The 576716-nt window shown below is 38.4% G+C and overlaps 13 protein-coding genes and 3 long non-coding RNA genes across 30 annotated transcripts; 9 read left to right on the top strand and 7 right to left on the bottom strand.

Moving 5' to 3' along the window:
- The first annotated feature begins 410 nt into the window (after positions 1-410).
- On the top strand, positions 411-86128 carry FAM171A1 (family with sequence similarity 171 member A1). Of its 2 annotated transcripts, none has more exons than XM_079301707.1 (9): positions 411-1294; positions 1802-1947; positions 49625-49852; positions 55643-55735; positions 60378-60536; positions 65254-65430; positions 78634-78750; positions 81288-81402; positions 82037-86128. In XM_079301707.1, the coding sequence occupies exons 1-9, from the start codon at positions 981-983 to the stop codon at positions 83739-83741; spliced, it is 3054 nt and encodes a 1017-aa protein (XP_079157833.1). In that variant the 5' UTR covers positions 411-980; the 3' UTR covers positions 83742-86128. The 2 variants fall into 2 exon arrangements, with proteins under 2 accessions (XP_079157833.1, XP_079157834.1); XM_079301708.1 differs by having other exon boundaries at positions 1217-1307.
- LOC306799998 lies at positions 18368-20890 on the top strand. Its single transcript, XR_013773732.1, has 2 exons — positions 18368-18485; positions 20315-20890. It is a non-coding gene; the product is annotated as an uncharacterized lncRNA (long non-coding RNA).
- Positions 86129-90439: 4311 nt separating the features above from the next.
- LOC306799997 lies at positions 90440-96744 on the bottom strand. Its single transcript, XR_013773731.1, has 3 exons — positions 96373-96744; positions 94507-94646; positions 90440-90639 (listed from the first exon to the last, which is right to left on the bottom strand). It is a non-coding gene; the product is annotated as an uncharacterized lncRNA (long non-coding RNA).
- NMT2 (N-myristoyltransferase 2) lies at positions 95444-128484 on the top strand. The gene is made up of 12 exons (XM_079301710.1): positions 95444-95734; positions 104146-104281; positions 109595-109739; positions 114954-115072; positions 115171-115262; positions 115369-115485; positions 116029-116199; positions 117356-117464; positions 120757-120927; positions 123297-123464; positions 127520-127657; positions 127825-128484. The coding sequence occupies exons 1-12, from the start codon at positions 95625-95627 to the stop codon at positions 127843-127845; spliced, it is 1497 nt and encodes a 498-aa protein (XP_079157836.1). The 5' UTR covers positions 95444-95624; the 3' UTR covers positions 127846-128484.
- Positions 128485-132128: 3644 nt separating this feature from the next.
- Positions 132129-135208, bottom strand: RPP38 (ribonuclease P/MRP subunit p38). The gene is made up of 2 exons (XM_079301714.1): positions 135075-135208; positions 132129-133177 (listed from the first exon to the last, which is right to left on the bottom strand). The coding sequence occupies exon 2, from the start codon at positions 133148-133150 to the stop codon at positions 132302-132304; it is 849 nt and encodes a 282-aa protein (XP_079157840.1). The 5' UTR covers positions 133151-133177; positions 135075-135208; the 3' UTR covers positions 132129-132301.
- A 2294-nt stretch (positions 135209-137502) lies between these two features.
- On the top strand, positions 137503-144219 carry ACBD7 (acyl-CoA binding domain containing 7). The gene is made up of 4 exons (XM_079302522.1): positions 137503-137658; positions 143553-143670; positions 143774-143836; positions 143924-144219. The coding sequence occupies exons 1-4, from the start codon at positions 137647-137649 to the stop codon at positions 143995-143997; spliced, it is 267 nt and encodes an 88-aa protein (XP_079158648.1). The 5' UTR covers positions 137503-137646; the 3' UTR covers positions 143998-144219.
- Positions 144220-144261: 42 nt separating this feature from the next.
- Positions 144262-151768, bottom strand: OLAH (oleoyl-ACP hydrolase). Its single transcript, XM_079302521.1, has 7 exons — positions 151711-151768; positions 149520-149651; positions 147779-147917; positions 147091-147190; positions 145939-146108; positions 144946-145031; positions 144262-144701 (listed from the first exon to the last, which is right to left on the bottom strand). Exons 2-7 carry the CDS (start codon positions 149647-149649, stop codon positions 144568-144570), a joined length of 759 nt encoding a protein of 252 aa, XP_079158647.1. The 5' UTR covers positions 149650-149651; positions 151711-151768; the 3' UTR covers positions 144262-144567.
- Positions 151769-161396: 9628 nt separating this feature from the next.
- On the top strand, positions 161397-179898 carry CROT (carnitine O-octanoyltransferase). Its single transcript, XM_079301709.1, has 17 exons — positions 161397-161507; positions 162009-162213; positions 168037-168161; positions 169084-169265; positions 169449-169573; positions 170180-170288; positions 171241-171334; positions 171428-171553; positions 171994-172095; positions 172720-172803; positions 172905-173012; positions 173260-173390; positions 174716-174839; positions 176657-176735; positions 177522-177615; positions 177792-177911; positions 178972-179898. The coding sequence occupies exons 2-17, from the start codon at positions 162099-162101 to the stop codon at positions 179090-179092; spliced, it is 1839 nt and encodes a 612-aa protein (XP_079157835.1). The 5' UTR covers positions 161397-161507; positions 162009-162098; the 3' UTR covers positions 179093-179898.
- A 22963-nt stretch (positions 179899-202861) lies between these two features.
- On the bottom strand, positions 202862-250743 carry LOC306799989 (ATP-dependent translocase ABCB1-like). 3 transcript variants are annotated; one of them, XM_079301702.1, is made up of 30 exons: positions 250541-250743; positions 243351-243465; positions 238433-238595; positions 237507-237622; positions 236739-236799; positions 235288-235435; positions 232352-232412; positions 228547-228738; positions 227679-227850; positions 226386-226510; positions 225526-225697; positions 223771-223884; positions 223318-223428; positions 222144-222269; positions 221747-221950; positions 221215-221385; positions 219894-220055; positions 218170-218382; positions 217227-217373; positions 216796-216900; positions 215475-215552; positions 213984-214067; positions 212791-212994; positions 210851-210951; positions 209742-209882; positions 209141-209297; positions 208637-208834; positions 206657-206863; positions 205581-205727; positions 202862-204175 (listed from the first exon to the last, which is right to left on the bottom strand). In XM_079301702.1, exons 4-30 carry the CDS (start codon positions 237596-237598, stop codon positions 203981-203983), a joined length of 3888 nt encoding a protein of 1295 aa, XP_079157828.1. In that variant the 5' UTR covers positions 237599-237622; positions 238433-238595; positions 243351-243465; positions 250541-250743; the 3' UTR covers positions 202862-203980. The 3 variants fall into 3 exon arrangements, with proteins under 3 accessions (XP_079157828.1, XP_079157829.1, XP_079157830.1); XM_079301703.1 differs by lacking the exons at positions 243351-243465; positions 250541-250743 and adding an exon at positions 243090-243303; XM_079301704.1 differs by lacking the exons at positions 238433-238595; positions 243351-243465; positions 250541-250743 and adding an exon at positions 238050-238131.
- A 10363-nt stretch (positions 250744-261106) lies between these two features.
- On the top strand, positions 261107-310071 carry RUNDC3B (RUN domain containing 3B). 3 transcript variants are annotated; one of them, XM_079301712.1, is made up of 11 exons: positions 261107-261504; positions 267736-267851; positions 274846-274979; positions 276983-277068; positions 280108-280197; positions 283325-283405; positions 285109-285277; positions 289778-289935; positions 306085-306231; positions 306602-306717; positions 307732-310071. In XM_079301712.1, the coding sequence occupies exons 1-11, from the start codon at positions 261401-261403 to the stop codon at positions 307875-307877; spliced, it is 1347 nt and encodes a 448-aa protein (XP_079157838.1). In that variant the 5' UTR covers positions 261107-261400; the 3' UTR covers positions 307878-310071. The 3 variants fall into 3 exon arrangements, with proteins under 3 accessions (XP_079157838.1, XP_079157837.1, XP_079157839.1); XM_079301711.1 differs by lacking the exons at positions 306602-306717; positions 307732-310071 and adding exons at positions 300119-300221; positions 301779-301824 and having other exon boundaries at positions 261163-261504; positions 306085-306225; XM_079301713.1 differs by lacking the exon at positions 261107-261504 and adding an exon at positions 261520-261595.
- Positions 289942-292124, top strand: LOC306799999. Its single transcript, XR_013773733.1, has 2 exons — positions 289942-290545; positions 290594-292124. It is a non-coding gene; the product is annotated as an uncharacterized lncRNA (long non-coding RNA).
- A 1048-nt stretch (positions 310072-311119) lies between the features above and the next one.
- On the bottom strand, positions 311120-327163 carry SLC25A40 (solute carrier family 25 member 40). 2 transcript variants are annotated; one of them, XR_013773570.1, is made up of 12 exons: positions 327116-327163; positions 326372-326490; positions 324287-324346; positions 323012-323118; positions 321201-321268; positions 319497-319621; positions 318123-318296; positions 314754-314863; positions 314423-314504; positions 313293-313373; positions 311493-311723; positions 311120-311372 (listed from the first exon to the last, which is right to left on the bottom strand). XR_013773570.1 is itself a non-coding variant. In XM_079300054.1 (11 exons), the coding sequence occupies exons 2-11, from the start codon at positions 326463-326465 to the stop codon at positions 311608-311610; spliced, it is 1017 nt and encodes a 338-aa protein (XP_079156180.1). In that variant the 5' UTR covers positions 326466-326490; positions 327116-327163; the 3' UTR covers positions 311120-311607. The 2 variants fall into 2 exon arrangements, 1 of the variants encoding a protein (XP_079156180.1); XM_079300054.1 differs by having other exon boundaries at positions 311120-311723.
- A 26-nt stretch (positions 327164-327189) lies between these two features.
- DBF4 (DBF4-CDC7 kinase regulatory subunit) lies at positions 327190-341553 on the top strand. 3 transcript variants are annotated; one of them, XM_079300056.1, is made up of 12 exons: positions 327190-327503; positions 328603-328781; positions 330583-330777; positions 331890-331940; positions 332495-332564; positions 332705-332781; positions 334223-334253; positions 334524-334566; positions 336057-336188; positions 338613-338727; positions 339030-339157; positions 340323-341553. In XM_079300056.1, exons 1-12 carry the CDS (start codon positions 327458-327460, stop codon positions 341380-341382), a joined length of 2127 nt encoding a protein of 708 aa, XP_079156182.1. In that variant the 5' UTR covers positions 327190-327457; the 3' UTR covers positions 341383-341553. The 3 variants fall into 3 exon arrangements, with proteins under 3 accessions (XP_079156182.1, XP_079156181.1, XP_079156183.1); XM_079300055.1 differs by having other exon boundaries at positions 327326-327503; positions 334521-334566; positions 340323-341551; XM_079300057.1 differs by having other exon boundaries at positions 327339-327503; positions 328606-328781; positions 334521-334566; positions 340323-341551.
- A 6851-nt stretch (positions 341554-348404) lies between these two features.
- Positions 348405-472109, top strand: ADAM22 (ADAM metallopeptidase domain 22). Of its 6 annotated transcripts, none has more exons than XM_079302486.1 (31): positions 348410-348766; positions 348917-349080; positions 364718-364794; positions 405730-405796; positions 418983-419065; positions 422696-422759; positions 423406-423475; positions 428704-428774; positions 429254-429328; positions 431408-431479; positions 432478-432644; positions 434528-434612; positions 435047-435137; positions 436822-436873; positions 438731-438830; positions 441563-441634; positions 442061-442153; positions 444533-444613; positions 444836-444886; positions 445158-445221; positions 445752-445857; positions 446931-447047; positions 448037-448205; positions 449192-449300; positions 450134-450224; positions 451528-451545; positions 454401-454595; positions 457411-457511; positions 458065-458131; positions 470538-470661; positions 471903-472109. In XM_079302486.1, the coding sequence occupies exons 1-31, from the start codon at positions 348709-348711 to the stop codon at positions 471921-471923; spliced, it is 2775 nt and encodes a 924-aa protein (XP_079158612.1). In that variant the 5' UTR covers positions 348410-348708; the 3' UTR covers positions 471924-472109. The 6 variants fall into 6 exon arrangements, with proteins under 6 accessions (XP_079158613.1, XP_079158615.1, XP_079158617.1 ...); XM_079302488.1 differs by having other exon boundaries at positions 348412-348766; positions 454401-454508; XM_079302487.1 differs by lacking the exons at positions 470538-470661; positions 471903-472109 and adding an exon at positions 463057-463174 and having other exon boundaries at positions 348405-348766.
- A 9032-nt stretch (positions 472110-481141) lies between these two features.
- Positions 481142-489392, bottom strand: SRI (sorcin). 2 transcript variants are annotated; one of them, XR_013773520.1, is made up of 9 exons: positions 489084-489392; positions 488390-488476; positions 485212-485281; positions 484452-484495; positions 483304-483451; positions 483036-483149; positions 482542-482600; positions 481701-481839; positions 481142-481374 (listed from the first exon to the last, which is right to left on the bottom strand). XR_013773520.1 is itself a non-coding variant. In XM_079299480.1 (8 exons), the coding sequence occupies exons 1-8, from the start codon at positions 489129-489131 to the stop codon at positions 481813-481815; spliced, it is 597 nt and encodes a 198-aa protein (XP_079155606.1). In that variant the 5' UTR covers positions 489132-489391; the 3' UTR covers positions 481635-481812. The 2 variants fall into 2 exon arrangements, 1 of the variants encoding a protein (XP_079155606.1); XM_079299480.1 differs by lacking the exon at positions 481142-481374 and having other exon boundaries at positions 481635-481839; positions 489084-489391.
- Positions 489393-505167: 15775 nt separating this feature from the next.
- Positions 505168-525128, bottom strand: STEAP4 (STEAP4 metalloreductase). The gene is made up of 5 exons (XM_079301587.1): positions 525038-525128; positions 509965-510420; positions 508094-508621; positions 507388-507552; positions 505168-506374 (listed from the first exon to the last, which is right to left on the bottom strand). Exons 2-5 carry the CDS (start codon positions 510418-510420, stop codon positions 506105-506107), a joined length of 1419 nt encoding a protein of 472 aa, XP_079157713.1. The 5' UTR covers positions 525038-525128; the 3' UTR covers positions 505168-506104.
- Positions 525129-576716: the final 51588 nt, after the last annotated feature.

Consider the following 576716-nt stretch of genomic DNA (forward strand, 5'->3'; position numbering starts at 1 on the left):
GTTTATGACAAGCAGGAGTAAGATCACATGATCTGTATTTATTCATTTAGTCTTCTCTGTGAACTGAATAGACTTTTTGTACTTAGTTTTCTTGTGGGACTGAACTTTACCAAAAAATCCTCCAGATTCTTGGGATAAAAGGATAAAGTTGCAGTGTCTACATAGTATTTATCAGCTCTCAGAAAATGTATTTGAAAACAGAAAAACCAAAGTGAAATATGTTGTAATCAACTGGAGTGTCTCTGAAAATTATGTTAAATTAGTTTTAACACTTCTGCGGTACCAGAATTTCATAAAATTCATAAAGCAATGTGTAGCTTGTAAAGTAGCTGCTCTGGTCGAATGCTTAAATGCCAAAATAAATAACTGCTTTCTAAAAATCAATCTATAACGCATCACGTTTTTATTGGAAGATTTTATTTAAAAATAGATTTACAAATAAATCCTGAAACTTTAAAACACCTCAGTGAGAGATTAAATTTGTAGGTATACAAACTCCAGTCTTAGAGGCCAAGCACTGGCAGTGTTTGGGAGCAGATCGTGGGAAACCCGTGAGGCAGCGGGGCAGAGGCTTTGCTTTGCACAGCTGTGTAAAGACTTGCCATAATAGCTGTCTGGAGCAGCAATCTCCGTGCTGCAGGAAACATGAGGAGTGCCTGTTTTCCCTCCCTGAGGACGCGTAATGCTCAGCAGAGACCGGGAAGGGAGGGGTGACTGCTGCACCCGCGTTGTGCCCCCGCTGGCCTGAAGGAAAGCAAGCCGAGAGATGCTCTTAGGGAAGATGCAAACCACCCCAGCGAGGGAGCCCCCGGCAGAGAGCCCTGCCCCCGGCAATGTCCCCAGCGCTGCCCTCGCTGTGCTCCGCACGGGCGGAGGCTCCGTGCCCGCTCCCAGCCCTCAGTGCCACGATTTCCAACCCAGTTCACCGTTCCTCTGCAGTTTGCTATAGCATTTTTTAAAACTGTTTTGTATTAAAACCAATGGATGGGTGCATTTGGTGTTGCTTTGTGGTTGGTTGGTTCGTTTTGTTGTTAAAATTTGCTTTAAATACTCCAGCAGTGGCAGGGGCCCGGCCGGAGGTCACGCGTGGCAGCGGGGCCGGGGGGGACCCTGCGACCCGCCACGTCCCAGCCGTGCGGGAGCAGGTCACCGCGCCCGCCTTCCGCCTCGTCCCTCCCGCCGGCTGCGGTGGGAGGCGAGCGGGGCCGGCACGGCTGGGGAGGCCATTTTGCAGCCGTTCAGGGAGGGAGAGCGGCGGCGGGCGCGGCCGGGCGGGACCCGGCCCCGGCGGCAGGTGAGCGCGGCAGGTGAGCGCGGGGCCGTGCCGGGCTGGGCTGCGCTGCGCTGCCCCCGGGACACGCGGCCGCACGGGCGGGCCGGGGCAGCAGCGGCGCTGCCGGCGAGCCCCGCGGCGGGGCAGGGCGGGGCGCGGGCGGCAGGGGGCGCTGCGCCGCCGGGCGCGGGCAGGGCAGGGGTGCCGCCAAGGGTTAAGGGGCGGGCGGGGAGCCCGGGCCGCTCCCGCGGGGCGAGCGGGGGGATGGATAAACGGGAGCGGAATTAAAGAATAAACCCGGGCGGACAGGCGGCGGGGCCGCGGAGCTCTCCCGCCTCCCCTTCCTTCCCCCTCGCCTCCGCCGCTCGCCCGCCCGGGGGGACAGCGCGGGACGCGGAGCCGGGGCGCAGCGGCGGGACGACAATGCAGCAGGCGGAGAAAGCAGGAGGGGCAGCGCACGGCAACATGGAGGGAGGCGCGGAGCGGGCCAGCCCCTGATGCGGCTCTTTCTCCTCCTCCTCCGGGCAGCGGCTCCGGCGGCGATTCTCTCCCTGGCGGCGGCTGGCGGCGGCGGGTGGAAATGAGCAGGTCGGCGGCGCTTCTCCTCTGCCTGCTGGGCTGCAACGTGTGGAAGGCGGTGACCAAAACCTTAGGGGCGCCCGAGGCGGCTCAAGGTCGGTGCGGGATGGGCGGCGGGACCGGCCCGCTTTGTACGGCGGTTCCCGGGGCGGTGGGGGCTGTATTGTGCTGGGGGCTGGACCGAGGGAACGGCGGGGAAGCGGCTCGGTGATGTGAAACCTCTCCCGGCTTCGACCGGCCGCCGCAGACCCCGCAGCCCGGAGAAGGGAGGCAGCCCCGCGGCTAGGGAGCTTTTGTTATTGGCAGTGGCAGGGGCTGCGCTGGCCTCATTGTGCTGCCCCCTCCGTTCCTCCCTCCGTCCCTCGGCGCCGCGGGAGCTGTTGCATTGCGTCCTTCTCCCCCGGTTTCCCCTCTCCTCACCGTGGCCGCCGCAGGGCCCGCCGCGGCGGTGAGGGGCGGTGGGGGGCAGCGGCGGCCGCAGGCCGTGCGGGGCCGCCGGGCTGGGGTTCGCCCCGGGGCTGACGGCGCGGCTCGGCCGCGGCCCCGGGACGTTTCCGGGCCTCCTCCGGCCTTTTGTTCGGCGCGGTGGCTCCCGCCGGCCGGGCGGGGTCTGTCACCGCTGCCCCTGGGCAGCCAAGCAGAGACGCTCCCCGGCCGGGCAGGGTCGTTCTCCGCCCTCGCCCGGGCGGGCGGAGAAGCCGCAGCGAGCTGGTGCCCGAGCGCCCCAGGGGCAGCTGGAGCAGCTCCTGATGCTCCTGTGCCGGGCTGCGGGTGCTGCCCTGGGCTGCGCAGCCCTGCTCTTCACCTGTGCCGTGGTGTGGCAGCCCCTCGGCCGGCGGTGCACCTGCCCTCCGCCCTCCCCCGTGTGCAGTCTGGGCGAGCGGGGAGACGCCGCCGTGCCCTGCTCGCCCTTGGCCTTGCGTTTGGTGGCAGGAGGGCAGCCCCTCCGTCGGGCTCGGACAGGGATGCTGCATCGCGCCTGCCGGACCACGGGTATGTCAGGATGAGAAAACTTGTGTACATAGGGGTGCAAGACACGTTAGAAGGAAATGCATCCTTCCCTGTGGTCAGCGTTGGCCTTGTGGCGTGTATTGTCAAGTGGCTAAATGTGTCATCTGGGATGAGCGATCATACACTGGCTGAGCCTTCATGTCAGCCAGCATCCTTCCCCCTGCCCTGGGGTGAATGTGCACCCTGTGAAGGGCTCACTTCTGTCCTGTGTCTGCAGAGCTTTCCTTATCTCACACAGATTGTAACAACCAGTGAACGATTCCAGTTGTAAGAAATAAAATGTTAAAAGTAGCCTTTTTTATTTCCTTCTACCATGATTGTATTTAGGTACACTAAGTAGAATCTGGATGGGCATGTGTTCACACACAGAGCAGTCAAAAGGCAAAAGTGTCTTGTAGGAAAACCTACCACGCCAGACAATCTGATATCAACTCTAACACCAGTTTCTACCGTTTTTAAAGGACAACAAAAATAGCTGTTCTGGAACAAGAACCACTAACTAAAACTCAAAGGCCACTAAACTCACATTATACTGATTTTATTGATAAGCATGCAGAAAAACAGAGCTGTGTGTGGGGCCCATGAAACTAGCACTTCAGGTACCAAGATAATATCAAAATCTACTGTAATTTTTGTATCATATGGACAATCTCCTTCATGTGATCAAAGTGGTAAGATATTGACAGAATTAGTGCCTTTCATCTGCCCTGCTGAACTTGTCTTCTTTTGTCAAGCTCAATTCAGGTGGCATAGAAAGGCTTGTCTGGAGCTGCTACAGCCACATCAAGACTGAAGGCTGATTATTTGAGTAATAACAGCTATGTTCTCAGTGAGTTGAGAACATCTTTATCGAAATAGAAATACCTAATTTTGTCTTCCATATAAAAACATCTGAGTTTTCTTGATATCACTTTCCAAAGCCTGATTACAAGCCCAGTCTTCACTCTTTGGATATATGCATTGGTACCAGGGGATAGATACATAGAGCTGATCTCATATCAGCTTTCTAGTTACCACCTCCTTACTGTGAATCTTTTTCGAAGTTTATGTGATGCCACCTTGTAGCCTTGAATAGCTTCCTGAACATCAGGTGTGATGATTTTCTAGGGAAGAAAGTTTTAATGCCAGGTACATTCCCAGTTGGTATACACACATCACAGTAAATGGTTGTAAAACCTAAACTAGCTGTTTTTCCCTCTTGCCCTTTTAGTACCTCATCACCATTGTAGCTGCAAGTAAAGGGCCATTGCCAAAGTTCAGGGGTGTTTGCAGATGACTGTCCCTTCCTTTGTGGCTGTGAATGGACTCGTTGGAAAGCAAATGATTGAAATAAAGGTAGAGGCTAGAAAGTCAGAGCATGCCATTAGGGAATAATTGCTTCAGCTGCAGTATTTATTGTTGGACTGGTTACATGAGACTGGGATGGAGAATCTTCCTCATTGTGGGACAGATCAAATGAGACTTGGTTAAGATGTTCCATGTCTGTGTTAACAGACCAAATAAATAGGTCTTGGATTTGGTGCTTTTTGTAGGTGGGATTTGTAGTCAGTGTTCTGTTTAAGGAAGGGATGATGAGGGATGCTTTGCATCAAACATTTCTGTGCTTCATTGGTCTCAGACATATGTTCAGACAGTCCCAGCTTCAGATTCTCCCCAGCCAGACTGATTACATAATTTGTGAATATGGAAGTACTGGTTATTAAGCTCTGCACTTAGCACTGTATTTAGAAAATTTAATGACTTTTTAATGCAGATCTCTTGTGGCCTATGAAGGTCACAGATTTACCCTCGAAGTTTCAGTAACTTGCTTTATTATGGTAAATTTCTCAGATGAGTTGTTCACTTTTGTCAACAGTGAAAGTTGGACCCCCAGCAGTGAGGCTGTTAGATGTCCATGGAGATACCCTATAGAACCTTTACATCTATAACTTATCTCAAGTACATAAAACCTGACAGGTATTTCAGATGAGGACTAAATTATGGTTTTGTGGGGTTTTTGTTTGGTTTTGGTTTTGTTTGGGTTTTTAAATTGTTCTGACAGGTATTCCATAAGTTCAGTTTCTTTTAGTGCTGACATGAATGTGTGTAAATTTTGAAACAAACAAGCAAGCCCCCAAACTAACCCTTAAGCTGAATTCCTATTGGCACTGGTGATTTGTTTGGTGAGTACACAAAATACACGGTGCACATTTTTCACATGAATAGGTCTTGTGTAAAACCTAACAACAGACCCCTGGCAAATAGGAATTTAAAAGTTATATGGAGTTGTAACATTAACACAGGGAGAATGTAAGCATAATCAGAGTAATTTGGGAGGGGATAAAATTTTTTTATTGCCTGTAAGCTTTGCTTCTCAGTAGAAGATGAGGATCATTCATTTGTAGCTGCTCCAGAGGTCTTTTTAGAGAAATCCTAGAATATTCTGTTTTACTGCCAGAATCTGGCATTATTTTTGTCTGCTGCAATGTGTGCTGGTTTTAACTGGTATTTCAGTTGGTCTTCTTATTTTATTAGTTGTTTAAAATTAGGAAGTTATGATAATAAAATAACATTTGAATAATAAATAGCAAATACTAGCCTATTAGTAGATGAATATACTCAGGATATCCCACCTTCACAATCCCAGAATGAGATTAGGTAGATAATTATTTTTCCAGTATGACGGTGAATAAAAATTCAGATGTTTCTGCTTAGTTGGAATCTGCTGTGTTTTTTCCCTCTGTATGCTTGGAGGACAGGAGGGTTGATGCTTGAGTGCTGCCATTTGGAATTGCCTTCCTGTAAGCAGCCATTCCATTACTTCATGGAAGCTAATTTCACAGCCATTTCAGCTGGACATTCTGCAAAGTCTGCTTTTCTGGACAGCACAGTAACAGCTCTGAGAAGACCCTCCAGTTCTGTGTTGGGTTTTTTTTTTTTTGTTTATTTTTAAACTGGTTATCTCAAGCTTGCAGTTTTAACAGTGATGCTAAAGTTTAGATGCTGCAGAAATAGTCTTTATAGTCTTTCTCTCCTCTTGCACTGCCATACTGTCTCTTCTCATTCAGCTGCAAATTACTAATGATCATCAAATCCAAAGGTTTATTTCATTGAGACCACAAATGGACTCCTCAGAGTAGAAGCTAAATTGCTGTAAAGCTGTACAAAAGACATTGCTTTATTTTAGTGGAGCAGCCAATTGTTTACTCAGTACTAGATAGTGCTGTAAAATGTTAATGAAGGTGAGGTGTTTGTTGATTTTATCGATTATCAGATCCAGGTAAGCACTAGGTTTTGGTTGGGTTCTTTTCATGTTTGGCTTGTATGCCTGCAAATGCCTAGAAACTGATTTCCCCCAGTCAGATGAACAAGTTACCTAGGTGATCTGAGGGTTTAAAACTGCATTCATTTTCTCCTGAGCATTTGTGTTCACCCTTTTGGCTTGTAATACCTTACACTAAGTGATCCAACTTACCTTTAATAATGTGTGTGTGTGCACTTGTGGCGTGATAAATTCATATGCTGGCTTTCCCTGCAGTCCCACTTGGTGTCTTGTGTCTTTTTTGCCTGTTTGTGTCTTGAGGTAGTGTTAATTGCTATGTGTTTCTCCCTTTCTCCTTATTTTTGTCTTTTTTTTTTTTTTTTTAAACACCACACAGGTGCCTTTTTCTGCTTGAGAGTAAACTGGGTTCATGAAGCCTTTGTGGATGGCTGTGTTGGCTTTTGGCTAAGTGAATGGCTTCAAATAGCAGTTTCTGGTAGCAATGAAATGCAATTTTGCAATTTTTAATTGTAATGCTTAACAGAAGCTTGGCTATATGTGTTTGTGTCCTAGGGAGGAAGTAGAATTGTGCATTTTAGATTTTTTGAAAATATTAGAAATCTCCAGTGGTTTTGGTAAATGGAGGAACAGAAATATCATTCCGCTTCCTGTTATTACAAACTTCAGATTACTTTTTTACTCTTGTCTTCTGTGGGCAAAACTAGGTTTGGCACAGGAAGAAAACCAAGAAGAAAATGCATGCCAAAGAATTGCTTTGGTCATTTCATTATAGGAGTGTGCTGTACCTGGCAGGTTGGAGGTTCAGCTTAAATGGCATTTCTTAACAGCCCTGCTTGAAATCTCACCATTGAATAGCAGTGTGGTTGGGAGTGATGCTTCTATTCCACATCTCAAATTCCAGTACATTGGATAGTTGTTGTGAACCTCAATAACTCAGGGAGTGTTCTTCCAGTCAGCCACAGGCAAACTAATCTCTCAGAAATACATGCAACTTGAAATCAAATTAATGCACTTTCAGTATTTCTGTTGGCTTATACATTCATTACCTTATGCAAGCTGCATTTTTGGTAAGATCAATTTACCCTCTCTCCAGTATATATATCTGTTCTTTTACATTCAAAGAAAGGCAGCTCCTGAGAGAGCTGTGCTGTTGGTATTCTGCTTCTCCCACAGGTCCCAGTGGTTTTACCATATACGTGCCAGAGAGCAAAAATAAGGGAGGCAAGAAGTCTGTGTAAATGGTTGTATTTAGTAGAAAGAATCAGTGTAATGATACTAATATAATACATGTTAGTAATGTACACTAAAACATTTTGTTTTAGGAAGTGCCAGAGAGCACAGAGTGATTTTTTTCTTCTTCCTTCAGAAATTCCAGAAACGTTATCCTGAAGGCTGGTTTACATTAAGCTTTCAGTTAATGTAATATCTGGCTTGCTGTGCATGGGTAATAAGAATTATACACATGCTTTTTACAAATACCATTTTTAGTTTTATTAGAAACTGGAAAATATGTATGCATTTTTTAATGCAGAGCCATAAAAATGTGAACATATTATAATTTCTTGTTGGTTTTTCTAAGTGCATTGAATCTTTCACTTTAAAATAGTAAGAGACAATCACAGTTGACATAATGGCATGTCTGAGCCATTGGAAAGAGTATTTTTAAGCATGTTTCAACATAGAGCAGCATTTTCATTTCTGTAAAATGCTGATGTTCTCATTCAGGTACACCCATGCCACTCTTGCTAGCTTGAAGAGCAACAGATCTTGAGGAAAAACTGAAGGAAAAATTTATTTATGTACAGTATAGTCTCTAAATTTGACTCCCTATTACTTAGGGGTCATCACTACTACTTGGGGGATTTGGTATATTTAAACAGAACTGCAGTGGATATCAAAATGTGTTTTGAGTAGAAGCAATTTATGCTGGCAGGACACAAAAGTCCCTGGAAATCCAACACCATAGCTATTGTTTATTGTATTGTATTTTAATTGTTCCTGCTCCTACTCTTTGCAGTTCTGTGAGCTGTCCCTGCCCATGTCATTCAGTGGAGGCATCCTAGGGAGCTCATTGCTGTCTTTGTTCATTACCTGTACACCTCATGCATGGGCAGTTACTGAGTGGGAGCTGCACCATGGCAAACTGCTGCTGTCGTGGGTGCTTTCCAGATGGAGGGGCCAGAGCACATAACAGTGTAAGGGGCACCACACAGGCCCTGCTGGAGCTGGAGTCACTTGCAGGGGCCACATCAGCCTCTCTGCCCGAGGGCTTTGAGGAGGCACAGTGGCAGCTGAAGTTTGCAGAGAGGAAATGGAGCGCGAAGCGGAAGCCAAGGGGAAGGAAGTAGCAGCATCCTTTCAGCTTGGGGACAACAAAGAAGCTGAATCCATTGGGGTACATAATGCTTCCAGTTAGTTGTAGCTGCAGGACTGCTGAGAGCTGCTGTACTATGTGGTAGGTATAATACAGTAACAGCGTTTAGCAGTAAAGGGGAGCTCACCTTGACGCTCCACAAATGCTGAGATAAATAGGAGGTAGAAGTAAATGAAGTGCTCCTGCTTTGTTAAAGAAAACAGCCCTTTCTTCTTGCATTGATTAACAGAAGTGGTAGTGGTATTGAGTTCTTGCTTCTGTTTCATCCCACCTTTGTGATTGTCTGTATGGAAACATGGTGTCTTTCATCCTTTATAAGCAAAGGTGTGTACTAACACAGCAGCAAGTATTTCTCAGGTGATTTTGTGAGACTTGCTAAGAAAACAGCTCCAAATTAAGGTAAAAGTTGCATTTGTACTGCTGCTGCAAGGAAATGACCATATCAGAAGTTTTGTCCAGCCCTCTTCCTCTTCACTGTACTGTGAAAGGTTAAGATCCAAATATCTCATATCTGTCTGTACATATTAGGTACTTCTCATGTGAGAGATATGCAGTTTGCATCCAGGATAGGAGGCATCTCATCTGGCTTGGGTGTCTGCAGTCTTCAAGTGTCTGCATTGTAGTGAGTTGCCCAGGGTCCTTTTACAGATAAGAAGATCTAATCTCAGCTAATGGAGCCAAGCATCATTCCTGTCACCTGGAGTAAGCACATTTGGGTTGATGAATATCCACGGTGTGAATCTCCACTGACGAGCCTGGCAGCCTACACAACACTATTTGAGTTCCCATTTAGTCAGATGAATCCTCCCTCACTGTTGCCTCCCTCAGTGTTGCCCTGTGGCTTGGCCTTGAGCTACTGAATATATACAGTGTAATAAACTGTGTGAAGGAACACACTCTTGGATTACCTGGCTGGGTTATGTGCTTTTCATAGCAAGATTCAAACAAGAGTTATTGTCTATTTACATTTCTAAACCATTTGTCTTCATAGCATTATGCTTATGAACCTAAGTGTTTCATTCCCAAGAGTAAATAAACAAGAAGTTCAGAAACAAGTAAGGAGGCTTGTAGAGTTGTTTGGACTTGCCTATATGTTTTTGCCATGTTTTTAATTAGCTTTGTATTCCCAGGGGTTGATTTATTCTGAATTAAATTACATTGTTACTCTCATCTTTGTCTGTTTTCTCATACTGGCATTTGTGTAGCAATGTGGTAAACCAGATTAAGGAAATTATCCAACTGAAAACTCCTGTGTGCATCAGCTCAGTCTTCACCTGGATCATTTCCCTGACTGGATTCATCAAATGCTATTGCTGGTGCAGCAGAAAGGGCTAGGAGGAGCTAGTAAGGGAAAACCAGGACTTCATGGCAGCAGTGCCAGTTGATGCAGGATTACAATTTTTTTGTGGAACTGAAGCATAAGGCACAGCGTTTAGAAAGGTAACTGTTTTAAAAGTTACTGCTTAAAGGAAGCTGGTCTTACCTGGAAATAAAATACTGTCACATTGCTCAAAATAAAAGCATAAAGAATTTTTTGAAAAACCAATTTGCTTGCAGTAGAGAAAAACCTGCACAGTTGGTACTGGCAGACCTGGACCTGGGTGCTGGCACATGATTTGAGGCACTTTCAGGTGCAAGTCTCTCTTGTCAGAACGGGTTTTTGTCCCTGCCTAGGATTTCCAGTTTGTACCCTGCGTGGAAGTTTAAACAGACTTCCATCCACAGTTTCAGCTCAAGTTTACTGTGACAACTCGAGTCTCACACGTCTTTATTCCAGTTGTAGGGCAACAGGTGAGCTATCTTTTCTCTGGATGCTCTAAATGGCTTGAGAGGAAATAATATATTCATTAGTTCATTTGAATACTAAAGGAACACGGGGGCAGTACTGACAGTGACCGTAGTCTTCTGGTAGAGTCGCTTTCAAGTTTCAGCACAGGATTTGAGATGATTAGCCATGATACTTCCTAGCGTCTGGTCATTCTGATCTGTCTGCCATCCAGAGTGATTCCCACCTTCTTTCAGCTAATTGCCTTACTTGCCTTAGCTACTGGGCTTTTGCATTGTTGTCTCCAAGATTAGATTGTCTGCTGAGAGATAAGAACTTCTAACTCTTTATCCTACCCTTCCTCCTTGAGTCCCTGTGTTGGCTCTCTTTTATCTTGAGAGGTTTGTTTTTTTTTTTTGCTGATGACAGGCAGGCAGGTGTGCTAGGGAGTGTTCATGGCCATTTCTGTTGGAGTTGGGCAGGTATTTGCTAGGGAAATGGATGTGTCCAGGAGCTCTGGAGACAGGAGTGACAGTCTGCAGGGGTGAAGTGGACAAGGGCAGGAGCACACCTGGGCAGGAGGGGATGGACTTGTCCAGGATTTGCATCATCTTTGCAGAATGGGAGCCGTCAGCTCAACATGGGAACTTTCTTTACTTCTGTCTGCATTGTGGTCCTGGCAAGTTTTAAAACTTGCTGAGTAGTAAGCTGACCTGGACAAATATTACAGTAATTAAAAAGGCTAGGGGTAAGGAAATAACATTGACAAACAGTGAAGCAAGGCAATATGCTAGCTCTTTTTTCTTTACTGCTGGTACCCAAAATATTCTGCAATATTCGCGTTTTATTTCAGCAGTTGAAGTCCTGGCAAATAACTTAAGCTTGAGCCAGTCTCTAGGTTCATGAGGTATGATTTACAGGACCCAGGAATACATGTTTGGAATGAGAGCTGTATTTTTGTTGTTTTGTGGTGAACCTGTGTGTGGGGACTGTTACATTTTCTGAACCATAAAAATCTTAATTTAAAGACAATAATTTTCTTCAAAAGTTAACTATCCTATAAGAACAAAGGGATTTGTTTAGTATACTGCTAGTTAAAACTTTTTAGAGATAACTATGGTTTTAAACTTAGTCTATGTAAATATTGTTGTTAGCATGTTACATGAAAAATAAATATACAGTTGCTTCAAGCAGCCTGAAGCAGTAGGAGCTAGAACTTAAAATGGGATGAATTTCAGGTTTGCTTATTGCTGTAAGCTGTAACTGCAGTGAGCTTAAGAATATTAAATTAGTAAAAGTACTTTAAAAATCAGTTGTTGAAGGAAGAGGATCTACCACACTAAAGTTCTTGTTGAAAACCATTAGTTTTTCCAGACATTTGATAAGGCTTATTAAGGTTGGATATGAATACTTAACCTGCTCTATGAAGCTCTACCTCAGCAAAAACTACTTGCCATTCTTTAGCTATGTTCAGAGTCTTGGTGAAGATGTTTCAATTAGTAATTTTACCTGTATGTAATCTTTCAGTGAGTCTTGGAGTGGTTGTTTCATTTATTTGGGGTTTTTTTAAGGCATGGTTTACTATTGCTGCTTAAAGAGCTGAGTGAGCCCTCTCAGCAGATGTTGTCATTGGATAGGGGGTCAGAGTAGTGTTAAGTCTCAAGACTTTCTATGCACAGAAAAATAGCCTTGAGTTTTGAGGGGGTGAGGGGCTAGGCAAACAGAGTAGAGCAGTGTTTGTGGTAGGCTCCTAGAAAAGTAGTGGTTATTCCCATGTGCAAGTTAATGCATGCTTTAAAGCGTACTTTCATTTTTCTGTGGTGAAAAAAAAAAATTAAAAAATTTATAGGTGAAACTCATTAATAAGTGATAGACCCGTGGGTTCCTTCAGAGCAGTAGAGAATCTTTGCTTACCATAGATAATTGCACATAAACAAAGATGCTTTTTAATATCTGATGCATTTGAAGACCAAGCCTTGCATCAGTTAGCTGCTCGGGGTAATCAAATGTCATCTTCCCTTACCCCTAGCTTGACTGCATGGGGTAAAATATTAAAGCTTAAATTCTTATGGCCAAGCTCTCTCAGGTACTCTGTGTGCCTGTGATGATGTTAGCATTTCCAAGAAGGAATATATTGAATGGGAGGAAAAGTAAATGTACAGCACTGTTTCCTTACCATGATGCTGACATGGGGCAGAAAATCTCATGGCCTCACTATAACTTCATGCCATTCTACTGCTGTACAGGTTAACAGCTAGTAAGGATATACTCAAAACAATCCATCCTAAGAGAGCCTTGGTGCATCTAGGGGCTGGCTATAAACAAATGGTATCTGACATTGTTGGGTTGCAGGTCATTGCTTACTTTCTGGTGTGTCTTCATGGAGATAGTAGAATGCAGCCTTCATTACTCCAAATGTTAACATTCACAAGAGCTTTTAACAGCCCAAAGGCTTTGAAAGCAATGGGTATGTTTGCCAGAAAGAATAGCACTTTCTCTTGCTAAGTTCAATTTTTAAGTTATTCTTAAAGCTTCTTGAGTGTACAATAAAAGTAATAAAATTTCAAATTAATGAAAAAATATATCGTCTTTGGAAAAGAAAGGCTCATTGCTTGTTCTCTAGTAACAGGATGAGGAGGGTATGTCTGTTGAGCATAAAATAAGGTCAGGAGTTAAAGAGAAAGTGCAGTGACCGTGATGATACACTCTCTAGGTCAAGGCTGGGATGTAAATCAAGCCCACACAAGAGTTTATTTTTAATTCATGCCATTTTTACTTAAGTGGTTAGGGAACTTTTAATGAATTAAGTGATACTTAGTAATAAAGCTTCTTCTTGGACCCTTGTGCAATAATGTTCAGATTTATTCTGCCTCTCCCTGCAGTTCCATGCTTTGCTTTGTCACACTTGCCTGAGTGTGAAGGGTGAAGCCAGAAAGGTGCCTGGCAATGGGCAGCCCAGTGGTGTGTCAGCAGTCTGGGCTTGCTTTCAGCCTCCTGGGCAGGCAGGGAGCCCCACCTGTTACACTAATGTTCAAATCTGAGGTTGTTTTTTTTAGAATTTACACAGCAACTTGTCCCCAAAATGAGTGGCAAGCTCTGTTTCTGAATATATGTATGTAAACATACATGAAACTAAGAAGATTTTTAAAAAGGGAGCAAAAATAAAAGGCATGAAGGTAATAGGAAGGCATGAAAGTTCCTACATAGGAAATGAAGTTTGAATGGATTCCAGCTATGAATACTAAGATCCTTCTTCCTTTTTTTCTTGCACTTTCCTTCACCTTCCCTTTCCTTCTGAATTGAGCTTAATTTTTAACTTTATTTCATTTTGACAGAAGATAACCTACATTTTAAAACTTAGCCTTGTAAACAAATTTGTATTTCAAAAATACTCACAAAATTTGACATTGCAGATAACACCAGAATCTCATTTCATGCTCTGAAGCAGCAGGAGGATAAAACACCTCAAATTCAAGGTGCTTTTAAAAAGTCAATACTTGTCTGTAGTTACAACACAGAAAATACCACAGGAAGCAATTTTTAATTCAGAGAGTGAGACAACAGTGATAAATGTGGATTTCAGGAATTTTGCTGATAACCAATTGCATTTTTCAATGTTCTCCATGCTTACAGTATAATATTTAGTTTAACATTTTTGTTACTTTAAACCCAAACTGATGATCTGTGACTTTTATGAGGTAGCTCTGTATTCACTGGACCTTGCCTGAGGGCAAAATAAAAAACTGTGTTTTGTACCACTTTAAAAAGAATAGGAAAAAAAAATAACTTAATTGTAAGTACATTTATCCCTTTCCTTGTCATAAATTATTTCCATGTTAGTGCAATTGCTTTTGTTAAGGGATTTTTTTAAGCCTTGTAAAGAGGAAAGCAAATATGAGCATAATAATTAGTATTACTATAATACCTAGTTATCTTCATATCTTAGTTTGTCTCAGTTTGTCTTAATTACCAGGTTTCTGAGACAAATATTGTGAGTCAGTAGGATTAGTTTCTCTGAACAACTCTTGAAAAACTATGTAGCTGTTGGAATTCTGTCTTCTCCTTACTTCTGCTAAGAAACTGGGATGGCTGCAGTTGGCTGGAGACCTCAGCATTCATACACACGTGCAGATGTGCACATATGCTTGTCTTGTAAGGCCATATGGTATGAATCAAAGCTTACCTCACAGTAGTAAAACTGTAATGCATTTTCCACCATTTTCAGTTATGTGTTCATGGCATGATATTCTGTACCTTGAACAGCTTACAGAGATTGTCCTTTGTAAATGATCATTATTCTGTGAAATTAATGTGTTCTCCAGGATACTTATTTTGTCCTTGGATTGCTGCAGATATTTCAATAACACCAGAAGTTGGGTCATCTTTTCTGCTCACTGGCTTTGTTCAAAGCAGTTTTGGCTAGCAAATGCATACAGATGTGTTTGTTCCTTCTTGTTCATGGCAGTAGATTTGCAACAAACCCTTGCTGGCAGATAGAAAGCATGTGAACTAATAGAGTGTATGAATATATGCACTCCATTGTTCAGGATTTTTAAACAATCTGAGACCTCTAGTTAAACATTGCTGGCTCCTGCTTGCTTTTTTTTTTTTTTTTTCTTGCAGTTTTCATGGTATCTCAGACTATTACTGGGAGTTCTTAGAAATTTCCAAGTTTATCAGAAAAAGTGAATTTTAATATTATACTTCTAGATCTTATATGTAGAACTATAGCACTTAGAATTTTTTCTCTCATTTTAGTAGCTCAAGACCATTCAGCCTTTAGGCTGTGATAGTGACTTTGATACTATTAAAAGTTGTCCTTTCTAGACACACACTTAGCATTAAAATGGAGAACTGACCTACTGTTTATATTTTTATCTGTATTAAGATAAGTAGAGTGGTTATGATACCCTAAATATTGACCAGATGCTGAATCAGATGCCTTACTCTGTAAATTACATTACTGAAAATCAGTACTGGTAGATTTTTCTCTTTGGTAGTCATAGTAGGCCCTTGACTTCTTTTTAATGATATGTAAGCACTCCAAGCCATCTATTTATAATATGTCTGGTAGTTGAATCTTCTGCCATACTTGTAATTTTTGACAACAGGACTTCAGTCATCTGCAGTTCTGGTGTAGTCACCTTGTGGAGTGGCCACATGTAGTATTTCTTCACATAGTCATGATAACCTTGACTTTCAGAGGAGATGAACATGTATCATTCTCAGTGTGCTGTTATGTTGTCTTAGGCCAAAGTAGGAAAGAGATTAATAGTTAGTTCATCAGGGAGTTTTGCTAAGAGTTGTTTAGTTATTTCCTGATTCCTTTTTCTGGAGGCCATCCAAACACATCCTTGTGTCGATTCTGGAGTCATTTTATGCATTGCAGTTCACTTGAACTTGCCTCTGACCTGTTTCCAGTGGTGTGTTGCAGAAGTTACCTTACCTGGTCTTACAAACGTTTTGTGAACTCATTGGGAAAAATTAAGAAACATACATCTTATTGGCTCCTGTTCAGAAGAATGGTGGCTGCTGTGCAGTGGTTTTTACCTTGCTGTGTGAGCTTGGGACAAATGTCTGATTGTTTTGCTCTCAGTACTTGCTGATGCTGGGCTTTCACTGTTTACCACTGTTGTAACTTTTTGCTTGGCTTTTAGATACCTGTAGATAGCAGTAGTGCATGAGGGCCCCAGCTTGCCACTGGGGTTCTGCTGGCTGTAATATGCCAAGGTGTTGTGGCTTTTAATGTTTCCATTGCCAGGTGTGGGGAATGGAAAGGTAGAAACTTCCACAGATACTGAAGGGTTTGATTTGAAGCCTTGGAAGAATCTTGGATTGACGTGAATATAAAAGTACACAGACATTAAGTAGAAAAATTATAGGCTTATGTTTTAAGTAAGAATATGCCTTAAGTAAGTAAGAAACTGTATTAGATAAGATGGTGAAGAGTTTCATAATGTAGTAATGTAATTATATAGGGTAAGCTACGAGTTTTAAGTGTTAGAATAAAAGTACGTGTGTGTAGGCGTGACAGCAGTTTATTGGATTAAAGTATACACAATGTGGCAGAATTAAGTAAAGGTGATAGTTAGAAAAATACATAAACTTGGTAGCAATTTTCTCTTGGATAAAAGTGTTATATATTGCCTTGTAATGAAGAAACCTGTGACTGCTTTGGCTATGGCTGAATTCTTGCTTCTCTAAACCTCATGACCTCAAGTCTGATGCCTTTTGGAGCAATAAATCATCTTTAGCACAATCATTGTCCCATCACTTCGTTAAAGCAATGATAATAGCCAGGGAGCTAAATACTAGTAGTTGTGCTTTGTGACCCCTTCTAAAGCTGTAAGCTGTGCAACAAAGAAAAATAAGTAATGTAGAAGCAGGAAAAATGTTAATCTGAAAATGCAAATAGTTGAAAGAGGTAAACACAATAGAAAATGTGAAAGGTACTTCCTGATGTCTTACTGGCTTTGGCTGCTTGTTCTAAGCTGGTAAGTGAAGGTGTCCACCCTTATCTGCCAAAGGCTGGCATGCTTGGGTGTGCTTCAGAGCTGCTGTCCTGCAGTACTGAGTATGAACTGGAGGGTAGTTTATTGTTTACTAGTTCATGTTGACAGCTTGGACTTAATGAAAGTGGATACTAATAGAGGAAGTAAACTTAGTTCAAGGTGATGAAATTATGGGGGTATGTTTTATCTACCTTTAAATGCTAACTTCTTTATTCAGTTCACATTGGGTCTCTCTTTGAGAGAGGGTTTTTATTGCCCAGATATAGGGACTTGATGTAGTGATGGGATGTTTGTGTGATGGAATAGTCTTTCTCAAGAGGTGTGGAAGAGATGAGCTTATGGGAAAAAGGGAATTTGTTTGAAGAATTATAAACACAAGCATTTCTTTTTCTTACTTGTGCAAAACCTTCTAGGTATTCTGGTCAAAGACAGCATCTGATTGCTGTGCGACACTTGCCCAGCAGGTCTTGCAATGCAGACCTTGTCTCTGAGATAAATTTTCTGTGGCAGGGTTTTAGTGTCATATTTGGATTTTACTTTCTGAGCATCTTTAACAAGAATCCAGTGTGTTGTGTGCTTGAATACTGCCTCAAACTGCTGCTTTTTAATAACAGTACTAAAGGTTTTATACTTGTTTGTCCTTTTCACTGAGTAGTCATTGGCTCTGTCCTTGTCTCTCACCCATACATATCTTCTCCCTCTAAGAAATCATACTGCTCTCTTCAGCCTCACCTGTCACTTCTATATAGGTCATGTCTGATTGTACATATTATCTTAATTTGGATTTCTCTGTCTGTCTGGTCTCAACCAGCTCCTGGCTACACCATAATTTATTACAAGTGACAGATTTGGAGGAGGAGATCCTCTGCTGTATCATATCTCTGACTGTTGTACTTATAGCAGATGATGGTGCTGTGACATTCCTCCGCTTGGGTGTTTTAAAAAAGTTACAATGTGGAGGAATTGACATGCTCTGCAAATTGTAAAACCCAAAGGAGTTTAAAATAACAGCTGCCAAACAGCTTTAACTCCTTAGTTTCTTTCTTGGTTTATATTATGACTGAGGAATGAAGTTACATTTTTTTCTTTAAATGAAAAAAATTGACCTTATTGTCAACTGATGAGAATCAGATGTGTGATTCTTTAAAGAATTAAAACATGATAGCAGGGGTGTTAATCTTGCAAACGTCTTCTGGTCATGTTTTAAACCCAGCATGAACAGACATGGATGTTTTTAATAGAAAGACAGATATTTAATTCCAAGAAATATACAGGTCTTATTCCAGAATAAATGCAATTAGTGATTTCTGGTTAATTTTTATTATTATTATTTTAGAATTATTTCCTTGGGGGCCATTTGCAGACTTTGGAACACGTAATAACTTTTGCTAATAGTCTCGAGATTGTATATTACATTAACTTCAGATTTCCTTGCTGGTCATCTCTATTTATTTGACTTTCTGAAAGCTGTTATAGGCACTAGCAATAGCCTTACTTGACCTCTTGGATTACTGATTTTTAAATTTTTTATCTTTTTTCTCTCACTGCTTTAGTCTCAGAAGTCTACCTTGTCTGCTTTGCTTTCAGCCTGGAGCAGGATAATTGTTACCTGCTGAATGTGGAAAGCAAATATTTGCCAGCTGAAAGTAAAGGGTGGCTGTCTCATTTCTCCTCTCTGCTGTGCAGAATGACTGCATGTTGTTCTCAGAGTGAGTAGCTTGGTCTGTATGGTTGCAGCTGGTGCTTGTATGTAGAACAGAAGTGAGGACTAGGTGAAATTCCGTATTTTATTGTGGATCATACCAAGTGGCCCCTCTCCCCTCCGATCTGTGAGTGTAATACTGCAGAAATTCCAGGTGGTGTGCAAGATGTGCCCACAACTCACTTTGTAGGGAAAGATAATGAAGTGCAGCACAGTTAACTTCTGTGTTTGACCAAAAGTGTTTGGAATGCAGTTCTGAATATGAATCATGAACCCTGTGAAAGTGTAGGAGGATGGTGCTGGAACAGACTGGATTTTCATCTCTTTAGCAAATACTTTGTAAGCATTTTTTGAATCTCACTGACCTCATCTTAAAACTGAGTTCTGCTTGACTTCACTGCTATGAGTCAGAGGATGTTTCCAAGCATTTCAGTGTTATTACTAATACTGTGCAATTTTTTCAATACTTTTTATCTGCCAGAGCAACTGAAATATTAAAAGTCCATGAAATATGGTATTTTACTGGCCTTTACTGCCATGTGCATAGACAGGGTAACCCAACATTGATCCATCTGGTTGAGTTCAGTGAAAGTTGCAGTTGCACTAATAGCCAGTTTTTTTAAAAAAAATGAGTAAATTTAAAGTTTTACAAGCCAGAGATTTGGCATGTGGGTCATACCAACAGAATGCTGAAAACACTTAGTAGTACAGAACCACAAGTGTTCAGAAAAGAAGCCAATTAATTTTTAATCAGTTGGTATGGTAAGGTAAATTTTATTCAGGTGGTAAGGTAATTAGAACCTGATAATTCCTCATATTTACTTGTCTAGTATTAGCAAAATGAATGACCTTGTACATGGCCCTATTTCTTAGATCAATAATATTTTAGACCACCATGGAAAACTGAAAAAGAGAGCTTGCAGGCATGAAGATTTTATCCATTTCTCTGACAAAGTTGATTTTTCAACTTGTACATACCTCAGTGCATTTGCTATGACTTTAGCTTTGTTAAGTTAATACTGAGGTAAGTAGAAGGAGGGAAATAAGGATGGGTAATATCCATCAAATAAGGGGAAGGTAGGCATTGAAATAGTGTGAAGATAGAATCACATAATGGTTGAAGTTGGAAGGTACCTCTGGTCCAATCTCCCTGCTTAGCCAGAGCCATCTAGAGCTGGTGGTCCAGGACTATTTCCAGGCAGCTTTTGAGTATTTTCAGTGTAGATAATCTTGTAGTATAATCTTTCCAGTGTAGTAGGAAGTGAGGAAAAACTGTGACATCCTATAGCATGATTATGCCACATTCAAAGCTGTTTTTTCCAAGTTGTATTTGGCTGGAAGGTGCTGGTGCTGTTAAGACCAGAAAGAGTGGAAAGACTTCTGTGTTTGAGAAAATTGTCGGACTTTTCCTTACTCTTTTTTCAGTAGAAGGATACCTGTCTGGGAAATCAAGCCTTGTATGGTTCCTCAAAATTAATTCCCTACCACAACCAAGAAGTATACAGTATGCCAGTTTATTTTGAGTAGATTTGTATTGCTTTCATAGCATTTGTTGTTAAAATACAAACAACAACGATTGCAGGTGAGCTGCCAGAAATTTTGGATGTTTTACCTTTGCCTGTGGCTTCAGGGACACTGATTTCACACTTCATCTGTCTATTCAGTGCTCTGGCTATGTAGAATTTAATATATATTGAGCTGTGGTAGTGCCCTGACTTGTATGCTTTTAGTGCCATATGTGTTGGCATCTATATTTTATTTGATAAGCAGTTTTATAACATATTCCTTATACTATTTCCTCCTTAAATTTAAAGTATTTTTGTGGTTTTGTTTCAGATCTAGCATAGTCAGCTTTGGATGTTGCAGCAGTTACTGCAAGATGCCTGTTCCACAGCTGAGATAACTCCAGTTGGTTTTCACCAAAGCCATTGAGCAGTGCTGGTGCATGGAGTCACTGCCTGGCTGCACAGACAGGGTGAGGTGTGCTCACATTGCACTCTGCAGTCCTTCAGCTGGAGGAGTAATAATCAGTTGAGGGATGGTGCTAGGCAGATGGAGCATGAGCATCTTCATCTGCTGCTACTGTTTGTGATGACACTGTTTCATGCACCTTTGGTATCTGCAGTGAGCAGCTGTTCTAGCAGTATTTGATCCCAATCAAAAAGCATCTTACACTTTTGCTTAATCAGAGGCAAATGTTATTTACCTGTACAGAAAAGGTTGTCATAGCTAGCCTGGGCTCACAGCTTGGTGAAGCCATGCATTTTTATTGTCTTGCTGTCAGTTTGTGCCACCTGGCACAGCTCCATTACATTCAATTTTTTCTTCTTTTCCCAGAAAGGAGGAACCTGAATACTCATCTAAACATCACTGTGTGATGATTGGAGATAATAAATGAATTATTAAACATTATGTTTTGTTTGTATAATGTTCATTCCTACCTAGCTTTTGAACTACATTTGAACTTGCTCAATCATGCATTTTTTACCTTGTGGCATAATTAACTTAGTTTTTGTCTAGTACAGATTGCTGTGTTCTTTTTTGAATTTCAGCTTTCTGTGACCTAACACTTCATCCTGGTACTCGTGAAACTCTCAAAGAAGGGAAAGGGAGGAAAAAAAAGAGGAGGGAGGAGAAGATTTCTTGATGTTTCTTACTCAAGCTGGTTGGTTGAAGGCTGGACTCTGCCATCCCCAGGTTAATCCATATGACCTGCTGCCCTACCTTGCTTGAATTACGTTTCAGTGTTGGGATTTCTTGTTTGTGTTTCTTGTCATTTTGTTTTGTTAGGGAAATTGTGTCATTTTATACTACTTTTGCTCTTTATTTGTAAGAGGTGGGAAAAGGCTGTTGCAAAGAACATTCAGGATTGTTAAAATTGTTTTCTACAAAGCTGACATTTGACTGTTGCAGAAGGTATTTTGGGTCTTTTTTCTCTAACAAATTAACATTGTGCATAACCTTCTATTAGTATTAAATAGGATTAAGTGTTGTTCCTCTTCAGATTATGTCCTCAAACCTGTAGTATCAAAGCTGTTAGTAGTTTCTCATAAGGATCTTGTTTTACTTTTGGCATTGTAAAAGTATTTCTGTGTGACCAAACACAGCTGAATTTTTATATTAGTAGGTTTTCATTCACCTTTCTAATATTGACATTTATAAAGCTTTGTTTTTTATAACAGTTTTTACAAACTGAAACAACTATATTACAGTATAAATTTGTCTGTTTAGGGTCCAATAACATTAATTTCTAAGTTGGAGTTAGAGTAGTTAGAGAGGAAGAAACAGAAGTGTTGGTCAATCACAGGTTATAAGACACCAGATAAACATAAAGAATTATTCTCTCTGCAGATATAGAAACGACCTGTTTAAGGAAGGGATAGCACTTGACAGTTTGGCCTTGAGAAAAGTATGCAGGTAAAAGAAGCAACCATGGAGGAGTGGGATTCTGGCAGGCAGCCAAATGTGTGGGTGTGGAAGATAAGTAATTACCTCTTTTAAGGCAGAACTTGAAAATCTTGACTTTTTTTATGATGCATGTTTCTTCTGGTAGCAGAGGCCTGGATCTGACTACCCACAAGATGCCTTTATGTTCTTTATTCTAATTTAAAACATTTCTACCAAGAACAAGTGAGAAGAATAGAAACACAAAAAAGGTGATAGTACAGTGATGGTCCAGTGAAAATATTTTCCTTTGTTTTTAGTTTTTGCTTTTCAGTGGAATGCAGCAAAACCCCCTGTTCTAAAAATGGCCTGAAGCAATTAATTCAGTATTTAAATAATAAACTAAAGTCAACACAAGAAACGGAAAAAGTGACTCTCTGATTTCTTGGGATTTACAGTTTCTTTTTGCTTGTGTTGCAGTTAGGAATTGTATTTAGTATTCCTTGACAATTTTTATACAGATCACTATTTTCAAAGTAATTTTTTCCATTCTTGCTGCAAAGAATTTCTACTGAATTGAAAGTAGTTACACTTTTATTCTCAGTGTACCTGGAAAGTAATTAATATGTTAGATAAGGGATTGAAAGGTAAAACGTGTAACTGCATGGGGGACTGATATGAATGACTATTGAATATAGAAGAATTTGCTTTCTTATTTGTGGTGGATTTGGTTGTTAAACACTAATACAAAACCACCACTGGATAGCAACAGTAATTGAAAAGCAGAGGAAACTTGCAAATGTAGCTCCTAACTTTGGGAAGAGTTCAGTGTCTGTTCAGTGCCTATTCTGGGCACACATAAAGGTGTGACTACTGCACTTCTTGCCTTTTGAGTTGATAGAGTGAAATGTATCTAATGGTGCCTGTGTTCTCCAGTAAATCTGCTTGCAAAACATTCATCTGTGGGTTTCTTTGTGTGTTCCTTTTAGTGTAAAGGCTTGGGTGATAAAGCAGCATAAGTGGAAGCTTTAAAAAGACTATCCACTTATTCTTACACAACAGAGATAAGAACAGAGAGATACTCTTTGTTTGGAGAGCTGATTTATGTCATATTTGGCATAGTGTGATGTTTTGACCAACAACTGAAATAACTCAGAATTGTAGAAACATTAGATGTTTTTGTGTGCAAGATGTATAAAGTTTTAATGAATCTCAGTTCATTTAGTATACAAATCAAATTGCTTTAGAGAGGAAGTGGTCTGACTTGTTTCAAGCAGCTCATAAATATGCCAGAATATGGTGATTTTTTCTTTGCCTTCCATAGTGCCAAAAACGGGACCTTGGCACAGGTATTAACTTGGGTACATCATATTGCTGTGTTTCACAGGTCAGCAGCAAAAGCCTACTATGCCATCTCATGGCTCTTGTGTCTGTTTAACCTAGTTCAGTCTCAGCTAAACAACATTTTGCCAGAAAAATACCCACCCAGTAACATGGATATGGAAATTGTTTCCTGATTATCTAAATAATCCCCTCATAGGGAGTTCTTTGATAACCATGAAACATCTTAAAGTCTGTATTTTGGGAACAACTATTCTCACCTTACACTATGCAAAATTATGTAAGAAAAATGAATATACTGATACTTCTGCAAATGAGAAAATTTGGGTACAATTCCACTGTTCTTGGCCCCAACCACTCATCTGTCTTTACCAGCGTTTGGCTGTACTAGGACCATCACTGCCCACCATCACACCATGTCAGTAACTTGATTTGGGTTAAAAAAAAAGAAATTATCCTTCTCCAGTATTTTAGCTAAAGTCTGTTAGCCAGCCCATACATACACATATATATATATATATGTATGTATAAGTGCAGCTGTACCCAGGATAAGTCTCTTCTGGAATGACATCTGAAGAGTGTTTCTTCTTGCACCCACTGGAAAATTTTCATCTCCATTAGTTCTTTTGAAATTATTTTGTCAAATATAAGTGCTTGACAGATGGAGCCCCATCTGTCATTTTACCATTATCTGTTGTATTTCTAAATTTGCTCTCACTTGTAGTGCTTGTGAGAATACTTTTACATTGTTCTTAATTGTTCTTTGGACTGTTTGGAGAGTTATAACCTTGAACAGTGAATTAACTCTTGGGCAAATGCATGATGTATTACATGATTGTGCTTTGCCCTTTACACTATCCTTTATTTTTTTACTTTCATATATATATGTTATGTAATTTTTTTTTCTAATTAGACTGATTTTGTCATTTTCTTGCCAGTCCACAGTATCAAGCCAATGCTGAAGGCAAATACCATGTTAGATACAGTAGGGGCCTGATCTGGTGTGGCAAATCCTATTTTCATTCTTTATTTTTTTTTAAATATATCTGTTAGTTTAAAATCTGAGTAACTTAATTCAAACCACAGTAAAATATTGCTAATTTATAATAATTATGTATTTTGAGGCGAAGTGTAGATTAAGCTGTGTCTAAAAGTATAAAGGGTGTATGGCCTTTGGGAATGTCAATATAATGGTTTAATTAGGTGAATAGGTTTAATTATTTCAGTAGTCATACTAATAAATTGCAGAATCCAGCATAAGGTAATGCAGTTTATGGGATCACTGGTTTGAGTTCAGCCCATATACATCATTCAGGGGTCTCTGATCTGTAAAGTAACATTTGCAGCTGCCATTAAAAAAACCCACCCAAAGTGCCTAAAGGCACATTTTAGTGGTTCAGCCTCCTTTCCCAGCATTGATACTTGGTTTTAGTCAAAGCATAGACTGAGTTCTGTCACAGAGGATCTATCAGGTGCACTGTACCTTCCCTCTGGCTCTGTGTGGCTAAAACCCATCTCAGACACACAAACAGAAATCAATGGGCTAGTCAATTCTCTGCCTCTTTTGTTGTTAGTTAAAGGACACTGTACCCTGCATTGTAGTAGGGGAATAATTTGGATCTGTTTGTTTTTTGAGGACAATACAGTCCTGTTTTTCAAAAAGTTCATTCAGTAGTGGAGTTGGTTGACTTTTAATATTTTGCATCATTTTTGTTGGTATCTTAACTAATACAAAATGACTGGCTGGTTAAAAGGCTCTCTGATTTTAAGTGATTAGTTGAGGAGATTGATGGTAGTAATTCATGCTCCATTGTAGATTTTGCCTTTGCTGTCAGGATATAACTTAACCATGCTTGACAGTGACTTACTTGATTTCAGACACTCCTAGAACTGCCTGGGGAAGTCTTCTGATAGCTTTCTTATCTTGGTGAAAAGCACTTTGCAAAATTTTTATGGCTCAAGAGGCTACAACCTTCTTCTGTCTCAGTGGAACTGTGATGTCTGGTTGTCTTTTTATACCAGCAATGGTGTTCATTTTGTGTTCTTTCCTACCTGCTGCAGATATATTCACTGGCAAGATAATTAGGATACATGGATTATGAAAAAGTTGATGTTTAAAGACAGTAAAGGAACTGTCATAGCTTATCGGAGATATTAAATCTATAGAGTGGACACATGATGACTATGGGTACAGTCAGCACCAGGGAAGCAGCAATTTGAGAAAAACCAAAGAAGAACTTGACTTTTTGCTGCTATTAAATGTAAATGTTATTGCTAAGATATAGGGGGACAATAAGCTGATAGTTGGGCATAAGAAGAGAGAGGAAATATATCTTTTTCTTGAGAAAAAATGAAGTAGTTTTAGACCAAGTTGGAATCTCATCTGGTACTTTCTGAAGGTCATCATGAATCAGTATTTATAGCAGGTTTCTCTCCCCTCCTCCCCTACAAAGACATATGCTCACACTCACTCTTTTTAGCAACAAGCTAAGGTTTGGAGAAAGTAATAACTGGCATTCCTGAATCCAAGGAACACTTTCCTTGTAGCATTACTTCCTGTAAAGTTGAAGAATTCTCACACAGGGTCATGAGGCTACTAAAAATATAAACGTCTTTACTTCAAGTTCCCAGAAGTATTAACATTCTTAATGGAGTTTTCCCCCTCCTATCCAGACAGTCATATTCCAGTAGCACTAATAAAGACCAAGAGAGGTACTGAATGGACAAATTTGCAGACCCTCCAGGTCTTTCTAACCAGGCTTCCTTCAGAGAAAAGGACCTCCTTAATGGTTAATTTCTTTGATGTTACCCTTTCTGTGGGGTGTGTTGCCTAATCCAGAGTCCCCAAATGAGTGGCATCTGTGTGCTGTTGCTAAAGGAGCTCAGAACAGTTCTGGTACAGCTGAATATGAAGTTCTGTCCATTACAAGTATTATAGCATGCTTATAATGCTACTTAGGTTTGCACTTCCCAGAAAAATTAGTATCTTTGAGAAAAAAAAGTGATTTTAAAAAATGGGAAAGTAGTCAAATGACACTTTGAAATTCTATGTGCTTTGCTTCCATGTGATAATTGCATCAGTGCTGTTTTCCAGTGGTGTGTGCCAGAGGAGCTTTCTGTCCTCAGAAGAAAACTGTACATTTGTTTCTTTTGTCCCCTTCCCCAGCCCAAGGTGCAAAGGCAAATGATGGTAAGGCTTGGGAGCTGCCATATTCTTGTATGTTGGATACTCAGGGAAAAACCTTCCCTTCAGTCAAATGTTCATGCAGTTAACTGAGGACATTTTCTGAAGATTTAAATTGGATCTTTTTTCACTCCTGTAGCTTTACCCCCCTCTGTTTTCCATGAGTAGGTTGTCTGAAGTCATGTGTGCTGTGTGTTCTGTAAATGCGAACTAAGGTAGGTAGTAAGCCTTTTCTACATTCATCAGGGAGGCTTAATTGAAGGCATGCATCGAGTAACTTTCCTAACACTTAGCAAAATTATGGATTACTAAGATTACTAAATTTTGGTCATTTACTGTAATGCTTGAATTGACTAAGAACTTTAAGGACACAAAAACTATGGTGGTCATCTAAGCCAATTTAAGTTGGCTGAAAGTGAAAGATGATAGGTGGTACTGGAAAAAATACAATGGAGCAATGTGGGCTGGTTTATAGTATTCTTGACAGGTAAGTGATACTGCTTTTGCATCTTACTTTCTTATTTCATGTTGACTTGTGGGCAACCACATTTTTTACTTGCAAGTAAACATTTCATTGCTCTTTAAGTCTTATTTGTGCAAAGCATGCTTTTAATGAGCATGGGCATTTAGCTGTAACAGATTGAAAACAGGAGGACTCTCACAGTAGAAAAATTTGTACTTTGAAAGCTTGCCCACTACTGTCCTTTGTTTATGATGTTGTGCTAAATTAATGCACTGTTACAGCTCTGGCTCCTGCTTGTGTTTGGGCTTTTTTGCTTATTTTTTGGGAGGGGGACTGTCTGTAATTCAGGTGATTTCTCCTTTATATTCATATAGGAACTGTTAAGTAAGATACTTTCACCTTCAGATAGTGTTTAATGTGCATGTTAAATGTCAAAGGAAATTGAGGTGCAAACAGTCATTAGGAGGCATCAGGAATGAAAGCACTCAAAGGAGAAATGGAATACAATTGATTTTAAGAAGTGATTTGATGAGTATATTCTCTGTTAAGTATGGAGAAAAAACAGATTGCTTTTTATGTCAGTTTCCAGGCTGCTTTAGTGTCTGTCTTTTCCTTGGAACTATTTCACTGTGTTTTCTTAAAGTACATCTCTCAGCAAGTTCTCTCTTCCACCATGTTCTAGAATAAGTTACTGCAGCCCAATTTGAATGAGGCATGTTTCTTGCTATATAAAATTGTACAACATCCACTCTACTTTCTCTATTAAACACAGTGGACAGTGGGAAAAAAAAAAAAACATACAGTGGTAAGACATGACACATCTCAACTAAAATCTCAACCTTCTTAATTTTTAGGTGTAATTAAAAGGTGAGCTGAGCATATCAAATGCAGGAATCTTAATTTTGTAAGCAAGTTTTATTGTTACCAGTGTGTTTGTGGATTGATTTCATAGAGATTCCAGGAAATCTGTAACTGAAACATTTGAAAACTATAATATTGCCTAATTTTATTGCTTTGGATCATTTTCCCAGAAAACTAAAGGGTTTATGCATTTTTTTCACCTTCATAGTGGTATCAACATAGCAGACTGATCAAGTACATTTTTAGCAGCTTTGTAGTGTTCAGAAAGCAAAAGGAGATAATATCACTGAGGTTTAAAGATTGCTTTGTGGAATTGTGCTAAACTGACAAATAATGATTTGTTGTCTTTGACATCTGTTTAATAAATTAATACAGCTGAACTTAATTAACTAAAGGGAATGCTGCTCCATCAGTCTCATTTTTCCTTTGTTTTCCAAGTACTCCCTGGAGAGACAGTTTGACCATAAACTTTTTTCCAATTTCCCTATGATTTTTTTACATAAATCTTCATGTAGGTATATGAAATGTTTTTCCATCTCAATTTTAAACTAGTATGAGTGTATAACTTGCTTGCAAATAGAATTACCAAAAAAAGCATACTGTATTCCACATTGTCACTGGAGAAACACTGACTTTCCCTCAGTTGTTGGATTTGAACGCTTCTGGCAACATAAAACATTATATAAAATGCCTCATTATGTCTCTCAGTACAGCATTTTTACACTCTTGGAGCTTGATCTGGTAATTGCAGCACTTTAGATCCATGAAGAAAAGAAGTCAAAGTAAGATGAAGGAAAAGCGAGTCAAATGTCAGGGAGTAGCAGTCCTGCATGGAGCAGTCCTGTTGCTTTCTTGTGGTGGTGAAACGTGCAGAGCCCCTGAGGAGTTCCAGTCATGGGGAATGACCTCAGTGGACCTGGAGGTCACCAAAGACCATTTTGGTGCAATCATCCTTCTCCCAGCACTGTCTGACAAGCACCAGGATGTGATGTCTGCTTGGCCAGGGGGAAAGGAGAATCTTCAGAGAGCTCTGCTTCTGGCTCTGTCACTGTAAAATTTTGCATCCATGTAGATTTTAACAGTGGGCATGCTGTGCATAGATGGTGATTCCAGTAGCCACACCATATTACTGTGTCTCTTCTGATTTGACATACTTAAATTCTTAAACATGTTGTGATCATATGGTGATAAATAAATATTCCTTCCTGGTTTTGAGCTACACTGGAATCTTCTAGTCCTCGAAATACCAGGTACAAGAAGTTTTTGCTTGCCACTTAGAATTAACAACCACCAAATTGAATGGTGCTGAACTAAAGTGGGCCTAGAGCTGTAGTATGATTAAGGCCTCTCTGATTGGATTTCTTAGCTCGGTATTAATGCCATATGATAGATTATTCCAGCCCTGAAGCAAAGCCCACGTGAAGTGGAAACTCTGATTTCTTGATTTAACTGCAAGGAAATTAGTCCTCACTCTCCTTTATGCCTTTGAGCCAACACTTCCATTAAAGAGGGAATGCATAAGAAGTGTAATGCATAAAACCCAAAAGTTTTGTAGGAAAATTGTCACCCAAGTAAGAGAACACACTGAGGTAGTGAAATGAAGTGATACTCTGATTTTCATGTTTCAGTTCTATCTTGGCTGAAGGAAATTAGAAACTTCCCATTTAACTGTTTCCTTTTTAATAAATGTCTCATCTTAAACACTCTTTCCTTCTCCTGTATGAAAATACAATTTTAAGATAGGCCACATGGTATCACTGATAATTGTGAGCTGTATGAGGGTGTATAGTAATAAAGTGTGTTGGATTCCTGTGGTGGCCAAGTTATGCTCTGTCTGTAGCACAGAGTGTGAGAGAAGCAGTGGGCTTTTAGTGAGTGTCCTGCTGTTACCTTCACCTCTGTGAGCACAGGAGGAAAACTACTACTTTTAAAACACCACCCACATGTGGAATTTTCTCCTTTACAGAATTTCAGCAACCTATCATCTGTTTCAGTAGCTGTTGGGATATTGACTGTTAACGTTTGTAATGCAGAATGAAAAACTGTATCATTATAGACTTGTCAAAAAGCTGCAAATCTACCTGAAGTTAAAAAAGCAAAGTGCAATTAGATGTCTCAGTGATCTGCACAGCCTTTCTTTCTCCTTTGCTGTGTTTTTTTTCTGCAAAGTGAAAAGAGGCAGCAGCATCCTTGCAAAGCAAGCCCGAATCCCAATAACAGTCTTAGTTTTCTTCTGAGATGCTGTGGAGGTTTGTAGATCTTCGGGTCAGCCCAAGGCTGGGATGAGAAAACAGTCATCTCAAAGAACAAGAAAAGTCAGGAGTATTTTTCATGTCTGGTATTATCTGAGGGCAGGAGTGTATGTGCATGTGTTTGTTTGAAGACTGAGGGGGAAGAGCCTCAGATTGTGCTCTGAGTGTGATGGGTCCACAAGATGGTGAAAGAGTGGTTCTTCCTCATCTACTGCAGATCTCTTGGTTTCAGCAATACAAGGAAATCTGTTTTCAGCACTCCCACATGATGGTTTCTGTGTTGCTGTGGCAGCAAAGCAGGGTGAGAGTTGGCTTCTGAAACGGGCACACAAGGAGTTGTGCAGTGAAAAAAGCAAGGCAGCGATTAGTGCGTCACCAGATTCCTGCCTGTTCTGTAGAGGTTGTCATCGTCAGCCCACTCACCCCTTTGTGAGCCCTCTTGAGCTGGCTTCGAATAAAGAAGCATTGTGAGCATACTTGCCAGGGCGTCAGTCTTCCCTTCAGCACAATGAAGAAATACTTCTATATCACAAAATATCACAAAAAGTTCTTACCAATCTCTGTTTTTAAAATACCAAAAAAAAAACAAAACCAAAAAACAAAAAACCACCTCCAAACAAAACAAACAAAAAATAATTTAATAGAACCATCAATTTCTTATAGCATCTGTCACACTTCAGTGGAGGGATGCAATGTGGGAAAGAGGACTTTGGCTAAACTTTGTCAGTTTCCTTGGCATGAGGAGTGTTGAGAACTGAGAAAGTAATCTATGTCTGACTATAGTCTATTCCTTCAAACTCAGGAGTGCTGTCATTCTTTCTTCCTTACAAATCTTTGGCCAGTCACCTTCTAGCTGCCTCTGTTTCCGAGTCCAGGCAAGGTGCAGAGAAAATGGGAGTGGTCTGGTCACTTGGTGACCATCACAGCCCGTTTTGCTACATTAAAACCATTATGAAAGTGGTGTTCTTGGAATCAAATTTCATACACATCAGATGATTTATGGGGTTTTTTTGTAATTATTTTTTTAAGATCAATTTAGTGAAGAAATTATTGTAGAATTTCTCAGACTAGATATAAGTAAGAATAATTCTAAATACCTGTTTTGTGTGGGTTTTGAAGTTCTTTGATAAACTCTGAGTTTATTGTGTGTGTTCTGTTTAAAAACAAAAGTCAATTAAATCCTCATATTGTGGTATATAAAGCTTGAATAATTCATTTATTAATAAACTCTCCTCACTAATGGCACTTGTGAATCTCTCAAAAAGTCCAGTATAATAAAAGTCAAAACACTGCAAAGGAAGCTTTTAAGTCTGTAGAAGGTAGATATGATACATAATGCTGTTCACACTTCTGGTGCTGTTGGCCTTGGAGGTGTTGTCTATGTGCTTGAACCTCAAAAATTAGATTTTCTGGGTGCTCATTTTATGGTGGTCTGCCAGCTGGACATGAGTAAGCTGTACCAGTTGCCTGGTAAACCCTCTTTATTTCTGTATGGTCTCTGGTTCTTCAAAATAAAATTGTATTAGTGTTAGGAACTATTTTCTTCTTGTATTAACCTTTCAACAATTTAGAGCTAGTTTATTAGATGTATCAAGGCAGAGCATTCAAAAATAACTTAAACCTATATTCCAAATGTTGCTTAACTTTTTCTCCAAGGTATGCTGATGTCACAGGAGCATGAATCCTTACAGCCTTTTGGATTCATGGAGTTATATACAGACTACTCAGAAAACTTCATTTTCTGGACTTGCTGAAGCTTGCAGTTTCTGAAGTAGCTGAATGTGCAAGTGAGAGTGCTAGAGCTGTCCTTTGCAAAACTAGCAAGCATTCCAAATAAAACTGTCGGAAAATTCTTGTGTAAAAGCTTGCAAATATTTCACTGTCCACAAGGAATGCAATTAAAATGATTTAAAAAAATAAAAACAATCTGTAGATATTGAACTTCAAAGGAACCCACAAAGATTTTTGGATGCAAGGCAGGATATAAGAAGCATCTATATAATATAGTACATTTCTAATAGACATATTGCATTTAAACTTACTATTTTAAGCATACTATTTTACTAGTTTTCTCTTTGGATGTTTTTAGGTATTATTGCTTTGTATCTGAATCCTGATGTGCATAGATGTCCTCCACCACTGTTCATCTCTCCTGAGTGACAAATCTTTTCCATTTGACTTTTTTTTTTCTCATAATCTATAATGTGCAGATCATCTTCTAGCACTTATGTCGCTACTTAACCTATGGTTTGCTGAAGTGTTTGCCAGAGCTGTGCTAGTGTTAGATGCCCTTCTGATTGCTGTGCTCTGGTTTTATCTTGCAAGTGTCCCAGATGCTGAGTGCTGTCACACAAGCTATGCCAAAGCTTCAGGGGGAGAAGAGATTCACCATGTGCTTTGCAGTTCTGCCTACAGTGGGACTCAGATGGGTTGCAGCATTTCAAAATTTATCTTGTGGAGAGCAAGCTGCAGAAGTCAGAGGGATGGCATACTCCTAGGTGTCCTCCCAGCGTGGGTCTGGGATCTGTTGGAGCAGTGTGTACAGACCCCAGAGCCAAGGTGTTTCCCTGGGTCCTGTCGCACGGGACTGGAGTTGTTTTGCACAGCTTGGGTGGTTTCAGGGCACGCTGTTCAATATTCCTTCCCCTGGCCCCAGTACGATGCTGCTGGATTTGATGCTTGCAGGGTGTGAAGTCAGTGCTGCTGTGAGTCACTGTGTGCCTCTCAGGGGATGGGTGTAATAGTCCTGCAAGCCCTGAGCAGCACAGCCCAATTTGTGGGTAGGCAAGTGTTCGTATCGCTTAGCTTGTCTTGACTGCTGTGACAGGAGAAGGCAGAGCCTGTGATTCTTGGGTCTCCCCTCCCCACCTCAGTTCCTTGCCAGCTGGCTGTCAGCCCTGAGGTGGTGGTCTAGGGGTGGTATCTGTGGGAGGGAAGAGGCAGAAGTGTGTAGAATATGCTGGGGCTGGAGGGGAGCTGCCCTGGTTCTGTGATGTGGCTCCATGACAGCTGTGTACAGCCCTTGGACTAAAGTGTCTCAGCCCACAGCAGTGATGTACTTGCTCTGCAAATCAAAGAGAGGGGCTTGAAATACTCAACTTCTTTTTCTTCCCTACCCCTGCACAACACCCCCATATCCAGAGGGAGATGATACTGCATATACAAAGCCCACATAGGGCTTTGCATAGGAGGATCTTAAACCTGTACATCCAGCTGCTGTAATAAATAAAATGTATCAAACGATCACAAAGAGAAAGGAGGAATGGGAGTCAAAAGGCCAGGGTGTTCTGGCCCAGAGCAGATGTTGTCAGTATCTGGGCTGGATGTGCTGGAAGGAGAGTGAATCTTGGATGATGTCAGTGGAGTGTGGTAAGCCCGAGGCTGGGATATGGTGCAGTTTCCCCAGCAGAGCTGCTGGCAGGGAACACAGCTGTGTGCTGCCCCTGCTGCCTTCAGCTTCATCCCAGAGACCCTGGCACATCAGGAAAGTGGTGCCATGGCTGTATCAGTGAGCAGGGCATGTGGCATCATGTAGCTGGGAGTTTTTACTGCTGCATCAAGGAAAAGTTTTCTCTGCACCTTGCTTTTCTGAATACTTAGGGACACTTTTCAGGCCAGTCCATGTAAGAGCAAATAGCAACAGTCAGTCTAGAGCTGACAGGAATTACTGGAATGTGATAAGGACTTAAAAAGGAAGGAGAGTCTGGTGTTCAGGGAGGAAAACCCGTTTGCAGTTTTTTTCTAACTTCAGAAAGATGGAGGGACATCTGTGTACCTGTGACTTCCATATAAGCATCTCTCTTCACTCTTGTTTCCCTGTTGCAGTGAATGGGGACTGTCCACCTCTTTCCCTGTCCTCTCCCATTTTACCCAGACTGACAGACATGGCAGGTAGGCAGGTGGGCTCCCAGCTCTGTGCAAGGTCCAGCCCAAAGACCTTTCCTTTCACAAGGATACATTCACTCATCCTTTCTTACCTAATAGGAGGTGAAAGTCTCACTGAATAAATTTATTCATAGGCTTTCATTAAACTCATACAAAAGCTAGGTGCTGCCCTCTCTTCATTACATTTTAACTCTCTGTTATTACACTGCTTTTCTTTCTCTGTGTTCAGAACTCCTTTTCCTAAATAGAGTCTGTGACTGCTTCCTAAGAACCCTAAACCAAGAAGCAGCCCCACGGCCATCTTATTTGACTTCTTTATCATTCATCAGTATTTATTAACCTTTTTGCTTTTATGGATCCTATTTAAAATATATTTTAAAATCTAGTAACAGTAAAAATGGCAGCATAACTCTGGCAAGCCTTATGACTTGGTCTTTTTCAGGTGTCCTTTGTAATTCTTTATGTAATCTGTAGTTTCAAAGGGCCATGTATGGAGCCTGAAAAAACTGCCTTGGGAGGGGGAAAACCAAAACAGACTAGTAGGTGATTGCTTTCTTCAGAAGAGAGTAGATCAAGTCCCATCTGTTAACTGTTGCAATTGAGTCATAGGCAAGAGCAATTGGGGCTGCCCACACAAAATGACAGGAAAATGCTGCTTTTGTGTGAGTCTGCTGGAACCTGCATCCTCACCCTGGAGGAAGGAGCTCCAGGACTCTGCTGTACCAAGGGGCCTCCCCACTGCTCTGGCCTTCATGATCATACCACCTTTCAGATATTCATCATATTTTGCTGCATGCTTTAGGGCTTCTTGTAACTGGGTTTGATTGATTTGGCAGAAAGGTTTGGTAATTTCACAACTGAGCAGTTTTAGTTGCTGAAATCAGTGTGCCTGCTGTCACTGGAAGTCATCTAAAAAGGGTGCATATTTTCAGAAGGACATTTTTGGGGAGCAGTGTAGCAAGAGTTGTAACAAAGCTGTTGAAAAATAAAAATTCTTATTTTAAAAAGCAGTTTTAAATTCTCTGTACATTTTGTTAAATAACTTCTGGAGCCTGTTTTCCTGTACATGTTGATACATCCTCATGTGAATCATGGAAGGGTTTGTCCTGAATTGTTGTAGAGAGAGCCAATGTAAAGTATATGTGTTTTGTTGTTTTGTTTCTTAAACTGTGGCAAGTCTGCTACTTGAATATATTTGCTACCACTGCTACTTAAATAAAATGAAGTTTAAACAAGACATATTGCTCCAGTGTAAATCAATTTATTCCATGTTATTACAGTTAATTGCATTTAGCAGAGCTTTCTTGGTTTTGCTTTTTTTAAAAATGTGTATTAGTAAGTGATGGAGTCTTAGGACATGAGGACAGCAGGACAAAGGTAGCTAAATATGAAGTAAGGTGTTTCACAAGCAGTGAACATTTCTGAAAATTAATAGCTGAGGGTCTAAATATGTCATCTTAACCAGGATATTTCAGCAGTAGGTGAAAAGAGGTGGCAGATTTTGAGCCAAGTGAGTCTTCAGCACAAGGGCAAAAAGTAGCCCTGACCAGGATTCCTGAGTGAGACCCTCAGGCTGAGCTCATTCTTACAGTGCTCCAGGGACCCAGGCTGGGAAGATGCTGTGCAAAGGCTTTGCCTGACAGAGGGTTCCTGGCTTGGAGTGCAGCTCCCTCTCACAGACCCTTTCTGCAGGTGATGTAGCTGGGCAGGAGGGGAGATATCAAGGTGAAGGCCACATCTTCAGAGTTCAGGCTTTGTTGCTGCTAATGTAACAGGCAGTGCCCAGGGCATTTTGCCAGGAAACCCCTCTAATTTATAGAAAAGGATAGGCATGGTGCAAAAGTGGCTTATGGCCTGCAGAGCCATCTGCTTCTACCATTGTGTTGACAGCAAGTTTAGCACTGCATCCCTAAGTGGATCATGAAATCTCACCCATTCTGCTTCACAGTTACCTATTTGATTTTCTGAAAGTCCTTTCTACCAAGGGAATTGGAGCAGTGGCTCTCAAAAACACTTTGGCTGAGGTTCCTACTTAAAAAGAGATGTTAAGAAATTCCACCCACTTCATTGCAGTTTTAGCACGGCAGTAACAAAAATGAATTTCTAAACCAAACTCCAAAGTAGGCAGCAGTGCTTTATATGTAGGCACATTCATTGAAAAGAATATGAAATGTATTTTGCCTGGCTTTAGTATTGCAGCTAACATAAGAATCATCATGTTTTAAAGGAGTAGCTATACACTTTGAGTTGCTGTACTTAGCTGAACAGTTATCTTGCTGTTATGTGCTATTTGCCCAAGCATTTTCAACTCTATGTGAATGTAACTACAAAATAATTTCAGCCTAATTTTAATATTCATTTAATGGCTAGAAAGATGATCTTGAAGTGCAAGTATTACTTAGCTGGTAATAATTCTACTTGCTTCAATTTTTCTTTATTTAGCTACTAACTCAGATGGGAGAATCTAATTGAATGGTTCAAAGCTGAAGTTAAAATCCTTCTTGTTCACCTTGAACATCTCAGCATTAGAGTAACTCCACCATTCCTGTGAAAAACTTGAGTCTGCAGATAAGCTGTTTTAAGTTGCCATTTAAGGCAATTGCAGTTTTAATTATTTTGTTTCTCCTGTGTTGCATCCATATGTGTGGGTACAGGACTTTAATGTGTCTGTAGAATTTTATTGTGATTGTATCAGTCACTGTTTTGTTGTGATATTTGTTGTTGATCCTGTACTAGAGCAGCAAACCCAAAGTCCTTTTGTCTTTATAAACATTTAAGGCAAATGAACTGGTTGTTGTCCTCCTTGCAGTAGATCCCTGGTTCCTATAGGATGGGTGCTGTGGTGTTTCCTAACCTGTCCACTTTCTGTGCTCTTTAAATTGTGCTTAGCCAGCTAATTGCTGGAAATCTCCCTTGTGCTGTTGTGGTAGCACAAGGCTAGCTGGGAATTCAGGCTGTCCTTTTCCCTCTTCCTTTTAGTAATTTTACAACCTCAGGAGAACAACTGACCACTTGTGTTGTTAGACCTGTTATTGAAATAAATAAATCAGCCTTCCTGTATAACTGTGTGCTGCAGATTGTGAGTGTATGTACATGCACACATCCTTTGAGTTATGTGGGTTGGGTTTTCTTTCAGAGTCTTAGTGTGAAGAGGGGCAAAAAAAGTAAAGATCTATTTTGATTTAGAACATATGCTCAATGAAAAGAATACCTTACTTTTGTATTGTAGAATGTTAATTTCCCAAATATCAGGACATGTTGAAATTATGTGAACTTTAAAATTAAATGTATAGTGATTTAGAGAAGTGAATGTCAAAATGAAACAGAACATGAAGTGACACTGAATAAGTTGCTAAAAATGGTATTTATAGATTTCCTAGAGTTGTTAAATTTGAGAAAGAAAGATGAGGAATCTGTATTTCTATTTTACATATTTACTAGAAGGTTAGCACTCTGGTATTACTCACTGGAATTGTATTTGTGACTAAGTATGGTAAAATGTGTTTTAAATTTATTGGGCTAGTTCCTTTAAAGTAATGATTAACTGTTGAATACTGTAATTTTTATTAGCAGTTCCTTTGTAAATGTGAGAACATAATAAATTACAAATGAACTAAGAGGAGATATCCCTGCATGAAATACTTGTTTTCTTAACTTCAAGAAAGTATCTGTAAACTTGGTTGTTGAATGGGTTTCAAGGAAGTGATAATGACTGGTACTTAGGTCAAGGAAACTTTTAAATAAATGCTGCCATTTTTATTGTGATTAGCTGTACCTTGTGTTTTCAGTTTAACTTAGCATACATATGTATGTGCATGACATACATTAACCTTTTATCTGCTAGTTATAGAATCTATAAGGTTGGGAAAAACTTCTGAGATCATCAAGTCCAGTCATTAACCAAGCACTGCCATGTTCATCACAAAACCATGTCCCCAAGTGCTAACATTATAGTCATTCTGGACACAACAACAGAGCATATTTCACCCTTTCAGAAGTTGATTATTGGTCTCATATCTCCTTTTCATTTGCATTCCAGCAAATTTCCCCAGCACATCCTGTTAATGCAACTTCTGTGTATAAATTCAGCGTCTGTGTGATTTGGATGTTTAGAAAGGCTTTCCTTCTGCTTCTCCTGTAAGCATTGTTTGCACACAGTAGATCACTTTCCAGACATACAGCTGTTTGTTTAAACCAGGATAATAATAGTTTATAATGCTTGCTTAATGCATAGACTAAGTAGCCTGCAAAATATTCATGTTGCTGTCTGTGCCAAGGAAGCAGAGCATGCTGCTGGAGTGTTTTCAGTTCTGCTTGTAAATGGAAAAGTGACTGTATTTGTCAGACTGGAAACACCAACAGCCCTGTGTGATGGTGTTACTTTTAAGCAGATGTGTGTTTTGTAGCACAAGTATAAGAAACAAATGAGGTAAAATGAAAGAATTTGAGGGATTCCTTGCTGAGGGAAAGAGCTTGAGCTCTGGAGTGTTTTTTACAGCTATAAATATCTGGAATGGGCTTATGCCAGAGTAAAATAAATAACTCTTTTATGTTGTCAAGTGGACAAACTTGTAAATAATGAGAGCATTTGCCAGAATCTTGTATGCTCTGACTGGGCTTTTTTAGGTAGGCCACATGTGTAATATCAAATTTACTTATTTGAAGATATGCTTATTTGATTTAGTGCAATGATAAAAAATATACCAAAATAACAATGCCAATGTAATTTGTGCTTTGTTAATACAAAAGACATTAACAACATCAATAATTCACTCACTACACCAATATGTGGTAGATGTTTGTGGTCTCTGTAATATGCTCACCATCATGATGCTGGCTATCCCCAGCTGCTGAGAAGGAATACAAGGGCTGAAACCAGCCCACAACCATCTTTGATTTTATTTAATGTTGCTAATTGTTCACTTCTTACACGCTTTACTGGTCTAAGCCATGTATATATGACTTCACTGTGCTAGTTTGGGAGGCATTTTTAACTTTCTTAATGAGCTTGGAGAAATATTTGATCTGCTCAGTGGTAGTGTAGTGAATTGATTCAGTCAAATGACATAGCTGTTCATCTAACACAAAGGCCACCCTCGGGTGCCATTTGTGCTGAGATACAGTCAGCCCTGTTTGCAGAAGCTGTGGTCAGTCCCACCCTGCATTATTTCCTGAGCTTCAGGGCACATAGCCCTTGCCCATCACCTCTCAGCCTTCCTCTGCCATTTATTGGCCAGTCACAGCATTTTACATCAAGACTGATCTCTAAATAGAAGAGATAATTCACTGAACTGTTTGATAAGCTTTGATGTGTTGGTTTAAGTGTTTTGATTTGTGAACCCCAGGAATCCTTCAGCAGTGTGATCCCTTTCAGATGGCCCCCTTAGACTGGCAATTATAAATACTCCCTAAACAAACAGGCTACTCCCAAATTGCTTACACCCATTCCCAAAGCCTGGTTTGTAGACCTCCAAACCTTCATTTCTAGCTACAGTGGTAATCATGCAACTGTGATAAGCAGCTCTGAGAATCAGAGCTGCAAGGCGACCAAGAAATACAAAGGTATTTTCCAGTGCTCTTCCCATCTTGGAAGGGAAGATAAGGTGCGTAAGCAGCATGTCAACCCCTCATTGTCACACTGAGGTTTTTATAGAAACTGAGTCTAAGAAAGATGAATATTTTAAGTGTAACTGTACCTTTCCATTACAATTGTGAATTTGTGGAAGAGCCAGTAACTTCTGATTTACATAATTGACTTCCAGTGCAGGGGAATAGAAAGTAATTTTTCAAAATTCACAGTTTTAATCTGATCAGAATTATTTTTCTCATGAAATCATAATGGCCCTAAAAATTAAGCCCCTGCCAAGAATTAAGAACACCATGGCTATTACAGTAATTTAAACTGACACAAGATTTGGTTGCTGAGTCAGTAATGTATGCACTGCATATATATGCAGTCATCATAACTGAAGTATAGACAGTAGAGCAGCCTGGTTCAAAAATATTAATTGAAAAATTAATTGACTTGGATCAGAAGGCTTCTTCTATGTGATTGAGTGGATGAAAGAGAAAACAAAGTGTAATGATGAATGGCCATGTGTTAAGCTGAGGTTGCTTTAGTGTTAGGATAAAGGGACCTATCTGACCCAGAACTAAATGGGTCCTATTTTATTTAAAGTTTTTATTTATAATCTAGAGGAATACCTAGATCACAGGTTAATTAAATTTTTAAACTATTCCAAATGAGGAAATGGAAATATTATTTTGAACAGAAAAATCTCAAAAACTTGGAAATAAGTATTTTTGTAGGGTAGGAAAATTAAAGTATAGACAAGCTGGGTAACATTTAATCTTTGTGCTGTTGTGACAAAAGTCACAGAAAGTGGCATGAGGAGATATTAATAAAAGGAAGCTTTTTGGGGTCGGGAGAAACAACAGTAACCTCCTCCATCCACCCAGTTGCAAATGCCAACTGGCTGTAGAGGTTTTTGGGTGTTCAAGAGCTGTTGTAAACACTCTGTGACGCCCGTGCAAAGTCCTTGCTGCTCCATACCAGCCCTTTCCTGGCATTGTCAAAAGCATCCTGTCCTTACAGAGCCAGGAGATTTCACTGCTGTGGTTCCAGTATGCAGAGGTAGAGGTTGGGAAGTTATTGGAGAATGGGATTTGGAATTCATGCAGAATGAAGGTTTACTGCAATTGTACATGTCAAATACTGACCTTAAGCTTGCCTAGGTCAAGAGATGGGCAGGTATCCTTCCAAAGTGACCATAGGGGTGCAACAGGAATGTCTGAATTGCTTGTGAACTAGCAGGGGTGGTCCCAAATCCTTTCTTTTCCTCTGCTAGTGTTGCACTTGGCCACCACTCTCCACCCCACACCTGCCTGTTCTGCTGCTTTTGGCACACAGGGCTGCATTGCTTCAGCAGTTCAACCTGATAACCTGGCATTGAGCCACTTGGTTTGTTAGGCTGTTTGTTAGGTTAGTAAGTGCAAACCAACACAGCAGCAGGTCCAAGGAGAAAGTGGGGTAGCCCAAGAGAAGGAGCAAGAGTCCACAGCCAGGCCCAGAGGTGGGGAGGGAAGAGATGCTCCTGGTTTTGCTGTGGAGTAGCTGAACAGCAGTGCTGCATTCCCCACCACTCTGCAGGGCTCTGCTCAGGCTGGCTGTGTTGGAGGAATGAGATGGTTACCATGTGTAGCTTCACCTACAGTTTAATTTTCCTGCCTGCCAGCTGGGGATAACCTCTTCAAGGAATGAAGTGATTATAAATCGACTGTCGAGTTATTTGAAGAAAGGGAACGTGCAAGTGCCTAGATAAAATTGTAGTGCACTGGTTTGCCTCTGTATGTGCATGAGCTTACGTCAGTGGATTACTGAGATGAAAGTGGAAGTTTGCACTGCAGGCTGCAATGGGAATGTAGAGAGGCCCTTGAGATGGGTTTGTTTGAATTGTTACAGTGGTTTGTTTAAAAAAGAAACAACCCGAGTAATAATGCCTTTTTCCAAAGTGATATCTAGCTTTGCTTTCACAACAGGTTTTAGAAATTAGAGATTAAACCTAAGATTAAAGATGTTCGAAAGTGAAAAAACAAAAAAGTGCTTGTCTCCTCGCTGCCCCATTGAACATACATTGGATCACTTAAGCATAGAATACATCTACTTTAAATTGCTTTCATCAGATGCATGCTTTTATTAATAGACTTAGGATAAAGTTGTAAATGTAAATGTAAAATGTAACAAGTGCCTTTGTGGCTAAATCCAAGCTTTCCCTTTCTGCCCTCCCCCATACTAGGCTGATGGTGCCGTAGGTATAAAGTTGGCTTAAAACCCCAAGTGGCTGAGCTCGCTGTGGTGTTATCCTCAGAGCTGATGTCACTAAATCAGCTGGGGTCTTGAGTCAGTGGAGAACTCTAATGCTGAGCAACTGAAAAATATCAATGCATTACCTTCTCATTCCATATTGATCCCCAAACAGAGTTTCAAAGAACTCTATTACAAAAAAAGAGGGGTTTAAGCAGGGATTACTTTTTCGTGTCTTGTAAAGAATACATTATGCGTGTGGTAAGCTAAAGCTTTGAAACTCAACTTCCATCTGCGCTCCATGACGGTATTTTATTTAATTCCATGTCTAAGAGACAAGGTTTGGAAATGAAATTAGTTTGTGTCATGCACAGTTCCTGTAGAGATCAAAGGCAGACCTGTTAATGCAACTATTGCTATTCATGAGTTTCATAGCCGTGTGAGTTTCAAGTTAATTATAAATGCTTGTTTAATCACTTAACAATAGGGTATCGGAGTCTCATCTGGGCATAATGCATATAGCTCCCACTTTTTTAATTAAAGCAAATTCCTACCTTTTTTCCCAAGAAATTAATTATGATGTTAATGCTGTAGGCTCTAGCAGGTCAGGATATGCAAATCTTCTTTTACATGTTGGACTGTTGCATGATGGATGTCTTTATTTTATTATCCCATAACTGCCCCTCCCTCCCCTTTGAATACAGAGGCTGTATAGTAGTCTGGTTTTCATATGTGGCATAAATTGCTCTAGTTCATACCGTAGAATTCTTTTTGTGATGTTTTGCTAAAAATTATGTGCACTATTGGTAGGAGATAATGCATTGTGAGATAAATTAATATATTTATTATTTTAGTTTATGAACACTTTGTTTAATGGATTTTAAACCTGAAGAGGTAAGTAGGGCACCTGTCTGACCTTCATATAACAGGCAACTGTTCTTTATTTGAAGATTGAGGATTAAGACTCATTATTTTAGTTAAGATAAATGATTTCAATCCCCTGGAAATTAAATTCTAGGGGAATCAGCCACAGTGCCAGCAATGCCTGAGGCACTTGGAGCAGGAAGGAATGTTAGATGATAAATACAGATGAATCAACTTGAGCTGCAGAGAAGGTTGAAAAAGCCCCAAGTGCTACCCGAGTGTAGCTTCTTCCACAATCCCAGATCCTGATTGTCCTGCAGAGATGAGGTGAGTAGAATGCTCTGATCAGGCATCATATAGGGGCTTCTCTAGTGTCAGCCAAGAGAGTGGAATGTGCAGTTCTCATTGCACTCTGCTGTTTCTGAGGAAGAGCAAGAGAGAGGAATAAAATAAAAACTCAGAAATTAATCCATTGTGCATTTGAGGAAGAAAGTTACTTCTGAGGTGTGGGGTTAATTGTAGTCCTCACACTGCAGGTACTCAGTGTGTGGGGGACCCTACTGATAGTCATCCCCTTGACCTCTAAAGTGCAAAGTGTTTAGCAAATTCAGATTGCAGTGCTAAAAAGAAGTGCCATGAACAACACTGGCTTCACAAATGTTCTAGAATCAAACATTAATTCTCTTAACTCTTAACATTAATTGTAAGCCTTAATTAAACACCTAGAACTAAAATTAAAGCTATTAACCAAATTTTTTTCTCACAGCCTGAGTCTACCATCTAGTAAGCTGTTCCCTTGTTGGCAAGAAATGACATCTGAATTTGCTTAGGTTCAGTGTACAGCTGTTGGCTGTCTCTTTTGGCAAGACTCAAGGTCCTCAGCTGACATGAAGTTTTGCAGTTTTTGTTATTATGCACGGTGATCCGACCTTTCTTGCAAGAAGAGGAGGTCATGTTCTTCAGATGCCAGTCCCAAGACTGCTTCCCTGTCACCTGGGTTTTTGTGTGTCCCTTCTCAGAATCTCTCTATTTTCTTAATCCCTTCTGAATCCGAGTCTGAGAGCCAAGCTGTGTTGTGCAGTCCTTACTGGATTTCTGACTAGTGTAGAACTTTTTTATTATATTATAGCCAGGGACAGCAGCAGCCTTGGGATCATGTGGAATCACTGAGCAGGCACTGATCAGACCTCCTGTGTTGCACCCCCTGCTTGGTTGGCTTCCCTGGAATCAGTGGTGGGCACTGACCTCAGCTGAAACCTGAGTCACCTGTGGTGAAGGGGAAGGTTGTGTAGCACTATTGATTTTGCTGTGCTGAGAGCCACAGACAGTTCTGAATAGAAGATATCATCATCATCATCCGCACTGTGAATCTTGTTCAAGCATGCATGGTTTGCTATTTGGTGTGCTACTTGAGAACTTACTTTCAGCTGACAACATCAATAAAGATCAGAATCTATGTGCTTCTGGAGGGATGTTACCTACCCTACATGTTTTCTTTTCTTCATACAAACTTTGCTGCTATTTTGAAGTGTAATTGATTGTCAGTAGAGCCTTCTTGATGCAACACATTAGAAAGATACAATATGTAAATGCTAGAGTTGGCATCTGTGGCTAAAGCATGGGGAACAGTCCTTTTTCTAGGAAAATGTTTTCCTCTAGATAAATGAAAATCCTATTGTTTGGCTGAGGATTGACCTCACACATGGGCAAAAGGTTAAGAGACAGAAAGGCTTATCCATTTGGCACATAGGATTCAAATCCAGGCATGTTGCCAGTAAGCTCAATCAGAGCAGAGGACACAATTTTGCATAAAGTTCATAATGGTATTTTTTAAATGAGCAGGAAGTTTTCTTTTTCTAATCAGAACTTAGATAATTTAAATATCTGTTTCTTTGGTAATATCCTGACATTGTCCATGGATAAGGGACCCCCAAAGGAAAAGCTAAGTGATAGCAGCTGCCTGTGTCAGCCTGTTCCCAAAAGAGATCATCTGTCCAGCAGACGTCAGTGGGAGTCTGCCTGACAGAGGGGTGTGTGCACAGAAACCAAATTGCAGGATTGGGATCTAAATAGGATTATGATCTTTGATTTCCAGTCATAACTTTTCTCTGTTTATTTCAGTATGTAGGAGCTGACAGTTTGCCTTTGCTCAGGTCGCTCAGGATTTTATTTTGTGTGTTATATTACTGACCTTAAAAAAAAGTGCAACAAAGCCCCAAACCACCTAAAACCAGTGCTTTTCACTTTTCAAGAATTCTGTTGAAGAAGACAGCAGTGATTATAGCAGTTCTGAGGAAAACCATTCCCAAACTTAGAGTTCACAGCAAAGAGCAGTTGTGAGTATAAGAAGGGGTTACAAATGCAGAAATAGTTTTCTTAAGGTTAATTGTATTTCAGGCAAGGCAGTAGAGTTCATAGAGCAGATGGCACAGGAAGGATTGCTCAGAGAAAGTTTAAACTTAGTAAAATCTCAAAAATCAGATTAAGGAGACAGATGGGATTTTGGATTGGAATGCTACCATTTAGGGATTTTTTGGTCTTTTTTTTCCTCTTTCCCAAATTATAACCTTGAAGATACTGGAGTTTTTTATATAGCTTGCAATAAATTTAGTACCAGAAAACTGGGAGGGAGCTGCACTTAAGCAGCTGTTTTCACAGGAACTAGTAGTTTTGGTTTGCACTCATTTGAAAAACATGTAGGAGGTTAATTGTTTAAAAGAAGACAAAGGATTATAAGAGAACAGATTTACACTAGACTGCTTGAGCATACCTATATATCAGCCTTGATCTCTTTGTGGAATTTACCCCTGCATTTGCTGGTTTTATTTGCTCTTTTCCCACTAATCTTCTTTTCCCTTTTGCTTTGGGATTCTTGAAGCATAGTTAAAGGGTTGTACTATTTCACATTTGCAAGTGGCCCATTCCTACCTGCACTAGGCAGCAAGACACAGGATTTTTGTCCATCCAAAAAGGAAGTTTTTATCTGTGATTTATCTTATGGAAATGACAGTTATCCTAAGTGGTTCTTGCTTTGGACTTGAATCTTTCCTGTAAGGACACACACTAGTGGTGCAGGCAAGTGACTCTGGCTCTGTACCTGTGCCCACCAGTGCTACCAGCCAACAGGGAAGTACATGCCAGACAGATGAGGTCTGAAAGAGACACATTCACATCACACTAGTCAGGAGCCAGGTACATCTGACAGGGCTATGGCTCAGGCAATAGCCTGTCCTGACTGTGGCTGGCTTGTCTGGAGCAGTGAGAGAGACCACAGCTGCCCTGGGTGAGAGTTCATCAGCCCAGGCTCTGTCACCTCAGCCATATCTACTTTGATCTGAAATGAGGAAACATCAGCACTCTTCACCTTTGTGTCCCATTCCTCCCTCCAGGACCTCACTAGTAGCACAGAACAAAGCTCCTCCAGAGCTTAGCAAATATTCTTGTATATAAAATAGTGTGAGAATCAAGCAGGCTTCCCTTTAGCAGTTCATCTTCTGCAGTGCTTTCAGTTCTCTGCCTTCATCTGCAGCTGTGCTTCTTCTCTGAGTCATGTGTCTTTGATTCTGTGTTAGTTCCTTGCTGTGGTAGGCTGCAAAACTCAAGAATAATCTACCTGCTTTATACCCACTGTTTGCTGAGAGTTCCAACTAAAAAGTTTGCCAGATATTTTAAACACTCTATTCCTTAGTTAAAAGTCTTTTAAACAGCTTCTAATTGATTTCATCTAGTGTACCCAATACCTATACCTTTTGATCTAAGACCTCCCTATTAATTAGAGATCAGACTGATCCTGGGTCACTTGTTGTCCTTATTCTGCTGTCCTATTTTTCTTCTCCAGTTGCCTTTATCCTCAAGAAGTGCCTGAATATATTCTATCAATTCTGATATTTACTGTTTCTTTTTATTGGTTGTTCTCATCACATCACTGAGAAGATGTTCTCTTCAGCAATTTCTTTCCAGTTTTAAGCTTTTAATCATTCAGTTGATGTGGAAATTACAGTGATTATGTAGGTTTAGTGTTTGTGACTTCACTGCTGCCTTAGATAAGAAAAAGGAGCTGTCGTGTGGGTGAAAGCTCTGAATTAAGCAAGTTGTATACATTTCACATGTTTGTCAGGGAAGATAACACATGGAAAGGAATTAGGACTGTTCAGGCTGCTGGGGTTTTCTCTACCTGCTCAGAAAAAATATGTTAAATATAAAAAAGAAGGAGAAAACAAACCTAGTGTCTGATCCAGGGAGTGTGTGGTTTGGAACAGCAGTTCCAGTCTGCTGCCTTTCAGGACATCAGTCCTCTGTCTTGGGTGATTGCCTTTGTTATTTCTGTTTAGAAGAAGGATTTTGGAACCCCTGTCCTTCCTTATCACAAAGAGAGAGGGATGCAGAAAGAGAGAAGTATGCAGACAGAAGCCCTTAACGTTGCTGTGGAGTGAGAGATAAAGAAATTTCCTGGCTAGCTCCTGATTTGGGAAGAGAAAGATGGATTTGTGTATACAGGAAAATTTTATTGGATTTTTCTCATGATCAATTTTGGTAGTAGTCTCTATTCTAGAATTTTGGGTGTATATAAGGAATTAAATTGATATGATACTTCTGTTGTTTTCTTACCCTCTTCCTTAATTAGTATTTAATATTGAAGAGCTCCTTGGTTCCTTCTTATCTGTGGTTGTTTTTAGAGAAGGCTAAAATTCCATGTTACTGAAATTGCTAACAGTGATGTTAAGCTTGTCCTCTTGCTTTTTTTTTAATGCATCACCCATTATTCTTAACCTCATCTATTGCATTCTTTGCTAGAAAACTCAAAGTGAGAAATGCTAAGAGCCCAGCTGACTTTGTATCTAAGCATGTCCCTCTACTTTGAAAATTAAAACTCATACTGTCTGTTATCTTCTTGTTTTAAAATACATAAATACATATATTTTTCTTCATTGATTAATGTGGCTGCCTTTGACATACACAAAATATCACAAGATGCTTGGTGGTCAAGGCAAGATTTCTAAGGAGTCACCCTGTACTGGGCACCAGAGTATGTGGACACTGCTTTTCAATGTACATTGCTTCCTTTGACTGCTAAATGCAACACTGGGAAGAAGTCCAAAATCTTTAATAGTTAGAATATATTTCATGCTGATCCCCTCTAAACTGGCATCTTCCATTGCCAAGTTCTAAAGCAATTGCTGTAACAATGATGAATTTCTCTATTGGGTTTTTTTTCAGGGCTGCTTGATATTGGTATTTTGAGTACTGTAGGATTCAGAGACAAGGTCTCTGCTTGTGAAAGGGCCCAAGATACTGATATTTCTGACTGAAATGCCCTTAGGACAGATGTGCCAATACTTTTGTATTAGGTCCTCATGTCTTTTTAAAGTTTTGGGTTGTTAAACTGTTAGGTTGCTGTGTTTCTCCGCATACTCAGTTGTGTCATTTCACTATTGAGACTCACCGCTAAGATTTTGTCAAGTTCTGTGTTTTCTTCTTGGTGTCATGTCTTGCTGGCTCAGGGCTTGCACAAAAATAAGTTCTTATAAAGCATTAGTAATAGAACAGAACTGTACCACCAATACTGTTATGTAGAAATCAGTGTAATGTTTTTGAATATATATATGAACAGGAGGTCATGCTCTCTTTTCTGGGTATCATATGCAGAAACATTTGCACATGGAGTGGGAGGATCTTGTTTGTGAGAGGTTGAAGTCTCCTGACACAAAAAAGGAGTTTGCAAAATACCATCTACTACCTTAGGGAATGGGGTAAGCTGAGGTAGGGAACTAAATGCAAGAACAACAGAATTTTCAGACATTAGGGTGGGAATGGGAGAAAGGGGAGGGTTGGACAGAAAAGAGAGAGGGAGGTGTTCATTTAAGAGGAAGAGGCAACTGGAAGTGAAAAGAACCCAAGGAGTGTCTTGGTAGAAGCAGTAGATCATTGCTGGGTGTTTTCAACACGACATTGTATTTAAGTCATGGTTATTGGAGAAAGGCAGCAGCTGCTGCTTTAGAGCATGAGGCAATTGAAGTATTGTAGGCACAGAAAAATAATCATAGATACAGAAGAATGCCTTCCAGAGGGACTGTCTTGCACAAGCCACTCCATTTTATGTAACAAAAGCCTGGTGACACAATGCGTGTTTTAGTCATAGGAGTGCCCAGAGTGGACAAATATTGTACATCTGGAAACATTTAAACTAGTAATTTGTTTCTGGAAAAATGGCAAATTACTCAAGAAAAATGTAGTGCATTGTGTTGGCTTCAGACTGCATATCTGCAGGATGTATGATTCTCCTGGCTGCCTTAACCATCACTTCTTTGCTTCTCACCAGTAGTATTGTGGGGACAGGTGACACAGTAGTGTCAGGGCTGCTGCTGTCACTGCTAGCTAGCACTCTGCATCCCACTGATTGTCCTGTTCTTTGAGAACATGGACATGATCCTGTGGGAATTCTCCACCTTGGTTAGACATCACTGGGGAAGTCCTGTGCCAGCTGGGACAACCTCTCCCACCAGAGCTGAAAACATCCAACTGTAACACAGCCTATTCTCATGCCCACTTTCTTCTTGAGCCATTCCATTGGCACACAGAATTGCTTTGGGAAGGAGTGAGGAGCATACCCCACTTGCAGCCTTTCCCTTTCCCCACTGCTGCTTGACAAGGCTGGCTGGAGCAGAGGCACAGCAAGGCAGAGACCTTACAGAGAGCCTCCATGTCCTGCTCTCTGTGACTAACACAGGGTGTTGATAGCACACATGTAGAACTGCTGTAGCACAACAGTCTGTGATTGACATGTTGCCCCTCAAAGGGAGTGTTGCCTGCCCTGGAGATGTGCTGCCCAGCTGCATGTGGGTCACAGGTGGAAGATAGTTGCCTCCACAGTTGAAGTTAGGTGCCAGGCAGTAATTCAGGACCTGGTCTGGCTTATAGCAGAATTTGCAGTGTCTCTGAAGAGTGACTGCCTGAGATGGAGAATTTCAGGCCAGTATAAAAAATCATACATGGCACCAAAATGTCAGAGCTGGTGGCTTTTCAGTCATTGGTGTGTCAGCATATTCTAACTGCTGCTTCCCACAGAATCTTTTCAGACAATAATTGCTGTGGTTGTTTGTCATTACAGAAGTAACGCTGAAGGTCCATGTAAGCGATGCCAGCACCCATCAGCCAGTAACTGAAGCCTTCATTGAGATTTTTACCAACCAGATCTCCATTGCATCTGGAACCTCAGGAGCAGATGGCACTGCCTTCCTCAAGTTTCAGTATAAGCTGGGCAATCAGCTGATAGTGACTGCTAGTAAACATGCATATGTGCCAAATTCTGCTCCATGGAAACCTGTAAGATTGCCTGGTAAGAGATCTTTATTTTTGTTCTGAGGTAAGATATTGCATCTAAAGGAAGCTACATGGTTTTGTATGATGTGTTTCAGTGCTTGAGATTCTGGGTGGGAGGAGGAAAATCTGCACATTTCAGAAATAGTAACATTTCTTCCTTAGTTAAGCTGCAGCATCAAGGCTGAGCAGAGATTCACTCTCCTTCTGGAGATACAGTGCTACATCACTTTTCAAACAACTGTTAATGCTCCTACAGCTCCACAGAAAGTAGAAATCTATTCCAGATCTTTTTCTTTATGAGAACTCTGCTTCCAAGAACCTTATTTCAGCAGCTGTGATGTACTCTTGCTTTTCTTCCAAGGTGTAGCAACAACTGTTGCATCATAGGCTGTAATGTACAAAAAAGTCCTGATCTTTTAGTTCTTAGCCATGTCAATAAAACAGTTTTAATCTGCAGCTATGTTATCCAGATATAAGGATTTTTACTAACTTAATTAGCATGATTTTGCTTCTTCCACAGGCAAACAAATGTAACAAAAATACTTGCATGTTAGTTTTTCTCATAATGTCTCAGAACCTTACATTAGTTATACAAGAGGAAAAATTGAGTCATGGAGCCTATTTCTGTACTGCTGAAAGGAACAGATTGAGGGTGGATTTCAAACCTTGAGATGTAACATCTACATGAAGATCACATCCCAAGTTTCATCTGCCTTTTTTTGTAATCCTCAGCTACAATTAAGGTCCATGTGATTTGGGAATGGTCTCAGTATTATGTATTATGAATGTATTATACCCAAATCACACCTGAATAACACATGCCTCAGGTTTGATAATTAGCCTGGGCCAAAACCATGTAAGGTTTTAAATGCACTAATATTTAAATAGTGTATACATTCCCAGGGCAGTGTTGAATTCCATGCCATGACTCCATTTTATTTATTAATATCAACATAGCCAGAAGGACTGAGTGACTTGCTGCAAGGTCAGGTAGCAAATGTATTTTCAGAAGGGGAAAGGAACATGAATCTCTTAAAACCTGGAATTATGCTTTAGACATTTCAACATGCTGTTTACTTATCTGCTTTCACTTGCTTCAGATAAGATAAGAGTGACTTCTTCCACATTTTCTGTACTGTATTCCACCATGTTTTTCAGCTACTTAATGGAGCTGCAGCAAAGACTAAGTCAAGGTCTTTGGGATGTAGTGAAAGAATAAGAAGCAAGTGAAAAGAGTTGCAGCTAGGAGAGTTTCAAATAAGTAAAAGGCAACAATTCATTACAGAAGCAGCAAAATTGGAATAGGTGGTGCAGAAAGGTTGTGAAATCTCCACCTTTAAAGACATTCAGAAGTCAACTGGACAACCCCTCCTTGGTGGAAGAGGTGGCATCCAGAGATCTCTTCCAGCCATAATTGTTCTGTGACTCTATTTAGAAATTTCCTTTGAGTTTTCTTTAAATAAGATGAAGTGCAGCTTTCTCAGAATATTTCATGTGCTTTTAAATGATTAAAGTATGCAATAACCTTGCCTTGTGTCTCATCTCTTTCTGACTCATACCCTAGATCTTTTGAATGAGATGTACTTCTCCATAGCCTGGTTAGCTTTTTGCTTGTTGTTTTCTTAAATACTGATTTTGAGGGAAGGGAATGAAACAGGGTATTTTTGTTTTAGTAAATCAACATTGAAGTTTAAAGAGCAGTAATTGTATAGGTTCCACAAAATCTTTCTTTCCATGGCTGAAACGTGAGCTTAGCTCAGAAAGTAAATTAGTTTCACCTCTGATCCTCCCCCACTGAAACTGATAGATAGTTTGCCATTGATTTAATTGGAAGTAGAATCCTTTCTTTTGCTTTCTGTACCTTAAGCTTATTCCTTTCTTTGATTAAAGAAACAACAAGCTACAACTCGATATGCCCTTTGTAGATTTGATAGGGTTGTTCTTTGAATTAGTCCTGAAAAAGTATATGACATAAAACTTAAGATAAGCTTTTATATTTTGTATTGACTAATATAGTTTTTAAAAAAGTTGTCAAGAACTGTTTGTATTTAAATGCCTATCATGCTTTTAACTAGCACAGTATAGAACTTTGGAAAAATGTGCAAGTTGTTTTGCTATTTTTAAGCTGGTTTGAATGATGGGGAGCAGGCAGCATATCTCAGTCTTCATTCTGCAGTGTGCAGTCTGAGCACACCCATACAGCTGGATCCTCATTCCCCAAAAATGCTTTTCAATAGTCCTAGGAGCTCTCCCCTGCATTGCAGATCCCCCACTGTGAGAAGCATTCCACCCAGGGCAGTGTTTAAGCTGATGTGCCATCCTGTGTGCTGTGGTAAATGAACCTTGGCCATATTTACCTCAAATGGGAAAATGATAACCATGAGCAGGGAATAGGTTTGAAAGCTAAAGGAGGGTGGTAATGTTTAAAATGCTGTAGCAGAACTTTGCCATAGGATCAGGATTCCTCCATCACAGGCAATATGCGTTGGTAATAGTGTTATGCTGAAAAGCTGTGCAGCCACTGAACTTGTGATATTGTTGCAGTAGCTTCAAGGAGTAAACATTGAGGGTTTTCTGTTTTTATAATTTGGCAGAAATTAACTTTTCTTATATTAACAAAAATAATGACTAGCTCTTTACTGTTTAAGTAGGAGGATTATTTATTTACATTAGTGATAAATGGTAGGAAGAAAAGATTTAAGATCTCTTCTTCCATTAAAATATTTATCAGCAGAACCATGACTCCACTTATTAACAGTTCATTAATTTAATATCACTTGAGTTGTTGAAGTGTTCATGATGGAAGATGTGTTCATCTGTCTGCTCTTAACTATGCTTAGATTTTTCATTGTAAAAAATTTGGAATAAAACATTTGTGACTGGTAATCCTTATTTAAAAGGACACTCCTTTTGCAGCAGTGTTTGCAATGAGTGCTTGAGAGAGAGTTGCAGAGACAGCACAGTTCAGACTTCTTTGGTAGATGCAGTCTCATGGTTTAACTCCAGTCATCAGATAAGTACCACCCATCTGCTTCCTCTCCCCAGCCTCCATGGGGTGGGGAGGAGAATCATAAAAAGGTAAAAGCCATGGGTTGAGATAAGAACAGTTTAATAGTTGAAATAAAGTAAAATTTAAGAATAAGAGTAATGAGACTTAAAAAGAGAGTGGAGAGTAAAAGAAAGTGATGCACAATGCAATTGCCCAGGCCATCCCTGAGCAGCAGTTGACCCTTGCCAGACAATTCCCCCCAGTTGATATACTGGCCATGACAGGCTGTGGTATGAAATTTCTCTTTGGCTAGTCCAGGTCAGCTGTCATGGCTGTGCTCCCTCCAAGCTTCTTCTGCAGCCTCTCACTGACAAAGCATGGAAAACTGCAAAGTCCTTGACCTAGGGCAAGCACTACTCAGTAACACCCACACCATCATGTGTGATGTGTAACCATTGTGTTATTGACATTATTGTCACCCTGAATCCAAAACACTGCACTGTACCAGCAACAGAGACAAGATAGTTGCATCATAGCTGAAACCAGGACAGTCAGTCAAAGCAAACCATGGTATTCACTGTGGTGAAATACAGTTTTAGGAGCTTTAGAATGATGCTTATGGTAATTTTGGGAGATGAAAGTTTATTTGGAATAGTTTACCTGTAAAATAAGGTTAAAAACTGGGAAAGCAGAGTATGGTATTTCAGGACTTGTCCTTGGCATAGCCATTCAGGGAAATGTGTATCCAGCTCTGGATCCATACTTCAAGAAGAAATGTTTAAAACTGTGGGCTTTTATCAGGGGTGATTAAAAGACTGAAAATACAATTTACAGGGAAAGACTTGGAAGTGCTTAATTAATTTTGTTCACTAGTGAGAAAGTTCATGGGGTAATTTGATCACAGACCATCAATACCTTCACAGAGAACAGGAAACGTGTAAGAGAGAATTCTTCTGTCTGGCAGGCCTGTATAAAAAGAAGATCAAATGGCTGGAAATTGAACCTCTATAAATTTTGATGGGTAAAGAGGCACATAGTTTAACTGCCCTCATAATTATTTATTAGAACATTGATGTTGTTTTGTATTCTTCACCACTGGACACGTGTAAAATAAAACTGGAGTTTTTCTACAACATTTTTTCAGGTTTTGGTAACAGGTATTGAATCTGCAGCAGTAATTAATTCAGGGAAAGATGTAGTTATACAGGAATAAGGCTGGATCATCACTGTCATCCTTCTGGCCTTAAAAGCTGTGTCTTTCTGTCTTTGTCATGCTGAGAAAAGATTGTGCAGAAAGCCCAAGGGAAGTTTAGAGGTTATATATTTGTTATAGTCTGGCATATATGGAAGAAGATATTGGCATGGTTGATTGTATTGAGCTCCCCAGGGTGTCTAAATTACACCAGCTTTCTTCATACAAATTAAATTATTGGAGTAAAGACAAATTTTGTAATTGTGTAGCCTTAGTGCTACTTGCACTAGGCTTTTTTACTTATTTTGCCTAATGTGTAGATCTGTTTCATAAGATGGGCATTGGAAAGAAAATGCCCAGCTGTACTTGAAACAACATGATATTTAATTTTATTTTTTTAATGTTTATATATATATCATTAAGACCATTTTTTAGATGGTAGTTGTTTTCAGTGTGTTTCTTGTTGTTCTTTCTCATTTCTTCCAAACACTAAAATTTCTTTAAAAGGAAAATATATTTTTTAAAGCAGAAATGGTGCAGTCTCTCTATTGGTAACTAATATCTATATGGTCTCTTGGATTAAGTATTGCGTATTAATTTAGAGGAAATGCATAAAATTCCAGAAAATCAGAAGAGATTGTGTTGTTCTTCTGTTGTCTGTTTTTGGGAATGCCTTCCTCAGCTTCCATGTACTTGAGACAAGGATAAGTACTCTCCACGTATGGGATGCTGCCCAGTTACCAGAAATAGCTAGTCTGCATTAGTCTTCTTCTATCTTTGAAGGCCACATGTGGACTGCAGGCAGTCATGCTCTTTACTGTTTTCATAGATGCAGGAGGCAGGTGGGCCCTGTGGCTAATTCCTTCCATATTTTGGGTTTTCTGGGTCTGAAGAACTTGGCATGAAATTATATCCCATTTTTCACTCTGCAAAGATGTGTGTGCATACTGACACAGCCCCCTGCAAGGAGTGTCAGTACCCAGTGGAAAGGGAGGTCCTTGCAGGTCGACTTCTTGCAGCAAATACCATTTATCCATCCCCTTTCACACCACTGGAAGGAATACAATAGTTCTGCTATAAATAGCACTTCCCTGGTGTAGGTGGTGACTCAGTAAGTACATGCTGCATTTTAAAGCAAATTATTCAGACTTATTTATCATACTTTGCCTTTCTGTATAAGTTATGTAAGCATCTCAAAGTACTTAAAAATTAAATTTCATTACAATCTTCTTGAGGTAAGAAATATAGCTGTTGCACAGAAAAATAACTCAGCCAGATTGAGGCAGCATTTCAGTTCTCTTTATTCTCTTGTCTGTCTGTGGAGCTGGGAATTGCATCATGTAAAGCATGAAACCCTGCTTTACACTGCACTCTTCAGTGCTTTGAGCTACCATGCATGACGTGCAGGAGTCAAAGCATAGAACATTTTGTTTAGTTCAGTAGTAACTCTGGCAATTTAACTGTTTGCTTCAGAAAATGCATGTGGTTTCTGTCATGTATACAATATGATTTTAATAGTTTGGGTGGCCTGCTTTTGCAAAAATGAAGAAAGTAAGTGCTGTTGTTGTTGGATGATGTTTAGAAGAATTTCAATATATCCCACTTAAAGCACTTCTCTCCCACAGTGTTCTCTTCACTGAGCCTCGGCCTTCTTCCTGAACGCTCAGCTACTCTGATGGTCTATGATGATGTAGTCCAGATAGTCTCAGGATTTCAAGGTATGCTGGCTTTGGGAGGTTGGAATTGAGATCTGAGGGACACTAAAGAAAAAGCCTGACAGCCCAGTGCTGTCTGAACTCTGTCCTGTGAGTGAGACTGGTATTCTGTGGGGAGTTCTGAGTTCCCTGAGGAATGCTTCTCTGTGGGATTGTTTTACCAAATTAATAGCTGAATTCTTCCCTAGCTGCTGTGACTGGGGAATTCAAGTTACACGGTAATAAATGAGTTTGGACTTTAGAGTGCCATTTGAGAGCTGGAGATTAAATTTCTTTTGCTGTCTGTTGGATGTTTTTTCATCTAGCCTCATTTAACCATCATTTTCTGGTGTTCTTAATGTCTAAGATTTTTCTCTGGTTTTATTTTATTCTTTGCTTTCTAATGTAAATTACTTAGATGTTTAGGGCATAAAAAAATTAGTATTTCTTGTATCTGCACTGTTGTAAGCCCTGTATAAGCTTCATTTCCATCATTTTAAACTCTAGTGGATAGTTAATAAGCAAGGGAATAGTGCCCTCAATAGTATTCCAAGATAACCTTGTTCTATCTGAGAGAATATAATACAATTATGCCTTCCTGACATATTTTTTAGTTAGAAGCCATCCAGACTCAATAGGCTTTTCATTAATGATAGCACTAGATATGACTGGGCTGAAAATGCATTAAACAAATTAGGTAGCTGATGGAATGCTCAGAAGGAGCTGGAGAAAGAGCTGCTGTACGTATATTCTGCAATTTGAGAGCTGGACATTGTCTAATGGAATAAATTAGATGGACAGTGAACTGTGTTAGAACACAAGGGATTCCATTAGGCAAGACATTGAAACATTGTTTACCAACAGTATCCCACTATCATGCTGTATTAAATGCTCTTATTCTTATGCAAATGTGCTAATATTATGCAATTAACTGAAAAAGAACAGTATTTTCATGTTCACAGCTTCCTTCAAAAAAAAACAGGGGATGCTAAAGGACTAGAGGGACATTTAACAGCTGTGTGAGACTCATAAATATTTTCAACATAATCTTTTTTCCTTCAGTGAATTGATCCAGTGTGTTAACAATATATGTAAATTCAAATGTCACTGCTTCTACTGGGATAGCAGAAAAAAAAGGATAAAGGAAGAAAGTGATACCTGGAGCATGCTAAGGATTGGGATTTGAACTCACAGTCTTGCCCAGTAAAGTCTATTTTATGGGTCCAGTCCGCATTTCTTTTCTTGGGACTTCTCTTGTGATGAAGCCTAAAAGAAAGACAGCCTACACATTGTTCCAGTATTTGAATGGAGCCTCTCTACTCTCGATCCAAAATCTTTGTGACCTAGTTTTTCTCTGTTATTTCTCTAATTTACTTCCCAGTAACCTCACACTGTTTCAAAAGAGCTGATCAAGAGTTACCTTAGTGCAAAAATGAGAGCAAACCAGAACTCATTATACCAGGCTGGGAACACTGGTATTTGAAGCACCAGTCAAAGGGAAAGAAAGGCCTGCCTTGGTACACTAAGTTACCAATTGCATTTGAATAATTAATCAAGCAGGCAATGTATTATGCAGTTGAGAAGTTTGTCTGAGTTGATGCAGGCAGCTTCATTTTCATGATGGCATTACAATCCACTGCTGTGCTCTGTCAGTAATTGTGAGGGATGGGGCTTGCCAGCCACTGGGTCATTTAGGTTATTTAATGCCAGCACTGTGGCAGGCTGAATTTCAGTGTTCAGTGAATGGAAGCTGTGTGGGGACTCTCTATCTGTCTCTGACCTGTGAGCAATCAGACCGTGAATTGGTGAGACTTCAGATCTTACTTCACATGGATTAAACCTCAAATGCTGGTGTGGTGCCACATGTCACACATCCAGTGTGACAAGAGGTGCCTTACAGGGACTCCTTGAGGTTACATCCTCAGGTGTGTACTGGCAAACTGGAGCTGACAGCATTGAAATCTGGCTGATGTGTTGACAAGAGGCTGTTAAAGAAGGGAAGATCAGTGCTCAGCAGTCTTTACCTCATGGCACACATCATGTGGAAAGAGCTCACATGCACATTTTACACTTGAATGTGCTTGGGTTTTATAAGTTAAAACTGGATTCTTATGTACAAACCAGGTATCTTCAGTAATAGAAGCAATACTAATAACCCACTCCCAGTGATAAGTGATGGCTTGTTGAAAAATATGCTTAAAAATTGTCCGGTCAGCACAAGTTTCTACCACTTCCAATTCCCTCAATAAATCTATTCCCAGACACAAGCCCCAAAATCCACTATGGCCTTTGGTAAAGGAGGACATTGGATTATCTTCCAAGGTGGTGGCAGAAGGTGAAAGCCTTTGTATCTGCTTCCCTCACAAGCTTTTCTCTGGAAGCTCCCATTCTTCTGCCCCTTTGGAGTCTCTTGCCAGGTGTGGGAGACCCAGCTGAGGAACTGAGGGGAGAGTCAGGGTGAGTGGCAGGTTTTAGGTGAACATCAATATGTAGGAATTTGTTTTTCTAGGGTGTGAATTAACTACTCTGCACTGATTTATTAAATGTCTGTGTATGCACTATCACAGAGGAGGCTGTTTCTTCATCCTCCAAGCTTCTATCTGAGTTTGTTGTTGCACAGGTTTCCTGCCAGGTTTTGGGGCTCAGCCATAAGAAGGCTTTGTACTATTGTAGGAACTGAGGTTGGCTCTCTCCTTATCTACTTAAAATTTGGCAGCTCATGGCTCTCTCAGTGCTAAAATCCATAATTTTTTTTTTTTTTTTACTCGAAAAGTCATAAACTACTGTATTGCAGACTCAACAACAGTTCCTTGGTTTCTAATTTTTGCTTGGTTTGTATCTTTGGAAATAAAGCACTGGTTCTTGGCAACTTGAATAATGCATCTTAGGCATTGTGATTCAGACATCATAAAATCCTGCAATTTTACGTTGAACTGTTGATGATAATCCTAATGGTAGTTTCATTATTGTGTTTTTTTCTCCCTGTGTTGTTACTGTGGATGTGTATACCCATGGGCTGTAGGAGCCCCTCAGCAGTGCAGTCAGGGTTACACAGTGCCTGAGCACCTCAGTCCCTGAGGTACAGCAAACTGCTACAGTATTGCAGAACACACAGGAGATAAGTCCTGCCTGGGTTTGTTGCAGTCAAGTTACTTAATCTTTTATATATTTTTCCATTTATATCTAGAAATCAGATAAGAGAGATTTCTTCTCTTGTTAAACAACACAGGTGTTGTTTAATAACTATATTCAGTACTTAAAGATACTGTCAGTCTTGAGAGCCTGCTGTAAACACTTAAATGTTTCAGAAATTAAAAAATAGAAACAATTTTATAGCTTTTTCTTGCAGAATTGTCAAAGAAATGGCAGCTAAACAATGATCAGCTCTTTGGAGGTACTTCCTCCTGTACACAGACATTTTTCTTGGCCAATACAACATTTTGTTCTGTTTTGTTTTCTCACAGCTAGAGCTCCTGCTGGAAAATTATGCAAGAAAAGATTCCAGTCTCTAGGTTAATGACACTGGCAGTTACAAAGCTTAGGAGCAAGTCAAGCTCGTTATTCTTTCTCGCAGTGAAGCTACATGTAACCTAAAAGTGCTGCCAGAGACTAATGGGGGAAAAGATGCAAAATTGTTTTGAGCTGACATCTTTGAATCACATAGTCCAATATGAATTAAGAAGAAAACTGCTTGCCTCTTGATTTTGTGCTGTGTGGGAAGTATTCTGTGTGTATTCAAAATAAGCTCTGGAGAATACAATAGCTTTTGATTTAAAAATTAATTTGCATGTTGTGCACACAACTTGGAGATGGAGTCTTGCTGTGTGTTGCTAAACAGTATTAATGCTGAGTATCCTTTGAAAAAGACTATTGACTTTATAAGCTGGGATTTAAATGAGACATGAAATGCCATAGTACATGAAACAGTCCTAAATCATGTTGCAGCAAAGACCCTTCAATTAACACCTAGTGAGCTTGAAAGGAATGCTAACACTGTACAAAACAGAGGAAAAGAGAGATCTTACATGACAATCTGGTTCTCTGTAGATGTGTTCTTTGCACAGGAAAATATGGAAAATCTTTTCACCCAAGGTTTATCAAGTGAACATTTTCGTCCAGTGATTTCAATAGCAACTGGTCTCAGTTCTAGAGTTAGTTTTTATGACAAAAGCTTTGCAAATTCTAAACACAGAAGCTACATAACATCATTCAGACTACAGCTAGACCTGTCTCTTAGAAAATCATTTTGAAAAGTATAAACTACATTTATATTGCTATTTCAGGAAAAATAAAATTTGGACAAATATGTGAACTGGATGATTTCTTAAGCTTTTGCATACCCTATCTCTGAACTTAGTTTTGGTTTCAGTTATACTAATTAAAAGAGGCATGTAATGGAAGTGGAGGAGAAACAACATAGCCAGAAAAGCTTCTGACAGTAGGTGCCTCCACAATATTGGTCTGGAATACTTGTGGAAAAATAATGACAACTGCAAAATAAATGTAAAAATACTATTGTTCTGTCTTTCATAATAACCTTCTGATGTCTCTGTCCTTCTCAAGCTACTGCAATTTATAATGAAAAAAATGTAAAATTGCTTCCATGAATATGAACACCTAAATACTCTGCCCACCTTGCATATAAAGCCACTTTTAATATTTTTAGGTGCACGGACTCAGCCACAAGTTCACTTTCAAAGAAGATCTGTGAAATTGCCAGAGAACACTAGCTACAGTGATTTGACAGCATATCTGACTGCAGCCAGTTCACCCTGGGAAGTGGACAGTTTCCCTTATTTGCAGGGATTAGATGGAAATGGAACAGGTAACCCACTACTTTGGTTTTGCTCTGATTTCATATTGGTCCAGGGCTTGACTTTTGATCCTATAATTTTTTCCATTCCCTATTCCAGCAAACATTCTTTCAAATTTGGGTGGCATGATATTTTCAACTGCCCTACCAATATGCTGTTCCAGTGAGCAAGAGGGCAAGGTCTCCTATCCTTTAACTGAGGCCACTGAATAACAAAGATGGAAGCACCTTGGCCTTGGGAGATCAGGCGAGTTGGTCACATTTTTAGTTCAGAGCTGATTCTCCAAATCCACTGCATATGCACATAAAAGATGGAAATTAATGTGAAGGAACAAGAAAAAATTTTACTTGAGTATGCCATAAAATCCTTCCTTTTTTTTTTTATAAAAATAAATAAAATGCCTACGTATCAATGATTTAATACTGTGTTATTTAATGGCTTTGTTGATACTTTTGAATGCAGCCAAAGTGTGCAAATTGGTCTAGCAACAAAGAGAAAACAATGAATATTCATAGTAGAAACACAACAACTGTTAAATTCAAAGTTGTAATACATTTTTATGACTGCAATTGCCTGCTAGTTTTTTTCTACTTTTCATTCAGTTGTGAATGAAATAATTGGTGTTTCATAGGTAAGAGAAGAATAGCAGAATCAAGAGCAGAAGCCTTCAAATTCTGAAAAGGCTGGTGTGAAAAGGAGAATAATTTGTTTTCTGTGCCTGTAATGGGTTAGAATGCTATCAGTGGCCATGCAGTGCAGCAAGAGAGATTCAGGCTGGTGATTAGGAAAACCTTGCTATGGTGGGGTAGTTTAAGCTGTAGAATTATTTGTTTGAGGGTGTTGGACAGAGTTAGACAGTCACCTGTGAGGATGGCAGAGACATAGCTGAGCCTGCTTTGAAGGAGCCTGAATATTCCCTCAAGGTCTCTCTCCCTGCTGTTTCTCAGGATGCATTTACTTGTGATGTGTTGATCTAAGTGACTTTGAATGCTAGGTCATGTGTGTAAATGGTAGCTTGCTAGCTTCCCCCTTCTTCCCTTTGAACAAATCTGCACATCTCCTTTTCTATTTCAACAAGAAATGTGTCTGCAACCTTACTCCAATCCTTCTGTCTGCTCCAGTGAGTACATCTCATCCTATCTCATTCTATCTCCCAGTCATTTTCCTATTCTCATCTTCAACCTTCAGTTTTCTCTGACTTTTCATACTCAGACATGATCAAAACCACTTTATCTTTTTTAAAATGAAGGAATGCATTTGATCTCCCTCATTTGTCTACTTTTTCATCTCCTTTCTTTTTATCTGTAAACCAACTGAACAAACTGCTGGCAATGTGTGTGGGATTCCTCTTTTCCAAATCTTTCCTAAGTCCTCAGCAACCCAGCTTCCCATTCTTGCATTTATTTAGTGATCCCAGGTCTTGCCAAGGCTTCAGATGATTCCATCTCATGGGAACTGCACAAGCAGGGTATTGTCTTTCTCCTGCTTTACCTCCTAGCCCCCTATAAAACACATCAATGCAGCCCTAGGTTTTTTTAGTCTTCTGTATTCTTGCATGACAGAAACTTTTATGCTTGAGCACAAGGATTCTGGATTTGACTTTTAGTTTTCAGGTAAAACTGTATTATCAAAAATCAAAAGGACTGGCAAAGAAATGGTGTTTAAGAGACAGAGAAGAGCCTTGTTTTCCAAATACAGCAGTATTCAGTATGGTGTAACACAGACTACAAATGCAATGTATTTTATTATGCAGTATAGTAGAAGTGAAATGTCCTCTATCTCTAGTAGAAGCCCCTTCTGATGTGGAAACGTGAAATTTTAAAATCCCAAAGTTGAATTGACATATTTTTCTGTATCTGCAAGTAACTTGGTGAAGACTTGGCCTGGAAAACTTTGGAAAGCATAAAAAATGAGGTCAATAACTGCTGGAGATTTTTAATATTTTCATTCTCAAGAGAAAAAGAATATTTACAAATTCTAGAATTCTAAAAAAACTTACCATTGATTTGCATGGGAAATTTTGGAATTCTGCAGAACACTATCTTCCCTCTCTCCCTTCTTGTCCCACAATTACTTCTCTGTTATTCCACAGTTTATTTACATGTCTGTCTAGCATTTTGGTGAGGTGCCTCCATTTAGGTTCCTCAGTATTTGTTCAGAGTGGCTTTATAGTAGTTTTAGCTAAAACCTATTCTCTATGAGTTCAGTATTTTTCATAAATTCCCAACTGAGTGTCGAATTAGTAATACAGAGCAGTGAAAATTTATTGTATGAATCAGCATGTTGTAAACATAAAAGTTTGAAGAATTTCACTGCAAGTAGTGACAAGCATGTATAGTGTTAGCTTATTGTTTATATTAATCACCAGTTGGAGAGAAGGAGGATGGTTTCACAAAATCTTGTCCTTTTACTAAACTAAAACTAAACAAAACTTTCCATCATCTGCCTCAATGGACCAAGCTGGCTGGTAACCATTACTCCTCTTGCTTTTAGTGGCTGCTTGGTTCTTTATAAAGCATCATGTCTGAACTGACAGTGAATTTTATCTGATTATTTTTAAAGCTCTTTACAGGTCACCAGATGTCAAAAATGACAAGAAATAAATGAAAGCTGACATTTATCGAAGTCCATTCCCATTTAATCTCTGTGTGTGCTTATCAGTTTTATAGGATGGAAGAGTTTCATAAGCATTGATTTTAATTTGCTTTCACAACAAAAAAGAGAAACATTTTATCTTTTTAATGAGTATTAGCATACTGTACAAGGTGGCAAATTGGAAAGTTATTTCATGCTAGAGGTCAGTGGATTTCAACAATTTCTTCATCTTCTAATATAAATTGTTCTGTCTAGTGCTGAGCAAAGTATTAGTACATCTTTATTAAAAATGGTGTTTCACCATCAGAATGCATTTTCTGGGACTGAAAAGTAATTTTTACAGATATATGCTATATCAAGACAGTAATAAAAGAAAAAATCAAAACTTTCAATATCTAAAAAAGATGCAAAAAATAAAACATTATTAAATCCTTTATATTAATCTGAAGTTATACCGTCTTTCATTTGGAATTTGTGTAGATAAGAATACAGTACTTGGCAAGAGGAATTTCTCTGATACAGCCTAATAACTTTAGTGGCCCAAGTCCTGGGGTCAAGCATCAATCTGACAGAAGTTATAGGTGCATGGCAGAGGCAGTGTATTGAATGATCAGGAATAAAGAAACAACTTTTCCCTCACTCTGTCTTGCTGTTTTATAGTCTGAGGTGTTAAGGGAACAATACTGTGCACCACTGGAGCCTGTGTTTACACATGAATGGGTAGGCTGGCAACCTTCCCCTACACCCTAGCTGAATTTTCAAAGCTTATATGTCTGTTTTTAATCTGTTAGCTCTGTGTCTCTATCTGGGCAAAGTGTCCATCAGACTAGATGCTTTCATAAATGAGCCACATGCAACATTACTTCTGATTATTTTCCATTTCTTCAGTTTGCCAGTCTTGCAAAATCCAAGGAATTTAAAATTGGGCAAAATTTTGTCACCTGACGACGTCTTTATTTAGTGAGTTGTTACTCAATTACCAAATTGAATAAAGGCCATTCCTCGAGATTTAACCAGAATTGTGAGAAATCATAAAGGTCTCAATGCTTTCCCACCATTCCCACCATGAGTGCTCATCCTGTTGAGCACTGTGGCCAGGATATCTGAGGATACCTGAACATCACGTGTTGTGCACCATTGCTGGGTGTGGATGTTCCCTCACAGGCAGTGTGAGTAAGGCACCAGGCTTACAGTGAGGGCAGTACCCCATCCCTGCCAGCCAGGCATCCCTCTTCCTCCTCCCTGATTTGCCCCCTGCAGGAAGAGCAGCCCCAGAGCCAGCATGACAGAGGCAGCAAGGATGGTGCTCTAAACAGCTGCAACCTGTGGGGCTCCAGCTCCTTGCAAAACTGGAAGTTCCATCTCTTCCAATTTGAACTACTCTTGTTATCACTACTCTTGTTTTGAGCTGCAGATCTCAGTTTTAAAACTCAAGAGGGTTTTTTTGCCTGTTTACACACATCTAGGATATTTATCCCTGTCATTGATTCATTTGGTTAAATCATTGAAGGGTTATAATGCTTTTTAGAAGTATGTTGTCTTGAAATAACATTGATTGGCATCCAGTTTAAACATAAAAAATAATTACTGTCTTAGATAAGAAGATAACATTGGTTATGTCAATAATCCATTTAGCATGGTTTTTTCAGTGAAAGGCCAAAGGAAATGCAACCTGGCATTCTTAAACATGTGACCGATCATTTGTGAGTTGCCACTGTTTATTTTGGTGTTTGCTAGTTAACAATACAGGCATTTGAGGTTATAATAAAGACTTGTAAGATAATTTTTTTTGTGAAACTGTGTTACTCATACAGACTTATTTAAGGTGAATTAACATTAAAAAATACACGCAGGAGATTTTTGCACTGTAGTTTTTTGTCTTCACATTTTTCCAAAATTAAGTGAAAAATAGACCATGTACATCTTCCTTCAATTTTGTGTCTTGGGTTTATTTTTTTTGACAGGGGGAGAGTTGTTGGTTGGCTGATTGGTTGGTTTAAAATTCTTCTGTAAGACAGGGAGGAATTTGCTGCTACCATTGTGAGAATTCCCTTGCTGCAGTACAGGTTGTTGAGGCACACAGGTACCCCTTAATCTCCGTGCGCTGTGGTCACTGTTGGTTGTCTCCGTCAGGGAACAGCAGCAGGTTCGACCTGGCCGCCGTCAGCGCCGTCAGCGTGCACCTCCTGAGCCGCGACGGCAGCCCCGTCCCCGTGCACGGCCCCGTCTACGTGACAGTGCCTCTGCCAGCAGACACCAGCCTCAGACACAATGCACACGTTCCAGCGTGGAGGTTTGACCAAAAATTCGGTAGGTAACATCTCGCCGTGGCTCCCTGGATGGCTTTTGTTTTCTGTCTAAAACGAGAGACAGTTGAGTTTTACTGATGGAGTAATGTATGGTGTATATATGGAAATATACTTGACTTAGCATTGTGTGCCAATTTTAAACAAAAGTTTTTGTAAAAGTATCATTTTTCAATTATTAAATATTTTGTTTAAAAACTTTAGAGAACTGCAGTCACCCACAGACTGAGAAGAGAGACATATTCACTACAGCATTGAATTGGAAGTGTGTAGCAGTGGAAACTTGCCTTATCTTTGCCAGCAGCCAGCTGTCTGACCTTGAGTCCCTCTCTTGGCTCAGGCTCTGTTTCCTGCCTGCCAGATAGGAAATTTAGTACTGACTTCTTTTGTTAATCACTTTGAGATTTACTAATACTGAGGGGAAAATACATGCAAATGATTTAAATGAATTTTTAAAAAGAAAAATTCATTAAGCATTTTGAAAGGACAGAATGACTAATAAAATTTGCAAAATGCACTCAAGGTTTTGTATTACAGAATAGTGTTTGCCATTGTGACCAGGAGTTTTCCCAGAAAGACATGTTTTAGACTCTTTTTAAGTTTGGTGGGTTTTTTTGTTTTTTTTTTTTACTAACTGGTACACTGTACTGGCCTTTTTACAGCTTCAGATTTTAAAGGGCGAAGGAGTGCATAAGTCTTGTCTTGGTGATCCCCCTTCAGTTATTGTACTGTGCCTTCTGAAGTATTTACCAGATGGTTGTTGATAAAAAGGAGAATGGAAGGTGAGAAAGGTAGATGCTGAGAGAAAAAGGAGCCAGAAATATGGGTCTGTGTAGACAATCACTGGGGATTTGTCCTGCAAGCAAATGTATTGAGCCAGCTGATGATCACAGCTAGAAGTAGAGGAACAAGCATGAAAACAGTGTGTTGGAGGAAGAGAGAGATGAAGGGGGAAATAATGCTTTTGTTACCTGCCTCTGTTTGCTGAAAAACATGGTGTGTTTTCAAACAGCATGCCCATGAATCTTCTGTCAGGCCTGTATTAGAGGGTAAAGCAGTACGATTTAGTGAAGAGGAAATTTGAACATAATATAAGATAGAACAGTAGAAAAGAGTGCAATGAATGGATTTGGCTTTTCCTTTAACTGTGGAAATCACACTTCTCTTGGGCTGACCTGGCAATAAGTTTCACTACATTCTTCCTGAAACTGAATAATTAATTCTTCTAGGAGCCACTTTGTTTTCCCTTGTTCAAAAAAAAAAACAAGCAAACAAAGGGAAGATTGAGTTTACTTTCCCCATAAGAAGCAATCCTCCCCCAGTCCTTCCTGTCAGCTGTGCTAGAGCTGCAGCCTGCCTCATTGCTAGTTATTCATTGCAAGTAAATGGTTCTGATTTTGATTATGGAACTTTCTCATTTATGGCCAAATTTCCATACTCCTGCAGTAAGCCCACAAAAGCTCTCTCTTAGTATGGAATATGGTTTTTAATTTTGTATTTAAAGAGCTAGTTACCCTATTGTGTGCAGTATATGTATTAGTATAGATCAACAGATGTTGGTTAGTTAATAAGTGTTGCAGGCTTGAGGCTTCCAATGTTGAGACAAGTCCAGCCTTGTTTGATTCACCACAAACTACTGGAGCACTTGTGTTACTGGGAGGAGAAGGCATGAGGACTGCTAAACAAAATGCATCTTTGTCAGGCCACTTAGCTTCACAAAGCTGTGGAGAGCAAGGTATTGAAGATGATATGCTCAGGCTCCAGCTCACACTTCAGCTGAAGTAAGCATCTTTCTGTGTGACCAAAGATGTTGAACAAAGAGGCATTTTAAGCCCTGACTGCAGCATGCCAGTTCTAGTAGAATTTTGGCCACATCCCAACCAATTTAAATTAGAGTAGCTTAATTTAATAAGTAGAACAGCCACACTATCTTGTGCAAGCTACTTTAACACCCTGAGGGCTGTCAAACTAGCCATATGTAGCATGAACAGGGTGGTATCCTGTCATTCCACATCCCTGTGTTGTGCTTGGACTGTCAAGGGAGATGGATGGATAATGACTGGGATGGCTCCATACTGGGGAAATCCTTAGCTGGCAGACAAGTTGTTGTAACCTATTTGCATTGCCATATCTGTACCTTGTCAGGACAGGACCTCTAACTTCATTATTCTGATTTTGTCTTTCATTTCATGGCTTCTTTTTTCAGTGATGGTTATGTTTCGGTCTCTCCTTAATAGGTTTCCAGTGGTTTAAATTTGCATGTTTTTACCTGAACAGTGAGTAAATGCACAGATAGAAAACTGTGACTATCTTACCAAGTGCTTACAGCACTTCTCTCTCATGGATTAGCAGCACAGTGGACACTTGTTCATGCAAGCCATTGTTTTTGTTTAGAGTCCTTGTGGCTGTCTTCATTACTGCAAGAAATAAAATTTCTGCTCTAAAAAGCAGAAGTACTTCTCACTTTTAGGGGACATGTAGAAGTGACAGAAATACTAAAGAGATATTTTGATCCTTAGTATCTCATACTTTTTGCTGAGCTCATGATGAACTAATATGAACCCAGATGCATCTGACTGGAAGTGCAGAGATTTTCGTAGTTTCCACAAAAATGAGGCGTATTTGCATCTTATGGCAGCCAAAAATAACTAATGGCTTTTTCGGGTGTTTACCATAAACAATCTGTATTTTCATGACCATGCTTTCTATCCTTGGGAGAGAAGCAGGAGAAGCAGCATAGTCTGCTTAAGGCTGAGAGTGGCTCCACTGACACTGATGAAACAAGCAGCCAGAAAAAACAGGCTGACATCAAAACAAAACAATCTGCTGCATCTATTTCATACTGTTCCAAATGAGATTTTTCATTATGAAACAAACCTACTGCCTTGTGTGCACAGCAAGCAAATTAAAGCAATAGTACCATTTTGAATAATTAATAAAATTAAGATCAACTGTAATGCCCTGGAGATGTTTCAAGGGTAAGTGAGTACGTGTAACCTTGTTCTTGTGTTGGTCCACCACCGTTTCCTGCAGCATTTCTGAGTGTTGGCAATAATAAACACAGATGCACTGGTGTTATGGAGACATTACATGACATGCTGAAATGCAACTAAATCACTCCATGCTGTGGGCATACCCATGTCTTGTGTTTCACACTACTGTGAGACCACGGTTTTATTTCACTGTCTGCACTTAAAAGGTTTGGACATAGAGACAGAGATTCTCATTTCTATAATCAGGAGTGCTCAGTGGGGTTTTCGGGGGTTTGGGTGGGTTTTTTTCCTAACAAATGCTGTGTTGGATTTCTCAAAATCTGATGGAGCTGAAAAAATCATTTTTTCTTTATCCGTAAACAGATGGTTGGGATCATGACTTTTTCCGTGTATATTTGCCTTGATGTTGGCTGGGATTTACAGCAGTATAATTAATCTCTCTATTCTTGGACACCAAATTTCTGTTCAAAACTTCTTTATAGCCTTGTCCTCTAGCCTTGTTTCTTGTCAGAAATACCACAGATCCCAGTAGAAATGAAACTTTCTGCCTTCTGTGTCATCTCCAGTTCCCACCAGCTGGACTGAATAACACAGCACTTGCTCTGCTGTATTCTCCTCAGCCCCCATTTAAATGGTTTATGTTATGTTAAGGTGTCTGGTTTTCATTGAATTCAGTGAGCAAAACTGTAAGTCCAGCATTTTCCATTTTAAGTCCTCAGTTTCATTCCATGTAGTATGAAGGCATTATGTTGCACCTTGACCTGTAGATCTACAGCTGAAGCTGTATGAAAGACTCTAAAATTCCACATATATTCCAGTGTGCATAATATGAAAGAGAGATTTATTATTATGATGCAGCTGCTAGTTAATTATTCCCTTCTAATAATAAGAAAATATTTTCAACACTCTTTTCAGTTGTGTGACAAAGGACTCTGGAGTGGAAGGGTTAAACCTTAGCCCTTTTGTTTATCCTCCTTAAAATATGTTATTTCATGTGCTGTGTCTCTGTTCTTCCTTCTCCCCAGACACTTGCACATCTTCATGGTTGTACATCTTTGATGTGACCTTGTCTTTAAATGACTGGTTTCTTTGCAAAGGAGGATGTTTCCCCAGTATCTGAAATTTCAGCCATGTGTTCATCTAAAGTGATGGCAGAGTATGGAGAAAAGTATCTTTGGAAAGTCCTTGTAACTTCATCAAAAACAATACTTTGTGTACTTTGCTCTTCTTGGTTGGCACTTTCTGACTGCATTTAATGCCATAATAGATTTTTAAATGCATTTGAAAGTCTGGGACTTGTTTTTTTCCGGGTGACATTATGCTGTCAGTGGTAAAATTTGTATTGATTTTTGTAGAACCAGAATTTCCAGATGTTCCTTCCTCAGCAAAATCAAGATAATGTTTTCTGTGCTCAGAAGAAGTCATGAGGATGTACTTACGTGTAAGCAGTATTGGTGCCTTCTTAAACTTGACTACAGTTTTGTAGAGGTGAAATGATGCTTTTTTTTTGTTCATAGTGTTTATAGGGAGAGAGCAACAGCTCCTGTCAGGCAGAAAATATAAGCAGATTGTTGTACATCTACCTGTCCTGTTCACATTGTTTGCAAATAAGGTGTTTTATATAAGTCTCAAATTTAAGCTTCCCATGTGGTAGCAGTGATAATCCACCCAAAGAAAATTCTGTTTTATAGTTTAAAAATAAAACATTTCTTTTTGTTGTGAATTTGACTAATTTTTGACTGCCACCACATTCATAACCGTGTGTGACTGACAAAAAAATAATAATTTAACAGAAATATTCACAGCCTGTCACTTGATCTGACACTGAGTGTGAGTTTGTGCCTCTGACCTCTCTGACAGAGAGATGGTCTGCATATGGAGTGCATGCAGCTGCACAAATGGCTTGGGACTTCATACACTTCTCCATGAGTTTTAGTGGGTTTTCTATGGATGAGGAATGGACATGCTCAGGAGATCACATTCCTCACCCCCAAAGGTTTGAGCTTTGTATTATCAGATCCAGAACATGTGGTTCTAGACCAGATTCAGTGTGATATGGAGATTGGTTTGCAGACATGAAAACCACAGAAGTTCAAGGTTAAGCTATTTCTGTAGTTTAAAAATTCCTTGACAATTTGATTTTTACTTCCTTTTTATTCTCAGCTGCAAAGCTTAAATTATTGTTAAAGACTAAATGCACTACAGACTACTGGTTCTTAACTAACTGCTGACAAAGAATTCCATATTTTGTGTGTTGCCATAGAAATGTCAGCCTCCAAACCCAGCTTTTTACCCTGTACAGTGCCTGCATAATAGGTGCAGATACAATTTCAGAGTATTAGACAGACCTTAGCATTAAAAGGAAAAGAAGCTTTTCTTCTGATGCTTCACAGTGTAGCTCACTGAGGTATGTTCTCACTCTCATGATTCCTGTGGAGAGGATCATAGGAGACAGTTGTGCTTATTTATTAGTGTGTGTTTTCAAAATGGATGTGGTGGCTTACACATATGAAAGGGAATGAATAGATTGTTTACTCCTCTGCCCACCTCTTACACCATTTGAGCTGTGCTGATAGCAAAGTGGATGAGTTATGGCATGATGGTGATGCTTAGGGGAACATTGAAGGAGTCAAGTTGGTGCCCAAGTGTAGTCATCTTTGTGCAAATAATCTCTAATATGTAGTCAAGGAAATAAAACTAAAACCAGATTCCTGGCTGCTGGGAGCAGGTTTTAGTAGTTTGGTATCATGTAGATAGTCCTGTAGCTCCACCTATAGAGGCCATGGCAGGAGAAGGTGGGAAGAGGCAGATGCCAAAACTTCAGAAATGGAGAAAAAACCTTTGTGCTTGAGCAACAGCCTCAGTTGAAGATTGGTGGAGATTGGTGGGAATCAAGGCAGGAGTGGGTAGTGCCTGGATGGGGCTGGGAGAGGCTGAGGGCCTGGGAACCACTCCCTCTGCAGCCTTGCAATGGTAGATAAATCCCAGTGTGCCTCTGCTTCCACTTCCATTTGAAAAATCAAAACTGAATGTGAGTGTGATGTGAGGCTGATGGAAGGAAAAGGCATGCAGTGTCTACATGTGCTTTTATTTATTACTTGTTCTAATCATTTTGCCAGTAACTGACTGAATATGATTAATAACATGGTAAAGCAAATTCTAAAGGCAGTATCTTTCACATATACCAGTAACTAGGATGATGGCCCAACAGGCATAAGTAAGCTTTTCCTTTTGAAATACAATTACTAACCAGTAATTATGTATGAAAGTAATTTTCTTTAATAAGTGACTTCTGTTCTGGCATTCTGGAAGGAAATACTGGGGGGACCAAAGCAATGCGAGCAGTTCTGTGTACAATGTCCTGCCTTCTGCTCAGATAAAATTAAGATTATTAAATAATGAAAACTGGTGTGTTCTTTTTGTTAGACACTTGACAGGTTATTTAAAGGGGAAAATGAGAAGAGATGGAAAAACCCACAGAGTTTCTCAGATACAAACAATAAATTGAACTTGTAGATTTCCTTACCAAAATCTTCAAGGTATGATGGTAAAAGCATTTCCCTTTTAGTTAACGAAATAATGGTGGTTCTGCTAGAAGAGGAGCAGGATTTAGCCCTGGAAATGCTGTGTAACAAATTCTGTAAGAGTGGAAGAATAATGAGGGTATGGGCTCTCAGAACAAGGACGTTTATTTTTTTATGTTGCTTAGCAACCCTGAAAACAAAATTGCAATATTAACTTAAATACTACGAATTTTTAAACCCATGTGTATTGGGGGGAGGGTGAGGAGGAGAGTAAGCTCCACCAATATTCAGGAAGGAATTTTCACCTTCCATTTCAGGCTTTTTGCTTTTTAGAAAATGAACAAAAGTAAACCAAAAAATCCCATCCCTCTCCAGTAAAACTTCCCCTCCTGATGCAGATTAGAGGTGATTTTCAGTTGGAAGAAGAAATCTGATAAGCAGCTTTCAACTGGTAGAATGAAAAGCTACAATTTATGTATGTCATAACATGCTTTAGGAAGTTCTTTTCACAAACTTGCCCTTGATTAACTCTTCATAATAACGCTGCCATTTGCAGTGTCTAAATCAATTACTTCTAGAAGCACTTTTAGTATGTTTTGAATATCCTTTGCTGTCCTACACTGTCTGATAACAACCTGTCTCATTCCTTTTGACACATATATCTCTGTTTAACTGTGAATCTCTGCCTAAGCAGGGCAATCTTATGAGACATCGTAGACAGCACAAAGGAGATCCATGCTGAAAGAAAAGCACTTCTCATTAAGGAATATTTATTTAAAACACCTATGCTATTAAGCAGTGCAGTTAAAAGTACCTGTCTTTTCTTTCCAAAGTGCTTTTGTCCAGGGAAGATAATCTTATAACTAAAAATAAATTTATATAATGGGATTATGTTTAATTTGCTCTCTTACTAATTAAATCCTCTTATTTGTCAAACCTCTTGTATGCAAATAATTCATGTTGTAAATAACACAGTTTTGGTTCCCTGCTTGAGTGGGATTGGATGATCCTATTACCAGTTAAAAGAAACAAAATGAAAAGCAAACAGTATTTGATCAATAGAAGAATTTTTGACCAAAAGCTCACATGTAAAAGTAATAAACCACCATAGCTACCATCTATTTAAACATAAGCAATATTTAGGCTTTATGACTGTCCTTGGGGGAAGCTGCTGGCTGCAGCACACTCATCTGACAGTCATTTACTAGAACTATTTTCGTCAGTGATTGAAAGAACACAATATCAGAGTCAGCAGAAGTCCCTGCAGCAGTGGTGATTTGGAAGGCTCTGCAGTGGTCAGCTTGGGAAGTTAAACCTGGAGCAAGCAGCATTATACATCCTCCCAGAGAGGCAAGCTCCGTGCTGGGGTGCCAGTGAGAGAGCTCCCCTGCAGCCAGGTCACAGGAGGAGAGGCTGTCCCCCTGCTTGGCTGTGCCAGAGTCCCTCCCATGCATCTGCCTGAGAGGTGGTGCTGTGGGGCACTCCTGCCTCACCATGGCCCATGCTAAATTTGCCATTTGCTGGAGCTGGAGCAGGATTGGGATTGTCAGCATGCACAGTCACACGTGGAAGCCAGAGGGACATACAATTCCCAGGATTTCACTACAGATCAATTCAAAATTATAAAGTCTAGCTTTAGTATAGGGAAGCAATATCTTAGAGGCATCGTGTATCTAGATTGTGGAAGCAGATCCATTCGTGCTGCCTGGTTCCAGCAAACTGTCACATTGAATAGTTGATGTCTTTGAAGACAGCAGGACATCTCTTTTCTGGGCAAACCAGCCATTCCTGCAGTGACCTGATTGTGCAGGGGGATAGTCCAGAATAGCTGTTTTTTAATGGCCTCTCTGCAATAGCTGCCCACCTGGGCACTCTCCTTGGTGAAAGTGCCATTTTTCAGTCTGATTCATAGGTAAACCAAATTAAATTACACAAAGGTGTTGTTTAATGCTGAATCTGTCTTGAAATAGGGATTGAATGTGCAAACCATTTTCTGTTAAATTTGCTCATAATAAGTCCCCTCTGGCCTCCATTGGCAAGTCCTAAAAGCTGCCTGAGATAAATAAGCATATTCATCACAAAGTTACTGCAAAGTATTAAGATGCTTCTCTGGCAGAATTTCTCTCCTTCTACGCTGAAATCTTGAACTTATCTGGTATTTTTGCAGTCAGATGGACATCAGCTTTCTTTATCTGATTGGTTTCTTATTTGTGTATCTTTAAAGTACTCTGATTTTTATATTTCCTATGTTCTCTTACCTTGCTTTTGAGTTCCATATATGAAAGAGTGATGGGGTGATGCTTCAAAAGCTTTTTAAGGAAGAATGAAGAGTAAACTTGTTAAATTACATCATTTATTCCAACAAGTTGGTAACAGGCAGTATAATTTTGGTGAGAAAAGTGTTAAGTGTCTAGGTTCCCCCCTGCTGTTAGTTTGAGCCAGGAGACAGCTCCCCTGACTTGAATCTTGGATCAGCATGTTGGCTCCACTGAGCAGTAAGAGAGGAAAAAGAGGAAGAGAAATGTAAAAATGATCTATAAGCAAGAATGTCTCTATATATAGAAGTTTTCCATGAAGCACCAGAAAGTCTTTAAGCATTAATGGTGAATTGGCCCAAATCATGCAGTGCTTACAAACTATACTGAACTTGCTCTTTCTGATCCAAAGAGACATTAACAAGTTTTCTTTGGAACAGTCTTGAACAAAAATGATCACTTCCTTATATCCAGCTCTTACTGGTTTGGGGAGGTTGTATAATAATCCTGTATTGCTTGTTACTTAACAATTGTTACAAATCAAGTGTAAATATTAATAAGCAGTGAAGCTCATTGATTTTGCTGACATGGGTGGGGAAAAGAAGTAGATATTACAGGATCTTTGGAAAATAACAAAGTAAATTATTACAACAGAGCATACTCTCTTCCCTTCTAAATCCTCCTGCTTAGTTCTGCAGCTGTAATCCTGAAAACACAGAAAGAATGAATGCTGCTTGCTCTTCTTCCATCTGCAGGCTACTGCATAGGAATGGATAGAAAAATGGACAAAGTTCTTTACTGACTGCCCCAGTCTCCTCCTTTGCTGACAGCAGCAAGTGTGTGGACAGAGAGGGTAATTGGCTGCATTTTTAGAACAGGAAAACATCTTGTTTTTCACTTCAAGGAGGAATCTGAGGCAGGGAATTTGTTCTCAAGGCTGCACAGCAATGAACTCTTGGTTACATAAGGCAGTGTGAAATGGTAGGAGCACAGCTAGTCACTGCCATTGGTTTTTGCTCAATAGAAGGTCCAACATTAGTCATTACAGCAAGGCATTGCTTGTAAGGAGCTACAAGAATGCTGCTTGTTTATTGATACTTGAAACAACCAGGAAATTAGAACCTATAAAGGATGAAATATGAGAGATCTGGAAATGCCAATGGATTTGCAGAATACTGGAGGTATGTCAGTTCCCTGCAGTAACACTAAGTTGGTCTTCAGCTATTTGATCACCAAAGAAACAATACAGGACTTTGTGTTTTCAGCTATTTCCACTCAAATCTATTTTATTGCTGCTGTTGTGAAGGATGGAGTTCTTTGCTTTCTTCATCTCATGATGTGGGAGGATGCTGTTTTATTAGTGTACTACTGGTAAGGGATGGTGAAAGTTTAAGAGGCAAATTTAGCATCAGTGTTGGACAATTAAAGTATTAGAAGGGCTGACAATGAGATTTTGTACTCATGGTTCACAGGAACCCACACTTGGTGTCATCCTGATGAATGAACTTGGGACAGAGCCATTTAAAAGTTAGTATTTTCTGTCATAATACACCAATTTGTAGGGTATGGTCAACAAAAGCTGCATCACTTTTGAAATTCTTGACTATCCATAACAGAGAGAGGGGATTACATTTCTCCTTAGTTTATGCAGACCAGCAGATGTCCTGGAGTATGTGCAGTGCTTAGCAAGAACGGGTGGACCAAGTGAGCAGCAAAGGTGAAACCTGCCTGAGGCTTCTGCAGTAGACTCGTGTTTGCTTCCATTGCCACTAAGGGATTCGTGTTGTTGATAAATCCTGGGCTGCTGCTGGTTTGGCAGGACAGCAGCAGAGCTCTGCTCACAGTGATGAGCCTGCAGCCTCTCTGAGCTCCTTGGTCTCTGCATTTTGCAGAGCATTACTGAGCTAAAGGCTTTTGGGGGGCAGCAGGACTGAGTTCCTTGGCATGCAGCATCCAGTGGGTAAGGCATGCTGGACACAAGGTCCCCCTAGTGAGGGGACCAGGAGTAGCTTCTGCTCGGGGAGGCAGCTGAACAAATAGACATTGAAGGTACTGAACGTGGCTAAATGATACACATCTGCATTCTGCTCCTGTGTGAATTTAAAGGACTAAGAGATTATATGAAAAATATGGGAAATTTGATGTATTCATCACCCAGGTCCTTCCCCTTTTGTTAATTTTTTAATCAGCACTTCATAACTCTGTTAAAAGTTTTATTTTATATTGTTGTATATTTCAATACTGGTGCATATTCTCATCATTCAGATCTTGCAGAAAAAGAAAAATGACAAGATTCAATGTTACAGAATTTTTTAATCAAATGGCATTTTAGAAACAAGATAAAAGCAATTTGTGGCCTTCAGTTATTAGTTATGATAGTTGTGTTCATTAGTTATGTTCAGTCTAGTTATTAGTATGACATCTTCTCTCAAAGTGCATGGATAGAGAATCTGAAGGGTTAGTGGCCATGTTCATGCAGAAAAATAAATCTATTTTTCTTAGATTTTCCAGAAACTTCACACATAACTGTGGGCAATTCCATTCTATTTTTCCTGAAAATGTTTCCCTAAGAGAGGTAAATTAGTTACTACATCATGATGTTCTGCTACAGCAGTTATGAATGCCACATATGCAAATATGTGTACACAGATTTTGGTCCTTTTAGTACTGTAAATCAAAATTACTAGTCTTCTGTGACTTTATGAAGTAACAGATTATTGCTACCCTCTACAGACTGGAAATGACACTTGGGAAACTGGTAATTTCATCAGTAATTCCTTTTCCCTGTTGCCCACAAATTCAGTTTGGTTGCCAATACAGTTGACATCTGGCAGTAGTAGTCACCTAGATCTAGAGATCCTCTCAACCATGTATTCTTCTAAACCTTTCACTGTGTTCAGGTGGGTTTATTATCAGCCTAAGACAGTTGTCTTACATAGGAAAATTCAGTAGCAGGGAGGAAATAAGCACTCCAAAGAGAGTTTGCACACGTGGATAATCTAAGGAACACAGAAGAAATTGTCAGGATCTTTATTGTATTATAAAAACAACAAATCCAGCCACAGCACCTCTTCTGTGTGTTCTATATTCACTGCTGAGTGTTCAGATGACTGTCATCCAAAATGCTGTTGCTTAATCCTAAGTGACATCTGATGAAAAGCACCATTTTGGGAATTACAAGCAGGAGACTTACTGAAAGGAAGGGGAATCACAAGTACATGAAGCAGCTTGCCTTTCAAGTGAGCATTTGAAGCTGAGTAAAGAAAATACAGCATTCTTCCCCCTTCAGCACAGAAATAGAGAACTGCACTACAGAAATGCTGAGGGGTTTATCCCTTCTCTCTACACAGATCAGCATCCTGGTAGTGGCCACCAAAATATGTGAGGCCTTAAGGAGGCCAAGCCCTCTCTTATGGCCACTGGAGATGTCAAGCCAGGACTGCAGGTTTGGGAAACACTGTCTGGCACCAGGGGTGGCCTCTCAGTTATGGCTCTCCATGTCAAGGCCAGTAGTTCTGTGTTTTGTTCAAAGAGGATGAATACAGGAACAGTCTAGAAGCCATTCTGTGAATTTATTACATCATTAATTAAGGTGAGAGCCCCAGATTCAGGGGTCTTAATGAATTACAAAAAGGCATTCAGCTGGTTCAGTTGTAAAGGTTTTCATAACCCAACTCTTGGAATAAAAGCAATCTTCAGGAAGTAGAAAAATTCAAATAATGCAGATTTTCAGTCTGGACTACTCAAGAGTTATGCAAACTTAAATACATTGCTTTAAAATTGTTTATTATTTAATTATTTCAGAATTCTAAGAAAAATAATTATTTCCTTTGAGAAACATGTTTTAAAAAATTACCTGTTACCAAACAGTATTCCTGGGGGTTTTACACAGATTAACAGAGTTAATCACAGGGATAGTGCAATGTGACTCTGGTCATTGGCAGTAACCAAGCTTGCTTTCTGTATAGGAAAACCATTTTAAGGAAGCATTTTTCTCTGTCTTTTGAAAGTTGACATCCAGGGATAATAGAAAGGTGGTGTGTAGAACTCAAGTGTGATCTGAGAGATGTGATGTCTCTTGAACTAAATTTTTTAAGTGAGCTGTCTACATATAATCAGCTTCAGGAATATCCATCTTCAAAATAGGGGAACCCAATATGACAATAAATGTTTTCTTTTAATAGGTTTTGAAGATTTACTGGTTTTACTTAACCTGAAAGGTTTGGGGTTTGGGTTTGCAGTGGTTTTGGATTTTATTTTTTTTTTTTGCTTCTGAGAAACCATGAGCACTCTCAAATGCCAGTGACCAGAAGGCACAACTTCCCACTTCACAGCAACACACATGGATAGGTTTTGTTACTGCTTGATTTTCCTCTTGTTTGCAGAGGAATGTGGGAGTATCTGTAACATCTTCCTACAACTTCTACATTTACAGGGACATGGCTGAAGAGTAGTTTGGGCATTGTACAACAAGAAGGAGATCAGTTGACTTGGACTTATATTGCACCTCAGCTGGGCTACTGGGTTGCAGCTATGTCACCTACTGTCCCAGGTAAGATGGAATTGGATTTTATTGGTATTTGCAGCACTGAGTAATTATTTATTCATATATAATGTTTCTGTTTTTCAGAATGACCTCATCTGAGATGGGACAGCTTCATCAATAATGGATTATTAGAAAACAGAAATCTTAGAAATTAGAAAACAGAAAGTAAAGGGCTAAAATCTTTTCAGGATTGTGTGGGGCAGCCCTGGTACTCAAAATTCTGTGTCATTTCAATGGGGAGCATTTCAAAGTGTTCTTGCTTTGATGCATTTGTGTCACCACTGCCTGGTACAGCCCTTGCTAGAAAATGATGGCATCAGTGTGTTGGTGTTCCAGCAGGTAGAAAAACAGATGCTGTGAAGTTTCTGTACAGAAACTCACAGTGGTACAGATTCACCTAACACCAGCATTATCCTGGATTAGACACTTATAATCTATGTGTGGATGGATGGATGGATGGATGGATGGATGGATGGATGGATGGATGGATGGATGGATGGATGGATGGATGGACTGACACTTTTTTCCTTTTGTGCTGAAGATGCCCGTTTTGCCCTGCATTGTGCTTTGCATCATTTTGGTGACTGATTAATTTACACTGTGAATAACTTAGCTTTCTAGCAGGTATGTTAGAGTGGCATTACTACAGAGCTGACTGGTTGCCATCTGCAAAACTCTTGGCATATCTGTCAAAAATAACTTTGAACTAGGCATTAATTATATGTGCTTTGGAGATTATTAATACTGCAATTTCTGCTTCCTTTTTTTCTGTCTGTGGCTGCCTCAGATTTCTTGGTATTAGCTCTTCAGCCACCAATAATCTGAGATACCTCTGTGTATAAAAGAGCTAATGAATCAATCAATTAAAAAAAAAAAAAAAAGAAAAAAAAAGACCCCACAACTCAGAACTCCTTACAGGTTTTCTTTATTAGGTTTTCCAGCTAAAAACCTAATCCAGTAAAAATGAAAACATGCTTGTCTTGGCTGTGCAAGCACAATAAATAAGTACAACCAACAAAACAAACTTTTACAAGAGGACAGGTTTTAAAGTCTACTCATACATATCATGAAGTTGTTTCATAATATGCAAGCTTTTTATTTGAGGTTCTATTAAATGATAGATATTAAATGCTGGGATATTCAGCTGATTCACTGCAGAGCAGAATTTTGAGGCAGGTGCAGATCTGAATAAGCTATCATATTGAATTTATTGGAATTTTACAAAAAAAGCAACTGCTCTGAGCCAAACATTTCCCTGTAAAGCTCTGTCCCAGACTGTTACACTAGTCATGGAATTGTGCTTGTAACTCTGAGGTTACAAGACCTGTAACTCTTAACAGGAGAAGGCTTATTTGTCCTTTTGATTTACCTTATATGGCAGAGTTTCTCCTTGTACTTTACTTTTTCTTCCCTCTAGGGCTAGATCTGAGTTCCTAAAACTTTGTTTCAATGGGAACGACATTTTCATGAAAAATTTGAGTGGTTTATCTTGTCTTCTTTTTGCTTAATGTCCTAAAACAACAGTAAAATCAATTATGTAATGGTAGTGATGGGACAGAATGTATAAATATTTAGATTTCCCAAATGCAATATAATTTATGTTACTTTTAATGAGTTAATGTATTTTTTTGTGTATTTTATCCCCTAATTGAATTTATTTGATTTCTTATCTCAAAAATGGACAAAAATTGTCTTTGTTTTCCTAGCAGTGGCTCTACAGACCACTCCAGATCCACAGATAAGGTTTTGCAAACCTTATGACCTAGACCCACCAAGTTGGCCACACCTGCTGTCCTTCACAGTACATGCATGTTAGTCCGCCAGCTGGTGCTGTACCTTCTTGCCTGCAGATGAAAACTTGAGTCTTTATTTCAAAATCATCATAAGGATTTTACAAACCAACTGGGTCACACATGCATGATTGTGAACAGATGTTGTCCATGTGTGCATTCCTTTGTGTGTGAGAACATGTACTAAGCATTATTTATACCTGGAGTTACATCACTGTTTCACTAGTGGCCTGTTAATTAAAGCTACTGAAGATCTGCTTGGCTTGGCCTGATCTACACTTCAGAGCACCAAGACATCTTCCAGTGAATCCTGTACTGCAGTGTCTGCACTGTTTGGTGTGAGGAGCCACAGATGTTAAACAGCAGCTGTTGCCCACAGTGTTGCTTTGTGCATTACAGTGCTGGGAGGTGCTTGGATGGATTTTCTCCAGTGGGGAGAGCTTTGGCACTTGCTGTCAGCATTAGAACCTGGAAAGCAGCATTCACTGATGCATGCTCCCATTGAAACTAACTGCTTTTCCACAGAATGAGCTAGTTGGACTTGCAGTCATGAAAACCAGCACATGCTTTCTCCACAACTTGCTCCTCTCTCCAGAGATGGTCTGCTCAGTAGGCACAGGGATATGAGCAGCAGTGTTGCTTAGCACCCTCATAATAAGGGAAAGTGTCCCTCTCCTTGTTCAACTGTTGTTATATTTTCTCTTCCTATTTGCAGATTATTGCAGGTCTAAATTCTCTTTTCTGGTCTTCCAGGTCCCGTTGTAACACACGACATTACCAGCTATCACACAATGTTTCTTTTGGCAATTTTAGGAGGGATGGCTCTTATACTTCTAGTCTTGCTGTGTCTGCTTTTGTATTATTGCAGGTAAGATTCACTATCCTTTTTACTTAGTTAATGTTGAAAATGCAAGTTTTTCTGTGTTTATGAAATTAAAAACTTTTATATTGAAATATTTTTCCTTTGGGGGTAAAAAAGGCAACAAATGCTTGAAAAAGAAAGAAACAGTGAGATCAAATTTCCTGTGTTCCTGGTTACATGCAGCATATAAATCCCTGCCTTTGTGATGATGGTAGTTGGGTGCCTCACACACATCTGTTCCTGTGTTCTCCATGTAATTTCCTATCAAACATGGGCAAAGGTTCAAGATCTCTGTACCTGTTACGCATTTGCAAATGATCTTTCTATTGGCGCTGTATTAAAATTAATGTTAAATTACCAGCAAATGCCTACAATGATGAGGGATTTTATACTTGCCTTCTCTAGACATTTACTGCAGTTTGTAATTGGCACTTGAGATATTTCCCAAATTACATTAGTTATTTTTTAATTTTATCTTCACTGCTGGGATAAGCTTTTAATTTTTAGATTATGTAATAAAAGTTCAATTCCCCTAATACTAATCACTGCTTAAAATTTTCTGTTAAGACACACTTGCTTCTCTTGTTTCTGTGTACAACAGCCATAAATGTATAACTTCTTTTGTTACTTGCTTTTATAGAAGAAAATGTCTAAGACCACGTCAACATCATAAGAAACTGCAACTTTCAACAGCACTGGACACTTCTAAGAAGGATCAAGCCACTTCAATGTCCCATATAAATTTAATATTTTCACGCCGTGAGTCAGAATTTCCAGGTGGATTGTCCGTTGCTAGCAATGGACACGCTGAAAACTCAGGGGCAAAGGAATTAATCAGTGCTGTCCACATGGAGATGGTATCACCTACTGGAGAAGCAGATATGCATACACCTATGCTCAAACACTCCTTCAGTACTTCCCAGGAATTTAGCTCCCGAGAGGAACTGCTCTCTGACAAGGAGAAAGACAAGAGCAGAATTTCCTTGGATGACCTGACTCCCAGTGGGTCTCTAAGAAAAGACTACCACAAGTCAGCAGATAGTTTTCCTCTAAAGACAAGAAAATCTACAGAAACAGCTGAAGGCTACGAGTCCCCTATCAAAGATGAGTACAGGAGAAGTTACAATGCTATGCTGTCTCAGCCTTTATTTGAAAAGCAAGAGAGAGAAATTCAAGTATCTATGAACCATATTGCTACTGGAAGTAAATACAATATTCAGGAACAAATATACCCCACAACTTCAGCCCCTGAAAAAGAGCTGCTGGACTGCAGACCTACTGATTGTATGATGTCTCGTTCAGTTGATCACCTTGAAAGACCTACATCTTTCCCTCGACCAGGTCAGTTAATCTGCTGCAATTCTGTTGACCAAGTCAATGACAGTGTTTACAGAAAGGTCTTGCCTGCACTGGTCATCCCAGGGCATTACATGAAGCTGCCTGTAGAACACCCTTTTGTTAGCCAGCCCCTGGTTGTCCCAGCTGACCAGCAGATTGACATAGAAAGACTTCAGGCTGAGCTTCCTAACCCTCACGCACGGCTTTTCCCACACCCTGCCCAGCAGCTGCAGCCCCAGCAGTTGGCATCCCAAGCAATATCTCAGCAACATTTGCAAGATGCAGGTGCAGCTGAGTGGAGTCAGCAAAATGCTTCCATGTCTGAATCTATTTCCATTCCTGCCTCTCTGAACGATGCATCCCTGGCTCAGATGAACAGCGAAGTGCAGCTTCTTACAGAAAAGGCTTTGATGGAACTGGGAGGTGGAAAGCCATTGCCTCACCCTCGAGCATGGTTTGTTTCTCTAGATGGGCGTTCAAATGCTCACGTTAGACATTCGTACATTGATCTCCAAAGAGCTGGCAGGAACGGCAGTAACGACGCCAGTTTGGACTCTGGTGTTGACATGAACGAACCCAAATCGGCCCGGAAGGGAAGAGGAGATCATCTGTCTGCACCACAGAGTCACCCCCCAGTGCAGGAGCACCAGCAGAGGGAGAGGAAGGTTTCAGACAGCACAGCTTACACACAGCTTGTGTACTTGGATGACATGGACCAAAGTGGCAGCGAGTGTGGAACAGCAGTTTGCAGCCCCGAGGACAATGCTCTGCGATGCCTCCTAGAAGGCACCAGTAAGAGAAGTGGTGTGCAGCTGCCCAGCCTGCAGGAGGAAACCAGAACTGTGGATACCAAACCAGAGCCATTAACTAGTCCTGAACATGGAACATCCATTCAAGATGATGATGATGAAGATGAGGAGGATGAGGAAGATGACCAAGGTGAAGATAAGAAGAGTCCTTGGCAGAAACGAGAGGAAAGACCACTAATGACTTTCAATCTAAAGTGAGCTATTGTGAAAATCCACCCTTCAGTGGAGTATAAAATTGCCAAATATCCTTTCTGTGGAAGTGCTTGATATTTTTTTCTTTTTTTCTTCTTTTTTTTTTTATGTTGTGGAGAGAAAAGAGAAAAACAAACTGTGGTGAGCAACATTTGAAAGAACTTAAATGCATTACTGTGTAAATGTTAGAAAAGAGTTAAAATCATTCCTCTGATTTAACAGCTGCCTCCAGTGAGGTAGCTGAACAAAGAGTGTGATTGTTATTCCATATACTTGATATTGGTCATCCAGGATGTTGAAAATACTGACAAATTGTTTTGGTTGGTTTATGACCTCAATCTCCTTATGAATGGGAGCTGGTAAAGCTTTTGTTTTGTAGGCAAATTTTATGTTGATAATGCTACTGAAAGTATCTTAAAAACAGGAATTTGACACATGGTGTCCAAAATTGTGCATTATCTCAATGAAAGGCTATGCATTGCTGCTTTTAGTAATATTTTGCTTATACTATGCTTTTCTTAATTTTACAAGTTGGTTGTAAACATTTTATGTCCTTTATTATAAACTACTCAGCAATTTATTTTAATGGACAACTGCAGGAAACTTGAGTAGCATCCCTTAGCATTGAAGCCTTTTTATGAAACCAAACTGAACTTTGTGTCGACTAAGATTCCTCCAATTCTGGTACCATTTTCTCAAAGTGCCTTTTTTACAGTAACAATGAACAGTCCCTTCTTTTGCTAAGACCTTTTAATTGACCCCATTTGAGATTTTATAAACTTCTGAACTTCTACCTTTTATTTTAAGCTGCATGCCAAGAGTCCCATTTTGTGCTGAGCATTTCTCATTTCAATACAGTGTATTCTGTAGCTATCATGTATATTGTGGATTCTGCTTAGCCAGGATAGACTTAGAAGACATTTTAAAGGGCCCAGAGTAGCCAGGATAGTTTCATTGACTGTATATATTGTTAGTTTCCTCTGGAATCACATGAGCTAATCATGCTCATATAAAATGGACTATCGACCGAGCAAGTGGACTGAATGTGTCTAGAAAAATTTGGGGGAAAAACAAATATACTATCCAAAAGTGCCAGAATTACTCTTCTGTGCTTTTTCCATACAGAGCTGCTTGGTTATCAAAAAAATTATAATTGAAAATAAACTGCAAAAAGTATCTTTGTGGATTTTTTCCTGTGTTAGTGGTTATCACATTATTTTATGTTATTTAAAAAGAAAAATACTTTGGTTTTATTTTCCTGTGCATATTTATGCTTGTGTGACTTACTTTCTTTTGCAGTTCTCATGAGCTTAAGTCAATAATGAAATTTAGACCCTTTTTCAGAAAAGTATCCTCTGTATCTTGATAAATGCGTAATGATTTGCTTAAGTATCACTGAAGACATTGGAAATGAAATCCTGGTATCACCAAAATTCCCTGTGGAGTCACACTTCCTGTGGGCCAGTTTTCTTCCTGAGATTTCTGTAGGTACTCATACTTACTGCACTCTTCTCACTTTTTCATGAATTGGGATCAAAGAAGAGGAAGTATGTGATTTCCACTTTTGTGGAATCCTTCATATACATTCAGTTTATCATGTTTCATTGTTATTTTTATGCAGGTTAGCAGCAGTCATGCTTACTCAAGTAAATAAGTAATCTCCAAAGTGATTTAAGTGCTATATAGTTCCTATTTAATTTGTAATAATAAGCCCCAACTCACATTCATTGCTTTATTTTCAGTAAATGTCAAGGTTTTCTTAGAAAGAGAGTCTTGTAATTTCCATCTTACTGTGTATCTTACCTGGGAACCTGATCTCTAGCCAAGAGTTAAATCCTGATTTCCTAGTTCTCAACTCAATGCTCCTTTCCATTCACAAAGCCAGATCACCTTTTGCTTTTGTTCATGTTTGAAAGTGGTATATGTTGTAAAAGGAATCTAAAATATTGTGGAGTGCATTGAATATTGAAATTACCATCTTAGCACTAAATTATATTTTACTCATTGTGCATGTGCCAGGTTCTTTCCTGTTCTGTTTAGGAATTTTGTACTGACCGCCTGTGAACTGATTTTGGGCTCTGGGGTACTTATTGTCAATTTGTGCAAGGTCACTGAACAGAAAATAAAAACACTAAGGGCATAGTATTTATCAGATGTTAGTAAGTGCTGGTAATACTGTGTCACTTACTAATCAGAGTGCTGCATAAGTAAACATTCTGAATAAAATTTCCGCATACTAGAATTATTGTGCTATTTAATTTCAAGTTTTCTGTTGTCTTAAATCTGTCATTTTTTATTATATTCTTTTTTCACATTCCTTTGCAAAGTTTCCATCGTTGCTATCTTGTAAAGTGAGATTGTTGCTATTAAATTGCAGTGGTTTGTTTCTTTAATTGTGTTGGTTTTATGTTCAAAACTTCATTTAATGATTTGTGGTCTTTATGCAGCAAATACACTTGAACAAACACGATGTGGGTATATTTCAAATTTTCTTTAAAATGGCATTTTTAATTGGTGTGATAGTTTTATTTTCCAAAATATATACTTCATTTAATGTATTTCTCTACATCCACACCTAGGCCATATGCTAAATAAGACTGAAACAGAGTTAGCACAGATCAGGGGACACCTTAAGATTAGAGTGTGCTGTGCCTAATCTAAAAGTCCAGTGATAAATCCAATGTTTTAATTTTCAAAATCTTGCTGAGGAAGATACGTCAGTAAAATACAAAGAAATTTTCTTGCTTGTATATTGCAGTTGCACAGTGAAGCAAGTACCAACAAAGCTCATAAAACACCGAGAAAAAAGTATAACTCTAATAGGTCTTGGCATCAGCAGCTCCAAGTCCATGTAGGAGATAACCTAGAAAAGCAATTGTTTTCTTATTTTATGATGGCACATATTAGTAGGGGGGGGGAAATGCAAGTTTGTAATGACAAAGCTTACAAAAATAATGAAAATGTTTGTCTTAAAAATATACTAGAAACAAATCTTCAAAGTTCAGGTTCATTTGTATCAGAGACTCTCTGAAATGTCAGCACTGTTGGGAGTTAATGCACTCATTAAGAGTCCATTCAGTTCATGGTTGTCCCCCAGCTCCCACTTTGCTCCTGCTCAAACACTTGCTTCTCACACCTTATTAAGCTGTCTGTAAAGCACCTTGACTTACTGTGATAATGACCTATTATCATTCGATTAAGTGCTTTGGCAGGGTACCAGCATGTAAACCCTCTGCAAATACAGGGACAAAAACTATGTACTGCCTCAGAGCATTTGCAATCTAACATGTTAGACAAATTATACAAACTTGTGGTACTGATCTGAGATGAACAGATTACAAAGGAAGGCCCAACGTTTGGAAATTGTTCATAATGCTTTTCTTTGTTACAGGGAGGATTGAGTAGCTTTAGTAGAATGAATTAAGTACTCTTGAAATACCTTAGCAATATTTTCATTTTCTGCACTTCATGAATGCTCTCAGGGACTATTTGTCTCACTATTCTGAACCAATATGTTTGCAATTGGTGACAAATCCAATGTCCTATGTAGGGTTTAGCCTATAGAACAGTACAGGTATAAATGAGCAAGTGTTGGATGAGATATTTACTCTTACTCTAGGAAGGTCCGTCGTGAACCAAAAAGGCTTTTTTTTTTCTTTACAGGAATTAATCTGGGAATTAAAATTTATTATAGCTCAGTAATCAACTATCAGTAATCTGTAACTTGGAGCATGGTAGGGTCCATGCAGTGCATCCTTGGACTTGGTCAAAAGAGAACTTGGTCAAAAGAGAAGAGTGTCTGTTTACTTTTCTAAAAGGCATGCATCAGGGTTTTTCTGAATCAGAGCTGCAGTTTGGTCTCTTTTGCATTTGAAATTCAAGTTGTGGTATCTGCCACCTGGTGGTGAACTGCTTCTCCAGACGTGCTGTGTGTGGAGCACTTTATCATTTCAATATAAGCACAATTAATAACTCCAGTAAGGCCAGCAGGCAGCTGGCACAGGGTCATCAGTTGTTTCCTGGGCTTGCTGTCGGTCCAAGTGCAGAGATCCCTGGCAGCTGAGACACGCTGCCCAGCCTCTTTGCTGGGGGAGAATTCAGCTTATGACATTTCCATTCATATCAAAATGTATCATCACTGATGGCTCTGTATTCTGCCTTGTGAATAGCACATTTGATTTAGATTAAAATAAAATAAAAACAAACTTAACTACTGTTTCCAAAGTTGAGAAAAATAGGAGTGACTCAATTATTCTTTTCCTGTCCCTCTGCTTACAGACAGAAAAACTGTCAGGTTCAACACTAACCTTACTCATAATGCTAACCTTACTATTATTATTTGTGTGTGTGTGTATGTGTATATATATACAATCACACATTATTTAGAATATATATAATATTATGCTATATTATATGCCATGATAGATACATACCTACACTGTATTTTCTTATCTGCTATATTCATTCCTATTCCAAAACAGCTGGAATTGGAGTTTCAGGTGAACAAATAAGCAGCTGTCATGTGCAATTTTCAGAACAGAGGAGCATTTTTTATTACATTTACTCATGTAATTCCAACTGTTAAACTGAGACCAGGTACTGTCTTCTGTTTGTCAATAATAACAGAAAGGGTATCTAGTTATTTTCAGCTGTAATCCTCTGGTATCCACAGGTAATTACTTTGCAAACTGTGGCACATGCTCTATTAACACTTAACTGAAGAATTTCTTGTTTTATTGATGTGCTTTTCTTCTAGGAATGAACAGTGCCAGTTAGTTTGTTTGATCATTAAATAGCTATTCTGCCTTACAGCCAAGCGGAAGGAAAATGTGATGACAACAGGGAGGTACAAATTAAATACTTGTTTACAGGTTATTTTTGTAATTCTGTAGAGAAGGAGTTTTGTCCACATGACTAGAAAAACAGCCTCCTCAGTAAACCCAACTGAGGAATGCTCCTGACAGTCTTGTATTATAAAGGGAGGAAATAGTGCTTAAAATAATGCTGTGAGATGAGAAATCCCACTTTCAAAGGAATGGCTGGACCTGCTGCAGGAGAGGTTGGCCATCAAAACTGAAGGAACTTATTTAAAGTGGTCCTGTTACAAGCACTGTTTTTAAAAGGGTTTTGCTGATTTAGTGGTTACAGGAAATTTAAAAAGTTAGGAGATGAGAGAAGCTATAGGCCTTGGTTTCTCTCTCCTCCCTCTTCAAGGAATGTTGCTTCTATAAACCAAATTCCCTAATTCCACTTTCAGTTTTGTGCCATGCTGTGAGGCCACCACACATCAATGGGACATACAGTGTGACATCCTAAGATTAGACTTTTCAGTAAAGCTACTTTTAGGTAGGTGTTGGCAAGGGCAATCTTGTTTCTATCTGTGCCATTTGCTCTAACTTGTATTTGCAATCCTGCATTAAATAAGACAATAAAAATGAGGTAAGCCAAACATGATAGCCAGGTTCCCCCAATGAGAAATGTATTTGTCTTGACAGCTGAACTGATTTTTCATTCCTTGAAATCCTTGAAGGTATACTAACATAAGTGTGTGTGTGCACTCACGTGCATGGACACACATTCACATGTATGTACATAAGTGCATTTAATATAAAAGCTGGTTTAAATACTGGTTTCAGCATTTCAACATCAAGCAATGGGAAGTGAAGGTCGCTCGCCCAGACTGACTGGAAGAACCAGCATGAGAGCCCATAAAGGCCTGTATTAATTAACTTAATTGTCCTTGTGGTCTGACATTGCAGGGTCAAAACCATGCTTGATGCTGAGTTTCTGCTGTATCTCCAACTTCCACAGGATTTATTCACACTTGCCTTCTAGCCTAGACCTGATGTATAAATTTTGTGATTAAAGCTTGTCTAGTATCTGTATTTTAAGTAAGTTGCAGTTGTTGCACTCTTGACAGAGTCTTTTTTCTTTCTTGCAGAGTTGTAAAATTTAGAAGGGTAAAAATCTTACAGTAAAATCTTTAAAAACTCTGCATAGAAATTGAAGCACTACAATAGAGTCTGATTTTCCATTGTCTTCATAGGAAAGACACTATGAGACACTTCTTAGTTCAGTATAGTTCTCCATGCCAAAAGTGTGCATGGTTCAGGAACCATGCTATTAATCTGTTTCCATGCTGTTAATCTGTTTCTAACCACCCAGAAGGCACATCTGTCACAGGACAGAATTCTTTTTTCTTTGTGGGTAAAGAACTAAATGAAACAGAAAAAAAAAGAAATCTCTAAAAACTTTCATTTTGGAAAAACTACTGAAATGGTCAAGAGTTAAAGAAAAATTCATGTATCTATTGCTCCCTTCTTCCAGAATGAGGGAAATAAAGCTGCTTGGCTGTACCTGCAGCCTCCTTGCAAAGAGGAGGAAACAGCAGGCACATTGATTGGGGGAAGTGTAAAAGGCTAGTGGGAGAACTGATTGCAGAGCTGAGGGGAGTAAATTGGATTGATTTGGAGATTGGATGGGCAGAAGTAATTGCTGAGTATCAGTCAGAGCTCCTGCAGTAGCTGTGTCAACACTCTTTATCAAAAAATCTGTCACCACCAATTCTCAGTGTCTTGGTTTAGGGTAAATTTGGGAGGAAACCTCTGAATGGGGTCCCTCTAGGAAACAGATTTAAGCAGTCCCTCCCCCAACTGGTTCGGGGAAAAAATTTCCTCAGAGAGAAGTAGAAAAGAACCTATTTAACAGGCAAAGCACTCCCCAGCGCAAAAATGAACAATACCAAACAGCAAAACCTCTCTCTGCTCTGAAGAGATGACAAATTCAGAAGAGTCCCTCCCATGGGTCACAGCTCAGCACACTCAGGCTGTTCTCAGTCCCTCCAGCGCTGGGAAATGCCCAGGCCAGGCCTGGTGGGCCACAGGTGTGAGCTACCAGTGCTCTTCTGGGTTTTCAGTCCAGAGCAGGTTCAAACAATTCCACAAAAAAGGAAAAAAAAAACCAGTTTAGGGAACTTCTTTGCCTCAGGTAGCCAGAAAAACTAACCAAAAGGAAAGGAGAGTTCTCTCCTGCCCACTGCAGACAACCCAGTCTGTGTGAAGGATGTGGGGGAGCAAGTGCAGACTCTGATAACAAACTCTGCACCTCTTCTCTCCCCCTTCCCTCCTGGAACCAGTCATAAAGCTGCAGAACTCAATATTCAGCACTAACAGAACAGACGATTGGGGATATACAAGCATCGTAAAGTCACCCCAAGACATTCATTCAACACACATAGTTTGAGAAGGGTCTCAAAATAAAAAGACATAAAAATGCAAAATATGTATATATTTGTAATAATAATTTAATTGTTTGCTCTGATTATTAAGTATTTTTTACCTTTTGGGGCTAGAGACTCTAGGAACTGAGGAATTGAGCAGTGCTGGAACCAGTTTGAACCTGTGTTTGAGGCAAGTCTTGTATCTTGCTTCCAACAATCATAAAAAACAGATGCTTTCAAAAACTGAAATCTCTACTAGCAATAATAACAGGATGAAAGTGTTTCTATCCTTATCACTTATACCTTTAAGCAGAAAGGTTTATGTTTATCATACACATTTCTTCAATGCTCTGATATGTTTTCACTATGTATGTAAATGCCTAACCCTCTTCAGTGCTGTATGGCCCTTGCCAGTGCAAGCACCAGCATGGAGAAGTAGATGGTTCTGTGCAAAGGTAAGCTGTAAAATAGAAGAGGATAAGGTATGAGGTGCATTTGAAAATGGAATAAAAAAAAGATGAATGAGAATGAAGCAGAAAGAATGGGATACTCTTGAGAATTCATGTCCCCAGTTTGACCACTGCAGTCAATAAAGGCATCAGCAAGAGGGCTGTGGGAACAGGTGAGGCTGCAGCTCCCCAAGCAGGGTATGCAGGGGGGGCTAAAGGGAGGCTAAATGGAGATAGAGAGGGTGAGACAAATCATAAAGACCAGAGATGTGATCTCACATTGATAAAGGTGAGCAATACGTGGGATCACAAGCTCATTTCCTTCTCAAACCATTTCTACTTCTGCTGTTGTTAACTGTAACAAGTATGCAGAAGTGTTTTGGTGCAATTGTTCTGTTTATTTTCAATCTTGTTCTTTTATCCTTGCCTCTCATTCAGAATTGAGGAAGATAGTATTTAAGTTTTCATAAAGAGCAGCCAATTAGAAAAAATAAACAATGTGATGTAGTACTAGTAGACACTTGAATGAACCAAAGTCTAAATATATTTGTTTGCTCAATAACTTTGTAATGCTAATTAGAAAAATAGGGGGAACACTAAAATATTAGCTAATTTTCAAATTGGACCAATTTTGCTTTCAGTTCACAAGATTAAAAATGTTTACATCAAGTTGCCACTTGCAATTCAAATCCATTTTAAATGCCATGAATATTTCACTGTGGTGTGTAAAGTTAGTAGCAGTCCTATGATTGCATGAAAATTGTAAACACTTTTCTTCTGCAGTGTTTAAAACTCAGACCTCATAGACTAATCAGATGATGCCAATAGTCTGAATGCTGGATTATATATCAGCAGCTGACTGGGATGTAATTAATATGTGTTGCTAGGCAGGTAAACAAGTCTGGGTTATGCCTGGCTGCATGAGGGAAACAGTATCTGTGCCTGGCTGGCTTTATTCAGTCGCAGAAGAGCACGGAGAAGCCTGGTCCAACCCTGCCCACGTACTGCACAGTCTCATCCAGTTCATCCAGTCCCTGTACACTCCTGGGAATTTAGGCTTTCCAATCCCTAGTATTTCTTACTGCCAAGCTTAGATGGCTCCTCCCTCACTAACCTAGTTCTTGTGAACTCATGCTGCCCACCAAGATGCCCAAAGTATTTGAGTGCTTGTAGGGTTTCATTTCAAGTCCTGGAGTTTCCTCTGGCAGTCAGCTAGGAAAAAGTTAAACACAGCAATGGCAAAGTTCATTTGTGCATCTGGACCTATGCTCATACATGCATTTGAGGTGGCTCAAAGTATCTCTGAATTGTAGACACTGGTTAATTTTGTGTAGCCATGACAGACCCATGACTGCTTCTGTTATGGAAAACTGGGGACAGACAGAACCCACAAGGTATAATGGGGAAAGATGCAGAAAGCTGAGATTTATGATGGTGTGGAAACTGGAAACTGCTCTGTTCTTTGGTGCCTGATAGTAGTAGGAGCAGCAAGACAGAGCTACACCTGAAGTCATTTATTTGCCTTTCTCTCTTCCTTTTTTCCAGTTAGTTGCCATAAGCAACTGGGTATTTTGTCTACATCTAGCAGCAAACCTTGAGTCATTACTAAGCTCCTATGAAAATAACCAACTGATGAATAATTCATGACATGCTGGAAGTATTTTAATTGATTTTATGATATGCTATTTAGTATTAAGTGAAGTGTATCTCCTGCAAAGGAAGTCTATTTTCTTTTGTTAATAATTTTTTTAGCTTTTGTGCAAAATGGCTGTGCTTTCTTCTTTACAATCTCCATAAAATAAAAAGCTTTTGCTTTTATCTTCCCTGTACATCTAGGAAGAGGTCTTTTTTATCAGTTAAAAATAGCAAGTTTGCACCTTCACAAATACAAACTCTTTATCTGGTTGAGTTTAAACATTTCTGATGGGTTTTGATGGTCTGCTTAGACTGATGTGAGTCTGTGGGTTGTGTCTGCAGTACTGGCGTGCAGCGTTTTGGAGGGTTCCTGGATATGCCCACATGCAACAGCAGAGATCTTGGAAATACAGATGCCAACAGGGAGCTTTTTCAGGCACAGCAGGTGCTATGTTTGCTGCTTGCTGTACTAATGTAACATACTCCAATAACTCTCTGTGGCTGAGAATCTGGGCTCCTGAAATTCAGAGGTACATTTTTTCACCTTGCTGCTGTATTTTTGGAAGACAACTATACATGTGATAGTCAGCATCTATCAAGTAGTGTAATTGCCGAGCAGTGTCTGCAGTGTAAATTTAAATCCACTGGGAATATGTCTTATAATTTCAGAAATGCAAAGCTACCTCAGAAATCCACAGTTCAGGACAGGTGCTTAACCCTCACTTCTGGTGAACTTCTCTACTTGTGGTATAAGCAAAAGTTGCATCTTCATGAAATGCAAAGCACAATCCAGCGCTGTCATTTGACCTTGCAATGGTTGATCCTGGATAATAATCTCAGGATATCAACTGCATTATGCTTAAGGTTATTCTTCACACATGCTATGAAGTACAGAATAGCAGCCGTTCTGCAGCTATAGTTCCCTTTCCAGGGAGAGTGCCTAGCAGAGTAGCTTGCTGGGAGAAATTCATATTGCCTCTTCAATTGACTATATGAAATGCAAGAAGAGTCAGAATCCAGGCTTCCTGTACTCTATTTGCCTCAATGAAGTGAGGAAAATTGTGGTAAAGAAGACAGGGAAATCTACAACACAGTGATTCAATACAGCTGTTTAGTCATTGACATACTGTTCTTCACTTTCTCTTACAAAGTATTGTGAGGGGGGGAAAAAAATCATTCACAATCACTAGATTAACTTTTATCCAGGCTACAGGACAACTCCACAATTGCTTTTTGGTATTGAAAACTATTGGGTATTGCGCCTTTGTTTTGAGATGTCCTTTCTCTCTTATGCATTACAACTGAATGAAGGTTTCCTCTTAAAGGTCATTTCAACGTGTAGCGGCATGATAAAAACATTTTCCCTCTTAACTACTACGGGCTTGACACTGAGAGGTCATACTTGGCCAAGTGTAAATTACAGACTCCATTTCATGTATTTGAATCACAAGTTCCTGTGGCAACTCACAAGTTGCAAAGGACCAAGTGCAGTGGGACAAAGGGCAGCCAGCCCCAGGCTAGCGCTCAGTACACAGACAGGGTTTGACAGCTGGAAGGACATTTAGCTTTCTTCTGTTGGTCAGCGAGATCTTTTACTTGACATGTCACCTGCAATACATGACAAAGTATGATGCCACCTCAAGTGAAAAATGGAAGAAAGTAATCCAGATCAAACTTTAAACAGGGCAGAACCAATAGCTTCCTCACATTAAATTGCTCTCAAGGGTGCAAAGATAAAGAGAAATTACAGCTGATGCACCCTATTCTTATCGTTTAATGTGGTGTTTGGCAGCACTGCCAAACCAAGAAATTCTGGATCTCATTCAGAAAGCTTGATATGACCCTGGAAATTGCAACAGTTCAAATGCTTAACACAAGTTGCTCTTTATTTGTTTTCCTGGGTATAAATTGTTATCATTCAATTCCAAGTTTTCTAGCATACAGCTTGTAGAAATACAAAGGCCTTTGGGAAAACAGCTTCCAGTTTGTTGCCATAAGCAACTGGGTATTTTGTCTACATCTAACAGCAAACCTAGAGTCACTACTAAAGCTCTAACGAGACCTATGAAAATAACTTGGGCGTCCGAGTGTTTATGGTGAGAAGGAAGCACGGGGAGCCGGCCGAACGGGCGGCGATGCTGCCGGGGCCCGGCGGCTGCAGGCCCGGCCCAAGGGGCTCCGCGGGACGGAGGCGCCGGGGCAGCGCTCGGCTCTCCGCGGCGGCGGGGGCAGCGCCCACGGACGGGACCCCGGGGCCGCAGAGGGCCGAGGAAGCCGCACGCACGCCGGCATGAGGGGGCCAGTGCGGGGCCGGGCCCCGCAGCGGCACCGCCCGCGTGTACCGGGCTGGGCTGCGCTGGGCAGCGCCGGGCGGGTCGGGCGCGGAGCGCTCCCCACACGGCCCCGCCCCGGTGCCCGCGGGTGGCGGGAGCGGCCGGGCAGCCCCGGCGGCCGCCGCCTCCTCGGCCCCCGGCTTTGGCGCGGGGAGGGACCGCAGCTAGAGGGAGCTGCTCCGGACCGCGTCTGCCCGTGCGCCCCGGTTCTTTCACAGGCTCCCCCGCCCCTCCCCTCCCTCCTTCCCCCGTGATGGCGGAGGACAGTGAGTCCGCGGCCAGCCAGCAGAGCCTGGAGCTGGATGACCAGGACACCTGCGGCATAGACGGCGACAATGAGGAGGAGACCGAGCACGCCAAGGGGTAGGAGCGCGCTTGGGAAGCGGGCACGGCTCGGAGACGCAGCTCCGTGCCCTTCGCCGCGGCAGAGGCCGGGCTGGAGGTGCCGGGCCGGGCTCCCCCGATGCCCGGCGCGGTCCCTCGGCGGGGCGGGTGTGGCGGGCGCTCCTGCCCGCTGGCGGGCGGCCTGCGCGGCCCGGCCTGGCCCGGCTCATCCGCGGCGCCTGCGCCGGGCCGCCCGCGGCCGAGCGGCCCCAGCCCGGGCCGCCTGCCGCCGCAGCGTGCGGGGTGGGACGGCCCTGCCGCCCGGCCCGGAGTCCCGCAGCCTCCTGCCCGTGAGGGAGGAGGCGGGATGCCGGGCCCGGCCCGAGGTGGGGGGGCGGCGGGGCCGGCACTTCCGCGCCGGACACCGGCCTTGAAATCGTGCTGTATAAGCGAGGGCAGACCCTGCCTTCTTGTTGGCGCTTTTAGGGCTTGGGGGCGTTTCTGGGTATTTGTGGCCGTCAGGAAGCCGCCTGTAGCGGGGAGATGCCCCCGTGTCCCCCCGGTGGTTCCGGGTGGTTCCAGCTGAGCGGCTCCCGCGGGCCGCTCCGCGCTCATCCACACCCACACCCTCCGCCCGGGCATCGTCTGTGTCAGCCTGTCCTGCAGACACTCCTCACCGTCACCCATTGTCCTCCAGGAGATGGTACCTGCAGATCCACACTGCGGAGAGCAGAGCGCGTGTTTTAGCACGGCGGTAGCCGGGGCAGACGCTGTTGTCTGGTTGTAGTTCCTTCCCCGCTAATCTCGCGTCTCAGATCTTCCCACGCTGAGGATCAGGCGGTGTTTGCAGTTGCCTGGGGAGCTGATGGGAGAGGCAGCCAGATAGCTGCGGCCCCTGACACCCGGCCGCTGCTGGGCTGGCTGCTGCCTGCAGTGAGGCTCCGTCCGGACACGAGGTGCAAAGGTTCTGACTTGCTCTGCAGGCTTTTGGGGCAGGGGAGTAGGAGGGATGTGTTTCAAAAGTCGACTTCATTTGATTTTTTTTTTTTTCTTTTTCCTTTTTGAGGGGCTAGAAACGTGATTGCAGAGAAGGCGCTTTGTTGTCGCAGCTAGGAGTGGCTGGAGTAACCTAAAATAGAACTAGGTTAATCTATACAGTGCTACACAAATGTCTTCCTCCTGAGTTTGTGACTGATCTGCTTCAGACCCTTCCTGTAGGTGACTGTTGTTTGAGGGTATACTCTATTGTCTCCTGCCCCCAGGATTTGGTTGACAACAATTTTAAATTGTGGCAAGAGAAATCTAAGAGACTTTGGAGGGCTGACTTGTGTAGAAGCAGGAAGGGGAAAACTTTGATGCTCTCTGTTTTGTCACTGAGTTAATGGCATGCACGCTAAAATAATTGCATCAGAAATAATTACAGTAGTATAAATCTGGGATATTAAAAGGGACAAAATAGTGTTGCATTATCCTGTGGCTTTTGTTACATTTGTTTCAGTAAACGTGTCACATTTGGTGATTCCCAAATAAGTGAAAGTCCTAAGAGCAGAGAGTTGTTACTTATTGTCCTTCATAGGAACCGACCTAGCATGCTAGTGGGGATTGTTCGATAGCTAGGTAATGCCTGTTGAGAATGCATTCGGGCTGTATTCCCACCTGAGTTTCCTCTGCCGTCAGTCTGTGCGTGTGCCCGGGCTGGAGCTGCCCTGTGCAGCGTAGCTCCGCGTGTGGCTGTGCTTGGGCTGCACTGACAGCGAGCGCAGTGTGGAGGGAGCAGCCAGGGAACAAAGAATTGCACTTCGGGGTGTTCTGAATCACAGCTTGCTGCTCTACTCCAGCACGGGCCTCACTGCTCTCTAAGGGACTCCAGCTGTAGCCTGTATGGTCTTCCACCCAAAACTTGTTTTTGTTGAATATCCCAGATATATTTTAATGAGTATTTTTTAAAAGCTGCTTTGTGTTTCTGTGAATAAGAGAGTGAATGTTTTTGAGTAATATGAAGTTTAGTTAAATTCGTGGTAAATCATTCCACTAGAAAAAGCCTCTTAAGTATTATTATCTGTTGCATGAAGTCTTGAATTACTTGCATTAACTCTTGAATTACTTTGTTTTCCTGTAATCTTTGAAAAATCTTGTTTGCTACTCTTTGTCTGCAGGCTGAAATACTCAAACGGATTCCAGCAAATGAAAGGAAAAAAATCTCACAGCAGAGCATGCAAGATCTACCCTTGATCTGAGAGATTAACCCATAGTAATAGGAGCCTAATTAATTATTACATGTTTTCTCCTAGTCATTGTATATTAATTCTTGAGATAACTTTAAAGTTTGCTTCAAGCTTTTAGATTAGGTTTTATATACTTAAGCATTTATGAGCATCCCAACTACTTGAGACTATGACTGTGTCAAGTGACTTGCTAAATTCTGCATGGTCTCTATTGCAGTTGATCAGTATTTAATCTGTTTTAGCCTGCACTTTTTTAGAAAGAGACAGAATATTGTGTGTCAGTTTCTACTGGATTGCCATGTAAATTCAGTTAATTTCAAGGTGTTTCTTGACATTTGAAAATAGGTCCTTAGAATATTAGGAAACACAGAAAAACACAGGAAAACACAGGAAAACAAGACTTTTAGATATATATGGCTTTTATTGTTTGGTTTGGGTTTTTTTTTAATTTGAAGGGTTTTTTTGTGCTTGAGCACTGTATGAGTGCAGCAGAAAATAACCATTTTATAGCTCTCAACTGTGCAAATGTCTTTGTCCTCTGATTCTGCTCCTGTTTTGTAGATGCAGGATTATGTATGTTGTGTGACTCATTGCTGTTTTCCTGTTCTGTAGTTTGCTCCTGCTAGAAGCATTATGCTGTATTTGTTCTGTATTGTAATAAAGTGTGGTTTACCAAATATCTTTGTTAGTGGTATGTAGAAAAAAATGTGTTTGTTGCACCTGGATCTGCCCTGCTAAACTTATCCTTATAAGGTCTCTCACATTCTAAATTGCTCCTTATACTCATTTCCAGAAAGGCCTTGGGTACAAAACAGTAAGTAAACACATGAGAAAAAGGTATGACCTTTAAACAATTCCCCCATCCCTCACAAATTATTTGCTTTGAATGTTTTAGTAGTATACCCCTATAATTAATGTCAAAAAAGGCCAGCTTTGTAATGAGTAGTACTTTTAGATTTTAAAAAGAAGCAAATATTTTAAGGTAGTGGAAGCAGTGCTTGTTTTTAGCAGGTGAGTTTTACATCTCGAAGTACAAATTACAGTCTTGAAGGATGAGGCAGAGGAAACATGCAGATCTGAGGAATATTCTTGGGTTAGGATTTAAGGTATTGCTGCTAGCTTTTTGTGCTAAAAACATTCAATTCTCAAGTACTGAAAGGTATACAGATGAAGTCTTCATGCAGAGAGATTGTGTGTGGTGGCAGTTTGTTAGTAAGTGGAATTTGAAGGGCATAGACCCTTCTGGTCAAGACTTTTCTGTATTGTCTTGGAGTGGTGGTAGTTTCTCACAGGAGTGAGAAAGCCCTCTGCACCTAAACCTGCATTTTCTTTATGAACCAAAGACAGCCCTAGTATAAATAATACTGCTTTAAAATTTTTTGAAGTCTTTCCCATATACATGGGACCTGATTTTTGTGATCTGTGTAACATCTTCAGAAATGCAGCTTTGCAACATCACTTACTTACAGAGAGAGAAGTACTGTGAAGGCAAGAACCCCACACAGGCCTTTGCAGTTTAAAAATAAACATCTGAAGTACATGTTTGGTTTTTAAATTTGAGAAATTGCTAACTTAAAATTACCGTTCCATGTAATTTAAAACAGATGTTGATATTACAAAAGGTTGTTTCTGCTAAAGCAGAATTTAGTGTTCAAAAAGGAAATTAAAATAATAGTGGCAATTAGTCAGTAAGGAAGATAATCTCAAACCAAGGGAACCAAAACAGTCTGACCACCTGAACAGGGTAATTGTCATGCTCCTGATTTTTCCATCTCAGCTTTTCATGGATTTTCTCTGAGCTTCATAAAGTAAATTTCTCCACCTTTGCCACACTTCTCCCCAAATGCAGTAAGTATTCCCATTTTACAGTTTAAAAAAACCCAATCCAACCAAAACAGCACCACATGCAGGGAGAAGGAAGAGTATTTTTTTCCCACATCTATGCAAAACACCAGATGTGTGTACATAAGTGGAAAGGTATGTGGGTGGGATCATGGGCTTGCATTTGTGACTTGCAGACAAAATCATGAAACCATAGACCTAAGTGGCTCTCTTGGAGTCCTATCCACAACCTGTTTCTGGGGCAAGGTTAAGTAATTTGGGGCAGAATATGGTCTTTTGACCCTTCTGTCTCAACTGAATTTTGATTTGCACGTCACTTTTATTCTGACCTCACCTTTTTCTTATTCATCAGACTTAAAAAAATTGTCATTGAGCATGCAGTTAAAAATATCTTAGACTGTGCCTGTACTTAGGTATAGCTGAACCTCAGTGTATAGACTTACCTTCTGTTAAATTCTCCTGGTATAAGTGTGTCTCCACTAGACTGACACAGTCAAAATCTTCCTAACAAAATCGTCTAACATTGAATGTATTTCTTTGTGTTATCTGTTGTGGTCTGTGTGGCAGGCTGGTCTGGGGCAAATGTGTTGATCTGATGAGTGAAAAGGTCATGTTTCCTGACCTGCCAACTTGACATGGCAGCACCCTAAGTTCTGTATGGTTTTTTCTGCTTCCCATGTGGGACCTGCTCTCAGAGTTGTGTCACTTTACAAGTGCAGGGTAGTTTGAAAAAGAGATTTTACGCTTAAAGGTCAACTTTCATAAAAATGGGGAACTTTTTTCCTCCCACGCTTCTAAGTGTGAGATGTGCTTCAATGTGTCATCATATAGGTATATGTGACCAGACAGAGAATTCAGATCTTAGTACACAGAAATGTCAGAGAAAAGCTTTTAGTAGGAGCCTTTGGTTTTGATCTTGTTACCTTTGCATATCCTTCATTCTGTCAAGTCCAGTGTAATTACTACAAGTTGAGTAACGAAGTTTCTCCTTTCTCAGCCATTTTCACTCCCAGTTTTAGAGCCTTTCAGTTCTTTTCAAACTAAAGCATGAGAAGGAGACAAAAAATGCTGAGATGTTTTGATTTCACTTCTGCCCTGATTTGCTTGGTATCTCTGGTTGCAACTTGTGTTAGACAAACCTATTTACTGAGTAGAAGGTTCTGTGTGCTGCCTGCTGCCAAATATCTGTGTTGCTGGCGTGCCTAAATAGCAGGATGAGTAGAACTCTATTTAAATCCTCTTTTTACATTGTGTGGACTGTAACAGTAAAAAATAAACTGACCCAAGCAGGAGACTGTGCATAAATAACTGCTCAGAATCATCCCTGGGTAACCTGTCAGACAGAGATACCAGTATTTATTTCGCAACAGACAGTGGGAAAGGTTTAAACCTGAAGGTCATAAACCAATGACTGGGATTTTGGAAGATTAAAAAAAACACCAAAAAACAAACAAAAAAACCAAAACAAAACAAACAACTCCAACCCCCTCCCCCCCCAAAAAAAACAAAAAAAACAAAAAAACCAAAAAACAAACCCCTGAGTAGTGTAGTTTAAACACCACATATATTTTACAGCAATTTACTTTTGTCTTCCTGCTTTCCCAGCTGAAGAATATGTGTTTCTGTATGAAAAAGATCTTGAATAAGTCAAAGAACAAACTATGATTGTCCTGGTAAAAGTGTGGTTTAACTGAGGATAACATTGGTAAAGCTTGACAAAGCTGATTTTTCTCCGTAGCTGCCAAACTTTTTTTTTTAGTTGAATCGTTCATTATTTCACCAAAATAAATAAAACATTGACCCCGAGGTAATCCTAGTGAGCAAAATTCCCCTGTGGTGTATGTGACGCCGGATCCTCCTGAAAGACAAGAAGACAAGTGAGCTGCACTGGTGCAGCTTGGGGCTCAGTGCCTGTGAGGGTGTCTGTTCAAGACAGTGTTTGCTCAAACTCCAAATAGCCTGATGTGCAGCACACAAGCCCTTGGGAGCCAGCTCAGGGACACAGCAGCATCATTTGTTTGCTATATGTGAAGTGTTACAGGGAAAGACAAGTTTGTGGGCAATTGCAGAAAGTAAAAAAATACTTCCTTAAATGAATCTCAGCAAAGGTGAAATCACTTTCCCTAGTATTTTTATCTCAGTTTTGCCAGATAGAGGTGGTGAGGTCCTAGGTCTTGTAGACATGTGAGATTTTACTGTTTCATATTTATAACAACTTGCCAGGCTTTGGGGTCTGTTCTGCATTTAAATTCTGTACAAAATGTCAGCTTGGTACCCTGGCCTTCAGATAGATTTAAATTTTGTTTTTTTAAACGAGTCAACACTGTGCCCAGGTGGCCAAGGAAGCCAATGGCATCCTGGCTTGTATCAGACAGTGTGGCCAGAAGAATCAGGACAGTGATTGCACCCTTATACTTGGACTGGTGAAGCCACACCTGGAATCCTGGGGCTGAAGAGTAAGTCCTGTGAGGAGCGGCTGAGGGAACCGGGGTTGTTTAATCTGGAGAAAAGGAGGCTCAGGGAGGATCTTCCTGCTCTCTACAACTACCTGAAAGGAGGTTTTAGCTGAGTGAGGGTCAGCCTCTTCTCCCAGGTAACAAATGACTGGACAAGAGAAAATGGCCTCACCTTGCACCAGGGGAGATTCAGATTGGATGTGATAAAAAAATCTCTTCACCAAAGAGGTTATTGAGTATTGGTAAAGGCTCCCCAGGGAAGTGTTTGAGTCACCATCCTAGGGGGTATTAAAAACCTGTGCAGATGTGGCACTGAGGGATACATTATTGTAGTGGACTGGGGTTAATGCCGGGCTCAATGTTCTTAAAGGTGTTTTCCAACTTAAGTGCAGTGGTTCAATGAAATTGTGATTCATTATGGATTGTGTAGGTAATCTAGGAGTATGCTTATTCTGCAATGAAAGAATAGGTGTCACTTACACAAGTCCATCTTCTGTTTCTGCAGCCTTCTAGTAAATGCTTCAAACTCTCTTATCTCTCCAGTGTGTTTGGTCTGCTTTACTGTCATCCACTGAGTAGCAATTTGGTCCAGAGGCTGTGGCATTTACAGCTCTCTCTTTCTGGGAGCATAACCCAGTGTAACCTTGAATGTTAAGGACTTTTTGAGATTGATCTTTCACTATAGACTATTCTAAAATACAGTAATGATCTTGCAAAAATCATTCTTTCCTTAGTTGCACTGTTTGATTAATTGCAGGCTTTGGGCCTCCCAACTGGAGGGAGGGTGTTTTCTTGACAATATCAGCTCAGACAAGGTATAGATGCTAAAACTGGTCATCATAATCTTGAAAGTGAGCATTTTACAGAAAATAATATGTCCCTTGAAAATGTGCTGATTGTAATAACTTTAATTATGTTCTTCTGATTTTTCTTTTGGTCAGTGTGATACCTGGGGTTGTTCCCCCTCCAGGATTAAAAGAAGCAATTGTTTGTTGCATTGACTTTTTTTTCCCAGTAAAAAAACACCCAAGCCCCCCAATCTCTGATATCTGTCTTAAGTTCCATTATGTTTGTAAAATTTTGCTGAGAGATTAGCCCCTTGAAGACAATTTAATGTTAACTGACTCATTGCCTTCGTATTTTCGTTCTGTCTGAGAGTTGCCGACACATCCCACACTTTGCAAATTCTGATCTAATCTTGATTCTATATCTTGATTATTTGTTAAATAAAAATCTCCTCTAAGAATAATTTAGGTTATCAATAATCAAAATATATCAGACTCCTTGAGTGCAATTTTTACTTTGTTGCTGGGGCTTTTTAATTAAAGTTAACCTCATTGTACTTATTGTTTTAAAGCACAAATACTTGGTTGGTTTTGTGTTGTCTCTTGCTGGGATTTCAGCAAGACTTTCATTGCAGTTTAAGTTAGGAACAAAGTTTCCTGAAAACAGAATGTTTCATCTGGATTCTTCTCAAGGATGCGTCTGGTGGTTGAGCATGAAGGAGAAAAAGTATTGGGGCACTAATAGTTACTGGGTTTCCAAGGGTGTTACTTTCCTCAGTTCCCATACTTTCTTGTGTTCCTCCAAGCAGTTGAATTTGGTAATTTTGTGTTGGTGCTGGGTAATAGATTGGAGAAGAGCACTGGTTTCTATGTAGTGTCACAATTTGACATGAGTATGTCAAAATGCATGATTGTGCTGGTGTCAGAGTATAAGACAAATGAGACAGCACTTGCAGGAAGTTTTTTATCAGTGCTCTCAGTTCCTCTCTTCCTGCCTTTCTTTCTGCTGCCTTTTCTTTACATTCAAACTGCTGTTAGATTTTTCATGTCAAAATGCTGGGTTTTCCATATTTAACTTATTTTAGATTTGAGGCTCAGTGGTATTGATTTTTCTCATTGCACATTCTTTGAATCTCTGGCAGAAGTCCTGGAGGAGATTTGGGAGCGAAGAAGAAGAAAAAGAAGCAGAAGAGAAAAAAGGAGAAGCCAAATTCTGGAGGCACCAAATCAGATTCTGCATCTGACTCCCAGGAGATTAAAATTCAACAACCTTCAAAAGTAAGAGGCTGGTTCTGTTTTAATTTGTGCTTGCTTTCTAATTTATTTTTAATTTGTGTGTCGCTTGTTGTAAAAGTGAGTTGGTAGTTCTGCCTTAGCATGTGAAAATTAAGCAAATGGTTCCTGTCCTGAACAGAGGGAAGCAAGCCAAGACCTGGTATTTTCAGAGCTGTGGTCACCACTGTGGTGGTTCTGTGAGAAAGGCAGAGGAGATGTTTTGTCTTGTTAGAACTCAGGCTAGTGACAGGTTTATTGCACAGAATCATAATCTGCAATGATAATGATTTCAAATAGATTTTGTATTTGATGAATTGCCTTTAGTTTTTAGCCACCATCTAATTAGGCTTAATGCAGTTTTGGTCACTTGTGCAGCATGAAGCTCTCTCAGCAGCAGCAGCAGGAGGGAAGGTGAGCCTGCTGTGCTAACCAGAGTCTCTTTAGGGCAAGCGAGCAGCATGTATTGGTATACAAAATTCAGTAATCTCAAAAATGGAGATACAGGCTGAAGAAAATTTTTGCTGTCAGAAATGCCTCCACTATAATTAAGAATGGAAAATTGCTTGAGGGAATATACAGTCCTTGTGGACTTTATGATAAAATAGCATTGTCTGTGTGCTTTTGTATATCATGTTCTGAATGAGCAGTGAATAACATGATGTAGTGGCTTTTTAGCATACAGCTTTTATCCCAAGAGAAAACTGAGTCCAAGAACTAAAGTTTGTAAAACTAACAAAGTTTGTGGATCGTTGAGCATATTGAGGTAATTATATTTGCTTTATCTGATTTTTTTGGAAAATTTGGAGAATTTTACACCATTGTACCAACTTCATACGATGTAATCTTGGTCCTGTAAGATTTGTCAAGTACATTGGGGCTACCATCTAATTTTAGGGGAAAAAGATTGTGTTCTGGTTCATTAGCATAGTGATAGATTTTTGTGTTGCCCCTCTAGATTTTCTTGGTGTTACCCTGATTGTTTTGAATGCACACATTTGGCCACAGGGGACACTTCATAATAGTAGAGAGATTTTAAATACTTCTTTCCCACATGTTTCGATACTGCCTTTCTGTAAAACACATCATGAATTAGTAATACAGGAAGACTGCAAATGATTCACAAGTATTTTCACTCTCTTACAACAGGCATGAGGTAAATTTTTGTGTTTACATAAAGGCATAATTCATTGCTATAGTATCCCATGAGTTTCTTGATTTTCTGCTGACCAAGCTTATTGTTCCATGTGTTGCCACTAATTGCATTAAACAGAAGCTGCTTCATGCTGTTTCTGCTTTTGTGTGCAAGATTTTAGTCCTGCACCTTGTAGCCTTGCTCACCATTTCTCTGATGTGATGTGTTGTACAAATGTGGAAGCCTATACTTGTCCTAAGTTGTGTACTTAGAGTGGCACGGCTCATGATTGTTTTGCTGACACAAGTTTAGTCAGTTTGTTAGCAGTGTTACAAAATTTTCTATTTTATTGGCATAAAGAAAAAGTTCTTATATAAGTCTTTCTTTCAAACTCTAGGCAGCTAAACCACTTTACTCTTCTTTTAAGTCTTTCACTTTTCTCTAGTCACAAATGCAGCAACATTGCTGGGAGGGGCTATTTTGCATTCTCTGCTGTGTTGCAGGCCTGTCTTAGACAACCATTCTGTTTTAGATTTTTTGAAAGCAGACTGCTGATCTGGATTAGTATGGAAAAGTATATTTATTTTGTCTGCTACTCAAGTAATATTTAGATTTTGTATTCTTGTGCTATATGAAATATATTATAGAAAACGGGCTTTTACTATTTGCTTGCTCATGGTTGAAAGGAGTATATTTTAGAGGAGAATTATGCACCTTACCTCTAAGAGAATATATGTAAGATCATCAGGTAGAACTCAGTGGGGCTCCCGAATACATTGAAAATGGTTTTGAAGAAGGATTTTGTGGTCATGTGAGTTTATAAACAGGTTTATCAGCCTGAAGATGAGTGAAGCAGAACAGTGAGTCTCCTTGGCTTCTGCCTTCCTTTTATATAACAGTAGTGATAGTAGATGTTTTGACCACTGGTGTGAGTGTAATCATAGCAGTAAATAATTGTTAGCATTGTATGCTTGCAGTTACCTTGAGTACACTTCACTGCCCATCTCCCAAGACTGCCATCTCTCTCTATTACAAGTTGCAGTGTTGTAGGCTGTCCACTCTGACACAAAGAAGACTTGTCGTATCTGCAATCTTATCAGTCATTGTTGTAGTCACTAGTGGCCTACACAACCTAGTTACAGAATAATAGATTGGAAGGGACATCTGGAAGCTTTTTGACCAACCTGCTGCTTAGAGCAGGTCCAGCTAGATCAGGTTGCTCAGGCCTAGATCAGGTTGTTAGGTCTCCAAGGATGGAGACACCACGATCTTTGTGGGTAACTTATTCCAGTGTTTGACTACATTTTGTGGTTAAAAAAAATAGTAATTCCTTATATCTAAATGGATTTTTCTGTTTTGCAACTTGTCTCCTTTGTTTCTTGTCCTATCACTGTGTTCCTATCCTGAAAAGATTCAGCTCAGCTTTCTTTACACCCTTCCATTTGGCAGTAATAAGATTTCCCTACTCCCTCAATCTTCTCTTCTTAAGGCCAAACAAACCAAGGTCTCTCATCATCTTCTGGTTGTGTGTGATGTGCTTCAGTCCCCCATTTTTCTTGGTGCCCTCCAGAGAGCTCACAGCACTCTGTCAATGTTCTCCTTGTAATGGAGAACCCCAGACTGTGACCTCAGGGGTGCCAGATAAAGGGGAGGGCTTCCTGGCCAGTCATACTGGTACTACTAGTATGCAGCTGTCCTTTGCAATCTGCTGGCTCTTGTCCAGCCCTCTGCCCACCTGAACCTCCAAGTACTTTTCTGCAAGCTGCTTTTTAGCCAGTCCAAGCTGGCCTCTGCCTTTGCATGGGGTTTTCTATCCCAGATGGAGGACTTTGCATTTGCTTTTGTCGAACTTGATTAAGTTTCTGTTTCCAGCTTGTCAAAGTAGCTTTGAATAACTGCTCTGTGGTTCATCATATCAACAATTTTAGAAATTCTTCTTCTAGGTATCATCTGTGCACTTGTAGAGAAAGTACTCTTTGTCAAGTCCAGGTCATTAAACAATATTGACCCCTGAGTCCTCCCCCTAGCATTCTTGAAAATGGGTGTGACATTTCCTTTTATCCATGTATAGGAAACTTCCACCAATTGCTATTTTAAACTCAATAGATGTCAGTTGCACTAACATCAGCAAGCTCCCTTAGCATCCTTACATGCATTTGGTCTGTTTTCAGGGACCTATGCATGATTAATTTGCTCAACAGTCCCTAACTTTCTCTCAGACTGCTACAGTGCACAGGTACATCAAAGGCCTGAGGTTATCAATCAAACTGGGGCAAAAACCCCATTTTTATCTCAGCCCTGTTGCACGACAGGGCCATCTTGTGCTGTGAAGAGATGCTTGCCCTAAACTGAAATTAAACAAAGAGTTGGTTTTTGTTTTTCTAATTTTTGTGAAGTTCTGTGTAGGTTTTCCTTGCTTTCTATTAAAGGAAAACAAAAATTGTTGAAAGTAATCTTAGTCACGCTGATCTCTGTATGTTTTGAAATGAGAGGGGATTCCTCCTGATGTCCCTAGCCATGGTCTACTTAATATCTGAACATTAACTTCTTACTTACTATTAGGATAATAAGATCTTTCTTAGGATTTTTTTTTTTACATTTTCTGCTTTTTTAATGTATAAGACATATTATAGACTTTAAATAAATATATAAAATAAATTACAGTGTGTCAGCATTTATGTATGATTTCATGATATACTGATGAGATTTCAGAATTTATCTAATGACATTAGTAATTTATGTCTCTGTTATCCTGATCTAGAAATAAGGTAAGCTTTAGGTTGGAACAGTGTTGCTCCAAAGTGTGTAAACATGTTAATTCACAGTTACTCAGTTGGCAGGTGTTTAAGGCACACTTACAGGTGAAATTTGCAATGCTTAAACATCAGGTATTTTGTTTCACTAATTTAGATAACAAAAGTGTTTATTATTAATAGTAAATGATGGGCTGCTTGAGCTCCAGGCACAAAGTTTAGCTCCTTTTGTGATTGAGGATACCAGAGGCTGATCACCCAAATTAACCTTTACCATCATTATTACATTTATTTTATGGTGATTTTCCAACAAATGAATCCTAGAAAGAAGGAGAAATATGGAAATAGTCCATTGCTATTCAGTAAAAAAACAAACAAACAAACAAAAAAAAAAACTCCAAAAATAAAACCAAACAGTCTGGCTTGAAATTTCTGTGCAGAATTGCTTAAAATTTTCCAGTACATTTGAGACTGCTGTTTCAGATGCATTATTGTACTGCAGTCTAAGGAAACCTGAGCACAAGCATGCTGTAGGTATGCCTCAGAACAGGACTTACCACTAGGAAGATAACAAAACAAACAGATTTAAAAAGAGAGGGCAAAAAATCCCTGCAGATTTAGAGGCCTGTTACCATTATTCCTCTGTACTTCCTTTGCAGGAAAAAAATTCCCATTCCTATTAGATTTATTCAGAATGTTCAAAAGTGAGGCTTTAATAGCTCAATTTAGAAACACTTTGGTTTATGTTTTTAAAATAACTTTTCTAAAAAGATTTTTCAGCTTTTAAGGGGAAAGTGAGTTGAATTTATGTTTGTCAGCTTCAGTTAAAATTTTCTTTAGCTGCCAGTGTTGGCACAGTTGATATTAGCAAGGTGGTTAACTACTACATGTATGGTGCAGAAAGGTATTATCTGCTCTAATAATTGCAAGCAAATACAAGGCAATATAACTGAGGTTAAAAAGCAGATATTGGTAGCATATCAGTGTACCCAGAGAGAATTCAAATATTTTATATTGTACATGTAAAGTACAACTTCAAGCAACTCCATGTGTACCAATGGTACCTTTATTGTTAAATACCTAAACTGATCCTTTTTTTGGTATTTTATTCTGTTTTCCCGGGGGAACAGGGAATATAAGAAGCATTTATTACTGTAATATAGTATCCTGCCTTAATGCTGCTGTATTTGTATTTAAAATGTTGATGTTTCTTGGTAAAATGCAAGTGCTACTGACAGCTGTTTTGTGAAGTTTGCTTGCCTGTTGCCCAAGTTTTTTCCACCCACCTGTCTACAAACATTGTACCTAAACTAACCATGATGAGAAGAGTACTTGTAAGAATAGGTAAAAGAAATTAACATGTTTATACAACTATTCACAAAGTAAATGTACTCAATAAGCTTCCTGTTCTGTTTGTCTGTGTGTGTGCAGAATCCAGCCATTCCAATGCAGAAGCTTCAAGACATCCAGAGAGCAATGGAGCTGCTCTCTGCATGCCAAGGCCCAGCAAAGAATATTGATGAGGCTACCAAACGTAAATACCAGTTCTGGGATACACAACCTGTACCTAAACTTAGTAAGTTTAACTGGATGTGTGAAAGATCTGTCTTATGATCACTAAAGAAATGTGTCAGCTCTGTGGCATATTTTCTAAAATGGGTATAAAGTTGGACTGTGTGTGAATGCTTTGTCTTTTGTGTAGTTTATGTAGAATTATTGATGTTTTCCAGAAAAGTGCTTGTCTTCCCCACAGGTAACATACAAGAACAGTGTTAAAAAGTCTCATTCTGATGTCCTCTGTAAAAAAGGGAGATGATATTGAAATAGCATTCTTTTGTGTATTTTTGGTCTGAAACCTTGAACAATAGAACATAGAAGCCTTTTCCACTTTAGAAGTAAGAACTCTTAAGTGGTGGCAAAGAACATTATTTTTTTATTATTATTTGTTTTGTTTATTTATTTATATTCCCTTGAATTTCTTTCTATAGATGGATTTGCTGTCACAGAAATAATTACTCTTCTGCCATAGGTTGCACTGTTTTCATACAGCTTCAAGTGGGTAATGGCACTTGTCTGATACACAGACTCTTTCTCTGCTGTGTGTTCATGTTCTCCACAATGTACACTACCTTACCTTGAAGACATACTTTCTCAGATTCTGTTCTCTGTTCTTGATTCCAAGTCAGATGATGAGGTGATCTCTCCTTGCCTTTAAATTTGTAATGGATTTGACAATTTATTTTTTATATTGATATGATCCCTGATAAGAGAGTAAAGCTTCTTGTTGGAGAAGTTAGTTGCTGACTGTCTTGTGTTTTCTGCATTGCTTTCTGAACCTTCTTTTTTTGCTTTCATAATCTTCAGGTTAAGCAGTTATAACTTTTCAGTATGAGCACACTTGGGGGCCCCACAAGTAAAACATTCTCAGCACAGAAGCTGGTGCTGCTCTGCCCTGCAAGTTTCTCTCCATTGCACACAGACTGGTATAGAATAAGGAGAAACAAGGTAGAGTCTAAAGCACAGGAGCATTCTGCTCACTCTCTCTCCACAGGCAGCATTTCACATTAATCCATGGCTATAGCTGAATCCACAGCAATGTCATTCCTTCCTGGCTTTCCTTGGGTAAAGAAGTCCAGATACAATAGAGACAAGTAGAGAGTCCCTGGATGCAATATTTTCCTCTGGACTGGATTGAACTGACCTGCCTTGCCTTTCTCTGTACAAACTCTATCCAAATACCTGCATAAAGTAATGGTAGTCACTGTCACCAGCAATCTAGCCTAAGTGGAGGAAGACCCTAGCCAAAATAAGTTGAAGCATAAATCAAAAAATGCTCTGGCCATAATCAAGCTTTTCCAGAGGTAGTTCAGGTGTCTGTGCAGTAGTGCCAGGAGCTCAGTTCAGGCTAATCAATGTATCTTAAAGCACTTACAAAGGAGAGTCTGTCACTTGCCAGTCTAAAAAGGCCCATGCAGTGGTTCAGAAAATGATTTGTTAGTGATGTTCAGTAGAAGTATGTTGAATTTGGTCAGTGAGGTTTTATCCAACAGTATCTATGAATTTTTTCTTAATCTCATAGATTTTTTTTGAGCTTTTCTTTGTCTGCTGAATGAACAGATTGGGAAGTCATCGTTACTTGATATGCTTTATGTGTTTAGGTAGAAAAAATAATCTGTCAATTCAAGAATGTGTTATAGGCATCTTTGCATTAAATGTGCTTCAGAATTCTCTGGCCTTCAAGTTAAAATTACTAGCAGTAGGTCCTTTAGTTATGTCAAACCTGCCATGTAGTGGCAGTAGTATTTGGGCTATTGGTACTTTTCAGATTTTGCTTAAAGGTGCTGATAATTTTGACCTTCCAAACTTGATGGCAGGCCATAACTATTAGTCAAGATTGTGCATCATTTGGAAAAATTAATACTCAAAGGAACATTTGACTGTCTAATTTGATGGTGCTGATAATACAGTTGAGTGTTTATGGGTAAGAATCAGAGGGAAGGCCAACAGGACAGATACCATGGTGGGAGTCAGTTCTAGACCTCCCAGCCAGGATGAAGAGGCAGATGAAATGTTCTTTAAACATTTCTTTAAACATCTGGCAGAAGTCTCACAATCACAAGCCATTTTTCTCATAGGGACTTCATTGTATCAGGTGTCTGCTGGAAATACAGAACAGCTGAGGGGAGACAGTCTAGTAGGTTTCTGGAGTGTGTGGAAGAGAACTTCCTGATAAAGTTGGTGAGTGAACCAACTAGGAAGGTGCTCTGCTGGACCTGTTGTTTGTGAAAAGTAAGGACTTGTGGGTGTTGTCCTGATTGGAGATCATCTTGGGCCAAGTCATCATAAAATGATAGAATTTTTGATTCTCAGAGAAGTAAGGGAGGGTGTAAGCAGAACTGGAGTGATGACTTCTGTTGAGACTTTTATGGGCTTAGGTCTTCAAAGAAGCAAGAGCAGTTGTTGGTTGCTATAAGACCGTTTATAAGCACATCAGTCTCAAAAACAAGAGTCCAAAATGTGGAAGTCTGTGCGAGAGCTATTTAGCAGAGTCCTGAATAGAAGCAGCAGCAGCTCTCTGGTGTAAAGTCCTGAGAAGAGGCAGAAGTTGCAGCTGATCCTTTTTTTATTCTGGGCAGTGGTGAAGGAGCAAAGGATTTTATCCCAATGCACGGATTTTATTTGTTATTACTCAATGAGCTAAAAATATGAACTTAAAACATTTATTCTAAACTTATTAGAATTCTACTTCTCTAGTACAAAAATGGTGTTAATCCTTATGTATAACTTGTGCATATATCTGTTCACACAGATGATTATATCTGTTCCATCTTAAAATGTAAGCAGTGTTCTTACTATATTTTCATTATGTCTGGGGCTACATTTCTGAACTTGTACTGAGGCTTACACTTTACACTAGATTCTAAGGCTTTTGCTCTTTTAAGGCACATAAAGTATATTTTTACTTACTTAAAACTTACACTTCTACTTCATATCTGTGTGACATAATAATATTTCTACTTACTTAAAAGTAAAGCTTACATTATTTCTATTTCATGTCTGTATGGCTTAATATACTTTAATTTCTCTAAAGGTTTTAATTCAATCCCTGCATTCTGATCTCTCTCTGTGGGACTCTGCTCTACACATTCCAACAGACTTCGATCTGTTTAGGAAACTGGTTGACAGTCCCTTGGAAGAGAGTCCTGAAAGGCAAAAATATCTGGGAGGACTGGAAGTGCTTTCAGAAAGAAGTCATAAAGATACAAGAATAGGCTGTCCCCACTAGGATGAGCTAATAGAGAGGGAGACCAGTGTGGCAGCACTTAATCACTAATTCAAAATTTATGAAGTGATTCAATAGCATTTACTACAATTGTGAGAGTGACTTAATTATAGATTCTAAATAACAGCATCCCTGCTATACTCACCTCACATGCATGCACAAAGGCACAGAGTTGTTATGTGCTTCTGTGTTCAAAGGTGCTTGTCAAAAATTTCCTGTGAGCCCAGTGACATACATTGAGTCACTTGCATTTCTCTGCAGGCAAGGGTTGAGCCTTGCGCAGTGAAGAGTGTCAGTGTCAGCCTCGTCCTCAGCAAGTCTTTAGAGTATCACAGACTTGAGAGTTTGCAAGCTCCCTCTCAGAGGGAGGAGCTGGTACAGCCCACTGCAGTCCAGGGCACTGTAAAGGGCCTCACTTACCACCATTCTTCATAGGATGGAGAAGATAATTGGTTTTAGTTATGATTAAGTTTCCATCATTGCCATAACCCACACTGGTAACTGCTTTTTGAAAAAAAAAAGCTGAAAAATCCCATCAAGTAACAATGATAGCATTTCACTTGGGCTACAGTTCAGGTAAATGGCGTTTGAAAGCTGTCAGGGAATAGCTGATTGTTAGTGAATAACTGATTATCCCTTGTTCCTCACCTTGTTCAGGCAAATGATGATCCTGATACAGTCAGTGTCACTCCCTCCTTTACTGTTTACCAGTTTACCAACGGGTTTGGTCGAGGCTTACCAGGAACCCCTGAGATCATAGAGCAGGCCCAAGTATGGATAGGGAGATGCACCACCAGAGGAAGAAAATGAGAGTTTATGGCTATTGAAGGAGAGGCAGGCAACTCATGAGGACTGCAAGGATGCTGAGGTTATGGAGGAAGAAAATCAGAAGGTCAAAAGCCCTTACAGTGTAATATCACTTAAAGGACAATGCTGCTAGAAAGACATTGAGGTGCTCGACTGAGTCCAGAGTAGGTCAACAAACCTGGTAAAGGGTCTGGAACACAAGTCTGATGAGGAGTGGCTGAAGGAGCTGGGATTGTTTAGCCTGGAGAAAAGGAGGCTCTGGGGAGACCTTATCATTTTCTACAACTACTTTAAATGAGATTGTGGCAAGTGGGAGTCAGCCTCTTCTCACAGCTAGCAAGTGATAGGACAAGGAGAAATGGCCTCAAGGGGACTGTGCCAGGGGAGATTTAGATGGGTTGCTAGGAAAAAATCTGTTCACTGAAGGATGGTTGAGAATTGGAAGAGGCTCCCCAGAAGAAGCAGGGTGGTCACCATCCTTGGAGGTATTGAAAAGATGCATAGATATAATGCCTAGGACCATGATTTAGTGGTGGGCTTGGCAGAGTAAGGTTAGTGATTGGACTGATATTAAAGGTCTTTTCCAGTCTTAATGATTCTGTGATTTAGTAGGTGCTGCTCCTTAGAAGGGGAACAGCTGCAGTTTAGAAGTGTATACTGAGGACTGGAGCTGTCAAGTAATGGAGAAGAAACCATGCCTTCAAGTAGGATTTTAGGAACACATTTCACATACCACCAGTATCTCTTAAATGCCCTGTCTTTGCTATGTCACTGTTCCTGAGTAATCCTGTTGAGTTCAGATCTGTTCAAGTCAGTGGCAAACAGGATCTGAGCCATAGCTTGTTAGCTGTGAGTACATGTTCTCATGATGAGGCTGTGGATCTCATGGCTGACTAAATGCTTGTGTGTGTGTGTTGTCTCTTGTGTTATGAAATGCAGGGTATCAGTTGAGATAGAGTGGTTCTGTGCATATCTATAAATATTATGATGAGACAGTCACTAGTCTGAATGTGGTCTATGACAATGAGTAGTGTGAACTAATAATACTAATTTTTTCAGCATTTTTAAAAGCTGCTTGTTCCATTCATGTAATTACGAGGAAATATATGATGCAAATTAAATGCAGTTTAGAGAACTATCAGGAAAGCTAGCAATGTAACCATTTTTTGTTTGGTGTTTTTTTTCCTCCTCCCTCAAAAGATGAAGTTATCACTTCACATGGTGCAATTGAACCAGATAAGGACAATGTCCGCCTAGAGCCATATTCTTTGCCACAAGGTTTTATGTGGGATACATTGGATCTTAGCAATGCTGAAGTTGTAAGTAGAACAATTTTTATATGTATCTAAAATAATTCAAATTTTTTTCTGATTGATATGTGGATAAGTCTTTGGAATTTTTTTGTGTGTGTTTTCAGCTGAAGGAGTTATACACACTATTAAATGAGAATTACGTAGAAGATGATGATAATATGTTTAGGTTTGATTATTCACCTGAATTTCTTCTGTGGTGAGTAGCAAGTTCCACATTCTGTTCTGGCTGGAGTGCAGTGAAGGGTGTTTTTATTACATCTTCTTAGGCAGTAATTTGTAATTATTTCTGTCATCAATTCTAGGGCATTACGTCCTCCGGGCTGGTTACCACAATGGCACTGTGGAGTTAGAGTGTCTTCAAACAAAAAACTGGTAGGATTCATAAGTGCCATCCCTGCAAATATTCGTATTTATGACAGGTAAAATGCACCAGTACTTTTGTATTTGTAACAGAATAATGCCACAACACAAACCTTAAACTGGTATCCATTGCCATACAGAAGTTAAAAAGAGAGAACAAGGTGAAGAGCATCAGTATTTATTTAAGGAATTTTCTTAGTAATGGATGATAGAGATAATGCCATACAGTTTTCTGACCCTGCTGAAAAGCATTTTTAGTTGATCGGCTAAACTTCTTGGCCAAGTCTTCATACACTGACAAACAAAGCATTGTGACACTACATAGCATTGCTTGGATGCTATACTGCATCTTAAAGTAAAGCAATCAGTTAAGTCTTGGTAGAGCTCTGGTAAAGGACTGTCCCTCAGAGATAGCTTCAATATTGCACAATTTGTCATTGCAGTCACAGTGTCATAGATTAGTGTTTGTTGCAGATGTACTTTGTCACAGGCAAGTTTATTTTGCTTTAAATTCTTCTGTCACAGTATGGAAAACTGTAATTAGAAAAATGGAGACATGCAATGTGTAACTCTTAATTTTCCACTCCTTAATGGCTTTTTAGTGTGAAGAAAATGGTAGAAATCAATTTTCTGTGTGTCCATAAGAAACTGAGATCTAAACGGGTGGCACCTGTACTCATTCGGGAAATAACCAGAAGAGTAAACTTGGAAGGAATTTTTCAGGCTGTTTACACTGCTGGAGTGGTGCTTCCCAAACCTGTGGCCACTTGCAGGTAACCTAGGTGATGTTCTTAATAATATTGGTTCCTATAACAATTATTTTAAAGAAAATTTGAATTTTTGAATTGTCTAAAAACAGTAAAAGCATAAAATTCAAAGGTATTAAATGTTGTGGCCTTGACTAACCTGAAGGCCTGAGTGTTTGTCAGTGTTGGTTTTTTTTGGTGTTGGGGTTTTTTTTTCCCCTTCTCTCCCAGTGCCTCGAATAAAACAGCTTCTGGGACTAAAATTTAACTTTTGGTTTGTTTAGCATGCTTTAAATAGACGAGCAGATGTTTCTGTTGACCTTCTGGGGGCAGCGGTGCTAGCAAAGACAGCATTGTATACCTGTGTCTCTAGAGGCCTATGTCCCTACTGGGACACTTTCCCGTGTAACCTGGTTGCTTGCCAGAGATGGCAGAGCATTTCTGGTAATCGTATTATTTGCTTTTTTGAAATACTTTCATCTTTCCTGGAGAAAGGAGAACTTTATTGGCATTTGATAAATACAGGAACACTACCATGTGGGAAGAGTTACAGTCAAATATAATTTCATTTCCTTGGAATGGATTGTGTTTCTACTTAGAAAAATTCAGTTCGTGCACTTTTAGTCTGGCTGTTTAGACTTCTGGAGGAAAGAGTACCTTTTGATTTGAAATTGATTTGTACCTAGCAATACCAAAGATCCTGTAAGTTTCTATAAGGAATGATGGGAGGAAAAAAAACTGTGCTGTGTTAGAATAACCAGAGATGCTCTGTTGTACAATGACCTCTCAGGAAAGGGAGAGCTCCTTCAAAGAAAATGCTTAGACATGAGCAGAGGGTGCTGTCTGCACAAGAAAATAAATGTTACTGTGTATGTATGATGGGTTTTTCAGGGCTGTGACAAATGCTAAATTGTTTAGCCCTTTGCTTATTCATTCTGTACCAAAAAGCATTCACTTAGATTGAATATACTGTGATAGCAGGATTGTTTAAAACCTATTACTTGGAAATAGTTTCTCCTTAATTTTTTTTTTGCTAGTCAGCCTTATTATACACTTACTACAGTCTTGCTTAGAAACAAATTTTGAGAGTTGAAAAGGAGCAAGCAAGAAAGCAGGGCAATGGCTGCAAGTGAAACTGACACTTAAAATAGTATTTAAATTCATTATTTGGTTGTATTTGCAGGTATTGGCATCGATCACTAAATCCCAGAAAATTGGTGGAAGTGAAATTTTCACATTTGAGTAGAAATATGACTCTACAAAGAACAATGAAGCTCTACAGACTTCCTGATGTAAGCAGTATGACTTCTAGAGAATCCCCACAGTTATTGTGAGGCCCAAAATAACCTTCCATCTGTCTCTGACAGCACAGGCTTTTCTGTGTAAAGGCAGTGCGTGCAGGACATTAGAAAAAAATAATCTCTGGTTGATGAAAAAGACCTTAAGGGCTATACTAAACAGAAGAGACTATTGCTGGAAATCTGGATCTCTATGGAGAAAATACAAATTTTGACCTAAAATGCTTAAACAAAGGAAAAAAAAGCCCAGACAGCTTGACTTCACAAACATATGGGAATGAGTTGAAGATGCATAAGACTATTCTCGGTATGTTTAATCTGATAAGAGATTACTGGAACAGAAAAGCAACAGTTCATGTCTTAAAATTCTCAGAGAAGTCCATCAGCAACTTGGCTGAATACAGTCATATTGTTGGTTCCACTCTAATTCTTTTTTTTTTCTGTACTGTCAGAGAGTGTTGTTCTGCATTGAGCAGGCTCAGTAAAAGCCACTTGAATAAGTTATGCACTGTTAGTTTGCATGGTCTAGTAAAAAACAAGTGTTCTGGCTTAGCTAGGGTAAGTAAAAGTATTTTTGCTACTGTTTTTTAAGGGATTGCAGAATATCCCTTGTACCTTATTAGTAAACCTCTATGTAAAAAAACCCTTTCTTTTGGTTAAAAGCAACACCTTTTTCCTCATTCACAGTACTTTCTAATGATTTATCCGATTTTGGAGAATTGTGTCTGTTGCTATATTTAACTTGGTGCTGCAGATTCTCTTAGTGCTCAGATATTTGAGCAGTAGGCTGAGCAGCCCTTGGAATAAAGCACATGCCATGCCTTGATCTGTACTCCTGCTGCTGTCTGAGAGCCTCGTTTCCTGCTCTGCCTGGTGCCACCTGTGCCTGCACATGCAGCTTCTCCCTTGCGTGCAGGGCAGCAGTTTGCAGAGCTTAAGAATTAATAACCAAATTAATTGGGTTTTAATCTTGGACAGCTAAATATAGCTTCCATCAAATCTTAAAGACTTTTTTAGCAGTTTGAAGAGTGCAATATACAATTTCAAGTGTAGGTTTTGTGGCAACTCTAGTAACATTGCTTATGGAAACAACTCAGGAAGTGAATAGTTTAAAGAATAAGGATCTTACTTGTAGTACCAGAGGTGTAACTACAGAGAATAATTAGAAATAACAATTGTATCCTAATAATTTTCCTTTGTCATGAAACCCAGTTTCAACAGAGAAGTGAATTATGGAAAATAAGTAATACATCATATCTCATGCATTAAATATAGCTAAGGCAAACATACACTGTACATAGAAGTGCAAATAGAAAACAGATGCTTTCAAAATCAGCTTTTAAAACTAAGCGATGTAGGAGTCCATATACTTCAGGATTTTTGTTATTTTTAGGTTGGATTTGGGAGCTTCTCAGGGGAAAATAAAGACTTAATCTTTGTTCTGATATTTTCTCTTTAGGTCTTGTGCTTCGAGTTTACTTGGGGGCCTTTTTTTTTTTCCTGAGGAAGGGATTAAGTGCTGTTGAAGCTCTTTTTCCTCAGTTTCAGGATGTTATAAACACTACTGTCAAACAAATTTGTCCATTCAGGCCATGCTATCCTGTCCCTCAGCACCAAACACATTTTCTTGCATTTTAATTTCTTTTCTTAGTGTCCTTGGAGTATCATTGCCACTAGGAGCTCATCTCCCTTTAAGAGAATTAATCGTACCTAATAATTTGAACAACCTGAATTAAAAAGGTTTTCAGGTGTAATAAATACTGTAATTAATAAATATTACCCTCTCTAAAGGCTGTGCGTGTACCTATAGATACAAAAAATAAAAGTGGTTGTTTTTCCTGTTGAATCTCTTGAGCAAGGAGTTTTCTGGAAGAAGTAAAATTTGTCTGTGTTTAGAGTCAGGAAAGGAGTATGGTTGTCTCTGTTGTCTTTTCCTGACCAGCTGAGATCCTGACTCTGGACAGTCACATGATTACGGGCCCAGTCCAGCAGAGAAACAAATTTTAGCACAGTTCTGTACACTTTCCTTCACCCCTGGGATTACAAATAGTCACTTATTGGTGGCCATTCTAAGCATTACTGGGGAGAAAAAGATCTCCAGCCCAGCTGCTTTTTTTCCTTCCTTCCTGTATGTCAAGTGTCTTGACTAACCCATATGCCTTCTGGAATAAGGGCATTTAAAAATATAGATGATGTGTTGTTGTGGAGTCAAACCATAGTCCCAGGCTGCCTAGAAAAGCAGGGAGACTGAAATGTCAGGCTAGAGCTGTGGCAAAATGTGCCTTGATTTCTCATCTGACTGCTGACTCCCAGAGCATGTGAATAAACACCTCCTCCAGAATAATGCCTTTTGGGCAAAGAATAATCAGCTACACTCATTTCAGGCTTCCAGTAATCAAGTCTCTACCTGGCTGCTCTTGCAGTCGACTTCCTATGATTAATGTGGTACGTGCCCAAGTGTGTAGCTCAGACAGATGAGGCAGGATAAATGAGCACTGAAGAGAGCAAGCATTAGCCTCCACAAAAGGAAATATCCAGGAAGGCTGGCAAAAGATGGGAAGAAAACTTTAATCATTTTCACTTGTTTAAATAGTAATTGCTTAATACTAGAAAGTGGTTTTTTCCTTTTCTGATGTTTAAAGTTAGAAAAATAACTTTATTTGTTAAAATAGATTTTTAATTTCAGGCAGCTGTATGTTACGAGAAGCTTTCTTGTTAACAGAATAGCAGTTGTGCTTGTATAGGAGGTTGTTAACAAGGAAGTTTACAAGGGCTAAAAATAGGTAGAATATTTTCTGTTAAATAATTTCTAATTAAACTTTATCAGCTGACATTGATGTATAGCTTGACTGTAATTTCCATAAGTTTGAATTACATGTGTTCTTGTCTTGAGATAACTTCTGATTTGCAAGTTTCTTTGTTTTGTTTCTGTGTCTGGGCCCCAGGTAGTTTAGAAGGAGATAAGAAATAGATTGACCTAAAATAAAAAATACGAACTTCACAAAGTGTAGGCAGTTATGTTTTTCTCTGGAGAAATGAAGCTGTTTTCAATAATGAAATAAAAAGATTGAAGTGGCGCAGACTGCCTCAGTAATTAGAAAAGAGGGAATTCTGATTGAAAGCTGTTTGTAAAATAGCATAATGAATTAGGTGGCTGGGATAAAGTAGGCTAATAATGAATGCATTATAGCAAGTGGAGTGACTCTGCAACCTACTTTTAGCCTTTGCTGTGTTTGCAGTTTTCCTTTCAACGTCTTAACATTTATTTTTCTTTTTTTACACTAAGGCCACAAAGACTTCAGGTTTGAGACCAATGGAACAAAAAGATACGAAAGCAGTACAAGAATTAATCAATACTTATTTGAAACAATTTAATCTTGCTCCTGTGATGGATGAAGAAGAGGTGGCCCACTGGTTCCTGCCTCGGGATCATATTATTGACACTTATGTGGTGGAGGTAAAATATGAACTAACATATATGAATATGTGTATGAGTGCCACTGACTGTAGTTCCAATCAGCATTAAGTTTTTGAAATGCAGGCAGTATTAAATATGTGTGTTATAGGTAGAATTTTATACCATGAGTAGAAGCTTTGTTCTTTGTATTACATTCTGTTAAGAAAAAGTTTGGCTGTGATAAACAGTAGTACTATTATAATAGAATATCTTAAAGAAGAATTCTGAAATATCAAAATATCACTATCTTGACAAGAACCCTACATATTTTAAAATCAACTTTTCCACTTGCATTTCTTAATTCTTTTGTACAGTTATGACATGATACTAAGCAGTGGTGTTCAAACCTCCTTTTCTAAAAAAAATGAAAAATGATGTCATGACAGACAAGAATTTGGTTTGAATTGACTGTCATTCTCCCAGGTGTACATGTTTTTGCCATACACCATTGCAAAATTCTTTTTAAAAAAACCTAATTTTAGAGGCATCTGCTGGGAGAATTACGTTTTTTGATGGTTTGCTTCTGTACAGTGCGCTTTTGTCCAGTAAAAGAATGTGTATAAATTTGCATATATAACATATATATATATACATCTACCACCCCCACCCTCCAAGGAGCTGGCCATAATGCTTCTCTCAAAATAAGGAGTGCAGGAATAGATTAGCATTTGGATTGGAAATCTCCCAGACAAGTTTGGAATAGGTGCACGAAAGCTAGTGGAAAGATTTACCCTTCCCATTGAGTCTATACAAAGTCAGTTGTAGACAGCATATTTAGACAGTGTATTACTTAGCTTAAAGTGATAACATTAGTTAAAAAGGATCAGCCCTAACATCCCTAAACCTCCTCACAGAAGCACTAGGTTGTGAAGCTTAGTGTTCCCACACTGTTACGTGAATTTGTGCAGGAGGCTCAGCTGAATTAGGAAACCTGGAGCTGCTGGAGATGAGTGGTCCTGCCCATCAGTTTTGATTGTCCAAGCTTAGCTTTCTGCTTACTTTGTAGTGGGTCCAGTGCTCATTGGACTTTTCTGTGGTCTAATTTATGGTCCCATGTTCTTTCTTCCCTCTCTTTTCTATCTGCTCTCTGCCCTCCTCCCTCAGTTGGTTTTTGGCTTGCTTTGTGAGTTGAAGCCTTCAGGAGAGTTCACAAGCACCAGGATCAGCATGAATGTGACATTAACAGTGCCATGTTAACTGAACAGCACAGTCTTCACTTACTTGTTTTATGCTGTCTCTTGAACTAGTTTTTTACTATACAAAATGTAGATTTATGTAGTTAGTGCTTAAAGTCTTTTTAAGACCTGTGTAACCTGGAGAAGCTACTGTCAGACTTCTAAGTCATCTTTGTAATGTGCACATCTAAAACCTTAAATTATTCAGTATAATTTATGAGTTAATATTTTCATCATCCTTGCTGAATTTAGTGAGTGACTCAATAACTTTTCTGTTCCTTGTAGTTAGTATTACTCTACTACAGAATCTGTACCTGCTCTAAGACAAAAGCTTTTTTGCATGTGGTATGTTCAACTGATTTACTTTTTACTGTAGAAGTACTATTAATTTAAGGATCCACATGAGGTCCTTCATTGAACTCTAGTTAGTGGTTACTAGTCATTCAAATATAAAGCAAGAAGAAGTGTTTGTGTGCCCCTTTGCCTTATTTTCTTGGAGATACTCTGAGGAGTTTTTTGTGCTCATCATGTTAGTAGTAACCCTTGTAATATTCATTTCATAATCTATATAATAATGATTTCCTATTTCCTACTAATCCACACTCTTGAAGATGGTCAAGCTTCCTTAGATGTGTGAAATTAAAAAGTTTTATTTAGTATACTTTTTATTTCTGTATAAACACCTTTTTTGATGGCTACTCATTTTATTAGAATTTCAATGTGATTTAGCACTGTTGCCCAACAAATAGCTTGTGCTTGTTAATATTTAAATATGCTTTATATACCAGCACAGTATGTTTTTTCTCTATTTTTAGAAAGATGAGAAAATTATTCTTTGATGTGAATGTCATCCGATTTTTAAAATATCCATAATATTTTAAGAATATTTTATTAAAAATCAGTTCAGTCAGAAAAAACTCCAATATTTTCAGTAGAAGTGTGCTTGGTTAGTTTTGTCTATATAACAAACTACTGCTTTGACAATTGTTTGTCAAAATGTTAGTGGTGTAATAGACTAGAAAAATCTAAATGTATCCTCAAGTATTAGCTAAGACTAGCTGTTATGCCATAGTACTTACAGTGCACAAACCTTGCTGCATTTACTACTTTCTGTAGAACTGTCACATTAGCCTAATCAGTAACTGGTTATTTATTAATGGACTTTTTTGTTTTGTTTTGTTTTGTTTTTTATAGGGTTCAAATGGTGTTTTAACAGACTTCCTCAGTTTCTACACATTACCTTCAACAGTGATGCATCATCCTGTTCATAAAAGCCTCAAAGCTGCCTATTCCTTTTACAATATTCATACAGAGACTCCCCTGTTGGACTTAATGAATGATGCACTCATTATAGCTAAATTGGTAAGTTGTAGGTTGGATTTTTTCTGGTTCATTCACAAAAGTATTCTTACGAGTAGTGGTAAGATAAGAACTGGAGTAATTTATCCATGCCAGTGCATTTACTCTTTGCAGCACAGAGTGCAGTTGATGAGACATATACAATATATACACCAAAATATGAAACAATATGCTTGTTTTTCTTTTTTACTTTGAGTGGTGCTGGGGAATGACAAATGCATAAAGTATTTGCAATAGTTTGAACTGTGGAAACACCCAAGAGCACACTGATGGCCACAGTCTCAAAGTGTCAGAAGAATGAAATGTATCACTAAAATAATTTCACTTGGAGATGAATTAATAAGTGCTATCAAATGCATTTTGCTTTTTAATTTTTTTTCCTAAAAAAATGTAGAAATTTATTTACAATTTATTCTGAGGTTTGTCAACCTAGAAACTATTTGTCAGGGAAAGTTCCTGGATAGTTACAGGGAATACAGGCTCCAGAATGATCCAAACTGAAGTTCAGAGACAGTCTTTGAGAAGCTAGTATAATTTTCAGGAGTGGCTAAAAATACTGGCAATTATTCTTAAAAGTCAAGGTGGAAAAAGGTTGATCAGAGTAAGAAGTGTGGCACAGGGAGCTGTGTCTGGCCATTCTCTAGGCTGTGGGTGGGACAGATGAAGAGGCAGTTCCATGGTCTGACCACAAGGCTTTGCACTTTCCCCTGCATACATTTCTCTCTTAATGTGACATGCAGCTCTTTCCTTTTGAGTGGATCATCCTGTATCCCTTGCAATACTGGGATTTAGACACCTGTGGATTTCTTAAGTACCTGCTGAGCCTGTAATGCATCTTAGATGCCTAATTATAGTTGCAGATCTGGCAGTTGAGTTTTACATGAGGAGAGGTAAGGGAGGGGAAGAGAGATGATAGCACAGTCCTATTCACAGCCTTTTGTTTACAAACATACTGAGTCTGGCTGGGATGGAGTTAACTTTGTCCCTGGCAGCCCATATGATGCTGCACTTTGTCACTGAAGCAGGGCTGATTACACCAGTGTTCTGGTTGTTACTGAACAGTGCTTGCACAGCCTCAAGGCCTCTTTCCCCTGCAGTGAGGAGGCTGGGGGTGGGCAAGAAGTTGGGAGGGGACATAGCCAGGACAGATGACCCCATCTGACCAAAGGGGTGTTCCATACCACATGATGTTCTTCTCCTCAATAAAGGCTGAAGGAAAGGAGAAGGAAGGGAGGATGGTTGCAGCAATAACATTTATGGTCCCTAGCAATCATTACACATACTGAGATCTTGCTTCCCAGGAAGTCTGTCAGGATTTTCATGGGTTTAGGTCTTCAAAGAGACAAGAGCAGTTGTTGGTTACTCTAAAATTGTTTATTGTAGAAGCACATGAGTCTCAAAGAGTCCAGATTACCAATGTCTGTGCGAGAGCTGTTTGGCATAGAGTCCCAAACAGCAGCTGCAGCAACTCTCGTGTAAAGCTCTGAGTAGAAGCAGTTGCCTGGTGTAAAGTCCCAACCAGCAGCTGCAGCAGTTCCCTTCTCCTTCCAGGCAGTGATGATGGTGCTGAAGCTCTCACCCCATTACAGAGATTTTTATTTGTTAATTACCCATGAGCTAAAAACATGAATCTAAAACATTTCTTCTGAACCTGTTAGAATTCTAGTTCTGGAAAGTAGTGTTCATTCTTACGCATCATTTACACATATAGCTCTATCTGTTCATGTAAATGGTTCTATCTGTTCTATCTAAAAAATGTAAGCAATGTTTTCATTATGTCTGGGGCTAAGTTTTTTAACTTTTACCAAGGCCTAAACTTTACACTACTTTCTAGGGCTTTTTACTCTCTTAAGGCACTTAAAGCATATTCTTACTTACTTAAAACTTAGACTTCTACTTCATATCTATGTAACTTAATAATATTTCTACTCACTTAAAACTGAAGCTTACACTCCTACTTCATGTCTGTGTGGCTTAGTGTACTTTAATTTCTCTGAAGGTTTTAATTCAATCCCTGCATTCTGATCTTTCTCTGAGGGACTTAGAGAGGCTTCTGTTTTACACTCTCCAACAGAAGTGGTTTGATATCTGTCTGGCAGTGGGTGAATTCTTTTTACTTCTCTTGTGCCTTCAGCTTTTGCTTTCTCTATTAAGCTCTCATTATTTCTATTCATAAGATGTCTTGCCTTCCTTCTATTTTTCTCCCCATCCTGTGAGAGGGGAGTAAACCAAAGTCTGTGTGGTGTTTGGCTCTTGTCTGGGGACAGCCCACCACAGTCTCTTTTCTGTACTTTAACTCCAAAACATGGGCTTTGGAGGTACAAATTCAGCTCAGTAGATTGCTTTTAGGGTTTGCATGTCAACTAATGTTTATTTTTATATTCATATCACACTATATAAAATTAATTTAGAATTAGTTCAGCAGTTACAGGACGAAACACCTTGCCTTCAAAGTAAAACCCCAAATTTGGAGTTATTAACTTAGGTTCTATGTATTCTGCATGGAGAGATAGTGAGATTTTGCATCAGGATAATCCCTCTAAAACCCTGAATATTTTATTTTTGAAGCTGACACTAAGAGTCTAGATCTAGAACACAGGGAAGAAATTCTCTTCTGAGTCTGCTTCAGTGGTCTGTCAGGGCTGAGGAGAAAGTATGTTTTAACAGAAAACTTTTTATCCCTCTCAGAAGATACTAACCTGAAACTAATCTGCTGATGTTTAGATCCTGCATTAAAACTACATCTGGAGAATTTTGAGTGTTTAATTGCACAGCTTAGTGTTCTTTTATCTAGAGTGTGTCTCTATTCTCCCCCACTTCACCTCTTGCCTTGTGAGATTTCTGTTACTGTTTCTTACTAACTTGGAGTATTTCAAAATTTGCTTTCAATGCCATATGTCAAATATTGTCACCTCATTTGTCTTACTTCTGCATGTTTTTCACAGCAGTTTAACTTAGCGTGGCGTCATCTGCGCACAGAATGATCATTGTGCAAGGTAGCAGGAAGCCTTACTAAACTCTCTCTGCTTTGTAACTTTGCTTTAAATAGTCCTGGTGAAGAGCTTAAGTACTCTTTTTCTTCAGGCCCCTTTTTTCCTAATATGGGATGCTCATTTAAAAAAAAAAAAAAAAATTTTTACTGAGTGAAGAATATTCCTTACCCCATCTTCTTGTGCTTAAGTAATTGAGCATTATTGGTTTGGACCTTTTGTCTTAAAAGTGTATCATGTCCTGCTGGTGCACTACCTTTGTGTTGTTAAGACTCCAAGGGCTTAGGTCAGACTCCCTAGTAGTTAATTGCAAATAAGTGAACTTTTATATCCACACTCCCAAGCAAATTCAGCTCTCCATATGTGATGATTATAGCTGCAATGGCTTAAGTGACCTTGGGTTTATGTTGCTTGGTAAGAGTTCTCAGTGAGGAGTTAGGATTTGAGTATGTGTTGATGCAAAAAAACCCTTGAGACTGATTTGGCCATGTGGCTCTTCTGAGACAAAAAATTGTCTCTTTGAGTGGTGAATTTGGGAAGTTTATAAAAAGAGGAGTTAATAGAGGGTGCATAAGTAGGGGAGGGAGAACCACATGGAAGATCAGAATTCTGAAGATAATGGCATTTCAGAAAATTACTAAATCACAAAAATAGGTTTAACAGAATGATAAATTGCTGGAAAACACAATTGTATTTATGCAGCTTCAACTAGAATAGGCCATATGTGTCAAAACACTGTATGTGACTGTAAAAAATGCGTATCTGTAAGGATAAAATAATGAGAAATGCTTTAGGGACTCTTCAGACCTTAGGCCCTGAAAACAGCTTTAATATTTGCACCCTTTTGGAGCTAATCTTCAAGCAAAGTTTTGTGCTATACTTTAGTTTTCATTGGAAAAATGTCTTTGTGTTTATACCTAACTAAAAGGCAAGATTTATTCCATTGTATTGTTTTCTTTTAATTAGCCTAATTTTCTTGGATACTGTGTGGCACTCTGTAAAAGTATCGTTTGTGTCTTATTTGAATATTTCAAAAGTAAAATTTTAAAAATGTTTTGCTGTTGCCAGAAAGGATTTGATGTGTTCAATGCGCTAGACTTAATGGAAAACAAAACATTCCTGGAAAAACTCAAGTTTGGGATTGGAGATGGAAATTTGCAGTATTACTTGTACAACTGGAGGTGTCCAGGCATGGAATCTGAAAAGGTAAGGGAGAAAAATGAGTTCCTGAATTCCATTAGATGCAATTAGATTATTTAAAAATAATGTAATTGGCCCTGTTTATGATGCATAACTGAGGTGCAGAAGACTATTGATGTTTAGATTTACTGCCATACTTGAACTAAAATACTATATTTTTCTCCTTCCTTTAGGTTGGTCTTGTATTACAATGAGAACACTTATCTTTCTAGAACTCTTGAGGTCATCGTTTGAGTTAATTTGATCTCCATAACTCTTGAAGTGGTGGTGTTCAAGAGGAGTAAAAGCACAACGTCAGTGATACTGAAATAGTCCATTCAATCTGATAAATGAAGACATCCACATGTGACCAAATTTATTATTTTCAGATAGATCAGACGGTCCATGAAACTCTTCTGTTGTCCATGAAAAGAATAAAAAGCACATTCATTTAAGTTTCAAAGCTTAGCTTGCACCTGGATGAGAAGAAGGTATTTTTTTCCACTCTGTAGAAAAGACTGTTTTGTACAAACTGAACTTCAGTGGTGGATTAGGGTACAAAAATATTTGCTATTATGTGGATGAACTGCTGCATTTCTATTTATTAAGTGGTGATGTATGTATGTCAGTGTAACAGAATGAAGGATACAAACTGGAGTATCTTTGTTTATTTGCTTAACATGGATATCATCATTTGGGGGAAAATCATGAAGTATGATACATTTGTAGCTCTATGAAAGTCCTGGATGTTTTTGTAACTGGAGCAGTATGACAATGTACTGGTTTAACTAGTGCATTTGTTTCTCCATAAGCAAAGCTGCCAAATCAATAAAAAATACAGATTTGTACTTTGATCTTCAATAGATCAGTGGATTGATTTAACAGTATCGCACTGTTCAGTGCAGGTGTTATCTATGTTGCCAGAATGATAATACATTACTGTACTTAATTTACAGTTGTGGCACAATACCTTAGTTTTTCCTCAGTAGAGTAACATCAGCCTGTGTGTAAAACTAAGAATTTTAGTAGTGCTATCAGGATATTTATAGTTTGAATGTTTTCAATGCTTCTGCGAAATTGCACATATTCCTTTGTCTACTTTGATTTCCTATGAAGTCTGTAATTCTAATGAAAAGTACCTTGTGTAAATACGTATTCATAAATTGTTCCTGGTAGTGTTTTTATCCTGACTTTGGAACAAGAAGTTTTGCTATATATGTGGCTGGTAAGCAAAAGAGAAATGCTCTGCCCTCAGTCCTTGGAAGTCTCTGTACTGCACTTCCTGAAATGTAGGAGGGCTGATCTTCATTGTTGGGTGGAGCTGTTTTAATTCCCTCATGAATGCGCAGCAACGGGAGTGGCTTCTGAAGCACTTTATATGCATTCCAGCATAGTGTCATAGCTAGAGATGATAGCAGTTCTTTCAGCTCATGGATGCTGCAGAATCGTGAGCACTGAGAAAATCTGTGTTAAGAAACTGTTCTAGCTGAAAGTGCCAAATTGTGGTAGTGAAGCCTCTGTGCTGTGAGCATCTTTTGAATGTGACTTGAATATCTCATGAAATGCAAATGTCTAACTTTCCTTTTAAACATGCCTGTAAATCTGACAGCAGATTTTGCTGAAAGTTTAATTCTGTACATGAAGATAAATTTGTCTGTTCTTCATAACTGTTAGCCCTACCCACCACCTTGTAGCAGTGGGGTTTTTCTTTCTTCCCGCACCTTTTCCACTGTGTGAATGGTTTGTGGTTTGGTTTCTTTTTCTTGTTGAATTGTGGTGAGAGGATTCTGCCCTAGAAACAATGATAAATACTTTCCCTTACTGCATTATAGCTGATTAAAGCATTCGACCTCCTTCAAACAAAGGAAGGGACTGAACGTGGTTTGTTTGACCCATGGTTGTGCATCAGCTCAGGACCTCATGAATTTAGAAGGTCTTCAGAGATCTAATGGTGCAGTTAGGCTTTACATCTCTGGCCACTCTTGATACCTCTGCTAGTTGCAGTCAAAACAGGTGATGCAGAGACAGCTTGGACTCTGTGTGAGGCCTGAGCAGAATTAAGTGCCTGAAAATGTAATTGGTGGTAGTGATACCTGAGGTAACAAGAAGGATTTAATCTTAAGTTTTTAACTCCTGAAAGGTAAGAAGGTGCCTCCTTGACAGGGCATTCTCATGGGGTGCTTTGGGATGAGGAGCTCAGTGTGTTCAGCTCTTAAAGGCAGAGCCTCATCAGTCCTCACTCAGGGCTGCCTGAGCTTGGTGGGACAGCAGGACATAGCTGTGTCCTTATGGCTAAGATACTTGCCAAGACAGCCCAGGTAATCACAGCCCAGGTGAAGGATATGTTCATGTTCTCTGCCTTCTTTCCCCTCAAAAAAATGCAAGCAGAAGAAATGTTAGAATTTCTTCTCTCCTCTGAAATCAGAAGGCAGATCATCCCAAGTATGGTCTGTCCTTTGTAAAACAGAGGCCATGATGGGACCAAGTATGTCCAGGTAGAAGACAGACTTGAATCTGGGTTTCCTGCAGCCTGATTCCTGCCTAAATCTTCAGATTAGGGCACATGAAGGAAGGAGCATAGACAGTCTTGTCCTCTCTTCTAGTAAAATAGTGCCATTTAGTGCTGACTCCAAGGGATAAACTTCTGTCTTGTCTGGCTCACTCAGCATATTCACTGAGGGCTGGAGGGCAGAGACATGCTCCTGTAGAAGCTGTGCAGCAATGTAGGTGAGAGAGAAAATTTATTAGCCAGAGGAGGGAAGCAAGCCTCCAAGCGTGAGTGCTGGGGCAGGTATTGGAGAGTTCTGTTCATGAACATGTGTGAGTTAAGCATGGCCTCTTCTGTCCCTGCTGAGTGCTCTTCACCTGAAGTATCACAGTATCAAGAGGACTTGAATCTTGAAGGTGTCCCAGCCTGCACCCACATAGTAAGACAGTTACTCTGTCACCTCTCTGGAGGTGAAAATTATGGCAACTCACTTTGACTTCCTAAGCAGACGCTAAACAAAATGCGAATATGTGTGGGGCCTCTGTCAGGAGCTCAATAGGAGACCCTTCTCTTGTTTCCAAGGTTGAACCTGCATGCATTAGTCCTGCTATGAAGGTAAGACTCCTCAGAACCTAATAGGTGTTTGCAAAGGATTGGTGAATGTAAAGCTTGCTCTACCACCTTTCCCACCTGGCTTTTTGAACATCTGGTATTTCTTTCACAAAGTAACTTCCTATCTGCAGAGTGAACCCAAATCCCTGAAAACAGAGACAGACCTGGGCAAGCAGTGAAGTGCTTGAAGGATGATTGCTGTGCTTATGTTCTTTACCAAAGCTAATCTTTATGCTCTCTGTAAATGCTCTTATGCTATGGTTAGCCAGCCTGGGAATGAAACACACTAGTGCTAGCATGCCTTCAAAGTTTTATGCACCCAGAAAGTCAGAAAAAAGGACATGTATAAAGGACTATAAAGCAAGGCAAAGAAATCTCACCTCTTGCACCCTCAGACACGACAAAAATTAAATGCTTTTTTTAAACTTGAAGGTGCATCATGACTACACAATCACATTAGCTCATTGCTACTGCCTACCTTCATAGTTGGTATCATGAACTAAACTAATTTCCAAATAAATTCAAAATACAGATGAGATACTGGGTAACAGTGGGAGTCTGAACGAATAAATCTCTGAAAAATAGATGTAAATTTTACCTTGTAACAAAACTTACTCAGTTAAGGTATTTTATGCTTTCTTCTACAAGTAAATTCCGAAGCTGTTGCCTGAATTGCAGTCCTATTTTCCCTTCTTTCCTACAACCCAACTCCCTCATTAGGAAATTGTTCATAGTCCCTAGTAAAATTAAAGGAAACTCAGAAGCTACATGATATGTTTTCAGTCTCGTAGCAGTTATAGTTCTCATGTGCTTTATACAAAACAGTATATGGCTTCTGTCAATTTCCTGGGAAATAATTTTAGACTTTGAGATCTAATGGGGTTTAGGTTTACATTTTCTCACAGGATATGTGTTAATAATTTGCATATGGAAGTATTTCTTTTTAATACTGCAGCAGCAGTAACTTGGTTTTGTATTTGGAAATAGCTTTTCCTTCAGCATACCATGCACCAGGTATCAGGTGGAACTCAAGTCTGCATACATTTGTGATCAAGACAAGTTGTTCAGTAGAACAAACTATATAGTAAGAGTTCAAAAGGGAAATCTGCCTGTGCTATTTACTTGAACTCAGCTTTAAAAGACTTATACTGGCATGGACCTTTGTTTAAATAAACTTTCACTTTTGGTATTTATTTGTTTGAGTAATTATACATAAATCTCTTTTGCTTAAAGCATGTTCATCTGTGTAAAAATACAAAGTTCATTTAATGCTTTGTATTAATTCCAAAGAAGTATAAATTATGTCTTAAAATTACTTCGGCATGTTCATTACTGGCTTTAACTCTGATATCCAGCTGCAAATGAAAATACTTATCCCAGTAAAGACTAACACTCAAGTCTGAGCAATATTCTTTATTACAGCAGAAAGTACCTCAGCCAAATGCAATGTGAAGTTCACCTTGTATTAAAGAGCTTTACATTGTAAAGCCTGAAAGAATTGTTCAGTTAGAACTGTACTCCACCCTGCATTTAAAAAATCTGTTTAACAGAAAGAACCAAACTAAAATCAGTTATGCTGAAAAAGCCTTTTTCTTTTTGCGAGGCGGTTTCTTTATCTTGTTGGGATTTGGGACAAGTTTCTTGATTTTCAAAGGCTGCAAAATTACATTTGAAAGATCAGGCTGATTGCTTTCCGTATGCTTCCGCTTCTGACTTGTGAGCTTATCCCCCAGCACCTCCGCAAGCTCTTCAGCTTCCAGATTTTCTGAAGAATCTGTATCTGCACAAGTCATGGGTTCTTCAGTTCCGTACTGAAACCACGGCACGTCCAGAGCTGGTATCTTTGGAATGATTGCTGCTATTGCTTCAGTGAATTTGTCAGACTGCTTTTTGAAGCCGAGTGCCAGAATGGATGTCAAGCCGAGCAGGGGCGCGACGGTCTCGCTGAGCCGTGGCACCTGCCCCGCCGGCGTGGCGCGGCTGGCGCTCAGCTCGATCAGGTGCGACGTGATCATGGCAGGCTTGGCAGACTTGCACACCAGCAAGAGAAGAAGCTCATTTTTTTCCAAGGCTTTTGTAACTTCATTAACTCCAATGGCAAGCTGTCTTCTGATACTTATGTCAGTCCATCCTGTTTTTTTTTGGTAGCTTTCTGTTTCCTCTTTAGGGAGTTCACTGGTGCCAGTATCACACTTTCTTTCTGTTTGTTTTTTTGTAGGGGAACGTTTTTTCTTTCTTGGACTCTCAATCTTTTTAAGTCCAATATGTTTAATCCTTTCTTCTAAAGTGTCTAGTATAAAACGCATATCTTCTCCATCTATGGTTTTCCATTGGAAAACAAAGGGGTTATCTAGACACGTTTTTACAGTGGTTTTCTTTGCTTTCCGAAGTGTTGCTGTCCCTTGCTGAATTACAGACATCCTGAGGTGGTTCTGTGTTTTGTCACCCTAAGGAAGAAAGAGCAAGACATTAGTTCAGATACTGAACTTTGTGCTATGGACATTGTTCCCAGAAGCTTCTTGGAATGCAGAAGAGAAGCATTGTATGTCAGTGATACTGGCATCTATCAACCTCCTCACATCAATCCTTCACACATCTTCCACAGGGCAGGTGTGGAGCTGCTTTTTTTTTAATAAATAAAAAAAGCTAGACAGGACAGGAAGGCAACAGCTGTGACAAAAGACCCTTCTAAAGTGGAACAAAAGCAGCTGGAGGTATTACAGATGTAAAAAAAACCCAGAAGCCCAACCAAACAACAACCCCAGAATCGCAGGTTAAAGGATCACTCCATTATCACTATTGCACAGCTGCATTGCCTGCCTGTCGTGGGAGGAAAAAAACAAAAAGCAGAAACTGAATCACAACATGAAACAAGATCCTGAACTTATTTGGGATGTTTAGAAATCCATCTTTTCAGTCTTTAGTCCGTGCCTTTGTGTTTTCCTATATTTGGAAGGTATGATAGAAGCTTGCAGACTCTTTAATAATTCATGCTTTCAGGGAAGGAAGGCAGGCCCCTAAAGGCCTCCAGCAGTTCAGAAGGGGTCTTTGGTATCACCTGGACAATGCCTTCAGGGATGAGAAAAACTGAACAGGAGCAGACAAAGTGTAATTGTTCTTGCTCTGATTGATCTAGTCCAGAGTAGCAGGGAAGACATGAGGTCAAGCCTGATGACAGTCCCTGCTAAATTGCAAAGCCCCCATGCTCCTGCTTGGGAGCTAGTGATGTCTTCATTGCTGCACCGGCAAGTTTACAGAGTAAGTGCAGCTCAGGTTTCTAATCAGGGGAAACATGACATGAATCCCCCCCAAGCAGGCACACAGGTTGCATTTATGTGCAGCTCAGGAACATCTACAGGCTGCCACCTTAAAGATACCATTTTGGTAGTCATACCAGTTCTCTGTGTACTGGTAGTGAGCTAACCTGATATAAAAAGATAAGTACTATCTTTACCCATCAAGGAACATCTGTATGGATAGATTTTCACTCAGGTGAACTCTTGTCTGGAGGACAGCAGGAGAAAGATGCACATGGTGTGATGCTGGGGGCAGCCCACAAGCTCGACTGCAAAGGCCAGGAGCTGCATTTGATGATTCTTGTAAATTCTGTCCAAGTCAGAACAGTCTGTACTCTATGATTCCACCTTGAACAGAATTGCATCAATGCAATGTGAACTGTTACCCAAAATGAAAGTTAAAGCCACTGAAGGAGTTTGCAGAGAACAATAAAACTGAGAATTCGAAAATAATAAAAAAAACCAGTGTGGTGCCCTTGAGCCTCTCAGAATAATCGATGAAATACGCTGAGCCACCTCAGCAATGGTCCATCCAACCCAGTTATCTGCCTCCAACCTGGAACCTGGAGAAACCATCTGGGGAGCACAGGGCTGGCATTCCCCTCAGCTCCCAGGCACCCACAATGGTTACATCTGGGATGGAAGAATAAAGATGTACCAACTTAACCTTTATGGAGCTATCACTCATGCAGCTATCTAATCCTTTTTGCTTACCATCACCGTGGCAACAACGGAAAAGTGAGCACAACTAAAAAATGGAAATGACCACAAGAATTCTTATGTGTGACCGAACCAGAATGTAAGCTTGTGATTGTTTTTAAAAGAAGAGCTCCGGGTTATCGCTTTTAAAAGCTTTCAATTAGGGATGCTCTGATGGCCTTTGACAAGCAAAATCAGCAACAGACAGGTACGAGGAAAAAAACAAGGTACAGGTTCACAATTCAAAGATTACATTTTTCTTTTCAAAATGGGTACTCCTGAGGAAAACAAGCGTGCAGAAATAAAGAAACAGAGCATCGAGTGAAAAAACGAGCAGAGAGCTCCCCACCTCAGCCCAGGTCGCGACGGCCTCGCTTCCGGCGGAAGGAGTCGGGACCGGGCCCCGCTCAGGAGCTCTGGGCAGCCGCTCCGTTCCGCTGCGGGCGGGCTCGGCAGCTGCTGGCGACGGCGGAACGCGGGTTCAGCGCGGCCCAGCACAACGCCCTGCGCCCGCCGCCGGCGCCCTCTCCCCGGCCGCCGCCCCACCCCCCGAGCACTGCGGGCCGGGCCGGGCCCACACGGCCCCGGGAGCGGAGCGGCCTCCGCTGCCCGACCGCGGCGCCCCGGCCGCAGCTGCCCCGCGCCCGCCGGCGCAAAGCCGGGCTCACCTCGGCCGCCCCCCGCTCCGAAACAGGCCACGAGACACAGACCAGCCCCGCTCCGCCCCTGGCTGTGCCGGGGCGGGTTTGGCTGTGCCGGGGCGGGTCTGGCTGTGCCGGGGCGGGTCTCGCTGTGCCGGGGCGGGTCTCTCCGTGCCGGGGCGGGTCTGGCTGTGCTGGGGCGGGTCTCGCTGTGCCGGGGCGGGTCTGGCTGTGCCGGGGCGGGTCTGGCTGTGCCGGGGCGGGTCTCGCTGTGCCGGGGCGGGTCTCTCTGTGCCGGGGCGGGTCTGGCTGTGCCGGGGCGGGTCTGGCTGTGCCGGGGCGGGTCTCTCTGTGCCGGGGCGGGTCTGGCAGTGCCGGGGCGGGTCTGGCTGTGCCGTGGAGGGTCTGGCTGTGCCGGGGCGGGTCTCTCTGTGCCGGGGCGGGTCTCTCTGTGCCGGGGCGGGTCTCTCCGTGCCGGGGCGGGTCTCTCTGTGCCGGGGCGGGTCTCTCTGTGCCGGGGCGGGTCTGGCTGTGCCGGGGCGGGTCTGGCTGTGCCGGGGCGGTGTCCGAGCTGCGCTCAAGGCCGCATGGCGAAGCGGCCGTACCTTTAAGGGGGCTTGCCCCTGCCGGGTCTCACCGTAGGCTCTGCATTGGCATTCCCGGAGTTCGAGCTCTCTGGCCCGTAAGCAGTGACAGGCTGCTTAGTTGTGTATCAGCTAACGCAATCGGCGCCAGATCACCAGGTGACTTCACAGGGGCTTCGCAGCCACAGGGTGTCCCTCGCTGCAGAGCGGTGTGCGCCGTGCTGTGCGCGGACCTGGTGTTCTGTGACCGAGGGGACAGGTAAAGGCTGAGTCCACTCGGTGTTTTCCGCAATCTGCCCTCATTCTTTAACAAATCCTCACAAGCAGGAACATCTTCCACATTCACCGTAGTGTACAGCATGGCTAAGCACAGCCTCTTGGCCCTGAAAGTACTGAGCTTCTTCACCAGGGCACCGCTGCTTCAGAGATGTTTTTATTTTTTTTTAAGATTTTTTGCTTAAATTTACTTGGATTTTTTTCTCAATATTTCCTGACTTAATTGTACTGGATTTGTTTCCCCTTACATTACTTTTTTGGCGCACTTTTATGGAAGTTAGTGGGTTAAAAAATGCAGAAATACCTACCATAGATCAAAATATGCCTAGAGAATCATGTACATAAATGTGTAGAGGCATGAATATAAATAATTCATTGGTACAAGAGGAATGGAATTTGTTTTTTCTTCAGCGGTTGCATTTGCAGAATAGTTCATAAATTAATTTAATATTGTTTTTATTCTGTACTTAGTAGACCAAATTAAAACCCAGCATTCACCGTGTATTTTGTGTGTGTAGCCACTTGTGGGAGGTATGCTTGGGATGACCCAGGATTTTTCCAGAGCTGCAGCATAAGGGTGCGAGGTCCCAGGTTGGGTGGACATGGACACGGGCATGGACACGGGCATGGACACGGGCATGGACATGGGCATGGACACGGGCATGGACACGGGCATGGACACGGGCATGGACATGGGCAGGGGCTGCGGCAGAGGGAACAGTACCAATAACTGTGCTGGTTGCAGTTCAAACCCCTCCAGAAATTACTTTGTCAATCAAACGGCTTGGGAATCTGTATCACTACTCTCAACCTGGCGGTCTAATACTCGGTGGTGTGGCTGGAGCTCAGGCTTTGTGCAGAAACCACTGAGTCCCTGTGTGCAGTGAGAGTCCCTGCGTACACTCAGTCCCTGTGTGCTGTCAGTCCCTTTGTACAGTCAATCCCTTTGTGCCGTGTTTCCCCGTGTGCCGTGTTTCCCCGTGTGCCTGTTTTCCCCGTGTGCCGTGTTTCCCTGTGTGCTGTGTTTCCCCGTGTGCCCTGTTTCCCCGTGTGCCGTGTTTCCCCGTGTGCCTGTTTTCCCGTGTGCCGTGTTTCCCCGTGTGCCTGTTTCCCCGTGTGCCGTGTTTCCCCGTGTGCCTGTTTCCCCGTGTGCCGTGTTTCCCCGTGTGCCGTGTTTCCCCGTGTGCCTGTTTCCCCGTGTGCTGTTTTCCCGTGTGCCTGTTTCCCCGTGTGCCTGTTTCCCCGTGTGCCTGTTTCCCCGTGTGCCTGTTTCCCTGCGCGCTGCCGGCGCCGCTCGCTGCCGAGCTCAGGTCACGGGTGCGCCGTGCCGGCCCCGCCGCGCCGCCGCAGCCGCGCTGCAGACCCGCCGCGTCCCCGCCGCAGAAGGAGCGAGGCCGTTCCCTGCGCATCCTGCAGCACCATGACTCTTCAGGTACGCTCTTCTGCATCTGTGAGACGCGGACGAGAGGAGAGGGATGCACTGTGCATTTATGTACTGCCGTGCTGGAGATTGTGGTATTTCTTCAGCGTAAGGATTTTTACTGCAAAATCAAGGTTACCTTGCGACAAGGGAAATCTGCCTAAACACTTGGAGGTTAAACAGTGCATTACTTCTCACAAGTGGAGGGTGATAAGCATGCTGGTTAGTTTGAACTATTTCATAGGTCATGTAATATTTTGAAGCCTTGCTGTTGAGACGATGCATGAGTTATGTTTTCTTCAGGTGTGCATCTGAGATTGCTAGGACCAAGCTAGACCTGGAAAGGCAGGTGCATACATATATTTTTAGGATCTAGCTGGTTGCTTGGAGCTATTAAAGGAGGACGGAAGCTTCTAACACTGAAACAGTGTTATATGTGCATTTGGGAAGCGTAAATAATTTTTAAGGAAGTAGTGTATATTTTTTAGGGTATATGCATCTTTAGACTTTTACATTTTGATAGGCTTGTGTTTTGGTAGTAGAGCTTCTACTTTCTTACCTTCTGGCTACAGAGAGGGCATCCTTTTACGTTCTCACTGGTTATAGCTTCAAATAGCTGTTGAGGAAATTATCTTTGTTGCTGGCTTTTAGCCTCCTACATTTGTGAGAAACTGTGAATACTTCCCTTGTCTTGGATGTGCCCTGATGGATTAAGCTGTTTTTCTTCTTTAGGCATTCCTATTATCCCTTTCACTGCAAGATTTGCAAGCTCTTCTATCCCGGTCTCATTATGTCTGTCTCAGCTTAGTTAGTGTGCATTTTGCAAAGAGTGAGCAGCACAGTGCTCTGACCTAGATGCAGGGAGTGCACTGCCAGCAGCTTAGCAATTTTCTTCTGAGCTGCAATTATGTTGAATAGCACAGAGGTTTCATTGTGCTGTGTTACAGCTAAGAAGAAATCTCTTTCTTCAGTGGGTAAGAATTCCCAAATCCCAAACATAATACCACCTTCGCTTAATTAATAATTGCTGAAATTGCAGTTTGTTTTATTCTGCCTTGAATTCACTCTAGAAGGTGAATTTATTAGCCTGATGATTAAGCAATGAGCCATAAATCATGATAAGAAAGAGCTAAATGAAGTATGATATGCTGTTCCTCAGCTGTATATACTTTCACATAAAAATCAGTGGTTGAAATTTTAAGATACCGTACATATTCTGCATTAGACATTAGAGAGCTTTTTTCCACATTAGTTTGGTTTACAGTCACCAACCATATCCATAAATTTATTGAATCTAGCTGTATGGGAATGAGGACAAATGCATAAAATAATATTCTCATTAGTTAGGCTGTAAAATATTTATAAGTTTTGCAAACTGGTAAAATATTCTGCTGTAAATGAAGAATTCATTCAAGCTTTTTTCTTTGCAAAAAGGTGAAGTATCTGATAATAGTCTGATAATTTGTGCTTTTATCTTTAAGACACGTGTGTGTGTGTTTATATCTGTATATATTTTATGCTTTTTATTTGAAGAGTTAAAGAGAATTTTATCAGCATGTGATTAAAAGGAAATGGTATTTTTACAGGCTGCTCATAATCATGTTGTGTAAGCAGACAAATCCTAAGTAACAGTCTGTGCAGAATGACTGGCTAGAGGGGGATAAAGAAAGAAAATTTTAGTATTTAGATTTCATTTCTGCACATTTCTTGCTCTGTAAGATATGCATTTGCACATCTTGTGATATTTGCCTGTAGATGCAAATAGAAAAAAATATAGGGAGATAAGGTTATTAACTTAGTGGTTTCCCTAACTTATTTTTTCTCTAACTTATCTTTTGTCTTGTACAATTGAACAGGGCTTTTGCTTAGTTCTTACTGTGAAGTTGTCATGGTTTAACACCATTCAGCAAATAAGTACCATGCAGTCTCTTGCTCACACCCCCTTCACCTACAGTGGAATGGGGAGGAGAATTGGCAGTGGGGAGAAGGGGGAGGAAGCAAAAACTCAAGGGCTGAGATAAGAATAGTTTAATAATTTTTAAAAAAAGTAAAATATTATACTGTGATAGTAGTAATGAGAGAGAGAGAGAGACAGCATGTGCAGTTAAAACCAGGAGAAGCAAGTGATGCACAATACAATTTCTCACTACCCACTGACCAAGGCTGAGCCCATCCCTGAACAGCAATCAGTTCCTCTTGGCCAGCTCCTCCCAGTTTCTGCACTGGGCATGGTGTTCTGTGGTGTGGAATATCCCTTTGGCCAGTTTGGTCAGCTGTCCCGATGTGCTCCCTGCACCTTCCCCAGGTTCTTGTGCAGTTCCTCACTTTCAGAGCATGAGACACTGACAAGTCCCTGGCTCAGTGCAAGCACTACTCAGCAACAACCAAAACATCAGTGTGTTATCAACATAATTCTCATCCTGCATCCAAAACACTGCACTGTACCAGGTATGAGGGAGAAAATGAACTAAAACCCAGACAAAACCAAGATATAAGTTTAGATCAGAAAACAATTCCAGACATGTGAAAGATTTCCACAGATTTGAATGGTCCTTGTACATCAGTGCTGGCAGAGGCTCACATGCAGTAGTAACTTATTTAAACTTTAAACAATGTGGCAACCTAGTTATGGTTTATTATTGACACCAGTTTTAAATCTTACAGTTAACAGTGCATGAATCCTGCTTTGGTTTGCACGTGTGTGGACCATATCAAGAGATGTCTGTCATGGAGGAGTCAGTCAAGTCAAGAATGTCCCATTTCTGACATTTAGATTAATAATTAAATATTTATTTTAATAAGATTGTACCTATAAAAAAAACCCTCTTGAGCAGTAAGTAGTCACATTTGTTTTCATAAATAAATGCCCATCCCTTTTATACATCTGTACCAATAGTGTGACTTTAAATGCTTTGCTTTGAGGAGCATCAAATATGTACAGTTCCAGTTTCTTTGGACCACTATGTTAATTACTTGGTAAGGTAGTTTGCATTGCTGACTTTTTCCCCTCATTAAATGCATCTCCATTATAAATGCTGTACAGCTATTAAAAATCATGTTGTTATTGCATAGGAGTTTTTGTGATTAGACTTGTCTTGCTGCCTTAGCACAACCTCCCTCGTATCCTCATGCTGCAGTGCCTGGAACACTGCAGCAGCGTGCCTGGAGTGACTCAGGATGAGACTGGGATGTAAATTCAAAGCATGTGAGCTCCTCTGCAATCCCCATGTCCTTGCCTCTTCCCTGAGGTGAGCCAAAGTGGAACAGGCCTGTTTTCATGAAAGGATAAGACACCTGACTGTCAAAAAATGCCCTATGAGCAGTCTCACAGGGACTGTGGGTTTAGACTCCTGCTTGTGGCAGTGTGTCTGTCCCTGACGGCTCCCAGGCTGAAGGCACCCATGCTGTGCCTAATTCTCTCCCTGTGCTTGTGTGACTTCCTGGCCTCAAACACATGGGCTCACCATTCTGGGTTTGCTGCTGAAAGGAAGAATAGTGTTATTTACTTACTTACTATGGCTCTCAGCAATTTTTGATGAAAAATTAAAAATGAGCTTAACATCTGAACTTGTCGAAGCATTTCAGGTGGTTGTAGCAAATCCAGGTACAGTTGCTGTGCAGAAGGAGACCAAGAGACAATACAGAATAAGAAGAAAAATAAAAATTTCAAGACTTTCATGAAAGCAAATATTAATACTACAAAAAAAAAAAAAAAAAAAAAAAGAGAAGGGATGCTGTGAGACCATTTCAACATTATTGATTCAGCTTTTATATGTAGTGTAGAGCACACAATTTTGGTTTATCTAAATTACAAATAACATATATACATTCTGAGCCTTTTGGTTCTTTATTCTAGGAAAACCCTGTATTTGTTTTGCAGCACTCTCAAATACTTTGAAAAAAGAAAAAAGTCTGCAGTGTTCTTAAAAGAAATCAGACACAAAAAGTTGGACTTAAAGATTCATGTTTTTCTGTGGTTCTACGGTATAGCTGCATTTTAGTAACATCGATAATTATTTTTGTTAAAACAGGAACAAACTACATAAGTAATTACATGTTTCAGTATATAAAGTTTTAGATTTAAGAATATAATTTGGAAGTAATTTAATCTAGAATTTAGTGCAGAAACTGCCAAATCATATACTTTATTGAATGACCAAATATCAGATATTTAGGAAGGCAAATGGCACTTGGAATCTGCCTAATTCTCAGAAGGATTGTTATATTCAAAATAGAACAACAGCATTTCTCAAACTTAAAACAGTCATTATCAATTTTAGCACATCAATTCTTCTCTGTACTTCTCCATCTGTCACTGGGCATCTGGTTCAGGGAGACCTTGCTGGGAATCTCCCAGAAACTTCTACTTGTCAGTTATGCAAACACTGAGGTTCTCACTGAGTTGGAAGATTATTTATTAAAAAGCATCTGCATTGCTGCAGGATTTTTGCCTTTTCCTTTCATTTCACTTTAAGGGTGCTATGAACTGACAGACCTAGAGATGTGTGTTGTCATGAATCCCTCCCATCTAATGTTTTGTGAGTTTACAGCTGCAGTTTAAAGAATATTCAAGATTTAATTGCTGTTTTGCAGGGAGCTAGAATGCCCTTTTAATCACAAATCATTATTTTAAAAAACATTCCATTTAAATGCACCTCTCTGCCTGCTGCTCCTTGTTGCAACACTGCTGTTCACAGATGTACATCTTCTTGTGGCAAGCACTTTTGTTCTTAGAAGACTTGTGTTTTCTCTTTGTGGGTTTCATATAGCAATTCAAAATTTGCAAAAAATTAGAAATTTCTCAGAAGTTTGTATCAGGTGAATCTCATTAGCCAAGTTAATTTTTCTCTCATGTTCTTGCTCTGCTCCTCTCTGGCTGTAGTAACAACTGCACAACCACTTACTTTATCTTCCTTCTTTCCTCTGTTACCACAGAGGTGTTAACCACCATTTCTCATCTGCCCAGCTTTGGCCAGAGGCAGATTCATACTTGGAGCTAACCAGGAATTTGCTCTGCTGGACATGTTGGAAGCTTCTGGCAGCTTGTCATGGAAGCCATCCTTGTAGCCTCCCTCATTGCCAAAAACCAGGCCATTCAAAACCAATACAGCTGGTTTGTACATATTAAATATGTGTGCAGGATAAACTGTGCTTCTGCAAATGATCCAACTGAAAACTGAAATAATTGTTGAAACCAGCATACAGCATGTTAAAGTGCTTGCATCATTCTGCATTAGAGTAGTGCAGTGACCTGATGTGTCTGTAGTCATTCTACAAAATTTGGCTCTCTCTGAAATGTTCTAGGCATGAAACAGAACTCCAAACCTTAGCCTGAGACCTTCTTTATAGTGAGAATGGCTACAGCCTCAGATTGATGTGAATGTGTGATTCACAGTGATGAAATGAGTAAATTTGCACTTTACTCTGGTGCTCTCCTGTGTTTCAGAGGTGGGTGTAGAAGGTGGTCCTGCTAGTAGCTCATCTCTGAGGTACCTCTGTGCCACCTCCTTCCCTGTCAGCAGAGCAGTGGAAATGGAGGGTGAATTGGGCAGTACCACTCAGAGGGGATTTGAGCTCCACCACTTGAGCCAACACAGTGCAAGCAAGATCAAAGCAACTCAGAGATAACTGTGGGGTGTAAAGTTCAATGAATGGCTTCATACCTGCAGTGTGACTGTAAAAGACGTATACACAACATAAACTGGGGAGGCTGCTTGCCCCTGTCAGCCATACAAGCCTATATCCCTTTCTAACATTTATGAAGCTTCTTTCATGGGAAAAAGCCTTGTCTGAATTGCTAAACCCAAGGGAGTCATTGAGAATATCTAATGGTACTACTGTGTGTCTTATAACTCATGTTTTAAATACACCCCTTGAGAGGAGAATACTTTCTGTTCTTTCATCAGGCTGACTTTGATGGTGCTGCAGAAGATGTAAAAAAATTAAAAACAAGACCAACTGATGAAGAACTGAAGGAACTATATGGATTCTACAAACAGGCTACTGTTGGAGATATTAATATTGGTATTACTATATATACTTCACATTTACTCACATATCTTGATAAAATCAAGGTAATGTTATGTAAATCTGCATGATAACCAAAGCTATGCCTTTATTTTGGCAGAATGTCCAGGAATGCTAGATTTGAAAGGCAAAGCCAAATGGGAGGCATGGAACCTGAAAAAAGGTGTTATATCAAATAAACTTACATCCTGTAGTCAAGTTTATAGGATGACAAACGAGAAAAGATAATGACTCCTACTTTCCTTTGCAGGTTTATCAAAGGAGGATGCCATGAATGCCTATATCTCTAAAGCAAGAGAAATGGTAGAAAAATATGGAATCTAGAATATTCAAAATAATTGCCACTAATAATTAACTACTCTTCAGTAGCTGATGAACTAACTGTTGAGAAAAATGCAGTACTAACTCATTTTTGTGTAGTCTGACACTAATATCTTTTAAGCATCAGTTGTTTGACTTTAAAGGGTATTTACATATATAATCGGTTTTTAATTTGTATATTAATCTAAATAAATTAGAACTGAATAAATTAAGCTTTATTAAGAATTGTGGATTTTTGTGGGTATTATATTATATTTAGCATTTTGACAGAAGACAAACAGAGAAGCTCTAACAGTTAAATAACATAGACATGATTTTTTTGCAAGCAAGTTTATGGAATAAAGTGAAGAGTTTGTACATAAGCAAGACAAGAAGGAAAAGATCAAACCCTTTTTAAGACCCAAAGCCAATGTTTGTTTTTTAAAAAATCAGGAAAACTTCCCCTTATAAAGGATTACAGAGGAGGACCAGAACAACTTTTAGGCATAACTGCATGCAATGTAGAGAAAGAAGTGACATATAAATTGCTGTGGACTAACCTATACATTCTGCTATTAAAATTGAGGGAAATATTCATGGACAGGCATTTTCTATGCATGTTGTGATATATTTTATCAAGAAACTTTCATTAGATGGTTTCAGCAGATAAAAGTGATCTCCAGGAAGCTCATAAAAGGAAACATCTCCATTTGTTAGTTCTTGCCAACCTAAAAAAGATATTTGAAGTGTCAGAGAAACATCAACTATTGTGATCCTTTTGTCTAACTATTTCAAAGTTATTATTCAATAATTATTTTACATCCTATATCAACTTTTTGGTTCATACATTGAAATTGCTCTGTTGATTTATTTCCTTTAAGAAGGAGATAGATTCTAGAAAACTCTAATTAATGGGTGCAATACAACAAGAAAATGTGTAAATATATGAGAAAAACCATTTAAACAAAGTACCTTGTACATCATATATTTTATCATCAGACCCACGAAAGCAGGTCACATCACAGGAGAAGGGGGTATTCATGTCTGCCTTCTCAAATCTGTGAACATAAAAAGAAGCCATAATACATTCCATAAGATACCTATATTTGGAATTTGCTTCCACATGCAAAAAAAAAGGTTTTTTGTTCTTCTCCAAAACTTAACAAATTTCAGGAGTTAGACTATACAGGACATCAGGAGAAGAAAATACTGTATCTTGAAGTTTCCTAGCTCCTTACTCTACTGCAATTAGATCTAAAATTGTAAAGAAAAAATGACCAAATAGTTAGAAAAAAAAATTGCTTCAACCTGCAAAAAAATTCTCACCTACAATAAATAATTATATTACTTGCTTACATACAAGTTCTAACATTTCAGCATCTTTCAGTGTCAAGTTCCTAAGACCAAAACAGGTCCCAGATCCAAGAGTGTCCTTGTTTTTGCCAAGGTAGGAAACCTTGACCACTCAGCCACAGGAGCTGCGTGTCCAGGGGGGACAGTAGGACACAGGAAGGCAGTTGCTGTCTGAGTGCCCAGAACAAAGGGATTCTTTTCTTCTGGTTAGGCTAGAGAACCTTGGAACTGGATGCTGAATGCAGTGTTCCTGAAGCATGGTGAGCTGAGATTGTCAATCTCAGAAAACAATAAAAGACATGAGAATATTCTCTTTTAGTAGCTGCTAACTTTGGATCCTAGGTAGAACTGTAATTCTGTCATAAATTCACTACTGCAGTAACAGCTGTGGTTGCTGCAGTATGCACTGTTTCATCCAGGGCTTAAATACTAGAAAACAAATAGAAAAACACACAAGGGGGAAAAAACCCTATATTTACTGTTTCTTCTTCTTTTTTTATAACAGAAATGAAAGCAAGTTACTAAGAAAGAAAAAAGAAAACCTAACATGATTAGACAAAAGTAAAAATGTAAAATACAAACACAAAAGTAATACAAAGTTGTAAAACTTACGAAAACGTCTTAAAAACTTTAGCATCTTCTCTGAAGGCTAGCACTATATTTCTTCTAAAGTCTTCATTAGGTGGAAGCTCAAAATTTCCTCCCAGCATCCCCACACATGCAAGAGGGTCATTGTTTCCATCAGGCATGGGTGTGCTTTTGAGGGCAAGATGACCTGCAGACTGTCAGTACCAAACAAAACAGATCAGGTGTTGTATATGATAGATTTCTAATAATATTTTAATTTATTTTAGTAAAAAGTAGAATAATTTTCCATCTCCAGAATATGATGTCTGTGTTTTTTTGACATTCACAGAGAATACTTCATGGAAAGGATTAGTAGACTGTGCTTACTGAAATTACAAATTATGAGTGAGCCAAGTACTTTCTACTTCTGAAACTTATAACTGTTAATTTTATTTTGTTCAAGCTTGACTTTTACTATTGAAATACAACTAGTGAAATAATCTGAGAAAGAAAAACCTAACACTGGACATAAATCTGCCTAATGTAGAACTGAAGAGACCAACTGATTATGGAAATTTGCAGGAATAAGAATTGCTTCCATGAATCACTGGCTCATGCTCAAGACTGCTAAGAAGCATTAGAAACTGAAGAACAGAAATAACAAATGCTGACTGAGGATGGGACTGGAAAACTGCCACTTCACTACTGTTTTTCTGAGAAAGACTAGCAAAACCTCAGAAAAAACCTGATTAAAAATCCTACAAAGAATGAGGAGAGAAAAGAAAAAGTATTGAGGGCTGATGCAGCAGGTTTATGAAAGAGTAGGTCAAGACAGTTATTTCATGCATTACACAGTAAGGAGGACCACTTAGTATTTTGGTTTGATTACTTTTGAGTTTAAAGCCAATAACCATAATAACTAACACGATATTCAAAACATTTCAGTTTAAGGATTAGGTAGTTCAAGCATTAATTAGTTCAGGCATTAATTTAAAGAGATTGTTCTCCCAAGGCTAAGGTTAGCAGTAGTGAATATTATGTATTCTGCATCTACCTCAGAACACTTATCACTCCATAGATTCTGAAGAAAAATTTTGTATTAAAACTACCCTGAATATCATACTGTAAAATATTGTTTTTACTCTTAGTAGCTAATTTATGGTTCTGTTTCATAATGTTAATGATTCTGTAGCTTACATTTGGGGCATGTGCTGCTGACATGAAAAGATGGACTGGCTCCAGTCTGTACTTTTCTTTCAAATGAAGTGCAACAGCAAAACTTGTGTACATTCCAAGACTGCAGCAAAAGAAGAAATTAAAGCAAAGTCAGTAAAAACTTACATAAAAACTGGAAAATAAAATCATAATTTTAATTTCAGTAGTAACTGGCTATCTTAAACAGTTGGTGAAACTGTGTATGACATGCAGATTATAATGATATTAGTTAATTGACATGAAGTATATTTATATTCTTAGTCTAATTTTGCAAATAGGACCTTTTCAGAATCTTTCTTTTAATATTTTCTTTGGTTTTCAATAAGAACAGTTATTTTGAATACTTGAGACTCAGCAATATTTAAAATCTGTGTTTCATGAATGGTTCACCTCTGCATTCATTTAGATCAAGCTCTGACACAACTATTAACAATAAATGCAATTATGATTGATTAGAAACATGTGTTCAGATGTTGTTCCTGAAGGTATAAATAAATAAATAACCAGAGTCTTTGAGAGAAACTGCATGTTTTAGGATGACTTGACAGAAGATCCTTGCAGAAGCATATTTTTCCTAAAGGTTTTGCAAATAAAAACAAGTAACTCTACTCCTAGAGCTCAGAAATAGAAGCTCCTTCACCAGGTTATCTAAAAATGTATATATTTTTACCTGTGACCAAAAAATGCAAATGGTTTTTCTTTCAATTCTTTTAACAAAACACTTGTAATTTCATTAACTAAGCTTGTCATGTCATTTGGAAAAGGCTCCCCAAGACGAGTTTCTCTTCCAGGAAGTCTTATGCAGTACACTGCAGAAGAGGTGGAGGAAGGGAGGGAAAATAATTATAGTTATTTAAAATAGATAGAGTAAAATAATTTAAATTAAGCTTTTAAATTATTCTTAGAATATACCTATTATTTTAATTACTCCTTCTTACAGCTGATACTGTGCATTTGCTTGCTCTTGCTGCTATTGTGATTTAATCTTGCAAGAGATTAGGTTTCCACCCTATCTTTAGTCTCAAATGTTGCTCTTCCAGCTGATTTGATTGATAAATGCCTTGGGTCAGAATCCACAAGATCCAGATTTCAGCTGGGGTTTGAAAGCAACTTTATTGTTGTAAGTTTTAATAACAACCACAAATTAATTAATTTCAATAATAGTAAGTTTGAAGGTTGTGTAAAAAATATCCTTTCAAGGGCAGCATTAGTAAGTGAAACTACACTAGAATGGTACAATGCCTGTTTTCTTCTTTGTCAGCTCTTCAGCACTGCACATTGGAAAATGTGGAATCATAATGCAAATTGGTGGATATTTACATTTGTAGTTATTTATAGTTATAGAGATGGAAATTTTACATACTTTTATTATTTTCCTTTCAAAACTGAGGATTTTCCTCTCACTGCTTAGTGAAAGTAAGGAATTAATTGATCAGAAAAAATGTTAATTTTTTTCAAATCTCCTTGACATCATGCATACTGCCAGTTGTGTAGAAGTAACAGGTCAGACACAATGTATTTTAGAAGAGACAGACTAAACCACAACTTAATACCATATATACCAGTACAGAAAAGTTTGCATCTTCTATACTTTCAGCAGAAACCATATCTGAAAGAACATGTTGTGTTATGTTACTCATCTGCATCTATACTTAGTCCTAGGCCATTTCCTTAGTAACTTTCTTGGAAGTAGTTCCAGAGGGCAAAATCTTTTTCTTTCTTCTTTTTTGCTTTTTCCCCTAATTTCAAGGAATGAGCAACTGCTTACTGGAAAGTATACATGCATTTAGAGGACTGGTAAAATTGCAATGGCTATGCTCATGAGTATGAAATTATTTTTTCTTTGTGGAAGGTTTGGGAAATGGCCTTGGTTCCTCTACAAATAGGTCAAGCAATGGATCTTTTTACTGCTGATATATCTTGTGAGCAATGAGAATTACTTCATAGTGTAACTAAACGTCATTTCATTGTTATAAAATTCATAGATCAAATTTCAATTTTGATACAAGAAGTGTAAACACTGGATAAGGGATACTCTGCACTGTCTCAAAATTAAAAATAGTTCTCATCTCTTCACAGTTAACCTTGCTGAAGACTGGCTTATCAACAATATTCAGTGTATTTCTGTTTCTGAACTATACCAATAGTTTCTGAAGCAGTCAAGCATACTATACTCTTGTGAAATATAGCTCTGAGGATATAATTTTTTCACCCAATTGAACACAATTTGATTCAAGGCAGTACAGAAAATATACCCTAGTAGAAATGCTAGTTCCTAATGAATGCTAGTTCCTTCCTTTCTGGAGAAAACACATTGGATAAAGATTGTGGTGCTCTCAAGACTATTATATTCTATTTTAAAAATTGGAATGAATTGCTGAACTTCTACTGTAACTACAAAAATGACTAACCTTCAATTGAGTCGTTGAAGAGTCTGCCCCATTGAGCAAGTTGTGAAGCTCCACCTCCAGCCCATGGAAAGCAAATCAGTCTACAAAGAGCATTTGGCTTTTTTTGTACACAAGCAACCAGCTTCTCCATTTCTTACAAAAACAACAAAAAAAACCCACAAAACAAAACAAAACAAAACAAAACAAAAACAAAAACAAAAACAAAACAAAACAAAGCAAAAAAAAAGAAAAAAACAAGAAAATCACACATCATTTTAGAACAAGACTCTTCAGGAAAATTAGTGTGAATTAAGTCTAAATTGAAACAACAGAGTGGAATAGTCAGTCTCTGACATCAAAACTGCTTGTGCTACAACAGTTATCTGATAAAATACAATCTTCCTGTAACATTGTAAACCAGTTCTTCTTTGATCATGATGGTAGGATAGTATTTAGGAATACACTTAGTTAATATTTGCTAAGTCACTAAACACAATAGCATTACAAACAGCACAATAAATTGTTAAGGGGTTTCAAGAAGACCATTGAAAAACATAGGCTTTTAGAATATACACAAAAATAAAAGGTCCATCTGAGGAACCTAAAAAACATGAGGACCACTTAGTTCAATGTTCTCTCTATCACAGTGGTAAAATAGATGTCAAAGGAACAGTAGGATGTAGTTTATATATATAACATGTCTATGAATTACTCTTTCATATATTTTTCCAGTCTCCCCTTGAACAGCTGGCATCCACGACCTCTTCTTGCAATGAGTTGCACAGCTCCACTATCTGATGCATGAAGAATGAATCCCTTTTTTGGTTTTAATCCATCTTCTACAAATTCACTTGATGGACACAGGGTAGTAGATTAAAGAGAGTCAATAGTGCATCTCTCAGGGCTTGAGCATTTTTGAGCTCTTCTGTCATATTGTCTCAGCCCTTAAACATTTCTTTTCCCTGTATAAAAAGACCTGGCTGTGTTAAGTATTCTTCATATCTATCATCACTGCCCATTGATGCACTTCTATTTTTGTTACATTCTGTTGAGATGGTGGAGTAACCAGAGCCACATTCGGCTTTATCTCAGCAGCTTTGGTAGTTTTGCTTAGTGACTGATGGAAGTAACAGCTGAAGCAAGATTTATGACTACTTTCTCTTTCTTGCTGTGAAGGAAAAATAGCATTGAAGATGCCAAGTGCATTATCTCTAGCATCAGATATTGTTTTTACTATCTGAAGAATAAAGCAATTCTCTATCAGTTTTATTCTTTTTTCCAAATTTTCTTTGTCCTTTATTCTTTCTGATTAGATTTGTGGATGTAAGTACTGAAGTGACAAAACAGCACTTGTAGCTTGTGTTGTATCAAAAGAACCTGGAAACACCACATGCTTAGTGAAGGTAAGTGAATTAGAAATACAGTGATACATAATTTTTATAGAATGGTTTTTGCAACCATTAGAATAAACTTATTAAAAATATTGAAAAAAATTACCAATTAGGAGATAGCAAGCAGCAAAATTCCTTTTCCAAAATGCTGCAGATTATTAAGGGTATTATTTCTTGCCTTGAATATAGCTCAGTATATGTAAGGGCTGATTCACCATAAAATTCACCCATATGCCTACATGCAATCTTTTTACCTGAGAAACTGAGAAATGCAACCAGATCAGGATAGGCAGCAATTCAGACCTATTTCAAAACTACACAAACAAGATAAAAGAAAACAAACCTAAATGCTGGTGTGGTGGTTTCTTGATTTTCATGTATATTTCAACTGAAGAGTTTGTGAATATTTGTTAAGAATCACTTCAAAAACACATTAGGAAGAGCAAGACACACACAAAAAAAGTGTCAAAAATTACTGGATATGTGAGCCTAAAGTAGCAAAGAGTGCTGCAGAAGACAACTCCTCTGGCAGATTTTTAGCTTCAGTACAATTAGTTCCATTTACATAGTCACTTCTTCCACAAAAATACACAAAAAACTCAAACATTTCTGAAGCCAGTATTTTAACCTGCCAGTCAAATAACAACAACAACATCTCAAATTATTTCAAAAGTGACACAGAAATTTCTAGCATGATAGAATACAATTAATCAAAGTCATTAAATTATTTAAAGATACATTAACAGTTACTGAAATCTTTCCCACTTTAAACTCACACAGGTTTATTCCATCACCATCCAGCTTACTTTAGGTGCAAATACCTGAGCAGTCAGAAAGACCACTAGTGCCAGGCAATGACAGCCTGAGGGTTGGTCCACTTCTCAGTGCTGCACTTCAAGAAGCTGCACAGACACTTACTTCTAAGCCTTTTCTAGGTTTAAGGGGAGGAGCCCCACCACCAAAACAAAGAAAAGGCAGCATCCCAAAAGGGACAGAGAAACATCACGTGTTAGATGTGATACACAACATTTGGCAGAAATATAACAAAGGCACACTGTGCTAATCCCAGGGAAGGAAAAAGCACAGGTTAGCATGCCCATGACAATACACAAGTTGTAGCAGTTTTCATACTAGGAGGAACACAGCCTCACTGAGAAAAAAAGCTGCACAAATAGAAAGGCCAGCCTTTTGTAAGAACTGTGTGCAGAAGTACAGTACTCACACCTAAGCTGGAGAGTTTTGCAGGGGTCTGAAAATGCTGCTGTAGAAGGCCATCACCTGATATGATTAAACCACTGCATTTGGTTAGTAGACCAGTTGTAATTTCTTTAAATTGAAATACATAGCAGTGTATGAAGTATTCACTCTGGGTACATGTGATAATTTCATGATAGCTATCCTTTATGCCCCTGGAAATCAAGATTAACTATGAGCAACCTAAAACACCAGTGTCTTTTGCAACCACATTTGCAATACTAGGAAAACTGGCGTTTCCCCCCCACCCTTTTTTCTTTTTAGTGTTACTCTTCCAAGAGTATTTGTAACAATTATAAAAAAACAAAAATATTCACAAACAGTTATAAAAAACTAAGGAACCTGAATGCCAGAAGGGGTTCTGATGTTTAGCTTAGACATACAAGCTGGACTACTTTGTGGTTTTCACACTTACATGAAGAGACATGCAACTAAGCAGCTCTTACACCATCCAAAAGAAAACAGGAGTAATCCTCCTCTCTATGAGAGTCTTAAGATAGAGACAGTCTTAAACTAATCTAAATGTATTATTATTCTTAAGTATAGCCTCAGAGGGTTATACATAAGTAATAAAATAGGAGAGATGATGGTGAAACAAGGAGGGGACAGTGGATTTTGCAAAAGGGAGGACTTCTGAGATGCATTAGCAGCATCTCCTGACAGATTTGGAAAGATGAGTGATGTCAGAGTATTGAAGAGATCTCATTGGAATTCTGCCTACAGCATTGGTCAGCTTCTTCAAGAAAGGTGAGTTCAAACCAGATCTGATGCAAGGCATGGCTAGAAAACAGGACTTATGAAAGAGAGTTACATTACCTTCTACAAGTGCACTGGAAGATGAAAGGTGAGAGAAATAACATTACATAGAGATTGTTAGTAAATTAACCATGGCTAGAAATAAGATTTTTAACCACTGGACCCACTAAATTCTGGAACAGCTCTCCAGCTTTAAGATGGACATTCAGATTATTAAAGTGGTTCTAGAACAAGTATGTATTGTGGCCTGGTGAATACTTTCAGTGCCATGGCACAGGAATGAGTCTGTATGTGTGTGAAGAAAGCCAGGCAGTTACAATGCTGTAAAACAGTCTTGCTAACAGAGAACGAGCTCAGTTCAACAAAGTTATTTCTATTATTATACTTAATACTAGGGCATGCACTGAGGTCAGTCTGCTAAGGTCTGCTGATCAAAAACAAAAATAAAATTCAAAAGTACTCAGACAAAACAGGAAGCCTGGAGGGACCGGAATGCAGTGGAAAAGCTGACTTTCCAGTCTTGCAAAGAGAAATGAAGTGTGGAATTTACATAAAAATAGTCAGTCTATATACAGGGCTGGCCATGGGAAATAAAACAGAATGGACATTTTTGTTGCTGTTTTAGAAGATAAATATGTGCTGAGCTATCATTATATGAAGTATCATAGTAACTGATAAAACCGCTTCACTGGTACAACCAAAAAAGGTGCTTTTGAGGAAGAATAAAACTTTACCAAGACCAATTTCCCCCTGTTCCTTCCCTGTGATCAGCTGCAGACACAGAAATGCACCATGGTAAGATCCCAGCTGCCTAGATGAGACCTACCTAGACTCTCCTTGCAACAAACTCGAAAACCAGGGAAATGGTGTCTGAGTTCCAAAAGACAGATTTTGTAAGAATCAAAATGAGAACAATGAATCTTCAGATAAAGAAGTTTGGACTCTCTCATACCCTTAGCTGCTCAGCCCACATTGCAGTCTTCAAACTCCTATCTAGAGGTGCTCAGATGGTCCCTGTCTTTGCACAACCTTGAGGCACTCACAGGAATCACCATTTGATGTAGAGTGCAACAGTCTTAGCAATGCAAACTGCTGGTCAATCACAAGTTACTACAGCAAAGCAGTCAGGCTAAACAAAGAAACCCCTCTATACTATTGTCTCAGATACATGACACAGCTTATAAACACAATTTTAGTCTCTAATTTTGGAGACTCATCTACAGCTTAGGGACAAATCTCACTCTACAGAAACACTTCCAGTCAGAGAAGGCCTAAAATATTCAAGACAGGGATGCAAATGTCAATACCTACTTCTGTACAGCAAGAGCATGAAGCACTGTTCAATCAGACACTCTTCCCTTGTCCCTCTGCATTTCTGTAAAGCAGAGTCATGAGCTGCTAACACTCAGTCAGCCACTGAAAGTGAACAGTGGTGTTAATTTGATGAGAAGTTGTGCATCATTCATAGCTTGACCTACTCTAACTGCCACATAAGTTAAGGTAGAAAAGGGGTTAATCTGGACTTCCACTACCATGCACAAAATTATGTCCTGGAAAAAAGGAAGATTGCCATAATCAACAGAACAGTGGATTATATCTTCATATGCTCACAAACAGACAAGGCTTGCTTTTCTTTCTTCACAGATGCTGATGTGTGTCTGTCAGCAGTTCTTGATGCCAAACTGGTAACAATTTGAAGAACTAATACTTTGCAGAACTGCTAGTTTGGAGAAACAGCAGTTTCTTCGGGGGGTCTCTCCATCTCCCACCAATGATGTTCTTGGCTCCTGGACAGCAAATGATTAGTCACCCATAAAAACCAAAAGATAGCCAGGGAAAGTGAAAGGACATAGCAGATTAGAGAAGAGTTTTGCTTTCTCAAAAGTGATGGTGAGCAAAATAGCATCAGGACTGACAAGAATAAAACACACAAACATTAGGAGACCTAGCAGGGTACAGAAAGACCCTACTTCAGCAGAGAGACATAAATGTCACAGATAATGGGGATCTGCTCCTTTCATAGCCTTTCATGGAAAGTACACATAGCACAGAGAAGGCTGTGCATTCTGTATTTTGTCTACAGCAATCCACATCCAGTGGGAATACCACATGGACACTCTACGAGAAATAAGCACATGACTAAAAAAGGCATGGGATTTATTAATATGGAGGTTTGGCCTCATAATCCAGTGGTACAGAAAGTATTCAATGGACTTGTCCACCAAATTGACTACTCAGAGACATGCAGTAGGTGCAAGACTCCACAGGGCTGTTCCCCTTCTTTTAAACACAAAAGTTTTTGTGTGATGACAACTGCTCACAACCAATTCTGTCTCCTTCAATCAAAAAGTTCTGCGTTCACTACTGGCTATCCTGCACCCTGTGGGTGATGTTGCATCATTTTGAGGTCAATTCCTATATCCACACCTATTGGCACACAATCAGAAGAGAAAACTCAGTAGCAAGAACTCCAGGAAAACCATTCCAAGTGCAGTTTTCCTCACACAAGCTGAAACATTCTAATAAGGTATGGAAACAAATGTCAGATTTCTGAAAAAAAAAATCAGTAATGGGGCCAGATTTCTTAGTCATAGGATGACCTACAGAAGTAACTGATTATAAGAACAGGAGTAAAACCATAGCCACAATCACTATTGCCTTTGCTGAAAAGGAAACTGCTGCAGGGAAGGCAAAAATGGGGTGCAGAGACATGGTGAGGCTCAGAGAGTGCCCTCAGTCAAAGCTGTAACTGAGATGCAGACTTGTCACCAGATGCAGTTATGTCTGATCATGCTGCTGATGAGACAATCTGTCCCTTCCCAGCTTCTTGGAGCATTATGCTCAACCCCAAAGTTTTACTCAGCATTAGCAACTGCATAGCTATGTAGTAAGAGCTTGTTTATCAAGCTGAAAACTAATCCTGTAGTTTGGTTTTCACCTACATCAGTCTCACTATCCTCCTATTGAAAATGAAAGGTGCTTTTTAGGACTTTTTGGAAGCTGTCACACACTTTGTCCAGGTGGACAGGTGCATGTGATATTACATATACAGCCCCAAGGTTTAGATGTAAATGATACATCTGTGCTAACCTAATGGAGTAATTTGCCTTTAAGGACTATTTTACAACTCTCCCTGAAACAAAGAACCTGCAAAGTCAGTCTTACTGGTTTGAAAGATACATTCAGCCAATATAATTTTCATACACACACACAAAGAAAAAAAAAAAAAAAGGCCCCAAAGAAGAAAGAACTATTGTGTGAATAAATAATCTTGGGAGTACATTCAGTTGAATCTTGATTTATTTGAAATCCAAGAATATCTGGTTAGGGAAATATCTTTCTTTTTTCTCATTTTTTTACAAGACAAGACAGCCATTACCAAAAAAATTGATCATTTCCAAACCGTCCCTATATTTTCATCTACTTCCACCTATTTGCCTTACGTCTGAGATCTAACTCAGACCCTATTACAACAGAGAGGATACATAAGTATTCTTCCACAGAATCAAGATTTTCTAGATTGTAAGTTTTTCAACAGAAACAAGCTCTTATTTTATTCTCTATAAATTTTAAGTTAGATGCGTGATCTGATGAATTAATGGCAGAAAAATTTACTTTAGAGTGTTCATAATCAAAAAGAATGTTTCTTTCTTGAATTATTGGCAAAGAAATGGCTCAATCAGTGGAAAAAAATAAACAAACACTGAATTTTAAGAAAGTATTTCCTGTTTTTTATCTCTTCATGTTTAGAATAAGATGAAAATAAAATTCTAGTTTGATAGAGAACTAAAGATTAAAAGAGCCATCATTTAAATCACAGAATAACTTGGGCTAAAGGGGACTCCTAGAGATCATATAGTTCAAATCTTCTCTTGTTAGATGTTGAGTAGATGTTGTAAGGATGGAGACCCCACAACCTCCCTTGGTAGTCATGTTCCAGTGTTCAATCATGGCTCATGGTGAGGGTACTTTTCTTTCTATCTAAGTGTTTGTTGTCCCTTTTATCTGCAAATCTTCTGTCTTTTTGCTGACTACATCCAAGAAGAGTCTGGCTCTGCCCATCCTCTGCACATCCTTCTATTAGGGAGGTGAAGACATCTTCACTTAGCACTCCCCTCCTGAGACAAATCCAATTATCTCAGTCTCTCCTGTACACCAGCCACTCCAGTCACAATCACAGGGGACCGTGCCACACTCACTTCAGTATTTCAACACCCTGCTAATACAGCAGAATTTAAAATGCACCCAGATGTGGTGTACCAAAGAAATTTTGGATTATTTCTCAAACTTGTTTTTGAGACAGGCTTTCAGGGCATGATGAAGTTTTTACATGAGCTTTATTTATTGTCATGGCATCACCTTATAGTAGGTATGAGGTGTTATATTGTAGGTATTATATATATTATATATTAAGTATAAGAAAAGTATTAATTGAAAAGCACAATTGAAAACACAAGCAACAACAAAACTGCTTTTGCACTGACCAGCTGTTAGGACAAATGCACCATCAGCCCCACCCTGCAGAGAACAGAAAGCCAAAAGTAAAGAAACACCAAGCACTTGCAGCAGAGGGCTGCAAGATATTTCCCCAAGGAAAATTTATTTTATAGTACTCTGTCTAAAAATCTGTGGAATGAGTCTTTGTGAACTGCAGGAATGTGGTGTTTGCCAGTAGGGTAGTCCAGGACCTAAGGCCTCTCAGGTATCCAGGCACTTGCAAACCCTAGGTAGTAGACCTGTCTCATTTGCACACACATGAGTTAACCCCTTGTTTACATATTCTGGAAGCCAGGTAGAAGCAACCCTATCCCCAGGTGGCAAGTAGATCCAAGTCTACCCCTAAAATGTAGATTTAAGGTAGTCCTTTCACCTGCCAGTAATAAGCACAGAAGTGGAATAGTGAGCCTGGGAGTCAAATGATCCACTTCATGGTAAGTATTGAGTCTGTCATTGAAACTGCTGGATTGCTTACAGCTAGGCATGTATCTGAGACACCTGGCTGGGAAGATGAGAACTCTAATAGCTCAGGGCATTGACCACTTTGCAATCCTGTAAAAACAGAGCTGTCAGCCTGTAGGATAGTTAGACAATGTAATCCTCTACTGATTTTCTCTTCACAAGAGAAACAGTTTGTGTAACTGATAAACACCAATGTCTCAGTGTCCTAACATTGTGACACAATTGAAATTCTTTATTTCTGCATCAGTATCAGTACCTTACATGTTATTGTTACATTTGTTACATTGTTACATTTGGTTACATCCATTATTCAAATAATCCTTTAAAAAAGTTTAAAAAATGTTTTCCAGAGTAGGCACTTAGGCTTTTGTGGAAAATTACAGGTTTATGAAAAGAGTTGTCAAGATAGAGAGAGAAAACACATCTGTTACATTCATTGTAATATTTATTACAGGTTTTTTGAGGTTTATGGATTTATATCCCCAAAAGTTTTCTTTCTCAGCAGAAGGCAAGTGTGATCTTCAAAAACTGGTATGATCTTCCATTTAAGAGACAGCAAAATGCATAAACCACAAGAAAAAAAATGGGGAAGCCATATCTCAGTAGCTCCTGAGTTCAAGAAAATACTGGTCTTTGCTTCTTGGAAAATAAAGACTTAAGGCAATCCTTTGTCATTATACCTAGATGCTATAAGTTAATGGAAAAAAAGTATGGTGCATAGCCATCTTATTAGTCGTATTTTTCCTAGTAACATATCTCTCATGGCTTCATTTTTAGCAGACTATATTCAAAATCAGTTAATATCACTGCTAACATCTAAAAGCTGCAGATGAAAAGAAAAAATATGTGTCATTACCAACTGAAATAATGTCCTCCAGAAAGCAGTTTACCCACTCCTTTACTTGACCTTGGAAAAAAAATATTACAGAGAAACTTATTTGTGGGACACTTGCATCTGATAAGCTCAAACTATCCCTAATGCAAAATTATTGAAATAAATATTAAAATCACACAACATGCATTCTCAACATGTTTAAAAAAAAAAAAAAACACAACAAGGAGCAGAACAATTTCCCATCCTTTCCTACTCCTTCTGCTGTCAGCCTAGTTCTGCTATGGTACAACCACATAACCTTTGCTCAGATATTTAAGAAAATTGTTCAATTGAGAGAAAGAGCTCTAAAGGAGTCCATAGAGTAGACTAGAGTGAAAGGTAAGAGATAAAATTGGAGATAAAGGCCATAGACATGGCACTAGGCAAGTAGCTCAACAATCAAGAGGAAAGACATCAATGTGGAAAGATAATTACCATCTGAAGGGAAAAAAACTGGTTGGGAGATTGCAACCTCCTGTTTGGAATCTTTATTGGTAATCTAGATGAGGGGATTGAGTGCACCTCAGTAAATTCACAGACAACACCAAGTTGGGTGGGAGGGTTGGTGTGCTGGAGGTCAGGAAGGCTCTGCAGTGGGACTTGGACTGGGTGGATTGATGGCTCAAGGCCAATGCTGTGAGATTCAACAAGACAAAGTGCTGAGTCTTGCCCTTGGGTTAAAACAACCCCATGCAGCACTGTAGGCTTCAGTAAGAGCTCAGTATATAAAGTGGAGGGAAGAAGGTAGAATGGGGGAACTTTTTTAAGTGACAGTGTTTGCCTTCCCAAGTACGTGTTACACGTGACAGAGCTCTACTTTCCTTGGGATGGCTGAACACCTGCCCATGGGAAATAGCAAATGAATTCCTTGTTTTGATTTGCTTTTCTGTGCAGCTTTTGCTTTCCTTACCCACAAGATTTATAACTTGTGCTCATCTGATCCTCTCCCTGATCCCACTGGTGGGCGAGTGAGTGAGCGCTTGCTGCGTGGGGCTTGGTTGCTGGCTGGAGTTAAACCACTACACCAGGTAATGTGAAGCATTTTGGTAGCAAAGGCAGAGAGTAACAAAGAAGCAAGCAGAAGGTGCCACTGCTGCAGACACAAAGAGAAAAGAAGTCATGGAACATGGTGACATTTTGTTCAGAGTGTAGCAGGTTATGTCATAGAATTTTTTTTAAACTTCTTTTATGACTCTGGGCTGAACCATAGCTCTTCAACACACAGCATCCAGGTACATCAGCAGGTGTTAGAGACTTTTGAGGTGCCAAATAGCAGTACTGGCAGGTGTCTCTGAAAGCACAGACCTCATTCACCATGGCAAGTAGGGCTGGGTGGGCTTCACATGTCCTTCCCAATACAGGTGGTGCTTCACTGTGTGGTGCAATGCTTGCTCCAGCATCTGAAGATATCCAAATTGCCACCCAATCACTCTAGTTACTACTTACTCCTGCTCCTGTGGAACTGCAAGTCACACCCCACAAGCATTTCTCCCACATAATATTTTAACAGCTGGCACAGAAACCCACCAGCCCAGACCTGGTCCACAGAAACACCCTTGTAGATTCCTGAGCTATTGCCCACCCACAAAGCAGTCAGGCCACTTACCCTGGGTGAGGAGTCCCCTGGGCCAGCCAGGGCTTTCATCTGGTCCCAGTCCTGCTAAGGCCACCACCACAGCACACGAGGGACAGCAGCTGTGAAGAGCCCCTACCTCTAGTGCAGCCCCAGCTGTGCTTTCTCCCCATATCACACATCCTAAGGATCACGGAGGTCCAACTCCTTACCCTACACAGGACATTGCAGGAATCACACCATCTGCCTGAGAGCATCTTCCAAACACTTCTTGAATTCTAGCAGCCTTGGCGCTGTCACAAATTTTCTCACGAATCTGCTCCAGTGCCCAACCACTCTCTGGGGGAAAGCCTTTTCCTAATATCCAGTCTAAACCTCTCCTGACAGAGCCTCAGGCCATTCCCTTGTTTCCTGTCACTGTCATCACACAGCAGAGTTCAGGGCCTGCCCCTTCTCTTCCCCTCACTACCAAGCTGTAACTGCAGTGGGGTCTCCCCTCGCTGTCCCCCGGGCTGATCAGACCAAGTGACCTCAGCCACTCCTCGTGTGGCTTCACCTCTAGGCCCTTCCCTATTTCCATAGCTCTCCTTTGGAAGCTCTCTAATAGCCTAAAGTCTCTTTTATGTTATGGCATCCAGAACTACCCCCAGCACTCACGGTGAGGCTGCCCCAGCTCAGAGCAGAGCATGACAACCCCTCCCTTGCCCTGCTGCTGATGCTGTGCCTGATGCCCCTCAGGACAGGGCTGGCCCTCCTGCCGGCCAGGGCACTGCTGGTTTATATTCAACCTTCCATCGACCAGGAATCCCAGACCGATGGAAATGGGGTCTCCAGCCTCTCATTCCCGTCTGCACGCCCGTCCAGAGTTGCCTCGTCCCAGGCGCAGAGCTACACTCGCCCTATTAAACTTCGCAGAGTTGGCGCCTGTCCGGCGCTCCAACTGGCCCGGGTGCCTTCGGGGGAGCCGGCAGCTCCTCCCCGCTTCCAGCTGTCCTTTTACCTGCACCGCCGGGCCCGGGGCACTCGGGACGGGCCAGGCCGCTCTCTCCGCCCCGCTTCCAGCTGTCCTTTTAGCTGCACCGCCGGGCCCGGGGCACTCGGGACAGGACAGGCCGCTCTCTCCGCCCCCGCGGCCGCTCCGCCCCGCGCCGCTTCCGGACCCGCTGCGGAGTGGGACAGGAGCGAAGGTGGTGGCCGGGGAGGTGGGCAGGGAGCCGGGGCTGGTGTGACCGGGCGAGCGGTGGTCCCCGCCGGGGTTGGTCCCCCCGTCATTCTTCGGGAGTGCGGGGCAGAGGGGTGGGCTCGGCCCGGCTCGGCCGGCTCCTTACACCCAGGCCCCGTCCGCCTGCGCCGTCCGAGGCTTTCCTCGATGCGGGCCCGGAGCCGCTGTAAACACCGCTGGGGTCGGGGCACGGCCGGGGGCTCGGAGGGGCCGCCAGCCGGGCTGCGGTGATTCTCCCTTACCCGGATTCCCTGTAGGCTCGGGCCCGTGTCCCGGGGCTGGCTGGCCGCTCCCTGGGGGAGAAAGCGGCGGTCCTCCAGCTGGTTAATGGAGACGGGCTGGGGAAAGCAGCAGGGGCCGCCTGGCCATCGCTGCCCCTGCCGCGTGTGCCTCTCCCGGCTGCAAGCCAGCGAGAAACCCTCGGTCCGTGCTTTGTCGGGGAGCGTTTCCTGATATCTGTCTTTTACCGTGTAAATGGCAGGAGGCCCGAGCGGGGGAGAGAACAGTGTTGGGCGATTTGTCATCGAACGTGGGCTTCGTGAATAGTCTGGTTGTGCTGCGGATCCGCAACATGGAAAAGCAAGTGCTTGGATCCTCAGAGGAGCGAACGTTTCAGTACCAAGATTCCCTGCCTTCCCTGCCAGTTCCTCCTCTTGATGAATCTTTGAGTAAATATCTTGATGCAGGTAATGACTTAATGTTGCAATGGTAGCATGTCGTGTGCTGTTGTAACCAGGCTAATCTGAAGATGTTTGCTAAGTGACTGTAGAGACAGCTTGTGCTGTAATTGGGGCGTGAGATACAGACAAGTTTAGAGTGCCAAAGGTCAGGCTTAAAACTGCCCAGCACAGTTTGAGTAAAAGTTTCCATTTAATCCCTAACTACCTTTCTTTAAGGGAATTTGGCATGTGGGAAAGTTAACTTTTTGGTTTGAGAGTGGATTTTTTTAAAACTTGTTTTTTCCTTCTCAAAGACAAAAAAAAAAAAAAAAAGGTTGCTCTACTGAAAGATACTTTACTCTTCACTTACAAATTTTAGTTTGCGTAGATGCTTTTTTATAACTTTGTTTGCCCAGTATTTTTTTAAAAAATCAGTTATTTAAAACTTTTCATACTTAATATTTGCAAGAAAGAACACTTATTAACTACATGGTAGTAGGAAAAAGCAGAGGTGAGCATTTTCACATAATTTAGCTTGGATACTTTCTGCCTTGACATGTTGACTAAAGAACATCACAGAAAATTTTTGTGACAGCATCAGTGTATGTGTATCTAGTTTTGTTTATAAGGAAGAAATGACTTGCTCGTTTTTTATTATATGTTTGGAATAATACATTTGGAAAAATACATTATGGGTATCTTGAGATTACTTTTTTATATTTCTCCAATAATTTTCAGAACTCTGGGACATGGAGTTTTTTTCTGGAACACCTGCTTTGTATCTTACCATCTTACAGGCTTACACAAATGCTAACAAAGTAAAATTTGGAGTTCTCTCCTTAGCAGAAGCATACTACACCAAATTTTCCCTTTCCCAAAATAGAATTCCTGAAGTTTACTCTGAGTTCCCATTTATTCTGAGTACTGGAAATGGCCTGCTTTGGTGTTCCTTACATCGTTTTTTGATGTAGAATGAAGTGGTGGGTTTTGGCAAAATTTTTTTTGTTTGTATATGTGTCTAAAATAATGGCCTCTCTTTGCTGTAATGCAGATTACTTAAAGTTGTGCTGCAAGAATAGAACCTGCAATAGCAGCATTGTTATTTAGTTTTGTAAACCCATCTGTCTCTCCAGGTTAATAAATAACTCTCTAATGGAGTGAGAAAATATGGCAGTGAATTTGTTTGCTCTTGTTTTCTGATTCTGATCTGTTTTCATAAATACCTTATTGCTTTACGTCCCAATACCTTATGTCCCTTTCTTTTTCATGCTGAAGTTAGTTGCTGCTTGCTCTTCCATATACAAAATCATTCTTTAGTTTTGATCACTGTTATTCTTCTTTAGTCTAACTGGTGGTAGAGAAAATTAGCCCAGCATTTGCCATAGTCTTCCCTTATACAAATATATTAAAGTGTGCAGGTCACAGTTCTAGATACAGCTCTGTGAATTTCATTGCTTAAGCTTGTCAACAATTCAGAACCTCTAAGTTATTCTTCACAGAGGCTTTAAATTAGTCCTGGGAAACCTTTCATTGGTTGGAGGAGGACTCTGGGCACTTGACATTAGTCAGGGTGCCTGCTGGTCTGTTTAGAGCTAACTAACTAGAAAAGCTGGACAAAGTATGTATCTGAATATGCCTTATTTAAGGCTCTACATTTGCTACCTCTTCTTTGAGTACCCCTTTTTTGAAAGTAAGTCTTGGGCACAGAAGTTGGCCACAGACTTGTTGTTCAGCCTTCCACCCCAGAGTCTGAGATTCAGAACATTAGACTCAACATGAAAGTATGAAAACTCAACCTTCCAGCTTCCCAGGATTCCTTAACTATGCAACTGAAGGTGTCTTTCATGGGATACTTGTTGTTCATGGGCAGAGCTGACCTCCTAATCAGAAAGAAAGACAAAATCTGTGGGCTGAAGAAATGCAAGAGAAGTTTCACTGAACTCTGGTGAGAAAGAGGCCAAATTCTGCTCCTTAACAAGGCTGGTTCTACATCTGATTAAATAGTTTTTAAATGGAAAGAGGCCTTGTAGTCATAGAATCGTGTAGGTTGGGAAGAGTTGGAGCAAATTTCTGCTCAAAGCTGGTCCAACTAGAGCATGTTGCTCACCACTTGTTTGGCCAGGTTTTGTTTACTTACAGGGATGGAGACTGTTTCATTGTAACCTGTTCTGGTGTTTGATCACCCCCTTATTGTGGGAGGGGGAAGAAAAACAACCAACAAACAAAAAAATCAGCAATTACCAAAAACCCCTTCCAAAAACTTTGTGTTTTCCATGTCAGAAATTTTCTGTATTTCTACCTTAATTCCTTTATATTTTCTCTTATCCTAAATATTTTTGTCTCTGAGAGGAATTATGCTTTATCTTCACCAGGACTTTCCATTCAGTTGAAGAGGGCAGCAAGGTCTTCTTCCCTTTGCATTCTCTTTGTAAGCTCAACAAACACAGTTCTCAGCCTCATCTCATTGTGCATTCCAGTTCCCTTGCAATCTTAGTAACCCTTTAGTGGTTTGACTAAGTTTATGAGAGGTCTTTTCCAGCCTAAATGATTCTATGAATTGAGACCAGAACCACATAATGTTGCTTCTTTTTAATTTTCTGTGTGAATATTGCTCTGTAATGACTTTGTATCCTGAATAACAGAGGGTAATCATCCTCTCTTTCAATAGTGTATAATAATAAGGTCATTTTCTGGGAAACCTAGTGTTGGACTACCCTCAGTGGGGCAAGACTTTCAGCTTCAGGGTGAAAACTGTAATCTGCAAAAGAGTGAAGGTGAATGGCTCTGCTGCAATTGCTTCTTTTTTCATTTGTGTTCACAAATGATAGTGTGCAATTCAAGCTGCATCTAGATGAGGTCTAGATGTGGTAGCTACTGCCTGAATGTGCATAGCTGATCTTCTGTGCTGGAGGTGTAAGGAGAATCCTGGTACCTTTCTAGTTGTGATAGTGTTGTAGTGGAATTTTGTAAGTCCCAATGCAATTTAAACACTAACATTATATGGTCATACTTGAAAGTAGATGTTCTGTCTTGCTGCCTAAGGTTGTCAGGATGTGTTTTAAAACACATTTGTAGGTAATATTTGGCCCTCAGTCTGTGTTTGTCCTGTGGAATAGAAAAGCTATAACTAGGACTTGCATTATTGCTGTGGAATACCCTAAGGAGACCAGAATGTATCTGGAAATGGATCCTTACCTTTCACCTTAGGACAGGTGCAAAATACTGAAATGCCTTATATAATTAGGATTAAAATGGAATTATTTTGGGGTGAGGATGACTTACCCTTGTTAGAAAAGGATCAGCACTGAACAGATTAGACATGAAAAACTACGTGGGTCCTGTTGGGATGTGTCCATGAATGCTGAGGGAGATGACCTTTGTCTTGAGAGGTTGCTTCTGTTAATCTTTGAGAGTTCATGATTACTGGTGAAGGTTCCTGAGGAAAGGAAGAAAGCAGATGTTACTGTTGTCTTCAGGAAGGAAAAGAAAGAAGATTTGGGTTAACTACAGGCTGATCAATCTTACTTTCATTCCTGGGAATCCTTGACAATTAATCATGAAAACCATTTCTGAGCATATGAAGGACAAGAAGGTAATTGGGAATGGGCAGCATGGGTTTCTGAAGAGGAAATTTTGACCAACATAGTTGCCTTTTATGATGAGGTGACTGTCTAACTAGATGAAGGAGGAAGAATGGAGATTGTTTATATAGACTTTAGCAAGGCTTCTGGCACATCAAAAGTTAAAAAAAAAATCTTCATAGATGAACTAATAATATATGGACTAGGTAGAGGACAATCAGATGGACTGGAAATTGTATCATCTGCTGGGCTGAAAGGTTTGTGATCAGCAACACATATGGCAGCTCTAGGCCAGTCTCTGATGGTGTACACCAGGGGTCCAGTAATTTTTAATATGGTCATTAGTGGTGATGGGACATGCACGATGGGGCAGAGTACACTCAGAATTTACTCTGAGTTTGGGAGCTTCCAAAGCTGGAAGGACTGGCTGATGCAGCAGATGGTTGTTATGCCATCAGAGGCAGCTTGATAGGCTGGAGGAACAGGTAGCAGGAGCCTTGTGAAGCTCAGCAAACACAGGGAAATGCCAAGTCATTCACCTAGGAAACAGTAATTTGCCACAGCAGCACAAGCTGGGGCCTAGTGCCTGGATGCAGAAGAGCCCCTGGGGTCTGTTAGACATGAACCAGCATGTGGCCTTGCAGCAAGGCATGTCAGTAGCCTTTGGGACTCCTTATAGAAGGTGCATTGCCAGCAGGTACAGAGAAGTGATCCTTTCCCTTAGTCCTGGGGGGGACACATCTGCAGTTCTGTGTGTTTCTGGGCTCCCTGTACAAGTGAGCTATGGACTGAAATGAGCCCAGAGAGCGGCTGTGACAGTGATGAAGGTCTTGGATTATCTGACATATGAGAAGAGACAGAGAAAGATAGGGTTGTTCAGATCTTTGCAATATGTGTGACTACTCCTTGTTGCTGAGGAGTAAATAAGATAGAGCCAGACATCATAGTAATATCCAGTGACAGAATAAGAGATGATGGGCACAAACTGAAATACAAGAAATTCCTTTGGAGCATAAGAAAACTCCTCTTATTGCAACAGTGATCAAGCAGTGAACAGGCTGCTACCAAGGTGGTTGTAGAGTCTTCATCCTCAGAGATATTTAAAACTCAGCACAGTCCTGAGCAACTTGCTGCAACTGACCCTACAGAGATTAAATGTTGGACAAGATGATCACAAGGTTTGTTGAGAAGAGAACAATAGTGGTTGCAGGCAAGCAGGCATGATTGCAGAAAGACAGAGCTAAGATTTAATGCTTACTTAGCTTTACTAAGTATTTGAGACCTTGCCCTGCTGAAACTCGGTTGTTGCAGATACTTGTTTACATTTTTGTAATTGTGTATCTTTCTTTATTTCTTAACAGGGTTAAGAAATTGATTACAGGGTTACCAGTAGCAAGAAAGTAACTAATGGTAGAGTCTAGCAGCCTCAAAAATTACTTGGACCTCATTGTGTAGGCCTTGAATCACTAGGAACACACCTCACACACAACCCTCCATTCTGTTTCCTATGATTTCACAATCTAAGTATAAATATAACAGAAAATACATTATACACCAGGTGAGTATAGGAAAAAATGAGATGTGCCTGTATGGAAAATGATATCAGCAGTGCCTGTTACTGACCATAAATTTGATGGTCAAAAGTCTTTAAAGAGTGTTTAGTTTAAAATAATGACTGGTTTTGCAGATGTTTATGAAAGACTTTGGCCTATAATGCACATGATCTGAGAGAAAACCAAAAGGATTTAAAACCAGAAAAACTGTCTACCAGTAACTCCATTTGCTGTCAATAAAAAGTGTATATAACACAGGGACAGTGAATGAGAATTGATGGGCAAGTTGCTTGTAGACCATGAATGGACTTGAAAATACAGGCAAGTAGCTTGTAGTTGGTGCAGTAGGGTGACAGACGTGTACGTTCCATGTTTTAATTTACAAAGTTCCTGTAAATTTCATTACTTGGTAGAACTCCATAGTACTTACAGATGTAAATGTATTTGATTTAGTTATCTGTTAGGCATTTCAGGTTTTCAGCAATTACTTTAGTCTGCTATCATCTGTATTTATTTAAAAGTATGTATTTATGTTTTATTAGAACATACTGATTTATTTACAGATTTTTGAGAGGTGTTTAAAAGGTCTTTTCCCTTCAAATACTTGTTTTAGAAAAATTAATTCTCATTCACTCCCTTGCCTGTGGATATCTGGATCTTGGAAAAAAATCTTAGTATGCAATTGTCTTTAAAATAAAAACATTTTCCTTTTACAGTGAAGCCATTTTTAAATGAAGAAGAATATCAAAGAACCAAGGATATAGTTAAAAAATTTGAAAATGGCATTGGAAAAGAGTTGCATCAGAAATTACTGGAAAGAGCTAAAATGAGAAGGAATTGGGTGCGTATTTAGATGTATAAGAAATCATAATTCAATGTAAGAAATCTTAATTTAACTTGTGGAAAGCTGGTTATTCAGGATGTAACTCAAAGAATCATTTAACTTTGTAAAATCTTTAAATCTTCTTTACGTCAACCACTTGACCCGGATATGAAATCTTACTCACATACATGTAATTTGTTTTTTTCAATGCTGAGTGACTAAGAGAGCTCACTAACTGAAATTTTAAGTTATTTACCAGCTTTTGAATGCTTTCTATGTCAGTCTCTCTTTCTGTGACATCTGTTCCTTCTCTCTCAACCCTGCAACAAAGCCCAAAAACAAAGAAAAAAATCCAACAAAACCAGACCTGGAATCCGGAGTTTAGTTTCTTTCTTTTTCTTCCCAGAAGGAAGTTATGTGATAACTTTTTAAAGTTATCTTTCAACAGAGGAAGAGATACAAGGAAAGTCATTATCACATGGTATTCATGAATCTAAATCCTAACAAGACACACTCCAGAGTGGAGATTTTCAGATGGTGGCAGAAAACGTACATTATAAACTGTCTCTTTCAAATTCCTTCTCAACATAAGTCTAGTTTCCTTCTATTCCTCATGGAGTAGCCTGTGATATTCACAGCAGCTACACCCGACAACTGCAAGAGTTTAAGATGATGAATATCAGGGAAGAAATACCATAATTTATAGTTTAATATTCTTAAGCAGCATTGAATTTTATTTCAAGCTTGAAAAGAGAAGAGCTAAATGTGTCATTATCTTCATCAATTAGTTTTGAACCACTGTCCTGCCTTGTGTTATATAGGATCTACTATTCAGAGTATTAAAATAAACAAGTAAAAAGCAGACAATTGAACAGTTATGTAATTATTAGAGTATTAATGCATAGCAGTAAGTTCTGATGTTTAACATTTTTCATTTCAGCTGGAGGACTGGTGGCTGAATGTGGCTTATCTTGATCTTCGCATCTCGACACAAATACACTGTAATATGGGAGGCCCTGGTCCCTATATTGAACACTGCTGGCCACCAAAAGAGGGCACTCAGATAAACAGAGCATGTGTAAATATATGGCACACCCTGAAATACTGGGATCTATTACGAGCGTAAGACTTTAAGAAAAAACAATTGATCCTGAATATTGAACGTCTGTGTCTCCCTTAATTGCATATGTGTGTTCATGTCCATTGGCCTGCATTCTTTGCCATAATAGACAGGTTTGTCTTACCTTGTCTTAATTCCATCATTGTGATTTCTCTTGCTTAATGTTGCTGTGTTTGTTACTACAGAGAGAAGGTTGCCATAGAGAGATCTGGGAATAATGTTCTGGACATGAACCAATTTCGAATGCTTTTCTGCACTTGCAAAATTCCTGGACTTACCAGAGACTCTCTCAGCAGTTATTTTAAAACTGGTAAACAAATGAAAATTGGGGGTTAATACAAACAAGTGATTTTTATTAATATGCTGAAGGAGTGGTCAATTTAATCATCAAGTTCTTGCTTTCTTGAGTGCTAAATCAGCTACTGGTTGTAGAGTGTTTATATAATGAAGTAAAGAAGGTATCTCATCTAGAAATTACCTTTTTGATCCAATATTTAGTCCTTATCAAATAAGAGTAAAAGAAAACTCTGCTTCAAATTGTTGTGTAACCAGCCTGATGCCTATAGTAAGCATGACAGCATTAAGAATTGAGGAAAGACAAATTCTGTGTGTTATATGTATGTGTGGATTCAGCAAGGAACACTTATTTCAGCAGAGGGAATTTGGGCCTACAAGAAACACAAATACATTTTTAATTTAAATAAAATTTGCTGTTAGATTCATTAGAACATAACATTAGAACAATGACTTGAAGCAGTTTAAAACAAAGTTACGAGTGACTTCTGTTGGCTTTTAAAATGTCTTGAAGTTTGCAGAATTGAACAAAAAAGAGTCTGTAGGACTTGCTGAGTTTTTCCTGTATCTGTCACTTTGTCCCCAAGCTTGGATTTTCATTTATTCCTGTTTTTCATTTCAGAGGCTGAAGGTGAATGTCCATCTCACTTGATAGTCCTGTGTCGAGGCCGAGTATTTGCATTTGATGCTATGCATGAAGGCAGCATGCTGACTCCTCCAGAGATTTTCAGGTTTTCAAAATGTTTATTTTAAATGAGCTATTTTATATTTAAGCTACATACAAAAGAGGCTCTTTTTTTCCATTCCCTTGACCCCAGAGAATTAGGTATGAGTGAGACTGCAGTTTCTCCTTTAGCTAAAAGGTTCAGATTTGAGTAAATCCTTGTTCTGTGGATGGCAGCTTCTTTCCATGTACTATTGTAATACATCTGTAGAGCATCATACAAAAGGGCTAAAAGAAGATACTTCAGTAGGAAATACCATTTTTTCTGCTTTCTTTATGTGGAATTAGTAGGATTACAACTATCATCATTCTTTCCAGGTACAATTTGCACTGCTACTTAATCATATCAAAGTTGATGCACTCTCATGTGTTGAACTCTCCTGTTACACACATTTGTAGTTTCAACATAAGTCTCTTGTGACTGATTTGGGATCTATATGCATCTCCTTACTAAAGAAGGGTTGTTAATTTTGCCAGGGAATAACTTAATGCAAAGAGGAAGATAGGAAGGGGATTGTTCTTGTATAGTTCAGAATCTACATTCAGGATGTACTGCAGCAAGAGTTCTGCTTCAAGGTTTATCTTGAGAGGAAGGTTTGCCCTGTATGTGATTAGTTGCTGTAAAGCTGCAGTATGGCAGATGTCTGCTGCTCTGAAGTCTCAACCTGTGCTGTAGGAGTCTTAAATCTAGTTTTAAATTAAGTGTGTAATAGTACTTTAGCACTATGATTGTTCATGTGTGTTTGTACTGGGCTCATAGGTGCTGAGTGACTGAAAACTGAGCAGGTCTTCAATTGTCCTTAGAATCTAGGGGAGCTGATTCATGCTTCCTGAAAATTCACACTGGCTTGTGAATGTCAGGCCAAAATTCCAGCTTTGCAAAAAAAGAGAGAGATGCAAGATGACTTTTACCTTCTCTCCATCTGTTGTTAACTTCAGTTTTTTAAATCTTCTTAAAGACAACTTACATATATACAGGAGAGATGCTATAGTGAACCAGATGGACCAGGACTGGCTGTCCTAACAAGCAATGAAAGGACCAAATGGGCAGAGGTAAGAATTCTTCAGTAGCTGGTTCCTGGGAAAAGCATTGTGATCATTGGAAAAGCATTATTTCAATTAGCTTTGTCTTTTCATGCCTTCTAGTTACGGGAATATTTGATTCGTCTTGATCCAAAGAACTTGAGTCTTCTGGAAAAAATTCAAAGCAGTTTGTTTGTGGTTGGCCTTGATGATGCTAGTCCCCATGCAACTCCTGAGGACTACACCGAGGTAGCTAAGAATTTTTGATAATTCATATCTGATCATCTTTACATAAAAATTTCTCCTGCCTGTATATGGAAGTAGCAGCTCTTGCTCTTTCAGAACACTAAAAATGAAGCAGATAAATATGAAAAAATGTACTTTTTTGTTCCATAGGAAAACTTAGACGGTTTTAATAGTTAGGATATTGGAAATAGGAATGGCTGAAATCTACTTTCATAACTTTCTAGCCCTCTATACTTCAGGTTCTTGAAAGACACAGGAATTAGCTTTTTATCACACTTCTAATTAGTAACTTGGCCCTATAATCATGTTTCATCTTGAACTGGATGAAAACATCATCTGTCAGGGAGGTCTTGCCATCTTAATGTAGACTAGGTTTATCTTACAAAGATTGGCAGTGTTCTTGGTGTTTTATAAGACTTCACAGTGTGTTCCTTCTGCTTTAGCTTACAAGGCTGGGCGTAGCAGGTGATCCTACTGTGCGCTGGGGAGATAAATCCTACAATAGCATATTCTTTTCCAATGGAACCTGTAGTGCATTCTGTGATGTAAGTTAAATTCTTTTCATCTTTTGAATATTTATTTACTGAATTTCCCCCTTCAGAGTATTATTTTAAGTGCTTAATGTGTTAGTCTTTAGTATAGCCTTGTTTACATGGCACCTCGTCTGGTAGGTTTCCAAAAGCAGTCTGCTTTCTCATGATCTTTGCTCTCTCATGGTGTTTGCTATTATACCATTCTTGAATTAACAACAGGATCTGAAGTCATAATCTTATTTCTGAAAGTATTTAATAAGGAGTTTCCAAGGAAAAAATACAATGCACAAGAAGACTTAAAATTAAGTCTTTGTTTGATGTATCCATTTGAACAGCTGTGTTTTTTTTTAACTTATGGTTTTTAAACTTATTATTGCATGGCCAAAAGGGCTTATATTTTTCCTTGAATCTGCCTTTTCATGGCAGTAGTACATTGTGCCTTCTTGTCCAGATGCAGAGCAGTTAAAACGGTGCATGGACTTAAAATACTTCTGTATTTATTGCAGAACTATAAAACAAGTACAACACTGTGCAGTAAATCTGTTGGACTACAGAAAAAGAGTGGGATAGGGAAAAAAGCAGAAGTTTGATCTTCTGGCTTTATGCAAAGTAATGTAATCTCTTCTCTGATTCTAGCATTCTCCTTTTGATGCCATGGCTTTAATTACCATGTTGTCTTATGCTGAAAAGAAGATTATTGAAAATGAGGGAAAATGGAAGGTATCTATCCTTTATAAACTGTCAAAGTTATCAGTTAATGTGTCTTTTCTTATGGATAATATTTTCTGTTTGTGTCTTTCTTTCTGTCTTTATCTTCCCAGGGATCAGATAATGTGAGGGATATTCCATGGCCAGAGGAACTTGTATTCACAGTGGATCAAAAAATTATAAATGAAATTGGATATACTAAAGAACTGTATTACAAAAAGGTGAAATTTACTCCTGGTTCTTCTAGTTGTTACTGATACTATTTTTTTCTTCATTGTATTGCATGTTTTTAGTTGGTCTTTTTTCATTCTGGAGAGCAGGAATGAATATATTACTGATTAATTGATGAATTGAACACCATGGTTAAATTTGTTATGTTGTGGTTTATGCTGAGTGTGTTTTATTTGCAGTGGACCAAGTTGTGATATTTCTTGACTTCTGTTGTTTTTTCCTCCTTTGGTATGACAGGTATCTGACTTGCAGCTGGTGTCTTATGCCTTCACATCCTTTGGCAAAGCATTGATTAGAAAGAGAAAACTTCATCCCGATACATTTGTGCAGCTTGCCCTTCAGCTTGCTTATTACAAATGCCATGGACGGTAAGAAAATACCAGACTAGGAATAAAAAACTAGTTTCTTGAGTAGAGATGTGGTTTTGAAAAGTTAGTATGTAATTTGCCATGGGGATTTAAGAATGAAGAACTAAGGAGTTTTTACAGTAACAATTGCATAGAGCCATACTTGCTTCAGAAGAATTATGTTCTTGTGCCCACAGGGATAATGCATATGCATACTATGGAATGGGTGACAGAACACAGTCTGTGAGAACTTGAACTTATGCCAAACAAAGGAAACGCTTGGGTGAACACAAAATGCACTGTGGGTCAGGATTCACTAATGTCAAATAGTTGCTCTAATGTAGAAGAGAGTTTTGTCTGTGGCTTGTGACAGCCATCAGTAAAGTTTTTCATCTTCTAAGCCTGTGAAAGGCCTCACAAACTTCAGTGTCTTACTTTGTTTAGCAATATTGGATGTGAAGGTTTGGGCAGAATAATAGAGATGGAGATAGGCACTTAAAGAGTCACTGCCTCTGCATTTTTGGATGTGGCATTTAATTCTGTATTATTGATTAAAAGGTGTCATTGTTCTCGTAACTGGTGTTCCCAAATTTCTGTTAGCTAACTAGCATTCATTATATGGCTTGTGTAAGTCATTCCTGGCCAGCAGAGAATTGCTTGCTTCAGAAGGAGGAGGGTTTCTTCATAGGAGTGTGATGTTTAGTCACTGGTGAGATGTAGCTCATCATAACAAAGGTTGGTAGATCTTGGTTTTCTGAACATCAGGACATTAATTATCTGACTAATATAGCCTTGGTCTGTTGTAAACATGCAAGTATGTTTTATGTAGGTTGTATAACAAGTGTCATAGACATAGACTATAAGTATATAGACTGTCATAGAGCCATGTAAAAGCTGGATGGCTGTCAGAATGAGGCAGAGAAAGTTTTGACCTTTTCCCTCTAAATGCTTTGGAACACATTGCTTATTTCAACTGTGTCTCTTAATTTATGAGGGTTTGGATGGTGTAGGTGGAAGTATACAGTGAAACTGAAGCTTGTGTAATTTCAGCTATTTTTGCTGGAGGATGGTAAATCTGTAGTCTGCAGAAAATATCCATGGCAATGCAGACTTTTCAAGGTATGATTATAGTCCTGGCACTTTTTTTCAGTCATCTGTCCCATAAAAGCATACAGAGTTGCTTTGTGGGCTCTTTTTCAGACATATAGCTTAAAGAAAATTAAGGGATTTCTGGTACTTGTAACTGTAGCTAGATGTACAAGATCTTGTGCAGAACTTCTTTAGTCCTAGGTAGCAAACAGTTTTGTTAGGTTACTGAGACACTCTTCCCCAATTTTTGTTCTTAGTCCGGGCTGCTGTTACGAAACTGCCATGACCAGGCGTTTCTATCATGGCCGCACAGAGACCATAAGATCATGTACTGTGGAAGCAGTGGAATGGTGCAAGTCCATGCTGGATCCTTCTGAAAGTGTAAATACTGAAATCCTACTTTTAATTACTATGTATTTAGAAGGCCTGTCATCTGAACCACTTCAAACTTGTTTTTCTGTAGTCTCATTAATGGGAGTTGGTACCTTTCCAAGGAGACAAATTTCAAATGTTGAGTTGCTTGAACTCTGATTCTGGTCATTTTGACTGAGCTGTGCTGTCATGTGTGGGCTTGCTGGTTTTCTGTGCTATTTGCATTTTGAGTTCAAGAATGTAACTATCTTAAATTCCATTCACACTGATTTATTTTACACCTCAAAAAGTTACTGGGCTGGGGCCAAAGTATTCTGCTGTGCAGTTGTTCTGTTGTTTTAATTTTCAAGTGAAATCAGGAAATGTTTATCTAATAGTTGCATCTGAGAGCAAGATTGAAAGCTGTTTGTGTCCTAGTGGTAACAGGGGTGTATTCCAGAGTTTGTCTCTGAGTAGCTGAACCAGAGACCTTTTTTTTCCCAGCAACTACCCTCTGGTGCTTGGCTGGCAAAGCAGGTCATGCCTTGCTTGCCAAGAAAGAGCTCTACTAAAGCTCTTTCTGTTGCCCTCACTGTACATTTCTCAGAGCCTGAGAAATTAAGCATGAAGAAGGTTTTTGAGACAAAGGGCAACACATCTTTAGAAAAATTAAAGGTTCTATATTTTTAATGCATGGAGGAAGACAGCTGTCAGAAAGCATGTGTGATTAATAACTCTGGTCTTTAAGAGGACATTTTCCTGGTCTTCACTGACTTCTTTTGGCATGTACTGCAGTTTTAAAGCTCAGTTTTCTGGCCATCTTCCAAATCTGCTTTCTTATTCCAAATATGGATTCCTATTTTTTTCCTGCTACTCAGTTACTTTCTAACCGATTATCAGGCTTCTGTGGTTACTACTACTAAGTTTCAACACTTACTGTGGTCTTTTTCTCTTTGTAATGTTGAATAGCATCTCCACATATCTCCCTATAGTTGCTTTGTTTGTTTGTTTTTTAATACTAACTCCTGAAACTCAAAAAAATCTGTTCAATAGTATTGAAATTAACATGCTTAGAAGTCTGCCTTTATGTAATTTTTTATACTTTAAAGTCAGATGCTTGGAAATAATCCTTTTGTCTCAAATTTTCTCTTGCCCTTTGTCAGCTTGGTAGCTTGATTTTTAGCAAATTGAGTGACTGCTGTCCTTGTTGCACATTCTCTGCTGCATCCTCCTGTGTGATGAATAAAAGGATAAATAGTGCTTCTTAAGTAGTCAAAGAGCTATCAAGATCTAAGGTCTTAGAAGTGAAGGTCTTGAGCATCTAGGACTGTTTCTCAAGGTCTCCTTTACAGAAACCATGTTATTTGTATTCTCTCTGGCTTTAATATGTAAGTTTTAATATAAACTTGAAAAAACCTTAATGTTGGGCAGAATGGCAATCAGCAGAGAACATTTGGGAATGCACCTAGTGTCCTTCTGAATAAATGGTATTGTAGTAGGTTTTTGGGTTTGATTATTCTAGTTCACACTGGTTCCTTTCCATTGTTTCAGATTATTTGGGAAAGAGCAGGAGGTTTAGAATATTGTTCATTTCAAAAGTGATCTGAGTAAGAGATCAGAGATACAGGAAACAAACAAGCACATTTTCCTGAAAAGGGAATTTGGGCTTGGGAGAAAGGGTTTGAAAGGGTTTTCAAGTTCCTCCATTTTCTTCTATCTAAAATAGTTAGAAACTATGAGAGGGAAAAACCTGCTAATCTGTGATTGCTGATGTGTTACTCATTTGGATTGATTTTTCTATTTCTCTTTTCCTTTCTTTTTTATTCTGTCTCTGCCCTACTTTATAGAATTATCAACGGCTACAACTGATGCATAAGGCATTTGCAAAGCACAATAAAATGAGGAAAGAATGTGAAAATGGAAAAGGTACTCTGGGATCAAAATTTCTGTGTCTTTTTCATGTGGGTGAAAAGGGAATTTCATTGTATGCTAGTACATTTTCTATCTCCTTATTTTCAACCTGAATAAAAACTACTCCTTAACATTTTATACTTTAATTTTGGGGAGAAGAACTAAAACCTAGTCTTTGCACCCATCCTTGTACCCCAAAAACTGGTACAATTGGAATATTTATTCATTTTTTCTGCCAGCTAAACATTACTTTGGAGTACCTTCCAGTCAAATATGTGCTTGGCTGAAAAGTGAAAAAGGTAGTCTTTAGGACACAGGAGAGATTTGGATGAGACTCTAATCCAGCTGTGTTAGTGCTGTACACTATTCTGTGACTAAGAAGGAGTGGCTGGGAAATGAACCTGATGAATTTCATACTCTCTCCAGCCTTCTTGTTGTGTTATCACAATTCAGAGCAGTTGAAAAGCGTTTTTGCTGTGTTGGCATAATTGCCCATGGGCCTTTTCCACTGTGAGGAATTCTTCCTCCTTGACTGAAGTTTTCTTGGATTTTGTTTTCCACAGGAACTGGGCTGGGTCTCTGTTACTTAAGTAATTTGCTTTTGAGCTCAGTGTTGCAGGTTGAAAGTGTTGAAGACCTCTTAGATCAAACATATGGGAAATGTTTTTGGATGCTGCAATATGATGCTGTTATTTATCTGTCCTTCAACTGCTATTTGAGCTCCCACCTGTCCAAACCAGAAGAAGCAGAAAAACTGGGAATGCTACTGTTAAAGATGCAGTATTTGCATTTATTTGACAGGCTTTGATCGTCATCTTCTGGGTCTCCTGCTGATAGCACAGGAGCAAGGACTGCCAGTGCCAGAACTGTATGGGGATAAAGCCTTCACAGCCAGGTAATTCATCTTCTTGTGCCATGCGAAGTTGTGTCCCTTGATAGCAAGGCCTTTTTTTACACTGGTCTTATGTGTGCTGATGTCTTGATCTCTACAACCAAATAACTGTTTTGTCAAAGTCACTTTATTTTAGATTATTTTCAAAAGTGCTGCTTTTGTTTTGTGTTGTTTCACAGTGGAGGAGGTGGGAATTTTGTTCTTTCAACTAGTCTGACTGGCTACACTAGATTTAGTGGATCTGCACTCCCTATGGTACAACATGGCTATGGCTTTTTTTATTCAATTAGAGATGACAGGTAAGGATATAATTTCATTTTGGATATGACTCTGCATTTTTCACAAAGGAAAAGACAGCTAACAGCTAGAATGAGGAGAGGAAAATGCCCAAGAAATATGGCTGAATGTGTCAGAAGAGATTGAGAAGTGAGGTACACGGGAATAGAGGCATTGGCATTCTGGGAAAGCACGTGTAGGAGGAAGAAGGAGTGGTGGAGGGCAAGTGAGCACCAAGATACTGCCAGCAAGCAGAAATAAAGAGTAGGGAAGGTGAAAGAAGAGAGCAACGAAAGAACTTTAAAATGGATTAACTTTGAAATAGGCTGTCATTTAAGAGATCATTTTGTGACATGTAAAGGTGTTTTTTGGCTGAGCTAGAGCAGATAAGAGGACAGGTGAGCACACTGCCTATCATTCTTGGCACTGACACACATCTTGACTCAAACCAGACCTTTTTGACAAGGAGAAGCTAAAACATTTGACTTCACTTCTCCAAAAATCATACGATTTGAAAAGATCCAACTTAGGCTTAACTGGTATTATGGACAAAAATTACTGCTTTTTTATGAAATCTAACACTACCTTGGTTAGAATGCGTAGAGATAAATTGCTAGTTTAGGTGTAATTCAAATAACTTTTTCCTAAAGTTAGGGAGGGGTTGTGTGCCCATTCAAATCAGTTTGATCTATGATCTATGGATCTTTAAACAAATAGAACTAGATCAAGATATGCCTTTTATTAGATAAATAGAAAAGAAGTACCTAAAACCTTTAACTAATTGCAGAAAAAGAAGAAATATAATTCACAGCATTTTCAAATATAAACAGAAAAGTTGTGTCACTGTGTCTGTAGTAAGAGGTATTTAAATCAAAGTATCTGATTTTAAGATCTGTCAACATTATTGCTTACTGAAGGCACTAAGAATCTGAGTCCTCTTTTAATGTTGAGACAGCATGTTTATTTGACAATTTTTACTTCAGAATTTATGTGAATAATTCCACATTGCAGGACAATTTGTGTGACTTTATCCTAGACCTTGACAATTAAGCTCAGTGACTTCACTGTTTTCTATATTGGTAGGATTGTTACTACGTGTTCTTCTTGGAAATCCTGTCCAGATACTGATGCAGAAGTGCTGTGCAGAACTCTGTTCCAGTGTTTCCATGATGTGCTGCAGTTAACAGTTACAGCTCAGCTGTAAGCTTGATAATGATGTAAGAGGCTTTGCAGATTGTGTGTAGTACTTAAAAATGAAATGCTACTCAAGAGTACTGTTATATCCAAGACATTTAATGATCTATGTGACATTTATCTATTTGTATGAGATTTACTGTGGTAACATTACCCATTTAAGAATAATGTAGCCATTTGCAACAGCAATGCAAGCAGTAGTACCTTATCTGTGTAGAACAATGCAATATTAAATATGCCACAACAATGCAAACATACTTAGGGATGAGATGTTAGAGTGGAAAATTGATGGGAGACCTGTATTTATGACCTTAGTAGTCACATGTAGAATAGTTTGTAGTCTACCAATAGTGATTATGACAGTGGAGCACTTAATTGTGTACTTAAAAGTAACCACACTATGCCCTTATGTGATTATGCTTCCTATTCAGAGTGATTAATGAAACAGAATGCCTCCATCAGGTTATGTGGTATTTTATGAGTTACCTTTCATTTTTTTGCTATCAGGATTATACCAAATAAATGCTGTATCTGTGGATGGGGATGTTCCCACTACATTTGTAATATGAGAGTGCTATAGTTTGAAGTATTTTGAAAAAGAATCACTCAATAATAAAGATAGAAAGCAGCACAAGTTTCAAATTTCTCAGTTTTCATCCTCTAGTGAACTGTGAATATCTGCTGCTTTACACTAATAATGCACAATAAAAGTAAGCACTGAATACAGTTTGATACAGTTCTCAGGATTTTAATACTTGATTCCTCTGAGCAACTTTGTATTTTCCTATTATAGAAATAAAGTTTTCTAAAAATCAACCTTGTCTTAATTAATGGCTGGATGGATTAACATAGTGGAGCAACATAGTGAGAGAGAGATGATCTTGGTGACAGGTGAATTTGAAACAGAGGTTCTGAAAAAAACAAACCCATTGTTTTTTCTGTGCTTTTTAGAGTTTCAGAGAGCTCAAATACTATTATTTATTTTACAGAAACAATTTTCAGGTAACACAGAACCAGACTCTTTGCCCTCTTTGCATATTTTTCGTTTACATTAGCAAGAACACTTTCCCTTTTAATTTCCTCTCTCAATGCCTGACACTTCCCTACAGTCCAGGCTGTGTTACATTGTGTCTTGATGTCTCAAAAAATGATCTCCTCATTTCAGCTTTTGTTTTCTTTGCCTTTACTGAGCTACCTGTACATCTTAATTACATCTGACAACCATTCAGTGTCTAATAGTTTGAGATCTTCCAAAACTCATATAGAGAAAGAATCCATCTCTATTCTGTAATGCTTACAACAACCCCCCCTTTTTCTCATTTACTTTCTCAGAAGTAAATGTCTTTCTCAGATCTCATGGGCAGTGAAGCCTGTGTCTTTGTTATGCTGTGATATCTGTGAGATAGATTAGGATTTTGGATCAAGCTATGAGTGGGTATTTTTATTCTAAGATCTGTCTGATAGTTACAACCTTTCACCCTTCAGTTGAGTTAGTAAACTGTTGCAGTTGTGATAAGGATAGTTTTCTTTGAACATCCATTCCAAACAGCCTGGAGCCTGATGAAGGGTGTAATTTCACATTTATTTGCATTTATTTTCTATACACCTACTCCTGCCTTTCTGAGGATTTCTGGAAACATAGAAATCCTGACAGAAATACAGAAAAAGGACAACTTTTTCAGAAAGTGAATCATTGAGAAATGGCATTAAATCACCAGCATAACCAGAATTTCCTGTTCAGCTGACACTGTCTGAGCCTTGCCTAGAGAAACAGAAGCCAGAAGAGTATCCAAGGAGAACAAATTTAAATTCTGCGAATTGTTAGGGCTGCTCATGTTCTGTGGATGCATGAATTCATGAATGTGGGTAATAATTTCCTTGTTGTGTAAGGCATTTTGTCTCCAGTGCCTCTGCCCTCAAAGCTTCCCTGGTTTTGTGTCCTTCTCCATGGGCACAGATGCTCTGTGCTGCAGAGCTGATCTCACTGCCTGGAGCTCTCCACCCAGTCCTTTGCTTTCAGTTTGGCAAATCTGTGAGGCTTTTTCAGGACTGCTTTGTACTCTTTAATTTGAGCAACTATGAATTTTGTACTGGTGAAAGAGGATTGGGTTCTTAAAGCAAATGTGCTTCAGTTATTTATTAGTTATGGGTTTTAAGGAAACTATTTATGGAATTGTACCAAAACCACATGTATTGAAATATCCTTATTAGTCTTTATCTAAAAGACTGAACCAGCTGTGTAGCTACAATTCAACAGCTGGTACTGCCCACTCTCATGCATTTTGTGTCTCATTTTGAACATTGATCAGAGAAGAGTTAGATGCCTTTTTCAGTCCAGAGCTGCTGCTGAATCTCTTGCTCTACAACACTGCACTCTGAGCCACAGCAATTTTGTCTGCATTATGGATAGTGGAGAGATGGTGACCTTTACTTTATCTGGCAGTTCCTGATAGTCTGCACAATGGAAAAACCAAAAGGTGAATTCAAAACTAATACAGCAGCTGTTCCCACCTTTGGTGCCTCTGGTCTGTTATCTGTGATAGAACAATGGCAGAGGTGATGCTTCTGTGGCCTTGCAGATGAAAAGTTTTATCCTGATAATTAGCTCAGGTTCCTGTTTGTACATCTGGGATGGGGACAGGAGTGCTCACTTGCCCTGGAAATCAGGTCAAACAGACTTTTCCAGGGTCACAGCCTGGCCCTTCTTTTCTGCTGCAAGCAGGTCTTAATTGATTAGTTTCAGAAATTGTCTCAAACAAATTGTCTTGTCCTGTTTGACAAGTCATGCACTTTCTGGCTCACTTTTAGCATGCTCCAAGTTCAGTCTCACTCATTAAATAACTGCAACTTCATCCACCAAAGAGTTCCATATAATCAAATAACATGCTGGATAATTTTGTATTTCAGTTTTAAGCACTAAGAAGGTGTGTACTTCATATACACACTTGACACCCACTCAGGACCCCAGTTTATTAGTGTTTATGTTCATTAAAAAAAAAAAATTCAATACATTTTTAAGAAGCACTCTATAACTTGTATGATGCTTGCAAACTTTGTCCAGATTTAAGCTAATTTTTTTTTATTCTGATTCAAAGTAACAACAATGCAAGTATTGTCTGTGGCTGCTGAAGCAGTCTGTGTCTGGGAGCAGATATTCATCAACAGAAAAACAATTTTATGGATAGTTTTACATGTAATCCAATGGATAACTGCAGTAGAGGTGTGGCTACATCCTGTCAAGAGTGTAGACACAACATTTGTGGGTGTGCTGCTATTAAATATATCCAATTAGACTGAATTACATCACTGAAGTGGAGACAGCACACATTTCACAATGAGAGGTTTTTTTTCTGTTGGTTTTGTGTAAGCTGTCATGAGGATAATACCATGGGGCTGTCACTGCTGTGGGATACCCTGAACAAGCTAACATCACCTGCAAAGGCTTTTGGAATGGCAGGGTCAACATACATCCTACATTGTGAAAAGCAACCAGTCATTTGGAGCTTACCCATAAATAAATTATCTTTCACAGGGTTTATTCTCAGAATTTTTTGAAAATCAGGAGTTTTTACAAACACTTAAAGGAGAAATTCCCAACCCAGTGTCATTTAAAACACCTGGTATTTTAAAAAAAACACTCTTCATTCCTAAAAATGTAGAAACATTTTCCTGGCTCTTGAAAGTTTGGCATCTTATCCCTATTCATTTTATGTCTTTGAAAATCTTCCTGTTTGCACAGCAAAAAAATAGTAGAAGTTCTCAAAAATTATTAATTTAGCTAGGTGTCCAGTCGTGATTGAAAACTAGAAGAAGCTCATGCCTTAATTTTCTTAATGCTCCCAAACATTAAGATAATCTACTTTTAGCTAATTAATATCAACAGCAAGTCTTACAATAGGAACAGTTAGTTTAGCCTTGGTCAGGAATCTAGCAAATCAAAACTCAGTATGTAAAACATCTTGGAAATAAACTTTATAAAGTATATTCATTAAGCACTAAATTCACCACTATAATTTAGTACTTTATCAAAGTACTCATTTTGTGGGAGAAGAAAATTAAAACTTATCCCCTGGATATATGAATCTGTTACTACATCTGTCTGGAAACCCAGTCAGTCTGCAGGACTGAAGCTCAGCTCTTTCTCACTTTCTGTCACCCATGTGAGACTTGTGCGTTGTGGAATTTCACTGCCTTCACAGAAGCTCCCCATTGTGTCTGTACCACTCTGAACTGTTGCTCATAGATTGTACCAGGAGCTACTTGATTCATTAGATAAGAGTATGACAAATTTTACTGATCATAAAGAAGGCATGAAGTTCAATTACTGTCTTTCAACTATGTCATTTTTTCTCTGCCTTTCAGTGAGAGTAGTTTTTTACCTCTGGTGTGTGATGATGGTATTTCTCAATAAGCAATATTCCAGGAAGAACCTCACTTTTAAAAAAGTAGTTTTCTACCTAGAGCTTGAGATTTGTTTTCCTTCAAGTTTGCTTGATATACTGAGAGTAAAACATTTTGCTGAGTTGCTATGGAAAGACATGTTTTAAATATTGCCAGAAACTGATGATCTGCAAAAAATGGTTTTGATTAATATAATCAGCCAAAACCAGCCATTCAGGTCATCGCTTAACAGTCATGTAACTCTTCTTACAAATGCTCTCCAAGGCAGTTGGCATGAGATGACAATCAGCTGTAAACAACGTGGATATGAAATAACTGACACAGTGCATTAGAATGCACTCAGCAAGATTACTAATTTGGCAAAACTTTGTGAATAATTAGAGACAGTGTTAGGAATTTTTTCTTGGCTACATTATCATGTAAAGGAGAATATGTTTCTTTTTCTTAATATATATTCTTTTAAAAATAAAACTTTCTAACTTCTTATTTTAATGTGTGGCAGAACACCTCTAGGCCTATGAATCATCAGCCCTTACTGTAAATGTAGAAAACAGCTTGGAAGCAAACATGACTCACCCTCCAACTCAGTGAGAAGAAGAAAAAGCCTGGAAGCTCTAAATACAAGAGCTACCCTCCAAAAACTTAACTCTACCCATGCAGTTAGTAAATCCTTTTTTCCACATCACTACTTCTACATAAGAAGTAGAATAAGTGCTTAGACAGTCTACAAAAAGAAACACAACAAAGTACCATAGAATCACAGAATAATTAAGCTTGGAAAAGACCTCTAAGGTCATTGGATTCAATCATGTCATCAACACTGCCATTTTCACCACTAAACCATGCCTCAGTCTCACATCTACATTTGTTTGAACATTTTCAGAGTTGGTGATTCATCCACTTCCTTTAGATGCCTGTTCCACTTCTCAACAATCCTCTCACATAAGAAATGTTTCCTAATATCCAGTCTGGTGGCCTTCTAGGATGAGGGAGGCTACATCAGTGGACAAGGGAAGGGTTACAGATTCATTTATTTGGACTTCTGTAAAGCCTTTGAGGCATCCCCCAGAACATTCTTCTCTCTAAAGTGGAAAGACATGGATTTGATGAGAGGACTGTTAAGTGGATAAGAAATTGGTTGGATGGATACATTCAAAAGGGCAGTGGTCAAGGGCTCAGAGTCCTGTTGGAAATCAGAGACCAGTGGTCTGTATTTGGATCAGTGTTATTTAATATCTTCATTATTGACATAATGTGATCGAGCGCATCCTCAGCAAGTTTGCAGTGGTGCACCAAGCCGAGTGGTGCAGCTGACACGTCTGAAGGACAGGATGCCATCCAGTGGGACCTGGACAAGCTGGAGAAATGGCCCATGGGAATCTCATGGGTCTGGGGGTGCTGGTGGGTGAGAGGCTGGACATGACCCAGCCATGGGCACTCCCAGCCCAGAGAGCCAAACGTGCCCTGGGCTGCACCAAGAGCAGCGTGGGCAGCAGGGCAGGGAGGGTTTGTCCCTCTGCTCTGCTCTGCCGAGAGAGACCCCACCTGGAACACAGCACCAGCTCTGGGCTACCAGCACAGGAAGGACATGGATGGGCTGGAGAGTCCAGAGCAGGGCCAGTGAGATGGTCAGAGGGTGGGGAACCTCTACTGTGAGGAAAGGTGGTGAGATTCGGGTTTGTGCAGCCTGGAAGGGATGGCTTAGGAGTGATCCAATTGCAGCTTTCCAGTACTTGAAGAAAACCTTCATGAAAGATGGAGAGGGACTTTTTACAAGGACATGTAGTGACAGGATGAGGAGGAATGGCTTCAAACTGAAAAAAAAGTAGGTTTGGATTGGGTATTAGGGGAAGATTCTGTGAGGCTGGTGAGGCACTGGAACTGGTTGCCCAGAGAAGCTGTGGATGCCCCCAGCCCTGGAGGTATTTTAAGGCCAGGTTGAATGGGGCTCTGAGCAATTGGTGAAATGAAAGGTGTCCCTGCCAGTGGCAGAGGGGTTGGAAATGGATGATCTTTAAGGTCCCTTCCAATACAAACCATTCTATAATTTTATGATTCTGCTTATATATCTCTCCTGCAGCAACTCTAGGTCATTTCCTCTTGTTACCTGGGAGGAAAGGCTGATTCCTACCTCACTAAAAATCCTTTTAGGATTTTCCTTTAAAACAAGTTCTCAGGCTTCTGCTTCTCTTCCTGGATGAGAGGGAAGGAATGAAAATCAGAGAATGAAATTGCAGGGCATGGTCAGCTACACTGTCACATTTTCACCCCTCCTTGTTACTGATGGTTTCTATACAGTGATTTTTCATCTTAAGTCTAGAGACAACTGCAAGGTGAGAGAGAGATAGAAGAAAGGGACTCTGAAAGGGAACATATTGAAGGGAAAAAAAAAAACCCAAGAAAAAAAAAAAAGAAAGCAGAGTGCTGGGAAAGACTAGGGAACTCAAATGCAGATTTAGGACAGGCCTGAGGGACCAAGTACTTTCAAAATGCTTAGTGTGCTCTGAATGCTACAAACTCTTTGAGGACACAAATGAGTAACTCATGTTTTCAATTTTCAGCTCCATATTTGCTATGTCACCATTTTGTCAGAATAATAAAACAAGGTAGGTTTGACTTGTTTAAGGAGTATATTCTTGATGCATCACCAATGTCTCTATTAAACACAGTTTAGTACAACAAAAACACTTAAAAATGCCACGGAACTACTTTTTCTGTGATTTACAGTTCCTTCTTATCTTTTTTTCCATGTCCAGAAGACATCTTCATTTGAATCATTACTGTTACAGCAATAATTCACAATGGCTAAAAGCTGAGTAATGAGCTGTTAGCCACAGATCAACAACAAAAACATCCCAGTTCCAAGAACAGCTACATTTTGAGCAATTAATGCCAATCTGGAACCTGTAGCCTGGAAATGAATTAAACCATTGTAAATTACTTTGGTTCATCTGAAAACTAAGCAGGAAATATTTGTTACGTAGACAATTGAGATTTTTCACCAGAGACCATCTGAATGTGCTCAATTTGATTTAATAATTCTGCAGAATTGGATGCTTTATCATTTGCCAGTTGTACAGATGTTTCCCTCAAGACTTGTGAATCTTATCTAGTACTCTTTCTTTGCTTCCATATATTCACTCAGACTTACAGCCCTTGTTCTTAGGTTTTACCAAGAAAACACAATGGCATTTCATAAATCTCATATTTTCTTATATGTAGAACTATGACTTTAAACTTGCCAGATCCCAAAACATGACATTTCCTAACCTGGAGTCTGAGATGACTTTTTTATTTTTTCTGTAACCACTTTAATCTTTAAACAGATGTGAAACAGTGCTTTAAATAGAACAATTCCCATTTTGAGGCATCTAATTAAGCATTTTGTAAATATTTTTAATACTTAAAATGTTTAGCATGAAATCACAATGCTGTCAAGATATATAAGCAGATTGGATAAATAACTTAAGGTCAACAGGCTCCTTGGAAAACTCATTTATACCAGTGATAACTGGATTGAACATCAGTATGAACTAGAAGGAAATTCTATGTAAAATATATTTTTGTGACATTGAAATAAATATTACTTAAATAAAAAATTAATAAATAATTAAATAATACAAAAACTTCAGTCTGCACATTGCCTAATTAGATTACATAAGAGAACTTAATCACTTCAGGTTATAATAGGATGACACACATAATATGGTTTTAATTGCATGTAACAATAAATGCAATAGCTCTAAAAGCTTAATAAAGATACAGGAACTGAAAACTCCTTTTTGCAGCAGCACAAACACCACATTATTTCACATTAAATTCAGCTTTACAAGACTTTTTTCTTGTGAATTTAACATGTTTTTGGCAATCAGATGCTCAGTAAATAGTGCCATAGAAGTTGTCAATCAGGGACAAATACTTGGATGTATAAGATCATCTGCAAAGATTTCTAAACAAGACACTTTCTTCTGTTATAAAATTAGGATTTAATCTTCATTCTCTGTCAGTAACAAGTACTGTGACTGCTGTGAAGTGTTTCTGAGTGTTGCTGCAAAATCTGTGTGGCATCTGAGAACACATATGTGAAATAGTGTGCAGTGCTGGGAGATTTCTCCACACCACCTCTTCCTCAGCTGGAAGATACTATTTTTAGGGGGAAAATATCTTGTCAATGGTATACTTTTCTATCTCATTAACAATTCAAATTAATTGGTCAGATGGACCAGTGACTTTAATAAAAACACATCTTTGAAAATGGAAATGTCTGAAATAAATGCAAGACATTTGTCTTATTTAAATTCAGGAAGCAAAAAATAAAATATTAATTCTATCTTCCCTCCAGATTTGCCAGATATCAAAACTAAAATGTCACCACCATGAAAAAATCTTTTATTGAGATTCAACATGGTCTGAGACACCTCACTTTCCTCCTGGGCTGGTCAAAGAAGTCTCATGGGACTTAATTTCCAAGGAGGTGCCCTATAGCCCCTTCCCATATAAATTAGTAAGAATATGAGTCACTGGGGTAAGGGGTTAGCTGATGTGAAGCTGATGTGACTCAGGGAACTTCTCAGGGAGAAAATTACCCTCTCTGGAGGCCAGGAAATCTTCACCCAGCTGCATGGGCTCAGTAAGTGGTGGGGTGTGGACGTGTGGGGCTGGCGTGGCTGGGATAAACCACTATCTGTAGTGAGAGAATGGCAAGGGAGGGAGGTGTCTGGTCTAGTCTCACATTGCTCTGCTTCCTACTCCTCCAGGGATCACAAGCACCCCTACAGCTGGGTGAGGGTAAAATTTAATGGAAAATCAGAGAAGGATTGAATATGCTGTGGGTTGATAATAAGATGCTGAATACTAACATTTCCCTAAAATACAAGGTGAATTAAAAAGAATAATTGTATCAACTGGTAAGGGTAGGAATGTTATTTCAGTTGTATGACTAATTACATGGTTTTGATTTTGTTCTATAATTAAATTAATTAACTTGCTACCGAGGCAATTCTACATCAAATTAATTTTGTTTCAAAATATTAATCAAACTGTTTTAAATTTCACAACAAAATGTTTAGCTTCAGAGGAAAAAGTATTTCCACAGAACTCTAGTAGGATGATGTCAATTTATGAGTCCTTACCCGGACACACAGGATGCCTTCACACATTTTATTTAAAAGTTACACCCTCTCAAGTGGGATTGTGTTCCTTTTTATCCCATTAGTTATGGAAAATGCAGGCAGGTAGGAATACAGAGACAAATACAGAGACACAAGCTTTTACATCAAGCATATGATGCTGTTTTCTGAACCTTTTTATGTTTTTCTAAGTGGATGGTGGGTTTTGTCCAGTCAGTATTGATCCCTTCTGTGCTTCCTCTGAGACAGCTGATGCACTGACTTCTTTCTGTAAACAATCCTCAGTTCCTGATGCCTGGAACAAAACACAGTATAATGCTAAAAGTTGTCTCCAGCTATCCAGAGGGACCTGGGTGGGCTCAGGGTGGGCTCTGCAAACCTCATGAAGCTCAGGGCAAGGTCTGCACCCGCACCCAGGCAATCCAACACAGGTGAGGGCTGGGGAGGGAATGGGAGCCCTGCTGAGAAGGACTCAGAGGTGCTGGCTGATAAGGAGCTTGGTGTGACCCAGCAAAGTGTCCCTGCAGCTCAGAAAGCCAGCCACACCCTGGGCTGCACCAAAAGCAGCCTGGCCAGCCGGGGAGAGAGGGGATTCTGCCCTTCTGCTCTCCCTGCTGAGATCACACCTGGAATGCTGCATCCAGCTCTGGGGGCTCAGCATAAGGAGGCCACAAACGTGATCAAAGGGCTGGAGCATCTCTCCTAGGAGGAAAGACTCAGAAAATTGGGTTTGTTCAGCCTGTAGAGGACAAGGTGGAATGACCTTACAGGAGCTTTCCAGTACCTAAAGGGGGCTACAAGAAATCTGGAGAGGGAATGTAGCTATGGGATTAGCAGTAACAGTTTTAAAGTGAAAGAGAGCAGACACAAATTAGGAAGAAAACTGAGGTGAGACACCGGCACAGGTTTCCCCGAGGAGCTGTGAATAGCCCATCCCTGGGAGTGCTCAAGGCCAGGTTGGGTGGGGCTCCTACAGCCTGGTCTAGAGGAAGGTCCCCGCCCATGGCAGGGAAATAGGTGATGTTTGAGGTCCCTTCAAACACCAACCTTTCTGTGGTTCTGTGATTCTATCTTATCCTGGGCTTTCAAATGATGGACAATTCTGAATAAAACTACAATTCCTTTCAAGAAGAATAAAGATTGGTAAGTGCGTGTGTTTTTGAGTCGGAGATATATTTTTCTCATTATTTTATTATGTTAAACTGTTATGAAAATATACAGAACTACATTAATTGAAGAGATCTGCCAGGAAGTCTCTTTAAAATGCAAGAATTAAAAGACAATCAGAATATCAATGAGGGACTTTCAGTGTGAGGAGGGAGCCAAGAAGAATAGGAAATGAAACCTAAAGCTCTCTCAAAGTGTAGGCCTGAGAGAAACTGCTTGAGAAGTTCAGGAGACAGCTGGGGAAGTAAAAAAACAGTGAAGATAAACCATGTCTGATTGACAAAACTTCAGGAGCCCGAGTCACTATGATGCTGTTGATTTGAAAAGGTGATTGCATAAAAGATTTTGAATTTTCAGAATGAGGAAGGGAGGCACTGGGGCACAGGGTTTGAGGAGGGTGTGGAGTCTCCATCTTTGGAAGTATTTCAAAGTCAACAGGACACAGCCCTGAGCACCCTGCCCTGGCCTCAGAGTGCACCCTGCCCTCAGCAGGGGCTGGGTTAGATGGCCATCACCAGCCTGAGTGATTCAGGAATCCTATGATTCAGAAAAGTAGTCTGAGATGCACTCAGCTCCACAACTTCATTTTTGCCACAATCTTAATTTTTGCCTACTCATATACTTTATTTTTAATGTATACTTCTGAAAAAAAAACAACTTAGACTTCCTGTAGTTCTCAGCTTTGAATTAGACTTGAGCATTTTACTTAATATGATTTTTTTTTTTTTTAATCTCAAGCAGGGGACTCTTAAAGGGAGTTTTTTTCCCTTGGAGTTCTTTCACTGAGAAAACACTGCAAAACTGGAAGTACCTTTGGGAGCAATTCAATCCAGCTAGGTCAATGGTACACAATCTGAGAAAAGCTATGAGAAAAGCTATGTGCATTTTGACAAGCTTGTAGTAAACTCCATTCTGTTCCATTAATTCATTATGCACTCATTCTGTGATGATACCATTTTCAGGTGCAGCTATAAAATCTGCGTTTTGAGCCATTGAGCCCTCCTTTCCTGACTCTGAAGCTGTGGCTCCAGATGAACATTATCAGGTACACAAAATATTTCCTCTCTTCATATTACAGTTGCACAAAATATTTTAAAATGGTGTTCTAATAAAAATCAAAATGGGCTGCTGAGAAGTTTGAACCTCACAATACTTTTAGGTTTCTTCCGGGTAGACTAAAGCAAAAATATAACTGAAACCAGATACTGGAAAATATAGTTTCAATGAAAATATATGTTAAGGTACTCTGTTTTTTTCATGCCCTATTACTTTCTAAAGACAAATATCTAAATGTTATACTTTTAAGACTTCCCCTTCAATATCCTCATCACTTAGGTGTCAAGTTTTCACTGGAAAAAAGACTACCATTAAGTATGTTCATGATAATACTATTTCAGAACACTTCACAATACAAAAATAATTATCATGTAACAATTTTACTTGTCCTAAACAACTCAGTTGAATTTAATTGAAAATACTTATCTAAAATTGTACTTAAAATCATACTTCTGTCACTCACATTGCTTTTTTCCATCTTTTAAATTACTCAAAAATAATAAAATAATTCGTAGTAGTATGTAGTTTATCACAACAAAGATGTGTTTACAGGCTTATTGTGACAGTGTCTGCTGGGATAACTTTGTATTAATATCTAATGATCCAATAAATGAATACAAACTTTATATAATTCAGTTTTAAAATCTTCACTGAACTTTTTTGAACTGCTGGAATATAAATGGCTTGTTATGTGTTTTAGAATTAGGAAATAAAAGATGAAATTGTAATGTATGGGATGTTGTCCATGAATTTCTAGATAAACCTGATATCTTTATATTGTAACATGATTTTAAGAACTGGAAATGACAGCCATTCAAAACCAACCTATAAAAAATGTATCATAGTTCTTGGTAGTCTGAGAGCCTCATGATGTCTGAGGTGGTACTAAAAAGTTAAAATCACATCAAAATGTGGAAGAAAATAAAGTTAAGATCCTTCATTTTAAAAAGCAGAACATCCCATTCAAAAAACCAGTAAACAGAGATTCCTCAGAGGTCTGGTAAAGCCTGCAGGGAAAGGAGTTTAGTCTACATTGGATGTAAACCTTCTATGGAGGTACATGCTCAGCACAGTGAGGAAAATTAGGCAAGAGGGGGACAAATGAATTCTTGACAGACAACAGGTTAGCTTTGTCTTTCTCAACATCAGCAATCAGAGCTAGTCTAGTCCCAGCAAGCCTTTCTGTCATGCTCTGCCAGAAATGTCAATAGGAAAACGTATTTCAAAGCTATGTGGGGGAGTGAGAGGCTAAGTAGCTTGTTTAAACAAGCTCTGTAAATGTTATATTGCAGCACTTAGTTTGGGAATCCCATCAAATGTGTCTCTATCAGCAGTTCTCTGCCCTGCTGTCTCTGGGATTCACTTTACAGGTCACAGGTTGGGAGAAAGATCACTGTGTGAGCTTCACAAAGTAGTGTGGATTACCAGGATTTAGAACTGCTGGACAAAGAGTCCAGATTTGCTGAAATTAGTGGCAATTAGGTGTTCAAGTAGGCATTGGGGATTAAAAGATCTTTGACAATGAGAAGGTAGATTAGGTACTTCTCCTGTGATAGTATACTGTGAAAAATGTTCTCATTTTGTCCATAGAGAAACTGTGATCATTGCAGAAACTGTTTATGCAATGGTGAGAATTTATCTTCAACCAGTGCATAAGCACAGATGCATAGTAAGGCAGAGAAACAGAGGGCGGAATAAATCAGCAAATATGATTGAATCAAACTGGGGAATAGGTGGAATTATTTTGTAAATGGTTCACAGACATGCTTAGAGCAACAGCAAGAAATACAGGATTGGTTATTGCTTTGAATTGTTGTGTGGTTTATAAGCTAGGTCTAGGCAGCAGCCAACATGTAGCAGCTGCTCTAGCAGAAACCCCTGAGCTATTTTTCAATTACTTTGCTGGGTGTTAATAAGAGCACAAACCACAGGGATCCCCAGAACTGCTTGGGAATAGCTAGTTCTCAGCACACATGGAGCCCTCTGGTGCCTGAAAGACTAAAGCTTGTTTGGGGAACCTGCTGCTGTTCATTCCTACCCACAACATCATTAACTGATTAATGGGCACTGACAAAAGCACTTCAAAACTGACCAATATTGGCCTGGTCCAGTGCTGCCTTCACTGCTGATTCACACTCAGTATCCAAAGCTGGTGTTCCTCATCAAACAGAAGAACCTTAGGACTGTGAATTCTATTAAAATTAGAAAGTACCATGGCTTTCCTGGACCAGATGTTGGCTGATACAGACTATTTGATAGCAGTGTGTTTGAAATCTTCTTTTTTTTTGGTACCTGAAAGGAAAAAAAAAACCCCACCAAAAAATCTCGGAACATACCAGAAATTACCCTTTCTTTCATTGTGTATGTGCATAAATTTCCCTTGAAATACATTGAAGATGTATAAAATATTTCTGTACACAATAATCCAAGCCAAAGAAAGATCTTGTTAAGAGTAGAAGAAAATGCATTGACTGCCTATGTGTACTTGTGATATACTGAGCAATTTTATCTTACTGTAATTACAGATAAGCACACAGAGAAAAGGTCTGCAACAATGGGTTTTCATTTCGTGTGCCTAAGAAATTAAAAAGCATTCAGATGATAATTGCACCAGGGATGGCCTTGAAACTGTCATTCAGCATCAACTTTCAGTTAAAAAATCCCACAAAAAGTGCATGGTGCCAAAAGCAGGGGAAAACTGTGATTTGGAGTATCTTAGTTGCCACATCTGACCTGAAAGGGAAAACTGTAAGGAAGGAATGTTCTTCTGATGGTGATCATGAACTCTTTATTCCAGAGTATTGAATAACCTGGCCAACATAATACTGGCCCAGTATTAAAGATTTTTAGTGATTATTTTCAAATTTTGGATAGAGACATGGGGCTGCAGAGTTACAACAGGAATAGTAACCTGAGAAATTGCACGTTTTTGTCTACAAAACCAGCACAGGAAGCTTCCAAACAAATCCTAAATAAAAGAATAAAGTCTGTAATAAATGGCAATAAATTATGTAATGATTTAGGAAATAAAGGAATTAACCCAGTTATTGTTCTATGGAGTGTTTTTTCTAGAGAGGTTGACCCAGTAAAATTAACCCATTGGGACTTCATTAATGCCTGCTAATTCAAATTTATCCTAAAGCCATGAGATAAATTATTAAACAATAGTTGTGAAGTAATAAAGGAACAGTAGGGTAAAAAACGTTTGAAGGAAGACAGAGGTGTTCAGCATGGAGATGTTACAATCCCCAAGAGAGCTGACAACATCAATTCTTCACTCAGTCTTGGGATCTAGTGCTATTACTTAAATTAGTGACTTGGGCATGCAAACAGTACTGATGATAACAAAATTTTCTGATGAGGATCAGTACAGAAAACCAGGAGACAACCAGGACAAAAAAATACCAGAATATCTTACAGAATTAGGTAAATTATATTGCAGAGTAGTAATAAGAGAAGCAGATGTACCATAATAATGTGAAATACAATATGACAAAATGGAAGAAAAATACGACCGGTGAAAACCTATACTGTATGAGAAAACTAAAATAACTTAATTTGGTTGCCTAGCAAAATGCCATCTGAGAGAATTTAAGATTTATTTCTATAAACAGTACAGGAAAGTAAACCCACAAGAGGGAGCTGCTAAAGCAAAGGTTCAGTGCTGGTCCAGGAACAGATTAATACACAGGAACTGTGTAACTATTTTGTTGGAAAGAGATGTTCGATCTTCAAACAAGTAGAATGCCCTACCTGAAGCAGTGGAGTTAAAAAGCTCAGGTCATACATTTGTTTTCTACAAAAACAAGACCTCAGTAACAGGGAAGGTTCTTCCCACTTCTGAGCCAAGAGGAAAAACCTACATCATGGCAAGGAGTGGCTGGCAAACAGTGCCTTGAGGATGGGCAGGAAATAGGGATAATCAGAGTTATGAGAGTAATGAACTGCACTGGGTGACCAAAGACAGATGCTGTGCTGAAGTGGGAAGCCAGTTCAAAGTTCAAAAGTCCAAAGATGAGCTAGGTAACAGTGGCAGCTGGAGCATAAAGGGATGGAACATGTTTTCTGTGGGTGACAGTTGTTATTGAATTCTGAGTTTCAAAACTTGCTGGGTTTTGTAATCATGCTGTTTATATTTAGATAAAAGATCAAAAAGATGGCAAGACTGGTATTACAAAATTTAGTACAAATACATACATGTGCATGACCTTGGTATTTTAGAGTTATACTCAGGGATTTTTTTGTCATGTGCTTGTCTTTTTAATTTGCAGTTCTCACTAGGTTTATAAGGTTTGTAAGACCATATTCTCTTTAAGAAAGGGGCCCCATGTCTACATGCTTTGTGATGCTCTTTTACACTACTAAAAAGAAATGAAAATAAAAAAAATCAACAGCAAAAATATACTAGAAAAATGAAAAATCTCTTTAGCTACTCTTATAAAAACAGCAGACATATGGAAACTTTGCAGCATTATATCTGACTCCATGCTGCAGGCACTGCTCTTCTTCAGTTGCACCAGTGTCATCATGCAGCTATTCACACCTTTCTGTATGTGGACAAGATCTAAATTCACTAAGAGACAGATTGTATTTTTAACTCTTACAGATACCAAATGGGATTATAGAAGATATGGCTCACCAGTTTATTGAAAACGTATGTTTTCATATCTTTGCATGGAGAGCTGAAGAGAATTCCATAACAGGACTGAAGGCCAGAATCACAAGTGTCAATTTCCAGCCTTTTTTAAAAGCAGCTCTAAATGCAATGAAAAAGGTAGCCACCACCTGAATGAATATTGCACTTTTTCCCCTATTCCTTATTTAATTTTGGAGATGGCACTAAAAAAACCCAGAGTGAGAGCTCCCTTCCCCATTGCCCCCTTCAGAGTGAGATCTGGCAGTGATTTGTGCTTTGGACCATGCCTGACCCTCCTGTGGTCACTGCCCACTGACAGAGAAGGGAAAGCAGCAGAGAAGAGGAAAAGGATGAACAGGAAAGTGTGGCAAGAAGAAGAGAAACCAGGCTGCAAATCAGGCAGGGCTGGTGGCAAAATGGGAACTGGGGAGTGCAAGGAGACAATGAGGAATGAAAGATGTGGGCATGGAGGAAGAGTGCAAGTGATCTGGCGCAGATGGGTATTGGGGTGGGGTGCTCACTCACTTTTAAAATTATGTTAGCTCAAGACATAACAAAAGTTGAATTCCTACAGTCGTGCGAAATATTTATAATAAGATTAACCAAATATTTGAATAATCTTTAGAGAACATTCACTTGAGATCTCTACTACAAGAAAAAAACAGCCATGTCTTGACTGAAAACTTTCCTATTACCTGGTTATTTCTTCCTCCAGCTTTCCTGTCAGAGTGTAAGGAAAATCTCTTAGAAAAATTATTCACTGATGTACCAATAAAGAAAAATTTGCCAGAGAGTTTTACAATAAGCTTTAAATTATGCCATGTTTTCTCTCTAGAATTAGTTTAATGGATGGCTGTATTTATATCTAGAAAATCAGTGGTGTCTTTTCAGAATTTTATAGTGTTGGTTGACAAGAGATGAAAAGTACAAAAAATTTAACCAAAAAAAAATTTGATCAGAGTAAGGTTTGGTAGCATGAGAGCTCATAGAAACTTGGAGGAACTCAGTGTTCTCCTTACATTATGAGTTCTCAGGGTGGCCTTTGAGGGTCTTACAGTAGTGCAGTGGCAGGAGGAGGTGGCAGAGGGGGAGGGAGAAGCTGCTCTCAGAAGAGCAGAGAGAACAAACCATGGCAGCACCCGAGCATCACTCTCCAGCTGCCTCTGGCTGCCCTGTAATTCATTACCTGCAACTCCTAACAGCAAAGGTTTGCCAGTCCCTGGCTTTCACTGGGTAAAGTCATGATGCCAGAACAATGTTCTGTTAGCAATGATGGCTTCTTGGTAAGAGTGAAAAAACAACCCACTTTCTCCTTTGGCAGACACAACCCAAATCTGATTATTTGCCTCAGGCTGTCAGCAGAGGTCATAAGGTATTTCTATAACATTCCTTTTGTCATATTATAGTCATTTTTGAGGCATGGGAGACTTTCACCTACTTTTTGTACAAAAGTCTGTGAAGTTATGTTCAAGCATTTTATGTTCAAGCAAAAAAACCTATTTACTTCTTAATAGTTTGTGATGCACTGAATAGTTTTGACTGAAAGCCACCATATGAAGTGGATATATTTAATTGGTTGGATTCACATGGTTTGCGACAATTTTTACTGCATAGAAAAACAGAATGGCTGGAGTTGAAAGGCACCTCTGGAGATGGTCTAGTCCAAAGCCTAGCTAAAGCAGGGCCACGTAGATAAAGTAGTTTAGGGCTCTAACTAGTTTAGTTTTGGATATCTGAATGTAAATTCTACAACCTCTCCAAGCTACATGTTTCAGTCTTCATCCACCCTCACAATAATAAATTGTTTTCTCATGTTCAGGTGAAATTGGACCTGTGGCTGCTTCTTCTTTTACTACTGGACACAAAAAAGAGTAGTGATTGTGCACATACATATTCACCACACAATGAGAAATTCATTGGTGTGTTATTGAGAATTATTTTCATCTTGTGAAGCAATCTCATCCCAGAAACAGAATTTTATTAGTGTAAAGCAATAAATCATCTGTTTCCTCATTGCAGCCAGTTTCACAATTAGACAGTTAAATTATTTTAAAATTATTTTCATTTAGGTCATATGAAAGTGCATTGAACATCTGTTTTAAAGTCTGTGGTATATGAAATTGAACCAAACATTGAATTTCCTGTCCACAGCTGCAAAATTAATAACTATTAAATGCTTTTATCTTTTATTAACAAGCAATACTAAAGTCACCTAGTATAAAATACTGATGTTGGTGGTAAAATGCCTGCTGTCTCACAGAAAAACAGCTTCACTTTAATATAAATGTGGCATTTTAATACCCTATTTTGTAAACTCCTGTATCTGTTCTGTAAAATGTAGAGGTCACATGAAATTCAATGTAGAATGATAGTGGTGTTGAAGGCAATTTCTCTTAAAGAAGCAAGTTGCTCAAAACAATGGAACTCAAACTCTGTGTCTGGAATCAAATTACCCAGACTAAATGAAAACCTCTTTGCTCTTATAATACTCTGCAATACTTTTTACATGAGAAGATTCTTCTTTATCCTTCTCCTTCATCTTAATAAGTTTTGTGACAAATTAGATTAAATTGGGAAGAAATAAATGAAAGGCCTTTGATTTGAACGTGGAGATAAACATTACTACTATCATGGATTGCCTCCAGCAGGTCTGCTTGACATAGTAGAAGCTGGGAAGGGCAGTTAGTGTCTTCTGCCTTAGTCTAGGAATTCTGACTTTAAAAGACATGGCAGTGATGCTGTCAGGACTGCAAATGTGATGTGCTGATCCCTTAGACAGGAAAGAGAATGTTGCTGTTTAGGTTAGAAGAACACTGCATATATTGAGTCAAACAAGACATACATGAAGAAGTGAAAGGAAAAAAGACAATGGAGACCAGTACAGCCATTTTCTGAACAAATGAGGCCATCATGTGGCAAATTAAAGACATGGCCATAGGAAGAAAAATTGTTCATTTACAGAGTAGAGTAATGAAGAAGGAAATACATACCTTTCATCATGAACTCAAAGAAAACTGATGTTAAAGTCCAAACACAGAAATTACTTCTCGCATTTCAATTTTTCACAAGTACTTATAGAGAAATTTTGGAAGATATTTTGAAATTTATTTTCATTTTGAAATGAAATATTCTTAGATGGAAATCACATATGCTTTTTCCTACAGCAAAAGTCTCTTAGGTAATAGTGTGGAAATGAGAGCTAGAAGGAATAATCATATCTTCAGAGGAAAGATTTCAAATGTCTACATACAAGTGCCAAGTGAGCAACCAAGCTTCTGATTAGTTATCAAGCTCCTCAGGAAATTGCAGGAAACTAAATTATAAGCATCTGCAAAACTAGATTGCTGTATGCCTCATTGAATGTACCATTAACTATCAGAACAGGGAAATATTAGCATCCTGAACGGTAATTGACAACTCTAATATGCATGAGGAGTACTGTCTAAGCTGTTTTTGATTCAGCAGATATGTAAATAACTCTGATCTTTATTTTTTCACTGTAGAAGAAGATGAGTTATTAAACAGATACATGTAGATTAATCTCTGTAGAGCTACATAAAAGAAAATTCTGAGAAAACTTAATTTAGATTAGGAATTCATCTGATGGATGGAGAAATATGTATAATTCCATAATGCCTTTTCCTACTCATCCCTTTGAATGCGTGTAAAAATTTTATTGGTTTTTATTTTTTTAATTTGTTGAACACTATGGAAATGATGCATTGCTTTACAATACTATTAAATATACACGTACCAAAGAATGACTGAAAAGTTTCTACAACAAGAAAGCACATTGATTAATCCAAAATGAAATCTGTACACAATGTCATATATATAAAAGGGAAGGTAAGAAAAAGTTAATCTCGGGGAAAGACAAGAGTGTTTCGAAAGAAAAGAGTGTGGTATCAGTGTTAACCAAACAGGTTGTCATAGCCCCAACAGTAAAGAGAGTAGATAATGCTGATCACTGGGCACCTACACTACTTACAAGAGCATGTAGGGACAGGACAAAGGGAAATGGCTTCAAACTGTAAAACAGCAGGCTTAGATTAGGTACTAGGAAAGAAACCCCTTACACTGAATGTGGTGAGGCATTGGAGCAGGTTCCCCAAAAGAGTTGCAGATGCCCAGTTCCTGGAAGTGTTCAAGGCCAGCTTGGATGGGGCTCTGAACAACCTGGTCTAGTGGAAGGTGTCCCTGCCCAGAAGAGAGGGGTAGGAACTGGAAGTTCTTTAAGGTCCCCTCCAACCCAAGTAATTCATTCTTTCTAAGTTCTGCCCTGGCTTTTTAATATATTACTGTAATGAAAGCTGTCCTAATTATGAACATTTGAAACATAAGTGGGAACCCACAGTTCCTGTGTCATATAGGTATGCATTCCTTCTCCCTCAGCATTGCTTCATTTTAACGTATTGTATATAATGAACTGAATTTTCTTCTTGGACTAAACAAGCTATTCATTTACTCCTTTTTCATCTGTGATTTAAGAACCAAATCAGAATTATCATGGAAATTAAACTATTTCTGTTTGTTAGATGGTATAAGGACCCTGCTTTTTTTATCTTAGAATAAGCGCATGTGTATTTAAAAAAGATTCTTAATTAATGCTTTACTAAACAAATAAATTATACTATTTCTACTCAGAGATTATATATATAAGCACAATATTTACATTTAAGTTATCTAAAACATCAATGACTTTAAATGTCAGGACATTTTAAAACAGCCCCATACAATTTCTAGTATTTCCATTAAAAATGCCTCTGGCTTGGTGAATGTAAGGCTGCAGCCAGTGTTTATGGATCTGCTTTTATAAAATATTATGCAATGCAGGATCAAAGATGCTAATTTTAGTAGGGCACTCATTCAAGGTGTGATTCATTTACACTATGCCAATGCATTAACAATGTAGGTATTTATGATGTTCATGCTCACACCCTCTAAAGAAGAGACACAATACAAGGTTGCTGCTAATCTGACCTGCTAGTGGCAGTAACTCTAGAACAGGATGAAACGTGCCTCAGTGTTCATTGGCCAAACCATTGTTAAACCTGCAGAAGACAGACTTGTCTAGAGAAGTGACTTAGGTTTGAATGCTCACTGTGAGTTACCTGCAGTCCTGTGCTAGATCTCTACAGCAACAGCGTTAGGATACTGATCTCCCTCTTTAATACAGTACACACAGAATGAAATGTATACAGGAATAAGCATAAAAAGACAAAATTACCTTTCAGTAATAGGGACTGCTAAAGACAGTTGCTCTTGTGTGTTCTGCTCTTTTTCTTCCTGTTCTCTACTTTTGATAGCTCTACAGTCCATGAAATCCACAGCAAAGGATTTGAAGTTCCTGCTAGTCCTGCTTCTTACTTTCAGCTTTCAATTTACTGCCTTAAGGTAACTAGAACAATGATACCATCCTCTTTTGGAAATACATAATGAATGTATGATTAAACTACATTGTTCTAGACAATTTGTCTAGAAGACTGAGTACTTGACAGTAACAGTTATTATGCTGTCCATAGATACATTTATAATGTAGCTTTTTATGCACAAGAATAAAATGGTTTTGCCCTGCATTAATAAGCAGTGTATCAAATTTCTTCTCTCCTCCAAGTTGTCTTGTTTCCCTTCAATGAACCAAATCTACAAGTTAGACTGGATTTTGAGGGAGAGGAGCAGGATGAAGAGTTATAAAGGAATCTCTTGAGGAAGAGATTAAGTTTGTCTATTTCTGCTATGTATGATTACAGGGATTACTCATTAACATATGTTTAAAGGGGATATTTAGTGTCTTACAGAAACTAAACTACCAAGAAGGTTGCTTTTATAGACAAGTATAGCAACAGGAAAGACATCAGATTCAAAGGATTTACTTGCAAGAACGGAGAACTAGTGCTATCAGACTGCTGAACTGAAGTCCTTGATTTCTGTTTCCCCACAGTCAGTGGCATTTGCTTGCAAAGTGGTTAGGATTGCCAGGGTGATGTCAATGCTGACATCTCTCTAAATATTTGTTTTGAAGATAATGATTCCAGAGGCACAAGAAATGTGTGGGAATACATTGAATTGCCTCTGCTTAAAACAGTGAGTACTGCTTGAAATTGCTGCAGGCTCTCAAAGACAGAGGAAACAAGGCTCATTATTTCAGAATAACAACATATACATATCATCCTGCGTTCAGGATGCTTATGGGCAAAGACAAGAGCTGACTACTCCAACAAGGAGCTCAGACAAGTGTCTTGTGACATCAAGGAGAACCAGAATGATCAGAGCCTAACTGAAAAGGCAGAGCTAAGGAGTAAGATCTCTTAAGCCCCTTGGAAAGATGTGGTAGAATAATGGTCCTTAAAGCAGAGCTGTCCTAGTTCAGTCAACCCTTCCTTTGGGTAAAAGCATTGCAATTTAAAGGTGTATGAATAGAATATGATAAAGAACACATTTTTGGAGGTGTCTTTCTCCTTCTGGCTTTGTGCCTATAAACTGCATGATGAGGTATGGAATGGTAGCTCAATTATAGAAATATGGCTGTCAAGGTCTTCTGACAAAAAAATCTGAAAAGGATGTAATTGTGAGCAGCAGCATAGCTCTTAAAGCATTTATAGTGGACTTGGAATTATTTTACAAACTTTCGCATAAGTGTCAACAAATTTTCTTAAAAGTGAAGAAGAAAAGAATGGGGGAAAATAGATTGTTTCAGAATGTTTCTGTGTTTGACATGAATTTTTGAAATATATTTTAAACTATATGGCCAAAATTTTAAAAATTGGTTTTAAGATGCTTCTGGTGAAATATTTAGAGTGCTATCTTGATTTTCATGAAGAACTAAATTGGTCTGGTAAATCAGGCATTGTTGAAATGAGTTGGGGAAATTACTAATCAAAAAATTAGAAAATGTATCATCAACAATTAAAAATTCTAGCTTAAAAACAAAATACTAGCATCCAGAATTTAGTAAGAAACATCAGTTTAAGTATGTTTTTACTCAAATCCTCAGACTATAATGTTGAAGTACCTATTTCATTCTTACAGTTGCAAGTACAACTTGTTTATATTATTATGCAGAGTAATATCCTTATTGATGGACAATAACCTTTTTGTATCAAGCAACAAATAGGAAACAAACAAATTTTCCAGTCAAACTGGTTTTCCATCTAAGACAGAAACAAAAGAAAATAGGTGTGTGATTCAAGAGGAATACAACTGCATCAATCAACATTCTGTAGAGTGCAATTAGTACATGGTTGAGCCTAATTGATGAGCCTGTCTGCCTACAGACCGGTTCTGCTTGAATAAATATCTAGATGTAGGTAACAGACCTTATGTATAAATCTCAAGGAATGAGAAATTGCTATGACAGAAGTGTGGACAATTGATTAATCAAGACAGTTTGAAACTTAAAAACAAAACTTTACTGTGTAAATTCTTACTAACAAAATACATTTCTACTGTTTAGTTATTAATAATTATTAATCAATATTACACCATATTCAAAGCAGTTAGCCCTTAACAGCCATCCTATATTAGCAAATAATATACAATATCCCAGAGCCAACGCCAAGAATTCAGCACCAATGGTTACAGTCCTTGAGAGTCTTAGTCACAGCAGTGCTCAGGTTCAAGAGCTCTTCAACCAAGGATGTCAACTCTGAAAAGGATGCTCCTCCAAGTCCAAATCCAGGTTTTTCACCTTGTATAAAATATTGCAGTCTTTAGAGAGCTCTTAGTCCTTGACCTCTGACTCCTAGGACTTTGAGAGGCTTGCAGAGAGTACTATCCCAGGCAGCAGCAGATGCCTTGTCTTGCCCATCGGTTGTGGTCTTGGGTATTTTCCTTATCTGCTGTTTAATTTCTGTTTAATTTCAAACAGTTTTTTTCTGTCTCTTAAGGCTGCAACTCTTCAGTGATCAGTAACTAACCGTCAGTAGGTACTTACAGTTCTGGGACCTTTGTTTTCAGCCTGTGCCCATATTTTCAAGGTCTTTGCCAACATCCCAGGCTAAAACTCCACATCATAACAAGAGACATCTGTCATCAAGCTTCAGCTGACCTGCAAGTTCTCATAACAATTGGTAACAAGCCTAGTAGGCCAGGACTGACTGTCTTACACAGGCACAGTGAGGATAAGGCTTGAGGTTTATTTCTGACAAGAGAAAAACTGTTTTTAATGAGCATGAAAATACTTCCAAGTTGGTTACACTTAATTAGTATCATTTTTGAAAGAGTTCAAAGCAAGCTAATATTAATTACATTTGGTTTAGCATGCTTCTACTTCCATGAGTGCAATGGGCATCTGCTTTGGCCACACAGTAAAGAGGTTGGAATAATGAAAACTAGTAGTGAGAAACTGGTACAGATTTACTTAGTATTTCTTGGGTTTGTATAACTTATGAAAGGAATGAAGAAAACCAAAAGTATCAAGACTGACTGTTGATATTGAAATAATTACAATGACAAAAGTAACCACAGTGACAATTCAGAGATAAATACTCCCTTTAACTGAGATGTTGCATTACCCATTTTGAACATTGACCAGGGAATAGTAGATGCCTTTTTCAGCCAGAAGCTGCTGATGGGTGCCCTGCTCCATGACTGTGCCGTTCTGGATCACAGCGATCTTGTCAGCGTTTTGGATGGTGGAGAGGCGGTGAGCTATCACGATGCACGTGCGGCCCTCCCGCGCTTTATCCAGCGCTTCCTGGACGATCTGCACGATGGACAAACACACCCTCACCAAAAGGTGGACTGCTCTGGCAGCTGTTGTGAGACACACCTCAACTGCCATCTGTAAACTCTAATATGACAGGGAAGGGAAGGGAATATTGAAGGGAAGGGAATATCTGTTGCTCAGGCTTCTGGATTTAGAATTAACCTGTGTTGGCAGAATCCAGACTGCTAGAGTGGATAATGCTGTGATAGTTAAGAGAATTAGAAGGAAACAGGCTCATTACTGAGATGCATGACAGGAAAAAAAAGAGAAAATGGTCTTAATTGGTAGGAGATGTTCTGACTGGATATTAAAAAAGGATTCACTGCAAGGATAATCTAGTATTGGAACAGGGACAAAAACATTTCTAATGAATCTCCTTGAGATTTTCAAGTACCCTACCAGACACAGCATAAAGTAAGCTAAATTTGGATTGGCCTTTGTGGGAAGAGGAGGTTTAACTGGGAATCTCCAGAGCTTCCTTTCATGACTGATTAATTATATATGGAAGCCAAGGCAATATTCTTGGACAACTGCTATCATACTAATTCTCATGAATCATATTTTCTTAAAGCTATCACTGGCAGAAAGATATTAAAAACAATCTCTGATTTCCTGTATTTATTCCTTGTGTTTATTAATGCAGAATAAAATAAGAGGTTAAATTTCAATACCTAACTGTCATATAATCAAGAAAACAAATTGTGGGATTACTTAATGGCATTTTTCCTTTAAACCTCACTTTTTAATGCCTACAATTGATCAAAACATAGTAGAAAATTTTAACTTTTCAGATTATAATATATGATATAATATTTGCCTCATTAAAAGTTAGTATTTTTGTAGACTCTCTGTTAATTTTCTACAGCTGGATTGTGCTTCTGTAGTATCAAGACTACATCTCCAGCTCAAAAAAGAAGTAAATGTTTTAGCAATTTTCACCTGAAATTTTCATTTTAGCCATGAACATGTAGCAAGGACCAGAGAATGGGAGAAGGAAGAAAGCATAAGATAGCCACATTTCACAGTTTCACAGAAAAAAAAACCCAACCAACATTCTCTGGCAGCATCCTCAATCTTTTTGGTTTCTGCAGTTTGTGTGTCCTGATTCAATTTTGATAGCACTTTCTCAGTTGAAGCCTGAAGACTTCTAGGCCAAGGAATGCATTCTTCATAGCAACTTCAATCTGTCTACTGCCATACAGATGTAAAAAATCCTTTTCATTTTTTTCCCCTAAGGAGGACATTTATATTTGTCTATTATTTGCCAAAATATGTAATTTGCGTAATACACCATATTTCCAGCTTTTAGCTTTAAATTGTGGGAGCAAACACAGTATAGTACAAAAAAAAAAAAAAAAAAAAAAAAATTAGATTCCATATTCCTGGCTCAGATTTAAGTTACCTTTTCACTTTCTGTGTCTAAGGCAGAAGTAGCTTCATCCAGAAGCAGGATCTGGGGCTTGCGCACAAGAGCTCGGGCAATAGCGATACGTTGTTTCTGGCCTCCGGAAAGCTGGGTTCCCTTGTCTCCTACACGGGTATTGTATTTCTGGAAAACATACAGTAAATTCAGGCTGTGAATGAAAATCAGTTTGGATGTATATTGAAGAATAGCAGCTCTGACACCAGCCTCCCATAATCTGCATATTCCACACCAGTAGCTTTCTGAAAATAACTGACCAGAATTTCTGTCTGCCTTATTTCTATGGATTTTTCACTAGTAGATTCCATTTTAACACCAAGTGTTTAATAAATTCAAAGCAACAATCCACTCTAAGGTTAAAATGGCAATGTTATTCTCAATCAGATGACACAACACCAAAGGTCAGTGAAAGTCTATGACAGTACTGGGGTTCAAACTCTGAAAAATCACACAAAGTAAGATAAGTATTCAGGTGAAATGTGATTAAATTTTTAGCCTTTCTGAATACTCATAATTATATCTTCCTGGTCACTGCACAGGATGAGATTTTGTGCATGGCAGACTTTTCATCTGACCTAAGATGCTCAGTCCTACATTATTATTATCATTGTTTGTCACATATATATAGGTGAAAAAATCTTTAGCGTTTTTCAGACCATAGGAGTACTTGAAATTTAAATTCTGGCTAGGTATAACTGGAAGAAAGTGTAAACTCAACAGTCTAGCAAAATATTTTACATATGCCTGAGACAGTCAGGAGCTTAAAAAGAAGTATTCTACATTAAAAACCCCACTCCTTACTACCAGCTCTCAGTTAGCTATAATTGTATGTTTTCTTCCCTGAGATCTTAACAATTCCACATTCTACCTGACAATGGAATCTCCCAGAGTGAAAATAAATGTGGTAAACACAATCAAGTAAGGAAAATATTTTAAAAATTTTTTCAGATTTATTTTCAACTCAGAGAATTATTGTACCCCAGGTAATTATAAGTTTTTCCTTGCCATTCCAGTTCACATCCAGTTCTGAGAAGAAAAGAAAGGGAACAACTTACATCTGGCAATGATTCAATGAAGGAATGGATATTGGCTTCTTTTGCTGCACTAACAATTTCCTCAAAGGACACCTGCCGGCTGTTGTCCCCGTAGGCAATGTTTTCAGCAATAGTGAAGTCAAACAGGATTGGCTCTTGTGAGACAATTCCAATCTGAGCTCTCAGCCACTGGATATTCAGCGCCTTTGCATTTTTGCCATCAAAAAGCTGAGAAAGCAAACGTTTTAGATTTGAGTCATATGGCTATATATGAATTTGAGACTTGCTGTAAATTCATACACAGATGTTGTGCAGTCGCAGCTCTTTCCTTAGCTCTTTCTTACCAATTGCAAGCCCACATAGTTCCTTCCCCTCCTTCTCATCTATGTTCCAAAATTGTCTAATTCCTAGAAGTGAATGCTTCCTCCGTCCTTTTCTTTACTTCAATATTTAATTAGGATTTTGGAGACAGTGGAAGATAGGATATGATGAGGCAACTTCAAAGAACTTTTGGTAAAGTTCTTTCAATTTTTCTTTTCAATGTTCCTGTATTTTGCATCTATAAAGAAGAAATTTACTTCTGGGTTCCTTAAATTGCCATTTGCAGTCAGTTTTCTTTATTGGCAACTCTCTCATACTTCTGCTAAATTTGCCTGTTGAATTGCTATCGTGTTCTATTTGATAAATGAAAACAGAATTTTAATTTTTTTTTATGTATTAGCTTCATAATTACACAAATCACCTTAACTTGGACACAAATATATCAGGACTTAAAAATGCTGTTCAGTCTGCATTGGAGTGACCCAGTGCAGCACTCGGGCTCTGTGTTGGGTGACATGATCAGCTGGGTAGTTGAAGAATTGCCCCTTCATAGCATGACTATTGGAGGAGATTATTCTACTAACTCCACAGCTGGTGCTAGAAAAGTAACTTTTCAGCCTATATAACTTTTTCTTCAAAGGAAAAGGTGTCATAATGAGCCTGATTCAAAATCCAATGAAATGAGGTAATTTTTGTGAACAGCTGTTCTGACAGTTTATGCTTTAAGCTAAACGCCTTTCCCTCAGTTTGCAGTACAACTCAGCTTGAGAATTAATCCAACACTTTTGTGGTTTCTATGGCACAGGTCTGTGCTTTACCCTTCAGTAAACTGTTGTTACTTATTTATGGGCACAAGGTCAGAAATACTGGTAAGAAAGTTGCACTTTGTTAAACACACTTTAGGGGCCCCTATGCTGCTTCTTTCTATACATCATTTTGCTACACTGAACCTTTTTGGGCACTTTTAACCTCGAAAAAATACTTCCCTTTGCATCTAGGCTTTATTTTTGTATAGTTTTATGTTTTATGACTATCTCTGCAGAGACAAGTTCTAAAACCCTTCTTATTCTCACCTCATAAAAGCCAAAATGTGTGTTCTGTTTCAGACAAAACCACTGAGCACATTTACATCAAAGAACAAGAGCAATTAACAGTACTATAATATGAAAAAAAGTCGCTGAATGAGAAAACCCTACATATATTTTAAACCAAAATTACTGAAAGTATTTACAATATATCACTTGATAAGCAGGCATACTCATGAAGATGTTTCTGACAAGTAAAAAATTATTTCTGTCAATTTTTTTTTTTTTAAACAACATGGATGGTAAATTCTATTATAAGATCATATAGAAGTAGATACAAATGTTTATTAGCTTTTAAATTGTTCTTATTATAAAAATCTTAGGAAATTTGCCCTGAATTTAAAGCCATTATGAGACTGTGGATCAGGCATATCTTTACGAAATAGCTCTTCATTAATTTATTGTACTGTGGGAAACTGAGACTTACATACATCTTATTTAATTAAGGACACCCAATGAGTCACTCCTGATCTTTATATTAAAAATACTTATAAAATAAAACTAGAAATATTTATTATACTTATCGCATCACAAAAAAACAGTTAAGAACACCCTCACTTAACCTGTTAACATGTTCATGCAAAAAAATACTTACCATTTCTCCCTCAAGTGGATCATAAAATCTCTCCAGCAGCTGAACAACGGTGCTTTTTCCACAGCCACTGCTGCCAACAAGAGCCAGAGTTTGTCCCTTTTCTACTTTTAGATTCAAACCTTGGAGGATTTTGACCTCTGGTCGGTTTGGGTAGTTAAATACCACATCTTTGATTGTTATGTTTCCATCAAATGTTTCCTATAATTAAAATATTATCACTGTTACAACTTTAAGGCAATTTCACAGATGATTAAAACAGAATTGCAGAAGTATCCCCATCCCCCCCAAAATCAATAGAGATTTAAAAAAGAAATATGCTTTTGACTCTATGTGCAAAAGCTGGCCTCACAATAGAGAACTTGGTCCACATTGTGTTCAGATAGTATGAAAGATGCATTGTGATAAGGATGTAATCAGAGAGAGAGGAAGAATCAGTTTGAAGAGAGTGAGGAGAGTGCCCTATTACCAATAAATAGTATCACCCATCACACATGGCTTACTTACAGGCTTCTCTCCTTCCTCACTGTAACTGTCTATTGAGGGCACTCTTTCAAACAGCAGAAACAAGTGGGCTGCTGATATCTTGGCCTTGGCATAGTCTGGAGCAAAAGAACTGGTTTGTCCTAGTGCCATTGCACCAAATACAACAGCTGAAAACACTCTATAAAAGAAATCAGGAAAAAATATCAATAGACAGTGAAGAAAAGGACAATGGAAATGTGGCTGCAGTCAACTTATACTCAGAGAAAAAAGAGGGCTAAATTGAGAAAGAATAAAGTAGGCTCATGCAATTTTTGCTCAAACCCTCCCCTTTAAATCTAATCGAAAATTCACTCAGCTGGCAAGAGGTGATCAGTTAGCAGATGGGATGCAGACACTTTCTAACATCTTCTGGTCAAAATCAGCTTGGTTAACTACCTTTAATTAGGTTGGCAACAAAAAATCAGTATGGCTGACCTTCTTGGGTATTCAGGTCACTGATATCCACACTGGTAGGATCTCAGTCTATCACACCTGTTTCTATAGCCCTGTATTGAGCTATTGCTCTTAAATTATAAATCACTTTCTGGATAGACAGAAAAAGGATTTCAAAAGAGATACTTACAAAAATACATCTTTATACTGCATGTGTCCATTTACCACTAGGTAGGCACCAAACCGGAAACAGCCAGCATAGGTAAAGAACATCATTGCTTGTGAAAGGGCAAAACAAAAGCCAAATATATGTGCCTTCTTCACAGAGTTTCTGTATAGAAAGAAGGCATACTTTCATCAGAGTGTGCAGTCATACTGAAGCCCTAGTACACAAAAAACATTCGACTTCAAGTGATACTGTTATGAATGGAAAGTTTGCATACACTGAAACATTAACTAAAAACACATTGTCTCTCCCGTAGGACAATAAGTTCTTATTCATATTAGAACAACAGAGAGATGAAAGTGTTGGAGCAATACCATCAATGTCACCCCTGAGAATGGTTAGGAAAAAATTGTGAGATATGAACTCAAAATCCAGCAGCCTGAGAAAAAAAGCAAAGTAATAGCTTTTATGTCCTGCACTGTGCTCTAGCCACTCATTTATTATGGTAGATGTGCTATTGGCACCCCTGCTTCTTTTGCATTATATCTGGGTACATTTGCTTTCATTTCCTTTACTTTTCTCATAGATGTCTGAAAATTAAACATTCCATTCTGGAACAAATAAAACTTTAATTGGTAGAATCTATTTAGTTGATTACTTTGACTTTTAAATTTTGATTTAGTCCAGATAGACTTATATTACTTTATTTTCAGCCCCAAACCAGTAAGTAATTATTTAAGTCTTTTCAATCTTACTAGCACTTAAAAAAAATGGCTTAATGTAATATTCAATTTGCATTTAAAAATTTTTAATTAAATATCCAAAACAAATCAGGTGGAAATTTAGATTAGACCACTTAGAAAGCTCACTTAAAACCAACATTTTTCCAAACCAAGTGACATTGTAATAGAAGATACTAATACTATAACAGAAAATTAATTAAATAAAATTTTTTAAAACGTTGACTGGTGGTGGTTGCATTTGTCAATAAAAATATGCAAAATATTGACATTAATTCTGAGATAATTAAATTACACATGAATTCATACACATGACAAAAAAATGTATTTTTGTTGAAGTAAAATTTTTCAATTTATTACAGACTTTTTTTGGCTTAGTTATTTTTATTATACCTGTATGGTACAACCAAATATTCTCCATACATCATCTCGAATTTTCTTTCTCGGGTCAAGCTAGCAACAGTTCTAATATTCTCTATTGCTTGTGTGGCAATCTGTAACAGAAAAAATGTTTTAATCAAAAGTATGTTGCAATTCCTTATTCTAAATTAATAAATTCTGTTGGTATACAATTTTATACTTTATACTGGTTATTAAAATCATATACTGTTGATATAAAAATTAGCCTTTTATATTTCTCTTCTTAGGACAATGAGATTTTCTTACAATGCTCACAATTTTCTGGTAGGACCTCTTTAATGTTCTACAAATAAATGGTGAAAAACCATCAGACAGCAATAACAAATATAGAGAAGATACTCAACATGAAAAATTGCATATTAGTATTCAACTTCTAGTCTGCTGAGCTTGAGCTATAATCAAAATGTCCAGGTTATTTGGTTGCCTTAGAGCCTAACTGAGATCTCAGCAGTAAATATTTGCTCTGATACCTTCTTTTGTCTTGCAGATTCTTTAGAGTCTATTGGATACATAAATGTTTCAGGGGAGATTCAGATTAGATATTAAAAAAAAAAAATCACTGTTAGGGTGGTCAGGCACTCAAATAGATTGCCCAGGGAGGTGATGGAGTCACTGTCTCTGCAAGTGTTCAAGAGATGGATGTGGCACCTGGGGATATGGTTTAAGGGTCATAATGGTGGTGCTGGCCTGATGGTTGGACTTGATGATCTTGAAGGTCTCTTCCAACCTTGATGATTCTGTGAAGAGACTCTCAAGGCTTTAATGTATTTTGCTGTCGTATACATCTAATGTAATTTTAGTTTGACTAAGACCATAAAGAAAGGTTTTTTAGTAACATAAGTTCAGCAACTCTTTGCAGAAAGCAAATTTTCCAGGTGGAACATTATTTTTACTGAAAAAAACCCCATATTTAAAAAAATAATAATGGAATAAAATGTCTATAGTCCAGTGCTTGCTTAGGTGGCCTTGAGAAGGGAAACTCACATTACTATGAAAAGAAAGTATTTCCTTAAGTTTAAAAAAAAAAAATCATAAATATTTGTAACACCTGTGCTAATTCTTCATATGCTATATTAAGAAAGTATTTAGTGTCTATTCTGAGAATTGTCAATTATTTTATGTCACGTCGTACAGCAAAACAGCATAAAATAAATGCTCATTCCTCAGACAGAAGCAGAAGCAATCTACCCAGCTGAAAGGAAAGAAATGGAATTGCATGACCTTAGATAAATGATTTTCTTTTCAGAAATTTTTAAAAAAACAGTAGGATATAGGAAGAGATTTTAGACAAGTTTTACCTTGAAGAAAGCAATATCTGGGAAGTGATGAAATAGTTGTTCTGGATTTTTTTGGAATGAAGTAACATTAAATGCCTTCATTTAATTTGTTAAACAAGAGTCTAGCCTTCTTGCTTTTCAGTTCTCATCTTTCTCTTCCACTCAAGAAACAAAGGAATGGCAAACAGAAACCAGTGGATATATACATATTATCACTGCAAACATTAATAAGATGAAGAAGGGGAGAGAAAAAAAAAAAAAGAACAGTATAATAAACATAAGATAGATGGTATGCCAAAAAAAGGATGACAGAGGGGAAAAAAAGGGAATGTCAAAATGAGGATGGTTGCAAAATTAGGAAAAAAAGATGTCTAGAAAAGGAATGAGAAGAGAATATGCCTGAATTGTATTTAGCACATTCCGATATTTAACAACTACAAATTAATCGATTAATAACATGTTTTCAATTGTTATTGAAGAGGTGTGATACTCTGTAGGTCTACTGGTGTACCTGGCTGTCTTTGGAACTTGCATACTGTGAAATGTTCTGTATCCAGAAGTCAAAAATCCATTAGCAATGCTTTAGCAAATATGACATATCATTATACAGAAATAGATTAATTTCTCTAGACTCACCTTTCCTGCACTTTCCAGCTCTTGTTTATCTTTCTTAGCATGCCCAGCTAACATCTTCATTTCAATCATTCCTGCCACTGCAATGATGGGCACAACAGCTAAAAGTAGCAGGGTCAGCTGCCAGCCATAAACTAATGATATAATAATTCCAGTCCCCAGGTTGGCTATGTTTTGAGCAATTAATGCTAGTCTGACACCAGTTGCCTGGAGAAAGAAAAGAGGCATTCTTACTAACAGAACTGCATTTTAAATATTTAAAATATTTTCACCACAAAATTCCTGATTCTCAAAATACTGCTTAGAAAGTCTTAACTCAGTTTGCTATTTTTCAGAATGGGAGTTTATTAAATACTTTTGTAAAACTTATCTAGATCATATTTATTTCTTCTTTCCCCATATTCTGATTACTTAAATTTACTCTGCAATTTCTAAATTTGGCTCTTGAAACTGAACAAACTTCACCTTCATCATATACTCTCACATTTACGTGTAAACATTAAAATCTGCCATACTTTTTAGATCACAGAGTTAGCTTTACAAGTCATCACACAGATCCCAATGAAGAAGAATATTAAATATTTAACTTTTCTTATGGAAATAAAGCCAAAGATACTTCAGAATTCTTCAGAAAAAAACTCCCCAGCACGTATCATCATCTAGCAGTAAAAATTTACTTAAGCATACACAAATAATTACATTCAGTATACTTTACCTTGATATTACAGAGCCCTGAAAGAACACAATTTACTTTTAAAGAATCTCCAAAAAGTAACAGAGAAAATGAAGTCAATTCCTCACTTAAAAAAAAAAAAAAAAAAAAAAAAGAAATCTATACAGCCAAAAGAATAGCAGGAGATTGTAAACTGAATAAATTTAGTTGCATGTCTTTAGGTGAATAAGATGTCTTTAAAAAGACTTCTTATGTAAAAAATTCCTAATAAATTTGTTTAATAATGAAGATCACAATACAGCATAATAGTAAACTTTAGAAAAAATTTATTTGGAAATTAGTCTGTAAACATAAATTATTATAATTTTCATAAAGTGCATCAGTGCATTCTCTACCAGCTATTGTTTTATAGTCTATGTTAGTTGTCAAAATCAAGATTGTTATCCAGCCAGTAAAACCCAAGCTGCAATTTCATCACATGCTAAACCAAATATGAAAACTTCCAACCCAAAATTTTACTTACTCCTTTCACTTGAGAGGCATCATTAGCAAGTCTTGTAGTTAGTGCTCCAGGGCTATTTTTAGGATTATCAAACCAGCCCATATCCTATAATAAGAAAAATTATTTTTAAGACCAGATTTTGGACATTTCAAATGAACTGCTAAGTAAATCTGGTACATGTCAGTGCATCACTTCTACATATTTAAATGAGTTTAATTCCATCATTGTGCATTGAGTATATCTAGAAAAAATTGTAAAGTTGTGAATCATTGATATATTCATTGTCACTGCTGAGGAGGAAGGAGAGCAGCTTAGAGATTCCCAAAAGCAAAATTTACCCTCCCTCACTCCTGCTCCTTCACTGAATCTCCTTGGAGTAGAGGACTCTTTGGTCACACTCCCTCATGGTTGCAAAGCTGTTTGGGGAAGGGTTAAGAGTTAAGGGTTAAGCCATTTTCAGGTCAAAAATTAAATATTCCTTGTTTTGTTTCTTCCCATATTGAAGAGGCTTATCTGGAACTTATGAGACACCAACAAACCAACAACAACAAAAAAACCCACCCAACCAAACGAAAAACCAAACTGGTCTATCTGATTAAAGTTAATTGTTGGGACCAGGTACACAGTTTATGATTTATTCATCATGTAACCAAATATCTGATTTAAACTGTCATGTGTAATATGCATTGAATGAAGTCCTGGTAATGTATTACAGGAAATTGTGATCGCAAGACTCATTTGTAAGATTGCCTTTTCATTAGAGTTTTAGCATGGCTGATCTACAAATCGTAATTTTTCAGACTACAACAGTTTTCTGTCACATTGAATAGTCATGTTCATATGAATCAAATTCTGTGTCTACATGTAACTTTATGTGCAAGACTTAAAACCACATCACTATCATATTTTGCATTTCAAAATCTAAAATACTGATCCTGAAATCATGTGAAATTAAGGCAAATTTAGAATTATTTCACAGCATTACATTATATTTATATTTTAATTCTCTGAAGGTGGTTTTACTTATCAATACACAATCTTATTATTGCATTAGCAAACAACAATTATAGATTTGGGGGCTTAGACAGATACTTCCAATAAATTTAAAAAACCACATGTCTGTAAATATCACAATTTAAATTAGACATTTGAAGTAAGAGTTACAGTGGAAATTGTGTGGCATTTTTTTAGGGGAGGAAGGGCACAAGGAAAGCAAAGCAGGCAAATGAACAGATAATGGGATAATGCTGGTACACATCAACTTGCCAGGCCCTTGTAAGTTGGTTGTCAAACTAACTCTTTGCAAGGAGTATGTAAAAAGCTCTTCTATTGATTTAAGACTCTCCCTATAAGGACAGTCTGAATAACCACATGTAACTAATCAAATTGGTTTCTGGTCTCATTTAAACAATCTTCTCTGTATAATAGAGTGATGTAGACTACAGTTATTTTATACCAGTACCATCAGTTATTCTTCAAAACCCTGGAAATCAAAACATTTATTAGCTTTACCTGTCTGAGCATTGCTTTAAATGCCATGAATCGAAGCCTCATTGTAAGAATTTCTCCAGTTTTGCCAAATGTGAAACCCTGTTTGAGAAAAAGTACAATGCTTAGTATTCTATTACACTGTTTGTATTTATTCAATAAATATTTTAGATAAATTGCCTCTACAATGTCAAAGTAAAAAATATTGCAGTCCTGTTTGCAGAAAGCAAATGTAAAACCAGGTTTAATAAATGTAAATTCTAGTAGGTTCCCAGTACAGACATTGAAATACTATTTCTGAAAAAAATTTAGGGAGCACAGCAATATTTCCCAGCACTGCATCACCAGCATGCTTTAGGGACAAGATCTCTAATCAACCCTTTGACTTAATTTGTCTGAGTCACTCTAAGTCAGATTTAAACAAGTTGCATTTATGTCATTCATTTTAGATTAAAGACTTTGTAAGGCAACTTGGGTTCACTGAAGTCAAATGCATCAGTCAAATTTAAAACATTATCTGAACACTTATAAACTGAGCAAACCTGTCACAGCCCTGTACTACTCAGCCCTTTTTTACTCAAGGCCTTTTCTGCTTGTGCAACAAGATGATTCCACAAACAAACCAGTTTTCTGGAAGAGACTGTTTATGCTGCTATCCCAAGTGCACATTATTATTTCAATCTGTGGGCTAATTTAACAGATAAAACTATACCAATATGTTCCTAAATTATAAACTGGACTATATATGAAAATATTTCATATGATTACAATTGTTTTTTCTTTTAAAGTGGCACTATTGTAGCAGGTACAATCCTTAGTATTTCAGCAGGGGGAACTGAATATCAGTGTGGTAACAACCTGTGATTCGGAGTCTTTGGGGACTCCCAGAGGAGGAATATGGGACATTCCTTTGGACAAAGAAAGAGTTAGGGAAGTAAAAAATTGGAGAGCAAAGGCAGGAGATCGATAGATTGTGAATTACTAACAGATTCAAATAGGAAGTCTTGAGGGTGAGAAAAGGGTGGTAGAATGTTAAGGGCTGGAGAGGTTGCCTGTTTTTTGGCAATGGAAAAAGAGCAAGAAAATCTAGACTTTTGTGCTGAGAACTGTCTGACTGGTAAACAAAGTGGTTATTTCTGAAGTTAAGAGGTCTGAATAGGTTCAAAAGACTCTTAAACACAAGCAGCTCTAGGTCAAAAAAATTTCAGACATATCTAGAACCATAAATACAAGTTCTGGTTTGAGTTGGAGACATATTATGAAGATGCAAATTTTTAGTATATTTCAAGTCTGATTTCTAAAACATGCTGAACAATTATAATAAGGTTAAAATAATAAAACATACCTGAAAAAAGAAAGTAAAAAAGGAAATGATCCCAAGTACTAAAAACAGCAGTGAATATAAGTTGCTCTGTTTTCTTAAGATGTTCTTGTCAGTCTCTGAAAAAATCTATAAAATAAAATTTGAAACAATGTTTTTATAAAATTAACTAACATTCTAAAATACTCTCATCTTTATCAGCAACTTTTTTTGGTAGTCAATTGCATTCATATGAAATTTGATCCTATGTTACATAATATTTAAAGTATAACAAGCATATTTCAGGTTGTAGCAAGATTTTCAGCATTTTGGAAATGTCATACAGTTTTTCAGATTTTTGCAAGGGTACTTCATCCACTCTTCAGCTTCACTGTGCAGTGATTGTTTTTAACCTAATTTTATTAGAAATAAATTTTGTGGACTTACAGTTTTTTGCTTATTTTACTCCAACTTACCCCTATAATTTCAGAAAATATGATTGCAAATGCAGGTTGTAAAGCTCCATTGATAATTGCACACAAGAGTCCAGCTACAAAGTATGGCCACTCAGTTTTGTTCAACTTCATAATTTTCATAAATGGAGCTGGAGGTAGTTCTTCAGCCTAAAGAATATAAATTGCATTAGGACAAACATGAATGGATTTGAAGAAACACCGAGAAAAGGAGAGTTTGATAATCAATTTCCTATTCCCAAAATATATTCAGGGAAGCAAAAATGTATAGTTTTTAACAGCATGAATAAATGATTGTACTTTTTTTTTTTTTGTTATTCTAACTCAACGAAGTAAGATCTGTACACTATTATCTACAGCTCTTGTCCTTTTATATTGGTCTATAATTTTTGTTGGTGAATGCTGTTGTTATTGGTCAGTGATGACTGAACTACTTATTCTGGGCATATTGCTGTATGTAATCCACAGCTTGATTAATTCAAGTAATTGTTCATTAAGCAATTTATAACAGCAAAATAATTGCTATAAATATGAATGCAATCATATTTTTGGGAGGGGAGGTTTTGTTGTAAGAGTTGTTATGTTTGGCTAAATATTTTGTTTCTTACCCAAAAATGAATTTTTAAACTTGTAGACGATGTTGGTATGATATGTAAATATATGCTGTATATTTTTTTTAATAAATTTATTTTCAATAATAAACTTAAAATCTTTATTCTAGATGTTTTAATTATAATTTTATTTCTATTATAATTTATGTTGAGATTAAAAAAGCAAGTTACAAATATTATCAGTCAAAGGCTATTTAGTATTTAAAAATTCTCCTGTCTTCTTCATCCCTTTTAAATGCCTCCTTCTTTTTATATCTTTTTTCACCAGGAGAATTAATTTAACAAGCTTTGTTTAAAAGAATCAAGTTCACTAGCAGCTCTGCAAAGATACTTACAGGTGAAGCCTTTTCCTCATCAGGACTATCACTTTGCTCTCCTGGCCTTTTCATGCTTCTTCGTGTTGATCGTCTTCTCAATCCTCTGGTTAAGGATTCTTCAAATTCTGGTTCAGGTTCACTGTTTTTGACACTACGCACATTTTCATAATTTTCTGATGATGGAAGTACATACTCATAATTTTCTGATGATGGAACTTCAGCTTCTATTGTCTAAAAGTGGGAAGAATGTGATGCTAAGATTAAATATGCATATATTACTTCAAACTTTCAAAACTATGAGGTAATCAAAATAAAAAGTAACTTCGTTTCAGTTGAAAGATATATGGGAGAAACAACATAATCATGCCTTAATGAGGTATGAAAATCTGTATTTAATAGTTATTACAGCTCTATCTTCAGAGCTTTAGTCATATATGAATTTTGCATCTCATGAAAATTCTTATAGTAAGTGGAGGACAGGGTACTGAGAGTAGCTGCTCCATTTTCTAATGAATTAAACAAAAAGTTTTAAATTGAGGGTAAGCTCTTTGCACTCCTCTTGGGATCTTTTAGAATGAGTTCTTGTGGGATATACAGTTTATTTATGAAGTGATAAAATATTACCACCTTTACTGCAGAAACACTTAACAATTCTTGACTATCAATGGAATAAGGAAGTTCAAAATGAAACAAGTCAAAAAGAGATTTTGATTGAAAAATTAGAGCAGCTGGGAAAAGAGCCTTATCCTTGGTGGTACTTTTGCCAGTATTTTTGAGAGAATAAATAAATGTCTACACATCCTTGAGGCATTTGATAGCAACCCGTTGCCTTCAATTTCCGTTTCATTTTTTCCACAATTTTTTTATCTCTTACTGCTTTTTGCACCACTAATAAAAATATATCTTTTTACTTGCTTTCCATTTTTTATTTTTATTTTTTATTGTTTTAAAATTTTCTTTCCGTTTTATATTTCCTCATTTTCCCCATATTTGTATTTGCTTGGATACAAGCTTACTTCAAATCTAAGGTGACCAAATACATTCTCCTACAAAGAAATATTTTAATTGGTCTGGTTGACCTCCTCAGTCTGACATACTGCGATGGCAGTTTCAGTTTCTTTAATGGACACGGTGGTTATACAGTAAAACAAAGGCTACAGTGAAAATCTGCTATAAGCTAATGGTCACATGGGACATTGGGATGTACACATTGAAGTATCTTGATCTTCATTTAATAACTAATGCATTTGGGATTTTTTTAAATTTATAATCTTTTTTTTTTCCTGTTTATATAAGTTACTAACAGATTTTTTGCTCTCAGCATAGCTGAATTTTTTTTCTTTAGAAAGGAATTCAGTATGAAAGATTATAACTAAACAGCTTAAAATACACATGCTCTATTCCTCCAGTGTCAGCTACTCCATTTTACCTTTTATCAGACTAAGAACAAGCAATGGAATAGCAAGCTACCATAGTTATCTGCTCTACATTAACTGCATAAAAGGAAAACATAAAATAATCTTTTAAGTTTAAATACCTAGAGGATTAAAAATGTACTATCTTGGGCTTAAACAGGTCTTGTACCAAAACTAGTGGTCTCTCTCAAATTATTATTCTCCTTTCAAAATACATGGGTTTTTTGCTGTTATCAAAATATGCTGCGGAATTTCTCATACTTCTCTCAAAATGACTACGGGTGAGGGGAAAAAAAGAAAATGAGGCAACAGCTAGAGACAAATTACCTGCATGTTAACGAGTTTGTAGTAGATTCCCTTTCTCTCAAGCAATTGAGCATGATTCCCTTGCTCTTTGATGACTCCGCCTTCGAACACAGCTATCAGATCTGCATTTCGGACTGTTGACAGTCGATGAGCTACCACAACCGTGGTGCGTCCTTCCCTTGCCTGAAAATAGCAATATTTACTGTGAGTATTTATTAGTAAATGCAGAAGCTGTTCATCTTCATAGAGTTGAATAGAACCTAAAAGAGACATTAAAATAGTTCACAGAAAAATATAACTTTCAAAAAAATTTAAAAACATATTTCAACGAGTTCCTGAAAGCAGAAATATAATTTAAAGCTTGGAATTTAATATTACGGATCATCTTTCACTGTGGCACATCAAACTTTGATCAAAAATGTCTAAAAAACCCTTCTATATATAAAATTTTAGAATATTACAAACACTAAAATTTTTTAAATGCTAAAGTTTTCTATATTTAGGCTCATAGCTGCCCACTTAAACCTTAAATCCATGCAGAATTTATACTCAGAAACATTATAAAATATTTTACACTCACTTTTAAAGATATTAGTATTTTAAGCTCTAAGTCACTGCTAACTCAAGTGACTACAATAAAAATAAAATTCTCTACAATTTCATATGAACTGCATTGCAACTAAGTACCTTTCTTTGGATATTTATAACTGTAATACACTTAATGTTTCAAACATCCCAGCTTGTCATTTTAATTATGAGGCTATTTTAAAGCAAATTTTAGTTTAAATAATCAAAGTAATGACCCCAAGCAGTGGAATTCTGATGGAACCTGGATGGAATTCAGCCTCAGTGATGTCCCTTAACAGGTCCATACTGGGACCCACACTGTGCAGTATCTTTCTCACTGATACTGATAAATGGGATTGAGTGCACACTCAGCAAGTTTACAAGTGACATCAAGCAGAGTGGTGCAATTTATTCACTTGAGGGGAGGGATGGCATTCAGAAGGTCTCTGACAGGCCTGAGGAGAACCTCATGAAGCTCAACAAGGACAGATGAGTTAACAATATGAATGGCAGTAAGACAGATAATGGATGAGGATGGTATTTACACCAAGAAAATTTAAAAAGCGCTTAATAATGCAAAAAATATGATTCCATCTTCTAATTTGAAATAAGATTGCTCTCTGTAATACCTGCAAAAATTCTCTGTACAAATAATATTTGCCAAATCAAAGTTTATATTTTTGTGGTTTTATGTGTTTCAATTTTCAACAAAAGTCCAGGAAAGAAGTAAATATTAGGCTCCTGCTTACATGCCCAATTTTAAAACACTACTGACCTTGTCCAGTGCTGCCTGCACAACCGATTCACTCTCAGTATCCAAAGCTGATGTTGCCTCATCAAGCAGAAGAATTTTAGGATTGCGAACCAGAGCTCGGGCGATTGCTATTCTTTGCTTCTGGCCTCCACTGAGCTGTGCCCCTCTGTCTCCAACCACAGTTTCAAATTTCTACAAGACAAACACATGTATTGAAAACACTCAGCAGCACAGACCTTCCACTAAAGATGTCAGTAGTGCCAGAAATGCCAGTAACAACTTCTTTGTCTTCAGGAATAAACACCTACTTGGATAAAGCTGACTAATCATTTGTATTCCTGGAATTCTAGTAGTTCTTCAAATGACAGCCAAATCATTGCCTGAAGATATGAAATTAACATTATTCTCAAAAGTTATGAGCAAGCTCTGCATAGCTCTGCATATTCAAAGGTCCAGGGATGCTTCTCATCTTAATAAGCATTTCTTCTAAGGAACTATTTGGCACAAGAAGGTTTAGAAGAAATTATTTCAGCAGGAGAGCTGATCTGCTTACATTGGGTAGCTTCATGATGAAGTCATAAGCATTTGCCTCCTTGGTGGCTTTTTCAATCTCCTCCATGGTGACATCCTCACGGCCATAACGAATATTTTCTGCAATAGTAGTAGCAAAGAGCACAGGCTCCTGATTCACCACACCAATGACCTCCCGCAGATACCTTACATTTAAGGTCTTAATATCCTGCCCATCAATGGTAACCTAAACAACAGAGAGCAGACAAAAACAGTTTACCACGTGTTTTGATCAAAGAACCTCTCTCTCCATGCCAGCATGTGCCATTTTAGGGGAGACTTCACCCTGTCATTGGAAAATTGGTAAGAGTAGTGAGGCTGGGACTAGGCTTTCAGTGTATGTGACATGCAGAGGAGTCATCTCACTTGAGGTGTCTTACCGTGCCTTCCTTGGGATCATAAAATCTCTGGATGAGCTGAACAGTTGTACTTTTCCCACAGCCACTGCCACCAACCAGGGCCACTGTCTGGCCAGAATTAATCTTGAGATTCAAGCCCTTCAGTATCTGTCCGTATAAGGTCAGTCAAAAAAACATAACAATATTTAGAATCTCAAGGTAAATTTGAAAGACTAGAATAAAAAAAACTTCATATTTCTAGCAGAATCTGGTTAAAAAAATTCTAAACATGTGGGTTTAAATTTTGGGTAACTGATGACTTCAGCTTAATTTTAACTATAATGACATCACAAGTGGTTCAGTATCAATGTATTATACAACACACTTTGCAATTACCTTTCTCACTTCATATGACAAAATACTACTACTACTACTCACAACTGAAGTATAATATAGATACAATATGATGCAAAATTTCTGTATTATGTTGCCTCACCTCTTTTTTTTAATGCATCATGCAGACTACAGGGAAGCTATGTAAAAGTCATGATAAAAGCTGAATATATTTCCTTTCTGCCTATCAAAAGTAAGAAAGGTCACTTTATCAAGGTCAGCGATTTTCCTTCAAGGTAAGGAAGGAAATAATTATGTAGCGCAAAGACACTCTCCACGGAAATATTTTCAGGAATCATTCATATCTCATTTATCACCACTGCATTAAGATTCTGAATACATGACAGTGCTTTAAAAAGGAAACTTATTCTCTGTCTAGACAAGCACAGATCTCTATTCCATATACAGCGAGTCCTTGCTGGAACTGCTTTTTTTGTTTTCTGGTTCAGACACAGTCATAATAACAGAGCTGCATTGCAGTTATTTTAAAACTTACTATCTCATTATTATTACTATACACAAACACTTGAATTAGGATTGCAAATTTAGATTCTGATAGAAATATGTATTTATGGCTTTAGCCACACTAACTAGAGCTTTAGACAAAAAAATAATCAGGAAACTTAACATGTTTACCTAAGGTGGAAAAAAGTCTAGCTAAAATCACTATGATGACAGGGTAGTTTTATATACATTTGAGAATCAACCTGAAATTGTTAGATTTTCAAGGAAAGTTAACTTATGTGACATTTTAATTATATTATTTTTCAACAAATGATCCATATGTTCAACTGTAATATATATATAGCTTCAATTACAGTACCTCAACATCTGGTCTGGATGGATAATTGAAGTAAACATTTGTGAATTCCACGTTCCCTTTTATGTGGTCTGGTTTGTAACCTGCCTCTGAATAACTGTCAATTTGAGGTTCCTGTGCAAAATAAAATTTAAAAAAAAAAAACAGCATTTTTTTCATAAAGAAGTCCTTGACTTCACCATTATTCTGCAGAAACATTAAATGTGTTTTTAAAGTAATTTAGGTGTGATTTCTGAAAGATCCAAATTGTACAATGTTTTGTACAATTTTTTTTTTGTATAAAAATTTTGTACAAATTTTGTACAGATTTTGTACAATCACTGCTACATTGATGTTATGCTCATGCAAGAATACTTTTAAAACTTTTCCATTAAGCTTTAGTCCCTGTCTTTAAAAAGAAGGGTCTCTTACCTTCAAAAGAAGTTTTGAAATTATTGTGAGGGCAAAGATACTCACATTGTCTATTATATTGAAGACTGTATAGGCAGCTCCTCTTGCACTAGCAAATGCCTCTATGCTTGGAGCAGTCTGTCCAATACTGAAAGCTCCAATCAATACAGAGAAAAAGACCTGAAAGAAATGTTTACAGAGGCATATGTTCATTCTTATTTAAGCAGAAAATATTATTTTTTTATTTACATTAGATTTTTTGGGGGGTAAGGAGGTTCCATGTCTGTTCACTGAAGTGTAAGGAATCTAGAATTAAAGCAAAAGTGAAAAGGTCTCTCTTAAGCAGAGAAAAACATTAAGAAAAGAGCTTTTTAAGGTTCAGGTGAGAACTGAGGTAATGTACAACATTAATTTTGCAAATATCTTGAGAAAAAGTAAAAAATTGACTCAGACTTGTAAAATCTATGACAAAAAATTTAGAATTGTACTTAATGTCTCAGGATTTATTGTACTAATTAATTCTTTGGTACAAGACCAGAAAGTGTATTATCTCTCTTCCAACAGAACAAAAACAGATAAGCAAAACACCAGCATTCTGCTTTCAAAAAGACAGTGAAATAGAAGCATAGAAACCCAGGGTCTTCATCACAAAGTAATAAAGGATCCCCCTGCTTCAATGAAAGAGAGAGAAGGTCAAGCAAAGAAGAAATAGCAGAAAAGAAAAAAAAAAAGAAGAAAAAAAATGAGCAATTTTCTCAGAATAGCACAGTTTATTGCTTTCAGTTAGTAGCAAAACAAAAGCAATTAAACCACACTGTTCAGAGGTCATTACAGCTATAGTAGTCAGAGGAAAGTCCACCACACCCCTCATCTTGAACAGGGGTTATTCACAGATTTTACACATGATAATGCATCATCCATGTCATAAAAACATCATTCAGTGAACTTCAACATAGACAATTAGCAATAGAATTTGGTAATACCTTGAACAGAATAAATTACACATAAGGTTATGAACTTCACTGAGAGGTTACATGTGCCAACCTGTACAAAAGATTCCGAAGAGCCAAAAGCACATACAAGAGACACTTTTCACAAACTTCACTGATTCAGAAACGAAACAGGTAGTTAAAATAGAAAATATGAATAGAATATATGTATATGGTCACCTGGCCAGGTTTCATCATGGTTAACAAAGTCATTCTTCTTACCCTGTTTATTTCATGTTTCATACAAAATTAGAATGGTTTCCACATCAAGAGAAGAATTTAAGTTATGACTTAAGTGTTACGGTTTTTTTTCCTTCAGTTAGATGGTGACATATTTCCTAGTCACAAGTATATTTTTATTCCTCTCAATTTGTCAAAATATGGAGAAGTGATTCCAAGCTCTCATGGTGCAAAACATAGGCAAAACATTAAGAAAACTATATACTTTGACTACACAATAGCTAAAAAGTATTTGTTTCTGCATCCTGAAAATATATTCAGCCCTCTGAAAGCAAATAGCAATTACAAAGGGTATTGAAATTCAGGTTTTGATTGAACTGTTTCTATATCAGTGTGATCTTTTGAAAACCAGAAAATATATAGGAACAATTGAAAATCATCTATGTCTTATTTGAGTTCATGTAGATTTTGAGATCCTATAGAAACAGCATGTAGGGTTTTGTGGTGAGAATCTTTTTGTTAAAAAGTGTTGCTACTTTGTCAATTTTGTGACATAATTCTCATTATAGTCAAATAAACTCCCATTACACACATAAATGTTTGTTCTTTATTATTTCTCACTGTTACTGAGAATTTACTCAATAATACTTACTGTAAGAACTTTGCCAATAGTGTAATCATCATTTAAGACCAAAGTAGTTCCATACCAGAATGCCAGTGCATATGATGCATATATCAGTAAAAAAGCAGCACCCATAGAAATATTGGCTGTAATAGACTTTCTTATTCCAATCCGTTTAGCATCTTCTAAATTTTTATGATATCTGGAAGAAAGAAAAAAGTTCAAAATAGACTCACACTTGCACCATGACAGACACCACAAAAACTCTGTGGATAGATTAGAAAAAGAATGCTTACAAAGTACGGCAGTTAGGTACCTAAAATATCTAACCCCAAGACTATATAAAGGTTAGGCATGGACTTTCTAAGGTAACCCCTGAAAATGCCAACATTAGTGAACTATAGAAATAAAAGTGCATTGCAGGTCAAGGGCTGGCATTTAAGTTGCTTAAATAATCTGAGATCAGTGAACTTTGATTGTGAACCACTCAAGATAAAAGGTTAAAATATATCACAAGATCTTTATTTTGCAGTATGGCAGAGATAGAGATACTGTTCATCAGCAGCTTCACAACTACTGAGTAATCAGATTAGATTACCAAGGATATCATCATCTCTTCACAGAGCAGGGTCTTCTTTTGTCTAAAGCTCTCACAAATAAGATATGTGATGCAGTTTGATACCTTTTAATGCAGAGACAACATATCAACTCTAGATAAAGAAATGATTGCCTTTCAACATGTAGCAACTCTTGTAACAGCGTTTAATAATGTCTCATTAAAGAAAAATGCGAAAAGCACAAAATCTTAAACAGAAAATATACAAGAAAATCTCAAACCATTTTTAATTAGTATTTTAAAATCCACTGATGAAAGCAAATGTTGCTTTTACCTTTTAATTTCTTTTTCCTGTCCTCCAAAAGCTATTACAGTACGGATTGCTCCCAGAACTTCTTCTGCAACAGCACCTGCTTTTGCATATGCTGCTTGTTCTTTGTCAGTGAAAGCAGAGAGAACCTAATACAGAATCAAATATTTTTACATATGAAAACCAGAATAAACTCAAGCACTCATAATGGTTTTAATCGCAGTTATCTTCCAATATGAAGCCTTTTGGCTATATTAGGCATGGGTGCAGAATGTCAAATATCCGGATTCTTAAGTATGTTGTGAATTCAGCCACGGGATTCCACATTACACATTGTACACAATTAATTAAGTCCCGGACTTTCCACTCTGCTTTCACCCAGTGCAAGAGATAAGAAGAGAACTCATAGTGAGCTGGTGTGGTTCTCCCCAGGTAGACCTCCTTAGCTCATTCTCATCTCTGGCTACCTTAGCCAGAGGGTCCTATAGCTTAGACTGTGAAGACATGGCCACAGTCTGTGAAGACTCAGCCAATTGACATACGTGGCACATGTGTGTCTAATCCTACCTTTTCTGCAATATAGCCACTCAAGACAGTAAAAGCTTTCACGATCTTTGAAATACAAGGGAAAGAAAATACCATAAAAATCAGAAGACTTTAAAAATGTAAGTCACTCTAGTCCCATGAAAATTTGGTCCTTCTCTCATCTAGGTCTGTACAGGATTTCTTTCAAAATCTGTTAACAACTATGAAAAAAAACTTTGTGCCTGAGACAGATTTTTTCTGATTTACTCTCTTATTTTCCAGGAAGTGCAATTATTCCTTTCAAGAGAAAAAGTACTTAAACAGATGTAAGTCAAAGAGTTGCAGGTGTGAATTCTACACATATATCTTGCTTCCTTCTCTGTATGTGCTATATTATCAGAAATAGCTTCAAATTAAATAAATCTGCCTAATCTATGGGAATTATAATATTCAAATTACATAGAATTATTGACTTGAAGGGACCTTGGAAGGGATCTTATCAAAGATATCTAGTTCCAACTGGTCTGTCATGGTCAGGGACACATTCCACTAGAACCGGTTGCTTAGAGCCCCATCTGACCTGGCCTTGATTGAGAGGGGACTGATACACAGTTCATCTAAGAGCTTATGTACAGAAGTGTTATCTAAATAATATATAATATATATTTAATATACAAAATATATATAATTGCTCTAAGCAACACATTCTAATACTAAGACTTACAGATATGTAGATTTATTTCATTATCTGTCATTAATATAAAACCTGATACTGTACATATGTTAACTTACCTTTGCCCAGAGGGCTGCTGAAAGTCCCAGTACAGGACTAACTGCCAGTATTACAAGGGTTAACTTCCATCCTCTTATGAGACCAACAATAAATCCTGTCACAAATGTTGTCAGTGATTGAATAAGCAATCCAATCTTGTCACCTATTCCTTCATTAATCTTGGAGACATCACTGAAAAAGAAATGACATAGAGAGAGGAAGAAAAATGTAGAAAGCACAAGGAAGGTTTCCAGTTTTGTTATGCGTGGAAGACAATCTTTATAATTCAATTACTGCTTCCAATAACAGTTTTCTTCAAGGTAAAGCATTATGTAGTGAAAAAGAAAAAGGAAAAGAAAAGAAAAAAAAAAGAAAAGGAAAATTTCATATTTCTTGTGAAAATGTAATGCTATAAACCTGCTTTTGTCTGAAAAAGTTGAAATTCTTTCTGTAGTGCAAAATACTCTCACTTTCTTAATTCCATATTTTTGATCTGTTTGGTACTACGGGCTATTTGGAAATAAAAGATAAAGGCTTTCATGTAGGCAACGTTATGCAGTTAAAGCTGTTCATGTTGCTGGGCTGAGTCAGTACCTTTTTTCAGTCCTCAGTGTACCCAGAAATTAATTTATTTCTCTTCATGGGGGTAATATCATAGACTGGGCTTTAGTAATCCTTGGAGTTCAAGTGAACTTAACAAAATGCTTTTCTGGCATCTTTGTGACAGTCCTGTATCAGAAGTATTAGAAATTCAGTCCCAAGACTCTCAAAGAGGAAATTTGAAAAGTTAGTTTCACAGAGAAATAATCTAATTAAAAAAAAAAAAAAAATTAAGTCCTACATGTTCAACAAGATAAAATAACATTGGGAAAGTTATAATATACTTACTCTAGAAGACGAGTATTAAGTTCTCCCACATCATTCACATCAAACCATCCAATTTCCTGTCTCATAATTGCATGAAAAAAATTTTCTCTAATTTTTCTTATTTGCCGACCTGCTGCTAAGGTCCAGAATGAAGTTTGAACATAAGCAGCAAGAAGAACACCAGCTGCTATTCCAGAATAGTAGTATGCATATCTGTAAGGAAAAAAAAGGGCAAGATTCTCTGAAATGAGCTTAAAATTGGTTTAATTACCTTGATAGTGTGAATTTAGCATGATGTTTGCATTTCTGTAATTAGGGTGAATTTCTGTGAATTAGGGTTTATATGCTTATACTAGAACTTTACACTTCACTGTAAAACTTGCTGAGTTTTCCATGAATAGCATTTAATGTCAGAATTACCATAAAAAAATAATTAGCAGGTGTTTTATCATTAGATACTTTTAGAAGTGTATTTCTGATACTATACCCTTTTCACTTAAATGTCTCACATCCAAAAACTGCCTAGCATTAGACAGACATAGAACAAATCACATATATCTATATTATACACACATTTAAATCATAAACATGCATGTCTATGTAAATACATAAATAAATAAATAAACATATGCATGGATGCAGTAAATATTTCCTCATTTGAGAGCATTATTATATGGACATCTACTGAAATCAAATGCCGTTAAAACAGAAATTCTTTGGGTCTTTTATTCATAACTGATATTTTATTTTTACATCAATTATTTAACACCTCTGTGCTATGAGTGGGGTGTCAAAACCAAACCAGGAGTATGTGAACCATGATAATTCTCAAAGTGGAAGTCACAGCTTTAAGCTGTTTAAAAAGAATAAAATTACTTTTGATTTGATGAAGAATTGACACTAGAATCAGTTATAATGAAACTTATACCAGAACTGAATGAAAAAAAAATGCAACTTAAGGGATTTCGTTTGTAAAACACAACCAAAATTGATGATTAAATATTATATGATGTGTATTACCTGTAATTATAAGAGTAATGTATCTACATAAAAGTAAACCATTAGTAAAAAGCTTGACTCATGACCTTTCCTAAACTCTTGCAACCTTCACTCGTTTACTAAGTTATGCATACTGATTTTATAGAACTTTAACATGAAACTTGGGAGGAGTAAATTGCAGGAATCTGTGTGCAAATGCTCTGCTCTAAGAGAGAATGGCTTTACAAATTAAAGTTCTCAAATTTTATTCAGATCTTTCTTGTGGCTATAATATCATATAGTATATTTAGGAACTTTGAAACTATACTCATTATGAAATTCACTTCATCAAAACTGTTTAATAAAATCAAGTTAATGCCTAACAGAATGCTGGTTAGTTGAATATAGACCTCAATCACATTTAGCTCCATTAAAACTCTACAAAGACTCTCAAACTAAACCCAAGAACATTGATTCTAAATTCAGCAGTAATTACTTTAGCAATTACTTTATGATACTACATCACTTCAAACAGCTGATTTCTGCTTGGACTTTGTTTACTGACAAATCATATCCAAAGGACTCGTATCTTTGCCAGATTCCATGCTAATGAAATATATTCTGTAAATTCACTGCTGCAAGTTTTCAGAGAGTAAATGCACATTGCATTATAAAATAATAATTCTTTTTCTTTTGAGAAATAGTTGGAGTTAAGGCAAACTGAGTAACAAACTTGACTAAGTCCACATGCATAGTTCAGTACTTGGACACATCTGTGTGAGAACTCTGCCCTTACAAACAGTTTCTATCATTATTTGACCTGTTGACTGGTGTTCCAACAGAAAAAAGGAGTTGGTACAAAGAGCTTTGTCACACCAGTGAAAATGCCAACTCAAGGCTCTAGCTAGAAACTTTGGGAAAGAACACCTATTCCTGTGCTGCTAGCCTTGCATGTATCAGGAAACAATTTGTTTCTAAAGAGAAACCTTTTACTCTTGCTTGTACTTTTAATCTGTGGTGGTTTGACCCCAGTTGGATTCCAGATACCGACTGAGGACACTATCACTTCCTCTCCTCAGCTAGACTTAGCAGAGAAAAATATCATTCAAAGCTCATAGGTCAAGGTAAGGACAGGGAGACCTCACTCACATATTAAATAACAGGCAAAACAAATTCTACTATTTCATATGTAGCAATATTTTAGTAACTATTTTTAAAGTTCTTTTAGAATAAACACGAAACAGACTTTGAAAAGGTGCAACTGAGTGTCAGGTATTTACTAAATCCAGAACAATTAGCGTAACTTCGCCCATGCACACGTTATTTAGTTTGCAATTCTGCCTTCAAATTTGTTTTCAAATCACTGGGAACAAATATATTCCACTGGAGGTTTGTAGGCATTATGTACATTCATGTCAGAGACTGACAGAAATGTTGGAGGAGCAAGAAACTCTCCTGTAAGTATAATTGCCATTCCCTGTCAATTCATTCTCATTACATTCAAGTCCATCATTTCTAAGAAACAGCAGCCTTGTCCTAACTTGTTCATTTATTTTATGGTGAAGAGTTGTTTGAGTATGTTTTGGTTTGGGGTTTTTGGGTGTAAATAGTCACGGGTATTTTAATTGCAAAAATTAACTACAGAATCTAAATAAGTTTACAGTCCACTGTTACCCAAAAATTATAATGCACTTTGACATAAAACAGCAAGAGTTACTACAGAAAATGCCTTTTGTCCACCTTCTCTTCAAAAAAGACAATTGCTTTGAAGAGTACAGCAGACATATTTCAATATCTAATTGAAAGGAACAAAGTTCAACCTGAAGAAAAGAACCTGAAGTGGTACAAGAAACACACAAACTTTACATATCATGCATAAACCAAGTGTATGGATAATGGTTAATAAAACCTCTTAACAAAACACTTTTATTAGCAGCTTATGTTTCTTCTTATTAAATCTTTTCTTTATGGAGTTTTGTAGCAGAAGCACCTGCTGTCTATTGTCTTCTGCTGTTTCCAGCTCTAGAATGCTAGATTTAAGGTAGTTTATAATCTAAATCTGCATTTTCTACAGTGTAGGTAATTTCTCAGAATTATAGAATTGTTTAGGTTGATAGAGACCTTTAAGATATCTGAATCCAATAATTAACTCAGCACTGCAAAGTCCATCACTAAAACATGTCCCTCAGTCTCACATCCACAAATCTTTTAAATGCCTCCAGGGATGGTCACTCAACCACTTCCCTGGACGTCCTGTTCCAATGTTTGGCATCCTTTCCATGAAGATTATACCCAACCTCCCCTGGCACAACTTGAGGCCATTTTCTTTTGTCCTGTTACTTATTAGGTGGGAGACCAAACCCCATCTTGCTACAATCTCCTTTCATGTACTTGTAGAAAGTTGCTTAGCTGAACTTGATGCTTTGGCAGCAAAGTAGTTAGTATCTGACAAACTAGTTTTTTGCAAGTGAATCACCATAGCTCAGGGTATTGACAGATGATAATCAATATAATTTTTTATCATAACAATTACTCTTTATAAATTCAGAGCAAAAGAAGAAAGAAGGAAGGCAATGCAGACTTCACTGGGATACAGAGCACCCCTGAAATATGTCAGGTTGGGTCAGAGCAAGAGATTACAGGGAAATTTTTTGGAATAGCTGGGAATGTTCAAGAATCTTCCCAGGGCCTCAAATAATACCTTGTGCCAATCTTTAGTTACATATATTATTAAATAATTGCTTTTGTGTTGTTTAAAGTGTGCAAAACATCCTTGGGAGAAGAATGGTTTTACTAGAAATGTGTGGCTACATTAAAAAAAGAAGAGGAAACACCAATTTTTATTTACCTTGTCATATCTTTCTCCAGCTTGTTAAGCGCCTCTGAAGTGAAATTCATTGAAATGTCTCCTTAGAAAGGAAGAAAAGAGTAAATACTTTTAACAGGGCAAGATTTAACAAATTTGTTTTTTTGCATGCTGTTCAGTATATCTGGAGTTGCTACATCTCCTTTTGAATCAGGCTGATTTGGAAGAAAGGAGGAAATTCTAATGCACATGAATGAAGGTTACTAATGCAGGGTTAGTCATAACTCCACTAACAACAAAACTACATGACTGTAATTCAAGATTAAAAAGTATACCTGCGCATACAGACATAGAAGAAGAGAATGGTTTGGGTTGGAAAGAACCTTAAGGTCCATCCAGTTCTAACCCCACTACCATGGGACACCACTCACTAGACTGGATTGCTCAGGGCCCCATCCAAACTGGCCTTGAACACTTCCAGGGATCAGGTATCCACTATATCTCTGGAAAACTTGTTCTAGTCTCCCATCACACTTATAGAAAGGAATTTCTTCCTGATATCTCATCTAAATAGTCCCTCTTTGAGTTTAAAACCATTACCCCTTATCCAATTACTACAGGTTGTTGTAAAAAGTTGCTCTCCTGCTCTCTTGTAGCCCCATTTGAGGTACCGAAAGGCTGCTATAAGGTCTCCCAGGAATCTTCTCCAAGGTGAACAGCCCCAGTTTACTCAGCCTGTCTTCATAGGGAGGTGCTTCAGCCCTCTGATCGTGTTTGTGGCCCTCCTTTGGACTTACTCCAACAGGTATCCTTCTTATGCTAGGGGGGGTGCCAGAGCTGGATGCAGCACTCCAGAGAGATGTAGAGTGGTTAGAATCACCTCCCTCCATGTGCTGGTCACAATTCTTTTGATGCAGCCCATGATATTACTTCCTGGGTGCAAGCCTACAATGCTGGCTCATGTTGAGCTTCTTATCAACAAACACCTTCAAACCATTCTCCTCAGGGCTGCTTTCGAACCATTTTTCTCCCAGCCTGTATTTGTGCTTGGGATTGCCCCAACCCACATGCAGGACCTTGCACTTGGTCTTGTTGAACTTTATGAGATACCCAGAGACCCACCTCTCCAGCCTGTCAAGATCCCTCTGGATGTCCCCTTCCCTCAAGCATGTCAGCTGCACTGCACAGCTTGGAGTCATTGGCAAACTTGATGAGGGTGCATGGATCCCACTGTCTATGTCATTGACAAAGCTGTTAAGCAGTGTCAGTCCCAATACTGACCACTGGAGAACCCTCTCATCACGGGTCTCCACTTGGATAACTCTTTGAGTGTGACCCTCCAGCCACTATCTTATCCACCAAGTGTTCCATCCATCAAACTCATGCCTCTCCAATTTAGTGAAAAAGATGTCGACTGGGACACTGTCAAATGTTGGTACATGATGTCCAAATTCTTCCCTACACACCCAATCTGTAACCTGTTTGTAAAATGCCATCAAATTTGTCAGGTATTATTTGTCCTTAAAAAAGTCATGTTAGTTAGCATCAATTATACTCCTTACATTCCATGTACCTTGGCATAGTTTCTAGGAGGATCTGCTTCATGATCTTGCTGGGCACAAAGGTGAGATTGATTGGCCTGGAGTTCCCCGTGTCTTCCTTTTCCCCTTTTTAAAAAATGAGGGTTATGTTTCCCCCTTTTTCAGTCAGTGGGAACTTCATCAGATTGCTATGACATCTCAAATATAGTGGACAGTGACTTAGCACCTTACTCTACCAGTTCCTTCAGGCCCCACAGATGCACCTCATCAGTTCTAGTAGAATTGTACACCTCCAAATGCCTTAGATATTTTCAAACCTGACCTCCTACAGCAGGCAGTTCTTCATTCTCCCAGTCCCTGCCTTTCCCTTCTGTGATTTGGGCAGTGCACCTGGAACAGTTACTAGTGAAGGCTGAGGCAAAACATCATTAAGTCCCTCAGCCTTTTCTGTATCTCAAGTAATCAGGTCTCCCATTTCCTTCTGGAGAGGGTCCATATTTTCTCTCATCTTCCTTTGATCACTGACCTAACTGTAGAAGCTTTTCTTGTTGCCCTTGACATTCCTGGTCAGATTTAATTCTACCAGGGCTTTAGCTTTTCTAACCTGATCCCTGGCGGCTTGGACAGGTATTCTGTATTCCTCCCAAGCTATCTTTCCTTGTTTCCACCCCCTCCAGGCTTGCTTTTTGTGTTTGAGCTTGTCTCTTGGTTCATTCATGAAGGCCTCCTGGTGTTTCTGCCTGACTCCTTCTTTGTTGGAATGCATCACTCCTGAGATTGGAGGAGGTCATCCTTGAATATCAACCAGCTTTCTTGGGCCCCTCTTCCCAAGCAAGGCTTCATCCCATGGTACTCTATCAAGCAGGTCCTTAAAGAGGTCCAAGTCTGTGAGGTTCTAGATACTGATCTTCCTGTCCTCCCTCCTTGCTGCTCTGAAACTCCACCATTTCATGGTCACTGCAGCCCAGTCTGTCCTTGAGATTTATGTTCCCTACCAGGCCCTCCTTTTTATAAAGAACGAGGTCAGTAATGCACCCCTCCTCACTGGCTCCTCTTACATTTGAAGAAGTTATCATCAATACGGTCTAGGAGCCTCCTGGATTGCTTATGACCAGTGGTGGTTCTCCTCCAGCAGTTATTGGGATGGTTGCAGACTCCCATGAGGGCCAGGGCTTGTGAATGCAAGGCTGCTCCAATCTGTCGATAAAGGAACCTCTTCTGCTCAGTTCTCCTGGTCAGGCAGCCTTTAGGAGACTACCACGACAATGTCACCCCAAACAGAGTGTATCTCTATTACAATGAACATGAGCTACTAATTTGCATCATAATATAGCACTGTGGTTTCTAACATAAGTATCTCCTGTCAAGATGTGTGAATCTTCCCGTCATTTTTTAAAATATGAGCCATTGTTCTTGTCATAGCAGATAATTTCTTACCTGTAAAATTTGTGTCTCCAGAAGCAACGAAACTGTCAGTCATATCACCAAAAATTATCATTGCAATAGGAAGACTGCTTCCATGGGCTACTGCCAGCAGAGTGCCTAGTATCATTAATAATTTATCTGACCAGCTGGAGTATCGAAACTGTGAGTGAGAAGAGAAATTCATCTATTGTATTAGAACGCTAATTCAATTCTATGTTTACAAAGTCAAGAAAGTAAAGAAAAAGCCAACAATTGCACACCTGCTGTCACAAAACTACAACTTTATCTCCTTAGAAATACAGTTTAAAAACAATTTAAATGTACAGGAATAAATTCTTTCTATATAAGCACTTTTATACTATAAACTGTCAAAACCAGAGAGATGTGCCATTTTAATGCACTAGTATCTGCACCTGGATAAGAAAGGCCATAGGAAAACAAGGCATAAGAAATTCACACTTTTTAAATCTGCCATTTAAAGTTCAAATTGTAAGAAGTTTTAATGGTGTTATGATAATTAAGGCAATAATTGCTTTTACTGTAAATTCATTATTATGCCATCAGAAAAAGTGTTCCTAATGTAGCATAAACATCATAAAAATATATTGAAATCTTAAATCCTCTTGCCATTGAACTTAATAAAGATTGAGCTTATCTATTAGAATAATTGGCTTTATTCTGTACTGTAAAATACTAAGTTTACTGATGTAAATTATAGTTGTATGATGTAGTTGTACAGGTGTAAACTGTATATAGCAAAGCAAAGAAATTGGACACTGCCCACCATCATGTACTATGGTTTTATGTCTGTTATTTGCAGCGTCATTGTGTATTACACACACTAAATCAACAAAATATAAAATATTTCAGGATGACTAAAAGAGGACCTAGGATTTAATTGATTAAATACTAAGAGGGTGTCTTTTAAAAAGCCATACAGAAAATTTTAAAGAATCTGGAACCTTTTAGCATACAATTCTTAATTTTAGTTTTCATAAGTGGCATGGAATTGCCTTTTACTGCTGACTCAGGTGATTGAACAATGACTCATGTGGATAATTACTGTGATTAGTACCTTAGAGTACTAATTTAGAGGACAAGACCACACTCATTGTGGGTATATGGCCACCGTTCTCATTGTGTCAGGAGAAATGACTGAACATGGAAATTCCTATCTTTCACAAACCAATATCTGTATGGGTGTGTTTAAGATGATTAATTACTAAGGGAACATTCCTAAGAATCCTTATCTGTAATAAGACAGCTTTTTCAGTATAACTATATCCACAAAAAGAACTGATTGATTTCTATACTACAGCAAGTATTCTATAGTATGAATATATTTGGTAGAGACTCCATCACATATGCAGGATACTAGCATAATTGTAACCATTTTTGATTACATTTTGAAATGTGCCTGTGTGTACATATATGTACACACATAGAGAGTGAATAAACCTTACCAGTGTAAATGGGCTGACCATCTTAGGTTTTTCCCCTTTCTTCTGCTTCTTCTTTGCCTTGCTAAAAAAAGTGTGGTAGTTTTAATGAATGTAAAAATGGACCACATTTCACAGAAATCCAAATTCAACATATTAATGCAGTTCAATTATATTATAATTATTAAATTGTTTTGCAGCAAATAATTGTTTAAAATGAGCATAATTTATTGAGCATTCTTGAAATGTTTCTATTTAAATCTTCAGCAATGTAAGTAGTATCACCTCCTAACTTCTGTAAATTTAAGCCATCTTCTTCCCAGTTCACCCCTTCAAGGATGAACCAACACTATCTGGTTCCACTATCTGGTCAGGGAAGTTGTGAACTAAAGCACTGTACATATTTCAAAATAGAAGAGAGTAAAGCTTTCCTACATAGTGTAATGTTGGTTCACTGCCATACTAAAAATATTAAGACAATTTTTAGTGGATGGCATAAATATATCCAGTATTTCCATTCCAACATAATTTCTGTCATATTTTAGAATTGTTTTTCCAGTCAAGACTGTGGACACTTAGCCCTTTAAAGGAAAAAATAAATAGTCCTTTTGCATGAAATAAACATGCCTATCAATGTTACTCTTATATTGATACAAAGCTTTCTTTTATTAGATTCCTAGCAAAATAACGTAAAATAAAATTTAAAATATGAAATTCAATAAAATAGAAACCAAAGTAATGGAGTATAATAAACTTCAATACAGAATGCTTACCATATTTAAGAATACTTACTGTTTGTCTTCAGATTCATGATCCTGGCTGGATGCAGCGATCTCATGGCTATTTCCATCTGCAGTATACTTCTTTTCATCTTCAGAATGCATTTTAAACTAATTGAAGATAGTTTCCTGTAAAATAATATTTGATTGAGAAATACACAATCTTAAGCTGATGACAGAAATCTCAACAATAATTTGTTTTAAAGAAAAATATGGATACTTATTACAATCAGTAAATAAATAAAATTATTATCATATATGACGAAGTGAGTATTCATAATGCACAAGTATAAGCATATTGATAGAAGTCCAGAAGTCTAGAGTTTCCCCACAAACTTTTATATTCTGTATTTATCCATTTGATAGCTTTGTCATTCATTTAGTTTCATTAGAATGATACATTTTCTGCAATTCAGTACAGATATGCAAAATAAATGAAAAATTAAATGTTTATTTAAAAGAATACCCAGTTAAATGGATTTGTCCCAGTTTTAGTTATCAGTGAATCTATAAAGTATCTCTGATTTTTAAAAAAAAACCCAAACTACTGACATACCATGAAAGGTTGCTCCCGGTTTGTGTCTACTCCTCTGAAAAATTATTCAAATGTGGGCAGAATTAATATGGTTAATATTAATTAAAATGATGTCCATGATTGGACTTTGCTCCTCTTATGTAACACTGACATAACAAATAGCTTTCTCTTGGATTTTTTCCGACTCCAATAGGCTCATTTATCTTGGATAGTAAAGTGTATGCACTTTGGACTGTACCTCCCTTTTCCTAAAGGGAATAATACTAGTCCTTGAACGCACACATAATTCACTGTCAAGTGGGAAAACAAGCCTGAATACTTTATTCTTTCACCAGAAAAAGTTCCCTATTATAGATACTGCTGTTTTAATTATGCCCCTAAAACAGAAAGGAATTCCTCTTTACCTTATTAGAGATGTTGCTGAATGCTCGAAGTAACTGTTGCACTTAAGGATGAATCCATTCTTGAATACACAATGAGAATGAAACCAGGTAACACCAAAACATTGTTTTAATCTTTTGCTTCCTTTCCCATCTTCTAAATCTAATCCAGGAAAACATTACCCATCTAGCACGAAAGAAAACAGGATTTTACTATAGTGCATATAGTTCATTATTTCAGTAACTGCAGAACAGCAAGATGAGTTTCAGACTTAGTTTAGAAGTGTTTTGGATATAGCTCTGGTCAGCAGAAACTTGCCTAATTAGTATTCTGATTTTTGAATGTATGTTCATTTTCTAAAATGTTTGAAATGGGCCATTTGTTTTATTGTGGAATGTATTGTTGTTATCAGTATCTGTAGGGATTGCTTAAATGAAAATAACAAATATTTTAAACATTTAAATAAACTGCGTTTCAGAGTCCTTATTTCAATGTATGTATTAAAGTAGACATGTTCAACACTTTTACAGAAGCAAAATTTACGAAAAATTATATTAAAAATTGTCCTAGAAGACAAGTAGATTTATACGAATTTTTCTGTAGGTCTTCTATCACTTTACTCACACAAAATTTACTTAATCTGATAATTACCCAGAAGAAATTATTTTTGTTCCTTTTTTGTCATGCATGCCTGCAATCTCAAAATGTTAGTGGAAAGGTAATTTTATAATGTTTTGGAATAGAAATAATCTTATCAGATTGAGGATTACTTTAGAAAGGGTAGTTTAGCATTGCCAGTCAAGCAGAATATAAAGAGCTAATAAGTATTATATGTAATAAGTATTATATGTTTATCAAAAGTCATTGTGATATATTTATATAGAAGTCTATCCACAGAAGTTACTGGGAATACTGGGTTTTATCTTCTGTGCCTAAATGCTTTCCTGGATTTGATCTTAATGGACTGGTCCAATTATTTCAGTGGAAACAAAGTAAACTAAAAAAGAATCTTTAAAGAAAAGTCAATTGATTGAAAAAGAAAAAAAAGGAATAGTATATGCAGTGCTTCCACAACAGTTTTGATTTAAACAGAAAATAGAGAGAACAATGAGATCTCTCAGAATTTTCTGTTATCTCATGGCAGTGTCTCAATGCTATTGCAGTGCAATCATGATAAGAAACGGAAATAGAAATAAAACAGAAGAGCAATTTTTACCAGAATTTCTCTTGCCTACATACAGTAATGCGAAGAAAATTAAAGACATCTGGTTTTATCACACGAGGATCTGAAGCGACTAAATTGATATTAAAAAGTGGGAAAATTGGGGAAGTACAGTATTTTACATCTACTTATTAAAATACAAAATTCTGTAACTTCTTTATAGCTTCTGTAGTTTGTTCAGTCACCTAGCTCCACAATTGCAGGGAATTTGAAATCAGAGAAAATCACTAAGTTTTTCTTCTCATATCTTGTATCTTAACTGATAATTTGGGTGAGAATATAAAATTTTAGCCTGTAGAGATTAAATCTGTGAAATAAACAACAGAAGAATCTGAGGTATCACCACTGCACATTACCTGAGTATATAAAAATCATGTAGGTGAACGAGCTGCTTCACAACCAAAGATGTACAAAAACCACCTAGAAACAACGTAGGTGCCAGTCAATCCAATCTGAGGAGAAACACTTTCTCATCCAAAGTCTGGTGAGTGGTTTTACCCTGAATTCATTAGCAGTATTCATAAAGCTGGTGTTTGAAAAATTCTGTCTTCCCTCAGATCAGCTTTTTTTTTTTTTAATCAACAGCTTACCCTCAGCTTCAGCCAATCTTTGATGTCATCAAGTGGGAATTTTTATTTCTATAGGCTAAAAAATTGAAGTATGAAACCTTGTATAGACATTGTCTGTATCAAGTAGACATTGACTAGAAGATGCTAAGTAAAGATGTCTTGAAAGCAGATGTCCTGATCATTCAATAGCTCAAGATGAAAGATAATGTTTTGAGTTTTTTTTTAATGCTTCTACTTGTTAGTCACAAATTTCTCACAGAAGAGGGATTTAAACAGAGATGACCAATCTATGACCTTTGAGCTATTTCAGGCTCATAAACAATTTAAAATTCCTTCTCAAACTAGTTTGTTATACTATGATTAAAAGAAGCAAAGATCTGGTAATTTGGGAACTGCTGGACAATTCAAATCCCTAGCTGCAGAGGCAAGTAAAGAATGGCTGACAAGTTTCATCCACTGTCTGAAGCTCTACTACAAGTCCATTTCAGCCCTATCCAACAGTGGATCGGTGGGATTTTATGAAGATAATGCCAACTGCAGCTCAAAGAGCTACCTCTATTGAGTTATGGAGTAAATGTTTTAAGAGATTTTAGCCAGTTGAAAGTTCTCTAAAGTGAATCATCAGTTCAGATAAGCAAAGCAAAGCCTAGACAAGAGGAAAACTTCTAATTTTACATTAAAAATTGCAAGTGATCAAAAGTTTGTTACACCTATTGGGTATCTTCTTCTATGCTCCATTTCCCCTCACAGACATTGTTTGATAGAAGATAGAAACAATACCTCTTGGATATTACAATTTCTCTGAAGCTCTGCATCATCAGACATATTTTCTATGTGAAAATACTTATATATATTCATAAGGTTTACTCAATTTCCTCTTTATTAAGATAGCAGCCAATTTCCCTTTGCCTGACAAACTTTGATTGCTTCTGCATTATATTCACAAATCTTTATTAGAATTTTAAGCATAAATACTTTTTACACGTTTGAAAGATGATCATAGAGCCATTGAAATGCTCTGTCAACATAAACTCTGTAGATTGAAGCACAATTACTTTCCTTCTCTTATGTATTATAAATGAATGGTTTGAATACTCTCTCTTGCACACTCCAGTATAATGAGAGATTATATTGTCACAATATACTAAGTTTTAAATCCTTCTTTGAGTCATTGCTCTTACAGAACATTTACCAGACTTTTCAGTATAACACTGTTATTTAAGTTGTAGTTTGCATGATCATAACAGAATTTTTGGACTGCAGTTAAGTTAGGTATATACAGATCATCCTGTACTATACTCACTATTAATTATTTCAGACTGCTTCCCTGTATTTAATTATCTAAATTTACTTATCCAACCCCCTTCTTGTGTCAAAATATCTTACTATTTTATTACCAAACTGATCATGAGATAAGAATTTTTGAAACTGCAGAAAAAGATATTTGAAAAATAGGGCTCTCAGGTTTTGTGGTGAAGTTTCAACTACTTATGCTTCGAAAAAATAGTTTATGTTGAGAAAGCCTCAGCCCACAAATAACACGTTGGATCTATGAATTTTTTAATCTGATGCAGGCCATCACATTACCAATTGACACATGATATTGGAACTACTGACACAGAAATGTTAATCTAACTTTGATATCACAGACAAACTTGTGAAATGATGGCATGATGCCTTCAAAATTTTCTAAACAATAGCAAGGAAAACTAACATTTTTTATATACTTCTTAACAAAAGTAGCAAACAACATGAAACTGAAGCAATTACTTCAATGTCTGCATATGTTGTGACCAGAGAAAATGACACAAACTATTTTTTCTTCTATTTAATTTGATGGAAAGTTGGATTTTTCAATAATTTCCAATAAGAGCCAGGTAGGCAAAATGCTGGCAAGGATTGCACGAATTCTGTAATGATTCCTCAATGATATTCAACCCTAGCATAGATGATAACATCTCTGAAGAACCTCTGATTCATGGTACTAGGAGACCTCCTATTTTAGCAGCCTGTTAATTGGGTCTGGAAAAGATTAATGCTCTGTAAAGGAATATTGCCAGCTTGGATACCATTGTATCAATGAGAATTGTCTTTTATTAAGGGAATTATTATACTGTCAGAAATTGAGAATTTTGTGTTCCTTTAACTATGCTGTATGCTAAGCTACAGGATAATGCCTATTGTAGTTGCTGGACATTTTGTTTACCCTAGATGAAGCATGAGAACAAATCAAGTTAACATAAGCATCAATTTCCTATTTGTGTTTAAAAGGAAAGTCTATTCTGAAAAGCAAAACACCACTCTTATTGTCTTTGATTTGATTTGGAGTTAATTGTTTATTCTCATAAGGCGGACTGCCACAAACTAATGTCACTAGACTCCTACTACTGATGTGCCAGTTTTCAGCTTTAAAAATTCAGTCTTGTTTCTAAACACATAATCTTTACTTGCTGGATAGTTTCATTTAAAGCTATATTATTGTTACAGTCAGAAAAATGAATTTAAAGAAATACAGTACAGAACATAAGGGTTTTAAAAATGTTCAGGACTTTATTTTACAAATGAAAACTGATGGGAAAAGATAAACAAAATTACTTTTTGTGCAGGTGGAAAACATTTTTCCGAGTTAAATCTGAATAAAATAGATAATACTATGACATGTCCAACTTTTGTCCATATAACTTTTCTAGGTAAGGATATGCCTGGTGACATTGTAACAGTGCACATAATCCTTTCCTCACTGAGTGGCTTTGATTGGACTGCCACCTTTTGCTACACACAAAGAGCCCTTTGTAAACTGTATATGCACAGTTTAAAAGTATTCAGCAGTTACTGATTAGTTACCATATACTATCATTTTTTGATAACTTGAATTAATGAAATACTAACCCGAGTGTTGGTATGTTCAGAGCCCTGAAGCAAGAAACAGGAAAAATCTTTGTTGGCCAAGAAGTCCTCAGTGAGGTAGTGGAGCTGGTTTCTAGTGCCCCTGGAATGGATCCTCATTGGGATGGAATTGCTGTCTTCCAAAGCCCTGCTTTTCCCTTAGGATTTTATTTCTTTTCATTATGATGTTTTATTCTCTTGAATCCCTAAACTGCTGCTTAACTCAAATTCAAGAGTCTTACCTCTGTCTGCAACCATTCTTACCTTGCAAAAGCCCATTTTATTAATGTTTTTGCAGTTCTTGCACCAAATTAAGCAATTTCCTCCAAAGTCTGAAAGATGGTCTGAAAGATGTCTTGGATCATAGACGGCTGAACACCTGAGAAACAAGGAGTTTATAAACTTGATACATATGAAATATGTAACAATATCAATATTATATTTTTTACAGAAATCAAAGTTATTGACTTATTCCCTTGTACAATACTATTCAAAGCAATATTTCCTAAATGCTTGCATTCTATTCCATACCATCTGTGAAATGTCTAGATCACATAGGAAATTAAGAGAATGAAAAATCTCTCATTCAGCTTCTTCCCAGTCATATTGAATTTCAAGTTTTGTAATGTCACAATGCCATTCTGTCCATCCTCCTTCCTTCAGATCACACCAAGTATTACATATTACATTCTTAACAGGTGTTTGAATTCTGTACCTCTGTCGTTAGTTTCCAAAAGCAAATTTCAGACTATCTGAACTACTTGGAGGCTTTTGCATTGTCTAACATGAATTGTCCTCGAGATAAATTAGATCTGTTACCCCTTCCCTGTCCACAACAGATAGGAAGAATTTCTTGTACTTCCCTGTACAGTACTTTCAAAATTTTGATGTTGCTTTCGCAAGTGTTTCCTGTCCTCTCTTGACAAAAAATCCCAACAAAAACAAAACCATAAACCAAAATAGACAAACATCCTCCCACTCCCCACCCCATTTCATATAACCCCTCTAGGCAGAATTGGTGATATTGATCTTTGACATTACTATCTTCTGGACACAAACTGTTTCAAAGCTTTAGGATTTTTTCAGGAAAGTAGCCCCAAACTAGAGGTTATTTCAATAATAGACAAATATTTTTAATTTCGGTAATTTGACTTCCATTTTCTGTAGCAGTATGGAAGCATATTTACTCATTTGATCTTAGACATTGGATTTAGTTGCTGTGGTGAAATGACTAAAAAAAATCACTTCATCTCATAAGACATTGATTATGGCACTGTGACCATGTTCTGCATGTTAGCCTTTAACCACAGGCAAATTGCTTTGTTCCTTTTTGATGTTTACTGTAAAACAAGTGATTGTGTGTTCTAAGGTAAATGTGTTTCTACAGGCAATTAGATACAGTGCAGACACACGTTCACCAGCTCCAAACCTTTCAAACAAACATAACCATAGACAAAAAAGGTTCAATTCTGCTTCCAGAAACATCTGCCTTGTGCCATACCTCTGCCTCACACATTAACACTAATGATGCCTGACAACAATCCAGGGAGACTCATCAGGAAGATTCCAGTTATGATATCAAGATATGTCTGCTTGTGATTGTTTTGAAAGAACCAGTTCTAAAGAGACTGGAGGAAATAACTCTCTCACCATGCAGTACTTCAGCAACTAAGAAATCAGATTTCTCTATTTTGTGGCCAGCTACACTGTGGCTACAGTAACAGAAAAGGCAATGCAGTCTTTCTAGTGACTCAGATTAGATGCTCTAATGTCTGAATAATCTACCAGACTCTTCTCTTAATTCCTCATTTCCCGAATTCCATAAATTCATCATAAAATCATTAAAATGTATTTTCGTTGCAACGAAGTTTATAGTACTATCCACAGAGATTATCCTTGTTAAGAGAAGATCAACATTTTCCCATACACTTCCCACTGAAACTTGAATTTATTAGACTTTTGCCTTGCAAATCCAGATTTCAGGGTGTTTTTCTTATTTATTTTTTACTGATGTCTAAGTATAAACTCTGTGTAAAAGGTGACATAACACATTAAACAGTAATGCAATCAATGAAATTTAAGAAGTGGTAATCATGGCCAAACTCATATGAGTAATATTAGTAAATTCAGACTTTCTTGCCAAGAAACAGAAGAAAGCACCCATACACAATATTTAACTACTCAGCAAGCCTCAGAGGTCCTCCTCAATGTTTTTCCCCTTCCCTATGTAGACTGTGAAATGACAACATGATTTCCTACTTCCCAGACAGAATGGGAGATAAAAGCTGCAGGTCAGATCCAGAAGGAGTGGCAGGTGGCTCCCCAAAATTGATATTCCTGGGGACGTTTGAACCACAAGGCTTTGGACAGTATTGCAGCACCACACAAAGATAATTGAAGAAACAAAGTGATCTCTGCTCATATTCCAACTTCCTCACTCTTTGCACTCTAGACATCCTCCTTTCTGACTCAGCCCTGTGTCATGACCTCTGTACAGTTTACATTCTGCTTGCATGCAATGACACGTGACCCTGAGCGTCGTGATTCTAAATGTAATTCCTTGATTTCTTTTTATAGTCAACAATAAATCATGAATGATTAACAGCTCGCCTGATTGAATAAGGTGTTCAGAGTAGTTCTGCTTCCATATCACCACTCACTGAGAGCAAATGAGTTTGTTAGTATGGAAAATGTTCAGGAGGCAACTCTGAGCAGCTCATTCAAGCTGAGATACCTCCTACTGAAATAAGTCTACTTTCCTTGTAGTCATTGTCTGCACCTGGCACACAAGGAATGCTGTTCCACTAGAAATTAAAAAACCTAAGGCAAGTATCCTAAGGATGTAGAGATTCCCTGTGGGCAAGATATGCTTAAATGCTACTGAGATTCCTCAAAGCAAAAATGCTCAAAGATTCCTCAAAGAACCTCTGAGGTTCTTTGAATAGTCAGTACTATGAAGGACAAATGTAGAAAAGAGATCTTTTTTAAACTACCTCTGTTGAGTATCTATGGGACTTGGCATGCAAAAAAAGCCTTTTATCTAACCAATAGAGGAAAAATTCTGGCAGTGACTCCATGTCATGGGCCATTTGCAGAAGACATTATAGGATTTTCCATGGTGTCTGAGGATGGATATATTGCTAAATTATCCCACACCCTAAAGAAGACAGATGATTTCTGCAGTGATCACACATGGCTGACAATCAGTTCATGAAGACATCCACTGAGCTAGAAGTTATAAACAGGTGTAACCAGAACCAGACCAAGTCTTAGAATGAAACAGATTCCATGGTATGGTGCACATGAGGGAGGAAAAAGTATCTGCCTAGGTTATTGATGGAACACCTTGGCAAAACATTAGCAAAGAAATATGCTTATTATTGTTTGTGACAGGACCAGAAGAATTTCTCACACATGGATTGGATAATCTAATGTGTATTGAAATTGTATGTTTACAAGAACAAAAATTATTGAAATACAGTATTAAATTTTGTTCTAAAAATATATGTGAACAAAATCTCTTTCTGAATACTGGTGTGGTGCATTGTTTCACACAGTAGACTTACAACCTACCTTCCTAAAAGATTTCCACCTACATTCATATATCAAGTAAACAGAACTATCAAAGAGTGGTAGGTCTCTCAGGGAAAGCATGAGTACATGTTTCCTTAAAATGAAGCCTAAAAATGAAGCTAAATCCAAGTCATAATGAGTGCGTGGTCTTTTCATTGGGCATTGGATTGTGTCATTGTATTTAATTTGTTACAGAGTTCACCTTGCTCCATTAAATCCAGCATTAGAATTGACAATTTTCTCTGTTTTCCAAGAGGCTGACATTGGTCAGGCAGAATAATGCTTACTTCAAGATTTCATTGTAAAATGTTCCCCATAAACATTTTAACTCCAAGAACAGTAAAAGTTATTTCTTTTTATGTGCCACCCCTATGGTAGTCATCAAAACACCCTTTGTGCTGCCACAATATTCATAGTAGTGGCTATGCTGATAATGGTAAACTAAGTAAACTGATCTCCTCCCAACAGATAACACGGATACAGACAAGGACTTGATTGTCATGCCATGTCAGATGACTCATGCATACATTAGTGTTAAACCATGATAGGAAATAGAGGAAAAGAATAACTACATTACTCTGAAAATCCACTTTTTATTCATATATATTTAGATTAATACATGAAAAAAGAGGGGTGAATAACAGAAAAGGGAAAAAATATATGCATATCTTCTATATCAGGAAAATATGAGCAGAAATAATGGCAAATGTTATCAAAATGTTACCTCTGTTGTGCATCAGTTTTGATCTAGCTGATATTTGTCTCTCTTTGTACCTGGTTGTTTAAAAGTAGATTCTCAATTTCTGATTGCTAGGTTCACCTTATAGTTTCTGCACGAAATCATTTACTAACTTGAAGACACACCCTGAAACCTCTACTGCACAGATGGATTTCTGCACATTCAGAAAGCCATTTTACTTCAATATCTGTCACTCTGAAAACAGCTGTCAACATACAAGGATATAAGGCAAACTCAGACCATAACCATACTCAAAATTCAGGTTAAAGTCACCACAAAATAGGCTTTTATGATCGATCCAGTTATGCTGTTAAAACCAAAACAGTGGTAAAAAAAGAATGCACCTCACTGGTTACTCCTGCTTGGGTTGTGCTGCTCCTGAAATGTGGGAGATTATTATAACAACAGCAGCTGATCTGACTGCAGAGTGAGCATGAGCATTTGCTTAAAACTTGAAGCCCCTGAATTCAGAAACTTTTAATATGGGGATTTTGAGACCAAAGGATTAGCTTTCCTTAACTAATAAAGATTGCACAGCCTCATAATGGAGTTTATTTATCAGCTATACTGCAGGAAAAATTTCCTGTAAGAAACTAGTAGGTAGATGTCTCAGAACAGTTATCTGAGCAATGGCAAGAGACTTGACTAGCACCTAGTCTGATTCCACCTAGAATGCTATGAGATGGTAAAATACTGTGAATCCTGGAATAATTGTTGGTATTGGCATCTGGGAATGTATCTGACCAAATAGAACCATTGGCTTTCACGTAGCAGCAGTACAAGACTTAAGCTAGTAAGAGTAATTATCAGATCTGTGAATCAAGCACAGCTACAATGGGAAGAGTGCAAATTTGGCTTCAGCAAGTATGGACAAGGAAAACAGAAAAGGTAATGAAGGTGAGAAAGAATACAAGGAAATCCCAGTCCTGTGGATCTAATAAAAAGTCTACATACTGTAGACATTACAGACTGTAATTTTCAGAAATACAGAAATAGTCTTAAATGACCCACAGCCTTCATTTAAAATAACGATAAAAAGCAACAGAAAAGGAAAAACAGTCCTCACTGTGGGTTTAGCTCTTTATGTAAAAAAAAAGGTGGTAATGGCAACTGCAAAATATTCTTGGACAATATGATAAAAACTTCCTTTAGTGGACACCAATGAAATTGTGGGAAGGAAACATGGTAAAATTTGAGAAAAAGAGGCAAAGATTTGAGAAAATGGGAAAGAATACCTAAATTCCTTGCTGGCTCATTTTGCCAAGTAAATAAAAAATCCCGAGGAATGAAAACTACAAAACATAGTAGACTCCTCTCAGCAAAGCCCTCAGACATCATCTCTTCCCCTCAATAACAAAGACTAGGGAGACTCTGTTGTCCCCTTTCTCCTGGTCTAGTGGTAAAATTACAATATAACCAATGGAAATGGCCAGTAACAATATTAGTAATGGGTGGTCAAGGGAGGAACTTTAACTACCACTAGTGCCATGATGTTAATTGATACCATAGTGTCAATAACCACTCTTCAACAAACATTTGTTCCAGCTATAGCTCAAGAAAGAGGAAAAATGATAAAACTTACTGCATTATATGCATGAAAGGATGTTCAAGTATCTGTATTAAGATCTTTGCCTGCAATTAAATAGCTGCCAAGTTCAGGACTCTCCTTCTCCTGTTCCTTCAGGAGTGGGAGGATCCCTTTTAGGAACACCAGGGAATTATTGGCACAGTCTTGTTGAAACAAAATGGATTAGCTGCAGATTTTGCTACGGATGTTTGTGAAATTGGGCCTGACCAGTGGGAGGTGAGGGTGGAGTGATTCCTGCAAGTCATTGATGCTTTGTTATTAAGAATCCGGAGGAAGTAAAAACAGTGGATATTTGGGTAACAGAATTTCCTCAAGTTTTCTGTGTCTTTAATTTTAAATGGGAAAAAATAGAAATTGTGCTTTAATGGCAGAGGAAGAACTCCAATCCACCACCAACAAGTTTACTGGAAAGCAAGATCTTAGTACAGAGACCTATTATTTTAACATCCCATTTGTCCAGGGTTAAAAGCAAAGAAAAAAAGCTAAAATTGAGATTTTAAGACTTAAATATCTCAAGTTGTTTGTATGCCTGAGATTTGTGTGACATTAAGCATAATATTTGACAGTTATTTTGTTACTGATTTAGCCAGAGCTTTCTCTGCAACTCCACTAACAGAGCAGAGTTGGTAACAGCAAACATTTAGCTGTGAGAGAAAGTAATATTGTTTTATCCACATTCCTCAAGACTTTCAAATCAAATGTATCACATATGCATGAAATTACTATCACAATGTATTACGTCATACCATACATGAATGATATGTCAGTACATGGAAATTTGAAAGTTTGGGAATATACTCAAGAAGTAGCCAGCATTACTCAAAACACAGGCTTCAAAGCTCATCATGACAAAACTCAGGTACAATCTAAAGTGCAATATTCAGTAATAATTTTAGGTTTATTAGGAGAAGGAATAGTGATGCTGGCATCAGCAAAAGATAGAACTGATTATGAGAGTCCATGCATGTAAAAAATTGTATCTTTTTCACTTTTGCAGCTGCTTACATTTTTGTGGAAATCACATTTGCAGAAATGAGTAAACCACTAATCAAATTAGTGAAGAAATCTCAGAAAACAGAATGGAAAGACAAAAAAGAAGTAAAGCTGCACTAGTTCAAATGCTGGCATTTAGATGCACATTACTGTAAGCTGTTTCATGTTCAGCTGGCCACTACCGATCTACACAGTGCTGTTTAAAGAACACAGAAATAAAAGGGTTTTGCTTCGAGATTCTTAAGATTTGTTGGAAAAAAACCCCTGTATTCTGTATAAAAGAGCAGGTTTAGCATTAGTATAGGCAATTAGCTTTGTGTATACATCACTAGAGGCTGCTTTGCAGTAGTCCATATCACACATTCCACTAAAGTACATATCACACATACTCCACTGAAGTATGTAATCAGTGGAAAAGTACAAACTGGATATATATCAAACCTAGGCTAGCAGGATGCACACTGGTTTTTATAAATAAGAGCTTTCTGTAGAATAAAGCAAGACTTTATAACTAGCTCTGTAGGGTTTCTAACCGATAGAAAGAACACAAATGCACTTTACCTGTTTATGTGTCTCTCACTGGATAAAAGCTCCGTTACTGACTTCGTGCCACAGGTTATTCAGTGTGGTTCACAAATGGCTCCAGCTTGTATCAAAAGTATGGAAAATTCTCTGTTAGATATGTTGGGAAAAATAAAAAGAGCTGTCTGCTTTCACTCTGCACAAACAACAGAACCACAAGCTCTGCTAATGATGTTAAAAGAGAAACCCAAAGGAAATGACCTATACTTACTTTCAGACCGGATACATCAAGCTTTAACTATTTGGCTACCAAAGTAGAATACAAATTACCTACAAACACAGAATGGAAATCTGGTAGCCTCTCCATCATGCAAAGGAAATCCTGAACATAGGTTACTAAAAGCAGAGAGAAAAAAAAAATACAGGTCATGTAAAAGCCTACCAAAAAGAAACATATAGAGGTAGCAATCTTGGAATAGTCAGGCACACACTCTTGTCAAGGTTGTGGTAGTCCCAGTAGATTTGACATTGGAAGAAATGGAAGAAATGTCAAACCCAGCTGGCAAACAAACCAAAGAAAATCATAGAAAGCAAGGTAGAAAAAGATAGAGCAACTTTACAACATGGAAATGAGGAAATTGAGGGGTGACTATTATAGAAGCTGGTAGACACGTGATGCATAGACAGGGTAGTGTGGCCAGATAAAAAGCACTTGTACATAATGAGCACTTTAAATAGATTTGGTTTTAGGTGCATGAGCAGTATAATGTAGAGGGTGCTTGAATGCAAAAGAAAGTATTAGAAGGTAGCTAGTTGCCCAAACATGAAGACACATGGGCACATAATTGCTTCGTTTGTGCTGTGGTGAATACCCCCACGAGGAAAAATATAAAATTAAAACATTGGAAAATTCATGAACCATTTTTGCCGTGGTTTAATTCCAGATGGCAACTAAATGCCACACAGCCACTCACTCTCTGCCCAGTGCAATGGGGAGCAGAACAGAAAAAAGTAAAAATTGGTGGGTTATGTAGGAAAAGCTTAATAACTGAAGCAAAGTAAAATACAACAACAACAATAATGAAAGAGAGAGATAGAGAGAGGGAGATAAAACCCAGGAGAAATTAGTGACGCACGAGATACTTGCTCACCACTCACTAAATGATACTCAGCCCGTCCCTGAGCTGTGATCTGCTCCTTGCAGCCATCTCCCCCAGCTTATACAATGTTCTGTGGTAGGAAATATTCCTCTGGCCATCTCAGGTCAGCTGTGCTGACTGGGCTCCCCCTGCCTCCAGCTTCTTGTGCAGCTCTTCACTGGCAGAACATGAGACACTAAAAAGTCCTTGACTTAGGATAAGCACTACTTAGCAACAGCCAAAACATCAGCGAGAGACACCAGAAGAAAATGAACTCTATCCTAGCTGAACCCAGGACAACAGGCTAGGGTACAAACAGACCACACCAGAATTGGTGGGGTCCCACCTTAGTCCCACACACCATGCAAAGTGGGAGTAAGCATGTAATCCTAATTCTGGACTCACTGACAAAGTGGGTTGAGGTAATTTACTCAATAAATAATTGACTAAAGAAAGCTATAGCCAGGTGTACCACCATGAAGGCATTTGTCATTGTATTTTCCAGATGCAATTTAAAGCAATAAATTTATTTGAGACAAGGAACATACATTCCAGGGAAAATCATCAAGGAATTATATGAAAACCTGTGTAAAAAAGAAAGGTTCCATGTTGCTATGAACTTCAAGGTAAATTGAACAGCCCAATAAGACTATAAAAATAGCACTAAACCAAAAGGTGAAAAATTACAGAAAGGTTTGGGATATTGCATCATCTTTCATTGTAAGGACCTGTGAGCCACAGCTTTTCCCAATTTCATGTGATTTAGAGCTATGCCTGGGAGAAAAAAAGTCTGCGTAATGTTTTAACTGAAGAATGGCTACTATCCCTATCTAAACACACAGAAAGAGATTAATGTTGCTATAGCAACTCAGATGGGAAGGAATGCTCAATGCATGAGTAAACAAACAAGAATGAACCACTACTTTGCAGAATGGCAAGGAGGATGGAAAATGATGTGGCATATTTTCCACACAAGTTTACAGTCTAAACTGTAAATGGGATGAACTAGCTCCACTTATAAACAAAGCAGGATCTTATGTATATCAAGATAAACCCATAAATGGAAAACAGCCTAAATAGTTCCAGTTTCGATTTTAATTAGGGCAAGGTAAATAAGCTAACAAAAGCAAGAATGCTATGTTATAAATGTTGCTGTCAAACTTCAAGAGTACATAAGGGAAGTCTCACCACAATTATTGCCAGCAGAAAAGGTTTTAAAAGAGCAGCATAAATTAATTATTAAGTTTTGTCTAAGTGAAGTTTGCCTGGTTTTATTTTTAGTATTAGGTTCAAAATTCTGAATATTTGCTTGCATAACATGGGAAGTAGTAAGCACCCTGTTCTTTATTCATAATAGACCTTACCTTATCTGTAGTGACAGTGGAAAACCCTTTAGTGCCAAAGACAATGAGAACATTAGATATATGTCTACATTATTTTAAAGTTGTGGGAAACAAATATGAGGGCCAAACAACAGCATCTGTATGTTCCACAGTGCCAAAAATAATCTTGTGATTTTAACAAATGTCTCTGATTTTAAGGCAATGTCTCATGGGTGATTGAAGCAACACACAAACGTAACTTGCACATTTTATTTCTATTTACTTGGAGAAAAATCAAAGTAATGCACAACAATTGTGATGGAACGTTGACCATCTCAGCAACTGAAATATGAGTGGAAAACACCAGAGACAGAGTTTCTTAAACTAAGAAAACCAGAAGTGAAGTAAACAAATGGTGAAAACCAGAAGTGAAGTAGAAACCAAAATTAAAAACAAAAAAAAGGAGGCCAAATGTTTACCTCACAGTATTTTGTTCTCAGTGTGGTTAACTTTTTAAACCAAAGATTCCACTTGAGAGAAACTTCAAAATTTATGTATACAATAACTACACAGTATCAAAAAATTAATTGGAGTGCATGTAGCTGTGAACAAAGCATTTACTCTGACTTTTTTAAAGCAGAAGGATATACTGCTTTTATTAAAGGGTCATTGCAACAGTGACCCAGAAATGGATTTTGTGTGATTTAGTACAACAAACCAAGAATTTTCATGGATACCATTTTAGTGGGAGTAGAAATTGTGACTGGGATTTTGAACACTCTTATGTAGAAGCTTTGACTTGTGAGTTATCAAAACTGGACCATATTATAAGCAACATTCAAACCCCATGGAATAAAATATACATATAAATAAATAATTGAATATTATTTACCTGAGATATAACAATGACACAAGGGAATAGAAATATGGATAGGAGTAGCAAAAATAATAGTTTTACAGATAAAAAGGCACTGGGAGTAGCAAGTGCTATTAACATTGTAAAACTACTAATATCAGTAGACTTTTTAAGCAGTAATCACCAACACACACATTATAGGACAATCAGAGTGTAGGATAGCTGAAGTATTAGTTATTGAAATGGAATAGAGCTGTAATTTTGGAAGAAATGAAGGCCAAGATCCTTTACTGAAGAAGATTTAGAGATGACTGTAAAATAGCACACACACAACTTTCATTGCTATTGCCTGAGGAGATATATCAGTCACTGCATAGAAGGTAAGGGGCATTACTGATGGGCTGTTAACAGATTCAGAAAGGTATGCAAGAAACAGGGTTACAGCCACTGAGTCCTGTCCCACAGAAATGCAGTCTGAAGAAGGCTCCACAATGGAAACAGAGTATTGCACCTACAATAGCAGTAGCTAGTGCAGATCCAAATAGTTAATGATTCTAGGATCTATAATACTGTGGGAGCCCAGGGCATACCCCTAGCTTCCTTGGGGGTCTCAAAACCCCCCTGGCAAGGGTCTCAAAGCCTCCTGAGTGAGACCCTAGTGTCACAGGCACTGAATTCTAACCCCTGAGGGAAATTACAAACCCAGAGGGAATGGAAACAAGCTACCAAAATTAGTAAAGTGTAAATTAGACTTTTAGAAAGTAGATAAATAGAATTTTTGGAATGTTTATAATAAGGGACACGTGGCCAAGATGGAGAATTTGGGGGGTGGACACCTTTTCCTCCTTCTTCTCCCTGTCATCCATGTTGGGTGACACGTTGGCACTCTTAGATTGGATGGAGTCAAGGCTGGACCATTTAATAAAATTGCACTGTATTGGGAAAATTTTGTAAACATGTAATATGTAATACAAACTATATAAGATAAGCCCTGCCTTCACCAGGCAGATTCCACCATGGATGCCAGGCTGAGCAGACCCTGCTGGCCAGGCAAAAAGTCCCTGAGATAAGAAATAATAAACAATTCTTGGAACAAGGGAAAACCATGTCCAGCAATCTCTCTTCAGCTGCTTCGGGAAAAACCAGGGTTTGAACCACTTCATCTCCCTCTGGGGTGATCTCGGGGCAAAGGAGAAACCTCAGACTGGGACATAATGCCAGATACAGATACACATAATTGTTTCTTTGTATTTCAGTAAAAATTGTCAGAAGATTGTGCTCTGTATAGAGAAAGAAGTATGCAATTTTTCTCATCCATATAATTGGGGAAACATTTGCAATGTTCACCTACATTATAATATGCAGAACATCAGCATCCTGGAGCTAACTGGAATCTTTATAATAAAAACATTAAGGAATCACAGAAAACTGAGCAAGTAGCTAAAAAAAAGCCCAAAACTCATGAGTGGGGATCAAGCAGTGAAAGGACTTACTGCTTCAGAGAATCAACAGCCACTAAGATCATGAAAGAATGAAGAAACCTTGAATCTACTATGGTAATTTTAGAGGACTAAAAAGTCCTCCTTTAGAGTCAAGCCCTGTTACAAGAATCCAATATTTTAGCCATGAATCATTAACTGTGTGTTCACTAGATGTCTTTTTGTTACAGCTTGCAGTATGTCTTGAAGTGTGACAGAAGACCTGTGGCTATCTGGTGCTATACAATTGCTAAAGACCTACATGGATTTTGCAAGACAGTTACAAGACAAAAGCAAAGTGACAGTGCACTTTCTTGCTCTGAGGCAGTACCTAGCCTTGAGCCAGCAGAGTGTGAGACTGTGGGTTCAGAATCATAGAATCACAGAATGGTCGAGGCTGGAAGGTCATTTGCTCCAACCTCTCTGTTCACACAAGGTCCCCTAGAGCAATACTCAGTATTGCATCTAGATAGTTTATGAATAGGTGGCTTCCCTTCCAGGGAAGGAGACTCCACAACCATTCTGGGAAACTGTTCCAATGCTCAGTCACCATCACAGTAAAGAAGCTCTTCCTCATATTTAAGGTGCGATTTCCTATGCATTGTTTTCTCCCCTTTGCCTCTTGTCCTATAGCTTGGAACCACTGAGAAGAGCCTGGTCCATCCTCTTGATCCCCTCCCTTCAGATGTTCATAAACACTGGTGAGGTCTCCTTTCAGCTGCTTCTTTTTGAGGATGAACAGATGCAGTTCCCCCAGCCTTTCCTTGTAAGAAAGATGCTCCTGTCCCTCAATCTTTATTCTCCTCTGATGGACCCACCCCAGAAGCTCATTTTTCCCTTGTACTGATGAACCCAGAACTGGACACAGCACTCCAGGTAAGGCTTCACCAGGGCTGAGTAGAGGGGCAGGATCATCTCCCTGGACCTGCTGGCAATGCTCTTCCTAAAGCCCCCAGGATACCATTGGCCTGCAAGGCCACAAGGGCACTGCTGGCTCGTGGACACCTTGTTGTCCACCAGGACCCCCAGGTCCTTCTCCTCTCAGCAGGTCAGCTCCAGGCTGGTGTGTGGGGTTATTCTTCCCCAGGTACAGGACCCTGCATTTGTCTTGGCTGAATTTCAAAAGGCTCTGCTCTGCCAATCCCTCCAGCCAGTCAAGGTCCCTCTGAAGGGCTGCACAGCGCTCCGGGGCATCAGACACTCCTCAGCTTTGTGTCATCAGTGAACTTGCTGAGGAGGCATCTGTCCCTTTATCCAAGTAACTGATGAACAAGTTAAACAATTCCCGTATTGAACCTTGGGGGACATCACTAGTGACAGTCCAACTAGACCCTGTGCCACTGCTCAAAAACCTCAGAGACCTGCCATACAGACAGGTCTCAATCCACCTCACCCTCCACTCATCCAACCCACTCTTCCTGAGCTTGCAAGGCATGGGGAATTAACAAGAAGCTTGCCAAGAAAGAAGATTTCTTTAAGTAGGTGTCCTAAGCCCAACATAATAAATATTTGCTTGCCTTGAACCCAGACAGAAATACAATAAAACCAGCAAACCCAGCAACAACAAACTATCATTTTGTAACATGTCTAATCATACAAGTAATATGGAACCACAGAGGGGCAGAGACTTGGGCATGCTTTCATAAAAGTGATACATTGCAAAAAGGGATATATTGCCCCTGGTTGTATAGGAAAATCACGTCAAGGTTTGAATTGCACACCTGTGAAGAAAAAAGATCTTAACTTACATTTTTTATTTATATTACTGATCAAATGAGGCCATCAAGTGGCAATGTAAATATTTTAAGTCACAAAGGAAAAGTGTAATAAGTTTTAATAACGTAACTTTAGAATATATGAAAAGAATAATCAAGAGAAATGATCAAATTTTATGTGGCATGGCATAAAGCATTAATCTCATTTATCTTGCAAGTAATCTCAAAAGCATAACTTTCAAAACCTATTTGTCTTCAAATATTGCTTTGTTACTCATTTCAGGCAAGCAACTTTAAACCAACTTGCAACAAGTTTTAATACTCATAGATTGAAATTTACCTTTCCAATCCGAGATCACAAACATGCTTCATATTTCAGTGTTTCATATTAGTTTTTCTTGGCCAACTCTACTATGATGATATAATTTTGTAAAATTATAATCTTAAACAAAAAAAGGTTTTGTTCTTATACTCCTTCTGTTCTGACTGACACCCAAGTATGCTCAAAAAAGGCATATGGTACTCTGCTTTTCTCAATTCCCTTCACTCTTTCCACAGAACTAAGTATCAGCAGTATGCCAAAAAATGAAAGTGGCTGGAATTCCATCTTCTAACATGCCCTCAAACCTTTCTTTTAAAGGCTACTGTACAGATTTTCTAAGACATAAGGACAAGCAATAATGTTAAAGCACAAGGTCTGCAAATAATCTGAAAAATTGACCCATTCTGAGAATTCTTGTAGGAATGAGTAATTTGGAAAAGTTCAACTACAACTCCAAATTATACCTATCATGTTTCAATACAAAGATGTCAGTAAATCAGATATTCTTAGATACCCAGATATGCTGCCAATTAAAAAAAAAAAAAAAAAAAAAAAAAAAAAAAGCCCAGCAAAGCAAAAAATAAGCCCAAATTATTTCAAACCACAAAATTTAAAAGAGCAAGCATGTATGCCTCCTACATATATAGAGTCACAGAACTGTTAGGGTTGGAAAGAGCCTCTGGAGACCATTTTGTCCAAATCCCTGCCAAGACAGGGTCACCAGGAGACCAGGTGTCTCTTGGTGTCTCACCAAGAGACAGGAACATGTCCAGAAGAGTTTTGAATGTCTCTGGAGAGGGACACTCCTTGACCTCCTGCCTTGGGCAGCCTGTGGCAGTGCTCTGCTGCTCTTAACATAGAGAAGGTTCTTTCTTATGTTGAGGTGAAACTTCTTATGTTTTAGTAATGATTCATACACAAAGCTAGGCAGCTAATTGGAATCAGGAGATGTGTTCTGAACCATTAGTATACTCAAAATTACCCTAAAGTGCAATAGTAAAATATATCACATTTCACACCAATTTGTGTTTTTCTCCTAACTGATGAGTCTTATGTGATAGCTTGAGATCAGCTTCATTTTCTCCTACCATAAATGACAATACAGTGCCAACTTGTGGATTAATCCTGGTCAGCAGCTAAGACCCACAGAGCCACTTACTCACTTCTGCTCAGTGGGATGGGAGAGAGAATTGTACCGCCAGAAAAGGAGCAAAAACTCCTGGGCTGAGTTAAAGACAGTTTAATAAGTGAAGCAAAGCAGAGTATGCAATAAAAGCAAAATAAGGAATACAGTTACTGCTTCCCATCAACAGGCAAATCTTCAGCCATTTCCAGGAAAACAGGAGCAGTTACTTGAGAAGACAAATGGTGTAACTCAAATGTCCCTGCTTCTTCTTTCTCTCCCTGAGTTTTATCACTGGACATAATGCAATATGATATGGAACAACCCTTTTATAAATTGGAATCAGTTGTCCTGGATGTGCTTCTTACACACCTCTGGTGTTTAAACATTTTTGTATCAAGAATTTTTCCCAATATTCTGTCCTTTGTTGCAGCTTCTGGCAATTGCCCCTTGTCCATTTGCTCTGCACTCCTCAGAAAAGCCTCTTCCTCTATCCTCCCATTGGTTAATTGAAGGTAGTAAGATTTTTCCCTTAATCTATTTTTCTTACAGAGAGGCTTTAAAAATTCAAGACTTACCAGAGTAAATTTCCTGATAAACTTATTGAGCTTTCTGAAGCAGCTGATGATATTCAAATTGCTATTTTTTATTCTTTTGAAGTCTTCTAAAACCTTTTTACATTTTCTGCTTTGATAAGACAGTACTGGAAGATAACCTATATTTGAAAGAAAGCAACAATTTTTAAGGAAATTCATTTACTTGAGGACTAAAACCTATTAATATTGAAACTTAACGCTTGGTCCAGCAGATAAGTCTAACAATCTTAAATCTCTTTCAAGTATAAAAATAAAAACTTGCAGTTTCTTGGAAAAAGGTAGAGGAGAAAAATGAGAAGATACTTCTGGTTTTGATATATGTACAGAAGTTCTCCTGGTTTTTGTTGGTTTATTCTCTTGGGGTTTTTTGTTTTGTTTTGTGTTGATTTTGTTTTCCTTAAATATTAGTAATTTCAGGCTTTTAATTTCTGAGATGTAACAAGTAACACATGCAACATTTCCCCTTGATAGTCTGAAAGAAAAAGTAAAGAACAGCTTGTTTCAATCTTGCACTAGTAGAACCATTTAAAATCAATTTTAAAAGTATTACTCTTGATTCCAATGTAGGAAAGGATATCCTCCTTCAGATTTACCTGTGCCTCTATTTCTTTATAATGTTTGTGGAGCAGAGAGAAAGAGAGGCAGAAACAAAATTCACCTTATAGTGAATTTGAATGGCAATATGCTTGGGAAAAAATCCACTCAAACACAGAAGAAGCTTTACTTTAGAGAAGGCAGAACAGTTAACTTAGCATTTCATACCAAGTTCAATGAAGATAAAGACTAGGTCAAATTTAGTCAGTTACATGTTGAGTGAGGTAAGAATACAGTATATCATGTAATATATGATGATCTTGGAAGTTTTGGTAAATGCTAATATTTGAATCAATTTAAGAGATATCATCTGATGAAAAAAGTTTATATGCTACTACATTTGAAAAAAATAGCCTCTGAATGGTAATCCATTTATAAACTTATGCCAACATAATTCCTCTTCATGTAACACAATTGTGCTGGACACAGTTTTTGTTTGACGGGAACTGTCAGAAATAGCTTCATATCTGCAAGGGATATTCTCCAAAGAAACCATAATCTCCAAAGAAACCATAAGTGGGGATTTGCATGTCAGTGAATAGAAATTTTTGTGTTTCATTAATAGGAATGGGTAGGGAATTTAACAGACACATTTAGGAGTATTATGTACGTAACTCAGTAGAATGAAGAGTGGTGCCAAAATTTATTTCACGATTCACCCTCATGGCAAACAAAGTTTGTAAATAAAACATTATTTTCTTGGGCTGAAAGGCAACTTCCTCCCATAAAGGAAGCAAATCAAATTAATCCATACAGTTTCACACAGTTTCTACACAGCCAAATCTACTCCTTCACAGCCCCAAACCACAATTAGTTTACTGCTAGGCTTTCTTCTGAAGTGTTCTATCTTCCTGTCTTCCTGTGACATGAACTTCATGCAACTCTGCATCTTGATTCCAAGGCAAAACTCTCTAGCCAGAGCTCTTCCAAGCAGTAGTTCAGAGCTGGGCCAGATATACTTTGGTGGCAAGTGTATTCCCAATGCATTCCCGTATTCCCACAGGCACGGCCTGTAAAGCTTAAATATTTCATAAAGCATTGTCCGGCACTGCAACAAACTGCCCAGGGAGGTGATGGAGTCCTGTCCTGGAGCAGTTCAAGAACCCATGTGGTGGTGTTCAGTCAGAGGCTGGACTCCAGGATCTCAGAGGTTTTTCCCAGTCTTAACGATCCTGCGATTCTATAGTTTTAATAAACGACTGACAGCATTTCAAACTCTAAAATCTACAACCAGGTAAGTTCTCACATTCTAGACGCCAACGAGCTAAGAAGGGAAAGAACTGATAACAATTAAAGGAAGACCACAATTTTACAGACGCTTGGAGACCTGCAGGGCTCCCTCAGGGTTCCGATCGCCGCCGCCACCCACGCCCGCCTCAGGTGCGGCCCCCCCGCCCCGCCGGAGCGCGCCCCCGGCCCTCGGGAGCGCCGCCAGGCGGCGCCGCGCCCCCCGCGCGCTGATTGGCTGGCGGCGCCGGCGCTCTGCGGCGCTGTGGCCGCCCGGCTGCCGGGAGCGGGGGGGCCGAGCCGCCCCCGCCGCGGGGACCCCGCGCATCCCCGCACGACCCGCCGCGGCCTCGGGCGCTTCGGGACCGGGCAGCGGGAGGAGGAGCGGGGACAGCACGGGAGCCTCCTCATCCGCTTCCTTCTCGTCCGCGTGCGGCGGCGGCAGGCGCAGCATCCTGGAGAGCGGGAGGCCGGGAACAAAGGCTCCGCGCCCGCCCCGGCGGCTGCACCTGCCCTGCCCAGCGGAGATGGCGTCCCTCGGCTTAGGGGGGCTCAACGTCTCCGCCCGGAGGAAAAGCGTCCCGTCCCGCAACGCCGCGGTGGAGAGGCGGAACTTGATCACGGTGTGCAGGTGAGCTCCGGGCCGGGGCCCTTCCCCGCCCGAGCGGACCGTCCGGCCTCGCTGCCGCCGCAGCCCGCGGGGCCCGTCCCGCCCCGCACGGGTGGGTCGGGCAGGAGCGCGGCTCCCGCCGCAGCCCTCTGTCCGGGGCAGGGAGGCCGGTGCCGGCCCCCGCGGGGTAGGGCAGCCTCCTCCATCCATCCTGACTCAGCTCCTGCGGGAGCGTTCGCTGGAGGGTGTTCGGGCGAGGGGCTCGCCGGGCAGTGCCGGTGCTGGGGGCGTCGAATGGCCTCTTCTGGGGCGGGGGATGAGAGGATTGTTCTCGGCACCGTGCTTGCGTTCTCGGGCAAAAGGCGGTGCGGGAGCAAGGCAGGGCAGGTTGAGCGCTCGACTCGTGCGGGCACAGCTGGTGTAGCTGCCCTTCAATTGTCGCGGTCCGGCCGCGGGTCGGTTCGGAGTTAATGTGATGGGATGAGAGTTAATGGGATGGGATGGGATGTGTCGGGAGGAAGAGGATGGAGCCGCCGCGGAGGCCGCTGACCGTGTGCTCCTGCCAGCGCGCCGGTGCCGCAGGAGCATCCCGGAGAGGCTGCGCTCCGGGATATTTTTATCTACGAAATCTAGATCAGGAGATCTGCAGTACTAGAGCTACTGTATTCAAATGCGTTATCTATTTTTTTTTAAATTTTTTTTATTAGAGCATCTTAGTGCTGAGCTTATGCAAGGTTAACAACAGTTCCCATGACGTTCAGTTTCAGCGTTTCCACTGCTGTCACTGTGGAATTCATGCAGCATTTCCAGGTGTGCAGCAGTGACCTGTAACGTCACAGCAAACTTTTAAATACGTGGCTATGCTGGTAGCAATAGCTCCATTCGGTCGTTTGTTTCAATTGCTTCATTTTGAAGTTATTAAAGTAATTTGAATATTATGTGGGAAAGGTCCTCAACAGATTATGCTATAATTTTAGTTTTAGCAAATCTTACTAAAGTGCCAGGACAATTATTAGATAATTTGTACCATCATCACTTAATGCTGCAGAAGAATTTTTAAAAACCCATAGAACCTCATTTTTCCACTTTTTTTTTCTTTTATGGTATACTGTTAGCAGGTTTTACAAAGTATGACTATCATTCATCTCATGTATTTTCTTCAGTATTCCTTCAAGCCACAGTATCTGTGTTTGAGTAGCATCAGTGCTATTCTGTCTTTTCCTGGGCTTGTATGCATGTCTCTGCCTGTAAAAAAGATACACAACAACAACAACAACAAAATTGAAAGTTTTTTTATCAACCTTGCTAAAGCAGCTTAAATAATAGAAAAAGAAGTTTTCAGTTTCACTGTTTTTACAGAGATGCAGGTATTGCCAATCTGTGTACTCAGGAAAACACCAGTTTTATCAAGTAATTACACTACTGTGCAGCATATAAACAGTCCTTTTTAAAGGAATATATTGTTTTCTGCAGAACTTGTTATTTTTTTTTCTGAATCCTACTTGAGCAGAACTCATCTGTACTCTGTGCTGTTACATTGTTTTTGGTTTATTTGATGTTCTTGTCCTGAAGTTGAAATGATGATGTAATGTATTTTAAAATACTTAGAAATTCAGGGAATTCAGGTAAACACATATAAAACAAAGAACTACTTCAGAAACTGCTTGAGATTGGTGTATTTTTATTATTTTCAGTAAAACGACTTAATTTTGCTTTATCTTAACAAGATGTGAAGCTCTCAGTTTGTGAATACACATTAAAATTTGGAAAGAATGTTGAGGAAAAAGGATTTGCTTTAATATGATGTATGAACATGTACCTATATTTTTTGCCAGTATAAGAGTAAATGGCTGAAATATTTCTGTGCTTTACTGTAGTTATTACATATTTGCTATTATAGAAAAGTGTTACTTGTTAGGAATAGCCAAGTTAGTATTGAAAAGAGTAAAATAATAGTCCTTTCCAATCAGAATTCTATGAAAATAAGAAATTGTTCTGGTAAAAAGTAACTCCAGTCAATTGATTTAATCAAATTTGGATGGTATGGCATACTCCCCAGTGAAAGGGAAAGATCACAAGGAAGATACTCTTCTGAGTTACCATCTGTTAACAGTCTCTGGTAATTTAATGAATTATTTTTGTCAAAGCTTCAATTTACCATATTTTTACTTAATAGTTTTACCAGACTTTAGGGTTTTCATCTTTTCTTACAGTGATGATGTCTTAACTCCTCCTGCTAATGCGGATAGTTTCTTATATTTACGGTTTTGGGAGGAACAGATTTTTTCCACTGAAATGTTGAGTGTCACTGTAACCATGGAAAGTGACATAGATACTTAAGTTCCATAAACCAATTGCATGTGAAAATGCATGGCTGTGGTTTTGTAACTGCACAGCTATGATTTAAATTGGAATAATTCTCAGGAACTTTTTTTGTTTGAGTACGTAATGCATGTTCTAAGCTTTGTCTCTCCTTACATCTTTTCCCTTAAGTTTGATCCCTTTCATTTTCCAGTAAGTGACACTGAGATTTTTTTACTAGTTACAGATTGTTCAACTTTTTTTAATCTAATCTTCAATTCATAGGATTCATAGATCAAATATCCATACAGATACAGGACAACTGAGACAGGTCTCCAAAGTGACATTTGTAGCTTAAATGCAGAATATTAGCACAGAATTAAACAACTATTAGGAAATATGTTTTTAAGGTTGGAGAATGCTACTGTTTCTACATCTTCTTTTTACTCAAACAAGAGTAGATTAGTGACAGAGAAAAATGTGTAATAATCCAGAAACTTCAGAGTTCATGAAGGTCATTTAGAAACACTGATATTGGAATCTGTCCGATGGCAGTTACTATATTAATAAAAAAAAAAAAACCAACAAAAAACAAACCCCCCAAAAGTCAGGGAGTAAAAGTTGTGGCAATAACACAATGGGAAATGTTGGATAAAAGACTTTATTTTAAAAAGTCTTGAAGCAACAGATATTAAGCAACAGAAGCTACATTAGTCATCTGCTCTTACAGTTGACTTGGAAGTTAACCTCTGACTTGCTCTGGAGTGCAGTGCTGCTGTGGCAGCCCAGTGGAGAAAAGATGGAATGAGGTGGTGCTTGGGCTCTTTTCTCAGGTAGCAAGTGGCAGGATGAGAGGAAAAAGCCTCAAGTTGCACCAGGGAGGTTTACACTGAGTATTCAGAGAAATTTCTTTGCAGAAAGAGTGGTCAGACATTGGAACAGAATGCCCAGGGAAGTGGTAGGATCACCGTTCCCAGAAGTGTTCCCAGAAAATGTGGATGTGACACTTGGGGACGTGGTTTACTGGTGGACTTGACACTGCTAATGGTTGGACTCCATGATCATAAAGATCTCCAACCTTAGAGATTCTGTGACGATGGGAGCAATACAGAGAAGCCAAGGAAACAGTTCTAGCTATTTGGATATTTTTTCTTCATAGCTCTTATGTATTTCAGACCTGATCTTTTGTTTCTTGACTTTCAGTCTCCATGTGGCTCCACATAGCTGTGCAACAGTGTGGACTTCATGGTCTGGGGACAATACACTGGAAACAACTTCTATGACTGGGGAGAATAGCTTACTTAGCTATTCTTACAACAGCCTTTTTCAAAGGCATAACTTCCATATACCTTTAATCCTTTTTCCAATATACATGGTAAACATGGTGAAGTATGGATATGTAATATGTAAAACGTGCTCATGACTTTTAACTTGCACTTTAATATATGTTTGCCTCTTTGTAGCATTTGGAGGAAAAAAGAGATAACACACAAGTATTTGCCTAAGATTTTTTAAATCTCAAAAAAAGTATTTCTAGTGAGCCAAATTTTGCTTGGTAGTGCTGTTATCTTCCTGGTCTATGGAAGTACATACTTGCACTCCCTGTGTGTTCTCCTAAGAGCAAATTTAACTAAACTTGACTATAAAGGTTTAGGCTTTTGGTGAAAGGGTAGACAGATGAAAATTAACATTTCTTATGTAATATAAGCACTTAAAAAGAACACCATTTTGATGATGAGCTCTTTTATAATCAGACCCTAGGTATATAAAAATTTTTGTTTCCTTAAATACTAGCTTTTTTTCCCCTTCAGTTGAGTTGCCGAATGCTTTAAAATTAAAAAACAAACAAAACCAAAAAAGCTTATTTCTGATTTTTAGAGGTGTTTGTGAAATTGTTCTTAAGGGTTTCTTCTTGAATACATCTCCACTTCTGAATAGATATCCCATACAATATTAATTAATGAGCTTTCAAGTATGACATTGAATACAGGAAAAATAGACATAGCTTTATATTGTACTCTACTTGTTTTTGCAGGTTATGGGTGATCATATCTCTGAGTTTTAAGAAGATATTCCTATATCCAGGGCAGTACATCACACTGCTAACTCACTGTTTATCTTGTGTATGGATCTGTGAGCAATGTGCTGCACCCTATCTTTTTCAGACCTGCATGGTGTGGGAGGACTCATCTTGTTACAGTTAATATTAGCTTAGTCATGGCATTGCTATAGGCATTTGTGTTTCAAAATGAAGGTGTTTTTTTTTTTCTTAATAAAAAGTTTCTCATCTCTGATATAGCTTTGAGGAAGTAATAAGTTCTGCCATTAGAGGAGTCAATAGCAGTTAACTGGTGGGCATGCATGTCTCTCACTTACTGAAAATTGGTTAAAAACATGGAGGAGTTCAAAACTGAGTCATAATTTGGCACTGCAGGAGAAGCTTCCTCCTCCACCCTAATTCACTCCTAATTCCTGTTCTGCTAAAAACACTAAAACAATAGAAGCCTGCAGGAAAGGTAAAATAGTCTTTATTCAGAAGCTTACTGAGTAAAACATAATTGAGTGGAAACTCTTGAGCTATGTGTCAAATCAGTTTGAGCAAATTGGTTTTGTGCATCAGAAGGCTGTGCTGACTCCACTAAGGAGTTACTTCAGTAGTAGGGAGCATTTCAAAATAGTACTGGTGTAAGGAGCTTCATTCCTATTCATGCCTATAATGCTGTGCTGCTTCTTCAGCTGAGCCATAGAAGTGCTTGTGTTGAGGTGCTGTAAAGGATATTTTTTTATGGATGTATCTATATTTAAGAGGCACTTCTCCCCTTCTTTCCAGTACTGAAAATCTAGAACAGTTCATAGTGAGTGCCATAAAAAGTAGAACTGGCAAAACTGAGGAAGCCTGTGCTCTCTCAAATGCAGAATCTGGGAGAAGCAGGCAGAGTGAGAACATCCTGAGTTGGTACTGTTAACATTTGGGTGTTGTGAAAACTATCTCCTCAGGCTGTAGTATGGCTCTATTAATACAAATATTGTTGCAAAAAAACATAGTAAATGCTTCAGAGTTAATACTTTTAAGTTTGAGAACATGTGAAATTTGTCTTGAAACTGAAAACTGGAAGAACAAGTTGCAGAAAGGAAAATAAAAATGGATGATGACTAAAATTATGAAGCCAAAAGAAAAATAATTTTTCTCATATTTGTTGAGGTTTTAACTATCTTCTGAATAAGAATAAAAGTTTGTATAAATGTAGGTGTAACTATACACGGCAAACTGGCCAGCTGACTAGTTACATCTAGTAACAGTGACTTGATTCAGCCTTTCCAATTTTAATGCTAGATCATTGAAATGGAAAGCTTTTCTAGCATAGTAAGTAATGTAGTGCTCAATAAGGATTACTGCCATTCACAGGGAAATCAGCCTAAGTGAATGCAGAGTTAACAATGCATAAAAATTCATTGTTTTATAGTATGTCTAGATTATTTTTGCATTAGGAGGAAATTAGAGTGTTCTCTAATAATAGGATAAAGTTTATATTTCTGATTATTGGACATGGATTTTAGGAATAAAAGGAGCACTGACAAAATGTTAAGCAACAAATGGTTATGTTTAGGATTACAAAGAAAAACTGATGTTGGATCCTTTTGAGTGCTTGTTTTTCTACAGCTTCATTAAAATAGTTCAGAGAAAAGAAAAATAATTAGCTCATTTCTATGTGGAAAGGGTGGGGATTTTTGTTTTCTTTCTGATTTTGAGGCTTTATGCCTAAGATCAACCATGATAATTGCACTTCCACACTATATCTGAATATTTTGTTCCTGTTGCTCTGACTGAACTTGAAATCATCGTGGTGGGTTCTGGTTCCAAGCTCTTTTGGTTTATACAAACTATTGCTTTGCTATAGAGGACCACTAATTATTAATACAAATTATGATTGTCCCATATTTTTTCTCTAGGTTTTCAGTCAAGACTCTGATTGACCGTTCCTGTTTTGAAACTATTGATGATACTTCCCCTGAATTTAATAATTTTGCAGCCATTCTGGAGCAGATTCTAAGTCATCGACTCAAAGGTATGTCAGTTAACTTCCTTACTGGTCATCATTTTGCCATGAGAATTTGTTTGTACAACACCACTGTGCATCTGTACAAACTCTTTGATGCTGAATGAAAGCATTGGCTTTCTTTGTGTGTGTGTCTTATTGCTATTATCTTCCTGATTTTCTGCATTACTATGGAAAAGTGACAGCAATCATTTCTGTGAAACATTTTTCCAATGATCTTGTTGGAAGCCTTCTGGGCTGGTAATTAAGCAAGTGAATGTTGCCATGGTGCTGAGCTCTGTCTGCTTTTTCTGCTTTATGATAAGACTGTGTCCTAAGAGTCTAAAAGACAATTATGTTATCTGCTTCAATTGGAGCTACAGAGTGTATCTGGTGCTGCTCCATTTCTTTCTCCCTTCCTTGCTTTTGTTGCCTTCTTTTCCAGATACTGTTTTTAGCTCCTTTCATTCTATTGCCCCACCCCTTTAAGTGAAGCTGTTTTTTCTGCTGGAATGTCCTGAATTAGATTGCTTTTGAGAAAGGTCAGTTGTTGATTTTCTCCTTGTATAAAGTCAGAGGTCTGTTTGCATTTTCCAATTGTTCTAGAGGAAGCTGCTTTGCTCAGAGAACAGAGTGTGCTTTAGCAGTGGCAGTCACTAGAAGAGGACCTTGGAAGCGTCTTCTCATTTCTCAGTTCTGTGTACAGTTTCTGAAATGATTTGAAGATTATGAAGAACATAATCTAAATATAGATGTGTAATATGACAATCTACTCATTTTCATAGTTTTTAATATTCATAACCAAGCTTTATGAACAATACTGTGTGTAGGCTGACATTTGAATAGCACAATTACTACCTGCTGTGGTTCTGTCAGAAGAGGAAAAAAATGGTACACAGTATGGTAGAAGCATAGTGTTTGTCACATTGTGACAAAGATTTTTGGAGTGATTATGGGTACTTAGCAGCTTGACTCTGCAGGGAAATTGTTCTCTTTTCTCCTCCTCTTGCTTCAGCAATACTTGTGCAAAAGTCACTGTAATTTTTTTTTTTTATCAGCATTCTTTTGCTTCACAGTCTTTTATTCAGGACAGGCAGTACAGAGTAGCAGCCTTGGCAGGTTGACAAATGGAATTTGCAAGTAAAAAATAATTCCAAGTAAGAAATGGAGAAATTCAAATAGCTAAGTTTTTGTTTCAGTCTTCCACTTGTAATTGCTAGTATGATTTTCTAAGTTTGCAGAGTTAAAGTTACAGAAAAAGGTGGGAACTTGTGGATTGTGTTGCAAACAGAATGTTTTGGTAATAAGCTAGTTGACTGCATGTAATTTTTAAAGATTTTAAAATAATAAAATAGAAATTGAGGTAAGAAATGAATCATGATACTTCAAATTTTAAGAGGGTGTGTATTCTACAACTTGAGGCTTGAAAGAAATTGTATTTTATTGCTGGAATTGACTAATATATTCTGAATGCATACTTTGTGTGAGTAGGAATAGACTAGAAGCAGACTGGTGATTGCAGTGGGTTGTATAAAGTGTTTTGAAACTGGCAGAACTATTTGATGTGGTTGTCTATGGTAAGATAAATAGCTTCATTGTATCAGAGTTGTCAGGGTAATCTCATGGCAGTGTAGTTAAATGGATGATTCAGATTTGAGAGTTTAAGTGTATAGAATTTTACTTTCTTAAGGCCATGGCAAACAACAGTTCTTAATCTTTAGCTTCCTTTGGAGGTACTGGAAGGAAGAATAAAAAACACTCCAAAACTTATTTTATGTTATAAAGTATGAAGTTTACTTTTACTAGAAACCTCCTTTTACTGGTAACTCTTCTGACATTAAATTTATTTTATTTATAAGGTGCAAAGAATAGGCTTGATGGAACACTGGGACTGTTTCAGTTTTTGGTTTCATGCTTAATTAGGATCCAGATGAAAAAAATCTAAACCCAAAATGGCAGGAGAAGGATGGTTATTTTAAAGGGAAAAGAGTTCAGCTACAGGAATTAGAATATAACACTTTTTCTAAAACCATTGCAATTAAAAATTCTGTAGTAGTTGTCCAAGCATTATCTTCCTAGGTGTTCTAGAAAAAATGGTCATTGTAGAAACACAAGCACCATATAAAAGAGATTTTTGATAGAGGTACCTAATCTGATGTTCCTGGTAGCAAAAGGGTCATGAAATAGCATTTTTTATTTAAACACCATGGATGGTGTTGTTGGTTTGTTTTTCTACTCTCATTAAAAGATTAAGTTTTGGAAAGTTTTTAGAATGTCATCCAGTTCAAACTCTTGCTCAAAGTAAGGCTGTTACAGATTACTCATTAATTGTCCAGTTGTAATGTAAATCATGACTTTTCTTAAACTCAGTGCAGTTTGCTACAGATTTTTACTCCCCTCTGCCCAACTTAGACTTTGTGCTTACCTTTCTTGGCTGTGGTCTTCACAGGGTCCTGTAGTGAGCTAGATCAAGAAGTCAAACAGGCATGAAACTGATGACTTTCCCCATTAATGCGTTTTTTTAGCCCAATTGCTCATATTCTTAAGAATATTTTACATATGGGTATTTTCTTATTAGCAAAATGAGATTGGCAGAAACAAACCAGCTCACACAACAGAGGTCTGTAAATGCTGCTTGAATATATGTATCTGTTCATGTGATACAGAAGACTCAGAACATATGGCACTGAAATTGTTCCAACAAAGGTAACATAATGTACTATGGCACTACCTTACAGCTGCCAGTACTGCCAGTCACTATCAGTCAGGAATAAGCAGCTGTTGACAATAAAAGCAATCTGAATTGCCCTAAGGAAGAGAGAGTTTGAGCAAGATGTATTAACTGTTTTTTGGGGGACTGCCTTAAGCTCTAGAAAGTGGAGAGCTATTTCCCTGTACTGTGTAACACCACATGTGCAGGTTACCTGGTACTTCCTTCAAGTGCTGGATGTTTTGAGGAAGTAGAGTAGACCAAAGATTGTAATGAGGAGGATATAAGGCATATGTCTTTCTTGTCATTGGACTGTGCAGCATCCCTGCTGTCAGAATATGATGCTACTGGACAGGGCAGTTAAAAATCTTGAAAAGGGAGAAGAGTAGTAGTAACAGAAAAAGAAGATGAGTGACTAATTACTCTTTTATTTCTTCTTAGGAATAATCTCTGCTGTATTGTAAAACCATGCAAAAGCTTGTGTTACTCTGGGGGGATACAGGGACAATGTATTTGAAGGTCCAGATAAGAGCTATAGTCCTGAAAGGAATTTTACAAATTTGTGTAAAAATGTATGTGTGTTTGATAATCTTTAGAGCAAGGGAAATAATTTCTGGAGCCATTTTTTTCTCATGTAGTTGTTTGGAATTTTTTCCATTCTTGCCCATTCTGTCCTGGAGAGATGAAGCAGCATCTTCAAGTAGTAGTCATCTTCATGAAGTAGTCATCTGTGTGGTTTCTTGTTTTCATTTCTGGCTGCAGATTTTTCACGTATATTTCCTGTAAGTGTCTTTTTATCAGATCAGCTAAGTATGTACTGATAGTGCAGAAATGGTAGGACAACAAAAGTCTTCAGCAACTGCACTTGGGATTTGATCTCAGACATATCCAAGCTGATTTAAAACCTGAAGTAATTTCAAAGTGATGTGTATTTTGTCTTTACTATATAACTAGGTTGTATTTTTTTCTGCTTTTTCCTATCACTTTAAGTTAGTGTTAAGTGAGTTAGTATTGAAAAACATGAATTACTGTTGTAGATTTCTATGACCATCATCTCAAACATATCTCTGGAAACTGGTCTGGATGTATTTGCTGACTTATTATATTTTCAGTGTAATAAAATAATATCAGGTGTCAGTGTGTACATTTTTCTAGTACATTTTGCTTGTGACTTTTGTAATATTTTCATATCATGGTTTCTGCGAGCACACTTGTCATCTGTACACTTACTTGCATTTACCACCACTAGGACACAAAAAAAATCCGCTGTACCATGCTATTTTGACATGACTTTGTGTGCCTATTTTCCTGTACGTTTAGAAGGCTATAAACATGTCAAAAGTTTCTGCTAGGATTGTCCATGGAAGCTGCTTTTATCTATCTAGTCTATGTAATTCCTAAATTTTAGGAGTTCTTTGAGTAAATACAATGCAGCTTGTAATGCTCTTTGTTCTGAGAGAAACAAGTCTGCTGGATTAAATAATTAAGGTAATGGTGATATAATGAGAGTGAAAAAGGTAGAGTAAGGATATAAGAACTAAAGGCACTACTATAATGAAAAGACAAACAAAGCTGTGGTAGTCCTTTATTTGGTGCAAAAATGTTGTTAGCAGAATAGCTTTTATTGCTAGATTTAGTATCTATGCACATAAAGTGATCTCTTATTCTTTTTGACTAAGAAGAAACAAGAGACCTCTTGTGCAATTTGTGGTTTAGTTCATTCTTCTTGTATGAAGAAAAATTGTAAATGAATTTAAAATTGTCTTGGAGGGCTGACTTTATGAACTATTCAAGTATTTAATGACCAGTTCTGTTGGCTCAAAATAAGGGTAGGTATCTCAGAAATTCCTCAAAGATCACACCAGTTTATTAGAAAGAAGTTGGCTAAAACTTTTTATTGTATAGAAAAATTTACTGCAAACTAAATAATATAAGGAAATCTGGAGAAAGCCTGTCTATACCTTGGAGCATCCTAGTCATTACTTCTTTTCAACTGTGGAACTTTGTAAATTAAATTGGACTGTGATTGAATAGGGATCAAACTGTTTAGTCTTATTTGTGAAGAACTTCTTGGGCATGAAAAGGGTCTACAATAACTCTAGATGTTTGTATCTAGTTGTTGGAACAGAAATGGGTGGATACAAGTAGGTGTGCAGAAATATGCAAAAATGTGGTGAAAGAAAAAAAATCACAATATTGTTTCTATTTGCTTTGCACTTCTGTAGACAGGAATGAAATTTATTTGAACAATGTTTAATATTACACATGCAACTTCCATGTTTACCTAACAATTTTGTTTGGCTGACAAAACCAACATCATTTCTGTTGGAACAGCTGTCAGTTTCTACATCTTCAGATGAATATGAACGTCACAGCAGAGACAACAAGTTCTTTGTCCTGTGCACCTCTTGAGAAACTTCCTCTTCCCTTAAGAAGTTCTATACTAAAACTAGCTTTCAATTTTATTAAGTTCTTTAAAAATTTAGGTATAATTTTGAAATCATAGAAGTTATATTGTAAAGTTATTTCTTGTTTTAAATGACTTTTTCAGGTGTTCAATTGTAAAAGGAATTGCATTGCATTAGCAGCTTCAGAAAACTGTGGTGATACTGTTTTTTACCAAATATGTTCTGCCCTTAAGATAGTTTGAAAAAAGCCACAGAAGTTAATATATGCTTGCCTTTATTAGTTGGACCTGGAATTGATGATATGAAGTCATCTTTACACCCTAGCTGCATTTAATTTTGTAGGTACAATTCCTAGAGCAGAAATGTTTTTAGCTTGGTGAAGAATATGAAAAATATCTGTAGCTTTTTGTGTTGTTGAAATGCTGTTGTATTTTTGTTGCTGTTCACTAAACTTAGCATTTCAACAGAAATAATAAGTTTGTAAAAGCACTTACTTTGTGGAATTTATTTTATTTTGGTCCTTAGAGCTGAGCAGATCTAAAACTACAGTAAATGCAGCACCTTGGAATTCTGTTTTTTCTTTGGCATATTGGGTATTATATGTTAATTCTTCCTGCTTGTGCCTTTTTTGTATTTTTAAAAGTCTTTTATCATGCTTTGAATTTAATAAATGTATCTGTGGTGAAGGAAGCAGATAGACCACAAAGTCAAGTGATATGCACCCTCTAGGGAAAGAGGAACCTGCCACTTGAATTTCTTCAGCTCACAGGGGACAGATCTTTGACACTATTTTGGCTATGCTGGAAGCTGAGTCTGGGCATGTCAGATAAAAATGCATATTTTGGATTTTATTTTCAGTATGTATGATTTGCAGTATCACTCTAATGTATTCTTGCTTGAAATCTGAGCTTTCTACAGAAAAAGAGAAGTCATTCTTGTACATTAGTGAAGCTTCTTATGTGCAATTCAAGACTTCAAATAAGATAAAATTAGCTTTAAAAGATCTCATTTTATATGGAAACAAAGTTTTGCATATAACAATGCTGGCAGTCACCAGAGGGCAATATTAACCTTACTTGTTCCATACCTGTTTGCAGCTATGTCCAAAGTGAGAACAGTGTGCTGTTCACTCTGAAAAACAGGGTTGAACTGTTGTGCTGCTGCTGAAATTTATATGGAGATGTTCCAAGTGTTATGTAGTTTTACATTGCATTTTCTAAGTGCAATACATTGCAAAAAATGTGAAGGATTTTGGTTGTGGTTCCAGGAGGGGTAATGATCTGCTCAATTATTTTTGCTTGGCTTCTGAGGGAATGTTCTCTGTATACTCAAAAGAAATTGTGACTGAAAAGCTTTTTTGCTTATGCATCAGCTTCTCTTCAAATATAAGTACAATTTGAAAAATTCCAGTCTGCTCCTAAAATAAAGATAACACTACCATAGCAATGTGGTATTTTAAATTTTTATTTATGTAATTCTTTTAAGAACAAAGCTCACTCTACTTGACTGTATTAGTGAAACATATATGCTACCTATAGAAATACCAGAAATACTTCTCACCTCATATTTTTAAGTCACAAGTTATTGCTTTGTTGTGATTGAAGAATTCTGTGAAGGACTCTTGAGTATTATTTTGGCATAATAACAAGAAAAAAAAACTAAGAAAATACACATATATACACAAAGCCCTAAACTTCTCTTCATACATCATTTTCAAACCAGGGTGAGCTGCATAGTGCAACTTTTTTTACATCTATGAGTCAGTTTTCAGTAGGAATTCATGGACTTGATTGTATAAAATCCTTTCAGTAAAGGCAGCATATTAAGGAGTATTTAATTACATTTATCTCCAGTAAGCAGAGAGGGAGGTTCATGAATCTTTCTGTGTCTTGTATTTTGATTTAAGGTCAGATCACCTGGTTCGGCTATGAAAGTCCTCGTAGTTTCTGGGACTACATTCGCGTAGCTTGCCGAAAAGTCTCTCACAATTGCATCTGCAGTATTGAGAATATGGAGAATGTCGGTTCTTCTAGAGCTAAGGTAGGGAAGAGAAAGGCTGAAGTGACCTTTTTATTACATTGCTGTGACATTTCTGTACCTGTAAAAAACCATAGAATTTAGCTTGCTCCACGCATTTTTTCATTGTTCGAATTTTTTTTATGTGCCTAGTAAATATTTGCTATTAAAAAGCCCCACTTTTAAATCAGAGTATTTTTCCTTTAAGGTTTCTTACTCAATAGAAAAAAATCTCTATTAAATGATTGTCCTCAGATTTTTTTACTTTACATCATTTTTAAAAACATGGTATTTTAAGTAAAATTAAGTCTTGTGGATATGCTTAAGAAATATTAAAATTGTAGAAGTTGGGTGATTTTTTTTTCCCCTTCTAGCAATTTTATTTCGTGTACAATTTATGCACTGATACAATATTTGTGATCAGCTTTTAAGGTGTATTTTAAAGGTCTTTCTGAATTCTGAGATAATTTTAATAGATATGAATTTAAATATTCAGTAGATAATAAAATGCAAGGCTATTTTCTGAAATATTCTTATAAATAAAGAAAAAAATCTGTTACTCTGTGGAATACTTCATGCCAAATAGTAGACAGAGAACCTAATTTGTGCAGTGAGTGTGGAGAACGGTGTGCAGTTTTTTTGGGGAAAATTTTGGATGTCTGTATATGAAAAGACAGAGAGCATGCTGACACAAATACCCATCATGTGCATGTGTCTGACTGGTGGTCCAAGTAAGTGTCCTCCTCAGCCTGGAAGCTGTCAGCAAGGCTTTGCCAGTGCTTGTTGGCTCTGCTTCCACTGGAGGAGCACAGGCTTTAGTCCTTAGCTAAGCAGCATCATCACTTTCATGGTTTCAGTCATGTTCTAAATAAATGCACCATAAAGGCAGCTATCCCAGTAAATGTCCTTTTAATTTCAATGCACCCTATTATTTTTCTGTGCTGTTGGTGTTTACAAAAGCAATTTTATTTAGTGTTTCATAGAATTTTAAAATTATTTGTGTTGGAATGGATCTGAAAGACCATCTAGTTCCAGTCCCCCTGCTGTGGACAGAGACATTCTCTTTTAGCTTGAAGCTACTCTGCCTTGTCCTGTCACTACATGCTCTTGTCTCTCTCCTTCTTTCCTGTAGGCTCCCTAGAAGGCCACAGTTAGATCACCCTGAAGTAGGATTATAATTTACTACTGGTTCTGGTAGAATGTCTCTAGTGCTATTCAATTAGATGCCAATAAGCACCAAATATATTAAACATAAACACATCTTATTTCTTACATAAGTGTTTGAAATTTGTATGGTTTACAAGAAATGTTTCTGGTGTTTTCAAAAGTACAGTCATAACTATGGCAGCCATTGAAATGTCTCCCTCTTGTAAGCTACAATCCTGTGCACTAGACCTGCAAACACAGCACAGTGTGCTTTCTTAGGGATTATTTTTTAAAGTTACTGCTGTTGTTTTTGGAATTGTTTGAGTGAAGTTTTGCTTTTGGACTCTACAAGATTTAGACCTCTTGGATTTGCTTTCATGTGTGTATTTTATGTGCACCTTCAATAATAATGTTGCTACTGCAGGGAAAAAAATACTGCACAACTCATTTTTAATGTAAATCCTTCAAATATTTGAATGAACACAGAGAATCACTTTGAGGACAAGTTACTGCTACTTTACTATGGAAACAACTGGATGCTTCCAATATCATTGATTTTAAAATGTGAGGCTTTCTGCCCTGTCTGCTGCCTCTCACATACATGAGCTTTTCAAAAGGCTGGAGCATATAATTAAAAATCCTTCCACCCTCTCCTTAAAATTTTGGATAACTTTATTTCACAATAAACTTACTGTCCTTGTAAGAATGCATTTTTTATTTTCATTATTGCTATAATGAAATATATTTAGTAGCTGTTTCTGTTTAATGCTAGTTTTGTTAATCAGTCATTTACTCAGGTAGACCAGTGGTATTAGTTTTCAGATGGTAAAACTGTTTCTTTCTGTATTGCTTAAATATTTGATACCTGTTTTGTCTTGCAGGGTCGAGCATGGATAAGAGTAGCACTTATGGAAAAGCATTTGTCTGAATACATTTCCACAGCTCTGAGAGACTTCAAAACAACCAGGTCTACAAGAATTTTATATTTGTAGTATTTTAATAAATGTTGCTTGAGTGAGGGACTTATGCTTGGAAGTGAATGGTGCACCTGATTTGTATAGTAAAGAATGTCATTAATGGAAGACCTAACCTAGTGAAAGTTTATGTAAAGTTGGTATGGATTTGGTTTTAGCATGGGTAGAACTGCAAAATTGAAAATCTTTTCGTGATTTAAAAATGTGGAAATATGCCTGGAATTCTTTAAAAGTCGGAAGCAAAGAAAACCTCTCTGAAGTAGGAACTAAATCTGAAATTGTGTTGTAGTGAGGATAGATGTAGGATTCCTTTCAAAATTTGTGGAAAGCCTAAGGGCTCAGTAAAAAATAATTTTTGCAGTAATTTTTTCTGAAGAAAAAAGGAAGAGAATTCCAGGAACCTCTTGAGAACTGTAGAGTAGCAGAATTAGTGATCAGGCATAGCTAAAATTCTTGATATAATAAGAAAAATGTGTAACAGATTTTTGTTTTAACTTCTGATGATAAAAATAGTGATGAGGATATGCTTTGTGATAAAAAATACTCTGGCAGTATTGGACTGGTTTTAGACAATGTGATTATTAGATGTTATTTTATCTCATAACAAGTATGTCCTGCAGATTTTTTATGAAGTCACCTGAATACAAGTGGATCTGTAAAATGTACTTTATGTTGAACTCTAAAAGTTTAAACATAATGAATGGGATATTAAAACAACAAGAATTTTCTCTGTAAGGACTTCTGTTTATTTAAACTATTATTTTTTTAATACTATTTGTCCAGAGATCTCCATAAATTTCCCAGTATTAAGCTGACTTTGAAACACAACTAGGTAAACATCCCATTTCATTGCAGTTTCCAAACCTGCTGTCTTACTTTACCCAGATTTGCTTGCATTTATAGTAGACAAGAAGCACATAAAACAGAGAAAATATGGAAAAGATTTACTCGTGATGCTTCAAACTGAAGAGTCACATGGGTTTTTGAGGATGAGATGAGGAAGAGTAGGGTCACTAATTATGTAGTTAAGTAATACATTATTTGTCCAAGTTTTGGTAGTGTAGTTTGTTAGTGGATAACAATGGTCTTATTTGATTAGCAGTTTCAAATTCATTTATTTGAACATGTTAATGTTTAATATATTTGAATATTCTTTCAGTGGTATAGCTTTTGGAAACAACTTCTCTTGCATTCCAAACATAGTAAGTGCAAAGTTTCTTTTGAAGTAATATTTTAAAGTACATCTAACGGAAATAAAAATTACATTTTCAGGTTTTGATTGTGTGGATTTCAGAGCCACTAACAACAATGGACATATTTTCTTTTCCCATGTGGGATTTCAGATACCTCATAACTGACCTGGTTTTTTGGATGATGCTTTGCGTCATTTATTTAGCATTTTAAATTATTTATTTTACTGTATGCATATTTAATAATTATTTGTATAAACTATAAATTTCTTGTGTTACAAATGTGTTTGTAGATACAAGATTATCTATCATGCTGATAGCTCTCTTGAAACCTCACTGTTGTGTTTAGATGCCTGGAGTTAGTACTTGGATGAAGCAGCACATTCTTAGTGCTGGATGTACATATTGCACTTGGAAGAGGGATTGGATTAAGCCTGGGCACAGAATTATTTTTGTAACGAATTGGTCAGACTTCTATTGTAGCAAACTGCTATGTTGTGAGATGTTAAGTGTACAGCACTGAATGAAGATTTCTGGGCTTTCCAAGGGGTCTGTTGTATCCAGCAGCTGTCTAACACTGTCACTGTCAGGCTAACTTCTGCATCTCACCATTGAAGGTGTGCCCTGTCTTTTTTGTGTGGTTCTTCCTAGGCACTATTTTACAAGAACTCAGTGCAGATTGGTACCTGGCAGTGATTTTACAAATGCCAGTGAAATGGCTGATAATCTGCATCAACTGGGGGCACTGCTGTTTGCTCACAAATAAGAGTCACTGTGCTGAATCAGACTGTGGACTCCCTCTAGCTCAGTGCTCTGGCTCAGCCAGCTTAGCCTCCTAGTGCCCTTCCTGAAGTCAGAGAGTATAGAGCTGAGTTTGTGCTTCCTTGCCTCACTTGCCAGGACCATAAAATCTGTCTTCTGAGAGCAAGTCTTAGAAATTTCTTCCTTGTACTGAGAACATCCAAGATCTTGGAGAACTCATCTCCTTATAGTGAATGGATGTCTGTTAAAAGCTGCAAAAGTGAGACTTCTCATTTCCACCTCATGCAGTGTAACACAAATGAATTTCTGGAGCTGTGTCTCAAAATATGTCTTTTCTGGATGTTCATCATGCAACCAACTGGAGCTCTCTGAACCATCCAGAAGCTTTCATACAATTCTTAAAACAGATGGAGTTTTGGTAGGGCAGTATTGCTGGTATTTGAAGTACAAGCTGTATTCAGTAATCTGGCACCTTCTTGCACTCATCCACAGCTAGAATGTAAAAGTGAACTGTACATCTCAGTTCTTTGAACCTTCCCTTTGGTGCTGAACACCTCTTGCTTTCCCTCTTGCCACATGTAATTCTGGTGACCTTCTAGCATGCAATATTTAAGAAAAGGTAAACTACCTGAAAAATATCTGATTTAAAAAAATATTTTTTTTTAAAAGATCAACTACTAAGAATGAAAACTGAATTGTGAACTTTAAAAGAACCTGCAAATACAATTGTGAGAAAGAACTTTTCATGTAGTGGAATCATTATTTTTTATGTATGTGACACAAATTCTTCCTTTTAGAGGTAAAGTATAATGTACCTTCATAATTTTTTTTCTTTTTTTTTTTGCATTTTATCCATCCTGTTCTACTAGTTCATAGGACTGATTTTGAAAGTTCTTTTTGCTTGTGTCTAAATTCTTCTGTAAGATTGTGGTGTTTTGTGCTATGCAGTCTATTAGTTTGCTTTATTTGAAATGAAATATGAATGCCTCCAGGGTTCATGAATTGTTTTTATTTAAACTGGATTTCTTCAGTTTTCTGTTAAATATTAAAAAATCTGAATTAATTTATTTTTTATTGAAGGAGATTTTATGAAGATGGAGCAATTGTTCTTGGTGAAGAAGCAAATATGCTTGCTGGTATGCTGTTGGGACTCAATGCAATTGATTTCAGGTATTGTATTTGTGTGCTTCATAACAAAATGTTCAGCAAAAGTACTTATAAATTAATACATTATGGAAAACATTCTTAAATTCCCATGGTAGTTTGAGAAACAAAACTTAGGTTAAAGTGAAGAAGAGGGCAAGAGAGACATCTTGAATGGCTCTTCTAGATAAGAACCAAGTTATGCTTTTATATAACTTCATGATTATGGGGTAGCTTTTTCAGGTATCAAAATCCTGAAAGGAATCAGAAGTATAATTGCAGAACATATTTCAAAGCTAATTAAATGAAGCTTTTAGATGTGACATCTTTTAAAGATATTTTTAAAGTATAAGTAAAACTGTGTGATTAAGTACTTGGTTTATCCTGGAACTTGAAAACAGCATTGTAACTGCATATGTAGAAGGTAATATTTATCAAGTCTAAATTTGAAAACCATAACCTAAAAATGACCATTTAATAACAATTTATGTTAAAATTACCTGCAGCTGAACTGCTTACATAATTTGACCTTTGCAATTTCTAGCCAGGTTTTTGTGGGCTTTCCTATATCATTGATTCTGTGGTTTTGAGGTAACAAAGGTGCAAGCACACCCTAGATAATAAAAAAACCAACACAGTGTGTCTGTATATGTATATATATTAAAAAATACTATCAGCAATATATAAAGATTACAGTGCCTATAAAAAGATAGAACCTGGCTGATGCAAGACCTTGTTAATGTGCTTGGTTGGGCCAGTTTAGCCTCAGGCAGAGCCACTGGCAGAGAGTTTCATTATTCAGCACAAGGAAAAGGAGACTGATAATGCTATTCTTCATTCTTCTGTCAGTTCATTGTCAGTTCACCTTGCAGCAGCATTAGTGGTTGTCATAAACCAGTACAGGAGGTAAATTGCCAGAAAACAATAGTAGCCTCACTGGATGCATTGAGTGATTGACCATTGCCAAAAGGCCCTTCAGAGATTTACTGCTGTTTATGTACTTCTGTGCCAGGCTTGTTGGACTCTTCTGTGAGCCAGCTTAAATTGTTGAAGAATGAAAAAACATCCCCAGAAGAGGATAGGATAATTCTTTTGTTGTTAATTTCATTCAGAGAAACATCCTATTAGTGGCAGAGAATATGGGAGAATAATGCTTAGAGAAGAAAAGGAACAAATAAGGAATGAGCAATGTTTTCAATTTCTGATGGAAACCAGCATTTATTTCAGCTGGCTGTGGAACTGCAACTGGATAGGGAAAGGACAAAAAAAAGAAAACAATCTAAAATGCAGGTCTTGATGGCTACTGAACCATTGTGGAGTCAGATAAGTGCCAGTACCACTGTAGAGAGGGGAATGTCATGTTTGCATTTTAAAAAAAGGAAAAAATGCTGAGAGAGAGGCTAAAATACAGGGTAGCTTCTTTTTCTAGCATTTTGTCATTAGATTTGCTTAACTACATCCTCAACATGTGTTCTGGAAGAACAGAAGTGTGCTGCAGGATGATAAGAGTGCTAGCCGTGTGTACAGCCAAATTCTAATCTTACCAGATTTTATTAGTTTAAGCTTTGCATAATATGAAATTAAACTGCTGCTGTACTAGCCCTGGACTTGGACAGACTACAGCTATACATGAATAAGCTTTGCAAGATTAGGTCTGCAGTATATAAATCCTCTCATAAACAGTCTTCAATTGACTGTATTTGTCTCTCAAAAGCCTCAGTGTTGCATACTAGGGTATGAGAGCTTAGTGGTATGACTACTTGTTCTTTCTTTGTCCTCTGATTTCTAATATAAAGGAATGTTAATGGTGTACAGATTACTGATTGCCTCTTTAAGACCTTTACATTTTGTCAATGCAGCTTTTAAGAGTCTAAATGAGCAAAATGGAGCTTAGTACTACAGGAGTGTTTTTATTGTGCCACATGTCACAAATGTCTCAGGTTGGGAGGGACCACAGTGGGTTTTCTGATCCAACCTTCCTGCTCAGGCAGGGCTATCCTAGAGCCCGTGGCACAGGATTGTGTCCTGATGGTTCTTGAATATTTCCAGCAAGGGACTCCACAACCTCTCTGGATAATCTGTTCCAGTGCTTGGTCACCTGCCCTCTAAAGAAGTTCTTCCTCATATTCAGGTGGAATTTTCTGTGCATCAGTTTCTCCCCATTGCCTCTTGTCCTGCTGCTTGGCACCACTGAGAAGAGCCTTCTCTATTGTGATTTGAATGGCTGAGAAGTTGTAGCCATTCTTTGCATGTTGTATATGAGACTTCTTTTCCAGTTCAATGTCTCTTATAAATGTTGACTAGCTTAGCTATGTGGAACTGTAATTACAAGTTTGAGCTGGAAATGAGAGAGCTTGTGTGAGAACATAATCTGTTTTTTTTTTTCTCCCCTCACAGCAATATGGAATTAGGTAATTGTGATCTTGGAGGGGTGCTTTTTTGCTTTGCTTTTCTTTTTTTGTGTGGGAGAAAACTAACAGCCCTTTAGATATACTTCCCAAATAGCATATTGCATTGTCTAAAATGACACTTTGCAATTCAGTTTGCAAAAGCTGTGACTTACTGGAGTCTGTTTATCAATAACAGAGGTAGGAGGAATGAGGAATATGAGCCTTATGGAAGCTTGATAATTTTGTCACTTCTGTGATAGTTGAACATGGTTGAAATGCAGTAATTTCTTTCCATTAAAAAAAATAAATATAGTGTAAATGAAAGCTTTATAAAGCTACAGCCATTTAAGAACATTTTCCAAAAGTTAGGTTCATTTATGTTCCTCAGCTTCCTGCACCTCAGCATCTCTAAGTGTCTGAAAGGAGAAAGACCCTGGAATATTTTTGAAAAAATATTATATTATACTACATTTTATGTAGTAGAATGGTTGTATAAGCACTCTGCATACCCTTTAAATTATCTTGAATGTGGAAAATTCTAAACTTGTCCATAATTCTTCTGGTCATGCTGCTTCAGTTAACTTTCCTGTTATTCTCTTGCCATCACTTTGTATTATTATGAATAAAAGTGAATGTTTAAAAATTTATAGGGTTTATAGCACCAAAAAATTACAAAGAATGAAGTTTCAGGTTGGTAATATTCGACTGTTATTGTCATTTAATTTTCTTTTAATAAACTTATTTTTGTTGCTCTGTTCTGTCAGTTTTTGTCTGAAGGGTGAGGGATTGGATGGAAGCTATCCAGCTGTCATAGATTATACACCATACTTGAAGTTCACCCAAAGGTACTTTTTAGCTTTACTCTGCTTTTTAAAATTTTATTTCCTTGGCAAGATTTTACTTATTATTTGGCCTCTTTTTTTTCATTTCATATGCAAAATGCTATTTATCTCTAAGTACAAACCTGTGCACTCGCCTACCTCACTCTTTCAGACTGTTGAATTGTTACATGACTCATGAAATGTGAGTCATGCTAATTTTATTTCCTTTATTCAGAATAACAGTTCAGTGGGAAACAAATGCTGCATCTCCTTTGATGATCACCAGACCAAGTGTCCTATCTCTTAGGCCTTTTCTATGTAGCCATAAAAATGAAAAGTAATTATTTTGTAAATTAAAATTATATGTTCCCTGATAAATGTGAGATATGACATACATTAGCACATAACAGAAAGTCATGACCAGTGGCTATGTAAACTGACTTTTTAGCTGCATTTTGCTCCTCTAATTAGCCTTATGATTAATAATAAAAAGAATTTTCATTGTCTGATAAATCCAGCAGCAATTTGACATCACCAAAAAGCATGGAAATTAATTATATGTTTTCTATTGTTAGGTTTACCAAAATGAGAGAGGCAGTTAGGAACAGTCTTGAAGATGTCTTGAAGATAGTCTTGAACATGGAATATCCTAGTTACTCTCATGAGGTTTTTACTAGCTTACATGTTAGTGACAAGTTGTGATTCAGTTTATATCATGGCAGGATGACAGTTATGGAAATCACTTCTAAAAAAAAACCTAACAAATTCTTTTAGGGTAGGGGGAAATGTAGTTGTAAGGGAAGATTTTCAAACTGGGATAAATCAGAATCACAGAATTGTTAGGGTTGGAAGGCACCTTTGGAAATCATCCAGTCTAAACCCCTGCCAAGACAGGGTCACCTGTTCCAGGTGACACCTGGTTTTAAATGTCCCCAGAGAGAGGCACTCCACAACCTCCCTGGGTGGCCTGTGCCACTACTCTGCCACCCTCAATGGAAAGAAATTCTACTTCACGTTGAGGTGGAGCTTCTTGTGTTTTAGTTTATGGCCATTCTTCTTCCTCCTATCACTGGGCACAACTGAAAAGAGCTTGGCAGCATCCTCTTGACTCCTGCCATTGAGATATTTATATGCATTGATGATATCCCCTCTATCTTCTCTAGACTCTAATAAATTCTTATCTTTGAGACAGATGTCTGCATTCTCTAGCATACATTGATTCTGGAAGATATGGACATACTTTAACAATGAGTCTACTTGCTATGTAGGGAGATATATTCTGTGAAGTAACAGGCATAGGATCTTTGCTATAAGCATAGATATACATTCTGATTTATCTTGCTTTAACATAATGACAACCACTTTTTTGGGTTTCTGGTTGTTTTTTTGGTTTTTTTTGAGAAACAAAATCTACTTTTGGATACTACTCAGTGAAGAAAAGGTTAAGTCATCATTTCCTTAGATAGCATATTGGAATGCATTTACCCTTTGTACTTAGGAAGGTAGCCCACATACAGTTGTCTAACTTGACGAAGATCACAAGCAAATTTCTGCCCATTTTCTAGATGGCTATAGAAACAAAAGCTTGAAATATAATCCATCATATCTCAACATTTCAATTTTTTTGTTTGCAGAGCTTTTTAAGAAATGCAATGTTTCAATTTCAACCAGAATTTGCATTTTTATAAGCACAGCTTTTGTCTTGGCTAATAAATATGATTCTTCAGTTCTGACAGTATCAGCAGTGATGAAGAAGAGCTGAGAACACTGGGCAGTAGTGGCAGTGAAGGCAGTACTCCAGAGAACATTGGTCCTCCTTTCATCACAGATGAAAACAGTTGGTACAACAAATGCAAAAGGGTAGAACAGAAGTACCGGCTTGCATTGGAACAGAAGGTAAAAGATTAGTTTTGTATGGGGGCTATGGAACCAAGCTTATCACCAGCCAACTGGTAACATATCCATCTTAGTAAAGGCAGGAAAAAATGTTATTAAAGATGGTTTAGCTTCATGTAAGTGGTCCTAAATTTTATGATCTTCAGAGTATCCAAGCATCTTTTATCTCTAATTTGAGGGGAAAAAGGCTTGATGAGTTGGGGAAGAGAATAGCAATAATTCAGAGATCAGATTTCACAATCTAATAGAGAAGCTTTGGCTTCTTTATCCAGTCTTGGAGGTACAGACACTTTATCTCTAATGCTATTAGGTTGTGAGCTTGAAGTTCACATGAATTTTCTCTTCCTTAGAAGTCATAGATTTTATTGTACGTAGCCTGACACCTGAAGGCTTTTATGGTGATAGTGATGTTAAAGTTTAACACTTAGTCTTAAACTAAACAAGAAGGATCAGCAAAGTAATCCATTTAGATGAAAGGTAAAATTATCTTCTCAGTGATACTGAGCTGGGTTTTTAGAAAATAGGTAATTTTACAACTTGACTGAAGCAGAATGAGAAAGGAAAATATGAAAGGATGTGTTTGTGTTGGATTTTAGCTTAGTTGGCATGTTAAATATAACTTTAGAAACCAAAGGTAGGTTTTCCATCTACCACCCAACATACCTTAAGTTAAAGGTGAAGTGAAATATATGTTCAAACTTTTCAGTAACTTAGCATTTTCAAAGCAAAGTACTTGTCAGTTTTTCATAACAGCATATTACATCTGCAGTAATTACAATGCATGTTAGCTAGTAGATAGAGAAGAGAGCAGACTGTTCACACACACCAAAGAAGTAGTGCACCAAGAACTGAAATACACCTGGTTAATTTTTTATAAGTTACTTCTATTAGTATTTTTGGTATTCTATTTTCCTAGTGTAAGAATTTGATTTTTGTGAAACTCTGCATAGAGTAAACCATATGAAGGGCTGGACCTTCACAAGGCTGCTTGGAGGTGTAATTATTTCCCTGAATATGGAATAGGTAGAATCAAAATTGATTTATTTTAATGCACTTGAAAGAACATAGCTGAAGTTTTTCTAAGTAACAATGAAGTAGTCAGATTTACTATGGGATAATAGATATTTAGTATTTACTTGCATTAATTTTTTTAAATTTATGCTTGCAATTATTGCTTTTGTATTTTGGATCTCTTAGACTTTTTGGTTTTGAAATATGACCTGAACTGTTGCATCTAGGTTGCTAGTCCAATCTTCTCAGCTATTATGGTATCACTTACCATATGGGAAGAACTTGTGTTCCTGGGGCTTCCTCTGGTACAGAGGGCATTTTCCCTGCTTTTATAAAGCAAAATATGATGTTCAAAATTAATATCTCCAAATACATAAAAACCTTTCTCTTGAACCACCAGAAGGAAGTCCCATCCTTGCCAGACAAAAACATAGGATCAGTTTGAATGCACACTTTTCCTCACCATGAGGAGAGTGTTGTCCATTCTTGAGAAGCACTGAAGAGAGCAAAATAGGTGGATGTTTATTTTTCTTGTTACATCCAAGTGGTTAATTTCCAAGGATACTCCATCAGAGTTGTGACATGCATGTGTAGAAAAAGTACTGAAACATTGTCTTGGCTTGCAATTTGTAGCCCACATCCACAGTCAGAATCACCTTTATGTCTGCATAAGCACAAAGTTTGTAAATGGCTGTAACAGCAAATGGTGATTTGGTTTATTAATGATTCCAAGATCTAGAACCATTCCCATTCCATGAAAGTTATTTCTGGTAATATTCTCTTGGTAATTTTCTTAATGATTTGTTTTGAAAATTGATACCAATTTTCAAAATGGTAGCTACTCTGACAGCTGTTGATACTCTCTTAGTTGTCCTCCTTTGCAATGCCTACATGCAATTGCAGTTGCAAAATAAGGTTTTTTTCCTACAGTCAGAAAAGTTTCTGTTATCTAATTTTCTTTTGGGTTGTGCCTGCCAAGTTTTTATATGATTCATTTCAACTATACCTTTTCTGGTCTATTAGAACTTGCACAAATGACCATTGAGATAGACTATGTAATAGAGCTCCTTTCCTAAGTGCTTCTCTCCCTTCCCTTTCTTCATGGCAGTAAGTTGCACCAATGACTGAGCTGCACTCAGTGCAGTAGGTACCAGTTAATCAGAGACAGTTTATTTGAAAAAGGGGCTTTCTGACATTTTTTGTGTTGGAAAACTGGGTGTTTGTGACAAGAAGACCAAGTTGAAAAGAATGTCTTTAGTAACTGATACAGTAGGTCTGATGCATCCTTCTTTTACTCTATTGTCATTAATTTTGCCCAAACAATGATAAATTCCTTTTGTGCCTCCCAAGTAAGTATCTGTGCTGCAGTCATCAATAGCAGGTCACAATGTGACAAGCAATTGGCTTGCAGCTAAGATAAAAGTCTCTGAGCCATTTGAGTGGTAGGATAGGTTTAGGTGTTACTTTAGCAAGTGAAATCCTGGCATTGCTTTATTGGATCAGCTACACTCTGCTGGTTTAGATCAAGACTCCTAGATTATCCTACTATCCTATCTTGGGTACTTGACCAAAGAAGATGTAGAGGGAAAAATAAACACAAAGCACATGATTATGCACCACTTTTCTTCTAGTGCACTCTTGGCCAATGTATATCAGCTGAGGGGCTGCCTGTATCTAAAAGGTTTGTCTGTGTAGTAACCCCTGATAGATGTCTCTTCCAAATACTTGTCAAATATCCCCTCAATTCCATGTAAAATTCACCATCCAAATAATTTTTTTTTGGCAAATCATTCTGTGACTCCACCATCTGTTGTGTGAAAAACTACCTCCTATTCTGTCTTTTGAATCTGGCTCCTATGAGCTTGATTTCATGGTGCCTAGCTCTTGTTTTTTAAAAAGTTAGGAACTGTCTCTTCCTTTCTGCCTTGCCCAGGCCACTCTGGGAATTTGATCACTTTGTCTTTTCAAAGTTGTCTCTTGTCCAGATCAGTGAGTCATATTTTACACATTTGTTATTTATGTGGAAATTGTCTCTTGCCTTTTCTGGAATTGTTTAAGCTGTTCACTTTTGAATAGTAAACTGCTGAATTATTTGTGTACTGTTTATACTGGAATTTTATATGCTTTTACTGGTGGGATGTGCATCTCCATGTCATTATTGATAGTTATTTACTGTACATAGGATTATGTTTCTAATACTGGTGCTTCAGATCTAAAATGTTTATGTTAAATGGTTTGATTTTTTTTTGTTGTTGTTTTTGTTTTGTTTGGGGATTTTTTTATGGTTTTGAGAGGCAGGAAATTTGTGTTTTAATGCATCATTTAGTACTTTTGTAGTGCTACTTAGAACTTCAAGGAATGTCTTAGGAGTCAATAACAGTAATATTTGATGAGGCAGAACTAGGCATACTGAAAAGCTCTCAAGATTCCTTGGAATTTGTACTGAGACTAAAATGCCCCTGTCAAATACAAATATATCCAATGATTAGAACTGTATTTAAGTATAGGATCACACAATAGTTGTGGTTAGATGGCACCCTGGTTAGATGACCCCTGCTCAGGAAAAGGTAGACTAGAGCAGGTTTCTCAATGCCTTTTTTGTTCAGGCTGTGAATATCTTGGGGATACACATTCCCCAGCATGTCTGGACAACCCATCCCAGTGTTCATTTAATGGGGGGAAAAAGGAAAGAAAAGTTTTCCTATATTTAAATAGTTTCCTATACACTTGCATTTCAGGTTGTGCCCATTTGCCTCTTTTCACTGGCTGTCACTGAGAAGAGTCTGACTCCATCATGCATACACCCTCCCATTAAACACTGATGCACATTGATATGTTTCTTTTCTTTACCCTCTCCTCTTCAGCTGTGACCTGAGCAATCCCAGCTCCTGTTTCCTCTCTTATCAGAGATGTTTCAAACCCTTAACAGTCTTTTTATCTAGTTTTACTTGACAATTTCTAAGAAGTTGCTAACATCTGACATACTGGAACCTCCTTTGTCCTTTTTTTAATATGATTCAAAAGTTCAAAGAAACTTCAAAATAATATTGGATATTTTATTCATAGTAATTCTGGATCCCTTTCAGTAACTGTAAAGATTCATGTAGATATATTCTACTCTTACTCTTATCTAACATCCTGCACCTGTTCAGCTGTAGAATTCTAATATTTTTCTTGTGCTTGTGACAATTGTTTTTGGAAGAGAAATTAGTGTTTCATGCTGGTGGCTTTCCTGTCTCATTTTTTCATCTATTTTTCTATTCCTCTGCAAGATTATAAATAAATATATGATTTTCCTGTTACCTATTAAGGAATCTCAAACTAATCTGAAGTAAATTTGCTAGTCTGATTAAAAATAAATATTAAAAACCCTACAAGAAACCCAAAGTAAAATTGTATGCATCACAAACTCAAAAATGTGAACATGTGTAATTGAAAGTGGTTTTGATAATGTGTTCTTTAAAGTTTTCTAATGGCTTACATTTTCAGGGTTATCTTGAAGAATTGGTACGACTCAGAGAAAACCAGCTGTCTGAATCTGTCTCACAGAACAAACTGCTCTTACAAAGAATTGAAGATATGGATCTAGCCCACAAAATGGAGAAGGAGCAGCTGGAATATATAATTGTGGAACTTCAAGACCAGTTGTAAGTTAGCATAATGAAGCAGCATTGCTAGAGCAGTGTTAAATTATTTAAGTTATATAACTACACAATATGTAGAGTTTCTGATCCTGTGGAAATGAGTCAACTTCTTAAAGAAACTGATGTATTTTAGCTTTTATAATTTTTTTTCTGACAAGTCTTAGATTTGGTAATGGATCCCTGTAAAATGTAGTAGTGTAAAACAGAATAATTCCGAGATTTAAATATTAATTTTTTTTTCAGATCTGAAATAGCTTACAGTAAACTTGCTTAAGTTATTTACACATTTTTATAAAATATTCTTTATATTTTATTACTTCCAGTTTTAAGTCTACCCCTGAATGTATTGAAAACAGCTATCTTTTGAAGTCAATTTTTTTAACTTTAGGCAAGAAAGGGTAAAAAAAAAATATTTTCTTTGGCTAGATTTTAATTTATTTGTGATGACTCTCACAAAGTAGAAGTTCATCTGTAGTCCTAAAACTATTCAAACTGGCAGAACAGTTCACTATCACCCTTTCTTCAATACAAGGTAAAATACTGAAACATTAGAAGGCTTATTTTTTATTAATAGCATATATGATTTCTAATATGATAAATATTTGAGTATCTTGTGGTCATTATACACTTTATCTTCTCACACAGTTTATACATTATACAGTTTATCATTATACAGTTTATCTCCCCACACCTGTCTGGGTGGGGAGGTAGTCTCCTTTTGCAGAGACATTCCCACTTTGGATGGGTCTCTGAGCAGCTTGGTGTAGTGGAAGGTGTCTGGGCCCATGGCAGGGTGTTGGAATGAGATGATCTTTAATGTCCCCCCCCATCCCAAGCCATTCTGTAATTCTGTGTTTGAAGACCCAGGTAGATAGAAGATTCACTGTCTGGTGATAGGTTGCCATGAAACTGCCACAGGGTGCACCTGCAGCAGTTGAATGTTTGGTTCATAACAGATATAAAACGAGTTACTTTGCCTTAAATCTGGATTAATTTGTAAATGTCTGAGCCCTGGAGTAACACAGCAGGCACCTGAGGTCTTTGAAACAAATCTATGATAAAGAGAATATATGAAGACACCATTCAAAAAGGTCTTTTCTACATAGTAAAATACTTTGAGCTTGTAAGCAAAGCTTTTTTTTTTTTTTCTGCTGCTCTCTCTTATAATCATTTTATTGCCAGTGTTTGAAATGGATTTTATGAAAATGTTCAGGAATACAGAATTTGCATTTTTTTAGGTCAAATGCAGAGTAGAGTAAGAAGAAAAGATTGTTTTCCAGATTTCTTCTTTTCTCCCTCTGGTTGACTAATATTTTGAGAGATACCTGTTCTTGACTTCTTCTCTGAACTTACTGATATGATTACTGATAAGTAAGTAATTACTGATACTTACTGATAATGATTCATGTTATACTGCTTTGGCATCCCTGGTTATTTGGGGGAGGTGGAGGAAGGTGTGAACTCATTTAAAGCTATTCTGATACTGGAAATTTTAAATGTTCATACCTGCTGTTAAATTTTAGCTGAGATATATGCAGTCAGACTGTTCTGAAGATCTGTCTTTCAGGTTTGATTTTGTTTGATGGCTTTATTATGTAAAGGCTCAAATTGTGGAATAACTTTTATTGTATCTTGACAGTGTTCTTGTATATCTGTGTGTGAGACACTGCAGCCAGGAGTCTGCTCTAGATATTTGGAGCAGTATAATTTTACATTTTTATTGCTGTGAGTGTAGTGTGCCTGTCAGGTCAGGGAGGGGAAGAAAGATTACTATCAGGTTTCTAATGGTCAACATCAGTAATAATTAACTTATTTTAATCATTTTTGGTATTGGTGTTGGGTTTTTTATTCCAAACAAAGATGAACTGGCTGCCAAATGTGTTATATCAGTAAAGTGTCTGTAATGAGGCATGAGTTTTGGCCAATTGCTTTTTATGGTCCAGCCATTTTAGAATGGTGTTAAAGTAATACCAAAACTAAGTGTTTTGCACCTCTACTAGGGTTTTGAGGCACTGAATGTATGCTGTAATCTGAGTCCTTCATCAGCAGATAAGAGCAAGTTTGGGACTGTAATTCTGCCCTAGGCATACTGTATTACTGTTTGTAAAACACTTTGACATCTGGTTTAGGATTGTTTGCTGTGTAATTGACTCTATTATAAATAAACATTCTATACTTTCTTTTTAATGATACTCCTATTCTACTGGCTGCTGTTCTTAAGGTAGCAAGGTCTATGACTTCAAACTTTTGTTGAATAAGGTTTTGTTGAGGTTTCCTAAATGGTATTTCACAGGCATGCCAAGCAAAATGGTTTATGTATCTTTTCAGTGGACTTGACAGAATCCGAGTCTATTTCTGCCTTCCCCCACCCAAGAAAAAAGAAAATAAGGAATAGAGATCTGACTTTGTTGACAGTTTAGGCTGTCACTGACTTGGAAATCATTTAACCCAGGATCAACAGATCAACAAGGCCTTGAGATTAAAAATTAGCTATCTTATGAAGAAATCTTTCTCTATTCACATTCACTAAGGGGGTTTGCTGCAAAGCATGAAATAATATGAGGATAGGAGGTCAGAAAAAATGAGGAGTAACTTTTTTTTTTTTTATAGCTTCTGTGCTTCATGTTCTTCATTTTCATATGCTTCATTTTCAGTTTTCTTAACTTTGTCTCACACACTTGACTATTCAATCTACAATGAGCAACATAGTTTCCACTTTTGTTAAAATCCATTTTACAGATCTCATGAATACCAATATCTGGAAAATGGTGAAGCTGAAAATTTATCAGTTATTCACAAAAGAATAACTTTGTGTGTCTCTCAGCTTAATTGAATGTCTTAGCAATATACCCACTCACCTGGACCTCTTACTTTGTTGGCAGGTGTCTGATGGCAAATCAAGTTGGAAAAGTGAATCTGCAATAGACATCCTGATTATTAGTTCAGCACATTTAAGCTATACACAGCTCATCAGGAGGAAGGTTCAGACTGGTTATTGGGAAACATCTCTTTACCCAGAGGGAGGTCAGACACTGGAACAAGCTTCCTGGAGAGGTGGTCAATGCCCCCAGTTTGTCAATGTTCAGGAGGCATTTCAATTGTATGAATTGTAATAATGATGAGTCACTCAGAGCCTTCATTTGTTTCTTCAGATGTCATCACTGTGATGTGTTTTTTCCTAGGACTTGTTGTAGTTGAACACTACAGAACAGTGCTTTTGATTCCACTCTTCTCTAAGAATAGTGTATATTTACAGTGAATTTACAAGTGAGGGTGAGGCAGTTCTAAAGGTCTTAAAGTACATAAAATTAGCAGTTCTTAAGTGCTTGAAAATAACAGCTTACAGGAGAACAGCCAGGGAAAGCCTGTTGTCCATAATACATCTAGATGAAGAAAATAATTTGAATTCTGTAACATTCAAATTAAAGAGTTGCAATTTGAGGGATCCCAAATCATCAAGGAATTGCATCCTGGAATATTCAAAATGTACACAGGCAGACATTCCTTCTACCTCTGTGTTTCTGCAAAGAAATGTTGAATGTCTCTTGAAGCACAGAGACATTTGATCACACACCCCATCAGTAAAAAAATTCTACGCACCTCCACAATGCAGGTATAATTATTTATAAATTATATAAATATACTATAGTGCTAATGTATTATTTGCATTCTTAAACATACAAAAATAGAAATTGAAGAGTGTAAAGTGAAGATAAATGTTACATTTCAAAAAATGTATTACCAGTACCCCAAAGGATTTTCTTCTGCATCTCGGAGACCACTGCCTTGAAGGAATAGTTAGCTCCAAGTTGTTGCTGTGCAAAATCTGGAACCATTTGCCCACAATATCCTTGCACTAAAACCCTTTAGCTTAGCTTGAACAGGCTTTTCTTTCCCCCCTCAGGGTGATTCTTAGAATTTCTTTTGACTAACACACTACCTGTGTTACGATAAACTCTGCTTGTCTTTCTTTAAAGTTCAGACTCTGCATCTGAAATTGATATTTATATATGTTAAATATTGTTGTATAGTTATGAGAGAGATTCCATCAATTTCCTGATTGACTTGTTTCCTGCATATTGACTCACTGATGTTATAAAAATTGATCTCACTGATGTTATAAAAGTTGATCAGAACATAGAACATCTTTGTAAACAAAGTAGAAGGAAACATGAAAGCATTTTATACAAAGCAGAAAAGCTCCCAAGATGCTTTAAAAGTTTTTTCTTCTGTTTTGATTCTTGCTCAAATGAAACCAGTGATTTGTGTGATATTTACCACTGCAAGTTTCCTCCTAAAGAATTTCTTCAAGTTTGGTGTGTGTGTGGTAAGATGGTACAGCCCCTTTGTCCCAACTGGTGTATTTTTTTATCAATCTGTCACATTTATGTGAAATTTATTTTGTAAATTCAGTGACTATGCTATATTTTGGTGTTTTCTGGAGGGAAGAAAAGTTGGGGGGAGGGGGAAAATCAGTCTACCATGTTTGGAATTCCATTACTGATTAAGGCACATATAGGCATCAAATTAAATTGTAGGGATGCACACATTTTGCATTGAATTAAGCTTGACTGTGTAACTAAGACATTTTTTTCATTTAAGATTAAAAAAATTTTCATTTTCATTTCATTTTAAGATTTTGTCAAATCTTAAAGACGGGTTTAATTTGTCTGGCTATTCCTTCAGAATTAGCCTTCTCAAGGTCCAAAATGTGCTTTTACTCCATTTGTAATGTCTTAACATAGTTTAACATTTTATTATATTAATAACTTAATATTTTAATATCCAACAATACTACATTTTCTATCTGAATAATACAGATGTCTTTGCAAAGACAGGAAATGACAGTGTACCTACAACCCTGAGAAGCTTGGTTTTTTTCAGGGCTCCTCTTTAATTGCAATCAATGTTCTGTGTATGCCTTCACCCCTGAGGTCTGCACAGCCTGTCATGCTTCCCTCTTTTCCAGGCATTGACTGCTGGAGTACTCAGTCCACACTTTTTCCCTATGTTAGCTCTGCATGGAGCTCAGGGTGATGCTCCTTGCCTTTCAGAAAGGTCCAACAGCTCATTCTCAGCAGCACTGGAATATTGCATGCTGGTTCTGAGCAGCATGCAGAGTAAATTCAGATGTGTTTAACTCCAGGCAAAATTAGCTGCTCTGTTTCAAACACACCATGTCCTACCAGGCCTATTATGGACTATGTAAAGGAAGATACACTTTATTCTCTGTAGCAAAGATGATTTCTTTTCAATGAATGATCATGCCCTATTTGGTTAAAAAACTTGCTTATAAAAAACATCTCTGCTTGCCCTCACTTTGTCAAGGTGCTGTTTGTAAATGCTCTGGAGTCTGCAGCATGCTGCCACAGAACTCTGCCTGTGAACAGGCAGGGGAGGGTCAGAGAGGAAGGCACAAAGCTGTAGAGGATGTAGGTCTAGCTGTGCTGGCAGGGACAAAGCAGAGGAAAGCTTCTCCAAGGAAACGGAAGCAGGAGGGTCTGAGCAAAAGCTTTGAAACTTAGCTTGTGTTTGTCTCCTTGTGAGTAAAACTTTAATGTGGGTTGCCTGGCTTTGTAATCCTAGTTCAAAACCTAAATCTTCTGGAGAAATAGGAAAGCTATATCAATTTTTTTTAGTCCTCTTGCCTTCCTTTCAGATAGTCCTCTCTTAAGAAGTTTTCTTTTTCCATAGAAACTGAGTTCCTCAACTGCTTAAGTACAGTAAATCCAATTTGTTGCAGCTGCTTTATTTCCTCACTGAAAGGAAGCTGAAGATTAAAATTTAATCTTTGATCCTGGCAAGTTTCTTTCCTAGAATGTGAAAACTGAGAACGCTAATCCTTTCCTTTTAAAGCTTTAATGGATCCTGCTATCAAATCCTAATTCACATTAGCCATGCTTTTATTTGTAATGCTTCCTGTCTGTCCTTTGCTTCTCCCTCAAGTTTGAGCAGCAGTTTGCAATCCTTAGTATGGCAGTCTGGTTGATTTTCAAGTCTTTCTTTTTTCAACTTGTCTATGTGTTGTTTTTATTTGTTTTATTTGTTTTAATAGCATAGTGAAAATATTACATATTCTGAGAGATGATAAACCTTTTGTTTAGGCAGTGTTTTGAATTTTGTTTTTGTGTAATTTTTTCTTTTCAAGCTTGCTGCAATATTGTAATCCCGTTCTATTTTACAAGGGTGTGAGTTGACAGTAAGAAGGGAAGTTCTGTTTTTAGTGAGGTGGAAACCAAAGAAGACATGGGTGTTTCCTTTTTTGCAAATATAACTAGGAAAAGTTCATCTGGGCGTAGGACATAGACAGAGAGACTCCTGCAATTCAGAGAGGAACATAGAGGGCAAGGTACAGAACTGTGCACAATTAAACAATTTATATCAAGCCTCCATCATGGCTGTTCTCTTCTTAGAATCCATGTGAGTTTATTGCACAAGTGGAAGCCAAAAGTTTCTGAGTTGATAACAAGGAAAGGGCTTACTCTACATGATGCAGTAAATAGGGGAGGAATTTATTTTTAAACCCTCATATTTTAATATCTTATTCCAAACAGTTAAAAAGGGGGGTTAAAAGGTTTACTTTAAAATAAGCCTGAACATTCTAAAAAAAGATTAAAGCTTTTGGTGTCTTCAAGGATGTGTTAGAATATTTACAGCCAAATGTTTTCTGATTCCAAAATGAAAAATACTGACGTTTGTAAGGAGTCTGCCTTCTGCTCCCTTCTCCCCTGCACTCCCCTTGGTGGGTTAGAGACTCATAGATACTCTTTTTTTCACCATTTTGCATACTTAATGAAATTAGTATCCCCTTCTAGGTGTCTAATGTGTAATACTAAAATCTGTTTTTATAGTGGCATCCTTTCTCTCCTCTCCCATAGATTCACTTCTATGGATAAAGGCATTGTATAAAGGTACCAAGTAGGAAAACTTTAAATAAGTTACTTGGACATTAGCACCTTATGCATTCCAAATTCCAAAATATTTGGCCAATGTAGCATTTAAAAATTTGGAACAGGGAAAAAGAAGGCCTTTCCAAATAATAATAATGATAAGTATTGAGCCTCTAAAGGCTTCAGTACAATGGAGTTGCAAATGATGTGCATTCATAGTAGGAAAGCATATTGTGTGGATTATGAGTTTCTTCCTCTAATATACCTGAACTGTGGCAGAAAAAGAATACTTGCTTTGGCATAGCAATACAGCAGACATCAGTGTCCTCCTCTCCTAATTCCACAAAGAGAATCATCTCATATCTGGAACCTCAGGTGAACCTGAGGCTTTGTTTTCATTAAAGAGTTTTAATAACTTAATGCTGCAAATGGAGGGGTTAGAAAAAAACAGGTAAAAATTACGGTAAATCAATCATGGTGCATAATCCCTGCTGGATTGCAATCACAGAGCCTAAATTTGATCTCTTTGTGCTTTATCTGTTTAGATAATAACCTTGCATTACCATTTGCTTCTGAGAGTCACAGGGTTTTGTGCTTCATTTCTTAACCTTCATACTCATCTACTGTACATTTGCTTCTGTATTCCAGAAGATACTGATGGGGAAAGCAAGTATTTCATATTGTTTATATGTAAATGAGAAAAGTTGAGCAGAATTTAATTTTTTTCTAATAGACTCAATGCAAGTTACATGACGTTCAATACAAAACCAAATGGGCTTTAAATGACAAGTAGTAAAAAAAGCCTTATTTTTTTAAGGATGGAAGGAGAGTGCCAAGCTAGAATGGGGAGGAGAGGCTAGTTCTGTATTTGCAGACATTACTTTATTGTTGATCTACTGAAGGAGTAACTCTGTGATTTGTCGGACAAAAGAAATTGATATTTAAATTATCCTAAACTTTGGATTTATTTTACTAGATTTATTGGTTTAAATAAATCAGGTTAGAAATTAAGTGTCATCCAGAAAAAAAACATTAGCAAATATTTTTGTACTTTCACAACAAAATTATAAGTTTCTCTAAAATACAAATAGTTTATTCAAAAGAAAGATGAGTTACAGATCAGTGTGCATACACACAATTGCAAAAATATTGGAGATTTTTTAGATTATGGATGGTACTTGTAAATTTGGGTTACAAGTTGTTTTTCCAATTTTAACTTTGTGCCTTGTGTTTCTTAAATATTTGGTAAAATAAAGTGCAGTCCAAATGAGTTATAAAAAAGGCTTTAAATAGATAAAGTGAAAAGCCTGAAGTTACAACCAAGAAAATATAATCAGTGTGCTCCCTGATTCCTGAGTAAGAAGATTTTATGTGCTGGTGTCCTGTTTTGGCTAGCAAGTGGTTGATATATAGACAGGTGTTTTTTCTGTTGGTCACATTTCTGTTCTTATTCAACCACTTAACACTATAATTTTTCTTTGTTGTTATCCAAATTATAACTCATATTACATTGGCAAAGATTTTTATTTGCCATTATTCATCCCTTCTCATGTCTCCATTTCTAGTGTTACTCTCTGATTGTGGATTTTTGTTTGGGGTTTTTTTCACCCCTTTGCACTTGGATCAGGCTTTTGCCCTCCTCTTTTTTTGTTTTGAAGTTTCTAAGATTTTGAAGCTCTGCCTTACCTGTTGCATAGTTTGTCAGCTGTATTCATTCACATTCAACTGACAAGAAGGACTTAAATTACTCAGGGCTTGCTGCTAATAATTTAATTTTTTGTTTGTAATTAAAACCATGGTCTTCTGAAAGAGCTTATATATGTAGTTTTGGCAAATACATGTCTGTGTATGTAGAAGATTAATATTCCAATTACCCTGTTGGATATCTCTCCTGAAACTCTTGTTGGCTTAATATAATAGTGGAATTTTAAAGAAAAAGTGCTGATTCAGTCAACCTAAAGTAACTTAACCATTTTATGGTTGTTTCTCCTGCTTTTACTGAATTCAAAAGAATCAAAGTGTTAAAAAAATTATTGAGAATACCAGTTTTGCTGATCTGTTAAGAAGAAAGATCTTGCACCCTTGTAGAAATGTTTTTATGAAAGGAATTCAGCTATAAATAGGTTGTATTTACATCACTGACATAAGGGAAAAAAGAATCCTTAAATGGCAAACCAAGTTTGAGAGGATATTTACAGAAGGCAAATTAGACAATCTGTCCAAAAAAAGCTTGTTGGCTAAGAGTCCTCCATTTCACAGCAAAGATCACAATCTGATAGTTGCAGAACTGACTTTAAATCTGCTCTTTGTGTTTTCACTAGTTTGGTTGCTGATCAAGTTCAGTATTCTTGTTTTCTGTCAAGACCTACTCTGGAAAAACTGGTTGTGTTGTGCCTGTTATCCTCCTCCTGAGAATCAGGCCTGGCTATTTGTCCATGGACATGAAGAATGTCAGTCACATGCTGCAGTGCTATTTTAGTGAGTCCATGCAAAGTTAACATATTATGGTATGTTTTAATCCATTCTGGATGTCTGTGCTCAGAAACCAAGTCTCTACTGCAGTTAGACTAGAATTCAGGAGTCCAGCTGCTGGTTTTTGCTGACAGTATAAACTTCCTCAAGTTATCCAAAGGTCAAAAAAATCGAAGGCTGTCTAAAATTGATAACTAATTTTGTTAGGATATAGTTCAAGATCTCCCTGAGAGACAATAAAGGAGGATTTAAAAAATGCTGAAGAAGCTCAAGGGTATCTGTTCTGTGGCACAAGTAGTGCCATCAACACGAAGATCTGTTGGTCAGTCAGAATAAGAAAATGTGTTGCAGTAGGACATTCCTGCTTCTTTTTTCACTGCAGCAACTGCCTTTAGAAAGTCTACTGGCATCTAACTGCTCTGGCATCTAGTTTGGAGAGCAGTCAGTGTACAGGGCACAAATCTGAGAGAGGTGGCATATTGCAGCATCAAAATCTACTGGTAAGTAGCTCATTTTCATACCTGCTGATCTAATTTCTCAAAGTCCAATGACATACCAGTCCAGACAGCTCACTGCGTGCTGCAGTACTGACAGCTCAGGAGTTCCCTTTTTATTTGGAATTGCTTTTCCAGATTTTATTTATATTCATGTATGCTATCAATTTGAGTTTGCATTCCATATTTCCTATCTTAAATAAAGGTTTTTAAAACTTGTTCTTATGCGAATGTTTTTATTTTTTTTAAGCTTTTATTTTCACTTTTACTTTTCACTACTCAGGTAGTTCTTGAACTGGAACACTCATCTGATGTAATTCCCTTTCTTAGGGAATTAGGCTGTTTGGTTTATTTCCTGTCTTCATCTGCTGGTAGGAGGGCAAATTGCCAACTGAACTGGCATTTTCTGGATTTGGAGAAATTAAACTTGCAGGTAAGAAATTACTGATTTTTCATAGGTATAATTAGAAACAGAACGGCCTTTCTTATTGAACAAAAAAGCCTGTGTAAATGGAACTTTTGTAATAGGCTTCCAATGAATCTGCATTTGATCCAAGGGAAATTGGAAATCCAGAATAACTGAAATGAGACCAGAAATTGTATGTAGTTACACAGGAAAGGCTTTTCTACATAGCTTGGGCTAAACTATTCTAAATTCTATTTACTTACTTATTTTTCAAGTCTCAGATGCAATATAGTTACAGAATAGTAAGTGACCAGCTATAATCATTTATATAATTTCTGTTATGCATGCAGGAACTCAACATACAGGTTGATTTTTGTCTCTCTTTCTATTAAGTCAGGTCACAGTTTCAAGATGTAGAAGTCTTACATGTGTTAATTCAAAGCAGTAATCTTTTAATCTCTTGAGAGGCAACTGAGCTGCCAAAAGATTTTTGATGCTTCATTTACAGAGTAGACCCTAACATGATGGTGCCAGAACTGAAAGGCAGCAGGGATGGAAATGGGCAGTAATTTGTCAATTTCATCTTATTTTTTTGTATGGACCTTACAAGAATATATCCTGCATGTGCTTAATACTCTCAAAATAATAAATCATTAAATAAACATCTCAAAATAATAAAAGTTGAGTAAATCTGCAAGTAAATATTCTGCAGAGTACCTGACAAACAGGGTGAGTGAACAGTCAAGGAGAAGGATGTTTATTGGAAGACTTCACTAATCACATTTCCTTGCTTCTTAAATACACAATTAAAGAACTGGTAGTCAAGAGCATGCAGGGATATTTCTGGGAGTTGTTGGATAAACCTGATGAATGCTCTGGCTGCTTCTGTTATTCTTGAATGAACATAAGTAAATTTACAGGCCTGGAGGGAGCCTGTGTATCTGCAGACACTTATTTCCACCCTGGGAGTATGTTAGTATTGATTAGTTAATGACTCACCAGTAATCTTTTGTAGTAGGCAGGAATTCTTTAGCACAATGTTTTTACTGAACAGGTTTTTTTGTTATTGAAGAGGAGCCTAATTTTAATAGTAGTTCTTGGTATAGAGAACAATAAATATAAATGTAAGGCAAATATTTGATAGTTTTTAATGATGTACTTTAGTATTAAGATGTTCTAATCTCTTTTCCTGATTGTTTTGCCAAAGTTATTATTTGCAGTAGTATTTTAAATTTATGTGGAGGTTTTTGGGTTTTTTTCAGATATTAAAAAAAAAAATCCCACCACAATTCAAGTGTCATAAAGGTTATCCTGGGACAGTATGGCGAGACTGTATATATTATACTTAAATAATTATATTATGGAAAAATCTATAGTGTGAAGTATAGGGTATTTGGTCATTTTAAAAGAAATGCCCTAATTCCAGCTGGGGCAGAGTTAATTTTCTTCCTAGTAGCTGGTACAGTGCTATTTTTTGGATTCAGTTTGAGATTAGTGTTGGTAATAGACTGATGTTTTGGTTATTGTTGAATGTTCTTTCTCAGCCTATCTCTTTACTATTTCTTTATTTTATAAAATTTGCAGAACTTGAAACATTATATGAAGTTATCTTATGAAAGTGTTGTTTGGGGTAAGGACTGCTAAAGGTACAGCTGTTTACGTTCTGTAGATTATAGAACATCTGCTGCTACTTTTTTTGCTGACATGATTGGAAAGAGATGGAAATAATTGTAGACATGGAGGATGCCAGTTAGAAGGGAAGCTCACAGGCTCTCAGGCAATCAAGAATTTTTTCATGCCTAGATTAGAGAATGTACCATAAATGGGTTTAACCTCCCTGCTCTCATCATAAGGTTTTAGATAATCTTCCTACACTGCACAAAACCTGCACTCTGCAGTCCCACAGTGATACCCTGTTCAGCCATATCTCACACACTGCCTGTCTTTCATTCACAAAACAGCTGTACAATCTCTTACTGGGATCCACTGTGTTCTCCATGTACCAGCTACCTTCCTGAGATTATTACTTTCAGACACTGTTTTTATCTTCTTTTCCAGACTGATGAAAATAACCTAATAGCTTAGTGTATATGCTTGTTTTCACTCAGGTTTAATTGTATTTCTTTGGTTTTTATCTTCTTCCTTTAGTAAATCCTACTGGCCTCACTTACCCTATTTTCTTTTTGGAGTGTCCTTGCTTTTACTCCTATATTAAATGGCTTAACATAATGTCTTACAAACCTTATTTTCAATCATCCTTCAGTCTTCACAGCTACAAAACCAATAGAACCATATTATATTGAACTTAATTTAAAAATAGGACTAAATACACATTGCAGTCTTGGTATGAGGAAGAGTCCTGCCCCAAACCCTGCAGCCCCTCTGCTGGGAGTTGGCCAGCCTGGTTACAGTGTTTACATTCTGGGGAACAAGGGCACTACTGCAGAAATTCAGTGTGCCTGAGTTAGATGTCAGATTATCAGATTAAATAAATTGTTCTCCTTTGAGAGCTGTTAACCTCTAGAAAACATTTCTTTTGTCTGAACAAGAGCAGGACAGCACTAGATAGTCTTGCACAGCTATTTTTCACATTGAGTTTTGAAATTTGTATTTGCTTTTTTCATTAAAACTTGACCATATTTGCTTCCTTTTTAACTTTTTCCTATAGTAAATGCTTTTGTATCCACCTCTTTTCCTGGTTTTGGATATTTGTAGCAGGATCATCTTTTCTCATGGTGATTAAAAGTGTGAGGATTCTGTATGCTGTGTTGACATAGTGCTTATGGACATGGTTTAGTGATGGGCTTATGGTTGAACTCAATGATCTTGAAGGTCTTTTCCAACCTATATGGTTCTATGTTTCTGTGCTGACTCTTCAAATAAGTTTGGTTAAACAAAAGGAGTGCCAGTTCTTGCATATCAAGAGAATTGCTGTCTGCAGGCAAAGCCTTTATAATGGCTCTCTGCTGCAGTGGAATCTTATACTTGAAAAATATCTGCAAAAGAGCAAAGGGCTAAATAATCTACAAAGCTGATAAAAATAGTTGGTTACTAATAGCATCTGCTGTACATATTTTGTCTAACATTTATTGTCTACACTACTATTTTTTTATATATTTGATATCATTCTGGGGCTGATTTTGTAATTTCAAATCTATTTTTACATATTTTAAAGGTTTAAAGGTTCAAAATAAAGGTTTTAAGAGGAGAATATTTAGTTCTGTATCCTACTTCATACCTGGTTTTCTTCCTGAGCATGGTGGAGTGGTTTAAGAAGTGATTAATTGAAACTATTTTTAAATGTTATGTTAAACTTTCTGGAGAAGTTTGGTGAGAATTTGCTTCAGAATTTCTTTGTTCACACAGAAAAGGTGAAATTTTAGGTTAGGGTATAAAGATGTATGGAATATAGAAATATAGATGTATTCAAGGTGGAAACCTACATCAAATGCAAAACTTCCACTGTTAGCAATTTGTCTGTAGGTCTGTCTGTGACAGCATATGGGGGTTGTCCAAATGGAAATTTTGCATGTACATGTTACATGTGTGTATTTACATTCAGGCTGTGGGCATAGTTGCTCATATAAATTGTGTCCTGTTATGAAACTTCTGTGAAAATATTCAAGATGTCCTGAATAAGGAGGTGATGTAATGTACCTGGCAAACCTCATAAGAACTTGCTATCTTGCTATTTCAGTTTCCTCAAATCAACAAACCTGTACCAACCCTGTGTAATGCTTGATGTTCCTCAGGGGATTAGGGTTTTACATGGGGAAGTGAATACCATTCCAGATACTTGAAATTACTGAGAGCTTTGGGTTAGTAAAGTGGTTATTCCTGTAGACCTCTTAGGAGGTTGAGGGTGAGGATCCCTGGGTAGAAAAGTTGATTGTTTACTTGCAAGTTTCTTGAAACCAGTTTTTATCACGGTTGTGCTTCATCCCCTTCTCTGCAATAAAACTCTGAATGTGTCTCCTCTGTGAAACTCAGCTGCTAAAAATTTCTTACTGAGTTTACTACTGTCTTACTTTGTTTTGTGGGAAATTTTGGCTCTTTGCACACTGTTATTTGCCCTTACAGTGGTTTCTGTCTAAACAGTTCAAATACCACCAGAATAATAACTGTATTGTAAAAATTGACCTGTTGAAAATGTTATTGGAAAATTCATGTAAATGTATGTGAGCCATGAATAGTTATTTAATTTGCTGTGCAGTTTGGCATTTCGGATAGCAACACGGCATTTGCCTTTGAACTTCTGAGTACATTTGGTATGGAAATGAGTACATTAGCTTTTTGCTTCAGGCCACAGACAGTTAAACTCCTTGTAGAGCAACATTTTAGTATTGTCTAGTGTTTTGTGGATTAGAGGACTTATAAAATCCAATTACAAAATGCTACTGCTTTTATTTCTAGTTATTCTACAGCAATGTAAGGGCAGATCAAAAGTTGCCTTGTGCTATTGGAAAAAGGCTGGCCTTGTCTTGGAGCCTGAAAAACTATGTACTTTCCTTATTTCTGTAGATTCAAACTTTTGGCAGGCATTTTCCATTACTGGCATATTAGCCTATTCAGCTCTAAAATTTTAGAGGACTGATTTTACTTTCTTGGAAATTTGAGGCAAAAATCATTTGAGCCTTTAAGATATTCAGTTTACCTTTTTATATCAGTTACAGACATAGTTACTAGAAACTGTAAGGTGATAAAATAATTATGTATCATATTTTGCCAGAAAACATACAGTGGAATTAACATGTCTGTTTTTAGTTCATTTTGGAAAAATATTGAAGGACTGATGCAAGGGTTTGCAAAAAAAATTGGTGTGATGGAAGCACATCACAGTGGGCTTGCAAAATAGCTGCCCTGTCAATTACCATTATGCTGGTAGAAAGAACCTCTTAAATGCAGTTGCTTTTTTTAATTGCTTTTGTAGAAAGATTCAAATATCAGCTTTTTTGTTTCATTTTGTTTTTGTTCCTAAATATGTCTCAATGTGTTTCTAAGTTGCTTCCCCTAGGTAAAGCAAGCAGTCTAAGGTGCTTTGTGAAAATTGCTGTCTGTTGGTCACTTGAGGTAGACTATCTGGATGGTCACTAGTGTGCTCTCCTGGGCTCAGTTTTGGGGTCAGTCTTGTTCAATATCTTTATTGATGATCTGGATGTGGAAATTGAGATCACCCTCAGTGAATTTGCAGATGACACTAAGTTGGGTGGGAATGTTGATCTGCTGGAGGTAGGAAGGCTCTCCAGAGAGATCTGAACAGATTTGATCAATGGGCTGAAGACAATTGCATGAGGTTCAAGAAGGTGAAGTGCCAGGTCCTGCTCTTAGGTCATCCCCTGCAGTGCTACAGGCTGGAGGAGGAGAGGCTGTTTGGCAGAAATCACATCCTGTGAGGAACATCTAGGGGAGCTGAGGGTGTTTAGTCTGGTGGAGGCTCAGCAGGTTCCTCATTGCTCTCTGCAGGTTCCTGAAAGGAGTTTGTAGTGAGTGCACTGCCCTGGCTGCAGTGACAGAACCCAAAGAAATGGCTTTAAGATGAGACTTAAGTGGAGAGATTCAGATTTAGAAACTACAAAATTTCTCTCACTGTTCAGGTGGTCAGGCTGAAATAGACTGCTCAGGGAGATGGTGGAGTCACCATTTGTGGAGGCTCAAGAGGCATCTGGGTCTGGCCTGGGTGATGTGGTTTAGGGGTTACAGTGGCAGTGCTGGGTGATGGTTAGACTGGATGATCTTGAAGGTCCCTTCCAACCAAATGATTCTATGATCATCTATGTCCTGGTTCTCCTTTATCCTAAGGAACTGCATTTAAATTTTTGTTTTGCTTTTTTTTTTTTTTTTTTTTTTTTTTTTTTTTTTTTTTTTTTTTTTTGTGTGTGTGTGTTTCCAGAACTGTGCTAAAGAATAATGACTTGAGATCAAGACAAGAATTAACTACTCACCTCACCAATCAGTGGCCTTCCCCAGGAGCTCTGGATGTCAATGCTGTTGCCTTGGACACTCTACTCTATAGAAAACACAATCAACAATGGGATGAGTAAGTTTCATATTTGTTTTGATTCCCCCTTAGAAGAACAGGAAAACTGAAAATTATGTATTTCACTCAGCATACTTTGGAAATATCCTATTGGAGTCACTTGTTACAATGTACAAAGATCACTGGTAACTAAAATCAGTTTCTCTTGATTTCCATAAAAATTTTCTTTCTTTGGATTAATTCTTTTTAAAAGAGCAGAAAAATAAATCATTGCTTAAGGAAAGAACTGGTTTAGGGAATAAACAAAAATAGTGTTTAAGAGAAGAAAGATTACCTGCATAGGTTTTTTTAGAAAAATTTTTAGGGAGAGTTGAAGATACCTAGTTAGATCTTATAAATGTGTTGCTATCAAATATTACTTGCTTTGCAGGAAAAGTTTTCAAAGTCTGGACCAACTTTCAGCAGAAGTTAGTCTTTCTCAATCCTCTCTGGATCCAGGTCACTCACAGGATGGGAAGCAAGATGGAATTAACTTGTTGAATGAAGGTACAGAGCCAGTCTAATATCTTCTTTTAATTTTGTTCTTCACAGTTCTGAACCTCAATCCCTGTGAGACATTTTCTGTGTGAAGAAAATACACATTGGAAAACATAATTTTCATTGTCATGCAAAGTGTTTCAGTTTCCCTAAGGACTCTGCTTCAAATAAGTTTGGATTTATGAAGATACCTCACTCCCCTTTATTTAAAGCTAAGCTTCAAATACGTTGTACATCTCTTCCAGTCAGCTTCACTACAAGGAGTATCTGCTGACATCTTTCTACTACAACAAACTCCTTATATTTCCTTTTTTTGGTTTTAGAATAATGATTAAATGCACTGGATCTGCAACTACACTATCATTCTTACATTTATCATTTATCTGGAGATGCAGCCTGACAGTGTTTCCATTAAAACAGAGAGAGGAACATGATATGAGCTATCTGTAAGAATGTAATATGTGCACACAACCCCTTTCAAACCGGGATGCTTGTCAAAGCTTAGCTGCTCCATCTTGTGGGCAATTCTGAAAAAGCAGGAAAATGTTGGAAGATTTGTGAAATAGTAGTATTTTGGGAATAGAATATAAATTGTTACAAAAGAATACTTTTTTAATCTCATAAATTCTAAGCTAAATAGACTTGCCAATACAAAACCTTAGTGTTACATAACTGCTAGATGTATTTTTTTTTTAATATCAAGGATAAGTAATTTTGAAGTTTTGCCTTTTTGTTTGTTTTTTTTTTTTTTTAACTGTAAGCAGTATTAAAATCTAATTTAATTCAAGACTGATTTCAGCCCAGCCTGTAAGGCATGGATAGGGATCTCTGTAGCACCTGGATAGGGAAGGTATGGTGTAAGTTGTCTGCCCAGTTGCATTTATGAAACATGCCTGTGCTGAAGCATACTGTGGAATTCACAGTAGTGTAGATTAAACAGCTTCTTCTGTTCTCTCAATTTATTGTGGTCAACTAATCTTGTGCTACAAAAATTAGTAGCTTAATTCTTATTTTTCTTAACAGGAAAAGAAGACACACCATCATTACTTGGTCTTTGTGGCTCTCTTACATCAGTAGCAAGCTACAAGTCTCTCACAAGTCTGAAATCAAGTGAATACCTTGCAAGTCCCACAACAGAGATGACAAGTCCAGGCTTAACACCATCTTGAGATGCACATAAGAAGGAAGAGCTTTCTGTTGTATGCATTTGGTTTATCCATAAGATGACTTGAAGACTGCTAGTTCTGAGTTTAAAAAAAGCTGCTTTATTTTTTTCTTGTCATGGATACCTTTATAATTCACAAATTTGCTTTTTCTTTTCCCCAGAGGACTTTTCAGATATTCTATTTTAGTCTGGAATTACTTAAATCTCTTGGTCAGGTATAGAATGTATAATCTGATGTTTATGACTGGTTTTTAAAATGAAACAGTTGGAAATCAGACCCATACTTAAATGCTGTCAGCTTTGTTTCTCCTTGCACTAGCCTGGACCATCTCTAGCCACGTACTCTGCAGTGCTTTAAATATTTATCAACTCCTGCAGAACAGACAGGGAATCCTGAACACCAGTCTTTGTAGGCAAATAAATACCTAAAAACCCAGCTTTTCATCTGTGTATGTTGTGTAGGACTTCAGATAGCATATTTAACCTATCAACAGCTTTTCACAAGTTGACTCAGTGTTAGGTTTTTGCATTCCTGTTAATATCATGGCACTTAGGAGATGACCCAGTCACACTGAAACACAAACTCTTGAAATTGCATGTGAATAACAAATGTAACTTGATCATACAAATCAAGCATACATAGCGATTTCTAAATGGTGAGCAAAGTCACTAAATGCTTTTAAGTGGCCTGGGTTACAGATAATCTAACATTATACAGAAGCTTCTTGCTGAAAAGATGGGGACAGTGAATGATGGGGGTAAGCATCTTGTGAAGTTTGGATTCTGTGTTTATTGGCAAGATTCCAAGGAAAGTGAAAAAGGGGAAAGAATGTAATGACTGTATTTGTGTGTCAAAAGACTTTTCTCATCCCTGTAGTAGTGCAGTTGGTATTTTTCTTGCTTAAGTAATACAGCAGAATTTCTGTAAGCCAATTTTCTCAAATTACTTGCCATTGATTTAAATTACTGATAGGAGGAAAAAAAAGGGAGACATTTTTTTAAAATGCAACTAACTTTCCAGATTACCCTACAATTTCAAAGTTTGCAAAATAATTTTTGAATTGCAAACTATATTCTTAATTCTTTGTAAAATACAATGGATCCTTTATCTATGAATTTTGCTAATCAAGGTAATGCTTATCAGTATGATTAGTAACTTTTTAAACAAAAGTGAAATGCATGTAAGTATGTTGTATTTATAAGTGCTAGGGAAAATGCTTTTTTGTGCCAAAGAAGTTTCATACATTGTTTACATGAGTAGCTGCAATACAAGACAGATTTTTAATTATTGCTTACTCCTAGGTGTTTACAGTATGTCACTACACTCTGTACAGGTTTAGTTGATTTGCCTCTTGTGATGATACCTTGGCACTACTACTTTAAATTGATCATCAGAGGGAGGGCTTGAAAGAAAGACAATTTGTTCTACCTTAACTGAAATATTTAGTCTTTTTAAGTATGAGGCTATGCATTTCTGGAACTCTAGGCACTGTTGGATTTAGCTAGAGGATAAGAATCCATCTCCTCAACTGTCTAGTCCATGCTGCTGGAGGTCGCTACATCCATGGCAGGGTACTCAACCACTTATGCTATTTTAATGCAGAATTTTAAAGCAGTTTAACAAAACCACCAGGTCTTTCAAGCCCTCATGAACCCACACAGGTAATTTCTCTGTAATAAACTCTGACCATTAAATCCCTTCATACACCCTGAGAATGTCCATTACTTCATGGAACTTTTTTTGTTATCACATTAAGCACCTGTTTCTTGAGTAACATTATTAAATATAAATTTGTAAACTAGAGATGCATTTTTATTACAAATAAATTGAGGGAATACAGATTCCACAAGTTAACATTCTGCATCAATGTACAGTGATTAAATCAGTCTTGTTTGCTGTTAAACACTTTTCACAGCACATCAGTGTTTTGGAGGGGGCAGTAATCATGATCTTCAGTCATGTTCACTGATGGCTCTTTTCTCAGAGCTACATGTGTCGTTTAGCTGAAGTCTTTTATGTAGTCTGACGTGTTTCTGGGTGTCATTTTGTGCATGGGCAATCAGTTATGTGCATCTTTCTCAGTTCTAAACATTATCCATTTTTTAAAAGAGAATTTTGAACCACCAAAACTGTATGTTTTGTTGCTTTGATGTTCCATAAATGTTGCATGTAAATTAAAAATTTTGTATCATCACTAGTTACAATGTGTTGTCTCTCTTTTAATCACACAGGATAAAGTAAGACCATTCAGAAAATTACAGCATTACTGAGTTTATAGCAAATACTTCCTTGCACAAAGGAGAGACTGGTTTTCTTGCTCTGTATCATTGTCATCCACTACCTGCTGCTACTATTTTCTCTTAGGCCTTATTTTGTAAATTTACATTCAAAAGTCACAGTGGAAGAACAGTGTTAAGCATCTCCTCTGGCAGCACCATGGTACCTAATGTCTTTACAAGTAGAGTATTTTTCAGTGTGTGAGGAATTTTCACCATGGACTGAACTCCATTTCTTGGGTAAAGCACACCCAAATGTCAGTGTCATAATGATCTGACTACTGAGTTGCTTTTGCATCGGTATCCCCCTCATTAAAATACACAAAAAATAAATAGAATTCAACAATTGCATTGAAAATGCATGAAAGGAGGGAGGTAGTGAGGGTAGTTAAAAAGTAATTTAAATCATACAGAGGCAGCTCTAATTTAGTAATTCAAGTGCCTACAGGCAAGTGCAGTGCTGCAGCTGTTCCACCAGGAGTGCAGCACACTGGGGCAGAGGGTGGCTGTGCCTGTGGCAGCAGCCTGAACATGCTCTTCCCTTCAGAGGAGCACAGGGTGAGTCAGGCTGGCATGGAATCACCTGTCCTTATGCCAGCACCCTTGGCCTTCCAAGACAGGTGACTCCACAGAAAGTGTGCATGGCCTGGCCCTGCCTTGGAGTATTTTAGCAGGGACAACTTGCACCTCCCAGAACCATGCCAAGGAGTGTTCCTGCAGAGCACCCGTACAGGCCTTTGGCTTCAATGGGTATGCTTTCATTTCTTTGAGTATTACCTTAGACAAATAACCCCTGCTGCCTCAGCAGTGTATGCACCATGCAGTCTCAGGGTCTAATGAGCATAAGTATTTTTCCAGTTTGACAGAATTTTTCATTTAAAATAAACCTGAGAAGCTTTTGTAATAGGTGGTTACACAAAACAGAGCTGCAAATAACAAAAATAACAAATATGTATAGAATGAAGCACATAACAAGCAGCAAGAATAAATATTTATTGAATTCACTCTGTATCAACCTCTTTACTGAGAAACAAATATATCTTACAATTGAAAACCCAAAACATTTTTAAACATAATTTTAAAACCAACTCAAATGTTTATTCATGACTGAAAATTTAACACAGTAGAAGTCATTATTCTTCATTGCTATGTCCAGTCTCAATCTTTCTTCTCTTCCTCCATTTTTCTTCTGTTCTTCCTTCCTTTCTTTTTTTATCTCCAGCTGCAAGAGAAGTTATAAAATCTTCAATGATTGTTTAAGGGTGATGTGTCTTTCTTAGTCTTAATAAAGAGAGTGAATTAATCCTTTGTGAAAGTTAAAAATGAAACTTTATTTAGTTACCAAATGTAATGGTAGAAATTCACTGGGATTTCTAAAAAACATCCATCTTCCCAGATTTAAATTTGGCAGAACTTCTATCATATGCTTTGACTTCATACAATTGGACAAAGAAGAATTAAGGATGTCGATTCTTTTTTTCATTTAGATGAGAAAAGAAAGACTTTCCATATTCATATGTGCTGATCATTATGGCACAAGCAGGAGCAACTTTAAACAGCCGTGGAGTAATACCTGCCCAAAAGAGAAAGGGAAGTATTCACTATTATTTGTTTTCAGACCCAAGTGCTGCAGTACAGTGTGCTGATCACAATATATCAATACCATAGTATATCAGTTTAGAGCTGGGATCCCACCTGCTCACATGCCTCAAAATACTGAATGTACTGGCTGTAGTATTACCAGTGTAATAAAATTATGCCTTCACCTCTGCCTTCTTGGGTGGTCTGCCTGCCTCCAGTCCATTGTGCCTCTGCCCCTTCTGACTCCATGCAACTGGAGCACCTGGATGTGCAGGGCTCCTGTGCTCCAACACACAAGAGGTGGCTTCTACTAGAATGAAGCATCCTGGTCACATGTACAAGTGACAGAATTTAAGTGTTAAATGTCTCCCATTACAGCCAACTGTGATCTTGCCAGTGTAGGTTAGAAAGTGATTCAGTTTAGAGAAAGGGAAATAAGGCTGAATTCCCTTGTGTGCACACAGCCAGCCCTCTACTTCCCCTGGAAAGGCAAAGACGTCTGCAGAGAGCCAGCACAGATGACACATGACCTATGGAGAACTTGTGTTGCTTTGGAACAGCAGCAGGGAGCCAGGCAGACCAACCCTTGTCATCTCAGCTACATGTGGCCAACTGAACTGAACTGGTGGCTGATCAAGAGTATCTCTAAATTCTGCTACCCCTGTGTCAAGCCTTAAGTGTTTTAATCTATTAACTGAATTCAATATCAATAATATTGACGCTTTGTGGTGTTTTACATTCTGTTAGCATCAGTGCTCTGAAATATGCAAATCCTGTTACCCAGTTATGCTATCACTGTACAGCAAGTAAAGCAGTTTAATCTCTTTCAGCAAACACTAGTCCTGCAAGGCTTTACCAGCTGTGCAGCCATTCACATGAGGGCCCCCATGAGTTAGTGCAGTGTGGTAAGTAGTAGAAGTCTGGTAAGTATCCTGGATTTGGAATGTCTCTTGCAGATGGTCATTTTAGTATGAACTACAATAGGAGTTTACCTCAATATAATTTTAATCTCAGTATCTTGTCATTCCTGCCTCAGGCTGCCAGAGTCATGCAGGAGAGGGCCAATGTTTTCCCTTGTCTTCCTCTGATCACCAACATACCTATAGAAGCTTTCCTTGTTGTCCTTGACATCCCTGGCCAGATCCTAACTTGATCCATGTCTGCTTGGACCATTTCTCTGTGACAGGTTACCTGTCCTTACTTCCACCCTCTGCTGGCTTCCTTATTGTGTCTGAGTTTTGTCCAGGAGCTCATTTTTCCTCCATACAGGCCTCCTGGAGTTATCACCTGATTTCTTTTTGCTGGGATACATTGTTCTCAGCCTGGACAGGGTGGTTCTTGAATATTAACCAGCTTTCTTGGGCCTCTCTTCCCTCCAGGACTTTATCCCATGGTACTCTAGAAGATCCCAGGAGAGTCTGCATGTCTGTTGCTTTATATATGCAAACTATTGCATAACTGACAGTGTTCACAGAAATGGAAATATATAATTTATGCATGTTAACATCTACAAATAAGAACTATCTAGTCTGATTTTTTTCAGAGATAGGAAAAAATTTACCAGCAAATAATCCAGTAATCCCATTTCTAGCGACAATATTCCTCATAACTGCCCAGGTTGATTTACGGTCCCTCTGTGGAGCTCAATATAGTACAAGACAACAGTGAATTAGGCAATCCATACAATGCCACAGAATATTTTTAGAAATCAGAGACAGTCACAGATGTAATTGTTAGGTTTAACTCTTGTTTTTGTTAATTTTATCCATCTTATTTATGCAGCATGTTAAATTAATACAGTATGCAAATATACAAGTCAAAACAGCAGGACATGGAAAAGACCAGTAGTAACACCTAGAGTAAGATAAATGAACAACTACTATAGTCTTTGCTGGATTGCTGATACAGTTGAAAAAAGCACAAACAGTTTCACAAAAAATATCCTAAGCAATGGGGGGAAAAAGGTATTATATACTACTTCAATTTGTATAAAGCAGAGCAGTGCTCTACTGCCAAGAGCAAAACAAACTTTCTCTTTCATCCTTTAAAGATGTTGGGACATTCATTAATATGCCCTCAAAAACATTTTTTTTTTGAAATCACGTGAAAAGAAAGTAAAAAACATACAACCTGAGCACAATATTTTCTCTTTCTAGTCTAATACTTATTGCAAGAATGTTGTTATGTAGGACCAAGTGGTAGTGAATGTTACTTTGAAAACTTGTTTCAATAGATCACTTTTCATCTGAATGTCTACTATGAAGTTAATTTTTTGCCTATTTAAATATAATTTATTTCAATCATAGAATAGTTTGGGTCCAAAAGAACCTTTACTCATCATCTAGTCCAACCTCCCTGCAAGAAGGAGGGATGTCTCAAATTTGCAATTGGTCAGCCTAAATGTAATAGCTTTGGATTCCTTTCAATTTTATACCATCTTATTAAGACAAATTGCACTGAACTTACACCTTTCCTTCTTCCATGCCATTAATGAAACAGGTATTCTCCTAGGAGACAAAAATATCTTATCTAGATACTACAATTGGGGGAAGAAATAATGCCTCAGTGATAAAATGTTTACATATACTTTAGAAGTGGCCAATTTTAAAATTCCTACCAAAAGTCATTCCCAAACACTACGTTTTATTTTTTGAAACAATAGAGGGGTTTTTATTTTCACCAGGAACTTACTTTTTAAGGTCTCACTCTCCCAAAGTTGAGTCTGCCTATATGTTTTCACTACATCAAATGGCTGAGTTATGACAGCTGCAATCTATCAGGAAATCAGTTTTAATGTTAGTGCATGAAAAATTAAAATTTAACTCTAAATTTTTAAATTAAAGTGTACAAAATTTAAAACTAGGTTTGATATTCCAAGCACATGGTATTTTTAAGTCCTGTATGTCAGAACATACAGTACATGTACATTTCTGAGAGATTCATCTAAAATAATACCTTTTAAAAAATAGTTTATTAGTGCTAATAATAAAAAATAGTACTAGAAATGAAATTACATACTTACAGAGCTAGATGCTGCTCCTGAAGTAAAAGAAACAAAAAATGTAGGTTCATTTGCACCAACTTCCTTGCACATCATCTTCTTGAAACGTTCATAATTATACCAATACATTGCTATGATTACAAAAAAAAACCAAACTTGCATTACAACAGATTTGTCTATCAAGTACAAAAATTCTTATATCAAGTCCAAGTAAGAATTCTACTGTGGCAAAAGAAGCAAACAGAAACATGAGCTGAAAAGCATAAGAAGTGTCCTATGTGATAACCCATGGACAGACTGCTATGTTCCCCTTGTTCTCCATATCCCAAATTTCTTCATATGATACATATTAGCCTAATCATTTAGTCATTCTCTAACCCAAGCACTGTAAGACTCATGTTCAATTTAACATCAATCAAAATGTGGGCTTCTAACTACTTGCTATGTTTTCAGGCATATTTCATGTTTCATAGATCTCATTAACTCTATAAATACAAATTTCATACAAAAGGAAATGTTGCTCAGGACTGTCTCACACTGTTTTTGATTCTTGATTTTTTTTAATTCTGAGAGAACAAACAAATATGATTTTGCTCCCTGGAATTACTAATAGGGGAATGCCTCTGTGGGGACTGTCAAAGGAAAGTCTAGAAAACAACTTTAAGGAATAACATCTGTTTCTGTGACCATCTGCTGAACTAAACTGCACTTTTTCTGCTTTCTAACCAAAACTTCAAATTAACTACTGGGCTGAATTAGAGAGTAATTCCTCATAGCAGTAGGTCAACTAAATACTGCAAATGACAGCTCTGTATCTTGAAAGGTAACTATACCTCATTCAGCACTAAGTTATGGAGGTTGTGCCAGCAAAAAATTTCATAGCATTTTCTTGCTATGAAGACTACTTGCACACATGCCTGGCCTCCACCATTTTGCAAAAGTAAAAATAGGCAGTATGTCAGAAGGCATTCTGAGGTTTTGAGGATAACCTAGTATTGAAATGTACAAAACCCTAATTAAATATAAATTATCTAAATCCAAAATTTTCATAAGCAGCTATAGGACCCATCTCTCTCAATACCATTTACATTTATATTGTCTGATACTGCTTAAAGGACTCAAATATAATTATTATTATTATTATTATTATTATACCTATTTTCTGTGTTTATAAACATTCTTGAGTTTTGTTCAGTCTAGCTAGCATCTCAAGGAACATGCTTGAAATACATAATGAACACTTGGGCTAGGAATAGAGTGGAATTCTAATTATCCTGTGCTTCTTGAGTCATTCTGTGCTGTTTGACTGCTTTCAATAGGACCTGCTTTCTCAACTCAGTGTTACACTGCTTTTTAACTCTTGAGATAGCTGACTTGAACTCCCTGCAGCAAAGGTGCAAACTGAGAACACCAGAGATTCAGCTGCTGTTGGGGCATCATTCAAACTGAAGAGCTCAGACTGAAGGTACAAAGGGAGCACATAATATCAGATAGAGAACAGTTATAAGGAAAAAATTATCAGGAAACACAGTCAGAAAAGGTATTAAGCAATATTAAACACTCTTAGCTTTACATTAGCAGAATTTTGTGGCACTGGGCTTTTTTAAAAATACATTTTCCTTTATTCATGCTTCTACTTGCCTGCTCACTATTGGTTGAGTAGTTCTCAACATGCAGCTACTGCCTCATAGGTTAACTTGTGTCTCTACCATCATGCCCAGAAAGTACTGGGCACAGATGAGTGAGTGCCCACTGGCTGTCCAGGGAATGCCAGTGCAGTGTGGAAAGTGACTAAAAATCAACAAGCCTGGTTTGGATCAGTGGAGGAACAGCAGGCATGGATACAAGAATCTGAAAATGGCTGAGAAGAATGCACACCACCTTAGTGCCCTCTTCCTGTGCACTTCCTCACAGTGCTCTGATCTTCCCACTCTGTTAAAAGCAGCAGGGGCAAGGAAGTTCACTAGCTCCAGCCACACTGCTACAGACAAAAATCAATAAAAGAACAAGAGCTTCTACTCGAAGTCAGACAGCAGGAATAAGATGAAAAATTTTAGAGTTCCCTTACAAATCTTAGAGGACAGCCTAAGAGAAAACTGCATTTGGCAGAGAAGAAAAATAAGTAAATTAAAATAAATATTGAATAGGAAACACTTCAGACAAAAGATTCAGATGAATTCTGGCAGTTGTTTAAAGCTTTAGTGAAACCATGTTTTCATAGGTTCAGAAGCCTTCCCTATCAGACAAGACTAAATTAAGTTCCATCAAGGAACTGGATCTTTAGGTGGGAAATACATTCCTATCACATTTTTCAAACACCTTCCAGTAGCTAAGTGAAAGAGAACAGAGCATTATAAATTATGAAAAGAAGACAGTGGTAATAACTTGGTTCATTTAACTCACTTAACTACCAACTGCAATTTTTAATTAAATATCCTCATCACACCCCACCTTCTGTCTCTGTTTGGTTCACAGCCAATTTCAAATTTACTCTGGATACACATATCCTGTAACAGCCCAAACCAGTGACTGGCCCACTAGATTGTTTGGAAAGCCAAATTAAATTAGATATAAGATCATCTTTAGAATGAAGTAAAACAGAGACAGCAGGTCAAATACTTCAAGGATTCTCTGACTCTAAAACCAGGTTTGAATAAGAATCTTTCCAAAAATAGGTTTGAAGAATTTTTCTGGGCCAACATAAAGTGTTTAAAGATGTTATTCCTGGTACTACCCCAAAGACAGAAACTGCTTCAACAACAAGTGATGTCTGATGATCCAAAAGTGCTCTGACAAAAACAGGCCTTAAAGGGACAGGGGCTTTCTGGTCCTTTAGCAGTCTCCCCTGTAACATCTGTCCCAGTTATCTTAAGGAATAACCCTAGGACTAGTTATGCTTTGAACCAGACTTTTCTTCTTCTAGCTTTTAGCTTTTGAGTCTTGGTAAAGAGTTTATTGGAGCAGTTATACAAACAAATTAATCTTGATAAAAAAAAAAAAAATCTTGAAGACACTACTGTGACACTCTCTGTAGCTGTTTCCAAAATTATGTAACAGAACACTTATATACAGCATGTTTATCAGAAAATAGCCACTTTTTCTATCACAGAGAAAATTTCCAACAGAAACTCTTCAAAAGCAGTCATTGTGTAAGCTGAAGATGAGAAGAAAGAGACTAAGTACAGAAAAAGGGAACGTAACAATGAATCCTATCTGTTATCCACAAACAAAAGGGGAGGGGAAAAATCACATCTTCAGAGAATTTAGAAATAAAAACACTCAAAAGAGAAAAAGTACATCTCAGTCATTCCTAAAGCCAACCATTAAAATTACCTAAAAGCACAGAAAAATAATCTAAAAACATAAATCTGCATAGAAAGTAAACCTTACCTGAGAAAGGTACATCTCTCAGAATAGTAGAAGTCCAGCCCCCCCAGAGGGAGACCCACCCATCTACAGCCAATCTGGTGCTGATGCACAGGTAGAGCTCCTTGTAGGACCACCTGCGATACTGCATTTGAGTTTTGATCAGCTCCAGGGGACTCACCACAGTAGCAGAACCGACTGCAAAGGAAACATGGCCTTTTTAGAAAAATCAGTATTTAACAGTACAATCCCCTAAAAATGCAAGTTATGTCTCACCTTACTTTATATATTTGATTCTTTTCAACTCTCTCATTTTCCTTCAACTAATTCCCAAAATAAGTTTCCTTTCCAGTCTATTCACACTACTTACATTTCCAGTTTAGGGGTTCTTTTTTCAATGCTAGTAACATGCCGAGAATCCTCATTTTCAGATTTAACACATAAATAGGCTGAAAATTTCAAATATTTACACTACATTTACATTATTTTCATTAGTTGCCATTTTAAACTGTAATTTGAAGAAAGTGATCTTGATGTTAAAGGCTTTTTTTTGTGTTAAGGACAGAATTGTGGTAATAGATTTAAGCTTTTATTGATTTCTAAGCATCTTTGCCACTTGTATTTTGAACTATCAAGAGCAGGCAATCTGTATCTGATACAGAAACTCCTGCATCTTGCACAATGGTCAGTGAGTCATCATTAACAAGCTACCATCACACATCTAACAGACATTAAAAATTTTCCTAAATCCAAGAATTTTTTTCTGTTTCCAGAATAATGTCTTACACAAGAATTTAAAATCTGGAACAGCCTAATAAGAACAATGTGCTACACCACCACAAAATAGCAATTCTTTTTCCACTAGTCTGCCAGTGCCCCCATGGTTGTCACAGGTAGAACATGGAACTGCATTATCATACTCTTCTAAGAAAGCCCTAAAATATATTATCTGAGTTAATTCTACAAAAATAGATGAGGAAAAGGATAAAAAATTAAGAAAATATACAAATTTAATCCACATCAGGCAGCAGTAAAACCAGTACAAGTTGAATTTTCATGTTTGTTATAATTACCTATGTACTTTCCATTATTGCAAATAGTGATGTTTATTATTAGATTGATGAGAACAGACTTAAATTAAACTGTCCTTGGTAGAAATCTAGATATATAAAATTATGAACAAATTTCAAATGCAGTGAAAGTTTCAGCAAAACTAAATTTTTTTATACCAGGTTAGAGGGTTTTGCTGCCCAAGAAATACTGGGAAATGAAAATATTCATTCCTAGCCCTCATTTAAACCCACAGCATATTTACTTTAAATAAAAGTAAAGAAAAGGGCCTCAGGAAAACTGCATACAGGTATTATGTTCCAGTTTTCTCTTTACATCTTTACTTACATCTGCTTAAGGAACCTGCAATTACTGGAATGTGCTCATCATGATTTCCTGGTCTATTTTTCAAAGCTTCTGACAGCTGGTCATAACAGGTAAAATATATTGCTGTGGTAGGAATTGCCATTATTCTAAAATATAAAAGAGGAAATTTAAATAAATACAAGAAAAGTGGGAGAATAAAGTCAACGGTCTTGTATGGATATTTTACTTATATTATAAAAAAGGTTAAATCTCCAGCTGTGTGGAACGTATCAATTAATAAAATACAAGATGAATCCCATATCTTTGATTCACTGCTTCTAATTTAGAGTTTCAAACCCACACATTTCCCAGGTTTTCATTTTCACTTAGGGAAAAACATAAGTAAAATGATGGTAGATTATCTCAGTCAAAATCTATTCCATGCCAGCTCCAGAACTGTTTTGATAAAGAATGGGAAGTGAAAGATCTGAAAATTAAGAAACCAAACAAAATATTACAGAATTACTGCTACCCTTAAATTTTATGTGTGTAACAATTGGATAATATGATCTTGATCCACAGCCATTTATACTCACTACTAGAAAGACAGTGTAGTATGCATAGATATAGGCTTTTTCCACACCAGCATAGTACAGACTATAGTAACAACAGGTAGATTCAATAATCAATCAGTGTAGGGGGTAAAGCACCACATCTTACTATAAAATGGCAATTATACTTCTGTGTTATGTCTGTGCTAATACAGCATGTGCCACCATTACCAAAAAACACCAAGGACCAATGACACTTGGAAAACCAACATGGCTTAGTTTAGATCTTCTCTCCTACTTGTGTGACTTACTCTAGTAAAGAAGTTAGTTCTCTGCTGGAGAACAGAACATGTGCTTTATAAAAAAAATGTACTGACTGGAAGAATTCAGTCAAGTCCTAAGGTTTATATTTCGAAATTGCTACAAACTGGAGGGTAAACAAGGCTGAGCTCCACCATGTTTTGCTTTTTTTCTGCCTATACACTGAGCACTGTCTGCAAATCAAAAGTGTAGCAGTGCTTCCCACTGGTCACTTCCCACTTTGCACCTTATAAGATACAAATTTAATATACATCTCAGATTTGAAAACTTGATTGGTTTATGAAGGAGAACATAATTCCAGAGGTCTTAATTTCTATCTGTTCCAGGTTAATATGAATAAAAAGATAAATCAGTTTGGGGCTGTTAAGCCTAAAGGAGGAGATCTGATTGCAATGTTTAAATATGTAAATTGTTCTTGTAGAGAGAAAATGAATTATCTGTTCATCCAGACAGAATAAAAAGCTCTTTGAAATAAAGAAGATTATTACAAAAATTAAGTGAGGGTAATGAGGTGCAACACCAGAGTTTTGACAAACAGCTGTGCTGCTGATAGCAAGTCATTAAGTAACAAGATACAACAATAAGAATGTGTCAAAGACTGGCCCTTTCCAGTGACCAAGTTCTATCCTGTGATTCGATGATGCTATCAAAGGAATGGTAATAGTAGAGGAAAAAAAATTTTAAAAAGCAGAATGAGAAGACTATAAATCTATTAATCCTGCTTAACTACTGAGAATATATCAGGAAATTTAAAAATATGCAGAAAATATACTGTCAATAGATACTTATGATAGAACTGATTAGTCTGTAACTTCAGCATTGACCAAATTTTTTAAAGCATAATAATTTGTCACAGCATACCCATTCAACTTACAGTGTTGGTGGAAGCCCACTCCACAGTGACTTAATTCCCTCTATTCGAATAATTTTCACAAACGCATCCTAAAAATATAACCAGGCAAAGAGCAATAATAAGATGCAAACTTTTGTAGTTAGTAATATATTTTAGCTGGAAGAACTCAAAACTAATGTCTTGAAAAGTATGTTTCTAAAATGGCTTACCATTGTAAGATCCCAATTTTGTAACTGTTTACACAAGCTATCACACTTAATCATGCAAACAGCTCCACTGAGCTGAACAGAATAATTTATGAGACTGAATTTAAGAATTTCCTTCTATCTTTAAAAAGCCAAAATACTAAGTGTTTATCAGTGACTGACAGCCCTGTGAGTAACTATTTTCAGAACTAATATGTCATTACTTGTGGAAACTTCACTGAAGAATCCACTAAAATATTTTTTCAATATGTAGCAGAGTTTCTAGGCATGAAATAGCAACAAATTGTCAAAGATTGCTTCCTCTAACAACATGACCCCATACATGCAATGTATATATATTATACCATATACAAGCTTGCAATTATTATTACAGCTGTCCTATATATTCCCAGGAGACTGACAGCAGAGGAACACTAAACCTTGAAGATCATTTAACTGAAATCACAAGCAAAACAACAACCTCTGTGATGTCAGGATACCTCATTTTCTTAAAACATCTGGGGACAGAGGTTGAGATTCAATGGATCAGAATATGCCTAAATGCCTAACACAACACATTATAACAGGACCTCAAAAGACAGTCTGCCAGACACAGAAAGGACTTGGAGGAAGAAAAAAGCAAATAGCTTTAGAGGAGACAGCCTTGATGGACTAAAATCCTGAGAGGTAAAAAGCTGAATGGGAAAAACAAAGAAATTGTTTATTACAAGAAACCTGACTAGTTTTGAAAGGAAGACAAGAATCCCTAGATCTAGAGATCCTAACATGGTTTAACAAAAAACCCCCCACTTTTATACTACCTAGTTAATATGTTTATAACCCAGCTTCAACAAGTTTACAAAACAGGAGGGTATAAATAAAAGATAGGACTCATTTAAAAAAAAAAAAAAAAAGATTATAAAGCTATATGATAGTCATTCTTCTTTAAGAAACACCTTGTTGTGGCAAAAACAGGCATAAATTAATGTCAAATAGAAAACTAAGTAACTTTTTAAAATTCCACTTATAAAGTTATTATTTTTTAAAAAAAGAAACCCTGTAAAACTGCTGAAGACACCTTTTGCATTACTATCCCATTCTCAAGATTTTAATTCTGAAAAATCCTTGACCATATGTTTAATTTTATGGCAGAGTCAAAAAAATTTAGACTAATGAACCAGCATGACAGTATCTGCCAGCAAGTCCGTTTCAAGTTTCTGGGAAAATGCTAATCCTACAAGTCTCAATGGAGAGAGAACTTGACACATGAACTTAACTTTAAACACTATCTGCACCATTAGCTCAGCTCAGGAGCATATTGGGAGATGTGTGGGCACAAGGGTCATAAGCAGGTAAGAGGAAATTATTAACTGCAATCAGCAACTACTGCCAATACAGGTGAAGTGGGGGAAAAAATCATAAAGCCAGTAACCTGTAAGGACAGCTGTGCAGCTGCCTCCTTGTTCATCTTAAGAAAGGAATATGTATTTTATTGCTGACAGTAGAAGGTATCATCAATCAGCAGTGTAACCACATGAAGATCCTCTCAAATGATAACAGGTTCCAGTAGAACCCGGAAAAACTCTGAAAACTTCAGAGTATGCTACTTAAACATGCAGTTTTATATACATTTAAAATTATTCTTACCAATGTCCCTTTGAAATGCCCAGGTTTTTTATGCCAGGCTTTGCTGTCCCCATTTTCACTAACATATACATGATCCACAAGGCCACTGGAGCATACAAAACACTTTCCTAATAAAATGGTGTATAAGAATATAATTAATGCTTGTAAGATTGTTTTTACACAGCAGCAATTTCAAATTGGATATGATGGCAACACAGATTTATCTCTGGTTAGACACAGAGGGGCAAAATAATTTTGGTAAGTCAGTAATGACAAATTAGGTCAAAGGAAAGAAAGTACAAATGTACCACTCAGACTGCCTAATTAAATGGACCTGCCTTCATAAGGCTCCAAGAGACATGTTCAGATTATGCTACCATCTGCTGAAAGGTAAAACGAACACAAGACCTGAATGTCACTGTTGTATGTAACTCTGAACATCTTTCAGACTTTAAAATCTTTTATCAAGTAGCCACAGCATCCACTTCAAGTGGAGGGATTATATCTTATCTGTACTATTATTATTATTATACCTTATCTTGAATTTATACTGGATCATCCCTTCCATTTGTTTTTCATTTTTTCTGCATCATGTACTTTCAACCTGTTTGATAACATATTACTGCCATTACAAAAACATACTTTAAGCTTCACATTTGCAGATTTCTGAAGATTTTAGAACTTACTCAAAATCATGATAGAAGGCACAAGTATTTTTCCTAATTTAATTTGCAAATGTGACTGCAAATACTCACCTCCACATTCAACATGCAAAACCAGTCATCTTCTTTCCTTTTAAATCTCATTTAGTAAGTATAAGTAATTAGTAGAAACCATTAGCACATCTTTGAGAGCACAATATCTTCATTTATTTAGAACCCAAGTGGCAAGTGACTTGTTAAGACTTCACCATTTCAAAAATCTCTGGATTCTGGAGGAGATGAACTTTGATATAACATTCTGACCACATAAGCCCTCTGATGAAATATTTATTAACAGCCAATTTAGTAACAGCTTTTTATTGATTGACTCAACTCAGTATTAGTTGTACCTTCTGCCACAAAGAAAATATTAAGATAGAAAAAAAAAGCCTGTTTTAAATGGTATAGATGTATGGGATTTTTTTTCTTCTGTGTTTAGTATATAGTGGTGTGTTGCTTTTCCATCCCCAAAGTTATACTGGAGGAAAAAAATCAAACATTCTGCACCTCAGCACAGCATTATGACAACCATCAGCTAAATGCAAGAGCAAACAGCAAACTCTGTCCCCCATTATACTACACATTTGTTGTTTACCTTTATGGAATTGATTGCTTTGGGCTTGCAGTCGAGTTTTGATAACATCTAAAGGAGTTACTAAAATGAAACAGAAGTAATTTAGAAACACCCTGGATACCCTGAAAATGTAGAAGTTTACAGATTCCTTATCATTAACTTCTACAACTTTTTTTTATTTTGTTTCCAGAGGGGGGAAAAACCCCGAACTAACAGCCCTTTCAATGTTATCAGGCAGAGAAAAAAGGGATGTTAGCAGATAGAGACAATGCTATCAGAGACAAAGAACTACACACCCTATATGGTTTACAGCACATCAAATCTATCTTTTCTAATTTACTAACAGTTGCATAGACATGAAGCATTTAGAGATATACAAAGCTCATTCAAAAACCACTGTGTCATGTTGTCTGATTGCTAGAACTTCTTACATTATGTTCTGCTGTTAACCTCTTTTAACTAGCGTACCATCATGCAAAATCAAATTTTGGCCTCCAGCATATAAAGGAACACAGCATTCTCCATGTGTTTGTTCTTTTTCAATAAACTGACCATAATACAACTTAAAAAAAAAAAAAAAAAAAAAGTTAAATTCATTATGCACTTTTTTGCTGCATGTAGCAAATACATAAAACGTTGGGGTTCTTGAAAAGTAAGTGAAGGTTTAGTGAACATTTCACTGCTTCCACTGCAGCCCTTACAACTTAGCACAGGCTGAGACATGCTGAACACTGCAGTGGCTGGGCAGCTGGACAACCTTCCTCTGATCATATCAGCTGAGGGCTTGATTCAGTTGCCTGCATATAAGCAGCTGGTCCCATCTGAGTCTCCAAAGAGTCCAAAATACCTACAGACAGAAATTACATAGGACCTACAACCTTACTTACCAAGCATCAGCTGAAGTCAAAAACTAGTCTGTGTCTCACTGAGACACTCCTGTGCTGAGGCAATGCAGTCACACCTCAGCTCTCTGGTGCTTCCTCTCAGTTGACTAACAGGCTGAATATTTGGCTCACACAACAGTATCTAAATGTGACTCGTGCAGTTCAACTAAATAACGTGAAATTTGCCATGTAGTAGCATTTCAGCCACTCACACTATTCTAGCTTGTCTCAGGCTGGCAATTCAGGCAGGAGCCAGTCTCCTGTACCTCTCTTGAGCACCAATACCTTACCCTGTACTAGAATTGTGGATATGTACATACAATTGAAATCCATCTTGGGAATTCCACAGGTCTGATGTACAGGACAAACAACAGTGAAGCAGAACAAAAAGACTATGAATTGAACAGGTTCCTGAATTGAACAGGCAAGATCCTATTCTGCAAACATTTTGTGGGGGGAAATCGTGCTTAGAAAATTGCACATTTCCCTGCAGCTTAATCCACATTAAAAGCAAAGCCACAGCTAAAGGCTATCTTAAAACAAAACATATTAGAGGCACAAAGTATGGGCTATGAGTTTGTAAAATTCCAAGAGACACTAAGTGTTGAATGTAACCAACCAATGCCTCCTTAGGTATGCATGGGGAAGGAGGTCCTGAGTGACATGACTGAATGTGAGGCAGAAGACGAATTCCACCTGCTATCCAGAAGTTTAATAGAGTAATAAAAATGTATCCTTAAAAGCAATGTTTAAGGAAAAAAAAAAATCAAACCAAATCCAACAATAAAAGTATTTGACAGGGTAAGACATCAGAGAAGAATTGTTATTACTATGCCTCACTGGGACCAGCCTTGCAGGATTTGTGTGTTGTACTGTAAAGCAGACTTTTATATATTTTCGAAGCTGCAGGAAATATGGAAATTAATTTTTACTAATAATTTTGTTTCCTCTCAACAGAAAGCAGTAAATAGAAACCAAATAGAAAAAACCCCAGAAATTCAAAGGTAGCAAATATTACTCTTATTTTCAGAAATAGTTAGATATTATCAGGGGCACAAAATATTTCAATTACCCATGCTAACAAAAAAGCGAGAACTATCAAAAAATATCTTTGTTGAACATATTAGCAGAAACATACATAAGCAAACATCACGCTAAGTGAAACTTAAGGGTAATCACTTTGTAAGATTCTCTCTGTGGCCAGCTTCATAGTTTGCCTTACCAAATAATGATGTAATTATAGCTCCACAACAAGAGGCTATTGCTTGCTGAAAGATGGTTAGTTTTTGTACATTGATATCACTCATTTCAGCCATGGCTTTATCCCCAAAGAAGAAAAACCTGTTAAGGAACAGAAAAACATTGTGTAAGACTATGCTCAAAATTTGCAGAAAAAGGGATAAATATTTTCAATTTTCATTACTACGCTATGTAGAACCAGCAGTGTTCCTCTTCTACTCATATAAAAGCATCTCAGTAATTTTTGAGTTTTTAAGTAATTGAGCCATGTTTTGCAAGTAAGATTTCTAAAGACAATAAATCTTCAAAATCCTTCTTACATTAATTACATTTGTATGTTCTTGCAAACCACATTGAATGTTTAACACGTATTACCTTTAACTGCAACTAAGTGTTTATGAACATGCAAATAATCCTTACAAAGATAAGGACAGAAGAAGACAATAAAAATACTTCAGAAAATTAAATCCCCAAACGGAGGTGTCTCTTTCAAAATGCAGTGCAGCAAAGTTTTAAATGCGGCCCTAACTTTATTAGAGACATTAATCTAAGCTTTTCATTGGCTCTACAAGAAAGTTTTGCTATTTTCACTACGCTTCAAGTCGGATAAAAATGATGGTTGCACAAAGCAGCCCTGGCCTCTCAGGGGCTAACGGGGGGTGGGGATATTGTCTATTTCTCATGTCTTTAACTCAGAAGGAGACGCTGCCCACAGCAGCGTACATACCCGTTTATCAGCAACGCCCGCCTGCGCCCGCCGGGGACAAAGGTCCCCACGGCTGAGCACGGCCCGGGCTGTGCGAGGAGAGCAGAACCCCGCCACTCCTCCCCCGCCGCCCGAGCCAAGGCCGCCGAGCTCCGAGCTCCGTGCCCCGGCTCCGTCCCGGCTCCGTGCCCCGGCTCCGTCCCCGCTCGCCTTCCGCCCGCCCCTCGGGGCGGGGCCGGCCCGCGCGGGCAGTTGGTGAGGGCGCAGAGCCGCCGTGCCGAGGCGGGAAGGCGGCGCGGGGCGGCTGAGCCGATCGGGGGTGCCGACGGAGCGGAGCACGGCACGATGTGACTCCGCGGGAAGATGAAGCCGAGCGCTGCCGAGGCCGCCGACGAAGGAGCGCGTCCCTGTAAGCGGCGGGGGGCTGTGGGCAGCGCGGGGCAGCTGCCGCCGTTCGGGCCTTTCTTGGCCGGGGCCGCCATCCCGGCTGGGCTGTGAGGCGCCGCCGCCCGCCTCGTGCCGGCTCCGGGCCCAGCCGCCCTCGGGCCGGCGCTGCGGGCGGGGGCGGCTGGAAGGGCCGTGGCGTGGCTTGGGGAGTTAAACGTGGAAACGTGCCCCAGTGTGTGGGAAATGGTCGGGCTGCTGCCTGGCGAGCTGCTCTCGCCGCCCCCGGGCAGGCTTCCCTCGTATTTGTATGGGGGCTCCTTAGGCCCGGGGTGTGGGAACGCGCCCCCTTTGCGAGAGAGACTCTTCACTGCTATTGCAGTCCTGCTAACCAATCTAATCCAAACTTTTGATTATCCCTGAGAGGTTTAATATGCGGGCTCCAATATTAATTCCGGTGTTTGGAGTGTTAATTTTCGAACGGCCCTGGCATGTGTGTGGTGAGCATAACACCATATTTGATCCGTGATCATCTACAGAATTTTCCTTGCACGCTTGCTTATCATCCATCTTTTCTGTTTAGATTCTGGATCAGTTACACCAACCTGTGTATCTTCATTTTCATATTTTTCTAGGTGTTTATCTTCCAGATCCTACAAAACTGACTGCTGTCCCTGCGTTATTTAGTGTGCTCATAAACCTTACTTAGAGCATTGTGCAGCATAAAAAGTTGTTCTGCTTCCTTTCCTAAAACTGTTTCAGGGAGAGGAGTACTTAACACAGGGATTGTTGTGCATGTTGCCTTTTTGTCTCCAGTAGAGGCCCACTCACTTCCTGTAGCAGCTCTCATTGTCTTGAGCTTCTCTAAGAGAGAAGCAACTAGGAGTAAGTCAGAAAAACCAGTGTAAAACCAATATGTGGAATTGTGCTTTAAGCAACCTAGTGAAAGGTGTCCCTGTTTATGGCAGGCAGGTTGAAACTAGATGATCTCTGAGGTCCCTTCCAGCCCAAGCCATTCTATGGAAGCTTGCTCCATCCATTTCCATAATTTAAGAATTTTCCCTTTCAGAAATAAAATCAAAGTCCAGTTCTGTTTACATTTTTGTTTGTTTGTTTTTTTCCAGCAGATGGAGTACAAGCAAAAACAGAAAAGATAAGATCTTCCCTGAAGAATGTGAAAAAAGGCACAGGAAAGCCAGAGAAACTCAAATTTAGGCCACTCACTGGGAAGGTGTTTTACCTCGATATCCCATCAAATGTGATCTCTGAAAAGTTAGGAAAGGACCTCAAAGAGCTGGGAGGGGTAAGTTAATAACAGAGACTTATATGAACCTGGAAGAAAAAGTGCATGTGTAATGCCATTTTGTGTTCTTAGTAACTGCACTTTAATGTTACTTGTAGTTATCTAAGATGGGGTCTTATTTTTCTGTTTTTGTCTTTAAACTTCAATACAAACAAAGCACTTGTCAACAAATGATTCTGTGGGTTCTTAAGCTGCTTTACTGATTGGAACAAAAGTTCTTACGAGGAAATTTAGTTTTCAATTGATTATTCACCTGGCTTAAAATTTTATCCAAATGTATTAGATTTCATTGTTTGAGGTGATTTTTCTTCTGTGCTGTATTGACATGTTTACATGTTACAACTAACAGTGTTCAGCTGAACCTAAAGAGATTAAAGAAAGAGTTTTGTGTTTGTTTTCTGTAAGTCAGTAACCTCACAAACTAATTTTTGCACAGACTATCTTAGTGTTTTTGAATACTCTTATTTATATAATAATTTTATAAGTGTCTTACTAACTCTTTTTCCTAATTCTCCTTTCTGTATGGAAGGAACTGTTTGATCCAAGCAAATACAGGATGTAATAATAATACTAACTGCATATTACTAAACACCTTTTAAGCACAGAGGCAGAAGGGATCTGCTTAAATTGCTAGCTGTTCTGAACCTTGCATTGGCAATGCTTCTTTGACCTCAGAGGGACACTGAGCAGCTTTGAAATTGGTGCTTGTAAATCAAGGTGCTGTCTGTAACCATAGTGCCAGTAAAGAATACCAATAACACAGTTTTGAGATAAGTGCATTGTTTTACATTTAACATCAAAGAAGTGCATGCTGTCATTTGTCTTTCTCTCTAAACCAGAATTTAGGACTTCATATGTGAAAAGTAAGGTCAGAACTCGGAGACTGAAAAGGAAATTTTTTTTTGTCTTATTCTGAGGAGTAAATGCCTCAACCTGAGGTGCTCAAGGTGTCATGATCAATTACCACATGTTCCCTTGTTACTTGTGTGGAGTGCACTTAGAAGTGCCTCTCTCTGTATATCCTGTTTCTGTAAAAGATACATAGAGCAGAATTGGAAGTCACAGTTTCAAGGTGATTTGTGCTTTCCACTCTGACTAGTGGAAAAGAGGAAAATACCTCAAACTATGAAATTACAAGGCAGATAGCTGTTGATTGCTCTGTGATTAGCAATGAAAAAGACTGAAGGAGCGAAATGAGAATAAGTGTAGAATAAACACATTTTTATATTCCTGAGTATGAGAATATGAACCTACTTAAGACTTTACTTTTTTGAGAAGTGCTATGAAAACAGTAGGTGTGAAACATGGTAGCTATCCTGAAATTTTAGTTTTTCTGCTGGTTCTAAACTCAGTAAATTACAGTTTCTTGTAGATTGTAAATTACAGTTGCAAACACTTGCCTTTAAGTTTATCTGAATGCTTCTGTGTAATTTCTGTTTACTAAAATTAGAGAGAATTTTTTTCCTTAAATTAGTCTGCTATTCCTTAATGCAGTGTTTGCATTCTTGTAATTGGAAAGTATTACAGGTAGATAATGAAAAATAGTTATCATTAAAACAAAGCAAAGCTGTTTTGATAATGATTACAAAATTTAAAAACTTGAAATTAGAATTCATGACTGGTAAGATGCTAGTACAACTTAATTGTCATCCAGGTATTTAAAAAATATTTTCTTGTTAACTCAGTGTTTTTGAAGTTAATTTTAGTGGTTTTATCACTTTCCTTTAAAATATTCTATGTAAAATTGAGTTACTGGTCTATTGTCCTGAGATAATTATTTGCCTTTTATCTTTATATTTAGAGAGTGGATAGTTTTCTTAGCAAAGATATCAACTATCTAGTGACTAATAAAAAGGAGGCAAAATTTGCACCAGCTCTTGGCCAGATTTCTCCTGTTCCTAGTCCAGAATCTGCACCTAATGGAGGAAATGGTTCACCTCATCCTAGCAGCCGAAAAGATCGACATGATGGAAGTTCGTTTAAGATAGTAGATACAGTAAGTTTCTTAGCAATAATTCTGCAACTCATGTGCAATCCATAGAATATGCTCTTAAAATTTTTCTCCTATTTTGTTTCCTAAAGGTGGCAGCAGTTCCTTGGGTGAATAAGGGCTTTTCTTTCAAGTATTCTTTTAAATTTATTCAGGCTAGATTGTTAACTAATTCAAACTAATTCGGGAAATTTTTTGAAAGTAATTTTACAAAGGATCCATTTTTGCAAATAAGCAGAGTACACTAAAATATGTTCTAATGTAGTATATCTCACTTAAAACACTGATGTCATGTTTGACAGCTGGATCAGGCAGTTGATGACATCCAGTGATTCCTGTCTCTTTAGCAACATAGCCTATTAAAATCTGATTGCTTTGATGTTGTTAATGCTGATATCTGCAGAAACACACTCTGGTAGTAGTAGGAAATAATTTAAATTGAGCATTATGAATATAAATTTTTTCTGAGCCCTTTCTTAGGGGATCACATTAATTGCAAGAGTTAGTATCTGAATTTATGCAGGTTTATGTGAAGTTTCTTACATGTGCAAGTCTTGTGTTCTTTCAAAATACAGTTGAAAATAATTAGCTGTACTATATATAGGGTGCTTATTTAGAAACACAACCAGGCTGCAGGCTGGTCTTTGTATTGCATGAGTGAGGTCACTTAATTTTACAAACAACCTGGATAGGTTAAGACATCTCGTTATGAATAAACAGCAAAAAGTAGTAAAAGGAAATGCACTGGTCATAGAAAAGCAGGGGATAAGGCTGAGGCTCTGATTATATTCATGACTATAATTTTCACAAGCCCAGCTGATGAAACCTCATCTTTTGGTGGGTGTCACTGACTGCTTATTCCCACCATCTGCTTTGTTCCAGCACTACACTCCACATTGCAGTGGCCTTTTTGGCTGAAAATTATTAGTTATTGGGGTTGTTTTGGTTTTGGGTTTTTTTCATTTTGACTGTATTAACCGTAACTCGTAAGAAAAATGTACGTAATTGAAAAACCAGTGGTAGAATGAACAGGAGACCCTGTTGGCTAACATATGTATTTGTTAAGAGCAATGTATATTATCTCTCTTCACTACAAATGTGTTTCTGTTTTAACATAGATACGTATGAGCAGAGGAAAGTCCTTGGTTGAAAAAGCAATCAAAGAACAGGTAAGCCAAATAATCAACGAACTTGTGCTTCAGAACCTTGGTGGTTTGTTTTTCTAGAAAACAAGCAGTAGCAAAAGTGGTCTTAGTGGTTTTAGAGAGAAGTCAATCATGGAATGCTCAGCAGAAGTTGAGGGATTGTCCCAAATGAAGTGTCAGGTGTGTTTTCTGGGTACTTCCTGAAGAATTGAAAGTCTGTGGAGTCTTAAGACGAGTAGTAAAATTTGTCAGGTTTGCTAATATAGCTAGCATTTGAGAGGTGCTCATGAAGTTATATATTAACTTCACTGTCTTCAAATCTTACTATAAAATGTGACCATAAAAAATAGGTTTGGTTTTCTGAAGGTTAAATGTATTCTTTTGATGGTGAGGTGCTGTAATACAGAGAGAGACAGAAGAGGAGTCTAGAAGAGTATTCTTTTGACTTGAAGCAAAGCATCTGCATTTTAATCTCAGCTTTCTTAATACATAGTATATTTGTAATTTTTTTAAGTAATTACTATGTGGTATTTAAAATTACTAATACTTTAGTAATATTATACTAATATTGCTTGCAGGACTTAATCCCCTCTGGTAGTATACTGTCCAATGCCCTGAGTTGGGGAGTGAAGATACTTCATATTGATGGTAAATATTTTTATTAAATGAAGCCTGACTTGAATGTGTAACACTCATTTTACTGTTCTTTTGTTGAATTCGATATACTAAGTTATGTCAAACAGTCAAAAATTAAGTCAACTGAGTATCATTCTCCCACTTTTTGCCAGATGTTAAGAATTGCATTGAACAAAAGAAAAGGGAGCTCTATCTAATCAAAAGAGCAGGCAGCTCTTCTAAAGATGTGGTAAGTGCCTCTCTGCCATTTGTAAAATTGTCATTTGTTTCATTAACTAAGAAAACACTAAGTACTAAAGTACTAAGTACTGCCTGCTGCCAAGCTTGTAGATTTTATTTTATTGAAAGTATTTATCATTTTCAGTTTTTCACAGACTTGTATGTCTTGTGGATTGATTTAAAAACCATCTTTGGTAATACAAAGTATTTGTTACAAAGTATTTGTTGTGTATTTCAATGTTATTTAAAAATAACATTTAGTAGTATTAATTCTGTAGTGTGTAGAGCTGTGCTCTTGCAAAAGATACCTAAGAGTCAGAAGAGCTGAACTGTCTGAAATTTCCATTCTGCCTGCCTCATAAGTAATTGTCAAAAATGAAAATGTATTGTTGTTTTAGTGTGATGGTGGTGGCTACCTTGTCTTGTGTAATATTGCCTGTGATAGAGTAATTGGAAATTCTTCTATTTTGGAAAATCATAGTTGTGTTTCCTGATGAAGCTGTCTCTATAAGGAATCTACAATCCTTCCTTCATAGACAATGAGTATAAAGCTTCTTGAAGCTATTTTGCCGAGTATGTGGAGCCGGCGAGTGAAAATTCCCTTTTTTCAGGTTTTTAGTTTATGATGTAGTGAGGCATTAAAGCTTGTAGCTCCTGTTTGCTCCATATGCAGTTACTTTGTAATTTGCACAATTGTCTAGTTTAGCCATGGGGCCTTATAAGTAAATGGAACCAAACTACACAGCATGTGTTACATTGTTTTGGAATGTAATACTTGCTAGTCATATTCTCAAGACCACGTAAAATCCTCTGCCAAATTATCCCTGTGTTTGTGAGGTTTGTTTCAAATAGTATGAAATGAGTTTGTACTTTTACCAGAATCAATTACATTTAACAGCTGATGCTTGAGTGTAGACGTCTTTCTGAAGACAAAGTATTCCTCTAAATTTTAGTTTTCATTGCTGAAAATAATAAGAGATACAGCCTGTGTAAATCCATTCAAATGAAAATAATTGTTTTAACTGGAGATACTTGCTGTCCTACAAATTTTGGTGGCATTTTGCAGCTTGCAGTTAATTAGAATTTACAAAGTGTCATAAAAATGTTGTCTGTATTAAAGACTGAACTTTCAACTATGGCAAGGTGTTTGGGGTCAAGAGAGCAAGTCTATAAATTTTCCTTTCTGGGTTTCTTTGTTTAGATTTGCTTCTAGAAAAAATAAATTGAGGCATCTGAAGGAAAGCACTTATTTTTTTCCGTGCAGTCTTTGCGAAACATGTTATCTTGTTCAAAGTACTAATGGGCTTAGTTTCCTGAAAAATTCATCATGAGTATATGAAGTCATGATTAACTCAGGGAGACTCTCATAACTTAAATTATCTACAGCTAAATCTTTAAGTACAGTGCAGAATAATAAAGGGATTTTATACCATCTCTCTTTTTTTTAATAGGGAAAACAAGTTACTGCTCAAAAGTCAAAAAGTAAGTACTTCAATAATTGTAGAGGTTTCTGGCTTGACTTATTTTGTGAATGCTTAAAAATGTGCTGCAATTCTCCTGTGGTCAAATATACTGCAGTTTGTATGTCCAAGAGAAGCATGTAGAGAAACTTTGTGGAAATCAAGAGTTTGTCAAAACCAGTACATAATGAGTTCTAAAAGAAAATCTTCTTATTTATTAAACTACTGGAGCAACTTGATAAATGATGAGAAGTAATTCTCTATTGATTTCCTTTTCTCCCCCTTTGAGCAGGTAGACTGAAAAGTCCATTTATCAGGGTGGAAGATAGGAGTCGGTAAGTGTTCTCTTCATGTTTTTAGTAATGTAATTCTCAAACTGAGTAATTCAGAATTACTTGAGGGGGTGTGTCCTTAAATCTCAATTGCTTTCACCTTCATGTCTTCAGATGTGAAGTGTACTGCCCACTTAAAGGTACATACAAATGTCTTCAGCCACCAAATGAGATTGAGCAAGTAGTAGTATAGAAGGGAATATTTGCAGTAGGTGATAGAAGGGGCAAGTTAACAGGTAACTCTAGTTTGTAGATCATGAGAGTGATTCTTTGGGTTACTTCCTACCAAGAAATGAAAGGAAATCCAGAACCTTTGCCTCTTTCCTTAGATCCAAATCCTGTAGCCCAAAAAGACCAGTGAAACTACATACTGAATTCCACTCCTGTAGTTCAGTCTTGGAAGATTTCAGATTTCTGGTCCTATCAGTCTTTATTGTGTAAGAAAATGCCATTTAGCCAGAAGTTGAGAAAACAATGAATTGTAAAAATAGTTTGGTTCTGCACATCATAATTTGCACCTTTAAATTCCTAACTAACTTCTGAGTTTTGATATTGTTTAGAAGCACTAAGTTCTTTCACCTGATTTCTTGTGATATTTTCCTGAATTGAAAAAAGAGATCTCAGCCTGGTTGTACACTGTGAATTGGTGCAATAGGCATGAGGAACATGAGGATAGTGGGGAGAATTGGATCAACAGATTTGTAAGGAATTTGTATATAAATATATGTGAATTTCACAATGTAGTGGAATACTAAACATTTGAAACATAATGGTTTTTAATGTTTACAATATAAGTAACAGTTCAGAATCAGAAGGTGATGTTTTGCTGTTGCTGTTTTGTTTTCCAGACTTTCTCTTACAGTTCTGCCTCGGTAGCTTATAATAGTAATGTGGGGAAAAAGTCAGACTGAACTCTGTCATCAGCATTTCAGTCAAGTAGTTATTCAATATGGGAACTTTTGACATGTCCTATTTTAAAAGTTCTTAATCTCTTCAGAGCATTGGTATGGTTACTAGTTCTGGTATCTCTGAAAGTACAGTGATGTACAGGAATACTATTTTTCTGAAAAATGAAAAAGTCAGTTCTTATATTTTGAATGGTGGATTGACTAATTTTTTAAAAAGAAAATGACCAAATAATACATTTTTTAAAAAGCATTGAATGTTGGGAACTGCTGTAGCTACTTCTCAGGACCACAAATGCACTATTGTCCAAATTCTTGGGTTTATTGGTTACCCAACTCACAACAACTAATAGGCACACAAGTCATATCCCAAGTAACATTTAAAACAGCTGTTGAAACTGAAGGCAAGTATCAAAAAAGGAATGAACGACTTATTCTAAGATATTTGTCTGCTTAGCATTCTGTGTATGTAAAAGAGAAACATTTTTTCAAGATTTTGGACCTGGAGTAATGTATGCAAATAAGCTTTTTTTTTTTTTTTTTTTTCATTTTTGATGGTTCTCATGCCCTTGTTTTGTCTCAATACAGCCAGTACCGACCATTTTATCTGCAGTTACTGAATTTTCCATTTCTGAACTATTGTGTTCCAAAGCCATATAGTCCATTTGAGGTGGAGAAGAAATATCCTTCTGGTCAAAAGCAAACTCAGCCTAAGGAAAGGTTTGTTGAAAACTTTATTTTATTGAGGTGTGGATAGAGGAAAGGATTGTTCTCTAAATTGTTCCATAGCTGATTGTGTTTTAAAATAATTGTTTGTCTTCTATTTTTCTGTGCTATTTAATACTATGAGCCCTGTCTTGTCTGATATATTTTCTGCATTGTTGGTGTCTCTCTCTCTATCTGTGCCCTCTTTATCCTGTTTTTAGTCCTTTTTTGGGACATATAGGTGCATGCATCCAAAAATGTGGCCTTCCCCTTTCACTGTGGCTCAGCATAAGATTTTTTGTTTACCTTTCTCCCACTGGTTTCTTCTCTTTCCTCATCTTGGATATGCTGTTCAGTAAGTATTTCACAGGAAGTGGGTTTCTTAAGACTGTGTCTTTGTAGTGCTGAAATAAGTAGTTGAATTTATTAAAGCAGTGATACTCAATTATGGTGTTGATAACCATTGTTGATAAAGAGCGTATATTGTTGATAACGTATAACAATTAGGTAGACTGCTAATATTGCTTGAACTCTTCAAAGATGAAAAGTGCATGCCAGCTGCCCAGTAGAATTGCAGCTGGCTCTGCAGCAAATGTTTGTGGTACATTTTGGCATTCAGGCTCTATTTGAGTACTACAGATGCAGTTAGAACTTAAGCAAAAAATGAATTTTATTATTTGAAACTAATTAAGAGCCTTAATTAACTAGTTTTTCTGAGTCAGTGTGGAGTTTTAAATTTGTTTCTACCTAGGTTTTTTCATTGACTTCTAAAATTGATTCATGTGAGAGACTAAATATATTTAAGTGAAGAGTAGATTTGTTCTATGTGGACCTTTCTATATTTAGTAAGTTGCTACTTTTCTGTCCTTGGGGCTGAAAACTTACTTAGCTGTGATACCTGTTCTCTCTATTAAGTGGCTTCTCCACTGTTCTGTCCAGTCTTGACCATAACACAGTGTTAGAGGTTTCAGCTGTTATTGCCTTGATGCTTTTTTGGTTTTTTGTTTGTTTTTGTGGTTTTTGTTGTTTGTTTTGTTTTTTTTTAATTGCAAGGAAGGTAGTAGAATGAAAATGCAAAAACCATATATTGCAAGGTTAGTGCTGTATTAAAGTAATTTCTTGTTGTGTCTCTTCAGAGGATGTTGGAAAGGCCCATTCTTTTTAAAGCATTAAAAAACCAAAAACACAGTTTTTGTTTAGATTGATTAAGGAGTATGGTTTATTAAAATTTTCAGGATTTATGTTTGAATTCCTAATTAATATTTCAGTTGGGCACATACCAAACAGACATTTAGGTGGGAAAATGTTTCATGCTCAGCCGGTGATTGTGACCAATGTCAGTTTTGGGAGAGAGAGAGGGGAATGTTCAATTGTTTTGCCTTTACCTGGGAGAAAAATTTTCTGAATCAAAGTTGTTAGTTGTACTTGTTTCTGCATTGGGCAAGACCTGCAGGCTTATTCAGTGTTCAGATGATCCATTCTATTGCTTCTATCCTGCTTTACTGGTTCTCTGTGGGTTTTACTCCTTTCCAGAGGGAAGGTGTGAAGGCTGGTGTAATAGTTAAAGCACACACTAGAGTGCCCTGTCCTGGAGAACCCAAGAAATGGTGGGGCAGGGTGTTAACAATACTATGCTTTGTAAGCTAGAGATTTTTCAAGAGAGATTTTTAGATGTAAAGTCCTGAGCTTACGTCAATGCAGATACTTGGTAAAACCTGTCAGTGATTTTTTGGCAAAACAGGGAGATGGAACTATTCCTTCAAAGTAGAAAGGAAGTAGAGATTGATGACTTTGCATAACTGCTGGCATATCAATGTTAGGTGGTTTAATAGTGGATTGCAGCAAGCAGTAGTTCTTCCCAGATGAGGATTCTGAAGATCATGGAGCAGCTGTTGAAAACTTCTTTGTATATTCATGTCCAGGAAGAACTTCAGGTTCATTCTTTTACATTCCCACTTACCCTTTACTTAGAAAAACAGGACAAAATGGCTTTTGGTCAGCATATTCAAAATTATGTATAATCAAAGGTGGGTGTTAAAATTTTTTTTTGCTGTTTCTAGTTTGGATTTTATCAGCTGTGTACAGAGACTTCTAAATGTCCTTTGATTTTTATTTGTTTAGCAATTTTGTATTCTTTATTCTTAGTCAGTGATAGTAGTACATCTGTACTAACCTGGATGTTCTATGCTTATGTGTAATTCCACTGGGTCTGCCTGTCTTCTTGCAGTAAACATTTCTGGGCTTTGTTTGTTAGATTTTAAATCTATGCATAAGTCTTTGGGTTTTTTTTTAAGGGTTGACTAAAATAATGTAAATAGTTTAAGGGGAAATAAAATTTTGTTTTGGAGGTTTTTTTAAGTTAGTAAGAATGAATATACTGTGAGGGTCAAGTTGAGCACTCAGTTCCATGTTTAAGACTCATTAATATTCTCTTAACAGAAACAAAATAAACAGTGAAAAGGATTGTGGAATGCCTCCTCCACTTCCTCAGAAGGACAAAAAAAAGAGAGGATATTGTGAATGTTGTGGGAAGAAATATGAAGATCTGCAAACAGTATGTGAAATGTCAAGTATATGCTTTGATACCATTATCTCTTTAATGTGGTATCACCAGAGGTTTATCTATAATTTTTAATTTTTAAATATTTTTCTAAATAACCAGAAAATTAGTATTTTTTTCCCATGTTAGAAGTAGTAATTAAGAATTACAACATATCTGATAGCTGAAGGCACTAGTAATTCATGTCTTAGCGATGCAGGTAGTAAATTAATGGTATTTGCTTGCTCCTTGTACTATTGACTTGTATATTCATGTGTGTAATATTAGATTTATTTCATGCTTTTTCTTTATTGCAGCATCTAGAAAGTGAGCGGCACCGAAATTTTGCACAAAGCACACAGTATAAAGTTGTTGATGATATAATCTCAAAGTTAGCTTATGAGTTTGTTGCATACAAAGATGATGATACAAGAAAAATAAAAAGGTGAGTTATATGTTGTAAATTCTGAAGACTCCAGGAGTCAGGACATTGAACATAGTTCTGAAACTCCTGATCTCAATAGAACAGGATAAATTTATGGTTTTAAGGCTGAAATAAATAATGAAAACTTTCAATGAGGTTGTATGTGGCAAATCAGTTTTATAAATCAGAACTTAGGGAATAAAAAACATTAGAAGTGCAGATGACAGTGCAGTGAAAGAAAGATGAGACTGAAAGTTGCTAGAAGTTGTCCTACTTATCTTCAGCTCCTGTAACACAAAATCTACTGTACTGAAATATTGCTGACAGAATGACAGCAGTGTCTGGACATCTTGCTCTGAATGCTTTCTGTCATATTTAGTAGTCTAAGGACAGCAGATTAGTCAATCTGGTCTCCTTGCATGTGAATAAACTTCTCACCTATGCTCTAAACCTCTTTGCTTCTGTGCTGCCTGTGCAGGACAGAGAAAATAAATGTTCCTTTCTTTGTAGCTCAAGTGCTTGAAAGGATAAAAAAAAGTTTGTTTGGTGTCTTGGACTGTAGATGCCAGGATCTTTGTTACCTGAAGCAGTAACACTATTCAATGTTGCTCTAGTTTTTTGGAAATGAGTCAGGAGATAAGGAGTAACTTTCTTGTTTATTTATTTAAAAAACAGCAAATAATGAAGAAATAAATATATTCTTAGTGAAATCAAAGGAAATGCAAATAGAACCAAACAACTGATAGCATAATAAAGCAAGTCTTTATTTCTTTTGTGATATCAAAATATTCAGAGTTGTTAGGCTTGAAATCCTATCAAGAAAATCATGTTAATTTTGTGCGTATATATCGCAGAATATTTGTAAATATTTATAGTCATTGCATTATATTCACTAACTTCTTTTGTTCTTAATGCCACTGTAAATTGAGATTTACTGAAATACTAGTCTACTTGTGTTTTTAAAACAACTTCATGAGCTGTAGAAATCAGTAGGAAAACATCACAACTATAAGGCACTCAGCTCCTGCAGAAATAGTGTGTTACTACCCTAAATAGATCTTTTCTTGAGGAGTAAAAACAAAAGCTCCTTTGTCAGTTCAGTTGCTTTTCTAGAATAAGTTGCATATGGATTTACATTGCATAGGGCTTTTTATGTTTGTTGACTTTTTAAACAATTTCATTGTAGGACAAAATGTGGCACAGGATGTTTTTCTCCTATCATTGGAAAGATAACCAGATCAGATGAGCTGAAAGAGCGACTGAAAAGGCAGTGCATTGCTCTGAAAACTTACTCCTGGAAAGATACTGCAATGCAGGCGCTCAAACTCGATCGCCAGCCTGCAGAAGTACAACCAAATTCTGTGCCAGTATCTCCCCCTGTTTCTGCATCTCTCTGTTCAGTTCTTTGTCACCCATCACAACCTTCAGAACTAAAAAGTAAGTTCAGAATTCATAACGAAAACATTGAGACTGATAGCTCCTGTGCTGTGGAGTTAAGAGAGACTGTATCATCAAATTCCATGCAACCACCCCTTCAGAAAACTGACAAAGTGTACACAGAGAACTTGTCTCGAGCTTCTGAGCCGTTCAGCAAAGATATACTGGAACCAGATGCAAGTAAAAAGAATGTGCAGTGTTTTCAGGAAGGAATGGTTACTTTATATCCTCATACCCAAGTTACAAATTTTAGTGAAAAAGACAAAAACTTAATGCAGCAAAAACGAAAATTAAATAATTCAGTAGTTCTACCAGCAAAGTGTTTGAAAAAAACAGATGCCAATCCTACGTTTGTCAAGAAACATCACGATTTATGTGATAATCATCAACAAATGCAGCACAATGTCGTTCTGGAGGCTGAGGTATCTGATACTGCTGTGAACAAAGAACTTAATGCATCAGCTGCCAGCACTGCCCACAGTTCACCGTCTGGAAAGCTGCACAGGAAAGTGAACCTTAACTTGAGAAGGAATAAAAGAGAAACCCAGAAAAGGAATATGGAGTTGTGTGTAAAGAATTCAGATAGACTGTCAGTTTCTGATGAGAAGAGAAGCACTTGTAGCTTACCATTGCAGACCCTATTGGAGTTATTCCAGACAAGTGAAAGAAACTCAGAATTTGGAGGTTTTTCAAGTTACACTGAGAACAAATGTTCAGTAAGCATAAATGATACATGTGAAGGGCAGAATGCAAATGTTATGTGGTCGTTATTTTCCTCTTCATCCTCATCTCCATTTTTTGGATTTTAATACTGGTTTATTTAATATAATGATTTTAAATTTGACTTGAAAATTTAGGATTCTATTCATGAAGACTTAAATTGCTGTATTATATGTACAGATTATTTGGTTTTCAGGTTTTTTAATGCAAAAGCTTCTGTATATGTAAATATTAAAAATAAAACTATGTTTGGCTTTGGTCACATGTTTCAGGCTTTTTTTTTAAAGGCACTGCTTTATTGTGTCTGGTAGAAGGCTCTGACGCCACATTTGGATTAAATGAATTGCTAGGCAAAGCATGATGCCACTGCATTTAGATAGAATAATTTTCTAAAATCATTGACTATGATACATTTCAAATAACCACATTAAAAATAACTGGATGTTCCACTGGAAATGAGGTAGTCTGTTATTCACTGATTACTGATGTTTTGCAGGCTTTGGTTGCTTCCCTTTTCTGTTTCTTCTGCTGCTTTAATAGACAACACAGGAACAAAGATTTATTACATTCTTGGACTACTCTGATGTATTATTAGTAAATTATTGCACTAGAACTAGCTAGCTCTATTGTGTATTTCAACTAATAAGAAAGCAGTTAGATGTATATATTTTCATTGGGGGAAAACAAACTAACAAGAAACCAACAGGACAGGTAGGTTTCTGAATGATTTGGGTCATTTGTTTGATTTTTCTTTCAAAGTAGCCAGTCTTTTTGGATTGTCTTTTCTCAGAAGCTGAGTGAAAGACACAAGTAAGAGTTGGCAACTCTTTTTTAATGAAATGTCTTTACCAGAGCTGATTTCTTTCAGGATTTCTGTATCTGTAAATCATGAGAGGGCATAAGTATGAAATTACAAGAGACAAAGCTTTATTAATAAATGTAGAGTGCCTTAAGGTCATATAAGAGATCTCAACCACAGAAATTACTTTCATTAATTTTTGCATAAATTACTAGTTTGCATTTTCATCTTTTTCCCATTTAATATTCTCAAACTTAGTGCTCTTACAATTAAAGTTCTTTAACGTTGCAGGCTACTATCTGTCCTTTATAAGCTATTTTCTGTGAGGGCTAGTAAAGCTGCTTGGAGTACAGGAATGGGTGGGGAAAATGATGTAAAATTCCTATATGGAAGGTATGAATTGGAAGCTTAATGATTAAAGTAGCTGCTGAGGGTCACCTTTAAAGATGACATTCCCCATTCTTCTTACAAAGTAATTGCATGTACAGTCTGGTGAGGGCTGCTTTTGGCTTCTCCATCTTACTGGTCACTTCTGGCTTGATTTACAATTAATTCTGATCTGAATTCACATCCAGAAAATATAGAAAGCCATTACAGAAATGAGCAAAATTTGCATTTTAAAGAGGAGTTGATATTGAATGTACATATCTGTATTTATTTTTGCCTGTAAATTACCAGTATGTCATAGCCAAGGAGTGGGACTTAAAAATAGAAGATTGGAGCGATTACTTTGTTCTTCATTTTGAGTGACACTAATGATAACTCTCTGGTTCAGTGAGTTCAATATATTTTAGGAACAAGTGTTTTGACTGTTTTTCTTCTACTGAGAATTTTGTTTGGTTGGAGGTTTTTTTGTTGGGTGACTTTTTTGTTGTTGGTTGGAGTTTGTGTGTGTGGGTGGGTTTTTTCTAGCTTTTCTAGTATTTCTTGCTTCTGCCTCCTTGCTTCCATCCTTGGGCTCCTTAGGTGGTGGCCTGGTGGCCTCCAGATGGGATGTATGTGCCTGGCTAGTGATACACATCAGGATTGCTCAACATTAAAGGTGAGTGATAGAAGTAATTCTACTCATCAGCTAAACAGTGTGTGTGTTTTGCATATGATTAAATGCAGTTCTAGAACGTGTTAGCTCAAAAGGCACTGCAAAGAGAAGTTTTGAACATGGAATCTGGCTTTAGAATCCTGAAGGGAAAAAACAAATGGTTTGTCATTAAAATATGAAGGCTATTCATTGTAATCCAGAATAAGATAGGAGAGCCACTGCTACTGAATGCAAAAAGCAGTTCTAGTCATGATGCAGATTTTGTTTATTGGTCACTTTAGTGTGTGTTAGAGTCCCCTTTGTAGTATGTTCAGTTAGCATCACGAGCCACAGTAAGCCTATTAACTATTTCCAAAACAGGTTTACTCAGCATATTTAATTATTTTAATATATTTATTATCTTTTAAGCTTGTTTAAAAAAAATTACACACTTTTTACAAAAGTTTGCCTGTATTTGTGTTACAATTTGAAAAAATAAATGTGGGAAGGTAGTTACTAAAACATCCTCGTAGATTTCCTCGTAGAGAAGAGAATTGAGTATCTTCAAAACATGTAGCAGTGATTGTGAGAAGTGTCAAACAGTTCAGACAAAGACTACCTCTGGTCGTTAAATTGCACTTCTAATGGCAAACCTATATTTATCTGTATGTATTTGTGATAATCAGATAGTATGTAATTACAGTTTGAACTCTTAAGAATTTCTTCTAATAAGAATTTATTATTAGAAATGCTAATAAGAATAATAAGAATTTCTTCTAATAAACTTCTTTTTTTTTTTTTTTTTTTTTTTTTAATTGTCTTGCTGTCTGTGACTTTGAGGAGTAGAAATGTGTCTATTCAGGTAAGTTACAGTGTGGCTGAGAGGAAACAGTTCCCCATCTGTATGTGCATGTGCAGGGGTGTACATACAGACACTGCTGTGGGAGTTTAGCAATACCAACACCTCACACAAGGAAGTTCTGCAGCAGCTTCTGCAATTCAGGCCCTCAGGTAAGGCCTGTGCTCTGCAGCAGCATCTCTGTGGGCAGCTCTGGCCCAACTTGACACAAAGCAAGAGGTGACTTGAGCTGGCTTTCCCATGAGCATTGCAGGGAGGTTAGTTACAACCTGAGGCTTTTGGCTCCTTAGATGTACCTGTGAAGGTGTGTGCACCTTCATCCCACATCTGAGGAGGCTCAGCTCTGGCACACTCTGCTAATGTAGCTGGTGATGGTGTCTGTGAAGCTCTTGTGGTAGCCTCTGAGTGAAGGAATGTAGAAAAAATGGTAGTTGCTCCAACTGGAGTAATTACAATGGGGCATGTGGACATGGGACAAAAATATGAATCTCTCCATGTTCTCTGGCTGGACAATTTTTGTGAGCTCTGTGGTTTGTGTGGCCTCTGGGCCACTGTCTGATAAGCACCTGGGGCTGATGAAGGCTGATCATGCTGGGGTTTTGATTATGTTGACAGTTGATACCATAGAGGCATCAAATCACAATCTACCTTGGTCTTACACTGCACTCAAAGGTGGAAAGCACTTCTTGCCCTAGTTTCGTTCTGTAGATGCTCAGACTCCAAGAACTTTTAGACATGCAATTAGATTGTGTAAAGAATTATGGGAAATCCCTGAAATAGTGAAGTGTAAGATAAGACTACAATTAGATGTGATCAAGCATTCATATCCTTCTTGGGTGACTAGTTTGGATGTTACTTGCATCACAGCAGGAAATTGACTCCCCTTTATTCCTCTCATTTTTTCCATTATGTTTCTTCTCATATAAATATTCTTCTGGAAAATAAGCTATTTTCTTTCAAGTGCTTACGGCCACTTAGATTTAGCTGTAACCTCTATATGCATCTAATCACCACTCTTGAAGACAAATGAGGGAAAATTTTAGCAACCAATTGCTAAAACAAATTGTACAACTTACTTGCACAGAATATATGTAGGTGGACTAGAAAATTAATAACAAAGTTTATTTCTTAATATAACTAGTCCTCTGGAGCCTGTAAGGATATTATTTATGCTTGCACTTAATAGCAAAAATGAACGTGGTGATACCACAGAGTCACCACATATAATCTGTAGCAGGTGAAGGTATATGTGAGTAAAGTCCATTAACTAACTTACCATCTCTGAAGGTGATATGAGAAGAATAATCTGGTTTTTTTTTTTTTTTACCATGCATTCTCAAATGTTGCTTTTTGGTTCTTTGCTTTAGATAGTGCAGCTATCCACAATAAATGCTGAGTACCCCAGCTACAGCACTATAAAAATATAAAAATCTTTTCCAAGATGGAAAGCAGGTGTTTGGGTGTAGTCCAATTTCGTTTGGGATAAAGAAGTTGTAGATTCAGATGATGTCTATAATATTTTTGCTTGTTTGTTTTGGTGGGGTTTTTTTGTTTGTTAGTTTAGGGTTGTTGATTTTTTTTTTTTTGGGGGGCGGGGTTTTTTGGGGGGTGGTTTTTTTGGTGGTTTTTTGGTTTTTTGCTGACTTAAGGGGAGACATCACTTCAAGATTGTGTTGAGTATTTATTATGTGGGTAGTGGCCACAAACCTCAGACTTTCTCTGAGACCTTCAGTACTACAGGCAGTGGAGGAGAAGGTGCTGATCTCCTTTCTCTGGGGACTAGAAATAGGACACAAGGAAATGGGAGGAAGCTGCAACTGATAATGTCCAGATTGGACATCAGAAAAGGTTCTTCACTGAGAGGGTCACCAGAATGTGCTCCTCAGGGAAGCAATCCTGAAGTCAAGAGTTAAAGGATTGGATAACACCACTATATGGTGCAATTTTAGGTAGTTCCACAAAGAGAAGGGAGTTGGACTTCATGATTCTTACAGATTTCTTCCAACATGAGATAGATATTCTATGAGTTGCTAGAAGAAGAAAAAATCTGTCCCATGATGTGAAAGAACTCGTTGCTCGGAGGTGGATAACCTGCCACAGTCCTCAGCAATGTTGAGGAACACCCAGGAAAGTAAAACTAGGAGGTGAATCTCAAAGTTCTCTGTGTGATTTCCCAAATTAATGTGAAATCACCATCAATGAAATTTAAATATTTCTCAGAAGGATTAAGCCTGTCAAATCATCCATTTCTAATCAATATGTACAATAAGAAGAGACTTCAGACATACAGATCAGGATTTACTCTCTTGTGATTTAGATCCTTTAACATAATATAGAAATTTTCTCCACTTTATTTAAAAGTCTTCTCTTTAGAATTGATCTTTAGTGTTTACCACAGAAATGATAAATAAATAAGCTAAAGAGTAGAAGATATAAATAAGACAGGTTTGCAAGGAGAGCAATGTAAAACCTTTTTCAGCTGTTTTGTCTAATTGCTTCTAGCACACACACTTTTTAAATGGCTTTAATGACTTTATCTTTGTATTAGTTGACTGTATTAAAAAAAAAAAGTCCTAAACATTATTATTAAAATTAGTGAAGGATTGAACCAATATAGAGTTGGCAAACTAAAAAAAGGACTGCATTTATGAAACATGTATCATACCTCATCGTATCCTCTGAGCACACAGACTGGATAAAACTCTGCTTTCACAGTTGTTAGCTTAAAAGCAGCCAAGCTTTGGCTGACGCTGTGCTGGTGAACCTTCCATGTGTAACACCGACACTAAATCTGAACACAGGTGAGCAAGAGAAAAAAGAAATCTGTGACATACTGATCCAGGAAATGAGTGTATGATTGTACTGTGTATCTGCTGCTGAACGGTGTAATGTATACCCAATGTCAGGAATTCTCACAGAAATACTGACAGAAGCAGCTGTGAAACAGGCGAAAGATTGGTCTAACTGAAATAACTGCAGGGTTGGCTGCAGCCTGAAATGTAAGGATTTATGACTTTTGTAAGAAGATTGAAGTCTCATATTATAATACTGATTTTTTTCTTTGCTATAAATAGCACTTTCTCATTTTCTTTACCCAACCTACCCATGGTCTTTTTGACACTCTACACTAGAGTTTTATAAGCTAATTTTGCGGTTTCAGCAGCTGCTTCAGGACGGATACTTTGAGATAATAGTGCATCTGGCCTGTAGTACCTGACAGCAGTGTAAGCAGGACGGAATAAAACTTACTAGCCACTTCAAAGTTACTATATATTGTGCAAAGCTCTGCTGGTATCTTCAGCTTGTTGGACTGTAATTGTGTCAGTTTTCATATCACAGAAACAAACTCCGAGAAACTGAATTTCCTTCATCTAATTGGTTCCTTTAATAAGACGATATGTGTAAGTAAGGGGAGCCCTACAGAGGAATCGGGCCAGGAGCGCCGGCATTCCCTGTCGGGTGGCTCCGGGGAGCCAGGCAGCCTGTGCCCGGAGCATCGCCCTTCCCGTGGGGAGCCGTGGAAGGCAGAAGCCCGGCGGCTGGAAACGCTCCTAAGAGCAGAAATGGAGCTGCCAGGTGTCCTGGCTGTTGTCCGTGCAAGCAGTGCAATTAAAATTGATCTGCATAATTAAGATATTTTGTTTGTTTGCTCTTTTTATCTTTGAGACTACAACGAGCAGCAGCTTTCAGTGGCATGATCTGTGATGCCATCTCCTCCTTTATTATGTGTTTACAACTGGTACAAGCCTTCCAGCGAGTAGTTAGACTTTTTATTCTCTCGGCTGGATGGGCATCGAGCTGCATTTGCTGCTGCTCTGACATCCCTCCTCCTTTCCCTGCTCACCTCAGCTGCGTGCCAGGGCCGTATTCGCTATCGCCCCTTTCGAAAACAGCGGGGAAAAGAGGAGCCTCAGGCGACGGCCAATCTTGTCCCATTTTCATAAAGAAATGTAGTTAAGGAAGGTGAGATACACCGTGCTGAGAGGCAGCACTGCTGCTCTCGGCTTCCCGGTAGGTGGGAGTGTAGAATTGGGTTGCGGTTGCAGCCATCTCTCCGCTGAGGGAGAATTATTCTGGCGTTTCAGGGATCGGACGTCGTGGGGGACTCCTTGACACTTCTGCCTCTTAGTCCAGGAGAGCACGTTGTAACGTGAAAGGAATGATTCGGCCTTGTAATCCTTTCCTACTCTCTTTGTTAAAAAAGCGGGGCGGGAATAGAAATTTAAAAAAAGGAGAAAAAAAATGTCATAGAGAAGGAAATAAAGGTTTTCTCCGAAAATGAACACGTAAAGGAGAGGGGCTGACAGCGGTACGGGCAGGGAGGGAGGGAAAACGCCCCGGCTGCCTCCCCAGAGAGCCCCCGCCCTCAGCCGCAGCTGTCAGTGAAGGCAAGTTTTGCGGCGGGGGTTCCCCGGTCCCGGAGCGGTGCGGTACCGGGCCGGCCCCGCGGGGCGGGGGCGACTGCGGGATCCCTGCGGCGCCGCCCGGGCCCCGGGGCTTCCCCTCGCTCTCGCCCCGCTCCCTCACGCGCTGGCAAACGACTACATTTCCCAGCACTTCCCTCTTCCGAGCGGGCTCTGCGGGGAGCCTCGCCGGCTCTCGCCATCTCTCCGCTGGCAGGGGGCTCGGCGCGGCGGCGGGGCGGAGCTCGGCAGCCCCGGCCCCGCGGCCCGCAGCCCCCCCGCCCGTGCAGCGCGGAGCAGGCGGCGCTCGGCGGCAGCGGGGCGGCGGGCAGCGCCATGCGGGCTGCCGCCTGCCTCCTCTGCCTGGCGCTCGGCGCCCTGACAGCGGCCCCAGGTGAGTGGCGGTGGCGGGGGCGGCGGCGGGGAGGGGGGGACGCTGCGCCGAGGCTGCTGCGGAGCCCCATGGAAACGGAGCCCCCGCCGCAGCCTGCGCGCCGGGGGCGAGGGCGCAGCCGGCTGACAGTGCCTCCTCTCCCCTGCGCAGGAGGCGCCGGGCCGGCGATAGCGGCGGCGGAGCGGCGGGGCCGGAGCCCCTTCGCCGAGCGAGAGAGCATCAGGCCCCTGCGGCTGGTCTCCGGCGAGGGCGGCGGCGGGGCGCGGTGGCCGGCGCTGAGCACGCGGGTGCGGAGCGAGGCGGCGCGGGCTCAGGTAAGCGCCGGGCGGGGGACGGGGCCGCGCCCCCGGCAGGGCCCGCGGTGCGGAGGGAGCCTCGCCGCACCCTCCGCGAGGGGGTCTGCACCGCCGGGGAACGGAGAGCGCTCGGTGCGGAGCGATGCTCGGTGCGGAGCGATGCTCGGTTTCCCGCAGGAGCGCGGGGAACGCCAGTCCTGTGCGAGGAATTAGTTAAGATGTCCCCGTGCCTGTCAATGCCCAGCCCGCTGCCTGCGGCGGCCGGGGCACCCAAAATGAAAGTTGCGGTGCCTTTGCGACAGCGGGGCTTGAAACGCTGCGGCTTCTGACTGAAGCGTGGGCAAGGTGGGTTGGTGTTCTGTGGACTCGGATGTGATTTTAAAAATAGAAATTGTATATCGGAAGGGAATTGCTTGAAACGTAACATGTGAGCTAAACACAGGATTTAACGTACTTAGTGCCTGCTGCCCAACCCGGGGTATGTTTTCAAATTCCACAGAATGATTAAGGTTGGGAGAGACCTCTAAGATCATTGAGTCCAACCATTATCTGGCTCTATTTATGTTAAAAACCATAATTTCTCTTATATGAAGACCAATCCCTATAACTTTTAACAACCTTATTTTGTGTTAAAGCACAGTGATTTTCATCTTGACCCCTTTTGTTTGAGGTGGTACATGGCTGTTACATCTGAAGGAGAGAAACATTATGTCCATATTGTTATAGATGTAGAAAGTAAAAGCTGAGCATTTGAGGTAACTCCTGACATCCAAGATGAGTTGCAGGCCTCTGTTTCCTTCTTTTCTAGTTGACTGCTCTGTGTTTAAGAAACAAGATTTGTGAACAAATTGTCTCGTATTTCTTTTTTAATAATCCATAAAGTATGAGAACCAACTTGCATTCTCTTTGTTTAATTAAATAATAAACAAGCTCTTCATAGCATATGTATTTGCCTCTGAATGTAGCTTACTCTATTTAAAGATTTTTTCTGATACGAAGACCATATTTACAATGCAATAAAATATGATTCTCAAAGTTCATAATGCTTTGCTCAAAGAAAAAAAAAATCTTTTAGGCATTTCAGATGTTTTGAAGACCCCCAAAAAGTCACAAGTTCAAACACTTTGTGACATGTCTGTTTTAAACTTAGAAATGGTTGTGTTTTGCTTTAATATTAGGCTTAAAATACTGGTCTTACAGAAAAAAACCTGCTATTTAATAGTTTTTGTTTTTCTGAATCTCTCAGCTTTTAATCACCAAATTTATGCTTATAAAATTTTCAAGTCATCCTGATCTAGTTAAGTTGCTAGTATCAATGTTAATCTAAGCAGAAAAAAAAAAAAGTAACACAGGTGGTTTGAAAAGGGTTAAATACATTTATTTCACAACAGCTTCCACAGTAAACCAATGTTAATGTTTAAAAGCTCTGATGTAAAGGTGAAAGATACTACAACTTTTCTTCCTGATCAAGAAGTTTTCCCGCTGCTGCTTAAAATATTCTCAATCTCTTCCATGGTATCTGATGGTTGTTACTCATGAAAGGATACAGTAGCTGACAGTGCTTTGGACAAAAAAAAAATTGCCTGAGCAGGCCGAACTGAGTGGAGCAGTACAGATTTTCTGTGATTCTGGCAGAGAGCATGTTACATCCTAATTGCAGGATATTGCATCCCTTGCCCAAGGATCTGAGTCAGCTGGGCGGTAATGGACCAGCAGCGTGGCTGACTTTGCTTAACTGAAGCTGTGGAGGAGCTGCACTTAGGAGAGTAATCATCAAAGTTATGGACTAACTTCACAGAGTGTTTTTGGGTATCTGGTGAATGTCACACAAAGTATAAAGATACTGGATTCATGCCTGCCCTGAAGAGTTAACAGCCAGTGGCATATAAAGAGCAGGGAGAGGTGCCCTCTACATCAATAACATTTCCATATATATTTGTTTTATGATTAAATACACTCCATGGACTGTCTCCATTGCTAATAGTCTTTGAGTGGAATTTGAGAGTTAAAAAAGCTGATCTTGAATACAGATTTCAAACCAAATGGCCTTCTGGATTAGTTAAGGGAGCATGCTTCTTTGAGGAAGTAAAGGCATCCCAGAAGGATCCCTGGTGAGTGAAGGACTGGCAACCTTGTCTGGAAAAACAAAGATACCTGAATGGGAAGGTGCATTCAGAGGACCAGCCAACAAGGCTGCAGTTGAATTAATGTAAAACAATGTAGTTGTGTTTTGAATTGGATAAAAAAAGGGGCGGGGGAGAGATAAGCTGGAGAGAAGGAAGTTGCATTAAATCGGATTGGATTCCTTTAATTCCTGGATGAAAGCTTTAGCTGCAGAAAAGGGCAGAAGTTGAACAAGAAGGATGCAAGCCTGAGTTCAGAGCTGCACAAAGGGAAATGAAGATGATCATGCAGAGGAATGCAGAAGAAAAGCATGGCCTTTGCAGATCAGGAGTTTTAGAGCAAGCTTATGATGGAGTTGAGCCAGAGGAGTGTAATATGAGAAAAGGGGGGGGGTGAAAGGAGATAACTGAAGGCAGGGAACTGGAATTGACTAGAAAGTGATGGATGGCAGATTTCTAAAAAATAATGGTTTGTTTTCAGCATTTGTTGAGGTTTTTCTCTAGCAACTTCCTTTATTTTGTTTGTTTTGGGGTTTTTGGGCCACTGCCATCAGAGTTGAGTGACTTCTCTATGTGCATGCCTTACTATTAAATGGCAAAGGAAATAGTCTGTATACTCATCTTAGAAACCCAGAATCTAATTGCCTAAAAAAACATAATTAATATGCTCACAATTGTATTTGTTCAATATTGCTGAACCTCAGAACACAGCACAAGAAAAGTGTTGTAGGCTATTGCATGTTCATGGCATTAATGTTTTAATGTACATTATATAGTGGACATTAGAGAATTCATGTGCCTTTGGGCTTCTGCTTTTAATTCCATTCCAGAGTAGAATTATTACTAGTATCTGTGACACTCCTGTATTTTGATTTCTCTGTTCCTCAAAGGGTTCCTGTAAGCAATTTGCACAGCACTTAGTGTATAGAATAATCAAGATAAGATATAGCTAGAAGTACCCTAATATTATATTATCATTAATGAAATCTAGAATCTTAGCAATGGACACATAATTTACTGTTGCATAAGTAAGTATATTAGAAGATGAGATTCCTCTATGTCAGGGACATTCAAGGAAGGCTAATCTAATATTTTTGTGGTTGAAAGAAGAGAAGTTCCCACCCTGGACATTTCTAAGGAACCTTTTAACTCCATGCCTTAAGCCATATTTTGGTATTGTAAGAAGCACGTGGGAAACCACAAGTTTTGTAATATTTTGCTTGAGTCAATACAGTGTAAGCCTGTCCTTTGTTAAAATGTGAGAATGTGTAAGCATCCCTCCCCACTGCCTGTGTTATCATTATCCATTTTTGATACATCTAAGTGTTACATGGAAATTTGTGAGATTTGCTATGATTTTCAGTGGGAACAAGGTTCTGACCTGCTATGGACTGAGATTCACTCATCTCCGCTGGTCGTGCAGGACATTCATGATACAGCAATTTCTGTTTCTCAAGCTTCTGTTTTTCACTTGCTAATTTCCCGTTGTCATGAAGGTACACTGGATTCCTTCTGGGAGAGTGAAAGGGATGACCTGGCTGTAGGGAACCTGGCCTGAAGGGCTCCAGGACTGAGCTATGTCTGGAGACAGAAGTGCATGTTGTTTGTAATCCAGAGTGAGTCAGTAGTTTTCAGTAAATAACTAATTTGTCTCCTGCAGCCTGCATTGCTTGTGACCAAATGATACAATTGTGTGCACCTATTTGAAATCATGGCTTGCAGATTTCTTAAATGATTTCTTATTGCTAATAATTGATTTCAGAGAAGATTTGCTCTGTCATGCTGAGTTTGCATAGCCCTTGGACTTGAAATCTTCATTGGATATTCAAGTGTTGCCTAGTCTTTGCTATTGGATTCTCTGATTTCCTGTCACCTCACTCTAGTCTTCAAACAGGATATCCCTGTTCTCCGCAGGTGCTTCTGAAATTGGTGACTCTTGCTTTCTGTTCTGAAGCTGTCAATTTCAATTGTTGCTATCGTAAGTAACTGTGTTGGGCAGTTCCAACAAATAGTAACTTTTTTTCTTTAGAAAAAGAGTTCTGACTGTTGAGCCGCTTCTGAAATATCTCTTAGAGTTTGGGACTGATGGATGGTGACTGTTGGAAAGAGAAGTGCCATGAGCAATTGCCTGATTTAAAAAAATCTTTTTCTACCCACTTAGTCAAATGATTCCTGTCCCTTCAAGAGACTTAGGCACAATTTTTGATCATCCTAACACAAAACCAAAGGGAAGGAGGCTAAAATGGGAAAGGTGGTATAGTGAGTAATAACATATTTGGTTTATTGCTGAATTTGGTTTTCTTCCTGCCTTGTTGCCTCTTAAGGTTTGTAAGGCATTAGGCAAAATGTGTGTGATACTTTGCTGTATGTTCAGCGTATGCAGTTCTGCAGTATGATAAAATGCTTCACCAACACGGCAATATTTTATGAATATGTGAATGATGGCTAAAATATTAATACTCTTGATGCAGGTCTTCCCTTCATAAAGAGGAAAAAAAACTGCCAAAAGCTAAACTTTGCTATAGATTGCATGTTGAATGATATAAGGGCATTGAGGGTGTCCTTTGATTTCTGATGTAGGAGGCACTTTCACGTACACCTTTTTATAAAAGTACTCAAAGTGTGTTTTGGTATTTTATAGGAAAAGAATATTTCAAATTCCTAATTTATCCTTCTTTGCAAACTTGTATCAGGAAAAGTCTGATAATGAGATTTGTTACGGCAGTAAATGTATAAGTCAAAAAAATCACCCTACAAAAAAATCTCTGGTACTTGCTGCTTCAGAGTTCATGTTGTTTAGTGTCATCTTCTCATGCTTGTGCCATAGCAGACTGGCAAAGAGACATTCCTAAATCTATGGCTTAACTTCATAAAAAAGGCTTATATGCAACCAGAAAGGATCTTATAGGCTCAGATGCAACAATTTGTGTAGAAAGTATTTTCCCAGCATTTGCTTGTTGCCCTGATTAGTGTGGTAACTGCAAAGTCTGACAGGAGTGATTTCCAGCTCTGGAGATGAATGTGTCTGTATTCACTCCTGGTCTGTGTTGGTGCCCCTGAGTGCAGGATCCCACCAAGTATTCTTTCTGCCTTGCTTTCTCTGTGTATCTGTTTTGGGACTCCTACAGTGGCTAATCAGCTATAACACATGAATGGTGTAGAAGTGTGTTGTGTCCTGAACAGTGTCATGATAAACTTTTATGAGATTTAGCCATATTCTGGAGGAACTACATGTGAAATTAAGATTCACTCTGAAATGTTTGTCACAAGAGCATTATGGACATATGTGTTAAAAGGTCATGGTAGAAATATTATCCTTCTGGTAGTCCAGGTCCCTTTTGTAGTTTTCCCAATAATCACACCAGTCTTTAAGTGACTCAAAACTAACAACTTTTTTAGGGCTCTGCTTGTGAAAACATTATCACAGTTATCCTGTCAAACACTGCTTAAAGGTCAATCAAACTGTATAAAACCTTCAAAAGCCTGATAGGTTCAGCTCTGTAAATTGTGGGTCCTTCTAGCTAGTCCTTGGTTCATACTTTTCCCTCTCCAGTTAGCTCTGGTGAGGTTTGCAGTCCTTCCACTTGTTGCTGCCTCCCCTGGAGAAGATGGAAGATGGGGATCCTTGTCTTCCACTCCCATGGGTTTGAGCTGAGGGTGCCTCTCCCAAGCAGACTGCTCTTCTGCTCACATGATTTAGTCAGATGATTTAGTTGCCAGCCCAGCCCATGTGTATTCTCTCAGTCTGGATAACTGTGGGTACAGAGGGTGCAGTCCAATACAGTCAGGGATAAAGACTGGACACAGGATTTTTGTGTCTTCCTATGCAATCTATCTTTCTCTTCATCTACTGATATGTTTCAGTGTTTTCACCACTAGATATGTTTTTCAGTATTTTTTTTTTCTAGAAATAGTGTAATTGTTTGTTTCTTGCATGCTAACCATAACCACTGTATTCAACATCTCCAAAAATTACTGTAGCTCCCATCCTGTCTTCCTTATCTCTAGTTTTGACTTGTGTAATTTATTTTAAACAATGCCAAATTTGCTATGTTTGTCTATGGAAAACTTTCAGACAAGAAAACCTTCAATACCCCTGTAGTTACCTTCTTTCCTTTGACTGCCAGTGATCTAGACAGTGTATGGATACATTGCTCTGTGGAGATGTCTTTTGCAGCACATACAGGAATGCAGAGATGTGTCACATGAAATTTAGCTCTTCAGAGCTGCAGATGCTCCCTGATAGTGCTCCTCTGAAGCCACTGCAATAGTTGCATTAATCTGCAGAGGAGAAATCATTGCTGCAGGGGTAAACTGTGCAGCAGCAGCTGTGCTGATCCACAGCCAAGCGTGGATGTGGAGCAACATCGTCCTCAGATGGAAGCATGTCCAGTGCAGATGGGAGCTTTGGACACTGAATATTACATCTGTGCAAGCTTTTAGTACTTTAGTGGGAGGACTGTGTGAAGGAAGGCTTATGTTTTTCCCTCAGAAACTTTATTGTTAAGCACTGAACAGAAAGCTGAAGTGTGCATACACATGGCCAGGATGTGTTCTGCCAGCCTTGGCATGCACTGCCATGATGAGGTTTGGCTAGTTGGGTAAGTTCAAGTGGAAAGTCAGGGTCACCTGAAATTGAAGAATTATGAACAAATAACTGAAAGAGGCAAATGGCATAGAGCTGTTTTAACTGTTGAGTCACTAGGAGTCCAGCTTGAAAATTGGATTCAGTTGAAGTAAGTTAAAAGCATGGCATTGTTGCTGTGCGTTTGCCCCCAGACAATGAAACCTGGTGATTCATCTGGTAATTTGACCAGCTCAGGTTTGTCTACCTATGCTAAATTCACTCTGAAGTCTCTCTTTCTTCCTTGCATAATGGATGTTACCAGACCAGAAATATGTAGCAAAAGACCACGTTATAGAAAAAGCATACTCCAGAATGTGATATTAATACAAAGTTTAGAAAAATTTGTGTGGGTAAATGCCTTCTAATGAAAGTGTGATGTATAGGAATGTGGATGCTAGAGCCCTGACTTACAGCTCAAAAATTGCTCAGAAGAACAGTAGTATGTAGGAATGCACTGTGTTCCAGAAATGTCTCCTTAGAGTATTTTGACTCCTGAAATTCAGTGGGAATGAAAAAAATCCATCCATCAGTTGTTTCAGAAAATATATACTGTGAAAATGTTGATTCGTTTTGATTTCCTAGGCTGTATCAAGGGGAAAAGGAGTTTTGAAATTTGTTTATCTTGCACTTTTCAGCTTGTAGCAGGACTTTGATACTTGAATATAGAGGGTGAGTCATGTTTAAAAAGTATTATCTGTGGAATTGATTGAGCATTGGCACGCCTAAGAGCCTGCAAGTTTTGTCAAGCTTTTGTTAGCCTCTAATGCTATGGATGTTGGTAAATTTTCTGTTGGTGCCCAGGGTCCATTCCTGGGAGAAGTTAACCATGTTTTTAGGCTTTAGGTGTGTAACAAGTAACAAGAGTGCTTGTTACTTTCAGTGGACAGAGCTAATCTCTTGGTAATAAACTTTCATTTTTATGTAAACTAAATGTAAGACCAATTAGAAAGTGTTTGATGAATGTCACTGTGTTGCTGAGAAAAGGTTTGGTCACTGGCACTGGTATAAAGGAGCAAAGTTAGAGTGGACTGTTTTTTACTAGATATGAATGCTTTATTTGTAATGCAAAGGCAGCTTAGTGGAGGGTTTTTGGAGATTTCTGTCATAGTGGAACTCTATTCCTTCATTTCTGAAGACTGCAAGAGATAGTGGAAAGGGGGCCTTTAAATGTTATTAATTCCTTTCAGAGCTTGGAAAACATGTAGCTAAAAATGACCTCAAGGCACCATCTGCTTCAGCCAAGGAAATGCCTTCTCCCGACTGGGCTGTTGGATCCTTTGAGTTTTCCTTCTTGCCTAAATGGTGTTCTTGGACAATAGTCCTTTCTCCAGAGAGATGACACAGAGCTGCAGATGGGTTCATGCTCAAGGGCTGTGCCTTGCTGCCCTTGTTGTGTGCTCTGTCCCCTGCAGATGGGTGCTCTGTTGGTTGTTTGCCTCTCACGCTGCAGCTGGGCACGAGTAGCATCTCCTTTGGGTTCTGCCCTCTGCCAGGGAGAGGGGCATTTACTGAGGATAGCTTGTCCTTGTTGGAGTCCTTTTCCTCTGATCTCATGTTTCTTCACACAGTAGTTTTGCCCCCGGATTGCAGCAGGGTCCTGGGCTGCTGAGTGATGCAGATGCAGTATGTTGCACTACTCCTGCTGTAGTAGTTTTCTGACTTCTAGGCATGCCAGTACCTTGCTTTTCGTGTTAGATCTGAAAACTACAGTCACTGTGGGGAGCAGTGGAAACTGGTGTTTCTGGGTCAGAGGGTGAGTCTTTGCTCTGTCTTACTTTTAGAAGTGTGATCTTCAATGGTCATCATATGAATTATGGCAGGCAGAGATTCTGAACTTTTCAAATTTTCATTCATGACTTTTCTTTGTTTTCTATATGTAACCCTGTACTTGATTAATCACACTTTAAACAACCTATTTGATGGTAATTTCCCTAGCCATTAGTATTTGATGAAGAATGTTTCTGAGCACATTTTAAAAACATGAGATTGAGCCCTCACCAGATTTCTGGTTTTGCCTCAGTAGTGATACATTTAAGACCTCTGGCACTATAGTTGCACGTAGCCTTTTACACATGAATCCTTGCTGCTTCCCTTTCAGAAAAAAGTGGGAAAAAAAAGACTTCCCGAAAGTTCTTGCAGCTCTTCCTTTCAAGTGATTTGAAGACTTGCAGTAATTAGTCTCACAGGAAATCAAAACTTATAAACAAACAAAATTTCAGAATCAAATTAACATCATCTGCACTTAAAAGCACAACCAGTGTAAGATCTGGTGCCACAGGGCTTTACTGGTGCTGGAAACAAGTGTTAGATTGCCTTTTGGAAGCAGCATCTTGTCCCCTCCATTACTCAAATTTGTCCTATTAGATATGTGAGATCAAATGGTGGCATGTGCCAAGTTTGCTAGCAGTGACAGTCCAGTAGTTTTCCTGTCTTCACTGTTTCACTTAAGAGTTAACCTTGGGTGAATTTCCTAGAAATGGGTCCTCAGAAGGATCCCTGCTTGAAGCAGTGACACCTGTATGACATCTTTCATCAGTTTGTGCTTGGGTTTTGTCCCCTTGTGCTCTTCCCCCATATATATTGAGTGAATTCAAACAGTCTCTGTGTTCAAACACACAAATGGAAAAAACAGGGAGGTTTGTTGTGATTTTTTGGTAGGCTTTTCATCCCCCCCCCCCCTTTTTTTTTTTTTCTGACTGGGAAGACTAATTACTGGCATTTTAGAGGTACAAGTGGTTCTTGCTTCTGAGTTTGAGTTCATTGATGCTATGATGTTTATAGGGAAAAAAGCTATTTTAGGTCATGTTTACAACCACAAGGAACTGGACCTTGGCACCACACTCTAGCTGATGGTGTTTAGCTCTCCCTGTGCTCCACCCTCACTTGGCACAGAGAACAAATGTGTGATCCAGGACTAAAAAATGAACATGGATCTATTAAAATATTTTCTTATTTCTAGCTTTTCCTAAGAATAAATGACTGATTTACTAAATGTGCCCCAGAGAGGTGGTTGTGAAAGCATTTTCATCAAACCATGCTCCTATTCTGCAGTTTTTTAATTAAATAGACTCCGCCCTACCAAATGCCCCAAAGAGATTTAGATTTATCCACTGGATAAAAAGAGAGAGCTTGGATGAAGAATGTCAGATAATGATGATTGATACAAAAAATGAGTGCCTATAAATATTATGAGAATGCTAGAGAAAGTAAAAAAAGAGATTTTGCAGTTGTTTAATATGCTAGGATATGTGGATTCAGTTCAGTGATACTGAACTTCAGACTAAAATTAGATATTTTCAAATGGCAGTAGAAAAAGCCTAAGGAAATAATATTGCAGTTATATTTTATTATGTATTTTTGAAAGAAGATTCTTTTACTTGAGATACATATTTTTAATATTAGAACTAAGTTTATTTCTGAATTTTGTCTCTTAGCAAAGTTTTAATATTTTTTTCTTTCCAGTACGTGTGAAAACTTAATTTTTTAAAACAGATTTCTTATTTTAAATAAAGCAACAATATACTGCATAAGTCTGGATTTATTACAACAAAACTGAGACTGCAAATTGTCTTTTTAGAGTGTGTACCTTTTATGTGTCTTTTTATAGAGTTCTAATTGGCACTGCATTTCTCTACCCTAGCATAAATTTATTTTTAATGATTATTTTCAAAACAGCAAATGTAGGTAAAGCTACAAGAAATTTTTAGTGTATTTTATATTTAATTTCATGCATGTATTTATTTTAATTTCTCATTAGCTTATCTGTGTCCTTACTGGATTTAAGATAATCTATGTTATTTTGTACACACTTAAGGGAATGTCAACAAGCTGAGGTTTCTGTTCTATGAAATGAAGGGGGTGAAATTAAATTTATATCTTAGGAATCTATTATTTTGTCAATGTGACTGACTTACCAAATATCTGCTATAAAATCTCATTGTTCTTACAAGCTCTGAAGTACTTTTAAAGTTTTTTCTTCCTGTAACATCCTGTATTATTTTATCTCTTGATTCTCTTGATGCTTTTCTTTCAAGTCTACAAATTTGATCAGAATCTTTTAATTAGAAACTACAATGCTAAATTTAGTAGTAAATAAATTTTTTTAGATCGAAGGACAAACATATAAATAGGATTTTCTACTCGATTTTTTTTAATGAGACTTCATTCTTTTTTGACAGAAATTTTTGTAATCTCTTCCAGAAAAACTTACAAAAAAGTATCTAAGTGCTTTATTAAGGATACCTCTCAAGGAAGAAATATGTTATGAGGAATTGCACATTGCATCACAACATGTTTTTAATTATTTTCCTTGTTTTTTGAGGAAAATCTTAGTCATCATATTACTGTGCTGCTTTCAATACTTGACTAATTATACACAACATGAGGAAAATGTCTGAATTTGTCAATTTAAAATTCTTGTTAGTTTGATTATTCAAGAAAGTGCATAGCTTGTAAATGTTTCACTGGTGGTTAAGACACTTGTTGTATTTGAAATGAAAATCTTTGTAATATTTTGAAGGTTATTTGCAGAGCAGTGCACTGGTGTTGATCTGCAGTGTTGTGCATTGGTTGTAGTTGATGGACCTTTGTTCCCCTTGCAGGTCCTCATTCTTTGGGGCCAGTTTCTGAGAAAGCTGATCCCCAGCAGGAGTGCCAAAGGGACATCATTATTCTCTTGTGTTTCTCTGTAGTAACAAATAGTCATATTTGGTACTGATTGTCCATCTCCTCTATTACTGAAACGATCCCTGAGGCATGGAGCAGGTGATTTAAAATAATTGGAATCACATTGCTCTTGGTTTGGCAGGAAGGTTTGCATACCGCTTTTGTTTTTGTTGAATTCAAGCTTATAATCTTTGCTTTAGATAAAATATCTCTGTGCTTAGTGGTTTGAAACAGTCTTTTCCACTCCATTTGCTCTTGATTCCTTTCAGACATTCACTGACATGCTTAAATCTCACAATCTTTAGCAGAAGTTAGCTCTGCATAGTTGCATTAGGTACATGGGATGCTTAGTATTTTCTGTAGGGGGCCTTGCAGGTCAGAAAAATTTATGCACCACTAGAAATTGCACCTGAAGTACTGCAGCTGATTTCAGAGCTGTTATTGGTATTTTTCTTCTTCAGTTGCATGGCATAAAAATTTCAGAACTTTTCGATTGTGTCGGAGGCATCGCATTGTGCTCTTCCATTAAGTAGTTTGGTTCTCCTTTCCCTGGCTCCTGTTCATGCTCTGCATTGAGTGCATCTTCTGGTCTCCAGGAGCTCCCCTTTTATGACTCAGTTGTCAGCCACTGATGTGTCAAGCTGCTGATGGCTATTGCAAAAGCCCCACATTTTCTGAGAGAGTTCCTCAGTTGGAGAGCTGAGTGATGTAGTTGATTGTCTTGCTTTGCTAGTTCAGAGAAGCCTTTGCAGGGGTCTTTCTTGTTACTTGTGCTTGACTGAGGTGGTATAGATGGAAAGTATTTCCTCTCTTTGGGTTCTTTAACTGACATATGTCTATGAATGTAAGCTCCTTTGCAGCTGGTCATTTTACCTATTCACTGGACAGGCAGGTAGATGTGCTTAAAGATAACGTAGACCCAAGGCTTTTAAAAATCCATGTCTTTATTTTGTGGTTCTTAACCAGATATTTAGAAGAACTGTTACCCTAAAAAATTCATTGTTTGGAATTCTTAAGGTGCAGTTTTTTATTATGGTGGATGAGGTTTTTAGCTGAAAGGGGGTACCTGTCTTCTTCATTCTCTCTTGGGTTTTCCCTCTGACTTCTTTCTGTTGCATCTACCATGTGGTTTGTTTAGATCAGTTTATTTGTCTGACAAAAAGCAGGCCCACTCCAAGTGGTGATTAATTTTCTGCTGCTGATCTGACTTTCTGGCTTGCCACATGAGCTGACAAGGAAGAGTAGGTGGGAGCACATGGCCAGGATGGGGCAGAACTGTTCGTTTTTGGCAGCAGCCCACAGTGTAGGGTGTGACACAAACATGTATCATGAAGGGATGTGATTTCTGGAAAGAGATGAGTTTGTCAGGCTATCCAGAATGTCTTGGTATCTTGGTAGGTTTGAAATATCCTTACATACACGTGGTTGCACTTGAGCTTAAACTTCAGGGTAAGTTTCTGGGTTTGCATCATGTGTCTTGAGGAGTGGTTACATCTGTGTAATGTATTTCATATTAATTTATTCTTATTTTTCCCTTAAATCCACATTAACAGTTTCTGTCAGGGAATAACTGTGGCCCAGGGTCACCTTAGAAATACATTAGCTTGTAGTTGTTTATCTTGGAGATGTGTTCAAGAGAGGAAACCTCCCAGACCAAATCAATATGGTGCAATATACCTAGCAGTTGAAAGCCAAACCAAACCGAAACAATACAGTCATTTTTGCTCTGATGGTCTATGATGTGGATATAATTTAATGACAAATGTCACATTTAATATATGTGCATTTAGAAATCCCCGTTAGGCTTTTTATATTCTTTCTTACTCACTATTTCTCTTCTGGTACCAGCATATGGTCATATAGAAGGCTTGGCTATACTCTGCATAGAGATCTAAATGATGGCATATGTAGGTAGCTATGTTGTTAACAAGCATGAATAATAAAATGCTGTAGAGTGTTCTTTGCATTTAATAATGTAATGGTGAGAATCAAAAAACTGGCCTGTCATTATTCCTTTGATCAGAAAGCAGTTGTTGCAGGTGGATGAGTGAAGGTTAGCTAAGGTTGGCAAACAGGCTGCAGTGGAACAAGGGAATGGCAGAACTGCCATTGTACCTTGTACCTTGATTTGTGGCCTGTCACATTCTGTTTGTGAACAGCAGCCTGAAAATCCACATCTAGCAAGAGAAGATGAAATTTTAAAATCATTCAGAGCAGACTCTGCTGCCTGAGAGGTGGAAAAGAAACAACAATGGTAATGTGATAATTTGTTGATGATTGTTTTTGCTGTTTTGCACTGGCTGCTTCAGGCCAGAAACAGCTAAATGATGGTCCTGCATGTAGGTGCCATATCTGCTGTGGGTGTCTGTACATTTTATGGGTGTCTGTCATCACAGATGTCAGCTGGATGTGCATTTTTTTTGTTGTTGTTGTTTATTTGCTTTTCATTTTTATGCTTTTTTTGATAGAAATTAGGCTTTTAATACTGATGGTAATTAACCACTTATTATTTACCTAGATAAGGTAAATTATATGTGATAGATATATTCATTTGGTCAAAAAAGACACATTTGTTCAAAAAAGATGATAAATTTTCTAGAAATTACAGGAACCACTTAGCTGAGACCTAGTGGCCTGTGTTACAAAGCAGGTTTGATGTAATGGGGATAAACAAAAGGATATCTGACATGGAGTTATATCTATTGAACTGCCTTCTAAGGAGTTTCCAGTTTAACTGCATCCTTCTGAAGAGTAATGTAAATGTGCAGTTTCTTGTCATGCAATTTTGTGTGCATCTCCACAGTAGTGACACAGCCAGGCATTTTTATAGAGGGCCCCCAGCCTGAGCATCCTCTAATAAGAGTAACTGTCCTGACTTCTGGATTTTTTAAAAGAATTAATCTGTTTGTGGATATGTATTCATGGCAGTTGTATTTTTTATTGATTTTATTTATTAATACTTGTTATATATATATAATACTTAATATGTAGACATAACAAGAAAGTTTTGCTGTAGGGTAACTAAAAGATTTAATAAACAAAAAAAAAAAGTCATGATTTCTTCAACTTTCCTTTTCATTGCTGCTGTTCTTTTCCAAGAAAGTTAGTAGTCTCAGCTCTTCTGGATTTAATGCCTATTGAAAGCCTGCCAGTAGTTTTAGGAGGAGTGAATTTGATGATTCGCATTATCCCATCCTGTTCCATGTTTCCCAGAGCTTTCAATAAATCATTTGTTACAGTTGCACTATCCTGTATTCTATTTATTTGGAGAAGTGTAGTTTAGAGTCGTAAGTAGTTCTTCAGCAGTTCCTCTTAGGTCCTCTGTCTACATGCTTCAAATCTTAATGTGCACATTTCACTGGAAACAAAATAGAAACAAAGTTGATACTGTTCCAAAATGTCTCCAAGTAGCTCTTCTTATTAATTAGTTAAATAACATGGCAGTTCTGTTTCTTGGGTGTTTTCAGGTTTAGAAACAAGTGTTGCATTTGTATTGGATAGTTGAGAATTTTCTTCCACTACTAAAATAAAACTCTTTCTGGCAGTTGGGAGTTATGAAGTGTTCCAATGTTTGCTTGCTATAGGACTGAATTAAAGGAACTAGTTTGGGGAGAAAATATGGTAAAGAAAGGAAGAAAAGAACACAAGCAAACAAGCAAGCTGTTTCTCTACCACCCATATTTCTTTGGTTTTAGTAGCTGCTCAAGGGTTTGGAGTTTTAGGAACCTTTTAGAGGGTTGTGAGTCAGAGCTTTAGAGAAACTAAAGCTAATTATATTTTATCCCATTGCCGTCCCCTTGCTGTTTGAGAGTCTGTGTGAATGAACAGTTTCTTTCAGGCAGTGTTGGTGAGATTTGTCTGACCAAGGCAGGAATGTCTCAGCTGGTCTGTGTCCAGAGTCAGGGTAAGGAGCTTGGGAGCCAGGGGAGGTCTCACTTCCCTTTGCTCCACTTTGCCCAGGATGGGAGTTTGAAGAGCCATTTCCTAGGGTGTAGATGGGTTAAGATGGGGGTTACTCTGCATCACTGATGTGTTATTGGGAATTCTTGAATAAATCCCATAGATTTGGACAACTGATCTTTTATTCTTTATCATAGACTGCTTTGTCTGTTTCAAGGCAATTTTATTTGGTTAATGACATATTTTTACTTATTATATGTATTTTGTTTCTGCATTCTCAAACCAGTTCAAAAGGTCTTGCCATGACTTAATAATAATTCCAGTCTTTTCCATATTGCAGTCTACCCACATTGCTCGAGCCAGCTTCCAGGTTGATGCTTTTGGATCATCTTTCATCTTAGATGTGACACTAAACCAGTAAGTAATGACTCTGTCTTACACTACATTTGTCCAAGACCTGGTGCCTGTGAAATGGAATTTTCCAGTGGAATTTTAGAGGCTGTATTATAGCAAAAATACTATGTTAGGTATTGAGTCAATCTGTAGTGGTATATTTTAGGTTCTTCTGTTACTTTCTTGAGTAGCATTGTAGGCTTTGATATTCCCATTGTTACTACTTGGTAGCTATTCCAGTGTAACTGACATTTTTGTAGTTTAATATCACCTCACAGAATCACAGGAAGATTCAGGTTGAAAGGGACCACAGAGGGTCATCTGGTCCAACGTCCCTGCTCAAGCAAGGCCATCCTAGAGCACATGGCACTGGATTGTGTGCAGGTGGTTCTTGAATATCTCCAGCAAGGGCCTCCACACCCTCTCTGGACAATCTGCTCCAGTGCTTGGTCACCTGCATATAAAAAAGTTCTTCCTCATATTCAGGTGCAATTTGCTGTGCATCAGTTTCTGCCCTTTGCCTCTTGTCCTATTGCTTGGAACCACTGAGAAGAGCCTGGTCCATCCTCTTGGCACCCTCCTTTCAGATACTGACAGACACTGGTGAGGGCCCCTCTCAGCTGTCTCTTCTCAAGGCTGAACAGACTTAGTTCTCCCAGCCTTTCCTTGTAAGAAAGATCCTCCTGTCCCTTAATCATCCATGTTCTCCTCTGCTGGACCCACTCCAGGAGCTCCATTTCTCCCTTGTACTGATGAGCCCAGAACTGGACACAGCACTCCAGGTATGACCTTGCTCCTGTCAGTTTACCTTAAAGGCAAATTACAAACTTCACACAGAGCCTCCCTGGATATTAAAAGATGGATTTCCCAAAAACTTGTAGCTCTGAGCATTTTAATAACCAAACATAAAATACTGAAGGTACATCAATTGCACAACAACTAGTCCTCAAAAAACAATGAGTACTTGGGAATGAAGTTTCTTGAGATGTGTTTGCAGCCTTTTGGAACAGAGAAGCATTATAAGACAGTAGCACTGTGAGCTGCAGTCCACAAGGAAAGATTGAATAATAGTAAACTTACAGTGAAATCTGGTGTGTGGCTTTCAGTAATGAGTTTTTGAAGTAGTCTTAGCACAGCTGTTTTAACATAGGAGTTGCTTTTCTTTTCTGTCCTGAAGTGAAAAGGGAATAAATAATAGAGTAAATAGAGGTGTTTTGTTAAATAATTCAGCTCCTAATAATTGGACACAATGTTTTGTGGTTTGGTGTAAGAGTTTGCATGCAACTGCTGCAAGTTTTTCTGTTGTAAATATGAACCATTCAGGTTGCAATGATACCCACTCAAATTTCAGGTTCAGTTTTTCACTTGTAAATATTCTTGAAGCAGTGACAATTTCTTTATGTGCCCTGACATTAGGTAAAAAGCATAGATGAATCCCTGCTAGTTACAGACATTGGAGACACTATGCTGCTGGAAGGAAAAGAAGAGAGGCTGATTTAGAAGTATGCTATTGTAACAACTGTATTTTAAAACAGTTATAGAGGAAAAATTTCCTGTTGAAAAGCACCAAATCCTCATAACTGAAATGTTTATTGGAAGTAGAGGTTTGTATGCATATTTATACCTTACTAAGAGTTGGCTGCACAAACCTGTATTAATTTTGCAGGTTAATGGTGTGGTCACAGTTAGTTTCTAAAAGATCAGCATTGTCCTTATGGTATAAATTTCAGGTCATCTTAAAAAAAGTAGACACATTTCCTAATGGTCTATGAAAAGAGAAGTTAAGGCTTTGATTTTGTCTGTGGAAGGAAACTTGTAGGTAGAATTTTTTATTTATGCATGTATGGACATAGACACACAAACATGTTTAACATTTTATTTGTTTTGAGCTGAGTGCCATTTTTATGTCATTCCTTTGTTGTCTTGAATGATATTGCACAAGTATGTGTATGTCAAAATGCTTTTTTTATTGCTCTTAAGAGTGCTGGAATCCAACTTAATATTAACTTTTCTTGAAGAGCTACACTTTTTATAATATAAAAGAAGTTCTGTCACAAATGGTGCAAAATGAAAAAAGAAGGCTGCAAGGAAATCAGGCTGTTTGGCCTCTATCATGATATTTAAATCAACTTCTAAACTACCTCTGAAATATCATTTTAAGATCATCAAGTAAAAAGAAGGCCAGGTATACCAGAGCAACATTTAAAAATTATTTTTAATACTCATTCCTGTAAAAATATTCTTGAATTCAGAAGGTTGTAACTATATTTTTCTTTTGCAGTTCTCACTCTCCATACTATATTCTATGTGCATATTTAGACCATGGTAGCTCTCGAGTAAAAAGTAGTTAAATTCTTGTAAGTAGCAAGGTTCAAGATCTTAGTTATCCTCTGGAAAAAATATCAGTTTAGTATTCATAACTGAACCTATGCTAATGTCTAAAGCATGCTGAAACAGACCCCTGTGGTAAAATTAGCTCTTAAGTGTAATACACATTTGAGAAATGTTAAAAGAGATATGGAGAACACAGGGGGAGAAATAATTTAAAATACATGGGTTATCAGAAAAGAGGGACACTCCTTGACAATGTCAGTCTCCTTTCTTGCAGTCTTCATGTTGTTTAAAGCTTAGTTTACCTGACTATATCTGAGCATCATCCATAGTTACAATATCAGTGGTGGTCAGTCACAGTAAAAGTGTTCATTCTCCCATATGGTTCCCCAATTTATGGAGGAAAAAAGTTCAAAATTAAAATGAGAGTAGCAAAAAGGGAGCTTAAAAAACTGTCAGAAATTAAAATATGCAGACTCCAGATGTTTGTCTGCAAATATTTTTTCTTCTTTTGCTGCTTTCCATGTGGGTGTTATTTCTCTGTTCTTTTCAAATCCATATTTTTATCTGTCAGATTCTGTGTTCCTTCTGCAGCATTTGTCTGTGCTGTTTTCTACATATTCCTGTTGTGTACCCTATTTTATTTTAGATTCTGTTTGTGTATTTTCCATCTCTGTTCTTATTCAGTTCTCCAGAGTCACACAATTCTTTGTCATCTTTTTCCATCAGGAATAGTTGTCCACTCAGCCAGCACCATAGGTACTGCACAATTTTCTTATTTTTCTTTATCTGTTTCCTTGCCAACTTTCTGTACACTCACAGTTAAGGCTGGCAGAAAGGTTTGTGGTCTCCTACTTTTCTCTCTTCCCCCCTTGCCTGACCCTCTCTGTTTTGCCACTTCACTTCACTTGCTATTATTGATTTGGGGTGTTAGTTGGAGCAGCTTTCCCTTCCTCTGCCACCTCCCAGAACAATGGCCTGCAACCAAACTCACTGATTTCTGCAGTGAAGCAAACAGTGAAGATACAGGAACTGGGCAGGAAAATAAAGAAGAGGACCTTATACCAGCATTTCATGCATCAGGAAAACTGAGAGCCAGGACAGGAGCATTCTGCAGGTCCTGGATGCAAGTGAGAGGAAGGAAGTGAAAAAATTTCCAACTGGCATTAAAGTGTGATAGTTTAATTTAATACTGAAATATTTGTGCCTTCTTCTTGCTTATTTTGGATCTCAACCAGTTGTGAATGCATATTTGTTCACATCAAATGCAGATTAAAATATGCTCAAGTATAACCTGTAGTGATAATAAAAAGTAATAAAATGTTATTAAAATTACAGCGTAGTTCCCCCCCTTTTTTTTTTCCCTAGTGATGGTGGTATTTTCTCTATATACATCACCATTCTTCCTCCCTCCTTTTTTCCCTGAGTTGCCATAGTGTTCCTACAATGAGCTTTTTTCTAAGACACAGTGTTTCTTTTTAACTTTCCTTTTCTTTTCAACTGGCTGTAGCATTTACAAAGGAGCTTTCAGATCAAATCAGCTGCATTTTTAGAAGGTTCAATCCCTTAGGCAGAGGTTAGGGATGCATTAGTGGCTTTGGTATGTTTATGAGTCTGTTGCCTCGGTATCCTGATGTGTTCAGGGCTGCATCTAATGGAGCTGTTTTCTCTGGCCCTCCTGATCAGTGCTGCCTGCAGCAATGGCAGAGCCAGGGCTGGCCAGCAGTGCAGGCAGGTGCTGCTCCAGCCTTCCCACCCTCCACAGGTAACCAAGACCTGTGCTGGAGTCACACAGAAATTAAGTTTGCTTCCTCATTTCCGTTATTTTAATTCCTTTCCCTTAAAGTTTCTAATGGTGTGGTGGCATCTGTGGCTCAGCAAATGGCTGTTTCTTTTTTCATGCAAAATATTTCTTCTTAAATGTAGTCACACAACCATTTACACTCTCATCTTGTGTTGTAACTATGTGATTAAACAGCAGAGCTCATCAGGACAGATGCAGTTCCAAAAGCCTCTTGGAATCCCTTCTGCTCAGGTGTATCTGTCTTAGAGTGCCATCCAGGACACGTTTGTTCATAGGTATGGCAGCTGAGACCTGATGCCATGATGGCCCAAAGCAAGCTGTGGTTTGAAAGAAGTGTGCTGCTGGATGGGTAGTTGGAAAAACTGCAGTTTCTGTGCTTGTCTGGGGGATGGATGGGCTCTGAATTGGGGGATCACATCAGGTTCACTTTGTGAAAGCCATGATGGGCAAGAAAAGTGATGCTGCAGCTTTGTATAAAGGCTGTAGTGTCTCCCATCATGGAGACAAGCAGAGAGTGTTTCTTGAGTGTGAGTCTGAAATGTGGTCACTTCTGAGGTGGTGTGGACACTGAGGAGCTCCTTGGCCTTCAGAAAGCTCCTTAGAGCATCTGACCACCTGTGTGTGCCTTGGCTTCTCATGTTGTAACAAGAAGAGCTGTCCTTAATCATGCCCTTTTTTTGTGAGTGAGCACGTTGGTAGCCTGGCATCTTCAGGTTTGTGGTGATGGGAAGTGCTCTGAAGGGTCTCAAGCATAAATAAGGATTTCAAACTTATATTCAGTGCTTCAGGACTGTGCTGTCCTTCCTGGTGACAGTCAGTCTCTAGGATGGGGCAAAACCATCAGCTGCTTTCTCATCCTGCAACACAAATTTAATTGCTTTGGTCCATGTTTTTGTGGAAGCTAATCTATACAGAAGCAGGAGGCTGGGTGAGATGTGATCAGAAACTCTGCCACTTCAGGAAGCTCACACATCATCTGTTCCAGCTGAGCACCTGGCCATGTCCTGAAGGAGGGACCAGCACACTGTATAAATTGATGGTTGTCACGATCAAATACTTTCAGAAGGCTGAAAGATTACATATGAGGCAATTTTTAAAAACTCTCCAATAATTCTATTCTCTGTGTGGAAAATAAACATTTTTTCTCTCAGTTTATTAAAAGGCAGGCAAAACCAAAAAAGCTTATTCAGAAAAAATTGATACAGTTTTTTGTATATGTCAATCTTAATTTAAATTATTTCTGGTTAGTGATATTGGAATGTTCCTGGCATCCCAGGAATTGAATTGTTTTGCAGCTACTGCTGAGAAGGATACAGACATTCCTCATGCCTTGTGAGGAATGTTTGTTAGGAAGGTGTTTTAACTAGAGTTTTGCAAACCTTACAGGATCAGATTGTAAACTTCATCAAAAATTATGGAAAGAGAAGCAAAATAAAAGGCAGCTTGACAGACAAGTGCCAGCTTTTTCATGATACAAACTGCTGAAACTTTGCCTGTAATTTCTCTTGGCAAATGGTCTCCAACACTAATATCAATGTGTCATGTAAGCTGTAAATGAAAAACATATTCCTAAATTTGCTCTAAATTGTAAATATTTAGCTCTGTGGAAATCAAATGGATTAATTTCCCTGAGTGGTTTAAGAAATGTAGTTGCACTGTTTGCAGCTACTGTAGTTTTTGGTGAGTGGTTCTCCTGTGCTGCCCCCATGAGTCTCATCACCTGCAGGAGGGCAGGGAGAGAACCCATCTGCCTCTCCTGTTCTGAAAGTGCTCTGTGCTTCTGGTCTCTGGTGCTTTTGAAGTGATGCCAGGTTACTGTTTGGGTAACTGTGTGCTAAGTGATGGTCAGATCAAACCTGAGGAGGAATACCTCTTCCTCTGAGCCCTTTTGGGTCTCCCTATAGTCCAGCTCAATCCCTTTTTAGTTGCTTTAGTGAATGTCTTGGCTGCACACAGTCCCAATTTTTCTCACTAGTGACTACAATTTACTCGGGTCAAATGAACTCAAGCTCTGATCACTTTCCTTGCTCATGCTGTGTTCAGGCTGAGGAGACCCACTTGGGTATGATCACATTTTAGTAATTGGTTCTTACAATGGCCTTTTCAACATATGAGAGTGCTCCGAAACTTTTATTGTAATAATTGCTATCAATTTATGGGTAGCATAATATAGACTGGATTCAGGTCTTCTGAATGAGGTACTGAATCATGTTCTGCTCTCTCTTTGAATTATTTGTTAAGTAATGTTTATCATGTGCTCTGTGATCACGACCCCAGCTCGCCCAACAGGACTGTTCTTTCTCAGCCCTCTTTTAAAGTCATTCCTCATGTGATGGAAAAGCCACTATGGTCATAAGTACAAACTCATGCAGACTGGAGAAACACTTTCTTGCTGATATTGTTGCTTAATTTCAAATGTTGATTTTGTTCTCTGAGAGGCAATTATTCTGTTTGTTGCTACAAACATCCTTTTTTTATGCTTAATGAAAAATATTGATTCTGCAGAAATTTCTGGCAACTGATTCTGTTTGACTGAAAGACAAAGAAGGGTAAGGCAAAAATTCAGGGTTTTGCTAGTGTTTCACTGAACATCCTGAGACTGGGGAAATTTGGATTATGCAATTAGACCTGTTTGTGGCATCATCACTCAGGACTTCTGCCTTTTGTATTTACCTGTTAGTTAGTTTGGTTTTTTGTTTGTTTGACTTTTTCATTTTTGTGTTTAGGAAGTGTAGAACTAAAGAATTGTCAAAATATAAGTTGTTTTGGTTGCTAATTACCCTAATTGCTAAACATTTGAACCAGAGTTTCAGTCTGAAGAAGCTCTGTAGCATCGAGTTTTCCTCCCACCTTGGTATGTATAGTGCTTTATGTTATGTTCAAAAGCTTGAACTCCTGGATCTCTGATAAAATGGCACCTTTTGAGACCTTTAATAATTTCTTTGCCTTTTTGCCTTTTTGCCTTTTTAATGACCTCCTCAGTGTATTGGTATCCTTGCTGAATTGTACATTCACTACTGCCTTTTGCCAGTGTCATGTATAAAGGTAACATAGATTTCACATTTCTAACTGAAATCCTTCTTTGCATAATTTCCAAAATTTGCCCAGGACTTAAAATTTCTTTTTTTTTTTAACTTTCTTTTTCTAACCTTAAAGTTGACTATTTAGTAAATATGAACAATGTTCTTTATATAATCACTATTACTTTCAAATTTGTAATCCCATGCAAAATAATGCCTGGCTAATTTGGACAAGAGGAATTTTCAATAAACTGTGTCAATTATCTGTAAGTTTATTACCTTCATTCAGTTTGTTTTGTACATAATTATGCTTAAAACATCTCTTGAAAGGGTGAATTGCTTTTGATAATTCACTTACATTTATTATATTATAATTTAGTTTCAGGTTAACAAATTTCTGTTACCTGTTATTTCTCTATTATTGCCTATAGATTTGTTGATTTAGTACCAGCTACTGGAAAACACTGTTGAAATCAGCACAGGTTTGCTGCTGACTTCACTGGGATATGAAAAGTTTAAGTGAAGTCTGTGAAATTCCAGTGAGTGCTTTATTGGCATCTTGTTTAAAATGAGAAAAGGTAATTTGTTTAATTTACTTGCTATTTCCAAGTGTGTCACTGTGCATCCCCTCATAAGATACTTTCGTGGCCCATTACAAATTTTCTGAAAAGGCTATTCCATTGTTTTCCCCTCAATGGATGTGATAAAGAGTATTTTACTGTGTTTAGGCAATTGCATTTACTGGAAGCAATATTTATTTGTTTAGAGTAGAGTGATTAAAACATATGGAATTATCAGCACTAAATAAATTGCCTTTCCATGTCCTGATTTTTTTGATGCAAAAATAATTAAGAGAATGTATTAATGTATATTTGTGAGAGTGTGTTTGTGTAGGAAGAAAAAAAGGTTAATTATCCCAGAGAGATATTATCATTCTATTAGCATAATGTTTTTCCTTCTTGATGATGTACCTTAGATTACCAGTTCATTTAGGAGAAATATATCTTAGACAGACATATACAGAGATACCCGTACAGATCAGTCATATATCAGTGCTATATTTAGTGTGTTTAAGTAAAAAGGCTCAAACTAGGGAAAGAATCAAATAATGTTTCAGCACCTATGAATTTATCTTCTAAATGTCAAGTATCTCCAAGTGACATAACTTTGACAGTCAAATAACCTTTCACCATTGTGAGAGATTTTACAAGAAAAACTGTATTTTTGAATTAGCCTGTTAAAGGGGCTATGATTGTCAAAGTGTAATTTCTGGATTTACTGTTGAAATGGAATGATATCCTTACATGCTAATATCAGTTTAAGCACCAGAGTTTTTACTTGAATGCTTGATTTGTATTTCAATTACTGCCACATCCATAAATAATACAAAGCAAACCGTTGACCTTTCCAACTATTTCTTTATTTGGTTATGGTTTAACAGCTAGAATGTGATTTGTGCTTACAAAAGCAAGTGGCAGCCATACAAGTTGATCTAGTAAGAGCATTATTTTTTCTTACTTGCTTTCTGCCACTTGGATTCTCAGACCACAGTGGCTACAACACTACTGGTCCTGTGAGTTGGTATTTATAAATAGTAGGCAGAGTAGAACACAGGAAGAGGGTAGTAAAGAGGAAAATGCATGAAGTGGAATGTGAATAGCAGGAATTTCTTCTACTATCATTTATAGGGCATATCTTCCCTGAGTCAGCAGCCTTCCTGCTGATAGAGTTTCCTTCATATGCCTCTACTAGTGTTGTCCAGCCACACTGCCCTGTTTTTTACTTTCTCCTTGAGAACTCCTTTGGCATCATAACCTTCTGTAAAAATAGCACTAACAGAAGCAAAGGAAGTGCTGGAGGACTTTTATCTTGGGGCTTAAATATTTTCCTCAGCTAAGCAATGAAATGAATTGAAATTTACTTTTCTAGACAAGGAGTCAGGGGATGCATGGAGCTAGGAATGAAGATATGAAGAAGGAAAATAGTAAAAACTATTACACTTCGTGGTGGGGAAATGGAGGATCTAATGGCTGTCTGGAAAAATCATCAGCAAACAAACTCATGGTCTTTAACTCTGTAAGATTATATGAGGAATAGATAATTCAGCACTTTTATTTTCTGAATAGTGGTTTTTCTTAAATGTGTTTTTAGTCCAGAAACTGAATCAGCAAGTGGTATTAAAAAATTTGTTGTTAACATATGGAATATCTTAGCTAGTCAAGAACAGTGCTCAGCTTGCATGCACAAACTCTGCTGTACCTAAGGATTGGACTTGTCTGCTTTCTTTGCAATATCTCTTACAGATGTAAGGTGCATCTTTGAAGCCCACAGCTATTTCTTTCTGTGGTTGTGTGAAACTTATATAGCATTTTTATTGTGTTTTGTTAGTAATATTCAAGATGGGTGTGCCCATATTTCCTCACTCAGTGGTTAGAAACAGACTTCTGCCTGTTTACAGGTGTTCTGTGTGGTGTGGTCTTTAATGTAATTGTTTGCATTTGGTTGGGACCTGCTAGGGGGCAAAACTGCATTTGCAGATAATTGTATCACCTTAGTGCAGAAAGGGTTTTCTTGAAGAAAACCAGAAGCAAATAGAATTCTGCAGTTTGGTGTGAAAGGTCTTGCACATAGTGCTGCAATTTTCTCCTGGCTGTACTAGCATGAAAAGCAGCAGGTAGCAACCCCAGTGTAATAACCCCTCTATGTGGGTAGACTTCTTTCCTCTTCCAAAACATGCACAAAAATCAGGTTTTCAAATCCCAATGCACCAATTATCAGATGCAAATCTGGCAAGAAGTACTGCTCCAGCTCATTGCCCTGTTTCCCAGGGGTGCTGTCCCCTCACCCTCTGGGCTCTGTCCTGTCCCACTGGTGCCACTGCTCCCAGCAGCTCCTGGGCTGAGCCAGGGGCATGGCCTTTTGTCACAGGGTTTTCATCCTCAAGATGCATTGGAATTGCAGATGGCTTGTGGTAGACAAATATTCTACTATTAAATCTCCTGTTTCTTCAGTGTGACCAAAAGCTACTCTGCTTACATACTGTAAATGAGGGTTTGCTTGGCTATAACATGATACTCTCACAATTCAAACCCCTGGGCTCTTGGTACTTTGCAGGCCTTTGAACTTAACCATTGGTGATTTATTGTTGTTGTGATTTTTCTGTGAGGACCCATCTATTTCTCTGTTTTTTCAATTATATTAAACTCAAATTTTCCTTTCAAACAATTTTCTGATTTGAACAGAATTCACTATGTCTCTAAAATTCTTCAAATATCTAATTGCTTCCTATTTGGTTTTAGCTCATTATTGCCCAAGTTGTATGAAGAAATAGTAGTAGATGGATGAAGCAGTGAGAGATACCTTACTTGTACATCTTATCAAAAGAACTCTGTTTTAGCTTTCCTCTTTCTTTTCAAGTGTTTTCATGAAGGATTATGGAATCTGCTTGTACTACTATGAAATAAAAATAAATTCATGTAAGCCAAAAATTATCCCTTTATCAATTGACTGAAAAACTGGTTGTATGATAATAGCTCTATTTCTTAAAAAACACAAAAACCAAAACAAAACAAAAAAACCACCCCAATGTTAAAAGACTATTTATCTTTTGTCCTTATTCTATTTCTATTCCATTTACTTTATTTCTGGCATCCCAAAGGAAATAAAATGCTGTCATCTAGTGTGACATACAGTGAGATGTTGAAGAAGAAGCATCTTTGTATTTTTATTAAAGATGACCTACAAAGACATATTTCTTCTAAATTGGGCTTCTGTCCTTTTATGAGATGCTGGAGGTCATTTGAAAAGATAAAATATTTTTTCTCTTGATCTTCACTTCTTTCTCCAGAGTAACCAACCCACGTAAAATTGAGCTTTTATAATAGCTGAATTTATTTTTATCCAGTGTTGTTTACCTCATATCAAATCTTCTTGTTCTTGCTGAAGACTCTATTGGGGAGGGTATAAATGTACAGGAAGAATTGCAAACATGTGGCCTGTACCCATCTCCCAAAGTAAAACCCCTCCTGATGACGTGCGAAAGGTTGGCCTAAATATCAAAGATAAGAAATTTGCTTCAAAAGAGCAACATTAAAATGTTCATGTCCAAAGGGCATGACAGATTTTAGGCTCTTGGTTGTGCTTTATCAGATATATCATAGCAAGAGTTCTAAGAGTAAATCATGGTAGAGATAACTAAATACCTCATCTTAAAGATTTTCTCTCTACAAAATAGTTCAGTTAGAGCAAAACTGTGCTCTTTCTGACTGCAAATATGCTAATTCTACATTGCAGCCATTCAGCCTTCCTTTAACAGGGACAGCCTTGGTGGCAACAGTGAACTTACAATTGCCTCACTGCTTATTATTGCTCTTGTGGTGAATCATGCTTTCCATTTGGTCTGTCAAATTTAGATAGTGTTCAGTGAAGTTTTGATGAGGGAGAGGAGAAAAAATGAGCTTGATGTAAGATTTCTATAATAGAATTATGCATGTTTTCAGAGCAAAGAAGTAAGGAAATTCTGATGTAGCTCTGATTTCTAAAGAAACAGCTATTTCTACATATCATTGAAGGGACAAAAATTTTCTGTTTTGTGGCTATATGTTTTAACATCACCTATGTTTTGTGCTCAATTATAAAAACAAGGGAATTCTCCCAATGACTTGAGAGACTAATCCATCCAAAACCATCAGATTATCAATGCATTTCTGCCTATGTCAGGTGGCCAATTTGATTTCAGGGGAAACTTCCTAGAAATTAACCAAGGAATAAATTTAGTGTATTGTACTTCACTCCAGAAAGCTGCTCATCAGTAAGTGGCAATAATGAAATGTGAAGCTGTAGAGAAACAGCAAGATCAAGTGGAATATGATACTGTAACAAAGCTGCCAAGTCCAGCTAAAGAGATTAATATAAATACATTTCCAGTGTTAATGAAAAACGATGGCTGGAACTTTCAATTTATATGTGCACAGCTTTTGCTTTGGTACAGGGTTAGATGGTTTCTTTTGTCTTTTTTTTTTTTCTTTTTTCTTTTTTTTTTTTTGGAACAGTAGTTAAATCTTGCATTACAATGTATTTTCTCAGCTTGCTCACTGATCTTTAGCCTCTACTTATCCATAATCATTCTTTGATCTTCATTTCTTTTTTGCTGTAAGAGGATGTATTTCTCTTTGGTGGTTTGCCAGAACATCACTGCTAATGGATTTCTAGTGTGCTAGAATTTTTACAATAGCCAGATAGAATTATATTCCAATGGCCTGCAAATATGTAATGGACTGCCACTTGAATTAGGCAGCTGTGCTGTAATCATAATTTGCTTTCTTCTTTGCCTGTCTCTTAGCTAGACTGTGGAAATTGAAGAGATGTAATTCATCACTTCTTATGGAATGTGTTTGTTTTCCACATTTGGTGGTTTGATTGATACAATTTTGCAGCTGTGAATCTGAAAGACTGGGAGCTGATACTTCTGAATTTCTGCCTTTCCCTGGAGGACCAGATTCTTGCATGTGCTTTTAGGGCTTTTGAGCTGTGAAGCTCCTCTGAGTTCACCTTAATCCCCTTCCTGCTCTCTCTGGATGGCAGAAATGCAGCAGTCTAGGTCCAAGCATACAGGTTTTCCCGTCTGATGCCACTTCTGCCCTTTAAATCCAGATTTCACTGACATCCTGTTGCATTTTTTCCCAAACGGCCTGTTAAATTTTATTTTTTTTTTTTTTTTTCAAACTTACTATTTTTCGTGGGTGAACTTGTTGAAATATAGTAATAAGTGTTCGACAGTAAATGTTTGAAAAGTTTCTTTTCTTTTCCTCTTTCATTAAAATCTCATATAAATATCCACTAAAACATGGTTTTCATGTAAGTACCAAAAAGGGAGAAAATTTCATTGAATGTCCCCTTAAGATGCTGTCTAAGTTAAATTTCAGGGATATAGAACACTTGCTGCTTCAGTTGACTTTCTGGACTTTGTACAGAAAATTATCTTCTATCAAAGGAAAAAAGAAACAAAATTTAGATATAATATTTATATATATATATATATATATCTTAGAATTTTGTCATATCCTTCATATTAGTGCATGGTGTGAATGCCCATGGATTACATCAGTACAGTTCCACTATTGGCTAATCATATAATTCAGTTGGAATGGGTAGAAGCTGTCAGAAAGCACAAAGAAACATCTAATATCTGACAGCTCTTCACAAAGAGTGCAATGAATTGTATCAGTATCTGTAGTAATTTCCTCTGTTCTTTGTTTTTAATAAATCTGTGCACACACAACACATGCAGGTACATATGCACACACACAAAACCAGGGGTATTTCTGCCCTCCCTCCCTCTCTCCACAGGTAGGAATGCATTTAAGACTTTAAATAATTAATGAGTAGTTCCTGTTCCTAATATAAGCATAGAAAGGCTGATACTTAAAATAAAATTGTCTAGACACTGTCCGAGTGTGCAGACAGAAGAGCAAGGCAGGTAATACAAATTCTGGACTTGACTTCTCATGTGGGAGGTGAACTTGAACACACACCTCCTAGTGGGATTCTTTCAAATTTTCAGCTTTCCATTTCTATCCCAAACCCCACCCCAAATGAGCAGATTGAAACAGAGGCACTTTGGCACTTCTGAGAAGTAAGATCTTTACAACTTTTGTTACTTTTGCAGACAAATTCTACAGGGAAATTTTTATATTAAATACTCTGCTTCTATCTTGGTTTCAGTTTTTGATAATAATGCAGATAATTCCAGAGAGCAACTCTCCATCCTCACTAAATAAACATGAGAAGAACAAAGCTATTATTGCTTGGTCCTTGCAAAACCTGTCACAAGAAAGGGTTTGCCCTTGCCTTTAAATACAATAATTTAGCACGGTATGATTGAGATTTAAAAATTTTCTCTCTCTCTCTGTACATCTTTCTGTTATGGAGAAGTCAAGGCAGCAACATGCTGATGCTTTACTGTGCTTGCACGAATAAGAAAAGTATTCAAGCCGGTGTTCAGCAAGGAAAAGAGGTTTTCAATATTTTTATTATATGGAAAGCAGATTTAAGCTGTTTCCAGAATTGTCTGCAGGTCAGTAAATCACTGAGGACATTATCCTTTCTCCCCATGTTGCTGATAGCATAAGCTCCTTCCTAGACACATGGAGGACCACCATAGTGCTAATTGTGCATAGTGTCTAATTGATAGGGTGGGTCTGGGGGAGTGGTTGGAGAATGAATAAATCATGAGTTGTTCTCTGTATTGTTGGCCCACTACTCCTTCAATATTTCTAGGCAGCAGTCTGTGTGTTATTCAAACAAAAAATACACCAAAAGGTGTTTTAATACTCTTGTTTCAGCTGTGTCACCCAGCAGAAAAAGAGAATGGCAGTGGAATTGTGTGAGGGCTATGGCAAACTAAGTCATGCTCCTGCACTTGAACAACTGCTGCCTTTCAGTTTTGCTGTATCTAAATCTAGTAGCTGGTTTTCAGTTATGCATTTCATATTATCTCTATTTAGACTTGTGTATAGCATAAAATAATGTTATATGTCAAATTTTGCCCTTGGGTGAACATCAGTAATTCCGGTTGACTTCAGTAGGAGCTGCAAGCAAATATCCTAATAAAAGAATGTTGCTTTAGACCTAAAACATTTTTTGGTGCATTGCATATTCCAGGAATGTGCATCTCCCTGCTTTCAAAGTACAGAAGTTACAGGAATTATTAACAAGTCTCTTTCATTTGACCTTGGAAAGCCAAACAGAAGGAGCTAAATCCTGTGTGGGAATAAGAGGCCAATGTTTGAGCACTTTGGAGATCTCAGGCCCTGAAATCTGCTGCCACCTTGCCAAAGCATTTAGGATTTTTGGAGTCTGTGTGGACAATTGACATCCTAACCAGAGCACAGTGGTCTTAAACACCAGCTGTCTCTAGAAACTGCTGTATATATGCTTACTGGGCACTGTAATTGTTTGATTAGTTTTTAAGATGTATTTTTATTGTTATTGTATAGTGACTGTGCTGTCAGGTTTTCCCTGGGGTTTCTGAATGTAGCTGACAACCTCTGCTGTGGCTTATTGTTGGCACTTAAGAGGCTGAAGACCAATCTGTGGGAGGCACCTCACCACTGTTAGCATTGGAGCTGGCAGAGGAGCATTTCAGAAATCAAGAATCCTGTCCCCTTCACTTAGACCATATGGCAACCAAAATCTTCCAGTTCATTATAAAGGAGCCATAAGATAAAGGAATTTAAATTGCCAGTGAAAGACTAAGCCAGAGCTAAGAATAATCAATATACAGAGAATCCACCTGGAGAAGTTAAAAGGCTGAAGCTGTGTTAGGTATTTTGCAGCAGATTCTGATGATATTTTTATGCTGTTTTAAATGGTTAAAGTGGGATTGCCTGCTTACTTTTAATCTGGGGACACAGCTGTCAGTAAACTAAAGCTGGAGTAGTAAATGTTTCTGTGTTTCTACAAGTTCTTCATCAATGGGAAGGAGAATTCCCACTTCCTGATGTAGAACTTGGGCCAAGTTGGCCATCCTGACTGGGGAACTGGAGTTGTTGGCTGCAGAATTTGCCTTTTGGGCACCATGGCTATTGAGCATGTATGGCAAATCAAAAGCTTTTTACCTGCCCAGTCTTTAGAGTGTCTACCTAGGATGTGAGAAACCTAATTTGAGGTTTTTTTCAGAAAATCAGCCTAAGTAGGGATTTTTAAAACAGGTCTGCTAGCTGTCTTGTTTCCTTAGGCATCTGTTACTGTGTGAGAATTGACACTGAATAGATGCTGAACTGAGATAGAGAAATGTTCCAGCAATCTGTGGTAGCTGTTTATTGATTAAGCTGGTGTTAGCATCAGTCTGAAGAACAACAAGAACTTGCTGCTTCAGTGATTAACAAAAGTTGCATTAAATTAGAGGGTGTGAACAGATAAGCTTCTGTTTATGGATTTTTTCTTGTTTTGCTTTTTCTTACTGATACACTAGATATGCCTTGAAATAATTGATTTTATTCAAACTGTGACCCTGTTTAGTAACTTGAAAATAAATTATCATATTCCAAATTTGTACAATAAATTATTAATGAGATTATATTAATATAATTCTGGGGCTGCCTTTAGTGGTGTGCATGAAGTGCAAGATTGAATAGTCCTGTCTAGTCCCCCTTGTAGTTTTCTGGGAAAAGGTAGTTTTCTCCCTTAGAACAAATTTACTGTCTTCAGTGTTATTGGAATTTTTAGTTACAATGTGTTTTATAAAAGTTTTTCTATATTTAAACTTTTTTTTTAAATATAAAAAAGATGCTAACCACAAAATACAGATATGAAAAAACCATTAAAATAGTATGAACCCCTCCTAAGTCTGAAGTAGAATGTCTGGTAAGAAACCGGGAGAGGTTTAACAACTTTTGGAAAATGTCATCATTGTTTTTCAGCTGGTGTCCAGTTCTGAATGAAGAGCATCTTATTTTCAGTTGACTCTTTCATTGTCTTTTAAGAAGCCTTAGTTGCCAAAATACTAGAGTTTTGGATCTCCTTCAGTATCAGTGCACCAGTGCTACAGAGGAGGGAGATGATGCTGCCTTGTTGGTAGTGTCATCTGCCTTCTCACTCTGGTATTGGTGTCTCAGAAAGTTTAGAAAATGGCTGATTGCTTTTCTGTCCTGGCTGTAACTTGCTGTAACTTGGTGCAAGCATTCACCTGTCACCACTATTGCATTTTCCATCGGATCCTTTCTGTACCTGTGCTGTTCCCATCGATCAAATTTGTCATTTGGAATGATTTTATTCTTTTTTAAGAGAAAAACAATGCATACATGTTGCTTTCCTGGTATCACACTGTTTTTTGTTAACTCAGGCACTGTTTTCTGCTTGTCAACAGTCACGTGCAACTGATCTGTATAGCTAGAAAAGCATTAATTTTCAGTGTAACACAGGTGCACTCTTTGTGATCAATTTTTCTTCAACTGAATGTGAAGAGTCTGTGGAATTAGACACTTTCCAACTGTTGTGAGAATACTGGGTGCAGGAAAGTATACCTTTTATCAAGTGCCCCTTTGAACTCTTTCAGTGTGAGTGCTGCAGTTCCTTGGCTTGACATCAAGAGCAGCATGACATTGCTCTTGCAGTCCCACAAGTGACTTTTTTCATCAATTCCTCTCCTCCTCCTTCTCTTGGGACTTTGCCTGTCTTCTTAGCTTGCGTGCTGGATTGTCTCTTCTCACATATGGTTATTTTTGTTAAGGACATCAGGTCCAGGACATTTTTGTCCCTTAACTTTATTGCACATTAATTTCAAATTGCATTTGAAATGTACTTGGAAAGAATGAACTGTCTCCATGCTGGAGACATAAGGCTCTAAGTAATCAAAGGAGTTTTTCATCTTCCCTCAATATTTACTTGAAGTTTTAATGTGATTCTCTTAATTTTTAAATTTTCAGGTACCATGTGGTATCTGCTGAACTATTGGGCTACTGTGCTCTGTATGGATCTTAGTCCTGTACCAATTCTGCCAAAATACTGCAGAGCATATTTCTGGGTTCAAAAGGGGAGATTTCAGGGTGACAATACAGGTATATATATACACAAACATTGTTTTTTCTGTTCTGTTTTGTCCTTAGTTACTGTTATGTTTAGAAGCCTCATGGTGTTTTCACTGCATGCTCAATACTTCTGCATCCCTCACAAACTTGGGGGGTTGCCTCTATAACAAGGGGTGACTTATACAACAAGTCATCCATTACTTCAAGTCTCTTGAATTGTCCCAAGATGTCCCAAGGAGCTTGATGGTGATGGTGGGGTTTTTTCCCTCAGAAGTCTTGGGTTCATTTGGGATTATTTTTATATGGTTTCAAACAGTTAGAACACTTGTGTTGTCCAGAGACTTTTTTATGCAGTGATAGCTTTGTTTTCTTGCACCTTTGTCATGTAGGGTATTGCCCATACAGGTTTCCAGCTATTACTTAACAGAAGAAATACCTATCACATGATGAATTTTGAGGTATGTGAACAACCTGCTATGTTTTAAACAGGGTAGCTCTTCCTACCTACTCTCCACCCTCCTTTTCTTCATTTTCTCCTTTCTTTGGGAGTAAACATGCACAAACACCATTAAGTGTAGTGTATAAGATTGGTCTGCAGCTAAGCTCCAGAGAAATATTTTGGACTAAAACCAGCATGTGTATGTTTCTCTTGCAGTGTGGAACACTCTTCTAGTTCTGATGTGTACATAGTTTTTACATGAGGATTGCTCTTTTCTTTTTGTGGAGCTTAGTGCTGCTACTTTTATAAACAGAAGATTATTAAGTACTTTCAGGCCTGTATTATTCTGGATTTCAGTTTACAAGTGAAATAGAGAGTCAGGATCATTGTTGATTTTAGATTGGTCTCAGATATTTCTAATTGCTTCCTGATGCCCCAGGATGTTCATATTCTGATCCCACTTATGTTTTTCATCTCAAGTGTCTGGGGAGGGATTGGTGCTTACATAGTGTGCAGTTTGTGTGTGCAAGAGTTTCTCTTGTGCTTGAGCTGCCTTGGTAGCCCACCCATCCTGCCTAGTGTCCAGTGGTTGTTTGCAGTTGAAGGGAGAGCAAGGGTGATCCAGTAGCCAGAAACACCCCTGGGGGTGGACAGTCCCCAGATCTACCATTGCTTCACCCACAGTCCAGGGAAATCACTTCATCCCACTGTAACTTGGACCATGTCTGTCCAGCAGGGTAGTAGACAATCTGTTAGTTGAAAGGGTGATGTGGGCATTAACATGTTGAAGAGTGTAAGCTACTCACCTAATAGGTAGACTCAAAAAATGAGGGTTGAATGCACAACTTCCAAACATGAAGGCTTTAACTTAAATATATATATATAGCCCAGGACCTAGTGTGGTAGTAATTTGCTGTCTGAGTGGTGCACAGAGACTTGTAATATTCACCCTCAGGAATGAGCTATCCTCTGATACTTAGATGGTGAAAATGGGTGGGCATATTTCAAAGACAGCTACTAAATTGAAATGAAAATGGGAGAAAGCTGTGATGCCTTGCATGCTGAAACAATCGGTGAGAGAAACACTGTGGCTTTCAGCTCACTGCTTTTTCCATTTTCCCTTGGCGGGTTAGAGCTATTTTTAAACTCAGTATCTTTTAAATAATGCATAAGTTAACAATAGAGACTTATAGTACTGGAAAAAACCACACGAGTGAGCTTAAAAAATCTCAGAAAATCCTACCCAGACTGCTTCCAGGAGGGTCTCTGGGAGGAACAGAGCACGCTTGTCTCTTCAGTTTCCAGACGTCCTTTGCAAAATTCCTTTTTTAGAGCAAATCTCCTGTCTTTGATTTTTCATTTGCAAAGTGCCTTTCCAGTCAAAACAACTGAATAAACCCTCTGCTGAGAGGGGTACTTCACTTTCTGGGTCTTGTATTTTGACATAGCACAGCCCAATCTAGTTTGGCACCTTTGTATGTCAGGGGGAGTGCAGGGAAAAACCTTTTCTTCTGAGCATTGTATGCTTGGATGGTTCAGCTGAGCTGTACAACTGCCGCTACTCTGGTTTTTCCAAGCAGCACCAGGTCTGTGGTCCATGTGCTCCATGGCTATCCCATGCACAGGCAGCCAACCACCACAGCTCATATATCCATGAACCTGAAGCACTAATGGCTGTGGAAAAGGAGAGCCTAGGGAAGCTGGCTAGCAGGGGTGGTTAAATCCACATGGCTTTTGCAGCCTGTACCAGTGGTCACACTGGTTTCTGTAGCTGGCCCGCATCCATGGAGAAGGATCAAGGGAAAGTGGTGGCTGGGAACATTGTCGCCACCAGACCGATTTATCTGTCCCTAATGGCTCCGATAAAAAGGGGTTGCAGGGCCTGAGCTGCTGGGCAGATGAATTATGCTGGCAGCTCAGAGATGGGTGACCCCAGGGGTCAGGAGCGCGGCGAAGGGCAGGAGCTGCGTGCGAGCCCTGCCAGTGTGAGCCCTGCCAGTGTGAGCCTGTGTGAGACTGCACAGCTGAGCTGGTCCCTGCTGAACCTCCAGCAGCTGCTGGAGCTGAGCTGGAGGCTGCAGCTGCTCTGCTCTGCCCAGCAGGGCTCCAGCACTGGAGCTGGAGGTGGAGCAGGACTGTGAAATTAAGAGTGTTCCCAGCGGATTTGGGGCTGCTGCATTTTTCATGTCATCCAGATCTAGTTTTGCTAATGAGACCTCTAGCTGAAGGAAAGGGAAAATGTCAGTTTCCAGTAATCCTTGTTTGCCTTTTTTTCCTAAAAGTGGACTCTGATGATCTTAAGGGGAAAATAGGAAGAAGTAGAGTATTTAGGGATCCAGTATCAATCAGGTAATTTTATTCCCTTTCACTTTTGTCAAATGCTTTTACATTATCTTGTAGACAGTAATAAATATTTATGTGGGTGGAAAGATAGCACTTCTTTTTTTCTCCCCAAGTACATTTGGAAATAATTTGCACTCTGGTTGTCTGAAAAATTGCAGTTCTGTGCTGGTTTTCAAATACTTTATTTTAATGCTTTGTGAGATATTTTGGGTGAAATAGTGATTTGGAACTCTTTCACTGTAAGAATTCTTTTTTATCTCTTTCCTTAAATTTGTAAGAATCTGTATATAGATTTTACTATTGATTGTGTTTGGTAGAGAAGGCTTACTAATAAATGTCTGTTCTTAACACACTAATGAATAAATGTTAAAGAAATAAAAGTAATAACAGTATGTTACTCATAGTCCAGTAATTGATGTAAAAGATAAAAATAATCATCAACCTTATACCAGCACAGCAAATTCTTTTAAGAATATTTGTAATTCCTTTTTGTGTTACTGACAGGGGTGACAATTTGTGATATCTGTTTGATTTAGAAAAATTAGGCATAAAGTAGTGAGTGTAGTACATGTAGTTTCTCAGGCTATTGCTCATGGTTTAGTGTCAAGGGGAGAGCTCTTAAGTGTTTCAGGGTGAATCTCAGTGGAGAGCTGGAGAACATATTCTTTCATTTACATAGTAACAGTAAGGAATGAGGGCTGTAGTTAAAATCCATGTGTTGGTTGCAAAGCACTTTGTAGATGTTGTAAAAAGGATCAATTTGACTCTATCTTGCAGAATATGTTGTTCTGTTTTTTGCAGCATTGCATTTATTAATCCCTCTGAGTATTTACCCAGATATACAACTGGGCACTTCAAACAGCTGGCATAGGTGGGTTTTACCTTTTACAGCCTCACAGGCTGCATGTGTTTCTTGTCTTTCCTCACACTGAAGGCCTAGGACACAAAAGCTGGTGAGTGCTCCCTGCTGTGCCTCTCATCCAACTTTGGCTATATTTTAGGATGCCCAGCTGGTCTGCAGCTGTTCCTAGAACTTCTACTTTTCCTCCCCCTTTTCCTGCCCGTTTTTGGCTCATGTTGGGTTCTTTCAGAGAGTTGGACTGTTGTTTCCTCTCTCTTTGAGCTTGTTGCTACAGGTGAAGTGACACAGAACAGTATTGTGGCCTCTGTCCTGTATAGAGAATTGACACCCCACTTTGGCTTTTCCAGGTTGCCTGGCTTCAAGTGGAGCACTAAAAATTCTTCAGGTGAACTGTGTCTCCAGGTTGTACATTATTTGTAATATTTTAATAATTTTCAGACCTAGGCAGATGCTTTAGATGGAAGTCCAAGATTACATTGAGGAGAAATCCTTGCCATCAATCCCTAGTCCCAGGACTATGCACAAAAGTTAGAAGAACATGAATACCTTCATCCTTGGAGAAGTCTTTGTTTCTGAAGCTGTTCCCAAGACAGAAAACTATCTGCAGCATCCTTGGGAAGGCTGTCTTCACTCTGTTCTCACTTCCTAGGCTTTAAAACTTTGCAGCCTCATGGCAGCAGAGTCTGTTCTCAGGAAGCTTCTCTCTCAGGGCATGATTCATGGAATAACACCACAGGTAGAGCAGTGGATGATCATATGCCTGTTCCTGAGCCCGTGCCCCAGCCCCAGTTATTCTCCTAGGAGACATTTGGTCTGGCACCTCATACCTTGTGCTTCTGGCATCTGCAGTGGGGCTGCCCTGCAGGGACTGTGGGCTAGGGGGATTTCTCTCATGCACCCTATCTATATAAACACGGATGGTACACATAGCCATTTCTTTTTTTTATGACAAATGGATTGAAAAGTCTATTATTCTGATTTAGATTAAAATAAAACCTACTGGTAATGTCTTTATTTTTGTTAAGTAGAAAGCCTTCTGGTCCTTGAAGATCTGAGAGGTGCAAATCCACCTTGCAGTTCTGGGCAGCTCTGAACTTGTGATGGTCTCAGCAATTTCTGTGTGCAATCAGCAATCTCTTTGTGAAGTCTCAGCAATTTCAATTTAAATTCTGTCTAATTAGTTTTTGGAGTTTTGTGAACTCTGTTATGAAATTCTACACTAGGCTTCACCAGTGATAACCTGTTTTCTTACCAAAACTTAAATAAATAATTGCTGTAAAGAGAAGATGATTTTCTATTAGAAAAAAAAATTGTATGTTTGCCAAAATACCATCCAATTTATCAGTTTTTCCAGCAAAACCAGCAACAATAATGGAATTTGGGATTTTTTTTGAGCAATTGTTTCTTTTTCTTCATGATGGGTGAGAAACAGCAACAGTGGGAGGAAAGGCAAACAAAAACATTCTTTAAAAATATTGCAAAAGCTTTTCAAGTCTTGACTTACATAAAAAAATATACAATATTTTAGCACATTCACCAACTCTGACTTAAAAACTAGTTTACTTTTGTGCTTATTATTTTGGTTGTACTCTATTTCTGCAAGCTTTCTTTTTCCTCCCTGGATGAAATACTGCATTCTGTGTTTCATTCACTGATTAGTTTGTTGCTGTTACTCGGTCATTGACTTCTCTTTGGTTTTAGTGTGGAGTTCTATGCTGTGCAACTTGAAAAAATTGAGTTTAAGACAAGAGTGCTATTGTGCTGTTGGAAATGATATTTTGCAAGTCTAGGATAGTAACTCACAATTTTTTTCCATGTTCTTTTATAAACCCCTATCAATAGTACTTCTAAAATATGTGTTTGTATCCTGAATAAATTACTTGGACTCAAGTGGCCAAGTAGCAAAGAATAATTGCTTATTTTGAATTGTTTTCCAATTCATTACAACAAGTTGCTCATTTAGAAAAGATGAATAAGATTCTATTTTGGTGTTTTTCACTTATTTAAGTGTCTTTGAAGATTAAAAAAGGAATTGCTTGGGGGGGAAAACCGATTTGGAAAAAAATGTTCATACACTCTTTCTGATTAGACAAAGGGGTCTGGTATTAGTGTGTTGAATTACCACTAAAGAACGGAAACTCCTGATTAAACTGATAAAAGTGTAAAGCTTCTGTGCCATTTCTGGTCCATTTAGAGCATGGCAAAGATGGTAACAAAGAAGAGCTTTCTGAGCTATCACTGTGTGGTACTTTCTGTGTTTTAAGATACACTGGAAAATGAAATGAAGGGATTTTGGATGCAAAATTATGATACTGCACAGAACTACATCAACATACTGTGGGCAAAAGCTTTTAAATGCTTAGGCTGTGTTTAGATAATATGGAGGGAGAATTCTGGTCAGATATCTTAGGGGGCTTCCTTGGGCTTCAGGAATGGGGTCACCCCTGGGACACCAAGTGGGTTTGCTCTCTGCTCCTGTCTTTTGCATTTTAGTTTATTTGCAGTTCCACAACTCATCACCTTTCTGAGGTGATGGTGTGATGGTATAAATAATACTACTTTATTATAGTACAGTTGGAGTATAAATAATATAATAATAAATATATAAACACGAATAAATAAGGAGAATAGCTGTACAGAATAAATAATCATTCTTTCACTGTTGTTTCTGTTGAGTGTGAGGCTGAGGTTCTGCCTTGCTGCAAGGAGCAACTCCCATGCTCTACTGCACACCAGTGCTTTTGAGTAGCAAGTCTAATTCTACATTTTCTGAATAAGTGTCACCTTCTATTTCATTTACTGTGAATGAAGCTGGAGCACATACATGGGTTCAGGCAGGCATACCCAAGCATGTTTGGCATTGAGCCAATCACTGTAATCTGAAATTAAGATGGAATGAGTGTTGCCTCATCTCAGAGAGTTTAGGTCTTTCAGGGCCTGAAAAAGAGTTGGAGTCAACCCTGCCCTTGACTCCCACTCATTTAAGTGGGAATTGGGCAGCTTCACCTTGTGCATGCTCAGATTAAATGGACTGAAATATGAACTTCATGTCTCAGAACAATGCCATAATTCTGTGTATTAAGAAAATTTCTCAAACAGCTTGCAATACCTCAAATAGCACTGCTTCATCTCCTGTTTCTCAGTTACCTCATTCTGAGATGAAAATGTTTTCTTTCTTCACCTTCCCATTAAAGTGTGCTTCCTGGTGATATTATATATTAATTCTGAAAATGCATTATTGAACATCAAAGACCATTTTAGGCTGCAAACTGTTAAAAAGTTAAATGGATGTTTGAGTGAAGGGAGAACACATCTACCCTACTTTTAATTTGTATAAATAATCTTAATTTTATACTATTTGTATATGTGACTTAAAACTTAGTAGAGAATATATCATGCCATTTCTGGAGTTTGTTTGTGTTTCTGGTGTTAAATTAAGTTTTACTTGAGGAGATTTTAAACTCAAGTTCAATACAAAAACTGAACCCATATATATTTGGACAGATTCTGTGTTATTTTTCATGTCTTCCACAATTAAAAGCCATAGAGTTTATTGTACCAAAATGAAATAAGCTGTGGAAATGCTGGAATTCTTCCTAAGAAATTTGTCTATACCCCAGAGACTGTTAACCTCAATGTAGAGAAAGTCTGTTGTATTTAGAAAAGGTTTCTGCTCTGTTAAGATTTATCTCTTAAAGATGTTTCATAAGAAAGTGTAATGTCAGTAGATTTCAGTGATGACAGGCACTTCTTGTAATGCAGAAGGTGTAGCAGGCCTTTGCTCTGCTCTCTAACCAAAATATGAAAATATGAAATACTGTTGTGTAAGGTCTGAACTCAGTGAGGTGATGATGCAGATGTTGGAAGAGCTGGGATCTGCCTGTTCTGCAGTGCATCACCCACTGCCACTGGTTTAACCATGTTTTCCCACAAAATAACTTTCCTGTAAACTTGGGTGTATCTTTAGGGCTCCCTTACACATTTGTATTCCCATTTTGAGTGTTTTAGCACTTACATATTCTCGGCTAAAAATATAAATCTGAAATGCACAATGCTTATTCTGGATAATGAACTGATTTTCAAAAGTGCTGTGTTTTCAAAAGTGCTTTGTTAATGGATATAAGGAATGCTTAGCAGCCCAAAATACCTCACGTGTAAGTTCTTGAGAGAAAAAGTCAGTTTGGGAATAAGAGGGAGAACTGACAGTTAGTCCAGGAGATTTAAAGCAAAGCCTGTTGTATCTCAGACATGCCAACATTTTACAGTTAGTCTTGTTTTGCTTCCTTTGGTCCAATGAATCACTTGTATGGCACAGAGTAGAAATGATAGAGTTGATTACAATCCAAGTGTAGTCTGAAAAGCAATGATTAGATTACACATCTTTTTAGAGATACTCCAGTTATACTCCTTGATCTGAATAAAGCAAATCAGGGCTTTGAATATGAGTGTACAGAGTTGGTTCTTTGTCTATATGGAGGTACTTTCTGGGGAAAACCCCCCAAAAACCAAAAACCAAACAAGCAATACATCCAAACAAACCCACAAAACCAGAAAAAACCGAACTTGTTTTAACTGTTACATTTTGGATTAGGGTTTCACTCTGGAAAAGTTGTGGAAACTTTTTTAGTGTAAAACCATTTGTTACAAATTCCTGGCTAGCACTTATTAAAAGATATGTTTTCAGGGCATGTGAGGTGTCTCAGACATCTTGCTCTGTCCTTACACTCTAACTCTCTACCTGCTGTACGGCATAGTTGATTCCACCTTCATACATTGCTGGTCCATAAGGAAAACAAACATTAAGGGAAAATGCATTTATTCCTGTGAAAGCTTAAACTTAGTAACTTCTAAATTACCTTTTTTGTAAGTTTCTGATTATGGCAATCAGTGTTTGAGATTACATCACCCCTCCCCAAACACTGATAGCTATATGCAGAGTCAATAAGCTTGGAAGAAAATACACAATGCATGTGTCTTTTGATTTAAGAAACAGCTACATTTCTTTTTCTGAATTGCAGTTTAATTCTCATCTCCAAATACAGAGATAGAGTGCTGCAGATTTCAGTTGTACTAGCAGTGAAACCAGATGTACTGAAAATATTCCCATGAAAAAGCGTTACAGAACTGATTAATTGGTTGTAGAATTGTAAATATATCTGGCTCTGTTTTTTTTAAGGGGGCAAAGGTCTGGGTATATAAAAATGTATGTAACCCTGTATGTTTTTTAACCTAAAACTTAGCATTCTTGGAGGTTGGCTAGCTCTAATTAATATTTTTAGTTCAGAATTAAATTCTACAGTATTATGTGGAGCTTTTGGGAGGCATTTTCTTGTTCTGCAAGCCACATTAGTGTCTCTGATGATTGCTTATCAAATTCATTGCACTCTAGAACTCGAGTCTTAAATCCAGCTTTTATTATAAGCAACACATGACATGTTAGGAGAAATATTTTTAGAAACATAAATAATTTAAAGTACTGAGCAAGATTCTAAAAATACGTAGTAAGGATGATAAAAAGGATATCCTTATACATTTTTTTACTGAAAAGGAGAATACAGTCTTGTGAGTGAGCTGTAGGTATAACCTGTGGCTCCCTTTATCTAAATTATTGTTGTCAAAACCACACATGATGTTCCCTAAGAACTGATGAGCAGGGTTGTGAGAGGCTCTTGAACTCTTCCCTGAGGTGCTGGATTGTATTCCCAGAGTATTCCCCTGCCTGATTTCAGAGGTGCCTAATTAGGAAGCAAATCTCCCGTGGTATTTGTAGCCAGCAGGGAGAGCGTGGGCTCCTGCAGAGGGTGGCCAGGGCAGGAGGCTGGTGGGAGGGCAGGAGGCTGGTGGGAGGGCAGGAGGCTGGTGGGAGGGCAGGAGGCTGGTGGGAGGGCAGTGTCTTGCTTTGTCTGCTCTCTCTCTCTCCTGATTGTGGAGTAGGGCATCCCATAGGGACCAGCTCCCAGCTGGTTGCCCTGTTTCCCCATAGCTCAGCACAGTGAAGAAAGAGGAGGATGGTTTCCTTGTCTCTTTAGAAAAGTCCTTCTATATCTTTGTTCTGCTGCAGAGGTTCCTTTAGGACACTGGGTTACCTCAGGATGAGGACAAGTGAGGAGCTGGAGCAGTTCTTTTGTTAGAACACTGTGAGCACATCACTGGGATTGCCAAGCAAAGATGACAGGAGATTTGAAAGTAGGTTTCTTGTAAAAATGCTTGGTCAAACTCAGACTCATCATTCACTGAATCAAAGTTTTAATTGGGAGGCAGCTCTAAATTGAGGCAGATCACAGCTGGGAGCATCTGCACTGACGTGTCCCTGGCTGAGGGGATGGCTATGCAGGATGCCAGTGTGCTCCCCAGCCCACACCCTTCAGCCAGATGTGCTTCACATCCCACTTCTGGATTTGCCAGGGACCCTGGGATGAGCAAAAGGACTGCAATGAGGAATGGTGGCTTTCAGAAGTGACCCTGAGGTCTCTATCCTGTCTCTTTGCTGAGGAGGTTGTTAGAGGCCTTGTGATGAGCTGCTCTATGGAAGGAGCCATTCAGGATTAGAGTCAAGGGCTCTGAGGGCAATATATTATTCTGTGCTCTTCAGGGCAGTTTTGTGTTCTTTCAAGGCTTTCTCACACACTGGTGTGTAGCATTTAAAAGGGTCTGCAGCTCTTCTGCACCTTTAGATTTTTTTTTTTTTTTTTTTTTTTTTTTTTTAACTGGAAAAGCTGGTTGTGCAGTTGTTTTGTGAAAATTAACTCTTTCTAAACAGGCTTAACTTTTCATCTTGATTTTTTTCAGCTGTTTGGAAAGACTTTAACTTGGAGCCCTTTGAAGGAAAAAAATATATATGCCAGAATGGCAGAATATGTTCCTTCTTGCTTCTGCATCTGCTGGAATTGATTGCACACTTCATCTGCTCCTGCAGGATGCACTTTGCACCATCACTGTAATGCTTTGCTGTGCAATGTTCAAAATGTAACTGTTTCATGCCAGATAGTTGCTAGATTGCAAAGAAGCCCAGGTCTGAAAAGCCAGGTCCACAGCCTGACCTACAGAAAATATGACAATCCTGGAAAAGAAAAAGGAATAGGTAAATAACTTCTAAGTGAAGAGGTTATTTCTTTGAAAAGTAGTGATTGGAACTGGTACACTCAAGTATGAAGATCCCTTTTCATCTTGAAGAGAATATTCAGCATAAAAATAGATTAGATTAATAGATAATACTAAATAATAATTTCTTAGAAATCTATTCTCATTATAAATGGGCGTATAACATTTCTGTCCATAGTTAAATTGTGGCTGGAAGATGAAAGGGTACAGGAAAAGACAAAATAGTCATAAGGATTTGCATTATCACCAAAAATAAAATTTTGAGTCTCTGCTGGAATCATAACCCTGTTTCATTTTGGCAAGCATTCTGGAGATGTAAGGAGGTGATGATTCAGATTTAATCTTATGAATGACTGATTTAAAAATCAGTGGGAAGAATTCAATATACTTGAATCTGCTTTGACCCTGTCAGTTTTTCCATCCTGGGATGTATATTCTGAAATTTAAACCATGGTGCTTAGGTGAAGCATGGGAAGTAAAGGGTTTGTTTATTTTGAGGCATGAAGAGTAAATCATGTCAAATGCTGAAAATGTCTTGTTAGCACATTAGACACAGTAGTAGGCATGCAGGATAAAACAATTTGGTTTGTGTTTGAGTCAAGAAAGAGAACATGCAATCTGCTATTTTCTAATCATTAGAGTTTTGAGCTAGGAATCTCCCAACTGACAGTTCTGCAAGCAAGGCTATGGCTTGGTCCTGATTTAGAGAGAGGTTGACATGGAAAGATGAGAATAAGGGATAGGAAAAAGGTGTGATGAAGAAGTAAGAGAAAAACAATAAGCAAATTGGAGTCTCATGCATAGTGTATGTTGACCGCTGCCTCCTAGGGATGTAAACTCTATCCTATATATTTTATATGAATATATAGTGTATAGTGGAGCTCTGTGTGTATAGTATATATACATATAAAAGATGTATAATATAAATACATGTATGTGTATGTAGAAGAAATGGATGGTAGCAGCAGAGCACCAGTCAAATGAGAATTTCTACCAATGCTGCGTGACTGAACCAACTACAAACTCTAGAATTTTATTTTTAACTTGTTTTACCAATCAGTGCATCAATTTAGGTGGATATATAGGTCACTACTAATGGATATAGATCACACAGTAATGCCAAGGATGTGATCCTGTTTCCTCTTCTTACTGCTTAGAAAAGCAAGTTGTGCCAACTACCAGTATAACTGGTCTTAATATAGAGTTTTGTTGTCTTGAGGGGTGTAATGGGGGGTGGTTTGTATACAGAACAATAAAGCTTGTCTTAGGGTATGAAGGATGTGAGACCTATGATAAGAAAAGGGAGAGATATTTGAACATGCAGGACTTTTGCTGTAGGATTGTCAGTATGAATTTAATTGTAGTCCCATCCATGAAGCAGCAGATGGAGAACTGTTATAGCTGCATTTACAGAAATGGATTTCCAGTGGGAGCCTCTGCAATGGATGCAGCCAACAGGGTGATGCTGGCCACTGTTGCTCTGAACACCTATTGTAGGTTACATGACATACAAATGAACCATGTATTAAAAGCAATCCTGTACTAATACATGGAAAAATTTTCATCCTGTCACCACAAACATATTTCTCTCAGTTTCAGAAAATTACTTTGGATAGAAAAGACAAAATTACTGTATTCATTCACCCTTAGAAACAGTGATAGTGATTAAACACAAAGAAATAAGAGGCATCCTACCAGTGGTCCAATCTGTCCTGGCATTGGAAATGGGAAATGCTTGAAGAGCACTGTGCTGGGCCACTTTCAGCCCATAACATCCATGACTGATTGGAGATGCCAGAGGGCACTCCCTGTGTTGCCTTTTATAAAGTACCTGCTTATGCACTCATTGTCCACGACTTCAGTCCCTTTCAGAGATACCTTTTGATACTGTTTGCCTCTGAAGCCTCCTGTGGAAATGTGGGGCAGAGATTCACAACTTCTTGTTAAGACATAGTGCTTTCTTTGGATCTGTTTTAGATTGACTTCCTAATTTCAGTACTTCCCACTTTTACTATGTGGGATTAGGAGTATAATGGCTTTGCATAATTCTGTCTATGGTTCACACAGTATTGTAAACCTCTATCATATTCCCTCATCCTCATCCCATCCTCTCCTCAAATTGAAGAGCCTTTTGAGTTCAGAGAGGATGATTACTGGTGGGTAACACACTGGGAGGCAAGTCACCGCTGGGTCATCAGCAATGCCAGAGCCATCTGGCAAGCCAGACAATTCAACTTGGTACAGCATTAGGAGATTGGATTTTTTTTGCCTCTGAGGCTAGCTTACTCTTGTAGTTGTGTATGCTAAATGAAGATTGATGATTGTAAGTTTGAGGGAGCTGTGATAATTTCTTGGACTGTGGTTAAGTGATTAGTATTGTCTCAGAATCTGGCTCCTGAGGATTCCGTGGTTAAGGGACTCTTGTCTTCCCACTCTTCATTCATTTTTAAGATGTGCCATGAATTTATTCACAAATATTTGTGTCATTTGTCCTGTGTGGATATTTGAGATATTTTCCCAGTAATGCAGCTTGCTTCTTCAAGACACTTCTTTCCTTCTCTCTCTTAACTGTGCAATTGAATTCTTTTGCTTAGTTTCAAGTTAAAATCCTGGTTCACCCACAACTGAAGTGTGAGACCTTTGACTTCTTATCCATGCTATTAAGATTTACTTTCTTTATCTAAATAGAGACATAATAGTGCTACAGGAGGTAATTTCAGCTTCTTACTTTTTAAATTGCCTGTCACTGAAGGTGTTCTTCACATCATGACTCATTTTCTCTTAGCTGCTCTACCAAGTAGAAGCTTTTTCAATATCTTAGGGTTCCAAGCCATTTCTGTCTTTTTGAAATTCTAACATATTTTCATCTTCAGAACAGTTTCTGGAAACTAATCTAGTTCCTAGATTTAAGGTTTGCAATGTTTTAAATTGAAACTATTTTCAGATATACCCTTTTCTATAGTTAACACCTATAGTTAACATCTGAACAAAGATAAAAGTAGTGCTAACCTTTTTTTCTGGTCTTTTTTTAAATGAAGTATGTCAGGTACTTCAATAATTGATGCAATCACTAGATTAACAAAACTCCCAGAGTTCTCTATATTTTTTCAGTCTGTTTATGTGAATACCCCATATATAAAACCACACCATTTAAAAGAAATTATTCTTGGTGACTACTACATAAAGATTATTTGGGCATGCAAGCCTTTCAAATATTCAGGATAAAATGCAAGGTTCAAGCAGCAGGTAACCACGGGTGTTAGGGTGATCACCCTAAGTTCCTATAAAAGAAATGGCAGCACAGAAGGAAAAGTCATTAAGGGTGCACCATTTTAAGATAGGTATGTTCAATGTTAGAGCCAAATTACTTAGTATCTCTCTTGAAGAGATACTGACTCCTTTCCTGACCTTCCTTGGCATCATGCAACATAGGAAGCAGTGGCATGGAAGTGCTGGCTGGTAAGAAGGGGCCATGGGCATCTTATTTTTTATATTTTATTTCTGTAATTGTACACTTTTTTTTGGCAATGTAAATTAGTCTGGGAGTGAAGCAAGGCTGAGCTGGCAATGAGGTGTTTTGCTGGACAGCCCTGGTTTTCCTGTTACTGGGTTGTAAATTATGTATGTGCAAGGCAAGTGGTGATGCCTGGCTGCTTTGACAGGGGTTTTCTGCATGACTCTAGACAAAAATCCCCCAGATTGAACCCTTCACCCTTTGCTATGGGGGACAGCTCCTTTTTCTTCAGGTACCATGAGGAAGACACTCAGTATCAGCTCTGAAGAGCTTCAAGAGCTCCAGAGTTGTCCAGACTGCAACACAGAGCTGGACTTATCTGGAAAGTGTTAAGATGAAAAAGACATTGTATTTCTGCAATGGTTGTGTCTGTCAAGTTTCAAACCAAACAGATACTTTACAGCATTTCAGTGTTGAGGGAAGTGCTAAAAGTGTTTGTGTTGTGTGAATACTTTGAGAGAGCATCATGGAAATGTTTATGAGTGCAGGATTAATTTGTATATTTGGTCCAGGGCTATATTTGCTTCAGTAACTAGAATTTGAGGGCAAATCTTGAACTAAGCTATGAATTAAAAATATTCAATAAATTCCATTCACTGAATGATAACAGATGTCCTGTACAAAATGTGTGTGCTTGTTTTTAATAGCATGAAGTAATGCCAGGGCCATGTGAATACTTATGCATTAAATTTTTCAGTTTCACTCTTTCAAGATAGCATTTATGGACAATACACAGAGAGCTGAATTGAAATGTGGCTGAAATCACGAGTGAGTTTACTTGGGAAATGATTTTCCATGTATTATAAAGCAGCTTGACTATATGAAGAGACATATTAAAAACCACTAGTACCTTTGTGCAGGGAAATGTATAGCGTTTGCTTCTTGTGTGCATTCCTCTTTCCTATCTTATTAATTCACCTTCTCAAATACTAAAATGAGCTGTTTTTATCCTGACTTTTAAGTAACAAGTGTATGAGCAGAATGGCATTGAGAAAACTGCTTTTTAAATAGGATTTCTGAAATTTCTGTAAGAAAAAAAGAAGTATTTGCTTGAAAAAATACTGGTGTAAACTATTCATCAACAAAACAAGAGTGAGGTTTTATTGACACTTGCATTGCCATCATTGTTGTCAGGAAAGCTCCTGGATAAATAGCAAAGTGAACCTTGCCCAGACTGGTTTCAAGTCTGCCTGTGAAAACAGAAGTTTAGAGCTAGAAAAATCCTGTTTCACCTTCTGCCTGACAAGAATCTTGCATTTACCTGCTGTCTGTTCTTTCTGCTTGTTGAAGTCTCTAGTTTAGCACTAGGGCATCGTGAGAAGCAGTCTTCCCATGGATACTGGGAAGGCTCTCTGTATGTGCAGCTTCCTTGTTAGGACTCTAGATTACATCTCTCTGTTGTCTGAAGGAGAAGACCATAATCACCATCCCTCCATCACCAGCAGCATGAATTAACTGCACTTTGAATTTGTGCCCTTTGAAGTGCTTGTGTCACTTAATATTTAAAATACCTTATTTTAAAAGACCCTGTTCATTATATATCTTGCTATTCCTTCATTGCAATCTTTGTATTAGGAAATATTAATATTGATCCAAGAAATATAATAAAATATTGTTAATATTTAAGTTGCTATAAAAATAGAACCTGAAATTCTTATTTCAGAGATACTTTAGCTATGCTTTGCTACTAGTTTATTGGGGTAGGGAGCATTATTCTTATTTCCTTAAATAGTAGTAAGAAACTTTTAGTGATATGAGTAAATGGTTAGTTTGTAGGTATGTCTCTTCCTGGCTGAAGAAATTAAATAATAATAGGAGCCATATGTGCAATAGAAATTTGGTGAAACTAAGGAAGAATGTCTTCAACCTGCTTAAACCTTTTCCCATCAAGAAACGCAGCCAGTTCAGAAATGAAACACTTGGTGTTTGTAAGCCAGCACTGTGAGACTCCTCTCTAAAGCCAGGGGGGAGGCCCTGCTCAGGGCTGCAGAGTTGCTCTGCAGTGTGCTGTCTGCACTAGGGGAGTAACTATCCTGTCCTGCAGGCAAAGCAGCTATAAAGGGATAAAGGACTAAGTGCATTTTCTAGTCAGATGGCTTTAGGGATCTAAGTGAGAAGTCCTGGAGAGGAAAAAGAGTGAGCAAATGTTAGTATTTGGAAGAAACATCACCAGAGATTCAAGTTGTGTAATTTTGTGAAACATGAAATTAAGCTCCAGGAAAGGACTTAAGAGTGGGTACTACTCAGCATTTGTGTATAATCCTTTGAGAACTTAACCCATTCTTAAGCCCCTATTTTTTTTTTTAAGAAAGCCTTAAATAGTAGGAGTAGAAAAATTAATAAATTTCTTACTCCATTCTCCCTTTCATATTAGCTCCAACAAGGACAGAAAAGTACAGTAAGAATATTTTAAAAAGGGGTGAAACTTCAATTTGTGTGGACAAGAACCGGCTCTGTTTTTCTCAGTTGCTTTTTCCTTCCTCTGAGTAGACACTGAAAATTGCTGCTGTATCTGCAAGGAACTATCTAATTCTGATTGATTAGTCCATTTGGCTAACTTAACCAGTACAGTAATTAATAAAATTAACAGTCCACATAAAAAGAAATTCAGCAATTCTTTGATGGGAAGGAGGAGATGATAGTTTCAGAGCTGTGGCTATTATAGCAGATTGGTTCATGGAGTATGGAGATAGCTAATCCCCCCTGAAGTGCAAAGAAAGATCATGTATGAGCAGAGAGGAGTTTTTTGGGTAGGCATGAGGATAAAGAAGAATTAAAGTGTCCCATGTAGTGAGATACAAAAATCTGCCAGCTAAGTGGCTTTTTTGAGTTTATCTTGCTGTATGTTTTAGTTAGCTCATGGCTGATACTGAAAATGTTCCAGGGCTAGAGTGTAATGCAAGATAATAAAAATTGTCCTTTGTACTCTTACTGATTGGCAGATAGAAACATCCATTCTGTTCCCTTTCATCCACTTTTCCACTTTCTTGCTCTTTGTTTTACGACAATCAACCTGCTTTATCTTTCTTGGTGTACAAGATGGGCTGTAGTAAAAATGTCCTCTGATAGCCACTCCTTCCATAGCTACTATTTCTGTTTAATACTTGTTAGAGACTGTACACCACTGGGAGAAAATATTTCAGTTTATGGGAAGCTTCCTCATCTTCATGTGCCTGGTACCCTGACAGTTCCCATTCCTCTTACTGCAGCCCTCTCAAGCAGGATGTTGCAGGAGGCTTCCTTCTCCCATCTGGCTCTGCCCCATGGACTAGCATTAATTGTGCAGTTAATATGGCATTTATCTCTTATCAATGTCTCTATCATTTCCCTGAACCTGCTCTTTTCTCTTGAAGGTCTCCATATATCTGTTGATAATTTCCTGCTGGCATTCGACCCACCCAGACCTTTCTGCTGATTTCAACTAAGATCTTGTCTTCCTTTTCAATAATGCATCTTCACTCAGATGTCTCATTTGATGTCCTTGTCTGGCACCATATTTAGTCTGAAATTTCAGGTGTACATAATGGAGAGTTGTGGAGATAAATGAGGGTGAATAAATGATAAAGAATTTCTACAGTGTTCAAGGAGATGCAGCAATGATACCAAATTATCATGAAACTGGTAATTTATTGTATTTATAACACTGATGCTGACAATGATACATTATAGTACTATGTTTATGAACTCCCTTTATTTCTACCTTTCTTAACGTTGTAATTCTTCCTACGGAACCCTATAATTTCTGTTCTTTTTTTCCATGACTGTTAAGCGTTTCAGTCTCTTAAATCTGGAGAGTTAATTTTTGTTCAGAAGCTGGCAATAGGCATTTTTTCTTCTCTGTTTGAAAGTGAAAGTTTCTATTAAACTTACAGGGATAATTCTCAGGGTTTTCTCAATTTCAGAATCAAATGCAGACCTCTTCCTTTTTAAAAATCTTTACTTCTTCTTTTTCTTCTTCTGACTTTAAGTGCTTTGTAATCTCTTGTTTTTTCTTTCTGCTTATTTAAACACTTGACCTATTCTGCCCTCTTTTCTCTTGCTACCATATTTTTAAACCTCTTTTTCTTCCTGGAGCAGCCTTTTTCTTCTGGGGAATCCATCTATATCCAAAGCTACTCTGTTTTCCTGGATTCCCAATCCCAGCTTTGTTTTGGTAAACCTTTGATTCAAGGTAGAATTGAAGTGCATATATATGCATCATCTTGGACAAGGGTAATTTCTTTAGTTGGGAGCCTATTCTGTAATAAAATTCCCTCAGCTTCTGCCTCTTGTGTACTGTTGTGCCTGGAAAGATTGGAAGAGCAAAGTGAAGCTTGCTCATATTTTTTGTTCTAGCCCTTATGCTATTGAGTCTGTATGGGATAGGCTCATATGGGCTTTAGATAATGCTACAGAAATGCTGCTGCTGTAAACAAAATGACAGTAGTTAGTTTGTGTACGCTGAAATAACAGACCCCTGACAGCAGAATTGCCATTATTAGTGTAGCAGTGTATTTCCTTGTTAAAGCAACAGATCACATGTGCTTTTTTTCCTTGTGAAATAATTTATTTTTAGGTCTTAACATATGCAGGTTTTTGCTATGCCTTTTCAAAAATTTTGTACCAATGCCTCAGCAAATATTTTTGAAAATCTCATTCTGCAATATTGTCAGTTATTGTGTTGGTGTTTTTTCTGTGTGATTTTCTCCATCCCTTCTGTTTCTAAGATTTTTTTTCACAATCTTTTTTTCTTCTTTGGCATGCCAGTTTTATTTATAATTAATACTCAAACTACCACTTAAGCTGACAAAGATGATTTCTAGGATAGATCAGCAGGAACACTAAATTATTGCTTTTTAATTTCTACCATAGGAAAATGTTTATTTTTTTATGTTGAAATTAATATTATTTTAATGTTGATCGTCTTGCTTAAATAATTTTAATCCCGTTTTGCAAGTACTTTAATCTAGATTTTTGTGTGTTTTAAACGAAGACCTTCTATTAAAATTATGCAGTTCTGTGCCTGTACTCTTAATGCAGATGAAGCATTACTCTACCTAGGACGTGATACTTTTTGGTCTGAGTTTTTAAGATTGTGTATAATGGTTAGTTTGTAGCTCAGTTTTTAATAGCATTGGTTGTGTTATTGGATTTGCAAGAGTGTTGTGGGTTTTATGATATTTTCAGTGCTGTGAATCATAATAATAAAGCCTAACATGACTTCATTTATGGGCTTTTCTGCTGATAAAGTATTCTCAGACATATCCTGCCATGTTACTTAGGGCAGGCTTTAAAAATGTCTCTACATTTCAGATCTGTGGTCTGTTTGCAAGTTGTGGACTCAGAACCCAGGAGCTGTGCAGGCAGGTGACCTTGTGGTGTTTCCCTTCCAGACAGGCTCATTTTGGGGTCATTTTGTGACAGACCTTGAGAGGGGTGGGAATGCCAGCAGCTCCTGCTCTTTCCAGCCCTTTTGTAGGACTGAGCAGGAAGACTAAATGGTTGACCTGCTTAAGAACTGTTGTTTTGGCCTAGTTTGAAAGTAAATCCAACTTGAACAGCCTGGGAATGTCCATCACTGGGGTGGTGGGTGGGAGAAGAGCAGCTCTCTGACCATCAGCAGCTCTGGAGCTGGATGCCACAGGACACTGTGTAACCCTGAGTGAAACAGGACCCTTCCAGGTGCAGGCAGGGCAGCCCAGGCCAGGTCAGAGGGATGCTTGGCCAACAGCCCAGTCCCAGTAGCCCAGGGCCAATGGTCAGGGAAAAGTGGAAGAGTTGAGCAAGTATGTGTGAGGCTTCTCCCAAGCCTTTTCCAGACTCCAACACTTTGAGTCAGGTACAGTGTCTGTGTGTTTGGCAGCTCCCAGTTACACCCATGAACTTGTCCATTCCCAGCTTGGACCAGCACAAACCTCTAGTATTCCCTGCTTTCCTGCAGTATGTTGGGCATTGTAATCAGCAGCTATGCCAGAAAAGGTTTTTAATTAGTTTTGAGCTTACTGACCTCTTTTGTTATCTTCTTATTCTTGTGTTGTACAAGGCAGAGAATGATCAATGGCTTTTTCTCATGTCAGACATAATTTCCAGATTTTTGAGAATGTAGCATATGATATTTCAGAACATTAAAACATTAACAGCAGTGTCTTTTAAAAAGCAGTAATTTTGTTAGACCCACATGAGAAGAACCTGTGTTTCTCTTTGTCATCCCTCCAAATACAACTGCAAAGTCTCCCTGAGTTAAGCCATTCTGTTTGATCTCAGGCTTTGTACTATATACTTACTTCGCTATCTTACATTTTACAATCTCTTGCATCTTTCTTGGCATACAAACCTTTGTGTCCATCTGATAAGGAGGAGGACATGAGTTTAACTGAGACCCTCTGAAATAATGAAAAGTAGTAGAGCCCTAAGCTATGAAGGAATCTTTATTAAAGTTATGGAAGCATATCCTTTTGCTGAAAGAAGGTAGTGGATGCTGGGAAACTATATAACTGACTTCACCAAGCTAAACTAAATACATTTTAAGAGCATCTGTCTAAATTACTAAATCTGGAAAATGCATACAAGACTTATAGAAGTCGTTGAGCCTTCCTCAGGGCATGAGTATCCTAAATATTTAATATTCACTTCTAAGAAGAGTCAGAGTATTGTAATCAGTAACTCAACATCATCTCTTTTAGCTGCTCCTCAATAATGGGTCATCTGCAGGCAGCTGTGCCAAGCATCAATATAGATATTGACCAGAATTAAAGGGGTTCCTGCTGGTTCTGCAGAGGCCAAGGGAGTCACTCACTCTTTCTTTCACCCTTATTGAGAGCTGCTCATTCTCTCCTTTTCATCAGCTCTGGAGCTGATTGCTCCTCTTGTCAAGGGATTTCAGCTACATAATGCAGCAAAACTATGGTTTTGTTGACCCCTCCCAAATGTCCCTTGAGGAATGGCAGTGCTGACACCAAGAATGTTTTGATGAGTGTTTGTGCTGACACAAGGTAGGTTCAGTGCTTGCTCCTGGGTGGGCATGGAGACTTGTGCTTTCAGCAGTGACCAGCTGTGAGCTCACTGAGCCAGAGGAAACCCCATGTCCATGGACAATTGTCCCACCAATGCTCCCATTTGAAATGTCTTAGCATCCCTCATTTTGTTGCCTCTGTCCCTTACACTTAGATACAAAGGATTTTTTTTAACATCTGATTTTCATTGACTCATTGACAGTCCTTATACCTTTGAGATTCTGCCAGTATCTTCTATAACCTGATTGCTTGCTTCTGTACCTACAAACTGTGGTGCATTCTCATTCCCACACAACTCAATTTTTGCTAGACTTCAGGAGCCTCTCTGTGTTCCCAGGTAATGGAACTTTGTAAGCAAAGCTGTCCAGTACCTGTCTGCAGTATTTGAAAAGAGGTCTCTTTTGGGCAGTGATATTAATCATACCTCCGTTTGACTGGAAATACATCTTCTTTGATGTATTCTGGGATGACAGTTGTGTTTTCCAGGAAGACGTTCTATTGATCTGCCAAATCATTTTGCCAGAAAGTGGTGTGGTCATGTCTCTCTTCCTTATAAACCAGGCCCTCAAAAAAAAAGTAATAGAAATTCCCTCCAGCCCTTAAGTGCATAAATTTGCTGTTTGTACAATTGAATTTGATCCTATTTCTAATAACCAATCCTGAAGATCATCCAGGTCTTTCCTGTGGGAGTTTTTTCAATCTTTTTTATTTTCCATGCTTGCCAATTTAGTGTTATCAGCATATCTCATTGGAATGCTCCTGGATTTTGCGCCTAGGCAATTAATGCAAGTACCAAGGTGGCAGTTTTTAGGGTTGATATTGGAGGACCCAAACTTCCATACTGTTTGGAGTTCACTCAGGGCAGTCACCAATGTCTCTGAGCAAGACATCGGCCACCTTCACCCTGTTTGGCCAGGGTGAAGCTCTGAAAAGCTGAGCAGCCACTGCTGTGGATCCTGCTCTGCTGTTCCTGCCCTCCCTCACCAGGTCAGTTCATGTCTAAGCTCAGGTGTTTGCTGTTTGAAGGAGAAATTCTAAATTTTTGCCTCTTCTGCTGAGCAGGTATGTGCTCACTTCCTCCTGCCCCGGTGGCCAACCTACCTCTTGTCAGGTTTTCTTTACCAATTTGTCATCTTTGACAGCTTAATTGTCTCTAAGGTGGAACAAGAGCAAGATTTTATACTGATTTAATATCAGTAAAATTTTGTAGTCTTTGAACTTGGTTAGTGAAATTGATGTAGATAATGTGGTCTCTTCCAATCTTACCAATTCTGTGATTCTGTGGTTTGCCTTACTAGAAAATAACTATGAGGAAGATAATTTGACTGGTTTAGCATTAGTAAATACAGCCTGCATTTAATTTATATATGTTTGCCTCAGGTCTGATTGTTTTTTCTCCTTGTTGTTTGTTCCAAGTCCTTGTACTTGGAGGCTGGGATTGCTATTGCCCAGAGCCTTTTCCTCTGGCACTGCTGAAGCTGCAGGGCTCCCAGGGATGTGTATAAATGTGCTGTGAGCCTGCCTGGGCTGCAGCTCCTGGGGCCCAGGGCTGTGCCTGCCTGGGCAGTGTGGACCTGAGCCCATGTTGGTGTGACAAGGTCATGCCATTGTTGTGCCTCTGTGTCCTTTGAAGCCTGCCAACACAGCTGCTGTTTTCCCTCACATTTCAACTTGTTTCCCATCCTTCTGCTTTTTTGCTTTTTTTGAAGTTCACCTCAATTCCACTTTTAGCAGCAAATAGGAAAGTCTCTTCAATTACAATCAGTGTCAGTGGTTGATTTTGGACCTTCCACAGAGAAACTCCCCAGTCTTCCTTGTCCCACCTTCTGCTGTTAAAAGTCTGTGTGTCCCATGCACTGTGTAACTCCATTGGAGATGGTGGTTTCAGTGATTTTTATGAACATTTTAGGAAAAGTGTCCTGCAGATTTTGCCCTTTTCAAATGTAATTGTTTAATCAGTGCTTACTGAGAGGGAATACAAGAACACACACACAAGGCTTATGGTTCTTTTTTTCTTCTTACAGTGACCTGCTGTCTTCTGAATATCTTGAGAGGCATATCGAGCAAGGTGGGAAGACAGTGGAAGTTAAAGTAAGAATTTCCTTTTTATGGTTTTCTTTTTAAATTTGTTTGGCTTATGATGTTCATGTAAACACATATTTTTGTAAAAAGAGGGATAACTGATTTTTCAAGTGATTTGTTTTACCATTCTGAGGCAAGCATGTTTCATGTTTTCTGACTTTCAGTTTTAAACAAGGAAAATACACTTCATTGTCAAATTTAATGCATTAATGTTTCTATCAAAATGTATTCATAGTAGTTCTTTTTGCTAGTAAGTGTACTTTACTTTTGATACCTATTGAAGAAAATATTTTTGTTTTAGTAGATAGCATTTTCTCATTGTACTAAACCTCAAATTTTTTTGTTTGTTATGAGCTTCTTTGTAAATTTGCAAATAGCAATATTCGTTGTATAACATTTCCAAATACCTAATCACCAGCTGTGTGTTTCTTTCCCTGTGTTTGTTGGCATGGTGACTGCAAGATGCTGTATACTGCTGTTGTCTTGTGTGAAATGTCCCATAGCCTTTGCAGAAGTGTTTTGTTTGCATTCAACATTGGAGAGTTTTCTTGAGGACCCTCTATTTGTTAGGACTTTTTTTGTAGATGTCAGATATAATTTTTGTATCAATTGCTGTAGATTGCATAGAATGTTCAAAAATGTATTATATGTGGTACAAAATAGAAACTCGAAATTTGCCTAGCAAGTAAATACTAGGTAAAATTTTGTTCAAAGTTTACACTTTTTAAAAAATAAATCTTCTAAATAGTTTTACTAAGTCTGGGACTATCTAAATGCTTCAAAACAAATCTCTGCAGTGTGAAAGTGGAAATGGAAATGCAAAAAGCAGTCTTTTATCCACTGGATAGCTGAAGATGCAAGTTTCCTTTGGTTTATTCCCTTCTGTCTTTTGCAAATAGGAAGTCTACTCTTCCACTATTATCAAGATAATAGTCTGCATACATTATCAGACTGAGGCAAACACATACGCGTTCCATTAAATTGCAAAGACTAATTTCTCAGTCAGCTCTGCTCTGCAGTCAAGAAGTGTTGCTTGACTAAAGTTCAGAATATGAGTCAAAGCAGAAATAAAGATAATAGCTGATATTAATAAGAACAAAACAACCCATTTGTCTGCATTAAGATATATATGCAAGTTAGCTAAGTTAATCCATCCAAGCCCTGTCACTGAATTGTTCCTGATGAGCAAGACTTAATCAAGCAAGGAAATGTTTGAAATCAGCAGCTTTTCATATCTAAGTACTGTTTAATTGAATGGGAAAGTGATAGGAGGATCAGGCTTTTTAGAGGAAGGGTCAGAAAATGTTCTGGGCAAAACAGCTCCCAACCTCAAGGGTCACAGAGATTATTTCCCCTTCATTTAGGGTATACCAGGAGCCAGGGTCAGGGTATACCTTCAGGGATGGCTGTCTCTGCCTGGCTCAGTACTCTCAAATCTGCTTTAAGTAGATTGCTGCATTGAGCTTGATGCTTGAGGTGAGCTGAATTGGCAGTGAAAGGGGCTGCACAGACTGTACTGCAAAGGAGGGGGCTTGCTGCTGGAGTGGTGTTTCCCTCCCCATGCTGCCTGCATCTTGCATACCCATGGGCAGGGGGCAGGGGTGGCTCCTCTGCCCCTGCCAGTCCTCTGCTCCAGGAGTTCTGCAGGCAGTAGTTGTTGGGAAGCATGCTGGGAAAGGGGATGTAAGGTTTTTGTTTGTTTTGTTGCATCTGAGTAGGATTGGCAGGGAGGAAAGCAGCTGCTGTGACAAAATGTCAGAAGAGCCTGGTGGCCACAGACATGGGAACATTTTAATAAAAGTTCAGATACCTAAAGATTTTTGGAAAAGTTCAGGCTACTGAGTACACTTAAAAGTACAAGATACTGACTAAGGATGATTTCAGTGTTCAATAGCTGTTTAAAAGTAAATCTGGTTTCCTCTGACCAGTCAGTATTTTTCAGAGCAACTGTAAGTTCATTTGAGAGCTTTGTTTGTCTGTTGAACAATTTCTGAAAAGACTGGCAGTATCTGTTTGCATTTGAGAAACTGGGCTTTAGTTTTACATCAAATGTCTCCAAAATCTTATTGCAACTACAATAAATTTCCATGATGGTGATTTATTGCCTTCAATTACTGTGGGAATTGTTTACCATAACTGGTAACATAATTAATATACTAGATTTTAGAGATTGTGCAGATTGCTTAGATACTTATTTAAAAATAGCTAGTAAAAGGGTGCAACTTATGAATAAATCACAATATATGTACTCTGCTGTGCAGCATATTCCTAAGCAGAAGCTGAAGAGGTATTTCAGAAGGGAGACAGGTTTCTATCAGTTGCTTCAACATGCTGCTCTTCACCCACCTCTGTGCAATTTATCTTGGGCTGTAGGCAGAGACAGAGGCGGCCTGGCAACATCTCTCGTGCTGCTCTGGTGGGAGAAATGGTGACAGAAAGAAAATGTCCATCTGCTATGCACTGCCAGCTTTGAGCAAGCCTTCTCATACAGAGAAATGGCCTCCTCTGCTCTTGGCCTTCTTACTGGAGAGGTGTATTTTAAAACACTTACAGATTCCTCCTTGCATTTCCCTGTGCAAGATGACTGCACAGACACAGATCACGGGTGCTGCTGCTGTGCAATATGGGAGAAGGCAGGAGCTCTGAGCACTGTGTGAAGGCAGCTGTACCTACATGCAGCAGTTTGGGAATGTGTCTGGAAAGCAGATCCTGCCTCGGCTCATAAGCAATTTGGAGTTGATGACTACTTTTTCCACTCCTCCCCCTCTCCTTCTCTCTGAGCAAAACTTCCTGTGCTATAAAATACATATGGATCTCCTGCCATTACTGAGGATGCTTCAAAGAGGAGAGGGAGGCAAGGGAAGGGAGAAATGTTTACCATAAAAAACCATCACTTTTTAGTAGCTAAGGGATTTTTATTGTGAGAAAACTCCTCAGTTTAACATACGTTTTTATAGGAAGTTACATTGCATTTAATTTCTGCATAATAATTAATACATTAGACCACTATGAAGCTGAAACATATTGCACGTTTTTGCAGGGTGCCAGCATTTAGCTGCTGCAGAGGAGAGGCTTCTTGTTAATTTGGCACAGTTAGGCAGCACCTAAGACATTCTTATTAAACGAGCAGCAGTGTGCAATGCCTAAGAAAAAAAAAAAAGGAGGTAGATGTTTGAATTATTTCAGTGTTTCCCCCCACACCCTCCTTTACTGTGCATCATGTCTCTACTGGGAAAGCAGCACTGTTGGCCTAAATTCCCTCTGGTAGCAAAGAGAATAATCAATTAATAAGAAAGAGAAAAACCCTTCTTGGCATTGCCTCTTCCTGATTGTGTCATTCTGGACCATCCTATGCTCATAGCACATCAGTACTCAACCTGTGTATACCTAATGTTGTTGCAATATATCTCTGTGTCCTTTTATCTCTCTTTCTCCCCTTTTTTTTTGGTTGTCATTCTGTCACTGATGCTGAAAGCAAGATGAAAGGCAAAAAACAGCTACAGTGCTGAGTAATTCACATCGCTGGAATTTTCACTCTCAAAAGGAGCAACTGATATCTATTCAGTGATATTTTCTCAATAAAATGTTTCAGTTTTCCTCTTCAGAGTGTGTAGAAATAAATGTTACTGCTTGTATTCCCCCAAAATAATGGAGACATCTATGAGTTCTTAGGAAATTGCTTTCTGAAAAAAATTGAGCCCTGAAAATAATTCAGTCAGAAAACTGTACAGGTAGAGATGTGGTAGATAAATACCAGAAAATTTTGATGGCATGTTTAAATATGACTAGAAGGAACTATATTTTGTAGACAGTCCTTAAATTCTGAAATTTTTTGTTGTGGTGGTGTATACACAGCATGTGTATTATGGGCACAAAATTACAGTGAGAGTGCTTACAGCATAAACCACTGCTTTTTGCTTCAGCCTCACAGCACGTTCATATGATAGCATCAAACAACATGAATGGAGACATATCAAATGCTGGGTACTGTTTTTCTCTGCTGTAGCATTAAGAGAGGAGCTTTGGCCAGGTTTGTCCTGTGGGTGAGGACTGCAGAGTGGCAGTGTCCCAAGCTGGGCTGAGCCCTGCAGTGCTCAGCCCCTGCCTGCTTGCTTTCCTCCAAGCACCCCCAGCCATCCTGTCCAGCTGGGGTGCCCCAGCACAGCCTCCTGCTCTGGGGGGGCCCCAGCAGAGGGACCATCATTGTACTTTGGCCAATGGGGGGTATGGGGCATCTGGGGCAAATGCATTTTAATGCTGCACAGCAAAGCAGAGCTGTTAGCATGTAAAAAAATAGTCATTATGTTGTGTGCATTGTTTGACTAGTAGTGTGTGCAAGATGACTTATCATAGCTCACAGCTATTTTAATGCTTCTGCATTAAAAGAGGGGGAAATTGCTGTTCTTGCTGTGCTAAATCTTTGGCTATTGTGTGCCATGATGTGTAGTTGAAGGGCTCTTTAAATTACTGTTTTAAGGAAAAATTATATATAAGGGAGAAAAATATTAAAATATTGAAAGACCAGAGGAGTCTGGATACCTTTGATATGGTAGCTATTGCTTTTTCTGTTAAGCTTTTTCCTTAAAATCTGGTCTGCTGGAGCAGTTATTAAGTTACAGTCCCTTGGGCGAGTGCAGTGTATGTCTGTACACACCTGTGCCTCTGTTTGATGAGATCTTATCCCAAGTAGCATTTCAACATCTCATTGTTATCCACAGGTACAAACTGATCATAAATCTACAATGATTTGTGGTGCAGCCAGATTAAACACGTAACCAGTGAGCAGGTCATTTTAATAATTGACTGTTATATTTCTTGTCTTACAGCAATGTGCTTCTAACCATCATCTCTCAGTTAGGGCACTCCCTCTCTAAGAAAAATCTCTTCTTATTCTTCAGATTTTGGTAACTCACCATTTTGTAGCCAAAGAGGAAGGTGTTTCAGTTGCCAGGGAAGCCTGTATGCTAAACAGGCTTTTCTGAAAGGGAATACATTTTCTCCTGAAAGCAGAGTGCCAGTTGGGCTGGCAGAGGATGGGATGGGAGTGCAGGAAGACTCAGCCCTGGGAGGCTGGAGCCTGGGGCTGGTGGGGAGCTCTGTGTGCATGTACCTGAAACTTGCACAACCTGCTGATGAAAACTGAAAAGAAACAAATCATAAATAATGCAGGAACTATATATGCCTGTTTCTGGCAGAGCTTTTTGGCTGCATCCAGAGATTAGAGAAGCTGTTATTATCAAAAAAATCATTCTGTATCTTATTTGAGAGAAGACTTTCAATAAGGATTCCTGTAATGTTGTCAGATCTCCTCTCTCTTATGCCCTCAACTGGGCTCTGTTGCCCTCATGGCAAATTACTAACAAATCCAGGCCATAATCTACTTTTTAGTAATAGCAGTAAACTAACTGAAGAAGAGCTGATGGGGAGTCTGTGAGTCTGACAGAGTTTAGCAGGAGGTTCCTGCAAGGTGGATCTTCACAGTGCTCTCATCAAATGTTTTCATTAATGACTTACATTAAAAAAAGTATGTGAGTATTAATGATATTTGCCAACAGTGCAAAACTGAGAATCATTGCAGTGTACAGAAGGATCAGCTGGAGAACTGACTTCTTTTGGCCAATGGAATAAATAAAAGCCAAACAGAACAAATGGCAACTTCTTACACTTAGGGACTAATTATAGGTGTTTGTACAGTGCAATGAAAGTTCCTAAATTGAAAGTTCCACAAGAAGGAGAAGATTAGAGTATAGCAATGGAACAGGAATGGCAGGATGGAAGCAGACTGTGGTCCCAGAATATACTGGTCAAATTACTTCCTCTAGGTTTTGACTGGAATTGATGTTACTGTATGTGTCTTGATGAAGAGTTGACAATTTTTTTAAAAATTTCAGTGTGTTTTCAGTTACTCTGGGCATATTTTTCTTTTTTTTTTGCTAGTGTCATGCTGTCACATTAAGTCAATAGGCATTGAGAAATATTTCATTTTCCTGTTGTAGTTTTGTTTGAATTCTGGAAGCAAGCCTTTTGGGATTTAGAAAATGTAGTATCCTCTGTGGGATACCAGGCAAGGTAAGCAACCCTCATATATAGTGCATTTGCCTGACCTAATGATCCTGCAGGCTGGCACTTTTAATGTACATTTGCAGTAGATTTTTTTTTATCTGATTATTTCCCTGTTATTATTAGCTTCCTTTTTACACATATCCTACTGCTGAGGAGGAGAAAATTGAAAGTAACAGCTTTCCATATTAGAAGTCATTCCCAGGTCATGGTTTTGAATATAGTACACTAGAATGAATCCCAGATCATGATTCATGTAGGATTTTGCAGGTTTAATTATCTTGACTCCCTTTTCTTTGTAACATGAAAAAAATAATCCTATGGGTTTAACTAGTCCTGCAGGGGAAAAATGTCAGAAAGTGAAAGTCTCCCAGAGCTTAGAAAGTGCATTTCACTGTGGATGTGGACCCCAGTGCTGGTGGTGGGTGGTTCTGCTCAAGTGACAAGTCAGGCGACTGTGTGACCATGAGGAGTCACCTCTTGAGTACTCTACTGCAGTTTTCTCTTGTTCCAGAAGGAGGACAGCTTGAACTTGCAGAAAAATCTTGCCTGGCTTTGTGCACCTCATGTTATTTTCCACGAGCTGCAACAACACAGGGCATCCATAGCCAAAGAGTGGTAGCAACCAAGTGTTCTGTGATCTCAGACCACACGAGAACTGAGTATGGCTAAGAGAAATTAATTACTGCTATAACATTAAAGAACATAAAGGCACTTTGTAGATGCCCTTATTAAAAAATAAAAGTATCTTTTTGGATTTAACTTAATCCCTTTGAGGGAGAATTAAGCTAAGCAAACAGAAGCTGTTGTACTTCCGAAGGCTGTGCAAGGCTTCAGTGTGCTTTAGCTTGACATCTTTACTTTCTTCATCTTGACTTCTGTAAGTAGCTTTGCCTAGACATGTCTGTGGTTCCCTATGGATGCCAAACTGGCACTGTACTTTAAACAATAGGTTAATGTTTCTAGACACAGCCTCAAGCTCTATGAACTTTCATTTAAAGAGAAAATTCTGTCATTCAGAAATGATGAGCCAATAGGATATGAGTGTTGTATTTTCTATTTTCCCCAGAACTTTATGTCCTGCTTCCTGCTGACTGATTAGTATCCATGTAGGTGTTATGCTTATAGTAATCTTGTCAATCACATTCTTACACCTTGGCTTCAGACTTGAGGTAGGCTGGTGAGCTGATGTGGCAGACTAGAATGTGTAGATTATAAGGAATTCTCATACTATCCCTTAAAATTTTTGCTTCCATTTCCCTGGAACAGGCTTGCAGGAGTGGGGCAAAATGACTGTCATTTAAATGACTTGTATGGCATGACTAAGAGACACCAGCCACTGCTACAAGAGCTGTCTTAAAGACAGAAACAGAGTAGGCAGGAAAAGGTAACCTTTTCTGCTCTGCCTCATCTTTGCCTGGCAGCTGATAATAAAAAATAATTTTCCCTAACACCAAGGTAAATCAAGGCAAGTCAAGAGTCTGTTTCTCAAGCAGATGCCAAGGCAGCTTCCAGAGCAGATGGTGTTGCGTTGGCATGAGCTCTCTGTCCACACCCTGCAGTGTTTTGTGGAGCATCTTCTCTCATAGCTGCTGGGCAGTAAACACAACCCTCATTTGGCCTCTGAACTGAGAAGCTGGGCTGATATCTTGTGCCATCTGCTGAAGGCTCCTGCTGTGAGTCACTGATGGCAGTTGGAGCGAGTCGCCTGCGTGCAGGATCCTGTCACATACACGTGTGTCTCTCTCTGTTAAGAGTGCTGCCAGCAGTCTTTAAACATGGGCATTTTGTGGAGAAGGCTTAGCAGTGGCTGTGCCTTATCCTAATTTTGGAATCCATATCTCTGATTTCAGAATCTCAAAGAGTGCTGTAATCTAATGTCACTACAGCATGTTGGCTCTGAGCTGTATGAGCACATGTGATAGCCATGCTCCAAAGGAGCAAAGGAGGGCACCCTTCACAATTTTGGAACATTTGGCTGTCAGTTTCTGCAGTCCAGAAACTACTCTGCAGAGAGGTGCTGCCAGGTCCCTGGTGTTGTTACTGAGCTGAGTAAGAGCTAAACTCAGAGCTCAGCACAGCCCTGCAGCAGGGACCCTGCCAATTGCTGAAGTACGTGTCAATCAAAAGGTGTTTTCTCTCCTTGCAGTTACTCAGGTCAAAGTGCCATTCTGACTCTTCTATTTAATAACAGAAACATAACAAGTTGTTTTCTGTCATAGAAGTCAGGAACGAGAGAGCATTTTCATTCCCTTTTTCTGTTGAACATGCAGCCTTAGTTACGACTTTTTGTAACTAGTGGCCCCACAGTGGGTAGCTCTTTAAACAGCTAATCTGACAGCTAATCATTATCTAGCATTCGCAGAACGGTGGCTTGAACCTTAGCTGACCTTTTGGGAGCTTTCTGCTGCAAGGAAAAAAGGAGATATGTTAGTAGTATTTGAATTAAACCAGAAATCCCCTTTCCCTTGGATTAAAATGGGAATATGTAGGCAAAGGAAGGTATTAATTTTAAGGTCAGTGCATGAGTTTAAATGACCAGCACTTCTCTTAATTGCAGAAAATGGCTTACATGGATATCCGGTGTAGAAAGCAGATGAATGTGCATCCTTTCTTTTCTCCCCTGGGAAGGTCAGAGTGTCTCTGGGTGGATAACAAACCTGCCACAGTATGGTCAGCAGATGCTTTCTGCACTGTGACTGCAGACAAGAGTGAACTGCTGCCATTAACAACTGTCAGGGCTGTTCTTTTGCTTTATGTATTTCACTCTTTATTATTAGTATTGGTTAATGTGTTTTTCAACTCTTTTGTGTCTGCTCAGCAGCTGAGGCCTCTCAAAGCAGGGACAAACTATCTTAAAGGATAAAAAAATGTACAGATTTTATTTGCATTGCTGACATCTGTGTCTTGCCATCTTTTAGTATCTTTGCCACACTACATACCCAACAGGTTGCTAGAAGACTCCTACTGACATGAGCAAAAGGGTTGCATCTGCTTAGACATGAACTGTAGCAGTTCACAGGGTAAATAGCCCTAATTCAGGATTTTGCTATAATTATCCAACTTAAGCATCAAGATGAAGGATATCTTATGAACTTACAACTTTCATAATGATTAACTTGTTTTAATTGGTCCTGGGGTCATTCTGATTTATATTTTTAATTTTTTTGTACGATGTTACTACATTTTTATCTATTCAAATCAATAAACTTCTTGCTAAAAATCTGTATTTTCTGTACTGCCCCCTGACATCACTAGTAGGCTGTCCCTCATGTTGAGAAGGTTTGTGCAGGAAGGATAACTTACTGATCCAAGGACATGGACAACAGAGTGCTATGGACATTGGAAGAAAATTTGCCTTGTGTGGTGGAAACTACAGCATGAACAGTGGCTCTGTGCCTCCTGGAGGCAAAAATGTTGAACTTCTCTCTGCTATAGCATTAGCCTGATTTGGATATGGCATAAGGTCTGCCTGTGTTTGCAGATTTGTGTCACAGCCAATGTCACCAGGCTGACCTTGTCTCATAAGAGATGACATTTAGCCTAATTTTCTCCCAGGCTCCAGAGTGAGCAGGTTCAGTTTTAGAGGAGAGGTAGGTAAATGTGCTGCTCAGACTTATGGCTGGCATATGGTCGAAGAGCAGTCTGCTTTCCTCTCATCTTACACTGAACCATTCTCCAGGAGCTGGCAAAGGCCAGTGTGGAGGTTTGATTTGCTGAGATGGGCAATCATTGCTTGTGAGAGAACAGAGAGGCTCTATTAGCTACAGGAAGCCAACAGCTCTTCACAAAAGACCCTTGGTGTTCTGGACTGAACTGTAGTTGGTGCTAAATTCAGCTCTTAAGGGAAGTTGTAATTATCGTATAGGACCAGAATACTTTTAGGAAAAAAATGAAGATTTCTTTTTTCAGCTTTTGTCTCACTCCTAAATATACCAGTGGATAAGAGAGACAACTCCAGTCCTTCAGGGACTGTTTCCAAGACCAGAGTAAAAGAAGATAGATATGATAATTATATTTAGTGTTTGGTGGTCTTAGGTCTCTCACATACTGTGATTTCTCCTCTAATACAGTGTATTTTATGGCAGTACCTGCTATAAAGCAGCTTTAGCACAATTTCAACCTCAGCAATATAGTGAAGCAACAACAGTAAACTTCTTGCCCAAAACTGCAGGTGCTTGAAAAAACATGCCCTGTAGAGTCCCTTGATGTGTCCTTACTCTAAGTACAGAACCACAGAATCAGAGATTCATTGAGATTGGAAATTACTTCCAAGTTCATTAAGTCCAAACTTTGACCTAACACCACCATGCCAACTAAACCATGGCCCTGAGTGCCACACCCAGGGGTTTCCTGAACACTTCTATTCTCAGAATTTGTAGCTTTAAGTGCCCATATAGGGATCAAAACCAGAATCTTGATGTTATTAGCAACATGCTCTAACAACCTCAGATAATCTAATGCATCAATTACTTGGAAAAACACTATCTTCATTTAAAGGAGTAAAAATAAATTTATTAGTCTAAGTTAATTTTATTAACTGGTTTGACATGACTTATGTTATAATGACAGGAACATAAGCACATGCATAAAAAGTATCTCCCAGATGTTAACATATAGAAAGGAATATTTTGTGGTGAGAACTGGTCCCTGAGACTGAGCTCAGAGTCTGTTTCTATCTCCAGCAGAAGTGCCATGAGCTCTAGTAGATCATTGACTTGAATTGATATGACTAAATAGAATAGAATTTATGTTCCTCAACTGTATTTTCTGAATTTAGACCTGTTTTTATTACATTTTTCTTTTCTAGATCACTATGCCTATTTTTTTCCCCATAGATTTATTACAGAATAAATTAATTTGGAGGTATTGTCATGGGACATTTTATTTGATTCCTATTCAGAAGATCAAAACACACTTTTGAGCCACAGACTGGATTCTTAGTATGAAAAAAATGTTCCTCCTGGTTGAAAAGACATGGTTTTGCAAACTAATGGAGCCTGAGATTCTATTTCTGGTACATATTAACTACATTTTCTGAGAACAAACCAATTTGTGTAATTACTTCAAATTCCTTCCACAGCTAGAAGTCTGTAGAACTCCCTACTGATAGTCTTTTCAGTATTATTCCCATATCTATGCACTGATTCCAGTTATATCTTTTACAGGAATACTACTTCAAGAATTCTCTTTAGAGAATATTTTATTGCTCATAAGGTTTTAGATCATCCATACAGTTTGATTGTTAGTTTTGCTACTTGCTTACTGGAGTCTCTTTTTGTTTACTCCTTATTCATGCATTCCAAAAGCCTTAAGCAGTTCCATGATCCTGTAGTGGGGGACACCCTACTGACTGAAAGAAAGAAAATGTAAAGTGAAAAGAGCAAAAAGTAGCTAAGATATAGGAAGTAAATACATATAGAAAAGGAGGAGAAAATGCAGAAAATGAGCCAAGGTTTCAGGAAAAGCAAAGGATGTATTCCCTCTGAAATCAAATTAACATAGGATATTGATGGCTAAAATATTTGTGAGTGCAAAGCAGAAATTAAAGCAATCTCCACTGGTACTTGATCTATGTCCCAAGTTCTTGGTAATCATGAGAAATGCTGGTGCAGGGGTGATGGCTCATAGAGCTGCTGCCAGACACACCTTGTAGTAGCCTGGTATGAGTCAGCCCCAGAACTTCTGACCAGCGTGAGAAAAGGAGTCAAACCCTACCTGTGGCACCAGATTCCCTTCAGACATCTGAGCAGAGAGGTGCCCATGGTGAGCAGCATGTGGTTACTGTGCAGGTCAGTGAGGTGAAGGACTTCATTTGACCAGGCTGAGATCAAGACTGCTTCCCTGCAAGCAGCTGTGTTCCAACAAACAGGCTCCTTTTCTTAAGGATGCACCTCAAACCAGAGGCACCCACACACTGTAGCTGCTTTCAACAATGGTTTACACATCTTGTAGAAAACAGAACAGGATTTCCTGATCAAAACACAAAACTACCAACATAGCCTACATATTTTCTTAACTTTAGCCTAATCTTGTTTTTATTTTTTTCATATTTGAAAAATAAAATTCAAAAGCATTTAATTATGTCATATGTCTAAAATGACCGTGCTGTGCATCATGCAAGTGACTGCTATCTTCTGAAAAAGTTGTAATACCTTTCCCACCCTCTAGTAAATGGACATAAATATTCACAGGGCTGGGTACATTAGGCTAGGTAGATTATTCATCCATTTGCTGGAAGAAGTATTTGCAAATAAATGCTATTAGAAAAGAAAATTACTAAAAATCTCCTTCATAGTCCTTTAACCCATGTTAGTGCATTACAGCATAGATGAATTTGATGAGACACTAGTAGGTAACTTCTTCTGAAGAGTAGGTGCCAGTGAGAATTTAAGGGATGTTTGAATTGTTTTTCTAATTTTGCATACAAATACTTTGAAATACTGAGTAAATTTATTGCATGTGCAGTATGGCTTACATCCCTATCAGTGAAACCAGAAGGGATTTTTTGAGTAGAGTCTGCTGGATTTTATTTGAAAGGTATACATTTTATTTGCAGGAGAGAAGAGGCAAACATTCATTTTCATTGTATTTCTTCACTAAGTTGTTCTTAGAGTTTCCATTAGTATTAGAGCACTAGTGACTACTTCTGATTTGATCTTTTTTTTTTCCTAATCAAGCATTATTATTATTTTGTTAGCATACTTTCTCCTCAGAAGAAGGAAATTGCCTTAGCCTCAGAGCAGAGCTCATCCTGTCTGATGTAGTCATGTGCAGAGCAGATGTTGAGTCTAAGCCCCTACTTTCAACTCTTTTTCTAGTCAATGAAGAAAGATGAGCTCCTCTGGAGTAATTTGTCTCTGAAACCCATCTCAGGATGTCAGGGATTTCATTGTGAAATACACCATTTGGTGTATTTGTATTTGGTGTATTTCAAGTGTCAAGATGATAGTGTTTGTCTAAGTCCCAAACCAGGGCTCAAAGAAGATGGGATGAACACCCCTATGAGTGATAGTCAATTCTTGGTGCATGTCAATGGCTTGGCAATGTGTTTATGAAAAAGCAGTCTTTGACAGGATGGAGTGTGATGCTGTGGAATGTCCCAAGGATTTACAGTCTCAATTTCCAATTTCAGGGAGGAGAACATTGCTATTATCAGGGAAAAATCCGAGGAAATCCTGTATCATTTGTTGCCTTGTCCACATGCCATGGATTACAGTAAGTCTGCTGCTTTGTTTTTACTGACCTTTGTTTATTACTCTTTTAAGCAAAATCAAGTTGTTTACAGTAAAATAATACATGTATATAGTAAAATAAGTGCTATTTATTTTCCTACTAGTTTGTCACCAATATTAAGTAATCAACAATCCTCAGAATTTCCTTTTTTTTCTAAACTGAGAACTTATGGCAGTGATCAAGTATTGTTTTAAGATAATTTATTATAGAGATAGCAGAGTAGAAGTAGTTGAAAACATTCTGCATGAATAAAAACAATGCAAATAAATTATTTGGAAGTTATATTATTTTCTTGTTGCTATAATGATGTATACTTTATTTATTTTCTAGTCTCTACAAAGAAAATGCCAGTTTAGAATTTATCTTGCACTGTCCATTTTTTTAGACAGAATTTCTGGCCTTAAGATGTTTGTATGGGGTAATACCTTACATATAGTAAATATTGAAAAATCTAGAAGAAAATATGCAATAATTCCTATTTGAAGTGCATAATTTTACTTAAAATATGATTAAAGCCTCTGTCAGCTGAAGGTTACATGAAGCTGTGTATGGATTGTACAGATTTTGGACCTGTCTACTTTGACACTATGAAATGATGCTAGTCAGGTTTAAAGATCAACCAAGTGCCTGTCACATCTGGGAATTACAGGATCTCAGCACTTCTAATACTGACATGAGATTGAAAAGTCATGGCACCAAGTGAGCCTGTGTGGAGATGATGTGAGCTTTACCTTTTACTGTGGAATCAGGGTTTAGCTGATGGAAATCTTCTTCAGCCTATTGTCCATCTACAACTATTCTGTATATAGTTTTGCTGTCAATCATATAAGTACTTTTATTTGAGCAGTGTCTTTATTTTCCAGTTATACATTCTTTGTTATGAATTGGAGAATGCATGCAGAAGACTTGTCATCCTTGCACTTGTCTGATTTACAGCTGTGCAGCTCAAGCAACTTGAGCCCAGCTTGAAGTATGGTCAGGGAGCCTAAAAATAGTAACTTCCTAATGCATCCTGAGCCACTGCATGGCTTCCATTAGCAGTGATCCATTAGGTCTTGGCCCCTGTTAACTCCCAAGAGAAAAAGCAGGAAAGAAGGAGAGCCCTCATAGGTCTTTCCCTGCCCTCTTTTTGTGAGTTTATGCTTAAAACTGGCTGTTCTGCTGCTCTGTATTCTTAAATGGCCTGATATCCAAATTGGTCCCTTCTAAAGTCACACGATGAATGATGCATTTTTGTCATTGTACAATTCAGCTCTCTCTTGAGAGGTATCTCCCTGCCTCCTTCCCCCCCACCCCTCCATTTTTTCCCCCTGATATAATAAAGTTTCAGCTGAGTTCTTTCACTCAAGCTTACTCTAATCAGGCTGGTATTTCAAGCATCCTGTATGAGAAAGTAATGTTTCCTGAGCTGAATTAAACTCATTCTTTGACACTGCATTTCCATCATTGCAACTAGCTCCTACACATTTGATTTTAAATGATAAGTAATTACTAGAAACTCACACTGGCAATCAGAGCTCCTCAGCTTCAAACACAGTTTGGAGTATCTTGCTGGGGGGAATTGTCTTCTGTAAGGTTTGTGGGGCAGCAGCTTTGCTTTCATGAGTTTTAGGAAGCACGTAAGACAGAATAGATGCCTATAAGAGAATAACAAGCTTCATATTCCTAAAGGTCATGCCAGTCTCTTTTGCATATTAGTACCTCTAGATCTCAGACAGTAACAGCAGAATATTTTGTATGTGTGAAAAAATGCTGGGTTTTTCTAATCCTAAATTATTAGTTCTTCTTTTAGTAATGCCTTGTTTGTGTCCTTCCTTTTATCGGTTAAATCGATCACATCTGGCTGACAGAACACCTGAAATTATGGATGCCTTCTTAATGACTTGGCTAATGACAAATGTATCTCGGCAGCCCTGACTTGGCGCAGGCCATTTTGCTTGGATGCTGGTTGTGTTTGTTTCCCGTGGGACTGGCAGCAGCCGCGGCTCCCTGCGAGCTGGCACAAGGAAGCTTTGCGGCTGCCGGGATGTCCGTGAGCTGCGGCGGGCACGGCTCAGCACGGCTCGGCACGGCTCGGGCACGGCTGGGCACGGCTCGGGCACGGCTCGGCACGGCTGGGCACGGCTCGGCACGGCTGGGCACGGCTGGGATCCTGCTGCCGGCTGCTGGCGAGCGCACGCACTGCCGGCGCTGCCGGGAATCCCGCTCTCACGCTGCAGGTGTGACTGCCTGAAGAGCGCACGCCGTCCACATGCAGGCTCTTGACACGTTCTGCTGTCTCTTCTACACACCCGTGAGCGTGTGGTTTATTCAGAGCACACGGGGTCTGTGCCGGCTGGTTGGGAAAGAGCCGTGAATCCTGTGAGTGGGCTGGTCAGGTCTGTAGGTCAGATGTGGCTTTTATCTTGTCACTGCTGAGTGGCTTGATCAGAGGTCAGTGCTGCTGGGGCAACACTATCACTAGAAGTTGACAGCGCTTCAACCTGCAGACTCTGCTTAACTAAAGTTGCAATTAGAGGGAAGGAAGTTTTTCCTGATAAAGACCTACAGGATCTTCCCCAATCTCGTCTCTGTTCCAAGCAAAGAAGTTTCAGCAGATGCTAGAATATTTTGCTTAAACTATATTTCTTTCTAAAGAATAGACACATGTAATTTGAAAGGTGAAACAGCTTTGCATTGTAGTTATCAAGTATGCATATGTAGTTATGCTCATGCTTGATATATGATATGCAGTCAGTAACCCAGTTTACTTCTGGCAATGTCCATTTTGCTGATAAAAAATGCTTCATAAGTAAAAAAGAAAAAGTATCAGCTTTTTTTTTTTTCTTTTTTCTTTTTTTTTTTTTCTCTAATTCCTATTTGTTTTGGGTGTTTTTAACAGTGATGTAAGTAAATAGATAATCTTGCTTTCATGGTGTTGTTGTTGTGTGCAATGTGTCAAGTTTGAACCTACAGGTCATATTCAGGGCCAGGCTTAAACACCTTAGTAGTGGCCCTTTGAAAGGGACATGCTGATACAGCCTAATTCCAAATGTGTGTATGTGTGTGTGTGTAAAGGCAAAATTATAAAATATTCTGGTTTGGTTGAAGATAAGAATGTACTGATATAAGAAATAACCTTTGTTTTGCTGCCCTTACGGAGTAATATTTGTATCAACACTTTCTTTAAATAAAATGCTAAGGAAAGAGTTAATAAGAAACTCATTAAAACCTAAGGATAATTAAATTCGTTTTGATACCATTTTTATTTGGGGAAGGTTATGCAGAAGTTCCAAATATATGCTCTTAAAGACAGGTCCCTTATTTATCTGTTGCAGGTAGATATCCCCTGCATAAGAGCAAGGACTTTATACTGGATTTTCAGTTGGTTAGATTAGTCCATTTTGTGTTTATATGTATTGTAGAGGGGAGAAAGAAGAAATTTTATGGAGAAAATCTTTCTGAAGTGAAGAAACAAATGATTGATCCAGATTTGCATTCAGCAAACCATTTTAATCTCTTCCTTTCCCAAATATTTAAATTTTTAAAGTATATTAACTTTAAGAAGTTACTTTCATGTTGCACTACTGTTTGTTTATTTAAATCTATATTTGCATTTCCTGCTCTTGACAGTGGGATGTTCTATGATGGAAATCATACTTACCTTATTGAACCAGATGAAAACTACACATCAGATGTAAGTAGAAATTACAGAAGTTCTGCTGTGTTTTTTGAGTATAGTCATCCAAGGGTGCAGGGTAGGCATAAGGCTGAGGGACCAAAGGGTCATCCCCTCATTCCCAACTCATTAACCTTGAATGTGAGACTCCACATTCACAGACCAAAGCAGACCTCCAAAAGTGGGGCAGTGGTGTGTCTGTGTGTGTGTGCTCTGCAGCACTTGGCTGTAGAGCACTGCAGCTCTAGAGGAGGGTCCCTTGGAGCTGGCAGCAGAGCCTGGGAATGCCCAGTCCCCTCCTCTGGCACTTTCTGCTCTGGGTTTGTTACACCACTCTCCTCCTGGCTCATCCGTGACTCCAGTTCAGCTGCTCCTGGGACTCTCATTGACTCTCCCTGAGAAGCTCTGTGAGCTTAAATTAAGCCTAGCTCTGTGTGCAGAGCCACTGTGTTTGAGGTACTCAGATATAAAAGGTGATTAAATGTGGCATTAACCATCACATTGCAGTTGGGAAAAGAAGAATGTAGAGTAATGGTGCCTTGCAACTTGCATGTTGTTCACTGGTGTAGTGTTGGGTAACAAGAACTTTTGGAATTGTCTGTTTAATCTCATGAGATGGGCTAATTTTTCCTGATGTAATATGCACAATTATTTACTCTTTCAGGATGACTTCCATTTCCACTCTGTTTACAAATCCAAGTTGTTTGAATTTCCTTCAGCTGACCTGACGTCTGGTATGATTTTTTAATATTCATGACTTACTGAGTGTTTTAATCTAAGGCCAAATTTATTGATTATATTTGATAGATCATCTGAGACTAAATGGTTTTATTATATATATACACTTTCTTTTACCCAATTGAATAAAAAACACTGGAAAAACCCCCCATTTTGAAACAGTGAAAGCACAGGAACGGAATCTGAAGTGATGTAAAAGCCCTGAAACCAATGAATGAAACCTCTCCTGGACCTTCATGCTGTGATATGTGTTTCTCGTGGTCTGTGGGCTGGATTATGTGCTAATAGTGGTAGAGAAGAAAGGACTGAGGTAGCCTAGATGTGTGAAAATAAACACCATGTTGATGGTGGTTGATAACTCTTCAGGGGTTTTTCCTTTTTTGAGATACAGGGTGAGTCCACAGAGTGAGCATGAGTCTAGGAGACAAGAAGTTGCCAAATGTCATTGCAGTTCAGTGACTCTCATCAGCAGCCTGATCAGCATCTTTCACAGCACTGCAATGATGAGGGCCATGCATTTCAGTGCAAATAAATATGGAGGCAGAAGTGGTTTCAAGTGCTTGTAGGGATGAATGCTCATGTTGTGTGTGGAGGCAGAAAGGTTTTTTAACAAAATTGGTTTAATCTGAGAGGCTGACTTGTTAATTGAAGCTAAAATTGCAGTATTTATGACATATCCCTATTCTGTCAAGGATTTGCCAGTTTACAGATGCATTTTCCTGCTCTACAACAAATATCCTAGATAAATAACTGTCCTTCATAGGCACTGACATTTTGGTAGAAACCATCTCCAGACTTCAGGAGTGTTACAGATGTTTGGCCATCTTGTTACAAACTATTTGTCCTCTGGTAACATTTGGATCTGAGATCTTAGGGTGCTGAGTACTGCACACAGATGGGTCCATCCCTGGAGCACAGTTTCTGCAGGTTTGCCAGCTGTTAAGCAAAGTAGAATCATGCAGGGAGTGATTAAGAAAAAAAAAAAAAAAAGAAAAAAAGAAAAAAAGAAAGGAAATTCCTACAGCTGGGTTGCCTTAATTTCAGTTCTGAAGAGAAGGAAACTGTCTGAATCTAAACAAAACAGTGTCCCAGCTTGTTGCCTCCTGTCCTATGATGATGATTGCCCAGGCCAGGTAGAGGCAATGTTGGGATGCAGGGACATGAGCACAAAAGGCTCATGACTTTTGTGCAAGGCATTGACCTCTGTGTCACAAAGCTGCCTGGGTATCACACCTTACACATGTACCATGCATATTGCTGTGCTTGCAGAGATGGTAGTGCAATGAGAGCAATTTAATGAACATTAGGTGAAATAATAAAGTAAATAATTTATCACATTTTCTTGAGGACATATAATTCAAAAGATTGTAATAATGCAATCAATGCTGGGTTAAAAATAAATCTGCCTCAAGTTGTTAAACTAAGACATTGCTAGTGTTTGTACTTACTATCTATAAGATGTTTTATAAGATTTGCTAATAGCAAAATTTTATGTTTTCAAGATTTTGGAATAAAATTGCTTTCTGCTTTTAAAATTATTAAAAGGCATTAATTGCAAGTAAATACCCCAGTTTCACCTCCACCAAAGCTTCTTGATTTAAAAAAAAAGGTCAAACTAGGACCTCACAGCCTTGTTTTGTTTATTTGCTTTTCCCACAAAAATCCAGACATGCTTGTACAGTTTTGATTTTACTGTAGATAACAAATAGTTGCTGGCTTTGCTGTACAAAGCCCAGCATGTGACATAATGGTACGTGCTGCCATCTAGATTGAATTTGAATCCCAGGATTGCAGAAAAGGTTAAAAAGGAAATTCAGTTGCAGAGTGCTAGTCTTCTCAGTTATGCAAGTATTTGGAATGTGGATAAGAGGTACAGAGTGCTAAACTTCCATCACATTATGTTTAGGATCCCATGTATGGAGAAATAGACTTTAATTCACAGTCAACTCTCCCACATGCCCATACTTGTTTTTGTAAAATTGGTTGAAAAGGTTTTTCTGATGTTTGTATGACAATTACAGTACATGTATAATAATATGTCCTCATTAGGAAACCCACCATTTTTCTTTGCCTGTGATTATTCAATTTATCTCTGTCTGGAAGTCATCCTCCATGCATAGTCACAGTTCCAGAGGATGAGAACTCAACCAGTAGCTCTGCTTCTTCCTTGCCGGTCTGGAGAGGTCTGACTGGTGTCTTGACTTTTCTAAAATTCAAATAATATTGGCAATTAATTGCTAATAGTATTGTTGTAATTGGTTTTTTTAAGTACTACAACAAAATTATTATTAGCAGTACAAAGCACTGTGCTGGCCTATGTCATCATAATTACTCTCATAATTTATCAATTTGACTGGCCTAAGGAGATTTTCTGTGAAGCCAAGATTTTTCTCTTATCTTTAGAAGAGTGTGTGTGTGTATGGTAAGATTTCCACTCAGCATTTCCACTGCATTAGGAATGAACTGGATAGATCACCAGCTTCAATACTGGTGTTACAAAGGGAAAAAAAGGTCAAGTGATAGGGATTACTCAGTATAAGAGATAGTAAAAGCACACACTATGATATCATGGTTCAATAGAATGTACTTTATACATTCCTTTGCTCTCTGGGTATTAAAAAAAAAAAAAAAAAAAACAAACCCACAAGCTGAAAAGAATTTATTGTACTGTATTTTGCAATGATCTGAGGAATAATGAGGATTTTAAATAAGGAAGCTTGGACAGCTGACTTGGCATGCTTAGAGCATTTGACTTTGTATTTACTAGACTGTTTTTTCTCACAATCTCTGTTGAGATCTACAATGCCCTGGCATGGTTTTAGATAACAATATGTTGTCAAAGGTACTATTTTTCAAATAATACATAACAGATGTCCTTTTCTTTTGGGATCACATAGAAAACATGTAGATACAACACATAGGAATGTGGTTTAATGGGACTTGGCAGTATTAAGTTTATGGGTGGACTTGATTTTTGCAATCTTTTCCAGCCAAGATGATTCTATGATTCTGTGAATCTTCATTACATTTTTTCAAAGTATTATATCCCCATCAAAATACCTGCTAGGCTCCCTCAACTAACAACATTCTCTGTGATTTTACTGGTTATGTTCTTTTGCCTGAGGGTCCTTGGCTGGAAATGCAACCTATGTGCATTGATCCATCTTGTGAATTATAAGGCAGTGTTAATGTGTGTTGATGTGTTAATGTTAATGGCTGCATTGTTTCCCTTAGAGATGACTGACTTCTGACTGTGGGTAAAATAATCGCATTTGCTGGTAAAGTTAACCCTATATAGAGATCTTATATATATATATATATATATTCTAAATTATGATTTTATTTATTAAAAAGTGTTATTTTTACCAGTTTCCTTGTGTGTGTTATAAAACCAAAAATGACAGGTTGAGATCCAGGCACCAGAACAGTTTAAACTAATTGACATACATAAAGCATAATCAAAATTATGCTTTGATAAAATTTATAAATTATGAGAGTAGTTATGATGACATATGCCAGTGCTTTCTACTGCTAATAATAATTTTGTTGTAGTACTTCAAAAAATCAATCACAACAATCAAACATTGTAGAAAGGTTTTCAAGATTCAGTTTCTCATCATTGCAAGCTCAAGAGTCTGCTGGTCTTTAGGCAATAAATAAGGAGTTTGGGTATAATTTAATTTATTCTTGGTCTCTTTTCTAAAAAAAGTCCTCTAGTGCATTGGTGTAACCATGATAACGTTTTTTAAGCACCTGTGATTCTCCAGGTTGCTCCATGAAAAGATATCTGCAAACCTCACATACCAAAATGACACTATAGACCCAATTTGCCCAAGACAATACCAGTTAGTCAGTCTTTGTTTTCCTGGTTTATTAGCAATTTGCCACTCCTGATTAAGATTATCACTTGGGCCTGGCAATGCCTTGTCAGATGGGCAACTCAGCTCTGTGCTTTAAGATTTTGATGATATTGCAGCCCTATCAAATTCCGATCAGCATGGTTTTTAATCTTATTTTTGAACCTCATGCAGGAATTGTACAATTAATGTACAGCAGGAAGTGAAGCTGTGAAAAATTTTCCTGTCATGCCAGCAACCTGTGCTGGTCAGGAATTTGTAAAAGAAGCAGAAGTTGTGTACAAAGATATGTGAACTGGAAGTACCTTAATTTACACAGCTCCATCAACTCTATAGCAGTATAAGGATGCTCTAGAAACACTATAGGACTATTTACTTCTCTGCAGGACTGGTAAAATCACTGCAACACTGAAAAGTTTTCAGTTCCTTGAAACTGAAAGGATGTCCAAAGCTGCAGAGAGCACAAAAGAGGGAAAGCTGCAAAAGGAGAAAGATATATTACAAACTAAGCAACTGCAAACATTTGATTTGCATGAATAAAAGAAAGATCTTCTTGGGGTTATGAGAATCACAGACTCATTTATACAAGATAAGGGAAGAGCTTTATTTTGTGTAGGGAAAAGAGAGGCAGGGACCATGAATCTAAAATCAAAGATGGAAAATTTCTTGGACATTTGAAAAGGTGAGAGTATGTGCTGTCTTCTGCTTAGTTTATAATGTGTCCTTTTCCATGAGGGGCTGGTAATACATTTGGTAAAAAGGGTTTGGCAAAAGAATAAACTACTTGATGCTTATGATTAGAGGTTTAAGAAGTTAAAGACACAGAGGGATTAGCAGGGAGGAATATTATGTTTGTTAGTGAGCATTGCCAAAATCTCATGGGGTTTCTCCCAACTCTGACATATTTTGCTTTGTGAATATAATCGTCTTAAAGCATTAATTCTGCCTTCCATGCTCTTCTTATTAATTTAGGTAGCTGTTGCAAGAGCTCTGTGAATGTCTGCTGAATTCCCAAAAATGTGATTCACTCCATGGAAGAACTATGCTAATAATATTTCATGCCCAGTATTGGTGGAGTTTTGGCATAGAACATCTGCTGTGCTTTCTGAAGCGTGACACCCACAGATCATCTGTTTCAACAGACCCAGATTATCACTAGTAGAGTTTTTAATAAGAGCCCTGTTACTGGGAAGCATCTGTATTCTTGCCTCCCTTCTAGCTGGAAACTTGAAAAAATGAGTTGTTGCTGCATTTGTATGCTGAAGTGCTGAGGAATGCCATACTACTGTCACGTTGCATCAGGGTCACTAATTGCTGGGCTATATTTTTGTAAATATTCAATGTATCTGTCTGTGTTTTCTGCTTAGAGTTCTGGCAGATGAATACTACATCACAGAATTTTGTTGTAAGGCCAAGACACAAAAGAAGGAAAAGGCAGGTATGTGCCAATATGCTTGTTTATAAGGAATATGCCATCGAGTTTGTTTCATGTCTGCTGAGTTAATTTGTCCAGATGGAGTCCTGCTGGTCCTGCTGCTTTGGCATGAGATCTCTATATCAATACAGCTAATACAAAAAGAAATATCTATTATAAGCTAAACATTGATAGGTTCTCTTGGACATTGCCTACCTGATGAGTTAAGAAATTTTAAAATACTGCTGCATTGCAAATGAAAAAGTAGTTAAAATATTTTTTTTTAGTATAGTTTTATCAGAAACTCCCATAATAAATCTATATATTTTTTATGTTGCAATAGTGTCAAATAGCTAGTTTATGTCACTTTATTTTGTTTCAAAATAAATATTCTAAACAGAAACTTCATTCCCTGTTTATTAAAGTGGGGAAGCTACTAAGTGCAGATGTTTGTTACTCTCTCTGTATTGCCAGACTCTCTTAGAGCTGCATTCTCTCTATAGATTCGTCAGATTCCACGTAAAGTTGAAGAAGAAACAAAATACATTGAGTTGATGATTGTAAATGATCATCTAATGGTAAGACTGACACATTTCATCATCTTACAATTAGCATCAAATTGTCTTGATTTATCCAGACAGCTTAACAATAAGAAAATTATGAGGCCAGAATAAATTCAGTATGTCCTTAATAGAAGATATTATGGTCTTATTAACCACTGATGAAGTTGGTTTTGAATTATGGCAAGTTAATTTCACCAAGAATGCCTGAGGATCAGAGATGAGGATCAGAGATAAGGATCAGAAAGTAACTAATGTCAGTGTGACTTAAGCTGGTGATTTTCTTTCTGGCTTTCCTGAGCATTTGTCTTAGTAACAGGCACTCAGCAATCCATAATGCAGTTATTTCAATTGTGCAGCAGCTGTTGAGAACGGGGAGATTAATAGTGACTAGATTTTTTTGATACATCTCAATCAACATAGTGAAAATTATTTGGTTAAACTTTATCCTTTCTCTGGGAGAATACAGTGGAGTTTTTAACATAGTGGAAAGAGGCATGGTAACAGTGTATTGAAGAAAAGCCAGACTCATTCAAGTGGGAAAAAGCCCAGATTGATGTCAGTGAAGATATTATTAATCATCTAATGAAGGAAAGATCAAAGGAAATGGCAAATTCTCCATCACTTGCAGTGTTCAAAGGTAGCTTCAAACACAAACAATGGAATTGCTCTTGAAGTAACTAGATAAAGTTCAGCCCATTAGTGCCCATCTGACTGGTGACATTAGATAATTTTATGGTCCCTTATGGCTTAAAAATCCAAATATTTCTGTGTATCTTGTCTACTTCTTCTGTATTATGCAGCAATTCTCTCATGTAATACCTGAACTGGCAAAAATAGACATGAGAGTGTACAAGTGCACAAGTAGTGTGCCACTGTCCTTAGTGTACTCCTCCACCAGCTCAGTTTGGTGAACACAGGAAGGTATTCTTGGTTTAAAATGAATAATATTGGATGAAAATTCCTTAAATCAGTGTGACTGTGATTGATCCTAAAGCCCTGAAGCCACAACTTTTCCCTTGGGATCCTATCTGTTCTGGCAGATTTTCTTCAAGGCCAATGTTTCTTAATTTTGTCTAATCACAACTACTGCAAGAGTCAGTCTAGTTAGGAATTTATTCTCTGAGATAAATGCCAGTGATCAAAGAAGCTAAATAATTTTTCTCCTGTGAGAAGGAAATACCATTTGCTGTGGGCTTAACTTCCTTTCCTGGTTTTGGTGTTTTCCCCCCCTCATTCCTGCTTGAAAGGATTCCTTTCCTACACCCCAATTGTGGGAAATTTCTTGCCTACTAAAAGATCCTAACTTCAAGAAAATACTGACAATTTGCATTCCAAAATCAAGCATCATGAGGCACAAGATGGTGAAACATTTCTGAAAATCTTGTGCACTTTGTCTTAAATTCGTCTGAGATACCTGTGACTTTCATGCCCATGATGCTCATTCATAACTCTTTTTTTTTTTTTTTTTTTTTCCTGCAAATAGGAGTATCTGGACAGTTGTTTCCATTGCCATTTTTATAAGTGCATTACAAATTTCAGTAGAGGTGCCATTGGAGTCTGAGTGCTGAATTGGTTTGAACCAGTTACTGTGACATAGGAGTGTGAAACTGTACAAGAAGAAAGCCAGAGAGCAGCTAAAGAGAGAAAATTGAAAAAAAAAGGGAAGCTGATAGATTAAAACATGAATGCAGACTTCTGGGATAACACATCTTAAGGAGTCTCAGCTATGGAAGTTTTTGCTGCTAATTTCTGCATTGGCATTTATGATTAATTTTAAAATTGCCAACAATAATGATAATGAAGACAGTAACAGAATGTTCCTGTTCTTATATCATTTTCCAGTAAAGAATCCTAGGGTACTTTCTGAAGAGGAATTCATACATCCTCACAACAGCTGTTGTGAAGTGTATCAGTAATGTACATTTCTGGGCAATTTTCTGCTATTGGTTATTAGCATTAAACTCAGCACAAGAGAAAAAACCTTGCACAGAGGCTTTATTATTGGTATAATTGCTTTTTACTTCATGGTATTTTGGAAATGGACCTTGTTTTTCTGAAATCTGTACATGTTGCTGATCTGTGCTTGTTTCACAGTGTAAAAAGCACCGCTTGTCAGTCGGCCATACCAACAGCTATGCTAAATCAGTTGTGAATATGGCAGATTTAGTAAGTATCACTCAACTATATGTTCTTTTACGTGTGAGATGAGTCATAAGATTCTCCTGACAGATGCAGGAGTTGTCAGTTCATGGTATAACAATATAATGTATGTGAAGATTACAAATTTTCCTCTAGAACCACAATCATTCACCTATAAAGCCTTTGTCTAACATAGAGCATCAGAGGAGTTTTATTTTGTGGCTTTAAGCATTTAAGTATCCTGCTGGATTGGTCCCTTGAGTCTGAGTTTTAAAGACTACCTTAGATATGACAATTTTTAGCACAGGGTCCCTGTTTTGATGACTTCAAACCCAAAAGGCAATCTGAAATTCTAATGCATTAAAATTTCTCCAGAAAAAGTATGCATGAGTAAATGAGTTAGAATAGGGACATACAGGTGAACTTTGTGGGTTATATTTATGATGCTAATCAGAGAAGCTGCTGACTCACTGCAGAAAAGTATTAGAAAAAGAAAAGTATTACTAGAAGAACAAAATGCTTGAAAGTATTTGGTGTGGAGTGTTAACTCAGCATTGAAAAGATGGTCCTTTTCTTTGTGTTTCAGCCAGCATGAGTTGAAATACTTCTGTAGACATATATAACAGTGGAAACCACAGCTTTATAGATCTTTATTCCACACAAGAGGGCCCTTGTGTGTCATTGGGTGGGCTGGCTGTTATAAAAGACCCATTAATTTCAAATCTTTGAACTATTTGGAATGTAGTAATTTTTCAAAACTCACAATTCTCTTCTTTGTACCTCTGCCTGTGTAGACTAAGAAGGCTAAGAGAACTGATTGAAGAATTAAGCCTAAAAATCTGGATTTACTTGGTTTTTATGTTTTTTGGTTTTAAGGGAGATAAAATCACCATCAAGAATGTAAAGTGTGCCAGAATAAGCTAAATATTTAGCTATGTAAAAATGCAAGCTATTACAAAAAAGGGGTAAACCTCACCTTTGTTCTATTTGACATAATATATTTGTTCATTCTGTTAATGTACTAGATATATAAAGAACAACTTAACACCAGGATAGTGTTGGTTGCCATGGAAACCTGGGCTACTGATAACAAGTTCACCATATCTGAAAACCCCTTGGTGACTCTACGTGAGTTTATGAAATATAGGAGGGATTTTATCAGAGAGAAAAGTGACGCAGTTCACCTTTTTTCGTACGTAACCTTGTGTGATATTTTATTACTGGGTTTTTTTCCTTCCTTGGGGGCTGCTTCTCATGAGTGGCTGATGTATCTCCTTTCTGTTGTGTGTGTAATCCACAATAACTCAGAAAATAATGTTTTGGATGGGGAGGTGGGAAAAAAAATTAATGCACAAGCTGGCTGCTAGTGCAACTAGAGGTTTGACTCTTATTTTAGTTTTAACACACTAAGCCTGAGCTGCATGCGCTCTAATCCTTTGTTACTCTGTGCAATCACCCACCCCACAAGTGCAGCTATCTGAAGAGTCATGCATGGTTCCACCTCAGAGGCTGGCTTCTTTGGCAGTAGAGCATGGATTATTTAAAGGCAGAGCATTTGTTTTGAAACCAATGAGACTTTCTGCTTAAGTGCACTGTGGCCTGCTTTACTTTATTGAATGACCCGCACACTGCAGGATTACTGAAGTGTTTCAGATCCTTAAAACAGTTTGTTCTCCCAAGACATTTGAGCTACAAGAATACTGAGAGGAATGTTATTTTCTCTAAATATCTTAATAAGATTTATATAATAAAATATATTTACAAAAATACAGGAGAGATACATGGCTGCGATTTTTGATCCACACAAGACATACCAGATGAATATCTCTGTTGGATTCCTTTTTTCTCCCTGCTGACTGTTTTAAGAGCCTGTAAGAATAAACTTGACCTAAACACCTCACTTCACATGACTTCAGTAGTGTTCCAGGATACCCAAGCCCAGTATCCACCCTCAGAATTTTTGCATGTACTTAATTACTGCCATTGATTTCTGCCTTGAAGAAATCTGGTAAGATCTGCAAGTGGTGCTTGCAGATTTTGGTTTCTGTCTCAGATCTTTATCTCTAAAATGGGAATCAGATTTTCTCATATCCTTCAAGTTTCTTCTCTGGTGACATTGTAAAGTCTTTGAGGGGGGAAGTGTGGTTCTTGTAAATGTGTGTGGATTGACTAGGACAAAAGAGAGCCCAATTTGACCTGTGGCTGGGACTCTGGCTATCACTGTGATGCTGCTTCCAGTGCTATCCATAGCACCACCACCAATGGTGTGTGTGGTATTGCACTCATAGATAGCTTAGAAACAGCAGTTTCTGAAATTGTGTCTGAGTGAAGCACAGCTAAGCTGGGAGGAGAGGGGGGAGCTGGTGTGATGGTACAGTGGTTACAAATAAGCTTCCACCTTTGGTGCAGTTAGCCCATTGTGATCCTTCTTGATGCTCTTCTCTTCTCACCTGAGGAAAATAGTTTGTTGGATGGATCAGTGCTCTCAGTTGGAGCAGGGTGTATTTTTTCTCAAGTACCCGGCAATCATTCATGATGTGGTCAGCACCAAAGAGGTGATTAGATTTAGGCTCTGAATGCATCTGTAGGAGTTTTCACCTACCTCAGCATCTTCTGCTAATGCATCTCCCCTTGAGTTTTACCACATCAGCACTGCCCAGTTAGACACGTGTCATTTCACTAGTCCTGTGCACTGGGAGCATGGTGGCCTCTCCTGAACTCTGCATGGAGCATGTGCCAGCTGAAGGCACTTGCTGCAGTGAAATGTCAAGAAGCAAGAGGCTGGGCAGATCCAAGTGGTTTGGCAAACTAGTCCCATTCTTCTTATATTAGGTAGTCTGAAAAGGAGGAGGGAAGATGGTAAGTTTTCTGGAGATAGCTTCTCATGTGAAGTTTGTGAGTGGTTATCTGTTTTCCCATCTATTTTTGCATAGTTTGCAGCATAGTGGTGGCATCCAGCATTTGCAAATGTCAGCTTCTCCTTTGTAAATCAGAAGGGTAGATACTGGAATAAGCAGGTGCAAAACTCATGGACTGAGCAGGGTAAACTTCCTTTTCTTTTTGTTTTTGTCAAAGGGGGAGTCGATTTCAGAGCAGTCGAAGTGGAGTAGCCCACACTGGTGGAATCTGCTCCTTGCTTAAAGGTGGAGGTGTGAATGAGGTAGGTGGGGGTACTGGTATGAGCAAAAGTGGTGGAAATTTATCTGCATGGAATTTATCAGTGCATACGTGTTCCTTAAAATATTTTGCTTTTTTTTTCTGATGTGGAATCTTAGTGCAGCTCTACAGAAGGAACACATCAATGAAGTGTGATGAGTGAATGAAGTCAATATACTTCATATACACTTTTAAGCAAATTCTGCAATATTCTCTCATTCATATTTCCAGCTACAGTTCCAAGAAAGAAACAGATTTTCTCTTACTTAGCCTGTTTATAAGCCAGTGTTTAGTTTTCATCTAGCTACCCTGAAGTAAGAATTCTAACACTATGTATCTGATTTTGCCTTTTTTGCCATGATATGAGAAAAGCTTCACTTGAATCTGAGATACCTGTGTGTTACTGATTACTTTTCCTACCTTGCTTGTTTCTTTCAGTTTGGAAAGCCAGACTTAATGGCAGTTACTCTGGCACAGACCTTGGCCCAAAACATTGGCATTTTCTCAGACAGAAGAAAACTTCTAAGTGGTAATTTTATTTGCTTGTTAACTCTGTCTCAAGAGAAAAATCTTTAAAAGTGAAGGATCTTCTCAGTATCTTTCCTGTACCCCCTGCTCGTAATTCCCAATGGCACTGGTGTCACCATTCCATCCAAAATAAACCATAGAGGTGCTTGCCACTTCCATTCATTTCAGGGAGACTGGTGTCTCACCCACAGACCAAATGGCTGCCATCTTATGACACAAGGGTGGGAATATACATTATTAGATCTGGGGATAGTGAGGAGCCTCCTCAGTACTGTTATATACAACAGTTTTAACAATACAACTTTTTATCTGTTTTCCTTGATTGATTTCCTTATTTGTAGATTACCCAAATCCCCTATTTCTCCTGTAGATTACCTGAATTTCCAGTATTTGCTACCCTACTGTTACCATTTCTCTGCTGTAACCTTGATATTCAGCTACTTAGATTTCCCTGTTTACCTGCAATGCTTTAATCTCCACCATTGTGCCCACAACAAACACCTTGCCCTCCCATTTTCATGTTATATGAAGTCCCAGCTTGATATTGGTTAAAATAAAAATACAGTTTTGAAACAATTTAAATAATGAACTGGAGTGCAGATTTACTGGATTGTGTGTGTTTATGCAGCTTTAGTTTAAAATTGATGAGTGAATTTCTTTTCAGCCATTGTAAAGACAATATATAATGCAGAGATACATCAGCATTTAAAGGGGTTTTGTTGCAGATTATGTAAAACTATTTTTCAAAATACTATGTATTTTGAAAATGTAGGACAGATGCTCTATCCTACAGACATGTTCAGTACTCATTTTTGAGTAGGTGTAGGGGCAGGGTAAAAGTAAAACTTGTAATAGTGGTGATTCCCTTTATGGCTGAGAGGGGCAGGACACTGTTTTGGTATGGAGATAGGAGAATACAATTGTTAGACAGAGCTTCATTTCCTTTCTAGTTGTGCTTTTAAAATGTAAGCAATAAACTGATGTTCATGTGTACAGTAAGCGAAGTTATGGAACGTGCAAGTGGAAAGCATTTCTGCTGAAATTACAGCAAGACACAGCTTTGAAAGAGGAGGATTGAGATCAGAGCAAAGTGATCCCATCTGGCAGGGCTGAAGGGAGTTACATGGGGAAGGGAGACAGGCAGGGGAAGGAAGAAGGGAGGGAGGGAGTACAGAGGAAGAAGTGATTGATCCTGCTGTACTACCCTTGTGTTCATGGATCATTCCATGCTTTTTTTTAAATCTGAATTATTGTTTGGGGTTTTTCAAGGGGAGATTTTCAAAATCACATTACCATAGTCAAAGAAGAGAACTGAAATTTGAAAAGTAAAATGATTCTTTTTTTTAAACTCTGAAAATTTGGGAAATGAGTATCATCACACAGGAGAAAATGAGAAAGCTGACTGATGATTTACAAGTGCTGAAGGTTAACACTGCAGTTTTCTTTAAGAGAAGAAAAGAAAAACAGGATATATTTTCAAAACTCAGGATTGCACTGAGTCATTTAGAGTTTTAAAAAAATTTGGCAAGGTGCACTGATACACTTAAACTAAAGTGTGCAATAAACCAGAAAATAATTCTTTTCAACTTGTGCTTTTTGTGATAAGAATTGTATTACTTTGTGACTCACAAGACTCAAGATGTAACTTTTTATCTTTTTTTTAATTTTTTTTTTTTTTTTGCCAGGTGAGTGTAAATGTGAGGACATGTGGTCTGGATGCATAATGGGAGACATGGGGTAAGACATTTCACTAGAGAAAAGTCATGTTCTTCATACAGTGACATAAAGGAAGTGTGTGAAAACTCTTTGGTGGTTCAGCAGAATCTTTTTGATGACTCAGTTTTCAGAAAGTAAAGTATTAGGTATATATCATACAGAGACACTTCCAAAGAAATATGAGAATAAGTGAAATGCCCCTAATGAAAGGGGCATGTGAGGATTTTTGATGAATGCAGATTTTACTTGGAAAACACAAGGCTCAACAGTCAAGCCAGGTCCTTGCAGAGAGGCAGAAGCAGGTGTAGCTTATTTTCTCATGCAAGTTTGCTATTGAGTTGTGGAAACAATGACACACCCCAGTTCTTGAAATTCCACAGTCAAATTTCTGAGGCTTGTCTCATTTTCAGTGTTTTTGTTGAAATCTTTTATCTATATAATTTTTTATCACCAAGTTTGTGTGACATTGTTAGAAAGACTGCCCCCATTGGAGGCTGAGTATGCTCATACTCATGTGTGCTGTCATTGGAGAATCAGCAAAGTTTTGCTGCTGGATGAAATTTGATGCCTTCTGAAGTATATTCAGACCCTAACACTTTTTATTACAGGCCTGTCTTTTATCATGCATATGAATTACATTGTAGCCTAGTTTTAGATATTAATTACCTTGTATTCTAGTTTTAGATATAGACAGGGCTCAATTTTTAATTAATATTGAATGGATCCACAAATTTTCACAATAACTTTGTGGTAAGGACATTTTTGAGCAAAAAAGTATGTTTATTCAAAACTCTTTGAAAGTGCAAATGTGTGCTCTTTTCACCTTACTATAGCTGAAAACATACCTGATAGGGTTTTTCTGATTTTCAGGAAGTTAAAAAGCCAGTCTGAGAGGCATTTTTTATTCTTAGAAAAGTTATAAATTCACATGTTAAGGCCTTTAAATTCTTTATCTGAAGTTCAAACTTCTCAAATAATTTGATACATGAAAAAGCCTTGTATTTACCTAGCTTATTGCTGAACTTTGGTGAAATCCACAACCTCTGTAGCATTTAGACCTAATTCATGAGCATTACAGATGGAAAAATCCAATTATGTTTTGGAAGCTATCTCTCCCAGCAGTACAGGATAGCACTTTGGCTAATATTTTTATATCCAATGGTGAGCTGATAGAGGAAAGCCCTTGGGACTCCAAAATCTCCCTCAAGCATAAGTACTTTAATGACTATGGACCTGAATATAAAGATCACTGCATTTACCTTGGGAAAAGTTATTTCCCTGTGGAAAGGATCCATGCAAAGATTCTCTGAATCACATTGTTTTTAGGTGGGTCCCTGTGTCTCAGGGGCACTCTGTACTCAATTGAAATTTACTGAGTGGGACACATGACAGAGGGAAGCTGAAATGTTAGGTGTTGTTTGTTAGAAGCATGTTTAAAATGGCATTAACTCTATTATATAAAAATTCCGTGGGTCAGGGGAACCATTTCTTCTAAGAGATAAACTATAAGCTATCTCCTGCAGTTTGTATGGGAGGAAATAAATGTATTTCTGACATCAGGCCTGTTAGTGGAACAAGTCATGCTTGTGCAAACTGCACACTGTAATCAGACTTGTGCTGTTTGGCATGTAAAAACTTAGAGAAATATTCTAGACCTCTCACATTCCATGAGCTCTGTGTCGTTGTTGAAATTTCCTTATTATATACTGGAAGGATATTCAAATTATATAGACTTACAAACAGATAGTCACCCTGACTCTGAACAGCACGTTTCCATTATTTTTCTGAAGTATAACATTATATGTCTTCTCTTTTGAAAAAACAAAATACAGTGTAAAAAGCATCAGAGAAAGTAATCCTTCTACCTTATTCTGTTAGGTACTATCTTCCAAGCAAGTTCTCTGAGTGTGATATTGAAGAGTATAATGAATTTTTAAACAATGGAGGTGGAGCCTGCCTTTTCAATAAACCAACCAAAGTAAGCATTACATTAATGTTGAATGTTATTTCTATTCTATTGCTAATTTTGATGAAACCAAGAAAAATGAAAATTATAATGTTGGAAAAAACATCTATAGTTTCGATAGTTCTGGTTCTTTCTAAGTTCCTTCTAAGTTCTAATTCTGGTAACACATGAATATAAGTAGATTATTTTAGTTTGTAGTAGTTTAGAAATTACTTTCAAGTAAATTTCTAATAAAATGGTGTCATGTCCAGTAGAGTATCCACAGCCTCTGATCAAGAATCATGTCTCACAAAATTTTTTCTGAATATTGTGAATACAATACCATTTTGCATTTACAAGAGCTCTGCAATGGAGGATTTGCAGCAGTTTCAATATATTCCTGCTCCATTTACTGAAGCATGTGTTAAAATGTAAAGCAAGCAGGTTAATGATCTTGACTCTTTTCTATACATAATTAATATTAACCTGTATTTAATAGCTGTCTTTCAACAAGCAAAGGAAAGAGGCTAAGGCAGAAAGACAGTCCAATGTGGAAAAAAAGACTTATCTGATAACTGAGGTGGTCACAGATGTAAAAGAGAAGAAAATCAATTCAGGAATGATGCATGTTCCTTCTGGTGAACCTCAGAAAAAGTGCATCTTCTGACAACCACAGAATTTCAATAGAAGTTAAGGGAGGAGAAAACATCAAATCTGGACAAGCTGAGCCTGCTTGTCTCTTAAAGGTCTCTTTTGATGAAAGAGTATATTATTAAAAGCGGAGAGAAAGCACTGTAATTCATTAATAAGATGTATAATTTCTTATTTAAAATGTACCTGAGTTTTAGAAGTTTGCATTTTTCCATCCAGAAACACTGGTAGATTTATTTACTTGCCAAGTGCATTGTTTATATCATGTAATGTGTCTTACTTGGTTTTGCTTTAGTGATTGTGTTCATTTGCACATCTGTCACTTGGAAAAACCCCAATTACTCTCCTTTCAATTTAGTTTGGCAGCACTTTAGGGGTTTTTTTGATGGCATGCAGGAATTTGAGTTAGATGTGGAAGCCAGGGTGATTTAGTGGCTTTTATGTGTTGTGGTTTGGGTTGGTTTAAAGCTTTTGTCAATGGATGTCTGTCTAATTAACAAAGCTGTCAAAGATGTGTTTCCTAGCAAGGGTGATGAGACACAAACTTGTTTTTGTTTTTCAAACACTATGAGGTAAAGGAAAGCTGATGTGACAAGGTGCAGTGTTTGGCAGTGCTCCATTCTTAGATCAGCTATAATCCCAAAAATTACATCAATGGCTGCTGGAGCAGACTGAACATATGCTCTTTTCAAATGAATGGATAAATGATATGACTTTGGGGAAAGATTATCAAATTTGCTTGTAGTGTTTGGTTTTTTTCTTCGATTTTGTTTTTAGCTGTCCTTGTGTACTACAGTAAATTGGCCCAATATTTCAAGGCAGAATGCTCTGTTACTGCTATCTCCTTGTCCCTGTTGTGCAGCACACTGAGAGATTTTGAAGAAATTAAGATGTCTGGAAAAATACATAGGAAATAAGCAGTTTTAACAACTCTTAAATAATTCTAAAGGCTTGCATACATTTTATGTTAAACTCTACATATGCTTTGCATGCTGCAGTCCAATTTCCATTTCAATAGGGGATCTAATTATAGCACATCAGTCTGTGCCAGGCTGTGGTTTGTGGCACAGTGAAGTACGTGGGGTGATGCTCCATCCTGTGGGCTCCTGACAGAAAGGCAGCAGCCAGTGAGAAATGCTCTACACTGTGTACAATGCACTTGTGCAGATGGCTCAGGAGCAGAGTGATTTTGGAACGGTCCTAGTTTAGTTGGAGAACTCAAAGGATGATGTGCAAAATTTTAGTCTGGTGATGCACTTAAATGCCTTCTCATTTATGTAATAAAAGCTACGATTATGTTTTCTTGTGTCCAAAGGGAAAAAATAAAAAAAGTTTTCTTTTAGAAAAGCTACCTTTAAAAATTTTAGGAAGACAGAAAAAATTGAACTGGAAAGAACAGAAACTAAGTGTCCATTAGAAGAGGTTATGGCATACAAATACACAGATTTTGATCTCTTAAGTTACAGTCCAGCAGGAAGACTGAAAGAAGAGGGAGGAAATCTCATCAGCAACACCTCCTGTGCACATCTGCCTGCAATACATACTTATAGAAAACTGCAGAAAGTTCCCAACTGTGGTAGAGGAAAATGGAAATAAAAATCCTACTGCAACAAAAACTGATAAAAAACCCTAGTCTCTCTCTTTCCCAAGCATTTCTGAGCCACATAAAAGGACTAATTTTTATGGCTAATATTTCTGAACTTACAGTGCAGGCTTTAACCTTTCAGCCCTTGTCACTTGAACTCCAACAGCAATTGCAACTGCTGTGAAGACAATGAAATTGTCATATCTTTATTTTTTTTTCCCTTTATTGTCACACCTTTTGCTTTTCAATGTAACTTCTACTCAAACCAAATTTACTGTAAAGCTGACACCTATGCACAGAAGATACCATATGCCTCAGCAGCACTGCTGTATCAATTTTTAGGAGTGCTCATTCTCTGTACTCTTTACTTGTGTCAGCTGTGTCAGTTCTGTGTCTCCCTGAGTCATGGGTACTGTTTTTCAGTTAATGCACTTTGAGTTCTGGCTTAAAAACCATGCTGCACAGAGCAAATATGACAATGATTCCCTTAAAAAGAGACATGCCCTTTGATTTCTGAATTTCCATGCAGCTTCTGGATCCTCCAGAATGTGGCAATGGCTTTGTGGAAGATGGAGAGGAATGTGACTGTGGGACAATAGCGGTAAGTGCAGTGTACTTTAAATTAGCAACTAGACTTGTCCAAGAGTTGGTACTGCACATTGCTGCTGTTAATGATAAGTGGAGGAAGACAAACAGGGTGAAGGTTGTGTGCCCAAGGATTCATAGTAATAGCTGCTTGTGCAGAATGAGACATTCAAAGACAAGAAAGCAAGCATTTTCATAGATGGAAACACTGGTCAGTGCTAAGATGTTAGTATTTAATGGTTGACAATATGAAATTAGAAAAAAATATTTTCTATCTTGCACAGGAGGCAGCGGTTTCATGCCCCACAAATGTATGCCTTTTTCTAGGTGTCTAAAGGAATGGATAAAAATCCATTCAGGTAGCGTGCTAAGAAGTAATAAGAGCTTGGGGTTCATGTGCTTTTCCCACGTATTCTGTTCTCTGTGTGTGTGTGTTGCTCAGGAGTGTGCCAGTGAAGGAGGAGAGTGCTGCAATACCTGCACCCTGACCGCGGGCTCCCAGTGCAGCAACGGGCTCTGCTGTCGCAAGTGCCGGGTAAGGGCAGTGACCTCCACTGCAGCAGCCTGCTGGGAATGCATCCAGGTGGCTGCAGGCACTACAGCACCTGAGTTTTCCCTTGCAACCTTGTGATTACTCTTCTGAAAGCTTACCTTTTAAAACTGGCTGAAATTTGATTTTTCTCAGGCTGTACTCTGTATTTTAGGCTTGGCTTTTTGGGGCAGGGACTGTCATCAAATGCAGAGGTAAATTTAATCCTTCCAGTTTCAGACAAGTTCGAATCAGGTTGAAGTTCTATGAGATCTCATTAGACATCCTTGCTTAAAGGATAGATTAACCATAAAGGTTTCATTAGATGTCCTTGTTTTTTCACTATGAGAATGGTGAGGCACTGTAACGAGTCGAGAATCTGTGGATGCCTCATCTCTGGAAGAGACCAAGGCCAGGTTTGATGGGTCTTTGAGCAAGTGGAAGGTGTTCCTGCCCATGGCAGTGGAGTTGGAGCTAACTGATCTTTAAGGTCCCTCCCAACCCCAACCATTCTGTCATTCTGTGAACCATGCACCTCCTCATCCGTGTGCCACTCCCAGTGCCAGATGTGTTGCTCTGCATTTGCCCCATGAGACTGAATGGGAAAATCATACCACACAGTGTCTGAGGGGAGGATATAGTAAAAAACACAAAAGTGCAGCCAGCAGAATTACTGAGAAGGATTCATCTGAAAGACACCTGACTTCAGTTTAATTTTGGTCTCTCTGTGTCTCCTTTTGTTTGGACTGACTGAAATCCCATTGAGTAAAGGGAATCAAGCCCTATGTAAACTGTAAGTTATTCTCCTTGATACATCAGTAAATAGTAAAAGGAGGTTTAACCAGATCAGGACTGTAAAGGAGGCCTGCTAAATATGACTTCAAATAGTTGTTTGTACTCATTTAGTAATAAAGATTATTAGTATTAATGTAGTTAAAACTGTGCTGTACTGTGTGTTATACTTTTATCTTTGTCTGTGCACATTTGAGAGTTTAATTTCCTTAGGAGTATCATTAATAATAACTGTGGACCACATTCTTGACTTTGTACTCATCCTAATGTTAAAAAAAGAAAAAGCACAGATTAGGTTGGAATAGACCACATTTCTCTAAACACATTCATTTTTAAGATAATATAAAAAAAAAATCAGCAGATTGCCAGTGTGGGTAAGTTTTGCTTAAGAATCCAAGTCATAGAGGCATCACATTTAAGACTATCAGAACAAAACAAAGCTTTTGTACACCTATCTTTTTTTTTTTCCAAATGGGAAAAGGATTTAGCTACTTACAGAGTGGCAAGGGTGAGTGAATGAACAGAAAAGTAGAATTGTACAGAACATCCATCCCTAGGAGCTGTTTATCAGGACAGCTCAAAAGTACTGTATATAATAGCTCCCAAACTTGGGTTACCTTCTCCTATAATATCCTGCCTGAAAGCAGGAGTGAAGGAGGGATTGCAAGCATTACATGGGATTATACATCCCAGAATGCTGTAGTGTCTCTGATAAGGTTAGTGTCTGTCTGCATTTTTTCAGTGACTGGTAGAAAAAAGAAGCTGAGGGTTGAGAAAGAGCCATAGTCTAGTTCTTCCACTGATTTGTGCCCATTCACACCAGCTGTGGAGCTATCAATTGTCCCCCAAAAATGTATATGCATGCAGATCCAAAAAACCAAAAAAAGTCACAGGCCTGCAAAATGACCTGGCTATTACAGTCTTAAGAAAAACTTGAGGAAAAATAAGGAGTCTGTAATATGTCCATGACCAGAAACACTAAAAATTGCCTCAAATGAATTGTCTTCCCTCTTTTCCAGGTTTTAAGACTTAGCACATAATTCTTTAGCCAGAATGCCTATATTAGGTCACTGGTACACTTTTCATTGTTAAATACCCAGTCTCTTAGTAAATGGTGTCAAACTATACAGAATTCAGTGCATTTATTAATAGTTCCTGTTCTTCAACAATGATGGGGGATTAAAATAACCTAAGTGTTTATACATAGAGCTCTGTGGTGCTCTTCATCCCTAGAGAGAAGATCAGGATGACTCCTATTCTGTAAAGAGTAAAATAGTCACAAAAAGACGCAGTGACCTGGTAGGATAATGCTGCCAGCCACTGCAGTGCTGGTTTGGACACTCACAGGGGTCTTCTGCCCCAGGAGAGACTTTTGCTTGGCCCCACAATCCATGCTCTTGGGAGGGGGTGCCTCAGAGAGTGATACCAGTGCACCAATAAATGGCTTGAGTGGTGCAGCATACACAGCAGGGAAAGGAGAGACTTCCTAATTCAATCAGCATGTGAATATTTCCCTTTTTTTATTTTGGAAGCATTGCATTTAAGGCAAGATATAAAGAAACTGACACTAATTTTCTGTGCTTTTTTTTCTAGTTTGAACCTAAAGGAGTTTTGTGTCGGGAAGCAGTGAATGATTGTGATATTGCAGAGAACTGCACAGGAAATTCTAGCCAGGTGATTTTTATGTCTTCTATTCATGAGACAAAAACCCCCACCTGTAATCTAAAAATCATTATGAATGTTTTGTATAGTGTGGTGATTAAAATGGTGTTAAATTTGTTGATGCTGAAAAAAACCAGAATGATATTGAAATAATTTTTCATATGACTTTTGTTGTATACTTTGCTTTCATGCTTGTCTGATCTATGATCTATTGCTTATTTTCTCTTTCTATAGTGTTCTCCTAATATTCATAAAATGGATGGATATTCATGTGATAACAGACAGGTAATTAGGACTTCAGTTAGTTTTACATTCTTTCTGCTGTTATAGATTGCTTTTTATAGATTTTGTTTTAAGTCTTTGGAAGTCACCTGGGACAGTTCTGCTAACATTTATGAGTTTTGGGTGCTAGTCATATTTTGAATGAAAAGAAGATAGAATCACATATTAGTTGCCTCAATATAAAGCATGTGGCTAATCTTTATATTAAAGAAATACATATTTTGGAAAATCAAGTAATTTGAAATATTTTCTGTATTTTTTTCTGTCTTACTAGGGTATTTGCTTTGGAGGAAGATGTAAAACCAGGGACAGGCAATGCAAATATATCTGGGGTGAAAGTAAGTGAATGTTTCTGTATCTAAGTTGGTTGTAATACATGTGGCTTTTAAAGACTATCTTAGCTAAGAAAAATGATGGAAGACACATACTGAGAACCACTGAAAACACTCTTAGAACAGTATGTCTCTCGTTTTCTTGCCCTGTCATTTTGTCTTTCCATCTTTTCCACCTCTTTCTCTAGTGTTGATTAACTTACTGGTGTTTATTCAGAAATCTAAATCTTTAGTTCTCATTAATAACCATCTAGTGAGCCTATGCTCATGTTGATTAGTTTATTTTAATGGCTTCTGGACATTTTTGATCAATAAACTCTCATCAATCTGAACAATATTTAAAAACAGTCCTGTGGTGTCATCATAGAGCTTTTAACTGAGAAGAGCACTGTGCAGAGTTTCATGGGCCACCTGCAGATCATGGTGTTTCGGTTCACAAGCTGGGAAGCTCTGCTTGCTTTGATTGTGTATCCCCATTTCTCATTACATGGCTTTTCAAAGTCACCATCTTAGAAGAGATTTGTTTCTGTTTTCAGAAGTGACAGCTGCTGACAGGTACTGCTATGAGAAGCTGAATATTGAGGGGACTGAGAAAGGAAACTGTGGAAGAGACAAGGACTCTTGGATACAGTGCAATAAACAGTAAGTTGAGCCATTTAGAAAGCTACTAGAATGAGGTTCATACCCCTAATCCAGTTCTCCAGCTGGAATGAAGAGACTCAAAAAGCCTCTCTATGGATCAGACTTCTGGCCTTCTTCTGCAGACCTTTGTGCAAGAAATCCTGAAGAGAGTAGGGTGCCAAGAAAAGATGATCCCTGACAAGAGAGCACCATCTGAGCTTGGGAGAGCTTGGACCACAAGTGGTCCTAGTAATCAGTGAGAGTTAGCAGTGCAGAGGAGAACAGCCTTTGGTTTCACATCTTGGTGTGGTGTTCACTTTTCATGCTGTGCCATTGCATTGCTAAGTTGTGTTCACTTTTCATGACGTTGTAACTTTCCAAGAATACTCCTGCAAATTGCTGCCGAAAGCAAATGTTCACATTTTGGATATATGCCACTGGTTATTTCAGCCCATTTCTGAACCTTTCACCAGTCTTTATCAAACTGTTTTTTCAGATTTCTCCATTCTGTCCATGACATTTGATTTCTAGTTCTGCCTACAGGTGAACTAATGTTCTTTCCCATTTTTTAACGCAGATTTGGTAACCTTACTACTGTTCCACTACAAATTAATAAGTAAAAAATATTCAATAATATGGAGGATGTCAGACCCTACTATTCTGTCAGTGCAAAATTCTCCACACATGAATAATGAGGTCCCCTTCAGTAGTTGAATTAAACTTGGTGTCTATATTTTCCTTACATATGTGTCCTATTAGAGTGTATTTAGAAACAGTATCTACTGTTGCTCCTCTATGGACCAGTTACAGTATCTTAATAGATCATTAAATCAATTTGATGTGGTTTATTCTTGACAGCTCCCTGCTTGTTACTGCTCGGGGCATTTTTGATAAAGTGTTATTAAAACAGAGTTTTCCCAATCTAACTTCCAAGGAGAAGAACTTTTTCAGGAAACATCATTTATGGAAGTTATGGTCAGTGGGAGAACAGCAAGGAATAACAAATAGATCACCAAGCAAGTGGTCATATTTTTGTTTGTCCATTTTAATTTAATTTTATTTTTTCTAAGTATCTGTTTATTCTTTCAATGCAGGGATGTGCTTTGTGGATACCTTCTGTGCTCCAATATATCCAGCGTGCCCAGACTTGGGGAACTTGATGGTGAAATCACAACATCAATCTTGCACTATGGAAAAGTCTACAATTGCAGGTAGTTGAAAATCCTGAAAACAGAATAATCAATATCCATCTTGCATAGAAAAGCAGCTTTCTCCCACCTAAGTGGAGAAAAACTGTTTCCATTATTTTTTTTCCTATAAACACATTACCATTATTTCAGTTCAACCTTTGTTAAACTCCAGAAAATTAACTGCCTGTGGAGCAGTTTCACAGTCCCCTCAGTAGGTAATTTTGCCTGTAGAGATATAATGCTCTTCTCACGCCCTGAGATTGTACATTCTTTAATCTTTGCAAAGTACTTAATGTACCAAAATACTTAGACTTATGCCTGCACTGCCAAAGTTAACTGGTGTCACAGTAAGGCTAGGAAGAGAAATGATATAGCAACACACAACTTCCTTCAGAGGCAGAAAAGATGTGATTTATTAAAAAAGCAACCACGCTTTTATAGACTAGATCATGGAACAGAGGATAGAAAAAGCTCATTGGCCCAAGGAAGGTAACACCTCTTGTGCACGTGCTTTTACCAAAACATCACGTAGCTCACAGACTCTGCAGGTGCTAATCTCTGTTATTAATTCTTTCCCTTCTGTTTTCCTTTGAGTAACCTGAGAAAGATTCAAGCTTCTTTTTCCCTAGCTCTCAGTATCCACACTCTGGCAGCCTAATTCATGGCTATATTGTAGCTGAATTCTAATTATAGATGGGGTATGTTTTCATAGCTTCACACCACTGTAAGGCAAAATGATGTCCTAAACATGTAAACTGAGTTTTATCTAACTCTGGCTGTTTCACCGGACAAATGGTCCTTGTTTTCATGATTACATTTGTTTGATGTAGATACACTGCTTTGGTGTGTTCCATAGTAGGCCCAGTGAGATCACTAAGCCAGTGCTTATTCCTGCCTGGCCCTGGGCATTGTGTGGCACAGAAATACAGCCAGCAGCCCAGGCCCGGTTTCTCAAGCAATCCCATCCAACCACAGCACAAATCTCCAAGGTCCTCTTGGTTGCCTTGCAGTGGTGGCCACGTGAGGCTGGACGAGGACACGGACCTGGGCTACGTGGAGAACGGGACGCCGTGCGGGCCCGACATGGTGTGCCTGGACCATCGCTGCCTCCCCGCCGAGGCCTTCAACTTCAGCACCTGCCCCGGCAGCGCCGACAGCCTCGTCTGCTCAGGACATGGGGTGTGTTCTTACACCCTTCAGCTTTGTGCTGGCCCTGCTGAGACCCTGGCCTTGTGCAGTCTGCTAGCTGGACCTGTCAGGAAGCCAGCAGCGTGACTCTAGAAGTCATAAAGCTGGAGAAGTTTTTGTAAAGGAAAAGGGAAGGGAGGCACATGAGTAAATACAATGCATTCCAGTCAAGGAGTCTTGATCAATGAGTCATAGTTAGTGCATGTTAGTTTTAAAGAAGCTTTATCAATCAATGTTTTTGCTATCAATTTTGCTAGCTTGATTGATATTTCCTCAGACAATGTGCTGGAGAGTAAATACGAAGGTTTTATGAACTAAGAAACTTGAGTCTCTGTTCTTTCAGAGACCTGCTCTTTTTATTTCTTTCTTTATTACATAAATAGCCAAGAAGATTCATAAAAATCAAAGCTGTTGGATTTTGTGAGCTGAGAGTTCCTTTGCTCTGGAAAAGAGGGAGTAAGCTGGCTCTTGGCTGGTTTCTCTGCTCAATGTGCACTCTGTGGCTTCACTGTGTCCCTCACAGTTTGACACAATGTCCAGAGCCCTATAACAGAGCTGAGAGCAAAGGAGTTATTCTCTCATAATGTCTTTTGTCTTGTACACTGCATTAAAACTTCCTTATTTATCTGAAACCATGCACTTTATCATATTTAGAAAAAATAGTCACTAAGGTCAGTCTCCCAAAGCAATTATAAATGCTTCTATTAAATATAGATTACATTAAGGTACTGAATAGACATTGCATCTATTTATATAAAATATAATTGCACGTATAATATTTATATAAAATATTATATTGCGCACTTAATGATTTATATTTAACATAAAAATGAAAAATTGCTATATATGAAAAAATATTTTGTGAACTTTTGTGAGCAGTAAAATCATGGCTTTATCACTGTACCCATACTTGACATATTAATTATGGGAATAGATTAATAATCAGATTTTTTTCTGAGCTACACTTTTGCCTGCAGGTTTGCAGCAATGAAATAAAGTGTGTCTGTGACCGATTCTGGGGAGGAGATGACTGCAGTTCTCGCATCAAAGATGATCTGTTTTTTGATAAAGATGCCATCAATAAAGGTATGCTGGTATAATTTTTACCAACAACTGAAAATTCTTGGATTTGAGGAAAGTTCATTATGCTAGGTCTCCTACTCTTTCAGTTAGCACACAACATGCTGCAGCATCCAGAGCCTTGTTCCCCTCTCTTCCTCCTACAGCAGAAGCACTCAGTGTTTGTAAATGAATCCCCAGCCTGAGCATCTTTGGGAACTGGTATCAGTGGGTTGAGTTCTACCTGCTTGTCCCAATCATCTGAGTAGCCTTATTAGGCATATTGATAGATTAGGACAAGCAAAAGGTTACATCTAGTTGGAAAGGTAGTGTTTGACTTCAGCATTTTTGAGTGGAAGTTTTTATTAAGCTTTAGTCTTGCATACAAAAGAAAGATATATTGTGGAAAAATTAGCTTGTAAATGTTGGTCATTAGAAATCCTTGTGGGAGGACATTTTCCATAATTCTTCATTTGACAATTTATTCAGCTATGGAAGAGATCTGAGCAAAACCAAACAAGTAGTCATTTTTATTCCATGGTAAGCATGTATTTGCTAGGACAGGTTGTAAGGATGTAATCTATAGCACTTTAATATTGATAATATTATTTGTTTTGGCATACCTGGAATAGATTTCCCATGTAACAAGCATACAGTTAATGGAAACAGACAGAGAGGCCAAGGCTTGATTTACAAGTTATCTTTTTATGTCCATGCTATGCTTCAAGAGTGTATCACAGTTTACAATAATCAGCCTAGTGAACGCTGTTCAAGCTGGATTTTGAAAGGTGGTGCATTTACTGGTTTTGTGTATTTTTCTCCTAAAACCATGCATATTTTTGTCTTTCTTGTGTTTCCAGGTGTGGTTAGCACAAATATAATAATAGGGGCTATTGCTGGCACCATTTTAGTGTTGGCTCTTGTTTTAGGAATAACTGGTTGGGGTTACAAGTAAGTACATTTTGTTCTTCTTTATAGAGTTTAAAAATATGTGTATTTCATCTGATAGCTGATTATGTTACAAAAAGAACAATTAAAACAATCTAAAAAATCTAAATTCAACAATATTTTTACAGTAACGTTTTTATCTTATTAATATTTTTCAAGTAATTCCTACATTTGTGGTTTTAGAGAGCTTGATCCAAATCTGAAATTTATTTCTCATTCAATATTTTTTTTCTTGTTTTTTCAGATGATCAGATTATGATTTTAGTGTATGTGACAAAGGAAATGCAAGAATATGATCTGATTAAATAATAAATGTTTCCTCATGGTGAAGTAGATATAAAAAGGTTAGCTCCAGTCAGTCAGCAAAACATTTTACCATAGGCTTCCTTAAATAGATGATTATATTTAGTCGGCTTAACCTGAAATTAATTTTTGGTAGGAAAGATCTGCAATTTGCAAATAAGGCTCAAGTTCTCTCCTGGTGTTGAGTTGTCAGCGCTCACTGAGAGGCAAAATGGATTATATTAGCCTGATTGGTCTTTTTCAGTTTTAATTATTTTGTGAATTTCTTATAAAAAAAGAGGGATTTATGTTTTTGCTTGTAGTAAATAAAAAGATTCAAGGTACTGACTTTACCATCTGTGTTTGGATGAGAATGTCTCTGAAGTCGTTTGTCCCAGGTCCTTGTCCATGGAGGGCAGGGCAGGCTCAGCTGCAGGCAGTGCTCTGGCTGGGGCACAGCCCCAGTGCTTTGGCATTATCACGTGGCACAGCCCCTGCTGGTTTGCCAGACTGAGGTAGGCTGAGGACAGCTCAGAAATACATAAGGAAGAAGCATTTGGAATAAAAATCATGAAGATGGGGATAGTAGAAGTGTAGGTGACACTGTCTTGGTGTATCACTCTCAGTTTCTGGCAGTATCTGAAAATCTGGACTTTTATTTTGAGTAAAACTCTAGAAGTTAAGGGCTCATTTTGAGATCATGTCTAGCCAGTGGGACTAATTTTTGGAGGTTCAGGTTGAGTGCACCTCTCACTAGCAGCTTCACAGTGAACAGGCTTAAACCCATCATGAACTGCACTTTACACTCAGCGCTGACTAGCCATCAACACAAATATATTTTTCTTATTTATTCTGATTCAGTATGCTTGTGAATATGCTTATTTCAGAAGTGATTTTGTAGAAATATTTTGAGAAAAAATTCAATTCTGTATACAGTACTTTTCTTTTTGCATTTTTTTGGTCTTACTGACCATGTGTACTAAAAACTCATTCTTCTTCCTTTCTCTTCTATTTATGTGGAAAGAAACTACAGAAGACAGAGGTATGTGATAAAAGTAGTGGAATGTATCTTAGAAGTCTCTGAAAATAGCTTTTCTTCTCTTTTGCTCATTTACATGCTATAAAGAAAATATTGAGATGGGTTATCACATTTTAATAATATATTAAATCAGTATTCTATACTGCATTGATTGAAATCCTGATTTCACTGGAGTCAGTAGCAAAAATAATGCTTTTTATACTTCTGCAATAGACTGTTTTATTTAGGAAAACAGGAGAATATTTCCAATAAGAGAGACTGAACATCGGCTATTAGAGATTAAAGTGTTCTTGGGAGGCTAAGAACTGAATAATTAATATTAACATGATGTTCAGGAGCCTTTTGAGAAAAAATAATTCCTGGAGCTCCTTTGCTGTTAAAAACACAATGCAATTAAATTGCTGTGTGGACAAAGAGCCCATCCTTTCCTATCACCTTGTTCAATTGATTCATAGCTAAGGCACAGTACTGGCTTCAGCAAAGGACTGAGCTTTCACATTTCAAACTTGCGACCAAAAATAAACTGTTTTCCTAGTGACTTGTGTTTGGCTCCTGGAAGACCACCTCCCTTTGATCAGGCATCTGCCTGGCAGATGGATCTTGTGGGAAGGAGTTGGCTCCTTCCTCTCCCAGTCCCCAAGAGATGAGGATTTCTGAAATTCCCCTGTTTTCTGCCTGTATTGTTGCCTTCTGGTCCAAGCTGCTGCTTTGTTTGTTGCTGCTACCCGTTGTGCTTGTTTTCCATTTCCCTTTGTGTAGCGCTTTCTATGCCAGGCTCAAAATATTTTTAAAAAGTGAAAAAGCACTTTCAAGTGCTGCTTGTATGCTACAGGGTCAGATGGGCCACCAGTACAGTAACATGAAAAAGACAATGCTGGTGAACTCAAGCCTTATGCAGAGGCTGGTGGGTAGGGAATGCCACCCAGCACAAGGAAGGCAGAATTTAAGGGCTTGGTGCTGCTTAGTGGAAACTGATGTATCTATAAATGGAGACTAACTGGGCCATCAAGTCATTCTACTGTGGATGTTTCAGTATTGGCTGAGGACAGAGCAGACTCAAAACAGAGACAGGATCTGCCCCGTGTGTGTTTGCATTGGAATATTAGATAATATAACTTCTTCAGATATCTTAATCTCTAAAAATTACTTTATGGCCAGAGATCTGTGGGTGTGCAGCCAGTCTGCAGCTGTGTATGAGAGCACAGGCAGAATGGAAACCAGTGTAGGCTGAAACTTCTGAAGCTAATGGAGGACTCCATCATTTTAAAGATGAGGAAGATACTTAGTAACTAAATCTCCTGCATGCAAAAAATGAAGTTCTGTAGGTTGACTTCTAAAAAGAATAATTTTGGAAAAGTACAAGAAGTGCTGCATAAATGGAAGAAACATACCCACCAGATTGTCCTTTTTTTTTTTTTTCTTAAAAAAAAAAAAAGAGACTTCTTCAATAACAATGAAAGGAAGCCAATATAATATTTTTTGAGCATGATGTAAGGATGATACTTGGTACTAATAAGCAAGAGAAACAAGTAAACTGAAAGTGGTAAGTAGAGCCAATTAGCAAGGATTCTGCCAGCTGGGATAATGTGGCTTTAAAGGGCACAGCTACATGGGAGTTTTTTTCTGATGGAGTAGCAAGAGAGCAGTTTGCTAGCGGAACCCTGGGGATCAGAGCTGCCCACACTGAACCAACTCTGATCACACTCATGTGCCAGCTGAGGAATGGGACAAAAACTGAGACTCCAGAGGTGTTAGAAGATGGAGTGTGGAAGTACTACATTGCACTAATGATTTATGTGCCATAGAGTTGTATACTTTGCATGCTTCAGAAGCATTAGAAATCCAGATATGGCATAGAGATGTCCCAGTTTAGGTCTGTAGTAGGACAAAATCTGAATGTGAATCAACCTGATAAATGTGCATCTTAATGGGGCAGACTGTAGCAAAAATGTCTTGGAAAGTGTGAGGTTGAATAAGTACTGATGCTGATATTATGAAATAGTCAGCTGTCAAAGTAACTACTTGTACTTGGGAGGATTTTTAAACCTGGTGGAACTATAACTGGAATGTTTACATGGCAGGTATTCTCTACTGGTGACGAATTTACCATCTGCAAAAACTTTGCATAACTTGAGTAGAACTTTCTAATGCACGGATAGTTTTATGCACCATAACTGCATTTCTAGTTCTGGAAAAGGATAAATTAATATAATAGTTTTGTATGTCTCAGCAGATTGAGTGTACTACTGCAGTAATCAGGACTAGCTGAGAATCTCTGACACTGGTGTTAGTTCTCTTACACAAGAAATCTGTTAAAAAGCTGGAGGGTTTTATCCTCCTGAGTTTTAAACAACTCAACAGGTTGCTACTCTTGAATTCAATCGTGATCACAAAAGTTAAATGGAAAGCATTTACCTCAGAATGAAAAAAGCATTCACTTTTCCTGAGCTCCTCTTTGATGCAGGCATGTATTAAGCTTAGGCTCAGTACTGGTGCTGCACTTGAGGGTGCTTTTTGCCGGCATGATGAGCTATTTGAAATGTCTGGACTGGTTATCCAGTGTCTCAAGAATCACAAATAGTTCACTTTGAAAATTGTGATCAGAATTAACAGTGAAATGTTCCTTATTTTCCCTTTCCAAAACCACATAATCTACTTTTCTGCACATAACAGAAGCGTGTGGGAGTTTTCTCTCAGATGGTTGAATTATTTATTAATAGTCTTATTGTGTGTGGTTAACAGGTTTTCTCAAGGATTGCTATCCTTACCTCTTTCTTTTAAACTAATGTTCATGCATGTCTGTGTGTGTTCTAGTTCCTGTCATGTTTTCTGACTCTACAATGTTTATTACACTTCAGACAAATACCCCAGGGCGATTATGTAAAAAAGCCGGGAGAGGCCGACTCTTTTTATAGCGACATGCCTCCTGGAGTCAGCACAAACTCTGCATCTAGTTCTAAGAAGAGGTCTGCTTTTCTGTCGCATTTTCAGATTTCTACCTGTTCCATCACCCATTATTCCATTAGTCAGAACATTTCATTGTTTTGCAGCAGGTTTGACTCTTTCTTCTTTCTTTGTGGAATGTTTAAAATAGCATCCTTTTTGCTTTGATTACTGATTTTTCTCCTCTGTCGTAGTTGCAAATTAGTATGATTAGGCCAAAATAGAAAAAAAATTTCCATTGCAAATCAATTTTGTTTAATAAAATTTTCATAATATCCCTGCTTGAGAATTTATTTCAAGTAGCTGCAATAATAATTGCTGGCTGAAAAAAATTAAATAAAATGCCAACAAATTTTTTAATCATGGTCATGTAATCAAAGGAAAGGAACACTGTCTTGCTTCAATAATAGTTATAAACATAAAATGTTAAATATAAATGTTATTTTTATATCTTTATTTGTCAGTGTCCTTAATCCATTGTGTTGACTTAGACTTCTGCTGTCTCATATTAAACATGATAGTGATTGCATTTTATTCCACTTACTAGACTAGCATACAAAATGGTCACCAAGTGTTATCTTAGAATATAATTCTACAAAGACTTTCTGTGTTTTTTAATTTGCTCTCATTAGGTTAGAGAGAATTAGATTTTGCCCTTGATCAGATTTCACAAATTCCATTATTGTTCAAAATAATGTTGCCTAAAAAATCCAACATTTTAAAAGGGAAGATTAATTTAAAAGCATTGAGAGCCATTTGTAGTTGTTAAGATCATGACACTCACTGTTCCTCTGCAGTTAAAGAAAAATCTCTGAATCTATGAAAATCTCTGGCTAGCATTCTAAAACAATTTATAAGAAGCACTGTGTCCTAGAGGAACTGATAGTCATGAATTGCTTCACAGGGAAACTGCAATTCTCAATTCTTGTCTCATTAAGTAGCCTGCAACTGTACAGTTGATGAAGCCATTGTCTTTGCTATTATTTCAATGAAAGTAAAGAGAAATGTATGGAAGGGACACATATGTAGTGACATTTGCTATTTTGGTATAGCAGCTTGATCTTATATACAACTTCATTCAGTGTGTTTTAATGACTATGTTATTTGGAAAACTCCAGTAGTGATTGCTTAATTATCTCTAATTTTTAAATTCAGCTTTTTAGATATATGAGTTGTTTTTTTTTTCAGGAAGCAAGCATTAATCTTAAATGATGCACTGTTTGTGTTGGAGAATCTTTTTAAATTTGGTTAAAATTTTGAAATAACGTTTTGGGAAAGCAAGTTTTCATAGCTTTGTCTATCAGGTTTAAATACCAGTTTAAAAAACTTATTTTTAAAAGACTGTAGTTTAATGTGTTTCTGCTTTCATGCAGTATCTGTGTTTCTTTTCATACTTCATTTATTTCATATGTCTCTCTTTATTATTTGTTCCAAAAAGCTAATGGTTTCTAAGGTCTGTCTGTACTAGAGAGTTTTGTTGTTCCCACCACCAGTTCAGGTATGTTGTGCCACTGTCAAGTCTGGAAAAGTAAGTCTGACAAATATTCCATTAACATTGTGATACAGCTGACATAGTCGTTCCATTTGAATTCCCAGACTGGTACCTCCTACCTTCCAAGCTGGTTTTGATTTGCTCTGTGTGCCAGTATGGATGGCATCCCCTGGGAGATGTTAGAGTGACTGGGCCATCAGCTGCCTGGGCTGCTCCATGCTGGAAAGCACTGTGAAGTATTAGTTGGTATTCAGAGAATATTCAAGGATTAGGATGTAACTTTATGATAGCTCTTGCCATTATGAAATAGCAAACACCAAAACTGTTCTATAGCAAGACATACCTGTACCTGAAAGAGACCTTGAGGAGGAGGAGGAAATGTTTGAAAATCTAGCAGCGGATCTGTTGTTTCTCAGACCATTCATGACATTATTCAGTTTGAATTAATGAAACTCTGGGCTTACTTCTGTGTGGCTGTGATTAGTCTGAGCTTCTGGAAACTGAAGAGCATCTCTCAGATGCCTCCAAGGAAAGCAGAGACCAAAAAATGCGAGTATCCAGACTTAAAAACTATAAAAGTAGTTCCTTTAACCAAGACACTGTAATAAGGTAGCCATCTATTATGAATTTTTCGACTTCCTCTTCTCTTTTGGAAATAATTGTAGACTTAATGGCAAACGGCTGAGCAGCAGCTCTAGTTCAACAAGAGGCAGCTGTTGCAAAGCCCCACATGCTGGACATCACATACACCTCTGCCTCTTAGAGGGAATACAAGAAGAAAGAAAAAACTGCTTGTGCCAAGCACCTAGATAAAAAGACTATTTTTGGCTTTGAGTTTAGCATTAGAAGTATATACTGCAGGAATTGGCTGATAAAATATAAACGTTCAAATCTGGTAGAAATGAGGCAGAGTTACCTCTCCCCCAGCACTACCATCTCTGGGTGGGAGGATGCTTGTCACAAACTCCTGAGCCCCTGAGACTGGTAGCAGTGGGGTGAGGGAAGCTGTCCTGGCTTTCCTGCAGCAGCATAAGGAGGGAGTGGGCAACCTGCAGGTGGGATGTTCTTGACTGTGAGATGAAAAAGCCTTGAAATGAGCACAGCTGTAAGAGCATCTTGCATCCAGGAACTGAGATAGAGCTGCAAATCCAAAGGAAATCTGGTTTGCGCCGGTGTTTGTGCATTCCACAGCAGACAAGGGAGAAAGCAGTGCTGATGCCTGGCTCTTGAATGTGGGCACATGGAACCACTGCAGGGACAGCTGCAAGGTGTAACTGCAGGGTTTGATCAGAAATCCTGGATGCTCTGCTAGTGCAGACAGACCTTAGGCTGTGTTTTGTCACTGGCCTCGGGAATGTGACCAAACCGCTGAGCTAACATTGATGTGAGACAATACCCTTAACAATAACCACATCTGAGCCCTCCTATTCCAGGTCAAATGGATTATCTCACTCCTGGAGTGAAAGGATCCCTGACACAAAACATATTTCAGACATTTGTGAAAATGGGAGGCCTAGGAGTAATTCTTGGCAAGGTAAGTATGAACCATTGTGCTGGCCACAGTGGAAACCAGCCTCTGGACCATTGCTGCTGTGCTGAAAGTTTAGCTGATCTTAGGACAGCAGCATGACTCCTTAAAATTGTACTAATTGTTAATTATTTGGAATTAGGATTTAGCAGCACCCTACCTAAGTGCCTTTTTTGCAGAGTGCTTTGTCACAAAGAAATTACATTTACTTTCTCCCTCCAGTGTGAGCTAACATGAAAAAGAAAAAAATAAAAATTTACTATTGCCAGCTTCTGTGATTTTTATCAGGCAGTGTTTAGTGTTTTTCTTGAAGCATAGTGATTTTGTCAAATAACAGCTGAAATAAAGGAATATTTTCCTCTGCACAGTTGCAGCAAAAAGTAGAGAAAGGTAACCTAAGTGTCTGAGGTAAATCAAGAGGAACAGACCTGTGAGATTTAAATGGCTAAACTTAAAGGTAGCAACTCTTTTGCTATAGGTGGAAAAATAATATGAAGTTTGGCATGGGGCAGGTGAGTTTCAAGTTGTTTTACTGTCTTTGTCCTTTGATTTCTTTCAGGTAATATAGGAGGAAACAGAAAGAAAGTCAGAGGCAAAAGATTTAGGCCACGGTCTAATTCAACTGAGTAAGTCTGAATTTAAAAAAGCAAAGCCAAAAAATAGAGTTTTCATATTTGTGTTTTGTAGATGGAAATTAAGAGTACTGAAAAGTAGACAGCTGCATTTTGCTCTGTGGCCCATTCTGATTGCTGGATGATAATCTGGTAAATGGTTTGGCTAATGTATATCAACCTATTTTTATGTATTCTTTAAAAATTAACTATTAATTTTCTTTTTTTATGTAGGCTTCCTCACAGTCGTTCCCATAGCAATTCCCAATGATGGTGGCAGCCTGCACCATCACTGCAGGCTTTTGTCTACAGTAAACTGCCATTGCTGAGTGTATCCTGGTTCAATACTGAGTTTCTCATAGCCTGACTGTTTCCTACCCTTGTCTTCACCTTGGGTTGGGCCATTGCAGAGTTAGAGATTTGTCTCTGCATACCTTCCTGGAGGTTTTAGGAGAGTTTGAGTGTTCCTTGAAGTTTGCCATTGTAAGCCTGAAACAGCCAGTCTTGAGTAAGCCCTGTGATAAATGGGTAATTAAAATCTTTTACTAAGTGACTGATCCCCAGATTTTTCCACTAGGGCTTAGAGCTGCTGGCTTATGGATTTATGGGTTACATTTCCTGAAGAGCCCACGTGTGCCATGCTCCCCACACACAAAGAGCCTTTAGGTACTTTACCCTGTTGGTTCAGGCCCCTCTTGTGAGTGAGTGGTGAATGGCTGGAGACCTGGGCTTCTCAAAAGCACTGGCCTGTTCCTACAGCACTCACACCCCATATGAATGGCCTCTTTTTTGACCATGATGGCAGTGACAGTGTCCTTCCCTATATTATGGCTACTAACTTTGCACCTTGATGGGCAAATGGGCTTGATACCAATGCTACTGGAAGCTAATAATGCTAGCTGCTCTCTGGGCCCCATTTCCTTTGGTTTGGGGGATTTTGAGTTTGTTCTGAAACTTTTCTTTCACCTACAGTGCACTGTCTTGAGGTGAGTAGGCTCAGAAAGGGTTCATAGAGAAAACCCTGTGTTACAAATTATAGAAATAAAACTTTGATGCACTTTGCAATTATAACATTGCATGGTCAAAATGGCATAATGGAGTCAGAAATTTTAGCCCTTGGAGGAGTTTATCTCAAGAGTCTGGAGCTCTATGTCTTTGTGCTGATAAACTCTTACTGAAATGTTATTTTGCTCGTTTTCTTTCCTCCTTGCATGAGATAGTTTGATAAAATTAAAATTAGCCTGGCCAAACTGCCAAAAATACAAATGAGATTTGCTCTGAGAACTTTGGAGCATTAAATAAGCAGGCAGACAGAGATATTGTGAGTTGGAAATCTTTTTCACTGTATATTTGTTTCTCTTTTAAAGGTGGCCCTGAATTTCCACCTAATTTTCTGCTTTCCTTCATGCTGCTTGTTATGGTGGTCTCTCAACCCAGCAGCAACCCTGATGCTACAGGGAGGAAGCTTGTACTTCCCAAGGGCCATGCAGCAACCTTTCAGGGGTGAAGCACAGTGTGTGTGTTCCTGGGAGAGGCTGCCAGGCAGGAAAATCCTCTTTCTCCTGAACGGGTCAATGCTGGACTGCACAGGCCTGATTGGCTTGTCCAAGTCTCTCAGTCCTGTCACCAGCTGAAGAGAGAGGTCCCACTGAATGATCCCCATGCTGTGTCAGTTCAGTGGGGAATTGAGAGAGCTGCCCAGGACTATTAGAGGGCAATTATCTCTGGTTAGAGGGACAGCTTGTTTTGCAAGGAGAGAAGCTAGACTGAGGGTGATCTAACTGTGACCAACATTTAATCATTTAGGGAAAAAAAAAATGCAGCACCAGCGGCTTTGAGGGTGCTGCAGGATATATGAAGGTTTTTCCCAGACCAGTTTGGCTTTCTACCTTGTCTGGGAAATACAGAATAATATTGCAATCTGTTCTGAAGCAGTAATTAGAAAGTCCTCCAGTGCAGCCCTTAAGAGTCCAGTAAAGCATACTTGTTGAGATGAATGAAAAAGGGTAGGAGTGTTGGTATCCTGTAATTAGCAGAGTGTAGTAAGCCATTATAAAATTTGGTTTAGTAATTTGTGCAGAATTTTTTTTTTTTAAGCACGAGCACACTAGTGTGGTTGCCTACAAAGATACTTGTATGCACAAGTCTGCAGTAACTGCACACATTATGCACAGGGATTTTTTTGCATACAGCCAAGCATCAATGGAATTTTGCCATTAATAATTTAAGCAAAATTTCTTGAGGACTGAGCAATTTTTGAAGTCTGGAGCCCTCACAAGTTCAACAGGAAGTTGCAAACACTTTGGGCAGATCCTGAAAAAAATCCTGGTTGCATCCTTGCGTGACCCTTGGACCTAACGTACATTAACAAGGCTTATGCTAAGCATAGAGCTATGAGGAGACTGATAAAGATATCTTGGGACATTTTAAAATGTTTTTGGATGTTTTCTAACAAAATAATTATTCTGGTTCATTACATGTGGAAGGAATGCCAACAGGCCAAACGCTTTTTCAGAAACATGGCTGATGAAATGGCCCGATAAATACTTCTCTATTAAAAGCAATTAGAATTATCCAGGAATGATGAGAGTTTTCTGAATAAATTGACAGCTTAATTGGGACCTTGTGTTAAAACAGGTCCCAGGAACAGATAGCAATTCAGACCTTTATTAATTTGCACTGCTTTTCCTATAAGCATTTGTCTTCCTCGTTGTTATAACTGATGCGAACATCTTTGGTTTAGACTTTCTATTATATATTGTCTTTTTGCAGCCGGGTAACTCATGCATCTGAGCCTGGGCTTTCTCTCGCCCACCAAATCCCTGCCCAAGGCATAAGCCCAGGGGGTTCCGACCACCCCCAAACAGGGAGTCGGGATCACAGGTCAGTGTCACCTGCCCCTGCATTCTGGGCTGCCATTGTATCCCGTGAAAAGCCCCTTCCCCAGTATCGATAGTTACACCGTGACTGCTTGGAGGTGCTCCTGCTGATGCAGCGCTAGCTACCCTTCCTCCTGGCCAGCCTGAGGAGTACCAGGACTCTTGAGCCCAGGTTTTGCCTGTTGCATGTCGCGCTACGAGCCAAATCGAGCTGTAGCTCTAGGCTTATGCGTAAGGACACCTGTTCCAAAGCAGAATTTCTCACTCAAAGGAAATGTGTATTCCGGCCATTACTAATGAGCACGTGGCCAGGAAGATCAGCCTGAGGTCTTTCTGATGGTATCATGTAGTGTTCTGCAGTAACTCGAGTTTAACCTTTTTGTAACAGATGGATTGAGGTGGTGAATGATGGTCTGTAATACACCCAGACCCAGGAAACCCTGCAACATGGTTGTGCAACAATTGCATGCTTTGATAGCACCTTACTCTGTTTTTTAATACAGGAAGCCAGATTGGGAGTGTTTCATGGTTACCAAAAGACCCTTTCAAATGAAAAAACACAAGTTTAAAGCATTGCAGCGAGTACAAGAAAACATACAATTAAAGCTAAAGCAGAAGTTCATTAGTTCCTGGTGACGCTGGCATCAGCCTGTTGCTTCACTTGTGGTTCATCTGTTTTGCTGCTCTGCTTCTTTTGGTGTTTTCTTTCTCTAAGACATCAAGCTGGAAAGCATAAAGCACTCCCGATTCCTGATAAATAAGCCAGCTGAGGAAGCTACTTAGCAGCTCTTGTGGCTGAGGGCAAGAACTTTCTGAGAGCTGTGGCTGTGCTTGCGCAGGGCGGGGAGGAGACGTTCCAGAGCAAAAAAGGAGCAAAAGAAGTTGAAAAAGTGCTGCTGCTTTTGTTGTCATTGTTGTTTGAAATATGGAGGGGGTTGAGCGACACGATTTGGCCCAACTTTTATTCATCTGAGCAATTCCTTTCAAGGCCTGTTCCCATGTGTGAGGTCACTGGAGTCCCTCCCATAAATAGGAGTGGCAAGAACTGGACCAGAAGTATCAAAAATAACCTAAAGAGGAATTTTCTTTCCTATTTTCCTTGGTTAAAATTTGCTTCCTATTTCATTGTGCTAGTTTCTATTGTATAAAAATGGTGATCACAAATAATCATTTGATTGTTGCCATTCATATGTAACAAGAACAAACTAAATTGGTCCAGGCAGACTCCTATTTTCTGAATTGCCCTTTTTTATTAATGTGACAGAGGGGGAGGAGTTTGCTTATATTGTGATTGGGAAAAATTTGTTGCAAAAAAAGTTTTCTTCTTCCCTGGTAATTTGTTGTCAGATAATTAAACATCATCTTTATTTCATAATTTTAATGTAACTAATATGAGTATACAACTCAGATGCTATTTCCTAAAATATGTGGTTTTGGTGTCAATATTGCTTCTGTAAAATGTGAGATAACTCTGCAGCCCACCTCCATTAAAGCCAAACTAAATGAACATTGAAAAATCAAAGGGTGGTTTGCCAGTAAGTGTAAAAATTGTCACTAAAGTGGCAAAAAAATTCAAATCTTTTAACAAAATGAGGCTGAAATTCATTCCTGTAAAAAGGGTCAAGCCAAACATTCTGTGCTCCTTTAGCCATTATCTTGCAATTTATCTAGTTTGGTGCAAAAGTGTGTCTTTGACAAGCAAACTTCATGACTGAAGCCAAAATGCCCCTTAATCCTTATTTTGAGATCATGAGGGAATTCAAACCATGAGCTTAATGCTGGTCCTCTGCACAGGAGTGAATTTTACCCTTAAGACATTAATGAATGATGTATCCCAAAAGAGTTTCCAGGTTAATCAAACACATGAGTCTTGTTATAGATCAGATTTTCTCATGCAGTTGTACACATTGCCTAGTCCTCACCCAAATCCATACTGGTTTATTTGCCATATTCACTTACATTTTGGGGATGAAGACATCCTTGCTAAGCTTGTGCTGTGTGTTCTCAGATTTTCTATTCTTGTTCTTCTGCTTTCTCTGTTCCTTCCATTGCTTTCTGCAGGTATTTAAACCCATGGTTCAAAAGAGAATATAATGTAGCTAAGTGGGTAGAAGATGTGAATAAAAACACAGAAGGACCATACTTTAGGTATTTTGTAAATTAATTCTCTAATTCTCATTTTTAGAGCTGTTCCAACATACACAAATATCTTGGGACTCCTACCTTGTATAAATCAATACAAGTTACTTAGGTGCAAAGGGCCCCTCTTCTTTTGCTGCATTTTGATGTCTGTTTTTGGCTTCATGTGCAATTTACAATTCTTTTTCTGAATGTTTTAATGAAGCCATTGAAAAGGGTGTGTGTAGTGCATGCGTTCCCACCATCATCTATAGCTTGTAGTAGCTTTCTCATCATTTTATGCCAAATAGTGTTTTATGGGCATGAAGCATATTTATCACTAATAAAGTAGTCTTAACTTAAATAGAATGTGAATTTACTGAAGCTAGTGGTTTCATAACACATTGACTCTACCTACTGTCTTATATAGTGCATACTAAAATTTTAATAAAAAATGAATGAAAAGTAGTGGTATTTTACCCTCAGCCAGTAATGAAATAATTTATACATTGTAATTGGAAAACTAAGTGTATGAGAATATACTCTGTGCTCTAATTGTCAAACTGCTAATTAATCTGTTACAAGTGAGGTAGGGTTCAACCAAATACATCACCTGTTTTTGAAAGAGAAATGTGTGCATCACCTGATCCATTCCAAATTACAGAGAAAAAGCATGAGGCTAGGCCCCTGTTGGACATGAATCAAGAGACTGAGAATGTTGCAGTAGATTCCCAAAAGACACAATCCCATAGCTGAGACTGATCTCTGCATCAGCTGAAAAAAATGAGCCAGCATAGGAGAGAATGGAAGGCAATTTATGACAAATGACATAAAGCATGAACAAAATCCATGAAACTGTAAGCTGACATATCAAAAATGAAGATAGTTACAGAAACAAAAATCAAAAGAATAATAAACAAAATCTTCAGCCAAAACAGTGAAGGATGGTAAGAACAAGTAAATAGAATCTTTATACTTTTGCTATGCAAGTAGACCTAAGTGCAACAGGGCAGAAACATACACTAAATGTATGCAGTGTGCATTTGGGAAAAAAAAAAAAAAAGTGATGGAAATTGTATCACAAGGTACTAATGAAACACTTTTATTCCAATAGTAACACTAGCAGACATTAAATGGCAGGGTAGGAATTTAGTAATTTTTAGAACAAAAGATGTCCTGATATCTTAAAACACCAAAGAATTGTTGCTTTTTCAAACCATTTGTGTTTCCAGCACCTCATAAATCATCGACAGAGTAAGCTGCAGAAAATGTTTCCAGGGAACACGAGTAAACTTTAGCCTGCCAGCCCTGATCTGGGTCCTGAAAAGAGAGGAGATCCCTAATGCAATAATCCAAGGCTTACAGGAGGTTGTTGTGATTGTGCCAGTTAGTATCAGACAGGTCTTTGGTATCTGGACATTGCAGGGAGTATTGTGAGTCTGGTTGTTTCAGTGCTGGGTTGCAGGGTCCAGTTCTGCTGTAGTTCAGCAACCACATTCTAGAATTGGGGAGATTTAAGCCCAGAAAATCCACAGAAAGGACTGCAGAGCCTCAGGCTATGCAGCTTAATGGAGCAGCTGGACATTACCTGATCATGAAGTCACTGCATACAGAGCAAAATCTCCCATGTCTGTGGGGGGTGCTTTAGATTAGCAAGCTAAAACTGATAATGACTAAAGGTCACTGGAAGCTGAAGTTAGGCAAACTCACAGAAGAAGTGAGGTGTGTTTTATTACCAAAACTTTTTCTAAGAATAGCCTCTTGATCTTTATTGTTCAAGGTCAAGAGCTGCCCACCATAACACAACCCTTAGCTGTCTTTCAGGGTTTTTGTATCAAAAGCCCTGTGGTAGCCATAAATAAAGACATTGAACAGGTTTAAAAATCAGTTTGCATACTCATAATTTGGTTTTCATTTTTTAATATCAGTATATTTTTATTTAGTTACTAGATTAAATTGATGGGAGTGCACCCTGCGCCTGAGGGTATTCAGCTGTTACAGTGAATGAGTCACATTTTGAATTATATTTGAGATAAACCAAGTATTTTTGGCATGTAGATGAGGATTAAGCTGACCCATGTGAGTTTTAAAGGCTATATAACAGCAGAAATGAAACATAAATCAATTTTTTTGCACCACAGAAGCTTACTAATCACTGCCTGCAGCAGTTACCTTTAGAAATCAGAGAGCAACTAGAATAAATTTAGAAATCTGTATTGTCCTAATTAAATGAGGCAATCATGGGGAAGTATTCTGCAGACACATTATGGAAGGCAAAAGATCAGATCTCCTGAGATGAGTTGCTGTGGGTTTACATGAGGCTGAACTAACAGTTTCTCCACAAAAACCAGATGCAATTTTGCTTACTGATAACATGGACAGGAAAAGACTGTTCTTAGAATAGTGTGTCAGAACATCTTGTGGCTGGGTTTAGAGCCTGGGCCTGTGAATTGATTCACAAACAGAATGAAACTGATCTTACTTGATAAACTAGAAAGTCAGGCTGAAGTCAGACTGCCCAGCTGGTACCATATTTTAGGATTCAGAGTCCCAGGATAAGAAATTTACACCAGATATTTAGCTGAGTAATATTCATGTTGCTCATCATCTGTGATTTCTCCGTTCATTTTAAATGTGTCCTGAAAGTAATACTGCTGTTTTGCTTGTTTCCCTGTTGTTTCAGGAATAATATGTAGATGACTGGTGCTGTTTTAGGAAGAGTTGAAATAGAATGAGGAGAAAAAAACACTTGTTAGGAATGTTGCAGATTTTCAGAAAATATACATACTAGTCATCAATAAAATTTTTTCCATCTACTTCAAAAACCCTGTATAAATCATAATTTGTCTCTCTAACACCTGACTTCCTAATACATATTTTTCTAATCTAAAAGTCTGATGGGTATTTCTATATAAATATTTTTATTAATGATGTAATAATAGTAGCTGGTGTCTCAGGCATCAGAAAACTCCCAAGTGTTGGATTCCCATCTGTAAGAAAATAAGATTTGTGAAGAAAATTCTTATTTTTCTGTTCGAAGTGTAGTCTAGATTTTAATTTTGTGTGCCAGGCTATAACCTCAGCAAAAGAATCAGTCAGGAAGCCTCTCCCTGATTTTAGCTTTGCTGTAAGGGATGTTATTTTTTGAATGTGCTACTACTGCTTATTCTTGTTACTGCCAATTACAATGTCCACTGCACAGGCTGACCTTGTGAAATATGGTTAAGGATTACTCAGAATTCTCACTGAATCTGAAAGACTTGATGGAGCCATGATGGAATGAGAAAACAAACTACCAGAAGCCCCAAACATGGCATTTCTGGAGATAATTATAAACAAAAAAGACTAGAAGGCACCTTCTAAGACATTGAGCTGCCTACATTTGATTTAATGCAAGTATTTACAATAAGTTATATTTTATGAGAGTTATTTAAATACAGAAGTAGATTACAAACAAAGGGTTTTTTAGATGGAGACCCAGAGCACAGTACCAGGAGGAAAATGTCCATCCCATATCAGCAGGGCATCGAGAAGGGGCATGGAAGCAGGAGACAGTAGGCTGTCATTTCCCTCCTATTTCTAATGTGCTTTTGTGTCCTTGATTTTTTCTCAGTTCCTCTTCAGCTGATCATCTCCATTACTTTCTCGTGTGAGCATCCAGCTGAGGCCAGAGCCATGACCAGACCTTGGCAAGCTGCTCTTGCTGAGACAGCTCTAGACTGTGCTTAATGTAAAAAAAACCCAACCAACAAACAAACCTTTTCCCTCTTAAACCCAAAGCGAAATACTGTTATTGTTGGCAAGGAATGAAAAAAACCACCTACTGATGTCAGCAGGGTCAGGATTTTGTTTCAAGAGTTAGGAAGAAGTGTTCATTGAAGCATGTGAGTGGCTGCTTGTGAGGCATAGTTCACTGCTCCAAGTGACTGCTCAAGCCATAACCATTGTCTCTTCTGCAGCCTCCTCTCCCCTCTGCTGCTGCTTTTTCTGAGGACGTGTGCACATCTGTGGCTTTTAAAATATTTAACCATACAAGTGTTTTTAGGAGATCCTAGCTTCCTAATGTAGGATCTAGTCTGGTGATATTGTACAAAGAGCTGAATCCACAGCAGCAAAGATCAGATTAGGCTGGTAGGGTCTATCTTTGGGCTTGAAATGCTTTCTCCAGGTTGAATGTTAATTTAATTTCATTACATTATTTCAGTCTGCAAAAGACAATCACTCACAGTTCACGAACAGTTCTGATCTGTCAGGGCCATCCACCTTGAGTTGAGCTAAAATGACACTCAAAATTGCAAGACGTTTAGTTGTGTGACCAGGTGACACATTTTGCACTGTTTCTTGTGGGCCAACATCCGTTTTTTAGGGGCAAGAGGCCAAGCAGGTGGGCTCAAGGCTGCAGGGACTGCTTCCAGATGTCTTGCTGCTGCCACAGGGTTTGTTGTGAATCACAGAATGGTCTCCACACACATTTAGTTTTAGCTTTCAGGACAGAAAGACACAAAGTGGCCACTCTATCTTGCTTTCTGGTCAAAAATTAGAATTTTTGCAGGTGAGGCACATGGCTTCATTTGGGGCTGGCAGTAAAGCCTCTGAATCTCTGTTGTGGTGTATACTAGTTTCTTGTGTAAGTTTCAGCTGGAAGCAACATTTGTCATGAAAGCTAATGGATTTGATTGCAGGAGAACTGAAACCCTAGTGAAAGCTAAGTGGATCCCACCCTTAACCAAAACTGCCAAGTTTTCCTACCTTTAACCCCAGCATTACCTGCAAGTGTCCCTGAATGCTGTCTCTCCATCCTGTAAATGAGAAAGAGCCAGACATGCCCTTTCTCATTTAAAGTATATGTAAATCTGGGATACACAGCACATACACAGTTGCAGGGCACAACCTGGAAGGTGATCAGAACCACCTCAAGTGATGTTGTTTATCACAGAAGACACACTGTAAGATCTGTGAGCATACATTGAGTTGTGTATGTTCACAGTCTCAGTAGTTGGCAATAAAGATGACAAAATCCAGCATATATCTCTATAGCAAAAATAAGTGGTGAGGCCCTATGAGGGGAGGGCAAGGTCATTTCTCTAAGTGTGCAACTGCATTCTCCATGTATTGGCTGTAGTGTTGCAGGTGCAGCTGAGCAGCAAAGCTCACACCAGTAAGATGAGCAAACTGCAGGTGAGCAGGCAGTGCAAAGGGGGTTTGAGAAGAAGGATATGTAGCTACACTGGAGGCTTGTCCTTCAAAATATTTGGAAAAGGCAGCATTGTGTTTGAGTTATGGTGCAAAGCTTCCTGGCTGAAAGACTCAGTTAGGGATCCTGGTCAGAGGACCTGCTTGTGCAGGGAAGATATTCAAGATGCCCCATCCTTTGGGGGATTATTACTCCTTCCAAGATCACCTGCTCAGATGGATGGACAGGAAGATTGGCTGTGGCTTTTCCTCTCACTGTGGCCTTCTCTTAGAGTATCTAAAATGTGAAGAGCCTGTGGTGTGTTGGAAGTGTCGTGCCTGGTGTGATGAAAGAGATGGGAAACGCCTTCATTCTGTGCAGCCCCTGCTGTGCTACCTTATGAATGGCTTTCTGATAGGGCTTGCCAAGTCAGATTCCACTAGCCCAGTTCCTGATCTCAAAGTGCATTGTTAAAATTTTAAAATGAAAATTTAAAATTCCACTGCAACAATGGGGTAAAATTTGTGAATAATTGGATCACTAATAATATACAAAATCTGCTCTTCTTAGTTTTCCTCCTCCTTCTTCTCCAGAAATTCTTCATTCTAGATCCACAAATGGTTTATTAGTGATCCATACTAGTCCAAGTGGGAGCAGAGATGAGAGGACTTGTATGGACAGTGAACAGCAGGGCACTGTTGACAACCTTTCCCTGGATTTTTATTTTTTAATTAACCTGTTATCTTGCATGCACAGTTTGGTGCCCAGATCCATGATGTCGGACATATGAAAACCTTGTTCTATACTGCAGTAACTATTTCAGGGCTTTTTCCTGAAAACATTGGTGTATGTCCAGTTCATCTTATGGGTGATCAATGTGCAGGTACTGAAGATGTGTGCTTCCCTATTTGGATAATTGTACCAATGTAAATCTTTTAAGTGCTGTTGAAATTAGAGGCTGAACATGAAGATTTAGAGGATCATGAGCCAGACTGGAGAGCTCTCATCATATAAGTTCCATTGACACCTTGTTGCTTGTGGCTACCATCAATCATTGTTTGTATGGGAGGCAAGAGAATGTGCTGTTGTAGGGAGCTACAGACACAACCAAATGATACAATAATCCAGAATAAAAGTAAAATTATTTAAAGGTAAATAAATTTCGTTTTATTAGGGAAACTTTCCATCTTCAGGGACATATTAACTCAGAAGATACTAGATAGCAGTGCTCAGGGAGGGCTGAGTGATGTGCCTGCAGTATAAAGAGGCTTCCTGTGGTAAATGCCCTTGGTCTGCTCAAAAGAACAAGGTGGCCAGGATAGCTCAATTTTTCTGCTTTGAGGCCTTTTTAAAAATTTTACTTGCCCAGATTTAGAGCCTGATAGGAACCTCTCAAGTGGGAAAAGTGCAGAATCTCAAAACAGAAGCATAATAGTTTTTTTTTGGGTATAAAATTTCAGTCAATAATGTGCTGTCGCCTTATTGACATGAAAAGAATGCCTTTCATGTGATACAAACATTTACTTGCTCCTGCTTACTCTACTCACCTTGTACAGAAATGCTGATTGCCATTGACTAATCAGTCCATTTTTGTATATTCTCATCAGACTCTTTCTTTGGCTGGAACAATATGCACTGTATGATGCTTGCATGTATAACAATTTGTTATTAGCACTTTGTATATGCCTTTGTTCCTTCACAACTAACAGTTTGGCCTCCAAATGCATGCATTTCTGTAAATTAATGTTACAAAAATAATAGATTTATTTGCTATGTTTGTATCAATTTAGGAGATGTGTAAGATATGCATAAAGACACATAATTGCCATTTAGTCACTGGGAGAAGACATTTGTTCAGTTTGTATTTATACAGCTAGTGGTTCTATTTAGGCTTTATAGTGCCATGTATATGTTTTAGTTCTGTATTTATTCAATTGCAAATTTGGTTTTAAATAATTTTATAATGCTTAATTACAGTATCATATAAAACAGTTTAAGAAATAATTTTTGTTATACAATTCTAATAAGAAGTAGCAAATTTTTTTCTTCTAGTGTTCCTGAAATCTCTAAATACCTTTATTCATATAACAAAATTATAAGACTACTGATCAAACAATTTTATCCCCCTGATATTGGGCTAATAATAAGCTATATACTTGGCTCTGAACCAAGCTTCAGAGTAATGGCAGTTGCTGTTGCAGTGCTAGAATGCAAAGACATCACATTTATTTTGTGTGTTTCAACATCTCAGGACACTGTCTCCTGCAAAGTCTCCATCTTCATCCACTGGATCTATTGCTTCCAGCAGAAAATACCCTTACCCGATGCCACCGCTTCCTGACGAAGAGAAAAAAGTCAACAGGCAAAGTGCCAGGGTATGTGTCCCTCTTCTGTGCATTTCACCTGGGACTTGACTTACTGGTAGTTTTTCAAAAGGAAACTGTGGCAGATTAGCACCTTTGACAAACAAGGAGAGCTGGAGTGGCATTTCCTTTGCACCCTGAAGTTCTGAAGCTATTGAGTCTGGCACTGATTAAGGTCTCAACAGCTGTGTTTGCAGGCAGCTTTTCAGGTTGCCCTTAAAGCTGCCCTAAAGCCCAAATTCACTACTTTTCTTATGTCAAGATGAAAATGTGCCCTGGACAGACTTTGTGCTGCAGAGCACAGGCAGCCCTGGAACAAGTGGTGTGTTTGGCTCTCCTTTCTTGCCCCTTTTCCCAGCAGCTCTCATTTAGGCTTTGGGGAGCTGCTTACCAGCTTTAAGGAAACACAGAAAGCTCCTCATGGAGCATGTGGAGGGCTTGCAGGCCTGGAGGGACTCCACTGCTGTGTGATCTGAGCCCACCCTGGCCCCTAGAGTGACCAGGAGCTGCTGGAATGTGTGGTGGATAGTAATGCCCCACACTGTGAGGTTACCAGCTGCTCCCAAAAGGCTTTTCTTTTCTTTATGTCAATTCAGATGTAGCAGGTATTTGAGTAAGCAAAAAAGGAGCTTCTTGCTTTGGGAGCTTTACTTGCAATAGCCTGGGTTCATGTTGCTGATGCTAATGAGATTCTCATCACTGTTCTCTCCCTTTTTTTTCCCCCAAGAAAAAATGAATGGATGAGGGAACCTGCAAGCTGCTTGCCCAGTGCTGCTTGGGGCAGAAGATTGTGTGAAGTGCAGCAGAGGGTCTCCCAAGGCAGCTTGGAGCTTGGGCTGTACTAATGTGTCTCAGCCCTGGGGCTGCTTTGGCAGCAGCTCAAACCCACAGCTGGAAGTCATGCTGCTCTGAGCAGAGTTAGGCAGAAAATGGGAAGTTATCTCTACACTAATATTACTGTAACTCTAAAGTAAAAGCTGTCTGGTACAAGTTTGATGCTACATTGACATTTCTCCTTCAAGCAGAAAACTGAACTTCCAGCTGTGGGCACTTACTATGCCAACTGTAAGTTGTGCTGAAATGCTTGAAACTGCTCACTTGGTGAGCAGATACTCACCAGAGGCTGGGAGGAGATTTGGTGACACGAGTGATGTAGATGAAGCTCCCCAAACAAGCTCCTTGCACTGTTTGGGCAACAGTCTGTTTTATTGTGGTGTACAATGAGTGTTTGTGTTCATTTTCCTCCTCTCCAGCTATGGGAGACATCCATCTAGCTGCACTGTTTTCCTGGGGTCACATCAGAACTGTTTCCTTCGGATTTTATAGAAACTCAGCATCACAGAGTCACTGCACATTCACCTGCTCTTCAGACAATACGAAAGATCAACAGATGCCCGTGATATCGCAGTGATAACCTCCTCTCACGTGGAAAGGAAAAAACAGTATTTTCTTTTTCTTTCTTTTTTGTTGACTTGTATTTTATGGATTTGACGAACAACCAAAATCATAACATTTGACAGAGAATAATTAACCCAGATGTGACAAGGCTGTTCCGCATGGTGACCTAGAATCCCAACTGCAGCCCATTTGCAGTCCCGTGTCAGAGAGGTTTTTCTCTGGTTTATTGCAGTCCTGAGTCAGATCAGAGTGAAACTGGGAACGTGCCTCATGGAGAGCCCAGCTGATGTAAACTTGTATGCTGTATGCATGAACCTTGTGTTCTTTACTTTCCACATGTAAGGGAAAAACAACATACTGTAGTAGAGATTAGCATGCAGGAGTAAGAAATAAAGGATTTTTTTTTTGTGACAGGATTTCAAGCTTTGAAAGGCAACTATTTGACACAATGGCAAACAAACAAAGATTATATCCTTTTTTTTTACCTTACATGTTTATAATCTCGGTATACAGATTGTATATATGTAAACATTCAATGATGTCAAAAATAGCTGTTATATGTATGTGTATTTTGCCAAATGCCTAAAGAAACAGTCATGACTAACATCATCACACTTCAGATTTTATAACATTATGAGCAGACATCCTTGGAAATACAGAAAGTACAGTACTGTAAAACTGTGTCTCTCAGAAACTGGTGTTTGACCAAAATCTATACAAGTTTTTCAGCATCTTACACTGTCTTGACAATCTCAATTGTACAGTAGACTGTGGAAACCAGTACAGCAGCACTTTGTCTTAAATCATCATAAGAGGAACCAGCCAAAATCCCTTGTTTAGTAAGATAGCCACTGTATCCTCTCACAGGTGTAATCAAGAATTACTTGGCAGACAGCAGTCTTTAAGTCATGTGCAGCACAAACTTACTGGACACTTGGGAATACTTCTAAGTAGTCAATTCAGGATGTGGTGATGTGAAGTCTGTCTGTGAGAGTTGCTGGGTATTTTTGATAGAGCATTTCAGATACTGTTTTAGATGGCAAGGCATAGGCTTATAAGAAGCATAACGATTTAACTGCACTAGATAATAACAGTGCTGGGCATGTGGCCAGTTTCATTGCTGTCTTTCAATTTTTATTTGTTACTGGAATCGCCTTTACCATGTGCTTGAGTGCTATGCTTGCCGCCCCTGAAGCCCCCTTGCCAATTTTTTGGGGCATTAAACTGAGCACAAGTGAATTTAGCTTAAAATGAATGAGGTGGGGGGGGAACAACTCTTTACCATATTAACCTTGGATAGTTATATTTCTAACACCTGAGACTTCTAAAGTTTGTTGTAAAGCAAATGCCTTCTGATTGGGAATTTTCAATTAGTAAGAAACTGGACCTTATTAAATCAGTTTATAATTCTCTTGTTTTCAAAAAATGACTACATCTTAGCTTCAGGTAGTACCAGTACAGAATAAAACACCCAACTGTGTGATGCAGTTGAATACCCTACCCAACAGCTGTATGATTAATTAGATATTATTGTAATGGAAGCATCTATGGTGTTTCTGAATCTTCTACCTCTTTCATGTCTTTCCTTTAGTAAGTGGCCCAACACTTGCAGCCTTTTAATGTATTTTTTTAACTTTTACGTCTCTCAATAAAGTCAGATATATGTAAGATTAAATTAAGAAATGTTTAAAGATGTTGGCAGCTGTAAAATAAGTAAGATTTCTAGAAGTACTATATTTTATTATTAGGCTGTAGGTTGGATTATGACAAAATATTGGCCTTGGCATTCAAATGATTTTCCTTCACAGTAAACAGGTTCTGGTAAGTATTTGGAAACAGATGAATATATGTGAGCACAAGTGCATGCAGACTGACCATCTGGAAGGAGACAGTCACTTGTAACTGCTTTAGGGAAAGATTCTGCATTTCTGTGAAAGGTAAATATATCAATCAGCACTGAAAAATACTTTTTGCAATTATTTACTTTGAGTGTAGCTGTCTGGATCAAAGGTAGTTGATAGCACGTAGCTTATGAAATTAGGGTCTGAGCCATAACTTGAAATCAATATGTTTTTTGTTGATTTCACTGGACTTCAAGCAGGACCCTCGAGAGGTTCACCCACATTAGGATGTTATGATAACCCAATCGTTGCTGTGTTACTGTCACCTGGAAGCTGGTTTTCCCTCCCATATTCATACCTTGTCTTTAGTATCTGGACTGTTCATCATGTGCCTTTTATGGTATTGTTTTGATATAAACTGGCATGTAGTTTTGAATAATCCTGTTAGATTTCTGTGCATATTTTATGTTTACCACTGTTTACTCTTCCCTTTCCATTTTGCCTTACCAAGAAGCAGCAAGATTTGGCAGACAGAACATCATATAACATACTGGTTTCTTTCTGCTATGCTCAATAGCTTCTTGTTTTGCAAACTGATGGTCCTCCTGACTGTATTTTCAATGTAGTAGGTACTTCCAGCTTCTTTTGTTTTTGTACTTTTGCTTCTTTTGCTACTTTTTTAGCATATGATACAATCACATGTGTAGTGTACCTTGAACAGTCACCTTCACATTTGGAGATATGTAGTGACTGGAAGTCCAGTTCAGAGCACTAAGTTTAAGTTAAATAAATGCTGACTTTCACTTTGGTGGTCTAGAGTGAGAGTATCACAGGACTTGTGTTTTTGTAAAATTCTTCTGCAGAGAGCTTTGCAACAGGTTGACAACTTGGGAGACTTGAACTGGCCTGGCTGTGTGAGCCTCCCAAGCCAGTGGAGGTTGGACATAGAAGTTGTTTGCTTATAAGCTGTCATTTCCTACTTTTAAAATGTACTGTGTTGGAAAGCTACCAGATTAATAACCTTGAAGATTGCAAATATTTTTATCCACTGTAGTTAGCTACTCTGGCAATAGCAATATAAACTGCTGCATAATACCTCATCCAGACTAAAATAGAGTACTTGTCACTAATATAGCTCAGTATTTTGACTCATTGAGACTCATCCTTTTATTTTGGTTTTATTTTAGTAAATGAACTAGTTATTGCCAACTATGCTGTAGATGCCCGTTGAAGTGAGGAAGCTATCAGTTCTCAACTAGAAGTAATTGTTTATATGAGTATAGAACCAGCAGGATGAGATTTACCTTTATGTATTTCATTGTGGGAGAAGAATCTTGTGTAATTTATAATAAAATTATTATGACTAACTGATGGAGACTGGAAAATTGAGATTGTATCTAAAAATAATACTGCACAATGATACCACTGTTTAGTAAAGATTTACCTACTAATTCTAGATTTGTTGATTTAGGAACTTTCGTGATCTTAGGCAATGTACCAGAGATGGTTATGACTGATAATTTGCATATAGTTTTGTTATATTTAAATAGAATCAAGAAGATTGTTAATTTTATTCAGTCTATCTTTGCTTAAATTGTGAACTAAGGTCACAACTTGCCAGTCACCTGAAGTGTGACTTGACTTTGATGATGGCTTCTTCCAAATATTTAAGAGTTCCTCATTAATGAGATGTTGAACCTGCTGAGCTCATGTGTTCATGAAATAATTTTGATTGTGCTACTGAACAAATGAACCTTTGAAGTATAACTTGAATTCAAACCAGAAAGAAATTGTGTCAATAGTTAGTGTACTGAAATCCTCTTACTCAAATCGTCATTGCTGGTTTGGACTGATTGGTCTTGTCAACACTAATGCGACAACTCTTTCCAAAACCAGACCTAAGAATGGCTGTGTACACTATTATAGACATGCATATACTAAAAATTCTGACCAAATTTGCTGTAACCTTATCACTGAATTGATTGATAGATAGAATGTAATGTCAAAGAAGGATCAGACCCCATAATCCTAAAGGATGTGCTTTTCAGTTAGCCCTTAGGACTTGCTCTGTCATCAAATCCCTTACCTAGCTGTAAGCAAAGATGTCATGCTCCAGTGTAAAATTCAGCCAGTTCCTGTTCTCTTCCATCTCCTTTTCACTCCTACTGAAAAGCATTTTCATGAAACGTTCATCCACTAACAGCCTCTGTGAGTGTGCTGACATCAGAAAGCTGCTAGGTTGGTCACCCTTGCACACTATGGATAGTGTCTTTTCCAATGCTGTTAATAATAGTAGGTTTAGATGAGGTATTAGGAAGAAATTCTTTACTGTGAGGGTAGTGAGGCGCTGGAACAGGTTGCCCAGAGAAGCTGTGGATGCCCATCCCTGGAAATGTTCAAGGCCAAGTTGGATGGGCCTCTGAACAACCTGGTCCAATGGAAAGTCCTGCCCATGGCAGGAGGGTTGGAACTAGATGATCTTTATGGTCCCTTCCAACCCAGATGATTTAATGATTCTGTGATCTTTTGCTTGTGCTATAATCAGGTGATGTTGCCTCATGTCTCGTGGATTTTCCATTGGTTTTGCTGGGGACGAGTTAATTTTCTTCACAGTAACTGGTATGAGTCTGTGGTTTGGATTTGTGCTGTAAACAATGTTGATAATGCAGTGCTGAAAATTTTTTTAGTTATTGCTAAGCAGTGCTTGCAATAGCCAAGGCCTTTCCTGCTCCTCACATGCCCCACCAGCAATTGGGCTTGGGATGCACAAGGAGCTGGGAGGGGACACAGCCAGGACAGCAGATCCAAGGGATATCCTAAACCATATGATGCCATGCTTAGCAAGAATCCAGGGGGAAGGGTGCAAGTGAAGAATTGCAGCTCAGGGATTGACTGAACACGAGTCTGTTGATGGTGAGCAATTGCTCTCATTTACATCTCTCATCTTTTTGTGGGTTTTATTTACCTCACTGATAACTCCCTTTTAATTAATATTAAAAAAAGGGTACTGCATTTCCCCCCTCTGCTGTGAGCCAGAGCCGTGGCAGTACTGCCCTCTTGAGGACACAACCCAGTACTGCAGCCCTACCCCAAGTAGTGCTGTCCCCTTGTAGACACAAACAAATGGCGCACCCACCCCACAAGAGTGCTGCCCCCTTGTGGACAATATTGGTACTGCAGCCCCCCTTTAGTAGTGCTGTCCCTGTAACTGGGTATGCAGACAGCTTTGCTAATCAAACAGCAACTTGCTTAAGCTAGCAGAATAATTATGTCTCAAATAACCACAAATATCCTGTATGTTCCCAGTTTGTGTATGCTTGCAAGAGACAGGTGTCCTGGTTTGAAGGACGTGTCTGCCAATAAATGCAGAAGCTCCTCTTTGAAATAGAGAATTTAATTCCGCTCCCTTCAAGTATCATAATAGTTTGAATCAACGACTCTAAGGCAGAGATAAGCGGGTAGGAGTTAAGAGCTCTTTTTACTAATATATCTAACCGTACAAGCAGAAACAGCAGCAGTTATTAAAATTACCAACAAAACAGAACAGATAACTCAGTTCCAGTCCTTTCTTTAGCCGCAGGCACACTATCTATGCTCAGTCCCAGTGATGTAACAGGTGGCAGAGCCTGCACAGCTGCGGAGAGCAGTAGGGAGCAGGAGGGGCAGGGGCGGCAGTGGCCACACTGTGTCTCTGGTGGGAGCAGTTTGGGAACTGCCTGGGAGCTCCCAACCAGAGCTCCTCACTCACCATTTATGTGATTAGCTGTGTCCTCAGAGGTAGGAGGCTGGAGTGGGGGAGATGCAGGGCAGTTGATCGCAGAGAGTCTGGCTCCCCTGTGTTCGGACCGTGTGCGCTGCTGATGGGGGTCCTCCTCCTGTGAGCTCGCCAGATGCACGAGTCGCCCCCCACTGGAAGCCAGCTCCCACCTACCCCTTTGTCCAGAGTAACCCGGCAGGCTCCGTTAGCATGATAATGGGAAAAATTCTTTAAACTCACACAGTAAAAGAACAAAAACCCAAACCCCAACACCAGTACTGCAGCATTCTCCCCCCCCCCCACCACCCAAATAGTGCTGCCCCCTTGTGGACATAGCCCAGTGCTGCAGCCCCCTCCCCTCCGTTCTCTGAGCAGTGCTGCTCTGGCAGTGATGCCCTTTGTGGACACAGCCCGGTACTGCAGCCCTCACTCCCAAGCTGGTGCTTTGGCAGTGCTGCCCCTTTGAGGACATAGCATGGTGGTACTGCAGCCTCCACTGCTGAGCCAGAGCCTTGAAGAAAAATTTGAATAAACTGCAAAAATATGTGCAGGTTGTGATTCCATGGCTGCACAGTGGAGTGAGTTTCCTGTGTGCACATAACTTTTATCCTAATAAGGCAAGAACAAATGAAACAGTATAACTAGTTGTGCAAACGTAGCTGCAATACAGACATTATTCTCTTGAGTGTGATTTTGTCAGAAATGGGAAAGGAAGTAATAGTTTCTATCATCTATGCTAAAAATCTCTTTTGATTCATAAGCTATGTCAGCTTATGAAAACCATTTCTGGTGTATCAAGTATGGATGCTGATATAAACTGCAGCTTTGGAAACAGCAACTTGCACATGACACATGTTATCTTGTCATTCCACAACAGTTTTCTGCAAGTGTTTAGATAAAAGCACTACATCAGTCAACATTCCTGTTATCTCAGCCAAGTATGAAAATCAAGTAGCAAGAATAAGTTCCAAACACAGATATTGCTCACACTTGAGACACTGTACCTGGCTTCAAAATTGACTCACTTAACCAGGTCTGGCAGTTGTAGCTCTTTAAAATCCAGTCTATACCAGTTTCAAAATTACTTCAGCTAAACCAGATTTAAACTGTTTAAGAACTTCTGCTACTTACGACGAGCCATAATTGCCCCGTAACTCAGAATGAGATAAGGAAAATAAGCACAGAGCAGTTAAAACTAAACATGTTCTCTAAGGAGAAATAAAGGTGTCAACACAATTTTTAATTGCTAGAGCATAAAATGTCAAAGTAACAAGCTTTTATTTTTCTGTTTCTGTATTCACTTGAATAAAAAAAAATAAAGGTTTTGTTTTAACAAAATCAACATGAGGCCTTAAGACTTTATATATTCTAACTTTAGCATAGAGAGTCTATTTTTACAATCATGTTAGAAATTCTGTATATAAGCCTACTTGTAAGTAGAGTGGTGCAAGCAGCTAATCATGCAATATTGTAAGGCTCTGTACAACAGCAAATGCTGATTTAGTTTGATTATTCGTACAAGAGCTCCTGCTCACTGCCTGTGTAGACTCTGTGTATTTTAAACTTGGAAATACAGTCCAGAACATAAACTGTGAATATATAACCCAATTTTTCTTTTCTTAAAGATAAAAATATATTACAATTCGTAAGCTTTATATAGAATACAGTATTTATTTTTATTGTTGCATAAACGCAAAATAATTTTTTCAGAATAGCAAAGCATTCCAGAATTTTTAATCTGCTAAAGAAAACACTGTTTACTGTATGACCAGTTCTTTCAGCAAAGCTTTTGGGGTGGAATATACCAACTGGCTCTGCCAGCTTCATTTTATGGTGATGTTTACCTTGGGCAGTGCTGTAAAAAAAAAAAAAAAAAAGACAAACCTATTTTTTCACTCATACTAGCCATTATCGAGAAAGGCAAGGAGAATCGTATTTCACTATTGTGGTTGGGCTAGTATTGGTAAAAACAATTATTTGCATAATATCATTGTCTTGGCTAGTTAGAATCCTTAAAAAATTATACCTGATGTAATAAAAGCATAAGATTTTGACAAACATCAAAATGAAGCATTACAGTTTACAACTTTATAGCTTTGAGTGTGATACTTTTGTCATAAACATTACAAGCATTGGGCTGTTGAATGAATCTGGCTTTCATGTACCTAAACAAAATGTTGCTTTTTATGAAATCAAATCGTTGTAATTTGGGGTTCTAAATTCAACAAAACTTACTGTTCTGTTTGTTAATTTTCATAGCTGCTGTTGTTTCTGTTTGCCTGGTTAGATGCATTAGTAAAGAGCTGTTATTCCTACCCCCCATATCTCTCTGCCCAAGAGTCCCTGATTACAAAATTATAATAATCGGGAGAGAAAGGGTTTACATTTCTCCATGTTGAGAGGAGTTCCTGCCTCTCTTGGCAAATACCTGTCCTCCAAACCAGAACAGCACTGTATTTATACAAAATAGTATACTCAAATCCTACAGAAAGAACAGGTTTTTTTTTCACACTTTCAATAATCTTGTCTGTATCAAAGTTTTGAACTGCAGCAGAACTGATGCTGGCTGCTACACTCAGACAAACCTTTATGGATTTTGATCATTCCATCAGAAATACTTCCAGTAGCATTCCATCTGTTCCCCAAATTTACATGCAACAGGACTATGTACTATCAGGATGTGGATATATAATGCTGTCTATGCCTTTGAAATTCATTATGAGGGTAGAAAGAGAACTAGCTCCTAGCTAGAACTAGCAATATCCACAGGATTCTAAATTTAAACAGTAAGTACAAGTTGCTTTTTTAGGGGAGACCGGCCTGCTTTGACTTTACAGCCCAGAAACGAAAGAGATGGATTTAATAGACATCTCCATAAAACAGGGTATAATACAGTATTTTTGAGACCTCTGAAGAGCTCTTGTTTGTCTAATTTGTACCTCCCCAAAATTGCCCTAAACTACTTATTTAAGAAATATACTTCTTTTAACATCCTTCTGGCATTGTATTCACGAGCAGCAAAACAACATATATCCTCTGTGGTAGGCAAAAGTGACCAAAATTAACAAAAGTTTCATTAACTTATTTAATTGGAAAAGTATTTGTACTACCTCTGCACAGCTGTGCTGCTCTCTCTTCCCATATAATGTCCTTCCTCCCCTCAAAAATCCCTACAATAAAAGCAACAAGAAAAACCCCTCCAAAAAAAAAACAACTCATTTTTTTCTCCTGAAGAGCCTCAGGTAAGTAAGCCTTGTCTGTCTGTATGTGCTTTCATTGGTAACTACTGCTGTGATCTGAAAGAGTAACCTGGCAAGAATTTTCCAAATGGATTTTGGCCCTTGTCTGTTAGTTGGCATATTGAGGCATGAAGGACACTTGCTAGGGGTTAATGTGGAGGAGATAGAAACATTCACTTACATGGAACTGAAGTCTGTCTGTCTGTGAAAGGACAGCTGATGCACAAACAGACACAACACAGCTTTTTTTATGATTAAAAGTGCTTTATGTAGTGACACAAACAAAGCAAAAATCTTACAGGAACAAAGCCCACAGGAAAAAAGTAACAGAGCACAAGGGTAGAAGAGTTCTCTGCTATGTTTTGTTGCATCCCTGCTTACAAGAGGTTCTAGCAGGTAGTCTTACACCCAGTGCATGGTGTCACAGGCTTCATCTTCAAAAGAGCTGGCAAAGCAAGTAATCAAAACTTACTGATGTTCTAACAGACCACTGCAAAATGACCAAAAGCCCTTTCAGTTTGTACATCTGTCTTATGTTGCCAAAGACAAGAAAATATGTATCCTCTTAAATCATACATGGTACTGTTTAAGTCATAAAAAGGTAAGTTGCACTCCAGAAACTCATTTTAGTGAATCATGGGGAAAAAAATAGACACATGACTGAAAATCTTACCATTTGCATGATCTGAGTTATCTATAGTGAACTGCAAGTTTATGAAAATAAAAGCATCTTTAATAATCACAGACTGGAAGACAACAGTACATGAGTAGTTTATATTCATTATCAAGACTAAAAAAATCTGTGTAAAGCAATACCTTCATAAAATATGCAATTTCCATACATTGGAGATACATTGGAGGACTTGGCAAAGCAAAACACATACTGGAATGTTAAATCATGACCATCCATGTCTTGATTCCTTTTGATTTAGATACTCATAACACACTGTATGAACTGAAAAGAGAATAACCACTTATTAGATGTATGGCAGAGAATGAGTTTTTTATTTTTCTCCTACAATACTCATTGTCACCACAGTTTTCTGTAAAGAAATTCAGCCCACAAATAGTAAAGCTTTAAAATACTTATCAAAATAAGCAAATAATTAATTAAAGCAAAGCATCTCCTTAATGATAACAACAACAAAAATAAAAACTAGCACACATGGTCCTCCCTCCCTCCACTCCAAAACAACCCCCGAACCCCAAAACACCCAAATCCAGGATGATTTGAATCTAGTGCTCCCTTTTTGCTGCACAGATGTGGCTAGGACACAAGACCCACAAGCCTGAGTGTGATTGGTGCCTGTTCCCACCAGACCTCCACCAATCTTTTACCAGGAAAAATGCCTACCAAGTTTTAACACAAAAAAATGAAAAAAAAAAAAAGAAAGTAATCACAGAAAACTGATGCTAGCAATGATGTAGCTTCTTGAATCACACTGGGTAGAAATTTAGAAAAAAGTATAGAACATTTTATAGAACTCTGTAAAATACACGGAAGCTTTTTGAGACAATACTCAACAAGCCCCAGAACTTCTGGGTTCTCACTGTATATGTAGGGAAGACAGGCACAAACTCAAAACATTATTGATTGTCTTAAGTTTCTCTTTTGTTTTATCCTGGAATTTTAATTGATTCCTTAAAATTTACTTACATCATCATAGTGGAAATTCACAAAACCCTGCTGAGTTGTATCCCTTCTTCTAAAGCATTCTGCAAAAATTCATTAAGAAAACAGAAACTAGGTAAGACGAATTATGAATAAACCATTCTTTTAGAGTGTATAGCACTTTCCTAAAATTCCCCAAGTCACATGAAGAAGAAACATGATGAAGAATACTGCAATTCATTCCAGACTTAAGTTTCCCATCCTAAATTTTTGTATTTACCATATACAACCTTTTATGTTCTGTTAATAAAGTCCCAATTTTGCTAACATAACTCTTCTAACCTCTGGAGTAAACCCTGCACTAGTATAAAATCTTTTTTAAATGGGAATTTAAAAAATCCTGATCTATAATTTCTGTAGACTACTGCTAGAAACCTCTTTTGTAGTACACCAAAGTCGAACTTGAGATAAGTGAATCAAGTTTTATTAAACCAAAATACATTATGGGGATGACATAACAAGGCTATAATGCAGCATACCAGTGAGAGCTCGGAGTTTCACACAGCAGGCAATGTAATCATCAAAGGCAATCTTTCCTTGAGTGCTGTAGCGCTTTGTGATCGCAGTCACAGCCTGGGGGCTCAGTCTAAATCCTATTTGAAAACAAAAAGTCTTATTTTGAAAAGACAGGTAAATTAACAGAATCCAATATATTTTCATTGGCAATATCATGTGTTAGTTAGTAAAGGATGACAACTGCAAAATGGTGTAGTTCAGTGTCAGAAGCAACAACATTTCACAACTTACCCATAGTCATCAAGGCTTTCTCCAGTTCCTGACGATCCACTGTGCCACTTCCATCACTGTCAAAACTTACAAAGTGTTGCTTCCAGCCATTGACCACAGCCCAGAGTTCTTTAAACTCATTAAATCCCAGTGTGCCAGACATATCCCTCTGATTTCAAAGCTAAGAAAAACATTTCTTGACTAAATAAAGCCACCAACAAAAAGTGACAAACAAAGAAGGCATCTCTCAGTAGTTAAAAACTCTTACTTGAAAGCCAATATTAATACAATTTTACTATTATTAATTTATCTTGTAGAAAACTAACTAAAGCATCCCCCAGCACAGATGGAGGTAATATTACCCAAAACCTAAGGTCAGAGAACCTCAGAGAACCTGCTCTTCCCACTTCCTCCCAGTTAAACCTACTAAAGCAATTTTCTCTTTGTGAATTCTACTTTTGTTGACACATTTATCTTTTACCTCCTGCTACACAACTGGAACCAATCAAATACATAGCTGAAATAAAAATAGATACCAAAGAATAAATTGTTATAATATCAGTTCTCTTGTAGTCTAAGTGGTTTGTTCAAGATGAGCTAGAAGCCCTTCCAGTTTAATTTCTTTTTTTCTTTTTAAACAGCAAAACTTTAAGTTTTGGCTAAAAAACCTCCGAAGATTCCAACCTTACACAGTATATCTAAGTCTTCCACAGGTCCTATTGCTGAAGGCCATATACCATTCTATTGGATACTCAAACCTGATTCATTCATGCAACAGGATTTAGGGAGACTTATTGCATTCAGGCTGTATTAAATTAAAATTCATCAGGAAGGATGAGAAATTGGAAAGTTGTCCTATTTGAAAAGCACAGTAAGTGATTTGTACAATACTTCATTCTGGGCCACCAGACCTGACCCTTCATACATTCAGGCTTAGAAGGATACCACTTGCTGTAAAATGATTGGTCACCGAGAACCTCATTTGTTTATTATTTCTTCATTTTTTAAAATTAGTGAGAATGGAGTTTTGTAGCTTCCCAATCACAATGATCAAAAGATTTATCAAGTAAAGGCTGAATGGAAACTACAAAGCATTTCCCAAATATTTTGGCACTCTCTCATCTTTGCTTACATAATGCAAAATGTTTACATTTCATACTAAAGGATACATCCAGCATTGAGATCATAAGTCTGCAAGTTTCTAAGTTGAAAGCTGTTAAAATTAGAAAAAGGAAAAATAAATTATGTTAAGAGCATAATCTTCAGTTTTATATAAACATAAAATTGCAGATTTATTATAAATTTAAATTATATACTGATTATATATTATAATGTATAAACTATTATGTAATTTGTTCCCCTGTATACAGCCATACCATATTTTTGATCCAAGTAAGAGCCATTACTTATTAGAAAAACTGACAGTAAACAATTTGGAGGCAATTCAAGTTATATTCAAAATTAACTTGCACTTATCTTAAGCCACAACAGTTTTGGGTTTCAAAGTGGTCACTTACTTTTCCCCCCCCCAACAGACACCATTTGAGCAAGACAGTTTCACTCACAGAAGCTGTAAACTGAATAGGAGGTATCCCAGCAGAAGAGTCCTGCCACAGATTTTTGGTCAATATCAAAGCTCAGCTCAAACCAAAGCAAAGCACCTTTTCAAGAACTGTCTGTCCATTACAAAACAAACCACTTTAAATCCATAGCACAGCAGAGTGAGGAACTAAGGAGGTCAAGAAGGCAAGTCCTTGATGCACAGAGCTGAATACAGAGAATTTACATGTCCAAGATAAGGAAAGGAAACCCATTTGCCATGCAAAGAGAAAGCCCCAGCTCTGCAGTAGGCACAACTACACGTATTTTCTAGTAACAGGAAGAATTAGTGTGCTTTAGATTTGCTTGTTTATTTAAATTATAACTTACGTTTATATGCTCCCGCAATCCCTGACTGGGTGAGGCATCTCTGTAGCTCATCAGCATCTATTTGTCCATCCTTTCGGTAACAGAAGATGCATCAGCTATTAATACCCTCTCCCAGGCTGCTTATTCCCAGTACCCACTCCCTTTCCATTCAATTAGTTATCCTTCTCAAGACATCCTCATAACTCACAAATGTAAAAATTCCTATTTGTTTTGCAAGATTGAGCTGCTAGCAGAACAAATGAATGTAGAAAGCAAAGAACTCTGAATTAAAAGCAAAACAAACTCAGAAAAGATACCTATCTACATGGCTTGGAAAATGCCTCACTTCCAACAAATCCTTCTTAGGGCCAAATAGAGGAAAAAAAAAAAGCCAAAGCATGAAAGCAATGAGCTGCCAGAACTGGAGGTGGAATTCTAAGTTTTATTCCTCACATCCCCAACATAAAGTTTGGTTCACACAGAGTTTAATTTAATCTCATTCAGGAATGGAACATTATGTCTCTGGATATAAAAAATGATGACACTTCTGTAAAGCATTAGAGGATGAAAAGCCAAGTCAGGGAGGTTTAGGTTGGATATCAGGAAATTATTTTTCACCCAGAGAGAGGTTGAGCACTGGAACGGGCTTCCCAATGGAGTGATCATAGCACCAAGCCTCACTGAGTTCAAGAAGTATTTGGACAACACATTTGTGCACTTGGTGTGACTCTTGGGTGTCTTTAGCAGGGCCAGGACTCAGACTGAGTGATCTTTGTGGGTCTCTTCCAACTCAGCATAGTCTACGATTCTGTTGGCTACAGCATTTTCCTAATGTTTTTAAACCCACTTTTGAAAGCTCTTTTTTTCTAGAACAGAGACATGCTACTGAATGATATGGTGGGAACAGCACAGCCTGATAGCTTTCAGAAATAAAGTATCATTGTTCTTAAGAGAAACAGCAGTTCTATGATAAAAGATATTTGAAAAGGTGTGAAGAAAAGGGCAACAATGTTTTAATTCTATGTAAAGTTAATGGCAGCTAACCACAAATTTGCTTCCTATCTACTCCATCGGTCTAATTATACAGATGTACTTAATACTTTATACTCACAAGGAAAAAAAAAAAAAAAAAAGAGACTTGAAATAGTCATTAATATTAAGTAATTAATCTCTTCAAAGGCCTTGTATCTTCTGAAATAAAGATACAAACTGCATACCTTTAAAACAGAGTAAGATAGAAAAGCATGACTGTAATCAAGATTAACATTAACAAAAACATGCTTTCCATTTTTGGTTTTTCTAGTAGAACATACCCAGGTGAAACTAGACAATGCATACGGGCTTTGCAAACAGGCTAAAAAAAAATTATTACTTCCTACAGACTGAATTGAATAAAGATTTGAAACATTCCAAATATTTTTTACTTTCTTCTGTAAACAAAGGAAACTAATTCATAAATTCCAAGACAATATTCCTGTTGCTAACTACTTCAAAGAAAGCTCAGAGAAAATATTATCTATTATAAAGGCATAAAAACAATACAGAGAGCAGAAAACCATAACTAAAATATACTAATTCTACAGTAAGTACATATGGATAACTGAGATGGGCTTTTCTATAGAGTTGCATGAATGGCTATAAAAGCAAGTGATAATTTATCTGTTCCATTTCACTGTCTCCTTACAGGGTTTTTATTTCTGCACAGCCACTGGTCCCAGAAACAGACACCTCAGATTCCAAGGACAACTTCAAAAGCTACCCAGTTCATTTCAGTAAGGAATGATTTCTAAAAATAGAAAGAATTTCAGAGTGTTAAGTATTCTTAAGTTCTGACTTGCTCATATCCACCAACCCACTGATTCCCCAGCTTCCAGTATCCATGCCTCACTCGAGAAACCTGGGCATGGTCTATGTTTTGCTGAGATCCAGCTCCTGCCACCTCTTCTCCACAATGCTGCATCCTGTTTGCTGCTACCTCCCTTTCTCTTTACAAGAGGAGCTTATTCACTTCTCCAGAGTCAGTTACTGGCTCCACTGCTGATTCCTGGCACACATCCAGGTGGCACCTGCATGCAGAGGCATCTCAGCTGGCAGAAAAATTGTCAGCACATTCAGCAGAACTCAGCTCTGGGCTCCACCTTCTCAGAAAGGCTTCACTACACAGAGGTCATTTTACTACAAAAACCCACAGTCTAAATATTTTCAAAAGCAGTTAGAAAGAAGTAAGACATAGACTGCAAAATTCATTATTAATTCAGAAGTGTAACACAGAGAACAAAACGAATCCAAGTTTGGTGGGAATCTGAACATTGCTAACATTGCTGAATGAAAATTTTCATGCTGTGGTTGTATCTACCTGAGGATAACAAATCCAAGAGCAGAGTTTTAGATCTGCACACACCCTACCAGTCTGCAATAAATAGCTATAATATGGTCAACACACATGGAACTTCGGCTCAATAAACCTAACTTAATTGCTCCTAAACTCTGTGATACAGTTCAAACAGCACTTATTTCTAGTAACATACATGATTGTACAGGAACAATATATGCAACAAAACTACAGGAAAGAAATTAAAAATGCAGTGCAGAATGACAGGGAAGGAAAAAGAAGTTGTGAATGCCTTTCCTCTAAAAGAATAACCACTGTATTACCAGTAAACTCAGATGTTGGCACAACCTGACAGCTTTTTTGGACAGCTTTTCCATTTGTGAGTCTATTAAGATCATGTAATGACCTCTTTCCTTTTTGCATTTCCTGCTCTTAGCCAGGCCACCTCCACAGCCCACGCCTTCCACTGTTTCTCTTTTCTTTCTCCTAAACCTGGCAGCATTCACCAGCCCAGAACTGAGTCACAATTCAGCTACAAAACTTCATGCATCTATATATTCCCTGTATAACCTATACAGGAAATAGAGGCATACATACCTATGATTGTGTATGTATTTACATATATAACATAGACACTAACAGCATTATTCAAACTCCATAGTTCCTGAACGTACACAGCCATAACATAGACCAATACAGCCATATATACCAAACAGGCTAAGTAAAACAATTATTGATTTTTTATTTTTTCAACTAGAAACACCAGTTTTTCTCACTGCAAACACTAGGCATTCCTCCTTCCAAAGGTAAAGAGTATTCCCCAGGAAAAAAAACATCCAAGAAGTAAATAACATTTTATAAGTTTACCTGTCCTCCTACTGCAGCAAAATAACCGTACAAAGGATCCTGAGCTTGTCCAGGGAATGCTGCAGGTCCTCCTGGAGCTCCTCCATACTTTGGAAACCAAAAAGAATTAATTTTAAATAACTGATTCAGTTAAGGATCTGTACTTATCAACTTACGTTTTTATGTACACACTACGCAAAAAAAAAAAAAAAAAAAAAAAAAAAAAAAAAAATCAAACCAACCAAAACCGAAACTCCTCCTGAAAAAAATCCCCCAAACCAACTTTTCATTTCAGTGCTGATATAATAATGTGCTGTAATGCAAGAAGATCAGTGTAAAACCTTGCACAGGAGCAATCGACTGATCTAGATACAGCCCGGTCTATCTCACCACGGTTTCATTTGATTCCACCCCTAGCAGAAAACGGCGTGCTGAAGAAATACCAAAACAGTGCAATTTTTTTTTTCCACTTCAGAAAAGTTGAGGAAAACAGACGTCTATGGCAAATACATGGAAGAATATGCCTTAAGTGTGACAATCCTTAAATAAAACTGATTCTTAAGTGAAAATCAAGGAATGACACCGGCAGCAGCGGCAGGGCTGCGCCTCCTCCCTCCTCCCTCCCTTCTCCTGCCGGCGCCCCCGAGCCGGTGCCGGCCGGGCAGACCCGCCTGACCCGGCTCTCGGCGCTCGCCCCGGGCCCCGTCCCGCTCACCCCGCCCTGGTAGAACCCGCCGGGCGCCGGCTGCCCGGGGTACGCCATCTTCGCCTGGCTCCGGCTGCGCCCGGGAGCAACCACCCGGGTACGGAGGAAGGGCGGCGACTCCCAGCCCTGGCCCTTCCCGGAGCCCGCGTTCCGCAACCGCCCGGGAGGGGCAAGCGGCGACCTTCCGTCAGCGGGGCAGCGGGCGGGGCCCGGCGGTGCCGTCGGGAGCTGAGGAACCGCGCCCTCCGATCTCCCGCCCCGCAAGTTCCCCCTCCGGCACGGTGGTACAGGCCCAGGGCCCCGGGCCGCGTTTCCCGGCGCAGGCGGGGCGGGGCAGGGCGCTGCCTCGGGCCCGGCCGTGCCGCGGGTCTGGCCGTGCGGGGTGCGGCCGGGAGCGCTGGGGCCGGCGCGGGGAGCGGGCTGAGGCCACCAGCGGCTCCCGGCTCTCAGACACCCGCGGGACGGGGCAGCTCCCCTGAGGAGGAAGAGACTGCGGCCGGAGCCGGCGGCCGCGGGCAGCCGAGGCGGAGCCGGTCCCGGGGCATCCCGGGGCAGCCGCGCCCGGGGAGCGCTGTTCTGTGGCAGCTTTGACCCACTGAAGCGACAGGAAAGCTCCCGGCATGTCCACCGGAGAATCGGCTGAGTTGATGTCAGATTATTTCAGAACCACTGACTCGTCATTTTCCAAAAGGCCGCAAGGCTCATAGACTCAGTTCGTGGATCTGTATCCTGTGTCCCGAGACGCATCCTTACGTGTTTGTACGCATCCTCTGTTGCTACTATTATAAATATGATTCGTGCTAATTAAATTGTAACTATATTGGCAAAATTGTTGCTTTAGAATAAATAGAAAAATTGTACTGAATTGTTATAAAGCAAAAAGGATAAAGGAAATGGTTAAACAAAGCAGGTGGAATCATCCTCCAGATGCTCAATGGGAATAAAGGATAGTAAGGATGTAGATCTGATAATAGTACTAGAAATAAAACTTTAGACCTTGAATTGACGCAGAGCCTTCATCGGAAACAAGACCTCCAAAAGGATGAGAGACCCCCAACCACTGCTGAAACACGTGCAACACAACATAGTGATGTAAATTTTAGGGATAGAAACTAGGAGAAGCTTTCTAGAAGATTTTGTGTTAATCTGTGTTAGCATATAAGTGAGATTTCTAGCTTGATTAATTAGGTATGGTGTGAGAGGAAGGGCCCTACCTGTACCCTTGGTTGGTGTATCCCCTGGTCAGTTTTGCTTATGATTTATTCGAACCTCAATTATACTAAATTACTTACTGTTGAATTTTGTATTTACAAAAATTAATGGATTTAATATTTTTTGTTGTATCCATTTATATACAATTGTTGCTATTAATAAATTGCTGCTAAATTTAATGTTGTTTTTCGATTAACTGGACAAATCAAGCAATCCATTTTCATATTATAACACTTCCGTTGCCTTTTCTTCAGGATCTGACCACCCGTCCCTGTTCCCAAAGACAGAGAACAGCGTATAATTTCTTTTTGGGTCTGTAGGTCCAAATTCTGGAGTAGGAGCTGGAGGAATGCCTGTGTCCTGCTGAAGTGAGGAGCCCTTGCGTGTTCAGCTGGGGGCTGCTCTGGCTTTGGGGTTATCTGAAGAGCTCCAGCTCTGGTCCAGCAGCCTCCTCCCAGCGGGTGGCACAGGTACAGCCCGTGTTTGCACCCAGTACCCCTGGGAGCAGCATCAGCCAGAATGGCCACGGCTTCATCTGAGCTGGCCTTGTGACTGCAAAACATAGAATTGCCTCCCTCTCCTAGGGAGAGCTATTTAATTCTGCAAGATGATGAGAAATCAGTTGCTGGAGCCTGTATGGCTGAAACAAATCTCCTCATGGAGACGTGGCAGGGTAAATGGTGTCAGAAATCTGGAAGCATAACATTTTATTTTTCTGTTTAATAGCTTAATTTCTGAAAAACATACATTTGAGTAGGGCTTTAATTAATTAAAGTGTGCTAACTTATAGGAAACTTTCCATTAAAAGTTTCTGACTTCGAAGTCATCCAGTAAAGAGGACTTTCAGGCATTATCTACATCGCATATATTTCATTATTTGAGCACTAATTGCACCTTATAACTGCTAACAATTGCCAATGACATGAAAACAAAACTCGTGTTCTGTGTAATTTAATAATCAATAGAGTTGCCAAATGAGGCAAATCATAATTTAATACCTTCACCACACAGAATAGTATATATGAAGCAGCTGAAAAACGAAGTAGTGACCCTGTCTAGTTTCTTGGCTTATCTCACAAGGGTGTTTAACTAAGTGTGTTGATATCAAGCTGTGTGGTGGTCAAATAGTTTTATTGACCAGACTTAATCACGTGCAGTGCAGGTTATTGCAGGCTCTGTGCTGAACTTTGTTAGAGTATGTATATCAGTGTCCAGAAAAAAAGCTCTCATAATTAAAATAGGACCTAGAAACAGTGATAAAAATATTAAAGGCTGGAAAGAGTGAAAATAAGTGATAAGATTTAAAGAATTATACACTGATAAACAGAATGTCAAATGGTATGTATGTATTGCCAATGACTTAATAGGAATGAGTTTTTGATTGCTTCAGTGAGAAAAAATCAGATACGATTCATGCCAGTTGGTAAATAAAGACACTAAACTGTACAGGTGTAGCTGTGTAGGAAAGGAAGATGTGTTTTATAATTTGGGGTTGAGGTTTTCTGTGCTTTAATTCAGCGTAAATATCTGGCTATTCTCCATTTTCAGTACTGCTACTGAGACTCCTGGCATACATCAAATCATAGAGTTTAGGCTGGAAACATTGAGATCACCTGTTAAACCAGCACTGCCAGGCCCACCACTAAACCATGTCCCTCAGTGCCACATCTACAGGTCTTTTAATACCCCCAGGCAGGGACAGTGATTCAGCCACTTCCTTGGGCAGCCTGTTCCATGCTCAACAGTGCTTTCAATAAAGACATTTCTCCAAATATCCAAAAACTTCCCTTGACACAACTTGAGTCCATTTCCTCTTGTTCTATCTTTTGTTACTTACAAGTAGAGACTGACCTCCACCTCACTACGACCTTTTTTCAGGCAGTTTTAGAGAATTATGCTGTTCCCTTTCAGCCTCCTAATCTCCAGGCTAATCACCCTGGTCCCTCAGCTGCTCTTCATCAGATTTGTGTTCCAGAGCCTCCATCAACTCTGTTGCCCTTCTCTGATCTTGCTCCAGCACCTCAGTGTCCTTCCTGTAGTGAGGGGCCCAAATGCACTGCTCTCAGCAGTTAGCATTTACAAGATTATTTGTATTTAAACATACATGAGCAAAATAGCTAGGAGAGAGATGTAACCAAAGGATGTATTTTAAATGGGTTGTTGGGTAGGCATTTTGCTTGCACTGGTGCATTTGCTTATTCCTTATCTGAGGAAAACAAAGGCTGCAAAGGAAGGCTATTTGAGGAGATTAAGAGTACACATCTGCCTTCTTCTGAAGGGCTACCAAGCTGTGGTAACCTTTTAAGTTTTGATATGTTCATCATATCATATCATCAACACACCAGTAAGAAATCTGTGTAAAATAGTTTCTGATTTTGCAGATCTCAAAGACTGTGTGATCCCTCTAGTGGGAATATTGAAGTCAAGCAACACAGGATGCTAGTACTATTGCCATTTTTTCCCTTTTTTTTTTTTTTTTAAATAATTCACTGTATTTTCCTAAGAAAAGGCCTAGGTAAAATAATTTTGTTTAGAAAGGGAAAAGTATGGGCACAGTTTTCAGAATGGAGCTACAGTAATAGAGTTATTGCCTTAAACTCTGGTCACAAGTCACATTTATTGTGTGTGCCATGCTTCCTCACACTGAACCAAGACTAGCATAAACCCATGACAAGACACAGACTTTCTGCTTGCCCATCTGCTCTACTTCTGTTGCCTCTAGGTCTGGGTACATCTAATCCTGACATGAGCTCACACATGGTGTGGGAATTTGGTCACCCTGAACTGAAAGCTTTGAGCTGGATCATGCTGCCAGTTCCATTCCCATCTGGTGTAGTGGCTGGGAGCTTGGTGCTGGTGTGCTGAGGCATCACGCTTTCCTGACAACTGCAGTAAAACTGGGGAGGAGACAGGGGATTAAAGTGTAAAGTTCAATTTTCTTGACGTGTTTACTTAGCACAGTTGAGGGGATAAAAATTTTGGAATAAGTATACTGCTTTAGGAAGGCCAAGAAATAGTCTTGTCACCCTTTTAATTGCAATACTTGAGAAGAGACATAATTTTTAACAGTGAAAAAATAAATATAGTAGAAACCAGATATCTCTAATGTAATGCCTGACTTGGTTCCCAAACGAATAGTGCTTCTGTGTGCTGCTACTTTTTTTTCTCTTTGATGCCACCCTTTCATTTTTTATTTAATGTACATTATTTATGCTCAGTTCTACAGCCAAGTATTTTGTACAGGATTTCCTTTAATAACCAAGTTTTATGCTGGATTCATCACATAATGTACTTGAAAGGATAAGGGACAAGGGGAAGACATTTCTGTCACTTTATAGATACAAAGAATACAGAGAACAAAATTTTCTATAGAATTTAGTCATCCAGTTTGAGCTACCTCAGTTTTTCTGCAACTTTATCTGTCTTCCAGACTTTTCTCTCCCAGCTGCAAATTCTTTAATAGATGGTTCAGAGGTCATCAACTCCCATTACTCCATAGTCATTCCCTTCTTTGTTTTGTCTGTGTTCAGAGTTATGGAAATTGTTCATTACTCCCTGGGCATCAGCAAGAGTATCACTAAGAGAAGACCTAAAACAAGATAACCTTAATTGTGGATGGTTCATCTAGTAAGAATTTGATATTTTGAGGCTAACAGTTAGCTTTTATTCAATGCAGTACAATAACACAATTTACCACATCCATTTAATTATAAATACAACAGTTTGTGCATTCCCCAGGCGTGAATTCTTTATAGAACAAAAGCTGAAATGCATTTTTTCAGTAATGATAATAATTTCTTAGATCTGGTACGTTGTAGTCAGATGGCTCCCAAGATGGTCTTATCTAAAGAGATAATTACAATATAAAGATATCTGATGATAACAATGATACGTGCCTGTGACATGAAAAAGACATTTACAGCACTGCTTACTTTGCATATCACTTTTCAATGATCTTTATTCCTTTACCATCCACATACCTTATTTCAAAACCTTCAATACCAAGAGCTTGGATAATTTAAAACAGATTGATGACAACCAAAACAAGTCATGCAAGGTATTTTAATTATGTTGTCAAATAACGTGGGGTCAGGATTTGGGTGTCTGTTTTTGCTGGAGAGAAGCCAGAATATGAAAATGAATTGTGTATAAAGGATTGAAGCACAGAACAAGTTCAGCAATAAGTCATCTGATTCTTTCTGTACAACACTTTCTGCAGTCCTATGTGCCAGCATAGATGTGCTCATATAAATCAGAATATATATTCTGCTACTTTACCTTCTGAAAGGCTAAGATTCTGCTGTACCAGCTGCATGGTAAGCAAAGGCTACTGAAACTCCAGGTGCAGATGGAAAGGAATTGCTTTGAAGCTTTATTCTTCTGAGGCAATGTCATGGGTATCCAGCTACCAAATGGATATTCCTGATGATTTAGGCATTATCCTCTCTACCACCCCCCCTCGTGAAAGGTGAGAAATTAACTCATAGCTGATTAGTTTAGTAGTGAGACAGGGACAATACTTCTGGGCAAAAAACCAGCATACATAGCATAGAAATGATGCTTCATGTGTCTGAATTCTATGATTGTCACCCATTAGGTTCCCGATGTCCATTTGGGCTCTCATTCTTAGCTCCAAAATTTGTTGAGAATCCAGGCAGAGAGCATTTATTCTCTCCATGTCTAGTGCTTGGATGAGTCTACACCAGCGTGGTACTACCAGAATTAATTTTTGTTTGCTGATTTGTAATTTCCATAGTCAATGAGACTGGCCAGATTATTGGGGAAATGTCTTGGGCTGGTGTGCATGTGACTCATGTAGCAGAAGGGACATGGAAATAAACAACTCCAGGAAAATTAAGTTTAGGTTTTCCTTACTTGTGTTTAAGTGCTCCATTACCACCTATGACACAACAGAGTTTTTAGCATTTGGGGAAATCCCAAGTTTCAGCATACTGGAAGTGAAAGAGGTGTGCTGCACTCTGTGGGGAAAAGTCACTTTCCTAATCACGATGTCTCCTCTTGGTGCTTGTTTTGGTTAATACTTCTGTTGCAGCATGGGGTGTGTGTTGAAAATGCCTCAAATATTGCAACACACATCCCCAAGTGGCCAACACGAGATGTATTTTCAATTTCTGTCAGTTATACTTGAGTACACTCTGAAAGCAATGGCAATGAACACAAAACTTCTTCCTCCACCTCTTGCTTTTGTAAATATTTTTTCCTCACTTGTATAGTCTGTGGCTTTTTTCTTTGTTCTCCGTATTAGTTTTTTTTTGCTTCTTTTGTTCAATTTTTTGAAACCTATTATCTCAGTTGGTAGAGCATGGTGCTAATAACACCAGGGTCATTAATTCAATCCCTGTATGGGCCATTCCCTTAAGAGCTGGAATTGATGATCCTTGTGGGTTCCTTTCAACTCAGAATGTTCTGTGGTCTGTGAGCTTTATGAGTTGCTAGAAAGGAATAAGCCTATTGCTGTCCCAAAAAGAGCCCACTAGATGTCACACTGCTACTTCTAATTCAGGCATGTCAGCTTTTGCTTATTGGCTGTATAACCTACACCTGTTTTTTACAATAATCAAATATAAGTTCTACCAAAGGTAGAAGCAGAACTCACCTAGTCAGGTCTCTGGTACAAGCTGTGGGAGCAGCTGCTTGGGTCCCAGCACTCATCTCTAATAGGAGTCAAAGTATTCCTGAGCCTAAAAAATTATTTGTGCCAAAATTCCCTTTTAAAATGTCTACCAGTGGTTTAGGAGTTTATATATAGGTTTTTCTATTAGAAAAAAATTAACACATATTCATGCATGTATTTTTGAGAATTTGTTCTGAAGATTTTGGGTAATATATAAATGTTTGAGTATGATACTTCTAAATAACTAGATTGGTTGAGAAGTGTAATTGCAAAAATTAGCCACAAATCTGCCACTTAAAGTATTCCAGTTTGCCATATTTTATGTGAATAGAGAACATTTCTTCTCCCTTTGTTGAGTATAACAATCTTTTTGTCTACCTAGAAAGAGTGAACATGATGTGCAAAGGAGGTCATAATTAGTCAAGTAAAGTCAGAAATCATTAGTTATGCATAATAATGTATCAAAACAGAGTAATATTTAATTCAGGTACCATGGCTGTTAGGAGAGCTGATGATAAACAGTTTGTTCTTACTTCATGTTTGCAGGATGTCAGGTACAGTTTTTGTTGTTGTTATAATATTTATTCTTCTATCTTGCTCAGTCCTTTTTCAGCTGAATGCTTTCAAACATTGTTAATATGTTTGTTATAGATGATTATTCCTTATTCTTTCAGTAAAATGAAGTGGCCAGGCTTGTTTTATCTGAGCAGTAAATAAGTCTGCTTGCTCTGGAGGTTTGTGAGTGCAAGGAGAGAAGGGTGGAAAATAAGTATGGATTATGTGTTTTATTTGGTTTCCCTCATGGACTCTGTTAATAAAACCAGTCAGAAAGAAATTATCTGCAAATATTGCCCTTTCCCCTCTGGAACACAACATGGAGGTGTGTTAAGGAGTGTCATTATCCTGGCTGAAGGATCTGGTTTTAGAAATTATCTTCACTATAAATACATATTATGTATAAGTATTTTGCAGCCAAAGAGAGGTGCTTGATTTTCTATTGCTGCAGTAGTTAGAGCTGAGGGTGTCAGGAATGGTCAGATGCTTCTAGTTCTGTCTGCCTTTGAACAGAACCTCTTTACTTCCTTGTAGACAAGGCTTGTGTTTTTTTCCTGTGAGTCTTTCAATTTATTTAATTTGTAGAATCTTTAGGTAATACTTCTATAATTTAGCTAGTTGCAGCATGAATATTCAGCAGAAATAATCTTATTTAAGCCTTTATTAAGTCCAAGGTAGGGATTTATGGCACATTCCTAGAGTATATTAGCACTGCACCTAGTTCTAGCACAGTGATCCTTTCTTAGCTTGCTCCTTCTGTTGTGTGTAACAGATTGAATGGAATTAGTCTTTTTTATTACTATGTGTTTTCTGAAAACTTAACAACCCTACTTAGGAAGTTGTTGCTATTGTATTTTCCACTAAATTTATTTTTACTACTTTTCCTGGCACATCTCTGACAAACCAGTGTTTGGACTGATCACTGAAATTTTTCTCCAGATAGCTAAGGGGAAAATCCATGTCTCTTTATTTACACATACTCTGGGCTTGTTGTAGAGCGACCTACATAAGAAACTCTTCACTTATTTTTTCTCTCATAACTGTGGAGAAAGAGAAGATGAAACAACATGATTGGTTTTTCAATTGTCTGTTCTTAGAAAATCTCAGAAAAATAAACAAGTTATGCAGGTGGCATTCACACACTCCTTCCTCTATTTTGAAGAATAAACAAGGATTTTGCAATGCATTGCACAGGCAATTAACATTTAATCTAATGCTGGTGTCCCTCTGCTAAACTCAGTGATTTAAGCTTGACTAAAGCATCCATACTTAACCTGGTGTTTGCAAGAGTAAATCCACCCATACTAAATTATAGTCACTTGATCAATGAGGATTATTTTCACTGGTTTTGTCTTCAAGGCACATCCATAATTTTTTGAATATAATTTCTATAATTTTAACTCTAAGTTTTTGTTGTCTCCTTCTTGTGTTGGGATAATATTTGATATTGATGTTTTGTCTCTCAAATGGTTCTAATACTTCTCCTAACCCAAGCACTTGCAGTTTATTATTCTTTATGTTCTTTTCTTTAGAAAGAGAAGTTGCAATTGAGCCATATATTTCCTTATGTGTGTTCTTTGAAAATAAGTGCAACAACAGCAGATGTCGAATACCTAAACTTGGAAAGAAATGAACAAGTTTCTTTACTCTCAGCCTCTGGGTAGAGTGATTTAAGTCGAATTTCACCTTTAAATCTAGCCAAAGCTGCCTAAGTACACTTGTGGTTTTATCTGAAGCTTATATGATACTCACTGTATAATTCTCTCACACCTGGTGCTCTGTTAAACAATCCCAGAGTTGCATATATTTGTATAGATTATGGGGTTTTTTCTGCTCATAGAAGAGAAAAGCTGCTTTTTCTCACTTTTCCAGTTACTGGATTATACATTTCATCAGTGGAGTAGTGACTTATTCTATTGTTTATTGCATTCAACTCTAACTTTCTTTTAAAAAATTAATCAATTAAATTACTGTAATATGTGGATGTAAGAAATGTTTCCACATTCTTACAACAACATTCTTACTCCAGCATTTTTGGTGTTAATAGAGATCATTCCAGAGACTTCATTGTCCCTTCCACAGTGTAAAACAGTATGCAGCCACTGCTCCCTGCAGCAGTGGAGCTTTCTTCTCTGTGCATCTGAAAATCACAAAACCATGATAAATCTTTCTCCTGCCCTCTTTTTCCTACCCCCTTAGCATTTTTGAACAAGATTCATAACCCTTTCTTGTAGGCCCTCTGTGAATAGTTTTCAGCTGGTGCTTTCCAGGCTGCTTCTCCTTGGGCTTGAAGTGTGGCAGGTCTTTGTTCCTCTTCAATCACCTTCTGGAGAGCTGGATTCAACGTGTGGCTGAAAGTGCACCATCCACTGAAACGTGTCCATCTGTTTCTGCCCTCATTGCAGATTTCCAGGGTACTACAGTTTGCACATTTCTTCAGCAGTGATTTTATGTTTCTTGAGACTTGTTATGCATAATGATGGGTCTGCAACTAATTCCTGAGACACTCCCTAGAAACATGCTTATGTGGTAGTTGTTCTTTGTGTGAATTTTGACAGAGTAGGTTACAAAAACTGTAAACCTGCAGGTAATATCTTTGCTGTTTTCACACTGTTATTAACAAATATTTATTAGGATCTGGGGTTTTTTTTTGGGGGGGGGGGTAAAATTATGGTCAAGTTTAAGATTATCCAAATTGACAGTGAGTATATTAATGTTTTACTTTACTAGGTTTAAAAAAATATTGATTAGAAATACATTGAATCTTTCACTTTCATCATCAAGAAGTTTCAGTGTGTGTTTGAATTTCCACATATACAGTAGGAGCGCTAGAATTTGTATTTCTCCATATATATATATATATATATATATATATATATATATATGTGTATATATATATATACACACACATACATATAAATCATACTTTTTCTTCTTACATCTGAACTTCTTCTCTGGAGTAATATATGTGGTCTATATATAGCCACCATTCTGGACACTTCAGATAAATCATGGAATAAATTTTGTTACCTGAATACTACAGTTAAAAAAAATCCAGGATATGTATTGAAGTGAGGGTAATCAGCTGTCAAAATAATTTGCCAGGAGTTGTGGTGAGCTCTCTAATGTTTAAATCAAGTTCAGCAGTTCCTTCAGAATATCTTTAATGCAGCCTGTTTTAATGTATTACCTGCCAGCAGTAACAAATGGTAGCTAGGATGAAACTACATGTTGTCAGGAAGCTTAAACTTTACAGCAATCTGTATTACTGTTGGAAAATTTGTAGCAGGTCTATGAACTGAAAAATATGACAACTCCTGATTATTCAGAAAGGAATTAGTTTAGGCAGTGTCTACAGCGTGTGTTCTGCTGGAAGAGAGAATAGCTAATCACAAGGTTGCCTTCTGGCTTTCTAATCTGTAAAGCTCCTTGTAATTAGAGAACTATCCTTAGCTTCAGGAAACCTGCATCCAGTTCCTCTCCTCTCCTCTGACTTCCTGCGTGATGATGTATGAGTCACTGGCACAGGGATCATTAAAGAAACTTGGGATGTGTCTGTGAAGACAGTAAGTGTGAATCTAAGTGTCAGCTTCTTTGCAAAAGACAGGGAACACAGCTTTGCCAGGAAACATGGGTGTTTGAAGAAGAGATGCTAGATGTTATTTGGTAGTATTCAGTGGTGCTTGGGTATTTGGTATTGTTCCAAGTCAGCCCCTTTATCCTTCCCAGACTTCTGTAACTGGACAGGAGGCATCCCTCAGGCTAGATTCAGTATCCTAAGTTCTTGGGTTTATTTGTGTCAACAGTGGTCAGCAGGCTTGCTAGCAAGACCAGACTGGAGTTTCTGAAGTGTGACTTGAAGTTTAACCTTTAGACCAATCCAATTAAAGATGGAATTTGGTTTCCAAGCTTTACTTATGGCATTGGAAAACAGAAGCTACTAGAAACACAAACAAACTATAATCCTGTATGTATTTAACATAATTCACTGCAATTACTTCTGCATCCATCACCTCCGGTTGCCTGAGCTTTTTCTAAATGACAGCAACACTGCATCTGTCCTATTCCAGTGCTCCTGAAGCTCTGCTTCCTTACTGGACAAGTGGGGAGGAGGAAGGACTACCCTTCCAGTTACCTCTTCAGATTCTGCTCACCCTGCCCCACTCTCACTTGTCCTCTTCACCAAGTACTGCAGGATTTCTTTTAGTTCCAGTTTTCAAGCTGTGTGAATGAGTTACTCTTTTCTCAGTGAAATTCTGTGTTTGGTTTTGCTTCTTTAATTATAAAATGAAGATGATGGTGTCTTGCATTGAAACAGACCAGTCAATTAAGCAATCTGTCCTCATCCTGTGCAGTTGGCCTATGGCATCTTTTCTAGTTTTTTTATCCCAAAGAAACAGCTCTTCCAACTATATTTAATACCAAGACATGCAAGCCCTGTTTCTGATGCACAGCTGGGTTTGATGCTGCTTCTGCTCGACCATCAGTGGTGTGGTGTGGAATGGCAGCTACCTTTGGAGTGGTTGTTGTAAAGAATGAGAAAATATGCATATTTGTACCTGTTTGGGCTGGGGAAAGAAGGCTATGGTGGGATCCTAAAAAGTTGTTTGAACTCCAGGGCTGCCAAGATCAAACTCTTTATTTAATTATTTACAAGGTAATAAAATAATAATTGATAATTTGATTTATAATTGCAGTCAAAAATATGTGATGTTTTCTGTCATGGAGCTGTAGGAAATAAGAAAACCAGCTTCTTTTCCCCCTTTCCTTCTCTCTCTCTCTCATTCATTCTAATAGCTCTCAGATTTTGTTCCATATACTTTTCTCCAGTATGTTTCTTTGAAAATACATTACCCCTTTGATGTCAACTCTCTGTCATAGATAATATGTCCCACACATGCCTTTTTTGGGACATTCTAGTTTGGTCTAGTGATATTCAACCATTTGTGTCCTATAATGGTTAGCATATTACAATAACATACTTTTTTCAATTTTCATTTATCTATTTTCAGAAGGCTGTAAGAGAGAGGTTTATAAAGACTGCATTTTCCCATTTTCCATAATTAATGGATAATTATTAAACTAGGAAAGGCCTCTGCACTATTACTACTGCTGTTGCTGCTACCTTGAGTCTGCTGACTGCAGTTAAGCTATTCTTAGTTTAAATCTGAGCACATGTGAAGAGAAGCACAGCGAAGGGATTGTATCTTGAATAATAAGCAAATCTGAATGTGGAAGCAAAGACAGAGACAGGAATAAAGCATGTTTGTGAAGTCATAGGAAGAAAATTTACCACTTCTGTCTTGCAGCATTTGGAGGTGTTGGTTGTTTCATGCACTTCTCTGAGGTCTGGGCATGTCCTGTCAATATTCTATAGTGTATTTCTCTTGTAGCACTGAGGTTATAAGAAGGTAATATTTAGGGGTCTAGTCTTGTCAGAGCTAATATTTATGTCAATTCTGGGTTCCCAGTGTAAAGAACATTAAGGCAATGTGCAAGAGTAAGAGATGTGTGGTTTTCCACAGTGATAGATAAAAAATATATCTTGAGGAATGTCAGCTTCCTCAAGGGAGAAAATCATTCACGTTAAGGTCAGGAATTAGTGACACAAATGCAAAAACACTCTCTGTAGGAGAGTGTGGGAGAGAAGCCATGTTTAGTCTATTATGTGTACACTAAATGCTTATTAAATATGCAAATTGTAGTAAGGAAGAGCAGGCAAATATAGGTTACATAGCTGCAGTGACTGTTCATAATATTCACTAGTTCTTTATTTGGGTTAGTGAATCCAACATGCTCAACAGCATTTGAAACAAAAGATGATCTTGTAAAATCATGTGTCTGGTAGGGGCTTGCAAGAGTGAAGCTGGAAAAGCCTGACATACAGGAATAAAGGGGCTTTGTAGAGTGGGTCACAGTGTCATGTCTTGGAGTAAAAGGTGACTTTAGATAAAGCAGAGAAGCCTGACAGAAGGCTCTCCTGCAGAGCAAAAGTAAATTGAAGATCTCTTGACTTCAGTGTGCAGTGTGGTGGAACTGAAGGGAATTGCTAAGATCTCCATGGCTCAGGATCCTGCAGTACCTGTGGTGTCAGCTGCATCCCCTGGGGCCAGTCTGTGTCTGAAATCCCATTCTGTTTCAAGGAAATTTCATTAATTGAAACACTTTCTTTTCACTAGTAAGTATATTTTTTTGGTCAAAATACATATTCCTCAGGTATAACAAAAAGGCAAAGAGTTAAGTTAACCCTATCACAAAAGATATAGAGATCTACCCACACTATGCTGTCTATGCCACTAGTTGTAGTGCATCAGAATAAACCTTTCTTTTGTAATGAAATCCAAACTTAGTTGTTACTGTGACAATATCCATGTGACCATTTATTTAAAATGCTGTAATTTTTATATTCCAAGTGTTAACTCTGAATTAGAAGTAGATCTTAGAATCAATGCTTTATTCCCGCAGTTCTTATGTACAAATACATATAAAATCTTTTCTTGGCTTCTGGGAACCACATGGAAAGCACCCTTTCCAAAATTCCTTTAATGATCCTTCTGATCTCCTTTTTCACCGGGCTTTGTCAGTACGTAAAAGGAAAAAAATTAGAATACCAAGATCTCAGCCATGAGTAATGTGCACAAGCTACCAAGAGGTTTCCTGGCACTGTCTATTGTTTTCAAAATACTACCATTGAATACTTTCACTAGCAGTATAATTACTGAACTTGTTTTCTGCACTCTGTTCAGGAAGTAAATTTGTGAATTTGTAAAGCAAATCCTTCCTAGCTGCCCAAGTACAAGAGGATATTTTGAGAACATGAAATCCCTCGCTCAGATCTGAGTGATGAAGATCTGACCTATTGTCTACTGAAGTCAACAAAGCACCTGCTGCTGAGTTCAGATGCAAGGGCTCTGGATCTGCTCCTGAGAGCTGCTGGACACCCCCCCCCCACCTGCAAGGAAGCAGAATTGCTACTTGGTTTGTACACAGCCAATATTGGCACTTCATCCTTGGAGTAAACAGCAAATTGCAAATCATACCCAGCTGCTTTGCATTTCCAGTACATCTTGGTCTGTTTTCACTTGACAAAACAACGTGATATCCATCCCCAAATAAGTTCCTTTGTCTTGCCTGCAGAAGGACAGTCCTGTGGGTGTTTGAGTCTATGGATTAGCTGTGAGTGAATGTACAAAGCAGCATTCAGTCAGGCCACGGTTACTTGGTGCTAGTTCCTGGTGAGGGTAAAGGAGATTGGTTTGGCCTTTTTTAAAACAAGGCCCTCAGAAAACACAGAGGAGCCTGTTCCCTGGGAGGAAAAGATGCAGAGCACTTGCACTGTTTGTATTTCATAAAGCACAGCTTCTAAATGGGACTTGCCATGGCTATCGGAGTTTAAACTCCGATCCACCAGCTCAGCTGTGAGAGAGGAAGGGCAGCTTTTAAATCCGTGTTGGGAGAGAGGCAGAAACCCAAGAATAAATCCTTTTTAAAGTAATATCAAAACCCGATATGTGTCAGTGCTTTGGAACTGTTACTACTGCTAATAACATAAATCTGGAGAAACTGTCACTGAGACTAGAATCTACCACTAAAATGGCAAATCTAGAGCATATTCACTCAGACTGCTGCTACTTATTTTCTGCTTTTCCCTGTCCCTTTGTACCCATGCAAACACAATCTCTCTCTCTCTTGCCCTGCCTTGTTTTCCTCCTCTCTTTCTGCTGCTTCCATCTCTGCTCCAGGGAGATGTAAAGCAGTGTTGCAGGCATCCTCACAACAGTGTTGTCACTTGGGCCTGTTGAGCCTTTACCCGATCCCTTCTGCAATAAATTATTCTGTGGAAAATCACCAAAGTAAGCTTGAAGTGTAGCACTACTCCATCATGGCAGCAGTCAAGAAAAATTTCTGTAAAGACTTACATCAACTTGTGCATATCAGTTTAGTACAAGTATAACATATGCAGCAGTGCTGGTTAGTAAGAGTACTTTGTGCCAGAATTCTTTCTAAGAAATCTGGCTCTGTCAGCTGTTGATATCCCAGACTACTTTAACATTCTTTTGGACATGAAGAACAGATTCTGGGACAGAGGATGCCATGAAGAGGAGGTGTATTGCCCAGAATTAAGAAAGACTCCATTGTTGAGAAATGTTTTCAGAGGGATTGTTCAGATGGCTGTTCTGTTTTTTTGTTTTAATTTTATGTTTTTAAAGCTGCTTGATAATGCTAGTTTGAAAGCACAGCTAACTATACTGGGTAGCATGCTTTTACTTTCATGTATATGAGTGTTCTTTGTATGGACAGGGAGAACAGCAGAGAGGTAAAAAAATAGCAAGCAATCCTCTTCCTTTAAAACCAGCACATTCGGTCTTTTCTTTATTCTCTAGTCCAAAGGAGACTGTTGAATCTTCTGTTTGCAATTTAACAGGAAGTCACCATCCCAGCTGGAACCTGTTTTACCTCAACATCCTCAGCCTACTTGGACAACTAAGCAAAGATCTGCTCGTGTGAGTATCCAAGAAGCAAACAAAGATGGGGGAAGACAAGTCCAGGCTGCTAGCTGAAGCCAGGATCCAATTTTATTATTGGTTCCAAGGCTTCCCAACACCTTTGTTGGTAACTGAGCATACTAGCAGCTGCATCTTAGCAGAAGAGGTTTCCAAAATGATAACAGAGCCCAAGAGTGCAAAAAAACCACCAACTTTATTGTCTTTACAGCATATTTTTATAGAATATCTGTAATATCACATCAAATGATTTATTTTTTGAAAAATCAACAGTATTATCTTCATGAGATATGACTATGACAAATCCTATCCCTCAAAGAAAAGGATTTTCCTTCTGTTTCTTTTCTTACAACTCACTGCTTATACAAAAAAAAATCACAGATCATTTTTTAGCTATCCTTATAAAGCTGAGGCTTATAAGCACTTCTCGCATCTCTGCTATTTTGATCTGTACTCCTTCCCCTTGTCCCTAAATTTCTGGTAGAACAGGACAGGGAAAGATTCAGCAGTCCTTGACCCACACACTTTGAACATCAGGGCTCCTGTACACAAACCAGACAAATCTTACTTGACTATCTCTAAGGCATCAGCATAGCTCTCCTTGGATCTGATATTAATGGAGGATAAACAATGCTAGGAGGCAAAGCTCTTCTCCTTGGCTAGCATCCATCAGGCTGTTCTGTTGGTGCTGATGGCATCTGGGGTTGGAAACAGGGAAATGTGTGGAAACTCATGCAGGTGTGCATATGGACCTCTGTGGATGTGTGTAGGTGAACGAAGAGCTTAGCCCTGATGGGCAGGATAAGAAAGAGGAACAAACACTGTCTAACACCAAAGGTTTCTGTGATTTCACCCAGCTCTGGAGGAGTTTGGATTCAGGGTAAATAGGCAAGGGGAAATAAACAAAGCAAAAGAGAGGATCTGCACCTGTGTGTAAGTGTGCCTGGGGTGCAGAAACTCAATGGCCTCATTTGTATTTAAAGATTGTTATTAGGATGGCTTTGTTTTATACAGAGCCTGGCCAAGTTTTTCACTTCTTCTTTCCCTCTCCAGATAGAGTAGGCTTAAGACTTCACTTTAATATGCCCTCATAATATTTTTTTTAATAATGCAGTTTAGTCTAATTATACAGCAGACTTGTTGATAATGTGATTTGACCGTTCTGAGTATCTGGGCTTTCTCTCCCAGCCCTGCCGAATTCGTGTGAGATGTTTGTCTACACAAGGAAATATCAGCACAAATTTGACAACCAGTACAGCACATGGAACAACGAGGGAGAGCATATAGATGTCTGGAAGATACCACTTGTATGCTGATGGGTTCAGGAACCATTTTCCACCATAAATCATTGCGTGTGCAGTGCACAAAATCAGTGCCAGATATCCCAGTTTGGACTAAAGGAGAAGGAAGGAAAAAGAAAAAAAACAAGGGAAGAAATGGAGGTTAAAACAGTAAATTAAACCAGAACAAATGCAAATTTAAGGACACAGTAAGATTTGTGGCATGTGCCAACTTGGGGACTGGTGAAATGAAACTATTTAATATAACATAAAGGCTATTATTATTTTAAAAAATCAATTAAAATGGATATAGATTAAATGGTTTGGTTTTTTCTTCATCAATATCCCTAATAATTTTTTGTAGCTCACATGTACTGCCTAGTGGCTGTCATATTTGTGAAAAAGCAAAGAAAATGCTGACATTCAGTGGAGAGATCTAAGATTTTTTTCTGCTCTAGTGCTAAACCATCCAGAAGTAACATACTGTGCAAGTTTTTTGCCTTGATAAAACATTCATTGATAGTAATTTTCCCTTCTCTTGCCTCGCCTCCCCTTCAGCCCAGCTCCTGCAGAGGCATGGCAGCTTGCACCAAACTTCCTCCAAATGGAGAGCTGAGATTATAGTGTTACCAAGGGCAGCCTGTTTATAGTCACAGTAGTTTTTACAGTCTGCAGAAATTGCAGATTCTCTTTAGATGCTTGGTTTGAGAACATTTGAGTTATAAAGTAATTTTCAGATTCATTTTAAATGAATTGTCTTGTCAATAAAAAAAAATTAGCCCAATAAAATGGCTAAATTATTTTGTGGCTTAGTAGAATTGTGGAATTTGATGTCAAAGTCAGCTTTCTGTTTTTCATTTAGGAGCTCACATCTTCCCAGCTTTCTCTTGTTAATGTAGTAATCCCAGTTGTACCATAAGCACCCATCAGAGCACTTGTGGGTTTTTACAACTGTATGGCCATGTAGATGTTTTTTTCACTGTGTGATGGTGGATAATGCACAGATCACATTTGGAGATACTAATGGAGGAAGGCCATAAGTCTCTAGAAAACCTGCCCATGGCCGCTGTTGATAAGGGAAGGATGTTTTTTTTAGAAGAGGGTTTCTTTAGATATGGCCTTCTTACCTGAACAAATCGGAATTCTCGCCAGTTGACACTGTTGCTGACTGAAGGCAAGGAAGTTATTCCCAGAAGAACAAATAAAAAAAATCCTAACATTCCCATAGCCAAGTAAGAGTCACTAAGCCAGGCATTAGTGTGGTCGAGTGTTACTGTTTCATTGCTCAGTGCCTGAAGAAAAGAAGACCAGGTGTATTTTAGTGATAGCAGTTTTGGCACCAATAAGTAGAAGTTTTCTTACAGGTAAGTAGGAGATTAATATTATACATTAACTCTCTGATCATCAGAGATTTACTTTAAATGCCTACTCAAAAAGCAGGGGAGGAATTATATTACATGTAGTTCCATGTAACTGTAATTGAGGTACATATTTTACTCTTCTATAGACCTGTTGAAGAGAGATATGTGATCCTTTGTAAAGTTCAGAAAGTCATAATATATTCTATCCTTGAAGCTATTTGGAGAAATAGCGTTTACATTTTCCCTGATTATTTTATTAATATGTCAACTATCTAGGAGGAAGACTGAGGCCAGAAAGTCTTAGCTCAACATAATATCAACAAAATGTAGATATATCAATGTCTAAAAGAAACACAAGCTAGGAATATTACCCTGTTTTAAATAGCATTGGGCTGTCCACATGGATTTCTGAAGCTCAAGATGGAGGGTGCCAGGGAAGAAAGGAAGGTTTAGAGCAGGGAACAAAACTTACCTGGGAGATGATTTGTCTGCTGGTTCTCCAACTTGAAAAGGCACGCAATGGAGTAACAAGAGTGAACACGGCATGCAGGGAAGCAAATGCCAAGGCTATTAGTCCAAGTTGTTTCCTAGCAAGCATCCATCTGTCCAGCCAGTCTGGAAAACGGCGGTATTTGGTACCTCTGTATAACTGAATAATTGCAGCAAATATGCCAGGAAGATAAACCAAGCCGAAAAGGGTGAGTGCCATTGCAGGAAAGACCCGATTTGGAACGGTAATTGCAATAAAAAATGAGAAGTTATTGTTTTCATAAATGTAGGTGTGAATGACATCAAGAGCCAAAGAGTAGAAGAAGAAGAATAGACCTAGGCCAAGGGACAGAAAGATGGGAAACTTCCACATTGGAAAGAGTTGCAGAGGGTAATTTTCTATTTCCTGAGCAGCCAAGAGGGAGCCCTTATCTACTGGAGTGAGACCCAGTCCACGAACAATATTCATGACCATTTGTTTAGCCTCCACATCATCTCCACAGATAAACACCTGCAGACAAAAACAAACAGAAATTTATTTTTTGCAGATTTTTGTGACTTTATCTACTACCGTCCTGCCTGAAGTAGGCACAAGCTTCCTAGGCTGCTTCTTTGCTTCCTTGGCTTATTGCTGACCTTAATTACTATAGGTAAGAAAGTAGCCTAAAGGTACTTCTGGTAAACAAGTCCAAGAACTTTGAATATGATTCTTTACTTCAGGGAAGAAGATTGTGTCAAGTGGAAAAAATTTATATCTGAAAAGAACAGTGTAAAATAGGCTTAGTATATGTCTTTGAGTAGAAGACTTGACATACTTTTCTGAAAATCTGCAAGTAGTTTGGAAGTGCAAGATCTTATAGGACTAAATTAATGCAAAATTTTCAATAGCAGTAAGAGCAAAATTTTCAGTTGCTGCTATAGTGGTCCATAAATACTCCAGTGAAGTGAGGACAGAGATCTTTAAAACACAATTTCCCTGTCACAAAAGTAAATATTAGTTATTTCCAGGTCTAGTAGAATAGTGAAGAAATAATATTTTCTGTGAGTGTGTAAGACAATAGTCCTTTTGTAACTGTGACAAAGGGGGCAATTTCTGCTCCTGTTGAGATGGTGAAGGTTATAGAACCTAGGCTTGGCAGCCCTTGGGTCTCTAGCCAGAACCATTTTTCTGGCAGCAGAGAGCAAAATTATAAATGGTCTGAGTAGCTGGATGATTTCATGTGTTGCACAAGAGCACTGTCCTTTGAAGTGGCAGAAAACAAAGCCATAATAAATGATTTGTTTTCAAGTAATCTGCTGTGTGGCTTCCTATGGCCAGCTCTGTGGAGCTGGTTAAAACAGTTTGCACACTGTTGTGTTGTATTTGCAATGTTGTGTTAAACTTAGGTGGCAATGATTTGAAAAAGTGCAGTAATTTTTCACCTTTCAGCATACTTTTTTGCCCATACTCATTGCCCTATCATACCCCTTGCCTTCCTTGTTTTGCTTTCTTCCTTTTATTCTTGCTTTGAAAATTCCTCCCATCTAATTTCTGTTTAACTTTTGAACTCTGATGAGCAATTGATGCAACCCTCTTGATTTGTTGTGTCTCTTGTAGCTCTGCCATCTTTTTCCTCTTGCTTCTCTAGTGTTCTAAACACCTTTCTGAGTTCAGAGGCAAGCTATTTATATCCCTTGTCATGCCATATTAAAAATCCAAAGTAAATTTTAGCTCGCATTTAGTCTGAAATGAGAGATTGTAGTGAGAATAGCATCTCAAGTCTGCCTTATGGGATGTCCAGGTGTGACTTGTGTAGCTGCTGAGAAGCCACGTGTGGCTCTGGGACAGAGGGAAGCCCCGTTGCTCAGCCTTACCTGCCGGCTTGCATCCAGCGTGCCCGATTGCAGAGCCCAGGCTGACACGGTGTTAAAGCCCTTCACGACCTTACTGCCAGGCAGCAGCTGCGCCAGGTACTCTGCGTTGGACTCAGGATACTGGTTTAGTTTCAAGTTGTTGCTTATGTCCACCAAGACTTTTCCATGGAGAACTTCGGCTAGTGTTGTAAGAAAGTTGTAATGCTGCCTCTGGATTGCTATAATGATGACAGCAGCTTTCTGTGCTGCCTCTGCGTGGCCCAGCACCTCTGCATCCTTGGGAATCAGGCTGGATATCTGGGTGCTTCGGCTTCCATACACCACGGGGTAGCCAGACTGAATCATCTTCTGCCCCAGAGCTCGTCCAAAATCTCCAGTTCCAAAGATGCACACTGTCTCTCTTTTGTTAGAAGTGTTAGGAGCCAAAGCCATTGTGTTGGAAGAATTTTTATTCATCTGTTAAAAAAAACCCCAAACAAACAAGTAATCAGAACAAACTAAGCAAAACATCAGTCTCTTGAAAAGAAAAGGTTTGTATTTGCTCTGCGTGTACAAAATAGACATCTTAGTTTCTTCTTGTCCTTTAATATGATTCCTGCACACTCTTCTGAATACACACTCTCAGAAGATTTATGTACAGTTCTGAATATTCAGTCCTCCATCTCTTACAGCACTCTCTTTTTCATCCACTTTATGCATTTTAGCATCCAGCTGAACTGTTTCACTTTTCCTCTCAAAGAGAAAATAGGAGGCAAAGACACAGGGGCAGAAAGAGCAAGGGTTGCACACTTTTCAGAGTAATTTCTGCTTGCTTACGCTATAGAAAAGCATTGAGAAGGAGTGTGTTCTAATCAGATTAGAACCTGTAAAGTCTTTTTCAAAATATTTTATGAAAGATTATTATAAAAGGTAACTGTAAACCTATCTGTTGTTTTCAGCATTTCCTTAATGCAAGTAGTCAGTGCCAGTTTGTTTTATTATTATTCTTCAATTTCCTCAAGAATGTTCCGTGAAGCATTTGGATAGTGGACTTGAATATTTAATGTTGAAAATAGATTTTTGGTATTTATGTATTACTCATAATAAAATTCTCTTTGAGGTTTTATCTCTCTTCCTTTATCACTGTACCTGGCAACTTCAAAGTCTTTAATGTATTATCCATGCAATTGAGGTGTGTTTGCTCTGTACTTGCAGAGTGAGACCCATGATACAAACACAGAATCAAGAAGGTCTGTTCCATAGGGCTTGCAGTAGGTCCACATGCTGTTCTCCCTGAAGTAGAGGTGAACTCAGAGCAGAAAACCTAAGACATCCATCAGGAGACCCTGGTCTCAGGGTCTGTACATCTGACAGACCTGTCTGACACATCTCTTGGACTGTCCATCAGTTTGGTACTTGGAACAGCAATTTAATTTGCAGGAACCTCAGTTCAAGTCTTTTACTGCCTCATAGCTAACTGTCCTAATTAGAGCTGTGGGAATAATAAGTTTTACAATTTGCAGGAAAGAAATGCATGAAATGGTTAGCTACAACCAAAACAACATCTTTGCTGCTGTTGTTTATGAACCTTTTGCTTACATGCCTCTGTGAAGCACAATTCAGAATGCTGCTGTGTATACATACTGCCTTTTAAAAACACGGAGATTATGTTCTTAACTTTCTTTTGTATTTTTCTCTATCCAGAACTGTTTTAGCTTTTTAAAAATTTGGCATGATTTTAAATTATTTGACCCAAAACTTGCATTTGTTTGGTGAATGAAAAAAATCAAGCTTCAGCTTCCCTGTACCTGCCATGACTTAGGGATAAGAGCTGTGAGTCAAGGATGCAAACAGCTGTAGCCTATGCTGAGGGGTGCAACCTTTGCTAGCAAAATATACATATAAATTCTTATCCTGAGAATCACAGTGAAGATTTTGTCTTGGGCAACTTCTATATGTAGCTGTCAGCTGGCAGTGCCTGCCCAGCTGCACTCTTGCACTGAGCTGTGGGAGCCCTGGTTTAGAGAGGGGCCAAGGCAGCTGCTTCTGGTCATTAGGGAAGGTGAGGATTCAGGTGGAGAGGGGCTGAGCACCTGCTGGAGGGTCTGTGTGGCTTTGCAGAGCAGCAGGATGTTAACCCTGGCTCTCTGCAGCTGGACTCCATGTACTTTGACAAGCAGTACACTGAGCATGAAAATAGATCCTCAGAGGACCCATATGAAAGTGTCTTGCATATTTGTGTGCTGTATCACATGTATAAAATTGCCAAATCTTTTGACATATTTGAAAATCATTCTCTGAGAGCTTTATTAATGTCCCAGGAGGTTCTAATATGACTAAAACTATGAAATTCCTTTCTGGGGATAGTCTGTATTTCAAAAAGAACAGAAGGGTTGATTATGTAATATTAATAAATAGTCCAACTCAGTACTGAATAACACTCAACTCTCTTTCCTTAGTTTCAGTTTTTAACAAAGTATACTTTCATATCTAAAATAAAAAGTAAAACTTATATGTGACATGCAGTCATCCAGTTGAAAGCATCTGTATTTGTCCTCAAGAAATTCTCAAGTCATTGCTGAGTGAACTGCACAATTCATTCTCCTCTCCAAACTAAGGCTGGAAAAAAACCAAAACTCAGACAGATGATATCAGGTATTATATTTGGTAGATCAGTTGAGTTATGTTTTGTTTGGGCTTATAAACATATTTAACATAGAAATGGATCCACCAGCAAGAAATAAGTCTATAACATACCTACATTGTTCACTTATACTGAACACCTCATTTACTAGTGAACACTGAACTTCTTTTGCCAGACAAGAAAAAAAGAGGGAGATGAAAAGAAAAAATAGTGTAAGAAATGCTTTTTTTATTCTTCTTTTTTTTTTTTTTTTTTTTTTTTTTCCCAAAATGTGGCTTCTTGAAGTGCTATCTAAGATGTAAAGGGAATGTGGAAGGCATAGAAAGCTGAAGAGAGTTAAAGTTTTCTTTAGTACTTATGGTCTAATACAGCTTAATACAATTTTAAATAAGAGAAACAATTTGCTTGAATAAATTGAGCAGAATTCACCTTTTCTTTTTAAAATATAATATGGATGCCCATAGCTGTTATGAAAGCCCACATTATATATAAGAAATAAACTATTCACCAACAAACTTTTTAACAAATGAATTATATTGTAAAAATGATAGTGCATCTGTTGTAATGAAAATCACATGTAAGACAAAGGAAATTTACTTTTAAATTCCAGGTCTTCTGGACCATGCCTTCTTCTAAAAAATACAGGAATTAAGTTAATTTTCTCCATACAATCCTTCTTTTCCTTCCTTTCAACATGATTTTTTTGTCAGCTGGCTCTAATTGAACCAAAATAAGTTGTAACCTTGGCAGTGAATGTCTGGAGGTTAATTCAAGCAGTAGGATATGAGCATATAGGGGGTGTATAGACACATCCTGGCACTGCTGTTTGTGTTTGAAGAAAATGCAGCATCTCATGGCAACTGTGTGGTTGTAAAGTCAAAAGAAGGAAATTGGGCTCCCAGATTCATGACAGCAGTAGCTAGAATCTAAGAAGATAGTAATTTTCTATAGAACGAGGTGTTTTATTGTGGTGTAGCAGTGTGAAAGATGGGAAGCAGAAATATATCACAGGGGAAGCAAGGTTTTTTTGGAGCTCAGCCCAAAGGCTGACACTGGGCTGTCACTCAGCAGCTGGTGGCAATGGAGCTCTGCTCCATGCCCATGGATTATGCTGGGTGCTCTCAAAGCACCAGTGGAAGGCAGAAATACCAGCAAAGACACATGCAGTATTCATTATCTGTTCTTTTACATATGTAGCTGTATATTATCTGCGAAAAAGCCATAGAGATTTGTATGCATACATAATATTTATTCCTTATATCCATCCCCCTAGTAATGCCCTTTGTTATTTGAAAATTAATCTATGTAAGCTTCTGCAATGATCCTTTCTCCTTTGCATTGTTGTATTCTTCTACGCTGAGTTATCCTATTTTAAGGAAAATGGTGGTAATCTCTGGGTTTACTGGGTCAGTAAAGATAAAAGAAGATGCTGAATGAAAAAAAAGAACTCACCTGCAACGCTGTAATTTTTCCCCATCACATAAACACTAAGGGGAAGTGAACGATCAGGAAGGGGAAGGTACAGTGTTTAGTTAAGCAGTTATATGCAAATACTTGATTATATAGGAAATTGAATTAAGACAGGCACTTTGCACATGGAAAAAAGAAGGGATATCCTGAAAGAAGCAATACCACAGATGAAGTACAGTGCCAAAAAAGGAAAGGCAATGATGGGATGGATAATGGAAATATCAGAAAGAGGTAACATGATATGCTGATGGAAGATCAGTGGAATGATTGAAAAGTTAGAAAGACATGATGAAAAGAGCAGAAATTAGCAATTTTACTATTTACATTTAAAAAAAGAACAAAACAAATTGCTCTGGTTGTGGTCTCAGGAGGTTCTTTCTAAGGCAGAATGAGCTGTGTTTAAACCAAGTCTGACAGATGCTTGTCTAACCTGTTTGTGAGACCTTCCTTTGTTGCGGATGCTGAAGCTCCTTGCTTGCTGCTCTCAGCCATTTTATTAGGGAAATTTTTGTATGAGCAATCTGTATTGCCTCCCCCACAATAGACACAGCTGTCAAAGCTGTCAATTTATCCCCCTTCTCTTTGCAGCAGCCTTTGTTGGACGTGGAAGCTGTTACGATTTCACCCTTTTCTTCTAGAGAGAAAACAGTCCCACATCTTTCCTGCAACTGGTGCTTCTGAGAATGGTGATCTTTCTTATGACTTTCTTCTGATCTTTCTAGGCTAAACTGCTCCAACTGTTAATTAAAAGTGTGGTGCTGACTGCAGTGCTCTCACAGAGATCTTACCAGATAGAAAAGGATTGCTTTAGTTGCCTCACAGCCCACATGTAATCCTGCTGTCACATTTGTCTCATTCACAGCAGAGCCAATTCAATAGTCAGCCTCTGATGCATTAAGGTGATGGGTGCTTTAACAAGGGGTGTGTGGCAACAGGGACCAAGATGTGGAGTGCAACACCTGGTGCTAAGCTCATGATTTGCACATCATCCATGTGTCAAATTTCCACCTTGGACTAACTTTAGTCTAGAACTGCAGTGTGCATGCCCACTAGCAGCTGACTGCATTTGGGTCCACCTAAAACACATCTTCTTGCTCATCTTTTGTGGTAAGGAATCTAGTTTTGTATGTTCCAAAATAACTCTGTAGTGTAAAGCAAAGCTTAAAAAGTGATGATCTGCTTCTACATCTGAGCAGAACTGAATACCAATGCAAATGCATCCTCTTGCACCCAGTCTTTAATTGGACTTCTCCCACGCTGCTTGCTCCATCCTTGATTTCTGTAGGGTTTTCTGACTCAGAGCTGTATCATGCACTTGTCCCTGTTGAATAGTACCATTTTTTTTCAAACTGCAGCTTCAATTTGTCAAGATCATTCTGATTTCCAGGCTGTCCTCTAACTTGCTTGCAGCCCTTTTCAACTCTGTCTGATTGTCAACTTTATTGAGTCGACTGTCTATTCTGGCATCTGTGCTATTTAATGAAAGGAATAGGAGTTTTTCCAGGAGAACCCCCTGTATATGTGCAGTAAATGTCTATTTTTGACAATGGTTAACTAAAAGGCTGCAAATGTTTCTTTTGCTAGTTCCACAGAACGCTACCTTGTATTTGTTTAATCTAAACTGTATTTTTGTAGTTTGCTTTTGAGTTTTTTCCTAACATTTACCACGCTAAAAAATTTGCTCATGTCAATTTGTATCACTTCTGTGATTCACAAGGCCTGTTATCCTTTTATAAGAAATAATGAGGTTGGTTTGGAATGACTTAGTCTTGATTAATCCAAGTGCCTTATTTTCTATTTTCTTCCTCTATTTGTTTGAGAATTGTACTTAGATGGATTATTTAAAATAATTCTCATAATTCTGCACCTTCTCTTTTTTACATTTAAAGATAGCTGTTATTACCTTTCCAGTCTTTCAAAACTTCACCTCTTCAACACAATTCTTAAATATAGTTATTTACAACCGTGGAAATGCTTCAGCTATCATCTGAATGGTGTGAGATGAATTCCATCAGCCTTGCTGATCTCAGGTCATTTAACTCACATAAGCATGGACTAATCTCATTGTTCTGTCATTTAGTAAGGATTTCCAGCTCTTCACTACTGATGTAAACCCTTCTGTCATGGTTGACCCTTCCAGTGAACAAAAGAAAAATAGCCATTATAGAGTTGGCTTTCTTGGAGTCATTAGTCAATAGTTTCCCTCAGCTGAGTTGTGGATCAATTCTCTCCTTGATTTTTCTTTAACAGTGTATGCTTTTACAAGAAAATTTTTGTTATTTTGTATGTACCTTACTAATTATATTTCTTTTTGTGCTGTGGCTTTTCAAATCATATCAACATATTGGCACAATTCTGTGCTTGTCCATAGATTTTTGGTTTATGTGTGTTATTTGAATTTGAAGTTAAAGAACTGACAGCTGCAGCCACATGATCTCTTATGGCAGTCCTTGCAATCTTTATGTCTCTGCTTTTAACAGGGTTCTTTACGCAGCTGCCAATCTCCTGACCTCATTTTCTTCTCAAATTGTACTTCTCATGTAACATCACCTTCCCACCTTCAGAATCTAGTACACTGTGCTTGTTATTCTGTTGGGGAACAAATCAATTTTTGAGCACTTGATGTTTCTCAGCCACCTGTGGTAGCTCCAAGCTGTGATAGAACCTCTGTATTTTCCCCTCCTTTTCCACAATCTTCTACTGGGATTATATTATTTTATGTCTTGATTCAGGGCAAAAGTTTAGAAGACAAAGCAGGATATAAGGACCATGGGAAGAGAAAAGGCCAAAGGAATCTGACCTATTGCCATGTAAAAAACATTCACAAGTAGGTTATGGTAGATCGTGGTGTTTGCTGTAGGAACTAAAGTCAAGATTTGCCACAATGGTCCATTTATGTTTCTCCTTTTTTCTCCTTTTTCTTTTTTTCTTTTTTTTTTTTTTTTTTTCTTTTAAAGCTCATTGTAAGAAACTTAATCCCAAAGGTGGACAAAGGTATTAGACACACAACAAATATTGTGGGATTTTAACTGTAAAAATGATGCGTCAAAGGCTTTCTTTTTATGTAAACTAATTATTTTTACTGCTATTTCCATGTAAATAGCAGCAAGGATTCTGTTACTCTATGCAAGCCATAGGGAGTTTTAGGGAATGGCCTTTCTGGAGCAGTTTCCATTGCTCTAGTACAGCATTCTGGGGGCAAACAAGAGTCCTGACATATATCTCAATCATTGAATTCATATATGGTTATACATAAGTCATTACTACAGTATTGACTGCATATTCCAGTGATTCTTTGTGGCAGAATATGAGTATGAAATCTGTTTTCTAAGTTCACCTGTCCAGAAAAAGCTTGGTTTTCCATATTTCAATAGGGTTATTATTCTATAATGATGGAGAGACACTTGGATCGACAATTTGGAGCTTATTAAATTGAGTCCATTGCACAGATGAACTCTAATAGTACTTTGCTACATGCAGAAGTTAATTCTTTTTTGGGTTCACTAACTTGTGGTGTTTATCTCTGCTTGTACAATAGTGATCCTGGGCATCTGGGACAAGTGGTTTGGGTCCAGACCATGCCCTCCTTGTAAGCTACTGACATAACTTCTTATATTGCACCATAACTACACTGCTCTGCTCTTTTAACATGGAGGATTGAGCTGTTTCTGTTTCTGGTCTGGTTATTTTTTGTTTTGGTTTTTTTGTTTTGTTTTGTTTTTTGTTTTGTCTTCTGTGTCTCTTGTTTTCATTACAGCAAAGATCAGCTGAGCTTTCTCATGCAGCATCCTTTTAGATAAGTCCTCAAGCCTCTGCTAGAGGCTTTTTTCAGTCAAAGTTCTGTTTCTCTCTAGTCAGGAAACACTGGAAGCATGCAGTTCCTTACATGGATTTGGGAACTTGCTTTGGTAGTTTGAAACACTCAGGCAAGGCTGAGCACATGACAACTCATTTAAATAACAGAGGTTCAGAACATTCTCTTCCAAAACATTTTGAAAAGAGATTCCCACCACCATTACAGAGAATAAGCCCTGAACACTTTTGGACTTTATGTGATTGTTCATTTAAATTTTGCTGGGCTACTGTGAGCTTATCTTGAGGTGGCATTTAATGGTGAAATGGTGAAAATGAACCCTTGTCCCATGTCCTGTAGACTTTCCTCACACCTCATTGAACAGACTAAGCAGGTTCAGTCAGGTTTGCTCTCCTGATGCCTCTGTGCACACCTACTCCCTCCCTGCTTCATAAACATACATCCTCCCATTGTGGTTGAGCACTCCTGGTAACAATGGTGCTTTGACACCATCCCAGTGGCATGTACTTATGCTGGTGGCAGTAAAGAATGAAGGTGCCAAAGGCAGTGGACATGGCCAAGATTAGTTTTTAATTATTTACTTTATATTTTTTTTTAATATCAGGCCTCTGTTTCTCATTGTCTCATTTAAATTCTACATACCAGTGGGTGGGCATGATGAACTTGAAACAAATAGTACCTATGTTATTTTTTTTCCTTTTTTTTCATAGTTTTACATACTGTCAAATTCTCCAGAGTTAAGCACTTTCTTTCTCAAATAGAGTTAATTTTCATTATTATCTTAAATGTTTATTGCATGTACTGGCAAGCAGAAGTCATCCTCAGCTGCAGGGTTTTTTTTTGTAAGACTCCTGCTTTGTCTTGTGATCTGTGATCAAAATGTGTATGCTAGATAAAAATGCCCTAGTACAGTAAAACTACACATAGTAGTCCATTAAATATAGTATAAAAAGAGAGAAATTATTACTTTATTTCTTGCATAAGTAGTATTGCATCTTTGGAATACTTTATGAAGTATTTCACACATGCTTAATATGCAGTAATCCTATTGTAATGTGGAAAACAGGTGAAATGAGATTTAGAAATTCTCCTCAGAAATACAGGTAGACTACTCTGAGGCAATCCCATTTACTTAAAATTTCATTTTACTATTCTCACAGAGAGAAAGAGCACACTCTGTAACAAACACTGTTTCTTATAAGCTGACAGCTGTGGAACCAAATCTGCCCAAAATTACAAATTGCATTTTGTTTCTTGATGCACCTAAAAGTAAAAGGCATATGGCTAAACTACTGTCCCATGATTAATCCAATACTTAAACACATAAAATAAACAGCAGAATAGCTCCAACAAACCTATTACAACAAATTATGCATGAATTTTCCTTCAAGCAAATGAATATCTGCTGTTCTTCTCAGCAGAAAATCCTGGTCTCCAAGTTTTGACAGTGCTGATAAAAATTTTTTTTTGAGACAATAAATCCTCCTATGGAGGACATTGCATTTCCCACATCTTCATTTTTTATCAGGAGTATACTAAAACTGCCTGGAGGCTCTTCAAGCAGATGAAATATAGTCCTAAATAGATGTGCTTAATGTTGTCTAAATCATAGCAAAATACTGAGATGGCTGGAAATCTCACCACCTCCAGCTGCTCCCATAAACACGTAATACACAGCTATAACTTGAGTAATTTCCTCAGTCTCTTCAGGGCTGTTGTTCTATTTTGAGGTTTTTAGGTATTAAGCTTTAATCCATCCTATTCAACTGCAAGAAAAATTAAAATATCTCTTAAAATACGTGAAGTTGAGCAAGTGTGAGAGAGAGGGAGACCTGCCTGCAGTGCAGAGGCACTGGTTTTATCCCAGCTGGCCCAGGAGATGTTGTGGTGCTGTAAAAGCCATGCTTGCAGATCCACCAGGCATGGAGGCACCTCTTGCATTCCTGCTGTCCTTCCCTCGCTGTGAACTATTCTCTTGAGCATCTTTTATCTGCCATTTAGACATAGGAACAAGTAGCTGTATCTCACAGAGAAATAACACTAGAAATAATGAAGCCTGGCTTCCTAGGGCTTTGTGTTTCTTGGCTGATTAGAGGAGCTGATTGAAACTTTCTAATCACAGATGACTCCTATAATATTTCTTCTGGTGGATTTTAGGTATTTCAAATGTATATAGTCACATTATAGTCTTTCATTTTTCTTTCACTTTTCTTCTGTGAGGTCTCCAGCTTCCTTCTTTCATGTAACATGAGAAGTGAGCACTCTGCCCTCCTGATATATTTGTTTGAAAAACTGATTGAGGAACACACATAAATGTGAGACACTCACATACCTCTGCACAAGTGAGAGGATTTCTCACTTCCTACAGAAACCAAGCTAAAGTAATGGACCCCCTAAAATTTTGTGAAGTACACACACCCAAATGCATGTCTGTACCACCAAAAGAGAAGGGAGCAAGTGAGTGAAGCAGTTTTGACCCAACATTATTGTGGTCTCTTGACAGTAATGGAGAATGAGGCAGGGGATGTTATTTGGGAGGCTTTTGCTGACAGCCATCAGTGCCTTGCAGTGAGATTGGAATTAGCTGAAATTACATCAGCAACCTACCAAAACCAGACCTTCCAAACAATAAAAAATGTAAAAGCTCATGCCACATGTTTACTATGAGATCTAGGAGAGCATGAAAAGCCTGACTCTCTTCTCATTTACACTAATGAATTATTGATTTGCAGTTCTCTTGCTTTTGGGCTGGGTTGCACAATTGGGGAAATGCAGCCCAATTTTTTGTTGCATTTTTCACAAAAGAAAGGGCAAGGTGGCTGCAATGGTACAGTGACAATGTTCTATACTGTCCTATGCTCTTAGAAATCTGAGAAGGGAGAATATGATGAAAGATTTAAGGAAACAGAACATGATTATGAAGTTTTCTTGCCAAAACAAATAAATGCGGATTTGCTACATTTCTGGAATGGGCCAAGCAGATTTTACAGAAAGTTCAATAATCTATTTTTAAAGATATGTGATTGATTGGACAATCCAAGAAAGTGGATGACTTCATCAGTTCCCTTACTTGCTTGTTGGGAAGTGTACTAATTTTATTTACTTGCTCCTTTTGGTTTCCTTTCTTTATTTTATGTGGATTTTAATATTTTCCTCTCTCACTTGACTGAATTTGAGTGGCACCTGCAGAGAAATGCCTGCCTCTAGGGCAAAATGAACACTGATATGTTCAGAAGAAATTATATTCCTCAAAAGAAAAAAACCCAAAAAACCCCCCAAAACAAAAGGGGAAAATGACAGTGAGATAGATGTTTATATGCTGTTGCATTTTTCGACAATGAAAAATTCTTATCAAGAAATCTTTTAAATTATTCTCAAGATAGAAGAAGTTCCCCTTCTTACTGAAAAAAAAACTCTTCAAAACTCTTTAAGTAATAATCCTAAATTACAGGCTTTGCAAATTAATTGCTGAGAAGCCTGAATTTAGAAACATGCTTTTAAAATAGGAAAAAAAAAATACTCAGTGATGTGATTAGTAAAAAATTGAGTGAGCTGTTCCGGACAGCATCCTATGCTGAGAAAATGAAAGATCTAGGGTTCTGTGGGGGGCTTTTTTTTTTTTTTTTTTTTTTTTGACCAAGGCTTTCTTTGAGTTCAGCCCAGGTTTTGCAGATACCCAAGCTGCTGCTGTTGATTCCTGGCAAGCAGGGATGGGTGTGCACAGCAGTGAGTCATTAGCTCCTCTCTCAGCCCAGATATTGGTACAAATGACACCTCTCTGCCAGAGTACTGCCTTGAGGCACTGCTCATGGAGAGCAGCACTGCCAGCAACTTGCTTACAGGCACCAGAGTTATCCTCTTGGTTCTGCTTGTCAAGACCATGCAATAAGCAAAAAAGGGGTGAAGGAAAAAGTGGGTATTTGGAACAGAGACAAATGGAAAGCTTTTTTCTGAACTTACCTGAAGAGCAAAGAAGAGGGTGCCAGGAGGTACAAAACAAAGTGTCATGCTGCTTTTGTAATTGCCTAATTGGACAAAATAATTCCCTCCTGCAGGGTGACCCTCTCTTGCATCTCCAGCAAGGAAATGCAATACAAAATAAGGAACTGAGTTTTCTGAATAAACCCATTGTCTTTATTGAATTACCATTTTATGCTATTATGATTATTGCATAATTATCCACTTGTTGTGAGTACTCATGTCTTTTTGCATATTTCCTGCTCTCTCAGTCATCAGAGCATGGGACCACCCCAGAGAAATCATTTGTCAAACTATCCTCTGATTTAATAATGCCAGAAAGTGTTTTGCACTTTGGCAGTCAACTTCTTCACTTAATTTCTTAGTTCTTAAAGCTGGTTTATTTAGAGGTCTCCAGAAACTTGCTCACATAGTTGGCATCACTAAAGGTGAAAAGTAAAAGCAGTACAACACTTTGATCCCAGTCCTCAGGTGCTGTAACTTGTCTGAATTGGATGGCTGAACCTTTTCAAGCAGTTTGTAGCAGATTACTATAATTAAGCACCTTTGAAGTGCCAAGTTATATGAAGCTCTGGAGCAGTTCAGGTTTCAAAACTCAAATCAAATTTGTCAATATTCTCATTTTTAGGGGTATTGTGCTGTTTATAGAAGTGTTTTTTCTGCACATTCTTATTTGTCCTGGTGAGGCTTCTCTACTTGGGCAAAAACATGCTGGAAATCATCCAAAGCTGAGAACCTGTCCTCACTCCTGATTTAATCTTAACCTCATGTTTTCCAAAGACAGTGATGGGAACTGCATGTGCTAGTGGAAGGTTAGACCTAGCCTTGCTGATCTGTGTCACTGTGCCAGTGCAGCAAACAAGGCAGCTGAGCCAAGCCTTGGAAGAGCAGTCCCAAGCCAGGCAGCCTGAGCCTGTGCCAGCACCAAAGTTTGGACATTGCTCTGCCAACCCCACTGGGACAGACAGAGCCTCAGCAGCATAGTAAAGTAAAGAATAGCTGAAATTCACCTTTGCAACTGTGCATCCTGTACTCAGCAGTCACTGTGAAGTTGGGAGGAAGGTTTTTCAGCCCTCTAATGAATGAATGCTTTGCTGGCAGCTATTGCCTGTTTCCAAGAAGCACCAGTATAACCAGCGCTTGCCTGAGCTCCTGCCTGGCACAGCCCCAGCACCCTGCCCAGACCTCCACAGCTGGAGGAGAGAGCTGCTGGGAGCCCAGAGGGGCTCATGAGGAAATTTGGGAGTGCACATATTTCTCACAGACCTGTCCACAAGCACCTAGTAAGTGAATTAAATGAGTGTTTTATTGACAGTGCTCTCACTAAGGGGAGTACATGTTGGAGACATTTTTAAAAAGAAGACAGTATCTGTTTCTAAACAGTGATGTCAAAAGAGGAATAAAACCCCCAGTATTTTGTTATTGAGCATGCAGGGAAAAAAGCTCCCCACATTTGAACTGCAATAAGCATGTAAATTTTGTTTAAATACCTGTTGCTACCTTTTCTTCCCAAAACTTGGCTCTTGAACCCCAAAGTTAATATACATTAAAATCTGAATAGTATAAACATAAACTCAAAATGGCAGTGCCTCTAAAATGTCCCACAGAAAATAAGATATTGAAAATGCTGCAGTTCCACCCTGCTAGTTCAGAAACCAAGATGAGAAAGGAAGAAATGTTGGCTCAAATATTGAAGTTACCAAATAAAGAGGTCTAAATAAAAATAGACTGGGGAGCAGTGAAAGAGACCTTAAAATATGTACATTTTAATTACTCCACCTGAAATTCTCAGTTGCTGTCTGCATTTCTGAGAGGCTGGGTTTATAGAGAGCACTGAATGGCCACACTGATGGGGTTTTAATTTGGAGTAGCTCTGGTCTGGTCCTGTGAGCTTAATTGCAATTAGCTGTGAGACTGTTTTGTTTCAGCCATGAGCAGCCAAGAATGCATGTCCCCAGCAATGTGGGACATGGAATGATACATGAGGAGGGCAGCAGATTCATTCCCAAGTGAGCTCCTGCTCTGAAACCTATGAGTGTAGGCTACACACTTTGTAAATCATTTGTCCATGCAAACTAGACCCTTCATCTGATTATCATTTCTGCCTGTAACTAGGAGAAGTAATTAAAAAACTTACCATCTGCCTAAAAATGTACAAATATGAAAAGTGCTTAATATATATTTATGAGAAAATTCCAATATGGAAGAAGAAAACACAGCAATGCTTGATTTCTCAATGACTATTGCAATATTTTGGTATGTAGTTACAGTGTTACTTCATGCTAGTCAAAATCATTGCTATTAACAATTCTAGGAGCTTCAGAAAGGCCACATCTGAAAAACAATTTTCATCTTCCACTAATTGCATCATTTTAGGAAGTCTTAACAGACTTGAAAAAATTGGCCCATAGTCTGAGTGACAGTTTGTGTTACAAATTTAGAGGGGATAAGAAATTTTCCTATATCAAAGCTGAAGAACAGTTCTGACAGCTGCAAATGTTCTCTGAATTAATAATGTGGAGCTGGCATAAGACAATATTTAAGAAAAATCCATTTCTTTTTGCAGTATTGAAGCCCCTTGCTTATAAAATATTAAACAGGATTAAAATTGGTATGCTGCTTGAATGGGAAGATAAAACTTGAAATTCACATATGAATCCAGAAGTAAGAAGAATCATTATTTCCAACATTTATCAGTGATAACTTAAAATTCAGGGTAAAACAACACCCTGCCCTTGCTGCTAAAATTCAAACGAATATTTTGGCTCTGGCATAGGAAAGAAAATGCATTTTCTAGTTTCATTATTTAAATCCCACTGACCAACCCTTATTTGCAGAAGCTTTCATCACTTTAGCTATAGAAACACCTCTGGAAGATTAAATAAACCTGCTATCTGATATGTGAGCTCTCTGAATATTAATTGACAAATCAGAAGTTCTGGTTTGGCCTGACCTTACAGATAAAATTACTTTCTTATTTTTCAGTGCTTCCTTACATCAGCCCTTAGTTACGAATAGGTTATATAATGTCAGTAAAAACCCAGGAGACATGGCCTGGCATTGTGTTTTTTTGGTCCAGCAGAGAGAAAGGCTGGGCTAAAATTTTATCAAGAGGCATAAAAATTTAACTTCAAGCCCACTTAAACTTCTCAGGTTGACGTTTTAGCCATCTTGTCCCCCATTCTCACCTGCAGAAATGGGTGAAAGCTGTATCCTCTGTGTAAAACTCACCTGTGCACTCAGCCTGGTGCAGCCCCTCTGAGAAAGGCAGTGCTTTCCCAGCTGGTGAGATGCTGTACGGGCACCAAGGGAAACCTCAGGAGCTGCAGAGAGCTCCTGCTGCCTGGAGCAGACACAGAAACCCTGACAGCCCAGCTGGTATTTATCTGCTGGGAGCCAGGATGAGTGTGCAGGGCTGGAATATGTGAGGGGATGTTGCAAGCCTTTTCAGTCTGCATGGGATGAAAGAACTTCCCGGCAAAGTCTCAGGGAAAGTCCCAGCCCCTGTGTTTACAGCTGAGGTGAAGCTGTGCTTCCTTTTGTCATGCTGGCACTGACTTGCCCCTTGGCTATTGGCTAGGGCTAAGGTTTGGCTGCCTTTCCCCACTCTTGGAAGACGAACCAGAATTAAATAAGCCAGAAATGTTGTAGAAGCACAACAGCAAACATTTGCCTGGAAGGAAAGCTGCATTTTTGTGTCTTGGCTCTCCTGTGCCATTCCACCTGTATGTAAGTACAGGTAAGTGCAATCTTACCTGTAGTAAGATTGCCACATTGGGATGAAAGGAATTTGACATGGGGAAAATTGAAAGTAGCTGATCTCTGAAATTCTCTGGATACTCTTGGTAAGTGCAGCTATCCTGTCATGCCAGAGTCTGTGATGGATAAATGTTGAGAAGTGAGTCCTTAAGGGATAAGCCACAGTGTAGATGCAAATTTATGATGTTACGTATCTGTTTGAAATTGGACATAATTCAAAAGAGATTACTTGAGCATCATTGAACTAGATCATAACTCAGATAAGAGCAAGGGGCTAAGAGAGTCCCTTGAAATTTTCTAAGTTTGAAAAATTGCTTCAAGGGGGATTTAAATAATATAGCACTCTAGACTTGCAAGCAATGTCTGACATTTAAGAGGAAAATGGTAAAAAAAATTTTTTTTACACAGTCTTGACTTTGGAAGAGTTACTGGAAACTAATTAGAAAAACTCACTGAGAAGAAAGAGTAATAGAATGCATAAAACACAGAGGTAACTTCTAAAAACAGAAAAAAAGGACAATAGAAAGTTTCATTCAGAACAATCTGTGGCTGCACTAGGGCTGAAGAAAGTACATTTGACAGCTTGAGTTCTAGAGAAGAGATCAGGTCATGTTTGAGATTTAGAACAGGAATAGCCTGTGTCACCTGTACAGTGTGATAAAAAGCACAAGCCAATGTGATGTCTGAACCACTGGAAGAGATCCAAGAACTGAAAAAAGTGATATCACTTTGAAAGGGCTTGGAAGATTCAACAAGGTGCACCTGGCATGTGCAAAATGTACAACCTGGCTCAGAATGTCCACTGAGGCAATGGAGAGTGGGGATAACCATTTAATATTCCTTTTCAGGTGACCCTTATATGAAGATGCTGCCAAGAATTGTGTTTTACACTTAAATTAAAGGGAATGGAGAGGAAGATAGTTGACTTGCAGAGTTTACAAGCACAAGGCTAAGCCCACAGAAGATATATGAGAAATAAATGTAGAAATTCATAATATATGGGAAAAAGGGTGAGTTCTATGCAATTCAGTGCATCAAATTGATCTAAGCACTGAGTTCCTGTGCAATAACATGAACAAAGAAATCTGAAAATAATTTTCCAGTGGATAAATACCTTATGAATACTAAAAACACCCCAGGAAAGCATTGAGTTGTCCAACATATCTCACACCTGTGTGATCCCTTCCCATTGTAAAACAATGCTCTAAAGTGGAGCTGGATACATTCATTGCTCTGGAATGACTGAAAGAACAGACAAAATAGTTCTTGTCCTTATAGGAAAGGTGAATGAAACTCCTTTTTTGTCCATTGATAGGCCTGAGGAAACAAAACAGGTCTATTATAGGGGTCTTGTTGGATGTTCATATTAGCAAAAATAAAAGAGTTTTTTAACTTTTTGAAACATTTGTAAGCTGCACTGTTTTCTCAGATGTGTATTTAGGCTGCATTTAGCACCTGAGGAAAATCGTGACAAATTTTGCAAACTTTTCAGGTTAGTAAGATTTATACAGATGATATTTAGATTTGGTGAAAAAGTACCTTTTGAGAGCAGCCATGGAAAGAAACTGTGCTTCTGGGCTGAAGGTGGGCAAACAACACTGTAAATACCATGTAACACAAATAATAACACACTTGAAAAAAGCTGGCACAAACCCAAGCAAATAATCAGAAAATATTCAGCAATTCAGGTGTTCTCCAAAAGTATTTGGGTACTGAATTATAAAGAGAAATATGTATCTAATGTAGCTTCTTGAGAGCACTGTCATGATCATCTCACAGTAATTATTGAAGAAAATGAGAAATGGAAGGAATTAATCAGACATTTCAGACCTTAAGGTAAATTACTTATGGAGAATTTCAGGGCAGATGTTGATCTGGTTTTTTTAGACAGGGTGGAAAGGTGGAAAATGAAGAAAAAAAAAAGAGATTGCAGTAGTTTATGAGTTAAAAAAACTTAGGTAAGGTATACTTATAGGGGAAAAAAAAGAATGTTTAATCTTAGTCATGGAAATAAACAAACTCATACATTTTTATTTACTGAAGGCTAGTGCTGTTTGAAACTGATTATAAATCATAAGGAATTACCAAACAAAGCCTGGCCAATGCCTATTTTTCATTATTTTTCAGTTATGGAGTGTGACTTGCAGCTTCAATATATCCTTGAAATTGAAAGCTGGATTTCTAGAGCATTTGACAATGGAACCAAGTCCAGAGAGATATTTGCTCATCACTCTTATTGCAACAGATAGTTACTGAAGCTAAGATACTTCTGAAAATAGTTCATATCATTGGATGCAAGATTGAATTTAGCCTAAAACATGAGAGTGGTGAACTTGAAAGCGCTGTTGGTAAAGATGTTCCAAAGCATATGTGCCAAAAATTTTGAGATTCGAATGCATAAGGAAAAGTTCAGGGACATGGGAGGAATGTGCTCTGCTCTGTGCTCATCTCTGGGGTCCTATACTTGTTTGAGCTCTCATCTTTCACACTTCACCCTTCCATTTTTGTTTTTTCTTTTTCTTTTTATTTTCCCCCATTTGTTGTTTCCTATCATCACTTGTCTGTACTCATTTTTTTTTTAGGGAAAAGAAAAAAAGAGCAGTGGTGTTACAAAGCTGCGTGTTGTTTGTAGGAGGCTGTTTCCCCAGGCTCATAGTTACTGTGGAAGAAGAGATGACAACCTTCTGAAAAAACCCAGAAGGGAAAAAGAGGCACAAAGCCTGTCACTTTGTGCTGTGAAATCTCCATCAGACAGCAAACTCAGCCTGGGAGCAGGGACACCCAGGGGCAGCAGTCCTGGAGCCCTGGGGGAGCCAGCATGCCCACAGGGCACCTCAAAGGCTGGTGGAAATTTACTGATAAATGCAGCCTCAAGACTTCTGATAAACATTTGTATCCCTCTGTTATATCCCTGTTTGAAATATACTTGGTTTTATGTTTTCCTTGGCAGGGAAAGTATGGTCTTGGGAATGTACATTAAAGTTTTAGCATCTGAAAGAAAATTCTGGCTATAGCTTTGTAAAATCTGCCTTTGCTAATTGCAGCCTTCACAGAGAGAGGAACATCATTTTGCTGGGGGTTTATTCTGAGGTCCAAGATTACACAGGTATTCAGGATGAAGTCAGCATGTCTTTGAGGATTTATGCATTAGTGATAGCAAAACACCACCAAGCACACTAGTTAACCCAAACCTCAAACATGCCAGAGTAAGTGGATTTCTCCCTGAAAACAGGGTATGCAGTAGCATGGTTTAAACATAAGCTTTGTCCTGTATTCTTTATCCCTATTATGGCATTTCTGCACAAAGCATAATTACTTGAGAGTGAAGTACTGATTCCTTTGTGTTTAGGTGTAGCTGACTTGACACCAGCTTTCCCAGAAACAGGAAGAAAAATCACCCTTCACAGAATCACAGATACAGGTGTCACTTTCAAACTCATGGATTTCTCATGCAGTTGTCTGTGATTGGAAATAATTCAGAGTAATTTCAGTGAAACTTAAAAAAACCCAAGTGGTTAGGAGACAAATTAGATCACATTTCTCTTTCAAATAAAGTCAACAAACTTTTTTTTTGAACTTTGTTTGACACTGTTTCATGTGATGTTTCACTTGCTTCCTTGTGCTCAAACTGAAGCTGTTGACTGTAAGTGTTTGCTGTCAATTTCGACAGGGTGGGAATATCCAGACCATTTCTGAACATAAGCTCCAGAATTTTTGACAGCTTAAGATTTCTTTCTTACACAGCACTTTATCCATGAAGCCTAGGAGGGAAGCACTGGGCATGCCAGCAGGTGAGCAACACAGGTCACTTGAAGCTGCAGACCAAGATAAACAGACTTTCTTAAGGTACTCAGAGAGTGAAAACACAAGCTAAAAATATACATACAGAGATGAGTTGTGTGACCAGATATTCAAAGTTAGGGAACAGATGAGTTTCTCAAGGAGACAGTAATTTCTAAATTCATTCTTTCTATATAAATCATTAACCTCATCCAGCCTGTCCATGCTTTGTTTTGATCACCTTCTAAGGAAGTTTTTGAGAAGTGAAAGACATGAGCAGGGGTTTTTCTTGCCAGAGGTGAGACTGACACATGGAATCTGAAAGTCAGTAATGACTGAACCATTTTGCCATTTGTTGTTCTTATCTTGGCTGAAGCCAAATCTTAGCTTGGAATCCTTCCTCTCAAGTTAATATTTTCAAAGGAACTGCACTCAAATATGTGTGAAATATCTCAGGTTTTCATTGTGTCTATTAATTTTCAACACACATGCAAAGATCAGTAAAGATCATGGAGGGATCTCTAATACTGTCAGTAGGAGATGGCAAAATGTAACTGTGTAAGCTTTTACATTCTTAGTGTTATTTTCTGTTTTTTTGGCTACCTGCCATTTGATTTTAAGTGGGGATTAAAGGCACTGAAGACACATGCAGCTAAAATATCACAGGTTTTTATGCAAAATAAAGGTAATTTTGTTCAGCTGGTGTTTATCGCCTATTCACAGTGACACTTCCATTTCTGAGATGATAATAACCATTCAGCATCAGCATTCCTTGCTGTTTCAGCAGATAAAGTTATGCTGTGACCAGTGATAGCTGTTGTGCATGCATTTGTGAAGGCTACTCTGAATTCCTGTTGCATTCAAGCTTGTTGCTTCATTTCTAAATAGTCTTTCTTTAAATTACAACAAAGAATGTGACACTGTTGTTCACTTAGTTTCTGGGAACATGAAATATGGAATCTGCTGATGACAGTGCCTACCAGGAGGCCAAAATATCCCCCAAGATAGTTACTGTCTGATTTAGAGAAATATGCAGGATTTTAACTTCTTAGCATTTCACAGCTGAGCCATACTGTGATTTAGTGTGAGATGGAAGGCAAAATACTTGTTACAATTATTCTGGGAAGAACATTTGGGTACAGTTAAAGAAAAGCCTACAGTAAAGCACACTGAAATATTTCAGTCAATGTCCCAAAGCATAGCCTAGATTATGATCTTCTGACTGATCTATTCTGGACCTGGAAATGTATTTTTTTTTTCCTTAGGCAGAGGGGGAGGCATGAACACTGCACAAAAGTCATGGCCTCAAACTGGGAGTGCTTTAGTTCTGTGGAATGTCCTCAACAGCTGCAACCACCATAGTTTGAAGCTCATGGGAATGGGTGCTGTATTTTAGGCTGTGTTAATGTCCAATACTATTTCAAAATTAAACTAGGAAGAAAAGTTGAATTGAAGAAATATTTATTTACAGTCTGTAATGCCTGTGAGCTGAAATCTGCCTAGGCTGTGTTGAATAGAACTTTATGGTCTACTAGCCATGTGTATCGAGTAAGTCATTCCACTACATCTAGTGATGTTTCTTAAAAGAATTTACAAATATCCATAAACCAGGGATGATGATTCTTCCTGATTCATACTTCTAGCTGAAAGGAAGCCAAACTATCATATTTAGAGGAGGTTAACAAGGGATGTTTAATGTATTTTGTAAAGATGGATATCTCTTTTGGATGTTTATATACTTGAAAAATTTTGTAGATCCTCCAACTGAAACTATTAAAAAAAAAAGTCACTTCCCCGCCCCCCCCGGACATTGTATCCTTTTCCCACATTTGGGATGCAACAATATTCTGAAATTTAGAACTGCTTGTGAGAGAGAAAATAGGCTGTAGAACTTCTGCCCATAACTATAGCAGATCATTGTCTCCTATTTATGCAATGTCTTTTCAGCTACTGCCCAGCTAATTAAAAAAAGAGCTGCAAGAACAAATATAAACCTTAATAATACCAGCGTGGAAATTCAGAAAGATCAACTGGTCAATTTTATGGGCTCAAGAAGACTACAAAAGCCCCAAATCCATTTTGAACAGCTCACTCCAGCAGCAAGATATACCACTGGCATAGCCAGATTATTACTGAATTCTATAGCTGACAAAATCACTCCTACTGCCAAAATGCTCAAATATATGACTGAGTCACAGGAGCTGAACAAATTGCTCCATATCAGTTTAGCCATACTACTCCATGTCCATGCTCTTGACTTGCTCCAGTAAACACTACCATACTCATTTAAATGTCTTCTTTAGAGTTCTGCAGGCCTAAGACCCCCATTTAACCAGGTCTGACTGCATGTGCATGGTATTTGGGTCCTGCTTTAATCCTTCCTGACACTTGGTAAAAATAAATTTTCCAGACAGAGACTTCTTAATATATATTCCTTTGTGTCATCTAGCACAGGAAGAGCTTGAAAAGCATAATTTTTCTACTAGGCTAGTTAGACATACAGAACCTATTTTTGTTTCTCTCCTTTTTTCTTTGGTTTTCTTTTGAAAATTGGGAATTCATTATCCTGTAAGCAATAACTGGCTGACACAGACAGAAATAAAGTAAACACTTAGTCAAGGAGAAATAATTACGATATTTTTATAGCTATGCATCCTTTAGAAGGGTAGAACTTATTTTCCAGTGATACATTTATGATATTATAATTAATCAGAGAAAAAGAAATGGTACTGCATTATGAAAGAAAGCAATAAGGAGGGGACATGAAGATGAATAGGCTACTTAAGTGAATAAACGATTTCTGGTGCCAGCCTGACAATGACATAGAGGACTTGAGTGTCTGTAGGGCTATCAGGTGCCTCAGACTCCTCAGCAGTTTTATTCAGGGCTTTTGAGGGCTTATGACACTACTGGTCTTTGCTATGCTTGGCCACCAGTCAGAAGACAGGAGAGGAAGTTATTTGAAGGCTCGGTGCTGGTTTCCCTGAGCAAGATTAGTTTCACTGGAAAGGATGAGTTTGAGTTCCTCAGAAATGATAGTGAGCTGTTATTAAATGACATGATTCTTCCAAAAGGTCTTGCTTTTGATCATGGCACAACGAATGGTCTATCCTCAGTCTCTTCACAGTTTCCTCTCACTGACATCAAAGCACTGACCATTCTCTCTCTGCTCTTCTTCTCTTACATTCCCTGTCCTTTCAACTCCCTTTAAAGTATGCTTATTACTAGCAGTGCTCTCCCTGTTTTTTCTTTTTTTTTTGTCAGATACTATCCCAGCCCCATTAATTTTACTTTATGTGAAGGTGGTGTTTACACCTAACTCAGTGAAGTGGGAATGAGAGGTCTCCTGGAACAAGTAAGGATGCAGACTTTCAGGTTTCACAGGAAGCATTTCATAGGCATGTGAATATGGACAGTAAGATATGCTGACAGCAGCCCTGTATATGAGAGACTGTGCATGAACAAGAGGAAATTTTCTGTCCTGCATTCCCCCAGTCCACTTTGTTATTTAGAAACATCAAAACATCAACAGTCAGAAGGTTCAGGTAGACTGCATTTGATGCTGATAATGAGACTGGAAACACTGGCATGTATTGCACTAAGCTATTTTAATCTTGACCATTCTCATCTACATCCTTTTATTTCTGTTAGAAGTTATTTAAATGCTTGCATATACCTCAGAAAAGTAGTCTGTGTTTTGCATTTTTTCAAAGTATGTCAGGAAGTTACAATAAGTAACTCCATGAAATTTGATTAATAAGAATTTTCAGAAGCATTCGTCATATTTCTGCTGGCAAAGTCAACTGAAAGACTAATTTTAACAATGTGAAAAGCTGCTTCTATTGTGACAAAAAATATGGCCTAAGGGACAGAGCCATCCCCTCTAGAAAATAATACTTGTAAAACCACATTTCTCTCAACAATCTGATGGTAATGCCATGGGAAGCTACTAATGGAAAAGCAGAACTGTCAGAATAAAAAGTGTTCATCTTCTCTAAACCAAGGAGACTTTATTTATTCTTCCAAACAATAGGCACAATTGAACTGTCTCTCTGAAATCTGTCATCCTGTAGATGCTTGGTTTAGTACCAACTTGTACTTCAACTTCTGTTTCATGTACTTGGTATTTTTTGGCATCATGTAGACCTTATGCTCTGGGGAATAATAACTTTCTTAATTTATTTTTGTGTTGCACCCACAATGACAACTAAGCAGTATAGGTACCAAATACACAAGAAAAATCCCCACACCATGAATTTTATATGGGCTGGAAAATGAGATCTTACATATCAATACAAGTATTAAGGTATTAGCAGTCTAATCAAAGCAGTCTTATTAGTCCCATTCTGTGAAAACCAACACTTAAAATTTTCCAATTATTTTAGCCCACTCCTGGTCATGATGCAACGATGCTAGTACCCACCAATTTCCTCATGTCCACCCCTTTCTCCAGAATTATACTCACCCTTCTGTTGGTCCTCAAGAAGCAAGGGAGAGGGTTCTGGTGAGTTGTTAGTGTCCTGGGTTCTTCACTGGAAGAAGTATAGTGCTGCTGAGGATTATTTCCATCTTACTCTAGGATCAGTGTGGGGCTACTTTTATATGGCTCTTAGCACGTACTGCATGTTATTCTTTCCTCATTGGTCGGCAATTCCTCTTTATATCTAAATATACTCTATCTAGTATGTTTTAATTACCTGTGTTAAATATTTGTTCTTTGTTCCTCTTGTTATCTCTAAAGCCGGTTTTACTAACCTCCCAAAGGGTAAATGACCAGTAATTAGTCTTTAGTAATTTGGTTATAGTTCAGGAGTGTCTGGTTTCATCCCATCTCCACATTTTGAGAGCCCCTCCTATAATCTGTTACTCATAATCCTCTACACCAGTTTTATTTCAGATTATAGCTGTCTCTATGCAAAGCAGTTACTGCTCCTCTGCTATCCATGACATACAGAAACAGCAAAAGTCTCATAAAAATATGCATTAAAATGCACAATTCTACAAAGCTCAACTAAAACTTAAATTGGGTAATATTCACCTGGAAAGTAAATAATTTTTCATACAGCTCACCTAGGTAAAATGAAGGAAAAGGCAATCCAGGATAATATAAAATCATCCTGATATGTCCTAGGTCCCAGGCTTTGGAGATGTAACACAAAGTTTTTTGGCTCCTACTCATGATTGAAATGCTCTGCTTTTTAGGCTGTGCTGCTCTGCCCTGTGGAAGCAGGAAAAGAAGTCTTGGCCATGGGGCTCATCAGCCTTATGGGGTGAGACCCAAAGAGAAGAAACCCTGGAGGAGATGGGTTCCTATGCTCCGGGCTAGTTTGTGTTGTCTAAGAGCTGAGAGCTGTGGTTCCTCAATCATACAGCAAATCACAGCAATCAAGCCCCATCCAGTGTAAAATCTGCTATGTGGAATGAAAATAAAAAGAACTAGCTTCAAAGTAGCTTCATTTTCTTGCCTAAGTCCTACTGATATCTTCAGCTTATCTCTACTCAGGAGCATGGTTCTGACTGACACACCATAAAAGTAAATACAGATGCCATGGAAACGAGGGCAAAAGTGGGAATTTCTAACCACCTGCTTTATGGGATAGCATTCCTTCCAGGCTGGAGCTTTGTGTCGCAGTTTGGCCTCAGGCTGATTCAGTGCCTGCCCTGGGAGGGAGAAGGTCAAGTTCCAAATGGGGAAGAAGGAACACTTTCTGGTGGAAAGAAACAATTCTCTGTCAAAACTGACTTTTCACTAGCTCCTGCCCTGCAGTGTTACTTGAATCAAACACAAAAGGAGGCAGAGTTAAGTCTGTTGGCTGTGCTTTTTAAACTATTCCCAAAATGTCATGTTCCTTCCCAGGGCTTGTGCTGTCTTAAATGCAGCTTCCTTTTCAGAGTTTGGGTGAGAGCTGGGGCAGGAAAGACAGTGGCAGAGGTGTTACATGGACATACATTTGTGCAGCTCCTGGTTGTCTGGGGGTGTGTTGCATAGGGGAGCAGACTCCCAAACTTTCCTGATGGAAGTGAAGATCCTGCTCTTTGCTTCTGAGCTGTGAGCTTAGAGCACTGCAGGGAATCCTCATGTGGATTTCTCCTCTCCAGATACATATTGGGGCCTTTTCTGCAGCATGCAAAAAAGCACCTCTCAGTACAACTCTGGTTAATAAATGACACGAATCATAAAGCATCAGCCAGTAAGAAACATAACTCAATATTGCAGAGACTCCTGTTAGTTTATTGTAGCCAGTTTACAGGATTTATTTCTGTTTGACACAGGGTATAATTCTCAAAAGCCCTCTAAGACAGAAGAAAGTAATTAAATGTTCAATTTCTTCTACCTTGATGGTTAATGTAATCTTCTTACATCAAGAAGAGATGTTAAATTTAAACAGTTTCTAAATTTTCATCTTAAATTGGCAGACCTGCATATATTCAATATATTTTTTATTTTAAATAGAAGAATATGCAGTTCCCATGTAGATTTCTACATTCTGTTTCTCATAGAAAATAAGCTTTTTTAAAATAAAATCCAAGGCTAGAAAATTACCAGAGAAAAAGTAATTAAATGATTGTTTAAAAAAAATGTTTCTTTAAAAGAACACAGAGGGCTTGGTACTCCAATACTTTACATGTCATGTGGTCACTTAACTTGTAACATTCTGATAACCACAAAAAAAAATCCTGGTTGTGTCTGGTAGAGTGTAATTCTGTGCTGACAAGTCCATAATTGTTTGAAATTAAATTTATGATAGCTTTTGGAAAAATCTGATTTATTTTTACTTTTTTAGTCCTGTGATCAGGTGTACACTAAACTGATGCATATACATTTTATATCAACATGATATACCCACATATGTCATGTTCATATAGAATTGTTTTATGTGAACTTGTTCCACAAATGCCACTGAGAAATAATGTTGAAAGATCTTTTATCCTTAAGATTTTTTTTCTGCCTATTTTAGCAGTAATTGGGAAATACAAGGATTGAAGTTAAATAACCTAAGCAGAAATTATCCAGTTACAGGAGCAAAAGTTCAGTAGGGAGGTGGTTATTGAGTGTGTGTCCATCACGGAAAGTTGTTAACATTGATCATCACAAAAAATATTCATTTGAAGTGTGCTCAGATGTAGGACATGAAGGAGACATTCCTTTTAAGTGACAGTGATTGAACTAAAGATGAAAAACCCCATCTTGTTATGTATTATGAAATAATTAATTTTGCAATGATCCATTATAAACTGAGAAGTGTGTATCTGAGTAATTGCAATTGGTGCACAGGAGAGCATGTTGGTCATTTTATTACAACTATGATGTCTGAAGCCCATTTTATGATTTTACAATTTAGCCATATGTAGCTAATGCTCACAGAATAAATCTTCATAATCTACCTAAAAAACATAAAAACATACTGAACTGTAGTGGGACTACACGTACAGTTTACACTGCAAACTGGGAGGAAGGTCGAGTGGGTCTCACTCTGCCCAGAAACATTGTTCCATTGTGAACAGTTAGAAAGCAAAAATGGAAATACACGCCAGCAGTGGAACTGTAGGTGTGTGAGGTGGCAGTGTAACAACAATAGTGTCTCCAAAAGAAAGCACAACATAAATGCAAATATAAATACAAAGGAGGCTGTGTGGATGGTCCATGAAATTGGTACATGGTCCTGCAGACCCAGTGAAAAACCTATAGAGGTGTGAGTAAGACTGCGCTGGATTTATAATAGGAAAACCAACCATTGTCAGAAGTGATATTTTCTGTAAAAATGGAAAAAATGCATCACACTGTAGCAGAATTTTCTTCACTTACAGAGGTTTTGTGCTTCTAACATGTAATTTAATGTTGTAGAAAACTCTGCTATCAAACACTTCCTACAAAACTCCTTTAAAGGGAGTCATCGATGCTGGATCACTTGGCAAAACAGGTTGAAGTACTTTGAGAATCATGTGAATAGACTGATAAGACAGTTGAAGGAAGGCAGTGTAGAAGCCTGTTGTGGTCTAAGTGGTGTAGCACACTGTTGTAAGAGCTTGTTCTTTTCCCAGGAACAGAAGCAGACAACCTCTCAGCGATGGAAATATCTAAACCAAGAGCTGCTTGTGTCAGTTTTCTCCAGATGTGACAAACACTTGAACTTGATCAAACCAAATATTGCTCTGGCAGCATAATGTTTCACACTGGCACTACAGGTGGCAAGATCTAATTTTCTTTGGAAGGGGCATTGTGAGATGTGCATTCCAACACAATGTACACTTCAGTATCAAGAAACAGCCTAAATGAAAAAAATAATTGCCTTTTTCCATGACAAATAGAGTTAAACCTTTTGGCTCCCTGTGTGCTAATTGTACCTGTTAGTTTGGATGACTTAATGACAGTGTCACTAGTACTTGAAACTTCAGTATGCATTGGTAATGTTAAAATGATATTAATCAGTACCCTCTCAGTCAAAATTGCTTTTCCCCTTCATCTGTGCCTTTTAATATTAAAAAAAAACCTATGGTGTAAGTATTGTCTTTAATTTTGATTACATGGACCTGATATATTAACATTAATAATATGCTGGATAAGTACTTATCTTTTAATTTTGGCCAAGGATAAAAGTTATCTAGAGCCTCCCATAGAAGTTCCTATTGTCTTCAGCTGTATAATTTAGAAATACTAATTCATGTATCCGCTAATCACACTGGTTGGAATTTTCTCCCCTGTGAGTAACTTGAAGGTTCCTGGATTTTTTTTTCTCTTCATGGATGTAAGTAGGGCTGTAAGATCTAGCTTTAGGTAATTGTATTATCCCAGCTTTAAACTGAAAAGTTAATATTAATCAGGAGTCAGTTTCACACCAACAGATAAAATCCTACTGGATTTTGCTGGGACTCTGTTAGCAATCCAAATAAGGATAAAGGATATAGTCTTAAGTCATACAGCTGTGTGAACAACTGAAATCGATTTGAGCCATTATTGAGCTCTCTTGGATCCCTAGTCTCACAGATATTTATGGAAACAATTACACAACTGAAGTAGAAAAATAGCATTAAGAGGGATTATGCTGATATTCTAGTTTCACTGTCTAGGAGTGAAACCACATCTCTTATCTATTCATGAGCAACAAAATCTGCTCTTCTAGAAAAAAAAAAAAAGGTGATCAGTATAGAAAATATTTTATTTTATAATGCGTTTAGGTGTAACCAGGGATTTGGCATGAAAAATGCCATAGCAAGCCTAATGACTAATTCAATTAGAAGAAAAAGTCTTGTTATTTATTTCAGGAGGTGGGTCAATCGTTCACCCTTTAAAAATTGCAGATGGTTTCTTATTTGTTCATGCTATTCCATGATCCCCCTGTAACTCTTTCCTTGAAGGCTGGTGCTCATTCCCTGTTTGCCTGGCCACACAGCCTGCTGTGCTCAATGCTGCTATTGAGATTTCTCTTTACTACGAGTGAAGTGGCACTGTTGATAGGAAGCAGGTTTGGCAAAGCTTTTGCAAGTGGTGCAAAGATCTGAGAATATGCCACGTCAGAAGATGAAGCCCACATCAAAGAAAGACTTTTAAAATTCCACTCTGTTGGCTTAAGAGACTCTTATTGCCTACAGCTTAATTGGCCTGATAGTAAAGATTTGATTTCTGTTTATGGCACTGTTATAACTGGATATTACTCAGGCTGTCATCATCGGTTGTCAGCGCTGCTATCACCAGTCAAGGCTGTTTGTGGGCAGCTCCAAGGAGCCGGCAGGGCTGCCTGGAGAGGCTGGGCTGGTGCCACGGCGGGCGCAGGGACGCGGCGTGATCGCGGCGTGGTGCTGGATGCGCGCCCGGCCACGGAGCCTCTGCTGCTCCCCACACCTGCACGCACACAGGCACGTCCACATCCTTCCTGCAGGGAGCCACAAGGACACAGGCAGCCCTAAGGAGACTGCAACAAGATATTTAATGAGACTTAATATGACTGTGCAACTGGAGATCGTCTCCTGGGTCTCTGTGTCCGGCTGGGTGCTGTTGCAATCAGCGGTACTTTGCAAAATCCCTTTGTCAACTTTGCAATCTCCATCTCCACCTGGCTTTGGATTTGTGTTTGCAATTCTCTATTTAAGGAAGCTGATACAGTACCTTATTTTCTAATGTGTGGGAAATTTCTAGCCAGAGTGGTTTCTAATACTTTAACAGTTATCTGCTGTTAAGATATACAAGTATCAGTTCCTGTATGTGAGAAGCAGCATCAAAAGAGAAGATAATAATGAAGGACATGTGTGTACCTGTTTTCTTTTGGGAAGAAAAATGTGGATACCTCTGCTGTGATTGATATCAATGCATACTACATAAATATCTGTAGTTCTAAAAGCTGACAACCTTGACTGGACTGATGAATGTTCAATTTCTGTAGAGATAATATAATAAGATATTAGAAACATCCTTTAAAATAATAATGTCTGACTCAATTTGAATGATCTGAAAGCCTTAAATAGGGAACAAATGAATACGAAAACCCTACAATGCTTCTGTGTTAGACAGTTATAAATATTTTTTAAAGATCTCAACTTGCTGCTTGCCTGACAATTCAATTATTCAACCTTGTGCTGGAGAACATCATAACAAAATTTGTCTCTGTACTGACACTATAGTAAATCTGAAAGAAAAGATGTCTTTGGAATGAACAAAGAATCTACTTGTTAATTTTATTTATGTGATATCAAAGGAAAAAACAGCCAGTTCACCTACTCATGTGATATCTCTTTCTGTGGTCTAGCACACCAAAAAGGTAGGATTTTCATCCTTCCATGTTAAGAACTGCCTTTTTTCTGACTGCACAGTAGTTCTTTGCATGAGGGTTGTACTGGATAAAAGTTGGGAATTAGCCCTTAAAAAGTCAGGAACCCAAGGAGGACCTGGATGCAGCTCTTGGAGGCAAAGAGGTTCCTGTGGGGCTGAGCTGGTGCCTGTCCAGCCCAGCCAGGAGGAGCTTGGCTCAGCATTGTGGACAAGTGCCCCTTCTCCATTCATGGGGCAATGAAACCCTGTGTTTCTGAAGTCCTTCATTCTCCACTAATAGTATATGAGCCAGAAACAGCACTGATCATACACCTTGGAACACCTGCACAGTGGCTGAGACTTTTCTGTCAGTATAATATGTAACCATCACTCTGGGACCTCCATTAGTTTTCCTGTCAGGAAGTAGTACATAATCCTTAGTGATGGCCATCCCTTTCTCTGAATCTTGGTAGTCCCCCTCTATTCTCCAGGTTCCTGTGGAGAAAAAAAAATTGATGGATTCACTTTAAAATGCTTACCCTCCTGTACTGTAAGGCTGGGAGGAACATTGGCACCAGGGTGCAAAATTGTACTTGAAATATGCTGAATTCCTAAAAAGATTCAAATTCTGGTCTTAAGCCCATATATGTGAATGGCTTCCTCCAGTTCCTTCACTTGCAATTAATTTGGGGGGAAAGGAGAGAAAATAAAAGGTAAAAGTTGTTCTTGAAGAGATGCAGGACTTTTAAGAGAAAAGCCATAAGACATGGAGAAAATAAAAACCTCAGTGTTAATGTACCCTTTATCATTGCTCAGACTTATCCTCTAAGACCAAAAGAGAAAAAAAATCACAACAATATGGATTAATGTGAAAGGGAAATCCAGAAGGGAGCAGTTATAGAGAGGTAATTAGCTGGTGACTGCAGGGAAAAGAGCTTGTGTGCTGCTTGTAGAGGAGCTTGGTTTGCTAGAGGCAGCCTCTTCTCCTTGCTCCTTGCATGGGAGCAGGTATGGGCAGGCTTCTAGGGCAGAATGGACAAAGTGAAAGTGTATGGAAAAAACCAAACAGTTGTAAAGATAAGGAGTATCTTTCTGGAATGTTCTGTCTTTTGGCCTTGTATGCTAACATTCAGACCTTGTATCTGACACTCATAACCCAAAGCTTCTGTCTCCTTCTGGGTCTCAGCCATGGGTCAGTGTTGCAGAGTGATAGATCTGAGACATTACCAGGGGGAATAGCTAATGAGCACTTTTGCACTGGTTTCTGTTTCCTGATGTTACTGTTTCACTCATATCACTCTCTGTAAAGAGGTTTTGTTATTTGTATGGATATAACTCCTATGAATGGCATTCTGCAGCAAAGATGAAAGGATTGCAGGGTAGATGAGACAGGAGAAAGGACTAAAAGGTGTGTTTAGAGAAAAATGCCATAGTCCAGAGCAAGACATTTCCAGGGACTACTCTACTTGCACTGATGATTATATTTCTTGTATAGCAACAGACTGTGCAGAGATAAGGTTAAACAGCCCTTTCCATGTGTAGAAGTTGGACTTTAACATTCTACCATATCAGCAGTAACTACAGAAGCCAAGGACTGTATTTATATTGATTCCTGGTGAGAGGGCTGCCAATGGTTAACTTCACACATGCTATCAGCTATCAGCTTTTCCTTTGCTGGAAGATGAAGCCTGTGATAAAGGCTGAGGAAGAGGAGGAGTGTGGTATGCAGATGAGGAATGAGTCAAAGAAAATGCTCCCATCTCCCCAGATGACATTGTGATGAGCGTGTAGGTCTTAGTCCAGCTGGGAAGCACAGGTGAACTTTGTGAGCATGGTGCTGGGATGTGAGACAGGGCACAAGGGGATGGGCTGGACACCTCCTGCAGCTGCTGCTGTACTGCCTGCAGCAGGTGGGTGCCACTGGTGCAGGGCAGAGCTTCAGTGCTGCCACTTCTGCAAAATTCATGGTACCAATGGCCTTGTTAATGACCTTTTTTTTGGCTTTGTGAGACTTGCCTGTAATCAGTGCTACACAGCAGGGCTCTCCTGTGCAAGGCAGCAGGTCACTCAGGTCAGAACAAGCAGCATGGAGTAGAGGTCACAAGCCTGGGAGTCTCTGGGGTTTTTCCATTGGATCTCTGTGCTTACAACTGTCTTGGGTGATGGTTAACGTGGATGATGTGCACAGGAAATGAATCACAAAGAATAAAAGACTTGCACATTAGCTGGAAAGAGAGTTTGGTGGTGCATATCAAAGCAGTCTGGGTTTCTCACTAGCCTCCTTGTTTTATGAAAGCAAATTATTCTTTATAAATCCTTTGCTGCACCACGTAAAGGCAAGGGTAATCGTTTTTCCCTTCAATTGATTGCTCATCATTATAGCAAAAAAGCGTGGGATTACTTAGAAGGAAATCCAGTCCCACTAATTCTTTCCCTGATTGTGTTAGTACATTCTTTATTTAGGCTTTTGCAGAAACACAGCTTTATTACTTCAAATATTGCTACACCTCCTCCTTATTAGTCTTTTATGACATTATCTTTGTGTTGATGGTGGTTGTCATTATGTATCAATTTGAAGAGATCCTTGAGGAACATCGTGCTCAGGTTTTCTCTCATTGCAGTGGGCAGTTGTTTTCTTGTCTGTTTTCTGGTAAGGTGCCATTTCTTTCAGTCACAAGGGTGTATTTTTGCTAGTGCAGATAATGAGTGCAAGATTTACTCACAAGACAGGCACTTGCTGAGAAGCTTAGCATTAGTTCATGGAACAGGAAACCAAACACTGCCTATCCTGCAAAAGCTGAAATTAAATGAGCTTCCATTGTTATAGGAGCAAAAGGGCCATGAATTGTCTTGAGAAGTATACATTCACATTCTAATAAATTTATCATTTTTATAATAAATATATCATGTTTCATATACATATGAAGAATAATTTTCATACAAATATAAATATAAATAATATAAAAATACCAAGACCTTCTCAAATTTTACTGACTGTTTTGAGGTCTGAGGACATGTGACTTCTCAGTGTTCCTCAGAAAAACCAGCTGATTTTCAGGAAACAGGGCAAACTGAACAATCTTGTGCCTAGTTTTCAGAAAACTCCACCTCCACACTGGGAGCCAAGCATCTGATAATCTCTAAAGGAAGCAAATTTATTAACTTGAAAAAATATAGAGAGATTAAAGTCTGAACTTTTTAAAGCAGATAGCCTCAGCTTACAATATTTTACAGCAGCTTTCCAGAGTTTTTAGAAATATTTATGAATAAGAATAGTATATTTAGTAAATTATTATTGCTATTATTTCTCTAAAGCATCTGGTTCTGCAGTTACAAGAGACTGCAAGTTTCAGAGACTGGAAAAAGGAAGATCTGTTGTGTCATCAGATTTGGTGCTGTTTTTATCTTTTATCTTGTCTTTAGAGAAAGGAAACAGCAAAAAGGAGATTTTAAATTATCCTCACTAGCCAAAGGTAACTGGAAGCTGGCTCAGCATCACAAGTGCATATGCCCCAGAGGAAATCCAAACTGGGCTATGGATGCTATGGCAAATCCTACCCCACCTTCTGAGACTGTGGCAATCCTGGGCTGAGGAAGGGCAGCAGGTAAACCCAAATCAGAGTCCTTTCCCCTCTCCTCCTCTGGGCTGCAAACTATGATGCTACAGTCATTGATTTCCACCAACATAATTCTCAGGTGGAGAGACAAATGTGTGTCAAAGGTAGAGCCACACCTGCAGATAGTGGCTCAATTTCCAGCTGCCACAGCACATTGGTCAGGCTGTCCACTCTGCATGGGGAGAGCCTCTGTGGTGCCCGTGGTGGCCTTGCAACCACCCTGGTTCCCAGGACAGGGAGGTTGAGTGCTTAGTGCTCCAAGAGCTCTGAATGCAGCACAAAGCACAGTGGAAATGAATGGTTTTTGTTTAGAGACATCACTGGCAATCAACTTACTCCTGCTTCCAAAAGATCTTAGGAATTTTACATTGGAGGACCTGTTGGATAATGCACACAGATGCTGTTGGGAGCTTGGTGGAAACATCAGTGTCCCTTGTAGTACTGTTCAAGTGAAAGCAGACATGGTTAGCTTGCTATTTTTCTGAGTTTTTGTTATTCTTCCTATCTCATGTGTTTGTGTCAACTGAAGTCATGCTGACCTGCTTTCTTGGGGCTTAAATGCTTGTATAAGACAGATGCCAAGGCTGTAGGATAATTACAATACTAATTACTACTTTTGACATATATTTCTAGTGATTAGGACTGTTTCCAGAATGCCTTTGATGCTGTTTTGCAAGGGCACTGAGCTGAGATTTTATTTTTCCTATTATTTTTCAATGCTGACGTTTGCTTGTTCTGTTCCTTTAGATGTAGGAATATAACAGCAGACAGTAAAGCAAATTCACCCATAGGTTTTCTATAATAGGAGGCACAAAGTAAACCAAGCAATAGATTTTTGCTACAGGGAAAATATATTTCTGCTTTTCTCAGTAGTTTTGCTATGCAATACCCTTATTTAATTTACTCTTCTTGTACCCTTAAAAACAGGACAAGAATCACCTAAAGGGAAAAGTTGAGAATCTCTTCTAAACATAACCACATGTTTCTTAGCTATTTCCAGCTGTAACATACTCATTAGTCTTTGTTACTTTTGCTCTCCTTATTAAGGAGAGACTTTGCACACATGAGCTGAACTTGTCCTGTGGGGAGAAACTGAAGGACTGACACTGGTTCTGCTGGGAGACAAGATGACTTCAGGAGAGACCAAACCATGCCAGACCAGACAAAGAGGTTATGAAAACACATCATGGGGATGTGTGCTGGGGAGGGAATGGGACAGTGAAAACTGAACAACTGTGATCCAGACTGGGTGCAATGAGAAGCTTGTTGTCTGTGGAACAATGGAGCTGTGGAAGAGTTGGACAAAACAAGTTGTACTATCTCTGTCCTTGCAGGCTTTCAAGACCTTTCTAGATAATTCTCTAAAAAAGTTCTTCTGATCTCATATTTATCATTCCTTGAGCAGGAAGGTGGATCAGAGACTTTCTGAGGCTGGTTCTACCCTGAATTACCTGTAGAAGTATTTGATTCCTGTTCAGAGCTCTGTTATTTCAAGGAAGTTGGAGAAGTATTGGGAAATCAAGGGGTCAAGACAGATGGGGAGCATGTGGTGAATGCAAGGCTGGCTGTTTGTTTTAAGTCTCCTTTTTGAAATGGACTCAACTTACAGCTTTGAACAGCATTGATCCTTACTGTGTTTATTCCTCTGTAGGACTTCATAGGCAGGTGAATATGGAGTGCCAGATGCAGCACAATTTCTAGTAGAGCTGGGTAGAAAGGCAACAGATTGTCCATTGCTTATTTATCTTTTGTGAATAAGCAATGGGTTTTTGAATGCTTTTTTCCTAATGAGTCTCATGCAAGCATTTCCTGTCCTTTACTAATAGTGCTGAAACCCATGGCCTAGTTGCAACCAAATCTATTGGAGCATCCTGGTGAAAGGCTATCTTTAAAGGCCTCCACCCCACTATTCCTCTCACTATTTTGCTGTGTTCTGGATTCCTCTCACTATTTTGCTGTGTTCTGGATGAATGGGAGCCTCAGTGATATGCCACCTCTAGATGGCATGATGATACTGTAAAATGTGCAAGAATTTTTTGTATATTAAGCAATCATTAAACTATTGCTATGGTAAGGAATATTCTAAAGACCAACTTCCAGGACACCTATTGGCTGATACTGATTCCTAGCATGCCTGGAGTGGTCATGATGCCAATACTCAACACAGATTTAAAGAGTCAAAAGAAAATAACTGGAAATGTAACATAGACACATTTACAAGTATTACTTATTAATTAATTTTTCAAGTGCTAAGAGGCAATAATCTCATAATTTATGAAAGCATCAGTTCATGATTCTGTTTTTGTGGCAGTCATGTTTGTGTTGCAAGAATGCAAAATAAGACTGTTTTTGCTAACTTCTGACACCATTTTCATTCTCTAGACCAACTTGTGGTTGAAGAAATATGAGATATAGTAATACCTGTGCATATTGGTCATGTGGATTGTAGCATGTCTGCAAATAAACATTAAGAGGCTCACAGAAAATTATTTACATCTCACTAAGTTATGAAACTCCTCATGAACTTCAATGGGATGTGTGCACATATGTTTGACTACATTCCTGAATTTTGCTTGTGGGCATGAAAGAAGTCCAAATGATCATTTTAATGACAAAAAACCCCAGTGGTTTTGTTTTTGGTTTTGGGTTGTTTTTCTTTTTAAAATATTGAGTTATTTTTTGGATGGTGCTTTCTCTGAGCTCATCAGTTTATAGCTGTCAAAGAATGCCCCAAATGCCAAATCTTGAGTAGTCTTTTAAACCATCACTGAAATGAGTTTCATAACAAGAACAATTTGCACTAGCTCAGGAGATCCCCTGTGGTTCTCTGCTCTGAAAACTAAAAAAAAAAATAGGACTGAGATAGGTAGATAAAGTATATTATTTGACAGAGCAAACCCCGTGCTAGTGAGAAATTGCTTATGGAAGCAGCTGGAGAAATGAAAAGTAATTACATACTGCAGAAGAAGGAATAGTTCCAAAAATAACTTTCTGCTCTGGAGTCTTCTGTGACAGTAGACAGCCTCTTAGGGTCCTGTCATGTTTTGCAGAAGCCACTCAACATCTGCTTCAGCAGTTAGATGGGCACTTTGAAAAACATCTGCTAGGCTGGAGAGGAGATGCCTGGTTTTGCAGACCACTCAGTTCCTGCATCTCAGAAGCCACTGCTCCTTACAGCCTAAGATGACTTTGAAAAAAAGCAATTTCCCAGAAATGCTTAAAACTGTGGTGCACTGACTCTGAAAATGAGCTTATAACCTCCCTTATAACCCCTTCTGCAGTAGTTAAAATTCTTGATCTGCTTTGTAAGAAAGGTGATGAGATGATCCCCATGGCTTGTGCACCACAGCTTGCCTAATTCCCATACTACATTACCCACTAAGCAAATATTAAAGTGCAATCACATTTGGGAAAGTTGTGAAATTCTAGATTGAAGGTTTTCTTTGCAAAAGAAATTCAGCTATTTTGGATTTATGCAGCATGTTACAGCCTTGAACCACATGCTCCTTTCTCCAACAGGAGCCTTTGCTCACTCCATGTACAGATAACTATGGAATATGCCTTTTAGCTTTCTAGAATTGGGTTTTTAAGGCCAACCAAATAACTAACAAAACCAAAACCCCCCACCTAACTGAATACACAGAAATTCAGTGATACAATATGTGTGGATTTATTCCTAAGATCTGCCAACATGAATGCATCCTCATTTGTCTTCTAGCCATTGTAAAATCCATTAATATTCTGAGTGCCTCTGTGATGGCAGACCCTCACACGGCATAATCATGCAATGCAGCTCCCAGTTGCTCCCTCAGCTCACACTTATGTGATGGATTTCAGATGACTGGCCCTCAGGATAGGCCCATATGGTGTGGTATGACATGTTTTCTGTTTCCCAGCCTGGCTGAGAAAAACAGTACAGAAGAGGAATTGTAAGAAAGAAATTCAGAACAAGTGTCTCTGGTTTGGGGTTTCAGAGGAGCATTCTGTGCTGCATGTCCTGCTCTGCCCCCTCCTCCCATTACTGCAGGACCCTGGTCCCCATCACCACTCTGCCTCCAACCTATTTGCTGCCATCCCACTTGGCCTCCAGTCCCCTGCTTCTGGACCTTCTCTATTTTGTTTGGTCTCTCTCAAAACCCAGCTATTTCTTCCACTCTGCTAATAGATTACATTTGATTTTCTTTTCCTGGATACTTTCCCTGTTTTCCCTATTCCCAAATACATTTCTCTGTGCTGTTAGGTCTTGGTTACCTCTTTTCTGAAGTGCATGGAAGGTGTCTCATGGACCACAGACAGCAGCCCTGAGTCCTTGGTGCTTCCTTCCCCAAATGGATCCCTCCTGAGACTCTCTTCACTCTTTACCCAGGACTTTCATAATTTTATTTCAAATAAGATTTACTTTGTATTTTTGTTGACTTTTGAGTTCTCACAGGAACAATGTCATTTCCAACACCTCAGTAGCCTCTATCATGCTAATTTTCAAAACCTTCATTCAGATCTTAACAGCAAAACAGATGAAAATAATGTATGACCCAAGTGTTATGCATTTTCCTCATGCTCGTGGGATTGGTGAGAATACTCTTTTGGTCAGACCTGTGAACCTGAAGGTTTAATTGCCTTATCATTCCTAATCATGCCTGTTACTCTGTAGTTGGTAGCTGATGGTGCAAGCTTTGGTTGCTGCAGTGGTAATGGAAACCAGTTGGGCAGGTCATTTCTCAGACCACTTGAAGCCAAATGCACTCACCTCACTGGTAATACCCTGGTTCTAGAACAGAGAAAAACAATTGATCTGAAATTTTAAATTAAGACAGGCATCTGGGTCAGAAAATGACTCAATAGCAAAATTGTAAGCAATGAATCTGGAGCCTGATAAAAGACCTTAACTGCAGGCATTGCTCCTACTTGCATTCTGCATCCTGACCTCCCTGTGCAGCTTCACTGGATATATTGTTCAGTGTTTGGTGCTTACATCTACCATGTAGATGTTGGTGGTGTGAGTTGGGAAAAGATGATGGGCTGAGCTGCAATAGTGGTAGAGATTTCTATAGTGCTCTCTATGAAGGTTTGTGTGTGTATAGAATTTGTTGCAATTTGAAAACACTTTAGGCCCCTGAGCCTCGGCAAAGCTCAGTTAAGGATGTCAAAATTCAGGTTTTGTAATAGTAGCTAAGAAATGGCAAATCATTCATACTGTTTTGCTAATATATCCTGTTCTGTTGCTGCTGCTGGGAATGCAAAAAGTTACAAAAGCAGCCAAAACAATAACAACACAGTGTTTCCTGCTAAGAATAACATAGATTGAAGTGGTGATTTTCTTGTTCAGGGAGTCAAACTGTAGCATGTTGTCAATAGTAATAAATTGGCCTACGTGGTACTTTAAGTAGATTCAGCACTAATATTAGGAAGGGCAGAAAAGTGTGTGGAGGAGGAATGTGATTGTTTCCTTCTCCTTAATTTATAAGGGAATATAATGCTATTCCCTTTACACTTCTGGGAATATGCATATTGGTTTAGCTTTCTAAAATAGCTGCAAACTGATGCCTAAAAAACACTGCTGTATGTATTTTTCCCTGATTTATATTTTAAAAATATTGGTTTTTCTTAAAATCTCACATGACTTGAAAACTTTCATATTTAATAAGATGGGTTTGCAGCTATTGCTGTCTTATGAGTGCATGGATTTGTACAGCTTCCAGAGGAGATGCTTAGTGCACCACAGGCAGTGTGGAGCTGGGGGTGGCTGTCCATCTGCTGATCACACTCCAGGCTTGAAGTTGGACATTTCTTTTAGTAGAAAAATTTGTTCATTATCCAGTCTCTTAGAGAATTATAAGGTCCTAGTCTTGTGATATCTAATACCATTACGCTACATTTTTTTCGGGCATGAGTTAAAACATATATGTCCTGGAATGGAATCCAATCCCCATTCACAGTAATTAGTTAAATTAAATTATTTGCTTCAACATGGGTTTCCACTAGCATAAATTAGGTCTGACTCCAGCTATATTTCTTTTGAGCAGAGTCTGCAGATTGCTACAGCCTGAAAATTATGATATCTCTCTGTGCTGAGGCTGGTTTTTTGCAATGATCTCCCTGTAATTTTCTTTAGTTGAGGGACATCTGTTGTCTCCTCAGTGCATTAGTGATTCTTGTAGCCATGTTTAAATCAAGGGGAATTTGAATGGAGAATGGGCTTTGAGTGTATCCACCACCTCATTAATTCCTTAAAAAAATCGGATATGCTCATCCGTATTTATTATGAAGGTCTTTATTATGGCAAACGTGAACCTCTTTTCTTCATAAGATTTTCATCTTACATTACCTATGTTTATTTAAAAAAGGAGAAATGAAAGGGGCACATGATTTTTTTTTTTTTTTTTTCACTAATTCACTCGCTAAAACTGTAAGGCAGCTATTTCACTCCAGTACTGATCTTTCAAAAAAGCCGGCACCAAAATCATAATGTTAGCACTCTCTGTTCCTCCCTCTCAGCTAGAAATGCCTGAACAGACAAGGGGCTTGTTAATTTGGATGTGGATTTTATTTTAAAAATTATTAATTTTTAAATTTGTTTTTTATTTATTTATGTCTTATTTTAATTTTACCCCACTGGAGATCAAGGCATAAACTGGACGCTCCGGAATATCTACTCCATAAAAATGCCAGAAAATTTACTGCAGCTGATGGGAGTTGTGAAGTCTGTGTGCATTCTGTCTGTGCAGGTTTCTCTAGTGCTCCAAAAGTGAGTGCTGCTCTGCAGAACAGCATGGTAATGTCACCCACACCCCTTTTTGCCACTTTTTCTGTGTGGGGGGTTGAGTAAATTATTTAACCTGCCTGGGGTTCAGCATCCTCTGCCCACATGCTGCTCATATCAATACCATGTTCACAAAGAAAATCACCACTCTCATTATTTATTATTCACACTTAATTAAAAAGTAATAACTCAGTAATAACTTGAGAACTGTAAAGTATTTTTTGATGAATGCTAAGCAAAAGTGGTAAAAACTGAAATGAAAAAAGTTGAAAAATGTACAGCTATAAAACCAGCTTTTGATTTTTTTTTCTGTGGTAATAGAATTGCACTACTCTTGCCCCTGTAGTGTTAATTGTTGTCTAGGACTTTAAATTTCTGTCATTAGGAAAATTCAGGAGGCAACATACTTGTGCATTTATGAGAAATATAAAAAGAAGGGATCCAACTGTGAGTGCATCTCCCACTGAGCCAAAATTTACTGTGTTCTCTCTTTTCAAACTGGTCTTTTTGCAACATCAAGGAAAAATAGCAAAGGAAATGAAAGTAGATATATTAAATACAGACTTCATTGAAATCCAAAGAACAAAAACTCTTCTTGCTTAAATTAATTCAGGACAGATAAATAATGTGAACAGAGCAATTAAGGCAAACATACCAACTTGCAATTTAGCTTCTGTGCAGCACACCCAGTGTCAGTGTTAATTAGTTGGGACAAAACTGCATCTTTGTCACAGGATAGTAGATCTTAGAGTTTTTGTATTTTTAAAACTCTGTCCCTGCCCATTAATTACAGGGTTCTCTATGTTAGCAAGCCAATGGATGGCAGGATAGTAAAGGACTTCAAATAATGTGCTGAAGATTGGACAGCTGCAAAATATAAAACATCATTTGGGTGGAAAATTAATAAAAGCTGGTGTAGAGAAACCTGAGGCTCTCATGAATTTTGTATTGGAGTAAAAGTTTTGTGTTAGAACATGGAACATATTGATGGATCAAGCTGGATCTTTGGTTCTCAGAGAAGCTGGAGTTTCCTGCAGTGGGTACACACACACACACACACTGTGACATCATTGGTTTTACATTTATTGGAAAAATTAATCTACAGGCATTTACATATTTCACACTGTTTTACAAGGAAAAATAAGAGGCTACAAAGTTCTTTCCTCAAAGAGAACTGATCTGGAGACTAACTGCAGTTCCAGATGGATGGCTATTAAAAAAAAGTGGAAAATTATCACAATGTGAGTCCTCATTGCTTAATTAAAAATTATTGAAGAAATTATTTGTGGTTGAAGCAATCCCTTGGGACTTTCTACACTATATTTCTGAAATTCTTGTGCTACTCCCTCCCTCCCTCCCTCCCTCCCTTCCCTTTCCTTATACTTAGGAAGGAAAGTAAAACAGAAACTATGTGGTGATAGCAGGGTGCAAAGCAACCTGAAACAGGGAGAAAGAGTCAGAAATAGCATCAGCTGACATTTTCAGTAGGTGGATTGAGTAACTTTACAGTTTAACTCAACTATCATGCATTCTGAAATGCTGCTTATCCCTTATTGGCCACAAAATAAGTAGCCACACATATAAACAATTTGGCAACTGTACACAGCTGCAAACCCCAAAGATTTTAGAAAAAAACCTCAAAACTATTACAGATAAAAGGTTAATGCAACATAAAAGGGCTTTTTCAGCTGGTATATGCCATGCAAGCAATGAACTCAACACTCACCTTAACATATATACATTAACTATTACAGATAAAAGGTTAATGCAACATAAAAGGACTTTTTCAGCTGGTATATGCCATGCAAGCAATGAACTCAACACTCACCTTAACATATATACTGGCTTGCTCAGTCCTTCCTAAAAAAATCACTTAAAATCTGACTGTGTGTGCAGCACTAGGAATAGCAAGGGAAGAAGCTGATATGTTTTAAAACAGTTTCTTAAAAGTAACTTCAGATCTTGCATAACATACAGACCATGTGCTCCAGCTCTGCAAAAGGTTTGCAGCATCATAGTCCTATAATATCTGATGCAACATTTGATTCCTTGTAAAGCTGAAATAATGTACTTGTGATAAGTCCTGCAGTAACCAATTATTGCGCATCACTTCACCCCTGTAGATTACATGAAATAAAATTGTTTGGTTGTGTTTCTAGGTTGTCACCTAGAAATATTGTACAGTTGTCTTTCTAGAACTGTGGGATGTACCAAGGTTGTGGAGTTGGCTGGGTCACTGCATATTTTGCCCTATATTTGTTTACAGGTTCTTCTCAAACAAATCTTGATTTTTCCATCCCCAGCTGTTCTTTCTGACCATCTATTTACCAGGTAGAGTGCACAGTGTTTTACTTCATAAGCTTTACATGACTACTTGTTTCAGCTATTTCCTTTTTGCTAATCATAGCATCTATTAGCTTGTCTAAGTAACTTGCAAAAATAGATCGATTTTGTTTCTCCAATTAGAAAGTTGATTTACTGTACAGTGATTTACTCCAGTAGATGATAAGGATTGAATAAAGGTCTTCAAATACCATAAAATTTATGAATGCTATTATTTAAAACTGTAAAGATACAGAATGGTGAGCCTCTTGGATTAAATTTTGATCCTCATTTAAATAATTCTATATCCCTTTGTGCCGGCTGGCTGCAGGAAATGGTCCATCCTGAGCAGTTTTAGCACTTTGTGTTCTACCTTTCTGACTTCATCCACAGTTCAAAGTAAGCTCTTTATTTTAAATCAGTTCAGTAGATTTCTACCTACCAAGCCTTAGGACTGACGCATTATGCAAAATTTACTCTACTTTGATGTCTTTGCTTTTTCAGGTTTTGTTTTATATTTCACATGGGTAATTTCCTGTCTGCATAAAGACTCTTCTAAAATATACTGGTGGCACTTTCTTTGTCTTTTCCCTGGAATATATATGAAGCAGTGTTGCTTTTTCTGCAGCTGTGTGGCTTCCCTTTCTGTGCTTCCTTCTGCTTTTTTTCTGCTGCATTCATTCTTCCTTTCCTAACATCATCCTTTTCAAAGCTGGAGAGTAAAGGAATGGTATTTCCAATATCTGAAATCTATTGATCAGGTCAAACACATCACCCCAGAAAATCATATTGACTAACCTTATGCGTTTAGGGATGGGGCAGAGTAGGCATGATGGTTGCAGTCTGTCTCTCTCTTGCACTGCTCAGTCTGTTCAGACTCAGTGCCTGCTCTGTGCCCTGAGCAGTGGCAAGATCATCTGTCTGTCTACAACAGAAACACTCAAAACCCTGGATTCCTCTGTGTGGAGGAGCATAATATTTGCTGCAGAAGGACCAGAAGATGGTGGTGAATTGTGTGTGTTGTATTGGTATCTGACAGAAGCTGCTGTGGTTGCCAAAACAATTTGGCAATTGTTTCCTAATTAGACTTTGCTGTAGCCTTTTCCATTCATGAGTGAACAATGTGTCACCAACTGACTCTTGGTCTGTGTTATTCAGAGAAATACTTCTTCCTTTTTGAAAAAGCCTTCTGCTGGGAAAGTCATCCCAAAACACTGGCAAGCAGGGTCAGAAAGCTTCAGTGAGAAGGGCATGGAGCAAGAGTGGTGCTGAAGGAAAGGTGATGGTTGGTTGGGCTCAGCAGGACTCTGTGGACACAGGAGTATGTGGATTTGGAGCTCCTGCACCAAGGGTCACTACAGAAACACACAGGCCTCCAGAGAAAATATTCCTTGCTGGCACATGCACTTTTCTTTATACACTTGGATTTTATTCAGTGATTTGCCACCTAAAGAGCAATGATTGCAAACAACATGTAGGATTAGGGACCATATGTTCAGTGCACTGATCCACCACACAGACAGTACAGCAGCTCTTCCCTAGGCAGGAAAAAAGAAGAATAAGGTATTTACCAACTGCAGTTGTAAAAACTGCTGGGAAGTTTGCAGAATCTGTGCTTTTGCTATGAAGGGGAGACAATCCCTCTTGTCTGGTGATTTCATAAGCACCAGATGAATAGTTCATTCTGCAGCCAAACTTCCCAAGAGAGAACAAATTACAATAATAAAATCAGTATTATAAGGATAAGATGCTAATGCTATGTATTCATAGAATAATTAAGTGGAAGGAATCTCTGGAGGCTATCTAGTCCAAGTCCTGCTTAAAATTAGATCAGGCTGCTGGTGGATCTGTATAACTGACTTTCAAATAGCTTCAAAGATGGAGATTTACTATGCTTAATTGCAATTAATTATACCTGCAAGAGTATGCCTTTGTATAGATCATGAAAAAAATTAATTTTCTGCAAACACCTGCTTATAAACAACCAATAATTGTTAAGATTAGTATATTTTCCACCCAAACTCTATGTCTGAATAAATATAATTGTGAAATAGAAAAAAAACCAAGTTGCTCAGAAAAGTGAATAGCACATCACAGTTTGAACCATGTGAAGGTTGAAGACTCTTTTGGTGCTACAAATGTGAAAGAGAATCAAAATCATAAAGCAGACCCAGGACAGGAGGGCAGACTCAGTTCTGAGGTTGAGACTGCAAATATTCAGCACATCTATCAAACCACTCAACCCCAGGCAGCGACATGTGAGAAGTAAATTGTGTGGATTTGCTTTGGTAGGGTTTTCATGCACTCTCTGCTCAGAGGATAGTAGCAACAATATTGCCTCATAAAATGTATCATAAGAACCATTGTCAATATTGCAGCAAAAGTTGAGAGACCTGCCAGCATGAAAGGAAATGTGATATTTATTAATTTCAAGCTGGATAAGGATATGGAGCCAGCAGCTGAGATATTACTTCTGAAAGAAAATCCACAAACAGTAGAGGGTGAAAAGGTAAAATTCTTGTTTGCTGAGGTGACCTAACCTCCATAAAAAAATATATGAACTAAATTTACCAGTAAAGGAGCTCAAGAAGATGCAATTTTTAATACTATCAGGAAATAAAAGGGTCATTATTAGTTTATGAATACACAAAATCCTTCCTTTCATATGAAGGTGTGTTCACCGGAAAGGGATTTAAATGGGAGATGAGAAAAAATTTAAAATATCTTTTTTGAATGTAAAAATCTCTCAATAGAATATGGAAAAATACATAGGAAATGTTACACATTTCTGATGTTTTTAGAGAGGTCACCTTAAGGTAAAAACAGGAAAAGCCTTAGTAAGTTGCTTTCTCTGGAAATCATAAAGCCAGAGGGAGGAAAAAACCATTGTGGTGATACTTTTATTGATTTCTATATTAGCAATAGTCAAGCCCTCCACTTGAGACTAAACTTCAGTCTAAAAAAGGGAAAATAAATAAAATTAGGCTACCTATGCTCAGAGATTTATCAACAGAAGAAAAAGATTTTATCTTTTTTTTTTCCTTTCTCTTCCTTGAAGAATCATTGGAGCAATCAAATATATTTTAATGTACTGTCAATATTTGTTTGTGGGGGCACATCTTCTGCAGAAAGTGCTTTTTAGGTGTGTGTTACCCAAGAAGTACCACAAGACAATGTCAGAAGTGCATAGAGCAGACATTAAAATTCTGCTCCAAAATTTATTGGATAATTGTATAAAAACAAAAAGGTGGAGAAATTCCAGCAGGAGAAATGAAAATGCAGTTTCACAATCAGAATATTTTTGCTGGAAGTCTGTGTTTATACTGAGATTTCTTGTAAGGTGGAGGAGGAGGGGAGATTTGGATCTGGCACTTTTACATCAGTGGTGAACAAGACAGCACCAGCCTGCCATGAGGGAAAATGTCATTACTATCATTATTAATAATATTATTAATAATATTATATTATTATGAAACCCAAAGTGGTGGCTTTCTGAGAGTCTGATGGTTCACTTCCATTGAAGCAGCAGGTGGAAGGGATGGGAATGAAGTTGTGTGAGGATAGTGTGGGACACATGCTGGCAGCACACACACCAGCAAAGGGGCATGGATGCCTCCACAGTTAGCTGAACATTCAAGACAGAGATGTACAGAGAAGTACCACAGCCTTTTTTCTGGGTCTCAATCAGAATGTGCCAAAACTTCCTCCAGATAGAAAATTAGATGGGCAGGAGAAGGTTAATTTGGGGTAGGTTAGGCAAGGAGTAAATGTGTGCACTTCCTATCAGTATTGCAGGTTCACAGGAGGTTTTTTAGACTGCTCAAACCTAATTTAAGCTCGTGATGAAAAACTGCCACTTCTCTTATATATAGAGCAGGTTTGTCAGCTCCAGGATTTGAGCTATTGGGAAATTCCTCTCTCAGCCTACAAATTGTAACCATGAGCCGTGCCCAAACTCACTCACCAACTTGAGGAAATAAAAGGAGCAGAGGCTGAGAAGAGCAAAGCTGGTGAAGCCATGGGAGGTACCTTTGTCTTAGTACAGTGCAGCTTTTTCCAGTATGCCTGTGTTGGTGGGGCTGGTGGTGTACAGCAGTGTAAAGTGACAAGTTCAGTGCAGCTCAGCTGCAGGAGGAGTTGGATGTGTCTGGAGCTGCATGCCCACAATTGTGGGAGGTCAGCCTGAAGCTGGACAAGAACTCTGGTGGGCTCAGCAGGGTCAGATGCTTCCTGTGTATCCAAGGAGCAGCTTTGGGCAGCCTCTGCAGAAGTAAGAGAGATTCCATTTTAGTCAGATTCTTCAAGATCCTAAGCATCTTGTAGAGCAAAATATGAAAAGAAAAATATGTAATTTTTATTAATCCTGCTGTTAACTTTATTGGAATTAGTCTGGAGAGGGCACAGCATTAAATAAGGCTAATTTATTTGGTATTCTTGAACTTCACAGTGTAAGATGAGAAAGGTGGGATTTATACATTAAACACTCTTACAGTGTCTAAAATGCCCCTACATTCTCTGACAGTGCCAGTGCCTGCCTGCCACAGTGGTGTCTGCTTCAGTTCAAGCCTGCCTTTAGTGAGTTGCAGTTGCAGGGGATATGAATGTCAAAGTGCTTTGGGGACACCAGACATGCAATCCTTTTGCAGAAGTCTTGGAAAGCTGATTCCTTCAGATGGAGGGGCTGTTTTCCTTGTTATGGTGGTGATTTATCACCCTCCCTTGTTTCTTCAACACTATTTAGTAATGAACATTTAGTATGGCCTCTGTGCAGAGTAGATACAATTTCTATGGATTCAAAGGATCAAACTTACTTGATAGCTCATTTTAGTACATAAATTGTTCAAATACATGATGTAGGGGTACTTGCTGACCAGTTCTGTGAACTTCACTGTTTCATCAGGAAAGAAACCTGCAGATTTGGAACTTCCAGTCAGATGTTAAAAACAGGATAAAACTTTTTTTTTTCCTTTTTCTTTTCAAAGACTTAAAGACAAAAAGCCATTTAAAGTGGACCACATCTCTTCATTTGTCATATGTTGTCATTCATAGAATAGCTTTTGTTATGTCTGTAGCTTTAACTTGTCAATAAGTAAGTAAATAAAATAGAATAATAATATCCCAAATGAGTCATGATTTGAATGTAACCATTTATTTAAAAAGAAATATTTATGCTCAATATTTCAGAAGCAGTAAAGATTTAACATCTGGGGCTTTTCACAAAGGAAATACTGAGACTGGACAGAGCCATTGGATCCCCTTGGCATTGATTCACACATTGTATGCCTATAATGGCTGAAGGGCCTCAATATCCTTTATACTTCTTTTTGATTGATTTTGTGATAATGCAGCTGCAATTAGGTAAGCTGGCAACCTGGGGTGAAATAGTAAAGGAAAGCATAGTAGTATTGTTATTTTACCCTATGACTCCTTTGCAGTGTTAAATCCTTTATAGACTGTCTTCCTGGAAAAGAAAGGAAGCTCACCTCGTTCCTCATGGTGCAATGAAGGATACACACTGATAGAAGCAAGAATTTCTCAGAATCCTTGCATGTTCAGTCAGTACTTAGAGAAAGGTAGAAATGACTGTCATTAACTCTTGCCCCCAGCTTTGTATTAATATATTTTTAAAGCTGTAAAATTTCTGCTTCTGGTAGATGGTTTGAGAAGGAAGAAGTAAATCAAGTTTAAAAGAAGTTCTTGCTCTGAGTAAGGAAACCTGTAATACTGTTGAATTGTTGATTACTAATGGGACTTAGAGAGAAACAACAGAAAACAGGGAAAAATTTGTCAAAAATTACTGATATTGCAGTTGTATATCTTATTCCTGACTGTCATAGCAGCTGGCATTCATTTATAAAAGAACTTAGTGATCTGCTGTCAAATACTGTTCCATCTTGCTCACCAGTGGTCATTTTTTATGATATTAATAAACAATAACCTTATTATTCAAACACTTATCTATCTTACTCAGTATTTTGCCTCCAGTAACAGGAGGTACCAGATGTGTTACAGAAATATAAAGTTTCCAGTTATTTAATATTCTGAGTATATAGAAAGTTTCTTTTTTTGTCTCCTTGAGTGAGAAGCAGTTTTGTACCTTGAAGGAAGAATGAGGAGACATATCCCACCAAAGCTCTTGGCATTATGCTACCTCTGGGTATTTTCTTCATCAGTAAGAATGCATAATCATTTGGGAGATCTGGGAAAGATGTTGACATGGAGGAATATTGTGAAATAAGGTGGCTACAGGCTATTCGTGCTTTGCCTGGAGAGAGTGTTCCTCATCTGCCTTTCAGTATTAGGAAATTCCCTTTTCTCTTGTATTAGGAGAGAGGACAACAGAAACATGAGGAATCATTTTAGATGTTGTGTAGGAGAGAAACATGCATGGTAATCAGTGGGAAACATCAGAATGGCTCATAATCAATGCCAAAGCCCTGCTGCTGCAAACCCCAGGCTCAAGCCAGTGCTCATGTGCACTTTTGTGAGGCATCCTGATATTCCAGGGGAAAACAAAGAGGTTTTGTGAGTGAGAGTGGAAAGAAGAAGTCACAGATGTGCCAGTGGTGACAGCACACAAGGCATGTTGGCTGAGTGATTTGTGCACTGGGCCTGGCATGGCCCTGGCCTTTCTAATCTTCCCTTAGTTTTCTTTAGCACACATTCTGACTTTACAGAGAAATTCTGAGAAGGACAAAGAAAGAACTGTGTTAAACAGACAGCATGTGGCAAGCATGTCATCACTCAAACCCTGGAGGAATATAATAATTCAGGCCATAAATCAGGCCAATGATTTTTAGGACTACACTAATGATTTTTGCTTGGATCTGAATACCAATGTGCCTGAATTTGGTTTCTTCTATGCTCTATTCACAATCCCTACTACAAAAAGGCCTGTAAGAAACTTTAAGAAATTATTTTTGGATATTGTTCACATTCAGAACCTGACAGAATTACAACTAGACACTGGATGGGCAGAATACTCCAGTACATTCCAGTATTCACATGAGAAGGGGGTTTTAAACCCAGTGAGAAGTGAGTCAAGTCCAGTCATCCTGCCTGGTCTCAGGTGTCATTACTGTTCTCCATAGTGCTGTCATAAGACAGAACTTTTTATCCAGATGTACAGCTGCAACACAGTTCCCCCAAAAATCTCTCTGTGATGGGCAGATTGTCACTCTCAGGTGCATGGTGTGAGTGGCACATTGGGGCTGCATTTCTGGGGCTCAGCTGGAAGCTTCCACAGCCTCCTGCCTCCCAAACCTCCAAAACACTTTCTGTGCAGGACACCACTGACCCAGCTTCTGACATTACTGTGGGAGGATACTGAAGAGATGTCTAACAGTGAAACAGAATGGGAAAGAGATTCACCTCACAGAATAGTGGGGGAATACAGCAGAAACAATAATTTCCTCCTTAACAAAAATAGTATGAGCTGTTTGGATTAATGCAAAAGGCTGCCAAGAGCCTGCAGTGACCTTGAGCCTTGCAGTCGAGGGTGGGTGGGATTGAGAACAACCAAAAATTACAAATTTAATAGCTCTGGTAATCATCAAAAGAATATGGGGGCAAAATGGAAGACTTTGAAGAAAATTATCTGACTCCAAAAGCGTGTAACATATGTTAATTATGGAGAAAAGGAAAAGGCACAAAACAGCCATGAGTGAGAACTTGGACAGTCTCTAGGATCTGAAAGGGAGAATGGAACAGAAATGGTGCCAAAACTGTAAGCCAGAGGCCCAAAGCAAATATTTTTGTCTAAAAATACATATTGCTAAAATCCCAAAATTGCTAATTATCTTCTCTTTCTCAATCTGCTACTAGTCTGGCTGTGCAGACAAATCCACTATTAACCCACATCTCCAACAAGATTTTCTGTGAGCTGTCTTGGGTGTGTGGTTTTCTCATGGACACCATGGGTAGCTGAGGCAGCCTGTGAAATGCTACTTGAAACTTTTTCAGACTTGTTGAATGCATTTTGAGACACAGGTAGGGCTTAAAATGATACTGCATCCAGATCACCATGCTGTCCTGGAGGGGCAATCCATGCCTTTTCTCACAGAAGACCCTAAATAAGACCCTAAATAAGTCTATAATCTGTGTGCTATCAGAAACCCCTGTCATGCTTTATATTGTGAAAAGGAGAAAACAGCATTGCAGACCAGAATTCCTTGCTCTAGCTGTGTTATCCCTCTGTTGTCAGTCCAGAAGGAGCAATTCATCAAAATCAGCCTGGAGGAAATTTGGAAGTTTTTCTGTGCATCCTTTGGTGCCTTGTGTTGGAAGAACATCAGGTCCACATGGAGCAGATGCTTTCCCTTCCAGTGCTGCCTTGACAGAGGGATTGTGATTGTATGCAGCACATCCAGAGAAGTGTGTGTGCATGCACTAGAAAGCAGGGGGATTACAGAGGGAGCATTGAGGGAGGAAAGTTGGGTCCAGGAGGCTTTGGGGCACAGCATCATTTTCTGGGCTACAGTGGCTGCCTGACAGAAACATGAGAAATACAATTGGTCCTTTCTTGTTTACCTGGGACCCAACCATGCTATCAGATGTCATACACACACAGACACAGTCACAGAAACACACACACATGCACAAAGGCATCTCTCTGGCAGCAGCTCCAGCCCTATGGTATCCTGCACCTCTCAGACCCCAAGACAGCCCAATAGCTGACTCAGACCTATGGTCCCTCCCTCAGTCACCTCTCAGACTTCTGGCAGATTTCCATGTACTGGAGAGCACTCTCACCTTCAATATTACCTCACCCAGGGTGATATTGAAGAATGGAGTGTTAACAAGGACAGGCTGCAGTGGTCAGGCACAGGACTTGGTGGCATTTATCTGCCCTCCTCTGCTCTCCTTTTTCCCATTATTTGTTCTCCCCTGTCTACACTGATGTGTGTATTTCTCCTTCCCTTAAATATTTCATAATAAGGCTATTGCATTCCCATGATTTCCTTAAATATCCCATAGTAGGTTTTCTTATGCCTTTAATACTCACAGTAATCTTGCTTCCTCCTCCTTATCAGTTAAAAATTTTGGTGGAATTTGTCAAAGCTTTGTTCCAGCAATGTCCTATCAATAATCAATGTGAGAGCTCTGGTCTTTAGTATAAATGCCAATTTTCTTCTGCTCTTTTTGTATTCTGTGACTGGGTTTTTAATGCATTCCTTCTCTTCCTGTCTCTTGTCCCAGTATTTTATGCTCAACAGCCCTGAACCCAATATCCTCACAAAGTAAATAGCTTCTCAGTCCTCACAAGAATATCTTGCAGGATTCTCTAACAGATGTTCAGAGTATTTTGTGGAGCTGGGGTGGGATAGGAAATGGCTGTGCCTAATTTTGCTTTTGTGTGAGTTTTTGACTAAAAATATATATTGTCTCTACAGCAGCCAAATCACTTTCAATATAAAGAAATCAAGTTAATGGAGGAAAAGAAAACTAAACATAAGCTTTGTATTAAGGCTCATTAAATTACAAATCATTGAACGACTTGAAATAGGATTAAAATGGGAGTTCTCTGCTCTACTTTTAAGCTGTTCTACTTTTATGGTTTTTTATTATATAAAAGTTAAGTTAGCAATTTATAAATTCATCTAAATGCACCTTTTTCACCTTCTGTTCCCAGATTTGGCAGTGAAAAATTGTTCTGATTGTGGTTTCTTGAAGTGTAATTACTTTGTCAAAGGAAAATATAACTAGAATTGATATTTGAAATGCACTATAATTGTACTTAAGCAATTTGATAATTTGCTCACGTACTGGATGTTTTATTAATTTAACAACAGCTAACAATACTGAAGTTGGAGAATCATCCAACAGTTTCCCTTTTCCATGTAAAATAAAATATAATTTGCTTTAGCCTTCCATCTACTCCCGAAGAGATGCTGTGGGCACCCACTTTCTGTGAGCAGTTTGATTTACTTCACAATAAATTGTTCACAGTAGTACTCCTGTTGATAGCCTGGCTGGATCAGTTTCTGTTCGAATGACTGAACTTTTTATTTGTCCACTCGAGGATTTTAGAGGAGAGAAGTGTAATATGAATGACCAGATGGAGGCTGGAAGCTAAATCTTCGTGCTGGCTTTGTCACACAAGCAAATTCAGGCTCTTCAGCTTTACCTTCTTGTAACACAAGGTTGTTAGATGCTTACCAGCTTCTCTGCATGGTGACAACTCAGCAGATGGTAGCTTAAAAGCTGAAAATAGCTATTCTTAAATTAGTTATTTTCTCTATTTGGAATGGATTCTTGATAATGCAAAATAAGGAATTCCCATGACTCATCTCTAACATGTCAAAATACTCCAAGCAGCACTTGCCTTTCCTTGCTAATAATGAGCAATATCCATCAGTCATCACTGGCTCATGCAGACTCATTAAATCTTCCTCTCTTGGTGAAGAGCTGCCTTCTGCCACGAAGTCAGTGCTGTGTCCTTGGCAGTGACAGAAGCCTTGGGACACAGAGGTGGTGGCACCACCCTGCAACTGCAGCTGTGGCAGGGGACATGTAGTGTCCTGGTCTGGGAAATTCAGATCTTTGCATCTCCTAATGCCTGCACTGTGACCAGAGACATGTCAGATATAAGGAATGAGAGTGTCACCCCCCAGATGGACTCCAGTAGGGTCATGGTAGAGGACACTACACACAGCAAGCACCAGGACATTTGGTGCTGCTCAGTGCTGCCCTGGGCAAATTTCCACTGTGGTGGAGGACCATACACAGTGCCCATTTCTGGATCCAAACTGACTCTATTCAGTATCAGAAGTCACATATTCATTCACCTGGACAACAGAAGCAACAGAAGGCCTGCAATCCACAGGCTGCTGCACTGACAGTCATGAGCTAATGTCCCTCCTTTGGGAGGGAGCTGGGCAGGAGCTCAGCAAGCAGTGGTGATGGGCGGTGAGGATGGATCTGCTTCTGGTGTCCCAATAAGAGGGGATATGGCACAATGCAAGGCTGGCATTCATGTCTGCAGTGTTTTGTGAGGGTGAACTCAGATGCTATTATTATCATTAGAAGGAGTGAACCTCAGATGCTATTTTTGTAAAAGTATTGAGAGCTCCCTTGTTGAGGGAGCTTGCAGCAAAGATGGATGTTTTTGGGTATAGCTGTGTCACCAAAAGAAAGAGACCAACATACAGCACTGTCCTGGGCTCTTGTACTACCAATTAGTCTTCTAATCCTCAAGTGTTGTCTTGAAGAGAGAATATATACATATTCACCCATCTTTTCTATAACCTTTCTTGAAAATTCCTGTAGAGAGCATGTAATTCAGAGGCAGAAGCTGTCTCATGTGTAACTCATTACCCAAGCAGGCATTTTGTTTTCTGGAAGTGTTCTTCCATTCAGCTCACAGGTAGAAAGCCACATACAAGAGCCTATGCTATGAAGACAATGTTTATAGAGCCTTCACTACAGCTCTTTCAGATGGTCTCTCATCAGCTGATGAGACTTAGAAAAATTCAGTAAGAACTGGTGGGACTGAGGACAGATGTGGTCAGTGATATTTATTTATCTGTTTTTTGGTTTTTTTAATTTTTTTTTTTTTAGTAGAAGGTCCAGGTATCTTTTTGTGCTAATGTTCTTTGTAGACAAAAAGCCACTAACTTACTCCCTCAAGATAGTACTTTTCTTTTTTGTCACTCTGTACTATTTTGCTCTTTGAATTTTTTTCAAAAAACTTTTCATGGTCCCCATTAAAGCAGTCTTTGATTTGCTTGAGTCTCAGGGTATTTCAGCCTGTTATCACTCAGTCTAGTTTTCATTTCAGGCAGCCAAACAAAATTTAGTAACACTACAAATGTGTTTACTGTTTTGCTGATAAAGAGGTCTGGTCACACAGCCTCTTTGCCTTGAACAATATTAAATGTCAGCAGTGGAAAACCACTCACCTGAACACAAGATGCAGGAAAAAAACATTTCTGTGAGCAGAGGGAGAGAAGAGGGTCTGGCCTTAATGTGCTGAAGTATGAGGACCAACAAATTAATGATTCTGATGTATCCATGAGAAAAAGTGCTGCTCCTCAGCTGAGAACCCTTCCCATAAATGTCAGGGGGTGCTCTGCATCTTACTGTCAGCTCAAACTATATTCTGATCCATGGGGAGTTTTAAAAGTGGACTGCAGCCCCAGGAAGTTTATGATGTTTTCCTGCACAGGTTGTGTCTGTGGTTGTTTTGTCCCTCAGTCTGTTTTTTTTTTATTCTATCTTTTACCACTTTTCTGTTATCCAAATCCCTCCTTCCCATTTATGTGCCTCATTTCCATCTTTTCAGATCTCTTCCTGCTGTGTGATGAGCTGTTTGCTTTTAACTAGTGGTAGGTCCCTCAGCAAGACCTCTCAGGTCCCCAAAGCCCACTGGGATCAGACAGTTTCCTCTGATCTCTGGTAAAATCTGTTACTCTCCTCTTATCAAACAAGAAGAAAGGAGGCAGTGAGGAGTCTCATGGGCTGATGGGCTGGTGTGTTCCTCTGGTCTCTAAACAGCCATTTCTATTTGGAAAAACAGTTCCTCAATATTCATGTTGCCACCTGTGTTCCCACAGCTCCCATAGCTATTGCTTTAACTAGTGCTGTGGTGCTTTTTTACTGAACAGGAGAGATTTCAAGATTAGGTTCCAGTAAGTTGCAAGAAATGAGTTTTTGTTTAGACAGAGAGCTCCATTAATAACGGGAGAAAAGTGAAAAACCTCACTTCAGTAGTTGTTTTGGTTTTTCATAACACCCAGAGCAAAGGGACAGGTGCTGTGGACAGGTGGAAATAAAAAGAGGAGACAGCAGACAAGGTAGGCTGGTGTCAGCACAACCCTGTTCACCTGTGTCATCAGGTACCTTTTTGATCCCATTTCTAAAAATAATTGTTTGTTATTAAAAAACAATTTAAAATATTTGTATTATCTTTAATTTTCCTTTTGCAGTATAAATACAGTTAGTATCTTAGGTAAAGTGGAGACTAAGAATTTGAAGAGACTTTCAGGATTATTTTAATCCCCTATCTGAAGTGTCTGTTCTCTGGTGGGGCCACAAGGGTATCTCACACACAGGATGAATGGCAGACTGCTAAGCTATCTGTGGTATTTTTTATAGGTTTTTAAATAGGTTATATTTTTATTTGCCATAGGTTGTACCAAGCAGCATGAGTGCACTGCATTGCACAGCTCCCTCTCACATCTGGGGGCTTTGTCTGCCACAAGGGGCTGTAGTGCAGCATTTTGCATGCAGATTTAGCAGCCTTTCAGCCCTGGGCTTCCTCTGGCTGGGAATAGCTCTCGTCCATCTCCAAGTAACATGTTCAGGTCAGGAACACAGCACTGTTAATGAGGCATTATGGTATGCTTATAGTTAAATATGTAACATGCAAGAAGTGTTATTTTAGCAATGCTAGTAATGGTGATGATGCAGATGAAGCACTGCACTGATACAGGCTGGTACATGATATGAAAACAACTTTTTTTACTGTACTGGGAATTTAAAGGTTTGAAATCTGTTATAAAATGCTTTATTTTATCAACTTTTGATTAAAGCATAGTTCAGTTTTCTTGATCTTCAGGTAACTTACTGTGTGGTAGTGATCTCTTGTGATTATAATGCACAATTTAAAAAATACTACTACATAAGAGGATGACAATATGGAAAAAAATAAACATATTTTTCCAAGTGATGTTATAAATTCTCACCGCATTGGAATGAGATACAGAAACGTGTTACTTTATCAGTTTCTTTTCTGTGATATTTTGAATGATTTAAAAATATGCAAAGGACCAGAGAGTTCACACCAGATTCTCTCTGTTCCAGACTTCATTATGGACTTTGGCAAACATGTTTTGCAGAATAAAGATGAGCCTTGAGTGCCAAGGGTGGCTTAAGTGAAGTGAATTGATATTATGCCCTCTGTTTTTCCTATATAACCATTTCTCCTCTTTTATTTTCTTTATTTTCTGTATCTTTCTCTTCCCTAACTCATACTTCTTTTCTGTTTTTCTAGCATTAATTACCCCTTAGCTTACTTTTTCTGTAGCTTCATTCTGCCATGTTATTCATTTTCAGGATTTCTTCCCTTCAGTATCTTTTTAGCCCCTTTCTTTTTTGGATGTTGTTATTTTAGCTGCATAAAGACAGAATTTTAGGAAGTGTTTTACTGCACATTCTGCCATTCTTTTTCAAGTTTTGAGTCTGACTCCAAGCCTCATACCACAAGACTGGCCTGTAGTTTCCCAATCTTCCTCCTTTCCCTTTCTGAAGGCACATGTGACATTTGCATCATTTTTCAGCCAAGGTGAGTAGTATCTCTGCTTCAACCTCCCAAACTATATGAATAAAATAATGGACCTCTAGCTGAAATGTTGCTGAATCTCCTATCTATTCAGATGCACAGCAGTCTGGCTGGGTACAGCCAGACCCATGTTAGAGCTGTAAGAGATAAAACCCAAAAGTGATGGTGACATAATTAAGAACAGGTTTCTTCTCATTATCCATATCTCCTCCAAGCTTGCACTGATTAACTGGTTTTATATGTGAGTCTAAATTGTGCATCTTCTAAGTAAGTTTAAATAAATAAAGCTCTCAAAAATTATTTGAGATTATTTGATAAGGAGAAACATGAATGATTTAGAGCTAACACAGCAAAGCAGGGAGGACAGCAACTACTGAGTATTTGTGCAAAGGGCAGTGTGGTGGAATGGCTGTAAGGGAAGAAATGATTACTCCTCTGCAAGACAGCTGAAAGCCTTCTCCACTTTTGGATGTCAGCAGCTGCTGTTCTAATTCTCAGCAATGGCAAAGAGAACAAGCAGCTTTAGTTGAGATACTGGCCCATGAGCCTGTAATTGTGGCTGTTGTTTCAAGTTTGATGGCATTTATCTAACTATGAATTTCTTGTGTATTAAATAGGGAAAATACATTTTTTTCCAGATTAATTTTAATTACTGATGCTTAGACACAGACTTGTGAAGGGTATTTGAAAACCATGAACTAAAAAAAAAAAAAAAAAGCAAAAAATTTTCTTTATTTCACCCCAGACAAGAAGAATACTGTAGTTTCTCATAAGAAACATTTGTTGCATCACTTGAATTTGGGAATAAAACAAGAGAAGTATGCAGACAGGTTGACATTTGGGAACAATAAAAGGCAGGTACAATACTCAAGTTTGTGCTAAAACTCTATGCTCATTATTTTTATTTAAAAATATACCATTAAACATATGCATTGTAACTATTCTAATTTGCTGTTCTGTTGGACAATATTATGTGTGTGATGGCAGAACGGGATAAAAAAATGAACCAGGAGATTTTTCTAGCAGATTAAAAGAATCAAAATATTTTCTAGTTGAGAATATAGCTGGAAAATAACTTTTGTTTCCAGATTTCAGTATAGGGCACAAAGAAGATGTGAGATTTAATATGAAAGTCCCTCCTCTATGAGTGTGTATGATTGTGTGTGGATGAACAGAAGTTTACCAGATAACAACAGCTGAAGACTGGAAAATATGTGCTGAGAGGCAACCTGTGAAAGTCTCTGAAGAAGCTGTAAATGTTCCCATTAAATCTGCCAGAATTATAAACCTCCCAAATCAGCCAACACCTCAAGAGGCCACTGCCCACCAGCATCAGCCAAGGTTTGGGTAGCTTGGGCATGTCTGAGAGGGCAGGAGCTGCTGCCTGCTGACAGGGACTGTGGAGTCACACACGTGCCAGATGTCAGGGACCCTGACAGGGACTGTTCCAGCACTACCCAGGAGCCACCAGTGTGCCAGTGCAGCTGCCTTAATGCTGAGTGAGCATCCAGCCTTGTCCTCACAGCTGTTCTCACTGCATGGCTCTGGGTGAGCACCCATGGAAACCACGAGAGAAGCACAGTGAGGGGATTTAGTGTCCAAATAGTAACTGCTGTTAACAACAGCTTCATATCCACTCAGTTAACATAAGGTTTGCTGGGAATTGCTTGGTTTGATCTGTGTCTTCCACATTTCTATCCCAATCAGAGAAAATTCGCAGTTGACTTGGCTTTTGCTGGGATAGAGTTAATTTCTTCTCAGTGTCTGGCACAGACCTGTATTTTTGGGATTCAGTATTAGCTTAATATTGATAACATATAGACATTTTTGTTGTTGTTAAATAGTGCCTATCCTGAGTCAAGGACTTTTTAGTGTCTTATGCTCTGCCAGTGAGGGGCACGAGAAGCTGGTGGGGAGCACAGCCAGGACAGCTGAGAAAACTGGCCAAAGGGATATTCCACACCAGAGGACCTCATACCCAGTGTAGAACTGGGGGAGTTACCCAGAAGGAGAGAAGGGTCTGGCATTAATTGGTGGGTGGTGAACAATTCTTTGTGCATCACTTCTTTTGCCTTGGCTTTTTCCTTTCTTTCCTCCTCTTCGTTGTCTCTTTGTCTTCTTTCTTTCTTTCTTCTTCTTCTTCTTCTTCTTCTTCTTCTTCTTCTTCTTCTTCTTCTTCTTCTTCTTCTTCTTCTTCTTCTTCTTCTTCTTCTTCTTCTTCTTCTTCTTCTTCTTCTTCTTCTTCATCCTCTTCCTCTTCCTCCTCTACTGCCTCTTCTTCTTCTTCTTTGCTTAAATTATTAACATGTTCTTATAAAAATGCACAATTTCTACTTTTGATTTTTCTCCCCATTCCACTGTTCTGTGGGAAGTTAAACCGGCAGTTTCTTGGTGCTTAGTTGCTGGCTGAGCTTAAACCACAACAGTCCTTTTTGGCCTGCAATATGGAGCCAGAGGGTTGAGATAATGTTCCAACTACTGAGATGAAAGTGACTCTATTCCAGCCAAAACCTGGACAGTGAAGCAATAGAGCAAACAATTGATGGTTTCTGATAGTGACACATTTGAAAATTTATTTGATTATTTTATTGTTGTAAGAATTATACTGAGCTGCTTCTGGAAGTGTTCCTCTAGCAGTTTATTGCCAGCATGTCAGGAAAACTCCCAAAACTTGGTTACGTTGTCAACAAGGTGTTTAATGACAAAGAAGAATTTTTAAAAGGCTTAAGAAGCTTTTATATTTTAGATTTGCTACATTTTTAATCAGTATGCAAATATAGCAAGGTTGTGGGCATGAATCAAAGAAAACTGCATCCACCCTAGCAAGCAGTTCAGTGCAACACGTTTTGGAGTGTTGCAGCTCTGTTCCATGCATTGGGACTGTCTCTTTCTCTTCTGGTCCTGCAGGCTGATTGCCTGCCAGTGGCTGGAGCACATCAGGTGAGCGTGTGAAGTTCTGCTCATCATTTAGGCCTGTACTGTTAAATGGAGTTTGTGTGCTCTCAGATTATCCTGAGATCTGAAACAAAATGGGGTAATTGGAAATGGCAGGAGATTTGATTCAGAAGTGCACTCCTGCTTCAGGCTATCCCACTAATGTAGACACACACAATACTAATTAAGAGGCAATGGACCAAATGGACCGAAGGAACAGGGAGCACATAATCGATGCAACAACCCCTGTTATGTCATGTCTTTTGTATTACTTTTTACTCCATTTACAGTGCCATTTCTTTCTAGACCAGGAATGTCTACCTAAATTTGAATGCAACAGGAAAATTATATTTTCTTTGTAGGACTCCCTTTATCTTCAGTAAGATTATCTTTTACTTTCTAGAACTTGATATCAGTACTTTTATAACCTCTGCTTAAAAAAGATAACAGTACTTAGAAGTAAAAGGTCAGGTAAAGAGACGCAATGGTCTTAAATGTCTTCTGATCACCAGTCATCTTAATAGAAGCAGAACAGATTTGAGACAGTAATTTCTCTAGTTTTTCTGGGTCCCCATAACTTCTCCCTCTTCCTCTCACTTTTTTCCCCTGCAGTTTGAGTCATACTGGAAAATTCCCCATGGGCTGTATTTACTTTCCAGAGGGAACATGAAGCTGTTAGCAGCTGTTTGTGCTTTTATGTTTTTCCTTTTTAGGACTCCAAGGCTGCAGTTTTTGCTGGTATTTTCTATACTATCTTTGCCATGCAATTGACTGAACCCTAGTGAGTACCAAAGGCACACGACTCTCCATGTGAGATTTGGGACTGTACATCTGAGCTGGGAGTATTCACTTGAGTAAATTTCAATGAAGCCATAGAAAAGCACAAACCTGAAGCTTCTGCTTGATAGGAATATGTTAGTCCTTTCAAAGCTTTTAATTTTGTATTTGCAAAATGAACTTAAAGGAAGCAATGTGTTTAAGGAATGTAATGAATTTAAGGGAATCAAATGGAGATGTTAAGTGTTAAGGTTATATTTACCAGGAAGACAAGCACCTTTATGGTTCTTCTGTCTCCCTCACCAGGAACAGGAAATGTACTCATTTCTGGAGCAGTCCCCATGTGTCAGGTGTAGCAGCCCACAGCATTTCCTGCATTCAGGGCAGCTGCAGAGAAGATGCAGTGTTGAGCAGCAATCAGAGACTGCTTCATGGTTGGACCCTTTCAATTTTCTCTTAATAAGCCCAGAAAATAGTTTTGAAATTTGTCAGACACCACCGAGCTGTAAAAAAGTTGTCAGCATGACAGGAGCCCTGTCAAATACGTCCAGATGGGTTCTCATGCCTGTAGAGTTTCCTACACTCACTTAAATTTCTGCTGCTTTAATTGAAAAGAAAATAAGATGTGGTATTTGGTCTGGGTTCATCTTAATACATATAAGTTCACCTCTGTTCTTAAATGCATGGCCAGGCAGTCTGTTGCCAAACAATTACAAAGAATGTCTGTAAATTGGATACACTATGCTATCTCCAGGGGCAGCTACAATTGTCAGCTCTCTGTCAGCTAAATGAAAATAATGAAATGTAAGTTACAAACAGCAGGAAAATTGGGTGAGTCATTCTATTTATACATGTAATTACATCTAAAGGTCCAAGTGCCTTGAAATTAAAAGAAGATTGGTTCTGTCAGGTGCTTAACAAGGTTTTCCTGGAAAGGGTCTTCCTGGAGAAAGAGCTGTAGAAAGCATCTGTGTCAGCAAAGCACGAACAGCTTGACGCTGTCTGCCAGGATTGGGTGAGATGCGCTCAGAGCAGAGCGCACATCGCTCGGGATGGAGCGACGGCCGCGCTGCGCCTGCCTCCCTCGGTGCTGGTAATGAGCAGCCACCAGCTACCAAAGGAGGCAGGAAACGCTGAGGACAAGTGGGATCTCCTCTCTTCTTCCTTTGAATCCCTCAGAAGGCTCTGGAAGCATCAGGATGCATTGCATGTTAATAATATATAAAGCGCAATTAGCACACGTGGCGCTTTGCAGGCTGGTAACTCACGCCTGGCTCTAAACTTCAGCACAGCGCTGTGGGGGGATAGGGAAGAGCTACATCATAAATACAAAATAACAGATTGATGCATTATTGAACAATTTAGTTCAGCAAGTCTTGTCAGCACAGATTTGAAGGAAATAAAAAAGAGGTTCCACCAGACATTCATACAAATAAAGTAATGGGATTTTGAGGATAGAAAAGTAGCTGCAGAAGCATTGGTTTCCCTTTAATCAAGTGATTATAATTTTTTTAAGTAAAAACCTACAAGATAAAGATTTTTTTTTTCTCGTATTGATGGAGACACAACATCTGTGGCTGTATTACCAATATAAAAATTGTAAATTGAGTCTTTGTCCCAGTTGCATCTGGGTTAGAGTTAATTGTTTTCCTAATAGCTAGCATAGTGCTGTTTGGATTTAGTATAAAAATAATGTTGATGACACGCTGATGTTTTACCTGTTATTCAGTGTTTGCACTAAGCTAAGGACTTGCAGCTTCTTGTGCCCTGCCAGCAAGAAGGCTGGAGGGGCACAGGAAGGTGAGGGGACACGGCCAGGACAGCTGACCAAGAGACCAAAGGGATGTTCCATAACACGTGGCATCTGCTGAGCAACAAACTGGGGGGAAGGCTGGCCAGAGCCCACTGCTACCTTCTGCATCACTTGTTTTGTGTATTCTTATTCTTGTCTCATCATTATTATTTTCTTCCCTTTCTGTTCCATTAAACTACCTTTATCTCAAGCCACAGGTTTTCTCTCTTTTATTCTTCTGATTCTCTCCCCCATCAAGCTGTGGGGCAGATAGGGAGGGTGAGTGGGTGGCTGTGTGATGCTGAGGTGCCAGCAGGGGCTAAACCATAACACACTTCCATGTATAAAGAGTATAAAGAGTAAAATATGTATTATATAACTCATGTTATGGGGCTGGAACCTATTGCCTCACAGAAGTCCTGAGTTTTATAGATATATTACAACAGTAAGCATCAGTAGGCTGACGTGACTTACTTTGTGTGTCCATTATAGCACAGTGATTTTATTAACATCCAGAGTGTTTTAAAGCACTGCTGGTTGGCACTGTAATTTATGGAGCATCTTAAATATTCACTTACAAAAGCTGAATATTGGAAGTTCCTGTTCATATAACATGAATTTTTAATGCTTTTCAAATAGCTGAAAATGAGCCCATGTGGTACTTTATTTTGGCAGTTTATATAATAGATTTAACAGATAAATTGTGGAACATGCTTTTAATGTCCATATTGTACTTAGGAGTATATATGTTACATTACAGACATAATTTTGTAGTACAGTGTTACTTAGGAAGTTGCTGAAGGACTACCAAGTTCATGGTTAACAATTATGGTTCTTAAATTTTTTCTGTTGAAAACATAACCAAGTAAATTCATTAGTAAAAGGTAACACAGGGACAGGTTGTCACATGAATATTTGTTCTGTTAACCAGATTTGATTTTTGTTAAGAAAACACCTAGCTGCTAAAATGTCTATTTGAAACCTGGATTGCTTCAGTGAGAGAGATAAATGTGATATGTGTTTCTTTTCAGCAACAAAATAAAATATAGACTGGCTGTCATTACTTGTGCATACTAGTAGCATATTTGTTCATGTTCATTTGTATATTCATCATTATTTTACCTCATAGAGATTTTAAGCCAAACTCTAATTTCTTTAACTAGAATATTCTGCCAAGCTAAGCCCAAATTTTCATTACTTTAAGTATTTTTTTTCCTGATAAATATCATCACATTTGAAAGATTTCTGTATCTTTGCAAGGCTGGGTGAGTTCAGCATGTCCATTCATGTGGCAAGCTTCTGTGACCTTGTTTGGATGGAGATGATCAGAATAAAGAACATAACTCCCAAACATACCTGACACAGATATTTAGATTCCACTGATGCTTCAGAAATTTGTGTAGTTTCAGTGAAAATAGCTCAATTTATCTGAACTGAATATCATTGGTGCATCTGTAAAAAACCCCAACCCCCCCTCCAATAAAACCCCAACCCCCTAAAAATTTCCAAAGCCCTAGGAACAGGCACCATGGACTTGTTCTCTTTGAATGTATCTTTTAGAACCCATCTTGCCATCCCAGTCAGGGGCTGTGCTTCTGGGTTTGAACTATGTCAATGGAAGGAAGCAAGTTTACCCTTGAAGAATCCCAGTGTGTTTGATGGTTTGATCATTGAAATCATTAAATTTTGCTCCTTCTGTGGCTCACCTCACACAAATTCTTTTGAATGGTCCTTAGAGAAATCTGACTTATATATTGACAAATTATTGGTCCTTTCTGAGAGGTGATAAGATTTTGCTAATCTTTTGGGATTCTCCATTACAGACTGGGTGCTCTCATTTTGATACGTTTTAATTCAATTTACTTCTACTTTACTGGGTTAATGCAAGTTGTATTTAAATTTTATATTAAAAAGGTAAATCTTGGGATAGAGCAGAACATATCTTGAAGACCCTTAGTTTTACTGTTTTATTGACAGCAGCAAACAGTGCATTAAGTAAAAGATTAGTATAGATGTTTTTTACTTAGTATCCAAAAACCATTTATCTCCTCATCTAGCAGCCTTTTCCACTGCCTGACCTACTCATTCTTCTGAGGAATCAGATGAAAATGAATCCGTCAGCACTTACATTGGAGGACTGCAGCAGGAGTTTTACATTAGAAACAATCTCAGGAATGACAGGAAGACACATTTGTCAATTTGAGAATGGCACCAAGAGGGATCTTAGTTTTTGAATTAAATCAGGACTTGCCTTTATGATACTTTAAATCTTCCCATCACATTGTATCAGGCAGGCTGAGTGGCAACCTGAGGAGGATTGAGATCTTGAAGGCATACTTCTTTTTTTCTTGCCCCTTTGCTTTCTAGGCAGGTAGATATTTGCAGCATTTGGCAACCCCAGCAAAGCCAAATTGTCACAGATTTGGACAGCAACATTTCACAATTACAAGTGTTGAAAGCTTTCTGTCGAAAAATTGCTCCACATTTTTCTCTTCAATCAAAAGCTACAGGGGTCCACTAATACTCTACAGGATAAGTGTAGGTGTTTAACAGACTGCTTGTAGGTGAAAGGTTTTTGCTTCAGCAACTCATTCTACTTTCACATAACTTACAGACTTTTATATTGTGCTGGAATATTGCAGGAAACCTTCAAAATTCAAATAATTTTTTCCCACTGCATACCTGTGTCAGGGTATTCTGGCTTATGCTGAGCACTTAAAAACATTACCTTCAAATCAATAATCTGTTTTTCAAGTGCAGTTTGATGAAGCAATAGCCTGCTAACACATAGAGTTTCTTGATCTTATACTAAATAGTTGGTCATGTGTTGATATATCAGATTTCTCTTTATAGACCTCTATTTCCCAGTGAATGGTATGCCAGTGTGTTTCAACCTTCACATCAAAAATTTTGAAGGTAAAAGACCTTCGAAAACACTTTTACAACAACCCAAATACTAACAGTACAGCTCATTTCTGTATATGCAGATGTGTACAAGTGAAGGAGGATCATACCTTGCAGAAAATTCAATACTGTAGGTTAGCCATCACAAGTTTTCTGCTCTTTCCCCCAGATAAGGAGCTAAAAAGATCTTGAGCAGATATTTAATCTGAGATCCAGATGTTAGACCAGATCTGCATGGCTGGCACTGCTTTCACTGGGAAAAAAATGGAATTTTTGACAAGCATTGTATGCTCGCTTTCTCCTTAAGGATCTCATCAAATTAAGATCAAGTGCCCATTAAGGTTTGATAGGTTTGGTATTCAGTTCTTAAAATCTGGTAGTTAATCAATACCTTAGATATTAATACTACTCCCAGGCATTACTGGCTGGCACCTTTGACTATGTAAAGTAGAAAAGTCTGGCGCTGACCACGTGTTAAAGGAACTGAAATGGTGACTGCCCAAGTACCTAACATCACTATAAACCATTGTTTGCCCATTTCAGAGGCAATGTTGCCTCCTTTTTGTCAGGGTGTGATTGGCCCCGTCTACCTGCTGTGTACAAACACATACTCTCACAATCACTGCATTACATACCATGGTAAATGCTGTATTTTCTGGACTCCCTAGAGGCAGTAGGTAATTTTGAGGTAATACAAAGTTTGGAATAAATCGCTTTTCAATCTATGTTGAAGGACACCAGGGCACAGAGATAACACTTAAGATAGTACCCTGCTTACTGAGAATATAGAATTATGTGGGTCCTTATGCATTTATAAATATTAGAATAATTTAAAGTTTATAAAAATCATTGAGTTCTGGTCCTATAGGTCTAACAGAGGAGATAGCTAGATATGCATGTATGTGTGCTTATGTAGAATTTGCAAAGTTAAAAAATGTTCACACAATACCAGTTGCCAGAAGACAAACAAATATGGGAAAAGACACATAGAGGTCCTGCTAAAAAAGCTTTACCTCATTAGCTACTGCCTTTTTCTGTCTCATAGTCACATACAAATTATTAAGTTTGTGGCAACTTTTATACTGGCTCAATCTGTAATACAGAATTTTCCATTTTTTTTTTTTCAAAGTATATCCTTTGTTCTACACATGGATAACAAAATGGTTGCTAGGTTACTCTGTAGTGAAGTGTCAGACA

The sequence above is a fragment of the Erithacus rubecula genome (assembly GCF_903797595.1).
Source record: "Erithacus rubecula genome assembly, chromosome: 3".
NCBI lineage: Eukaryota > Metazoa > Chordata > Aves > Passeriformes > Muscicapidae > Erithacus > Erithacus rubecula.

Excerpts from the sequence above, each read along its gene's own strand:
- LOC306799989 (XM_079301702.1), bottom strand. The coding sequence starts at position 237,598 with ATGCATTCTGAAGATGAAAAGAAGTATACTGCAGATGGAAATAGCCAT. Across the intron at positions 223,429-223,770 it reads TCTTCAATATAATAGACAAT|GAACCTCAAATTGACAGTTA; the intron begins GTGAGTATCTTT and ends TATTTTGCACAG. Across the intron at positions 209,883-210,850 it reads TATTTGGTTGTACCATACAG|AAACTCTGTGAAGAAGGCAC; the intron begins GTATAATAAAAA and ends CTTTCTATACAG.
- ADAM22 (XM_079302486.1), top strand. The coding sequence starts at position 348,709 with ATGCGGGCTGCCGCCTGCCTCCTCTGCCTGGCGCTCGGCGCCCTGACA. Across the intron at positions 434,613-435,046 it reads AAGGTGGAGGTGTGAATGAG|TTTGGAAAGCCAGACTTAAT; the intron begins GTAGGTGGGGGT and ends TGTTTCTTTCAG. Across the intron at positions 444,614-444,835 it reads GCACAGGAAATTCTAGCCAG|TGTTCTCCTAATATTCATAA; the intron begins GTGATTTTTATG and ends CTCTTTCTATAG.
- SLC25A40 (XM_079300054.1), bottom strand. The coding sequence starts at position 326,465 with ATGGCTGAAATGAGTGATATCAATGTACAAAAACTAACCATCTTTCAG. Across the intron at positions 323,119-324,286 it reads AAGCAATCAATTCCATAAAG|GAAAGTGTTTTGTATGCTCC; the intron begins GTAAACAACAAA and ends CCATTTTATTAG. Across the intron at positions 311,724-313,292 it reads GATTACTGGATTATTTGCTG|GTATTACTCCACGGCTGTTT; the intron begins GTAAATTTTTTC and ends TCTTTTGGGCAG.
- OLAH (XM_079302521.1), bottom strand. The coding sequence starts at position 149,649 with ATGGAGAAGCTGGTTGCTTGTGTACAAAAAAAGCCAAATGCTCTTTGT. Across the intron at positions 145,032-145,938 it reads AAAGTTTTTAAGACGTTTTC|ATTTGAGAAGGCAGACATGA; the intron begins GTAAGTTTTACA and ends TTATGTTCACAG. Across the intron at positions 144,702-144,945 it reads TAAAATATATGATGTACAAG|GTTGGCAAGAACTAACAAAT; the intron begins GTACTTTGTTTA and ends TATCTTTTTTAG.
- NMT2 (XM_079301710.1), top strand. The coding sequence starts at position 95,625 with ATGGCGGAGGACAGTGAGTCCGCGGCCAGCCAGCAGAGCCTGGAGCTG. Across the intron at positions 116,200-117,355 it reads AAACCTGTGGCCACTTGCAG|GTATTGGCATCGATCACTAA; the intron begins GTAACCTAGGTG and ends TTGTATTTGCAG. Across the intron at positions 117,465-120,756 it reads AGCTCTACAGACTTCCTGAT|GCCACAAAGACTTCAGGTTT; the intron begins GTAAGCAGTATG and ends TTTTACACTAAG.
- DBF4 (XM_079300055.1), top strand. The coding sequence starts at position 327,458 with ATGAAGCCGAGCGCTGCCGAGGCCGCCGACGAAGGAGCGCGTCCCT. Across the intron at positions 334,254-334,520 it reads TACTGCTCAAAAGTCAAAAA|CAGGTAGACTGAAAAGTCCA; the intron begins GTAAGTACTTCA and ends TCCCCCTTTGAG. Across the intron at positions 338,728-339,029 it reads AATATGAAGATCTGCAAACA|CATCTAGAAAGTGAGCGGCA; the intron begins GTATGTGAAATG and ends TCTTTATTGCAG.
- FAM171A1 (XM_079301707.1), top strand. The coding sequence starts at position 981 with ATGGATGGGTGCATTTGGTGTTGCTTTGTGGTTGGTTGGTTCGTTTTG. Across the intron at positions 49,853-55,642 it reads GAAACCTGTAAGATTGCCTG|TGTTCTCTTCACTGAGCCTC; the intron begins GTAAGAGATCTT and ends TCTCTCCCACAG. Across the intron at positions 81,403-82,036 it reads CTGCTTTTGTATTATTGCAG|AAGAAAATGTCTAAGACCAC; the intron begins GTAAGATTCACT and ends TTGCTTTTATAG.
- CROT (XM_079301709.1), top strand. The coding sequence starts at position 162,099 with ATGGAAAAGCAAGTGCTTGGATCCTCAGAGGAGCGAACGTTTCAGTAC. Across the intron at positions 174,840-176,656 it reads TGCTGGATCCTTCTGAAAGT|AATTATCAACGGCTACAACT; the intron begins GTAAATACTGAA and ends CCTACTTTATAG. Across the intron at positions 177,616-177,791 it reads GATAAAGCCTTCACAGCCAG|TGGAGGAGGTGGGAATTTTG; the intron begins GTAATTCATCTT and ends GTTGTTTCACAG.
- STEAP4 (XM_079301587.1), bottom strand. The coding sequence starts at position 510,420 with ATGAATAAAAATTCTTCCAACACAATGGCTTTGGCTCCTAACACTTCT. Across the intron at positions 507,553-508,093 it reads GCAGACAAATCATCTCCCAG|GCACTGAGCAATGAAACAGT; the intron begins GTAAGTTTTGTT and ends TCTTTTCTTCAG. Across the intron at positions 506,375-507,387 it reads GAGAATTCCGATTTGTTCAG|TCCAAACTGGGATATCTGGC; the intron begins GTAAGAAGGCCA and ends CTTCTCCTTTAG.
- RPP38 (XM_079301714.1), bottom strand. The coding sequence starts at position 133,150 with ATGTCTGTAATTCAGCAAGGGACAGCAACACTTCGGAAAGCAAAGAAA.
- ACBD7 (XM_079302522.1), top strand. Across the intron at positions 143,671-143,773 it reads TGTTGGAGATATTAATATTG|AATGTCCAGGAATGCTAGAT; the intron begins GTATTACTATAT and ends TTATTTTGGCAG. Across the intron at positions 143,837-143,923 it reads GGCATGGAACCTGAAAAAAG|GTTTATCAAAGGAGGATGCC; the intron begins GTGTTATATCAA and ends TTTCCTTTGCAG.
- RUNDC3B (XM_079301712.1), top strand. The coding sequence starts at position 261,401 with ATGGCGTCCCTCGGCTTAGGGGGGCTCAACGTCTCCGCCCGGAGGAAA. Across the intron at positions 277,069-280,107 it reads AGAGACTTCAAAACAACCAG|GAGATTTTATGAAGATGGAG; the intron begins GTCTACAAGAAT and ends TTTTTATTGAAG. Across the intron at positions 306,232-306,601 it reads CACAATCAACAATGGGATGA|GAAAAGTTTTCAAAGTCTGG; the intron begins GTAAGTTTCATA and ends CTTGCTTTGCAG.
- SRI (XM_079299480.1), bottom strand. The coding sequence starts at position 489,131 with ATGGCGTACCCCGGGCAGCCGGCGCCCGGCGGGTTCTACCAGGGCGGG. Across the intron at positions 485,282-488,389 it reads TTGCTGCAGTAGGAGGACAG|GATGGACAAATAGATGCTGA; the intron begins GTAAACTTATAA and ends TGTTACCGAAAG. Across the intron at positions 483,150-483,303 it reads GAAAGCCTTGATGACTATGG|GATTTAGACTGAGCCCCCAG; the intron begins GTAAGTTGTGAA and ends GTTTTCAAATAG.